Here is a 453,175-nt window from a genome sequence, read left to right as displayed (position 1 = left end):
TCCTTACCTTCTGGTGCCACCAGGGATCCTTGGTGTTCCATGGTTCATGGTTGCCTCACTCCTGTCCTGACCTCTGTTGTCACATGGCCTTCTCTCCCTGTGTGTCCCGGCATTCCTTGTGTAAGGACATAGCATTATGGAGTTAAGGACCCACCCTACTCCAGTATGACCTTATCATAACTGATTATGTCTACCCCATTTCCAAATAAGGTCACCTTTTAAGGTTGGGGGTTAGGACTTCAACAAATTTTGGAGGTGGGGTACATGAACGAACCCATAACACTTACATTTACAGTATTAATTAGAACGTGATTTTTCTTCACTTATTCCTTTCTAATCTGAGCACCCCTTTTCATTTTCTTGCCTAACTGACTGATTTAGAACCTCCAGGCATTTTTTAACTATGAGTTTCCCTCTATGTACTGCACTGGCTGCATCCCATACATTTTGGAATGTTGCACTAAATTTTCTTTAGAAACTGTTGTGTGTTGAGGCTTGACTTTTTTTTTTTAAGAATTTATTTATTTGACAGACAGAGATCACACGTAGGCAGAGAGACAGGCAGAGAGAGGGGTGGGGGGAAGCAGGCTCCCCATCTAGCAGAGAGCCCGATGCGGGGCTCGATCCCAGGACTCTGGGATCATGTCCCGAGCCAAAGGCAGAGGCTTAACGCACTGAGCAGGCGACCCGAGGCTTGACTTGAACTTGCTATGTCAGTATTAGTAACTGAAATTTTGAAGATAAATATGTGTAACATGTTTCTTTCCTCCCTCCCTTCCTTCCTTCTCTCTCTCTCTCTCTCTCTTTCTTTCTTTCTTTCTTCCCCTCACCTTGAAAGAGTAAGGATCATTTACTGGAGAAGTAGCTATGGATTGAGAATTATAGTGCTTAAAGAAAGAGCATAAAGACGTTGTGTATTAATGTCCTGTTTTCCAATTGTTGTTCACACCTGGGTTATGTCTTTCCCATTAGTGCTAACGGGGCCAAAGCTCCATCCCGCTGCACACATCCTGTCAGTCCACAAATTACAGACGTTGTGCCTGGGAGGAAGAAGCCGCAACAGACTGTAGAATCTTAAAACTAAATATGAAATTTGCATTTTTCATTTCAGTGCACCACTGCTTTAAGTTATCTCTGTAAGCCAGCAACTTTTTGTCTAGTTAACCACCTTCATTTCGCAGAACCGTTTTTAAGACCCGTGGGTGGAATTAACTCCAAGATGTAGTGTTTCTAATTTTCAGCTTCCCAGGGATCGGAAGAGCCAAAGGCCCCAAAGGGAAGCATCTTCTATTGTTTCCCTTTGAAAAAGATGCTTTCTGGGGTGCCTGCATGGCTCAGAGGGTTAAACCTCTGCCTTCAGCTCAGGTCATGATCTCAGGGTCCTGGGATCGAGTCCCGCATTGGGTTCTCTGCTCAGCAGGGAACCTGCTTCCCTCTCTCTGCCTGCCTCTCTGCCTACTTGTGATCTCTGTCTGTCAAATAAATCAATAAAATCTTTAAAAAAAGAAAAAGATGCTTTCCTTCCCCTTCTGCCAGCCCGCTCCCCCACAGCACCCAGCATCTCTGGGGTGCGGAGGCTCTTCCAGTTCACACGCATCCCCCGTGAGCCCCATGCGGGCCCCCTTTCTCCAGCAAAGTCCTCCCAATCTCTAATCAGATCTCGGGAACCGGCATTCTCTTCCTGCCCTCTTTCCGCAGGGAAAGATGCTTCTGCCACTCCCTGAGCTCACGGCCAGGAAATTGACACAGAGGATTCCTCTGACTGCATCTCCTGGCCCAGCGACACCCCTCCCTGCATTCTCATCCGGCAGTGCCCAGCCCCTGGATTTCCCGCGGGCGGGCAGTGTGTATGGACCAGGATCGTGGCTCCCCGCACCTCGCAGACTGGGAAGGGGAGCTGGCCCTTTCGGAGTGTTCTCCTCCTGCTAGTCCTGTCCAGGCACAGGCTGGAGGTAGAGCGTGGCACGGGGCGGGAATCTATTCATGGTAGAGTTCAAGCAGCCTTAGTCCAAATAACAAGTCGGACTGTCAGCTCTTCCCACCACCTTGTCCAGACCTCCATCTTCCTGCCCTGGGCAGAGCCCCTCCCAGCCTGCTGCTTGAGCAGATGCTCCGGGGCTGCTCCTCTTCACCTGCCTGGGCCAGAGCCCATTAGCTGCTGGGAGCTGAGGCTCCCCTTGCTGAGAACAGGCTGGGCTCCGAGCTGCCAGCCAGCGCATCATCGATCGATCGTGGATCGTGGATTGCGCAGGGATGCTTTTGACCTTTCAAGGTTGGTGGAGACTCAGCAGTTAAGCAGTTCTGTTATTAAATGTTTCCATCCAGGGTATGGTTTCTCATCTTGTAATTCAGAGGAGAAAAGGGACAGTTAGCAAGGTCGTTTTTTTTAGGGACTGTAACACTGTAACAGTTTAAAAAGTTTTAAAGAAACAAAGATGGTTACAACTCTCATACGCTTTTCTAAATTTTTGTGTCGCTATTTTAACATTTGTTTTTTTTTTTTTTTAAAGATTTTATTTTTTTATTTGACAGAGAGAGATTACAAGTAGGCAGAGAGGCAGGCAGAGAGAGAGAGGAGGAAGCAGGCTCCCTGTGGAGCAGAGAGCCTGATGCGGGACTCGATCCCAGGACCCTGAGATCATGACCTGAGCCGAAGGCAGTGGCTTAACCCACTGAGCCACCCAGGCGTCCCTGTGTCGCTATTTTAAATTTTTGTGTCACTATAATGGTATTTTCTGCACTTAATATTACCTATTTTTTTTAAATGGAAGCATAGTTGGCATATTTTTTAAAATTTTATTTATTTATTTGACAGAGAGAGATACAGCAAGAGAGGAAAAATAAAGGGGATTGGGGGGTAGGAGAGGGAGAAGCAGGTTTCCGGCCGAGAAGGGAGCCTGATGTGGCGCTCGATTCCAGGACACTGGGATCTTGACCTGAGCTGAAGGCAGGTGCTTAACGACTGAGCCACCCGGGTGCCCCTAGTTGGCATATTTTTTTTTTATTGAAGTGTGGTTGAAGTAGAGTGTTACATTAGTTTCAGGTATAAACAGTGATTGGACATCTCTGTACGCTTCACAGGCTCACATGAGAGTAGAATCTATCTGTCACCCTGCGACACTGTCACAGGATCATTGGCTATATTCCTTATGCTCTGTCTTCCATCCTTGTAACTTCCTCCCGCCATGACTGGAAGTCTGCCCCTCCCTCCCCCCTTCACCCATTTTGCCCATCCCCCACCTTTACCCTTCTGGCAACCACCAGTTTGTTCTTTCTAATGGGTCTGTTTCTGCCCTCCCCCTGCCCCTGTCCCCTGCCATTTGTTGAGTTGTTTCGTATTTTAGAGCGCACACAGAAGGGAAATCATGTGGCATTTGTCTTTCTCTGATTTATTTTACTTAGCATAATACCCTTTAGATCCATCTATGTTGGCAAGCTCTTGTTCTTTTTTTAACGGCTGAGTAATATTCCGCTGTATGTGTATACCACATCTTCTTTGTTCAGCTAATGTCTTGGCTAATGTAAGTAATGCTGCAAATCGGGTGCATATATCTGTTCAAGTTAGTGATTTTCTTTTCTTTTGGCATTATTGGATCATATGGTATTTCTATTTTTAACTTTTTTAAACTTAAAAAAAAAAGATTTTGTTTATTTAACAGAGAAAGAGACAGCGAAAGAGTGAACACAAACAGTGGGAGTGGGAGAGGGAGAAGCAGGCTTTCTGCTGAGCTGGAAGACCAACACGGGGCTCGATCTCAGGACCCTGGGATCACAACCTGAGCCAAAGGCAGACACTTAATGATTGAGCCACCTACGCACCCCTCTACTTTAGGAAATTTTTGAGGAACCTCCACACTGTTTTCCACAGTGGCTGCACCACTTTATAGTCCCAACAACAGGGCATGAGGATTCCTTTTAAAGACCAGATTACTTTTTTTTTTTTAGGGTTGAGCTGTGTAAATCCTTTATATATTTTGGATATTAAGCCCTTATTGGACATATCATGGCAAATGTCTTCTCCCATTCAGTATGTTGCATTTTTGTCTTGTTGATGGTTTCCTTTGCTGTGCAAAAGTATTTTATTTTGGTGTAGTCCCAGTAGTTTATTTTTGCTTTTGTTTCCCTTGCCTGAGGAGACGTCTCTAGAAAATGTTGCTAAGACCAGTTTCAGAGAGGTAAGTGCCCAGGCTTTCTTCATAGTACATTTTATTTAATAAGTATTGCCCGAGGGGCGCCTGAGTGGCTCAGTAGGTTAAGCCTCTGTCTTTGGCTCAGGTCATGATCTCAGGGTCCTGGGATCGAGCCCCGCATTGGGTCTCTGCTCAGCAAGGAAACTGTTTCCTCCTCTCTCTCTGCCTACTTGTGATCTCTCTCTCTGTCAAATAAATAAAGTAAAAGTCTTTAAAAATATGAATATTGCCCCAAGTTTATTTTTTAAGATTTTATTTATTTATTTTGAGAGAGAGAGAGAGTGAGCATAAGCGGGGTGTGGGGGGCAGAGAGAGAGAGGCAGGATCCCCACTGGGCAGGAAGCCCAATGTGGGACTCCATCCCAGGACCCTGTGTCCATGACCTGGGCAGAAAGCAGACACTTAACTGACTGAGCCACCTAGGTGCCCCTTGCCCTAAGTTTCTATACAACCTTTATGGTGTTTTTTTAAAAATTAATTAATTTATTTGACACACAGAGATCACAAGTAGGCAGAGAGGCAGGCGGGAGGGTGGGGTGGGGAAGCAGGCTCCCCGCTGAGCAGAGAGCCCGATGCGGGGCTCGATCCCAGGACCCTGAGATCATGACCTGAGCCGAAGGCAGAGGCTTAACCCACTGAGCCACCCAGGTGCACCCCCCCCCTTTTTAAAAGATGTTATATATTTATTTATTTGATAGGCAAGAGCAAGCATGCACTCGTGAGAGTGGGGAAGGGGGAGGAGCAGAGGAGAGGGAAAGAATCCCAAGCAGACTCTGAGCTGCGCATAGAACCCCATATGCCTTGATCGAACAACTCTGGGAGCATAACCTGAACCAAAACCAAGAGTCAAAGGTTTGGCTGAACCACCCAGGCGCCCCTCTTTATGGTAGCTTTAAAGGCTGCCTAATCCGTTGAGTTCATGTGCACCACAGGTGACATAGCACTGCCTTACTCGCTGCATATTTGGATTTTTGCAGAAGTCATCCGTTGAAGAAGGTGCCAGAGAACGCAGTAGTCACTGGGGGAGGGGGTAGTCAGGGGAGCCCTAGTGAAGGTTCTGGTATCTGCTGCCATGTGAAGCCATCGGGTACCACAGGATGGGGTTGTAATAGGACAGAACCAAAACGCTCACCTATTTTGTCAGAGACTAACCCTGGTTCTATCTACGTCAACTCATGCTTCATCAAAGAAGGAAAGAAAGAAGGAAGGAAGAAAGAAAGCAAGCCAAAACCAAAAAACTCATGTAAGAGAATAATGTTGAGGCCTGTGTCATTTTTGGTACTGCAGGAACCCACACTGTCCTATCAGGCTCCAAAAGCCAGAGCACATGGTGAACTTCTGTTTGGCTCCAGGACTAGCACGGCTACAGCTGGGGGTTGTGAAGCGGGTAAGGTGGAGGCTCCTCCCCCGCCCCCCACATCTTCTATCCCATCGCTCTGTCCCCTTGGCCCTGCACAAGCATCTGGAATCGTCCTATGGCTGGTCAAGGGAGAGCTAATCAGCCTTAGGAATAGAAACAGGAATCACCTGGGACACCTGGGTGATCTCTGGGACAGAGATCCCAAGTAGGCAGAGAGGCAGGCAGAGAGAGAGAGGAGGAAGCAGGCTCCCCGCTGAGCAGAGAGCCCGATGCAGGGCTCACTACTAGGATCTGGGATCATGACCTGAGCTGAAGGCAGAGGCTTTAACCCACTGAGCCACCCAGGCGCCCCCTGAAACATGTTCTTATTCTGGTCATTCCTCCCCTCCGCCGGCCCATCCACCTCTGGAAGAATCCCTCTCCAGTCAGAGAGCAGGACAAGCACCGGGAGCTGCTGCGAATGCCGTGCTTGGCAGCTGCTGAGGCTCCTTCCAGCATCCATTTCTCAGCTTTTCTAGAAAAACCGCATAGGAGTCTCACCCTCCGTCATGTGGGTCCTTCACAGATCACCTCTGAAGGGACGCCTCCCTAGTCCGCGCTCTGATCTGGGATGCTGTGTTGGGTCTGGGCCCGGAAGCCCGGGCGGTGGCGCTCCCCGGTGGCCTCCTGCGCCCCTCAGCCGTCACCTCCTCATCAGTTACAAGCCGATGAGCATGAGGCCAAGTAGGTACACTTAGTGTTGGAGTCAGTCATTCTAACCAAATAAACGTGACATATTTAATGGGGGCTTCTAATGACCCTGCTCTGGTGTGTGTCATCATGGATAATAGTAAGCAACAAACTCGAGTCCCTGTCAGACACGGCTGGTGACCCAGACATGGACTGGTCAGCCAGACCTGACCTCCTCTTCGCGAGCCCATCAAGCAGGAACCCTCATTTGTCCTCCGCGCCTGCAATGGGCCTGCTTCACCACTAGAAGGCAAAGCTGCAGTGTTTCTGCCTCGTTTCTGGGAGCTGGAAGCGCTGGGAGAAGGTGCTAGAGAACAGAGGGTTCCTAGGCTCCTGGAGTCCCAAAGCGGGGTGGAGGGCAGGGAAGGAAGCCACTAAGGTGGGAAGAGAAGGAAGGCGACATGTACTGACAGTTTCGGGTGCCCTGGGTTCTGGGTTAGCCACTTCTGCACACCGAACTTGCTGGATCCTTTCAGCCGCCCGATTGGCAGAGGAGGAAACAGAATCAGGGGGACAGAACACCCTGCCCAGGACAACGGAGCTAACTCCAGGGGAGCATGGATGGAAGCAGAGGCTGTCGATGCCCAAGCCCGGCTTTAAGGCACGAATCAGAGCAGCGAGGGAAGGCTGGGTGCCTCCTCCCAGCGGGGCTTCGTTTATAGGAACGACCAGCTCTGTTCTTACCACCTGGGCTCCAGCCACAGCGGGTCTGGGAGCTTCACGCTTCTGCCTCCAGAAACGGTCTTCGGAGGTCTGGCAGGCTCCTTTCCTTCCCCAAATTGAAATGCTCCAATGTCCTTCTAGGGTCAGGCCTTGAATCCTAAAAGACGAACCAGGTACCCTAGTCTAGGGCTGTAGGCAGGGTGTGAGCCCCAGCCCAGGCCAGGCCGGTTGGCTTGTTCCAAGCTCCCACAGGTCCAACATCACCCCTTGTGGTCCAAGTTGTATTGGTCTGTTTTTATTTGGTCATGTACATTGTTTTGAAGAACACATCGTGGACAGTTCCAATCCTGGGTACATGCACAGCATTGAAAACAGAGACTGAACAAGTACCAACAAACAGCAGCGTTGTTCACAGTAGCCCAATGCTGGAATGGATCCACACGTCCTCTCACCGACGAATGCATAAACAAAATGCCTATCCATCCAATGCAATATATTTTTTTTCAATGCAATATATTTTTTTAAAGGTTTATTTACTTGAGAGAGAGACAGAGCACGAGCACAGAGGGAGAGGGAGAAGCAGACTTCTGTTGGTCTGGGAGCCCAATGCTGGACTTGATCCCAGGACCATGGGATCATGATCTGAGCCAAAAGCAGATGCCTAACTGACTGAGCCACCCAGGCGCTCTCATAAATATAATATTATTCAGGCTTAACAGCACATGCTACGACATGGATGAAACTTGAAGACATTATGCTAATTCGACCAGTCACAAAAAGACAAATATTGTATGGTTTCCCCAAGAGGAGATAGAGAAAATAAAATGCTTAGAGACAGAAAGTAAGAACAGTGGTTACCAGGGACTGAGGTGGAGGGAAAACTGGAAAACTGGTGTCTAATGGATACAGAGTTTCAGCTGGGGATGATGGGAAGGTTCTGGAAATGGATCGTGATGATGATTGCACAATGTCAATTGTTTAATGCCACAGAACTACACTTTTTTTTTTTTTAAGATTTTATTTATTTATTTGACAGAGATTATAAGCAGGCAGAGAGGCAGGCAGAGAGAGGGTGAGGAAGCAGGCTCCCTGTTGAGCAGAGAACAGAGGTCCTGCTGTGGGCCCCATCCCAGGACCCTGAGATCATGACCTGAGCCGAAGGCAGAGGCTTAACCCACTGAGCCACCCAGGTGTCCAGAACTACACTCTTTACAAAGGCTAAAATGGCGAATTTGCTGTTATGTATAGTATGCCATAATTTCAAAAATTGTGTTAAACACCTCCCTGAAAATCTCAGTCTAAAGTTGTCGGTGACCTGTCCCTGAAAGGAGCCTTATCTCCAGAGTGCATGTGGTGGGCTTTCCTGTTCTCTTGCTCCCACAGAAATACCTGATTAGTCACCAGAGTGAAGAGCAGAGATAATGGCTTTTTTTTTTTTTAAAGGATTTTACTTATTTGAGAGAGAGGGGGAGGGTCAGAGGGAGAAGCAGACTCCCAGCCGAGCAGATAGCCTGATGAGGACCTGATCCTTGGATTCCAGGATCACTACCTGAGTGGAAGGCAGTCGCCTGAGCCACCCAGGCATCCAATAATGGGGTTTAAAAACACTTTACTATAAAGGCAACCTATAAGAAATAAGAAAAACCTTCACCATGATCTCAGCTCTTTTATACAACTATTTTCATATTTGCATGTTTCTTTCTAGCTGTGTCCATATGCAGTCTATTTTTATAGAGTTGCTGTAATATGAGATAGATATATGCATATATATAGCTTTTTCCACTAATTGTGAAATCACGAACACTTTCCTGTGATTTTACACCTTTTATAATAACTCTTATAATGGTCATAGGATATTGCCTACACAATAATTTATTTATGCTTTTTATTAGATATTTAGAGTATTTCTGGCTTTTTTTTTTTTTTTACATTGGAGTTGATGCATATAGCTTTTATAATATGTTTAATTATTTCCTTGGGACAAATTCCCAAGAATGGGATGACAAAGTCAAAGGACAAACATTTTCATGACTCTCGATTCTTATTCCCCTATTGGATTCCAAAATCCAATTGTACTGACCTACAGATCACAGCATTTCAATGATACCACAGTCCATGCTATTGCTAAGGCCTACTCAGATTCAACAATATTTGAATGCATTTCTTTTTAAAGATTTTTTTATTAAGTAGAGAGATTGTGTGTCCATGAGCTGGGGGAGGGGCAGAGGGAGACGGAGAGGATCCCAAGGAAACTCCCAACTGAGCATGGAGTCGGACGTGGGGCCTGGATCCCAGGACCCTGAGATCCCGTCCTGAGCCGAAATCAAGAGTCGGATGCTCAAGTGACTGAGCCACCCAGGAGGCCCTCGATTTTTGCATTAAAATATCTTCCTAGAACCTTAGGCTTTCAGAGCTGGAGGACACCTCTCATTTTACGAACAAAGCATGAACCCCAGAGAAATTATGTACAGCGTTCATCGTTGCATGGCTGGAAAACAATAGCGCGTGTACAGGAATCCTTGATTCCCTGGTCCTTGAGCCCTCCGCACGCCTAGCTGGTGCAGTCTAGGTGTTTTGTTCTTTTAAAAAGATTTTATTTATTTATTATTTGGCAGAGAGAGAGAGAACACAAGCAGGGGGAGTGGGAGAGGGAGAAGCAGGCTTCGCACTGAGCAAGGTGACCCGATGTGGGGCTCGATCCCAGGACCCTCGTATCATGATCTGAGCCGAAGGCAAATGTTTAACTACTGAGCCATGCAGGGGCCCCAGTTTGGGGGTTTGTTTCTTTCCTGTTAATGCACAGCAGAGAAGTGACAGTGCATGTTTGTCCCCTGACCGTACCACCCAGAGCATCTCTTGCACCGCGTATGCTGGGGCAGTAGAAGCGGGAAAGCTCCAGACCTTTAAGACCCCACAGCTAAGCCAAGACCTCTGAGCGATAATGAAAGACTGACTGGTGCTGCTTCTAAAAGGGGGCTCCCTTAGGACACCTGGGTGGCTCAGTGGGTTAAAGCCTCTGCCTTTGGCTCAGGTCATGGTCTCAGTGTCCTGGGATTGAGCCCTGCATCAGGCTCTCTCCTCAACGGGGGGTCTGCTTCCCCCCTCTCTGCCTGCCTCTCTGCCTTCTTGTAATCTCTGTCAAATAAAAAAAGGGGGGCTCCCTTCCTCCTTCTGGGGGTGGTTCTGGGCGACTGGCGTATTAATCATGAAGTAGCCTGTCCTTCCCTTCCCCTTTGCCTCCACTTAGACTCCTACCTTGCGGGGCCAGGAATAACCTTTCTCTGGCTTTGTCTGTGCTCACCCTCTCTGATCTTTCAGTACTAGGTCCTCCAAGAAAGCTTTTTAAAAAATCTTCCTATGTATCAGTTATCTATTGGTGCCTGAAACTTTTTACTCAAACTAACGATTATTAGTTTTTTTTTTTTTAAAGATTTTATTTATTCATTTGACAGAGAGCATAAGATAGGAACAGCAGGCAGAGGGAGAGGGAGAATCAGGCTCCCTGCTGAGCAGGGAACCTGATGCAGGACTTGATCCCGGAACCCTGAGATCATGAGCTAAGCTGAAGGCAGACGCTTAACCCAGTGAGCCACCCAGGAGACCCGCAAACTAACAATTATTTGTAATTTCCCATCATTCTGTGGGTTGAGTGTTTTCAATGCTGGTTTCACCTGAAAACACTCATTCAACAGGGGTAGGAGGGCTGACCATCAAGATCTCTGGTACTTGTTGGCTCACAGCTGGGGCATCGCAGTTCCCCTTCCTATGGCCTCTCCTCCACCGGCGGGCCCAATGGGCACGGGCGATATTCTAATGGGCATGTGCTTGTCAAGCCTCTGGTCTGACGTTGTCCCGTTGGCCAGAGCAGATCACAAGGCCACACTCAGAGTCTATGGGAGAGGGAGACATGCACAGTGGGTATACTGGGAGGCATAACTCAGGGGACCCTTCCTCGAACACATGGCTCCCATCGTTCCCAAGTGCGAAATCCCCTCTCTGCTCCCAGTGCCCTCACACCTCATCTGATCACGCCCCAGGCTCACGGCGCAGGGCCTGCTGATGAGATCGGGTCCCGGTGCGTGTAGACTCTGCAGGTGCCGTGCCTCTGCAGCTCTTGGTCCGAGGACTGTGAGCTTGAATGATAAACCACCTCCTCTTCTCCAGACACCCAGCAAGCGATGGTGAGAGGGGGCAGGATGACCTTGTAAGTACTCACCTCCAAGCGGCTGCAGCAGGAGACACACAGTCATGGGGCAGTTCTGAAAAGAGCAGGAGCTGGGCAGTCAAGGCTCTCTGCTTTGGAGGTAAGCGTGCTCCTGCCCCGGGGGGGGCTGTGAGCTGCTGGGACTGACCCCTCCGTCCATTGTTCTCGGTGCTTCTTTGTTTGTGGTCAGGGCTTGGGCTCTGCCTTCTGAGATACTCCTCCTGGTCAGGAAGAGCTGTGCCTGCAGCTGAGGAGCCCTTATCCTGCTTTCTGCAGTAGAACCCCCCGTCCAACGACCCCCCCAGAAAAGAGTCTGCTTGGTTAGACAAAAGCCATTCCTGCAATTAATTTGGAGATGGTTCTCTCTTCACTTTGGGCACCATGTTGGAGAGCTATGGGGCTTCGAGCTTATGATTCTTGGATCTGGGGAGGGCTACTGGGCACCACCTCGTACCTTTCTGAGGTTTTTTTTTTTTTTAAAGATTTTATTTATTTATTTGACAGACAGAGATCACAAGTAGGCAGAGGGGCAGGCAGAGAGAGAGGAGGAAGCAGGCTCCCCGCCAAGCAGAGAGCACGACATGGGACTTGATCCCAGGACCCTGAGATCATGACCTGAGCCGAAGGCCGAGGCCCAACCCACCAAGCCACCCAGGTGCCTCTTTTTGAGGTCTTAACAAAGAGTCACAGCCTCACACTTGATTTGGTCTCTACCTTGAAGCCATGTCTTTCTTGGAAACTTGTGGGTTAGAGAGACTGGAAATACACAACACTTTATTTCATTTATTATTATTATTACTATTATTTAAGAGAGAGAGAGAGAGCATGCAAGAGTGAGCTGGGGGAGGGGCAGAAGGAGAAGTAAGAGAGGAATGGCAGGCAGACTCCTTGCTGGGTCAGGAGCCCTTGAGGCCGATCTCATTACCACGACCCTGAGATCCTGACCTGGGCTGAAGCAGGGATCAGATGCTCAACTGGGGGAGCCACCCAGGCACCTGAAACACGTTATTTTGGAAGCCAGTACCCCCCCTCCTCTCTTCCAAATTCCTATGGGACACTGAACAATTCCTCCTTCCAGTCCCTTAGAGCAAAAGCCTCTAAAAAAAAAAAAAAAAGACAATTTACACTTTTGACATTCTGCCAGAAAATTCCTTGAGCCAGATTCATAAGCTTATTAGGGAAGTTTTCTACCTTCTAATTTGCTGCTGCGAACAGCTTTGTGGGACGACTGTCACCACTCCCTGTTTCACTGCTAGAGGACACAGGTGGCTGCCTTTTCCTTCAGTAAATTTCCCCCGAGACCTCCAGCCTCCAGGCTCCCTGCCCCCTCCCAGCCTCCCTTTGCCACACAATCCAAGGCCAATACTGCATGTCTGTGCTTTTGTTATGGTGCTACCTTAGTTCTGTACGCTATCCATTAGTGCATAACAAAGCACTCCAAACTTGGAGTCTTAAAACAGTATTACCGTTTCTCTCGTGTTTGTGCACCAGCTGGGAAACTCCTCGGTCGGTTTTACTAGCGCGCATTCTTTTTTTTTTTTTTTTTTTTAAGATTTTTTATTTATTTATTTGACAGAGAGAAATCACAAGTAGACGGAGAGGCAGGTAGAGAGAGAGGAAGGGAAGCAGGCTCCCTGCTGAGCAGAGAGCCCGATGCAGGACTCGATCCCAGGACCCTGAGATCATGACCTGAGCCGAAGGCAGCGGCTTAACCCACTGAGCCACCCAGGCGCCCACTAGGGCGCATTCTTAAGGCTGCACAATAACTGCAAGGTCAACAGGACCGGAGTGTCCAAGACGGCCTTGCCCCGCGTCTGGCAGTGGGTGCCGACCAACAGTGAGACTGTCTCTGTTTTCCTGCACTTGGGCTCTTCTCTAGGCCGGACTGGCTTCCTTACCTGGCAACGAGAGCAAGTCCTATCGTGCAAGCCTCTGCTTGTGTATGTGTGTCGTTTGTCCCATTGGACAAGTCACGAGGCCAAGTCAGAGTTGACGGGGGAAGGCAACACCCAAGGGCATGGGTATCATGAGGCATGACTCCCTGGGGACCATGACTGTTCCAGTCAGCCACACCATGCCTCTAGACTCAATGAGTCTTCTCCTTTGGGCTCCCCGAGTGCAATGGACCTCTGTTCAAATGTACTCAACGTAGACTCTCTTTATTTTTTTTCTTAACTTTATTTATTTATTTGACACATAGAGAAATCACAAGTAGGCAGAGGGGCAGGCAGAGAGAGAGGGGGAAGCTGAGCAGAGAGCCCAATACGGGACTCGATCCCAGGACACTGAGATCATGACCTGAGCCAAAGGCAGAGGCTTAACCCACTGAGCCACCCAGGCGCCCAACATAGTCTGTCTTTAAAATGGTCATTTCTGTATAATTCACTGGCCATCTGTAAGCTGCTACTGTTTCTTTCTTTCTTTTCTTTTTTCTTTTTTCTTTTTTTGACTAGGAACATAACTTTTTTCTTTGGGGGGATGGATGGGCAGATGTCTAATCTCAGAGCTTCTGGCTTCTTGCTGCCAGTGGCCTCGGTGATGTTCAGCACACTGAAGAGCACAGTCTCGCTCAAGGGCTGGCACACACCCGCGGTGACAATGTTGGATGGATGTCCCTGAAACGGGGAAGGGGGGCACAGGTGCATGGATATGTTCTTGTGGCATTTCTCGAAGTAGCTGTACTTTAGGTTGTGGTGGAGGTAGTCTCAGGGGGTGAAAATGGGCCTTTGTGTCTTCATCTTGGTCACCCCCCCAGACGGGATCTGTCTTCAGATGGAGACACGATCAGTAAAGGGCCATTACTTGTCAGTACAGGTGTCCTCTGTGGCCTCCATCGGCATCTCAATGCCCAGACTGATGTTTCTTTAGTATCGCAGGACCTTCTCTTTGCCAGTTTCTCCAAACAGGCCCCTCTTCTTATGTTGGAAGCTGGTCAGCTGTTTCTGGTACACATGCTCAGCCTGAATGTCCGCCATCTTCCTGTGCACCTGAGGAAAGTCTGTAAGCTTCTTTAAGCAGAAATTTCTAGGTCTGTCTTTTAGACCTTCTATTCTATTGATAGCCTAGTACACAGTAATTGTTCATTAAGAGTCTCATGCTCTACTGACTGAGCTAGCCAGGCACACAGTAATTGTTCATTAAATATGAACTGATAGTAAGAAAGTTCTAGAAACACAGCACAAGGCATGGTAGTTTGTGTGGCGTTGGCATGGAGCTCCTCCTTGATGTTTCTCACCAAACACCCAAGTACTACACAGGTTCTCAATCTCCTCAGGTCCATGACTTTTCCAGAGTTCTGAGGAGCCACGAAAGGATGCTGACTGGCGGGAATGCGGTTTAAGCTATGTTAGTCTACGAACAGAATACAGTCTCCTCCATCATAATTACACTTAACACCTGCATCCCAGCCAGGTGCAGACCCTTTGAGGCCCAACCCAAGTCCAAGGCCTCCCTCTCATCTCTTATGGCCACAGTTCTCATCACATGTTCTGACCATGAGTCCTGGGTTTTGAGGAACTTGAAATCTAGTTGAGGAAGCAGAATGGGCACATATGAGAAAGCCCGAACTACTTACTAATCAACATGTCAACCAAGGCAAAAATCAGAACACGGCCATTGGGCCTGGCGGTGTAGGGGAGAATGCAGGGAGAAGTGGTCAGAATGCAGGGAGACTGGATCTAATACACTGGCTCTTTGGAGAAGGTGGAGTTCGAGTTTGATCTAGAAACAGGGTATGGATGGATATTGGTGGGGACAATAGAGGATGATCTAGTATTAGTGTCCGGGTGTCTGGAAAAGTCTGGAGTCAAATGAATGGGGTAGGAAATGAGCCCTCGATGTGTGGTAGAGAGTAATCAGATCCGGAGGCGGAAACAAAAAAGTTTGGGGAGATAAGTAGAGGACAGATGTGCATTTAAAAGCCTCAACAAATCAAACTGGACCCAGTGGGTCATCTCGGTACCTGAGATGGCCTCTGTGGGTGAAGTTTGTTTCTGGAGTTTTCCCTCACCCGACAGTGAAGTGGTTTTGGATTTGGGGCAGTTAAAGAAGGGAGTAGTAGAGGAGGTGGAAAGCTGCCCCGCCCCAAGGGGGAGCCCAGAGCTCTGGGGGCGCGGCTGGGATGATGCCGCTGGCCTGGAGGGAGGGACTTGGCCTTCCCGGGGTTCTACTCGGTTTGCTACAGCTGTCCCTGCTCCTCAGTTCCAACAGGTGACTCTTTTCCTTTCTGCGTTTGGGCTCTGCCGCTCCTGCGTCTCTGCAACAGATGGAAACATCCCAGTGAGAGAAAAAGGAGGAACTTTTCTAGGCACACCATGGTTCTAGCGCATACTGGAAGCACCCTTCATAGGGCAAGAGATGAAGCCGCAGAGGCCCCTGTGGAGGCCCAGAGAAGCGCTCAGCAGGGGTGACCCAGGCCTTGGAAGAATCCACGGTGGGGAACAAGGCGCCGAGGGCTGCCACAGGCTGAGCTCTGAAGTGCTGAGACGAGGAACATGAATGTGCTGAGGCGTGGAGCAGGAGAGGCTAACCGCAAGTCCAGGAAGCAGCGAATGCTGAGACTCGAGAAAAGGCAGAACAGCTCAGCACGGGTAACAAGGAAGCACTTTCTTGTGCCGGGGCCTGCTGGGCTCGTGCGTCCATCTTTCTGGTTCTAGAGAGGGGCCCAGAAGTGGGGCTCAGAAGGACACTGGGCATGCGTAGTTCTCTTCTCTTTCTTCGCTACACAGTAATAGGGACCCGAAAAACTTTTATTCCAATGTCCAAGGCTGTCTGGGGACCTTCTGGCATATAAAGCCCCCGTCACCCACGAGGGAGCGGCCGGCAGTGTGGGGGAAGGGCGCTCGGGCCCGTGTGGGCACTAGCGCGCCGGCACAGTTGTCTTCCTCCTTCCACTGAGCTGGTCCGCAAGTGCCCCTTTGCCCTCTTCCTACGATCAGAACCTCTTCAAATAATTAACTTGGACAAATGGAGAAGCTCAGTGGTTCTCCCTTTCAGCTACACATTCTTATCGTTTGCAGGCACTTGAGAAAAATCCAGTTCATTTAGGGTGGGCCTGAGACAGAGGCATTTCTTTTTTAATTAATTAATTGATTGATTGATTTTAATTCAATTAATGATCATATAATGTATTATTTGTTTCAGGGGTACAGGTCTGTGACTCACCAGTCTTATATAATACCCAGTGCCCATTACAACACATAGATGGAGGGATTTTTAAAAAAATATACCAGGTGATTGGTAGGCAGCCAGATTGAGAACAGCTGGATTTACAAATCTGAGCCACTTTAGAAAGTTTAGTCAATACAGAAATTGTTGATCTTTTGAGGTGTCTGAAAACACCACATAAAATATTAGCCTTTGATAAATCCTCGAAACCTAGGATTTACCTTCTGTTGATGCTGTGGCCTCTGGGTTGCCTTCTTGGGGGAATTCTTTTTTTTCTTTTTTTTAAAATAAATTTTATTTACTTATGAGCGAGAGGGAGGAGGAAAAGCACAGGGAGAGGGGCAAGCAGAATCTGTGCTGTGTGTGGAGCCTGATGTGGGGCTTGATCTCAGGCCCCAGAGACCATGACCTAAGCCGAACCGAGAGTCGGATAGATGCTTAACCCTCTGAGCCACCCACGTGCCCCTCCTGGGGGAATTATTGAGGATCTTTAGTGTATCATTTAGGCTCCGGCCTCCCAAGCTTTCTACAGCATGGCGGAATGGGAGCTCTTCCTGTGACCACTGGCACATGGGAAATACCCCAGTGGGTGGCTCAGTACAATCCCCCGCATGACGCCCAAGGACAGTTCTGTTGAAAAGCAAACCTGCTGTCTGTAATGTACATCTCACAAGGTTTCATTTGTCAGGTTTTCCGTGCAATCCATCCCAGACTCTCAGACCTCATGAGACCTTACGGAGCGCGAGATTACCACGGTCTCAGTACTGTCTCTCTTCCTGGTGGTCTTGTCCCTTCCAGCCTCCCGGTGGGTCTCCTGGGCCATCTTCACTGCACGTGTGGTCAAGACTGAGAACCAATGATTCAGCCTCTGTGGGAGGGAGGACAGATTTCCACATTGCTACCCATCATGCAAAGTAGCAGTTCCTATTAATCTCTTCCAAATTTGCCTCTCTCAGCTACCATCAGCCACCCCTGACTGCTGGCCCAGAAGATTCGGCGACTGCATCTTTCCGACTCTGTATGCCTTTGGCATATCACCTTTAAGCTCTGGTCTTCCTCTGCAGGCCAGTGTTCGGTTTTTGCTTGTCGTCATGTGAAGAGCACTCTTTCCGCCTGCCGTTTTAATTACTCTCTGTTGAACTCTTTCCAGTCCCGCGGTACCCTCCGTAAGTGCCAGAGAACAGAATGACACACATTATGGTGACAGTTTCCTATCATTTGATACAAGGATGGGATTGTGATATTTTGTTTCCAGTATTCTTATCTACACGTTATCAGGGATTTTTGTCAGGGGGTAAAGGGCAGGGCAGGGCAGTGGATTTGTAACTTCAAGAAATGGTTTTCAGGTTCATTAAATTCTTTTCCTTGAGATGTTGTTACCTCCTTGTTGCCCACACGGACTCTCAGCTGGCAGGTGTCTGCCCTACCACGCAGCTCGCTAACATCCTTCTGCAGCTTTATTTCCCCCACCGTGAGCTCACTACCTGGCCAAACTTGGTGTCACAGATGACCTTGGGGATTCCGCTGCGTACCTCTTCCTCGGATCATTTATTACCGTGGAAACTAAGACTTGGATGTTCAGACTGCAGCATGCAAACGGGACAGGCTCTAAAGATAGATTTTGAAAAATATTTTTTCCTGTTTTCAAAAAAGTGCACATTTGGGGCACCTGGGTGGCTCAGTGGGTTAAGCCTCTGCCTTCGGCTCAGGTCATGATCTCAGGGTCCTGGGATTGAGCCCCACATTGGGCTCTCTGCTCAGCAGGGAGCCTGCTCTCTCCCCACCCCGCCCCCACCATTTGTCTGCCTTTCTGCCTACTTGTGATCTCTGTCAAATAAATACAAAACAAAGTAAAAAGATAAATAAAATAAAATTCTCCCTTCTTCAAAAAAGTGCATATTCGTTTAAGACCATTGGAAAATATAAACAAATACAAAGAAAATTAAAAGCACTCCTAATCCTACCCCCCAGAGATAATCTCTGCTACTATTTGATGAGAGCATCAAATAGTAGTTTTTTCTTCAGGAAACACAACACACATGCACACACACACACCCCTATAATACTCTTTCCCTCTATCTCTTTTAACACAAACACCAAGAAGCCGAACAATATGAATAATTGATAATAATTGTCATTTACCTAATGGCTCTCCCAGCTTGCCTCCCTTGAGGTAACTATTTTCTCCAAGTCTGGGTTTATTATTCCTTTGCTTTATAAAAGTAATTTTAGGGGTACCTGGGTGGCTCAGTGGGTTAAAGCCTCTGCCTTCGGCTCAGGTCATGATCCCAGGGTCCTGGGATCGAGCCCCACATTGGGCTCTCTGCTCAGTTGGGAGCCTGCTTCCTCCTCTCTCTGCCTGCCTCTCTGCCTACTTGTGATCTCTGTCTGTCAAATAAATAAATAAAATCTTTAAAAAAAAAGTGATTTTATAAATTGTTTGGGTTTACTTGAGTTTAAGCTTTATAAAAATGGTATCATGCTCTCATCATATGTCTCTTGCTTTTTTCATTCAAAAAAACACATGGGTTCACTTTATCCACGCTGGGTTGTGTCGCTGGAGTTGTTCCCTTGTGACTGCTATCCAGTACTTCCGTTGTCGAGTTGCACATAATTTATGTGTTTGTTCATTTCTTGCTAGTCACTTGAATTGTTCTCAGTATTTTGTCACTCTGGTGCATGTGTCAAGAGTGTCTTTGGGGTGAAATCTTTGGCTATAAAGAATGTTTCCATCTGATCAGCCTCCTGTCCGATATTTGGAATTGTCAGACTTTTTTTTTTTTTTTTTTAAGATTTTATTTATTTATTTGACAGAGATAGAGCACAAGCCGAGGAAGCAGCAGGCAGAGGGGGAGGGAGAAGCAGGCTCCCCGCTGAGCTGGGAAACAGTCGTGGGGCTTGATCCCAGGATCCTAGGATCATGACCTGAGCCTGAGTTGAAGGCAGATACCCAACAGATTGAGCCACCCAGGTGTCCCTGGAATTGTCAGACTTTAAAACTTTTGCCTTTCTAGTAGATTTATAACATAGTAGTAATAATTTGCATTTTCCTGAATACTAATGAACTTGAGGATCTTTCTGTGCATTGACTTGCCATATGTGTTTACCCTCCTATAAAATGTCTGCTTATATTTTTGAACCTTTTCCACTAGGGGTGGTTTGTCTCACAAATATTATTCAGCAAAATCAGAATTGTACTACACATACCATTTTATACTTTCCCAGGACATGAAACATTCTTTTACACTATCATTTTCATGGTGGTGACATCTTCCATCTATCTAATGGATATCTTGTAATTCAATTGATGTCTTATGCCTGTTGTTGTTGTTTTTTTTTTTTCAATTTCAGTTTTAGAAGTAATTCTGGTAAGATATCCAAATGCATAAATTTAATTACACATTGCTGAGTGTTTTTGTCAAAGAGACAGCAAGAATTTGTATTTCTGGGTCAAAGGATATCAACATTAAAAAAAAATGATAGGGGTGCCTGGATGGCTCAGTGGGTTAAAGCCTCTGCCTTCGGCTCAGGTCATGATCCCAGGGTCCTGAGATCGAGCCCCACATTGGGCTCTCTGCTCAGCAGGGAGCCTGCTTCCCCATCTCTCTCTGTCTGTCTCTGCCTACTTGTGATCTCTCTCTCTTTCTGTCAAATAAATAAACATTTAAAAAAAGATAGATATATTTCCAAATCACTTTTCAGAAAGGTCCTATAATTTATATTTCTTCAAAAAACTCTTTAACACTGGATATTAAATATCAAAGATTTTGCTATTTTAACTTATAAATCTTAGCAATAAAGATAATATTTTAAATGTTTATTGGCCACTGTGTTTTGTCTTTTCCTGATATTCTTTTTTTCCAGCTTGTAATCTGTATTCAACTGGAGGTGGATCTAAGTACTCTATACGAAATTTCTTGGTTTACTTCTTTCTTCCTCTTCATGTGGTTATGTCATGCACCTGAAGCACAATTGGGTGTATTTGTTTCTATTTGCATCTAGTTACAGGTTTTTAATTTTTTCTTATGTTTGTTGATTTAGTTTTATTTAATTTTATTCTTATGATGAGTTTTAAAAGTTTTATTTATTTAAGTAATCTCTATACTCCACAGGGGGCTCAAACTCACAACCCTGAGATCAAGAGTTGCATGCGCCTCCAGTTGAGCCAACCAGGTGGCCCTTAATTTTACTTTTGAATGTATGTGACATTAGCATGTTTCCTGAAGCCAAAACTATCCCAAAAGATATCCCCCAAATTGTCTCTCCCCCTTGTATCCTTTCTGCCTATTCCGTCACCCAATCCCTTACAGGCAACCAATTTTTTTTTTTTTAAGATTTTATTTATTTATTTGACAGAGAGAGACACAGAGAGAGAGAACACAAGCAGGGGGAGCAGGAGAGGGAGAAGCAGGCTTCCCACCTAGCAGGGAGCCCGATGTGGGCCTCGATCCCAGAACCCTGGGATCATGACCTGAGCCCAGGGCAGCTGCTTAACGACTGACCACCCAGGCACCCAGCAACCAATTTTATTGTTTTCTGGTTTATTGTTCTTGTGACGATCTTTTACTAAAAGAATCAATTCCATTTTATTTTCTAATTTATTTATTTGTTATTTTTTAAAAAGATTTTATTTATTTATTTGATAGACAGAGATCACACGTAGGCAGAGTGGCAGACAGAGAGAGAGGGGGAAGCAGACTCCCCGCCAAGCAGAGAGCCCGATGCATGGCTCGATCCCAGGACCCTGGGATCATGACCTGAGCCGAAGGCAGAGACTTTAACCCACTGAGCCACCCAGGCACCCCTATTTTCTAATTTATTATCTTTACTACACAAAAGGTAACATACTATACATTTGCTTTTGCACTTTGCTTTTAAAATTTAATAATATGGGGTGCCTGGGTGGCTTAGTCGGTTAGTCGTCTGCCTTCGGTTCAGGTCATGATCTCAGGTTCCTGGGATCAGAGTTCTGCTTAGTGGGGAGCCTGCTTTCCCCTGTGTCTGCTGCTCTTCCTGCTTGTGCTCTCTTTCTCTCTTCAACAAATAAATAAATAAAAATCTTAAAAAATAATAATAAAATAAAAATTTAAAAAGACCTTAATAGGGCACCTGGGTGGCTCAGTGGGTTAAAGCCGCTGCCTTCTGCTCAAGTCGTGATCTCAGGGTCCTGGGATCGAGCCCCGCATCGGGCTCTCTGCTCCGCGGGGAGCCTGCTTCCTCCTCTCTCTCTGCCTGCCTCTCTGTCTACTTGTGATCTCTCTCTCTCTGTCAAATAAATAAATAAAATATTTTTTAAAAAGACCTTAATAATATACCCTGGAAATTACTATGAATCAGTTCATAAAGATATTCCTCATTCCTTTTTATTGCTTCCTAGGAGTCCATTGTAAGTTTACTCAACCAGTCCTCTCTGTTCAGGCATTTAGGTAGCTTCCGATATTCTGTATTTATGAGCAATGGTACAGTGAAGAAGCATACCTATGCAGGTGAACATATTATTTCTGGAGATATCTTTAGAGTTAATTCCTACAAGTTGGAGTACTAGGTTGAAAGTTGAATGCACAGAGGCATCTGCGTGGTGCAGTCAGTTAAGCATCTGACTCTTGGTTTTGGCTCAGGTTGTGATCTCAGGGTCATGAGACTGAGCCCCTCGTCTGGCCCCACACTCAGCATGGAGACTGCTTAAGACTCTCTCCCTCTCCTCGGCCCCTCCCTCCTTCTCCCATCATTCTCTCTCTCTCTCTCTCATAAATAAACATAAAAAAAAAAAGAAAGGGAAATGCACAGACTAATGCATGTTAGATATTGGCAAACTCCCCTCCAAAAGGGTTGTACTATTTCCCATTCCCTCTAGTAATGCTTGATCTCCATAAGCTCACCAAGAGAGTGAGGCTGTGTGTGGCTGGATGGTCGTCCCAACACCGTAATAAAAAGTCCTTCTTTGTCTCAGTCATTTGACTGCTTCTCATATGCCAGAATTCACATGTAGTTGGACTGACTTCTGCACCTTCCACTCGGTTTCACTGGTCTGCCTATTCATGTGCCAGAATGACACCGTTTTCAGCCAAGAGGCTCCGTAGTAGAGTTGGTCTTCTCTCATATGTCCTTTCAGTGTTCTACCAGCTGCTCCCAAGTGCTTGTTCTTCCACAAGAACTTTGGGATCAATTTGTCTAGCTTCAGAAAACAAGAAAAAAACTTTTCTCCATTTTGGGAGAATCTTATTGAATTTATAAGTTAATATAAGGAAAACTGTCATCTTAACGATGTTGAACTCTTAACAAAAACCAGAGGATGTCTCTTCCAAGTATACTTTTGTGTCTTTGAGGATTGTCTTATCAGATTTACTGAGACATAATTCAGATACATTTCTTTTTTTTAAATGATTATTATTTTTAGATTTATTTATTTATTTGACAAACAGAGATCACAAGTAGGCAAAGAGGCAGGCAGAGAGAGAGAGAGGAGGAAGCAGGCTCCCCACTGAGCAGAGACCCTGAGGCCAGGCTCGATCGCAGAACCCTGGGATCATGACCTGAGCTGAAGGCAGAGGCTTTAACCCACTGACCCACCCAGGTACCCCTCACATACCTTTCAATTCATCCATTTAAAGTGTAACATTCAGGGGCACCTGGGTGGCTCAGTGGGTTAGGGCTTCTGCCTTCGGTTCAGATCATGGTCCCAGGGTCCTGGGATTGGGCCCCGAGTGGGGCTCTCTGCAGGGAGCCTGCTTCCCTCCATGTTATAACATATGCTCAATTCTGTTTTTGTTTGTTTGTTTTTTAAGAGAAAGAGAGCATGCATGTGTGGGTGGGGTGGTGTGGGTGGGAGAGGGAGTAGGAGAAGAAGAGGGAGAGAGAGAGAGAATCCTAAGCAGGCTCCATGCCCAGCACAGAGCCCAAGCTAGGTTCAATCTCACAAGCCTGAGATCACAACTTGAACAGAAATCAAGAGTTGGATGCTTAACTGACTGAGCCACCCAGGCACCCTGGCTCTGTTCTTTTTTAAAAGATTTTGTTTATTTATTTGACAGACAGAGATCCCAAGTAGGCAGAGAGGCAGGCAGAGAGAGAGAGGAGGAGGAAGCAGACTCCCCCTGAGCAGAGAGCCTGAGCCGGGCTCAATCCTAGGACGCTGAGATCGTGACCTGAGTTGAAGGCAGCGGCTTAACCTACTGAGCCACCCAGGCAACCCGGCTCTGTTCCTTTTTATTACTAAATACTATTCCATTATATGGATGGATGTACCACATTTTGTTTATCCATTCATCAGGTGATGGAGTTTGGGGTCATTTTCACTTTTTAACTGTTATGACTAAGACTGTGAAGATTTGTGTATAGGTTGTAGTGTGGGTGTCTATTTGCAAGTCTCTTGGGGTATACACCTAGAAATAGAATCGCGAGGCCCTGTAATGTTATATTTAACAATCCGAGGACTGCCAAGCTGTTTTCTGAAACAGTCACACCTTTTTACATTCCCACCAGCTATGTTTCAAGGTTCTAATTTCTTCACATTCTCACCAACACGTGCTATTGTCTGTGATTTTGATGGGAGCCATCCCAGTGGGGGTGAAGTGGTACCTCATGCTTTTGACTTACGTCCCACCGAGAGCTAATTATGTTGAACATCTTTACACGTGTTTATCGATCAGATGTACATATCTTCTTGGAAAAAATGCAAAGAAACATCTTTGCATCTTATTATAGTGTCCTTTGATGCACAAAGGTATTTAATTTTGATAAAGTCGAATTTATCTACTTTTTCTTTTGTCATTCGTGCTTGTGGTGTGCATCTAAGGAGGCTTTGCCAAGGTAACAAAGATTTATACCTACGTTTTCTTCTAAGAGTTTTATAGTTTTAGCCTTTATATTAGGTTGTTGAAGTCCTAATCAGTACTGAATGTAACTATATTGTCTTAAAAGAGGTACTTAAATTAAAATGAGGTCATCAGGGGGTGCCTGAGCAGCTCAGTCAGAGGAGTACTCAACTCTTGATCTTGGGATTGTGAGTTTGAGTCCCACATTGGGTGTAGAGATTACTAATAAATAAGTAAGTAAAGAAAAATAAAAAATAAAATGAGGTTATTAGTGTGGGCCTTACTTCACTATGACTGGTATCTTTAGGACAGTTACTCACAGTATACAGTGAAGACACAGGGAGGAGAAGGCTATCTACAAGTCAAGGAGACAGGCCTCAGAAGAAACCAATCCTTCTGGCACTTTCTTTCTTTTTCTCCCCCCACCTCAAAGATTTATTTATTTATTTATTTGACACAGAGAGACACAGTGAGAAGAAACACAAGCAGGGGGAGTGGGAGAGGGAGAAGCAGTCTTCCCTTCCCGAGCAGGGAGCTGGATGCGGGGCTCAAGCCCAGGACCTTGGGGTCATGACCTGATCTGAAGGCAGATGCTTAGTAACTGAGTCACCCAGACACTCCATTCTTCTGGCACTTTCATAGTGGACTTTCAGCCTCCATAACTCTGAGGAAATAAATTTCTATTCTTCAGGTCAATCTATGGTACTTTGTTATGGTAGTTCTAGCAGACTAATAGAACACCCTATTTGGTCACAGTATGTTATTTTCTTAAATCATAGGGGCCTTGTGTTTTTTGGGAGAAATAACTTTCTCTGTTTCTTTTCTCTGGTATAAGAGTGACAAACTGCAACCCACGGGTCAATTCAAGTTTTTTTTTTTTTTTAAGATTTTATTTGTTTATTTTAGGGAGAGAGAGAGAGAGAGAATGAACCAGAGAGAGTGGGACAGAAGCAGACTCCCTGCTGAGCAGGGACCAATGTGGGGCTTGACTTCATGACCCTGAGATCACAACTTGAGCCAAAACCAAGTCAGATGCTTCACCAACTGAGCCACCCCAGCGACCCTGGCTGCCTATCTTTGTAAATCCAACTTATTTGGAACATAGCGACACTCACTTCTTTGTGTGTATCTATGGAGGCTTTTGTGCTTCAACGGCAGCGTTGAATATTAGACTTGTAAACCCCACACACTTGCTATCTGATGCTTTAGAGAAAATGTGCTGACCCCTGCTTCAGCAAATACTTAGGATGGGCTTATGCGCATACTATTCTTTGAGTTCTTGCATTTTAAAAAGAGGTTTTTTTTTTTTTTCCCCCTCTCTCTATAGAGTTCAGTGCTTGAAAACCAGCATGGATGGGGGTGGATACAAAATCCCGTAGCTTGCATTTTCTTTGCTTGAGTTTTTAGAAAATGCTGCATCACTATTGCCTTGCTTTGCTCTTGAGAAGTCTGACGTCAGATATTTCAGTTACCAGATTCGGTAACAAACCATCCACCGTGAAAAGTAATGGCTTGGGGCGCCTGGGTGGCTCAGTGGGTTAAAGCCTCTGCCTTCGGCTCAGGTCATGATCCCAGGGTCCTGGGATCGCATCGGGCTCTCTGCTCAGTGGGGAGCCTGCTCCCCCCCCACCCCCCGTCTGCCTCTCTGACTACTTGTGATCTATCTCTGTCAAATAAATAAATAAATAAATAAATTTTACCAAAAAAAAAGTAATGGCTTAAGGAGAGAACTATTTTGATTGTAATTTCACAATCTTTGGGGTCAGGAATTTAGGGGCGTCTGGGTGGATTATTCTTCTGTTCCACATCGCTTCCACTGGGGTCACTCAGTGGTACCCCGCTGACGGCTGAACCAATATAGGACATTTGTGATGACCTCACTCACATTGGCTAGGGCCGTCTAGCCTCTCTCCCTCTCTATGCCATCTCAGAGCCTCTCCATGGGAGTCAGATTTTTTTTTTTAAAAGGTTTATTTATTTTAGAGAGAGACAGACTGCATGAGTAAGAGGGGCAGGGGGAGGGGGAGAGAGAATCACAAGCTGACTCCACGCTGAGCACAGAACTGGATGTGGAGCTCCATCCCAGGACCCCGAGATCATGACCTGAGCCGAAACCAAGAGTCGGATGCTTAACCGACTGTGTCACCCAGGTGCCCAAGGGAGTTAGATATTTCATACTGTGGCTCAGGACCTCAAGAGCACGTGTTCTCGAAGATGCAGGTGGATTCTTCAGACTCCTTATGACCTAGGCCTGGAAGTCCCATATACATCACACATTCTTTGGTCAAGCAATTTACTTGGGTCAACATGGATCAAATGAAGGGACAAAGAATTTGCAGAATTTGCAGAATTTAATGTACTGCAGCCTCATGTCCTTACCCTTTTAAGTAATTTGAGCTTTTTGCACGGAGGCTTTGGAAACTCTTATTTTTATCTAATAGTTTGAAGAGGCTGGCTCTTAGAATTGACTGTTTTGTGATGATTTCCCCAGGTACACAGGGGTTCTTTCATTATGTTGGTTCACTTTTTCTTATTTCCAGAAAGTTTCTTTATATGTGGAACTTCAGCTACACCAATGTTGGACATTCTTTGCTTGTACTCAAATGACACTCCAAACCCAGAGAGAAATAAGCACAAAGCTGTCGAGGCAAGGGAAAGTAGGAACATTCCAGAAGTTTGGATGGGATGTGTGTGGGAAGTGACAAAAGAGGGAGTGGGGAGACAGACAGGGGCTAGATAAATGGAAGGTGTTGCCTGCCAGGCTGAGTAGCAACCTATACAGGCAGCACATTCTGGAAAGTTTTTTCCTGACATGCAGTATGGAATATGGAATGGAAGGAATGAGACCACAGGAGAGGGATAAGATCAAAGGCTATTGCATCAATCTAGGTGAGGGACAGATTCTAGAGTTCTTTATGAAAAGGATCAGCCGCGTCGTTGAGTGTGGTAGGGATGGGAAGGAAGGAACCAAGGATGACTTCCCCAGTTCTGAACTGGGCAACTGAGTAGACAGTGATCCTAAAGAGTTTTACACTCGTCGAGCTCGGGGTGACTGTAGGACATCCAGGTGGAGAAATCCAGCAGGCTTTTGTGTCTGTGGAGCTCAGAGGAGTGGTCTGAGCCAGATAATGAACTTGGGAGTTGCTGGCCTATGTGGCAGGCGGAGGCACATGGAATGGCTTCAGGAGATTGTGTGGGGTGAAATGAAAGCTGAGAACAGAACCCAGGAGACTCAGGAGGGGTGAGAGGGATGAAGAAATAAGTCATGTCATAAGGCCAAGGGAGTTTCAAAAAGACTGGGGTGCTTTGTGTCGTCAGATGCCACCAAAAGCTCCGTGATACAGACTCAAAAACAGCCTGTGGCATTTCTGATCAAGCAAGCCCTTAATGACTGAGTGGCACGGTGATGTGGTGGGGACAGAAGTCACACAACCGTGGGCTGACAAGGGAGAAGCTGCTGAGTTGGCAGCAATGAGTGCAAACTGCTCTCAGGATGTTTGTGAAGGAAACTACAGAAAGGGAGCAAGCAGTACCTAGAAGACAATGCAGAGGGACAGAGGGGTTTCTTTTTCTTGAGGACAGGAAAAGCTTGAACACAGCAGATGGTGAAGGAAAAGGTAAGAGTGGTTGATAATTCTGGGAGTGAGAGCTGGGGCACGATCGAAATATGTTTGAAAGGAGTTTTCTGAGGATGTGGGAGGTGATGAGGTACAGAACGGCGAAGGAGAGATGCTAATAGAAACGTACTTAGAGTAGTTAATTCCAAGAGAGTTTTATTATAGTCCAGCTCACATACTGAAATTACTTTGGTTTCAATCAATAGGGCAAATACAGCAAACAGTATTGACATATTTATTTTACATCATTTACACATCTTTTCTCCAAAGGGTAAGATCAATGTTTACCCTTTCAAAGCCTCCCACATAGTTCCTGCTAAGTGGTAAATGAATAAACAAGATGTCTCTTGCTTGTATTCTGAGTATCTTAACATATTCAGAACACAGCCAAGACTCTGCACACTTGTGAAAAAGTCTTCTAAGCAAGTAAAAGAGTCCCCAAATTCACGTGTGGAAGGTGATGTCCCTTTTTTGAGGAACCTGCTCACCCTCACTTAACAAAGTTGGTTAGCAGAATTTCCTTCACCCTAGGAGTTTAAAAATAGGCAAATGAGAGGAGGAGGAAGAGGATGTTCTCAAGGCAGCAGGCAGGCAGACAGCAGCAGGAGGTGGCACGGTCTGCCTTACCATAAGGTGCCAAAAAGCAGTGAAAACCAGACGCAAAGCATACTGGCTTGGGGGCTCTTGGCTTAGGGACTTCCATCAGGCACTCACATTGCAACTGTCCTTAAAGGACTGCTGATCTGAGCCTTAAGTAGTGGTAAGAAAAATGATCCTTGGAACCATCAAAAAGCAAAACAACAACAAAAACAAACAAACAAACAAACAAAACCCATAGCTGTCTTTAATTTCGAATCATCTCCTACGTTTCACAGTTTGGAAAGAATTCTATCAGAAATGGGTAATATTAAAACACAAGAGCTGAGGCTGAGATGGTGAACCTGTTGGTGAACCCAAGCTGTTTACCTAGCCTTGGATACACTCCTTTTATTCTCCTAGGACGTCTTTCTTTTTCTTCCTTCCGGGTGGAAGACCTATGCCACCTCTTCCAAGAACCCCACCACATGGTCCAGGCGGAAGTAATCTCTTCCTCCTCTGCCCTCCCATAGCATCTCCATGTGGCTTGGTTTTGCATGGGTCACCAGACCGGGTTGTTTACACGGCTGCTTTTGCACTAAATTATGCGCACCTCGAGACCAGGGGCCGTGACCGTGACGGTGTATCTACAAAGCACCTGGTACAGCGCTAGGCGCGGAGTCGGTGCTCAGTAAACCCTCGCTGAGTTGAATTAATTTGGAAAAATCACTCAGGGTAAGAGCTCTTGCTCGAGGCGCGGATGAATGATTCATGGGGTGGTTCTTTGCATTCTTTACCTTACAGTCACGGCGCGCCGAGTACCCAGCTACCCGGCACATACCTGTGGAATCGAAACGCACCTCCGCCGCCCACCTCCAGCGTGCGGGGCAAGCCCGATGGGGGCAGGTTTCCCCCGCGCGTCCGCACGCCGGCTGGCGAGCTGGGGCGGGTCCGCTCGTCTGCAGGGGGCGGGGTTCGAAGGGAACTCGACCGGCTCGCTTGCCCGCCCCCTCCTCCGCGAGGCGGAAGCCCCGCCCCCGGACGCGCGCTCCCGCAGGCGGCGCGTGCCCGCCCCCCGCCCTGCGCCCTCGCGCCCTCGCGCCCTCGCGCCGGGGGCGGGCTTGTTGCGCGTGCCGGGCGGGGAAACGGCGCGAGCCGAGCGCCTGAGAACGTTCGCCGCGGGGGCGGCTCCGGGGCCTGAGCGGGCGCCGCCGCCACCTCAGCCGCCGGGGCCGGGCCGGAGGAGGCGGAGGAGGCTGCGGCCGTCCGAGACCTTCTCGACGTCCCCAGCTCCGGCCGGGAAGTGAGTGGGGTGGGGGTTCGCGGCGGCGGCCGTGGACTGCGGGAGAGGAGCGGGGTGCTGTAGCCTCGCGCCGGCGAGGAGCGGGAAGGAGCCCGCGCAGCGCCGGGACCTCCGGAGCCTGCGGGGGTGCAGGGCCGGGAGCCGCGGGGACGGGGCTCGGGGAGCCGGGGCCGCTGCACCGCGCGCACGGCGAGGGGAGACGGTGCCGCGCGCCCGGCCCTGGAGGGGCGAGCCGAGGGGTTGGAGCGGAGCCCTGGGCCGGCGCTGCCGGGCTCTGAGCGCCGGGCCGGGGAAGGGGGTCTCCGGGATCCCGAGCGCACCTTGGCCGTAGGGCGCGGGGCCGGGGTGCGGGCGCCGGGCTGATGCTGCTGGAGCCCGGCTTGCTGGGGGGAGGCTGTGCGTTAGGTGCTGTAAGGGGCGCAGGAGGCAGGTCCTGGCAGAGGGCAGGTGAGGCAGTTAGGCCCTGGCAGAGGGAAGGGAATGTATTTCACATCACCCCCAAACACTACCGAGGCGCCTAACAGTGAACCTGTGCACCGAGGTCACCTTTGAAAGGAAGGTGTCCTGAGAGGAGGCAGGATGGAGCTAAAAAAATGCTTGCTGTTAAATTCCTGTGCCAGGCCTTGGGATTAGGAAGACCTTCTAGCATTTCTAGCAGACGTTTATTGATTAGCTGCCTTGGGTTAGGGAACCGTGGTCAGCACTGGGGACACAAAATAGTGTAAAACAACGGTAATTTGCTGTGTAGGTGCTGACAATTTGGTAGTGAAGGTTTGCGTGTGGAATACAAAGTGGCATTGAATTTCACCTCATACTTCATTCACTTGAGGTCTTTTTTTTTTGGTCCTTTCCCAGTGTTGGGAGATTGGAGCCAAAAATTGCTTGGTTTGGGGATAGAGCAGAAGAGTCAGAGGAGCTTGTGGGAGAAATTTGGGAGAGTTTTGAAGGCAGTTCTGCCTAACATTTAGAAGGGAAGAAGAAATTTGGAAAGAGAAAAGAAGTTCCCTTCTTTCCTTCCTAGAATTAAGCTCCGTGGCTATCACTGCTAAATCTCCAATGACAAGAACAGTGCCTGGCCCGCAGCACTGAGGCAAAAAATAGTTATTGGATGAATGAATGAACCAAGCAAGGTTTTGCTGTATTTTACACGAAACAGTATTAATTACTTTGGTGTTAGGGATGGCTGATGGACTTCCTCTGTTCCTGAAATATGCTTTCTTTTCTTCTTCTTCTCCCTTTTTTTAAAAAAGATTTTATTTATTTGACAGATAGAGAGGCAACACAAGCAGGTGGAGTCGGGGAGGGAGAAGCAGGCTTCCCACTGAGCAGGGAGCAGGTGGGGGGGCGGCGCGCTCTGGGATCATGACCTAAGCTGAAGGCGGATGCTTAATGACTGAGCCACCCAGGTGCCCCCTTTTATTACTATTTTAAAAGATTTTATTTATTAATCTGACAGCATAAGCAGGGGGAGCAGCAGGCAAAGGGAGAGGGAGATACAGGCTTCCCGCTGAGCAGGGAACCCAATGTGGGGCTCCCTCTCAGGACCCTGGGATCATGACCTGAGATGCAGGCAGATGCTTAACGACTGAGCCACCCAGGTGCCCCTTTCTTCTTCTTCATCATGTAAGGTAACCCAGGTTTCTAGGTCTGGGGATTTAAAGCAGTGGCTAAGGTGGTGACCACCCTGCCACTCTTTATTGCATATTGGCCAGTGGGAGCTTACTCCTTGGAACATTGCTTCAAATCATTCAGTTCTGCCCCTTCTCTTTTCTGTCACTTGAGGAAGAAGAGTACTTTAGTCTAGGCAACATTATTTTTCCTCCTTTATCCTGGTTCTTGGATCTTCCATCTGCAGTAAGAGAATGTATCTCTGCTCTCCTGTAAGGGTTGCAGTTCTACCTGTTGTCTGCCGTGGCTGGATTTCTGGGCTCTCCAATTCCCAGCTGCTGTTTCAGTGCCTGGGCTTGCAGTGCCTGTTGGATTACTTTGTCTGCCAAATTAAAACTTGACCTTTTATGAGTTCTATGAGGATTTTTATCATACATAAGTGGAATTACCTTTGGAGAGGGTTATGTAGTTAAAGGTGTGCTGGCAAGGTTTTTGAGTGTCCACTATGCACGAGAGACAGATTTTCTATTTAGAAAATTAGACTTAGAACCAACATGGCGCCCAAGTGGCTCAGTCGGTTGAATGTCTGCATTTGACTCCAGGGTCCTGGAATTAAGTCCCACATCTCCCTCTGCCCTGCCTCTGCCTCTTTCTCTCTGCCTTTCATGAATAAACAGATCAAATTAAAAAAACAAAACAAGGGGCGCCTGGGTGGCTCAGTGGGTTAAAGCCTCTGCCTTCGGCTCAGGTCATGATCCCAGGGTCCTGGGATCGAGCCCTCCATCGGGCTCTCTGCTCAGCGGGGAGCCTTCTTCCCTCTCTCTCTGCCTGTCTCTCTGCCTACTTGTGGTCTCTGTCAATTAAATAAAATCTTAAAAAAAAAAATAAAAAAAATTAAAAAAACAAAACAAAACAGTAGAATGCCAAGTTACCTTTTATTTTATGACTTTATTTAAAAAAATTATGACTTTAATAGAAATCTTTTAAGGGCCCTCATGTCCACATATAAAAAATAAGGGTAATATTAATATAGATTAATCTTGTGCTGTAAGCCTTGAAGAACTAAGTTAATTTCTCTTTAGTTTCAGAGTATAGCCAGCAGGAGTCCATCAGTTCTTGTTTGGGGGTACCCTAGTCCTGTAATTTTAGGTGCCTTATTCCAGGTTCTCCCAGTGATACTGTAATTTATCTGTATATTTATGTTTCTTTTATTATTTATTTATTTATTTAAAAGACTTTATTTATTTGACAGACAGAGATCATGAGTAGGCAGAGAGGCAGGCAGAGTGGGGGAAGCAGGTTCCCCACCGAACTGAGCCCAGAGCCCGATGTGGTGCTCGATCCCAGAACCCTGAGATCATGACCTGAGCGGAAGGCAGAGGCTTAACCCACTGAGCCACCCTGGTGTCCCTTTTTAAAATCTACTTTATGAATGTGCAGTTGACATACAATAACATGCCCAGATGTCTGTGTACAGTTGGATGAGTTTTTGAAAAGTATATATGCTTTGTAACCACTCTCCTAATCAGGATATAGAAATTTACATCATCCCAGAAAATTCCCTCATGCTGGTTTATAGTCCACCCCTCTCACTTTATTTACTTCTAGTAACACAAGCATCAGGGCTGTGGTGTCTAGTTGGGCAGGATGTGTATCGCCCACCTGTAGGGAGTGCCCTTCCTAGCAGCATCCCTGCAGACGTACCTCCTGGAGTTGTCTCCGGCACAGTTCGTGGGGCTGTGTACTGCAGCGCTGTGGATGGCTCATGAGCACACACTTAAAAAAATAAAGTTGGAATAAATGTCCCCTTGGCCCACTCCCTTTTCTACAGAAATTGTGGTTTTCAGGCCTTTGCATTTTCATCTATTTATAGGTAGTACAGAAAAAAAGCAGAATTTCCCTCTACCCCTGAGTTATTGACATGATACTGTACATTGTTCCGCAACATTTCCCCCCTAACAAAATGTCTGAGATCTTTCCATGTTGGAACATAGGTATGTACCCAATTTTTCTTGACTACAACATGATCTCTTATGTGGTATGTGTATTGTACTATAGTTTATTTAATCGTCTCCTCATTAAAGGCCATTTAAGCTCTTTGCCATTTCAGACATTTCCGCAGTCAATGAAAGAAGTAGAATTGCCAAGGGGGTGCACATTTTATATTTTAATTCAGGAGATTTAAGCATGAACTTGTGGATCTGGTTAATTTTTTTTTTTTTTTTTTAAACTGCTAGGTAATGTTCAGTTGTGGAGACTTAAATTACCTTTTTCATTCTTCATGCACTGAGGAACAGACAGTTGTGTTACTTTGGATGCTGATTCTTGTGTTGCAGATGCGTCCTGCTAGTCTGAGGCTTTCCTTTCCCCATGGTTGGTAGAGTCTTTGTATGGAAGTTTAAGATTTTAATGTTATATTTATGAAAAAAATTCCCTTAAATTCAAAAACAGTTTCTATTGTGTCTTTTTTTTTTTTTTTTTTTTGAGATTTATTTATTTGGGAGCGAGAGAGAGCAAGTGTGAGTTGGGGTAGAGGGAGAGGGAGATGGACGAGGAAGGACAAACAGACTCCCTGCTGAGCGGGGAGCCTGATTCAGGGCTCAATCCAAGGACCCAGGATCATGACCTGAGCCAAAGTCAGGCACTTAACCAGCTGAGACATCCAGACGCCCCTGTGTGTGTTTGGTTTAAGTAAATTTTCTCTACTCCAGGTATGAATTCTATATTTCTATATTTTCTTCCAAAATTAAAAAAGTGGTGCTTGGCTGCCTCAGTCAGAAGAGCATGCAGCGCTTGATCTGGGTTTGTGAGTTCGAGCACCACATTGGGTATAGATTTCAATTGTAATTTTGTAATGTAAATTAAAAAAGAATTTAAATTAAAGTTTTGCTTTCCATGTGGAATTTCTGTGTGGTATAATGAAGGAGCCCTCCCCCCCCCCCGCCCCTGCATTTGGATAACCAGTTTTTCAGCACCTGGTCTCATTTTTTAAATTGTAAAATATACATGACATACAGTTTACCATTTTAGCCACTTGTAAATGTACATTTGCGGCATTATGTACCTTCACATTGTTGTGGAACCATCAACACTTTCCATCTCCAGAACTTTTTAATCTTCCCCACCTGAAACTCTGTACCCATTAAACACCGCCTCCTTAGTCTCACCTCCCTTCAGCCCCTGGCAACCGCCATTCTGCTTTCTGTTTCTATAATGTGACTACTCCGGGTACCTCATTCCAAGTGGAATCATACAATATTTGTCCTTTTGTCTGGCTTTTTTCAGTTAGCATGTCTTTGGAGTTCATTTATATTGTAGCATCTGTTAGGATGTCCTTCTTTTGCTAAATACTCTTTCATTGCATGTATGTACACATTTGTTCATTCATTCATCTATACTGATAGATGGGACGTGGGTTGTTTCGATCTTTTGTCTGTTGTGAATAATGCTCTTATGAACACGGGTGTTCAAATATCTGCTCAGGTCCCTGCTTTCCATTCTTTTGTGTATATACCCAAATATCCATGGTTTTTTAAAAAAAATCATATACGTGGGGTGCCTGGGTGGCTCAGTGGGTTAAAGCCTCTGCCTTCAGCTCAGGTCATGATCCCAGGGTCCTGGGATCAAGCCCCGCATCGGGCTCTCTGCTCAGCAGGGAGCCTGCTTCCTCCTCTCTCTGCCTGCCTCTCTGCCTACTTGTAATCTCTGTCTGTCAAATAAATAAATAAAATCTTTAAAAAAAAATCATATACTTGACTGAATATGACCAAAATGGGTAGATAGTAGAGAGTATATACCCCTTCTTCTCCATGTGCAGTTTCTCCTGTTATTAACATCTTGTTTTAGTGTAGCACTTTTGTTATAACTGATGAATCAATGTTGATATGTTATTACTAATTTAAGCTCATAGGATATATTAGGCTTCTCTTTGTGTCCTTTGTGTTTTGTGGATTTTGACAAATGCAAAATGTCCCGCATCGTTAATGTCAGCACGTGACATTTCATGTAATGTCCTCGCACTGTCAGAATCATTTCATTGCCCTAAAAATCCCGTGTTCTTTCTCTTCATTCCTTCCTCCCTCCCCCTGAGCTCCGATAACTACTGATTATTTTACTGTGTCGATAGTTTTGCCTTTTCCAGAATGACATACAGTTGGAAATCATGCAGTATTATAGTCTTCCAGACTGTTCTCTTTCACTTAGCGATATGCATTCAAGGTTCCTCTGTGTCTTTTCTTGGCTTGATAGCTCATTTCTTTCTTCTTAAAATATAAATTCTAGTTAACATACAGTTCAGTATTGGCTTCAGGAGTAGAGTTCAGTGGTTCATCACTTACAAAAGGCACCCAGTGGTCATCATGACAAGTGCCCACCTTAATACCCATCACCCCTCTTTCCCATCCCCCACACCTCCTTCGTCAACCCTCAGTTTGTTCTCTGTAGTGAAGAGTATCTCAAGATTTGTTTCTCTCTCTATCCCCCTCCCCATATGTTCATCCATTTTGTTTCTTAAATTACATAAGTGAAATCATATGGTACTCGTCTTTCTCTGACTTATTTTGCATAGCGTAATACACTCTGGCTCCATCCGTGTCATTGCAGATGGCAAGGTTTCATTCTTTTTGATGGCTGAGTGCTATTCCCGTGTATATACCATATCTTCTTTATCCACGCATCAGTGGATGGAAATTTGTACTCTTTCCGTAGTTTGGCTGTTACTATAATGCTGCTATAAACACCAGGGTAACATTTCTTTTTATTGTTAAATAGTATTCTGGTACCAGTTTCTTTATCCATTTACCTATTGAAGGACATTTTGGTTACTTCCAGTTTTGGGCAATTATGAGTAAAATGTCTAAATATTCAGGTTCAGGTTTTTGTTTGGACACAGGTTTTCAACTCTTTTCAGTAAATACATAGGAACATTTTTGCTGGATTGTACAGTAAGTGTATGTTTAGCTTTATAAGAAACTGCCTCGCTGCCTTCTGAAGTGGCTGTACAGTTTTGCATTCCCAATAATTAAAGAAATTTATATCCTGGCACCCTAAATGTACTTAAAAAATAAATCTTTGTCAGACTGTTCTCTAAAATTAAACTTCATCTGGAATGAATTCATATTTGAATTGTTGCTTTTGTTGGCTATCTTTCTTAGCATTATATTTCTTTATGTCTTTTGAAGTTTTGTTTACAGATTCATTCGAGTGTGAGTGCTTTTGATTTTGTTTTCCTCATGTCTGTGCTCACCCTTCTCTGGTAATACTTCAGGTGTTCCCATCGACTTTTTGGACCATAGTCAAGAAATCAGATACAATAGTGGTGGGTTGGGGGTTTCCTACTCTTGGAGATCATTGGGGCTATTTCAGATCGATTCACAGACTGTGTGAATGTCTTGGTTCAGTTCCTGGTCATGAGGCTGTGTTTTTCTCTTCCCACTTTTCTAGGCCTAGAGCATTATATAAACCGTAGCTCTAGGCAGAGACTGGCAGCAATATTTTGTAGCTTCCTTTCAGCTCAGCCCATCCTTGGCTTAAAGGGGTGAGTCTAGCTCAGATGTCTCCTGTTTCTCCACCTCTGTTATTTTGTGTCACTGTCGCCCTGCAGAAGGTATGCATCTGCTTCTGCTCCCAGCATCCAGCAAGCCTGTAGCTTCAGCCCTGCTCACATATTTGTGTATATGTTTTGTTTCTGATCCAAATGGAGTTTTATCTTGTTTTTGAGCCTGCTTAAGCCATTAAAAAACATAGGTATATATGTATATTTATTTTTAATGTTTAATTTTAAAGTCATCTCTATACCCAATGTGGGGCTCAAACTTACAACCCTGAGATCAAGAGTCATGTGTTCTACCGAATGAGCCTGGCAGGTGCCCCAAGTCACTTAAAAATATATTTAAAAAATATTTTATCTATTGGTGTATATTTGGAGTGCAGAGGATGCATCAAAGCGTTTACTTACTGGGCTACTTTGATTAGAAGACTTAATGGACCAGGCTTCTTTCTAATCTTTATACCGCTTACTTTGTTGTCTGTATTATTGCAATGCCTGGACCCTCCAGCACAAAAGTTGAATAGCAGTGATGATAATAGGCATTTTTACCTTTTTCCTGAATGAGAATGCTTTCAGTGTTTCACTATTAGATATGATACTTACTGAAAGTTATTGGTAGATTTCTTTTGTCAATTTATGGAAGTTTTCATCTGTTCTTAGTTTGTATTTTTTTTTTTTAAGTTTTATTTATTTAGGTAATCTCTATACCCCACGTGAGGCTTGAATTCCCAACCTCGAGATCAAGAGTTGTATGCTTCTCCAACTGAGCCAGCTAGGTGTCCTGGTTTGCGTGTGTGTGTGTGTTTAAAAGTATATTTATTTATTTGAGAGAGAGAGAAAGAGAGAGAGAGAGAGAACATGAGCAGGGACAGAGGAAGAGGGAGAAGCAGACTCCCTACTGGGCAGGAAGCCCCAGGCTCAGTCCCAGGACCCTGAGATATGACCTGAGCTGAAGGCAGACGGACGCTTAACTGACTGAACTACCCAGGTGCCCCTGGTTTGTGTTTTTATTGGTTGTTGATTTTTTTTTTTTTGCATTTGTTGGAATTATCAGTTTTCTCCTTAATATAAGAGGACAGACAACTTTCTGAGTTGTAGATAACCGAGAGAAACATATGTTGTATATGATTTATTTGATAATGCATTTTTAACAAAATAAATCTTTAGAAAAACTAATTTTGATCTTGAATTTTTGTATATTAACAACGTTATAAATAAGCTCATACAGGACTGAAATGCTGTAATCATCAGGTCTGGGCTAAATATTCTTGTAACTAAGCTTCACTATAATGAAATAGTCCTCAGTTAAAACAATTTTTTTGGTAACTTCTGGGACTCTACAGGATTTGTTCCGCTCCTAGCCATTCCAACTTCTTCCTCACTTCTTTTTGTAGACTCTTTACTCCTTCCTTTTAACTTTTCTCTCTGCTCTGTCTCCTCTTGCCAGAGAGAGACTTTCTTCTGCAAGTAATAATATTATTTATTGTGAGGCTATAGTGTATCAGGTGCTTTTCTTTAATCTTTACAAGTTTGGAAGCTAGCTATAGTATCTCTAGTATAAGGGTGAGGAAACTGAGCTCAGAGAAGTTAAAACTTCTTTAGGGCCACATAGCTGATCATTGACCTGGGTGGTATTGGAACCCAGGGCAGACTTCCAAGTCCTTTCCATGTGCTGTCTTTAAAAAAGACTGTTGGGTGCCTGGGTGGCTCAGTGGGTTAAAGCCTCTGCTTTTGGCTCTGGTCGTGGTCCCAGGGTCCTGGGATTGAGCCCCGCATTGGGCTCTCTGCTCGGTGGAGAGCCTGCTTCCTCCTCTCTCTCTCTCTGCCTACTTGTGATCTCTGTCAAATAAATAAATAAAATCTTTAAAAAATAATAATAATAATAAAAAAAAGACTGTTGGTCCAGTTCAATTTGAGTTTTGTGTTTTGGCTTAGCCACATGATTCCTGAGCAGGACGACAGGACTGCTTTGTGTCTCCAATATGTTTCCTTAAGAGACTTTTTCTTTAGTTAGATACTTGATTGCTTTGTCCCAGTCTGATGTTTTACATCTTGAGAGATTTCGTATAATGACTAAATCTTTCTTAAAGAAACATAGAATGAGTAGTGTCCTGGGTACGCATGTGGGCTCTGGAATAAACTATCTTGGTTGGACCTTGAATTTATTTTTATTTTGTGAACATTATGAAACACTGACCTTCAAAAAGTTATGGAGGATAAAGTAGCGCATACCTGTGTCCACACTGCTCAAGAAACCGGGCTCCTTCTGAGGTTGAACCCTCATGGAACTCCTTCCCAGTTGTATTCTCTTCCCCTTTCAAGGCAACTACTGTTGTGGATTTGATGCTTTTCATTCCTGTGCATATCTTCATGCTTTTACTACATATGGAAATAGCGCTAAATGTATATTATTTTGCATTTAAAATTTATAATAACAGTATTAATTATTTTTGTAACTTATCTTTTCTCACCCCTCTCAATATTGTGAGACTCATCTAGGTGGATAAAAGTAGCTGTGCCACTCTCATCTTGGCAGAGTAGAATTTTATTTTTTGGCTATGTCACAATTTACTTTTATAGTTTCCTATAGATTGGCAATTCGTTTCTTCTGGATTTTTTTTTGTTTTTGCTATTACAAATAATGCTGCAGTGAATATTCCTGCCACATTTCCTGGTGCACACATGCATGTCTTTTAGAGCATATACCTAGGAGGAAAACACTGGCTCATGTGCCATGCACATCTTCAACTTCAGTGGGTATCACTCAGTTCCGCTCTGAGTGGTTTTACCAGTTAACATTCACACCAGGGGTGTGTGGCTCCTGTTGCTTCCCTGCTCTGTCAACCAACCCTTAGTGTTATTAGGCTTTCTAATGTTTGCTGCAGATCTGCTGGATGAACAATATAATCTTACTTTGGTTTTTAATATAGTTTTTACTGATTCCTAGTGAGGTGAACATTGCTTGATGTTTTTTAGTGGCCCTTTAGATTTCCTCTTCTGTGATTTGTTTGTTTTCGTCATTCATCTTTTTTTTTCTGCTGCACTGTCTTGTTCATATTGGTTTTAAATTTTTACTACATTTTATACTAATATAGAAAGGTGGTATAATGGGCCAAGAGTTAGGGGTTCTGGGTTTCTGTATCCATTTCTTTTTCTTTTTTTTTTTTAAAGATTTTATTTATTTATTTGACAGACAGAGATCACAAGTAGGCAGAGAGGCAGGCAGAGAGAGAGGAGGAAGCAGGCTCCCTGCTGAGCAGAGAGCCCGATGCGGGACTCGATCCCAGGACCCTGAGATCATGACCTGAGCCGAAGGCAGCAGCTTAACCCACTGAGCCACCCAGGCGCCCCTCTTTTCTTTTTTTTAAAAAAGATTTTATTTATTTACTTGACACAAGAGAGAGAGAACAAGTAGGCAGAGAGAGAGGGAGAAGCAGGCTCTCCACTGAGTAGGGAGCCTGATGCAGGACCAGAGAGAGAGGGAGAAGCAGGCTCTCCACCAAGTAGGGAGCCTGATGCAGGACATGATCCCAGGACCCTGGACCCAGGACCCTGGGATCATGACCTGAGCTGCAGGCAGCCATTTAACCAACTGAGCCATCCAGGTGCCCCTCTGTTTCCATTTCTTTATTGTGAAGTATAATTTTCACTTGGGACAAGACATTTATTTGGATGCTCAAAATCTGGGGTCTGGGTTAGGTCATTTCTAAGCCCTCCCATTCTGATTCTCCATTGTTTTGCTTTGTTTTTTGTAGCTCATAAGCGTCACTACAAATATGTTAACTGAAATTAAAGATACGAGAACACGAAGAAGGAATTGTTAACATCTTGGATTTTTTTTTTTTTTTTTTTAAGATTTTATTTATTTGTCAGAGAGAGAGCGCGAGCGAAAGTGAGCACAGGCAGACAGAGTGGAAGGCAGAGTCAGAGGGAGAAGCAGGCTCCCTGCGGAGCAAGGAGCCCGATGTGGGACTCGATCCCAGGACGCTGGGATCATGACCTGAGCCGAAGGCAGCTGCTTAACCAACTGAGCCACCCAGGCGTCCCAACATCTTGGATTTTGATGTGAAGTCTGCACAAGCTATTTGTTAATTATTTTAAGATTTTATTTTTAAGTACTCTGCACACCCATTGTGGGGCTTGAGCTCACAACCCTTGAGATCAAGAGTCGCATGTTTGACCAACTGAGCCAGGGAGCTAACATTGCACACTGCTATCTAATTAGTTTTCTTTTCTTTTCATTAGTTCCAAATTAGTTTTCATTTGAAAAGAGCATTCTTAATATCTTTCTTTCAAAAAAAGTGTTCAGGGGGATGCCTGGGTGGCTCAGCCGGTTAAGCGTCTACCTTTAGCTCAGGTCATGATCCCGGGGTCCTGGGATGGACCCCCATGTTGGGCTCCCTGCTCATGGGGGAGCTTGCTTCTCCCTCTGCCTGCCGCTCCTCCTGCTTTGTGCTCTCTCTGATAAATAAATAAAATCTTAAAAAGAAAAAAAAGGTCTCTAGGGATAAGCTTAACTATAGACATAACTAGCAAGGATATGTTTTCTGAAATATGACTGAAAACTAGAACTTTGAATGTCCTTTCAAGAGTGTACCTTTTATTCATGTGCTTTTAGTATTTCCTCATTAGGTAAGTAGTTTAGTAGCTGTGCCTAGAGCTAAAATTTCCTCTTATTAACTAAGCAACCCATAGAACATTTTAGGAGAAACTGGGAGGTGTGTTAAGCACAGTATTGGCACTTGTTTCTTCTTTTAGTGACTTACTTTCTATTACATTCTTTCTGATTCTTTGGACACGTTGCATTTCTACCTATATACCTCCTTTCACTTTTGTTAGAAACTTTCCTCTATTCCAAATTAAAATATTGCAAATGATTGATAACAAAGTATTTACTCTTCTTCCAAGTCTGTGCCTTTATACCACTATTTTTTTCTTAAAGTCTATTTTATTTTTTTAGTAACTTCTACATCCAACATGGGGCTCAAACTCATGACCCCAAAATCAAGAGTTGCATCTTCTTCCAACTGATCCAACCAGGTGCCCTAATATTTCTGTACCTTTAAATAAAGGTACAGAATTAATATTAAATAATATTTCTGTACCTTTAAATAAATCAGAAGAATTGTAAATTAGGAAGGGATCTTGCCTATAGAATTCTAGTCTATGTATCTTCCAAGAGGGTAGTTATATAACAAGATCAATAATGATAATAATAATAGGTGCTAATATTTATTAGACTCTTATTTTGTGCTAGGCATTAATAATGGTTACCACGGCCCTGTGAGGTTATTATATTAGCTATGCAGAGCTCTTTGTAGTAGCGGAGTACAGTTTTGAATTTATTTTATTGAAACCTAGAGACCTTTTTCACATTTGTAAAAAAAGAAAATCTTAGGGTTTCACAAACATTGACTTTCCTTGTTTTTTTTTTTTTTTTTTTTTTTTTTTAAAATCTAAAGGAGAAGAGAAAAGAAGAAGTGTTAGAGGAAGGATAGTGAAGAATTTTCCTGAAATAAGCAAGGACGTTACTTCTCTTTCAGGGAAGTTTGACTGTTTATACTAAGTAAGTACTAATTAGTGACAATCTCTCTTATCTCTGATTTCTTATATAAATACACATCCAGAGAAAAACTGACAGGAGTTTTGCTGGGAGACAGTGAATTTGCTCAAGAAGTTTTGTTACCTGGATGCTTTGAAGTAACTGAGAGCTGGAAGGGTTAAGACATTAACAAAAACATGCAAGGGAAATGAAGGATATTTACTGACACTTGGGTGTGTTACAGAGACATTCTGGAAACATTTCTAGAGGCTGCTTTCTTCCTGATAGTCTTTTCCTTTCGTCTCTTCTGCTTGCAGATTTAGTCCATCTCTGGAGCATATTGCTTCCTAGATAGGATGATGAACGTTCCTAGATAGGGTCCAGCATATTGCTTCCTAGATAGGATGAACATTCCTAGATAGGGTCCAGACGTTTTGTTGCACTGGTCTCCAAACTCCCTTTAACTGGAAATCTAGCACTGGGGTTTGTGGACCTGGATTTTCCTCACTCCTGGACCGGTCATATTTGCCCTGGAGGGGGCGATGTGGCACAAAATAAAGAGAGTAGGCTTTAGTGTCAAATGGGTTGGTTGCCTAATTCCACAAATTACTAACTTTGTAACCTTAGGCCAAGTTAACTCACTATGTAGGCTTTAAATTTCTCCATCTAATTCTGCCATCCATGTTACTCATTTGTTCCTCAAACCTAGCAGAGTCCCATTTTCTCATTCTAGGTTTTTAAAATTTTTTTCAACTAAAAAAATTTTTTTTTTAAACAGCAGAGGTTTCTAGAGTGGGAGGCATGTGCAAAATGATCCTCTAGGTAGGGTCTAACAAAATATGGGCAGTGAACTTTTACTAATATCTCATCCACAGGTTGACACTGTACTCCATCTGTATGTTTGGAGATAGAGATCGGGTTTTGTAAGCTAAGTAACCTGAAGTGGGGGAGGGGTACTGTGGACACCACAGCCTGGAGGGGTCAGACCTGTGAGCTTCCTCTATTTGTTAATATATTCGGACATATCAAAGTTCATCGCTGACCGGGTTAGCGGTATTTCAGATTATATTATATGATTTCAATTTGATGAACCTTGCTAAAAAGACAAAGGACTTAAAGGATTCCTGCAAAGAAATTGCAGGTTGAAGTTTCAGATTCAGCTGAAGATTGAATAATGCAAGGACATACGAACAACAGGAAAAATGCAGAGCTGATACATTTATTTATAATATAGGCTTGTCAGTCTAATGCAAAGTATAAAACAATAATGATCTAGGTGGATTGAAGAGGAATCCATAAAAATTATTAAATATTATTTGATATATGGGTTTATATGCACTGTGAGTACATTGTATCTTAAGATATTACCTAATGATAGTATGAGGCTATTGTTCTCACTTGGTATTTTAAAACTAAGCATTTGGTATATGAAGACAAACTTACTGGAAATTTGCAGTGATGATTATAGTCATAAGCCAATGAATCTAGAATATTAAAGATTATTAAGTTAGGGATACATTTTTTGGAAGATTCTTTGGAGATTTCTTACTTTAGGAGTGAAGGACAAAAAGCCATAAACCTTTGCTTTCCCTGTTTCGGTGAAAGTAGCTGAAATACCACGTAGATGAATCAATAACTTCAGTTTGGTGACTAAAATGCATTCTTTGTTGGGATACTTACAGAAGACATTGCTAAAGATCAAAATAATAAATTTTATATCAGATTTGGAGTTTGCAAGAGTTTGTGTACATTTGGATAAAAGTAGAGCTTGTGGTATTTGATATACTCCATTTCAATAATAAAAAAACATACAGAGTCCTGTCTCCCCCACCCCCCACCCACTAAAGAAAAGATTTATCAGAGAATATACTCCAAGTAAATGACTTCACATTTCATTGTGAGCTAGGACCTAAAAGGTATAAAGAATAATACATGGTGCCCAGAACCTGGTCTACTAAATAAAACATAGCCACACAGAGCTGGTGTCCCTCTGCAGTCTGTCATTCTGCTTCCATCTCTAGAGGTGTTCACTCTTCTGAATTTGGTGATGCATGCTTCTTGTGCACTTGGAAAGAATTTGTGCTTTACCAGTATCGGGTGGGACATCTGCTAAGTATCAGTTAGCTGTAGCTGGCTGCTGGCGGTGTTCAGTCCTTCATATTCATCTTGACTTTCTGCTTGTACTGGTCATAGAGGAGAATCGAAGTCTCAAAATGGAAGTGTGGGTTTGTCCATTTCTCCTTTCAGTTCTATGCATTTTTGCTAAGTGTATTGTGAGGCACTGGGGTTAGGTATGTAGACATTTAGGATTGTTATGTTTTCTCAGGGAATTCTATATGTTATAGGCCCAACAATATGATGTTATAGATACTGTTTTATGCAATTGCTTTTTTTAAAAAAAAGATTTTATTTCTTTATTTGACACAGAGAGAGAGCACAAGCGAGGAACGGGGTGAGAGGGAGAAGCAGAGTCCCCACTGAGCAAGGAGCCCAACATGGGGCTTGATCCTAGGACCCCGAGATCATGACCTGAGCCAAAAGCAAATGCTTAACCTACTGAGCCATCCAGGTGCCCCTATGCAATTGCTCTTTATTTTATTTTTTATTTTTTATTTTTTTTAAGATTTTATTTATTATTTATTTGACAGAGAGAGATCACAAGTAGCCAGAGAGGCAGGCAGAGAGAGAGGGAAGCAGGCTCCCTGCTGAGCAGAGAGCCCAATGTGGGACTCGATCCCAGGACCCTGAGATCATGACCTGAGCTGAAGGCAGCGGCTTAACCCACTGAGCCACCCAGGTGCCCCTGCTCTTTATTTTAAAGATTTTATTATTTTTTAGAAGATTTACTTATTGGGGCACCTGGGTGGCTCAGTGGGTTAAAAAGCCTCTGCCCTCAGCTCAGGTCATGATCCCAGGGTTCTGGGATCAAGCCCCGCATTGGGCTCTCTGCTCAGCAGGAAGCCTGCTCCCCCGCCGCCCCCGCCTGCCTCTCTGCCTACTTGTGATCTCTCTCTGTCAAATAAATAAATCTTAAAAAAAAAATTTACTTATTTGAGAGAGAGTGCCATGTGAGTGCAAGCCAGGCATGGGGGTGTGAGCCAGGAGGGTCAGAGGGGGATGGTGAGGGATAAGCAGACTCCATGCTGAGGGCTGAGCCACAGGTGGGTAGGGCCCTCTATCGCACAACCCTGAGATCATGACCTGAGCTAAAATCAAGAGCTGGATGCTTATCGACAGAGCCAGATGCTTCTAAAGATTTTATTTTTAAGTAATCTCTATGCCCATTGTAGGGCTTGAACTCACAACCCTGAGATGAAGAGTTGCATGCTTCACTGACTGAGCCAGCCAGCCAGGCGCCCCTGTGCAATTGCTTTTTGAATCAGTTAAGAGAACAAAAGAAAATAAATATGTAATTGTTCTGTTTTTTAAAAAAAATTTTTAAAGAACAGTTTTAGATTTACTGATGAATTAAACCGTAATTGGGAGTACCTGTATGTACCTCATACCCGTTCCTTCTCTTATGAATGTCTTACATTATTGTGGTTCATTTGTTACAACTAAGGAACCAGTGATGACGTGTTCTTATTAACTGAAATTGTATTTTATTCAGATTTCTGTAGTGTTTCCTCATGACATTTTTCTGTTCCAGGATTCCACATTATAATTAGGTACGACGTCTCCTTAGACTTCTTTCAGCTTTGTCAGTTTCTTAGGCTTTTCTCATCAAGTGTTTGATAAAACTTGATAGATATGAGGAGTGCTGGTTAAATATTTTGTTTGTTTTTCCCTCAATTGAGATTTGTCTGTTTTTCTCATGATTAGACTGGGTTTATGGGTTTTGGGGTGGAAGACCCCAGAAGTAAAATGCCATGTTCATTGCATCATGTCAGGGGTACATCCTGTCTCCGTAATGAGTCACTGTTGACCTCGAGCACCTGGCTGAGGTCGTGTTTGTCAGATTTCTCCACTGTCAGGGTATTTGTCCCTCTCCCTTTTTCTCTTTGGAAGGAAGTCACTTTGTGCAGCTCATACTTAAGGAGTCGGGGGTTATGCTCCACTTTCTCTAGGGCAGAGGATCTACATAAAAAATCTGGAATCCTACTGTCCAGGGTATTTGTTGATTCTTCATTTGTTAATTTATTTACTCATTTATATCAGTATCAGCTTAAAGATATTTAATACTATTTAATGTTGTTGCTGAAATTATTATTATTTTTAAAAGATTTTATTTATTTATTTGACAGATCAGACAGTAGTAGACAGTATTTATTAGACAGAGATCACAAGTAGGCAGAGAAGCAGGCAGAGAGAGGAGGAAGCAGGCTCCCCGTTGAGCAGAGAGCCCGATGCGAGGCTCAATCCCAGGACCCTGGGATCATGACCTGAGCCGAAGGCAGAGGCTTTAACCCACCGAGCCACCCAGGCGCCCCTGCTGAAGTTATTCTAATTTTGTCTATTGAGAGCTGTCAGGTGGCTTCTGTGTTCCTTTTTTTTTTTTTTTTAAAGATTTTATTTATTTATTTGACAGAGATCACAAGTAGGCAGAGAGGCGGGCAGAGAGAGAGAGGAGGAAGCAGGCTCTCTGCTGAGCAGAGAGCCCAATGCGGGACTCGATCCCAGGACCCTGAGATCATGACCTGAGCCGAAGGCAGCGGCTTAACCCACTGAGCCACCCAGGTGCCCCTCTGTGTTCCTTTAATACACTCCTGTCATATGGTTTTTTTCCCTCCCCAGAACTTATTTCCTTTTTTTAAAAGATTTTATTTATTTATTTGACAGATATAGGGAGAGCATAAGTAGGCAGAATGGCAGGCAGAGGGAGAGGGAGAAGCAGGCTCCCCGCTGAGCAGGGAGCCCAATGCAGGACTCTGTCCCAGGACCCTGAGATCATGAGCTGAGCTGAGGTAGACGCTCAACCGACTGAGCCATTCAGATGCACCAGAACTTACTGATTTTCAAGAAGCTCCAGGGTTCATGTTGTATATTTCCTGCCTCAGCCATTTATCCAAGGAGCCCTGGTTCCTTTTGTTGGAGAATGGTGTTATACCCCCAAATTAGGGCACTAGGTGTGCTCATTGCTATTGGGATATTGTTGCTTCTAGGCCCATTAGAGCAAGGATGTATATATGTGTATACTAACCCACATATATGTACACATATCTACAAATGCTTCCATGTGTAACTATCTGTATCTCTGTTAAGGTAACATGAACTTGTACTGATGTTTCTGGTTGTAATCCATTATTGCCATGTGGAATTTCTCGCTTCTCATCTTGCTTATCTGTAACCTCACCACTCCACCATCTGCCATCCATTAGCTTAAGTGTTCAGCTGCAGTACACCTGCGTACTAGTATCAGCATTGTCAGCTTAGAACCTGTGGGAAACTGAAGTACAGTACTAACGTGTATTTTGCTTTGCCTTTGGCCTTGCAGACTCCATTTATTTCCAGAATTACTTAGGTGACTCCTTTTCCCCTTACCTTCCTCAGGGAGGTTGTGTCAGACATTCATAATACAGTTTGGTTATTTGTCACATTCTGCATTTCATTCTGAGATCCCCTGACAGTGTAAGATTTTTTTTTTTTTTAAGAATTTACATATGTTGAGGTTCACTCTGTGAAATTTCTTTCGGTTTGGACAAATGTATGGTGTCATGGATCCACCATTCCAGTATCATACGGATGTTTCACCACCCTTAAAATTCCCCCATGTTTCACCTATACATTCCTCTTGCTCTCTCCCCAGATCTCTGGTAGCCGCTGATCATTTTTACCATTTGTATAGTTTTGTTTTTCTAGAAGGTCATAAAATTGGACATGGTGTGTAGTCATTTCAGACTTAACAATATGTGTTTAAGCTTCCTCTGGGTCTTCACATGGCTTGGTAGCTCACATATTATTGCTGAACCATTGGGGAAGTACCCTGGTTTGTTTATCTGTTCACCATTACAGGGCATCTTGGTTGCTTTCATTATTTGGCAATTGTGACTAAAGCTGGGTGTAATCATTTGGGTGCAGGTTTTGTGTGAATATAAATTTTCAAATCAGCTAGCACCTCATGGTGCTATTGCTGGTTCACTGGTCCTAAGACTGTGATAAGCTTTGTAGAGACTGTCCACCTGTCGTCCTCCGTGGCCGTTTCTGCATTATTGTTCGAAATAGATGGAAGTTCCTGTTGCTCTATATTCCTGTCAGCATTTGGTATTGTCATTTAAAAAAAAATCTTTAGCCATTGAAACAGGCATATAGTAGTAACTCATCATGTTCTAATTTATAATTTCCTAATGATAATGATATTGAATATTCTTTCATGTACTTATTTTTCACTTATATGTCATCTTTGGTGAGGTATCCAGATCTTTCGATCATTTTTTAATTGGGCTCTTTTCTTTCTTTCTTTCTTTTTTTTTTTAAAGATTTTATTTATTTATTTGACAGAGATCACAAGTAGGCAGAGAAGCAAGCAGAGAGGCAGGCAGAGAGAGAAAGAAGGGAAGCAGGCTCGCCGCTGCCCGATGCGGGGCTTGATCCAAGGGCCCTGGGATCATGACCCAAGCCGAAGGCAGAGGCTTTAACCTACTGAGCCACTCAGGTGCCCCTCAGCTCTTTTTTTTTTTTTTTTTAATTTTTATTTATTTATTTGACAGAGAGAAATCACAAGTAGACAGAGAGGCAGGCAGAGAGAGAGAGGGAAGCAGGCTCCCTGCTGAACAGAGAGCCCGATGCGGGACTCGATCCCAGGACCCTGAGATCATGACCTGAGCTGAAGGCAGCGGCTTAACCCATTGAGCCACTCAGGCGTCCCAACTCTTTTTTGATTGAAAAAGCTTTCCTTACATTCTCATAGCTAAGGTGCTTTTTTTTTTTTTTTTTTTTTTTTACATTTTGTAGACTAAGGCTGTGTTCCTTTTTTTTAAATTACTAGTTTTGCTTCAAAGATATTTATTGTTGCATTGTTCAAAGTAGTAGATAATTGTAAATAATTGCCAACAATCAAGGCTTGGATAAGAAAACTCCATTCTGCCACTCAAAATTGTGTTTTTGAAGAGTGCTCAATGGCATGGAAAGATGCTCAAGTGTATTGTTAATCCCCCCCAGCTTTATCGAGGTGTAATTGATAAAATTGTATGTATATAAAGTGTACAGTGTGATGATTTGACATATGTATATCTTATTAGATGATTACCACAATTGAGTTAATTAACACAACTATCACTTCACAGTTACCTCTTTGGTGGTTTAAGGTCTCTCTTATCAAATTTCAAGTATACAGTATCGTACATTATTATCAACTATGCTTACCGTGCTGTCCATTCGATCCCCAGAACTCATTCATCCAATAACTGAAAGGTTATATCCTTTGATCACTGTCTTCTCATTTCCCCCACCCCCAGCCCCTGGAAACCACTATTCTACTCTGCTTCTGTAGTGAACTTGACTCTTTTTTGTATTACTAGATTCCACATATAAATGAGTTCATGGTATTTGTTTTTCTTTCTCTGACTTAGTTCACTTTGTGCCGTGATGATTTTTAACTGGGTGGAATGAAGCTCCTGAGTAGGGTGATAGGACCCCTGAAGCTGGGATGTGTTGGCATAAATACATGTAAGGAGACTTCCCCATCCGTCCACAGGATGAACTACTGGAAGATGTGGCTGCAGCGTCTGAGATCACAGTGTCACAGAATTGTTATTTGTGGGGGTGCCTGGGTGGCTCAGCTCAGATCAGGATCCCAGGGTCCTGGGATCGAGTCTCGAGTTGGGCTCTCTGCTCAACAGGGAGCCTCCTTCTCCCTCTGCCTGCTGCTTCCCCTGCTTGTGTTCTCTCTCTCTCTGTCAAATAAATAAAATCTAAAAAAAAAAAAAGGAATTGTATTTGTGCATTCACGAGGACAAAGATTTTGGCAGGCGAAATGGGAAAAAAGGGTGGATACGAGTGATCACGAGGAAGGAAATGGCAGGGTTTGAAATCAGAGTTCGAATGCGAAAGGAATGGTGTGAGGTGTTGGTTACCTCTTGAGTGTGCCAGGAGTGCGAGTGGAAGGAAGTAAAGAGATGTACTTGCGTTCATGTCAGTGTTGATTTTCAAGGTTATATCAGAAGGACAAGGACATACAATCCGGTATGGCAGTAGTAGTAGGTATTTGTTGAGTGTGGAACTGTTAAAATCATAACTACAAAGCTTTAGTGGTTAGTATCCATAGAGCACCAGATGGATTCACCTACTGGGAAGGTCTAGCGAAGTCATGTATAGTAATCGTAGTTTATACACAACCTAAAAATTTGGATTTTATGTCATCTGCATTGTAGACTTGGTTGAAGTGAAAAGACTTAATGTTTTAGTTTAAGTTTCCCCAGAAGCTGACTCAGACAAGGATTTGAGTGCAAGTATTTTGTTTTGAAGATTATCCCAGGAAATACCAGTAGGGGACCATGAAGTGAGATAGGGAAGGGAAGTTTAGCAAATAAAGGATTTGTTTCAAGCGAATTACGAGTTCCGGCTGTGAGTAACTGGAGCTTATTCCTGCTGGGGAATTCCAGGAGCCGTTAGAAAGCATGTCCTCAGAGTTCAGCTTCTTGAGGGGGAAGGGAGGCAGAGTATGTCCTGGTCACTGGTGTATCCTCACCACAGAGGGTAGTGAATCTGCAGTATTTCAGGCTTGGCATGCAGGGAACAAAATGGGCTTCAGAAGTCAGAGAAAGCCATCAGTTTTTGTTTTGTTTCTTTTTTTTTTTTTTAAGATTTTATTTATTTATTTGACAGACAGAGATCACAAGTAGGCAGAGAGGCAGGCAGAGAGAGAGGGGGAAGCAGGCTCCTTGCTGAGCAGAGAGCCTGATGCAGGGCTCTATCCTAGGACCCTGGGATCATGACCTGAGTTGAAGGCAGAGGCTTTAACCCGCTGAGCCACCCAGGCGCCCCTATTTTGTTTTTAAAACAGATGCTGTCGGTCCAGTAGAGGTAGAATTGGCAGAGATTAGGAGATATGGGCAGGGGGGCCCTCTTCTGGCTCTTTTCTTTATCCTCTGCCATGCAGTTCCAGCATCTTCAATTCATTTTCTATAAGGTCATCAATCCTCCTCACCCGAGGCTTAAATGAGCCAATCTAGCTGCACATTAGCCCTGGCTCTTGGTGTCCTTTCTGGAACATTAAATCCTGTGGCATGTGGAAGGACCCCTATATCAACAGTTCTCACCAATCTTATATTTGGTCCTCAAGCTCATTCCCAGGTACGTTCTCCCAGGTCCCACCAGTGCATTTCATCAGGTCCAATAGCTGTTTTGGTGAATCACCCCATCCCAAGTAAGAACAGTACCTCCCTATTTCCATGATGCCAGGACTTGACCCTGGTTAGTAGCCTGGAATCAGTGACAGAGGTAGGGACAGATCTGGAGAAGGGTCAGCATCTTCTGAGGCATGCATCTCGGATGAGGCCTTTTTTATGGTCTTTAGGTAGAGAAGATTGCCATCTTGTATCCCGGGCAAGGGAACCACTTTTTCTGGCCCAGAGGGTTCAGGAGAATCTTGACGAAACTGAATTCAGTCTTTTAAATAACTTACCTACTTTCGAAATCAGAATTTGGGCCTGATTTTTAGCACAATCTGCCTTCTAGTCATAGGGACTCAGAGTTCCTTAAAATGCTGCTATGAGGGGCTCCTCGGTGGCTCAGTGGGTTAAAGCCTCTGCCTTTGGCTCAGGTCATGGTCCCAGGGTCCTGGAATCGAGCCCCGCATCGGGCTCTCTGCTCCACAGGGAGCCTGCTTCCTCCCCTCTCTCTGCCTGCCTCTCTGCCTACTTGTGACTTCTGTCAGTCAAATAAATAAATAAAATCTTAAAAAAAAAATGCTGCTATGAGGTCTTCCGGTTGTCATACCATGCTTTGAGTTGCTACTTAGATGATTAGGCTTTGACATTTTCTTTCTTCTGTGTATCAGTGCTACTTAACAAAAACCCAACCAATTTAATTGTCTAAAATTCTTGATGCCGCTATATCTCTCAGATGCTAAAGCTATCACATAGCCCAGTCATCTCTACCTGTATCCCATTTGGGATCCACCACATCAAGAGTAATATTGTAGCAGCAGCCCAACCAGGGGTTCTCCCCAAGCTGCTTACTACCAGCCCTGGGGATCTTGTCATTTGGTTGGTGAGTGATCACTTATAGAATCCATCTGGAAGACCTGTTATATCAGGATCAAATCTTATTTTGGGCTACCCTAGAAGCAAATGCAGATGTAAAGACAAGTGCAAGTTCTGTTTTGTTTTGTGGGTTTTTATTTATTTATTTTTTGGGTGATCCTAGGAGAAACCAGTAGAGTGGAGAAGTGAGACGGAGTAGAGAAAGGAGCTAGTAAAGACTTTGTCATCAGGCGGTGTGGGTAAGCCAGTGGAAAACATTGCCTTTTGTTCAGTAAAGGAGCTGCAGCATATATATATATTAACTTCCATCAGTGGGAGAGTTCCTCTAGGGATATTAACCTTCTGGTGCTTCTGGACTGCCCCCAAAGGTCAAGGCTGTCTTCACTGGCTAGAAAAAGCCCTCAAGCAAAGAAATGCAGATGCTGGCACCTGGAACCTGATCAGTGTTGGTGGAATAAAGGCAGGATATCAACTTTTATACTTTTTAAAAAAACATATTTTATTTTTTTTATTTGTCAGAGAGGGAGAGTGAGTGAGAGAGCACAAGCAGGGGGAGTGAAAGGCAGAGGTAGAAGCAAGACTCCCTGCTAAGCAGGGATCCCTGGATCCCCAGATCATGACCTGAGCCAAAGGCAGGCACTTAACCGACTAAGCCACCCAGGCATCCCTGTCTTCTATACTCTTAAGTCAACCAATAATGTCAATGTTGTGGCTACTGTTGAATAACAAGCTTTTCTTCCACTTTAGTTTGGTTTTGAGAGTTTTTTAAAGCATATATACTTCAACTATAATCCTGTATTTAACATGTGATTTGCAAATATTTTTCATCTAGTATGTAATTTGTGTTTTCATTTCTTACCGGTTTCTTTTATAGAAGAAATTCTTTAATTTTGGTGGTGTTCAATTTGTCTTTTTTTTTTTTTTAATGGCTTGTGCTTTTACTGTGATGTACCAGACCATGAAGAGTTTCTCCTATGTTTTCTTCTAAAAGTTTTATATTTTTTAAAAAAGATTTTATTTATTTATTTGACAGACAGAGATCAGAAGTAGGCAGAGAGGCAGGGAAGCAGGCTCCCTGCTGATCTTAGGACTCTGGGGTAATGACCTGAGCCAAAGGCAGAGGCTTTAATCCACTGAGCCACCCAGGCACCCCTAAAAGTTTTATACTTTTTTATACTTTACATTTATACTTGTCTTCCATTTCAAATTATTTTTTGTATATGGTATGAAGTATAGGTCAAGGTTAATCTTTTTGTCATATAGATAACTGTTTTTTTCAACACCAAGTCTGTCCTTTCTTCACTTAATTTTTTTTGCACTTAAAAAAAAATAAGCCCTCTTCCAGTACTGTGCTATCTTGATTACTGTGGCTTTATAATAATTCTTGGGGCACCTGGGTGGCTCAGTGTGTTAAAGCCTCTCCCTTTGGCTCAGGTCATGATCCCAGGGTCCTGCGATCGAACCCCACATCAGGCTCTCTGCTTAGTTGGGAGCCTGTTCCTTCTTTCTGTCTATACCTGCCTCTCTTCCTACTTGTGATCTCTCTCTGGCAAATAAATAAATTAAACTTAAAAAAAAGATTCATTATAATAATTCTTTTTTTTTAATTTTTTATTTTTTTAAAGATTTTATTTATTTATTTGACAGACAGAGATCACAAGTAGGCAGAGAGGCAGGCAGAGAGAGAGAGAGAGAGAGAGAGGGAAGCAGGCTTCCTGCGGAGCAGAGAGCCCGATGCAGGGCTCGATCCCAAGACCCTGAGATCATGACCCGAGCCGAAGGCAGCAGCCCAAACCACTGAGCCACCCAGGCGCCCCTCATTATAATAATTCTTAAAGTTTACTATAATCCTGCATCTTCACTTTCCCTTTACCAAATTGTCTTGTCTATTCCTTTTGCCTATTTATAGAATTAAGAATTGTCTATCTTTATAAATATTTCTTCTGGAATTTTGATTAGACTGCCTGATGAGATGGTATGTCATTTTTTTTGTTTAGGTCTTTTAAAAATTTCATCACTGTTTTATGATTCCAGTATACTCATCCTATACATGTTTTGTTAGTATATACCTAAGCATCTTATTTTTTTAAATTTTTATTTTATTTTATTTTATTTATTTTAAAGATTTTATTTATTTATTTGACAGAGAGAAATCACAAGTAGTCGGAGAGACAGGCAGAGAGAGAGAGAGAGAGAGGAGGAAGCAGGCTCCCCGCTGAGCAGAGAGGCCGATGCGGGACTCGATCCCAGGACCCTGAGATCATGACCTGAGCCGAAGGCAGCGGCTTAACCCACTGAGCCACCCAGGCACCCCCTCAGCATCTTATTTTTGTTAGAGATATTGCAAATGCTGTTTTCAAAGTATTCAATTTCTAGGGATGCCTGCGTGGCTCAGTCGGTTGGGCAGCTGCCTTCAGCTCAGGTCATGATCCCAGCATCCTGGGATCAAGTCCTGCATCAGGCTCCTTGCTCAGCAGGGAGCCTGCTTCTCCCTCTGTCTCTGCCTGCCACTCTGTCTGCCTGTGCCTCAGCTCTCTCTCTCTCTCTCTGACAAATAAATAAATTAAAAAAAATATTTAATTTCTAGTTGTACAGTGCTAGTAAACAGAGCTGTGGCTGACTTTTGTGTTTTGACCTCCTGTCCTGCAATGGTGTCAGACTCACTTTTTAGTTCTAGGAGCTTTTTTTGGCTCCTAGAATTTGGAATTTCTACATCATCTAGATCATTATCTAGATCATCATGATGTCTGCAAAATAAGGATAATTTTATTTCTTTCTTTCCATTCTGTTTGCCTTTTATCTTTTGTCTTATTTCACTGGCTGAGACATCCCATATAATGTTTAATAGAAGTAGTAAGAATGGACATCCTTGTCTTGGTCCCAGTCTCAGGGGAAAAGCATATAGTTTTCTACCACTAAATATGATCTTAGCTGTCACTTTTCTGTAGGTGCCCTTTATCAGGTGTAGAAAGGTTTTATTTCTAGTTTTCAGAGAGTTTATCTTTAGGAATGGACATTGTATTTTGTCTAATGCTCTTTTGGCATCTCACCTAAACATTTTTTATTAGATTGTTAATATGTTGGATTATATTGATTAATTTTCAAATGTTGAATTGGCCTTCCTTTCCTGGGATAAACTCCCACTGCTTCCAAGGTTTTTATAAATGGCTTGATTGGTTGAGGATTTTGCTTGTTGTTGAGGGTTTTGTGTCTATGTTCATGAGAGGCATTTGTTTTTGTACTGTCTTTGTCTATTTTGGGTATCAGGATATTACTGGCTTTTTAAAATGATTCGAAAGATGTTCTTTTGTATTTTCTGGTAGCAATTGTATGAAATTGGTGTTATTTTTTTCTAACATCTTTTGTGGTTCTTCATTTGTAACATTTTGTAATTGTTTTCCCTTTCTAAAGAAAATTTTAAAAAAATATTTTATTTATTTGACAGACAGACAGCAAGAGAGGGAACACAAGCAGGGGGAGTGGGAGAGGGAGAAGCAGGCTTCCCATTAAGCAGGGAGCCAGCTGCAGGGCTCATCCCAGGAACCCAGGATCATGACCTGAGCCAAAGGCAGCTGCTTAATAAGTGAGCCACCCAGGCGCTCCCTGAAGAACTTTCTTTAGCTATTTTAGAGCATGTCTGTTGACTACAAATTCTCTCAGTTTTCTTTAGTTTCTGAAAGGGTAATATTCTCTCAATGTAAAAGCATTGCTCTGCCGTCTTCTGACTTCCATAGTTTCTGATGAGAAATCTGCAGTAATCATGTCGTCACTCATCTTAACAGGGGCTGTAGGCTCTGTGTAGGTTCTGTGGGTTGACTACCTGTTTGTTTTCAAAATAAACTTTCAACAAAGCCATACTCATTTGTCTACATATTGTCTGTGGCTGCTTTCAAACTGCAGTGGCGATGGTGAGTAGTGGTGACAGACCACATGGCCCGCAAACCTGAAATATTTACTGTTTGGATCTTTAAGAAAAAAAATTCGCTGGTCCCTATCCTATATGTAAAATGTTCTTTTACTCTGACTTCTTTTAAGATTTTTTCTTTGTCTTTCAGCAGTTTATGATATGACCATTATAGTTAGTTTCTTTGGCTATAGCTCGTTTGCTCAGTTTCTTGAATTCGTAGGTATGTCATTCACTGGACTTGGAAAGTTTTCAGCTAGTATGTCTTCATGTATTGTGTAGCACCACGTCGCCACACTCCTTTTTCTCTCCTTCTGGGATTCTGAGTACATGATGAATGTTGGATCTTTTGTTTTTGTCCACTCAGTCCCTGAAGCTTTATTCCTTTAAGAAACAAACAAACAAAACCTCTCTCTTGCTCCACCCCCCCTTCAGATGGGATAATTTCTGTTTGATATATCTTAAAGTTTACTGACTCTTTCCTCTGTCATTTCTGTCCTGCTGTTGAGTCCATCCAGTCCTCCCCCAATGAGTGTATATTTCAGTTTTAAGATTTCCATTTGGTTCCTTTCATATCTTTTCTTTCTCTGCTAACACTTAAGATTTTAACTCTTATTTCAAGAATGTTTGTGATTGCTAATTTAGGCATTTTTCTAACTGCTACTTTTTTTTTTAAAAGATTTTAAAAATTTATTTAATAGACAGAGATCACAAGTAGGTGGAGAGGCAGGCGGGGGTGTTGGGGGGTGGGGGAAGCAGGCTCCCTGTTGAGCAGAAAGCCTGATGACAGGGCTCGATCCCAGGAACCTGGGATCATGACCTTAGTGGAAAGCAGAGGCTTAACCCACTGAGCCACCCAGATGCCCCTAACTGCTACTTTAAATTCTCTATCAGGTTCCTCCAACATCTGTCTTCTTATCGGTAGCTTCTGTTGATTGTCATTTCCCTTGTGAGTTAAGATTTTCTTGGTTGGTTGTTTGCCAAAGAATTTTGTATTGTTTCTGGACATACTGAACATGATAAAACTTTGGGTCTTCCTTAAATTTATAGAGTGTTGATATTTTTTGTCTTAGCATTGTAATTTTGTAGGCATTTCAATGATCCAGAATATAGTTATATTATTTTTTTTGAGATTATTTGGAAATAAAGACAAAATTTAGAAAATTGTCATGAAGAAATTAGAGATCTCCAGGAGTTCTTAGGCTCTACTTTGAAAAAAACTGGTGTAGGGGCGCCTGGGTGGCTCAGTGGGTTAAGCTGCTGCCTTTGGCTCAGGTCATGATCTCGGGGTCCTGGGATTGAGTCCCGAATCTGGCTCTCTGCCTTCAGCAGGGAGTCTGCTTCCCCCTCTCTCTCTCTGCTTGCCTCTCTGCCTACTTGTGGTCTCTGTCTGTCAAATAAATAAAGAAAATCTTTAAAAAAAAAGAGAAAAAGGTGGTGTAGAGAAATAGCGAAAAGTAGAAAAATGCTATGATGAGCTGTGTTATAGATATTATGATATTACCTTTGAATCTATGGTTAGCATTTAAAATTTGTATTACCTAGTGAGAGACCAAGATTGGGGAGGAGGCAGTAAACTTTTAAATATCTTCCTTCCTTTGTAATTACAGGCTACTGGTATCAACCTTTGTTTTTCTCTTTAGGACCTACCTTTCATTACATTTTGCTGCTTCTAGTTGCTTTGTCTTTTGGCTTTCTTCCTGTTTAAAATTTTTTTCTCTTGGAGGTAAATTGTTAAGTTACCATCATGTATGTTAAAGCCTACTTGGTAATACATCAATGATTTAGGAAAAGATTGGTCTTAATTATCAAAATATTAGTTGTAGAATGGTAATTTTTAAATTTTCTTTAGGATGTATTTAAAACTAAACCTTTACCAGGCACCTTGTTTTAATGGATGTGTAATTTGTGTAGTCATCATTTAATTTGTGATTCTAATATATTTGAGACTGTGCTGTAAATCACTCCATGATTTATAAGTTTAATCTCCTTAGGGAAATTGTTTGGCTTATGCTCTGTCTAGATACTTTTTATTCACAGAATAAGGCAAAATTCAGCTGAAATGATTTTGCATCAGTAGGGTCTGTGCAATGGGCTTTTTTGTTCTCCAGCTTTTTAAGTGTGGAGATTTGGCAGCATGCATGTGAAAGCAAGGATTATGTAAGAAGTTTAGTGAAAGGGTGGGAATTAACTCTACCACTTCTAAGTTGTACCCTCAAGCAAGTTAGTGTTCTTTTCCAGGCTGTTTCCTAATCTATAAAATGGGGATAATAATAATGATGCCAGTATCTGGGGTTGTTGGAAGGATTAAATGAGGTAACACACGGGCAGAGTTTTAACAGAGAGACTGATGTAGCCTATGTGTGTCAACCTGAACTATTACTGTGTGATAAAAAATTTATCTCAAGGAGGGCCTGGGTGGCTCAGTGGGTTAAGCCTCTGCCTTCGGCTCAGGTCATGATCCCAGGGTCCTGGGATCGAGCTCCACATCAGGCTCTCTGCTCAGCAGAGATCTCTGTGATCTCTGTCAAATAAATAAATAAAATCTTTAAAAAAGAAAAGAAAAGAAAAAAATTATCTCTAGGAGTTCTTTGAGTTTGGGGATGAACACTTTCTTTCTTTTTTTTTTTAAAGATTTTATTTGTTTATTTGACCAACAGAGATCACAAGTAGGCAGAGAGGCAGACGAGGGGGGTGGGGGGGGTGGGGAGCAGGCTCCCTGCTGAGCAGAGCACCCAATGCGGGCTTGATCCAGGACCCTGGGACCATGACCTGAGCCAAAGGCAGAGGCTTAACCCACTGAGCCACCCAGGCACCCCGGGTATGAATACTTTCTTTGTTCAATATTGTTTACTATGAAAATAGAAGATTTTATTTATGTCTTTTGTGTATATGCTAATAACTGTTATGTTCTCTAGTTTAGCCTTTCATTATAATTATTTTCTAAATTATATTTAGTACCATGTTTATCTGTGTAAAACAGTAGGGTTATGGGAAGCTGTGTCCCAACTAATCCAGGACTTAGCAGAGAAAATAATCAAAGTTAGAAATAAGACATAGCCCCATATTTTCAGCACAGGAAGCAAGTGTATGAGCTCATTTAATTATTGACTTTGTCATATTTTAGAAGCTATCAAGTAAATAAAGGGACAGTGTCTTGTCTTTTTCTATATCGGGCTTCTGCTTTATTTTTACTGATTGTCTCTTAAATGCATATACAACTTGGTTCCCTGTACCTCTTCATAACAGAATGATAAGCCCTTGGATGAATTATCAAATTGCAGTGGTTTATTGTATCTTTTTTTGTTTATAGGATGATTGAGGAAAGTGGAAATAAGCGGAAGACCATGGCCGAGAAGAGGCAGCTGTTCATAGAAATGCGTGAGTCCTGAGAGCTTCTGGGTTCCTTGTTTGTATGTGTGGGGATGCCTTTTCTTTTTTTTCCTGATGAAGTCATAACTTTAAGCATTAGCATGTTCCATTTTTTAAAAAAAGATTTGTTTATTTTAGAGACAGAAAGAGAGAGTGCAAGTGGGCCTACGGGCAGAGAGAGAATCTCAAGCAGACGGATCACGCATTTGCCGTCTTTGGGCCTTTGCTTATGCAATGGGGCCCACCTTCATCTGCCTTGTTCCTGCTTACCATTCAAGGCTCAGCATAGGGGTCTTATTTTCATTAATTTTTTAACACATTTATTGAAGATCTGTTATATTCTAGGCACTGTACTAGGTGCTAGGGTTAAGGGGAGAACAGAACACAGTCCCTGACTTCTTGCATATTGCTTACATTTTGGTGAGGGGAAACATACAAAATAAGGAAAACCTGTTGATAAACAAATCCTGATAGTAAGAAGTGCCTGGGGTGCTTTCAGTAAATAAACGTGACCATGAGAGAGAGCACAACCAGGGTAGAGTACTACTGTGGCATTGGAAATGGGTATTCTGTAAAAAATTGGGTTTGCTGCTTCGTGAATGCATCATTCTGACACATAGAGCTCAGACAAATTGCCTTTCTCTGTAACAAACTCAAGGGTATGGACAGTTTTGGAGATGTTTGGGGAGTATGGCTTCTTGTCTCCCCTCTTTCTTCATAGGAAGAATTGCATTGGTGACAGTGGTGTCTGCTGCTCAAAGCTCTCCTCTCTCCTTTCCAACATCACCCCAGATCTCCAGCATTATTACCTTCTATGGATGTAAAAGTCATCTTTTGCCAGCCTTATCATACGATTCTACCATCTAAGTTTTGGGTTGATTTTAGGGCAATTTTGAATTCACTGATCTTTCTGTTTTATTAGTCTCAGTGGGTAATCAATAGATTTTTACTTGTTGTAGGTATATCCATAACTTTTTTAAAGACTTCACTTTAAAAAAAAAAAAGATTTATTCTTCTCGTACCCACTTAAGCCCCCATGTTGCATCACCACTTCCTCATATCAGGGAGATCATATGATAGTTGTCTTTCTCCGCTTGACTTATTTCGCTAAGCATGATACGCTCTAGTTCCATCCATGTTGTCGCAAATGGCAAGATTTCATTTCTTTTGATGGCTGCATAGTATTCCATTGTGTATATATACCACATCTTCTTGATCCATTCATCTGTTGATGGACATCTAGGTTCTTTCCATAGTTTGGCTATTGTGGACATTGCTGCTATAAACATTAGGGTGCACATGCCCCTTTGGATCACTACATTTGTATCTTTGGGGTGAACAACTAGTAGTGCAATTGCTGGGACATAGGGTAGCTCTATTTTCAACTTTTTGAGGAACGTCCATGCTGTTTTCCAGAGTGGCTGCACCAGATTTCATTCCCACCAACACTGTAGGAGGGCTCCCCTTTCTTGGCATCCTCACCAGCATCTGTCATTTCCTGACTTGTTAATTTTAGCCATTCTGACTGGTGTGAGGTGGTATCTTATTGTGGTTTTGATTTGTATTTCCCTGATGCTAAGTGATGTGGAGCTCTTTTTCATGTGTCTGTTGCCATGTGGATGTCACCTTTGCAGAAATGTCTGCCCATTTCTTTTTTTTTTTTTTTAAAGATTTTATTTATTTATTTGACAGAGAGAGATCACAAGTAGGCAGAGAGGCAGGCAGAGAGAGAGAGAGGAGGAAGCAGACTCCCTGCTGAGCAGAGAACCCGATGCAGGACTCCATCCCAGGACCCTGAGATCATGACCTGAGCCGAAGGCAGCGGCTCAACCCATTGAGCCACCCAGGTGCCCCTCCTCTGTCCATTTCTTGATTGATTATTTGTTCTTTGCGTGTTGAGTTTGATAAGTTCTTTATAGATTTTGGATACTAGCCCTTTATCTGATATGTCATTTGCAAATATCTTCTCCCATTCTGTCAGTTGTCTTTTGGTTTTGTTGACTATTTTGTTGCAAAACCTTTTGATCTTGATGAAGTCCCAATAGTTCATTTTTGCCCTTGCTTCCCTTGCCTTTGACGATATTTCTAGGAAGAAGTTGCTGTGGCTGAGGTCGAATAGGTTGCTAACTGTGTTCTCCTCAGGGATTTTGATGGCTTCCTTTCTCACATTGAGGTCCTTCATCTATTTTGAGTCTATTTTTGTGTGTGGTGTAAGAAAATGGTCCAGTTTAATTCTTCTGCATGTGGCTGTCCAATTTTCCCAATACCATTTGTTGAAGAGACTGTCTTTTTTCCATTGGACATTCTTTCCTGCTTTGTCAAAGATTAGTTGACTATAGAGTTGAGGGTCTATTTCTGGGCTCTCTATTCTGTTCCATTGATCTATGTGTCTGTTTTTGTGCCAGTACCATACTGTCTTGGTGATGACAGCTTTGTAATAGAGCTTGAAGTCTGGAAATGTGATGCCACCAACTTTGGCTTTCTTTTTCAACATTCCTCTGGTCTTTTCTGGTTCCATATAAATTTTAGGATTCTTTGTTCCATTTCTTTGAAAAAATTTGATGGTATTTTGATAGGGATTGCTATAATGTGTAGATTGCTTTAGGTAGCATAGACATTTTTACAATATTTGTTCCTGTAATCCATGAGCATGGAACATTTTTCCATTTCTTTGTGTCTTCCTCAATTTCTTTCATGAGTAATTTATAGATTTTGGAGTACAGATTCTTTGCCTCTTTGGTTAGGTTTATTCCTAGGTAGCTTACAGTTTTGGGTGCAATATGCTGTGGGTTTTTCATAGATAGCTTTGATGATATTAAGGTATATACCCTCTATCCCTACACTTTGAGGGGTTTTGATCAGGAAAGGATGCTGTACTTTGTCAAGTGCTTTTTCAGCATCTACTGAGAGTACCCTATGGCTCTTATTCTTTCTTTATTAATGTATTTTATCACATTGATTGATTTGTGGATGTTGAACCAACCTTGCAGCCCAGGAATAAATCCCACTTGGTCGTAGTGAAAACTGAACCAGGAAGAAATAGAAAACCTGAGCAGACCCATAACCAGTAAGGAGATTGAAGCAGTCATCAAAAATCTCCCAAAAAACAAGAGTCCAGGGCCAGACGGCTTCCCAGGGAATTATACCAAACATTCAAAGAAGAATTAATACCTATTCTCCTGAAACTGTTCCAAAAAAATAGAAATGGATGGAAAACTTCCAAACTCAGTTTTTGAGGCCAGCATTACCCTGATCCCAAAACCAGACAAAGACTAATATTCTTGATGAACACAGATGCGAAAATTCTCACCAGAATATTAGCCAGTAGGATCCAACAGTACATTAAAAGGATTATTCACTACGACCAAGTGGCTTGATGCTAGGCCTCCCAGCTCAGAGATTCTGATTTTATTTTTCCTTTTCCAAAATTTTGTCAGTTTTATTGGTCTTTTCAAGGAACTTTGGCTATGTTGGTCCTCTGTGTGTATCTTTGTTTCTGCCTCATTATTTTGTGCTATTGTGTTTACTACTTTCTTCTTTTTACTTACGGGAATTCTGATGTTCTGTTTCCAACTTCTTATGTTAGGTAACTTGGGCCATTTATTTTCTGACTTTTTTCCTCTTATGTAAGCACTTAGGAACTTCTTTCCTGTGATTTTCTATTTTTGCATTTCATGTGTTCTGATAGATGCCATTTTCGTGATCACTTCTCTGTGTTTTCTAACTTCTGTTAGGAATTATTTAGAAATACGCTTTTAAATTTACAAATGAATGACTTTTTTTTTTAAAGATTTATTTATTTATTTATTTATTTATTTGACAGAGAGAGATCACAAGTAGGCAGAGAGGCAGGCAGAGAGAGAGAGAGGAGGAAGCAGGCTCCCTGCCGAGCAGAGAGCCTGATGCGGGACTCGATCATAGGACCCTGAGATCATGACCTGAGCCGAAGGCAGCGGCTTTACCCACTGAGCCACCCAGGCACCCCACAAATGAATGACTTTTAATTAAAAAATATTTAGCTTAATTAGTATGTGGGTCAGAGAATGAAGGATGTTCTAGAATCTTTGAATTTAATATTTTTTGTTATATGTTTTTGTAAATATTCCATGTGTGCTTGAAAATAATGTGTATGATTTTTTCATTATTTAGATTTAACTTGTTATATGTTTTATTCAGACCGTTTTTATTCTTAATGATTTGAACCAGTTAATTACTAAAAGTCATTTAGTCATCTCTGCTTTGATCATGGACTTTAATTTTTTATCCTTTAGTTCTGTCAGTGATTTGACCTTTTGTTCTTAGATGCACATGTATTAAAATATTACGTCTACCTAGGATATTGAATATATTGAATATTATGAAGATATACTCTTTTTAAAAAATATTTTTTATTTCTTTTATAGGTATACTCTTTTTCTAGTGATGCTTTTTACTGTGAAGTTTATTTTGTTGTTATTAATATAGCTGTACTGGGGGCACCTGGGTGGGTCAGTCGTTAAGCATCTGCTTTCGGCTCAGGTCATGATCCCAGGGTTCTGGGATCAAGTCCCACATCAGGGTCCTTGCTCAGCAGGAAGCCTGCTTCTCCCTCTCTCACTCCCCGTGCTTGTATTTCTTCTCTCGGGCAGAGGGAGAGGGAGAGAAAGAATCCTAAGCAGAGTCCGAGCTGGGCATGGAGCCCAACATGGGACTTGATCCCATGACCCTGAGATCAGGACCTGAGCTGAAGTCAAGAGTCAGATGCTTAACTTACTGAGCCACCCAGGCTCCCCTGATCTTTATGTTTTATGTATCTCTCCTATAAGCAGTGTAAGCTAGATTATTTAACAACAACAACTATTGTCTTTGATTTTTCACTGAAGAATTTATCCTGTTTGTTTTTATGAGTATTGAGGGATTTCACATTTTCTTCCATCTTGTTTTGTGCTTCAACTGTGTCCTTTCTCTGTTGTTTTTTCTTCCTTTCTTATCTTCCTTAGATAAAATGAGTTTCCTTCCTTCCAGTCCATTTTTACCTCTTTTTGGTTGTGAGTTGTATATTCTTTTTCTGTTCTTTTCGTGGCTATCTGAGAAAGTCTAACATCAATTAAAATGAAATCCAGAGCTTATCAACATTTACAACTTATTCAAAGCAATACAGGAATATGAGACTTTTTTAGAGCACCTCTCTTATGAAATACATGCCATTTTAAAAAAAAGATTTTATTTATTTGACAGAGAAAGACACAGTGAGATAGGGAACACAAGCAGGGGGAGTGAGAGAGGGAGAAGCAGGCTTCCTGCTGAGCAAGGAGCTGATGTGGGGTTCAATCTCAGGACCCCAGAATCATGACCTGAACCAAAGGCAGATGCTTAATGTCTGAGCCACCTAGGTGCCCCAATACATGCTATTTTTAGTATTCTCTTTTTTAACATCATAAATTAGACTTAAGAATTCTTTCGTATGATCAGTTTTTCTTTTGTCTAACCTATTCGATTATCACTTTCTTTATTTGCTTTAAAAATTTAAATCTAAGTTGAGGTGGAGCCAGTCATGTGTTCCTGTTTCCCTTTGTGGGATTTTTTTCCCCTTTTCTTTCTAGTTCACCCACTGAAAGAGTCACCATTCTGTGGTCTGTACCTTCTTCTCTGTTGGGACTTCTGGCTTCATCTCTGGTCCCCAGGATTTCTAATCAGACAGCCAAGGAAAAAAAACAAGGAAGTCATTTATGTTTATTTTTGTTACTTATTCAGACTCCTATTTTCTTGAAACATTTTGGTTCTTAAAAGTTGTTGTAAAGGAGCACCTGGGTGGCTCAGTCGTTAAGCATCTGCCTTAGGCTTGGTTCATGATCCTGGGGTCCTGGGATCGAACCCCACGTCAGGCTTCCTGCTCAGTGGGAAGCCTGCTTCTCCCTCTCCCACTCCCCCTGCTTGTGTTCCCTCTCTCGCGTGTGCTCTCTCTCTCTCTCTCTGTCAAATAAATAAATAAAATCTTAAAAAAAAAAAAAGTGGTTGTTAAGGTTTTAGACAATTCAGAAAAGTTACTCTCTTTACATTTACTAGGTTTGTTACCTCTTCTCTTTCTCCTTCTCTTCTCTTCATCTCCTTGATTCCATGGGGGGATCAAGTTAAATGGCTTTTTAACAAAATATACTTACTGCCTTACACCTTCTGTAGGTGCGCCAAGCTCCTCCACTGAATCCTGTGCTCCCTAGCCTGCAGTCTGGAATCCTGTGCTATGTCTGAAGAAGGCATCAACATGTTTGTACAGGGAAAGGAGTTGGTTTCACCACTACCTTTATCATCTCCTTGTATTAGCTTTTCAAAATTGTATAGTTTGTGTAATATTTTGACTTTGCTTAGTATGTTTTTTGGGGAAAGCAGATAAGTCTTTTTTTTTTTTTTTAAGGATTTTTATTTATTTATTTGACAGGCAGAGATTTATTTATTTGACAGGCAAGTAGGCAGAGAGGCAGGCAGAGAGAGAGAGAGAGGAGGAAGCAGGCTTCCTGCTGAGCAGAGAGCCTGATGCGGGGCTCAATCCCCGGACCCTGAGATCATGTCCTGAGCCGAAGCAGAGGCTTTAACCCACGGAGCCACCCAGGTGCCCCAGAGATCAGTCTTTTATATCAGCAACACAACTTTCTAATGTTCAGTTATCTATTCATTCAATAAATATTTCAGGTGCTAGTTTTATTATGTCCTAGTTTGGGGCATATAATAGTGCACAACACAACAATGAAATGGTCTCTACCTTCATGAAACTTATTTTCCTGAAAATGGAAATAAGGAATGATAGGGCAGTAAGAGCCATGACTGGGGAAGCCCGGGGGGTCCAGGAAGGGAACTGAAAGGAAGCGATGTGCAGGCTGAGTCAGTTCAGGGTTGTGATGGAGAAAGGGCTGGAGCCGTGAGTAGCACTTACAAGACTCAGATGAGAGAGCTCGGCATGTTTGGGTAATTATATGTAGCTTGTACTGATTGCAGGTAGGTGTGAGGTAAAATTTGAGAGTTGCACGGGCCAGACCTTGAAGCTGAGTTGGGTAGTTACGTGTTTCCCAAACCTAGCTTGATTATAGGACTTTCTGGAATGAAGGTTCCAGATTCCTCTCCAGGAGACTCTGATAAAAGCTTCTGATACAGCAGATACAATAAAACCCTTGCATTTGACTCTTTGCTTTCCTCGGGATTTGGTTATACCATAGAAGTTTTTATCCTATTCTCATAAATGAGGAGAACCATGATATAGAAATAAGGGTCAATCCTTTCTTATCCTTTCCCTGTACCTCTTGGGTACTCAGTATTTTTAGATTGTCTCCTGTCTGTCCAGGAGCTTCACTGGGCTCTCCCCCTGTCACTAGAGTTCTGCCTGTGTGTTTAGTTAGGACCCTCTGTACCATTTCTTGATAAGCTTGAAATATAGTGTCTGACACTAGTATTAAAGTGACATTTCAGTGTATTTCTTACAATGAAATGTTCTCAAAATGAATGATAATGGAGTGGGGAGTCATCTTTTCTAGTTCATAAAACCCAAAAGGATAACATAATCAGTTTCTTCACTGGGGGCTTTCTGTTCTATTTTTTATGTGCCAAACTAACATATTTTTTGATCAGGAAATCGACATGACACTTACATAAGGGAAGTTTTTTAAAAAAGTGAGGCTATTCTTAGAGCAGTATAGGAGGATTTTCCTTATAGAAACCAGGAAAGATGACTGCTTCAGAAGAAGGTAAATGTATGAGAAAAATGACAAAGGGAAACAGAGTGATACTTGAATCTTGACTAGCACCTGGAACTTCAGAGTGGAGATTTCCCGCAAACTAGGCTGGAGCTTGTGGGGTTTCCCATTTTCCTCAGCTAGTTCGCTTTAGACTTGTGTGGTATTTGCCCTATTTCATTTTGCAGTACCCAAGTCTGACTTAGCTGTACTGGAGGAAGAATCTGAATAGTGAGTTCTGTGCCACGTGCACAGACGTTTTCCTGTCCTTACCGCTCCACTAGCGAACATGGCCCAATAAATGTCGTGTGGTCTCATCCATCAGATTAGTGCTCTGTTTGGTTAGTCGGGGATGGGACTTTCCCAGCTGCTCATCACCGATTTCCTAGTATTTCCCAAAGAAGAGGTACAGAAGGAAAGATTCACTGTGGTGTTGTGTTCTCCCTCAGGGTTTTTGTCTGGCTGGTAGACGGGATAATGTAGGCAGACCTGCTGGCCTGGAGTGGTGACGTAGAAAGTGTGCCTAACGCTTCCTGATCCCGTTAAGTCTTCTCAGAAGAAGGCCTAGTTGATGTGTGACGTGGGACCCGTGCCCCACAGCCCCTGTGGAATGGTCACTTCCTAGCGCTGAGAAACGCGGGGGTCAATCCCACTGAACATCTGCTGTTTGTACTTTTTTCAGGTGCTCAGAATTTTGATGTCATACGACTATCAACTTATAGAACAGCTTGCAAGTTACGATTTGTACAAAAACGATGCAACCGTAAGTCATTTCAGCTAATTTCTATGATAGCTGGATAGTGCACTCGGTAATATAAAATAAAAGGTTTTAGTATCTTTTAGTCATATTGTAATGTTGGTTGAATACAATAATCAGCTTCTGCAAGAAAAAACAATATTTTGATAGAGGCGTAGTAAGTTATTTTTCTTGATTAAAATAAATACAGCACGAATCAGCCTTTTCTATAATCACTATGAGAATTACTACTTACAAAATAAATAAAATATATGTGTGTGTAAAATCTTTTTTCTCTTAATTTCCATGAAGATAAACTAACTTATGACAAAATAATTATACTTTTCTCGTGTGTGTGTGTATTGATGAAGAACTATTTTGTGTAATGGAAAGAACATTAGCTTTAGAATTGGAAAAACCTGAGTTTTAGTCCTGGTTTTTGGCATTTACTACAAACATGTCTCTGTATATCTAAATACTTTCATCCTACTTTAACTGTTATTCAAAAACCTTAGCATAAAATTCTCTCTGGAGGGTTTATCATGCTGTCCTAGACTGAGGTCTCTGGTTTCCTAAAGCATTGTTTTTCAAATTATGGGTTGTGACTGATTAATGGTTCATGAAATCATTTTGAAGAGCTGTAGCCAGATTTTAAAACATGTAATAGAGAAAAGCAGAGAAAGAAAAAAAAAAAGCAGAACACAAATTATGTGGTAAGTCTAAAAGTACTTTGTGAAAAAGTATTTTTTTTCTATATCTAGAAGAATGTGTGTGCGTGTGTGTGTCTGTGTGTGCGTGTGTGTTGATTTAAATATATTTCTGTGGGTTGCGGTAAAAAAGTTTGAAAACCACTGTCAGAACAACTACAATTTTAATAATTCTTCCTGTAATTATTTTTGGGAAATAGTAGTCTATGTGTGGAGTGTTGAGAGCCTGAAACCAGTCTACTGGCATTAGTAATGTGCAGTAAAAGATGCATTATTCTGGAAGTTTTATTTTGTTACATATGATTCTTTAATCAGATGGAAATTTTTTGTGTGCGGGTGTACAGTTTAAGCAGGAGCAAAATTTCAGTATTGTCCACATGCATGTTCTCTCGTCTCTACACTGTTTATTGAAAAAAAAAATTCTTTTTCTTCACTGCCCCAAAATCTTTCTCATACAAATTAGGAAAAATATAAAAGAATGTTCATAGCAGTTTCTGTATATGAGAGGACCTGCTTTTGGACTCTTGTCTTCCACTGGTCTGTTTGTCTATCCTACCAATAGCCACTGTTATAGCTTTATAATAAGTCTTTTTTTTTTTTTTAAAGGTTTATTCATTTATGGGGCGCCTGGGTGGTTCAGTCGTGAAGCAGCTGCCTTCAGCTCAGGTCATGATCCCAGAGTCCTGGGATCAAGCCCCACATTGGGCCCCCTGCTCAGCAGGAAGCCTGCTTCTCCCTCTCCTCCCCATTTGTGCTCTCTCTCGCTATCTCTGTCACTATCTGTGTCTCTCTCTCTCAAATAAATAAATAAAAATAAAATCTTAAAAAAAAGATGTATTCATTTATTTGAGAGAGAGTGAGATTGTGGGGGTCTTGGAGCAGAGAGAGAGGGAGAGAGAGAATCTTAAGCAGACTTTGTGCTAAGCAGGGAACACAACTCAGGGCTCAATTCCTTTTTTTTTTTTTTTTTAAAGATTTTATTGATTTATTTGACAGGGGGACACAGCAAGAGAGGGAACAGAAGCAGGGGGAATGGGAGAGGGATCCCAAAAGCCGGGGATCATGACCCAAGCCAAAGGCAAACACTTAAGGACTGAGCCACCCAGGTGCCCCTCAGGGCTCAATTCCAACCCTGAGATCATGGCTTGAGCCAGTATCAAGAGTCAGATGCTTAACCGACTGAGCCACCCAGGCACCCTGCTTTATAAGTCTTCATATCAGATAGAGCAAGTCTTCCTACTTTGTTCTGTTTTTCTTTTTTAAATTGGCCTTTTACATTTATTTTTATATACATTTTAAAATCTGAATCTCAATTTCTACTAAAAACAAAATGAAACAACTGCTGGGATTTTTTTCCATCTTTCTTTTTTTAAGTACAATTTACATATAGTAAAATTTATCCTTTTGGGGCACCTGGGTGGCTCAGTGGGTTAAGCCTCTGCCTTCGGCTCAGGTCGTGATCTCAGGGTCCTGGGATCGAGTCCTGCATCGGGCTCTCTGCTCAGCAGGGAGCCTGCTTCCTCCTCTCTCTCTCTCTGCCTGCGTCTCTGCCTACTTGTGATCTCTCTCTGTCAAATAAATCAATAAAAAATCTTAAAAAAAAAAAATTTATCCTTTTAATGGAGAGCCCTGTGGCATTTTATTGGGACTGCACTGAATCTATAGGTTAAGTGGGGGAGAACCAACGTATTTCCAATTTGAGATTACCTTCTATGAACATGGTATATCTCTCTATTTAGGTCTTTAATTTCTGCCAATTATATTTATAGATTTTTTTTTTTTTTTTTGGTAGAGATGTTGCACTTCCTCCATTGGATTTATTACTAAATCTTTGATGATTTATGCTACTATTACAAATAGTATTTTAGAATTTCACTTTCTGTTAGTAATGGAAATGCAGTGACTTTTATATCTTGACTTGCATCTAAAATCATTCTAGACTCAAATATCAATTTTAGTTTATAAATATCAATTTATCTGGAGAATCTGATTTTCTATGTGGAGAATTTTGTCATTTCTGAATAATGACAGTTAAGTTTCTTCATTTCTGAACTCACATGGTTAATATTGGTTAGGACCCAGAGTACAATAGAAATGATGATAGTGGGCATTGTTTTTTTTTTTTTTTTTAACCTTAAAAAAAAAAAAGATGTATTTATTTATTTTAGAGGGAGAGAGCATGATTGTGTGAGCATGCAGAGGGGCAGAGGGAGGGGCAGGGAGAGAATCTGAAGCAGACTCCTGAGCTGCTGAGCACAGAGCCTGACATGGTGCTCGATCTCACGGCCCTGAGATCAAGACCTGAACTGAAATCAAGAATCAGCTGCTTAACTGACTGAGCCACCCAGGTGCCCCATTTCTTTCTTTCTTTTCTTTTTTAAGTTGAAGTATACACAGTGTTATATTTGTTTCACATATACAGCATAGTGATTCTACCACAGGTGCAGCTACCATCTGTCCCTGTACAGTGTAGTACAGTACCATTGACTGTGTTCCCTGTGCTTTCTTTTGTATTCCCATGACTTATTTATTCCCTAATGAGAAGCCTATATCTCTCATTCCCCTTCTTCCATTTTGTCCATCTCCCTCTCTCCCTCCCTCTGGCAACCATCAGTTTGCTCTCAGTATTTATGCACCTGTTTCTGATTTTTATTTGTTCTTTCGTTTTATATGTAAGTGAACATACAAGTGGAATCATATGATGTTTGTCTTTCTCTGACTTACTCCACTTAGCGTAATACCCTCTACATCCATCCATGTTGTTGCAAATGGTAAAATCTCATTATTTTTTATGGCTGAATACTATTCCATCCTATATATGTACCACATCCTCTTTACTCATTTGTCTATTGATGGACACTTAGATTCTACGTATTTTGGCTAATGTAAATGAACAATGCAGTAAGTAGACAGGTGCATACATCTTTTTGAGTTAATATCTTCATTTTCTTTAGGCAAATACCCACCACTAGTGGAATTACTGGTTCGCATGGTAGTTTCACTTTTAATTTTTTAAGGAATCTCCATACTGTTTTCCATAGTTATTGTACCAATTTACCTTTGATAGTGGGTATTTCTTATCTCGTTCACAGTATCAGGAAAGACTTTCAACATTCTACTATTAAGTCAAATGTTTGCCACAGTTTTCTATAAATACCCTTAATCAGATTAAGGACATTGCCTAGTACTGTGTGTTTCTTCATTTCTGAATGTAAGGTTTATTTGAAAAGTGGTCTTTTTGATGATTTGTAATTTAATCTCATTTTAATCAGAGAGCACGGTTGATATGACTAGAATCCTTTGACATTTGCCAAAATTAGCTTTATGACTCAGAGTAAGTTCAATTTTCGCACACACTGTTTGTGTTCTTGAAAGTAGAGCGTATTCTCTAATCACCGGGGGCAGGATTTCATGCAGTGCCTATTATACCTTCTTCGCCGATTGTAATGTTGAATGGTCTGCATCTGCACTCTGTACCTTTGCTCTGTCGCTTACTAAGAGAAATGTGTTAATAGCTCCCACTAAGCTTGTGAATTTATCTCTGTGATGTTCTGTTATGTTTGACAATATAGCTTTTGTAAGGGAGGCAAGACCTTACCTCTACCCTCTTAGAGTTTCTGGTTATGCCTGAGAGTGAAATTGTTACAAGACAGATTAGCAGAAGAGCACACAGATTTTACATGTGCCTGGGAGCCCCCATAGCAAAGTGAAGACCCGAAGGAGGGATGAGGCCTAAGTGCTAATATACTAGGGAAGAGGGAGCAGCAATTGTGGGAAAGTAACTAAAATATATGGGGAGTCTCAAGGAAGATAGGGTTATTTTAATAAAATCTGTACAGATTTCTCTTGGTCTCGATTCACTGTCTCTGGGAATAAGAATGTTCCTTTCCCCTTGGAATAGGGAAGGCATCTTTCACTTGGGAGTTTATTTCCTGCTTTCAGGAAGAAAAAAGAAGTTCGGCATGAACTTCTTGACACATGCTGTTTTTCAGGTGTCAGAATAGCTCAAAATAATCCTTAGGCCAAAGTGGCATATTTTTGGATCTTATTCTGCCACCCTTCACTGCTCTGTCAGATGAAAATAAACAAAAAGGTCTTAACACCTTTCTGATGAATTAGAACTTTTAAATTGTTGATAGTTCATTTTCTTTGTTTTAGTCCACCTGGTTGATATCTGGAACATGATTGAAGCCTTCCGAGACAATGGCCTTAATACACTGGACCATACCACTGAGATCAGTGTGTCCCGCCTCGAAACCGTCATCTCCTCTGTCTACTACCAGCTGAACAAGCGCCTTCCTTCCACTCACCAGATCAGCGTGGAGCAGTCCATCAGCCTCCTCCTCAACTTTATGATTGCTGCATATGACAGGCCAGTGCTTGGCATGCTTCCTGCATTTTAACAATGTTTGTCCCTTAGTCCTGCTTCTTCCAGATTGCCTTGCTGAGGGTTGTCAACTTAGAATCACAGTGACAAGGAAAATTATTCCATATAAGTTCCTTCTAAGGACTGGTTAAATGCCAGAGTGACTCACTGTCCTAGGGCATGTCACATAGTAAGCTTTATAAAATTATGGAGAATCACAACACTGAGACATGTTGTTTGGTCAAATTATAGGTCCCTTAGTGTAGCTGTTCTCTAGCCAGAGAAGTATAGCTAAGCTGTGAATTTGATTATGAGGCTTTCTGTTGGAACTTAAAACTGACCTTTCTTTTCTCTGTAATAGTAAATGCCCCTTGACTCTAGTCTTATTTTCTTCTTGTTATGTTTAGGATACTATTTTAATTTTTTTCAGTGCAGAACATTGTGTTTACACCTTACAACCCCAGATGAAAACTATTTGAATGTACTCCAAATTAAAACAGAAATGATTTGCTGTATTTGTATTCATGGAGAATGAAGTTGGTGTTATAAGAAACAAAAAGAAATCATAAGTGATGGAGCTACAAAATAATGTTTATATTCCAGGAAGCAAGAGTTTAGATTTTTGATTTCTGCTATATTGTTGATCATCCAGTTTGGATGGGTGAATTCTTTCTGCTTCATTTTTTCTCTCTATAGACTATTTTGATTTTATACATTTGTAAAATGTTATTCATTACACTTTATAATATTGAAGACTCTGTGAATTAATTGTAAAAGTCTGCAGGTGTCAAAGCCAAATGACAGTGTAGGCACTCACAAAATTCACATTTTTATTTTTATTATTTATTTATTTATTTAAAGATTTTATTTATTTATCTGACAGAGACACAGCGAGAGAGGGAACACAAGTAAGGGGAATATGAGAGGGAGAAGCAGGCTTCCCACTGAGAAGGGAGCCTGATGCAGGGTTTGATCCCAGCACCCTGAGATCATGACCTGAACCAAAGGTAGATGCTTAAGCAACTGAGCCAACCAGGCACCCCAGGAAATTTGAAATTCTAAAAAAGTCCACATGAGACATAAGTTCCAGAACTTGAATGTCAGTTTTTTAGTAATTTTTTTTTTTAAAGATTTTATTTATTTATTTGACAGAGAGAGATCACAGTAGGAGAGAGGAAGGGAAGAGATCACAGAGAGAGAGGAAGGGAAGCAGGCCCCCTGCTGAGCAGAGCCCGATGTGGGACTCGATCCCAGGACCCTGAGATCATGACCTGAGCCGAAGGCAGCGGCTTAACCCACTGAGCCACCCAGGCGCCCCAAGTTTTTTAGTAATTTAGACTAGTGAATCCCTAAGGTTAATTTTATACTGTTCAAGGAATGAGTCTTTTGATCCAAAGACCTTAGTAAAAATGGTTATTCTGTGGTGAATAAGCAGCACCTTATCACGACGCTAATTCACTGAGTAAATCACTTCAGGGTTGTACAACACAGATCAATCCAATAAACAATTTTTTTTACTAAATCAGAGATAAAAGTCATCTTACTGTTAAAAAAATCTTACTGTTTAAAAAAAAGTCATCTTACTATTTAAAAGAGATTATAAACTTTGATTCCATGCTCATGTCAAGTAAGTTAAATACTATGGCTAAGGAAGGAAGGAGAAGGAAGAGCAAAGAGGAGTCGAAGGTGCAGAGGAGTCCTGGGACGTGGTCACAGACACCTGGACACATCCAGATAGAGACAAAGGAAAAGAATAAGCAAACAGTAAGTTCTATGAAGACAAGTCAGTAGAGCAGCACACCATAGAAAACTAGGGGGAAAACAAAACAAACAAAACAAAACTGAAAAAAGATGAGTGAGCTAAGAAGAGGAAGGACAGTAGTATGTCAGTGGTGAATTTGGTAATTCTCATGTCATATTGTATTGAAAACTTTGGCCACGGGCATCAGAATCAATCCTCACATCATTGCTAACCTTGAACTCATATATATGGTAATATCTTATTTGTTCTTCAGTAATTTGAAATTGGCTTTCATGTACTGGTAAAATGAAAGGATCTGGTTATTGGAATTTTATTTTTGAAAATTATAGCATTTTGTTTTGAAACATTTCAAATATTAGTCTATTCATTGGCCTCTATTAGGCTCGAGAGTCCCTTTGATATGTAGAGTATCTAGTTATTAATTTTAATTAGTCTTCTTGGGATTTTGTATTTCATAATTCTTGAGTTAAAGTTTGAATGCAGCAATTATTTAATTATTCTTAAGTCCCCTAACCTCTAAATTCACAGTCAAATTTTTAGCTAGGTTGTTTCCTGGTTATTGTGGATTATAAGACTATAAAACTATAGTGAGAAACAAATAGGATCTAGACTTTCTCCCTCAAGTATGTATTTCATTAGGAATTAACTTATTTTAATGCCAAGGATTTAAAATATTTTACATTTGACAACTAAAAACACAGAGAACAATACTATAAGCCTCTCTGTGGAGGACTTCAGTAAAAGCTACGAAGAATAGTCAAAACATCGGGTAGCCTCATTTCCTTCCTGCTGGGCTCCCAAAATGACAGGATCGGTAGTCATGTGGTCTGGTCCGAAGGTGTGACAGGCGATGCTATAATCAACTGTTTCTTCTTCTTCTTCTTCTTTTTTTAAATATTTTATTTATTTGACAGACGGAGAACACAAGTGGGCAGGGAGGCAGGCAGAAAGAGAGGAGGAAGCAGACTTCCTGCAGAGCAGAGACCCCAATGTGGGGCTCCGTCCCAGGAGCCTGGGAACATGACCTGAGCTGAAGGCAGAGGCTTTAACCCACTGAGCCACCCAGGTGCCCCTGTTTCTTCTTTTTTTAAGAAGAAGGGTATTGGGGGCGCCTGGGTGGCTCAGTGGGTTAAAGCCTCTGCCTTTGGCTCAGGTCATGATCTCAGGGTCCTGGGATCGAGAGGGCATCAGGCTCTCTGCTCAGCGGGGAGCCTGCTTCCTCCTCTCTTTCTGCCTGCCTCCCTGCCAACTTGTGATCTCTGTCAAATAAATAAATAAAATCTTAAAAAAAAGAAAAAAAGAAGGATATTGAAATTCCCAGAATGAGGAACAGGAAATCTCCTTACCCTTCTCCCCTGGAGCCAATTTCATTGTTCAGGGCTCGTGATTCACAGACTCCCCGTTCCACCCCCGACGTCTGCGTGGGGTCGGTGTCTCTCTTGCCGATGGTAGGGAACCTGCTCTCGTGGGCGGCTGCTGCGGCCACAGGAAGAGGGGCTCCCCTCGCCGAGGGGCCCGGAGGCGGGCCAGTGCTCAGTCTTGCCGGCGTCAGAGCTCTGGCTTCCGTGGTTTTGGCCCCCTCTTCTATCTGCTTAATGCTTTTGCTACTTGGGAAACGTCCGCTTCCCCTTTCCGGAGAGAGCCGGCTTCTCTCAACACCAGACGGAGGCGTCCGAGTCTCCTTCCAGAAATGCGCGTTTGGACCATGCGTGTGTCGGCATTACGCTTTTGAGCTCAAACGGATCAGGGTTTGTGTCTCTGGAGCAGAGGGTGATTGAATTCTCCCCCTCATGGCTCGTTGCCTCCCGGTGGGGGTGGTCGGACTGGCTGTGAGGGAGACGGTCGGGTGTCCCCCTGGGAACTCTTTGCAGTGCGTCACCAACCTGTGGCTCCCTTTCCTGTCAAATGGGCCCCGCTCTCTGTCCAGCTCCCAAGATCTGAAACCTGTAAGACTCAGTTAGACCCTGCCTTCTTCCTCCTCCTTCCTCCTCACGTCCATGCCAGTTACCAAGGTCTGTCACTTCTATGTCTTGAATCTCGATTCCTGGTGCATCTCTCCGGCCCCACAACTACTGCCCAGCCCAACCTCTTCCTCCTGAGCTGCTGGCGGGGCCTCTAACCCATCTTTCGGCTTATGCTTTCTTCCCCCGTCTGTCCTTAGAAATAATAAACATCGTGAGCTGCACTATCTAACCTGGGAACTTGAACATGAGCAGTAACTTACTCTGTCTCTCTTGTTCCATCCCACTGACCGACACGTAACCAAGGTGAACCGACTTCAGATTTTGTGTTAGCATGTTCTTGCTTCTTTTTTTTTTTTTTTTTTAAAGATTTTATTTATTTATTTGACAGAGAGAAATCACAAGTAGGCAGAGAGGCAGGCAGAGAGAGAGAGAGGAGGAAGCAGGCTCCCTGCTGAGCAGAGAGCCCGATGCGGGACTCGATCCCAGGACCCTGAGATCATGACCTGAGCCGAAGGCAGCGGCTCAACCACTGAGCCACCCAGGCGCCCAGCATGTTCTTGCTTCTTAAAGAACAGTTTTTTCCACATAGACATTAGCACAGTATTGTTTAATCGTAATTATTTTTGCTAATTGTAAAAAGAAAGTCATGCTGTCTGTATTATGACCTGACTTTCTTTATGCGATAATAGCTTTTCCAGATTTGTTCATGATGCCTGCAGCTCTAGTTCAGTTATTTTCACATTTGCATAACACTCTGTTGTGTTACTCTACATTCTGTGTTCTCTGGGTTCTCGTTCTGAGAAACAACACTGTCTGGCATGTTCTCATGTGTGTGTCCTGGTACATGCGTACAGGTGTTTGAAATTGCTCTCTTGGTCCTAACCAAGGAATGGAGTTGCTCATTGGTGGGGGAGGTGCATGAGATTCAGCTTTAGAGGACAGGGTCAAATTATTTGAACAAACTGTACCCATGCCTGAGAGATCCTCTTGATCCACATTGTTTCTGCCTTACAGTTGTCAGACTTTTCGGTTTTTGCTAAGTGACATCTCACTATTGTTTGATTTGCATTTTCTTGCTTCTCCAGCATGTCTTTGTGTGTACCTTGGTCAAATATATTACTTCTGTGAAGTGCCTGTGTGGTCTTTTGTTCACTTTGGTGTGTTGTTTCTTCTTCCTGTCGTGGTTATAGGGGTTCCTTAGAGCCTCCGGGTAGCAGCCCTTTCTTGCTTATCTGTGCTGTACATATCTTCTCTTTGTAGCTCGACTTTTTACTTTTCTTAGGATATCTCTTTCATAAAATGTTTACTTTTTTAAGTTATTTTTTGATTTTTATTTTTTTGGGGGAAGGTGGGGTCAGGCAGGGCTAGAGACAGAGAATCGTAAGTAGCCTGCACACTCAGTGTAGAGCCCAATGTGGGGCTTGATCTCATGACCGTGAGATTATGACCTGACATGAATTCAAGAGTCAGGCACTTAACTGACTGTGACACCCAGGTATCTCTCTTAAAATGTTTTCTCATGAGAAACTTCAAATATATACAAACATAGAAAGACTATTATAATAAAAACTCAAGGCATCTATCACTCAGCTTCGGTAATTACAGTACATCATTGATCTTATTTCATCTGTGTCCCCAGGCTCTTCCCCTCCCCCCACCCCCTTTCCTTGGCTTCTTTTGAAACAAACTCAAGTGTCATTATTTCATGTGCAAATATTCTAATGCACACATTCTGTGCACATAGTGTGCACATATTCTGTTTTATAATACTATTCCCCCCCACCCCAGGTTTTTGCTCTAAGAAATAATAGTGCTTGGTATGTAGTAAAATTAGACTTTAAATGGAACAAACCTATAAAAAATCTTACATCTAATGAAACTAGGTTTGGATAAAATCTTCAAAATATATCATTGTTGAATATGTCAGTGGAAGGCACAAGGTTATTGTTTATCATCTAAAATAACACTTAGTATAAAATGCTGTTGCTACTTGGAACAATCTAAAGACTTCTTTGGTGTAAAGAGTTTTATGTGTATAATTTAGGATGGGTCAATATGGAAAAATTTGCTGTGTAGTTTGGAAATACAGCTAAGAACTATTTTTGAATCTTGCTTTAGCAACTTAATTTGGGTATATTTAAAATTTCCATAAGTTTCTCTTAATACTAGATGCTAAAAACAAAACTGTATACAAAAAGCAAAACTAAACAATTTCATTTTTTTTTTTAAGATTTTATTTATTTGACAGACAGAGATCACAAGTAGGCAGAGAGGCAGGCAGAGAGAGGAGGAAGCAGGCTCCCTGCTGAGCAGAGACCCCCCCCCCCCCCAATGCGGGGCTTGATCCCAGGACCCTGGGACCACGACCCGAGCTGAAAGCAGAGGCTTCAACGCACTGAACCACCCAGGCGCCCCAACAATTTCATTTTAAATAAGTAATTGTACTCCTTAAATTCTGAATATACCCAGCTAGCATATTGTGGAATGGACGTTGCTAAAGAAAAAATATTAGGTAACAGTCTTCCTCATTAGTGATTTTTAAACAAAACTATAATATCCTGGGAGGCACAAATACTTCCTGTATTTATGTACAGTGTTTGCTCTTATCTCTGCTCGTGGTCAAGTACAGTAGGAGAGAGTCGGGCTGAGAGGGAAGAGATGGACGCCCACAGCAGCAGCACATCTCGCTCTTACGAGGATGGAAGTGCAGCATTTTTAGGAAATTTCCAGGGGCTGATGGGGAATGAGGTGTACGGGTTTGGATGTTTTAAAAAGGTGAAGTCCTGGGGCCCCTGGGTAGCTCAGTGGGTTAAAGCCTCTACCTTCGGCTCAGGTCATGATCCCGGGGTCCTGAGATCGAGCCCCGCATTGGGCTCTCTGCTCGGCGGGGAGCCTGCTTCCTCCTCTCTCTCTGCCTGTCTCTCTGCCTGCTTGTGATTTCTGTCTGTCAAATAAATAAATAAAATCTTAAAAAAATAAATAAAGGTGAAGTCCTAAGGGGAAAACTAGTGTAAAATGGAGAGAAACAGCCACCGGGGTGGAGGAGGAGGAGGGCAGGAGGAGGGCAGGCCCCTGCCTACTCGCATCCCCTACGCTGCTGTGTGGCTGTCCTGTGGTGTCTTGTGATGTCACCACTGTAGTCCCAGGACTGGGTGGCAGGATTATTCAGGGACCAAAACTGAGTGAACTTGAAATTCACTTATTACTCTTCCCATCACTGATTCTTTATTTTGTAGTTTTTCTTTCAAGAGAAGTCATGCATTCATGCTAATTTTCAAAGAATCTTCTTGATTTCAGGATTGCAGACCTGCAAGAGGGCTTCACCATTAGTTACTATTTCAGAGAAAAAAATTCTTTTTGCTTATTATTTTGGCCTTATCTTACCGTTTCCTTTTAACACTTTATTTTTTTTTTTTTAAGAAAAGGCAAGAAAGGGCACACTTTTTCTGAGTGTGACTTTTTCCTTGCCTTTGTTTCTCTCTGAAAGTGAGGAGAGAGGTAGTAACAGAGACTTCTCTAGTCCATTCAGTACCTCCAAAATAATCTGATTAAGACACTATTTTCATCATGTAACTTCCCACCTCAAGAACCTTGCAAAGCTCCCTGTGGTTTTTGAATGAGATTCCTACTCCTCACTTCTAATGGCATCAGTCCTTAATTCCCTGCTCATACCAAGCTGTAAATAAGCTACTTGAGGCACTTTTCCCAATTTTTCCAACATGACATACACACACAGCCAACCCCCATCCCGCTCCAGTTTTTACCTACTGTGTAGCCTTAAAATCACCAACCCCATTTTCATTCCTTAGATGACATACAGCATTCATCTGTATCATTATTTTGACCTTAAATTATAAAATGCTCTGAACTGCTTCATAAGTATAGAAATAAGATCGAAAGCCCTTAGAGCGGAGATTCTACCTTATGTTTCTTTGATTCCTCAATAAACACAACGCTAAATTCTTAATAAGTATTTGTAAGGTCGAAATGAAAATTAGCAGGCACTCTGATTGTGATAAAATTGAATAATATTCTAAGTTGATTTTACTTGATTAAGCTGTTTGACATTTGCCAAATAGATGCTTGATTTGCAGTTGATTATTGCATAATCCATTCACTGTGAAGCGTTGTAAATTAAGATTAATTGGAAAAATATGAGTTTCTGAGCATCAAAGAGAAATGCTCTTATTACTTTTAACTACATGTGATAATTGGACTGGTAACAGTGTTTCTAAAGTAGAAGTCCCTTTTTGTGCGGGGAAGTACTAATTTATGGTTGGCAGCATCCACAGTTGTTTGTTAAAGATGTAGAAACAACTTGTTTTCTTAAGTAAAAAATGCTTCCCTAGTCTTGTTTTCAAAAGCATTAATTTAAATAGCAAGTTCTTATTCGATTGTGCAAAGCTGTAAACACCGTCCAGATCAGGTTAACTCAAATATTTAAAAAAATAGGCAGAATTTGAGACTTCAGGAAACTGAAATGAGCAAAGTCCCGTCCAGAGGGCACAGGTGAGGACTGTAGAGGTTCTGAAGGTACTTGCATGTTAAAACACAGCAGTGTTTATTCAGGGTGACTCACTGTCTGCTTAGCTTGGCACAGAGCTAATCATGGTGTTTTCTCAGTATTGGATAAGAAGAACTCTTCTTAGAAGTCATGTGCATGGTTTATTGTCAGACTGTAAAATGATAGGTCTATAGAAGTGAATCATGCAGGGAGGTCTGAGAAAGAGAAGCATGATGTTTCTTTTTGAGGGAGGGTGCTCCCTGGAGAGACCGCTTGGGTGGGGTTAAAATAACAAGTTTCCTCTCTCCCATCATCCTCCACAAATACTACCTGTTTGTCCTTTCATTTTAGTATCTTTATGTAAGGGTTAATATTCACTGTTGTGTTACTTATTAAATATTGACCTACTAATCAACTCTGCAGCTATCATAGGCCAGATTTTAAGTTGAGCCACATTTTTTTTTTTTTGGTGATAAAACCTGGTTAAATATCTTTTCTGCATTCTGTTTGCAGAGAACTGATTCTGGGATGAACTTGGACTTTACATTGAAAGGACTGAAAACACAGATGTTGGTGAGGTTATACATGCCACGGCCAGGGGCAGTTAACTCTTCAGTTGTAAATGTAACTTGACTAGTATATACAGATTAAATTCAGATGTCTGGTGGGAAGGATTGAGAATGAGTTTTTCCAAGAAGAATCAATTAGATAAAGGATGTAATCACAGGGTATTAGGCTGCTAAGTGGCTGTAGTCCTTCTCTACCGCCTCTAATTGCAGAGCAAGAATGCAGGAGTGCTAATGCAACAGTAGGAAAACACAGTAAAAGGGACACTTTCCCTTTGCTTTGTCTGGGGGCAGCTATGGGAAGTTTTATTCAGGCTTAAAGTCGAGAGAGAAGCCTCAGTGCCAAGAAAAGCATTCAGAGCAAAGGGAAAAATGCTGACGTGTGGCCTACAAAGCAAACAGTTGAGAGGAAGGAGCGAAAACTTTTTCTATTTGAAGAGAAAAATATAAATAATGTGATTTCAGGAAGAATTCTGAGAAGACCCCTCACTAATTTTATTAGGTGATTAGATTTTATATAAGTATCTTTAATAAGTACTTAGAATTTCTTTAACTATACCATTTATTAATTTGCTTATATCAGTATTTTCTTTTGAAAGGTGAATAAACTGGGCACCAGGGTGGCTCAGTGGGTTAAAGCCTCTGCCTTTAGCTCAGGTCCTGATCCCAAGGTCCTGGGATCGAGCCCCACATCAGGCTCCCTGCTCAGCGAGGAGCCTGCTTCCTCCTCTCTCTCTGCCTATCTCTCTGCCTGCTTGTGATCTGTCAAATAAATAAAATCTTAAAAAAAAAAAAAAAAAGAAAAAAAAAAGAAAGGTGAATAAATCTTTTGATGGTTGAAACTCTGAACCTAAAGTTGTAAATGATGGCAAGCATTTGTAAGTGGGGAAGGTGAGTTTATCATTCACACCTGAACCCACTGCCTCATTTTGGGGGTGCACAGTTATGTACTTCTAGACAGATTCTTTTTTTTTTTTTTTCTTTTTAAAAGATTTTATTTCTTTACAGAGACAGATCACAAGCCTAGACAGATTCTTGAGCACAAGAGCTCAATAAACATCATTCCCAGATCTTTCTGTCTTTGGGTCTTCATGATCCTTAATCTTAATGCCTCTCCTTTCTCCTTACTTAAAACACCCTAATATGCCTGTATATTCTCTTTATCCTGTTGAGTTACCCACTGACATGTGCATGTATAGCCCCTCACCCTCCATAAAATATACACCGCTAAGCACACGTATGTTTGCACACCCCAAAAATACATGCAGGCAGAGAGAAGATTCATAGCGCAATGGGTGGGAGGTCACGTGTGGAGATTGCTGTGTGGCTCTTGTGAATGGAAAAATGGCTGGAAAGTAGATCTGAGAGATGATGAATTGAGGAACCACACATTACTGATAAGAATTAGTTGAGGGGTGATGTACTCTTCCATTAATACACCTGTGGACTGCTTGATCTGAGACCAGCCATAAAGACCATTTCTTAAGATTTTATTTATTTATGACAGAGAGAGAGTGAGGGAACGCAAGTATGGGGGAGTTGGAGGGGGAGAAACAGCTTCCCAGCTGAGCAGGGAGCCCAATATGGGGCTTGATTCCCATCGATCAAGCATCGTGGGCTTCAAGCATCAAGGCATCGTGACCTTAGCCAAGGGCAGACACTTAACTACTGAGCCATCCAGAAGGCCCGAGAGTATTAATAATACTAATGAGTGGAAAAGGATACCAGTGCTGATTCAGATCAATTGAGAAGGATAACAATATCCAAATGAATATTTGCATTTGAGCTGAGTTAAAGAATATTTGAGGAAGGGATGAGAAGTGTTGTAAATATTAATGTTTCTAAAGCATTTTGAAGATTAGGAAAAAAGTGTTATTATAATAATTTTCAGAAGTAAAGGTGTCATAGTACCCAGTACGCCCTAGCATGTGGCATGTATCAATGGGGACTGTGGGTTAACTCTTCAGTAAGAGTTGAGTTTGCCCTGACTCTTGCCAGAATGCTGGGCTCCGCCACACTCTCCTGTTTGCAGGAATGGCATCAGGTGCTTCTTCGCAGCAGGAATAGGTACCATTTTTGTCTTTGAAGGAAAAGCAGGAGATTTGGACTTAGAAGGGGTTATACAATCACAACATGATTTATTCTTTCATCTCTTATTATGTCCTTCGATTTATACCTGCAAAATAAAAGCTAAAGTCTTAGTACTGCCTTCAAAGTTGTGTGTTGGTAGTTCTCAGCTCTGGGTGCAAAGCAAAATAACATGAGAAACTTTCTAAAAATACCAAGCCCAGGGTGGGATCTAGGCATCTGGATTTTTGTGTCCGCATTTCTGAGGGGTACCTACTTGTTTTCTTTTGTCGTAATGGATTATTGTGTTTTTGGTATCAAAATAATGCGGGTCTCATAAAAGATTTGGAAACTGTTTCTACTCTCTCTCTCTTTTTTTAATCTCTCAAAGAGTTAGCATAGAAGTGCAATTATTTCTTCTTTAAGTGTTTAGAATTCACTAGCATAGCTTTCTGCACGAGGAGCTTTCTGTTTTGGAAAGCTTAAAAATACCGAGTTAGTTTCTGTGATGGATATGGGCCTATAGAGGTTACCTGTTTGTTCTTGCATGAGCTGTAATGGTGGGTGTTTTTCAAGGAGTGTTTTGTGTCTGTCCAGTTCATTTAAGTTGTAAATTTATGGACTCTGTAACATTTCCTCATTTCTGTCATGTTTGTTGAATGCATGGTTGATAACCTTTCTTTCTCCTGATATTGGTAATTTGTGTCTTTTTCTTAGTCAGTCTGACTAGAGATTTATCAGTATTATTCATTTATTCAAAGAACCAACTTTTGGTTTCATTAATTTTTCTGTTGTTTTTCTGTTTTTAATTTCACTGATTTCTGCTCTTAAGCATATTTTATTTTTTCTTCTGCTTGTTTGGGTTTAATTTGCTATTCTTTTTCTAATGTTCTTAAGATTATTGATTTGAGAACCATCTTTTCTAGCATAAACCTATTTAATACTTAAAAAGTGAGAAGTGCCAACACTGCCCTGCTTTCCTTTGGCTGCCTTCTTTCCATCTTGGACACAACCAGTGTTATTTTTTTCAACATCCTTTTCACAGAATGCTAGATAGCGTTAAGAGCAATCATTTTGTTCCATGCTTTGCCTTTTTTTTTTTTAACTTAGTAATCTATCTTGCATTTAAATCTTTATCTTTCACTATTATTTTTCATTCTTTTTATGACAGCATAAATAGCCAATCTTCTTTCAATGGGCATTTGAGGATAGGGCCTGGATCTTGGTATTTTTAATATTTTTTGTTCTTTTTATGCATTTTATTTTTTATTTTTTTAATTAAATTTTTAAATTTTTTAATAAACATATAATGTATTTTTATCCCCAGGGGTACAGGTCTGTGAATTGCAGGTTTACACACTTCACAGCACTCACCGTAGCACATACCCTCCCCAATGTCCATAACCCCACCACCCTCTCCCGACACCCCCCGCCCCCCCCCCCGCCCCCAGCAACCCTCAGTTTGTTTTGTGACATTAAGAGTCACTTATGGTTTGTCTCCCTCCTGATCCCATCTTGTTTCATTTAATCTTTTTTCTACCCCTCAAACCCCCCATGTTGCATCTCCACTTCCTCATGTCAGGGAGATCATATGATAGTTGTCTTTCTCCGATTGACTTATTTCGCTAAGCATAGTACCCTCTAGTTCCATCCACATCGTCGCAAAAGGCAAGAGTTCATTTCTTTTGATGGCTGTTTTTATGCATTTTATTATGAAAAATTTTATGCATGCCATTTATGTATCTTAAATGTCTTTTAACCTGTGGGGTTCCCTTCATTTTCCACCTTAAACCATTAGCTGTGTCCAGTAAATGGTAACCTTCACTTTCCAGGATTCATTTTTTAAACAGCTTTTTTTTTTTTTTAAGATTTTATTTATTTATTTGACAGAGAGAGATCACAAGTAGGCAGAGAGATAGGCAGAGAGAGAGAGAGAGGCGGGGAAGCTGGCTTCCCGCTGAGCAGAGAGCCTGATGCAGGGCTTGATCCCAGGACTCTGGGATCATTACCTGAGCCGAAGGCAGAGGCTTTAACCCACTGAGCCACCCAGTCTCCCCCTTTTTTTAAACAGTTTCTATTGGGAATTAGGAAATGTCTACAGAAGGAGGCCTAAAATGAAGCATAGTATGGCATGTCACCTTGGAGCTCATGCCGCATGTACGCACTCCGGTGGGGGGTGGGGGCAGGGTACTGTCAGACCTGGGAGCCCCTGGTGTGTTCCTTTCTTTCACCCCTTTCCTTTCTCCCAGAGGTCATTGGTAGCCTGAATTTTATGGAAACCTCTTCTAAGACTGTTTTTTACTTTCTTCTGCATATTCTCACATCATGAAATCAGTGTCTACAAAAAAATATTTGGGCAAGTTTATCTTAAAAAATGTCCTTCGCTCTGCATCAAGATTTCATCTACTGTTGGTGTACTTTGTCTTCATCTTGCTCTGCTGGTCATCAGGCTTGCCTCCTCACACTCTGGGCTTCAGGAATGTTCTCTCTGTTGCTTCATCTTTCTGGGCCGCGTTACTTCAGGATAGAAACCGCATCCATCAGGGTTCTTAGCTGTAGGCAATAGAAGCCACCTCTGGCTAATCTGTTAAAAGGATCTATGTGACCCGCAGTCTCCTTGAGAAGGTTGGGAAAGTGGGCTTGATGACCACACTGCCAAGCAAAATATATGTCACGATTGTGTCACAAAACGGGTCTCACGGAGACACGTCTGCTGCCTCTCCAGGGCACAGACACTGTTGCCTGTGCTCCGAATGCCATGGCCACTGGGCTGCGGCGCTGCCGGGAGAATCCATCTCTGCTGCCTCAGGAAGCTGGATGGAAGCCCTCCTGGTGTGGCCAGGTGGTACAGCCTCTAAAAGCTAATCATTTTCTGTGTGGTCTCAAGGGGGTGCATCTTGTTGGTGGAGCTTGTGGCATGTGCTCATGTCTTAGTGTTGAAGAAAATGGGAAGGCAGACAGGCAAGGTTTTCTTTTCTTCCTTTTTCACACTGTGGTGGTGGGATGTGTATCGGTCTCAGAAGATAGGGCATGCCTAAATACAGACTTGGCATTTAGATGGTTGGTGACCAAAGAGAAATGTCCACCATTAAAGTTCTGTATCAGTCTTAGAAATCCATTTCCTTTTCTAGTTGGTGTTCTTTGTAGCTACTCATGTTGCTTATACAGCACCATGGGTATTTGACTTGGGTGTAGTCCTTCTGTTGACAGGTGCCCTATAAGATGTGCAGCAGTATCTGTATTTCTAAAGAACTGTATATTTTTAAAACCCCATCCTGGGGTGCCTGGCTGGCTCAGTCAATAGAGCATGCAACTCTTGATCTCTGGGTTGTGAGTCTGAGCCCCGTGTTGTGTGAGGAGAGATCACTTACAATAAGATCTTTAAAAGGTAAAATAAAAACCCCATCCTAATTTTTGCTCATTGTAGGGATTCCTGTTTTATCTTATGAATAACCTTAGTGAGGTATAATAGGTGAAAATCAGACTGTAACAAACATTAGTATTTCCTGGAGATCTTTGCACTATGACCCTTCAGGATCATGAACCGTTCGCCTTCCAGGTGTGCTCTTACTGTATAAAAGTTTTGGAAAATGGAAGAAACTCTATTGGGAACATTGGTAAAGATAGATAGGATGACACTTGCTTTTCAAAACTAAGACGGTACAATTCTCATTATTGTGAAGCTATGTTACTGTGAAATTTTGTTTGCACATGCTTCATGAAGGGAACACAAAAGCCCGTTGTTCGTTTGCATGTGATGACTTTAAAACCTGGCTAGTGAAGTTTTCACCTGCTGTGAAACCAGGGCGTGCTGAACAGACAGAGGATGTTTATTACAGTGGACGTGTTAGGTCAGGGGGCCTTGCTGACTTTGCCTTGGTTCTGCAGGTGATGTGCAGTCTTGTTCTGGATAATTCATATATGTTCCACATTTCATCTTTCCAGCCACTGAAAAAGAATTAATCTAACCGTCCTTTCTCCTCCATTTTCTCACAGTGGTGGCCTGGGAGGATCCGAGTCAGATATATCAAGCTTCTTAGGATAAACACATGGTGTCACATAAACCTGTCACAGTAAAAACAAAGATGAATGTAATATAAAATCTTTATAGCCATGTGCACCCTGTGGCTTTAGTACATAACAATAAACTGTTGTTATCATGGTGGGAGGACACATTTCTGAATTATTCAAACAAGGTGATGCCTCAGTTTTGAACACTTAAAACAACTCAGCTGTGGATTTCATGGGCGAAATTTACTTCTGGTTCATCCATCTGGCCTTTGTGTACAGAGCCAGGAGAAATTTCTTTGTAGAATGTTTGTAAAGCTCCTTTCCAAATAATTCAGGTAGTTTTAACACTATTTACCTAACATACATGAGAGCTTATTTCTACAAAGGAAAAAAACCCCAAGGTCTCTAAAAATCCAAGGTAATATTGTAGCATATTAGGGCAAGAGTCTGCTTACTAATTGCTTGATATTTAGTGATACCTTTGATTGCTTTTGTGGTTCCAGATAGCAATTGTCTCTAATATAATTTATTTTGCAGTGAGGGCCGAGGCAAGTTGACCGTATTTTCAGTTAAAGCTATGTTAGCAACCATGTGTGGTGGAAAAATGCTGGACAAATTGAGATGTAAGTACTTTCCTATTATTTGAAAAATTGTATCTTCAAATCAGGATCTTTGAACAGTTTTAAGTTAATGTTTTCAGAATTTTGGATGATGCCATATTGAACTTTTCTGTTTGTGCTACATCGTTTGCTTTGTAGCAGCTGGCTCAGAGGATGTACATTATGCCACCTACTGTTGAGATGGAAAAATTGGTTGAAGTAATTTGTTAAGTTTAGTTTTTTTCTTGGGTGGGGGGATAAAGCAATGAAACTGAAGAGATTCAGAACAGTAATGTTGACCTTAAAAAAGTCTTTTCTTTTTCTGTCTTTTTTGTTTTTTCCTTTTAATTAACATATAATGTATTATTTGCTTCAGGGTTAGAGGTCTGTGAATCACCAGGCCTACACATTTCACAGCACTCACCGTAGCACATACCCTCCCCAATGTCCATAACCCCACCCCCCTATCTCTCCCTCCCACCCCCCAGCAACCCTCAGTTTGTTTCGTGAGATTAAGAGTCTCTTATCTCTTATCTCTCTCCCTTGTTTCACTTTAAAAAGTCTTTTTTTTTTTTTTTTAAGATTTTGTTTATTTATTTGACACAGAGAGAGAGAGAGGAAGAGAAATCACAAGTAGGCAGAGAGGCGGGGGTGTGGGGGTGTGTGGGGGGGAAGCAGGCTCCCTGCTGAGCAGAGAGCCTGATTCAGGGCTCCATCCTGGGACCCTGAGACCATGACCATGACCTGAGAGAAGGCAGAGGCTTAACCCAGTGAGCCACCCAGGCGCCCCTAAACAGGCGCCCCTAAAAAGTCTTTTAAAAATGCTTTCCATATGATCAAAATTTTGCTTGCAGGTGATTATGTTGAGTGCTTTTTGTTAGAAAATAAATACGGTTATTTTTATCAGGTTTGGTCAAGATTAGCCCTTTTTAAAATAAATTTATTCTTCATCAGGTGGTATTTACTATGATTAAACCTTTCCTTAGTAGCTTAGAGTTAAGCTCAGTTATTTAGAAATTTAGAGCCTGTTTTTTTGCTTCTTTTTTTGTTGTTGTTCAGTTACTTTTCCTAAATTTTTTCTTACTGTTGGCCATCTTGTCATTTTACTGTTCCTTAGATACTGTAAGATTAAATGAAATCAAAGGACATGAAATTCAGAGTTATTTAATTTTTTGTGTATGGTTTTCATTTATTCATTCATTATAGTTACTATCTAAGATACGCCAAACATTGTGCTAAGTGCTTTACATGTATTTTCTCAGTGAATGCTTAAATTTCTTTGAGCAGCAGGTGGTATATTCTCCATTTTATAGATGAGTTAACTGAGGGGGCGAAGCTGGGATTTCAGCTCAGACTGTCTAGCTTCCTGGCCCTGTTCTAAGCTACTTTGTTGTGCTCCATAGACTAATCCTGTAATGGGAGGCACACTTGTGATACAGTACAGTGATCAAAGTGCCATGCTGTAAGGAAGAAATTCTGGCAGGTTTCAGGGAGGTGAGATTGAAGCTGTGGTTTTTAATGAAGTGTTGAGTTACCCTATGAATTGCTTTGTTGAAGAAACTGGGTCATCTGTCCTATATAGCATTGCTCATGGACTGGCTTTTCATGATCACATCTCCATGATGCTCTTCTGTGTCCCACATTTTTTGTTTTAATTGGAAGATCTAGAGGCTTGGTCAGATTTAAGCGCAGGCTTTTGGGCCAGATGACTTGATAGGTACACTTATTTTCTGTGCTTTTTCTTATATGTTACCATGACATTGAAAGTTGGAAAGCTGGATGGCTCACCGGATATAGATATAAATATTCTAAAGGATTAAGGTCTTAGATAATGTGTTTGGTCAGCTGTTATCTGGTTTATCTTCATTTCAATTCAGCTGCAGTGTAAAACAAGTTTTTAGTAATAAAACTTACAGTTTTATTAAATACTCTTCTGAGTATTTTTTCACATCCTAGTATTTTTCAAAATCCTAGGCTGAAATTTCGTAGTATTTTCTTAATTCTAGCACAGTGTTTTCTTAATTCTAGGAAGATAATATGATATGGATGAAATTGTATTTCATTCAAACACAAAGAAAAAGAAAGTTGGAATTTTATCTGTTTTTAATGATAGTGACACCAGGTAAAGAATATACGTTGCTATCTTTATTAGTACTGGAGAAAGTGGTTGAAAAATGGAAAATTGGTGATATACTCGCATGGTGGGTAACTCTGGAGTCTGTAAGTTTCTATGGTTAAATCTGCCACATTTACATCATTGAGCTGGGACCTGGCACAGAATAAGTGCCAGAATTTTGCCAAGTATCATTTGTTGTTTGAGTCCTAAAATTACTGCAGTTCTCTGTTGGACTGTTAGTGAAAAAGGGCAAATTTTAGTATTGTGTGAAATGTGGAAGGGATCCAGGTGATGGCAGGGTTTTTGTTGTTGTTGTTGTAGTGTGGCTTTTGAAGCTCTTGGAGAAATACAAGTGACCAGTATTCAGGTGACACAGAGGGCACATGCGCAGGCCGGCGTGACAGGTCTGTGTGCTAAGAAGGCCAGATCACTCATTGCACATCAGATGCGGATGGATGAGGCACCACCCATGCTAGCTCACTATTTACTGTGTTCATATCATGCAGAGAGATTTAAAATATGGTTTCCTTATCGTCTTCACATTCAAAATTATAGTTCTTGACCATCTGTAGCTCTGTTTCATTATTTTTGTTGTATTAATTATCTTGGCTCAAGAATGAGATGTTTGGGGCGCCTGGGTGGCTCAGTGGGTTAAGCCGCTGCCTTCGGCTCAGGTCATGATCTCAGGGTCCTGGGATCAAGTCCCGCATCAGGCTCTCTGCTCAGCAGGGAGCCTGCTTCCCTCTCTCTCTCTCTGCCTGCCTCTCCATCTACTTGTGGTTTCTCTCTGTCAAATAAATAAATAAAATCTTAAAAAAAAAAAATGTTTAACATAAGGAAAATTTTCAGGTATTGAGGCCTGTCTCCACTTCTTAATTTTAATCATCTAGAGTGGAAACACATTTACATGTGGTCTATCCTGATTCATACAGAGCTCACTGGTTATAATTTACATATTTTCATAGCTTGGGGATGTCATCTTCTGCTGCATTTGGGGCTAATTGTGAGGCTCTGAGTTATTTGTCCCTTCTGATGTTTTCAGATGACTACTTTCTCCGTTCTTGACCTTTTTGTTGGTGGTGGCAACAGTGGTGATGGTGTGTGTTCCCTTTATCACTGATAAATGTGACGGGATTATCAGAGTATTAGTCTCTAGAAATCTCTCCTTGCTTCTGTTTTACATTTAATATGGAGAAAACATAAGCAAATTTCTGAGCATTCTATTTAAGGTTTGAGTGTAGGTGACTGGAGCTTTTGTTGTGGGATTGATTGGCAGTTTGGGTGCTGTAGGAATCCTTTTCTCTCTTGCTTTCCGGGTCCCAGCTGTGTCCTGCTTAGTTGCGATGGCTGAAGAATAGCACAGACAGAAGTGAGCTAGAGCACTGTACTGCACTGTGACATTTCTTTACCCCCACCTTCTCTCAGCTTGTTCCATTGACTTACTTCTTTTCTCCATCTTCCCGCCCCTGAACGCACTTTCTGCTGTTATCTCTGCTAACGTTCCTTTTAAATGAGCTTTTCATGTTTATGTAATACAACTTCATGTTTCTACTTTTCTTCCTTTTATTTTGATCTTTTTGCACTTTACCCTTTTTTTTTTTTAAGATTTTATTTATTCATTTGAAAAGAGAGACACAGCGATAGAGGGAACACAAGCAGGGGTAGGGGGAGAGGGAGAAGCAGGCTTCCCGCCAACCCGGGAGCCTGATGCGGGCCTTGATCCCAGAACTCTGGGATCATGACCTGAGCTGAAGGGAGACATTTAATGACTGAGCCACCCAGGCGCCCCTGTGCTTTACATTTTATTTTAGATTTTTTTTCCCTGTAATTTTCCCCCCTACCCCTTTTTATTTGGTATATTTTTGTTTGCTTGTTTTGGGGTTAAGATAGCATTTAGAACAACTTACCCAATATTTGTACTTTAAACTTGAAATATTTCTTGATTAGATTTTTCAGGTCTCTCTTAAGAGAGTTTCTGTCCCCAGCGAGCGCTCATTTATAGAAATAATTCACTGTTATAGCCATTAGGGACTATATCCTAGATTCACAGTTAACTAGGGTCAGATACTAAATACCAGTGATTTATAGGAAGAGCACAGACTTTAATTATAAGCAAGATCAAAACTCAGTAATGTCAGAAACCCTAAAAATAACTCAGAGGACAAAATGTATAGGCTGTAAAGCCCATTATTTATGATTTGTCATTTAATTGTCATTTAATTGATGTGATTTATTCACTTTGTCCAATTCTGCTGTTTTCTAAGAAACTTAGTCTCTTATTCAGACGTCATCTGTCTTGCATTAAAAGATAGGAGCAGATGATTCATGTAGTTGATTTTTAAATTCTTTAAAAACCTGGTGCTACCATTTGAAGGATGGTCTAACAGTGTATATCAGGAAGGCTGTAAAAATACCCATATCCACTGACTCAGTCTATTTCTTGAGTTTATCCAGAGGAATTAATCAGAGTGCACTCTAAATTTTATGTATATTTGTTATGGCATTTTTTAATCATAGGTGAAAACTTGAGACTGTGCAAAACTCAGAGCTCAGTTCTAGCAGGATCCCCACATGACTGCCGACTGCCTATATTGTTCTCAAAAATAGGTTTCACATCAAAATGCATAAATGTAATATAGTTTTAGACAAAAATTTGTTATGCACCTAGAAAAAGAAAGAAATAGTATACCAAAATGATAACAGGTATTTTTTCTGGGTTGTAGCATAAGGATGTCTTTGTGGTTTTGATAGACCACACTTTGAGTAGCTGGAGAAAAGATGATCTGAGCTGCTGCTTGTGCTCAGAACTGGCAGTTCTCACCGGATTCCCATCACTTGCTCCCTTGCTGTTGCACTAACAGACTGTAGAGAGGCCATCCTTTGCAGCTATAATTAAACGGATCCACCCATTCAAAATTTAGCCTCCTTTGCAATAGTCTCTCCACTGCCTGTCACTGCAGAATTCCCCCAGCTGGTTTCTGCTAACCATCCCTTCTCGTCATTAGACAGAAATGATGGGTGAATCTCAGTGAGTGAGGTTCACATTTGCATTTCTCCTATAACCAAAATGTTCTAGAACCAGAAGCAAGTAAGAAATAAGTCCTAAATCAGTATTTTATCAATAAGAAGAGAAAGAAAAACAAAACCAAGGGAGGACTTGAGACTTGTCTAAAGTAGTTACTGGCCGAGTCAGCTCCGCAGAGAGGCCCAAGGCGTGCTGACTCCTATCCTTCAGCCTTGCTCTGACTTCATGAAGGATGTAGGAATATTCATGAGTTTGGGAATAAAATATTCACTTGGATTTGGTTACATATAGGTATTTATAAGCATGCAGATGTATATACATGTTTTTGTGGGTTAGATTACTTAGTTGGTAGAAAGATGATAGGTGGGGAGAGTCAGTTACCAAAGAAAGCTAACATATAAAAGAAAACGGTATTCCGTTTATAGACTTCGCTTTATTGTAAACAACCCTATCATCTTACAAAAGTAAGTGATCCGTGATGGGGGGAGAAGAAAGTGTTGATAGATGCAGTGAGTAAAACCAGGGTCATTATCACCAGAAGAAGAAAAAAAAATGGAAACATATGTGATGATGGTAGAATGGTAGCATTATTTTGCCATTACACAAAGGAAGGAATATTTTTTTAAAGTGTGTATACATAAGTCTGAGGGACTTGATTGTGGGTTTTTCACAAGGGAGAAAGCCTACATTTTTTTTCTGGAAACAACTAATGGGGAATTAGCATACCTTCTTTCAGAGGTGTATAAATAGAAAGAGAATTACTGGGGAAATTAATCAGAGTTCTGGGGGGAAATTTATTCCCTTGATGCCAGAAGGGTTGAGGGCTTTAATCAGAGAATTAGTTAAATTTTTTTATTAAATTTTATTGTCTTTTATTTATTTCTTTAGTGAGATCTTTTTATTTGTGTGTAGTAAATCACACCAGCTTTCATTGTTATACTTCATTTAAGATAAAAAAATATTAGCAGGAATTTTATACTGTTTTTCTTACAGATAAAAGAAGCCTAATCTTTTTAAAAAAATACTGTTGTAAACCAGTAACTCTGGAAATAATAAGTCACTATGCCTTCAATTTGTGTTCTAGACGTATTTCTCTTATTAAATCAAACAAAGAAACACGTTTCTGCTTGTTCTCTTGTAAATGTAATGTGGCCCTATTAAGTTATAGTTTCTTTTTTAAGGAATTTTTAAAAAACTGGATACTCTGAATATATTATTTAGCATGGTAACCAAGTGTAACAGAAAGTAATACTTTTTTGAGGGGAATGTTAGTCATTTTATCGTCCAGTCACTCCCTTTTATTCCTCTGAATGAGTCAGGTGTTGATTTGTTGGTGTGGATGTACACACAGATGTTTTTGTGGTTGTGAAACCGTAGATACATGTATTTATGTACTGGGTAGCATTAGTTTCCTGTCTTGAATATTTCTACCATTTAGTTAGTGAGCACAATGTAATCACATGCTAATTTATCAGTTATGAATACATTGGGTGACAACAAAAAACTAACAGTGGCCGAAACACACTGGGATTTATTTTTCTCCCATAAAAATAAGCCCAGAGCCTGGTGAGTCAGAGTTGGTCCCATGACTCAAGGATGTCATCATACACTCAGGTTCCATCCTCTTGTTTTGCTCACCATGTGGCTTTCCTTTTTACGACTAAGTGATCGCTGGATGGGCCTCACATTCCCTTTCCAGGCAGACAGAAGAGAGAAATGCTTCCGTCAGGAAAGCAGAAGCATTCCCAGAAATCCACTTTGGGGTTACATTGTATAAAAGAGACTGGGAAGTCATTTTTTTCAGTGGAGCACATTGCCGTTCTCGGCACAGGGTTCAGCTGGGGAGCCAGCAGGGGAAAAGAGACAATGAGTCGTAGGCACCTAGCCACATCTCCTACGGACTCTTTTTTTCATTCAGGTTATTTTCCTCCTTGTAAGAATAGCACCCAGTTATTCAAAAATGAAATCACCATGTGCTCCCCTCCTTAAGGGCATCAATTCTTCACATACTTGGCAATATCTTCAAAGCTCTGTATCTTGAGCTGTGGCCCTGCAGGCTGGTTCTACCTGGACATCTGCTGGTTGGTTCAAATACACTTATGTACAAAGCTGAATATCTTTATCTTCTTCTTCTTCTTGGTTGGTTCAAATACACTTACGTACAAAGCTAAATATCTTTATCTTCTTCTTCTTCTTCTTCTTTTTTTTTTCCCCCCAGTCAGGGTTGTCAGTATTTTCCCATACTAGAAACTTAGAATAATCCTAACTTCTTAAATTCCTCTTATGCCCTAACCCAACCTGCCATCAGTTTCCTGCATTGAAATATCTTGGAGGTGACACCCCCTCCCCACACTGTCACCGCTGAAGTTCACACACTCGCTACCTCATTTGTGCATTATTCACAGGGTTTACTAGCTGATTTCTCCAATCCTGTTCTTCCTCTTTTATCCATTTTGCTCGTCATTAAGAGTCCAATTTTATTAAAACTTAGTTTTCTGAAATATTTCTCCCCTATGTAAGAGTTTCTAAACCAAATTCAGAGTGCTTTCCTCTTTAAGTTTTCTTTCATAGCAGATATTTTTCTTAGTCTGTCCTTTTTTTTTTTTTTTTTAAGATTTTATTTATTTATTTGACAGAGAGAGACAGTGAGAAAGCAAACACAAGCAGGGGAAGAGGGAGAGGGAGAAGCAGGCTTCCTACCAAGCAGGGAATCTGATGCAGGGCTCAATCCTCGGACGCTGGGATCATGACCTGAGCTGAAGGCAGATGCTTAATGACTGAGCCACCTAGACACCCCTCTTACTCTGTCTTTATTTCCTTTTATTTCTCAATCTAAATTAACTTTCTTGTTGAAGAATGCACTTAGTGCACTGTTTCCTGCTTACCTCCCCTAACAAATCTAAGTGTCCATAGACGGTTTCCTCCTCTTTTCTGGTTGTGTCCTCCAGCGCCCACCTCCAACCTGTTTTGATCTCAAGATTCCAAGTTTTACCTTTCAAGGCCTAGCTTCTGAATTCCTTTCTTTTTGAACTTTCTTGGCAATTCCTGCCTCTGTGTTTTTGTAGTTGTTCTAAACTATGTTTTGAAAAAGCTGTGCGGTATGATGGGATTTCTTTGGAGTTAGAGAAGTATAGCTTTTAGATCTTGACTTAGGTACTTACCAACTTTTTTGCCTTAAGCAAATTGACCTTTCTAAGGTAGTTTCTTTATCTATAAAATTTAAGTAATCGCATGTACACACATACATCATTTACCATTTTATGAGGTAATGTTTAGTAATGTATAGTTACACTTAGTGTTAGGGATTGTTGCTTGAAAACAAAACCCCAGGATAGTAGTGTCTTAAACAAAGAAAGAAAGTCGAAGTTTATTTTTCTCCAATATAAAAGAAGTCTCCAGGGGTGCCTGGTTGGCTCAGTGGGTTAAAGCCACTGCCTTTGGCTCAGGTCATGATCCCAGGGTCCTGGGATCTAGCTGCACATCGCGCTTTCTGCTTAGCAAGGAGCCTGCTTCCCTTCCTCTCTCACTGCCTGCCTCTCTGCCTACTTGTGATCTCTGTCAAATAAATAAATAAATAAATAAATAAATAAATAAATCTTTAAAAAAAAAGACGTCTCCAGGTTAGGTAATCCAGAACTGATATGGTAGTTCATCTGGGACCCAGACTTTCTCTACTTTTGTTTTCTATCCTTCTAGAGCATGATTTCTATATCAAAATTGCACTTGCCACATGTTCCAAGGTGGCTGCTGGAGCTCCAGCCATCATAACTACATTTCAGATAGTGAAAAGAGGGAGAGCATGACAGGGCAAAAAGGGCGTGCTTTCCAGCTTAGTCAGCTTTCCTTAACCAGCCTTCTTGGAGTTCCTTCACAGCTCATCTATGGTAGTCTCAATGGCTAGTACTTAGTCACATGACCACTACTTGCTAAAAGGAGGCTGTAAATTTTAATCTCTTAATTATTGGCTACATTGTTGCACAAAATAAAATAAATGTTACTAAGAAACAAGAAAATAATTAATACTGGGTAGGTATAGGCAGCCTTAGCCATGGTTACTTGTGGTAACTTTGTGGTTCTTGACAAATACTGAGGCTTAACAAGTATCTTGATGCCTCTGTTCTTTCTGTTCCACTTAGTGTCAGTTTAGCACTTTATTCCTCTTTGCTTCGTATGTATCTTATTTTTTTCAGTTACACTGAAAGTTTCTTGGGGGCATAAAGACTGTATATCATAATTCTTTGTTGTGTTTCACAACACCTAACAGAGTGCTTGGCACTTGGAGCACATAGGCGAAACTTAATATGTATTTGCTAATTAATTGACTTTATTTTTCACTAGGACCACATAGTTCTTTTAGCCTCTCATTGACTCTCCCCACTCACAATGACTATTTTGTATTTTTTCTTCAACTACAGAGTTGAAGAAATGTATCCTACCTAGGGAGGATACATTACAGGCTTTCATTCCTTTGATAATTTCCTGTTTTTTTTTTAAAGATTCTATTTATTTATTTGACAGAGAGAGACCGTGAGAGAGGGAAACACAAGCGAGGTGGGGGGTAGAAGAGAGAGAGGCAGGCTTCCCACTGAACAGGGAGCCTCATGTGGGGCTCAATCCCAGGACCCCGGGATCATGACCTGAGCTGACAGTAGACATTTAATGACCGAGCCACTGAGGCATCTCAGTTTCCTGTTTTCTAATGCCCCAAAAGTTATTCTGTGGAGTTGATATTCTAATATTTTATCTTTCTTTGGTTAATATATTTAAACTGTATTTGTTTTACACCTAGTGCTTGAAGATAAACACCTCAGATTAAACCTGAGGAAAAATGTATATTTGTATGTAACATATATCAATTACATATATATTTCTAGTATTCTTATTCATCATGAATATATAGAATAAGACTCTTCAAAATGCCACTGTTGGCAAGTCCTCAGGAAATATTTTTCTGTGCATATTTAATTCACTCATGTATAAGAAAGCTCAGTGGTTTGAAAAAAAGCTTGGGTCATATTTCTTTGTCACAGTGATTTTGAGCTGCTAGTGATTTTTCTTTTTCTCCCAACCAATGGATGAGACGAGAGGAAGAATTAACTGGAGAGAAGAGACTCTCTCCAAGAAGATAAAGAAATAGTATTACTGGAAATTTCTTTCCCATCTGCTTGAGTGAGACTTTATGGTAAAAATAAGATCTTATAGTATCAAAGTATCTTGGAATAGAAGAGTTTATAGGAGTTCTTTTTATTCTACTTTGGAACTCACTGAATGGAATATTTTAAACATGCTTTATGCTTCCTTCAAATTTATTCTGTCACAGGTATTCATTACATTATTAGCATATGAATATATAAATAGAATACAATTTCATTCCCCATAACCAATATGCTAATATATTCATACACCCAAACATGCATATGTCTTATATAAACACATATATAAATGCTAAGAGATAAAAGCATGCTGCTACAAATTCTTCTCAGAACAAAGTTAGTTATAAATAAAACAAAAAGTTAAATATCATCCAGTTATGTACACTCAAAAAGAGTAGGTAGGTAGATCTACATGAATGGTTATCTGGCTTGATGTTTAGGTATATATTAAGTGGGTGGGAGAGGGGGCCTGGTCAGTAAAGTAACTGCACAGTATTAATAAGAAGGAGAATACATATTAACTAAAAATTGTAATAGCTTTATGATAATTTTTTATGATAATTTTTAATGATACTTTTTGACTGGTATACAAATGACATAGAGTCATTTATTTATAAAAAGTTGGTATTTCTTTCTAGTTTGACTTTATTTGGTTTTGTTCTCATAGATGTTTTCTCCCAGATGTCAGATTCCAATGGCTTAATGATATTTAGCAAGTTTGACCAGTTTCTGAAGGAAGTTCTGAAGCTCCCAACAGCTGTCTTTGAAGGGCCATCTTTTGGTTACACAGAGCACTCAGTCCGCACCTGTTTTCCACAGCAGGTAAGGACAGTTTTGTAAAATCTAGGACTAGAAGAGCACTCATTCTTCCCTCCACCTTGTATCAGATTTCACCAGATTTGTCCTAGTCTAGAGACATAAAGTCTTGAGCAGGGGAGAAAAAAGACCTTTAAGTGGGAGGGGCATGAAAAAGAGGGCCTATGAAAAATTCTTCTGCGAATTCTGGTTTGGGGGAGAAGGGAGTCTTTCCTGAAAAATGATAACCTATGAAATATTTTTAATTATTAAAATTTTAAAGAAAAGTGTTTAAGATGAAGTGTTTATATTATTGCTACTGGACATACATTACTCTCCTGAATGAGTTCTTTAAGCTGTGAAATACAGGAATTTTGGCATAAAACTCTATACAATACTGGACCGTTTTTTCCTGAGCACTGAAGACAAGGAATGCTACACAGCTCCCAGCTGCCAGCTCAGAATCCCTCAAGGGCACACTGTCGTTTTTATATGAAGGAAAGATAGATTGGGTTTCCTCTTTATTTGTGTGTCCTTGTGCAGTCCTGCCCTTGAGGTTGTATGTGTGAATTCCTGAGATCTTAACTGTGCCTCAAATGACTCCGAGCAGAGTGGATGTTGACTCTGGCTTCATCTATTCCAGTAGACATGCGATAAAAGGAACTTCATGCTAAACTTAGACATTATGAAAAGTGGGGAATTAAGAAAAAGTCTGTTAAAACTAATAAGTAAAAGATTAATGGAAGTAGGATATTAACACAGTCTGAAAGTATCTCCCTATAAGATGTTCATTAATTATAAAAGAGAAATATAGTAACCTTAGAAAGTTACTATGTTGTAATAGAGAAGCTTGTCAGATCCACATTAACCTAGTGATCAAAGTCCCTGTCACCAGTAAAGGAAACAGACTGATATCCCTGCCCCCCGATTGGATGCACTGAGAAGTACCCAGTGTCACTGCTGTGGGCCAGAAAAGCACAAGCCAAGTCTCATCTTCCTTTTCTTGTTTTTCCCAATTTTTTATGTTTAATTTTATTTTTTACAGTTTTATTGAGATGTAATTGATATATAACATTGTAAAAGTTTAAGGTGTGCGATGTAATGATTTGATATTTGTATGTATTACAAAACAGTTATCCACAACAAATTTAATTAACATCTGTCCTGAGTCTCAATTTGAGGAAACATCTGACAAACCCAAATGAAGGGATTTCTACAAAATAACTGACCTGCACACTTAAAAAATGTCAATGTCATGAAAGACCAAAAAAAAAAAAAGGAACCATTCTATGTCCCAGGAGTCTAAGGAGAGAAAATGTCAATGCAGTTTATGATCCAGAATTTTCATTTTGTCATAAAGGACATTATTGGGACATTTGAAAAAAATCTGAATAAATTTTTAGTATTTTGTCATTAAATGTTAATTTACTGATTTTGATATTTATATTAAATTATGTAAGAGAATGTCCTTGTTTTTAAAAAATGTGATCTGAGGTATTTAAGGGCAAAGGGACAACCCTTCTGCGGTGTTAACATTTGAGGAATCTGGGTAAGCGGGAATTTTTTGGATAATCTTCCCATCTTTCTGCAGGTCTAAATTTATTTAAAAATAAGAAGTTAACATATAAAAAGAACAAATCTAAAGGTTTGAGAACTGAAAGCACATTGTAAACTAGATCCTCCTGACTGTGATACTTTGATTCACAAGAGCCAAAACCAAACACACACATACTTTTTTTTACATTTGAAGTTAAGGATTCTTAACTGAAAGTCTGAATTCAGACTTTCAAACAGTATTTTATAGCTTGTTTAGAGATTACTCATTAGCTGTAGCACCAAAAGTGGTACTCATAATACTAGTGAGTTATTTTTACCACGTTCTGAGGAGATATTCTTTCCAAATTTGTATGCACTTGGGCTGATTGTTTTTGTGGAAATTTGTCACCATACATTATTTTTCCCTTTTTGTAAATGACAGTATCAACTTTTAGCATATTAAAAATAGCTGTGTGCCTCAATTTATTCTAATATAGTTAGCACTCCCCTTCCCCCACACTGATATGCATTAAAAATTTTTTAAAAAATTATTATATTTATTAACATATAATGTGTTATTTGACCCAGGGGTACAGGTCTGCTTATCATCAGGCTGACATACTTCACAGCACTCACCATAGCCCAAACCCTCCCCAGTGTCCATGACCCAACCACCTTATCCCTGCCCCCTCATCTCCCAGCAACCCACAGTTTGTTTTGTGAGATTAAGAGTCTCTTATGCATTTTTAAATAATGGGAGGCTGTCCATTCATTGAGGTATGAAAATGCCTGGAAGCAAGGTGAGTGAGGGTGGGTATGATAAAGAAACAGCAACCGGTTTTCATTTAGCATCATCTCACTGCTGCTGCGTTTGTAGTGCCCTGATGTCAAATGGTTGCCCCGCAATACTCTGGGGTAATCTTGTACATGAGGTACGTGTGGCTTTTCGCACAAGATGCTTCCTGAAGGTTAGGCTAAACTTGATCAAGTTCCGGAATGCTACTACTGAATGTCGGAATAGGGAAGGCAATTTATACAAAGATGTGTCCATGAGGAAGGAGCTGTGACTAGTGGGTGACAGTCATGTGGGGTGCCAACCCAAAGTCACCTTAGCTCTATTTGCAATGTGGGAGCTATGAGGAGACTTCAGTATTGGAGCAGAAGTTTGAAATGTCGAAGAATACAAGAATTTCCAACTGTTAATCCTAAGAATGCTTTCTAGAATACTCCAGATTTCCTTATGCCTTTATTGTGAAGCCTTTGAACTCAAGAGCTGACTCTTGCCTCTTTTTTTTTTTTTTAAGATTTTATTTACTTATTTGACAGATAGAGATCACAAGTAGGCAGAGAGGTAGACGAGAGAGAGGGGGAAGCAGGCTCCCCACTGAGCAGAGAGCCTGATGTGGGGCTTGATCCCAGGACCCTGAGATCGTAACCTGAGTTGAAGGCAGATGCTTAACCCACTGAGCCACCCAGGCACCCTTGACTCTTGCTTCTTATTTGCTTCAGATTCTTAGGAAAAAACTCAGTCTTTGTGTTTTTTTCAAGATTTCATTTATTCATTTGAGAGAGAGAGGGCATGAGTTGGGTGGTGGGGCAGAGGGAGAGGCAGTGGGAGAGGGAGAGGGAGACTTCCCGCTGAGCAGGGAGCCTGATGTGGGGCTCAATCCCAGGACCCTGAGATCATGACCTGAGCTCAAGGCAGACGCTTACCCTACTGAGCCACCCAGGTGCCCCCCATTCTGTGTTTTGTTATGTGCCAAATTTGGAAAAGTCAGAGAAGCTTATTTTAGTCTAGAGGGAACTTAAGTCTTCCTTGGTTTGGAGAGATGACCAAAAAAAAAAAAAAAAGCCTTAGAAGAAAAAGTACTTACTGCTAGAATGACCAAAAAAAAAAAAAAAAAAAAAAAGGGAGAGACTTTGAACAAAGTTCCATGCAGCAAGAGTTAAATCCAATGATTTTTGGGTTTCTTTTTGAAATGGTCTTTTCCCATATGGTTTGTTTTACTATGTATGTACTTTTTAAATGCAGAGGAACTCTCACACCCTCCAACGGAGAGAGAACAGTGTCAGTGGGAGGTGGAAATTGCACTGTTGGTTCACAGGCAGTTCCCTAGCATTTTGACGTTCTGGGCTGAGCAAAGAAGTGATCAAAATTAAAGAGAATGTAGGACTCTTTTAAGAAAGAAGTGGCGCTCTTGCAGGCGTACCTTTCTTTAGTGAAAGAAGTGGCTGGTTTGGAGGGTTCATGAGCTGCTTCCTTTTCTGCAGTGTTATGGGGTGAAACTGTGGGTTCAGAGCTAGAGAGGTCAAGACATCCTCTCCTGTCTCACACACCTGTGCTGCAAAAATTGACTGTCAGGGAGCTATCTCCTAGATCCAGTATTTAGTTTAGTTTTTTTTTTTTTTTTAAAGATTTTATTTATTTGACACAGAAAGAGGAAGCGCAAGCAGAGGGAGGAACAAGGAGGTGGAGAAGCAGGCTCCCTGCTGAGCAAGGAGCCCCATGTGGGGCTTGATGTGGGGCTTGTGATACAACTAATCTGTCTTGAAAGTTGTATGCCCTTATCATGAGGAAGGAAAAAAGTATTTCAGGATTTAAGACTGAAAGGTATCATCTGATAGTGACTTTTGTTAATGCCCGTGAAGATTTAATTGTGCTGGTAGTAGTGTTAGTCCTCTGCTCACAAGGGTGCTTGTGTTTAGGTTTGTGCCAACCCTGTTTTTCTCATGTACCTTATTATTTTTAAATCCACGGTTTTGCAGTATGTGCAGTTTTTCAGTAATGTATGCATTGCATTAAAGGAGAAATACTCGAATTTTTTTTAATGATATGAAGAAAATTACATATTTGTTTATTTTAATATAGCCTTAATTCTTTTTTAGAAAACAGTTTTGCAAACTAACCTATAATAAGAGATGTTGGATTACATACTTTTAAAAACACAACAAAGTTAAAAGCATTTATAAGTTAATTCAGCAGAACACATCAACTAGAACTCTCATACAAACCACTTTAGAAGAGGCTCTGGTGTTGGTTTCCTACAGTCCTCAACAGATACCTACTCATGATCTGGCAATTCTACTCTTAAGTTTTTCCCACATGAAAAACAAAACTTATGTGACAAAAAGATTTACAAGGATGCTTTTATCAGCCTCAGAAGCATCTGAGGTGTCCATAATAAACCACTGAAGTAAAGTTAATTCAAGAAATAATGTGTTCAGGGGCGCTGGGTGGCTCAGTTGTTAGGCGTCTGCCTTCAGCTCAGGTCATAATCCCAGTGTCCTGGGATCGAACCCCGCATCAGGGTTCCTGCTGGGCAGGGAGCCTGCTTCTCGCCTTCCCACTCCCCCTGCTTGTGTTCTGTCTCTCACTGTGTCTCTCTCCCTGTCAAATAAATAAATAAAATGTTAAAAAAGAAAAAGAAATAATATGTCTGGGATTTGCTTCAAATTAATCCAGGCTGAAGGAAAGGTGAAAGTATGAATTAAAATTAGTCATAAGGGGTACCTGAGTGGCTCAGTGGGTTAAGTGTCTGCCTTTGGCTCAGGTCATGATCCCAGGATCCTGGGATCGAGTCTCACATCAGGCTTCTTGCTTAGCGGTGAGCTGCTTCCCTTTCCCTCTGCCTGCCACTCCCCCTTATTCTCTTTGACAAATAAATAAAATCTTAAAAAAAAATCAGTCATATGTTGAGAATTGTTGAAGCTGGGTGATAAGCATATTATACTATTCTTTCTACTTTAGTAAATTTAAAAGATTTAATAGAAAAATTAATTCTAGTTGTAAATTTGTGATCGTGATCATTGTCTGAATAAAGCACAGTATTAACATAGTACCTCAAGTCTAATATTTTGGTGAGTAGACCAAATATATTGATTCTTTAGTGGTTATTTATTTATTGTTAAATATTTTATTTATTTATTTGAGATAGAGAGCTCGTGAGGTTGGGGGAGAAGCAGTGGGGGAGGGAGAGGGAGAGAATCTCAAGCAGACTCTGCTGTGAGAGTGGGGCCCGATGGAGGGCTTGATCCCATGACCCTGAGATCATGACGTGACCCGAAACTGAGTGGGTGCCTAACGGACTGAGCTCTTGATTCTTCTGTGGTTATAAACTAAAACTGACTTTAGAGACTTAAAGTTATTAAAAACAAGCAGCAAATAGCAATATTTAAAATTTCTCCCCAGTTTTTCTAAACTTCAGAGTTTAGGGATAAATTTTGTTTCTCCTTAAAAAGATGATGGCTATAAAAAAAAAAGATGATTGCTATTTGTTGTATTATGTATTTTGTAGGTTTGTATTGACTTTAGTTTGAAGTGTTCAGTCTGTCTTGAGAGGATTTTATTTATTTATTTATTTATTTTTAAAGATTTTATTTATTTATTTGACAGACAGAGATCACAAGTAGGCAGAGAGGCAGGCACAGAGAGAGAGAGAGAGAGAGAGAGAGAGGAGGAAGCAGGCTCCCTGCAGAGCAGAGAGCCCAATGTGGGGCTCGATCCCAGGACCCTGGGATCATGACCTGAGCTGAAGGCAGAGGCTTCAACCCACTGAGCCACCCAGGCGCCCCAAAGATTTTTTTTAAAATTTATTTATCAGAGGGGGGGTAGAGAGCGAGCACAGGCAGACAGAATGGCAGGCAGAGGCAGAGGGAGAAGCAGGCTCCCTGCTGAACAAGGAGCCCGATGTGGGACTCGATCCCAGGATGCTGGGATCATGACCTGAGCTGAAGGCAGCTGCTTAACCAACCGAGCCACCCAGGCGTCCCAAGGATTTTATTTATTTTTAAATTTTTTTTTAAATGTATGATTTTTTTAAAAAGGTGAGTTGGGACAGAGGGAGAGGGAGAGAGAGATCTTAAGCAAGCTCCATACCCAGCATGGAATCCGCCGTAGGGCTTGATCTCACTGACCCTGAGATCATGACCTAAGTAAAATCAAGAGTCAGAGGCTTAACTGACTGAGCCACCCAGGCACCCCTCACCCTGTGGAGGATTTTATTTTATTCTTTTATTTATTCTTTTAAAAAAGATTTTATTTATTTATTTGACAGATTACAAGTAGGCAGAGAGGCAGGCAGAGAAAGAGGGGGAAGCAGGCTCCCTGCTGAGCAGAGAGCCTGATGCAGGGCTTGATCCCAGGATCCTGAGATCATGACTTGAGCCGAAGGCAGAGGCTCAACCCACTGAGCCATCCAGGTGCCTCCCTGCAGAGCATTTTAAATTTGATGTCTGTCTTTATGGAAGACTGAATAAGTACAGTAGGGGAAAGAGGGAGATGATGAAGTAGAGACAATTTTTCACTCAGTGTTGCAGGGCTCTCCTTGATTCAGAGGGAGGTGGGAAAGGGTAGTGACGCGATTACATTCTTGCCGGTGGATTTTTCAGAATAGCAACAGTATTTCTCATGCCTGGAGATGTCTGACTCTTTGACTAGCATTATCATCTTCCGCCCTCCGCCAAAATGACTTTAATTCCCACTCTATCTTTGAAGTGGGACACTTTCTGGATGTTCTGACCTTGTTTTCCTGGACATTGAATAGTTTAGGAAGAACTGCCTGACACATGTATATGTGTATTTCATAGGAATTCTAATTAGGCAGATTTTACTGTCTCCGTCAGCAGGCCCTCATTACCATGATGATCTAGTTGGGTTATTACCACGTTGCATTGATTTGAAGAGCTTCTTTCACACCTTATCATCCCTGATATAGAGATACTTCATGTGGCCAAGGGGATCTTACAGTTGCAGTTGACCGGCAGTGGTTATGCTGGGTTGTCTTTTCTTGCACGTGTGTGAACTTGACCTTCTCTTTCTTCAACAGAGGCCCTTGTATTTTATGCTTGTATTTGATGCTCTGAATCTTTCAATGGAGGATTAATTGTTCCTCTTCTGCATTCCCATGGCATGTCATATCTAGCTCACTTATGCCCTGAGGCGATGCTCCTTGATCTTCGGCTTTATATCCCCGTGACTAACAATGTCTGGAAAATGATCGATGCTTACTAGAAATTTGTTGGTTTAAATGATTTAAATTAAATGTTGGCATGAGAAAGTGTCTTTGACTTGAATTCTGATTCAAAGCTTAAACCTCATGGATGTACCTGCAACCTTGTTGTTTTCATTGACATTTTTATTCCATGATTTTCTCAAATGAAACAGTCCTTGCAATGAGGAAAATCAAGTATTTCAGGAGTTCTGGAGTTCCCCCATGTTTTAGCTACATTATATAACAATATTTCTAATAAATAATAGGATAGCAACATTATATTGTTGTGTCTCTACAGAGTTCTTTAATTTTGGAAGTAAATTTGTGATATGGACAAACTCCGTGTCTAATAGTAATCAAAAGGTTAACCCATAGCACTGGTCCTATAACCAGTTAATGTATGTTTGTCCTGGTTGGATGAGATATTTATTTATTTATTTATTTGAGAAGCGAGACAATGAAAGAGAGCATTAGAGAGGAGAAGCACCTCCCTGTGCAGCTGGGAGCCCGATGTGGGACTTGATCCTAGTACTCCAGGATCATGACCTAAGCCGAAGGCAGTTTCTCAACCAAACTGAGCCAACCAGGTGCCCCGGGACAGGGTATATCTAACTCTGCACAGAAGCTTGTATAAAAATATTTTTCATTGGGAAGATTTAAAAAATGTTTTCAAGTTTATTAGCTATGTGTCATACGTGGTTTAATTGATTATCAAGTAAGTTAAGGCAATGGGTAATACTTAACCTGTCGTCCATAAGGAAATGAGAGTTGATTTTTTTTTAAGATTTTATTTATTTATTTGACATAGAAAGCGAGAGATCACAAGTCAGCAGAGAGGCAGGCAGAGAGAGGGAGAAGCAGGCTCCCTGCTGAGCCGAGAGAGCCCAATCCTAGGACCTTGGACCCTGAGATGATCCCAGCCCTGAGCCACCCAGGCACCCTGAAATGAGAGGTTTTAATGGAAATAACGAGTTGTACCTATGATGATCCAATGCCAAACTAATTGTTTTCTCATGTTACTTTAGTGATACTGGATTTCTCATTTTTAAGAGATGGTCCCTGTCTCCCTTTAAAACAGGGAAAATGTAGTCATGGGTGGAGGGGGGGAGGTGAGAATGGCTCTGGGGTAGGTAGTAAGTGTCAGTATTGGGGCTTAGAATAACAAAGGGCTGGGAAATAGGTGACAAAAAGAAATGCTTACTTCCAAGAGAAGAGATGAGTACACATAAGGATAAAAACAGCCTCAGTGTTTTATAGAGGAAGGCAGAGATAAATCACAGTGTGTCTGCCCAGTGGACCAGGCTGCTGTTAAAATGATTAGAAATGAAGACCTTTGTAGCAAAACAATATTTAATGAAAAGCTAAGTGAAGAAACATATATTTTTGCCTGCCTTATGTATGTAATTACATAGAAGCATATATACATTTGGATAGAAATATAGCAAGACGAGAATTGTGGGAATGTGCATTTTTTTGCAATTTTATTACAAATATTGTGCTGCAAAAATAAGGAGAAATTCCTAGAATGTGTTCAACTCAAGAAGAAAAACCAAAATGAAACAAAAAAGGAGGAAAAGAGAGTCAACCTTTCTTCCGCGCAGTTATTTACCGAATCATGGACTTTTTGAGCTGGGAATTCTATTTCAGCTATTCTCAAACTTTTTGGTCTCAGAGCCTCTTTGCAATAAAAATTATTGAGGACCCTAGAGAGCTTTTGCTTATGTGGGTTATACCTATTGGTATTTCCATACTAGAAATTAAATTTGAGAAATTAAAGATATATATTGTCATTTAAAAATAATGATAGGATGCTTGGGGGCTCAGTTGGTTGGGCATCCAACTCTTGACCTCAGCTCAGGTCTCGATCTTAGGGTTGTGAGTTTAAGCCCTGTGTTGGACTCCACGCTGTGTGGAGCCTACGTGGAAAAAAAAAAATGATAAACTCATTACATGTTAAATAATATATTTTTATGGAAAGTCACTATATATTCCAAAACAAAAATATTTAGCAAGTGTGCCATGGTTTTACATTTTTGCAAATTGCTTTAATATTTGGCTCCATTGAAGACAGCTGGGTTCTCCTACCTGCCTCTCCATTGATTCCATTGTGATATGTTGTTTTGGTTAAAGTATAGAAAGAAATCTGGCCTTACAAAGGGAGGAATGCTTTAGTAGTTTTTTCGGATGATTGTGGAAATGCCATCTTGCTTCTGACGCACCCCACTGTATGAGAGATTAAGAATGAAAAGGACAAATAATGTCTGAGAATTTTTATGAAAACTGTTCTCGCCTCATGGACTCCTTGAAAATGTTTTAGGGACCCACAGGGCAGCTTTTGACCACCCCTTGAGAACCACTGCTCTACCCTTTCAGAGGTAAGAAAACTGAAACCAGAATGTCAAATGATTTCCCCCAAATTACATGGTTTATGGAAGACAGAGTTGTGGGACACAGTTCTTCTTGTTTCATTCCTCATGCTTTTGGAGGACTTCAAATTACAAAATGACCTTGGGACAACTTCTGTAAACTGACCCTGAGTGTTTTTATCAAGGGTTTCTGACATATCAGATGTAATTGTTCCTTTTGATCTTGAAGATTAAAAAAGAAAGTATAATTTAGGCGAATCAAAGCTTTTTAAGAAGAAAAGTTGCATGAGGATTGCAGGTAGACTTGTAGAAATGCAATTTTTAGTATTAGATATAAAATATATAGAAATATTAATTTAAACATACATTTAGTTTTGGTTCCTATCTCTTGCAAGCTAAAAGACTTCGTAGCATCTTCTTTCTCAGTAATTCTATGTAGACACTTTTTGTTAGTTTTGCTTTGTTGCAGTTGTCTGCATCGCCATAATTAGAGGCATTTTCCATATCTGTCCCTCCATTTAAATGTTCGGTGACTTTCTGGTTTTATTTTAAATGTTGCTCACCTGTTCCTCTGAGGTTCCACTGAGGTCTCAGAAACATCAGTGACTTGGATGCCAGAGATGGAAAATACTCCGGAAAACTTTATTTAGCCTTCTTGAGTAGGTATTTTTCAAACCTCACTGCCAGAGCATGGCTTTCTGTAAAGGGCCTTCGGATGGTAACTTCCTACTGTTATGACCCTCAGTCAGCCCTCGTGCTTGCCCCTTCCCTCCCCCGTTCAGCGTTGGGCTCCAATCTCTGTCCTCGATCAGAGGCTTTCCTTCATATTTCTTCATCTCTTTCAAGGTTTTATTGCAAAAGCCTCTTTCTTGCTCTGCTGTCTACTTTATCTTCCCTTTTCTGTTCCCTATTTACCAATTTCTTTTTTTTTTTAAAGATTTTCATTAATAAGAATGATCTCCTTAAATACAGTGGAGTCAAAAGTCATATAGTTGCCAGAAAGATACACAAAAGTCAGTCTGTAGTCCGTCTGTATGATGGGAACCATCGTTGGAGAAGTAGCAGCATGGCAGATGCTGGGGGCAGCCACTCTCCTGACTTATCACCAAAGTGCCTTCCCTCTTTGCTCTGTTCATGGTGAATAGATTCGTGGTAAAAATCACTTATCTTGTCATATGCTGGTGAAATCTTTCAGTCAGCTCTAACCAATTTTATCTTTTCTCCCCCCCCCCCCATATAAAGTAGTTTAAAGTTTTATGGGGAAGCACCTCATTTTGTATATCCTATTATCACCTCAAGAGAAGTGGTGGAACCGAGAACACACTTTTTGGGAGAGACTAAGATGAAATTCTGGGTGCCTTTTGGTGTCCACTTGCCCCTAGTCCTCAGTCCCTACCCCCTGCCTTGGAATGGTGGGACCAGGACTTGGAAAAGTCCTACGCACTTATTGGTCCTGCATTTCCTACTCTCCCATGTCTTCCCTTTTGTCTCTGCCCTTCTTTTGGAATCAAGTTTGAAGTGGGGGCCGAGGTGGCCGAGGTGCAATGACAGAACTCTCACATGTAGTTGTAAAGTGCTCCCTTTCCCTCCTTTTTCCTTTCCTTTCGGAGCTGCAAAGGTGTTTTGTGGGTTAGAGGAAATAAAAAGAGAATTCATCAGTTTGACAATTCTTGAGAATCTCTTCTATCTACATCACATGACTATTTTTTCTAGACTGTTTTCGGATTTTTAATGTCCCTTGGGATGTAATTATGTCGGTGTTTCACAAACAGTGGAAGCTTTGTAGGTATTTGTTTAAAAGAGAAATAAAGACAGAACACAAAAATGTAGTCTAGCTGGGGAGCTGGTATAATGGGGTAGTGCTGGACGTTGGGTGTTCAGACTCTATTTTCATCCTTGTAATTGTCTTTGTGACTGGATCAAATTATTTCACTACTCTGCACTTTAGTTTTCTTTCTGCAAATGAGAAAGTTGTTAAGTGATGTTTAACAGTGTTTGCTCCCCACGTTAGTATTTTTTCAGTGATTACTTATCAAGGGCCTGTCGTGTGCCTGACACTGTTACGAAATGCTGGAAACACAGTAAACAACAAATGGAGTAGTTCCTGCTCTTGCTGATGTTTTATAATGGGGTGTGGGATGTCTGTCTCCCCATCGGTAACAGAAATAGTAATTTGAAGGACAGCTGAGTTCCAGTCCTTGCTTTGTGTCTGATTTAGGTAGGACCTTCCAGGTTATTTATTGCCCCCCTCCAAGATTTATTTATTTATTTGAGAGAGAAAGAGAAACAGAATACAAGCAGGAAAGGGGCAGAGGGAGAGGCGGAGAGAGAATCCCAAGCAGACTCCCCGCTGAGTGCGGAGCTTAATGTGAAACTCAGTTCCACAGCCCCGAGATCATGACCTGAACTGAAATGAGGAGTCAGACGTTCAACCAGCTGAGCCACTCAGGTGCACCAGGACCTTCAGAAGTCATTTAAAATGCTCTTTTCCTTTATTTTCTCATCTGTGATGGGGACAGTGATACCTAAACTATTTACCTTAAACAGTGGTTTTCAGACTCAAAATAATGGGGGCGCCTAGGTGGCTCAGTGGGTTAAGCCTCTGCCTTCGGCTCAGGTCATGATCTCAGGATCCTGGGATCGAGCCCCGCCTGGGGCTCTCTGCTCAGCGGGGAGCCTGCTTCCCCCCTCTCTCTCTGCCTGCCTCTCTGCCTACTTGTGATCTCTCTCTGTGTCAAATAAATAAATAAATAAATAAATAAAAGACTCAAAATAATGTATGCAGAAGTGCATTTGAATACAATAGTAATGTATAGTGTGTTTCAGTTTTATCGTAATGAAAAATACTACTGTATTTTCCTGTAGAATTTCACATGGAATCTTTTTTTTTTTTTTTAAGATTTTATTGATCCATCAGAGAGGGGGGGGGGGAGAGCGAGCACAGGCAGACAGAATGGCAGGCAGAGGCAGAGGGAGAAGCAGGCTCCCTGCTGAGCAAGGAGCCCGATGTGGGACTCGATCCCAGGACGCTGGGATCATGACCTGAGCCGAAGGCAGCTGCTTAACCAACTGAGCCACCCAGGCGTCCCTCACCTGGAATTCTTTACAACTTGGTTGAGTGAATTCTAGATTAACTTAATTTTGGAATTCAGAGATACTTGAAGAATATAAGGTATGTTTGTTTTTCTTCTCTTCACAGAAGAAGATAATGCTAAATATGTTTTTAGACACAATGATGGCCGATCCTCCTCCCCAGTGCCTTGTCTGGCTACCTCTCATGCACAGGCTCGCCCATGTTGAGAATGGTAAGCAGAACTTGGATCATTCAGTCTCTTGTGCTATGGGAAATACAGGAACTGATGGTATTTGTAATGTCCTTAGCTATTACCACTGAAAATTAAAATTGATATTTGCTGTCACTGTGTCCTTTGGATTTGTGATTTTTGCTTTTAAAAGAGGGATTTTTAAAAAACTATATTTATTTATTTGAGACAGAGAGTATGAGCGAGAGAGAGCAAGAGAGCTCAAGCAGTGGGGGAAGGGGAGAGGGTGAAGGAGAAACAGATTCTCCGCTGAGCAGGGAGCCTGATGTGGGACTCAATCCCAGGACCCTGATATCATGACCTGAGCCAAAAGGCAGAGGATTAACCTGCTGATCCACCCAGGTGCCCTTCAAAGGAGGAATATTTATTTCTCAAGGAAAAGTAGGGGAAGGGGGTTTATTACTTAGGATACCAAGAAATAGTAATATTAGGTCATAAAACTTTGTGGTTCAAATTCTGGGTTTTTCCCCACTAAGCATCACTTGAACCCATCTGATTTAGACCTGACTTCCCTTTTTACCTTTAATTTATACTGTTATAAAAAAATTAGATGTATGCAGTATCAAGCACTAACACTAATGATTTTGGAACAGTTTAAAGGAAAATAACTGTGATAGAATTTGGTACTTCACACATCTTCAGTTTCTGCCTTTACTATTTTATCTTGAATTACTCTTGGTACCTTTTTGAGGAATTTGACTTAAATGTTTGTCTTGGTTAGAATTGAAATGGTACTTTTACCTCCAGTAACTTAATTTTTTCTTCTGTTGTTATCAGTTTATCTCCTTGTTTAGGTTGTGTGAGTTTGTTAAAGGAAGGGCTATAGTTTCTTTCTTTCCTTTTTTTTCTTTTAAGATTTTATTTATTTATTTGACAGAGATCACAAGTATGGGGAGAGGCAGGCAGAGAGAGAGGAGGAAGCAGGCTCCCTGCTGAGCAGAGAGCCCAATGTGGGGCTCGATCCCAGGACCCTGGGATCATGACCTGAGCCAAAGGCAAAGGCTTTAACCCACTGAGCCACCCAGGCACCCCAGGGTGGCTGTTTCTTATTCTGCCAAAAAGAACCAGTAAATCTGAGAAGCATGAAAAGGTAGAGCTCCCTTTTTCCCTTTGTAAGGATGAAATGCAGATCCATACTCTGTCTTCTCCCTCTCTCATCTGTACCTTTTGTTTTTAAACCTCTCAGCCTTTTGCGCCACTGTGGCTTTAGTTCACAGGAACCTTAGATTCAGGATTACTTTCTTAAAGGTGTAGAATCTCTTGACTAAAACAGCTAAAAAAAATTTTTTTTAAAGATTTTATTTATTTATTTGACAGAGAGAGAGAGAGACAGTGAGAAAGGGAACACAAGCAGGGGGAGTGGGAGAGAGAGAAGCAGGCTTCCCTCTGAGCAGGGAGCGTGATGTGGGGCTCGATCCCAGGGCCCTGGGGTTATGACGGGGCTGAAGGCAGACACCTAACAACTAAGCCACCCAGGTGCCCCTAGATTGTATAGTTTTAATTTGGAGCACAGATTTCTTTTTAAAGATTTTATTTATTTATTAGAGAGAGAGTGAGTGAAAGAGAGAGCCCATGAGCAGGGGCAGCGAGAGAGGGAGAGGCAGGCTCCCTGCTGAGTAGAGACGACCCCCTGCCCAGGGCTTGATCCCAAGGCCCCAAGATCATAGCCTGAGCAGAAGGCAGATGCTTAACCGACTGAGCCACCTAGGCGCCCCTGGAAAATAAATTTTAGACTGAGAAGGCTTCTTTTTCTTCTTTCCATATGTATTTATCCTCTACGATCCTTATCATACATTTATCATTCTAGTAAACACAAGTTTCATTTTAAAAAAAGAAATCGGTTATTTTCTCAGGTGGATTGGAATGTAACATTCTAACTTGAAAACCTGTTCTCATCTATCATCTTCCCCTTTTATTCTAGTAAATGGCTGGTTCTTTAACTGGGAGACAATTTAGGGGTTTTCGGTTCTAATATTGTTTTCACCTTTGCTTGTTTCTCTGAGGTTTGGTTTTCTCCCGTCTGGACCTTCTTTATCCAAATGAAAATGGCTTCTTTCTGTCTCCTGTCCCCCTCTCCGCCTTCTGCAGTCTTCCACCCCGTGGAGTGCTCCTATTGCCGCTGCGAGAGCATGATGGGCTTCCGGTACCGATGCCAGCAGTGCCACAACTACCAGCTCTGCCAGAACTGCTTCTGGCGTGGCCATGCCAGCGGCCCTCACAGCAACCAACACCAGATGAAGGAGCACTCGTCTTGGGTAATTGCTCTGTGTCTGTCTGTGTCCTCCGACCTTGCCCAGCCTCTGTGGTGACAGTGCCCGCTGCCTCCGGCTGGAGGCCTCGCCAAGGGAGGCTGCAGGGTAGCCCAGCCTTCTGCTCACGATTCTGAACGCAGATACGTTGTGCTGCGTCACCTGGCTTTGTTTGTTTGTTTGTTTGTTTTCACCACTTGATTTTAAAAGGAGAATTTTTAAAGTCCCAGGAGATGGAGATACCATTACAATTTGAAATGGAAAAGTAAGTGAGAAGGGTCTTCTTATTTTAAAATTGTGCAAGCGGTATCCCCTCCAAGCTTACTCTCTGAGCTTTTCTTAAGATTTTAAGTTCTTTTTCTCAAGCATATTTCCTACACGTCTCTAGGTTTTAAATGTTGCAGAGAAGACTGTGTGAACTGAAGGAGTTAAATTTTTATCTCTCTGAAGTGGGGGAAATGTTGTATCTTACAGTTGCCACATTGGTGTCTGTCCTTCCTTCCTTCCTAGATTTTATTTATTTGATGGAGAGAGACCCAGGGAGAGAGAGAACACAAGCAGGGGAGCGGGAGAGGGAGAAGCAGGCTTCCAGTCGAGCAGGGAGACCGACGCAGGGCTGAGTCCCAGGACCCTGGGATCATGATCTGAGCCGAAGGCAGGTGCTTAACCCACTGAGCACCCAGGCGCCCTGGTGTCCTTACTTTCAAAAGCAGTCCTGTAAATAACAATATTTGGGTGGAGGATGTGTGATTTTCCTCTGGTGTTTAGAAATCACCTGACAAGCTTAGCATCAATCATTTTTTTTCTCCTTTCTCAATTTATTTTCAGAATTTTTAAAAAGTCATTCATTTATTTCCAAAAACTCATTTTAAAAACTTTTCCCTCTAGTTTTTATTAATTGGTTGGTTTGTTGGTTGGTTTGCTAAAGGATAGAACAATATATAGGGTCACAGGTATAATTTAGGATTTAGGTTCTTACCTTGGGTCATCCTACTGGACTTTAAGTGTTAGCTTCAGTTATCAGGGTTGTTTTTTTTTTTCTTTCTTTTTTCTTCTAGTTAGCCTTCTTAAAACTTAATCAAGAAAAAAGCCAAGTAAGCTCATATTAAGGATTGGTTTAAAAAACACACACACACACACAACAAATTTCAACCCATGTGTACGCTTTACTTCTTACATCTCTGACACGTTAGAGAAATTTTTTTTTTAATCAGGTTCTCAGTGACACTTAACCATAAAATTTCGTTAAACTGAACATCCTCTCCTGGGTTTTGTTGTGTTGGAAATTCCAGTATTTTTTTGGTTGAGGAGTGATTACTTAAAATTTTTAAACAAGCAATGGAAAAAAATTACAATGTAGTAGGTTCTTCTTCCACTGAATAAAGATAATCTCTAATAGAGATTTCACTGAATAGAAATAATTCAAGTTGTTATTTTTCCCTTTCTTAAAGTACAGGTGTCCCACTTAATTGATTTATTAGTGTTTTTCTCACTGTTTTTTTGTTTAGAGTCTAATTCTCATCACTGAGATAGCTCTTTGCTCTGTTACCATTATAATGATTGGATTCATTGGCATGTTTCTTCTGACAGTTCTCATGCTAGATGTTAGGGGAATAGAGTGGAGAACTTCTTTTTCATCATAGATAGAACTTGCTCATTTATTTAATTTGTAGCCCTTTTAGAAAAGGGGATTTTACTTTTTTTAAAAAAGATAAGTGGCTGAATATTGCCTTATCATTTAAAAACCAGCATTTCATATGCTCTTGAATTTTGACATTGAGTTAAAAAAACATACATCAATGAAAGTACAGAAATCACAAGTGAATTAATTCTTCTACTTCTGCTTGATCCTCACAACACTCTTGTAAAGTAAGCCATGTCCCCATTTGTTGTTATTTTTATTTCAACTTTGTTGTTTTTAAAATTTCATTCATTTTTGTTATAGTGACTGAAGATTTCAAGAAAAATCAAGTACGATAGGAATGAAGCTGGTATCGGTTCTGAATTTTAAAGAGTATATGCATTACGTATGACTGTTGCATATTGGTTAGGTTTTTTTAGCAGTGTGTGTGTGTGTGTGTGTGTGTGTGAGTGCAACTTGTTTCCAAGGTTAGAACTATATGTGTAGTGCCCTTGTTCTTTGAGGAAGATGTGAGTGAATTTTGGGATTGATGTGGGTAAAGAAGTTTCCACTAACAAAATAGGTGTGATCACTTTAATAGTAATTTCTTTGAAGATTGTCCATTGTGTTTATAATTTATATATATATATATATATATATATATATATATATATAAAATTTATAATTTATCTCATAAGAGATAAATTTAATGTGCAATTAACAAGTTTGTATAAGAATTTATAGATTTGATAGGTGTCCTATTGGTGCTTGGGATTTTACTTTAATTTTTTCCAAAACTTTCTGTTTAATGTTTTACCTTAGGAACTATGCAGTACAATTCATTTATCCTTTTAGTCATCAAGGCATTCATTTGACTTTATCTTAGAAAAAAAATGCTATATAGTATCATATGTGATTCATTCTATGCATTCATTATTCATTCAAAAGATATTGAGCTCCTACTGTGTGTGTCAGGCGCTGTTACAGGCATTTAGGATACATCTATGAGCAAACCAGACAGATTCCTGCCCTTGTGGGGCTTAAATTTTAAGGGGTATAAAAGGCCATTACGGCTCACGGGCATTGCTGTTTTCCTGTTTTTGCTGGGCATACATCTAGACCACATTTCTCAGCCTCCTTGTATGTGAGAAGGACCATATAAATAGCATTTATTAGTGGAATGTGATCAGAGTGATATGTGTCTTCCCAGAATAAGACTGTTGATAGCTGAGTGCCTCTTCTGTTCTCTCTGCCAGCTTAGTGGAGAGAATTTCATTAGGACCCAGAGGAGGGTAAAACCACAAATGAAAGGAAATCAGGTCCTTGAATGATGGGTGGAGAAGAGTGTGCTGCCAACCTGCTTGACTTTGGTGGGAGCAAGAGAGAAGCTTTGTGTTAAGCTACTGAGGGTTTAGTTTTTGTTATAGTAGTTGGTACTGGAAGTAGAGTTCTGTTAAAGCAAAACCTTGAAATCTGTGTCATTGGCTTAGCAGCCAAAAGCCCTGATGAGGACACTAATATTGGAGTTGGGAAGGACAGAAACCCATGCAGGGGTGACCAAATGGGTATATTTGTCATCCATGGTAACTTAGAAGGCGCCCTTCATGCCACCTGAGCTCCAGGTCAAAGGTTGGAAAGGATTGGAGTGTGTGTGTTGACTGTTTTTGGTTAAATATGACAAGGAAGAGATGAGCTTAGGAAAGAATTAGCAAGTTTTCAAGCAAAAAATGAAAGGGACTAGAGAAAGTTCTGACAGTTGGAGCAGTGACAGGAAAAACAGATTGCTTATAGACCCCAGAGAGAGCAGTAGGTAAGAGTTGAGAAAGGCTTTGAGCAATAAAGGCCTAGAGAACTTTCTCAGTCAAAGAAAGGGGAGTTAGTCCCAGGGCGAAGATCAGATTAGGGCACGAGTTCTTGTTCTTGGCAGTTCATCAGAATCCCCTTGCTCTCACCTACATAGCTTCCGATTTAATGGGTCAAAGGTACATGAAACCTAGATAAGGCAGTTTTTAAAAGTTCCCCCAAGTGATTCTTTTATGCAGCCAAAGTTGGGAACTGCTGACCTGTTGTTTCATATGGCCTCCAGGTGGCCTCTGTTAGTTCAAAGCAAGAGGAATGGAGGCAAAGACATAAATCAGGCTTGAGAATTAGGTCTATGAAAGGACTTCGTGTGTGGTTACTGGCACATGGAACTGACTGCAAACAAATAGATCAAAGGCCTACTAAGTTTTTGAGGGAATTGTATGTTGGCAAAGGAACCATGAGCCTGAGCTTAACAAGTCCTTGACTATTGGAGCTGTTAAACAACTTTTTAAGGACCCAGAGCTTGCTCTGAGAAGAGGTGGGTTGTGAAGGTGATACAGCCCCTGCCGAGGGCATGCCAGAGCCCACTTTGCCGAGGAGTACATTGGATAAGGAAGAACCTCCTGCTCATGTCCCTTTATCGTGTAGGGGAATGGGGATGCTGGGTGCAGATAATCTGTTCCTAGTTTATATCGTAAGGAGCTACACATGATCTTGTTAAAGAGGACTGTGATGTACCTAGAGGCCCTGGACTTGTCTTTAGATGCACTGACTGAACAGGACCTCAGGTTTTCTCTTGGGAGAGGCCTGAGTGTGTTTTATGTGTAGGAAGAGGAAGGAAAAATGTATTTTGTGATTAGAATTACCTACCAATATCCGTGTGTTCCTTCTCTTCCTAGACCTGCATGTAGGTGATACAGCCCATCCTCCTTGCCCCCAGGTGGAGCCCTATGACTAGGTCTCACCAAATACAGAACCGTATTGGCAAGTGACCTGTGTTACTTCTAGGTCAAGGCTGTTTTAAACAGGTGTGTCCTCTCATCCTCTCTTTACCCTTCTCACTCCCAATAGACACTGGTCACATGGAAGGATCTCCAAAGAAACTGGTAGAAGCAGAAGTCCTTCGATGAAAGGGGGCTGGTAGATGGATCAGAGCCCCTCGGCCGATTTACACTGGACTCACATGAGCAAGAAATCAGAAAGCAGAATCCAGAGTGTGGGGTCATGGGGTCATGGAGGCTGTGTTGGGAAAGTAAGATTTGAGCAGCGTTTTCAGTGTCTCCTAGCAGACATCTGGGGAGGAGGAGGCATTTTCAGCATGAGGCCTGAGAACAGGAGTGTGCTTCTGAGTTCAGGGAACAGCAAAGAAGCCTGTGTGCGCAGCGTGGAGTGAACAGGAGGAGGACTGCTGGAGAGGAGGTCGGATCGCTCGGAAGGGCCATGCTGCCCATTGTAAGGATGTTGGCCTTTACTCTAGCGAAATGCGGAGTCTTTACTGGGTCTTGAAGAAGAGATGGTGTGGCTTGATTTATCTTTTGAAATGATGGGTCTGGATCACATGTAAAGAGTGGAGTGGCAGGAAACGAGGGAAGCAGAGACACCACTTCAGGAGAGAGGATTGCAGTCACCAAAACCAGATGCGGTCGCTGGTGGCAGTTGAGGTGGTGACAGGGGTGGAACAAGGATGTCCCTTGCCAGTCGGCCTCACGGGTTGGATGTGGCTTGTGAGGGGACAGGAGCTAAGATTCTGTCCTAAACAACTAGAAAGACGGAATGGTCATCAGCTGAGGAGAGGCAGCTGTGGGTAGAACATGCGTCCATATGAGGACACAGAGTTCACTTTGGACATTCAGTTCAGAATTTAAGGTGCTTACTGGATATCCGTATGGAGATGTTGAACAGGCCACGGCACATGGGCCGACATCAGGAAGGAAGTCTGAGCTAGAAATGTCAGCTTGAGGGTCCTTGGCAAGTGGTGGCTATTTAAAGCCATGACACTGGATGGTCCCACCAGGTGAGCAGAGATGGAGGAGAGAAGCAAGAGGACTGACGTCCGGCAGCGCTGAGAGATCTGGGAGAGGAGGAGGGACCTGCAAGCTGCAACACCGGGGAAGAGCCTCTTCTGGAGGCGTGTGGAGAGTGTTTGGAGGAGGAGGGAGTGGCCATCTGTGCCCAGGGCTGTGACAGTCCCATGAGAAGACTCAGCAGTGGCCCCTCACCTAACTGTGTGGGGTCGTCCTGCAAGAGCGGTGGGGACACAACCTGTCCCAAGTGATCTATTTCTAATACTTTTTCCTAATAGTTCTTAGCAGGATTTTAGGAGACCTGATGGATCCCAGCTTTGCTTTCTCCTACTCATAGTTGCAACTGCCCAGGAGCTGGGCAGACAGCAGTCTGTTCAAGTAGGTGGTTTTAACTGTGAGGAAGTAATCGGTTTGCCAGTGGCCCCTGCATGGAAGACAGCCCAGGCCAAGGCGGGCCTTTCCAGCAGGGAGCAGGACAGGAAGCTCCAGGCTCCAGGGCACAGAGGGAATGTGTGCTTTCTGCGGTGCTTGCAGACACCAGCAAACAAGGTGGGGAGAGGCTGGGCTGGCCTGTTCATGCCTTCCCTCGGACCAGCCAGCCTGGGCAGAAGAATGGGGGGCAGAGAAGCAGAGAAGGCCCCAATGGGGTCCTCCAGAGAGGTCCTCCACATGGAGACAAGGATGTGGGCTACGTAATCAGTACTGATTTGTACATTCTAGTTTGCAAGGGTATATTCCTCATCTTCTCTGGGGTTCCCGGGTCATATTCTAAGTAACCTTGCCACCAGGAGCCCTGCAGTGTACAGTGGTTCAGTTATTGTTGCTGCAGAATAAGCCTCCCCAAAACTAGTGACAGAAAACAACCATTTTCATAGGCCCACGGGTGTGGTGTTAGGAGCTTGGACAGGGCAGAGGACTGGGTAGTCCCTGCTCCGTGACTTCTGCGGCCTTTGCTGGATTTCTGAAATACAAGGTAGGGTGGGTGGCTTGAATGACTGGAGGCTTCTTCGCTCGTGTGTCCGGTGTCTGCCCAGGGATGGTTAGAAGCCTGGGCTCAGCCAGATGGTAGACTGGGCCACCCATGTGGCCTGGGGCCTGAATGCGGCCTGTGCATCCCACAGAGTGCCGACTGTGTTTTCAGAGAGAGTGTCCCTGGAGGAAGCATCTGGAAAACCGTGTTCGGAGAGTGTTAGGGGAAAGCTGTGAGGCCTTTCCTGCCTGAGCTGTGGAAGTCATGCAGTCACATTCTACCAGACTGTTGGTTACAGCACTGAGGCACTAGGGCCGGTCCAGCTGCGGAAGGGGGAGGTCGCTGGGGGTGGCGGAGGCTGTCAAGTCCCATCATGAAGGAGCAGGCGTGGTGTGGTGCTGAGTAGGATGGTGCAGTTACGTTTGGGAATAATTCCTGGCATATAGTTAATGCTCAGTAAGTGTTTGTTAAAGAGATGAATGAAAGACCATAGAAATGAGGATATCCAGCCGTGTATCCCGTCCGCCACATGGAGGCGAAAGCCTTACGATTTGAACGAGGCTTTCTGCTTAAACGGTTAGTTCACCCAGAGAACCTGTCATGTTTTTTCACTAAGTCATACTTTTTAAAAGAGCATTTTGTTAAAACAAATATGCATAATATTTACTGGGATTTTTTTCTCATATTTGTTCTCATATTCAGATTTGAAGGAAGATTCTTTTAAAGTATTTCAAATATGGTGTTGTTGTTTTTAATCACTGTCAATGATCTGAACCCTGACCTTCGTTTTCCTTAGGGCGTACATGCTTTTCCGACTTGTTTTATGCATCTTTCCCTTCCTCCTTCCCTCCCTAGCCGCCTCCTCCTCTCTCTTTCTCTCCCTCATATCTGTTCAATGTAATTTTTAAACTTTTTTTCAATTACTGGGAAAAATACACAACATAAAATTTGCATTTTACCTCTTTTTAGGTGTCCTGTTCACTGGCATTAAGCACATTCATACTGTTGTGCAGCCGTTGGCACCGTCCACCTGGAACTCTTCCATTTTCTCAGACAGAAACTCTTTACCCTATTCTGGCTATGTGAGGAGGGCTAGAAAGAAGCCATTCCCTGCCCGCCCCTCGGCCTTACGTGCAGATCTCCGCTTCCCCTGGTCTTCACTTCACCAAGAAAAATTTAATCTCCGCTTGGCAGGAAAGCTGTGTGTCTGTTTATACAAAATACACTTGTAACACGGCTGTTATTTATTAGTTGAGTGGCTCTGTAGATGCAGTTATGTAATAGGGAATATATGGAAATTTCACCTTTCTTCCCAGCAGAGGGCAGGCTTCACTTCTAAACAAAGTCACTTGTTCTTCGGAATCTGTAAACGAGGCAGTAATTGGATTTGTTCAGCAATCTCTGTTAATACTATTGCTTCTTTTTAAAAAATAAGTATTAACAGGCAACACACATATGTCCAGTATGCTTATTTGGGCATTAGTGATATTAAATAATTTACCTTAAGGACTCAAGGGAAATTTTGTTGTCATAGACCTGGACTGGTTAAGATTGTTGTTGACCTGTCCTTGTCAGAAGCAGTATTTAATTCTCACGTGACTAGCACACCTCTCCTCACATCTCTATAATTTTGAGAGACTACGTATTCAATGAGAAATAAGTATGCTTCTTGGATGTGCTTCGGCCCAGGTCCAGATAGTCATGTCATAATTTAACTACTTTGTATATAGTGTAAAACTAGGCAGGAGGATTTAAAAAATTTTTTAACTTTTAAAATTCAAGTGTAATTAACATACAGCGTTGTGATGGTTTCAGGTGTGTGACAGAGTGATCCAACAGCTGTACTCCTTACTCAGTGCTCATCATTACGTGTGCTCTCAGTCTCCTTCCCCTCCTTTACCCCTCCCCCACCCGCTCCCCTCAGGTAACCACCAGTGCTCTATAGTTAAGAGTCTGGTTTTTGATTTGTCTCTTTTTTTCCCCTTTGTTCATTTGTTTTGTTTCTTAAATTCCATATATGAATAAAATCATACAGTATTTGTTTTTTTCTGATCGACTCATTTTACTTAGCATAATACTCTCTGGGTCCTTCAACATTGTTGCAAATGGCAAGCTTCATTCTTTTTTATGGTTGAGTAACATTCCGTCATATGTATACCACACCTTCCCTATCCATTCATCTGTTGATGGACTCTTGGGATGCTTCCAAAATTTGACTATTGCAAATAATCTTACATAAACATAGAATTAGTGTCTTTTTGAATTAGTGTTTTTGTTTTCTTTGGGTAGATACCCAGTAGTGGAATTACTGGATCATTAGTAATTCTATTTTTAATGTGCTGCGGATCCTCCGTACCATTTTCCACAGTGGCTGCACCAGCTCCTCTCTCACCAACAGTGCCTGAGGGTTCCTTTTTAGGAGGACTGGTTTTTTAAAGGCATAAGGCAGTATCTCCATTTGTGGCAAGTTACAGCACAAGGTAAGACAAATACATCAAGGCATTCCACGCAAAATCGGCAAACTGGACTTGTAGCCCATTGGCCCACACTCCTCAGAGAAGCTGCTGAGACTGTGTCCGCTATGGTTCACACCTGTTTTCATTAGTCGTGGTCTCACCCTCTTACGTGGCACCACCATTACCATCTTGATCTTTTGGTGACTCATTGTGCACCCCCCACCCCCGGCCCTGTCCTTCCAGTCCTCCACATCTCAAGTGCTTTTACAACTGCTGCTCCTTGGTCAGCAAGCTGTCCTCATTTTGACTGCTTCTCTAAGCATTTCTTGTACTGTCCCCTCCCCCGCCTTCATTGAAATTTGGCTGTCCTTTAGGATCTCCCCTTCTCCTGCACCCTTTCACATGGTAGCTATTCATTCTCCCACATTTCTGTGTTTTTAGGGACCGGGGAATGAAATTTTCGTGAAGGTGGCTATATATTTACCATATACAACAGAATTACTTGAGAGTAAAAGGGGCCCTTTTCTTTCTGCAGGGAGGGACAGCAGGCATAAACTGGGATTTCCTGGGTAAATTGTTTATGGGCACTGTTTTAGTGTTCTGTTACTGCATAATAAATTATCACAAGGTTAGCAGCTTAAAACAACAGACATTTGTTATTTCCGTTTCCATGTGTCAGAAGTCCAGGCAGTGGCATGACTGGATTCTCTGCTCTAGGTCTTGCTGGGCTGAACTCAGGGTATCAGCGAGGTTGTAGTTATCATGTGGGTTGGGGGGGGGTCCTCTTGCCAGTTCACTGGTTGGCCGAATTCATTTTATCGTAGGTATGGTATCGAGGTCCCGTTTTCCGGCTCACTTTCAGCCAGGCAGGGCTCTCAGCTCCCAGAGGCCACCTGCAGTTCCTTGCCATGTGGCCCCCAGAGGCAGTTTACAAAATCGACATTTGCTTTCTTCCAGGCCAGTTGAAGCACGTCTCCCTGACTTCCTCTTCTGTAACTCACCAGGAAAAAATGCTGCTTTTAAAGGGCTCACCTGATGAGACCAAGCCCATCAGGGTAGTCTCCCTTTTGCCATGTAACATAATCAAAGGCGTGATAGTGTTCATCATCTTCCCAGGTCCCAGTTACATTCGAAGGGGAAAGGATTCTCTGAGGATAAAGGTTGCTGCGAGTCAACTTGGAATTCTGCAGGTGTCGTTCATCCTGGTCATTTTCTTCCCTTTCTGCCTTGCCGCTTCTAGACCACCTTGAATCTCTAGGGTCAAACAGCTGCATCAGTGATAAGCAAGATACAGCCTTAAGGCTGGTACCATTTTAGCTCTAACACCACCCCACCCCCCGTCTTCTTTTCTGATTGCAGTTATCTTTTGGGTCATTTCCCTTCACTCCGGGATGACTGGTACCAGAACTGTGGTCATGTGACTTCAGTATCTATAGAGTCAAACTCTGCAAGACACTGACCATCGAGTTTCTTGACTTCTTGACTCTGACAGTCTTCTCCCGCCTGAGCCTCAGCCATCCACTCCCTCACCGCACCCTGGACCCTCTCACCACCTCTAACCGCTCTACTTCAAAGCCACTAATGTAAACACCCCACGCCGCGTTGCTCCCCCTTGTCATTCCCGCTGACTTGTTCAACTACTCTCGCTCTAAGACCATCCCGGTCTTCCAACCGCCGCTCCACGGACTTGGACTTGTCGGCGTTCTCAGTCGGCTCTCCTTTCTTTTCTCCTTACCGTTGTAGAAATGGAGCTGCTTTCTTGCACTATAGGCTCCATCGTCCTGTGGCTTTTTTTTTTAATCCATATCTCAGTCAACTAAATTCATGGATGAATTAATCTGTCTGCTTTCTCTTAACTCTTTCTGGAGAAAGCCATACAAAAGGGCAGACTAGTGTTCCCATAAATTCATGATCGCCAACTTCATATTGACTCTTAGCATTGCAATCCTGTTCTCTGATCACCTTGCTTTTCTGTTCTCCGCAATGGTCAATTAAAGTTGTATAGGAATAAAATCCCCATTTAAAAAAAACCATCTACACCCACTCTTGCCTCTCTTTCAAAGGATGCCTCCTTTCTTACTACACAAAGAAAACAAAAGTCATTGGGCAGGAATTCCCTTAACTTTTTGCTGCTGAGTTCACTCACTCATTTATATTTATTCAACAAATTTTTTTTTTTTAAGATTTTATTTATTTGACAGAAATCACAAGTAGGCAGAGAGGCAGGCAGAGAGAGAGAGAGAGAGGAGGAAGCAGGCTCCCTGCTGAGCAGAGAGCCCAGTGCAGGGTTCAATCCCAGGATCTTGGGATCATGACCTGAGCCAAGGCAGAACCTTAACTCACCGAGCCACCCAGGTGCCCCTATGCAACAAATTCTTATCAGGTACCTGCTGCATAGCAGATGTATGGTGAAAACTATGAAACATCACTGAAAGTAATTAAAACCTAAGTAAATAGAAAAACCTACACACATTCATAGATTGAAAGACTTAGTATTGTTATAAGGACAATACTCCTTAAATTTATCTACAGATTCAACGTGATTTTCATGAGAATCTCAGCTGTTTTTTTGCTAACCCTATAAGCTGATCCTAAAATTCCTATGGATATGCAAGGGACTCAAAATAGCCAAAACAATCTTGAAAAAGAAAAACACAGATGGAGAACTCACACTTCCTGTCTTTAAAACTTGTATCAGTAATAAAATAGTAATCAAGACATTGTAGTACTTGCATGAGGTTAAATGTATAGATAGATTAATGGGACAGAATTGAGAGTTCAAAAATAAGCCCTTACATTTGTTGTTGATAGATTTTTCAACAAGGGTGACAGGACTATTCAGGAGCAGAAGAATATTTTTTTCAAAATACGGTGCTGGTGGCTCCTGGGTAGCATTGTTAAGCATCTGCCTTCAACTCAGGTCATGGGATCAAGCCCACATAGGGCTTTCTGCTCAGTGGAAATCCTGCTTTTCCCTCTCCCACTCCCCCTGCTTGTGTTCCCTCTCTTGCTGTCTCTCTCTCTCTCTCTGTCAATTGAATAAATAAAACCTTAAAAAAAAAATATGTGGTACTGGAACAATTGGATATCTATATGCAAAAGAATGAAACCAGATTCCTACCTAATACAATATAAAAAAATTAACTCAAAACCTAAATGTAAGAGCTAAAACTACTCTTAGAACAAAACATAGGCATAGATTTTTGTGACCTTGGGGTACACTGCATCTTCCTAGATAATGATACTAAAAGCACAAGCAACAGAAGAATAATAGGCATTGACCTTCATTGAAATTAAAAAGTTGATGCTTCAAAGAACACCATCAAGACAGTAAAAAGGCAATTCACTGAAAAGGAGGAAATACTTGGAAATCATATATCTGATAAGGGACTTGCATCCAGAATTATGAGGAATTCTTAAAACTCAACAGAAACCACCAAATAACCCAATTTAAACATGAGCAAAGGGAAAGTAGAGTGTTGGTTACCAGGAGCTGGGGGTGGGGGAAAGAAAGAGAGTTGTGCGATCAGTACAGAGTTTCAGATTTGCAAGATGAACAGGTTTGGGAGATCTGTTTCACAACAGGGTGAGTATACTTAACACGACCGAAGTAATGGTTGAGATGGCCAGTTTTCCATCGTGGGGTTTTACAATGAAAAAAAAAAGTAAGTTAGCTTTAGGGGGAAAGTGGGTAAAGGATCTGAATAGACATTTCTTCAAAGAAGATACACAAATGACCGATAAGCACATTGACGAGAAGCTCAGTGTCGTCAGTCATTAGGGAAATGTCTACTCAAAGCCATGTGAGATGCCACTTCATACACACCACAATGGTTAAAATAAGAAAAGATTGACAGTAACTGGTGGTGATGAGAATGTGAAGAAAGAGGAACCCCGGTCATACTGGTGGTAGGAATGTGAAATTTATCCATTGTGGAAAAACAGTTTAGTAGTTCTTCAAAATGTTAAACATAGTTACGATGTGTCCGGCACTCCAGGGTGAGAATTGAGAATTCTCCTTTGGGAATTGAAAATACACGTGCACACAAAAACTCGTATATGATTGTTCATAGCAGCATTATTCAAAATAGCTGAAAAGTGGAAAAACCCAAATATCGGTCAACTGAAGAATGGATGAGCACAATGTATGTCAATATAATGGACTATTATTAGACAAGAAAAGGAAGTGAAGGACTGCTCCATGCTAAAACATGGACGAACCTTGAAACTGTGCCAAGTGAAAGAAGTTAGACACAAAATGTCACATACTGTATGACTCCATTTATGTGAAATGTCCAGAATAGGCAAATGCAAAGAGACAGAAAGCAGATTGGTGGTTGCCAAGGGTTGAGGAGAGGGAGGTGGGGGGTGTGACTGCCAACGAGTATTGGATTTCTTTTCGGGGTGAAGAAAATGTTCTGAAATGAGATATTAGTTATGGTTGTACAACTCTTTCAGTATACTAAAAACCACTGAATTGTAATGTTAAAAGAGTAATTTTATGGTATGTAAATTATATCTCAATAAAGCTGTTGATTTGGTTTTTTTTTTTAACTTGGTCAGGAAAAGCTTTTTTGAAGAAGTGACATTTAAACTGAGATTGGAATGACTAACTTGAGGTTGGTGGTTATAAATTCAGAGTCTGATCAGTCAGCAGAGTTGGGTATTGACTTCCCCAGTGTGTAGAGGGTAGAGGGGCAGAGTGAATCAAGTCGGGATTTAGACAGTATGACCAAGGGAGAGAGCATGCAAGGAAATGATTATAGTAATGGGCCATGGAGTGTAGGAGATTAAAGGAGAAATGAGGCCTTGAGGGAGACGAGGGACCAGGGGAAAGTGGTAGGCTCCGTGAAGAAAAGGACTGGCTGGCATTGAAGTTGTGTTGGAAGCGGGTCCTTGGAGGAGTGAGCTACACGGGCAGCAGTTTGTAGGAGAGTAGGGTGCTTGCGATTGAGATTTTCGGTGATGCACAGTCATTGTCAGAAAATGTTCCAGGATGTGACTGTGAGGCTGGTGGCTGATGTCGAGGAGGGGAAAGGTTGTCAAAGGTGATTTCAAGGGAGAGCAGTGTATGAGTTTCCTATAGCTGCCAGAACAAATTATTACAGACTCGGTGACTTAAAGCAGAAGCTCTGAATACCATAGATTTGAAGTCAAGATGCCCACACTCCCTGTGGAGACTCTAGGGAATACTTTGTATTCAAGGTCTCCAGAGAAACAGAACCTGGACATGTATTACGTATATTTATACGTATATATTATATAAGGGGATTTATTATAAGGAATTGGTTCACGCAGTTATGGAGGCTGACAAGTCTCAAGGTGTGCAGGTTGACTCAGCAAGCTGGAGACCCAGGAGAGCTGGTGGTGGCATGCCAGGGTCAGTCTGACAGCTTGGGAACTTGGAGAACCATTGATGTCTGCGTTCTGGCTGACGGCCTCCAGGCCCAAGAAGAGCACATATTTCCATTCAACTCTGAAGACAGGAAAAAGCTAGCATCCTAGTTCAAAGGCAATCAGGCCAGAGGAATTCTCTCTTATTTGGGCCAGCTTCAGCCTTTTGCTCTACTCAGGTCTTCAACTAATTGGATGAAGCCCTCTCTCATTAGGGAGGAGATTCTGCTTTACTTGGTCTACCAACTTATATGTCAATCTTATCCAAGAACACCCTCACAGGATCACTCAAAATAATGTCTGACCAAATATCCGGGCATCTCATAGCCCAGCAAGTTGACATGAAATTAACCATTGCACCATTCTTTGCCTGCTCTCACTTCTGGTGGTTGTTGGCATTTCTTGACCTGTGGCTGCATCACTGGTCACATGCCCCCTTCCTCTTCTTTCTCTTTTCTTTTATTGTCTATTTTATGAGGATACAGGTCATTGCATTTGGGGCCACCCAGATAATTCACGATAAACTCTTTGTCTCAAGATCCTCAACTTAATTGTGTTTTGCCATTAATGGTTCTGTTCACCTTTTTTTGCCATCTCGGGCGATGTTCTCAGGTTCCAGAGATTAGGATGTGGACGTATCTTTGGGGCCCGCCATTCAACCCACTATAACTAGTATATGGGAAAGGTCAGCTCTGTGGATGTTGGAATCAGCAGGAATTGTGGCCATTGTCATGTTGGACTCCACTACAGACAGATACTTAGCATTTTGGTCTGATGATGTGACATTCAAAACTGGGTTGTTTTTTTTTAAAAAAATTTTTATGAACATATAATGTATTGTTAGCCCCAGAGATACAGGTCTGTGAATCGTCAGGCTTACACACCAAAACTGGGGTTTTAAGGAAAAGGAAGAATGATGTGAGAGCAGCAGTGAGATTCTAGGAGAAGATCAGCAGTTTGAGGGTCTGAGAGAGAAAGCAGCTGCCTCTTGAATGGCCACAGGGACAGCTGAGCCATCGGGGAAAGCAGATGTCCTCCCAGGCGAGAAGGTGGAGTAACGCTAGGAAAAGAGAATTCTCTGCCAGAGAGGGGAGGTGGGCTGCGGGCTGTGAAGGCACGTAGAATGAAGTCAAGGATTAGTGTGATATGGGGCCGTGGGAGGGTATTCCCGGGTCTTATGGGAGTGAGCGTCAGAGTGGGAGTCTTGGATTTCTGACAGACAAGCATGGTGTGACAACCTTATGACAAAGTTCGTGCTGGAATCAGTTACAGGTGGCGTCCAGTGCAGACCGAGGCGCTGCCCCTACTGAGAGTCAGGAGAGGGCTTGCCAGGCACTCGCAGAGCCCTGGTGCCCGTCTTACCTCCTGACCCCGTGGTATGAAGCCTGGGGAGAAGTGCCCTATAGTTCTCCTGGCCTCATTGACCAAGGTGCGCCCTCTGAAACTGCGGCCTCTGTGGTGCCATCTGAGAGGGAGAAGGGAGGGGCTGGAGAGAAGAAACAGGCTGGAGATATCCTGATAGCAGTTTTCAGCATTTTCAGTAGGTTGATCGGGAGTTTTAAATACTGCTTTTTTCAGCATCTGAACATTGCCCCCGCTCTACTATGGTATTTGGATGCACTATTTATTCTTAAATCCATTTACAGCTGCAAAAGTGCTGAGTTTGAAAGCAGAACATTTGAAACGGACCCAGCTGTTTAAAAAGATGGATGCTTATCAACGAAAGTATTGGTGTAGAGTTTATGAACAATAAGGCTTTTTTTTTTTTTTTCCAGCCAGCTTGATTATTCTTAGAGCGAAGAGATCACAGGGAGGTTTTCCATTGCAGAGAAATGTATGACTTAACCCAAACATTGCTTCAAATTAGCGGTTTCCTCCCACGGTCCTGACTTCCCACCCTCTCAACCCCCACTCCCCCGCAGCCTTTTCTCCTGCTTTAGATCTTTTCCAATTCTTACAGGTGGCAGCCAGAGCTGAACTGCAGAATGTGCCCCCTGCTTCCCTGTGTGGATCCGTATGACCCTGTAGTGTGGATTAACTCACATACATCAGGGATTGTTGCCTGCATAAACTGGTGTTTTCTGAAGCTAGTGGTGCAGACTTAGGGTAGAACCGTTTCTCTACAGAAGTTTAGTATATGTGGGGGTATGTTCGTTACCTTTGCTCTCCATGTAGCGACTGCAGCAGGTTCAATGATGAGATGTTCATGTGTTAGTGATGAAACCTTTTGATGAGCTCTGATAAACCAGATGTTCCGTGGCATCTCTCCTGAGCCATGTTTTCTTCTCTTCAGATGCCATCCCTCTGTTTTCACACAATTCCAGATTTTTATTTTTATTTTATTTTTATTTATTTATTTTTAAATTTTATTTTATTTATTTGACAGAGAGATCACAAGCAGGTAGAGAGGCAGGCAGAGAGAGAGAAGAAAGCAGGCTCCCTGCTGAGCGGAGAGCCCGATGTGGGGCTCGATCCCAGGACCCTGAGATCATGACCTGAGCCAAAGGCAGAGGCTTTAACCCACTGAGCCACCCAGGCGCCCCAATTCCAGATTTTTAAATGATCCCCCTAGACATGGATCGATCTCTGCAATTCTTAATTCCAGCCCAGTCCTCTTATGCAGGTTAAAATTCATCTATTGAATGATCTAATGGACATTTCCATCTGGAAGTCTCACTGGCTTTTTGGTCAATACATAATTCTAATAATTTTTCAGTCAATTTTCTTGGACTTCTAAGTTGGCACCTGTATCACCTATAGGAAGCAGTAACTTAGTAAATTCCTAATAGTTATAGTTTTTTTTTTTTTAACCTCTTTATGTTGGTAGGAACTTCTAGAGTAGTGTTTCCTAAATTTATCTGAAAAGAACCAATTGGGGAGCTTATTAAATATACAAAATGCAAGGCCTCTACCCCTGGGAATTTTATCTTTGTAGGTCTGGGTTGAGGCGGAAGAACCTGTTTTGTTTTGTTTTATTTTTTAAAACAAGTAGTCCAGGAAAATTTAATTTTTTTTTCTTTTTAAATCTTTAGGCAAGTTTGGGAAACCCTGTTTTGGAGCAGTACTGAGTAATAGTGGGGGTATTCTCAGGTTCCTGACTTCGGGGTCTTTGTATCATGGATGCTGTTCGTGGACTCCTGGCTCTCCTCCCGCACTGACCTGTGGCTGTATTTGTGACGACCTCTGCAGATAACGGTTATCCAGGAGTAGTCACACAGTTGGTGATCTAAGCCAGGCAAAGATCCCTCTGCCCTGGTCATTCTTCCAAACACATTTCTTGTGCCTGTTCCATTCCAGGCCCCGGAAAGCAGGGCTGTGCACAGAGGTACATGCAGGTCTTGGTTTTCCCACCCCCAGCCTCTTTTTCTTGGGACTCTGTCTGTCAGTCTGCTTCTGCAGGACTCCGTGCTCTGCTCCTTTTGGTTTTAGCTGACTAGGCCCTTTGTTTGCCAAAACCTGAAGTATTGGTCACACTTCCTTGTTCTGTCCTGCCATGTAGCCTGTCACTGCCTTTGAGCCAGAGCTCTGTCTCCTCTGTGTGTACTTGTAAACCAGGTGATTTATTACATCCTGAAGTTCCCTTTTAGGGGGTCATGTTGTGAAAGCCTTTACAGTTAGGTCTTTGGCCTGGGACTTTTATTTATATGCTTGGCTCACAGGCAGCCCTCTACAGTACTGAACTGTTTGAAGTGCGTGTTCTACCGTGTTTCTTACCTTTCTGTCTTTGAGTCTATTGTTCAGGCTGCCTTTTTCCTCCTTTCCTCCCCACTTTGCCACCTTCTGCAGAACCTTTGCGATTCAGCTTAGCTGCTGCCTCTCTCCCTGGGCCCCCAGGCTGATGGATACGTCTGCCCGTCTGCCCGTGCTCTGCTGTGGCACCTGAGCGCCCTCTCCACTTTCCCTGCAGCTGCGTCTGCTCGTTTGTCTGTCTGTTCCATTACATCCCACGGTCTCAGTGTGTTATTAGCCCTTACACCTCCGTGCTTATTAAAAAGCTTTCTTTCTTTTTTTTTTTTTTTTTTTTTTTTTTTAAAGATTTTATTTATTTATTTGACAGAGAAATCACAAGTAGACAGAGAGGCAGGCGGAGAGAGAGAGAGGGAAGCAGGCTCCCTGCTGAGCAGAGAGCCCGATGCGGGACTCGATCCCAGCACCCTGAGATCATGACCTGAGTCGAAGGCAGCGGCTTAACCCACTGAGCCACCCAGGCGCCCTCTTTTTTTTTTTTTTTTAAAGATTTTATTTATTTATTTCACAGACAGAGATCACAAGCAGGCAGAGAGGCAGGCAGAGAGAGAGGGGGAAGCTGGCTCCCTGCTGAGCAGAGAGCCTGATGCAGGGCTTGATCCTAGGACCCTGAGATCATGACCTGAGCCGAAGGCAGAGGCTTAACCCACTGAGCCACCCAGGCGCCCCTAAAGAGCTTTCTAAAAGTTGGCATTTCCTATTTGTTCCAGTTTTTAAACCACTTTTGATCATGGACATGTTCATTTTAGGCCCACCCGACACTTAAGAGGGTGATAAGATCCAGTTCTAGAAGGAATGTGGAGAAGAATATTCTAGAAGACTCTTGGCAGGAGTGTGAATGGATACATTTGAAAAATAAAAATTTAAATGAATATAACCCTTGACCCAACAATACCCCATCTAGGAATTCTTCCATAGAAACATTTGTACCAAGTGTATTAGGATTTCTGTATGAGGCTATCATATCAGCGTTATTTGTCATAGCCTACCTCTCCCTGCCCCCCCACCAAAAAAGGAAATGGCTAAAATATCCAATAGTAGCAAAACAGTTAAGTTTGTTATGGTGTGTACATAACTTTACCTATAAAATTCTGTATATGTAGCAGTCAAAATAGGTGAAATCGATTTTTGTATACAGACACAGAAAGAAGTCTTTAATACATCCCATTCTTTCTCCTCAGAGAGAACCTCTATTTTGATTTTGGTGTTTAGCATTTCCATTCATATTTGTGTATTTTTGGTTATACGCACTAGTGTAACTATTGAATATATAGCGTTGTTTCTTAAATTTTTAAACTTATCAAAAGAGCATCCTAGTGCATATATATTTTTTCCTGCAGCTTCCTTTTTACTTGCATTGTTTTTTAAATTCTCTCCATGTGTTGATATGGTTATTCTTAATGCCATTTAGAATTCAATTCTGTTAATATACCACATTTGATTTACCCTCCTATTGATTGACATTTAGCTTGTTTCTGATTTTCTACGTTTCCAAACAAATTTTTAGTGGATTTTCTGGTACAGGTCATTGTGTGCAGGGTGGAACTTTTCTAGGGTCTGTTTTTAGGAGTGGAACCAAGGGCCCGTGGGTTCAAGGCCAATGCATCTTCAGGTTTACTGGGTATTTCAAAATGGCTTTCCCGGCTGACTTGACCCCGTATACTCCCACCAGCCCTGTATGAGCTTTGTGTTTATCTGCCTCTTCATTTATAAAGAATATATTACTTCTGCGGTACTTCAGGTCATGATCTCAGGGCCCTGGGATGGAGCCCTACATCGGGCTCTCTGCTCAGCAGGAAGCCTGCTTCCCCCTCTCTCTCCACCTGCCTCTCTGCCTACTTGTGATCTCTGTCAAATAAATAAATAAAATCTAAAAAAAAAAAAAAAAGAAGAGCGGTATCTGGATTGAGCAGCAGATCGCTCTAGCTCCTCTTTCAGGTGAAAAAGAAGACAGATTTGCAGGAATTCAACATCAACAGACTGACGTTCCTGGGGATGCCATGATTGCCAGGGCAGTATTTATGGCTCCCCACATACCGACCCCGGGGGTGACAGGAGCACTCCTGAAGCACAAACAACTGCTCTATTAAATGCAGGAAATTAAAACGGAAAAAGTTGTCTCCACAATAGCTAAACTGTGCGAAGAGCCAAGATGTCTGCTGACAGACAAGACGAATGGATAGAGAAGATGTGGTCTGTGTATACAAGGGACTATCACTCAGTCATTGGAAGGGATGAACACTTACCATTTACGTCAACATGGATGAAACTGGAGGGGATTATGCTGGGTGAAATAAGTCCGTAGGAGAAAGACAATTATCCTACGGTTTCACTCATAAGTGGAATATAAGAAATAGCGCAGAGGATCACAGGGGAAGGAAGGGAACACTGAACCGGAAGTCATCAGAGATGGAGAAAAGCCACGAGGGACTCTTAACTACAGGAAACAAACTGAGGGTGGCTAGAGGGGAGGTGGGTGGAGGACGGGGTGATTGGGTGATAGGCATTAAGGAGGGCACGTGATGAGATGAGCACTGGGTGTTACGTACAACTGATGAATCACTGAACTCTACACCTGATGCTAATGATGCACTGTATTTTGGCTAATTGAATTTAAACTAAAAAAAAAATAAGCAAAAAAAAAAAAAAAAAGGAAAGAAAGAAAGAAAAAGAAAAAAACCTGAAAAACTTGTGAATGTATACAGACAGAAACACAGTTCAAGGCCAGACTTTGCTCCTGAGTTGTCCTAACAAGCTGGCCTGAGTGGAAAGTATTCAGTTTTATGTGGGAGTTGACACCCTTCACAGTATACACAACAGTGAAAATCCTGCCCTGAGTCGCGGACTGCCCTACAAAACATCAGTCTGACACCATGGGTAGACCTTTCTTCCTCTGTAGCTTTAACTGGCAGCTCATAGTCCTACGTTCTTCAAACAATATATTAAGAGTTTTGCTGCTCCATAAGAGAATTAGAAATAATAACATTCTTTTTTTTTTTTTTTAAGATTTTATTTATTTGACAGACAGAGATCACAAGTAGGCAGAGAGAGGAGGAAGCAGGCTTCCTGCTGAGCAGAGAGCCTGATGTGGGGCTTGATCCCAGGACCCTGGGATCATGACCTGAGCCGAAGGCAGAGGCTTAACCCACTGAGCTACCCAGGTGCCCCGATACTGCTCTTCTTTACACAGCTCTTACCATATCTCTCGTTGGACCGGTTGGAACAGCAGTGGTTCCCGTTTTTTGTGGGTTAGGAGGTTGTTGTAACTATAAGCACATTTCGGAAGCCATATGTGAACTAATTACATTTTATCCTCCTAACCACACTTTTATAACTGTTAGAGAGCTAATACTCTTAAATCTTGGAAGAGTAACAAAAATTACCAGGATTACATTTCTCTCATACATTAATCAATCAAAATTATACTTTAAGAAATTAAGTTAAACTGGAACTTGGTAATTCCAATTTTTTACTTTCTGAAGGAGTTATTCTGAAGTCCAAAAATAATATAGCACGAGAGGTATTATGAAATTTTCAAAATAAATTTTTATTAACTTTAATTTAATAAAAGAAGTGGATATTTTATTTCAAGGTGGTGAACTGAGGACCTGCCATAGCTTTTTTCTTGTGCCAAATAGTTAGAAATGATACATTAGAATTTTTAAAATAATCTGCAAGTATACTAGAGGGGGAAGGAAGGAAAACCCATGCTAGGCTCCAGACTGTGAAGAATCCCCATGAAAAGTACATAGGATCTGTTTGCAAAAGAAAACCTTGGTCCAAAACAAGGTTAAGAAAGTACTGTGGCTCAGGATAAGAATAGCATCTGGAAGAACAGCGGCTACTTTCACTGGGGAGTAGTTGTGATAGGGAGCTGTGAAGGGCTCAGAACAAGTCCAAGAGTGACTGGTACCATTGCATGGTGATGGAGGTGTCTCGGGCAGATGTAGTATCTGTAGGAACTGGGGTTGGAGAGACAGGGCTGAGTTCCAGGTGCTTGATGAAGTCCAGGAGAACAAGAAGCTCCCGGGCTCAGAAGATAGATACAGATCTTTCCCATGAGATGGTCCCTCCTGTCCCTCCTTCACTCTCACTGAAAACCCTCCTCCCCTCTGAGCAGGCAGTGCACACGAATAGACCATGTGAACAGAGCCTTGATGACAAAGATGAGCACTTTTTTCTTTCTTTCTTTCTTCTTTTTTTTAAGTAGACTCCACACCCAGTGTGGGGCTTGAACTTAAAACCCTGAGATCAAGAGTTGCATGCTATACTCACTAAGTCAGCCAAGCACCCCAAAGATGAGCACTTTACTAAACATCACCGAAACCAAGAGGGAAGAGGAGGAGAGAAGAGAAGGCTTCATCTCAGACATAGAATTAATAGAACAAATAGAATTAATAGAATAAATAGATTTTATAATATGTATAGTTGAAAGCTTGGAGAGAGATGGTCAGTTATTTTATCTACTGAGAATAAGTATTGATCTGGGAAATTAAAATTTTGATTGTCAAGGTGAGACTCAGTAGACTAACTGACAGTTTTTCCAACTGAAGTGCAAATTTATGAGCTGGAAACTAGACCGTAGAAGTGTTCCTAAGCCCATCATGAGAGGACAAAATAATAGAAAAGAAAACTAAGACATGGAGGGTAAATGGAGGATTGCCATCTAGTAAGGGTTCCAGAAGGAAGCTGAAGAGAATTCAGGGAGATGATAGTTAAAGAAATAAAGGATCCAGTTTTGAGATGGTTGACCAAACACATGCTACCTCTTTCTCCTTCTGCACCAGATCCATAGAAATGATAAAACTTTAAGTTAGATGAATAAATTCCCTTTCAAGATGGAAAAGAAAAGGAATTTTCCAGACCAAACATCTTTAAGCAAAGGAAATATGTATTAAATGAGAAGTTGCAGAAAGGAGCCGCTCACACTGTCTTACACTGTGAGGTCATCACTATTGCCGTGACCTGGAAGCTGCTCTGCCCTCTTTGTCAGAACAGATTCAACATGCGGTCCCCTGGCTAGAAGGCTGCTGCTGGCTAAGATGGCAACTGAACAGTCCTGTGGGAGATGTCTCCATGGCCAAGAGCCATGAAAACCCAGAGGAAGCCTAGCACAGCAAAATATAATTAGGAGAACTAACTACACTTTAGCAAGCAGAGCAATGAGAAAAGAAACTTTTTAAAAATAAGTCAGTTTAATTTCCTTAGAGGAGCAGGGCTAGACTTTCATGCTCACTCCAAGAAGCAGAAGTTAGGAAATGGTCAGCAATAATGAAAATGAAGAATGTGGTGGTTGAACAGTCTCATTGGGTAGGCTATAGCAAACTGGATATAGCTGAAGAACAAATCAGTGAACGAAAACAGGATGAGAAATTCTCTCAAAGCTCAGGATCAAGAGACGTAAGAGTTTGAAACAAAGGTTGAGGCATTTAGGACCGTATGGAAGTTACAGTATTTATCCAACAGGAGTTGCAAGGGAAGAAAATGAGCTGAGACACGTGAGCCCTTAGGTGGAAAGAGCTGCTAACTGTCGAGAAGAATACATTTTGGAAAAGAAACAATACAAAAACACATACCTGTATTGCAGTGATAACAATGAAGAGAAATTCATATGAGACACCAGACAGAAAAGATTGAGAATCCAAATGATATTAGACTTCATCGCTGGTGTTAATAAAACAGTGGCACAATGTTTTCAAGATGCTGAGAGAAAATAAGTTGGAACCAAAAATTCTCTCCCCCTGCAAACTGTCTTTCAGTAATGAGGGCACCATAAAAACATTTTCACACTTGAAGGATTTTGACAGCCTTTTGCTGAGAGAACTAATTCAAAGATACACTGCAGTAGGAAAAAAAAAATGTATCAAGAAGGTAAGAATAGGATGCAAGAGAGAAGAGGAAGCAGAGAAAGCAGGAAAACAATGTTAAACCTAAATAAATATTGGTTAGAAAATAGAAGATGGCTTTTAGTAAGTTGTAACTTGAATCAGCCAAGAGAGCGACATGGAATTATCAGACTGGATCCTGGATTTAGGCCAGTGGTTGGGGTTTGATGCCCCCATAGCGTGGGAAGTCTAATGTGGGTCCATTAAAGGTGAATAGAACTGATATTTTTGTAAAGGCTGGGACTTTAGAATGGCAGCCTCCTTGGAAAAGAGGGACTGGAACTCTACTCCACTGGCCTATAAAAGGTAACATGGGACTCCCATACAAAAAGAAATCCCTGCTAAAAGTGAACTCGTTACCAAAAATTGTAAGCTCTGTTATGAAATGAGCAGCAAGAGAATCAACAAGTAGGAGTTTTAGTGTGCCAAGAACTGTAGAAAATTCTACATTTAATAAGTTAAAGGGGCGACTGGGTGGTTCAGTTGGTAAAGTGTTGGTCTCTTGATTTCTGCTCAGGTCATGCTCTCATGGTTGTGAGGTAGAGCCCGGTGTTGGACTCCACGCTCAGCACGGAGTCTGCTTGTCCCTCTCCCTCTGCCCCCCCCAACCCACTCACACACACTCTCTCTCTCAAATAAATAAATCTTTAAAACGTTAAAGAAGTAGATTAAGAAATAGTGACATTTTAGAAAGGAATAAGCCAATATGAAAAAGGGCCAAATTGAACTTCCAGAAATAAAAAAGTACTAAGGTTAAAGAGGGTTAAATAGCAAATTAGAGACAGCTACAGCAAAAATTAGGGAATGGAAAACATCTGAAGAAACTGACCAGGATATAGAATGTTGAACACAGATATAGGGAAATGGAAAATGTGAAGGACAATTAAAGAACAAATCCGAAAGATCAGCCAAGAATTCTGTACTTAGCTAGTCTATTCAAGAGCAAAGAAGGAAAAAGATGTGTTTTTGGAAAAAGTCTTAGTGGTTTTACCACCAATAAACTGTAGCTGAAGGAATAATAAAATACATACTTTGGGGAAGAAATGAATTAAAGCAACAAGGAAGAAATGGGATACAAGAAGGAATGGCGCACAGTGGGATTGGTAAATGTAAATAAACATTGTGTATAAAATAATAATAATTGACTAATTTGGGTGGGTTCAAAGTAACATATAGCAAGAGAACTACTATGACATGAATGTAGTTGAGGCATGAGTACAGGTGAAAGATTTTGAGTTAGAGGATGAGAATACAGATGCTAGTTGAGATTGTAGTAGGTATTCATTTTAAAATAGTGGAGGTTCCTGGCTTGTCTGAGGATTTAATAGGCTTATGTTTCTGTTTGGATCTCCTCAGTGGTGGCTTGGAGCTCAGGGTGATGGACTCAAGAGTAATTTGAAGTGAACATGACAGGAATGGCCTCCAAGGCACCAGTCCTGAGCTTTTTCCATTAGTCTGTTGTGCTCCCAAGTGTCAGGGCCTGTCAGCATGTGCCCTGAGCCGAAGCCTGTGTTGTGCCAGCCGTTAGCTTGAAGCTGATTGAAAATACCGTCATCTGAGCTCAACAAAACATTTTTTCAGAGTATCTTAGTGCCTGGTCCACGGTTGTCTGAGGAAAGCAAGTTTTAGCCCTACAGGATCCCAAGTGCAGCTGTAAGAGCATGAGCCACGTCTTGCTCCCTACCTTGGAGTCTGCCCCTCATTTGAAAGCTCGGGGTCCCCATCCCTGACTTAGTGGGGTCTCCCCTCCGTGATCCCCACTGTGGTACTTGGTGTCCTTAGTCTGTTGCTGACTCCTTGCGAGAACATCTCACTATCCTGGGTTGTCTCTCCTCATCCCTGTGTGTTCTTTCTCTGAGTAATTTCACCTCCACAGGTTGTACTGTGAAAAGAATAAGACACACCTAGTTTATAAGAGCTTTAGTTTCTGCATCTATCAAATTGAGACTTTTTTTTTAATTTGATTTTATTTTTTTAGTGTTCTAAGATTCATTATTTATGCACCATACCCAGTGCTCCATGCAATACGTGTTCTCTGTAATAACCCACCACCAGGCTCTCCCAACCCCCCACCCCTCCCCAAAACCCTCAGTTTGTTTCTCAGAGTCCACAGTCTCTCAGAGTTTGTCTCCCCCTTCGATTTCCCCCAACTCCCTTCTCCTCTCCTTCTCCCCATGTCCTCAGTGTTAGATTCCTTAATGCTCCACAAGTAAGCGAAACCCTATGATAATTGACTCTCTCTTTTTGACTTATTTCACTCATCATAATCTCCTCCAGTCCTGTCCATGTTGATACAAAAGTTGGGTATTCATCCTTTCTGATGGAGGCGTAATACTCCATTGTATGTATGGACCATATCTTCTTTATCTATTCGTCTGTTGAAGGGCATCTTGGTTCTTTCTGCAGTTTGGTGACTGTGGCCATTGCTGCTATGAACATTGGGGAACAGATGGCCCTTCTTTTCACTACATCAGTATCTTTGGGTTAAATACCCAGTAGTGCAATTGCAGGGTCATAGGGTAGCTCTATTTTTAATTTCTTAAGGAATCTCCACACTGTTTTCAAATTGAGACTCTTTTTTTTTTTTAATTAAACTTGCTTATTTTTTTAAATAAACATATAATATATTTTTATCCCCAGGGGTACAGGTCTGTGAATCGCTAGGTTTACACATTTCACAGCACTCATCATAGCACATACCCTCCCCAATGTCCATATCCCCACCACCCTCTCCCGTCCCCCATGTCCCCAGCAACCCTCAGTCTGTTTTTTGAGTTGAGTCTTTTATGGTTTATCTCCCTCCCAATCCCATCTTCTTTCATTTTTTCTTTTCCTACCCCCCAAACCCCCACATTGCATCTCCACTTCTTCATATCAGGGAGATCATATGATAGTTGTCTTTCTCTGATTGACTTATTTCACTAAGCGTAATACCCTCTAGTTCCATCCACGTCATCGCAAATGGCAAGATTTCATTTCTTTTGATGGCTGCATTGTATTCCATTGTGTATATATACCACCTCTTCTTTATCCATTCATCTGTTGATGGACATCTAGGTTCTTTCCATAGTTTGGCTATTGTGGACATTGCTGCTATAAACATTCAGGTGCAGGTGTCCCTTCAGATCCCTACATTTGTATCTTGAGGGTAAACACCCAGTAGTGCGATTGCTGGGTCATAGGGTATCTCTATTTTCAACTTTTTGAGGACCGTCCATGCTGTTTTCCAGAGTGGCTGCACCAGCTTACATTTCTACCAACAGTGTAGGAGGGTTCCCCTTTCTCTGCATCCTCTCCAACATCTGTTGTTTCCTGACTTGTTAATTTTAGCCATTCTGACTGGTGTGAGGTGGTACCTCATTGTGGTTTTGATTTGTATTTCCCTGATGCCGAGTGATGTGGAGCACTTTTTCATGTGTCTGTTGGCCATCTGGATGTCTTCTTTGCAGAAATGTCTGTTCATGTCCTCTGCCCATTTCTTGATTGGATTATTTGTTCTTTGGGTGTTGAGTTTGCTAAGCTCTTTATAGATTTTGGATACTAGCCCTTTATCTGATATGTCATTTGCAGATATCTTCTCCCATTCTTTCCATTGTCTTTTGGTTTTGTTAACTGTTTCCTTTGCTGTGCAAAAGCTTTTGATCTTGATGAAATCCCAATAGTTCATTATTGCCCTTGCTTCTGTTGTCTTTGGCGATGTTCCTAGGAAGAAGTTGCTGCGGTTCAGGTCAAAGAGGTTGCTGCCCGTGTTCTCCTCAAGGATTTTGATGGATTCCTTTCTCACATTGAGGTCCTTCATCCATTTTGAGTCTATTTTCGTGTGTGGTGTAAGGAAATAGTCCAATATCATTTTTCTGCATGTGGCTGTCCAATTTTCCCAGCACTATTTGTTGAAGAGGCTGTCTTTTTTCCATTGGACATTCCTTCCTGCTTTGTTGAAGATTAGTTGACCATAGAGTTGAGGGTCTATTTCTGGGCTCTCTGTTCTGTTCCATTGATCTATGTGTCTGTTTTTGTGCAAGTACCATGCTGTCTTGATGATGACCGCTTTGTAAAAGAGCTTGAAGTCCGGAATTGTGATGCCACCAATTTTGGCTTTCTTTTTCAATATTCCTTTGCCTATTTGAGGTCTTTTCTGGTTCCATATAAATTTTAGGATTGTTTGTTCTATTTCTTTCAAAAAAATGGATGGGATTTTGATAGGGGTTGCATTAATTGTGTAGATTGCTTTAGGTAGAATAGACATTTTCACAATATTTGTTCTTCCAATCCATGAGCATGGAACATTTTTCCATTTCTTTGTGTCTTCCTCAGTTTCTTTCATGAGTACTTTATAGTTTTCTGAGTATAGATTCTTTGCCTCTTTGGTTAGGTTTATTCCTAGGTATCTTATAGTTTTGGGTGCAGTTGTAAATGGGATTGACTCCTTAATTTCTCTTTCTTCTGTCATGTTGTTAGTGTAAAGAAATGCAACTGATTTCTGTGCATTGACTTTATATCCTGACACTTTACTGAATTCCTGTACAAATTCTAGCAGTTTTGGAGTGGAGCCTTTTGGGTTTTCCACATATGGTATCATATCATCTGCAAAGAGTGATAGTTTGACTTCTTTGCCGTCAAATTGAGACTCTTAACATCTAATTGATGAGACTATAGGGAGGGCTAAATGAGCCTTTTTGTGCAAAAGCCCCTGTCAGGTATGTGACACTACATTCTTAATAACCATAGCTCCCAGTTCAGGACAAAAAATGGCAGAAAGCAACCATTACAAGAGTAGACTCAAAGAGTATCTTGACAAAAAGGGAAACAAAATGAAATGAGTAAAAGAAAATGAAACTTAAACAAGTAAGGAAAGATAAAGATATAGGGAAAGTAAGAGAATAAATAATAAAACAATGATATAATAAGCTACAAAAATAAATAAAAGTATACTAGTAATAGTAAATTAACTAAATTTTCCAGATAAAAAGCAGCAGTTGTCAAATGGATATTTTAAAAGATTGGACTTTATGCTGTTTATAAGAGATAGTGGGAAAAAAAAGATACAAAAAGGTTGAACGTCAAGGATAAAAGGACATACAGGCAAAGTACCAACGACAGAAATTTATTGAAAGTCTATTAATCTCAGAAAATAGATTTCAGGGCAAAAATCTTTACCAGAGAAGCTAAAATGGTACATTTTACACTTGGTATATTTGGTCACAATAAAACTTTTTTTTTTTACCAGATATAGTTTGCCAGAGATAAAAAGATGAAGTTAACAATTCCACAGAAATAATACACATTTACTAATGTAGCTATAAAATATATAAATAATATTAATAGGGCACAATAAGAAGTGGAAAAATACATTATTAAAATGGTAATCTTAACACACATCTCTCAGCAATTGTTAGAATCATTAGACAAAAAAACAAACTATGGAAAATTTGAAAGTACCCAATAGTTAATGATTACACATTCTTTTCAAACACACACACAAAGATTGATCACATTAAGGAAGCCTCAAAAGAGAATTAATATTATATAGACTATAGTCTGTGACTGTAATGCATTTGGCTTAGGAATCAATTCACAGAAAGATGACAAGAAGAAAACCGGTAGATTGGTTATTGAACATTTAGTTGATAATGAACAAATTCCTAGGACAACCTTACTTACCAAAGCTGGTTCAAGATATAATAAAAAACCCAAATAGTATAATCATTAAAGAATTTGAATGAGTAGCGTAAAAGCTTTACAGAGTAATCAATCAGGCCCAAATGACTTGAAATGAGTCTCTCTCTCTCTCTTTTTTTTTTTTTTTAAAGATTTTATTTATTTTTCAGAGAGAGCACATACAAGCAGGTACACACAAGTGTCAGGCAGAGGTAGAGAGAGAAGCAGGTTCCCTGCTGAGCAAGGAGCCTGACTCGGGACTCGATCCTAGGACCCTGGGATCCTGACCTGAGCTAAAGGCAGCAGCTTAACCCACTGAGCCACCCAGGCGTCCCTTGATATGAGTTTCAACAAGCATTCAAAGAAAAGATGAATTCCAGTATTGTGTAAAACTTCCCAGATTCCAGAAAAAATAATGAGCATTCCAGTTTCATTGTTGAGGCTAGCATAACCATACAAAAACCTTATGAGGACAGCAAGAAAGGAAAATTACAAGCTGTCTTCATGAACAGGAATGAAAACCTAAAGAAAGTAATATGAAACTGAATCTAGCAGTATATATGAAAGATAATACATCAGGACCACACTGGTTTTATTCCAGCAATTAAAGATAAGTTATTATAACTTAAACAAATTCATAGATTGATTAATTAAGTCCATATAATCATTTCAAAAGATTTACATAAAAGATTTAATAAAACCCAATATCCATCAATAACTTAAGTGCGCACACAAATAGGCCAAAAAAGCTCTTTTAAACAAAAAATCTTAGCAACGTAATATATTTATAAAAGCTGATAGTATCTATTATATTTACTGTTGAAATTATTTAAGATTATTAATTAAACAAAGAAGCTTGGCTGTCACCACTTCCATTTAGCATTTCATTGGTAGTCCTAAGCAGCATAATAAATACAGAAAAGATGTTTGAATTGAAAGGAAACAAAATTGTCATTATTTGAAGATGACTGTCAGTGTAGGAAGTCTGAAAGAATCTTCTGATAAATCGGTAGAGTTAAAAATTTCTCTGCATCAAAGGGCACAAACCGAACATAGTGAAGAGGCAGATGATGGAATGGGAGAAAATATTTGCATATCGTATACCTGATTAGGGGTTCATATCCAGAATATAGAAAGAATTATAACTCAACAACAAAAAAACAAGTAACTCAATTGAAAAATGGGTTAGGGACTTGAATGAGCATTTCTCCAAAGGTGACATAAAAATGGCTGACAAACATATGAAAAGATAAGTGAATCACTAATTAGGGAAATGCAAATCAAAGCTACAAGGGGATATTCTTCACAACTATTAAGATTGTTACTATTTAAAAAAAGAAAAAGTGTTGGTGAGTATGTAAAGAAATTGGAACCCATCTTTGGTGGGCTGTAAAATTGTGCAGCCACTATGGGAAACAGCATGGAGGTTTCTTAAAAAATTAAAGATAGAATTACCAACAATTCTACTTCTGGTTATATACCAAAAGAATTGAAAATACAGCCTTGAGACATTTATACACTCATGTTCATAATAACATTATTTACAGTAGCTGAAATGTGAAGCAACTCAAGAGTCTATTGATGGATGAATGGATAAACAAAATGATTCCATATGGTATACAATGGAATATTATTCAGCCTTAACGAAGAAAAGAAATTCTGAAACATGCTCCAACATGGAGGAACCTTGAGGACATTATTCTAAGTAATAGAAGCCAGCCACAGAAAGGCAAATACTGTATGATTCTACTTATATGAGGTTATCTAACCTTCAGCTGAGGTCATGATCCCCGGGTCCTGGGATCAAGCCCCACACTGGGGTCCCTGTTCAGCGGGGAGCCTGCTTCTCGCTCTCCCTCTACTGCTCCCCCTGCTTGTGCGTTCTCACTCTTTCAATCAAATAAATAAATAAATAAATAAAATCTTTAAAAAGAAAATAACAAGTGGAAATTCAAAGGGTCAAAAATAATGAAGACACTCCTAAAGAAAATTTTAAGGTACTACTTGAGAAGATATGAGGAAGCTACAGTTAAATCCACATTGCACTGTATGGAGATAGAAATGGAATACTGAGTAGAAAACAAATGAACTATTTATTAAATAGTGGCAATTGGTTATCTCTATGTTATCTCTAAAGAATAAAATTGGATTCTTTCCTCATACTTACCAAAAAAGTCCGTTCTAAGTAGAATCAAATTAAGTATAAAGGAGAAAAACTATAAAACTTTAGAAGACAATGTGGGACAATACCTTTATGATCTCAGGGAAGGAATATTTCTTAAGATATAAAAAGCACAAAATATAAAGGAAAAGATTAATAAGTCGGGACTACAGTTATGGTAAAGATATCTGGTTATCAAAAACAAGCCTTAAAGTAGGAGTTATATGTGAGACATAACTTCTGTAGTGTTAAAATACAAAAAATATAAAGAACTCTTATGGGGTGCCTGGATGGCTCAGTCGGTTAAGTGTCTGCCTTCGGCTCAGATCATGATCTCCGGGTCCCGTGATCCAGCCACCCTATGGTGCTCCCTGCTCAGTGGGAAATCTGCTTCTTCCTTACCCTCTGCCCAGCCCCCCAGCTTATGCTCTCTCATTCTCTCAAATGAATAAATAAAATCTTTAAGAAAAATAAAAGAACTCTTACAAATCAATAAGAGACAGGCAACCTGGTGAAACATTACACCAAAGACAGGACTAGACAGGAAAAGGCATGTCAGAGAAGAAACCCAAATGGCTCGTAAACATTCAAAAAGATGCTCAGTCTTTCTGGAGATCAGGGCATTGCAAATTAAAACCACATTGCCATTTATCACCCACTAGATTGGCAAATGTTAAAATATCTGACAATACTAAGGGTTAGCCAGAATGTGGAGATTTAGGAAGTCTCTCACACAGCTGACGGAGTGGAAATTAGTGTAACCACTTTGTAAAAACAAGTTGGCAGTGCCTAGTAAAATTGAATGTGCATAACTCACGATCAGGTAATTCCACTCTGATGAAACTCTTACACATGTCCACCAGGAGACGTGGACGAGAATGTTTATAGCCACATGGTGAGTGAGAGCAAAAAGAGGGAAACAACCCAAATGTTCATCAGCCATGCAGTGGATATATAAATTATGATGTAATTAAGCAGTGAAATACAATCCGTTGATGAAAAAATGGAGGACTTACAGTTACATGAACCAATACGGATGATCCGTAACGTAATTTTAAGTGAAAGCAGCAAGTTGCAGAAAAATGTACCTAAGCCTATGTAGATTTTAAACATATGTTAAATAAATCATGTATTATTTGTACATAATTGCTGAAATGGTAAAATTAAAGACATGATTAATACAAAATCCAGGATCTAGGTTACCAGGAGAGGAGCAGGTGCGGTGGGGGAGGCGGCTGTTAGCATAAGATTCCCCCAGCAAGCTTGAGTGACTGCCATGTTTCTCTTTTTCAGGCAGAATCGTGGGTAGGTGGATATTTGTTTTATAACTTTTTAAACTGTACATACACATTTTATACATTCTGATACAGTTTTTAAATATTATAACCTGTAGTATTTTTAAGAGGTAGTGGGACATGTTTTGAAATTAGGTATTGTGGATTATTGAAGATGCACAAATTTTGAAAATCATCACCTAAGAGTCTGTTGGGAGGAGTTTTCCTTTTTCAGGTTAAGACTTCTTCATGTATTTATTAGTTTGTGAGTTCAAGTGACGGGAAAGGTACAGAGACGTTAAGTGGTGTCTCTGGCAGAGTGGCTTAAACGAGGTCTGTGGAAGGCACCTGTCCCTGCACCTGGGCCGCTTTTCTTCCTTCCTCACTTCTGTAAATATTTAGTGACCGACTGCCAAGCCCTGGGCATTGTCCTAGGGGCCCAGGAGCCAGAGAGGCCATGTGCCTAGCTTGGAGCTTCTAGCCGTTTTCGGGTTCATGCTTACAGGTTTTGTTAATCTTAGCCTCCTAACCTAACGAGATAGCAAAATTCACTTCAGGTCTGTATCATAATTTACTCTTTCTTATCGTTTTAAGGAAGTCATTTATTTACATATTTAGACAGCCTAGTTGAATGCATTGTCTGTAACATTTTCAGATTAATATATCCTTTTTGGTCTGGCCCTAGCCCAGTTAATATTCTAATTCCTGTATATATTTATTCTCAGTTTTTTCCCTTTCTGTGCATCTCAAAGCTCTTGATATGTTCTAAAATTCTTTGGAATTGACTTTGATGTACTAATTTTACCTTTCTGTGTATATTTTTGAGACTCAAAGTTGGATCTGATCTTAAACCTTGACTTTAAAGCAGTATTTTCAAAAGCATTACAAGCATTCTACTAGAGATTATAAGGTGATACGAAGGGAAACATTATTTATTTTAATAATCATGGTATTAATTTAATTTATAACTTTATTATAAAATATACATATGAAACCTGAGGTTTCATGGTTGTTCTTGCTCAGGATGCAGCTAAAGTCAAGTCTCTGTGATAATCCATCTCACATAGACTGCGTGAACTAACGGCCCAGCTGTTCTCAGACACAGCAAAATATGAAATTAATATCCGGATTACAGATGTAGTGTTTAGTTATAACGGTGAATCAAGGTATTCTCTGATGTCCTCTGTCTCCTACTTGTGTTGTAACTCAAAAAATAAGCATATGTGGTTTGGTGAGGAAGAAGCAATCTAGAAAATTCATCTAGGCCAATTGTTCAAATAACATGTTTTGTTATAGGACAGGGTCTGGACTATAAAGACGAATGAGACCTAGACTCTGCCTTTCAGGACCACCAGTTTCACAGAGATAGTCACATAAAAAGTGCACCATAGTGTGGAAAGCGCAACTGTGGAAACGTCCATGGTAAATGGGTAGCTGGGAAATGTGGTCTCTGACTTAACGGAGCCAGGAGGAAAGCCTGCCCAGGGCAAGGCTTCAAAGTAGTCTTGAGAATGGAGCAGGAAACTTACAGAAAAACAGACCGGCAGAGGGCAACATCAGAAAGGCCTATGCCAAGGTAGAGACCTATAGGAACATGGCCTTTGGGCCAAATGACAGCTCATCTCATCATTGATGCTGGTGTGAGGAGAGGTGGGAGCCAGATATGAAGGCTTTTGTAAGGACTGTGAGGGTGCGCATTTAGATCTTATTCTGTAAGGGATTATCAGCCTTTGAGAGGTGTTAGGCAGAAAAGTGACACACGGTCTGGGGCAGTGTAGAAAACAGAAGGATCAAGTCACATTTCAGCCCGTCATCCGGTGAAAGGAGGATATGGAAACCACTTAGAGGGAATGTTTAGAGTTTCTGCCTTATATGACTTTTAGGAAATTAGGCTTCATTTAGATTTTGCCCAGAATTTAATATGTTGAAGGGGTTAGTGGTAGGTGATTTGGAGCCAATATATGAAGTTTCTGAAGAAATTTATATTATTCAGTCTGTATTATTAAAAAGGTATTAATTTTCCCTACATAGTCTTTTTTTTCTTTTTCTTTTAAGATATATTTTGGGAAGAGTGATCCAGAGAGAGCAGGGGGGAGGACAGGGAGAAGAGTGTCTTAAGTAGACTCCATGCTGAGCACAGAGCTTGACATGGGGCTCAATCCGACGACCCTGAGGCCATGACCTGAGCCGAAATCAAGAGCCAGATGCTTAACTGACTGGGCCACCCAGGCACCCTGTCTTTCTCTACCTAGTCTTCCCCCCCCCCTTAAAGATTTTATTTATTCGTTAGAGAGAGCACAAGCACAGGGAGAGGCAGAGGCAGAGGCAGAGGGAGAAGCAGGCTCCCCACTGAGCAAGGAGCCTGACGTGGGGCTCAATCCCAGGACCTGGAGATCAGGACCTGAGTTGAAGGCAGTGGCTTAACCATCTGAGCCACCCAGGCACCCTTCTCTACATAGTCTTTTTTTTTTTTTTTTTTTTTTAGATTTTATTTATTTGTCAGAGAGAGAGGAGCTAGAGTGAGCACAGGCAGGCAGAGAGGCAGGCAGAAATAGGCTCCCTGCCGAGCAAGGAGCCCGATGTGGGACTTGATCCCAGGACGCTGGGATCATGACCTGAGCCAAAGGCAGCTGCTTAACCAACTGAGCCACCCAGGCGTCCCGCCCTTCTCTACATAGTCTTAAAGGCAAAGACAGTTTGCTTATTTTGTGTATTTAACACATGCGAGCAGCATATAAAAGTTCAGTGGAGATGCAGTACGGATATGACACAGAACGGCAAACAAGTTCGGTTTTTCAGTTAGAGCAGGACATATGGCAGTGCTGCAGAGTGAGTAGAATGAAATATTTACACCTTTTTGCAGTTAATACCCTTCCAAGGAAATCTCAACAATCATGATATTTAAAGGGCATTGGGTGGGCGATCATATCAGTGTATGATGAGCATCCTTTATATATGGGTTTCCAATGTGAGTATTCTGAATAACTTAATTGTGGCATATTGATTACTTTTGGGTGTATTTACTGATAAATCTGATCTCACTAGTCTTTGGATTTGCTGTATATTGTTCTACCTTACAGAGAAATGTATTAGTATGCCAGCTTATTCTCGTACCTTCGTGAATTTATAGTCAACGGGTCTGATGCTGACCGCCTGTGAATGTGAGGGCACTCATCTGTGTCTGTATACATAGCCAGACCCTTAGCACCAAATGTTCTGCCTCACATTTATTTTGGGAATATTCTCTTAATAGGCACGTTTTGGGATGTGACTTAGTCAGCTAATTTGCTAACATTCAAAAGCCATGAGCTCTCAGCATTATCTTAGCCTTTTAGAATTTTAGTCCAGCAAAAATTTCTGACTCTGATTGGGAAATTAACTATAACATCTTACCAAAAATGATCCAAAAGCATCAGAAGAGAGAGTTCATGCAAAGGGTACAGAGAGATGTTCACAAGGGAAGTTAACATTAACTTAAGAGTGCGTAGTAGAAAGGAGGGAGTAAGCATAGAAATGAAGGACCACAAGTGACCTTGGAACAACTGTAGGTTCCTTTCTCTAGGCCCAAATAATGTTGATTATAATGCATCTTAGCTTCTATTTCAAAAGATATTTTCTGCAGTTCTTGTCACCAAGTTCTTTCGAAATTCTTTTTCATTCTTTTGAAGATTTAATTTCTTATTTCCTTATTTTCTACTTTGACACAGAAATCCCCTGCAAAGAAGCTGAGCCATGCAATTAGTAAATCTTTGGGGTGCGTGCCCACCAGAGAACCCCCGCATCCTGTTTTTCCTGAGCAACCAGAGAAACCACTTGACCTTGCAAATATAGTGTAAGTATACACCTAGGTATGGACATGGGTTGTACTGAAATGGAGACCTTGCTGAATCCTTTTGGATAAAAGCAACTTTACGTAACATGAACATTTAACCTTCTGGTTTTTACTTTACGTTTGGGGGAACTCAGGACCTCAAGATTTCATGTCTTCAAGTCACCATAAATATTTACTTGGAAGCTTAGCTGCTGAGCCCAGAGCCTAAGTAATTAATAATCTCAAACAGAAACATTAATTAATATATTGAGGAGTAATTATTGAACTGCTTTTAGCAAGATTGCCTTTTTTTGTTTGTGTGTTCTCCCATAATCATTGGTAGAGATCATTTCTTCTCTGTGGCAGTAATGCCCATAGTTATTTTTAAATTAGTTTGGGCAACATGGAATTGAAAATCAACTTCATTTGCTTCTTTGTATTGAGAGAAAATTAGGAAACATAAGATTGTACTCTATAAATAAAACTAGTGTTTTATTTTTACTTTCTTTGAATATTCATGCTAAATGAAAGAAATTCAGACAGGAACCAAAAAGAGAAGTAGAGAAAGAGGAAGAGCAAGGAGAAGGAGAAATAAGGAAGTGTTAAGATTCAGCCTCTAAACTAAGATTCTTTACTCTGAATTAAATGGTGATGTTACTTGGCCTCCTGGATAAAGTCAAGAGCGGTATTGTTTTGTTTTGTTTTGTTTTTAGAGAGGGGGCAAGGGCAGAGGATAGAAAGAGAATCTTAAGCAGGCTCCACACCCAGCAAGGAGCCTGACACAGGGCTCGAGCTCACAACCTTGAAATCATGACCTGAACTTAAAGCAAGAGTCAGATGCTTAACCAACTTAGCCACCCAGGTGCCCCAAAGTCAGTGGTTGTTTTTTTTTTTTAAAGATTTTATTTATTTATTTGACAGACAGATCACAAGTTGGCAGAGAGGCAGGCAGAGAGAGAGCAGGGAGGAAGCAGGCTCCCCGCTGAGCAGAGAGCACAATGTGGGTCTCGATCCCAGAACTCTGGGATCATGACCTGAGCCGAAGGCAGAGGCTTTAACCCACTGAGACACCCAGGCGCCCCATCAGTAGGTTTTTGATCATTATTAGTCTTTATTGGGCATTGACAGGTTTTTCTGTTGGAGTAGACATCTGTTTTCTTTTACCTCCCTCTAAAACACTTAGGGTTCTTGATCTTTTATTTTCTTTCTCATTCAATAATTTGAAAGACTTTTATTAAAATAGTATATACATATAAATTAGAAATTTAATAATACAGAAAACCATATAATAAAATACAGCACATCCTCCCACATTTCCTTGTGCTTTTTCTAGGTTTTTGATCAGTGAGATCTCTTTGCATTTGCATAGTAACTTGTTTCAGAGCCATTTATTGGATGATGTGTCATTCTCCCACTGACCTAACGTGCCACGGCTGTCATAAATGAAGCGTCCTATGTGCGTGGTCTGGTTCTGGGCTCTCCTGTTCCTGTGGCCCAACGGCCTGTCCTTGTGGCAACATCATACTATCTTAGTGACTACAAGGGGTTAAATAATATTTTTAGGAGGGTCTTGTCTATACTTTGCCCTTTGCTCTTCCATATAAATTTTAGAATCGGCTTATTGAGTCCCTCACAAAATTCTGTTTGGATTTTGATCAGAGATTCATTGGATCTAGAGATCGAATTGGGGACAATTGACGTCTTCTGTGTCCTGAATGTGCTCTCTCTTTCCATTTATTTAAATGTCATTTTGTGCTTTTCAGTAAAGCTTTACAATTTTCACCGGAAAGGTATATACGTTAGATTAATTCTTCCATACTTTTTTTTTAATGCTTCCATAATTTTAAAGATTCTTCTGTACATTTGTTGATGTTGCACATGTGCCTTTTTTTCCCTACAGTTTTTTTTGAGATATAATTTATATGCGATAAAATGCACCCACTTAAGTGTACAATTCAATGAGTTTTGGCAAAAGTATGCAGTCATGCAAATGGTGTTTTCATGGAATTATGTTTCTCAGCAGTGTATTGCTGGTATATGGAAATGCAAATTGTTTCTGTATCTTAATCCACTATCTGGTTATCTTACCTGATGTACTCATTAATTCTAGTAATTTGTACTCCGATTTTTTTGGATTTCCTATAAATAATTATATCACCTGCAAATAATGATCATTTTGTTTTTTTCCCTCCTACTCCTTGTAGTTTTAAATATTAATCATGCTTTTTTTTTTCCCCTTTTGGTCTTCTTGCACTGGCTGAACCTCCAGTGCAATATTGAACAGAAGTAGTTTGGTAGGCAATCTTCTGTTGTTGCTAATCCCAAGAGACAACTCTCAGCATTCATTTAGTGTGTTATTTGATGTAGGTTTTGTAAAAACTGTTTATTAGGTAAAAAGAGCTTCCACTGTATGCCTCATTTCTAAGAGTGCTTTTTTTGGGTCATGAATGGATGTGGAATTTTATCAAAGACTTTTCTGCCTTGAAATGATCATGGGAGTTTCTTTATTCTATTAATATAGTGAATTATATGAAATTTTTTTAAACAGCCATATATTCCTGGAATAAACACAAGTTGACTCTCCTTTTAATACACTGCTAGGTTTCATTTGCTAATGTTTTGCCTAGATTTTGCCCGTTTAAAAGTTAAATTGTCCTGTAATTTCCTTTGCTTTATTTTCTTTTTAGGGCAAAGTTTGCCCAGTTTGTTATCTTAAAAAGTTGAAGAGCATTCTTTTTTTATGTTTTTTGAAACATCTTATTTAAAATTGGAATTATTTGCTCCTTCAGTTTTTGGTGAAATTCACCAATGACATTATGTCTGCCAAAAGGCTCCTTTGTGGGAAAATTCTGAACTGTGAATTCTATTTTTAAAACAATTATAAGACTTAATTCTTATTTCTTTTTGAGTCACTTTAGAACATTTTTTATTTATAGGAATGTGTCAGTTTCATTTGAATTTTCAAAGTTATTGGCACAAAGTTCATAACATGTGTCTGTGGTGTGTGTACTAATGTCCCTTTTAAATTCCTCTTTCATATATTTATGGTTTTTCTCCCTCTTTGGTTTTTCCTTAAACACATCTTGCCTTAGGTTTGTCCTTTCTATTGGACTTCTAGAGGACTAACTTTTGGTTTTGATGATTCTCTTACTGTATGCATTGTATTTTTGAATATTATTTGTTTCCAACCTTATCTTTATTATTCCTTTTGTTATCGTTTCTTTGGATTTATCTTGCTACTCTCTTTCTAACTTCTTTTTTTTTCTTTTTTTAAGATTTTATTTATTCGACAGAGAGCAAGAAAGCACAGGCACAGGGGGGATGGCAGAGGCAGAGGGAAAGGGAGAAGCAGACTCCCCACTGAGTAGGGAGCCCAAGGCGGGACTCAATCCCTAGGATCATGACCCAAGCTAAAGGCAATTGTTCAACCAGCTGAGCCACCCAGGCATCCCTCTTTCTAACTTCTTCAAAGATATGGTTAACTTACTCATTTCAGGTACCCCCTCCCCACAATATAAGCATTTTAAGATTATGAATTTCTCTCTGTTCTCTCTGAGTATGCCCAATTTTTCTTATGTAATTGTGTATCGTTCTAAATATTTTCAAAGTTATGATAAGAATTCTTCTTTAAAAATACTATACTTTGGGGGCACCTGGGTGGCTCAGTGGGTTTAGCATCTGCCTTCGGCTCAGGTCATGATCTCAGGGTCCTGGGATTAAGCCCCGAGTCGGGCTCTCTGCTCATCGGGGAGCCTGCTTCCTGCTCTCTCTCTCTGCCTACTTGTGATCTCTCTCTCTCTCAAATAAATAAATAAATAAAATCTTTAAAAAAATACTATACTTTATTTTTTCTTTTCTTTTTGTTTTAAAATTTCTTTTGTTTTTTTTTTAAAGCAATCTCTGCACCCAGCATGGAGCTCACACTCCCATCCCTAAGGTCAAGAGTTGCACACTCTATGAGCTAAGCCAGCCAGGCACCAAAGCAGCATACTTTCTTAATTTCCAAACATATGAGGATTGTCTAGTTGCCTTTTTTGTTATTAATTTTTAGTTTAATTTTATTTTGGTCTAATAAGTGGTCCGGACTATTCAATTCTTTCAAATTTGTTTTGACATGCTTATTATGTGTAATATATGATCCAGTTTTTATTACGTTCCTAGTAAGCCTGAAAAATAATGTTAATTCTGTGCTTGTTTGATTTAGAGTTCCTGGTGAGTGAATGTATGTCCGTTAGGTCAAGTTCGTTAATCCTGTTGCTCATATCTTCAAAACTATACATATTTCACTAAGAAATTGAAAATTTATTCTTATCTAGTGACTATCTTTGTTCCTAATAATTCTGTTTGTTCTCAAATCTATTTTATTTGCTAAACATCTTTAGTGTCTTTTGCTTGTATGAGCCTAGCGTAACTTTCCCCATCCTTATACTTGTAACTTTTCTGTGTCCTTAAGGGTTCAGGATGCTTCTTGTAAAATTGTAAGTGGATTTTAAAAATCTAGTTGGACAACCTGTCTTAACTGGTGAGTTTGGTCCATTTAAATGTATTACTATAATATTGTTATTATTATAATTAGTCACTATAAGTAAAATGGCTTTCATTATTGCTGCTATAAAAGTATTACTACTGTGATAATTGGACTTTTTTCTACTATCTTATCTTATGCTATTTATATTTTTTAAAATTCCCCTTTATTTGCCTGCCCCACCCTGGTCACCCTTTCCTCAGGGATAATCATTCTAATATGTTCATTGTACATCTTTTTACCAGGACATATTCTTGAAAACGAGGTAGCATTTTGTACGTTCTTTTAAAAAATTTATGTTAAGCGGCACTCGGCAGATTTTACTTACCCATTCTTCCTACCCAGCTGCCTCCACAGTAAACGCTGCAGTAAACCCCTCCGATGGACTGGGCAAGAGTTTCTTTAAACCGGGGGGTCCTAAATTAATGTATATCCTGACCAGAGGAAGAGTGTTGGGGAATCCGTTACTTTAGTGTAGACCTTCCTCTAACCTCTCCCATCTGAATTCAGGCCCCATTCGGCGGCCTCTCCCTGCTGTGCCTGAATTCAGACACTTTTGGATCAGTTTCACTAGCAAGTCACCTTCACCAGGCCTAGAAAAGAGGAGTCTTGGGCTGCGTGGTTTTGGGGAGGGGACCGAAAGAGACAGGAGGTGTTCTGCTTCTTACGTGGACTTTCAACCAGCCCTCTTATTGGTAATGCAGCCCCTCTCCGCTCTTTCGGAGGCACCAAGCATCTCTAACGACTGAGCGCTCCTGATCTTGTCTCAGGAGGACTCCATGTCCCTTGTCTCAGGAGGATTGAACCCTCCCTGTCTCTAGTTTCTGTTGGAAGTTTAGTATGAATTCAGGCTAGGACTGAGAGTTTTGAGTATTGGAACCTTGAATTTTTGTTATAGATTCTTACCATTTTATATTTGCCTCAAGTCTTTTTTTTTTTTTTTTAATACTTTATAGGTCAAGTTGTGGTTTCCTGTGTCTTTCCTAATCCTGTTACCTTTTCTCACCCCACAGAGTAGCCGCTAACATTATTTTGGTATTTATTACTCTATACATGTTCTTATACTGTTACCAGATGTTCATGTACCCATAAAATAACATATTTTTTTAAAACTTTGTATAAATGGTTATGCTCTACATATACTTTTGTTAAGTTTATTACTTTATTAAATAGTGTGTTTTTGAGATTTACCCAGAATCTCAGATGGCATTCCAGTGAATGACTATACAATAAGTAGTCCATTCTCCTATCTATCGACAGACATTGGACTTGTTTCTAGTTTTTCACTACCATCTAGAATGCAGCTGCAAGCATTCTTATACAGAGAATTCCTCTAAGGTATGAGTGTAACTGCTGGGTCCAAAGATAGGAATATCACATAATCAAGATAGATTAGGTGATAATGCAGTAGAAAATTAACCCCCACGCCTCCTGGTTCAACACATGGATGTTTATTTGTCACTCATGCAAAGTCCCTCACGGATGGGAAGGACTCTGGAACAGCTGAACTAGGGACAGTGGCTCAGTGGTTTAGGCTGCTTCAGTTTTTGGCTCCTCATCTTAATGTGAGGCCTCATTGATTCCTGCAGCAGGGGAAGGGAGCCTATGGGGAGCTCACACCCATCTTCCTGTATTCAGAAGTGACACGTGTCATTGCCCTTACAACTCTACCTAGCTTCACTGGTATGTCATCTTCCACATACCTAGGAGAGAGAGGAGAACTAGATATCGGTCAGCTCTAGTAATATATATGCAAGTGTCTTCATCTTTACTCTGTGTTACCAGACTAGGCATTACCTAGAACTCAGATTTTATATTTCAAGTATTTATTAATCTAAATTATTCCCAAGGCAAGAATATAGTCAGCAGGCCAGTCAGAAAACACAATATAGTGGCGCCTGGGTGGCTCAGTGAGTTAAGTCTCTGCCTTCGGCTCAGGTTATGATCCCAGGGTCCTGGGATCAAGTCCCGCATCAGGCTCTCTGATCAGTGGGGAGCCTGCTCCCCCCCCCCCCCCGCCTGCCTGCCTGCCTGTCTGCCTACTTGTGATCTCTGTCTGTCAAGTAAATGAATAAAATCTTAAAAAAAAATGTTTATTAAAAAAAGAAAACACAATAAAGCTTCCTTTTTAGATTTTGATGAAACTTTGAGCAATTAATCCTATTTGGGTTGACTAGACAACTTTTAAAGTCCCTTTCAACTTTGAATTTCTCTGTTTTGTAGATTTTTCTTCTATATTCACATGTCACTGGGTCCCAGATTTCGCTATTGTCAGGGTCACTCGGCATTAAAAACCATAGATTACCAAGTCACTTTCATTCTGGGTTAGGTCAGCTAATGATTATTCTGGGGGTGGCCTGCAAATCTATCTTGAAAAGTTTCTTAGTGGATCTGATCAAATTATGCAACCACTTCATTAGAATATAAATGGTTTTAGCTGTATGAACAAGCTAGTAATTCGGTATTAAGCATCCAACATACATATAGAATACAACTAAAATGTATGAACAGCAATTCTTAACTCTTGCTGAGATTTTTTTTTTTTTTTAAGATTTTATATATATATTTTTGACACAGATAGAGCACAAGCAGGGGGAGCAGCAAGCAGAGGGAGAGGCAGGCTCCCTGCCCAGCAGGGGGCCCAATGCAAGGCTCAATCCCAGGACCCAGGATCATGACCTGAGCCAAAGGCAGCCGCTTATCCAACTGAGCCACCCAGGTGCCCCTGAGATTCTTAATTGTCCATTCATTTAGCAGATATTTACTGAGAACCTTACAGGTACTGTGCAGGGTGCAGATGGTACTCACACAGTGTTTTGCTTCAGTCCATGTACGTTTGAGCGAGTGAGGTAGGCAGTTTCATAAATGGCTGCGTCTGCGGGCTTCCACAAAGAGTTCGAGGTAGAGCTCTAAAGAGGAGAGATCTGGGAGGAGCGGGCTGCTGTGCATTTCCAGTCATGATCAGGAAAAGAAAGTCTCTGTTTTGTACTGAGAGATGAAGGTGGGCCCAACATTTGAATGCTTAAAAAGTCAGCAAACTATTTCATTTGAGTAGGATCATGATTATTTTAATCATTGTTTTATTATATGAATATTAATTATTTTACAGCATTCTTTTTTAGACAAAGAATGGATAGTTATCTTGCACTTCAGGAGTCTTTACACATCGTAGGTATTACTTTCAAACACCTAAGTTGTTTATATTTGTTTTACTAAATACTAGTGATCTCGGTTCAGATGAACCCCATCTACTGAAGGGGTTAGGACGGGGGATAAAAATCCAAGGGACTAGATGACCAACCTGATTGAGCCTTCCCCTAGGCATTGCTCACAATATTTAAAAGATGGGACCTGCTAGAAAATCTGACCTTTCCCCGCTGGATCTTTCTCAGAGTAGGGAATAAGGTATCTTACTAAAGTTTTTAAAGATCAAATTTGTTAATTTTTTTTCTTTTTTCTGGCTTCCATTTCATGTTTAACATTAATGTTTTCATCTCAAAATTATAAGGATACACCTGTCTATAAAAAATTTCTTATTTCTGGATTTTTTCTTCTTTTTTTGTTGTTGTCAGCTATGAGATAGGAATTTAAGGGTATTTCTTTCCCAAAATGGATAGCCATTTATCCCAACTCCATTATTTTCCTGCTGATTTGTTGCAGTTTTTTAATTTTGCTTTCCTTTTAACAATTAATACTCACCTTGACAGTCTGAGAAATAACATAAAGCACATATGTGTCTGTATCTGTAAAAGAATTCTATACAAGGCGTCTTTACGTTATAGTCTGTCTTCATCTTACTGGCAGGCTAAGAAAGGCTTTTATGAAGAATAACATTTATAGTAAAGCCTAAAAGATGAATAGAGATTAGGTGTGTTCAGCATCAGTGGAGGAATATTCCCAGCAGAGGGGAGCAGTAGGCCAGAGAGCAAGGGGAAGGCAGCAGAGGGGGCAGAGGCAACCTGAGATTTTGGACATGATACTGAATTGAAGGGTTTTTGATAGTAGAGAGAGAGGTTGAATTTTGCATTTTAACAAATCACTGCCTGCTGTGTAGAAGTCGGGAGTGGGGACAGAGGTGAAAAAGAAGAAGCCAGCTAGACGAGTTTTGTTTTTTTTTTTTTTCAGAGGCCAAGTGAGAGATGGTGGAGCTTTGGACTCTCATGGTGGTAATGAGAAAAGTTTGTGAACACATAAGGAATTTTAGGTTTTACCATTATTGACTCCCAGCAATAAAATAAAAGCTCCAATGGAAATGTGGGACAGGAATTGAAATTAAGTATGAGATAAAGTATATTTTAATGTTCATTGCTTACATTTTATGTTGACATAGAGATTTTTCCAGATAATCATAAATTCAAGTGTTGGTATTTATTGAGCACCTATGCTGTTCCAAGCCCTTTGCTTACCTCTTTTGTGTACATTATTTCATTTAACCCAATGGCAACCTTCGCAATATGAATACTGTTCACCTCTAATGGGTCAGGAAACGGCATTAGTGAGTTTCAGTGACCTGATTATGCAACTCAGAATGATGGCGTTGGGACTGGACTCCACCCCCCAGACTCTTTCCACTGTACCTCACTTTCCCATCAGGTAGACCTGGGAAGAAATTTTCACTGTGGGTCTACACAGTAACTGAACGATTGAGCTCTGTGGTTTGTTTTGGAATCAAGAGAGGACATTGAAGAGTCTTATGTTGGTTGATTGAAAAATAGAAGGGAGGCAGTGTGGTATGATAGAAGAGAAACCAGGTTAAAAATAGAGACATCTGTTGGCTTTACTGGTGATAATAGAATTTAATTATCTCAGGATATTGTTTAAGGTTAATGTATTTGAAAGTACTTTTTTAAAAAGATTTTATTTATTTATTTATTTGAGAGAGAGAGCATGCACATAGGGAGGGGCAGAGACAGAGGGAAAGGGAGAGAATCTCAAGCAGACTCCACGCTGAGTGGGGAGCCTGAAACAGGGCTCAATCTCATGATCCCGAGATCATAACCTGAGCTGACACCTAGAGTCGGATGCTTAGTCAGACTGAGGCCTCAGGTACTCCTGAAAGTATCTCTGAGAGGTTAGGATGCTATCATACTGGATTCTAAACTTTTAAACTCTTTTCCTTAGACTTAAGTAAATTATATCGCAAAAATGTAACCACAAGGGCTGGGACTCTGTCTTATTCTTTACTGAGCTCCCTGTGCCCAGAATAGTTCCTGGTGCTTGGTAGGCATTCAGAATGCTTTGAATGAATGATTGAATGAATGAATGGCACTAGCCTGGTTTATATAAACAGAACTTCTACCTCATCCCCTCCTCCGCCCTTTTATGTTTGTTCCTTCAGAAAATGGTCACGTATAGGTCAGGTACCTACATTAAGTCTCCACTAGATGTCAGGCATATTTCCTTAATTGGTTCATTGTGTTTTGTTTTGTTTTTTCTTATCTGGTGAGTTGAGAATATTAAGTAAACAAGATTTTTCAAATAAGCCTCAAACAAAACCAACTCACTTATCATCAACACTAGCAACTTCCCTTATGAGTCTCTGAGAGAAATTAGTCGTTTCTTTCAGTCCAAACATCTTTATAAAACTTTCTGGCTCTTGATGTCTATAGACTTTTTTGCTAGCCTAATTCAAGCAATTTGTTGTTGCTTAAGATCTAATTATCTAACCACACAGTCTTTATACCTAATTTCTTTAATTAGTGGTTAATCACTATTATATTTCAGTTTATGGTTATTTATTTCTGAGAGATGGCAGAACTTCCCAGTGTTGGCTTAGTGTATTTATTCCTCTTGATTTCGTCAAGGAGAGAATGACCAGCATCCCACTGGACACCTGGGATTGATGTGCTCTCCTAAACAGAGGTTGGCAAACTACAGCCTGCGGGTGAAGTCCTGCCTGTTGCCTGTCTTTTGTGGCCCAGGAGCTGATAATGACATTTTTAAATGGTCAAAGAGAAAAAAAAAAAAATTCATGAAATAGAAAGAATAATAACAATATTTTGTGAAAATTATATGAAACTCCAATTTCAGTGTTCATAAATAAAGTTTTGTTTGGACAAGCCACACTTAACTCCTTTATATATTGTCTTTGCTTTCAGGCTACAGTGGCAAAGTTGAATCTTTGTAATTAAGGTTGAATGACCCTCAAAACCTAAAATATTGTACAGCATAGGAAATCTAGTCAGTGGTACTATAATAGCGATGTCTGGTGACAGATGGGAGCTACACCTGTGCTAAGCACATCAGAATGCATAGACTTGTTGAATCACTGTATTGTATACCTGACGCTAATTAACATTGTGTATCAACTATACTTCAATTAAAACAACAACAACAACAAACCTAGGATATTTACTGTCTGGCTCTTTAGAGAAAAAGTTTTGCTGACCCCAACTCTTAAGGAAGGGTTGATAAAAACTGCAAATTTAGGGGTCTTTGTGCTTTTTGATATTTTTTTTCTGAATTCTCATCATCATCTTTGATGGTTCAGGCTGTTTTTTCAACCGAAGGGTGAAGGTTAATTGGTAACTTCTTCTGTTGAAGCAGTTGGATAAAGTTTGTTACCTAGAAACCAGACTGCCTTATTGTTTCTTGCTGCTTATGCATATATAAATATGTAGCCAGTTTGAACAGCTGAGCCAACCAGTTTTTTTCCATACTTTGTCTCAAAACAGAATTAACCTAGATAATAAAAAAATCATTATTTAAATGATAGTTATAATTAAACACTTTAATATGGCTGTTATTTGTTCTATTTTAACTGCTCTTCTATTTAATGCTTATTAGACCGTCTATGCATTATTTTGATTTGATCAAAACAAAACTGTCCTTTTTAAAATTTCAACTTCAGAGATTTTTTTTTAACTTTAGACAACTATGCTTGAAACATCTCATCCTTATAGTATTTGTGAACCTTTTTGTAAAATATGAAAATTCTGTTTATTTTTATTCTTATTCATGATGACTTTAAGTAAATCAGTACAAATTTGTGAGACCAGGAATAATGTAAGACCATGTGTAAAAACCTGTGAAATTTTTAAGACTGTATGAAAAAACAACTACTCGATGAAAAAATAACTCCTTATTTATTTTGTTTAGATACCAAAGTGCATTTTTGTGATGCTTCTTCTTTTTTTTTTTTTTTAGATTTTATTTATTTATTTGTTGGAGAGAGCACGCGCGCGAGCACAGACAGAGTGGTAGGCAGAGGCAGAGGGAGAAGCAGGCTCCCTGCCGAGCAAGGAGCCCGATGTGGGACTCCATCCCAGGACACTGGGATCATGACCCGAGCTGAAGGCAGCCGCTTAACCAACTGAGCCACCCAGGCGTCCCTTGTGATGCTGCTTCTTTTAAAATGATGGATAAATCTGGATTTGGAGATTCCTTTTGTGACAAGAATGCTTCTGGCTAATTGTCCTGTGCCAAACCGAATGCATTGTTAGCAGCTTTTTGTATAAGCCAAATTTGGGTGTTTTCAAAGAGAGTTATTAACTGGCTTGAACTGTATTCCCGAACAAATTGTAGGGTGTTACAGAATTTATAATGTTGATATGTTGGTCTGGATTGAAATCACTGTCTCCCACAACTATTTACTGACTATTGTGACTGAGGCTCTGTGCATGTTGCTGAGTGTAGAGTCTCATTTGAGAAGACTGACAAGATGATACTTTTCTCTTAGATTGCTAAATGAATCTGATGTTTTAGTCACTTGAAAGGAGTGTCAGATTCATTTTGGGTGTCTTGGTCTTTGGAGATTGAACCTATTTAGAAGGTTATAATTTTAGCTACTTCCAACAGGTAAGTGTTATACTTTGACTCTTAGATCATAGCTTATCTGATACTAATTCTGTCTTGCACTTTGCTGTAGTGATTTTGAAAAACCTAGGCAATGGTGACGTAACCTGCCCACCACTGGGCCAACAGATACCTTTTATTTCAGGTCTATCTAATTTAATCTTTGGAGGGGAAAAAAAAGCTGCTTTTTATTCTCCTGTTCAGATAGCCTGGAATATGAATGTTCTTATGGCTCTTCAGGGTCACGACTCATCTGATACTAATTCTGTCTTAACATTTTGCTGGGATGATTTTGGAAAACCTGGCACCTGAGGAATACAAGAGATTCTCTTAAGGCGTTGAGCTTCTCTTCATCCTGACTTGCGTGATGTCTCTTTGGCTCCATTTCAGGCTGAAGGTCCCAGTTAATTACTCTCTTCTGGGGTTAGGGCACTTGCTAAGCCTGGAAGTATATCTCTCCAAAAAAGAAAGAAGGTCCGCAGAGAGCGCTGATACTAAGGGTCATGTGTCGTGTAAGGTGGTCCTAGAAGTAGGATGAAGTTTTTGCCTGAACTTCAGTGTGGGGGGGGGGGTACACACGCTCTTGAACCACACATGTGTATATATGTACGTGTGTGTGTGTGTGTGTGTGTGTGTGTGAGGGTCAGGTGAACAGCACATGTGGTAACTGATTATGCTGCACTAAGGAGAAACAGTGTTATTTAATACAATAAAACACAGCGTTTAATCCTAGGAGGGTAATTATTTACAAGTGGCTGTGACTTTGGTCTACTGAGTTTCACCTCCCCCCCTTGAGATTTTCTCACTCTGTTTACCATTATCGTAAAGTACTGTGCTTCTAAACTCTACATTTAACATGGTCTAAACACCATCCCCTGGTTTTTTCTCTTCTTTTCATTGTGGTAAATACACATAACATGAAATTTACCATCTTAACCACTTTTCAGGTGAACAGTTGAGTAGTATTAAGTATATTTATATTGTTGTGAAACAGATCTCCAGAAGCTTTTCAACCTGCAAATCTGAGACAACCTATCTATTAAACATCAACTTTCCTTTTACTACCAACCCGTGATAACCACCGTTCTACTTCTATATTCTATGAATTTGAGTACTTTAGATACCTCATCTAAGTGGAATCATTTTTTTTTTATTTTTTTTTTTGTGACTGTCTTATTCTATGCAACGTAATGTCGTCAGGGTTCATCTGCATCATGGCCTGTTTTAGCACTTAGTTCGTTGTATGTATATGTCACATTTTGCTTGTTCATTCCTTCGTCAGTGGATGTTTGGTTGCTTTCACCTTTTGGGCTAATCCGAATAATGTTGCTCTGAGGATGGGTGTACCCATAACTCTTTGAGACCCCGCATTCAATTCATTGAGCTATATGCCTAGAGGTAGGATTGCTGGATGTTAATGGTAGTTCTACTTTCAGTTTTTGAGGAATCATTGTGTTTTCCATCATGGCTGTGCCATTTTACATTCCTATGAACAATGTGCAAGGGCTCCAGTTTCTCTGTACCCCCACCAACACTTGTTATTTTCTTTTTTCTTACTGCTGTTTTATTTAAAGTAGTTGGCCTAATGGATATGAGGTAGTATCTCATTGTGGGTTTGCTTTGGCTTTTCTTTTTTTAATAGTTTCATTGAGATACAATTTACCTACCATAAAATTCACCCACTGTGACAGTTAAATAACTCGTAATGAATTTACATGATTTTGTAACCATCACCATCATACAGTTTTAGAACATTTCTACCATCCAAAAAAGTTTCCTGCTGCCTATTTTTGATCAATTCCAGCTCCCACTGGTAGCCCCAAGGCAACCACTGATATACTTCTTATTTCTATGACTTTGCCTTTTCTAGCAATTTCTTATAAATAGAATAATATAAAATGTAGTCTTTTGTTTCTGGCTCTTTTGTTTGGCATAATATTTTTAAGGTTTATCCATATTGCATCAAGTATCAGTAACCTTTTAAATCAAAAACCTTTGATTTTTTTTTTTTAAAGATTTTATTTATTTATTTGACAGAGAGAAATCACAAGTAGATGGAGAGGCAGGCAGAGAGAGAGAGAGAGGGAAGCAGGCTCCCTGCCGAGCAGAGAGCCCGATGCGGGACTCGATCCCAGGACCCTGAGATCATGACCTGAGCCGAAGGCAGCAGCTTAACCCACTGAGCCACCCAGGCGCCCAAAAACCTTTGATTTTTGATTGTTGAAAATACCTATTTATATGAATATACCACACTTTATTTATCCCTCAGCAGTTGTTGGACGTTGGTTCATTTTCAGTTTTTGCCTGTTGTGGATAAAGCTGCTCTGAACATTAATGTTTTTGTGTGGATATTTTTTAAAAAACAAGTTTGTTGTTGTTTTAAAGATTTTATTTATGTATTTGAGAGACCGCACAAGATTAAAAATAAAATCTTAAATAAAAAAATCTTTGCCTGACTCAGGGTCACAAAAATTTTCTCCTGTGTGTTCCTCAAAAATTTTATAGTTTTAACCCTTAGATTTAGTCTATAATCCATTTTTATGTTACTTTTGAAGTAATTATGGTTGCTTAAAAAAAAAAAAAATCCCTGAAAAGTAATCATTCTTACTATTGGGGAAATCTGCTTTTCTTTGAGCTTTATTTTGTCCCAAGCCAAGCCTAGGGTATACCTATTATGGAATTTAATGCAGACATTAAGTCTCAGAATTGTATTTCATCGAATGGAATTTTTTTTTTTAGGTTTATTCATTTATTTATTTATTTATTTTTAAGTAATCTCTGTACTCAGTGTGGGGCTCAAAATCACGACCCTGAGATCAAGACTCACATTCTCTTCTGACTGAGCCAGCCAGAGTCTCCTTGAGTGGAATTTCTTTTCTTTCTTTTTTTTTATTTTTTAAGATTTTATTTATTTGACAGAGAGAGATCACAAGTAGGCAGAGAGGCAGGCCCAGAGAGAGGGGAAGCAAACTCCCCGCTGAGCAGAGAGTCTGATGTGAGGCTCCATCCCAGGACCTTGAGATCATGACCTGAGCTGAAGACAGAAGCTTTAATCCACTGAGCCACCCACGTGCCCCTTGAGTGGAATTTCTTAATAGAATGTGTATACTGTGATCTGGTTGCAATTTAGAATAATCTCAATATTTCTCAGCATCTTTATAGGTCTTTATATTACCCACTTTTGATTAGTACCACAGTTTAGCATCTACTAAATTAGCCCTTTTAATTTTTCTTAAACCTCAAATCTATCTACATATTTCTAACAAATTAATCTTGAAATTACTTCCCTGTTTAAAAGTCTGCAAAACTCCATTGCCTATGGAATTAAGGAGGCACTCCTCAGGATGGAATTCAAGACCCTGTGTAATCAGGCCCCACCCCACTCTTTGAATCTTATCTTTTTCTGCTAAATTTATGTACTATAAAGCCTGTGCTGCTGCAGCCAAACCTACCTCCTTCTTACCCTTGAAAACTTTGTATCTCTTCCTGCCCCTCGGAGCTGACTCATGAACTTCCCAAGCCAACTACTCCCTTTCCTGAGTGCCCTTTTTTGCCTTTTTCAGGCTTTTCCTCTTTTGTTTATCCATGAGCCAAACAGGCTCCCCGCTGAGCAGAGAGCCCAATTGGGAGAGGGGGGGCGGGGCGGCTCCATCCCAGGACCCTGGGATCATGACCTGAGCTGAAGGCAGAGGCTTAACCCACTGAGCCACCCAAGTGCCCCACTTTTCACTTTTTTAATGGAATTCTTTTTGGAACTTAAGTGACTTCTTTTTTCTCTTCAGTCATTTCTTTCCAGCTATCACCACCTCATGTTTAATTTTGTGTCAAGCCCAGCTGTGATTTTCCACCCATGTCCTGTGTCCAGTTTATGACAGGAAAAACCGTCTTGTTAAGAGCTTCTCCACAGTTTCTTGAGATGAATATTTAACATCTTCATTTTAAGAAATTGATTAAATTACCATCGATACCATCTGTGTGAACTTTGAGAGCTTAAAAATCTAGAAGTGGTCTAATATAGTGGCATAAAAATCTTGCTGACAGATTGGACGCAGAGTATGAGAGAAAGAGAAGTCAGTTTGGCCTGAATAACTGAAATAATAGAAATGGAGATACCTACAGGTAAAACACATTTGGGTAGAATTAGACCTCCATTTTGGACATGCCCCACGCTGGGCTCCGTGTTGGACATGGAGCCTACTTAAAAAGAAAAACAAAAACAAAACCCCAAAGAGTTTGGACAAAGCTGATTCATGAAAGTGACATAAAGTTAAATTTCTAAATTATTGTGATCTTAAATGTTAAGTAGCAGTGGAAGGAAGGAGAGAAATAGGATTAAGTAGAAGTATAAGTAGTAACAAACTTTGGATTTGTTTGTTTGTTTTAAAAAATAGGGGAAGTGGGGTGCCTGGATGGCTCAGCCATGGTCCCAGGGTCCTGGGATCTGGTCCTGCATTGGGCTCCTTCCTCAGCGGGGTGCTAGCTTCCCCCTCTCCCTCTGTTGCTGCTCTCTCTCTCTCTCTCTCTGTCAAATAAACAAAATACTTTAAAAAAACAAAACAAAACAAGGAAAGTGACCCTAAGTATAAGATGATCTTTCCTAAGAAAAGGTCTCCAAAAACTAATTTGAACATATCAACCTTTAAATGAATCAAATCAAGTGTCTTGGCGTGGATATGGTGGAGTAAGTTACAAATCAAAGATCACTGACGGATCTAAAAATTTAACATCTTCAAAATGAAAGATGCCCTAGACTCCTTCTAACACGCATTCCTGCCTGCGGAGCATTCTTTAACTTCTTGTGATTGTGTCCATTTGTCATTTTCCCCAACCTTTGTTATGGGGGCAGAGGAGAGATCAGGGCAGTGAAGACCTTGAGAGAAGAATCTGTAAGAGTATGCTTGTCAGTCTCCTCCAGGCAGTGCGACAGACAGAGCAGGGCACCAGGTGCGGTGCTCTTGGCAGTCAGGGATAGCAGATAGATAGTAACTCAAAAGCCTTCATGATCTGTTGCTCAGTCCTTGTAGTGGTTATGCTTAGAAACTTTCAAAGCCAAATAATTTTGTGTATGGATTAGGGATTTCTGTATCTAGAGAGAAAAATGGATAATTGAGCAATATCTGTGAACCTTTGAACACACTCCTATAAGCTGAAATTGGGAAGTATGTGTCCTGCAACTTGGAAGATTGTTTTGGCTATTTTACTTATCTCATACTTCCATATGAACTTAGGATCAATGCTTTTTATTTAAAAAGGCAGCTATGATTTTGGTAGGGATTGAAATGAATCTGTAGATCCATTTGGGGACTATTGCCATCTTCACGCTATTGTGTCTTCCAGTCCATGAACATGAAATATTTTCCTATTTTTTTTTTTTAGCTCTTCTTTAATTTCCTTCAGTGGTATTTGATAGTTTTCACTATACAAGTCTTCCATTTCTTTCTTTCTTTTTTTTTTTTAAGATTTTATTTATTTATTTGACAGACAGAGATCACAAGTAGGCAGAGAGGCAGGCAGAGAGGGCGGGGGAAGCAGGCTTCCTGCTCAGCAGGGAGCCTGATGCGGGGCTTGATCCCAGGACCCCGAGATCATGACCTGAGGGGAAGGCAGAGGTTTAACCCACTGAGCCATCCAGGTGCCCCAAGTCTTCCATTTCTTTGGTTAAATTATTTCTGAGTGTTTTATTCTTTTTGGCGCTGTTGTATATGTAATTGTTTTCTTAATTTCACTTTTATATTGTCCATTGCTAGTAGATAGAAATACAAGTGATTTTTTTGTATTGGCCTTTTGCCATATGACTTTATGGGACTTACTAGCTCTAATAGTTTTGGTGGGGGGATTTGCTTGTTTGTTGGATTTTTTTTAAGGCTGACCCCTGTTTTTTGGTGGATTTTTTTTTTTAAGATTTTATTTATTTATTTGACAGAGAGAGGTCGCAAGTAGGCAGAGAGGTAGGCAGAGAGAGAGGGGGAAGCCTGCTCCCTGCTGAGCCTAAAGTCCGATGTGGGGCTCGATCCCAGGAACCTAGGATCCTGACCTGAACTGAAGGCAGAGGCTTAACCCACTGAGCCACCCAGGCACCCTTTGGTGGGTTCTTCAGGGTTTTCTGTATGTGAGATTATGTCATCTACAAAGAGAGGTAGTTTTACTTCTTCCTTTTACAATTTGGATATATTTTCTTTTTCTTGCCTATTGTTGTGGTATACCTTCACCGTGGAATGATAATTTGGCTGAATTTAGAATCTAGCCAAAAGATGCTTTCCCTTCATTCTTCGCAGATATCATTCCTCTATTATTTTGTAGCCTGTATTACCTTGTAATCTGGTAACAATCTGATTCTCCTTCCTTTCTGTTGACTCATGTTTTACTGGTACTTTTAGGGTTTTCTTTGTAAGATTAGCAATATGAAGTTTTACTATAATCCATCTGGCTATGAGCTTTTTTTTTTTTTTTTTAGTTTATTTCTATTATTTAATTTGTTTTAATTCTCAAAGATTCTTATTCTCTAAAGGCTCATATCTTTCATCAGTTCTAGAAAATCCTTCATTCTCTTTGGTCTCTCTGGAACTCTGAGATACAGACTTTAAAACTGGAATTAGCTGTCACATTTGTTAACTTAAAAAAAAAAAAAGTACCATCAGTCTTTTTCTGGATTCAGCCTTGTAGTCAGCCTGTCTTTGGAGTTGTTGTTGTTTTTGTTTTTAATCTCAATAATTGTGATTTTCATTTTTAAAATCTCCTACTTGTTATTTTTCAGGCTATAATGGGTGCTATTCTATCTCTTAGGTGGCTGAGGATATTAAATGTACTAACTTTAAAGACTTTTATAGATGCTCTGTTTTCTCTGATTTTGCGGGGGCAAGGGGTGGTGGTGTGGGTTAAGGTCTTCTAGCTTCCTCAGAAGCAGGCCGCCATCCTTGTGTGGGGGTCACAGCAGCTCAGCACAGCCCCTGTTCACCACAATGCCCCCTTGTATTATTCTCTTCCTTGGGGGAGTCTTCATTTTTCTTTTTTTAGGCTTAAAGAGAGTTTCTTTCTTTCTTTCTTTCTTTTTTTTTTTTTGCTTTGTTTCTAGCTATGTGTGCATCAATTTATTTTTCTATCTTTAAATCGTTTTTCTTTGGTGCGGGAGGGTAAGCTCTCAGCATGTGCTCAGTCTGCCACCTTGAACCAGAGGTCTCCCCACTATTTCTTGAGCTGATTTGTAATTCACCGTCATAGCACGGTCTTCAGAGGTCTCTGTGTGGCCTCTCCAGCAGACTGTGATACACATTTAATGAATGATGTGTGGCTCTTTATTCCCCTTGCAAACTCCCTAATGTATTAGGACATTTCAAATTACTTTTAGATTCTTTTGGCCCAGAAATTAAATACCAGAACTGCTTAGCAGGTATCACTGGCCTGACGCATTTAGTTGTTTCGTCTGTACAGGAAATGCTGCCGTTTTCATGTGCTCCAGTGTGCCCCTGAGCCCACTGGTTGATCTTCGTGACACCTCCTGCTCAAGCATCCCAAATGGCCTGTTGGCTATCTTTTGAATTCCTTGTCTAGACATATTTCTCAATTTAAAATTCCCCTGAGCCCTTCCTCTGTTTGCACTTTTAGGGTTAGTTAACACATTGTTTCAGGTAGGTTAGAACTTAAGTCGAATCACAAGATTTCATTCTTGAACCGGTGTTTGTTGAGCATCCCCTACGTGCCAGTCATGGTGTGAGGCTGTTAGGTATGCGGTGTGAGCCCAGGGGTGCAGCACACTGTGGGTCCTGCTCTCAGAAACATGATCTTTTGAGACCGATCGCAAAGCCGCTGCCGATTCCATGTAACTGCAGATTGGTTAAGTCCTATAAAGGAAGAGAACGAGATACTTTGTGTGAGTATAGCGGAGACTTCTAATTTAAATTTAGTAATAAGGAAAGGGATTTTCAAGCTTGCTGAAAAGGAGCTGTGGACTATTTTGTTTATGACATTTTACATAGAGTGGAAGTACAGCTGCTTTACTGACGTGAGGCAGGAGAGTAGCCCTCCTCCTGCTCTCCTCCGTGGTCACGAGGCCCCTCACGGAGTCCTCTGACGCTCCAGGAGCACATGTGAAGCCACTGTTCTCGAACCGGCCCCTTCATTTCACAGACCAGCTAGCTGAGGCGCAGAGGGCTTCATCACCCAGCATCGTGTAGCTCGCTCTGGCCGCTGAGTACCAGAATCAGGGCAAGAACCCAGCTCTCCCCAATGCGTGCTCATTTCACTCTCCGCTGCTCTGGTTCCCCTTTGATGTGTTTTATTGTAAAGTTAAGGTATTTCAGTCTCTGCTATGCCGCAGTTCTTTTCCCCCTTAAATTAGTTGTGCCCGTTGTTGTTCGCGTCCCGCTTCACCTTCTGTGCTCTGCTCCCCTTTGTGACTCCTCCGAGTCTGTAGCCTTGGAAGCTGTCCCGCTGCTATTTTGTTTTTATTTCATTTCTGACATGTCATAGAAATCAGCTCTTTCATTTTCTGCCAAGAATTCAAGCACACACATCCGTTTTCTTCTTTAGGCTTTTAAAATTGAAATCAAAGTGTTTATACGAACCCGCTAGCATTCTGATTTGTTGGGTTGTTTTCTCCTGCCTTTTCATTTATCTCGGCAAATGGTAGACTTCTCTGCCAGGCACTTCAGTTGTTAGTCTGGGTTTTGTTCTGACTTCCTCCTGTTTTTAGTGTAACACTTATGTATCTTGTACCATTTTTGTTTTGTTTTTGTTTTACTGTGGCAAAAAAGTTCAGGCCCTGGGCAACATTTTTGCTTGGACACTTAGGAAGCGTAAAGAAATGGTGAAAATTAAGCCGGCCTTGGACCTGAGGCTGTCATGTCTGGGCAGTGAGTGCAGAAAGGAAGGTGTTGGTCCTGATTTGGGAGACCAGTAGGAAATCAATGACTTGAGCAGAATGGCACAGGAGAGCTGTACTTAAGAACGTGATTGCAGCCGTGCAAGTTCAGATGCGTAACCATCAAAAGTTGTCTGGACCCCAGCGGACTAAGAGAAAGCCACCCCGATGTTACAAATGTTCCGCCAGCCAAGGACTGCCGCGTGGTGTTGCGGATGGTGATGCAGACCAGGCGCAGAGAGATGGAGGCTGTGGAGAAGAGGAAGGAGATCGGGGGGCATGGTGTGACTCGGAGCAGCTGGGATGTTCTTATCCTGTGGGTGCCCCCTGGAGGTGTCCCTGAAAGCCCAGCTGGGGCTTACACTGTACCCCTCCTGTCTCAGGTGCCCTCTGACGAGCTGCCCTTAGGAAGCAGGGAGCTCCTGACGTCCGAGGGGGAGGTAGACACCATTGTCTGTTTTTTTCACCCTGTGTTCCCATTTATTCCTGCAACAAACCAAAAAACCAAGGCTTACCAGTTTTCCCTTCCTCCTGACCCCTGCCTACTAGAACTGCTTGGCAGCCACGGTCCGGCAGGCTGCTTTCCTCTCAGGCAGCAGGCAGTTAGGGGAGAACGTAGGGGGTGCTCCGTAACAGCCCCGTCAGAACGGAATTGCTGGCTGCATGAATTGGGTCAGTGATTTGCAGCAGAACTTGGATTTTCTTGCAAGACGTGTGGTTCATGTTTATGCGTCCAAGGAGAGGACCCTGCTCCCTACCTTTGCCTTTTTGTCCTTGGCTGCACTTGGCTGCTTGACGGGCTTGCTGCAGGAGCGCGGATGTGTGTTCACCTTCTGATGCATGGTTCTCCCGTACCTGCTCTCCCCAAAATGCTCCGTGGGATAAACTACCTTGTGGAGAAGATCCTTCGCCATGTGATTGTTCTGTTTCCTTAGAGACAGCAGCAGTGTAATGCACTAGATGCCATGACCATAGAGAAAGAAGAGGCATTTGCTACAGAACGTAAAGGTTTGATAGCTTTTCCTTGCCTTAATGTTTTTGCTGCTCGGGCTGCTGGGCTGATGATGATCATGTTTATTTTTGGCAGGATGCAAGAGCCTCTGGAACTTCCCAGGCATTTACTATAAAAAGGGGAAGCCCACTGTATCTTGTCCTGTCTGGTTCATGGTAAAAATACCTGAGAGTCAGCTGTCTTCTCTAAGAATGTATCAGTTTCCATTTTTGAACACAGATTTCATAATAACCATATGAGCAAGTCAGGAAATGACATTGTTGTGTTGACCTTTCTGTGAACAGAAACTTGTCGAAGTATTTAAGTTGCTATCTTTTCTCATCTTTCTAGAAACACAGGAGTTGACATCTACATAAAGTATTGACTAGTTCCTCTCTAAATTTAATGAATAAAGAGAACAAAGAAGGAGAGATTCGGCATGGAAAGGTTTTTAAGATAAAATATTACATTTCTGTTGATTTAGTTATCTGTCTTACAGATAACTTCCCTGCTTTTTCAGTAGAATAATGTTAAGCTGAGCAACAGTACTAAATAATTTGCTAATCCAGTCATTCATTTTGCAGTTCTGCCCTTTTCCAGAGTTAGAGCGAGGTATCTGGATTCCTCAGGGTGTCTCTAGCTGCTGTCTGGTGGTGAAAGTTCAGTATAAGAATGTTTGTGGTAAACCTTTCCTTCCTGAGAAATATTTCATTATAAGTATTATACCACAAATGGCTATGATGAAACGGCTAGAAATCGAAATTGAAGCATGTGTGTCTGTTGGAAGGTCTTTTTTACATTGATGAATTAGTTGCATTGTGTTTAGATTAGTAGTTGGTTTGGAAATTTAAATCTCTCTGTTGGTTCAATAATAGTAAAAGACCAATATCATAAATGTACTAATCTAGAAGTCAGAGAATCTTCATTATAAGTGTGTAACATTATATTTGGACTACATTTTCTGTACCATATGGTTTTTTTTTTTTTTTTCTCACCTTACAGTTTTCCAAAAGGCAGTTTTGTTTGTTTGTTTAACTTTGCTTTGGCAGATAACCATAGAACACGGTGGAGTAGCAGGAGATGGTTTTGGTCTGGTATGTAGAAATAAAGAGCAAAACGTCACATTCCTCAAGGAGCATAAAAATGTCCTGCACTTGTCATAACTGTTGTCAAGAAGCAGGGAGCTTTTTGAGCGAGTAATAGAATTGTAGAGATAGAGGGGATCTTAGACTCTGCCTTCCTTCGTATTTCACCAGAGCTGTAGTTAGTGTCCCGTGTGACAGGTCATTGCTCCTCCCACAGATTCTCTTCCTCATAATGGAATAATTAGATAAACTGTCTTTCTTACTAGATCATATATTGTTTCAATGTGGGGGTCCATGACTAGTTTTGTAGACTGCTAAATTTTGGAGGTTAGTGACAATGAAGAGAGAAACACATGCTACCTTCATCCTACAGTAGCGTTCATCTCGGCTGGTGACCCCAACAGAGATCCCAAAGTGCGTGGACGCTTCCACTTAACACTTTGCTTTTTAAGAAAGTTAATCTTTAAGTAAGGGAATATTTTTCATTGATTTGCTCTGCAACCTTTCTTTTCTAGAAACAATAACCTCTTTAGAGACTTGGTCCTCTCTCAGCCCTGTGTGGGCTGTTCTGGGAGTACTACCAACCCAAGTATTGGGCATTCATGTACCAGAGGGGGTTTTCCGGGAATTTCCACTTGGAATGAGGGGAGAGGTTTTGTTCTCCAGTGGTGAGGCTACAGTATAATTAGGCAGAAACTGTTTCTTGTTAAGTGTAAAAAGCCACGAGATCTGTATAGACTCAGACCCAAAATGAGATCTCAGCAAGGATAAGAGTCAACGTCCTAATGACATCCCAGTGTCCTGGAAGCCAGCTCACCCCTACCCTTCTAGAAGTTTCCTTATGAATTTAGTGATCACTTAGTGAAGACACTCAGTAAATTTCTCTTTTTTTCCCTAAACTACTATAAGTCAGATCAAAAGCCAGTAGTCCTGTTCTTCTGTGAGAGCTGTAATCTGAAATTTTCATTTGGATAATATAGGGATGCCTGCTGTAGGATGGTGAGTCTGTGGATTTGAATTATTCAGTGGTTTTAGAACCAGAAAAAAGTGGCTTCTGAGACTGGTTCTGCCACTTACTAATCTGTAACTTGGAGCATGTTAATTCTCTTCTTTGACCTTTATTTCTTTATTAGTGAAATAGGAATACCATGAGGAGTAGTAACAGAATTCAAATAATGTATCTGAGGACCTAGCTCAAGGCTAATGCAACGCTCCTACTCAACGAACGTTAGTTCACTGCCCCTTCCCTCCCCAACCGTCTCCAGTGTTCTAAAAGTAAAGAAATAAAGGCAGAATATACAGCAGATCTTCTAACTTCCACAAGATTCTTCTAGCTCTTTGGTTGTACTGGTCTTTAGTTAATTGTTGGAAGTAATTCAGTTGTCTTTCTTCGTTAATAAATGATCTTACACATTTTTGGTTTTAAGTGATAATTGTTGAGTCACATTTGACCTAAGAATTGTAATAGGTTAAGCTGAAGCTTAAGTGATGATGGATGATATGAGGACCGATTGGTTTATAAACTTCTTGTCGCAGACACAACCTTCACTTTGTTTTTCGCTTTTTCTCAAAACCAGGACGGTACTGGGCATGAATACGGCACGGCTCTTACTTCCTTTGCATATTAATAAGGTCCTTCTTTCTTTAAATGAAGTTTGTAGTAATCAGAAGGGTTTGGTGGAGATACTGAAATTTCAGGACCATTTCTCTGATAAGAGAATTTAGAAAGAATGTAACCTTGCCAAAGATGGGTATCTAGGGGAAGACTTGAAAGCAGTGGCGAAGAACAGCTTGCTGGAAGCATACGGAAAGTCCGAGTAGTTTGGTAGATGAAAGAATGATGTGGTCGACACAGTGAATTTTGAATTTGTGTTAAAGTATGGTGAAATCTACCTTGTGATCTTAAAGACGAGAATAATGTTATCAGAGTAGGGAAGATCATTTCAGAAGGAACACAAGTATCTAGAATTGAAGGCACATAGCTGGCTACAAAACTATTTAACTGAACGATTGAGTACCTCATGTGTAAAGTGCTGTCTGGGTAGTGATCAAGTAGATGAGAGCATAAGGCATAATAAAATCTTCCCTTTTACACTGACAGTCATAACCCAAAAGTCAGGTAAAAAGTTCCAAAGGGGGGTGATCGGCAGATCACTGTCAAAGTTAAAGGGGATTGTAGGACTGCAGCCTTAACCTCTGTAATCGGAAGAATATTCTGGGAGGAAGAGCAAGATAATGAGCAAATACTTTCAGAAGTCTAGGGTAGGGTTAAATAGCCACCTATCTGAACGCCTTCCCACAGAAGGACTTCGGTCAGAGAACCTGCATAAGGGTGACAGCCCCCACAGCTGCCCAGGAGCTCACTGGTTCTCTCAGGCTGTGGCTGGCTTTGTTCATGCACCCCTTTATTCACGCACAATATTTTAAGTAGCAATTTTGCTTAAATAATGACATTGTATTTTCACATCCCTGGTTAGAGAGCTCTGCCCAAAAAGTGTTTACCTCTAGAGCTGAGTCATCTTAGAAAACCAAAATAAGTAATTACACTCAATGCTGGTCCTGAGCCGCCGCCTTCTTCTTCTTCTTCTTCTTCTTCTTCTTCTCCTTCTTCCTTCTTCCTTCTTCCTTCTTCCTTCTTCCTCCTCCTTCTCCTTCTCCTTCTCCTTCTTCCTCCTCCTTCTCCTTCTCCTTCTTCCTCCTCCTTCTCCTTCTCCTTCTTCCTCCTCTTTCTCCTTCTCCTTCTTCCTCCTCCTCCTCCTTCTCCTTCTTCCTCCTCCTCCTTCTTCCTCCTTCTTCCTCCTCCTTCTTCCTCCTTCTTCTTCTTCTTCTATCAGCAGCCTGGCTGATAGACTAGATAGTTTGCTCATTAAATATATGTAGTTTGTTAGGCTGAGATGAGGAATCCACAAGACCTTTGAAATTAAGATTAGATTTTAAATTCATCTTAATAAATTAGAGATCTGTTTTTGGAGGAAACAGTTTATACTAACTTATCTCGTTTTCCTTGAGGCAGCCTAGAGGTGGCGAAGGAGGAGCTCTGCAGCGGGATGGTCTGAGTTCAGATAGGCATTCGTAACACAGAGCTCTGATGACGTGCTGGGGGGAGAACACGTCACCCCAGAACTATACTCCAGGGGTATGTAGTTTCATCTTCCTATAGAAACTTTTTAATTGACCTATAGAAATAGATTATTTCCTATAGAAATAATTTTTAGGAACTGTGATCTAACACCATGCCTTTGTTTTTAATTCAAAGACTAAACAGTCTCAAGTGAGCTCTTCTAATGGCGCAGCAATTGAAGGTAGTCCAGGCGCTGCCGTAGTGATTACCAGCAGAGACACAAGAGCCATACTGTACTTCCTTGGCTCAGATCCTACTTCTGCCCCAATTTGGCTGTGACCTCAGGGCGATTCCTTCTCTCTGTGCCTTGGTGTCTCCCTCTGTAAAATAAAGTTAATAATAGTATCTGTTGGGGCACCTGGGTGGCTCAGTGGGTCTTTGCCTTCAGCTCAGGTCATGATCCCAGGGTCCTGGGATCCAGCCCCGCATCGGGCTCTCTGCTCAGCGGGAAGCCTGCTTCCTCCTCTCTCTCTGCCTGCCTCTCTGCTTACTTGTGATCTCTGTCTGTCAAATAAATAAATAAAATCTTAAAAAAAAAATAATAGTATCTGTCTCGTTGGGGATTGTGAGGTTTAAATAAGTGTCTCCTTGGGAAATGTTTGAGCCGAGTGTGATGTGTAGTGAGCGCTCAACCAGTACTCGTGCTCCTATTACTAACGACAATCTGTTCTGGGATCCCTTGACGAAGTCACATAGGCCACTGGCTGTGGCTGCAGGCAATGCAGAAACAGTTACCAGATGCAACCGCTGGTTATGCCATCGCTCCATGCTCCGAGAATCGTCTCACCAAAGCTGAAGTTAACAGGACAGGGACTTCTTGGCCACGCTTCAGTCCTCTGTACTCCGCCCACAGCAGGGCTAACTCACAAGCAGCAAATACTGCCTGGGAGCCTGAGCCGTGTCTCCCACTCGGCCCCATAGTCAATGGAATACAGTGATTCCAACACACACACACGCACACGCACATTTTTTATAGTCTGGTAGAGGAGATAATGTAGCCTGATCTAACACGTTTTCTGGACTTTCTTTGGTGGGGGGAGTGTGGTGGTAAGGATGTTGGGGGGCTGTGCAGTTTTGTATCTACTTAAATCATTTAAAGGTCTTCGTCTACTAACAGACTCTCAATTCATTAAGCATTTTCCTTTCGTTTGCTTTCTTAATAATAACAAAAATTGTACACTACTTTAGAGAATTTGATTCAGTGGTGTTAAAAGTTTCTATTTTACCTTTTTGTCTTTTTTCTCCCTATGGAGGGAAGCAGAGGGAGAGAATCTCAAGCAGGCTCCAGGCTTAGCACAGAGCCTGATGAGGGGCTCAATCCCCAAACCCCAAGATCTTCACCTGAGCCCAAATCAAGAGTTGGATGCTTAACTGACTGAGCCACCCAGGCACACCTTTTCTTTTTGTCTTTTTTTCCCTACTTTATATATATATTTTTTTACATTAAGCATCTTCTCTGAAAATCAGGAATAATTTAACTGGAGAATTTGTGGTAATATAGGAAAGTATAAATAGATAGGAGAAAGTTACCCATAATCAAGCTTCTCTTAACATTTTGACATATTTCCTTCAGATACTTTGTTTTACACTTATTATTTTATTATAATATTATATTATTGTTATATTTTAATATTATTATATTATTTAGCTGAGACCATGGTATGTGTATGTATAATTTTATTTTATTTTACAGAGTTACTGTGAGGATAAAATAAATAATATATTTAAAGCTTTAAACACCATGTCTGATAGGTATGCATCAAACATTCAATAATTGTTACCTATTATTGTAGCTACGTTGCCCTTCTTTTTTACCTCTTACGTGCTAAGCATTTAGAAAGGCTTAATAAGCATTATATTTTAATGACAGTGTAATATCCTATAATTATGAATATACTAGGGCTTACTTTTCCTTCCCCTCATATTTGAACATTTAAGTTTCTTCCAGAATTATTTTATTGTAAATAATATTTCCATAAATATTTTAAAATACAAACCTACCTTTGTATTTCTGATTAATTCCTTGGAATAGATTCTAGAAAGGGAATTGCTGAGTCAAGCTGAACATTTTTAAAGATCTCTGGTGGATGTGTTTGTTGCCAGATTGCCCTCTGGAAATTTTGCTTAACTTCATACTTTCACTCTTACTTAGTAAATTTATGAGCTGTGTCAGAAAATCCCCTCCAGCACTAAGGATTACCTTTTTAAAAAACATCATTATTATTTTTAGAAGGGAAAATGGTCTATAATTTTAATAATTTTTTCATAATTAAAGTATTTTTATGTTATTTATATTTCTTTTTTTAAAGGTCTATTTTCACTTTGCCCTTATATTAAATTGAAACCTAAATAATTTTGTTATAAATTTGTGTGACTCCTTATAAATTAAGGCTATTAATTCTTGATCTGTCACATTTACTGAAATAATGTCCTAAATTTATATTTTTCTTTCTTTTCTGATTTTTTAAATTCAAATTAAATATCCTTTTCCTTCCTAATTTTTCCATTACTTTTGGCCTTAGCAAATCCTTTCTATCCATAGACCCATGTGTTTTTTTCTAATTTATATAATTTAACATTTACATTTAGCTCAACATCCTAGAAATACGTTTTTCTTTATGCAGTAAGGTGATCTCAATATTTTCCCATAGCATGTTACAGTTTTTCTTACTTCTATTAAATACTTATTGCGTTATATTGTAATTATTTTTCTGTAAGTTATTTTTATTATAAATAATTTTTCTTCCTTAAAGGATTTAAGTTTTGTTTTTTTTTTTTTTAAGATTTTATCTATTTATTTGACAGACAGAGATCACAAGTAAGCAGAGAGGCAGGCAGAGAGAGAGGAGGAAGCAGGCTCCTGTTGAGCAGAGAGCCTGATGCGGGGCTCGATCCCAGGACCCTGAGATCATGACCTGAGTCGAAGGCAGAGGCTTTAACCCACTGAGCCACCCAGGCCCCCAGGACTTAAGTTTTTATCTCTTTCATTTTTATCTCTAGCAGCTAGCACCATACCACCCACTTTGTAGAGAACAAATAGTTGATAAATGAAAAAAGAAATATACAGTTATATATAATTTGTCCTTATGATTTTAAATGCATGATGAAGTATTCATCATCTGTTCCTAGCTTTTAAAACCCTAAGAGAGATTCTGTAGCAGTTTTAATTTTAAATTAGTCTACATTCCAATGCATCCACTAGAATAAACTGGAGTGGTCTGGTCATAAGAGAAGTAATGTGAAATGCCTTGTACCAGTAAGTGAAATTTTTACTTTACGATAAGAGGTGTATCTGACCAATAACTGGAAGCTCTTTACCTGTTATCTAAGCCATCCTCTTACTGGATATTTCCCCAAACCTGCTCTATCTGAAAACAGTAAATAAAAATACACCTTTATAGTGATCAGAACTTAAATGAATAGCTACAATTTAAATGATGATTCTCAATTATTTTCAGACTTGTTATGGCACCTGGGTTCCTATTCTCCTGTTTCCAACTGCTTTCTAGGTATCACGTACCTGTACTTATCCACGCAACTTCAAATTCAGAAATTTCAAAAGTGAAATCCTCCCCGCTCATTCTGTCTACCCAACACCAAATCTTATTTCCTCCTCTTGTGTTCCCTGGTTTGGATATTGATATCATGAACCACCAGTAGTCATTCTTGGCCCACTAACCCCACGTACTGACTCAGTTCTTGTACCTTATCTTTTTTATTTTTATTTTTTTATCATCTCAGCAGTATTTTTCCTTTTCTCTCTTTCCCACTGTCAACCCTTATAATCCCTGACCTGGACAATTGTCATAACCTCTTAATTGGTCTCCCAACTTCCATACCATCCTCCTTCCCAATCCATTCTACGTAAGTGATTTTTTAATGGAATAAGTGTTAGAAAAAGTCCTCTTTCCCCTCAAGACTGAGGTTCACTAAACTGAGGGGTAGACCTCAGTACCTTTTACAGTACCTTAGTAGCTTTTACAGAAAGCTTCAAAGATTTTTCCTATGCACACCTTTGATTAAAATGAGTGATTTACAAGTTTCTCAGGTTATATTTTCAAGGCCCAGTTATAAGTACATTATCCTTTGACTTGAAAGTGTTCCATGCTATCCCCACTGCCTCTAGTATAAAGTCCAAACTTCTTAGCTTGTGGTAGAACAGGCTTCATTCACATCCTGGCCCTAATCTACTTTCCAGAGACATTTTTCAGCTACTCCCTTTCAAGTGCTTTTGGGTCTAGACAACTAAGTTAGCCCCAAATATGTCACGTACTTTTGGGTTTGAATCCCTTTTCCCAAATCACTTTGTCCATCTAGGATGCCCTTGATTTTTTTCTGTAGCTAGGAATGTCTCTCCTCAGTGTTAGCTCACCCTGACTACACTTGCCCCTCCTTCTTCCAGGCAGGAGTCACTGCTTTTCATTGGACTCCTCAACACTTTGTACTTGTGTTGCTGCTCTCACTACTTTGCATTTATTTAATTCGATAATTCGTTTATATATCTGTCTTCATCAGTATATGATTATGTTATTGAGGTAAAGATAGTCTTACTTATCTTTTATGAGTAGACACCCAGTAAGAATGCTTCTTTCCTTTTGATTAAGATTTTGAAAATTCTCTCCAAGTCGTCTTTTTATACCCACCTCTTCTGCCTGGCAGATTACTTCTATCTGTAGCATTCATTTGCTTCTATCTTCTTATCAAAAAATCGGCATGTCTTATGAACAAAGAAGGAGCCTCCTGAATTTGTACAAAGTGATGGTTGGTGGTCAGTTGAGTATCACAGAACTCACTAGTGTCTAAAGATACCTTGCTGAGATCTTCACCAAAGGAAGATGTAGAACATCTTGTTGCCTCTTCAAGGTATTCAACAGGTTTTGAATGTTACAGACAGCCACCAAAACTGATCTGATAACTTGGATCAATTCTGCTTTGTAAGTAACTGGTACCATTAATGTCTACTTCACACCTGAAAGCATTCTTTCGCTGTCTTATAGGAGCTATGAAACATTTTTTAAGCCAGAAGTCATTTATGGTATATTACATCTTCTAAGACCACATCTGAATTGTTGGCTTTCACAGCGAATTGTGAGTCTAGTGGTAGGTCCTGCAGTAAAGACACCATTTATGTTTTCAAATACCTCTTCCATCTTGGACTACAAACACATAGTACCAATTTCTCTAGCAAAATGTGCTAGAAGTTCACAGAGGCTTGGAAGTTTGGGGGGAGTTATGATTAGCTTCCAACTTACAATGTAATCATTACTGTCTGGTTCTGAATATTGGAGAAGAGGCTCTGGTATGTGTACTCTAAGATAATAATTGTGCCTGATATCTCACAAGAGCAAGAGATGATTATTAATGACTTTTGTGGCATCAGACCAAACAAAATACTACAAATCATAAAATTTTATCACATGGATCCCACGTAAGAAATTTTTAAAAAGTTTTTTTTCTTTTGTCATTTATCCTCTGAGAATATCAGACAGGAAATTGAATGTAGTAGTATCTTCAATATTGAAAAATACTAGGTAATTACATTAGTTCTGAAAGCAACATGAGCATGTCTTTATCTTATTTGGGACATGAATTATGAATAATAATATATTAAGGAGGCAAAACCTGTTCTATTTTCAGGAGCAGAATGTTTCTGGTGCCCTCAAGCATAAAAAGCGGTTGTGTTGGATTTGTTTCTCTCATAGGAATTGTCTCCTTGTTCCATTTGGACAATTGATTTCAAAGGACTAGAGACAAAATATAAATTTAGGATGAAAATTAAGTTAACCTCTGTGTTTATTTTTATTAGTCAGCCTAAAATGATTGATTGATTGGTTATAACTCAGCACAGCCACCAGCGTAAATAGGCTTGAAAGTTTGGGGGCAATATTGGACACCTGCCTGGAAGATAGGTAGGGAGATGAATAATGTGGAATTACATTGTCACCTAGAAAGGCGTATTTCAATTCTGAATGTCTTTGTGACTTGTCACGTAAAGGGAGGAAAATGTAACAATAAACATAGTGTTGTGGCTTCAAAATCAAGAGCCCTAAACTAACTAACTAACTAAATAAAATAAAAAATAAAAATCAAGAGCCCTAAATCTGTTCACTGCAAATTATATACCATCTTTGATCCTCTCCATTAAATGGAAAATCATTTAAAATATTTCAGCGATATTTAAATATTTTAAATATTTCCTTACCCAGAAATGAAATTGAGTTAAAAGAAAGGGAGGAGTGTATATAGAAAGATACAGAGTTAGGTATGTAGGTAGGTATGCAGTTAGGGTGACTGATTGATCTATCCCTTTTAACCTTTCCTTTAGATTCCTTGGCTTTACCTGAAAATTTTCCCTTGAGTCTCTGTTTGAATGTACTATAAAACCTGCAAAATAGCAAAGGCTCTGGTCCCTTAATATTCACCAAGACTTGCTAAGTATAACCTCTACAAAAACACTTTGCATAATTAACTCAGCACTTAAATATAAAGAGAAACCAGGAGCTAGTTCCCAAACACCTAAATATGAGAGAAGAACTTTTCTGCTTCACTTTTTGGCTTTGATGGTCAAATTTCTCTGAAAAGTACTTCTTTCAATTTAGGGGAGGAAGTGAGAGATTTCCCAGGAGTAATATTTAGCAATAGTCATGTGGCTCCACATGTGAGACAGAAACCCTTTGTAGCTGAAGGTGGTAGGGAGGGAGACCAGCTGAAGTAGCTGAAGGGCAAAATCATAGATTCCCTTTTGGTAAGTTTGGATTTGTTCCTTTAAGACTCTCCAAGAGGGAGCCATAGACCTGGCCTCCAGAAAACCAGTGTTAAAGACAAGTTATTAAAAATACTTACTTTCAAATTTGAATTTGGATTAGGTTATAAAAGAAAGCATTCTAACTAAAGGATCAGTATAAAATATGGGTCGATTATTAAGATTCTAGTAAAGGGCCAATAATAGTCTCTTTTGGTAACCAGTATGGAAACTAAGTCTGAGGGAAGAGAGTGAACTCGAACCAAATCAGGAAGAACAAGTATGTTGCTGTTGTGACCTGTGTAATATACCACAAACATCAAAAGGTCTCCTAACTCTGGAAACACCTAAAATACAGAGAAATTAAGTAGCAACTCAGACTTGTATACTGAACTACGAAACAAAAGCCAGAGGAGTCATCTCCCTGTCCCCGTGTGTGGGTCATTGGTCACTCCTGGTACAGCACAGCTCTGTGGTCCGCGGGCTTTGAGCTCGAGAACCCTTCTTGTGGAGTTTGCTTGGGCTGCACCTATCGATTCCCACCCGGCTCCCACTGTGCTTATCAGGTGGAATGATACTTGGTTCCTTTGCTCTTATCACTCTTTCATTTGTTTCCCCTGGTCATGTTGGTAATTATTAATATAATGTAAATGTCTTTGCTTTCAGTCCCCCTCGCCCGCTGGCTAATATGAATGACGCCCTGGTGAGCCACGCCTCCGCGTCCTCCGGAGCGCCCACCCCCACCAAGAGGTACGTTGAGTTCACGCCTCAGCCACTGCTCAGAGTTGGCCTGGCCTGGGGAGCCGAGCCTTCCATGGGATAGAAAGGACTGGCTTTCTTTCTCCTTCTTTAACTGTCTTTTAATATTATTTTCTAATTTTTTTTCTTCCTTTTCTCCCGACTAACTCATAAATATAGCAACCAAAGGAGTCTGCTTTGAGGGGTGCCTGGGGCGTAAGCTCTCACTTGTGACAAGCAGTGAATATAGTGTCAAAGCAGATTAGGTACTTTGGAGATTTTTTTTTTATTAACATTAAACAATATTTTGATGATTATGAATTACAACAATTTTGCATTTGTGTTCTTTAAATGTCAGAGATGGTTTCTGCTTCCTGATTAGACTGTGTTAATTGAATTAATCCCTGATATTCACCTAAATCATTCTGTATATGATTCATGAACATTTATGTTGAAAGTGGAGTCTCTCTCTTAGTTATACAAGGAGTTTCCCTTTAGGGTCCTACAAGGAACTGGAACTGTGTACTCCTTTCTCTTTATTTAATTTACTCTTCTCCAGAATTCTCTTAGGCAGGACTTAAAAGAACTCTATAAAATGGCTTACTTTCTGTTTGATTTAAGCTGTTCCATAATCAGAGCATTGCAGAAACTCCCTCAAGGGCACAGCCATTAAAGAATTCTTTCTAACAGTCATCACCCAGAGAGAGGAAGAAAAAAAAACAACAAAGACATTCCAACTGACTCCCCAAGTTCTTCCTGAAGAAAACTACTTTGTGCCATATGTACTGATTGCTTTGGATTAATATTCAGCTATAGAAATGTCATCTGCTTAATGATACTTTGACTTAATATATAATACATAATACTTAAGATCAACTCTATTTGTTCCCATTGGCTAAAACTCCTAGAGCACTATTTCCCAAACTTGACTGATGAGAAGACTCGGAAAAATAATCTAGGTCAGTTGTTAAAAATATAGTCTTCTGGGACCGCATCAAACCCAGTGGATTCTGAGATCCTGAGAAGCTACACCTTCAACAATAAGCACGTTTGGGACGGAGCCTTGGAGGAAGCTGAGGAGTGCGCTGTAAGGCTGCCCTGGAGTAGAGCGGTTAATAAATTTGATAAATCAGAGTGACCTGATAATGCAGTATTACCACTGGGAGACTCAAGACTGACCAGGTGGGAGTGCTTGCCCACCACCTTCCTGAGACATCGCCAGCAGGGAACAGCCACACCGCTTCCTCTGGGCAGAGCTGAGGGGTACTGGTGACTAGAGCGTAGATGTGAACCAGGCTCTCAGCATTCGAATCCCCACCCTCCCCTGACCTTGAACAAGATCCATACCTTCATCTTTCAAATTTATAGAATGGGAACAATAATAGTGTCTACCTTGTGGGGGTTATGTGAGAGTTTAAGATAGTTTTCATTATTTAAGAAGTAAACTAATGAGAGAACAAGTGGGTAAGAAATGGTAACTTACAAATAATACTCTTTCAAGGAAGAACAGAGCTTCTGCAAGGATACAGAACAAGTAAACCTCTCCCATCTACCTAGATATTGCCACCACCCTCGCTGGCCTTAGTCCTTAGGTTTTTTATTATTTATTTATTTGTTTATTTTATTTTTATTTTTTAAAGATTTTATTTATTTATTTGACACACACAGAGAGAGATCACAAGTAGGCAGAGAGGCAGGCAGAGAGAGAGGGGGAAGCAGGCTTCCCGCTGAGCAGCAAGCCTGATGCAGGCCTCGATCCCAGGACCCTGAGATCATGACCTGAGCTGAAGGCAGAGGCTTAACCCACTGAGCCACCCAGGCATCCCATCCTTAGTTTTTTTTATGTTAAAACATCTTAGCATTCAAATCCAGACCCAGAATCTAAACTAGTTTAATCCTAGCTCCAGGGGTGTTTCCATTTCAAAACCAGGAAGCCAAGGTGGATTACTGGACCAAGTCAGCTTGGTGGTAGACTGGTCTTAGCAATGATAGCTATTAGGGTTTCACTTCATCTGAGTTCTTCTCTTCATTTACTTGTTTTGTCACTCTGAGTCACTTGAGTCCCTGAGGGCCCCAAGTGCCTGGTGACCAAGTCACCAGGCATTCAGTGACTGCAGCTAAACGTAGCTGCCAGAGGCTGGTTGGCGGGGGGGCTCTTTCTGAACAATGTTTTGCTGCTTGAGAAGACAGAGATGGGGAACTCTCATCATCATAATCTCACTGCTGCCTCTGTGGAAGGACCAGTCTTGCTCTGGGTGCCGCTGCGGTAAGCCCCAGGCAGAGGATCCCTCGCAAGTGCAGTTGTCACTCACGAAGTATCTGCCTCTGCTGAAGTAGTTTCAGGTGGTGTACTGTGGCCTGGACTAAGATTTATTCTAAAGTCAGCATTTTAGCTAGTACAGCTTTCCAGCCGAGCTAGGTCTGGTAGAGCTGGTCAACCCTTGTGATGGCTGTCACACCGCATGGGTTTAGCTGCGGGACAAAGGCGGCCCGAGCCCTTAGAGGCCCGCACGGAAGATGGGGCGCCTTCATTTATCAAGGAGAGTAGTTGCTGGAGTAGAGGCCACATGGGAACAAGGTCCACCCCCCCCAACAATGTGGTCCTTAGAATTTTAGGAGATTTCATTTATATTTGGGATGAGATTATGATGTACTGTGTGGACTTCATTGCGTAAGTCATAGATTGGGCTTTTTGTGGCCCAAGTTACCAAACCAGTGTAAATTTCTAGCTAGTATTTATTCTGTGTACTTCCTTAAGGACTCATCGGTTTTTTCTTTCCTCCTCTGAATGTCATCAGACCTGTGTCTCCAGAGTCTGATGAAACCTAGGAACCCAGCACATCAGCCAAGTCACAGACCCTCCTCTGCTGGGCCAGAGAATCCTCAAGGGGATTGAAGCTACTCTCCAGAAATAAGAGGTGTTTTTTAGAACTCAGCGTAAGACATCAATCACCGAATTAGGCAAGAACATGCACAGTAGTAAAAATGCAGAAAAATTTTAAGAGCTACAGATTTTCAATAGGCAGCGGGTGTAAAAGTAACAGCCACAAAGGGTCAAAAATAATGTGTTAGTCCAAATAGAAGGTCATCACAAATGTGGGAGTTACTTTTTATCTTTTTCTTTCTTTACTTTTTAAAGACTTACTTATTTTAGAAAGAGAGTGGGTGCATGCGCATGTGTGGGATAAAGGACAGGGGCCAGGGAGAGAGAGAGAATCCTCAAGACCACTCCCTGCTGAGTGCGGAGCCCAGCATGGGGCTCCATCCCAGGAGTCCGAGATCATACCTGAGCCAAGAATCACTTAGCCAACTCAGGAGCCACCAGAGTTACTTACTAAAGAAACTTAATCCATTGCAAAGATGCTGGCTGTCATGTGAGATACTAGGAATTCTGTTCCTGAAAGGTTCCATTTTGCAGTTTGCTCTGTGTAATATTCATTTCGTATGCCTATATTGACGTTGCTATAATTGAATGGAAATTCCATTTTTGCTTCAGTCTAAATAATTTCTGGACACTTCCTTGCTTTTAAAAGAACCAAAACAATACACTTAAAAACAAACAATGCAAAACTTTGAAAACCGTAAAGCAGAGGCTTAAAATCCCCCCTTCTACCTGATTTCCTCCGAGGCTTGCTTCGGTCCCTCCTCTTCCGCAGGTTTCAGAATGTGAACGGTGATATTATTCTCTGGACTGTTGTAGTGTTTTTAATCATAATGTATTTTCAGACCAATATGGTAAATGATGCAAATTTTTTTAATATCTCCCGAAGCCTTAGCTTTATGAATTTTTATGAATATTTAAATTTTCACAATTCTGTGGGCATTTCAAAGAACTATGGCAGTAACAAAAACTTGAAATATGAAACTGCTGCTTTGTGCATTTGGTTGGTATATTTGTTATCAACTCTTTTTAACTTCTGGTATTAAAATTTAACATCAAAAAGCACAAACCCAATTAGGCAAGATGAAAAAGTCTAAGTTTTAATGATCTGCTCTGTAACATCGTGTACCTAATGAATACTCTACACTTAAAAATTTGTTAAGTGGGTAGATTTCATGTTACATGTTCTTAGTTTAAAAAAAAAAATACAAGGAAAAAAAGGGACAAACCAACAAAGACAAAGGCAAAAGGAGGAAGCAAAGGACACAAGTGCCCATGGGTCATAAAAGGAACTGAAAACCTGCCGGGTTGCCCGCCTATAGCTTCTCTATCCCTTGGTTAACCCCAGAATGCCATCTCCTTTTCCTGCTGCTGTGACTCCGTCTCCCAATACTGCCGATGGCCTCAGGTGCGCAGCCATGGAGTCCGCACTCAAGAGGTTGTATTTTCCTACCTCCGATTAGAAAACTCCAAGGAAGGATCCTACTGTCTTGGACTGTATTACTGTTCCTCCGTGTGTCTGTGATGGGCCACGCCTGATAGCCCTATATCATCAAAACAGAGGGAGGAGCATTTCCCCAAAAGAAGGTTATATTGTCAAGAACAGAAGAGAGTGGCCATGGGAAAGAGAGATAACAAAGTTGTTGGGGAAAAAAAAAAAGTTGTTGGCAGACCACTGACTTCCCAGCACACCAATGTGTGCAGAAGTGGGTACATACACACGCCTATGCACACCTTCTCATACCGTTTCCACTAACAGGGTTTTCCTTCACATAAGGCAGTATTCTACATATTCTTTGTATTCTTTGTTGGTTTGTCCCTTTTTTTCCTGCGAATGCGTGCACAACTCTCCCAGGAGTCTGTCGCCTCCTTTGACAGCCCCGGGCCCTGGATACCTAGGCCGTGTCCACTCATCCAGGTCAGGTCTCTGTATGTCTTTTTGTGACAAGTTAACCCATCCTACCCTGAAGCAAGTAATATGTTGTACAAGGTAGCGATCAGAAAGGAGGATAATTGTAATTCAGATAGGACAGGGAAGGGACAGAAAGCATGGCATATTAAGCCACATTTGCCTATGTTTCCTTTTGAAACACTGCCAAAATTGCAGCCAAGAGATTATCTTGAGTATAAACCCACCAGAAGAAAGAAAATCGGAAGAGGAGACAATAGCAATGAGAATTTGGAAGCAGCAGAGCAGATAGGTGAGTGGACACTGAATTTTGGGACTGGAGAAGACCAAGGCCTCCGCTGACTCTGAGAGGAGGCAGTGGTTTGCAGCAGTGAGGGGAGTCCAGAAGAAAGCCCCTCCCAGGAATGAGAAGGCGGGAAGGAGGAGCAGAACAGAGGCTGGCAGTCTGTCCAGAAGCACTTAGAGCCACAGATTGTCTACGTACTGGGTAACAGCCCCTACCCCAACTCTGCCAAACATCCGAGGTTTGTGTTGGGGTTTCCCGGAACAATACAACCCCCATAACACCCCAGTTGTCTTAATTATCTCACCCCAGTTGGGCTGAGGCAACTGCTTTCAGATATCCTATCTCCCTCCCTTATAGTGTCATTCTGAAGAATTAAGGAAATCACTGCTCCATCCTGTTTTTCCTCTCAAGGTGCCTGGAACTCTGGCCATAAGGGGCACAAGACCTACGTCCCAGCGCCCTAAAGAGTACAGGTTAACTCGTTGCTTTCCTCAGCAGATTGATGGATCCCCCCTTGGGTTGGAGAGTTGCTCCCATCCACACCTCAGCTTGACTCAGCGAGTTCTCCTCAGTGTTTCTCTCCACTTTGAGTATCCGTTTCTATTTTAGTCAGAACCCTTGGCTATAAGTGACAGAAGCTTGGATTGAATTAGCTTAGGGAAAACAAGAAGGTTTTTTTGTTTGTTTTAATTTATTTTAGAGTGTGTGTGCATCCAAGTGGGGGGAGGGCCAGAGGGAAAGAGACAGAAGCACACTCTGTGCCAAGCTCGGAACCCAACCAGGTGCTCAGTCTCAGGACCCTGAGATCATGACCTGAGCTGAAACCAAGAGTTGGATGCTTAACCCACTGAGCCACCCAGGTACCCCTGAAGGTTTTTGTCTTTGTAGCCAAACTATGGGAAGGGCAGAGTGTTATTGTGGCTGTTCCTCAGGGATGACGAGAGCCAGGGGAGCTCTGACTCACTTAGGTGTCTCCCTGTCTCTCTCTGCTACCCTCATGCTCCTTGTTCCTCCCTGTTGTATGTCGGCTGCTGCTTCCCGAGTATAGCTGCCCTTTGCACGGCAGGGAGTATATGTGACACCTGTGTGTTCATATTTCATAACCTCAGTACCCTACAGTGATTGACCCTCTCTTTGTACCAACTTGAGAAACCCCAGTGGAAGTTCTTTTTGGTCCATCATGGGTCATGTTACTCACCGCGGGTTTTCTGTTTGCTGGCCCCACCTAAGATAACATGGTTGAATGGGTAAGGGTCAGTCTCCAAAGAAGGGAGGGTCTGCTATCTGTGGAGAAGGTAGGATGCTGAAGAGACACATAGCTATAGCCTTCTTTATTGCATGGTTTCTGGAAAATATTGTATGTGTAAGTAGATTACATCACCCCTCCATTAGCATAGATTTGTTTCAGGAGGCCCTTTTCTCCCCTACCACCTCATTTTTATTTCTCTCAAGGGTTAAATAATGTTTTCTATTCTGTTCAGTTTATAAAGATGTGTTGGGACATAACACTGTCTTTGGGGGATAACCTTAGAGTTTATCTCTAAGCTCTAAGGCAAACCTTAGAGCTGCTAATTCTGAGTAGTCACCAGTTGCTAGGAATCTTAAGAAAAGTCAAGATTTTGGGGCGCCTGGGTGGCTCAGTGGGTTAAGCCGCTGCCTTCGGCTCAGGTCATGATCTCAGGGTCCTGGGATCGAGTCCCGCATCGGGCTCTCTGCTCAGCAGGGAGCCTGCTTCCTTCTCTCTCTCTCTGCCTGCCTCTCAGTGTACTTGTAATTTCTCTCTGTCAAATAAATAAATAAAATCTTTAAAAAAAAAAAAAAAGTCAAGATTTTATCAGTCAGAAGTTTTTAACTTTAACACATACTTCAGAAGGAGAAGCGTTTTGGGGCAGGGGCAGAGGGAGAGCAAGAACCCCAAGCAGGCTCCATGCATGACAGAGGGCTCGATCTCACCACCCTGAGATCATGACCTGAGCCAACATCAGGACTCAGACCCATAACTGCCTGAGCCATGCAGGCGCCCTGGAAACACATTTTTTAAAAGCCAGAAGAGACCATAGTATAAATATTATTTCTGAGCTGAAGACACGTAGATGAGTTGTACTCTAATAGTATTAAAATGGCTTTCTGAGTGGGTGCCAAGGTAAAGGTTTTATCTCGTTATCTACAGAATACTGCAGAATGACAAAAGCCACAGCATGCTGTTTTAGACTGAAAATATTGGCACAACTAAAAAAGGAGGCAAACTGAAATTGGTCAAGCCCGAAACTCTCCCTTTGTGAGCTCAGGCTACTGATGCTCTCCCCACTGTGAGATGAGAAGAGTTTGGCTGAGGGACTCCTGGGTGCCTCATTTAGTTTCTTGTGTGACTCTTGATCTTAGCTCTGGTCTTAATCTCAGGGCTGTGGGTCCCATCCCCAGTGTGGAGCCTACTTAAAAAAATTTTTTTAAGAATTTTTAAAAAATAAGTTAAAAAAAGTGTTTGGTTGGAAAGCAAGAATTAATGAGGATTTAAGCATGAGCATGAAACAACTAGTTTGCATGAATTCTTCATGAAGATCTCTCCAAGACAACACAAGAGTTACTTTTTTCTCCAATCTATTTTTGAAAGACAGAGAAGCAGAGTAATTGAAAATTAACACATAATCTTATGGGGCTGTAGGGTCCTCAGTATTGGCAGATTTCCAAAGTCCATCTGATGGCCCAGGCAGACAGCCAGGTTTCAACTGCTTCTGGGTTGGGATTAAATTCCATTTCCATTCAAGCATTTAAGATAAACCCTTCAGCAATTCTAACTCAGGTTAGTGCAAAGAAAAAGCTTGAGTATTTCAAGTCCATACTGTAAACCTTAAATTGAAAAATTGAAGCTTACAGGGGCATGTGGGTGGCTCAGTGGGGTAAGCCTCTGCCTTCGGCTCAGGTCTTGGTTCCGGGGTCCTGGGATTGAGCCCCACATTGGGCTCTCTGCTTAGCGGGGAGCCTGCTTCCTTCTCTCTCTCTCTCTTGCTCTCTCTCTGGGATCTCTGTCAAGTAAATAAATTTTAAAAATCTTTAAAAAAAACTTGAAGCTTACAGAAGCATAGTAATTAATAGTTTCCTCCTCTCATTGGACTCAGGCTAGAGGTGCTCAACATGAGCAAGAATTGCATTCATTGTAGACTGTCAGCCAAACAGAGGGGAAGAAGCAACAGGTCTGGGAGGAAAACTATGAGTTCAGTGTTGCCATGTTCCGAGTGAGACACCTGAGGGACTCTGAGAGTGAAGGCAGGCTCGAGGGTTTGGGATGGGGCCTAAGGAAGGGGATAGATGATTCTCCTCCAGATTTCTTTCTGGCTTAAGTTAAGGTACTTTGTGGTTGAAACACAGGAGGAAGATTTGGGCAAGATGAACCAGATTATGCTGAGTTAGAAGTGCCTAAGGGACACAGAGGAACCAGACCTTAGCATGAGTTCCTGGAATCCAGACTCTTCCAACTACCTCAGATTCACACTAGCAAAGAACAGATAGGTACTCAGATCCAACAAATGACCAATAAGAACCTACACACACACACACACACACACACACACACACACACACACTCAATTTTACCCACTTTTTACATCTGCCTTGGACTGTTAAGTCGATTACCTTTTGACCATATGTCCTGTTAAGAAGCTGACACAGGGGTGGCTCAGTTGGTTAAGCGTCTGCCTTTGGGTCAGGTCATGATCCCAGAGTCCTGGGATTGGGCCACCTGCTCATGGGGGAGCCTGCTTTTCCCTGTGCACCCCCACTTGGGGATGCTCTCTCTTTCATAAATAAATAAACAAACAAATAAATAAAATCTTAAAAAAAAAAAAAAAAGTGACTCAGTGCACCACCCTGTTTTGTAGTAACATGCCAAGGGCTTGCGTTTTTAACCAGAAATCCCTATAGCAATGCTGAAACTCCTGTGGTGGTTCAGTTTAACCATGGTTTTTCATTCCTTGTAACATCAAACTATCAAAATATTTCCACTTACCGTAGTAAAGCAGATATTTAAAACAAATCCATGCTGTGGTTAAAAAAAAGAAATTTTTTTTTTCATGGATCTTATTAGGAAATCTCTAGTCTACTCCCCACCTCACCCTCAAAACATTCTTTCCTTTGTCACCAGAGGGTTTTTTCTGAATGCAGATCTAGTGATGTTACTCTCCTGCTCAAAACTTTCCAGTGGTTCTTTTGTTCCACAGCACTGTCCAATAGCAGGGAAACCAGCATGGTAGCCACCAGCCATGTGAGGCTGCTGAGCACTTGAAATGTGACAGAGGTACGCCTGGGTGCCTCAGTTGTTAAGCATCTGTCCTCTGCTCAGGTCATGGTCCTGGCGTCCTGGGATCAAGTCCCACATTGGGCTCCTTACTCAGCAGGGAGCCTGCTTCTCCCTCTGCCTCTGCCTCCCTCTCTGTCTCTCATGAATAAATAAATAAAATCTTAAAAAGAAAAAAAGAAAAAGAAATGTGACAGAGGAAGTGAATTTCTAATTTTATTTAATTTGAATTAATTTGAATTTAAACAGGTACATGCGGCTGGTGGTAGCACAGTTCTACAGGATTAGTCAGCTGTGCCTGTGTCCTGCTGACGGTGGTGTCCTTGTCCCCTGGCACAGTGCCCCACACCTCGTAGGTGCTCTGGAGACTGACGCAAATGCCCAGTTTCCACCGGAGTGCTACTAGAACTATGATATGTTCAGCCATGAAAATCACTTTTGTGGGTTAAATTGGCATTTGTCAGCTTGACATTTGTGGCTTATGAAGCTATTCCAGGCGACCATGGCCAGCCTCCCCAGACCTGCCTTATTTCACTCTTTTTACTCAGCTTCTATCCACAGAACTACTCAAATCATTTACAGTTTCCCAAGCAGGTTTCTGCATCAGCTGCTTCCACCTTTCCTGCCTTCCTACCCCCTTCCCCTTTATTGCCCTCACTTTGTCATCTAATTCTTCCTTCTCCTCCAGGAAGCCTTCACTGATACCCTAAACTAGATAAAGTGTTCTTCCTCTGTAATCCGTAGCATCTTTTCATTCCAGCATACTGTAATTACCTGTTTGTTGGATGCCTTTCTAGATAGACTATGAGCTCATTGAAGGTGAAGACTCACCAGACTTTATCCAGAAATTCCTTCTTTCCTCCAAATCTTGATGCTTCATCAGTACTTCCTCTGTTAGGAAAAGAATTTTCTTCTTCAATTACTGCGAGCACATGGCATCTTATAGCATTGCCTGGTTAGTCCATTCAGAGCAGAGAAATCAAGGACATGAGTTATCCTGACGTATCTGGTTCTACTCCAGTACTTCGCTTCCTCTAGCCGCCCCTGCCCCTGGTCATCTGTCCCTTTCCCACAGTGAGAAACCTGGCTCCTGTCGCCCACCAGCCTGTGCCTCTTTGTTTAGCCCTGGTAGCATGGATAGCGGTTTCAAAATTGTTGATTTATTTCTTCAATAGGTTATTGAGATAGAATTCACTCACCATATAATCCATCCACTTAAAGTGTATCAATCAGTGGTTTTCAGTGTATTCACAGAGCTGTGCGGCCATCACCACATTTTTATCACTCCCCAGATTGATTTACTAAGATCACGCCCTGCAGCATGGAGAATTGACTCTAGTGGGCAAGAATGGAAGGGGAGAGCCAGCAAGGGCTGTCAGGTGGTCCCAGTGGCACTTGGTGAGACCTTCCAGATGAGAAAGGTTGGGGGGGGGGGGGGACTAAGGGGGCTGTGAAAGGGGCTTGAGGGTCTGGTTTCAGAGAAGAGCCAGCAGGACCAGGTAACAGCTTGGATGTGGGGCCTCAGGAAACGAGAGAAAGCCAGAAGCCGTCCACTTTGAGCTTGCTGGTTGGGTGAGGGATGATGCTCTTCATTTAAACTGGCCTTTTGGGGAGGCGCCTGGGTGGCTCTATGGGTTAAAGCCTCTGCCTTCAGCTCAGGTTATGATCCCGGGGTCTTGGGATCAAGCCCTGCATCGGGCTCTCTGCTCAGTGGGGAGCCTGCTTCCTCCTCTCTCTCTGCCTGCCTCTCTGCCTATTTGTGATCTCTGTCTCTCAAATAAATGAATAAAATCTTCAAAAATAAATAAATAAATAAACTGGCCTTTGGGGGTGCAGCAGATGAGGAAATGGGTGGAGAGAGTCAGGGGTTCCAGTGTGAACATGTCAGGTTTGGGATGCCTCTTAGGCAGCCCCTCGGAGATGCTGCGTAGGCCTCAAGTACACAATCCTGGGGCTCCAGAGTGGGGTCACGGCTGGAGATGCAAAGTTGTGGGGATTACAGTAATACCGTTTTGGTAAGATTATCCTGAGAATAAGCAAAAGAGCATATGTGACATTCTCTGATAAGGTCACAGGTACTTTCTTGATAATGACAGCTACATTATCTTCCTTAATCCTTCCTATACTCTCTAAACTAAGCAATACATGAAGTAGATTTCATATTATTGTTATAATTCTACAGATGAGGGGACTGAAGCAGAGAGATTAATGTCCAGGCTCACACAGCAAGCAGGTGTATGTGGATTAAACCCAAGACTGCCTCATCCAAAGCCCGGGCTCTGGTTTCTGTGCTCTCCTGCCTCCTGCTTAGTAGTGAGTCCTGCTCCCGGCGTGGCAGATGCCTCTGCTTCTGACCTTGTTCCCGCCACAGCTTACCCTAGATCCCCTCTCTCCTCACTCATATCCCTTTCCCACAGCGGGGCCCCTTCACTTCTGCCAAAGGCACCCTGTATTGCTGCCCATAGAGCTGCTGCTGAAGCCATGAGATTTGAAAGCCCCTGCCCTCTAGCAGAGCGGGTCTCACCCTAGAGTGTGCCTCAGGAGCACCTGGAAGCTTGTTTTCAAATGTGTGGAGTGGGGAGGGTGTCGGGGGTGGGGGATGCCGCTCTAGCTCCCACCTCCCCCCCTCCCGCCGCCAGAGATGTGCTCATATATTCTCACTCCTCTTTTAACTCTGGTTTATTCTCCTCACCTTTGCTTTTACTGATCTCTGATCTAATTGGATAAGATTCTACTATTATATTTTCTTTTTTTTTCTTATAATTTTCTATATTTTTTACCTGTGTGGGATTCTAAACTATTCCAAACTACTGACTTTGCTTTAGAAAAACAGATTTCTAAAACAAAACCTGTAGGTAAATTGGAGATTATATAGAGATTTATATTTTATCAAAAGGGAAGTATTTAAATTCAAAAAAAGTAAATCTGGGAAAAACAGGTACACCTTTGAATGTGAGTATATATATCACACATATAGCTAACATAATACCCACACCCCAACACAAAATTGTCAGAAAATCCATGGACCCTTAAGTTCCTGATTTACTATAAACAGCTACCGATACTGCTTTTCATTTTAGTTTAGATCCCTAGTTATCTGGCAAATGACACTAGTTCTGAATAGCAGTTTTCATAGAAAATTAAAAATGGAGTTTAATGGACTGTTGGTTCTATTAATGTTTCTGGTTTCATTCTTATCATTCCCTTCAGAAGACATCCTGGTCAGATTCCCACTTCCTTTCACTTCCAGAACGTGTTCTGTCAAGACCAGTGCCATGCTCGGTGTTCAATCCAGTGATGAACTCCGGACTCGCCCAAGCTGATCTGTCAGTGGCTGTTGACACAGAAAGTTGCTCCCTCTACGTGAAACACTTTCTGAACTTGCCTCCAGGAGTCCTTCTTGTCCTCTGTGGCCCCCTCAGCTAGTTTTTCCAAACCTCCTTGAACTCTAAACGCTAGTAGGCCAGAGGGACCATCTCACTTTTCTGTTTGTCCTCCCCGTGGGTGACCCGACCTAGACTCGGGGCTTTCACTACTGTCTCCATACCAGTGACTTCCAAACTTTTTTTTCCCAGCCCAGACCTTTTCGCTAGCTCTGACCTCACTGGTCTTCCTCCTAGTCAGTCCCTCCACCGGGATAAAAATCTCATAATTAGCATGTTCCAAACTGAGCTCCAAGTCTCCCCCAACCAGACCTGCCTCTCTCTGTCTTCCCCATCTCAGTTAGTGGCAATCTCGTGAGAACCCCTGATGCTTCTCCCATCTAAGGTGTCAGATCATTAGATCAGCTTTCTCCAAAAACACCGTCAAAGTCTGCCCAGGATCTTGCCATCTCTCGCCACCTCAGCAGCAGCTACTGTCCACTCTCTCCTCTCATCTGGAGTGTTGCAGGAGGCTTCGAATTAGCTGCTTCTTCCCTCCTCTCTGACACTTCATGTTCCGTAGTGCAGATGATCTTATTAAAGGAGAAGTTAGAGCATGCCCTGCATCTGCTCAGAACCCACCAGCACCTTCTCGTAGCAGAGTAAAAGTTGAATCCCTTATGCCAGCCTTCTATAACACTGCTACTTTTCAGTCTGTCTTCTGAAGAAGCAGTTTTGTTTTGTTCTGATTTCTAGTTTGAAATAGACCAATACTTTACAGAAGTATAAACATGAGTTACTACAGGGGCGCCTGAGTGGCTCAGCAGCCAACTCTTGATTTCGGCTCAGGTCACGATCTCAGGGTCATGAGACCTAAGCCCTCCATTCCCCACCATCCCGCATCAGCTCCACACTCCGCACCAACTCTCCCTGTCCCTCTCCCTCCACCCCCTCTTCTGCACAACCCCTGCTTGTGCACACTCTCTAAAAGCAATCAATTGATAAAATCTTCTTTAAAAAACTGAGTTACTACAGAGAGCACGTCCTCTGGTCGTGGTGAAGTAGCTGATGTCAGATCAGTTCTCCCGCTATAAACTTCTAGAAAACTATTCTAACTAAGCAACTGTTTTTGGAAATTAGACATTAAGTAGGGCAGGACCGTTCTCTGAGGGAAAGGAAATAAATGAGGAGAGCCCGGTGATTGCCCAGGCTTTCTACTGGGAGGCATTTACTAAAGTCTAGTGCTAGAGACAAGCAGGGTAAGCCCTATTTGCTGAGAATAAGGAGAGATTGGAGGGGGTTTGGGAATGCTGGAATTTGCTAAGAGGAACACCAGCGGGAAGGAAGAAGAGCTCCATAAACCTGCACACAGGTCCCGTGACTAAGCTCCATTTGCATAGAACGCGATTTCACAAGACCGCCAAAGAACAACTATCTGGGAAAGAACAGGCCCCAGAGATTTGAAAGTGGACCAACTACGCAAGCTCAGCCTGTTGTTTGAGTTCCAACCAGCCAGAGCGGTGACATCATCAAGCACTGGGAGCATTCCGTAAAAACCCCCAGACAGGCCACAGTTTAGGAGCAGGGTGAAAATAGCCCTAGATAAAAGTTATCCTAGATCTGTACTAATGAAACTTTAACACAGCCCTCAAAAGGACAAATCCGTCCACAAGTAAATTAGCTACCAGATCCTTTAGAAGAAAACGACATTCAACAACATGATCCTCAAAATTTCCATCATGACACAGAAAGCAGCAGGAAATTATGTTCTGCAGCCAGAATAAAATTAGTCGGGGCACCTGGGTGGCTCAGTGGTTTAAGCCTCTGCCTTCAGCTCAGGTCATGATCTCGGGGTCCTGGGATGAGGCCCACAGCAGGGCCTCTGTTCTCTGCTCAGCAGGGAGCCTGCTTCCTCCTTCTCTCTCTGCCTACTCTCTGCCTACTTGTGATCTCTCTGTGTGTCAAATAAATAAATAAAATATTTTTTAAAAATTAGTCAATATAAACAGATTCAGAAATAACAGTCATGATGCAGTGAATAGAGATGAACTTCAAAACAGCCATAAGAGGGGGCACCTAGGTGGCTCAGTGGGTTAAGTGTCTGCCTTTGGCATGATCTCCAGGTCCTGGGATTGAGCCCTGTGTCGGGCTCCCTGCTCAGCAGGGAGTCTGCCCCCCTCACCTGTCCTCCCTGCTCATTCTCTCTCTCTCTCTCTCTCTCTCTCAAATAAATAAATAAAAATCTTAAACGAAAACCCAAGCACAATAAATACCAAAAATGTAAAGGAAAATATTAGCATAATGAGGAAAAAAATTGAAATAAAAAAGAACCATCTATAAACATAATTGGAAGTTTCTGCATATATATTCTACTTCAGTGACAAAAGTCTTAAATTAAAAAATAGAACTTCTAGAGTTGAAGGAGATAATACCCGAAATGAAAAAGCCTATGAATGGATTTAACAGTATATCAGAAATTACAGAAGAAAAAGTCCACTGAACTTAAAGACATAGCAGTACAAACTATCCAAATTACAATGCTGAGAAATGAACAGAACCTCCAAGACTTCGGGGACAGTGGCAGCCAGCCTAACAGGATTAGGAGGAGAGGAGAGGAGGAAGGAAAAGAGGGAGGAGAGAAAAATTATTTCAGGAAATATTTTTTTTCCAAATTTCCAGGTAAATTTTTACAAATTTGATAAAAACTATAAACCCATAAGTACAAGAAATTCAAAAAACTATAATCACGATAAACAGAGAAAACCATACCAAGGTACATCACGGTCAAATTGCTGAAAACCGGTGATGAAGAAAAAGTATTAAAAGCATCTAGAGGAAAAAAGATGTTATATACAGTGGAAGAAAGATAAGATTTTTGAAGTGATTTCTCATTAAAAACAGGGGTGCCTGGGTGGCTCAGTGGGCTAAGTGTCTGCCTTCACTCGGGTCATGATCTCAGGGTCCTAGGATGGAGCCCTGCATCGGCCTCCATGCTCAGTGGGGAGTCTGCTTCTTCCTCTGCGTGCCATTCCTCCTGCTTGTCCTTGCGTGCTCTCTCTCTCAAATAAGTAATAAAACCTTAAAAAACAATGCAAGCTAGCAGGAAATTGAGTGGTGTTTGAAAGTAGTGAGAGAACCTGTTTTTATTCCTTCTAAAATATATAGATTTTCTAGCTTTTTTTTTTTTAAAGATTTTATTTATTTATTTGTCAGAGAGAGAGAGAGAGCAAGAGCGAGCACAGGCAGAGTGGCAGGCAAAGTCAGAGGGAGAAGCAGGCTCCCTGCGGAGCAAGGAGCCCGATGTGGGACTCCATCCCAGGATGCTGGGATCGTGACCTGAGCTGAAGGCAGCTGAAGGCAGCTGCCCAACCAAGGCATCCCGATTTTCTAGCTTTATCGACTGAAAAATTCTAGAAACAGTCATCATCCAGGAACAAGGAACACCCTAGTACGCTGTGATCTCTAAACACTCTTTCCTGGCAAAAGGAACCTGCAGTCCTTGAAGGAATAGTTGATTCCAAGAGTGGGGCAGGATCAAGGAAGCTGATGATATCTAATGGCTATATTAGATTAACACAGGAGTCTACTTACAGGAGCTCCCACTGGCCAAAGATAGGACAATTTGAGCAGCAAAAAGATGATTGTAGCAATCAGATACATGAAAATCTATGAGTTCTTAATGATACTAAAAAAGAAAACTCTTTGGTACCCATTGGAGGTTGCTAGGGCACTAATTCATTGTTCTTAAATTTGTTTAAATAGTAAAAAATGCCAACCATTTGTTTTACCTTTTCTGAATTATTAATATTTCAAGATAAGCAAAGAGAGAAAACTAATAAATGCAGAAAAGATGATAAAATTGGAAACCGGGTCTTCGTAAATGCCCCCCCACCCAAGAAATAATGAATCTAGGCAAAATCATCAGTAAATGCTATATCCATTAGGTGAAAAGTTGATGGGGGACTTTATAATGGAGAGATGTAACCAATAACGTCTGAATCCAGTGAGCAATATTTTTATTCCATTGTGTGTCCCCTATTTGATGTATAAGTGCACCATATTACCTAAAACAGATTCTAGCCCCTTCTCAAAAAATGAAACGGAAGCAAAAGCTTTTATCAGATCTCTAGCTGTAGCCACAGGGTGTAGAGAAACAACTTAAATGGCACCAAGGAAACAGTTAAATCCAGAATGTTGGGTATGCTACTAGATAACCTGCTTTCTTCACAAATAAATGACATGACAGAAACAAGGAAAAGGAAGGACTGTTATAGATTGAAAAACAGAAACATATCAACCAAATGCAATGTGTGTGGACCTTGTTGGAATCTTGATTCTAAATGTAGATGGATGTTTTTTAAGATTTGAGGAAGTTTTCAGAGGGATTGAGTTAAATGTTCTTGTTAATTTTTTTTTAGGTGTGATGATGACACTGTGGTTGTGTAATTTAAGTATTCCCAAGTGAAATAATAAGTTGTCTGAGATTTGCTTCAGCCATCTCTTTCTAGACAAAAAGTTGAGTGAAGGAAGAATATATTCAATAAGTTGACAAAATGTTAGTTTTTGTTGAACTTTGGTGATGGGTACATGAAAAGTAGTCATTAATTTATTCTCCATTTTGTGCATGTGTTAACATTTCTGGAATAAAACATTTTTAGAAACTCTCGGGCTTAAAGACCTTCTGAATGTCTATAAAAGCCTCAGAATGTGTACAGTGTTGTCTTACAATGAGGAATAATTCTGACAAGTTTGGTGTAAGTATCAGCTTTATGGGAGAAAATAGAATGATGCTAAAGGCAATGTCTTTATAGAAATAAAAGGGTTTAACTGATATCATGAAATAATCCTGAAAATTCTTTACTTGTAGACAAAAGCTATTAAAGCATCAGGGGGCATTTGGTGATGTTAAATAGACACACTTTACCTGTTTTCCTGCCTTTGGGCATTCCCTAAAAGGTACATCCATCCCAGAGCCCAGAACCTAGATAAGATTGGTGGGCAAGGCTTCCTGGTGACCCCTCCTTGGTTTCTCCTGTTCAGAGGCTGAAGAGTCAGTCAGCGAAGGCTGTTTCCTAAGACTCCACTTTTGTTCAAAGGATTGGTGAAATGTATTTTCTATGGTCTAACACCATATTCCATTATGCATTGTGGTTTTTTTATTGTTTTCCTTATCATGATTTATTATTTTTTTTTCCTATTTTTCTTTGAAGTTTGCCCATTTTAATCCATGTTCATTTCTCGCTCTGTGTGTGTGTGTGTGTGTTGTGCTTGCTGTCTTTGCCTCCGTTGTTCCTAGGTTACAGTATAGCCAGGACATACCCAGTCACTCGGCCGATGAGCACGCGCTGATAGCCTCCTATGTGGCCCGTCTGCAGCACTGTGCACGGTCAGTGGTAGAGCAGCGGCAGCAGGCGGGCAGCCACGGGCTGGTCAGAGGGAGGGAGAGCCTTGTTACCTGGCCTTGCCAGCTGGAAAAAGCTCTTCATGGGGGGTTTTTCTTGAGACGCTACCAGCTACGTTTGGCAGAGTTGAAATAATTGCTAAAGCATTAACTTCTGAAAGAGAAGGAGCCTTGCCAAGCCCAGGCACTGTTTTGAAGTGGAGTTCACGTCCCTGAGCTTAAACTGAAAGGCCATGTAAATCTCCAGCAGCTATGCCCGTCCCCAAGATGCGCATTCACAGAGCTGTTTGAGGCAACCTCTCATTGCTCATTCTTGACTAAATATCGAAACCTTTCTGTTGACATTCAGAGCGTAGGGTTGATCAACCCGCAGATATCTCACTGTGTCTAAACTTTGATACCATCGCCCTGTAACATCTCTGCATTTTACAACTTCATCTCTTCCCCCAAATCTATCACTGTTGATTACTTAAACCAGTGGTTTGCAACAGTGGTACTGGGTCATTGCCACCTGAGGGAGACTTTTCCCAAATGATATGTGCCTCTACATGTGATCATTAGACGCGTTATAATAACTCCATATTCCCCTTTCTCGGAAAACTACTGGTAGTGCCTCACTGTTAATGTGGGAATATGCCTGACTCTTCAGTGGGTCAGGATAGAAAAATGTTGGATAACCACGAACTATACCAAAGTTAACCCTTTAAAAGAATTAATACCAAACAAAATGCTATTATATTCAGGTAGACCCAAGGCTACCTATCCACTCTGGTAGGTAGCCTTACCTACCACCGGTCTGCAGGGAGAACAGCAGGGAAAATTAAAGTAATCTCTACATAGTCTCTACATGGCAGCAGATAGACTCTTATTCTTAGAGAGGAATCCTAATTTATTAACCAAGCACATGAGGGAGTCTGGAGCCTTACATTTGATCTTAGTTTTGTCCAGAACATGCCTTGGCTTCGTGAGAAGGTGAGCTGACCTTGTTTTTATTTCCTGTGATGACAAGAATAAATAATCATGTGAAAAAATACATATTTGGAAAGGATTATTTTCTATATTATATTTCATACCATTTCCCATAGTTTAGCCAGTGTGACTAAATAGTATTGGTATTTGGGGGCATTTATTTAACTCTAAAGTCTACTTTCCTACTTCCCAAGTACATTTAACAGGCTTTTCCTCCGGGAAGGAAGGAGAGGTCTAATAACTGCATCATGTCACCCAAGAGAGTCTCTCCAGCCAACAGATGATTTCTGTGCAGTATGTCCCACCTCCATGGGTCTCTAGGAATAGAGTTGTCTCATCCCTGGCAGGACAGCTCACTTCTCATCAGTAAGGGCAGTTGTCCAGGTGATTAAAAGTTTCCATGGTGAAAATAGAAGCAGAAGGTTGGCAGAGATTGCAACCTGATATTTCAGCTCCCATAAATTTGTGGGAGGTTTAGCTAAGGTCCTTAAGTGTCCTGGCTTAGAGTTTAGGCTTCCTGAGCAGGAACTGGTGGCCGAGAGCCCGGGCAGAACGTGAGGACTGGGTGAGTACTACATCTCTTCTTGATCTGTAGTCTAAGGAACTGAGCTTCATGCTTCCTCAAAAAAGGCAGAAATTTCCTGGCTAATTCTGAAAATGAAAGTCAGCTCAAGCGGAAAAATAAGGAACCTTTCTAATTTTCCTCTTAATTTTCATTGACCTTAAAACCTCTCATCACATAAAGTTCTAGTTTCTGGCTGGAAAGCATAGCCAATTAAAGCAACCATGTTGTCCACACTTGGGTATAAATGACAAGTAGAATTACCCTTCCTAGGGAGATGGAACATGGTGGAAGAAGGGGAGATTTTTGCACAGAGGAAAAAAATGAAGTTTTTATCATATCCCTTGCCCAAACAAAGGTCAGCCACTCTAAGACTCATTTCTTAGGTTGCCAGTCCCTCTTTAATTTTATCCACTTGTATAAATAAATGTTCATTTTTGTTGTTGTTTTTCTTTTTTTTATTTTTTTTTAAAGATAAAGGTAGTTCTCTTATTTCCAACAAATAACTTTAAGGCACGAATATTACAGTTCAGCCTTGACCTTGGGGCCTTGACCCTAGTGTGTTAAAGCTGACGGATGGTAGCATGTTCTTATTACAAGATCATCTTGTGAGAGGATGATGATAGACTCACGTTTGCATACCTCAAATTATAAAGTATTCAGAAGTGGCACAGGCAAAAGAAACACATTTAAAAAAAATCCATCCTAGAGGAAAGACCAAGTTAGTCTTAAAGAAGTAGCCACAACGATAGAAACAGAGAAAGGTGAAAAAAAAAAAATCTAGGAAAAATCTAGTTGATTCCATACATGAAAAGGTCAGACACAGCTCTATCAGTTTAACGTCTTCCTTCCCGGATTCCCTCTCCCCAGTAATTATTACAAGATTTGATGAGAATTGGACTCATGTCTTTAAATTTTTTCGTATTATTTATCATGTTGCTAAATTCCATGGGGAGGTTTTTGGAAGGCCAAGAAGCAAGGGCCACGGTAGAAGCAGGCCACGACACCCATCTGTGATCAGTCATCATCACCTCTGTTACCTTAAAACACCTGCCACACTTCAACAAATAATTCTGTAGCCACAGTCCCTATTGATCGGGGAGTGCCCTGCTATGGGTGAATGAGAGTTGGTATAACATGCTAAACCAAAGGAGTCAGTGATTTCATGATCCAGTCGAAACGTCCTTGTACTATGTATACACAGAGCTGGCCCGCTACTCAAGAACGATTCATCCGCTGGCCGGCTACTCAAGAACACTTCAGCCAGACGCAGCAGCATCTGAGAGCCCACCTACGTAGGTCTTAAAGACCTTGAAGTTAGGGTGCTGGTACTCTTAGGGAAGAGTAATAGACTGGATTAATTCACTCAAAGATGGGGCTATAATTGTGGAACAAACATGGTAAAAGACAGGAAAGAAGCATGAAAGCGAATGCCTGATACCATGAATTCGTCTCCAACTTTACCGTAGGTTGGGCCTGCCCTTGCTTGAGCTCATCGGTTTTGTTTGCCCAGTGTTAAGCATACTTTCCTTCAGCCCTCCATTTTTTTGTGATGCTTTAGTTTTCTCCTGGGCCTTTTAAATTCAAGACCTATGTCTTGAAAAGTTACGCATTTTCCCAAAACATTTGATTAGAAATCCTCCCTCCGCCCAGACTTTGCAGATGCTCTGTCTTTTCCCAGACCTTGCATTGAAAAAGAAGTGCCTCCTTCTGATGGTGTAGGAGCAGGGGGGGTGCTGCTGAAGAGAAAGGGCACGTGTGGTCTCATCATTTCTCTAAACCACCTTTCTCAGAAGACCATTAGTATCTATGACCCAGGCCTCTGTTTCTTTTGGTACCATACTTTTTTACAAACTTTCTCCCATCAGTTCTTTCTAAGAGAAAAGCAAGGGTAGGGAATGTTTAATAGACACCTGTTGAATTTTTTTCTCTTTGGCAGTGTCCTGGATAGTCCCAGCCGACTGGATGAGGAACACCGACTTATAGCTCGCTACGCTGCCCGGCTGGCTGCAGAAGCAGGAAACATGGTGAGTAAATGGAACGTCCTAGTAGAGTAGCAGAAATTAGCATTATTTTAATATATAAATGGTAGGGTGATGGTATACATGAAACTATAGGTATGTCAGAAACAGAAGGAGAGGAGTGGGTTTAGGGAAGGGAATATCGAGGCCTTTATTTTATCTACAGTATACTCTTTAAAAAATAAATCAAGAAAGTCTTTAAAAAACAATTAAATTAATTACCTCCTAGAAATCCTGATCAAGACAAAAGGAAAGAAAACACAAATTATTAATATCACAAATGAAGGGCGCCTGGGTCGCTCAGTCGTTAAGCATCTGCCTTTGGCTCAGGTCATGATCTCAGGGTCCTGGGATCGAGCCCCCATCAGGCTCCCTGCTCAGCAGAAAGCCTGCTTCTCTTCCACTCCCCCTGCTTGTGTTCCCTCTCTCACTGTCTCTTTCTCTGTCAAATAAACAAATAAAATCTTCTCCAAAAAAAATCACAAATGAAAGAAAGGGCATTGCTACAGGCACTACAATATTATAAGGATCATAAGGGAATATCATGAGCAACCTTTTGCAAATAAATTTGGCAACCTAGATGAAATAGGCAAATTCCTTGAAAGATACAAATTAGGCGTGCCTGGCTTGGCTCAGTCAGTAGAGCGTGTAACTCTTGATCTTGAAGTTGTGGGTTCAAGCCCCATGTGGGGTGTAGAAATTACTTAAAAATAAAATTTTTTTAAAAAAAAGAAAAAAGACAAATTAACCAAACTGACATAAGAATAAATAGAAAATCTAAATAGTCCTAAATCTGTTAAGGATATTAAATTTGTAATTAAATTCCACAGAGAAAACTGTAAGCTCAGAGGAGAGTACTACCATATACTTAAGGAAGAAATAATAACAACCTGACATAAATTCTTAATAAAGGAAGAAGGAACACTTTCCAAGTCATTTATCAGGCTACTGTAGCCTGATAGAGAAACAAAAAAGGCCATTACAAGAAAACAAAATCAATAACCAAATTCTCTCATAAGCATGGATGAAAACACCTTTAACAAAATATTATTACCAAATTGAAGCCAGCAGTATGTAAAAAGGAGAGTACTCCACAATCAAGTGAGGTTTATCTTAAGAGTGCAGATTCATTTAATATATAAATCAACCAATGTATTTCACCATATTAGCAGTTTAAAAAAGAAAATTAGGGGTGCCTGGGTGGCTCGATGGGTTAAAGCCTCTGCCTTCAGCTCAGATCATGATCCCACAGTCCTGGGATTGAGCCCTATATCAGGCTCCCTGCTGAGAGCAGGGGAGCAGAGAGCCTGCTTCCCCCTCTTTCTCTGCCTGCCTCTCTGCCTACTTGTGATCTCTGTCTGTCATATAAATAAATAAAATCTTAAAAAAAAAAAGAACATGATAAGATCATTTCAACAGCTGCAGAAAAAGTATTCGACAATACAGTGCCCATTTTTTATAACATTTTTCAATATACTAGGAGTTGAAGAAGCTTCTTCAATCTGATAAAGAACCTACAAAAACCCTGTAACTAATATTATACTGAAAGTTTAAATTTTAGAGTATTTCTCCTACCTAATATTGAGAACAACCAACGGTGTCCACTTTTCACTACCCCAATTCAAAATTGTACCAAATCTTAGCCAGTATAACATAACAAGAAGAAAAGGGCATAAATGTTGGAAAGGAAGAAGTAAAGCTGTTGTTATTTGTAGACGACATGATTATGTAAAGATAGTCCTAAGGAATCTGCAAAAAATACTCCTAGAACAGATACATGACTTTATAGCAGTGTTGCAGGATAGAAAGTCAATGTACAAAAATTGATTATATTTCCATCTACTAGCAGTGAGTAATTAGAAAACTAAACTTAGGAAAAAAAACACCATTTACTATAAGATTAAAAAACACCCAGTACTTATGGATAAATTGAATGAAAGATGTTAAGACTAAAAATTGTAAAATATTGTTGAGAGGAATTAAAGAAAACCTAAGTAAGTGGAGAGGTATGCCATGGAATATTCAGATTCAGTATAATTAGGAGGGCACATTTTTCCAAATTAGTCTATAGATTCAGTACCAGTCAAAATCCCAATAGACTTTGAAGAAATTGGCCAACTGATTTTAAAATACATTTGGAGGGGCACCTATGGCTCAGTGGGTTAAAGCCTCTGCCTTTGGCTCAAGCCATGATCCCAGGGTCCTGGGATCAGCCCCCACATCAGGCTCTCTGCTCAGTGGGGAGCCTGCTTTTCCCTGTCTCTCTGCCTGCCTCTCTGCCTACTTGTGATCTGTCAAATAAATGGGTAAAACCTTAAAAAAAAAAAAAAAATATATATATATATATATATATATATATATATATATATATATATATATATATATTTGGAAACCAGAGGACTTAGAAAAACCAAGAGTCTTTAAAAAGAACAAAGTTGAAGGACTTAACCCTACTTGACATCAAGACTTACAGAAAGCCACAGTAATCAAGAAAGTGTGATAGACAAATAGGTCATCTGTATAGTAAACTCATATGTATAAGGTCAAAGGACTTCTTTTTGACAAGACACAAAAGAAATTGAATTGGGAAGAGAAAATCTTTTTAACAAGTGCTTCTGGAACAACTGTATATTTATATGAAATAACCTCAACCCCTTCCTCAGTTTGAAATGTATCATAAATCTAAACATAAAAGCTAAAACCGTAAAGCTACTAAAAGAAGGCTTAGAAAAATATCTTCATATCCTTGGAGCAGGCAAGGAATTCTTAGAGAATTCACGAGTCATTAAAAACTGGTAAGTTGGATCTTACTGAAAATAAATTATTTCCTCATTAAAAGATACTCTTTAAAAAATAGACAAAGCACAGCTGGAAAGAAAATATCTGCAACACAAGCCTGACAAAGGACAAACTATGTAAAGAATTCCTGCACCTCAGACTCCTGCCCAGTTTTTAAATGGTCTAAAGGCTTGGGCAGAACTTCCCAGAAGAAGATATACAAATGGGCAATCAGCCCATAAAAAGGTGCTTGATGTCATTAATCATCAGGAAAATGTCAATTAAAACCATAATGACCCACTAGAATGACTAAAATGAAAAAGATTGACACCACCGATTGTTGGAGACGACGTGGAGCAAATGGAATTTTCATACATCACACACCAAAAATGTGTACAACACGATCCCATGTGTATGAAGTTCTAGAATAGGTAAAAATGATTTATAGTGGTGGAAATCACATCAGGGACTGTTTTCTGAGAAAGGGGATCGTGAAGAGAGGTGAGGAGACTTTCTGAATTGATGGAAACGTTCTACATTTTTATAGAGGTGTGTGTGACGTGAGTTGTATGTGTTTGTGGGATTGGATGGCATACTTAAGATATGAGCATCACATCTCAATGAAAAGAAAAGGGAACCAGGAATGGGGATATGCAAGAGTTTGATTGCACTGAGAAATGGCTACCCAGGGATTTGTCATGGGTTTACTGAAATTTTGAAACAACTTACAATAAAATGTTCTCTTTTTTTCTTCCATTTCAGCCCTTTGCTCTCTTTGAAGAGCTAGTGCGTATTAATATCCATTTCCCCTCCCTCCACCCACACATTCATTGTATTGATTTGGCAAATATTTATTTTGTTTCTGTGATGTGCCGGATTGGATACTGTGATGAGCAAGTGATTCCTGCCCTCATGGAACTCATAGTCTAGTGAGAGAGACAAACGCTCTAATACACTACCTAATACACAGTTTAATACACTATTAAACATAACTACAGGAGCGCCTGGGTGGCTCAGTCGGTTAAGCATCTGACTCTTGGTTTCAGCTCAGGTCGTGATCTCAGGGTCCTGGGATCGAGCCCACATCAGGATCCCCACTCAGCAGGAGAGTCTCTTTCTCTCTCTCCCCCTGCCCTCCTCCCACTCGTGCTCTCTCTCTCTCAAATACATAAGTAAAATATTTTTTAAAAAAACATAATTACAAACAATTAGGTACAATGGAGGAAGAATAGAAGGGGATATGAAAATGGATAGCAGGTCCCTGACTTACACTGTATGGCCTCTGTGAGAAAGTGTTTACTTGTGTTGAGATCTAAAAATAAGTAGAAGAGAATTCAGTTTCCTGGGAACTAAAAAGGACTGAAACCCAAAGCAGCCCCTGGGCCACTGATGCTGCTGCCCCTGCCCTGTGCTTGGGTTTATTATAATTGTCTTGAGGTGCCTTGGGCAAAACCTTGTACGTATGCAAAGTGGAGAGTTGGAAGTGAGGCTTTCACGTTAAGCTAGATCCCTGGAAACATGACCCGGTGAAAGTATGATACAGAGGGCCATCTGTCAGCACAAAGACAAGACAAGAAAGCTTTAGGTTCTCCTCCCTTTGGAGGGGAAGACGTCTCCCATGGAATTCGCAACCTCAGTCCTGTCTGTACTTTCGTTGGTGCATTTACATTACTTCATAGATTGAGAAACCCAAAGTAAAAATTTAATATAAAATTAATCCTACGGCATTGAGGTGAAGCAAAATAGAAATCCTCTCCTGAGGTTAAGATTCTTAATTGAGGCCAAGCAGTATTCCCACAGAAAGAGTTCAACTAAACCTGAACTCCTGAGCATCTCTGTAAAATTAGACCCTCAGTGACTAGATACTAGAATCCTTGGCTATAGAACAACTATGTTTAAAATTTCTTAGACCTGAAAGAAGGAATTAAAAACACGATAAAAGAAAAGACTGTCTAAAAAGACTGGAGATAAACCAAAGAGAACATAAATATTTTGAAAACAAAAGTTGTTGAAATTTAAAACTCAGTGGATAGGTTAAATGTTAGGTCAGATGTAGCTGCACAGAGTTAGTCTGCTGGAAAATACATGTAAGAAAGTTCCCCAAATAGGGGTGGCTGGGTGTCTCAGCCAGTTAAGCATCAGACTCTTGGTTTCAGCTCAGGTCATGATCCCAGGGTCCTGTAATTGAACCCCATGTTGGGCTCCCTGTTCAGTGGGGAGCCTGCTTCTCCCTCTCCCTCTATTGCTCCCCCTGCTTGTGGTTGATCTCTCTTACTTCTCTCTGTCAAATAAATAAAAATAAAATAAAAATAAAAATAGAAAAGTTTCCCAAATGCAACATAAAAAGGTGGAAGATTTGAAACAAGTTTTTTAGGCATGGAAGATAGAGAACCAACAGTCATCCCATTGGAATCCATCTGCCCCCCCCACCACCACCACCAAAGGAAAGTAAATTTATTTTCTACTAGGTGAGACAATATTTGAGGAATTAATGGCTGAAGAATTTCCAGAATTGATTCATGACATGAATCCTCAGATGGAAACCACAGTGAGTCCCAAACTGGATAAATGAAAGTTCACACCCACGTGTGTGCTAGTGAAACTGCGGAATACAAGACAAGATACTCAAAAAGCAACCAGAGAGGATAGATACCTGCAAAGAATTGATAATTAGATTTCTCAACACCAAGAACAATATAACAATTTTTCATAAACAACAAACAACAACAAAAAACACTTTAATTTAAAAATAAATGACGCATCCAATTATATCCAGTCCTGTTAATGTTTATGTTGAAACTTTAAGAATTTTCTTTATGAAAAAAGTCGAATATTGCTCATTTGTTTTCCTGGAGTGCCTAAATTCCTTTAAAAATGAAGTAATGGGGCATCTGAGTGGCTCAATCATTAAGCATCTACCTTTGGCTCAGGTCATGATCCCAGGGTCCTGGGGTTGAAGCTCGCATCAGGCGCCCTGCTCTGCAGGAAGCCTGTTTCTCCCTCCCACTGCTTGTCTCTCTCCCTCTCTCCCTGTAAATAAATAAATAATCTTTTTAAAAAATACAAATAAAAACAAAGTAACAACCTGTCCAAGGAAAAGGAGAAAGACTTTTTCTGGCCAGGATGGAGGAAGGTCCCAGGTGAGATTCATGCTAAAAGAATAATACTGATGGCTAACTTTTATTGACTTTTTACTCGGCACCAGTCATTATTCTAAGTGCATGTATGAGCTCATTTATTCATCAAAACAATCTCATGAGAAAACGAATCTTCAAAAAGGTAAGGAAGCTACTCCAGGTGACAGGTTGTAAGTGATGCAGTTGGGACTGGGGTTCTGTTCTGTGGACTGTGGAGACTCAGCTACGGAAGGCTGTAGTTCAGGAAGAGCATTAAATCTGGAAGAAAAGAGGAAGACAAAAGGAGGAAGGATCTGAGGCTGAAACAGCAGGGTATGTGAGCATGAAGCAGGTCAGGAACACCCAGTGTGTGCTGGGGGGCTGTTTCCACTTCTGTAAAGGCCCTGAGCTCCGAGGTTTCAGCGTCTACAAGACGACTTGTGTGGCCAGAGCCCAGAGTGAATCCTTGGAGTGAAATCAGGCACCGGATGTGTCGGGACCATCTTCCGCAAACGCAGTATATTACTTTGAGAAATGTGTACTAATTTATCTTTACTTCTTCGTAGAGAAATAGAGTAATGCAAGCTTCCAGTGGAGAGCCTTGCTTTGTTTCTCCCCGCCCCCACCCGCCCCCGCCAAAGTAATTTATTCCTTTGGGTTTGTTTCAACTTCACAATCTTTTCCTTAAGAGTCCACTGTTAGGTCACACATCTGATTCCCAACATTACAACTCTAAAGGTTAGTGGGAAAGAACAGAATGGATCTGGGTGGTGGGGAGGAGGGTTGGGAGTCAGGGAAAAAGAAAAGTTCCATTTAATTAGTTACACCTTACCTGTGTCCTCAGTCACAAATGTTCAAGTCATTATAGAAATGAGAATTTACAGAATTAAGTTTGTTGAGATAGACAGCATTGTGGTTGAATTTTTAAAATGAAGGCTATTTAATGCCATTATATATTCTTACTAACTATACATTGTGCTTTTAAAATATTGTAAATAAAAGCTCCAAAGCCACTTGACCCTGAAAAGGAGGTCACAGTTTTCCGCTCTGCAAACAAGATAAATCTGTTTACACCTGATAGTTTCCGATGCCAGTTCTCTAATTCCTGTGAAAATGATCATTGTTAGAATGATCTTAAGATGAAATACTGATATGGTCTCTTTCATCTTCAGTTTGTTTTCCAAAGTGTAGTTATCTTGTAAAATATTGGGCCTCTCAGTAAGGGTTCTTCTCGACTAGATTTCTGTTAAACAGGAGACTGCTAATCCGCTAATCTCTTGCTGATACAAGTGCTTTGCATAAAGTGGGTGTAGTGCTCGAAAGAATTTATTTATAGCCCGCCACATAGGCTTTGTATTGATTTTTTTTTTCTCAAAAACCTTCTTTCACACACACAAAAAAAACCATTAAATTACTTTAGCAGCCAGCATTGCACCCCACGGAGCTCCTCAGTAGTGGAGCTGGCTGGCCTGTCCCCTCAGGTGACAGTGTGGCCACTGAAACCTCTTCAGCCTGACCGTTGAACAAAGAAATTCAAGGTTGCTTAGATGAGCCAGGAAAGCTCATTTGTTTTCCTGGAGTACCTAAATTCCTTTTAAAAACAAAGCAAAATTACAGTGTGTGGTGAATCACAGTAATAACAGCAGATTCTTAAAATTTTGTCACCAACATCAGCAACGTTGGGTATAATCTGAGGAGAGTTTTTGTTTTTCGTTTTTAAGGTGGTTTTTTTTTCTTTATGAAAAATGTGAAATTCACTATGAAAAACTTGGAAGAAATGGGAAAGGAAGGGGAAACAGGGTGTTGTCATCCTACCTCACTTCTTGTTTCCAAGAAGCTTTTTTTTCAGGTGGCTCAGCCCAGCCTTTCTAGCTTCACCGGCTCCAGGCATGCGCCATTCCAGAAATATCCAGAACTATCCTTATGGCTTTTTACGAGTAAAGACCAGCAGTATCCATGTGGTGTTTTGCAGACATTTAATGACTCAAAGCCCCTGTAAAATAGTAATTGTCAAACGTGGCTACATACTATAATCCTGTCTGAAGCATTTAAAAACTAGTGATCCTTGGCTTTGCTTCCAACCTACTAAATCAGAATCTCTGTGTTTAGAGTCCACGGATTTTTATTTAAGGAGGAAAAGCAAAACTTTAGTCTTCCGATTTAGAGCTAGTTGGGCACCCACTACCCTAAAAAACATTGGGTTTTTGAGGGATTAGTAATCTATAGCCCTCCAGTTGGTCTAGGCGAGATGGGAGAAAGCCTAGTGGGTATCAGGCACATCCCTGGAACTCAGCCTGCCAAGTTCATATAGATGAGAAGCCTCGAGTCCATTTTTTAGATTTCAGAAATCTGTACCACAAGATTCCAGTTTGCTGCCTGCATTGGCTTTCCTTCGTTTTGTAACATCTGCCCAGTTTTGCCCAAAGGGGTCCTGTTTCTTACCCTGTATTTTTCAGATATAGCTCCATCTCCTTAAAGATGTTGGAGCTCTGTGATTTTACCTAAACCTGAGAGAATGCTTCTGTAACAGAGGAGCTGATCCTCTTCACATCTCTTTCTGTAAATATTCCCATTTTACAGCTAAGAAAAGTATAGGGAAATAAAATAACTCTAGGTTTGCATGGTGAGTAGATAGCAAAATCTAGGATTCCTCACTAGCCTATCTACTTCCATTTTTCTCTCACTACAGTAAATTCTCTATATAGGAGCCAAAGCAGAGTTTGTTCACTTTTTATAAACTTTTTATTATAGAACAGTTTTAGATTTACAGAGAAATTACAGAGCTACTACAGAGTTTCCAAATAACCCATGCTCAGCTTCTCTTGTTAACATCTTATATCAGCATGGCACGCATGTTGCAATTAATGCAGCAGTGTTGATGCCTTATTATTAAGCAAAGCCCATACTTTGCTCTGATTTTGTTAGTTTTTATCTAATGTCCCTTTTCCATTGCAGGACTCCATCCAGGATAGCACATTACATCTAGTTGTCCTACCCGTTAGGCTCCTCTGGACTGTGGCAGTTTCTCTAACTCCCCGTGTTTTTGATGACCTTGACAGCTTTGAGGAGTACCAGTCAAATACATTGTAGAATGTCCCTTAAATGGAATTAGTCTGTTGTTTTTCTCATGATTAGATTTGAGTTATAGCTTTTGAGGAGGAAGAGGTAAGCACCATTTTTCTTCCATTGTATCATTTATCACTGTTGATGTTGACCTTGATCACCTGGCCAAGGGAGTATTTGTCAGGTTTTGCCAACATAAAGTTACTCTTCCCCCACTTTCCACACTGTCCTCTTTGGAAAGAAGAGGACAGCCTTCTTTCTTTTCGCTATGGACAGCCTATACTAAAGGACTGAAAGTTAAGCTCCATCTCCTTGAAGGTAGAGTATGTACCTACAGTATTTGGACTTGATTCCATATTTCCTTATTCAAAATCCTACAGTGACTTCATACCACTTTGAGAATGAAATAGAAACTCCTCTCCAATGCTATAAGTCCCTTGGTGATCGGGGCCCAGGGTCCTCTCCTAGAGTCAGTTACCATTTTCAGCAAAGCCGCTCTGTTCATCATGGAGCAGCTGTAGGCCTTGGCCTCTGCCCAGCACACCTGTCTTTCAGGCCAGTACCTGGTTTGCTTCCCCACCCAACTGAATCTCTGAGAACCTTTTTGTTAATCACCTCATTCAAAAAGAGTATTCTGTCTCAGTTTACTCTGTTTCATTAGCCTATATTTCATCATTGGATTTATCACTACTAATGATCTGTACTTACACCTTTGGTTCCTTATCTTCCTCTTCCAGCACCAAGTAAGTTACGTGAGGGTGAGCTGTATCTTACTCACTCATGCATCCTACTTCCTAGAACAATATCTAGCATGCCATAGGTGCTCAGGAAATACTTGCTGAATAAAGGAATGAACTAGTTGATCATAGGTGCTCAGGAAATACTTGCTGAATAAAGGAATGAACTAGTTGATTTTTGAAAGAAATTATCCTTAGGCCTCTTGTAGTTGAAGTGTTCTGTGTCTTTATGAACTAGTAATTGCCTTTCTGACTTTTTCTCTTCAGTATCTCAGAGGCATTTTAGAAAGAGAGCCCTGGCCTTTTTTTTTTTTTAACAAGCACTTTGGAGTTTAAGATAGTAAATAAATAAAATCCTGAGTTTCTCTTTTTATTTAAGGTACTCTGTGTTTAAAATTTGACTGGGTGAAATAAGCCATCGTCAACCCCTACCTCTGGGGGATCTCCCTGTTGTCAGACCAGTGGAACTGGTGCCTCGGGATAGAAATCTTCCGGTCACACTTCTTAGTACTTGAGTAACAATACTTCTTGGTGCCAAAGAATCTTGCCTGGTTAGGAATTGCTGCTGACAGTAACTCTTGATTCCTGTATTAACCTCCTCTTTGAAAGAAGCCTCAGCCTTGCAGTAACTCAAAAGTGAAAAATATCTTTAGAAATTTCCAATGAAGGGGCACCTGGGTGGCTCAGTCAGTTAAGCGGCTGCCTTCAGCTCAGGTCATGATCCCGGGGCCCTGGGATGGAGCCCCACATGGGGCTCCCTGTTTGGCGGGGAGTCTACCTCTCCCTGTCCCTCTGCCTGCTGCTCCCCCTGCTTGTGCTCACTCTCTTTCTCTCTCAAATAAGTAAGTTAAATCTTTAAGTAAGTAAGTTAAATCTTTTTAAAAAAAGAAATTTCCAATGAAATACTCTGAGGTTTTTGTTTGTTTGCCATCACAAAGCCAATTCATGCTAGAGCCCATTTCCTCGTCCGCAATTTTCCCTGATCCCACACTAATAAGGAGCCATTTGTTTTCACTCCAGTTTTCAGGGATTGGAAATCTGTTATTCACAGCAGATTCAGTCCCAGGCAAGCCATTTTTCTGAGGCTCAGCTCTGGCTCTCATAAAACTCTGGAAAGAATATAAAAAATTGCTCAATTGGCTGTTGGTCAACTCTAAAGGAAGAAGCATCACCTTTCTTTTTTCTTTTAAGAAAAAAAAAATAGGTTAAAAAAAAAAAAAGAAAGGCTTCCCACCCACATTTGCTATGCTGTTTTACCCCTGTTTATTTAGGAAATGCCACATGAAAAGAATTACTTATTGCACCTTTAAGCTCTAGACAGGAAACAAGGTTTCTGCTTCGATGGTAGGTCATGTTTTGGCTAGAACCACATAGGTGCAGAGTGTGAAGCATAGCCATTGCAGAGCCTTCGTTTTGAGCTTCCATTCTGGCTAATGGAAAAAAAAAGGGAACTATTGCCTATGCATCCTTTCTCCTAGTTTGTGTTGATTGGCTTCCATATTCTTAAAGGAGGTAACAAGGGTCTGGAATGTCCGTGGATACGCAAATCAAAACCACAGATGATTTTGCCAGAGAACATATGCAAATGCCCAGTAAGCACATGAAAGCATGCTTCACAGATTAGTCATAGGGAAAATGCAAGTTGAATTCACAATGAGATACCCCTTCACACCCACCAGGATGACTATGATCAAAAAGATGTACAATCATAGTGTTGACAAGAAAATAGAAAAAATGGAACCTTCATACATCACTGGTGAGCATGGAAAATGGTGCAGCCACTTAGGAAAGTAATTTGGCAGTTCCTCAAAAGGCAGTTACTATATGATCCAGCAATTCTACTCCTAGACATACCCAAGAGAAATGAGAACCTATCTGTATACAAAAACATGTCCACAAATACTCATAACAACATTATTCAAAATAGCCAAGAAATGGGAAGAACCCAAATGCCCATCAACTTTGTATGCATAAACAAAATGTGGTAGGTCCATGTAACAATATTGTTCAACCACAAAAATCCCGAAGTATTGATATAGGCAATAAAACAGATGGACTCTGAAAACGTTTTGCTGAAAGAAGCCAGACACAAAAGATCACATATTGTATGAATCTGTTTATATGAAATATCCAGAAGAGGCAAATCCACAGACATATAAAATGGGTTAGCAGTTGTCAGGGTGTGGATGTAGGGGGAAAGGGGGATGACTGCTAATGGGTACAGATTTCTTTTGGAGGTGATGAAAATGTTCTGTGGTTAGATAGTGGCAATGATCTCACAATCTTGTAAATATACTAAAAACCACTGAATTGGACACTTTAATGGATTTTATGGTATGCAAATTATATCTCAGTTAAAAAAACAACAACATGGCACCTGAGTGGCACAGTTGGTTAGGTGTCCAACTCTTGATTTCAGCTCAGGTCATGATCTCAGAATCCAGGGGATTGAGCCCCGTGTTGGACTTAGCACTCACAGCACAGAGTCTGCTTGGGATTCTCTCTCTCCCTCTCCCTCTGCCCCTCCCCCTGCTTGTGTGCACGCACATGCTCTCTCTCTCTCTCTCTCTCTCTCAATAAATATATTTTTTTAAAAACCTCACAAATCGGGGTGCCTGGGTGGCTCAGTGTGTTAAAGCCTCTGCCTTTGGCTCAGGTCATGATTCCAGAGTCCTGGGATCGAGCCCCACATCGGGCTTTCTGCTTAGCAGGGAGCCTGCTTCCTCCCCTCTCTCTGGCTGCTTCTCTGTGATCTCTGTCTGTCAAATAAATAAATTAAATTAAAAAGAAAAACAAAACACCCCACAAATTATTTCACATGCACTAGAATCTGGTGAAAACAAAAGACAGTGACAGGTGTTGATGGTGTGGAGAAATCAGAAGTGTCCCTCATTGTTGGTGGGATTCTAAAATGATACAGCTCCTTTGGAAAATAGTTGGATAGTTCCTCAAAATATTAAGTATAGAGTTAGCATATAACTCAGGAATTCCACTCCTAGATATTTACCCAAAAGGGAAAAAAAAAAAAAAACCATATATCAACACAAAGACTTGTAAATGAAAATTTACAGCAACTTCATTTGTAACAGTCAAAAACTAGAAACAGTGGAATACTCTTCAGCAATAAAAGGGAAGGAGCTCCTGATTCATGGAGCAACAGTGACAAACCTCAGAAACATGTCTCATGAAAGCCAGAAACCAAAGACTACATGTTGTTGGAGTCCGTATATACGAAGCTTCTAGAAAAGGCAAAACTATAGACAGAAAGTTATCAGTGATTGCCTGTGGTTGGGGATGAGAGTGGCAATTGACGACAAACCAGCAGGAGGGAATTTTTTGTGGTGATGGAAAATGTTCTAAAACTGGACTGTGGTGATTGGTTGCACAACGGTTTAAGTTTACTAAGACTCTGTGAATGGTATACTTAAAATGGGTGGATTTTAGGGTATGTAAATTATACCTCAAAAATCTGTTTTAAAAAGTCAATAGTCTAGGACTCAGGATATAGTTGACCTCCCCCCACACACACACACAAACAACAACAACAACAGAAAAAAACAAACCCTTTCTTTTCACCGTAGACCCGTCCTCCCACTGACTTGAGCTTTAACTTCGATGCCAACAAACAACAAAGACAGCTTATTGCAGAACTGGAAAACAAAAACAGGTAAGAATGCAGAGGTCGAGCCAGCTTCTGAAGTCCAAGATCATCACGTGAGTATCTGATTCTCATTTTCCTTGTGGATTAGCTGGCTTTTGACTATAAAGGAAGATCCTGCCTCAGTGAATATAGGCCAGTCGCACTCATGGGAATGCCCCTACTCTAATTTGTAGTTTTCTGCATGCCATACATTCTGATAGCCCCACAGCCTTGCTCGCAGGCCCTCAGGTGGGTTCTTTACCCCAGTGCCTTCTCCCACCACCAGTTCCCCTCCCGTGATTCCCTTTTCCATTCCAACCCCCTTTTACTCTGTCTAGTCATCTTATCCGGGCCCACTGTGTTGTGTGTGACTGTCTGGTCTCTCACCACAAAGCCATTTAAAGACACAGAGGAGGGTGCCTGGGTGGCTCAGTTGGGTAAACGTCTGCCTTCCGCTCAGGTCATGACCCCAGGGTCCTGGGATCAAGCCCTGCATCAGGCTCCTTGCTCTGCGGGGAGACTGCTTCTCCCTCAGCCTCCTGCTCCCCCTGCCTGTTTTTTTCTCTCTCTCCCTCTCAAATAGATAAATGCAATAAAATAAATAAATGGGGGAAGGCAGACAGGCAGGCAGGCATGGAGACCAGACAGCATACCAGTATGCCCTGAGAGGCAGAAACCAGGAGGAGATTGGATGTAACATAACAGGCATAGGAAATAGAAATGGCAGCTGTTGTCACTCAGTGGCTCAAGAGAAAGAAGAGAAACAAAGACGGGTGGGGGTGGGGGGTATGGAGGTTGGGGAGTACAAGGTGGGGTAGGACAGTACGAGGGGGGGTAGTTAGCATAGGACCAACATTAGGAGGTTGCGGGGAGTTCTTTTATCTTTTCCCTAGAAACGAACAGACCATTCTAGTGATTGTTTTCTTTTTGTGGAGATTTTTCAAGTTCTTGAGAAGAGTATTTATATGACTCTACCACAAAGGATTGTTTCATTGAGGAAATACAAAATACAGCAGTGTTCAGAAGGTGGCTGTTTCACATCTGGGTCATTTGGAAACAGAACAAGATTGGTAGAGGCCACTGTACTAGCGTTAGAAGTCCTGACAGGAAAGCGAGCTATTTCTTTCATCTGTCCTCTCTAGGGAGATCCTGCAAGAGATCCAGCGTCTCCGTCTGGAGCATGAGCAGGCTTCCCAGCCCACCCCCGAGAAGGCGCAGCAGAACCCCACATTGCTGGCCGAGCTGCGGCTGCTGAGGTAAGAAGGGATACTGCACCACTGTCTGCAGAAGACAGAAGAGGGTCTTGGCAGGACTAGTGCTCTTCTGTCCTACGAGTATATTCTTCTGGTGCCTCATAGAGCAGAACTATGTTGAGTGAGAAGGGTGCTTGCTACCTCAGACACAAAACCACATGGGAATCCCTTGCACCAGGGCTGTGGGATCTTCCCACTTCAACATAAATAGAAACTGTTTCAGTGCTGGGGGACTAAAGGTCACAGGGTCTGACTAGGGGTAGAGAGCAGCTTCAGCCCCCACTCAGTTGCTATTTTGGAGGGAATGGAAAAATCTTCTAGAAGAGCGTTAACATGAAAATGAGCCAATCAAAGCTATCAGGGTCTTATTTCCTATTAGTCTTAGAAAGATGTGTGTATACTCTCTGATAAGTGAGACATCTTAGACACTAAGTTAGTGACCTGCTCTTCACCAGACCTCTAAATTTCCAAAGAGTGGGTTCTTTCTGTGGAGGTTATAACATTTTACAATCCACAGTTGATGTTTAATGTGCTATCACCTGGGATTCTGCACAGCTATCCTTTTTTATAAGTTAACATATAATGTATTATTAGTAGCAGAGGCAGAGTTCAGTGACTCATCATTCTTATATAATATCGAGTGCGCATTACATCACGTGTCCTCCTTAATGTCCACCACCCAGTGACCCCATCCCCCCATCCCCCTCCTCTCCAGCAACCCTCAGTTTGTTTCCTATGATTAAGAATCTCTTATGGTTTGTCTCCCTCTCTGGTTTCATCTTGTTGTATTTTTCCCTCTCTTCCCCTATGATCCTCTGTTTTGTTTCTTAAAGCCCGCCTATAAGTGAGATCATTTGATAAATAATTGTCTTTCTTTGATTGACTTATTCTGCTTATAGCTGTCCTTTTTTAATTCTTTATTTGGCTTAAGTCATTTAGCTTCCCAACCATGATTTCTTTTCCTAAAGAATAGAGAATATTGTTTTTCTATAACTGTCTTTCTGTCTAGATTTATATCATCAATAAATAAGTCATAAAGAATTAAAACTGCAGGTGAAAATCATTAGAGGCACAGAGATTCCCATTCTTCTGAAAATTCATTTTAGTTTCTATGTTTAATTGGGCTTGAGGATTTGGTTGCTGTGCAGTCCTCTGTTGCATGCCTGGGATGTTAGCAGGTTGGTGCTACACTCACTAGGAAGTCTGTGAGACGGTATGCTGCTGACTCAAGCCCAGCATAACTCTAAACTCCCAGCATAAGATAGAACTTTCCATTTCCCCACCACAGCTCAGGCACAAGTAAGTATTTTATGTCTAGCAAAGCAAAAATGGTTATACTCCAGTCTTAACTGTTGCTGGAAGTGGGATTGATAAAAGTCCTTTACTAACCCAGAGGGATCTAAAAATATCAGAGATTTAGTAGGCAAAGGGCTAAATCTAGGGGGGGGTCTTGGCATGTAGGCAGGAAGAAGCAAGAATTTAACGTAATCCAAGAAGGGTCTAACTCTTGAGAAATCAGGAAGTATTTAATCTCAAAAGCAGCTTCCATTATCACGGAAGAAAGAGGAACTATTTCCGAAGTGTGCAGGATCAGTTGGTTATGCCTACAGACAAAACATGCTGGCTCTTCGCTTCACCCTATAGAGAAGATACCACCAGATGGATTAAATGTGAAGACAAAACTTTAAAACTTTGGAAGAAAATGTAGGGAATGTCCTTTTTTTTTTTTTTTTTTTAAAGATTTTACTTATTTCTTAGAGCATGACTGGAATGCGGGGGCAAAAGTAGAGGGAAAGGAAAAGCAGACTCCCCACTGAGCAGGGAGCCCAATATGGGGCTTGATCCCCAAACTCTGGGATCATGACCTGAGCAGAAAGCAGGCGCTTAACTAACCATAAAAGTTGTTGGTAAATTCATCTGTATTTATATTAAGAACTTTTGTTTGTCAAGACATAGAAAGGGCAAGGTTCACTCCTAGGTATCTAACATCCTTCTGGTTTTGACCAATATATACGAATCCAGCAGCTGTCAATACCCAACTAGTACTATACCTACCTAGAATGAAAGTAGATGGAGAATTTTGTTCTTAGAATTAGTGCTTATGAATCCTGACCACCAGGGTTGTCTTTCCTCTTGGATTATTATTTTTAATGGTACACTCATTACAATAGCATATATGACAAAGCATATGAAGCATAATGATAAAATGAACACGCATGAACCCGCATCCTACTCATATATTGTTAAACATGTGTAAGTGCCCCCATTTCCTGGCTTCCACCTTCCCCACAGAGCTCACCTCTATCCAGAATCTGGTTTATCATTCCTTTGCTTTTTAAACAGTATTATCAAATATATGTGTATTCTCACATAGTAAAGTGTTTAGTTTTACATTTTTTTTTTGAGCTTTAGAGAAATGTTATTATATGTAGATAGTGGAACCTTTCCCCCTCAGTATTACAGTTCAGGACCCTTCCATGTTGTTGCTTATAGCTGGAGTTCATTCATTTTCACCACATATTATAATTACTTGGTTCCGCAAAGCACAGGGAAAGAGTCCTGCATCCAGTCTTAAAAGTAAAGGGAAGAAAGACTTTCTAGGAAATTGAATGAGTCAGTTTCTTTTTATTGCATTTATAACTGCACTAGAAATTTAGGGAATATGAAGACTAGAAAACGATTCCATCCTAAAAATTTATAATATAGTTTTGGAGGGGCGCCTGCGTGGCTCAGTGGGTTAGGGCCTCTGCCTTCAGCTTGGGCCATGATCAGGTCCTGTGATCGAGCCCCACATAGGGCTCTCTGCTCAGCGGGGAGCCTGCTTCCTCCTCTCTCTCTGCCTGCCTCTCTACCTACTTATGATCTCTGTCAAATAAATAAATAAAATCTTTTTAAAAAATTTCATATTATAGTTTTGGGGAGAAATGTGAAATACTTTTCTAGTCAGTTAACTAATACTATATAGAGTTAGTAAGTAGTATGGAAACTATATTGTAAGAAATTTAGGTAGGTGGGGACTCCTGAGTGGCTCAATCAGTTAAGCATCTGCTTTCGGCTCAGGTCATGATCTCAGAGTCGGGGGATCGAGCCCTACATTGGGCTCCCTGCTCAGCAGGGAGTCTGCTTCTCCCTCTCCTCTTGCCCTGCTCATTATCTCCCTCTCTCTCTCAAATAAAAAAGTAAAATCTTAAGAAAGAATATAAGTAGGGAAATGCACATACACACGCTGGAAGCAGTTAGACCCATGGACGTGGTGGAAGTTGAGCTAGACCATGAAAGGTAAGGATAATGAGGACGGAATCTGGGAGAAAACATTTCAGGTTAGAAGTGGATTTGGGGGGAAAACCGGGGTGGCTCAGTGGGTTAAAGCCTCTGCCTTCAGCTCAGGTCATGATCCCAGGGTCCTGGGATCAAGCCCCGCATCGGGCTCTCTGCTCAGCAGGGAGCCTGCTTCCTCCTCTCTCTCTGCCTGCCTCTCCACCTACTTGTGATCTCTGTCTGTCAAATAAAATATTAAAAAAAAAAAAAAAGAAGAAGTGGATTTGGGGTTCAGCATGATTCCCCCGAATAACTATGATACATTTCAGACAAGGGAAGGAGTCTTGGAGCTAAGAATTTGTTTCAAGCATCCCTTGCATTAATCTTTAAAGTGCCAGTGATAGAGATAAAATTAGTTGAATAATTAAGGCCAGATTCTAAAGAGCCTTATGTGATGGGTGATTGGAAGCCCTCAGAGGATTTCAAACTGTGATTGGGTTAACTTTGCTAGATGTTAACTGGGTACATCCTGGAGGCGTGATAGTCTCTTATTCATTCGGTGCACCCCAAGACTCATTCCCCCGACCTCAAGGATTTTGCATCATGATAGGAATGACAGCAACGCAAGGTAAAAGAAACTAAGTGCCACAGAGAAGCTCCAGTTGCTGTGGTGATTAATTAAGCAGGATCTGATACGTGCTGAAGTCATCAGGAGCAGCTTCCTGGGAAAAGCGACATGTGGGTTGGACACTAAGGAGTGAATAACATCTGGAAGAAGGGAGGAATGGCTGAGTCTGAAGTGATAGGATCGGTTTAGGTAAAAGGGAACCATTAACTAGACATCCAGACATGGAAGGGAGTAGAGGTGAGGCACTAGGGATAGGGACGTAGGTAGGGTCTGGAGCAGCGCTCTCTGACACAGATGTAATGTGAGCCACATAGGTAATTAAAACTTTGCTAACAACCACAATGAGAAACTGAAAGGAAATAGGTGCCCTTAATTTTAACACTACCTTTTACTTAACCTGATTTACCCCAAATATTAGCATTTCAACATTAAAATATGTTAAATATTAATATTTAACTCTCAATTTATTATTGTCTCAATACTATCTCAATATTATCTCAATAATATATATTATATATTATTAATAGATTATTGATATAAATTATATTTTATTATTAATATTAATATGTTAAATGTTAAAAATATATTAAAATAATCAACATTAAAAATATTAATGAGATATTTTACTTTTTTTTTTCTTCACACTAAGGTTTTGAGATCCAGTGCATCTAATTTAGAATAGCCCCATCTCAAGTGTTCAGTAATCACGTGTGGCTAGTGGCTACTAGAGTGGACAGCGGAGGCATAGATTGTGCAAGGCAAGAGTTAGAGATGCTAGAAATTCTACTACTGAGATTATTTCATAGGATGATGAAATGAACAGTTTTTCTTTGAGCAGCCCTATAGAGTCATGGAACACTTTCATATCTTTTTTGATCCTCAAAATACTGCCATTGTTTATAATTAGTCCCTTTTAAGTGACGAGAAAATTGAGGCTCTTATAGGGCATGTGGCTTGTCGAAGGTTGCAGTATTTAGTAAATGGTGGCCCTCAAGTCTCCTGATTTCTATTCCATTTCTCCATAATGATGGAATCAGGATTAATCAAGATAGGAGACCACTGTGCATGTGAGGTAAGGTGTGCCTGGATAAAGTGAGAGACGTAGGAAGAGAAAAACACATAAATTTCTAGGAACGAATCATCTGTATTGGGTGATGAAGAATAGGGTAGAAGCAGAAAAGTATTAAAGAGGACCAAAGTTTTTAGCCATGACAACTGGAAGAAATCAGGAAAGAGAACCATTTATGGACCACAGTCTTAAGTTTGTTTTGGGAACATATTGAGCTAGAATCGACATGAAATCTGTCCTCAGGAACAAGTGAATTCTCTTAGACACAATTACCCTGATGTCAGTCACACTCTTGAGGCTGGCGTCTGGTGCCGAGCAGTTTTCATACACTTTCTCACTATCAATTTAAATTTGGACTATTTCTAAATGTGGTATTTGACTTCCTGAGGAATTTTTTAAAATAGCCTTATTAATAATATTAATAATACTTTTTCTCTGTATTGCTATATCAATATTGGTGTGTTTTCCGAAGCATTTTTACATACTATTCTCACACCAGTAAAGGAAAGAAAGCAAAACAAATATTATCACCACTTTCTAACATGACGTAGCAGAGGTTAAATGACTTGCTCAGCGTCTCAGACCCTGGTCAGTAGCAGAATCAGGTCAAAAGCCATTTCACCTTGGCTTGGACCTTTCTTTGCAAGTCCCGTTATCTTCAGAGTTCCCTTTCTGATGGGCTTTTCCCCTCGGACAGGCAGAGGAAGGACGAGCTGGAGCAGAGAATGTCCGCACTGCAGGAGAGCAGGCGCGAGCTGATGGTTCAGCTGGAAGGGCTGATGAAGCTGCTGAAGGTGAGCGAGCCTGTGCCCCGCCTCCCGGTGCCCCGCCTCCCGGTGCCCCGCCTCCCGGCCTCCCCACCCTCCGCTCAGCCTCTCTTCCCCTTCACCACGGACTCCGCCGCTGCCTCCCCTGTGATTGTCAGGACCGGGTTCAGTTAAAGCTGAAATACCGCAGCCGGTAAAGTTAGCCGTGACTCCACAAAGTCGTCGAAACTAGTGTGAAGCCTGATGGTAAAAAATGAGCAACGGGAACTAGAGTCCTGTCCTTGAGCAGTTGCTTTTATGAACAAATATAAAGGTTTGTAAACAGGATATTAACTATATATACATGAATCTTTTTCAGCGGTTTCAAGTTTCTCTTAAGACAGGTTTTCAGATATTCCACCTAAATGCGTAACCATTATGAAGTGTCCTATTTTAGTAAGTATTACAGCAGCAAACCAAGCTAATCAGACTCATCCTAACGAATAAATTTATTAGGAGGAACAAAATAGCATATCAGCTCTAGGTTTTTATACTGGGACTTAAGTAACTCTGGGATGATTCAGATCTCACTGTTTTTGTTGAAGCATGTATTACAGCCCCTGCACCCCACGAGAGAGAGAGAGGCAGGCACGCTTGACATTTAAATGTCCTCACCTAGACAGTTTTACTGGTATTTGACAGAAATATTTACCCAGATACGGAGCAGCCATACCAGAGCACATTTGTTCCTGCTGCTAATTCCTTAGGTCTCTGTGCCTGTGCTATAAACCACTGCATTTTGTGGTGTGACACAGCGTTGGCAAGCCAGAGTGGAAATCACACAGTGTGGAGTACCTCAAAAGCCAGGCCAAGGGGAGTGGATTTAATCCTGTGGTAGGGGAGTCATTGAAGGTTTGGGAAATAATGTTTTGGGAAAATGTGTAGAGCAGATCAGAGAAGGGAGAAGCTACAGGAGACATGGAGACAAATATAACCATCCAGTCGGAAGTGAGTGACAGGGTCCAGAATAGGAGTGGTGGCTCCAGAGAATATCAGCTTGGAGACTTTTCTTCAACTTCTCTATTCTAGACGAGTCCCTTCATGATGAAGTTAGTGGCATTAGCAGCTTGGGTAAATGTAGTGTCTGTGTTTTAAACTGACTCGTGACTTGCTCAACACAATCTCTGCTTTAAGTCTCGAGCTGAGGGTTTTTTTTTGTTTTGTTCTGTTTTGTTTTTTTTGTTTTTTCTTTTCTTTCCCTAGCTTCGGTCCCGGGGAATTTGGGTTTTGCATGGACATGTTTCTACATTAACCCTTTTAACAGAATTTCTCCTAAGAAATATTTCATGTCTAGGTGGGTCTTGTTTAAAGAAAACTTTACATGTAAAACCTGGCCCACATCCCTCCAATAGCTGTCAGGTATCCAGCTACTCCAGTCTTGTCTCCCGCTCAAGGCAGCAGAGATGTATTTAAATGCATTTGGCTCTTGTAACCTCTGGAATCGTGTGGGGCTTTGAAAGCCCTGTCATGTGGGATAGTCCCCTGTCAGGAGATAAAGGGATCCACCCACCCCTTGCCTGGGTCAAACTCCTCTTAGTAAAATGCTCTAGACATTACCCAAACATAGATGGGAAGGTACCCTACGGTAATTTTTGTGAAAGGCAAAAGATTTATGCAAACTGAAAGGAGGTCAGAATATATTTCCCCAAAGTACAGTGGTGTGCTTTCTCATCAGCTGGGTGGTCCTCATGGTTCTTAGAGTTCCTGGTTCAGAGCCCCATGTATATCACTTGACCTTGTAGTTAACTTCTGATGCCTGTGTTCAGGGGCTAAGCAGAATGAGCTGATGCCTGGAACTCTGATCACAACCCCTGAGTTTCTTTGTATTTCTATCTATTGTCTTACAGTAAAATAAGCAGGATCCTCGTGCCCCATTTTGCAGAATCCCCTGCCAGCTTCTTAAATGCCTTAAAATTTACTCACCTGATAGGCTGAGGCCATTCAGAGTGGGAGGAAGAATTTGTAACACAGACCAGGAATGTTGTCTTTTTATCCATTGATTAGAACTTGAAAATCTCATACCTCTAGAGTCCAGCTTCCTAAAAGGATGATAGCACAATCCTAATTTGTGTATTATATGCACCCCTATAAGGTCACCTGTAGGAATCATTGACTTCCATTAAAATTTCAAAGATGTTTTCCTACTATTAAAAAGGAATATTCACCAACCCATAGTAAAAGTACACTTTAGAATCCTAATTTTAATTTCAAAGGATTGTCCTGCCTTCATTGATGTTCAGTGTGTTAGCATTTAATTCTCTCAACCACATGGTGGGGTACTCATAAATGAAGATACACCACACAGTGATTTCCATTTCACAGCAAGTTCTTTCTACTGGTCAGGGAAATATAATGTACATTGTCTGGTTATCTGAAAAGTGATAATTTAAGGAAGCATACATAGGAAGTGTCATCATTGTTTATTAATTCATCAACACTAATCTTAAATCATTTTGGGGAGTAAGGCAGGGTAAAAAGTAATCATACATGTATTTAATAAGAAAATATTGGTTCCTAAATATCATGTCTAGGTATTTGGTGATGAGTAAGATTTAGTCCCAGTCACCAAGGAGTATCAGGGACCTTCTTAATAGTTTCTCTTTTTTGTTTTCTTAATGACATAATATAGACTGACACCCAGGTATGGTCAGAACATATATCTTTTCCTTCCACTTTCCCCCTGACTAATGTATTTAGGTGACTTCTGTCTCAAACTTATTTCATCTGGAAGTAGTTGCATATTGGTGTTTCACTTTATAAATCATGTTCCCAATATTCTTCTGCTTCATTTTCCATTTTTCCAATACGTCTTTTAAAACATAGTCACCAGGTGAATTCTATAGTTTTGGATTTCAACCTCATTTGCGAGCAAGGTTTAGAATATAAATTTTCATACAGATAATTGCAGTGGTTATGGCCACCTAACCAGACATCCCCCACGTGGCAGAATCTTACATGTTTTTAGGTGACATAAGCTCTTCTAGATTGGCAATTTTTAGTTACGGTGTTATGACTTCCTTTAAATCAGCTGTGCCAGTTGCCATCAGTCAGTGTTTACTGACTGGTAGCAAGAAAGTTCCAGGACCTTGTATCTGACCTGTTACTGTGTTGACAGAGCCTTCAAGGTTTTATCGGAATAACTTCCAGTGAGTTGGGATACTGTAACACCATCCTAAGCAACCCTTTATCAAAGCCTGCACCCTTCTAATCCCAGGGTACAGCAGAGGCCTCTGACTCCGGGAAAGGCTGCCCTGTGCGCCCCTCCCATCCTAACCTGGCACATGGCTTCTGCAGCTTTTCATGGTGTCATGTCTTTGGACAAGCTGTCCATAGCAGAGTCACCAGATGTGCAAACATGAAGCATTGCTTTCTGAAATTTCCTTATTCTCTTGAGCCAAAGCAGTGTTACCTCCAATACTAAACCGGGAAAAAAAAAAAAAAAAAAAAAAAAAAAAACAGTGAAAATAAGGAGGTGTCTTAGAAACAGTTCTGAGAACCTTCATCCTGGTCTTCTGACCACAGCTGCAATTTCAGCCCGTCAGCATTGCCTCATGCCTCCCCCGCATTTCAGTGTCCGTGTCAACACTGAGTGCCAGGAATCAAAACACATTTTATTGTTTAATAACTCTTCCTATGGCTGTCTGCCTTGCCTAGTGAATGGAAGAAAAGTGTTCTGCCTCACAGGGAAGCCTGGCCAGGAAGGGAGATCGCCTCCCAACTGCAGAATTCCAGTCCCTTCAAACCAGAGCCAAGCATACCAGATACAGTAGCTAAAAGGTGCTGACTTTGTAAGGCTAACTCAGCTCACGCTCAGGGCCCCTCTTTGCTTGGGATCCTGTGAGTATAAGTACGGTCAGGCAGCTAGCAGCTGGCTCTGATTACCAAGAACATCGTCTTGTGCTGACTTGGAGTCTCCTTAAGAGAGTTCTTGGTGCCCGTTTAATTCCTAGTCCCTGTCTCTCCCTTGCAGAAACAAAATTGTTTTTTTCCAAATTTTTTGCCTTCTCTTTCCTTTTTGTAATGGTTGGGACCCTCTGAAGTCATTCTCACCATGGCCCCCAGATCTGCAGACTCTGTGGAAGCAGAAGCTCTCATCCTTCCCTAAGACTTCCCACACACATGTTCAGTGAAGACAGCCCACACGGATGGCTCCAATTTAAATAGAACCATAGCAACAGCTTTTAGACTTGCGCACCTGGGGCAAAGAGCAGAAGCTCCCTGACCACAGTTACCCATGATGAACACAGGAAGAAGCAGCAAAAAGACCCGTTAAAAGACAGAGTAGCTGAAGAGCCGAGGACTGAGGAAAGAGAAACTTGGAAGTGTTTATCTCATCTTTGTTGGGCTTCTTTCTAGTGGTGTATGTGGATAGCTCAGAGTTGACGAGTACCCACTCTGCCCACCGTCACTGGAAAGCTCTGAAAGAGAGGCCACACCTTAGCTTCATGTTTCCAGTGCTTTATGCCTCTAAGAAGTACTAAAGGAACCTGTGTTGAGTTAGTGTTTTCACTGACCTCAGTTTTTACTGAGGTCAAGAGTTCTTTTTTCAGAAGCCTCTTGGAGCCCTGAAGCAGTTCCCAGTTTATTGGAGGAATGGGGAAGCATGTGCGTCCTTGGGGGAAAAAAAAACCCTACAAAGAAGCCCAAAAGCGGGGCACCTGGGTGGCTCAGTGGGTTAAGCCGCTGCCTTCGGCTCAGGTCATGATCTTAGGGTCCTGGGATCGAGTCCCGCATCGGGCTCTCTGCTCAGCAGGGAGCCTGCGTCCTCCTCTCTCTCTGCCTGCCTCTCTGCCTACTTGTGATCTCTCTCTGTCAAATAAATAAATAAAATCTTTAAAAAAAAAAAAAAAAAAAAAAAAAAGAAGCCCAAAAGCAAATGGAGAGAAGGGGACTAAATAAGAGAATCTGTGGTCAAGTGAAATTGCTAGTTTGGGGGAAGTTTTTAGACCCATGGCTTCCAATCTGACAGGCGTCAGAATCAGCTGACAGGCTCTGAAATGTGTTGCCGTGCCCCACCCACCCCAAGAGTTTGGATTCAGGGGGTATTGGCTGGCACCCCAAATTTGCATCTCTGACAAGTCTCCAGGTGCGGCTGCTGCTTTGAGCACTGACGGTCTAGAGAAATATAGCTAACACATTTGAATATGGGGGACGGTGACATGGACTGATTATTGGAGTTTGGAGGCCTCACTGAGTTACTTCTTTCAGTTTACCCTAAACAGCTGGGTGACCTCAGGCAAGTCAGGCTCCCTAGGCCTTTTTGGTCTGTAAATGAGGAAGTTGGATTAGATGGTTTCCTAGCGCTAGAAGCTAGCACTGAATGAACTGGGTAGGGTAGAGTGCTGTTCACTCTGTCCGGCTGATGGTTCCCTGGTGGCGATCAGGGCCTTTGGCCTCTAAACCCAGGGACCTGGCCTGCTGGTTTCTTCTGTTGTTTCTTCCAAATGTTTGTGGTGATGGGCATTAATCTCTGTCCTTTTTCCCTCTTCCTTTTCTTCATCTTCAACATCTCTAGGAGGAAGAGCAAAAGCAGGCAGTAAGTGAACTTGGGAATACTCACTCCTTTTGCATGGTCTTCTTTCCCTCACATAACTGTTACGTACCTTTTCCTCTGCTCCCTGCTCAAGTTCATCTCTGCAGAATTAGTTATGTGTAAAACCCACAGCAGCTCTCTCTGTGGTGGTGTAGAATGGTCTGAAAGTCCACATCATGTTTACCGAGTAGAGCATGTTCCTACTTCAAATGAGAGCTTGTTGAATTTTTTTTTTTTAAATACATATCTGTTGTGTTTAGTTCAATACGCATGATTAGCCAGGCTACGACTGCATTTTCCTGCTTTTGCATTCTCTGCTGCTTCATGTCTAGAGTGACTTTTATTGCTCGAAACAACTTTCGGGGCTGTGGGGGTGACCTCAGGTCTAGATGCTTTGTCGTGAATGATTGTGCATGGCAATGTGTAGTTTTTGTGATGACTCCAAACATCCTGTAGTCTTGAACAGGCTTCTGGATGCTGCAGCTCCAGTAGCCTTTATAACAAAGTTACCAGTGAAAACTAAGTGACTGGTTATGACCTAAGTGATTTCCTGTTCAGAGTTGGCTCCAGGAGGAGATCTGGTTTTTGAGCTGCATGGTTATTGCATGGTGTTTAGGAAAGTTTTATGTTTGTTTCCATTTTTCCAGATAGACTTTAACCCACAAGAAAATCAATAGTCTATCCACAATAGTATACTGTATATGTATGTCAATGTCTATCCACAATAGTATACTGTATATGTATGTAACATTAGAAGGTTTTCAAAGCATACTTTTTTTTTTTTAAATAAGGTAAAGCTGATTATTAATTCACCTCAGGGCTTTAATTTTAAGAGAGAGAAGTAGGAAATGTTGAATTCAAAAAATTTACTCATTTCCTTTTCAAAAAACAAACTGATCCTTGTTTTAGATTAAGAATTGGAATATATAACATTGTATTTTTTATTTTTGGTTAGGACAATGAAATAATAAAGGGAAGAAGAAAGGAAGGAAGAGATCAAATGAAGGGAGGCAAGAAAGGAGCAAGGGAGGGAGAGGCACTGTCAGAAAGAGGAAGCAAAGACAGATTATGAGATTAAGCTGGGCAGATAACCCAGAAATCTCAGTGGCTTTACTGTAACAAAAGTTTGGTCTTTTTTTTTTGTTTTCCTCATTCACACATAGTTCATTGCTCTGATCTTATGACACTTCCTCAGTAGGTACATTCACAGGGGCAAAGCAGGAGAAGAAGAGGGTGGAAAGTCAAGTCCAGTCCTTAAATGCTTCTTCCAGGAAGTGACACACATCATTTCCACTCTATTTCATTGGCCAAAGCAAGTCACATGACCACACTTGACTTCGGAGGACACGGAAGTATAATCCTCCAGTTGGCTTGGAAGCTGCAGAAAAGCAGATGCTGGTAATGCCTACCACGAGTAGGAGGACGGATGAGCTTGTGTTGAGGGAAGGAAGGAACGTCTCCCCTTCCTTCTCCCTGCTCCCCGTCTCCCTGACAGCCTCACATCCCTGCTGCCGGTCCAGGGCGCCGCCTCACCTGTTGCTGCTGCCAGCCAGTGTTCTTCCTCTTCTCTTCCCTCTCCTACACCCCAAAGATGCACGTCACAGCTAAAATCGCTTGCTGGGAACTTACTACGCCAGCAGTCTTTCCAGACCAGCATCTCCTCATCCCTCTCTGAATGTGCCAGCTCAGACCAAAGTACCTTGCACCTTACCTGCAAACTCTCAGAAGAGGGCAGACATTAAGAGTGTCTGTTTTAATGGTAGCAGTAGAGCTTCCAGGAGACATTTCCTTTTTTAAGAATATTATGGATTGCCGTGTAATCCAAGAACCAGATATGGCCTCTTCTGGTATTTTGTTTCTCAGGTCAATTTAAAGCTGACCTTGGGGCACCTGGCTGGCTCAGTTGGTAGAGCATGTGACTCTTGATCTTAGGGTCATGGGTTCAATCCCCATGTTGGATGTAGAGATGACTTAAAAAAAATAAAAATATATCTAAAGAGCTGACCTTGAGCAGACAAGGGATTAAATAACATGCTCACTTCAGTGACCTGTGCTTCTGTCTGAGATTGTCATCCTCTTGAATTTGGAAAAATAAGAAGCTAGACCTAGACCGCTCAAGCTTGCCTCTAATACAGTTGTGTATATGTCTTGGGCTTTCTCCATGGTCGTGGTCCTGAGTTCATGACCTTGTCCTCATACTCTCGTAGGACCACCCGTGGCATGGATTGGTACAAAACTGTTTTTTTCCTCATCTTTCTCCACAATGGTGTAGGTAAGACATTCTGTTCTGTGGATATAGGTTTAAATATCCTCTGTTTACGTCACAGGGCCCACCCAAGGCTCAGCTCTGAGACTTAAATTTGAAATGAATCACTTTATATAATTCAACAACATTTTTAACACCTAGACATATAAAGCTTTAGAACTAGCGCCTCTGTTTTAGTCTCTCTCATTACTGAGTGAGGCAGAAAAAGGTCTTTAGCACAGAGCTAAGTTTTAACTTCCTTCCTTCCTGGGTTCTGGCTAGTAGAGCTTAATTTCTTCCCTATCAAAATGTATTACCCTATATGGGTAATAAAATAATCGTGAGAGACTTGTACAATGAAGAACTTACCGGACGGGCTTCCCCAGACTGGCTCCATAAGTCCATTATAGAGAACTTTTCATGCACTTTCTTGCTTCTTTCCTCATTAGGCATTATTTTGGCATTGGGGGGATCTGAGAGGAATGGGTAATGACGGTGACTTAGCCGCCCTCGTGCTGTGGGCCTGCCTCTAGCCCCAGCCACCTCTCCGGTGCCGTGAGTGGCACCCATACCTCAGCTGATCATTCTTGTCTTTCATCCCCTCCCTCCTCCCTTCCCTTCTCTTTCCTCAGTTCCGAGGGTTGTAAGTAAGGGCGGAACTGCCTGGCTCTTTCAGATAAGACTTCACCCAGTGACTCTTCAACCCACTATATACCCTCCAGTTTAACAGGCTCAGGAATTAGATTGTATCAGTCAAGTCAGGGTTAATCAGGCCCAGGATAATCATCAGACTGTAATTAAAGGACTTTGTCTGCCTTTTCTGACTGCTGCATCCCCAGTCGCTAGCCTAGTGCCCGCCACACAGCAGATACGCAATAAATAGTTGCTGACTGAAAACCAGTATTAACCAGCCTTAGAAGATTTTGAGTTAAAAGGCAGTGTGAATTCATAAGCTCATTAACTATAAGGAACATAACTGCCTCGAGTACCTATAGCAGCCACTTTGCTCAAGGTACTGCTGTATAATACGTTGTCCTCAATCAGGAGACTAAATTATGACTCAGAAAGGTCCTAAAAAGGAATTTCAGGGTTGCCAAAAGAATAGGCACACCAGGCTAATGTCTTAGCATTATTTTTTTTTTTAAGATTTTATTTATTTATTTGACAGAGAGACATCACAGGTAGGTAGAGAGGCTGGTAGAGAGAGAGAGAGAGGGAAGCAGGCTCCCTGCTGAGCAGAGAGCCCGATGTGGGACTCGATCCCAGGACCCTAAGATCATGACCTGAGCCGAAGGCAGCGGCTTAACCCACTGAGCCACCCAGGCGCCCCATGTCTTAGCATTATTATTAACTCTATTATTATTTCTATCTAAAGAACAGATACTGATTATGTAAAATTAAATCATCCTCTTTTTTAAATGCAGACAATCTATAAATTGTGGGTCATCTATAGTTATTTGTATCACTGGAAAATATTCTGAGCTTTGCTTAGTAAAAACCCAGGGCCCGCGGGCCGGCTGTAGGACTCAGCAGTATGATACAAAGGAGTTCGCTAAGGTAGCAGCAGACGGACGAATAAGGCCGGGAACGGTGTTTACTCCTGTTGGTGCACTTGAGCTATGGGCTCCCCCAGTCCTAGTCTGGAGAGATTTCAGACGTGTAAACTCATTCTAGTTACATCTCAGTGTTCCATTTTTCCCAGAGACTCTGTATACTATAAAATTTTACAGCTGGATTGCTAACACCAAATAAAATGAGCTGTCCAAGACAAGGGGTAGAGTTTATTCATGAAAGATGTTTCCTTGAACATTTCTCTGAATTCTTCTATCAGAAGTCACTATCTTTTATATACAGATCAATATCAGGCTTAGAGACTCTAAGTAACATATAAGGATAGTAACATATAAGGATAAGGGGCTCCCGGGGGGTGGGTGGCCCTTATCCGCATTAGTAGTACGGTAATGGTCCAGAGGATTATAAATGGGACTCTGAAAATTCTGTAATTAGAGGAATCTTGGGGATTCTACTCTTAGAGCATTGCCACACTTGGAACCTCTCTTTTTACTTCAGTAAGTTGGGATGTCAAGTGGGATCTTGCCCCATGCCCTTTCTGATTTCCAGGATCAGACGAATAACCCACTACAACTGCACTAAAGAAAGCACGGTGTGGGCTGCCTCTTAGAAGCCGGCATCTCTGATCTGGCTGCCCCAGATAAGCCTCAGAGGAAAGCCACTCAATATTTAGTGAGCCATGGTTGCTCTGTGAGGACTCTAACAAACCTCATGAATATTAACTTTGTAAGTTTAAGAGAAAGTACTTTTTTAAAAACTCTACCCAAAAACAAATGAAAACTTCCTTTGTCCCTTAAAGAGATTATTGGTGAACCCCCTGATGTGCTCATGGACCATTGCCCCTCTTGTTTCACTTAAGCTTTGGACACAAACTCATTCAGAAGTGATTCAGATTCACATGCCTTTAAATCTTCTGGACTCTTGGACCCCTCCGTACTCTGAAGTAGAAGCTGAGTCTACTTCTACCCCAAGGCACAGAATTGCCATCCATTTATTTATTCAGCAGCGTCTTACTATGTATGTTCAAGGCAGTGAACTTGGCCTTTTGGAGGATCATGAGAGAAATCCTACAGAAATACCACCCTCAGAGAGCACGACATTATTTCACTGTTGGCATGATACCTTAAATACAGAAACATAAGCCAGGTCAGTGATACCCTGAACCACAGGCACCACTGCTGTCCCCCTCAGTGCAAACTCCACAGATGTCTTTTGGTAAACAAAGATCAGTGTAGTGTCCTACATGACTTTGCCACAGACCTTTAGCCTGGGTCCCAGTCCTAGTCTGCCTAGACTATCTGATGTGCTAACTGCACATAGATGGCCTTGTAAGAGTCCCCGGAGTGGGCTCATTCATCAGTCTTGGCTCCTCTACTCACTCTGGGAATCTGGTAGTTTGTTATTTTATTTTTATTCCATTTTTTTCCCCAAAAAGAGTAAATATCATTACAATATTAAAAGTAAGTATTTGTGGGGCGCCTGGGTGGCTCAGTGGGTTAAAGCCTCTGCCTTCGGCTCAGGTCGTAGTCTCAGGGTCCTGGGATCAAGCCCCTCATCAGGCTCTCTGCTCTTCAGGGAGCCTGCTTCCTCCTCTCTCAGCCTGCCTCTCTGCCTACTTGTGATCTCTGTCTGTCAAATAAATAAATAAAATCTTTAAAAAAAAAAAAAAGTAAGTATTTGTATTTCACTCCCCCAAAACTCCTTGAACACATACCAGGAGTTTAGTCTGAGGATATAGGTGGAAATAACTTTTGAGTCTTTACAGCATCCCCATGTTTTCCATCCCCTCATCAATGACAGACTGAGAGATTTCCTGCTTTTTTTATTTCCCTTCTGTACTATATTTCTGTCTTTTTCTCTCATGGCCAGAATGCATACACCATGTGAAAACTATCCTCCAAGGTCTCCAGGGAAATTTTCTACACATCAAGCTGGAGAAATTGTCCCCACACTGGAAGACCATTGAATCCCTGGGACATTCTGTCTCTCCCAGAATCTGAGTCTCCGGAAAGCATTGACAGAAAAGACAAAGTAGAAGATGACTTTTCTAGGTTCTGAGCCTTGAGGACCTGGGAAAATGATGGGCACAGTGACTGAGGGGGTGAAAAGGGGAGATGATCTAGGGCAGGAAGGGGACTTGGACCCCATACTGAGTTCCAAAGATCAGGCAGGCAGGCGGGCCTTTTTGTCTGATCTGCTGTATATTTGGGACGTGCAACTGGAATTTCAGTGGAAATACACGACTGGCGTTGTAGATTTGGAGGTCTTCATTATAAAATTAGGACTGAAACCATAAACATGAGCCTTGGGGGGGAAAACTGTAGTAGAGAGAAGGAAGAAAGAAGAGGTGGGAAGGGTAGGATTGTGGGTTCTTGTGAAAGCTCAGGAAGTTTCAAGAGGGAGAAGGTTGATAAGACAATAATATAAGGAAGCCTTTGGATTTGACAATCAGTACGTTATCGGCAGTTCTGAAAAAAAATGTTCAGTGTAGACAGCTCTGAGTGATAGGCTTTGTTTTGTCCAACCCCAGCCCCCTTTGGTTTCAACCAATGAAGGAGAAGGAACCAGATCTTTAATCTGCCGTATTGAATTGTATGTGAGTGGGTGGCTCTTCTGAGTCATAGACCTTCTTGACAAAACCTCACTTCTTTTCTATCTGAGCATGTGCATTGCCTTTACAAGCCTGTTTCCTCATCTGTAAACTTCAACTTCACAACCCTTTGGTCCTTTCATCCCTGATACATGTCGGTATAGTGCGGAAAGGCTGTAAACCAAGAAGGGTCTAAGAAAACCAACAGGATTCATTAAACTGGTGTCTCCTTTTGTGACTTTGAAACCCTCCAGCCTCCCTGAGTTGTCTGGCTTTCTTTCGGTAACCAGCTCCTCCCTCGGCGTTGCCTCATGCCAGGCTTCTACCTCCCCCTCTTCCAGGCAAAAGAAAGGATCCTAAGAAAACATCAGCTACTCCCAGGAAGGCCTCTCCTTTGGCTTATCTCTAGGATTCTCAGCCTTCCGCAAGAGGAGGGGAATCCCCAGCGCTCTCTTGCTGTTAGACCTCACCCCAGCATCCTCTCTCGGTTCGGGATTGGATCGATGGCCCTTCACTTTGAGAGACTCTGTAGGCATTTCATCAAATCCCAATGCTGTACCTGTCTCTGGGGTCTTACTGGCCAATCTCAAGCTGGTTTTGCTGGTCCATAATGCCAAGGTAGGGAGCTTTCTGGCCTAGAGTCCTTAAGTGAGATGAACATCTGCTTAGTTCCAGCCAAAAGAAGTGTGATATAAAGGGTGCAGGAGACTTCTGCGCTCTCCTCCATTTGCTGCCAACCACTGGCAAGTGGAATCACTGGCATTTGGCCCTGTAGGCTAGATGACTGGAAGCTTTAGAAGAAAGGTGGTGGGGTGGGGAGAAGGAGGAGGCATAAGGGAGGGAGCTAGAAGGAGGAAGCGCGAGAGAAAGGAAAATAAGAAAGGAAAGTAGAAGCACGTTTTATAAAATCAGAGGCAGTGCAGAGAGACAGTTAACTGCTGCTAACATGGTACCTTTAACAAGGATCTATGGGGCGCCTGGGTGGCTCAGTGCATTAAAGCCTCTGCCTTCGGCTCAGATCATGATCCCAGGGTCCTGGGATTGAGCCTGGCATCCCGCTCTTTGCTCAGCAGGGAGACTGCTTCTCTCTCTCTCTCTCTCTCTCGCTTGCCTCTCTGCCTACTTACTTGTGATCTCTGTCTGTCAAAAATAAATAAAATCTTTAAAAAATAATAATAATAACAAGGCTCTATGCCAGCTCCCTACTGCTCTGTGAACCGGCAAACTTTTACCCTCTCAGTACTGTTAGCTCTCTGTCTGTCTATCTTTTTTTTATAAATCCTTCAGTACTTTTATTATTATGTGTTCTTACTAATTTAGATACACATAACACTCACTATATATTCATTGCTTTCGCATTTCAAATTTCAACTCCTGTATTTAACCAGCTCGGACCTCCAGAAACCAAGAGAGAACCTGGGAGACTATGAGGCCTGTAGCTGGCCCAGTCCGGGACACCTTCCAAATGTGCAGAACATGTGAGAGTTTACTCTTGGGCCCCTTGAAGGTCCCAAGCTAACCTGAGGCTGTGGGTGACCTACGCTTCCTTCTAAGCAGCCCGCCACTGGGGAAAAGGAGACAGTTTCACCCTCAGCCAGGTTCTCGTCCTCAGCACCATGGAATTGTGGGCCAGATAACTGCTGGGGGCCAGAGGGGGTGGGGGGCGGTGGCGGGGGAGGGACTGACCTATATATTGCAGGGTGTTTAGCAACACCCTTGACTTCCACCTACTACTAAATTCCAGTGGTAGCTCCTGTCGCCCCACCAAGCAGGGCCTTGCAGATGAAATTACTGCCAGTTAAGAAGCACTGCCCTGAGCCCAGAGAGCCTCACTCTGTGACACCAGCCTGAGCCCTGAGGCATTCTCAGAATCCCTGAGTCTGAGGCTTAGATACTGACCGGATGGTGGAGGATTTCCAGGCATGTTCCCAGAAAATCACTCCTCTGTCCATATTTCCTGCCAGTGCTCTGTGTCCACGCACCTTCTCCAGGCTTCTGCTCCTCTGCACGCTTGCTTTTTTACTCCAAAAGCCTGCTTGTGTCTCTCTTTCCAGTTCCTACCGCCTTCCTTCATTCTCGTCTCCATCATCTGGCCTCTGATCTGTTGGGAGAGCTTCCACATGGGGCTCCTTGTGTCCTGTCTCTGGCTGCCCAGCCCCTCCTTCACGTTGTGCCAGAACCAGGTTCCTAGACACACACGGCACTGGCCATGCTGTGGTCTCCTCAGGAACCTTCCTTATTAGCTCCCTAGCTCCCTGTGCCACTGCCCCCAGCAGGGCTCAACAAGCGGTTTTTGGTTTGTTTTTTTTAAGATTTTTCTTTATTTATTCAACAGATCACAAGTAGGCAGAGGCAGGCAGAGAGATGGGGGGAAGCAGGCTCCCCACTGTGCAGAGAGCCCGACATGGGGCTCGATCCCAGGACCCTGAGATCATGACCTGAGCCGAAGGCAGAGGCTTAACCCACTGAGTAAACCGAATCAGAGATATTATGTAGGTACTTATATAACCACTTAAAATGTAACTGTTTCAAAATGTGAAAACCATTCTTAGCTCGTGGACTGTAAAAAAGAGGTGGCGGTGAGCCGGATTTGGCCATGGGCCGCGGTTTGCCCATCTCCGGCCTAGTAAATAAACTAGGCAACCATTTTTTAAGGCCCTGGATCATGGTGGCCCACACTCCTCTTTCCTACCATATGTCTTTGTGCTCCCCACATGCTAGCCACCCCCTCTTTCCCCCCGCCGCCTGCAGCCTCTTCGCCCAGCCCATCCCCCTGTATTCATGCCCCTTCCTCACCTGGATTGCCCTTCCTGAGACTTTTCTGCCGATTGAAATTATACCCCTCAAGATACTCTCAGATGCCACCTCTTCTGTGAAACCTTACCCTGTTGCAGAAGGTCAGAGTTACACTCTTTCGCTTCTGTGCTTGTCCTTTGGGCCTCCACTGAGGCATGGATCCCACCTTCCTTTGTATGCTAACTGTGTACACGCCTCAACTGGGGGGGGGCGGGGGGGGAGGCCGGGGACTGTGAGCCTGCTGGGAGCGGAGACTTCGCCCCTTTGTAACCCCCCAGCACCTTCCAAAGTAGCACAATGGCAGGTAGGGTTCTACTGAGCCTGTGTGTGAAGCATTTCATGTGTATCCACACCAGCCTGTAAAGATATTGTCCATGTTGCTTACGGAGAATATGAGGTATAGAAAGGTTTAGTAAGTTACCCGAGATCACACTGCTAGTGAATGGCAAAGCTGGCATCCAAACCAGGTCTACCTATAACTGCAGCTCCCGGGCTCTTACCACTGTGCTAGATAGGGCAGGGACCCAGCAAAGGATGGTGGTGTGAGTAGGGTGCCAGACCTCCCCAGGCAAGTTTTGCATTCCTGAAAGTAACATTTACATTTGACTCACTGAATTTTAAAATATCTCAGATAGATTCTGGGTACCTGCCTGATCCCTGATTTAGCTGTCTGAATAAGGACCATTCTCTCCTGGCAGTCTGTTCTCTTTTTGTTTATAATCATGCGATCTGAGTGTTTGATATTCATTTTATAGGGATTTTCCCCTCATTGGGGTCCCTGATCATTTCACCAAGAACTGACTTGAAAAGCCTGCGGTGAGAGCTAATGGAATACCATTTTCAAGTAGAGCCGGACAGACGGGAAGAAACAAACAGAAAGAGGGTAATCTGGTCTTAGAATTTATGAGCGTCCCTATCTGAAAGTTTAAATTTCAACTTCTTTTGATCTTGAGGTTTATGGTGAGTTTTAGTGGGTTGTTCTTCGTCTCTGCAGCTTAGTACGCGTTCTTCCTTCTACTAAGAAAGATAGCGAGACACTTGCCCCTCACCCCCTCACCCCCGCCCCAAGCCTCAAGGAAAGCGTTATCTTCTGCATAATTTAGTTTGACTTGACTAGGGACAGAATCATGAAGATCAAGAAATAACCTTCTTTTGCCCATTGTCAATCCAGAAGCTTCCAGCAGTGCTCCAGTCGCTCCTCCCTGTTTGCAGCAGCTGACCCCACGGCCACCAGAGCTAGGGTCAGGCTCTCTGTAAGCCTGAGCCTCCCGGAGTGATGTGGGACAGAGGGACTTCGTGGCTGACATTTTGGTGGCGCCATCCTGTCCTTCCATACACACCTGTGTATGTTCGTGGCATAATGGTGGGAAGAAAAGAGATCATAAAACTAGACAGCTCTTCTCTGTGGTGTTGAGCAGCAGAATTTACCTTTACAACCTGTCGGCTTGCAGGCAGCCTTTGCTAAGACGAGGTCTCCCGGCGTGTTCCAGAGCTGTTTCTGTCTCACCCCGAAGGGAGGCACGGCCGCTTCTTTGCTCGCTGCGGGGCGGATGTCTTTCTCGGCTCCTGCACCTCCCCCTGTCCTGTCTGCTCACTTCCATCCCTGGTGCCCATGAGGCGGTTATTTCCAGGCCTGCGGCAGGACGGGCTGCGCAGCCCGCTCTCTCCTCACTTCCACGCTGGAAGAGGCGGCCGGATTTTCCAGCGGAGCCGCCACCAACACCGGTTCCAAATAGCGTGTGGGCTCTGGTTACCTTTTCTTGAAGGAAAAAAAACCCATGCAAAGTTCATTCTTCATACATCCCATTTCTCTCCGCCATCAGGGCTGCCTTCCCTAAATTTCAGACTTACGTCTCCTTTCCCTCAGGATTGTTTTTGGTTTTGTTTTTGTTTTTTGGTGTGTTTTGCTGTTTTTTTCTGAGAGGGCCTCCAAAAATCGGCAGCAAAGAGGCCAGTTTGTTTAATTTAAATACACTGCAGCAAAATGAAGGTAATTGTCCACAAAGGCCATCTGCTACCTGGCAGGTATCCATGAGTCAGAGAGAGAGAGAGAGAGAGGGAGACGGAGACTAAAGTGTCTCCTTCTGTTACCATGAGAGTTTCAGGTTGGGCTGTGTGTGTGTGTGTGTGTGTGTGCGCACGCACACGCAGAGGATACAGTTGTCAACACTCCAGAGAGAGGGCAACAACTCCAAATCAGGCTTTTTGCCACAAGCCACTCGGGGCTTGATTACCCGGCTATAATGTGTACGAGGGAGATAGGAAAAAATTCATACCTCTTTTTTTTTCTTTAAGATTTTATTTATTTATTTGACAGATAGAGAGAGATCACAAGTAGACAGAGAGAGGGGGGGTCAGCAGGCTCCCCACCAAGCAGAGAGCCTGATGCGGGACTTGATCCCAGGACTCTAAGATCATGACCTGAGCCGAAGGCAGATGCTTAATTCACTGAGCCACCCAGGCGCCCCAAATTCATACCTCTTCCATGAAGAAGAAGGGAAGGAGACAGTATTTATGGAGCCCCTACTGTGTGCCCAGCACCGTGCTGGGGATATCCAAGCACAGCTGAGCCTGGTGCACATCGTTCTCCTGCTGAAGGCAGTGGCTTTCTCCCTCTGCAGCCGGCTCTCTCTGCCACAGCCTGTGAGCTCCTGTCTGCTCACGGTGTCCTCACGTCACCTCCTTGGCATTCTCTGTACCTGCTTTGGCTCCAGTATGAGATTTGTGTCATAGACAAGAGACTAAGTCATAATCACTGTACTCTCCCTTCTCACATTTCTCACCTTTATTGGAAATTAATTATCCTGTTGAAGATTGTGGTTAGCTTTAGTTCTGAGGGGTCTCCCACTAATCCATGTTCCTTCTGGCCTCAGCAACAGTATGCTCTGCCTTGGATTCTCCGTGCAGTTTGAGGCAATTAGAAGACCCAGGTACCAGTCTTAGCCTTTCTGCTCATTTATTTGGAACCCCGTGACCTCTCTAGGCCTCAGTCTCTTCAAATATAAAATGAGTGAGTGTTGGACCAAAAAAAGAGGCTTTTTGGGGGGGTCATGAACGTTCTGAAATTATAAGCATAATTTCTGAGTCCCTTTCTTTGGATGTGATACCTCAGGTTTTCTCAGGTTCTCAGAGACTTTGCCAGTTTAGAAGTGACAAGCCAGCAGACCAGAGAGCATGTCAGATTGTAATATTTCTCCAGGTCTATATTTCCAGCAGAATTGTTTCCAACTACAAGGGATCTCAGTATTCAGAGAACCTGAGTTACAGGGCATTTATTGTGTTGAGTTATTGGTGACTGATCCAAGCTGCATTCTAGTCTTTGTTATAGGTTATGTTACAACAAGATCCCACGGTCCTTGGGGCACCTGGGTGGCTCAGTGGGTTAAAGCCTCTGCCTTCGGCTCAGGTCATGATCCCAAGGTCCTGGAGTTGAGCCCCACATCGGGCTCCCTTCTTAGCAGGGAACCTGCTTCCCTTCCTCTCTCTCTGCCTGCCTCTCTCCCTACTTGTGCTCTCTGACAAATAAATAAATTAAAAAAAAAAAAAGATCCCACGGTCCTTGAGTCAAGAAGCCTTCAAACACCAAGTAGCATTTTGCAGACCTTCCCTAGATTCCGCAGGCTAATTGCCCCTCTCCTGGCAGCTCCAACAGGTGGCACAAGATTGTTTCATACCTGCATTGGACAGCTTATCCCCATCCCCTGGAACCCCATGACTAGTTCCTCTGCCTTTACTGATTCCTGCATGATTCTCAGGTTCCCATAACCTCAAGGTTCCAATCGTGATGCTGCACCCAGCCTCCTCCTGTGCCATTGATTTTAGGTTGGGTTTTCGGGTGAGTGGAGTGCTTGGCATTCTTCATGGCGGGGTCCTGTCTGCCTAAATGTAAAACCCAATCTGTGCTTTTGAGACAAGGTGAAATTTCAGTGTACTGCTCCAGCTTGATTTGGGGTGTATCTGTCTGGCCTGGACCCTAACCTGGGTCATCGGTGGCTGTGTCAGCATGCCCAGAGGGCTACTCAACCCCTGTGTGCTCTCTGCCCTTCAGCCTGTGGCCGTGTCACTAGGACAGCCCTATTGAAACTCTGTTTTGAGCGGGTCTCGTCCTCCTCACAGTCACCGGCTCCCTGCACCCCCTCGCAGGCTTCGTTCACGTGAGCCTAGGGCAGCATCTCTGGTACTGACTCCACACGTGAGAAGAGTAGGTTAGCTAGAGAACATGCCATCTGTGACCCTGAGACGCCAGCGTGATCGTGACCAAAGCAAAGGCATGATGACTTGACATTTCTGAGATGAGGTAACTTGGCAAAAGTTAGAGAATCACAGAATTTTAAATCTGAAAAATACTTCAGAGATCATCTACTTGATGCCACTCGGTTTATAAATGAGAAGAATGTGCCCCAGAAAAAAATGAAATGCATGTGCTGTACAGGGCAAAGGAAACCCCAGGTCTCCCGACGTCTAGGCCATGCCCTGCTTGCTGAACCACTCCACCTCCTTATGTGTCTGCCCCAAAGCAGTGGAGAGAGCTAGGCTTCCATCTCTGAGCCCGCAGCTTTCCCTCCTCTTCCGGGTCATTGAATTTGCCGTGAGTGAGGAATCGTCTCCAGGGCTAGTGATTATTGGCAAAGCTGTGATTATTGTCCAACAGCAGGACAAGCTCTTTTGCTCGGGGACTTAGGCACATTCTCCGATCAGGTAAAATGTTTTTTGATTATATATCCTTGCCTCTGTTCTCACCCATAGTCCTCCTTCCTGGGTGTCTGGCCTTTCACAAGGGCCTCTGGGCTTGGTCTCCCATATTCCGAAACCTTCCTTCCCATTCTTTCTCGATCAAATGTCCTTCAGGTGGGACTGCCCCATGTATGAAGAAGAAAATCAGCCTGGGGGGCACCTGGGTGGCTCAGTAGGTTAAGCATCTGCCTTCAGCTCAGATGGGGCTCGATCCCAGGATCTCAGGGTCCTGGGATCGAGCCCCACATCGGGCTCTCTGCTCAGCGGGAAGCTTGCTTCCTCCTCTCTCTCTGCCTGCCTCTCTGCCTACTTGTGATCTGTCTGTCAAATAAATAAATAAAATCTTTAAAAAAAAAAAAGAAAGAAAGAAAGAAAGAAAAAATCAGCCTGGGCATATGAGTCACCTGTTGTTGTACAACAACTTACCCCAAAACCTAGTGACTTTGTAGAACAAATATTTATTACCTCACAACTTCTCTGGGTCTAGAGTCTAGGTGAGGATAAGCTAAGGGTCAGGGTCTCTTAAAGGCTACAGGCATCTCAAGGCTCAACAACTCACAGGGTTGTTGGCAGGATTCTCCGAGGGCTGCTGGACTGAGGGCCTCCGTGCCAGCTGGTGGCTGGAGGCTGCCTCCGTTCCCTGTCACGTGGGCCTCTCCCCAGGGCAGCTCACAAGGTGGCAGCTGACTTCGTTAGACGAACAAGCAGGAGGGAGGAGGAGAGTATGTGGGCAAGAGAGAAGTCACGTCTTCTAAAAGCTAATCACAGAAGGGACATCCCATTCACCTGACCCTGGAGCAGCAGTCACTGCGCCAAGCCAGTATGCAAGGAGCGGGGACTCCCCAGGAGTGTGACAAGGGGGGCAAGGTCATCGGAGGCCGTCTCAGAGGTCTGCCCGCCACATTTACTCATCTAGTTAAGTATCTCATGCAAAGCTTCATCGATGACGGATAGATTTAGTGCTCCCTGGAGACTGTTGCCTGCTCTGGCTATGTTCCCACTTTCCATTACTGAAGAAAAGGGGTCAGAAATGTGATCCATCTCATTGTCATTTAACAAACGTTTATTAGGCATTTACATGTGCTAAGCACAATGGTAAGGAAGATAAAATTTGAGAGGCGAGGTTAATGCTGTTCAGAGTTCTGGGGAACATCGCAGGAAGACCTAATCTGACCCCAGAGGACAGGACAATGAAGCAAACGCCTGGGAGGCGCAGCAGGAGCTGCTCCATGCCGTGTGCAGAGCTTCTGGCAGAGAGGCCTTCAGGGAAGGGAGAGTGCAAGCCCTTCTGTAGATTGAAGCAACTGTCGCCCGTCCTTTCACTTTCTATCTAAACCAGCCAGCGACAGTCACGGACAACCCTGTGTCATCGTATACTTCCTTCAAGAAAAACCCTAGTCTCCAGGCCTTCCTGAAGCCGTGGCCTTGGGTCTGACTGAAGTGTGTGCACATCAATTGGCCGTGAATTGTGCCTGCCTCAGGCCAGCTGTGACTTACTGGCTCACCAGGATGCCGCACTGGGGTTGCTCTGGGGGAGCCAGAATTCACAGAGGGCTCTGGACAGCTCCAGCCCAGCATTGTTGTAAACCAATGTGGCCCTGAAGCCGAGGGCTGGTGCTTGACATCTGTAGAGGGAAATTGTGCCTTCCCAGCAGTCTGCACCTTTCTCTTTCTCCTGCTCTGGAATCTGCTGGAATCAGCTCCCTTAGAAGGCACGTCCTGGGCACCGATCCCAGGAAGAGGGCCTGATTATTTTGAAGCCGATGGTGGGCAGTAGTCTCATTTCCTGATCCTAGAGCTTCAGCCACATGTGGCTGTCCACCCCGGGCACCCCTTCGGCCTCATCGTCCGTCACCATTTTCCTATCAAAATATTGCAGAGGTTCAGTTTCATGTTCTTTAAAAGCAACCTAGTCATTCATCTTGGGTCTTAGGACTCTAACATTCATGCTTCAGGGAGCGGTGCCTGGCCCAGATCTCACTGAGTGAGTTTTATTGAATAGTTGTCACATGCTTGATGTTGGGTTGGCCCTCTGCGGGGACGATAGACGACTGTCACACAGTGAAATGAGTATGAATTTCACAGACTGCACACTCAGGTAAGCCCAAAAGAAATCTTTAATAGGACTTCATTTCCCTCTTGAGTGCTCCCTGTCTGAGCTGGACACAGTCTGGGCATTTCCAGACCAACTTGAAGCCACTCATCCCAGATTCTTATCCCTCTTCCTGCTCCTGAGATGGGTGCTATGCCTTGGGGGACTAGTGCTGGTGCCGTGGCATCAGGGGAGGAGTATCTGTGGCTCCAATTTGATCTGTGCTGAAACAGTCATGTCCTTTGCTTGCGGCCAGGCCTGGTTCTCACAGGCAGCACTCCTCACCCTGCAACTGAGGCAGCTGAGTTCATAGGCTCCCCGAGAAGCCAAGGCACACACATGATCTCAGTGAGGCTCTCACTCCTCCGTGACTGAGAGACAGCTTTAGGCTTGTTGCCTTTGCAGCTGGAAAACCATCAGCTGCTGGGGTCCATGGGGTCCTTCCTTGACGCTGTCCAAGCAACCCAGGCAATGAACTTGATTGATTCTGTGCCTCTTAGCTCTTGGAGGCCCAAGAAAGACCCTGGCTTTGCCAGTGTCCATCACGTCTAGATCTCCCAAACTGCTGGCTCATAGGACTTTCCTACATAGCCAGGCCACTGCATGGACGTTCTTGCTTTTCTGCAGATTCTCTCTCCCAGCTTCATTATCTTGTTTGGATTGGGGCTGGAACTGCCAGATCTGGCTGTTCAAAAACACTTTGCAAACCAGAGTGCATGTTATACTTTATTATTTGCTCCTTCTTCACCCAAAATGGCCAGAAAAGCAAGGCATGGTGGCAGTTACAGGGTAAAAGGTGGAGGTGTATTTTGGTTCCCCGAAATACAATGATTAATATGTGATAATGTTCTCTAAACAAAACCGGATTCCTGAGATGTTGGAAAGAAAGATATATACCCTGAAAAAATAATGAATAATACATGTTCCATAAGCACAGACAAAAAGTATTTCACAAGATAGAACATATTTAATTATCAGTGGGAAATTGTTATAAAAGTTAAACAATAGCAAGAATAGCACAAAGAGGGGCGCCTGGGTGGCTCACGGGGTTAAAGCCTCTGCCTTTGGCTCAGGTCACGATCCCAGGGTCCTGAGATCAAGCCTTGAGTCAGGCTCTCTGCTCAGCGAGGAGCCTACTTCCTCCTCCCCCCCCTCCTCTCTCTCTGCCTGTCAAATAAATAAATAAATAAATAAATAAATAAATAAATCTTAAAAAAAAAAAGAATAGCACAAAGAGACGTCACAGTCCTCCATTTTATGGTTCAACCACATTACGTCCATCAACTCACCAGTCAGTCAACTTTTGGATTTATCCACTTTGGGCCTATTAGACTGTAGCTCATGAGCATTGTGTACAGGTTTGGGTGGGCATATGTTTTTATTTTTCTTGGGCCCATTCCCAGGAGTGAGGTTGCTGGGTTATATGGCAGGTTTGCGTTACCATTTTAAGAAGCTGCCAAACTGTTCTCCAGAGTAGCTGTGGCATTTTACAGTCCCATCAGCAATGTATAAGTTTCGGTTTTCCCACATCTGTTAGTCTTTTTGGTTGTCGCTATTTCAGTAGATAAGTGATATCTCACCATCATTTCAATTTTCATTTCCCTATTGGCTCCTCTTTTGAGCCTTTGTCATGTGATTATTGGCCCATTTTTACGTCATCTTCAGTGAACCATCTAATCAAATCTTTGCCTGTTTCACAGTTGGGTTATCTTCTTCTTATTCAGCTCTAAGAGTTCTTTATATGTTCTGGATACAAGTTTGTTTTTTGTTTGTTTATTCTCTTTTTTCCATTTCTGCTTTCTTGACCTATGAACTTGTAAGATATTTAAAGGGATATTGGGGTGACTTGATACACACACACGTGGTGAAAGGATTCTATCTACGTAATTAATATATCCATCCCCTCACATATTTATCTTTTTATGTATGTGAGAACATTGAAGTTTTACCCTCCTAGCCGATTTCAGCTAGACAGTAGTGTTACCAACTATAGTTGACATGCTTTACATTACATCCTCCGACCTTACTTCTCTTACAGCTGAAAGTCTGTACCCTTTTTCCAACCTTTTCCTATTTCCCCCAACCCTTGGCCCCAACTACTTTTCTACTCTCTGTTTCTATGAGTCTCTTTTTACCTTCCATAAGTGAGACCCTGCAATATTTGTCTTTCTCTGTCTGGCTTATTTTACTTAGTGCAGTGCCCTCAAGGTCCATCCATATTGTCGCAAACAACAGGACATTCTTTCTCATGGTTGGATAATATTCCATTGTACCTATATGCCACCTCTTGTTTGGCCATTTATCTGGGATAGACCCTTAGACTGTTTCCACATCTTAGCTACTGTGAATAGAGCTGCAGTGAACGTGGGAATGCAGATATTTCTTCTAGATCCTGTTTTCATTTTCTTTTAATCTTTTTTTTTTTAAAGATTTTATTTATTTATTTGACAGGCAGAGATCACAAGTAGGCAGAGAGGCAGGCAGAGAGAGAGAGAAGGAAGCAGGCTCCCTGCTGAGCAGAGAGCCCGATGTGGGACTCGATCCCAGGACCCTGAGATCATGACCTGAGCCGAAGGCAGCGGCTTAACCCACTGAGCCACCCAGGCGCCCTCTTTTAATCTTTTGAAGAACTTCTATACTGTTTTCTGTAGTGACTGCCCCAGGTTACCTTCCCACCAGTAGTACACAGGGTTCCCTTTTCTGCATATCTTCACCAGTGTGTATCTCTTATCATTTTGATAACATCCTCACAGGTGTAAAGTGATATCTCATTGTGGTTTTGATTTATGTTTCCCTGATAATTCATGACTTTTGAGCACCTTTTCATACACATGTTGGCCATTTGTATAACTTTGGGGAAATGCCTGGTTCCTCTGTCCATTATTTTTTAAGATTTTATTTCTTTATTTGACAGAGGTTGAGCACAAGCAGGGTGAGTGGGAGAGAGAGAAGCAGGCTCCTCACTGAACAGGGAACCCAGGACCCTGGGATCATGATCTGAGCTAAAGGCAGATGCTTAACCTACTGAGCCACCCAAGAGCCCCTTCTCCATCCATCTTTTAAATTAGATTGGGTTTTTTTGTTGTCGGTTTTTGCTGTTGGGTTGTATGAATTCATTATATATTTTGGATGTTAACTGCTTATTATAGGTGCTATTTTGTCCCATTTGGCAGGTTGCTTTTCATTTCGTTGATGGTTTCCTCGCTATACAGAAACTTTTCCCTTCTGATGTAGTCCCACTTGTTTATTTTTTGTTTCGTTTCCTTTGCTTTTTGGTATCAAATTAAAAAAAATCATTACAAACACCCACAATTTTATCAGATATAATTTATAAATGTGTTTTTCCAGTCTATGACTTATCTTTTTATTTTTCTTAGTGGTATCTTTTTAATAACAGTTTTACTGAGATATAGTTCACATACTATATACAATTGACCATTTTGAAGCCTAAAATACAGTTGTTTTTACTATATTCACAGAATTGTGCAACAATCACCACAGTCAACTTTAGAACATTTCATCGCCCTCTGAAAGAATCCCATACCCATTAGTACTCACTCCTCATTTCTCCCAGGCCCCTATCCCCAGGCAACCACTACTCTACTTTCTGTCTCTATGGATTTTCCTATTGTAGACATTTCATATAAATATAATCAAACAATATTCGGTCTTTTGTAACTGGCTTATTTCATTTAGTATAATCTCTTCAGGTTTTGTCCATTTTGTAGCGTGCATTGTACTTCATTCCTTTATGTACCAAATCCTATTTGGCTGACCCTTGGACAGTGGTGGGGATGTGAGGGGTACTGACCTCCTGCACAGTCAGAAATCTGTCTCTAACTCTTGACTCCCCCTAAACTTAATTACTAATAGCCTACTCTTGACCAAAAGCCTTACCCATAAAATAGTCCATTAATACATATTTTGTGTCATATGTATTATATATATTCTTACAATAAAGTGAGCCATAGAAGAAAAAATGTTGAAGAAAATCATAAAGAAAATACATATACAGGGCTGGGCTGTATTTCTTTATAAAATCCACATTTAAGTGGACTGTGCAGTTCAAATCCATGTTGTTCAAGGGTCAACTGTTTCGAGCATTTTTATTTAAATCATTCATCCGTTGATGGGCCCTTGGATTGTTTCCACTTGTCAACTGTTACAGGTAATGCTGCTATGAACACTTGTGTACAAATTTTTGTGTAGACCTATGTTTTCGGGTATGTACACGTAGAAGTGGAATTGCTGGGTTGAATAGCACTCCATGTTTAATTTTGCTGAGGAACTGCCGGACTGCTTTCTAAAGCAACAGGAATGCACCATTTTCTGTTCCTACCAGCAGCATGCAAGCATGCAAGGATGTTCCACATCCTTGTCTACACTTGTTATTATCTGTCTTTTTATTGTAGCCATCCGAGTGGGTGTGAAGTGATGTTTCATTGTGGTTTTGATTTGCATCTCTCTGATGGTTCATGTAGTCAAGCATTTTTTTTCATGTGCTTATTGGACATTTGTATGTCTTCTTTGGAGAAACATCTTTTCAGGCCCTTTGTCCATTTTTATTAGGTTACTTATCCTTTTATTATTGAGTGTTAAGAGTTCTTCCCATATTCTAGCTACAAGCCCCTCATCTGATAGATGATTTGCAAAAATGTGCTCCCATTCTTTGAGTTTTTTTACCTTCCTAAGGTGTCCTTTGAAAAAATTTTCAATTTTGATGAAATCCAGTTTATTATTTTCTTTTGTAGCTTGTACTTTATGTGTCATATCTAAAAAGCTGTCACCTAATCTTTTCTTCTACGAGCTTTTATGGGTTAGTTCCTATATTTGGTATGACCCTTTTGAGTTAGTTTTGGTATATAATGTGAGGTAAGTGTCAAAGTTCCTGTCATTTGTATCATGGGAAGATCTCAGAAAGTATATTAAGTGATGAAAACAAATTACAAAATGATATGCACGGTATGATACCATTCATGAAAATTTAAAAGCATGAATATCATATATTATTTGTAGTTATATATGTACACACAGGTTAAAAAAAAAAACTCACCCCAAAATATTTGATAATCATTGCCTCCAGTGAGAGGAGGGACTGGGATTGGACAGGACTGGTGGTCAAAAGGGTCTTCACACTTATCTGCAATATTTTTAGGTTGACCTTGACAAAATATGAGCAATTATCAATGGGGGTGCTTTATTAGACTTTTTAATCTTCCTATATATTTTAAATTTCTCAAAATATACATACATGTACTCCTGCAAATCAAAGTTAAGAGTCATGGAGAACAAATCATTTCTGGTGAGTGCAGCGCCCACACTGGCTGAAGCATTGAGGTAAGGCTTTGTGCAGATAAGCTGTCAGCACACTTGGGGCAGATACTGTTGTGTGGGGAGTTTCTGAGCTAGAGCCCCAAAAGATAAAGCTCTTTGTTTAATTCATTTGCACACTTTGGCTTATGTTTTCCCAGTTTCATTTCCACAGAAAACCCACTGTACACCACACCCAGTTTCCCTTGCTCTGAACGGCAGCAGGGCCCAAATCTCAGGGTGCTCCCTTTAACTAGAATCTTCCAGTGTTATCCCATGACTCCAAGCTTTCTCCAAAACTGTAAGAGCCTTCACAAGGAAAGTTCAGTTTCCACTAAATATGTGTCCCTTCTCCCTTAGTCCTCATGGAATGCTCTGAAAGGCTTCACTGTGCGTTTGATAAGTGCAGTGACCCGGCCCCTGGGATGCAGTCTGGGGGCTACAGGGGTGCAGAGTGCACGTCATTACCTGTGGAGGAGATGGAGTTATTCCCACATCTCCATGAGCTGTGTTGCTTGACACAAAGCTCTTACTCTTTTCATTGTGTTTTTCTTCTATAAAATGGGTACCAAAATGTACGCCCTTTCTATTCACAAGTTGTTGTGAGGGTCAAATGAGATAATGTACATAAGTGTGTTTGCAAAAAAAAAAAAAAGAAAAGGAAGATGTTTGTGTATCATTTCTCAACTGCATGGCCCAACCCCGCTCAGATCTTGGACCTGCTACTGTGCTCAGTGTACCTGCAAGTTACCCCTCCCACCCCCGTGCTAGCCTCTACTTTCCCTCCCACTTTTAGTCCAGTCTGATGGTATTCTGTCTCCTTCTCCCTCCCCACCTTCCTTTCTTTTTTTCCTTTTCTTCCTCTCCGCAGTCCTGGAGGCAGCCTGACTCCGTCCTTTCAAAAGTGATCCTGCAGGGCACTGCCCCCACTGAACCGCCGCTGTGTCACTGGGCTTAGACTGATTAAGAAAAAGGCCTTTCCCCTTCCTCACAGAGGGAAGCTGCCCGAGATAACATGTTGCATCTCTCTGATTCTCCCAGGCTCAGGCCACAGGGTCACCGCACACGTCGCCCACGCACGGAGGCGGCCGCCCGATGCCCATGCCCGTGCGCTCCACGTCCGCCGGCTCCACCCCCACGCACTGCCCGCAGGACCCACTGAGCGGAGTCGGGGGAGACCTGCAGGAGGCCTTTGCCCAAGGTGAGCTTTGGGGGCAGGATACAGTGGAGAGCTAGAGGGGTCTGGCAGCACCAACAAGATCCCCACCGAGATTGTTCCAGGCTCTTTTCTTTTGCGTGGGTAGCTTGCAGTGATCAGACTTTCACAGACGGTGTAGAGTCAGGTGCTGGTCCCTCGTCATCAGACGGGCTGCTGTCCCGGCGGCGGGTGCTGCAGGCTCTGTGTTTGTGAAGACCAGGCCTCCGTGGCTTCCGTGCCCCCCCCACCCCGGGTTTTGGGGACGTGACTTGTCCTTTGGGTTTTGCCGCCTGCTCTGGAGGAATCGGATGGAACAGTTCCCGAAGTCGTGCTTTGCCTGGAAATCTGGAGAGCGAGTAAAAGGAGATAGAGTGGGACTGCCCACAGGACCGTGCGGCCACCCGTGTGACCAGTCCGGCGGCCGCCGTGTCACAGAGGCGGGGAGGCCGCGGCGGCTGAGCGAGCGTCCTCTGGGCAGAGACGGAACTGGCTCGTGGAGCCCTGCAGAGTCCAGTCCTGCCTCGGGCCCCCCCAGCCCACCCTCCCAGCGCTGTCGGTTCTGGAAGCCAAGTCTCCGGACTGCGGCCGGGAAGCGCGCAGCCCACAGGGTCCAGCTGTTCAGGGAGAGAAGAGGGAGGAGGACGAGGCCTCGGGGGCCTCACGCGGCCCCGCCGTCTGCTCTGACTGCCCTCAGGTACGAGGAGAAACCTCCGCAATGACCTGCTGGTGGCCGCGGACTCCATCACCAACACCATGTCGTCCCTGGTGAAGGAGCTCCACTCAGGTGAAGCCCAGAGCTCCCGCCCGGCCTCCCGCGCCCCCTCGCGTCCCCGCGCCCTCCTCACTTGCACCCGCGTGCTCGAACGTTCGCCGGCAGCCGCTCCGCTTGCGCTCACCGCTCGGTCTTTCCGCCTTCCAGGGGCGCCCGGACGCCTCCCTCGGACCGCGCTTGCCCCGCTCGCGGTCGCGCACACGCTCAGGGTCTGTTTCTCTGCAGGCTCCGCCCTGTAGCACGAGCGCGGCCCAGCCCCCCCACGCCACCCCCCCACACGACCCTCGACCCGCGACCCCCACCCCGCGCGCCGGCCACAGCCGCTCTTTCCCCAGTGCTGCTCGCAGCCTCACGCGGAAGCTTCCCTGGATGACCGGACCGAATCGGCCACAAAAGCTTCTGGACGTTCTCCAGCTGCCTTTCTGCTCTCTCCCATTTGACTTGATCTTGAAACCCTCTTCTCTCCTTTGTCGGTGACTAGGCTCTGGTCTCACTGAAGCTGTCACTTGCGTCTGTCGCTCTTCGCCCTCTGTTCGGTGGTCCGTGCGGCTCCTTCCTCGCCCCTCCCGCGCTTAGCTCTTCCAGTGACTGTCCGGAGACCCTCACCGTATTTTTCCCTTTATGTAAAACCCAGGAAAGAGAGAAATCATAAAAGGCAGTTCTCCTATCGTCATATTGTCAAGAATCCCCATGACTCCCTTAGCTTTGTAACTGCCAGATGTTTACTAATTTGTTTACAGTGGTCAGATTCCCATGTTCCCTATTAGACAGACAGGTTCCCTCCCTGAGTATACCCATGGCCCTCTGTTGTTTCTTTTCAGCTAATATAGTGCCTTTAAATACCTTGGAGTCGCTTAACAAGGCTATTAAATAAAAATGTAAAGCAGGTTTTCCATGGGCTGTTCAAACACAGCCACTGAAATCATCAGTCCCCGCTCTGAGGGCGGGGAAGCCTCGGGTATGTCCTCAGACCTTTGAAGGAGGAAGCATATACCTATGGCTGGCCCGTGGTTCCCCCTCACACCTGCTGATTTCCACTTAGAAGAGAGTAAGTGCATGGCCTGGGTTGGTTTTTCCAAGGCAGTTAAGATAAGATGCTGGTTCTCCCTTGCAGGGAGTGTGAAGGGGATGCTGTCTCTGTTCTGGTACCATTTCTCAATCCTTTTTTTTTTTTTTTAATTTATTTATTTGGCAGAGAGGGACAGCAAGAGAAGGAACACAAGCAGGGGGAGAGGGAGAAGCAGACTTCCTGCCGAGCAGGAAGCCTGGTACAGGGCTCCATCCCAGGAGTCTGGGATCATGACCTGAGCGGAAGGTAGATGCTCAATGACTAAGCCACCCAGGCGCCCCTTCCATTTCTCAGTCCTTGTCAGAAGCACCGCCCTCCCCACAAACACACAAGTAGAAGAGGTGACTGCCTTCGAGATGACTTCACAGGTGATTAGAAAGTCCCTTCCATAATATAGTTTCCCACAGGTGCCAGAAATCCAACTTTTAGAAGGAATTTCACGCTGTGGAAGTTAATCACACTGTGCCTCCCGAACACTTACTAGATTTGGCCAAGATCAGTAGCTCATGAACCCATCACACTAGGAGGAGAGATAACTGGACACCATCAAACACACAGCACCCACAAAAATGTAAAAGGTTATAGGCAGTCTCTCGTGGCAGGAAAGGATGGTTTTAACACAGTTCTGTGATGTCTTCAGAAAGTACCTTAGAGATCACGTTGTCAAGTCCTCTTTGGAAAGACAGTGAGTGATTATCAGAAAACCAATTGCCTGAAGTTGTGCATCTTGAAGGGGCAAAGGCCAGTCCTAGAACTCAGGTGCAGAGGACACACAGCTGTGCTCTCGCTGCCACAGTGCCCTCTGCCCACACAGGACCGGAGGTCAGGTTCGCAGCCCCACGAGGGCCCCTTTCACTGACGCTCTGCTCTCTCAAGCCCTGAAGTCCACAGGTAGGTGTGGACTCAGTCTGCACGTGACACTGTACCCGCACAAACTGCAGAGCTAGATGCCCCTCACGTGTGAGGCTGCCAGTTTCTGGGTGACTGGAAGGGGCCCGCCCAGCGCCCACGCATGTTTACTCTCACTGTTGGGGGTTGTGTTAGGATGAGGTGAGATACTCAGATTGTCTTTAAATATTTTCCGTACCATGTGCACATACTATTTATAACCAAAGCTTCTCCTCCTTATCTTTTTAAAACTATTTTCATAAGTAATAGAATCTTAGGGTTGGAAAAGATCCTAGAAGGCATTTAATCAGCTAGCTGCCCAATATAAAAGTCCTCGGAATATTTCCAGCGAGCTCACTCATGACCCGTTCTCATCACCGTGAAGTTCTTCCTTATCAGGGAGCCAAACTTTGCCTTTCTGTAAGCAGTTTGTCCTCATCCCATCGTCTGAAGCTATGCAGAGTAAGTTTAGGCCCTCCCGTTCCTGTTAATTTAGGCTTTCCAGTATTTGATGACAGGAAGCATGGCTGTCCCCAAGCCATCTCCTCTTAAAGGTGACTGTTTGCTGTTCCTTCAGCCATTCTTAATGTGACGTGCTTTTCACTTCATCATTTTCTTGCCCACGTTAGGATGTGACCAAGAGCATCAAGGCCCCAATTCAAAATGAGTTCCCAGAGCTGAGCATACTTCTTGCTATGACGGGGGACCAGCTCCCTGTGGAGCACAGTGACCTGTGACCTCCCTCAGCAAGGGCCCTGGGAAAGCAACCTGAGAGGGCATTAGCTCTTTCCATACAGCCACTTTGCTGTTCAGTCACTCTAAGTTTGTTGTCAGCTAAAACTTCTGGTTTTTGGTTGTCTTCTCTTAACAGAAGCTGGTGTTAAACTACTTACTCCTGACTAATGTACTCTGACAGTTGCTTTCTTGAACCGGGATGCAACATGTTAGGTGTATCCCTAGTAGGTGTGGTCACCTTCGGGAAAGCAGGCATGGAGAAAAGGCAGAGACCCCCACCCCAGTCACCAGGGAAGCCAGCCACAGAGCCCGCAGCAGGACGGGTGACCTCTCAGCCTGCACTGCCCCGGGGGCTCGGAGCTCGTGGGTAAAGAGCACCAGCATGTGCGCCGCGCACGGGGCAGGCCAGGTGCATGTCTGCACCCTTGGAGGCCTGTGACCCCGAGCCTTGAGCTAGGGCTTCATCCCAAGCCTGCTAAGTCATTCCCTTCACCCTCCTATGCTTGTGCTGTGCTGAAGGGTCACTGGCTGCCTTGTACTTGTTTTCACAGCAGAGGAAGGTGCAGAGGAAGAAAAAGAGAAGCAGCAGAATGGGAAGGACAGAGGTAAAGGCAGCTCGCAGGACCCCTAGCTGGAGTGGGCCGCAGAGCTACATCGTTCCTGAGGGACGCTCCCCCCTTTTGTTTCTGCTTTTCTTCCTGCTGCCCGTTTCCCCAAAGCTTCCAGGCCCCCACAGGGCCTTTGGCCTGCTTTTCCCAACTGACCATCAAGGAGGTGGTGGCTGGCGTCAGGCGATCCACAAAAGCCTCCTGACTTCCTAACACTGTGATGGAGGGTTCAGACATAGGAAGTAGATACCAGGAAAGCACACGACATGACCCTTTGCCTCCAGGAGTTTATAATATAGTTAGGGAGGCAAGACAGAGATATGCAAAATAAATAGGAGATAAAATGGAGTGGCAAGAAAAGTTAATCATCAAACTCTGAGTGTGTGATTACAAACAGGAGAAGGGTTTCTGAAAAGGAAGAGATTATTGTGGGCAGAATAGCTAAATGGTTTTGTGACCTCAACGGAAGAATTAAAAGCAATAAAGAAAGGTATCAGTAGAGAAGAGTAATGCCTTCCTAGTTTTATTGTGCATAAAACGTGCTTAATAACTTGTTATGTACAAAGAGCTGTGCTAAATGATGTCCGCGTATTATCTAATTAATACTTAACAACCCTCGGAGATACATAATGATGTCCCGATTTTACAAGTGAGAAAATAGGCTCTTTGAACTGGGTCTTTCTGACGCCACACTACATACTCTTCATCTTCATGTGTCTGTGATATGCTGAACACAGAACGTTTGAGAGCTAGCTGTTGTATCTGTCCGGTATTAATGTCTGTTTCTGGACTCCTCCAAAATGTAAGCTCCACACGGTGGAGATTTTGGTGTCTCTTGTTCAGGATGTATCCCCAGTGCCCAGAACGGTGCCTGGCACAAAGCAGGGTATCATCAGATGAACAAATACAGGGAAGGAAGCAAGGTGATGTGCTGGAGTGCTTTGTTCGGGAGAGCGTGGGAGCCGCCCAGAGGAGGCTGGGCTGGGGAAGGTGCGCCCACTCCCCCCGCCCCGGCTGGATGCTCTGCTCTGAGCTCACTCCTTCGGTCTGAATTCATCATCCACGAGGAAAGATTTGAGACAGGTCTCCGGGTGTTACAGGAACCTGCAGGGGAGTAGGGGGCAGAGCCAGGATTCTGGCCGGGCAGCTGATGCCAACACTCACGCTTTCTTCTGAGCGGCAGTAGACTAGGCAGGTGAGGAAAGTCGTAAGGAAGGGTGAGAAGAAGTTGAGTGGGAGCTGCAAGCCAAGCAGCTGTGACGGGAAAGGAGAACACGTGGGGATGAGGGTCTGTAGCACCGCTGCCCACGGGGGCTGTCGTGGGTAAGAGCGCCGAGCCCCATCAGGACTCTGAGCCTGGAGGAGGAGCCTGGGAGGGGAGGAGAGACCTAGTCCAGGCGCCGTGGTTGTCTAGTGAGTCAGAGCGAGGCCTGCGAGGCCGTGGACAGACAGTAACTGCGAGGGACTGAGGAGAATGACCATTTGGCATGGCCACCAAAACGTCAGAAGTCGAGGTGCTCCTCTCCATGCTGGAGATATGTAGCAGGGCTACAGGGCGTGGTAGAGAGGACCGACTTTCGGGGCTGCGAGTGGACCAGGAAGAAGGCAGGAGGGTTGTTGTGCGAGAGGCAAAGAGGGGAGGAGATGCACGGGGCTGTTTACACTCCATCAGCTTGTGCTCCGGTCACGCACGCGCATACACGCACGACCCAGCCAGATCCTGGCGTTCATGTGGAATGTTCTCGGCTGAAGACGTAACAGCTGCTGCGCTGGCCTCTCTTCGTTTCACCCTTCTTTCCCCGTAGCTTTTCCCATAGCTTCCTCTCAGCCTCCCTACATTCTTTGCAGCACATGGAGGACGGGCATGGCTTCCCTCACCTGACGCCTCCCGGTCTCACCTGACGCCTCCTCTGTCTGCACCCGTGTTCCCTGCCAGCATTCTTTCCCTCCCGCTCTCCGTGTCTCTCCGTCTCTCTCTTCCAGTGCATAAATGAGCATTTCTGTCTGTCCCTGTGAGACCTGTGAGAGCCCCTGAGTTTCTGTTTCTGTGGCTTTAGGTGCTGTCCGGAGGGAGTGTTAAGAGTCGGGGTGAGACATGGGTAGGGTTTTAAACAAATGTTTGACTCTTGGCATTGTACAGGTCCCAGGATATGTTTTTGTAGCTGTACCATAGTGGGTATGTGGGTAGGGGTAAACCCAAGTGTTTTTATGAATGGACCTTCTGATCGTCAGCAGTGGTCTGGGCATTTGCTCTTACTGTAGACCAATATGGCGGCAACTGGTGTCCAAGGCATCGGAGAACAGTAACTACCAGCCATAGAGAGAGCGGTGGTTTGCTGCTTCGGGGTTGAAATCATGCTGCCCTCACATCAACACAACCTGCTCAGCACCCTGTCAGGCAGACATAGTCTGCTCAGTGCAAAAACCATAAGAACCAAATGGGCACTTTCGAAGAATTCGTGACCGAGCTGGACTTCCTGACCACATTTACCCTTGCCTCAGCCCCCTCTCTGCCCTCCCCTGGATCTCCGTCTGGCTGCATCCTGGGGAAAGTTTCTGCTCCCCTGGGGTGCCCCTCTGACTTTGCCGCCCCTCACTGCACACCTGGAGTGCCGAGTACTTGTATCCAAGACTACATAGATGAAACAGACTAACATATTACGGCAGAGCCCAAAATTCATCTCAGCCCCTCCAGAGCCTCATCTTATGCTCCTCTGCCCTTCAGAATTGCCTCTCCAGAACCTGCCACCCACGGTGTTGGGAGCTGTAAATCCAGCTTGCATGCTCTGAGAGTGCTGGTGCCTATCTGGTAGTCTGACGGCAGTGGCCCTGTGTGACTCCTCAGGCGTTTGAGGGTGCGGGCAGTGTTCAGGATTTCAGGGTGAGCGGGAGTGGTTTAGTATTCCCAAGCAGATATACCTGCAGGCAGGAGATACTGCCCATATCAAAATTTAATTCCTTCCCACCTTCGTCACTTTCAGAACCAAGGGATGGGCTATGCCCCCCGATATAACCGCTCCCCAGACTTAGGGTGGCTTCATGTCCATGTTAGTACTATTGTTCTCCTTCTCCCAAGAGACGGCCCCCACGCCTGTTTTATATTCGCAGCAGCTGCTGGCTGTGGGTAGCGTGACTCTCCCTGCACTTTGCCATACCTGCTTGGGAAAAGTCAGCATCCGGGGCAGGGAGAGGAGAGGCGAGTCCAAAAGCCCTTGGATCTGTGCAGTCCCCTGGGAGAAGACACCGGCTGGTGAGGGGACCCCAGGTGTGACTTCTCTGTGTTGTTTGTGTCCGTGCTGTACAGGTTAGCAGAGTTGCTGAGCCAGAGAGGAAGCGCAGGTGAGTACCATGTTCTCTTCTCTCCTCACGGTCCCTCTCCCTTTGCAACTTATGCCTTCGGCCCCCTCCTTGCCCTGGTCACACCGTCCAAGCCAGAGCCACCCTAAAGGGTGAAGATTCAAGTTAAGTTTTCCCTTTAAAGAGCCCAGCTGCCACCTTTCCCCTTGGCTGCAGCCCCGCCATCAGACCCTCTTGGCCTCCTTCCCAGGCTCTAACCCATTTTGCGCTCCACTGGGCCTGGCCTGGGCCTCAGGCATGACTTGGTGGTGCCCGGGGCTAGATGTAGCTGGCGGACCAAGACCTGCTGGCTGAAACAGGCCGTGGAACCTCTGCCACCTTGCTCCTGATGGCCCACGGCCACTGTCATTTCTCTCCACGGGTCCAAACCACTGCCAGCACCCTGGGGGTCCGACACTCAGAGCTGTGAGCTGCCACGTACCTGACCGCAGACTGCATTTCCATCCTGCAGGATCCCCCTCCCTCCATAACGACCCCCCCAGGCCCTCCCTGCAGTGCTGGCCAACCTGCACCCTCCATCCTAAAACGATTAATGCAAGCACAGACTCCCCAGAGGGCAGTGCTCTTTGCTTTAGGGAGTAATCTTTCACATCTTTCCATCTAAGGACCTTAACTCTTCTTTCCCCCCAGTTCTGAGATATTGTGGCTTTGGGGCCTGCTCACTAGAAAGAAGGGATGAAAATAATTGGACAACCAAATCTGTTCAGGGGAAGAGTTCTTTCGAGGATGTCCTCGGTTTGGCCGTGAGATGTCTTTTTGTTGATCTTGCCTTCCCTCCCGTCTTACACTTCTGTGTGAGTCAGGCCACCTTCCCCATTACAGATATTGGAGGCCAAAGAGCCAGGGCTGCAGCCCCGCAATTCCGAAAAAGGAACTTTCCCCGGGCCCTTCCGAGGAGTCCCACCCTGGAGTCCCTCCCAGCCTTTTCCTGATCGCTGCCCCGCACCCCCCAACCCGCCGTGGACACCAGGCCCTAGAGGGGTTCTATTCTGCTCCCGCGGTGGGGCCTGCTGCCTCTGAGCCCACACTGACTCAGGGATTGTGCGAGCTAGGAGGGGAAGCACACAAGCTGCAGAAATTCTCCCGCTGCCCTGGAAAGCCCAGGGCCTCCGGGGCTTGGGCAGGGCTCTACCTAATCTCACTGCACAGTCAGGCAAGGCCCTTCCCAACAGCAGGCCTGGGCTGCCCCAGCCAAGGAGAGAGTCAGGAGCTGACTTGCCCCTCAGGAGCCTGCCAGAGCCCCTCTCCCTGGGGCACAGAGGAACTGGGGATAAGTAAAAGGCACATCCAAGCCATCTGGCCCACCCTCTCCACACAGATGAGGAAATGCAGGCCCTCGGCCTGGGAGCTTGGGGCCAAGAAGTAGACGCAGAGCAGCATCCCCTGATGCTGTCCCTCTGACCCTGTCAGGAGTTACGAGAAACTCGCTGGTAGTAGAATCAGATGAAAAGCGTCAAAACCCAGGAGGCAGTTTCCCAGACCCTTCGGTTCTGCTCTCCTCCCACCGGAGGCTAAGGCCGTCTTCCCTTCCACCCAGTGTTCACAGGCACCTCTCCAAGCTCGGTGCCTTCCTCAGTCACGATCCTTCTTCCCCAGAAAGCACCACCTTTCAAACCTTGTCCTTTGAACCCAATTCTTGTTTCCTGGAAACATTTCCTGACCCCTTGACCTCGGCAACGACTGCAAAAACTCCAGGTACCCCAGAAAAGAGAATACCTCTTTCCCTAATCAGGGGCATGAGTGTTATCAGTTCTTTGAAATCTCCGGAGCTGAAAGGTAAGCATCCCAACAGCCCCACCGCAGGACATTGTCTTGTCCCCAGCAGATGTTCGCATTGGCTCTCAGGCCCTCCGTGGTGCCCATGAGTAACAGCGCGTCTGTCCTGCACAGGGGGCATGCGGCAAGCTGGCGTTGACGCGAGGAAGGCGAGGCCCTCCCCCAGAGGCACATTCCTGTCCATCCTCGGGCTGCACACCTGGACCAGGCTTGCAGGCTGCCAGACCTCACCGCCTGGCAGGGAGAAGGGAGCCCGGAGCCCGTGGGAAGTGGGAGGGGCCGCCCGCTGCCCGTGGGCCTCCCCCGTGCACAGCCCTGCATGAACCGGCATCTTCATCACTCCGCTCGGGCCCGGGCTCATCTCTGCAGCAGGAACTTTCCGGGAGGTCGAAAAGAGAAAAGAAACAGCACGAATCTCCTGTGTGTGTGACCTGGTGGCGTTCTTGCCGGCACGTGGGGTGTGCCCCGGGGTGGGGGGCCCAAGTTTCCTTCCTACCTTTGACCTTTAAAAACCGACAGATTTTCTCCCCTGTATCGTGCAAAGACAGCTTCAGGCCTTGCTCAGTTTTACAGACATTCACACCCTGGCCACAGCGCTAAAAATAGCCTCCTTCCTTTCTCTCGCACTGGTGAGGCTTCCGCCCGCTCCGCTGCTCTGCAGCCTCGGCGGGCGGCGGGAAGGGGGAGCAGAGAGCCCCGAGCAGACAGAGAGCCCCGGACGCTTCCTCCCCCGGCAGCGGCAGCCGGTCGGTTCTCCGCCGCACAGCCCGCGGCCGGCCGGCCGGGGCGCGCTGACCCGTGACCGCCAGAGGGAGCGCTGAACCCCCGGGCGCCGTGCTCGCGCCGCCTCTCCCCTGCGCAGGCTTCCATTCTGCTCCGGCGCACATGATAATCAATCCCAATTCCCGGTGATTTTCATTTATTTTTTTTTTTTTCTGCTCCCTGGGCTCCAGGATGTTATTTTTAGTAGGAGAACTGCTATAAATATTTATAAAGGGCAGTGACTGGAATGAAGTGAGAGGCCCCACAGCTGGCTCTCTCGTCGCCCCCCACCCCTCGGCAACACACACGCGTCGGCAGACCCCTGCCCGCTGCGCGGAGGCCGGTGCAGAGCCGCTGGGCTCAGGCCGAGCCACCCACGGAGAGGGTCACATGGAAACCTCGTGAGCCGGCAGTCCGGGGAACCCAGGGGTGGGGGTAACTGCGTCCTTCTCTCTCCCAGGCCCTGCCGCTTCCCTTTCTCCCACCCCTGAGAGAAGGCTTGTGTGAGGGAGGGCTGTGCCCGGCGCCTCCATGTCGTGAATGCTGGGTGTGAGGGGCAGGTGCAGCGAGGATCACTCCAGCTGTGTGAGAGCGAAAAGGAAGTGGGAGGCGGAGGAGAAGCCCCCGTGCCTGTGCAGGGCTCGCCTCCCACAGCAGCTCCTGGGCACAACTTAGGCCCAACTGTGACCAGCAGGGAGCAGAGGCCCTCAAGAGCCAGCAGGGGCTCTGCTAAAATAAAAGCACCCGTGAAAAGGCTCTCCCACACACTGAGGAAACGGAGACCCAGCCTTGCCCGGAGGGCCAGAGGGGACCAGAATGAAAGTGACCATATGGAAAGTTCTGGGGGACACTGAACCAACCAACGGTGAGGTTAGGTATGGGAGGGCTGCAACAAGTCTCAGGGATGAGTGACCCTGGGGGGGTGACCGTATGCTCCGTCACAGTCCTGACTTCCCACACCTTGTACCCTGCTCCCAAGGACACGACAGAATCCCACCTCCCAGTTCCTCACGTGGACTGCTTACTTCTTCCAGAGCAGAAAAGGCCAAAGAACAGTCAGATTGAAAGCACCAGTGGCTCCGCAACAGTCAAGTGCTCAGGCCAGCTAAGGTACACATGGTGTGTGGCTGTGTCCTCCGGGCCCGGGGAGACTGCCTGACTCCACTTCTCAGCGGGTCCTTGCACCAAGGAGGTCTTCCACCACCGGAGAGGCACCCAGCCTGGGGTGCTGGGTTTTGTGTAAATTCCGGCCGACAGCTGCGCTCTTCTTCTACAGCTAGAACATCCACCGTTATCTAAGGCCCCACGATGCCTCCTGACTTCTTGGCTGCGGTGGAATGCGGGTCCCTATCAGAAGTTTGAAGCGGGTCCCTTTGCTCAGCTCTCACCTAGAACACAGGTGTCACCTTGTTGGGGGGGGGGGTGGCGTCCCTCTTAATTGCTATGTGACCATTTAGGGTTCGAATTTAACCTGAGTAGAGGATCTTTTCAAAGAAGTGACAGATACTGTCAAGACCATCGACCCCCTGGGCTGGTGTTTTGTGGCTGTGAAGACCCCTAGAGAGGTCCCGAATGCCACCTGCATCTCGAAGTGGGGGCTCCACCAAGCTCAGGTCCAGAAATCCCAGCCGGGCCCAGCTTCCGTGTACTTTCACAGCCCCCTCATCGGCTGCTCGTGTTTTATCCCCTGGCAGACTCCCCCTCTTGCATAGCTTACTCCCTGCTCCCGTAGTCGTGGCAGCTTCAGAAAGGTACAGTTGCTATGGCAATGCCTGGAGCCATCTGAATTCCTGCGGCACCTTCTGGAAGCAAAGGGCTTGTGAAGAACCACTCATGGATTCCAAATCTAGCTTCCCCTGGCCTCTCCCAAGCCAGGGGCCAGAGGATGATTATGTACTGGAAGTGTGGGAGGTAGGTAGCCCATCTTCCTTGGGAAGATACCCCCATAGCTGCAAGCCACGTGTCCCTGAACAGGTTTTCCATGTGTGGATCAGAGAACTAAGTGAGGTTTTCTCCCTGGGACTTTTAGGTAAGACACGATACCAGTGGTCCTAAAACTCAGGATCCGAATCCCCTGGAAGTCTCATTAATCTATAGAGAGCTAGGTCCCAGTTTCTGATCCAGTAGCAGTTCTCACAAGCTCCTGGGGGGTCTGAAGACTGCACCGTGAGGACCACTGAGCACACTTTGGAGTAGGAGACACAGCCAGTCAGGTGGAGACAGGCCGGAAGGAATGGTCATTCTAAAGGAAGAAAAAGAACGGGCCTTAGCAATCATTTTTCTTGGTTAGGTGCCCTGGGAAACACATGCCGCAACAGGGGTCCTACACTTTTTTAGGGGGGGTGGTCTTCAACAATCAACAAAGACCTACCCTCTAGGCGCGTAAGAGCGGGCCGCATTGCAAGACAGGCGGTGAACGTACTGGGCCGAGATCCCAGAGGCCCAGACTGGGTGGGTTTTGCACGGTTTAGTCTTAGCAGTGGGGAAGGTTATGTACTAAAGTGCTTTCCCCCAGAATGCAAATACTGTACTCCAAACCCCGTGTTTGGGCCCCAGCTGGGCTGCTGCGTCTCAGCCTACCCAAAGCTGAGAGTATGATTCTAAGAGGAAATGATGACTGGAGCGCCCCAGACAAGGGTTGCAGGCCGCCTCAGCCAGGAAGAGCAGATCCCACGGGTTCTGACGCCTTCTCTACACACTTAGCCCTGCCTGGAACACCAGGCCTGTGGGCGGTGGGCTTGGGGTCTCTCCTGCCCAGGGGTGCTTACGAGCAGGTGGGATGTGCTGGTGCCATCAGCCCTGTGCCGCCTCCGAGGGGGCACAGCCAAGGTAGGGGGCCGTGGTGCAAAAGACATGGGCCTCAAGTCAGTTTCCAAGTTCCAAAAAGCAATACTAGTTTTCCAGTTGTGTGAAAGTTTGGAGGGGTGGTGAGTGCTTTCATTTTGAAAATACATAATTCCTAGGGGACACCATGAGGCGAACTGGACTTGCTGGGGGTGGGAGGGTGCTTTGAAAGGCAGGCACCGGATGGCCATGTCGGTATTTCTGAAGTGAGGGGAGCCTAGCGCTGCTGAAGGTAGACATTAAGAAGGGACAAGTAGGGACACCTGGCTGGCTCACTCGGTGGAGCTTGTGACTCGATCTTGGGATCATGAGCTCAAGTCCTATGTTGGACATAGAGTTTACTTTAAAAAAAAAAAAATGGGGGGAGGACAAGTAGCTTGGAGTGGGACCGTCATTCTATTGAGAAGATACTTAGGAGCTCTGTGTGCTGAGCACCCGGCCCCCTCCTCGGGTCTCCAGGGCCCTAGAGGTTAAGGTTGGTCTGAGTTCATAACTAGGGAGCGGGACGGGCTTGGAGGGCCTGCGCTGCCCTCTGAAGCCACTCAGACTGGGGACCGTGGACACAAATGGGACAGGGGAAGGGAAATGGTCACGGCTCAGAGTGGTTCTGGCCGCGTGGAAGTGCTGGTCTTCAGGCCCGGGAATGCACCGATGGGAGCGGAGATGAGGGAGGGTCTGCTGTGAGCTGAAAGGTCCACCGCCCCCGGGGCCCGGGCACACTGCCAGCTAGTAACAGTTCGTTGTGATTCAGTGAGAGCCCGAATGCCCTGCGGCCCGGCAGAGTCCTCACCCAGAGAAACCTGTTAGGGTGTTGGCTTCCCGCCATTGCTGCACCTCCCGGCGCAGTCTGAAAGCCTGTGGCCTGTGGGGCGATGGCTGGGCACACACACACCCCTGATTGTGGTGAGGGGCGCAGGGAGTCCTCAGCGCACGTTCCCACAGGGGGGCCCTCTGGCCCGCAGCTTTAGGTGCTGTGGCCTCCCCCCTCGGCGGAGTGAATCCTCAGGCTCAGCACAAGACCTGGGACGGGGTTGGGGGGGCACTTCTGCACCAGCAGGCTTCAAGATCACCTGTCCCCAGGGGGCTCCTGGGGCATGCCGGCTGTACCGTGGCCTGGTCCTAAGACCTCTGTCACTCAGTCTTGGCCTCCCTCCCCCCTACAGCGGGCGCCCTTGCACACCATCCCCTAACAGGAAGAACGCATTCTGGGTCTGGGATCCAAAGTTTCTGGAAGTCCTCCCCACCCACAGCTGCTCCTCCTGGTCAAGGCCACCATCAGAAAGCAGGCCCTGTGGCTCCCCTTCCACAAAGCCCAACAGCCACCCGCGGCAATGGGGGGCATCTTGTTCACCTGCGCACGGATGGCCTGGGTGAAGCCTTCCGAGGGCCCTCAGCCTGTGAGGTGTCGCCTCTGGGAGGCTCCGAGGAAGGGCCCGGCCCTTTGGAAGAAGGCATATGTGCCTGGGGCTGCCGAGGAAAGGGCATGCAGAGAGGAAGTGGGGAGTGTGCCCGGCGGGGCTGGGGAGCAGCTCTGGGACAGGGCAGGAGTGGAGGTGCAGTGTCGGCCGGGGAGTCTGCCCGAGCGCCCTTCCTGCCGGATGAGCTACCGGCCAGCCGGGCCAGCGCTCAGAACCAGACTCAGGAGTGCGAGGAACGAGGCCTCCCCACTTGGGGACCTCAGTGGGTTCCCCTCTTGCCTTGATGGCCGGTCAGCATCTGTCCTACTTTCATCATTGCCTAGGCAACCATCGGAGTTCACCCTTTGTCACCCACCTCCCCTGGGCGCCCACACAGAGCGGGGGACAAAGGACAGGAAAACAGAGCAGCAGGTTGGAATGAGGGACCGGAGAAGGACCAGGGAGGGGAGTGAAGAGGAAGGAGAGGGTGGGAAGGGGGCAGAGGTCCGGTGAGGGAAGGAGCTTTTCTCTCTGGGGTGCAGCAGGCGGGACAGCAGGTGGAGACAGGTGGGGGGGGGGCAGGTGACCACTCCTGAGCCCCAGGCTTCGGGGATCTCATTCCTGTCCTGTCGGTGCCACAGCTTGCCCCCACATTTTACCCTAATGAGTCCCCAGTGGAAAGTGGTGTTTCATACGCCTTCCTTCGGGATTGGGATTCCCACCCCCTAGCGCGGCCCTTGGCCCAGAAGTCTGAGGCCTTATCTCGCCTGCCCTCCCTCCTCTCCGCTTCCCACCCTGCCCCCAGCAGTTTATAGAGTTGCAGCCTCAAAAGGGGTGATGGAATTTCCCTGGGGGTTGTCTCGTTCAAGGAGTCTCTTATCTTCCTGCCTTCGGCCATTACTGGAGAATGGAGGGGAGTTAGATCGGGGTCATTGGGAGGCCTCTGGAGCCAGACTTTGGAAACCATGGGGTTTAAAGCTGGGTGGAGTTGGGGAGGCCCTGTTTAACATTTCTGTTTACTGAGGCCCCTACCCTGACCTGCCACAGCCCCCCTCACTTAGCTGCTAACTGGTCTTTGCCTGCCCCCATTTTATGACAGAGATTGGGTCTTTGCTCACCTGCATTTTCTTTCAAGGGGGGAACAGCTCCCTGGACAAGGTCACTCTCTAGGTGTATTGTGCACACAGAACTACCTTCAGAAAGTCTCAGCACACCCAGGCACACCCAAGACAGGAACTCACTTCGAGCAGGGACCTGGAGCAACTCTGAAACCACAACCCTGAGGCCCCAGGTCTACAGAGGACTGTCAGGGCGCTGGGAAGAGATACAGAGTGGAACTCTGCCTCGAGAAACCAGCCAGCAGAGCTGCTTGAAGACATCTAGGAGGGAGTTAATGAAGGAAAATACTAGAACAGAAAAAATAGCAAGATAATTACACACATAATCAATTGTAGCTGTTCTGTAAGATGCATGAAACGTGGGGCTCACTGATGTCACCGGCTGATGAGAACCAGGTGGGCTTGGGGAGCGAGAGCTTTGCTCTAAAGCTAAGGGAGCGAAAGTACGTTAAATGCCTGCGGGGCACCAGGTGCGTCCACACATGTGGACCTGACTTAGTGTTGTGCACTCGACAGAGCTGTGACGGAACCATCATCAGTTCAGAGAGCAAGGCTCAGAGAGGTCTGGTAACCTGCCCGAGATCACACAATCCTATCTGTCTGCTCGACTGGGATGCAGCTGCCCTGCCCACCGTGTCAGCCTGCTGAAATGGCAGAATTTTGGCATCATTTCAAGGAAGAGGAAGAGTATTCCAACTTGGGGGGAGGAGGAGCAGGGACATGGCTCGGGGAAGAAAGTCAAGTATTGAACCAGTGGACTTAACAGAGCCTGCTTTGCCTACTGGGAAAATCACACGGGAGAGAGAGTCCCCCAGATTCGCCGATATATACGCACGTTTAATCTTCACCAAGAAAGCGTCTCTCATTCCTCGTTTCACCCCTGCTCTGGGCGGACCTTCTCCCACGCGCCGCAGTCAGCGCGAACCCAGCCGGTACACGCCTGACACCTGAGTCACAGATGTGGTGCGCACGTGTGTCGGCCCCGTCCTCAGCACAGGGACTTAGTCCCCACTCCTCTCCCTGGGAGCTCCGAGCACCGTCGTCCCTGGGCCACAGATGAGGCCACCGGCACGAGGAAAGCATGCGGCCCAGGGACACAGGGGCGACGAAGGGCAGGACTTGAACCCGGGCAAGCTGTTCCCAGGACATCTCCCAGCCACCGTGCTCTGTCTCTCTGGCTGAGAGTGACTGAGCCAGACGTCTGTGCCCGGCACTGGGCCGTCCTTTCCACGTATTCTCTCACGTTGGGAAGGAGGTAAAGACTCAGTCTCGGGTCAAGCCGCCTGGTCTTCCCCTCGGATTCACTCTGCCTCGCAGACTCGGCACACACGGGGCCCATGCTAACGTCGGGGGCTCCTTGGCCTCCCCCTGACTTCGTAGGGCAGGACTGGAAGGTTCTCCATCCACTTGGCACATCACGCCCTCACACGGAAGAGACTTGCGGGATCCATCCCCAGCCCCTGGGGATGAGAGGAGGAGGAAAAGGGGGCCAAATCCCTGATAGACCCGGTGGGGCGGTGCGGGGAGAGGAATCAACAGGAATTTAATCATTAGCCCCATGGAAGGATGTGCCAGCCTTTCAGGCTTCCTTCTGTCGATACGCATCACGGCAACTGGCCCTGCCGGTCAGGATCGCCTTGGACCTTAATGGCGGGGTGCTGGAGGCCATCCGTGAGAACAGACTCACAGGCCTCGCTTTGCAGCCTGCAGCCTGGTCTCAGGCTAAGTGAGCTTTCACCCCACCTCTGCCTAAGCCACATTACAAAGCATGCTCATTAACTGACCAGGACGCTTCTAATCCACCCCCCCTCTCTCAGCCATGGAGGGAGGGGCCCTTCCTCACCCCTCCACACCCCCGCTCCCCAGGGAGGTCTGTCTGGAGCTGTGTCGTCCAGTGACCTGAACTAACCTGGCAAGTGCAGGGGATCCCTCTCCCCTCTGCTGCTTTTTATTTTTTTTTTAATTTTAATTAATCTAATTCTTATTTTAAGTAAGCTCTATGCCCAGCCTGGGACTGGAACTCACGACCATGAGATCAAGGTCACGTGCTCCACCGGCTGAGCCAGCCCCTTTCTGCTTCTTTTAAGTTACTGGCAAAATCAGAGGGGTCAATGGGTACATAGTGCATTAGAAACAGTTCTTAATTTCCCATCCCCGCGTAGTTGAGTGCGTACAATGTTATCTCTTCCCCCAAGGTGGGAGGGCATATACGTATAAAGGCAATCATAGGACAAGGTGATGCTTGTTAATCACCACACACTGGGGTGCTGGAAATTTCCCCGGAGACTCAGGGAAGGGACGAGTTCCACCATAGGTAAATCAAATGATGGGAGAAGATGAAAAAAAGCAGAAACCCTCGTGTCTCTTACTACATGAACTCATTCCTTCACTTGCTCACGCAGCCCGTCCAAGGCTGCTTTTAGAGTTCCAGTGAGTTCTTCTACTGTTTCCTCTGCTTGTTAGGTCTTAAATATGCCTGGTCAGCTCCTTCAGCGTCTTCAGTTTTGAAAAACACATACTAAAAGCTATTTTTGAAGCAAAACCTTCCTCTTGGGATAAAACTTGCCTTCACTGGCTCTTGCCTTTGAAGCCACGCGTCCCCTGCCCCGAGCCAGCGCACCTCCTCTGAGGTCTCCTTCAGGCTGGAGGCCTGTGGGCTGGCGGTGGGCCTCAGCTGTTTCCAATTAAAGCCCTCGGGCTGAAGCCGAGTGGATGGGTTTAGCGAATTGACTTTCCGAAGGGTCAGTCTTATTCTGCGCCAGCATGTCCAAAGAAAATCAGCTCAACCCAAAACACATACAAAGCAAATAAATACATCTGTTTGCAGAGTTACCTTAGAAGTACAAGGGCAAAGCGAGTTGCCGAGGGCCTCTGGAGTTTCTGGGGTCGGGGGGATCTGTTTGAGCTTCCCCAACATAGCAGGTGAAGACATGACACCCCAAACCAGGGTCCTGGCCCCAGCGTGGTTAAGACGGGGCTCAGGTCTGGAGTGACCCATGCCTCCTCCCCTCCTTGGGCCCAGGACGGGGGCAGAGGACGGGAAGGCAAGCACCGTCCCCTCTTCATCCTCGCCCCCCGCAGACGCCAGGCCGGGCCCAGGGCCTCACGAGGACGTGGGCATCAAAGGAAAGGGTGAGGCTCACTCCTCAGCCTGGCACTGGGCTGACTCCTCGCTCACCCTGACCCTGCTCCAGCCCCAGTCTCGTTGGTCCGCTTGGGCCTCTGGGGAAGGAGCACCTTGAGGTGCTCCCCACACCTCAGGGGATGGGCCCTCATCCTTTGGGCCAAAGACCTAGATGCTCTGCTTGCTGTTTGGGGTCTCAGTTGGACGGTGTAAACAGAGAATGTCTTCAAGTCACTTCCTTTGGGCCAAGAGGTGTTTTTAAAACAATCTATTAGCTTGCAAATGGTGAAACATCAGAAGATTTCACAGAAAAATCCAGGTTTACTGCTTCTCTGGAAAAGTGAGACTATCTGGCTCCTCCGGTCCCACAAGCGTGCCCCCCTCCCCCCACCAACGATGCTTCAAAGACCCTTCCTTCTTACCGGCCACACCCCCTGTCCTGGGCAGCTGCTCCCGAGGCTGCTCCAGGGGCTGCCAGGGGCCTGGAGCTGACAGGCTCTTTCCTGCTGTGTGGGGGTGTCCTTGTGTCCTCTGGAGCCCCAGCCACAGAGCACCCACCCTTCCAGTCCCACCTCCTCACCATTCCCAAGCTGCAGGTCAGTGAGCTTGCCTCTGGCCCCAAGGAGAAGAACGCACCCTTTTAATAAGAGCCAAGACAACTGCATTTCTGGAGAGCTCAGACTTGTGGGAAAGCATCTACACCCACTGTTATGCCAGCACCCCCCTTACCAGGAAGACCCAGAGCGCTGGGCCAGAAAAGCCAGAGAGGGGCCTTGCCACTGAGTCACAGACAGTCCCCCTTTGCCCCAGTCAGCTGCTGCCGCTGTGCCTTCAGCCACCATCATTCTGGGGGAACTCCACTGGCAAAAGCCCCACACTCCCAATCTATATGTGGACCACACTCATCAGCCGCCGATGTAACATTTGCATAGGTAAATGCCAAACTGCCAGACACGACTTTGGGCCACCCCATGGCGATGGTGGCCCACTCGTGACTGTCCAGAACTACCCTGGGCTATTAGCAGGAAGGTGGGAGGTAGTTTTAGAGAAACACGCAACTGAGGAAGAGTATGAAGAGAGACTCTTCAATGTCGTCACAGTCAGGAAGTCAGTAACTACCCAGCCCAGAAGCTCACCTCCCCGCAAACGTTTATACTTTGTGTCTACGTTCATTCAACACATAGGACCTTGAACCTTGGGGCTTTTTAACATGGCTTCCTCTTGCTTTCCTGAATGAACTGAAAGCTCCCCAAGGGCAGGAATGGTGACCTCTTTCTTCAAGTCTTTTCAGGAAATACTACGTTCTCCAGCGTTCCTAGTGACTAAAATGAGTGCTGATGGACAAATACCTAAAGTGAAAATGATTTAATAAATATAGATGGATATAATGTAGCTAAATTTCTGCCCATCAATCAAGACCCATGAAATGCTTACATAGTATTTGAAGAAACTTTACAAATAGTATTGTTATCTTGTTGCTTTAAAAAAGAAGATTTATTCATTTGACAGAGAGAGAGAGAGAGAGGGAGCACAGGCATAGGAAGTAGCAGAGGGAGAGGGAGAAGCAGGCTCTCTGGTAAGCAGGGAGCCTGATGTGGGGCTCGATCTCACAACCCTGACATCATGACTTAAGTGGAAATCAAGAGTCAGATGCTTAACCAACTGAGCCACCCAGATGCCCCTTTTCTTGCTCTTTATTTAAAAAAACAAAAAAAATTCAGGTGCCTGTGTGGCTCAGTCAGTTAGGCGTCTGACTTCGGCTCAGGTCATGACCCCGCGGTCCTGGGATCGAGTCCCATGTGGGGCTCCCTGCTCACTGGGGAGTCTGCTTCTCCCTCTGCCCTTCCTCTCATTTGTTCTCTCAATCTCTCTTTCTCTCTCAAATAAATAAATCTTTTTAAAAAAATCCATCTCCCATCACCTGTCTTCCTGAACAACCTCGTCCAGCCCACTGCGACTCCCGGCCCAAAGCTAGAGGGGTGAAGCTAGGTGTGTTCTCCTAAAGCAGCCAGGGGACCTCCCGAGGACCCCACAGGAGCCGGCGCCTGGCTGGAGTTGCTTCCTAGGGAGGCAGCAGGCCGTCCAATTTGCCAGGCCCACAGGAAATAACGTTTTTTTCTGTGGCAGGGACCACCATGGATGTTCCCTTGGGAACGAACACCCAGAAGGGGTATAGACCTCCCCAGACTCACCAGTCAACTAGAAGCATTGGAGAAGGAGCAGGAAGTGAGTCCCTAGGGCAGACTGAGCAAGCAGATGGCCGATGTATGGGGACCCAGAGAGGACATTGACCTGGAAATGAAACCCAAGTTAGAACCAAATTGTTGCGTAGACTCTTCCTAACTAACATGGGTAAAAGACTGCTTTTCAGCACAGTTAATGACTGTGTAGTTGAAGATGATGCGAGAAGCGTCCATCTGTAGAAAAAACTTGGAGAGGCTAACGGGGCTGGTAAGGACCGCATCGAGCGGCAGAGGGGATCTCGTGTCCTCTCACTGCCTGGGACAGGCAGGCTGCCTGTGGTCCCCAGCCGACCCCTGGTCACCCAGCTCTCAATCCCAGCAGCTCTCAGTCCCAGCAGCCCATGTGCCTCCCCTTCCACTCGGCTCGCGCCCCCACCCCTGCTTCCCCGAACCCCCGCCCCTGCCCCACCAGCTCATCCTCCCATGGAAATGACCGGCCCAGCTCTTGAAGTTCTTCAAATGCGTGAGTCCTGCCCTCTGCTCCGACTCGGTCCCAAGTCATCCAGGCCTGTTGGGGCACCTCATGCTGCCCTGGGCTTCTTCCCCTATGACCTCCCCATGCCTGGCCTTACTTTACCCTTTTGAATCTCCTCTCTTCTCTCTCTTGGGGAGCCTACCCCCTGCATGACCCCCTCACTAAAGTTCCTCCTTCTGGCCGGTCTTTCCTCACAAATGCCTTCACTGGTAAGGGCCCTGTCCTCTTCTCTGTGCTGGTTCCCTCCTCTCTCAGAGGCCCCAATGAGGTCCTCTTCCTGGGGAAGCCTTCCCTGGGAAGGCCTTGTTTTCTAGGGCAGCTGTAGGGAAGAGAGGAACAAACATGTGCTTGCAGGGGTGGGGCAGACAGGCCTGCATCTGAATCCTCTTGTGGTTCGTTTCTAGAGTGTGACCTCAGACAGGCCATGCCTTATTCTCTGCATCTATAAAATGAGGTTCATTTCAACCTACATGGTTGTTATAAAAAATATGTTAAAAGTCTGGGATAGGGATAGGGGTGTCTGTCGTTAAGCCTCTGCCTTCGGCTCAGGTCATGATCCCAGGGTCCTGGGATTGAGCCCCGCATCGGGCTCTCTGCTTGACAGGAAGCCTGCTTCTCCTTCTCCCACTCCCCCTGCTTGTGTTCCCTCTCTTGCTGTCTCTCTCTGTCAAATGAATAAATACAATCTTTTAAAAATTTTTTTAAAAAGTCTGGGATAGCGCTCAGCACATAGCAACTGATCAATAGCCTTTCCTTTTCTTCCTTCCTCCAACACTAAGTGCTCTGCTCGCTTGACATGGCAGGCCCAGCCCTTCCAGAGCCTTAGCCTTGGGGAGGCGCCAGATGGCTCACAGTCACCCCAGTGGTGTCTCCCAGAGCCAGCAAGAGCCGCAAGGGCTTGGGGCCCCAGTTCATCTCCCCTGAACAGACCCAGGAGGGGACTTCAGGTCAGAGGGTGGGGTTCGGAGGGCTGAGCTGAATGAACCTCTGTTCCTTGTGCTGCCTCCCATCACAGGAAGAACCACTTCCGGCATGGAGGCTGCTCCGGGAATGCCAGGTAAGGACCAGGACGGGTTGGGGAGGACCGGCTCACAGACACCTGCCCCCCACCACAACGTACCTATATACCCCTCTCTGCTGAGCAGTGGCCCCCTTGGTGGGTGAGGCTGACGGTTCAAGCCTCTGGAACACCAACCTTCTCTCAGGGCAAAGAGACCTCTTAGAACAATTTATCCTCTGATGGTGATCCCTGCCCTGCATGCTCTGCATTACACGGAAGGAGGTTTCTCTACAGACCAGAAAGAATCTGCTTCGTTCGTCCATTTAACAAAATATTCATAGAGTGCCTGCTAGGGACCAGACATATTCCAGACCCCGGGGATACAGCAGAGAACATCCAGATGCCTGCCCTCCGGAAGCCAGATGGTTGTGAGATGCCAGGAGGTGGGGGCCCCGGGGGCAAGCGTGCTGAACTTTTAGAGAGGACACGGCAGGGAGGGCAGCGTGTGAACTCGCCAGTGTTCTCAGTCTCTGCCCCTAGGTGCAGGAGGAATTGGCCACTTTTTAGGGGAGCTAAGAGAAAAGATAATTACACTCGGCAGACCATTGGTCTGCTAGGTAAGCAGGGGAGGACAAAGTCTTTTTCCCCGGCAGCTTATGACCCTCTGGGTCGTGTCCCACCATTGCCGGCCACCCAGACCAGACTCTCCCAGCAGCTAACCCAGCCTCAGACTAGAGCCTTCCTGCCTCCTTTCCACCTCCTTCTTCCCTCCGAAGTCCACGCTCTGTCTCACAGCCGGGGCTGTTTGTGTGGGGGCTTGCTCTGCCAGTCCTTCATTGGTTACCTTCTCCAGGGACAAAGTTTATAGTCCCCCTATCATATCCGTTCCCAGAATACAGTTTTCTACCCGGAGCAAGAAAAGAGTATTCTAGAAGTTACACACTTTCTGGGCTTTCCTCCACACCAACCAGACAGAAAGCCAAGCAGCCCACCTTGGCTACCTGAGGATCTCTCCCAAACCACCTCACATCTCCTTCTACTCCTGCCTGGCTTCCTCATCTTCACAAGGGAGCCCAGGTCTTCTAGAACGAGATCAGTTACCCTGCTTCGGTATCCTGCTCTTCGGGGGAGGGGCTCTGTTGCTTGCCCTCAGTCCTACACTTCCTCAAATCTCCAAGCTTCTCTCTCAAAGCACTAGCCACTTCTCATGTATTGCCCCCGAAGGAGTGTTTTGTTTCGTGTTTTGCCATGGATGTGATTGCTAAGTCGTGTCTGTGAGCTCCTTGAGGGCAGGTGCCAGGTCTGTTTCCCTCATGTTGACTCCACAAAACCCTGCCCAACGCCCGGCAGATCGTAGAAGCCTAACCGGTGTCAAACGCGCAAATAAAATACACCTAAGATAGGAGTGTATTGGTAATACTAAGGAAGCATGAAAAAGGAAGGTCTGAGCGGTAGACCCTGAGTCTTCGCTCCCTTGTAAATAAACCATGTATTTGTTATAAATAGGTCTGACCAAGGATTTTCCCTGATGTGCAAATTTATGAGGTGTCTCATATGAGTATGAAAAATGGAAACTCAGTTTTAGCTGTAAAGAAAAAAAATCACACACACACACTCTGTGTGTGTGTGTGTGTGTGTATGTGTCTCTCTCTCTTCCTTCCTTTCGCCCCTCCCTAAAACCTGCTCTGGATACGAAAAGAAAGCGAGACCGAGCCCAACCAATCAGAAGTCAGCTTTTCTAAGGCCCCGCCCACCGCATGGGTGACAGACAGCTTGCGCCGCACCAGCCCAGCGCCACCTGGAGGTCGACGAGTGCAAGTGCGGCGCCTGCCGAGAGGGTTCTTGGCCCAGACCCCGCCGGGTCTCTGTGGCCCATAGAGACGCTGGCCTCTGGTCCCCAGGGCCACTCCACCACACCCACCCCAAGTCATACCACATAAGGGGCCGCTGAGGAGTCTCCATCAGGCAGAAGCCTCTGAGGAGCTGTCACCACTGGTGTTTATCTCGTTTACTCAAGTGGCTTTTCACAACTTTCCCCTACTTGCTGGTAAATTATCCCTGCTTGACCAGAAGAATGGATTTGAAGAGGAAAAGTGAGTGAGAGAAGTGACACAACAGTGGTTCTAAATGCTTCACTTGCATCTGTTTGGGACCCAACCTCCATTAACCAGATGGATGTGGAGGGGAGGGGGTCCCTGGTCCACAGTCAGTGGGACAGGGGTTTGGGGACCCCTGCCCCACCGTCATTCCCTGCGCCCCCCCCCCTCCACCTAGTGGTCTGGAGAGCCCAGGCTGCTTGGCACTGCACCCGGCCCCGCAAGCTCCTCTTCTCTGAACCGGCCTGACTGGGTGACTGTCAGCCCTGTTCTCCCTCACCTGGTCAGAGCTAAAATAATCACCATTCATTTCATACTCCTTATTGCTGATTGGTTTTTATTATTTATTTATTTATTTATTTATTTATTTGCAAAGTTTATTTACATAAGTAATCTCTACACCCAACATGGGCTCAAACTCACGACCCCAAGATAAAAAGTTGCGTGCTCCTCCAACCAAGCCAACCAGGCGCGCCCTTATTTCTAATTTGAAAGAAGGTCTGAGGAGTCTAACTGCAGGACACGGAAGACTTGTTTGGCTCAAGTGGGTTTTACCCTTGTGTCATTCAGTGGCCCTCAGGATAACTCCTTGGTGCTTCCTGCCCTCCGCTGCAGGAAGAATTTGTTCTAGAAGGAGGACAGTCCAACATTTGGGAAGTCCAGATGCTCTCAGGTCCCCTCAGTGTGGGGAAGGCCCAGGAGGGTGAAAGTGTGGGGAAGAGGAATTTTTATTTTCTTGAGCACCTGCTATGTGTCATGTTAGATTTCTGACCAGAACAGTAAAGTCCTCACAAAAGCCCCCAAAATTTGTTTTTAAAAACGTATTTTATACAAGCAAGAATATCCCTTCAGGCTCTTCTTCTACCACCCAGCCCTGCTTTTCTTGCCTGTGGCCAAAAAAAAGTGGGACAGAACAGACAGGCTATGGTATGCCACCAAAATCACCTGAGAAGGGAGATGAGATCCTGGTCTGATTAGTAGCAGAGGAATTGTGAGAAATGGAAAATAAGGATCTGGGCCCTTGCCAGGTGGGCAAGGAAGAAGCTCGAGGATTCTGAAGAACCTGGCTCTGGAAACTCCAAGATGATGTGTCCAGTCAAGGAGGAGTGGACAGGGCAGTTCCATGAGCCCTGCTCACAGCGAGCTGCTGGGAAGGGAGGGTCGGCTGAGTCAGGGCTCCATGGGGGTTGGCTGGAGAGACCCTTCATCCAAGACCACCATAGTGGTGAGGGAAGACTTGCTTCCTGGGGACCCAAGTTTGCCCTTGCAGAGCCAACAGCCAACCCAGCACCTAAGACAGGATGGCCTTTCCCGTCAATCCCTAGGCTGGTCCCTAGGCATCACAGTAAATAAAGGAGCCTGTGCTAGGGGTAAATAGAAGCAGGTACTGCTGGGACCCCGGGAAGTACCAAAGCTTAGCTTTTCCCTCTCTGGTATAGCCTAACTCCCGGCCTCTGTATCTCCTCCTGGTTCCAACTTCCTCCTGGCTTCTTTGTCGCCAGGAACATGCTAACCCCATTTTTGGTCAGCATAATGGGTTCCCATAGTCCAGCTTCTCCTTTCCCCTCTCCCAAGCCTCTTTCCCCCTCTCGACTTCTCTCCTGCCTGCTCATGGCCTCCGATAGCCCCAGGGCCACAGGTCACATTCAGCACCTGGGAATTCATTAATTGTGGACTAAAAGGAGTGGCTGGTCTCCAAGTAAAGAAATTTCAAGATGTCTAGGGGTAGGCAGGTTTTCTGAATGCTCCTTGGATGCTGGGAACCTAGATCCCAGGTTTGGGGAGGGGGTGTGAGGTACTGAGGGGGCAGGGCTAGGGTGAGGAGAGGCAAGAACCCCACACATGGCATAGCCACAGGCGAGCCGGCAAGCTGGGTCCACAGCCTTGGCCACCCTCCTGAGCTCTGAGCAGCCCGGGTCCCTCTGGGAAACTCCATGTGGCCACCGAGAGCACCTAGGAGGCCCGCCCTGGTCCCGCCGGCCACTGACTTACTTGTCAAGAGACCTCTCCAGGCCTCGTGGCCTCAGCCTTCACACTGGCGTTAACAGTCTCTGGCCCGAGTGCCTTCAGGTTTGTGATTAGGGTCTAAGGAGGGCTCAGTTGGAAAGCCATGGTAAACATTAGGTCTTATTGAGGGAATTTTCCATGTTTCTCTCTCGCCTTCTGAGACGAGGGACAGGAAGACGTGGAAAGGCAATTCATAAAGCTACTGTCAGTATGCCTGAAGCTAGTATCACCCTGCATGATCATCAGGCGGCGATGCAGGTACGTTAGACTCGCTTTAACAATAAACAACAAACAAGTGTCGTCAACTGACCATTGTGGCACTCTTGCTATGTGTCAGGCTCTGCACTGGGGCACTCAGCATTAGCTCATTAAATTCTCCCAACAAGCCCAGGTGTGGGGTAGCCCCCCACCCCCAACGTTACTACCAAGTTCACAGCGTCTGGGGAGTGGCCAGGCCAGCGATCACATCCATGTCTGGAAGTGAAGGCCCCGCCCTTCACAGCAACAGGGTCCTGGGACTAGAGCTCTGGTGAGCCAGAACCCCCTGGCCCGGGGAACCGCCTTCCTGGGAGTCTGACCTGAGTTCTGTGCTCTCTGAAGCTCCCTGGGTGAGTCCCATGGGAAATCTGGACTTCTCTGGGCCACCACCCCCTCCTTTGTTTACGAGGGAGTTTCCTCTCCACGTGTCCTGCCCGGTGTTCTGGGGGGGTCATTTTTAGCATCCCCGCCCTGGTCCTCTGTTTGGTTGGAAAAGGAACAGACGTGCAGATGAGGGGCAGGCCTGGGGGTCTGGGGGAGGATCCCGAGTCCTAAAGGGGACTCCTGTGGTCGTGGAGCATCCCGGGTGCAGGCTGGACTCAGGGAATGATTGGAGCTGTTGCCAAGCCCACGTTTCCGAGAACTCATGCCTTCCCTGGTCCAAGCGCAAGTAAGAGGCCGACTTAGGGTTAACCCAGATCTCTTAACCCCTAGACCAGGCTTCTCTTGGCTCCCTGGGCTCCGGCCCCAGCCTGGAGCAGAGGAAGAAGGACAAGGGAGGGGGTGTCTGCAGGGTGAGGTCCTTCCTGAAAGGCCAAGAGAGAAGCCACATCCTTGCCCTTGCCCGCTTCCAGAGGCTGCCCACAGCTCGTGGCCCCTTCCTCCTCCTTCAAAGCCAGCAGCAGTGGGTCATGTCCTTCCCACACCTTGACCCTGTGAGGCTGACTATTGGGTCTCCTCCACTCCTTCGAAGGCCCCCTGTGATTACCGACCCCCCTCGCCCTAGGGACCATCCAGGTGATCTCCGCAACTCCAGCTGGGCTGATGAGCCACTTTAACACCCCTTGCCAGGGGGCCTAACATGTTCACAGGTTCCAGGGACGTCTTTGGGGGTCATTATTCTGGCTGCCATATGGCCCTTCTCCCAAAGGCAGCTTCCCCCAAATCACATTTCCTGCACCTCCGGCCCATGGACTGTGATTTGCATCCGGGGCTCTCTCCCACGCACCTCTCGGGAAAGACCGGGTCCAGCCCCAGCCTTGTCCCTGGAGGGTTTCCCCTCCGTTCCATTTCTGGCTTCATGTGTTCCCCTGCAAGCGTCGCCAGGGGGTGCCAGCTCCTGGTGGGAAGGCCCTGGTTCCCCCCTTCTCAGCACCTCCCTGTCTTTCTGTGTGTGTCCCTTCCCAAGGGGACCCCTGGGCCCTGGGCTGAAGGAGGGATGGAGGGACAGGAAGATGGGCCCAGGTTGCTGGCCAGGCTCAGCAGGGGAAGGGGACGCCTCTGCAGATGGGACAGGTGCTCGCTGCTGGGGTGTCAGCTGGCAGGCTGCCATCCTGGGGGGTGCCAAGGACTACGGAGTCCGTTCCTGTCCTCCCAGCTCCGTGCCTCATCGGACAAATGGCACTGGTTTCAGCTGGGGAAATGGAGATGGGGGCCAGGTCTCGCCTGCTTGTGTGGCCCTGCTCTGCCTGGGGGTGGAGGGGGTGGAGGAAGCAGACTGGGCAGGCAGCTGCGCTGGGGTCTTCTGGGAACTGGAGTGGAGGCCGTGGGTTTGTCCATGTCCCCTGGCAGGCTGGGGGCAGCTGGGAACTGGGCACCACTGCTGGCTTCCCTCCCTTCTGTTCCCTGCAGACCTTGCAGTCTCCTGACACGGTCCTCGCAGGGGGCCACCTGGGGCCGTCTTGGGGCGAATGCAGCCCCCTTGTCTTTGCTTCCTGTAGCAGGCAGCCGAAATGGGTTCCTGGGATTCAGACCCTTGTATTTTCCCTTCCCCTTGAGTGTGGGCTGGTCCTGGTGACTTGCCATCTGCAAAGGGAGCAGGACAAAAGCTTCTAAGATGCTGATACAAAAGTCTGTGACTTCTCTGCTGCCTGAACACAGTCTTCCTCTCTCAGGCTTGTCACTCTGATGAAGGCAGCCGCCATCTTGTGAGCCGCCCTGTGGAGAGGCCACACCGCAGGGAACCGAGGGCTGCACAAAATCTGTGAGATAATGAATATTGCTGTGTAAGCACCGAGGTTAGTGTTAATTTGTTACGCAGTGATAGGTAACAGATACAGCCCTTTGTCCTTGACCCCGCTGCCCCACCAGCCTTTGTCCTTGGCCTTTGTTTACTCATCTGGTTCTCCCCTTGCCTTCCTGAGGCTCCTTCTCTCTCCTCTGTCATCTTCTCTTCCGCCGCAGGCTGAGGTCTACTCCGGTACCTCTGGTCTCCACGCACCGCAGGGAGCGCCTGTCTACCACGGCTTCAGTGACATGTGAGGACCGTGTCTACGGCGCTGTTCCTCCAGTCACACCCCCCGCTTTCCGCCAGCTCATCTGCACTCAGCTCCATGTCTCCTCCGGCCCCCAAATATATATCTTATCTGGATGTTACTATAACAACCCAAACCAGTGACTACGTCCCTTCCCGTCGTCTCGGTTTCCAGTCAGCCATAGATGCTCCTTTGGAAGGAGCCAGACGGTTTGCTATACCCCCTGCCAGAGCTTGAGCATAGATCTCCTCGCCTCTGAGCTGCCTCCCTCCCAACACGATCCCCAAGACATCAGACCATCAATCCCTCTCGAGCCTCTACATGCTCTCCCACTGAACTTGCTGGATGTGTCCCAGCCACATCCGCAAGTGACTGTAGCGGCTGGACCCGGGTCTGCGTGCTGGTTCTGCCATATTCTGCGCGTGTGCAGGTGGGTTCATCTCCCTGGCCTCGGGTTTCTAACCCGAAGCTAGAAACTGGAAAGGCCCCAGATGTCCTTCAACAGGTACATGGTTAAACTGTGGCACATCTGTACTATGAAATTCCACCAGCAATTTAAAAAAAAAGAAAAAAGGTACTATTGACACATGCAGCAAACTAGATATATCTCCAGCGACTTATGTTGGGTTAAAAAAAAAAAATCCCAAAAGTCTGACTCCATCCCTATAACATCACTGAAATGAGAAAACTGTAGAAATGGAGAATGGGTTCATATTGCCCAGGACTGGGGAGAGGTACAGGGGAGGCGGGCGTGACTGTAAAAGGGAACGGAATTGTTCTGTACCTTGACTGCATCAATGTCAATATCCTGATCATGATAGGCATTTAAGTGTTGAGACAATTTATCACGGGGTGGGGGCTTGCGGCTGGTAAAGGGTACAGACGATTTCTCCGTCGTTCTTACAACTGCACGTGAATCTAAACTTATCTCCAGAAAGGAGCGCCTGGCTGGCTCAGTCGGTAGAGTTGGTAGATACTGTTGTTGGCATCAGGGTAACTCTTGATCTCAGAGTTGCGAGTTCAAGCCCCATGTTGGGCATAGAGCTTACTTTAAAAACAAATGATCTCCAAAAAAGTTTAATTCAGAAGATACCTTTTTTACTGAGTTGCATAGACCTGAAAGCCTGGAAGGTACATTACTAATAAAAAAAAATATGAATGAAAAAAAAAATCACTGCTTTTTACTCCTGAAAATGTTTGTCTCTGATAGAAAACCACAGGCTTCCAGTCTTTTATGTTGACACTGAATTACATGCCTACAGAGAGCCAGGTGGGCTGTGGGCTTGCTCAGCTGTGCCCCCGAGCCCATGAGACCCAATTCAGCAGGTGGCAGCTCCTTTCCTTTTCTCTTGGGAGGAGCAAGGAAAGGAAGTGGGGGACGGACTTGGGTGAGGGTAGGCTGCCGCAGAGTCAGGAAATTTCCGTAAGGCAGGGTCACTGAGACTGAGGGCGCGGGCCAGCAGTAGATGGACAGAGTTTGAGGGGGAGTGACGGTGGACATCACAGTCTTGCCCTGCCTGTGCCTTCCTGAATATTTCCCTCTCAGCCCTGAGGCCCTCACCTACCGAGTCCCAACCAGCTTTCAGCTCTGGCTCAGGTCTATTTCCTCAGACACCCACATCCCAGCCTCAATCCCTTCTCGTTTGAGGTCCACAATTTACGTTTTATTTTTATTTTTATTTTTAGAGAGAGAGAGGGAGAGGGAGAATCCGAGAATCCTCAAGCCCAGCCCCTCTGAGCATGCAGCCCGATGTGGGGCTCAATCCCATGACCCTGAGATCATGACCTGAGCTGAAAGCAAGAATTGGACGCTTAACTGACTGAGCCACCCAGGCACAACTGAGCTCCACAATTTAGCTCACGATTCACTGGCTAACATTGGTCCGAATTGTGTAAGGTTTAAGCCTCAGACAGAAAGCATTGCACTGGGCTCCTTGACACAATGCTCAGCATAGAAGACACAGAACCAAAATAATTGTTGGCTCATATCACAGTCAAAGGCAGGACCCCCTTGATTTATGGAGAGGTCATAAAAATCAAGAAGAAAGAGATTCACAGCCCGATAGAAAAAGGGTCAAAAATAAGTGGATAATTTTCAGTTGATAAATTCAAATGGCCCTTAAACCTATGAAAAGATGGTCAACCTCCTCAAAATGAAAGAAACGCAAAGCAAAATGTGTGGTGAGCGATCACAGCTCACCTATCAGATGGGCAAACGTCCAAGAGTTTAACAACACTCTCAACCGGCAACATACTTTTCCGCATAGACTCCTGGTGGGAAGGCAGAACTACCCCTGGGGGCAATTTTTAAAAACTTTTTATTTAAAAGCAATCTTAAACTTACAGAGAAGATGCAAATACAGTAAAAGAACTTCATTTTCTCTAAACTTTTTTAAAAAGATTGTATGTATGTATGTATAAAAGTATGTATGTATGTATGTATGTATAAAAGTATGTATGTATGTATGTATGTATGTATGTATGTATGTATTTAGAGAGCATGAGTGGGGGAAGGAGTAGAGAGGCAGAAAAAATCCCAAGCAGACTTAGGCAGGGCTCAAGCTCATGTTCTTGAGATCATGACCCTGAGATCATGACTTAAGTCAAAATCAAGAGTCAGACACTTAACCGACTGAAACCCCCAGATGCCCCTTCTCTAAACTTTTTATGACTGTGTCAACACAATGCCCAGTCACTTCCAGGAAACTTTGGTATTGTATATACTTCCAGTAAGGACGTTCTCTTTCACAATTACAGCATAAACATCGAAATCAGGAAAGTAACATTACTTTACAACCATGCACCCTCAGACTCCATTCAGCTTTCTCCTATTGTCCTAGTAACATCCTTTAGAATGAAAAGATTTGATCCAGAATCGCATACTTAACTGTCATGTGTTAAGTTTCCTTTGATCAGGAACAGTCCCTCAATCTGTCATTGACTTTCATGACCTTGATAGTCTTCAAAAGTACAGTTCAGTTGTTTTGTAGAATATCCCTTGTTAGGGCGCCTGAGTGGCTCAGTTGATTAAACGTCTGCCTTCAGCTCAGGTCATGATCCCAGTGTCCTGGGATGGAGCCCTGCATTGAGCCCCGCATCGGGCTCCTCGCTCAGTGAGCAGGAGCACCCTCTGCCTGTTGCACTGCCTACTTGTGATTTCTCTCTCTGTGTCAAATAAATAAATAAAATCTTAAAAAAAAAAAAAAGAATATCCCTTATTTTGGGTTTGCTATGGGCTGGTGTTTGTGTCCTCTCAAAATTCATATGTTGAAACCTGATGCCCAAGGTCATGGTATGAGGAGGTAGGGCTTTGGAAGGCTCTGCCCTCATGATTAAGATTAATGCCCATATAAAGGAGATCCCGGGGCTCTAGCTTGTCCCTGCCACCAAGGGAGGACACAGAGAAAAGATGGCTGTCCATGAACTGGGAAGTCCTCATGGAACATCGAATCCACTGGTGTGGTGTCACAGACTCCAGAACTGTGAGAAGTGAATGTTGGTGGTTTATAAGCCACCAACCTCTGGCACCTTGTAAGAGCAGCCCAATGGATTAAGAGAGGGTTTGTCTGATGTCTCCTCAAGAGTGGATTCAGATGATGCATCTTGGGCTGCGATATCATAGAAACAGTGCCGTGCCGTTGCCACAGCATCCCGCCTGCTGGTACGCCGTTTCATTGTGGCTCATTACGGATGGTGTTAACTTCAATCACCTGATGGAAGGTATGTGTTTCAGGTTTTCCCATTGTAGAGTCACTCTTCTTCCCTTTGCAATTAGTCAGTATTTTGTTGGGAGGTATTTTGAGACTACGTTCCTCATTAAACTTGCAATTTATTCATTTATTTATAGCAGTGTGGACTCATAGATTCCTATTTTATTCAGCGGGTTGTAATCTTTTGGAATCATCTTGATTCTGATGCTCAAATTTCCCCGTAGTTTGCCAGTGGGAGTCCCTCCCTGGCACCCCATCGCTCTTCGAACACTTCCTTACTTTCCTGTGTGACATGTTCTGGGCTCATCTTGCTCCTTGCTTGACCCCACTCTGGCATTCGCCATTCCTCCAAAAAGGCTCAGCTCCTCTTAGTGGAGAATGGTATTTAGAAACTAAGATCTGGGCATGAGGTGTGCTCACTGCTGTGGAGGTTTCATCGCTCGTAGGCGCGCTCCGTGGATAGAATAAGGGAATCCATCTGTAGAGACACAGATATGTATATACACACACACATATTTTATATTTACATTTTTATATCTGTCAAAGCGCAGTGTGAGGCTCATGCTGGAGTGAGAGGTAGAGGCCGAGGGGTCTCCTGGGGGAAAGGGGAGGTTCATGACCATTGCTGTGGGAGTGGCTCACCCAGCCCTTTGGGCCTCAGGCAGGGGGTGGGGGCGGGGGCAGTGTGTTGGTCCTTGGAGTTCCCAGAGAATGCGCTGACGGGCTTTACGGAAGTGAAATCAAATCCCCAGACCGAGGGATGGCTCAAGCTTCCCGAGGAAGCCTTGGGAAGACATGACCGTGCCACTAGGAAGCTGACCGTCCCCAAAGGAGACCTCTTTCCCGTCGGGCCTCAGTGCAGCCGTGGAAGACTGTGAACCAGTTCCTGGGCCCACCATGGAGAAGTGAGCTCTGGCAGCCCAGCCAGCAGGGTGTGGTGGCAGCCACGGGCTGCCAGCCCCTGGAAGGTCTTCCCCTTCTCCTCACGTGCGAAGAAGATGATACCCTGTTTTCTCTCTGCCATCACAGAGTTGGTGTTTGGGGTGGTTGCATTTATAATTAGCCACCGTGAAAGAGAAGAAGCCACATCCACCTCATTGAGAGAAATGCACATTACTCAGAGATCCTGATTTTAGAGCTGGTCATGACTTGGATCATCTTCCTTTGGGAAGGAGATCAAATGCATTTTTAGTTGTAGATGGCGTGGGTTCTTCATTTTAGTAAGAACATCTTGAAATATCTTTTTTATTGAGGTGAAATTCCCATAACATTAATCATGCAAAAACGTACCATTCCGTGGCGGGTAGCACATGTGCAATGGGGGGCAACCACCATCTCCATCAGGTACGCCGAGCGTTTCGAAAGCGCATCCACGAGGAAAGAAGGTGTGTGTGGATGCTGGGCAGCTGTGTGTCTGCCCAGCAGCCCTTGCTCTGGGGGACAACTCTTCTCTTATTCCATGGGGTTCCGGCTGGATCTGTCTTGGGCCAGAGTTACCTCTCACATTCACTTATGGGGATGGACGTGTGACTCATGCTGTCCTACTGGGTGTAGAACCCGGGTCATAGTGGGCCAGAACAACTGAAGTGACCCTTGGAACTTTTCTGCTGGGCACGGCCCCTTGAGTGAGGGTGACCATGAAAAACAAAACAGAATAGTTATGGGGTTCAGACCCTGAGGCTCGATGCAGGGGTGGGGTTGTTGCTAAAGGATGTGGAGCTTCATGTCCTAGAAGCTTTAGGGCACTTCCTGAGGGGAAAGAAAACAATGTTCTTCCACTGGGACTCTAAGCTGGGAGAAGGTGCGCCTGAGACTGCCATCCACCATCTTGGAATCTGTTTCAAGGAGGAGAGAAAGGCCATCACAATGGGGAGCAGACAAGAGTCATGGAGACCATGAACTCGGGAGCTAGCATTTGAGTCCTTGGATCTACCTAATCCTGAATCTCCAACCCAGGGCTTCCCAATTATCTAAACTCTAAACTGCTGAATCCCTTTGTTTAAAATCTAGTTTAGGCTGGGATTCTGTCCCATGTGACTGAGAGTCTTGACGAATATAACAAGCCACATGGAAGGTAGGTGGAAGTATCACCATTTGGTAGAGATGAAGAACTTACGTGGAGAGTGGTCCGTGATGCAGCTCTCCTGGTGGGTGTGACGAGCCATGGATATTAAGATGACCCAAGTGGTGAGTCACTGTGGGGCTGACATCACCAGCGGGATGGTAGGTGAGCCAGGTCTGGACATCAGGGAGGGCTGCAGCAGAGACAGGCAGGTGGAATGGTTTCAGAAGCCGACTGACGGAGAGGACATAAGGTCTAGCAGAGTGCGGGGGCCAAGGGTAGAGTCTCATCTGAGTCAGAAGTGTGGGAACCCAGCCTTCCGCTGAGTCCCCGGTGGACAATGTTAGAGGAACATGCTGTCGGGGAAGGAGTTGAAGGGGCTTCTGTGGCAATCACGGGTGCTAAATATGTCTGGTTGTCCCTGCTTTGAGTTCCTCGGTTCTGTTTACTTCCTGGATCCTACAGCAGAATGGAGCTGCACGGCTGGTTCCGGCCAATGAGGGACGAAAGGCTGTGTCAGTGTGATACCCTCCAGGGCTCTCCTTGTCAGGCCGGCTCTTCTGTCAGCCAGGGTCCCAGAATATTCCACGAGCTCCACCCGTCTGCAGACTTGCCACAGATACGTAGCAGGAGCCGAAGAAACTTTATGGTTTTTTATAGTGGATTCAATAGATTTAATTTATAGCTGTGCCATGCTCTTTTTTTTTTTTTTTGGTGGTAAAATAGGTGTAACATAAAATTGCCATCTTAACCATTTTTAAGTGTAGAGTTCCAAGGCAGTAAGTACGCTCATATATTGTGCAACCCTCACCAACATCCACCTCCAGAGCTCTTTTTGTCTTTCCCAACTGTACCCAATGTAAGCTCTGTACCCACTAAACACGAACTTCCCACTCCTCACACCCACCCCCCGCCCCCCAGTCCCTGGCAGCTACTCTTCTCCTTTGTCTATGAATTCGACTACGCTATGTACCTTGCGTAGGTGGAATCACACAATATTCGTCCTCTTGCGGCTGACTTACTTCGCTTAGCAGAATGTCTTCAAGGTGGATCCGTGTTACAGCAGCTTTCAGAACTTCCTTCCCTTTTAAGGCTGAATAATATTCCACTGTATGTGTACGCCACATTTCGTTTTTCTGTTCATCTACTCACGGACATCTGGGTTGTCTCCTCCTTTGGGCTATTGCGAAAAATACTGCTGTGAACACTGGCGTACAAAAAGCAGAGATCGTGAGAGTCTCTGATTTCTGTTCCTTCGGATCTATACAGGGAAGTGGAATTACGGGGTCGTATGGTAATTCTATGTGTAATTTTTGTGAGGAACCACCATACTATTTTCCACAGAACTTCCATGATTTTAAGTCACGAAAACTTGGGATTGTTTGCTATTGCGGCACAACCTAGCATAGCCTGACTGACACTGCCCCTTGCTCTGGAGCATCTAGGAGCACCCAGGATTCTGGTTAGACCACGGAAGGAAGGGGGTACAGGAGCACAGAGGCTAAATCAATCGGAGCCTCATCAGAGCTGGGTTCTGGAACCAACCCTGAAGCCACATGGTTGCCTCTCACTGGACTCAACCCCCCTCTAACATAGTCACCTTGGGCCTCTTGACCTCAGCAGCACAGATACCCAAGGTCACACACATTATGACCTCCAATGACTTCCTCATAAATAGTTCTACTCAGTAGAAACTTCCATTTGCCCTTTTTGATCCTGAGCATTTCAGCTTGTAATGTCTTAAAAGTGCGATGTGGTGATTTCGGGGTCAGATGAAGCACGCTTTGGAATCCTGGTTCTGCGATTTCCCCAACTGGGTGGCTTTGACTAAGCCTCAGTTTCTTCATTTGTAGAGGGAGGATAATATAAACTACCACGTAAGTTTGGCAAGGACTAAGGGAAATGTGCCAAGTCCGGTGCCTGGCGCACAGGAGGCACCCAGGAAACAGGCGCTGCTATTTGGGAGCAATATTATATAAGCCCTTGAGGAAGGGAGAGGTACCGCGCCATCTTTCTAAACGCCATCTTCCCCTTGGCCATGTTTTAGAGTATCTGAGGATGCCCAGCTTGATATGGAGAGCAAAGCAGCAGGGAGCCTGCCGTGCATGCATTCATTCAACAGATGCTTACTGAGAACCTACTGGACACCAAGTGCCAAGCTACAGTTGTGGCTCTTGTCCTCATGGGAGAAACAGCACGAGTCTCTGAGCAGGGCCTGTTATCAACAGCATGGGGTGACCACTTGAGCGAGGGTGACACTGAAAAAGGCAAGGACAATTGTGTCGAGAGCGGCCTCTGACCTTGAGGCTAGGGAGTGGGGGAGACTGGAGGATCTGGGAGCATTAGTGAGCTTCTGGCAGGAAACCCTCTTGGATGAAAGTTGGGCACCGTGTCACAGTTAGGTAACTGTTCCTGTGCCCTCAAAGCTGGTGGGGGAAGAATGGAAAAGTAGGACTGGTGTCAGCTGTGAGGGCCTCAGTGCGGGTCTTTGGGAGCCCCCCCCCCCCCCGGCCCACAAGCGGGTTGGTGGGTGCCAGGGGAAGGGAACCCTCAGTGTCCTGGGTCAGAGAGCTCAGGGCACTGCCATGTAGCTCAAGGGGGTGGATTGGGGGTTTACAGTAGGAGAGGCTGGTGGAGGCACAGGCAGAAGTGGAGAGCTGGGCTGGGGGGGGGCGGTCAGGGGGTCCAGTACTAAGCCCTAGAGGTAGCAGTCAGGAAAGTGATGAGCAGAGGGTGGCTGTGCTGACAGGAGTAGACAAAGATGCCCCAAGTCAGAAACCTGGAGCCCGGAGAACTCTCTGGGAAATGAGAACAACCCCCGCGGGAGAGGGGTGAGTAAGCGCGAGGGTGGAGTGTAGGTGTGCACAGGATCTCCGAGCTGGAAGGGATCTTCAATGTCATTTAGTTCAACCTCCCACCCCATGAAGTCTTTCAGTCTTCCACTGTCCAATTGAGGGCACTCAACTCTACTTGGACACTTCAAGGTACGGGGAGCTCACCCCCTCTGAGGGGATTCATCCTGTAGAGGTGCCCGAGCCTCCAGGACCGCCTGGACGGACCTGGCGCCTCGACCTTGGCCCTGTTGAGTGGGCTGGCCTCCGCTCGGCCGCACCTGGCGGGGGTGGCCGGTCGGGTGGGGATTGCGGTGCGGATGGGCCGGCGCTGCTGTCCCCAGCCCCAGTGCTGAGGCAGGCAGAGTGCAGTGGGCTCTGGTGGAGGTCGGGAGAACTGCAGGGTGAAGGCCGCCGGGGGCTCCGCGGGCTGCTGGGGGGGAGGCACTTGACACCGGCCGGGGGAGAGGAGGGGCCGCTGTCCCTACGGCCAGTGCTGGATGCGGGGACCCAGAGAAGAGGCAGCGCCAGGTAGCGGGGCGCCCCGCGGGGGCGTGGGACTGGGGGGTGGGAGGGCTGCAGCAAGGCCCCCGGCGGAGTGGACCGGAACGCGACCGCGGCGGGGTGCCCAGGCCCAGCGCAGGGTCGTGGCCATGCGGGGTCCGGCCCTCCGTCTCGCAGCATGCGGAGACCCCCCGGCGGGGCCGTAGGGGCCGGGAAGTCGGGCCGAGGGCGCTAGGACCGGCCGCGCGCCCAGGCCGCTACCGCCGCGGCGCCCCGGGGCCCCCCAGTCGGCGCTGCCTCCCGGGCCGGCTCCGCAGCGCCGGGGCCGGGGCCAGCGCGGCCGCGGGGGGCGAGCAGCGGGCGGAGGCCTGGGCCCGCGGGCGGCCGGAGGGAGGGAAGGAGGAAGGCGGAGAGAAGGGGTGGGAGGGGGGGACCCGGCAGAGGAGGCGGAGAGAGGGAGCGCGACAGCGAGCGGAGGGAGGGAGCGAGCGAGGCAGGCAGGCGGGCCGGGAGGGAGGGAGGGCGCGCGGGCGGCGGCGGCGGCGGCGAGAGCAGAGGACGAGCCGGGACGCGGCGCCGCGGCACCAGGGCGCGCAGCCGGGCCGGCCCGACCCCACCGGCCACACGGTAATGAGCGCCGCTGCTGGCGGCCCGGGAGGCCGGCCCGGAGGCGGGCAGGGAGGAGGGGAGGCCGGGCGGGGGGCACGGCGGCGGGCAGTGCCCAGCTCGGGGCACGCTCCTGGACCCCTGCAACTCGGCGCCGGGCGCTCGCGGGGCCAGGGCTGCGGGCGGGGACGGCGGGCCGGGCTGGCCAGGGCGGCGCGGGGGATTTGAGGGTTTGTTTATGTCCCCGCGGGCTCGGCAGGCGCCCCCTCCCGTCCCGCCCGCTCCCGGCGCAGAGCCCCCTCCCCGCCCCCGCCCGGCTCCGGGCTCAAGTTCAAGTCTATACAATGCCGCGGGGGGCCCCCTCCACCGCCGGCCTCGGTCGCGGTGCCCGGCTCGGGCGCTGCCGCAGGGGCCCCGGCCTGGCCGCCCCCGCCTTCCCGGGCCCTGCCCCCGCCCCGGGGCCCCGCCTGGGGCCTGCGGCCGGGGCGCTGGAGGGCGCGGACCCCGACCCGGAATGATCGGCTCCCGCCGCGGCCCGAAGGGAGCGGGGGAGGGGGCGGGGGCCGGGCCCTGCGCAGGCTCCGCGGCGGCGGCAGAAAATGGCAGCCTGGCACGACCCGGCCCCCCGCCCCTCCCCCCGGCTCCCGGCCCTCCTCGGCCCGGCGGGGCGGGGGACCCGGGAGGCCCCCGGGGGCGGGCCGAGGGGTGATTCGGGGGCCGGGCCGGGGAGCGCTGCGCAGCGATCCTCCTCCGGCCACCTGTGGCTGGGGGTGCGGGGTGCCAGCGGATCTGGGAGGGGCGGCGGGGTGGGGAGAGTGCCACTTGGGGGGCACACCTCCCCGCGGAAGGCCGGGCGGCGCGAGGGGGGGGACGTCGTGCCTGGCTCCTCCCTGCCCCCGCCGCGGGCCGTGGGAGCCGGGGCGGCGGCGGCGGCGGCGGCGGCGGCGGCGGTGGCGGTGGCGGTGGCGGTGGCGCCGCAGTGTGGGGGCGGGGCGGGGGCGGGTGAAGATCCCGGGCCGGGGCCGCGGGGGCCGGAAAACGCGGGGATGGGAGCTGCGGGCCAGGGCCAGGGCCGGGAGCGGCGCGGGTGGGAGCGCCTGGGGTCGCCCCCTGCAGCAGCACCCCAGTCGTACACACTCACACGCACGCGGACACACTCACGCACACGCACCCCCGCTGGGCCGGTGCAGACGTGTCCTTGAAAGCTTCGCATCTGCACAGTGAAGGACGAGGCCTCGCAGAGGCTGCAGATCGGGGTCTTCGGCCCCGCGGCCCCGCGCCCCAGGAGACCCCGAGCTTCGGAGCCGCAGGCGGCCGCGGTCCGTGTCCCGCCCTCACCCCAGCTCCCCTCCCCCAGGCCGCCCTGCCCTCCCTCCCCCTCGGCGCGGACCGAGCTGGCGTGGGTCCAGGGCCCGCCCCCGGCCTCCCCCAGCCCCCCATCGCTGGGGCCCGCGGCCCTCCGGCTGCCAAACTGCATTTCGCTTTCCTGGAACCTCCCTTCTTGGGGCACCCACTCCCTTCCACCCCACTCTGTTATTTCCCACTTTTCTCTCCATCCCCAACGTCCTTCCACCTCTCTCTACCTCAAAGCCAGTTGAGTAGGTCTTGCCCTGGTTGGGGAGTGGGGGCTAGCCGACTCTCGGGGGCTTTCTTCCCCTGCTCCTGAGGGGAGCACCCCCGTGGCTGCACCTTGACCCAAGATGGCGTCCAGCACCCAGCTGGGCAGCTCCGACCTCAGGGCGGGGGAGGCAGGGCGGCGGGGAGATAGTGGGGGCGCTCCCAGAACCACTCCACGCGCCCCCTCTCAAACCAGCAGGGACAGGAGCCTGGGCGAGACGCGCCCTCTGCCCTGTGACCCAGCTTGCCCCTCGCTGCCATGCCCAGAGACTGCCATCAGCATCCCTGGGGGACGGTTCGGTCTTCATGTTTCACCCTGCGCTGCCAGCGGCTGAACCAGCCTCCAGCCTCCTGGGCCGGCCGGCTGCGAGGGGATCCTGGGATCAGGTGCTGCTCTGCTGTGCCTCCTCCCTTCCAGGCAGATGTGACAGCTGCAGCCAGGGAAGCTTTTCTTCTTAGGCGTTGCTGGAGTGTTAGGACTGGCCTGTGGGATCTGGGGAGCCCAGCTGTTAGGCGGAGGGACCCTCTTCAGGCTGTCCTCCGTGCTGGCAGGGGCTATCATCTTCTGGTGGATTCCTGAGCTGCCTGGCTTTGGGAGGCTGGGGTTGTCAGGAGTTCCTGCTGGGTTTCTGGGGCAAGGTGGCCCCCCTCTGCCTCCAGGTCCCACAGAGGAGAGCCTGGTTGGGCTGTTTGACAGGCAACTCCGCGGAAGAGTGAGTCTGCACCTGTGTACGTACCTGTGCTGCACCAACTCAGGCTTCGGGGCTGGCATCTACCTGCCCGCTGCCCTTCCCGGCCCCACTTCTTTGGGCCCTGGCTCCCTCTCTGCCCTCCAGCTGCTTGGAACTTGTCTATAGCTACTCCTCAAATGCATAACCCCAAGCCCAGGCTGACCCGGCTCTCCTTGTCCACCCCCCCCCCCCACTCCACCCCCTGTTGCAGGGGGAGGCTGCCATGGGAGGTTGTCCTTAGAAAGGTGAATTTCTTGTTGAATTGAGGACTGCCTGTGCACCGTGCAAGGGCTGCCCTCCAGCCCTGGAGAGGACGACCCGGACTGTCATCTGTCAGGGTGTCTGCGGACAGGATTCCTCTGTGGGGTGGGGGTTGGACTGGAGCTTGGAGGTCCATTCCAACTTTGAAATTCTATGGCTCTGATTCTAGTGGTGGAATTTCAGACCCAGGAATGGGGGCGGGGTGGTCTGTTTTCACCACACAGCCGTAATCCGGAAAGGCTTCCAAGGAGAGGAGGTCTGGGAGTGCAAGGCCTCCTGGGGGATGGGCCTTGGAAAGGAAAAGGTGGCATGAGGGGTGGGGACACTGCAGGGAAGAGGTTTGTCACAGGTGACCGCACAGAGTAAAAATTCAGCTTCCCCGGTAAACCTTCATAGGCTTTGTGTCCTTCTGTAGGCTTCCATGTAAATCCATGTGTGTCCATAATTTCTGAGGTTCCCCCCCCCCCCCCCCCCCGAGTCCAATTCACAATATGCTCTCGAGTCCCTTGTGGCTATTTTCCTATCACAGTCACAAATCACTGCCAATGGTCCTCTGGAAATGGCTGCAAGAAATGCAGGACAAACTAAAAAATACTTGCCCAGGGTGACTTGGCCCCTGGGGAACTTAACTGTCCCCTGCTCCTGCTCTCTCCCATAAGCCTGTGGTCTCCTCAGGACAAGGACTTGGCTGCTTCTGGGTCACCCATCCGACATTTAGTGGGACCTCCTTGAATGCCGAACGGCGGGGCAGCTTGCTACACTTCTGTGGTTTTTGGTCCCTGCCCTCTCCCTGGCGGTGGCCAGGCAAGGCTCCTTTTGTTGGGAAGCATATAGGGAACTCAGAGGAGTCTTAGCTGCTCCCTAATGGGTAAGTTAAGAATAGACCATCGCTGGGCCTGAAATGTTACCATTAGTATCGGAGCCTTAGAATTTAGGCTTAAAAGAGAACTGTGAGCGCTGAGGACACGTGGAGCTGAGTTGGGGGCTATTTGGGTGTGGGGCCAGGTGGGGGTTGGGAGTACTATCCAGACCCTGAGGCCAGAAGAGCCCATCCTGCCTTTCCCCAGTCCTTCCTGCTGCTTGTGCAGGACCTGGAGTCCCTGACCGCGTGTGGGGTGTGGGGTGTGAGGTGCGGGGTGTGAGGTGCGGCCTTGGGGATTGTTTCCACTTCCACTCGTTGTGTAACAGGGGGTAGAGGCAGTCAGGAGCCCTCACCCGCCCTTTGAGGCTGGGCATCTCCGTGGGCCTGCGTTTTCCTGCCTTTGAAGGCTTTCATGGTAAATTAAGGTGCCAGATTCCTTCCCCCCCAAATTTTGAGGGCTTGTTTTCAGTCAGGTCTCTCTTTGACTATTTTTCCCTTAAAAAAAAAAAAACAAAAAAACCCAAAACCAAATCTGAGTCTCAGACCCATGAAGTGTCGGAAATGTGTGTGTGTGCGTGCATGTGTGTGTGTGTGTGTGTGTTTTCAAGGCTGCCTCCACTTGGCTGAGTGTTGTGGGCAAGACAGGGTGTGGTGTACGTGTGTGTGGAGACTTCTCTGTACACGGTGTGCGGCGCCGTGGGGAGAGAGGTGACTTGCTTAGACATGAGCCCGTTTCGAGGCAGTCGAAGTGAGGGCCCTGGAGTCAGCCACTTCCCTGCCGCGAGATCAGGGACAGCTAACTTCATTGCTCTGTGCCTCAGTTTCCTCACCTGTACCGTGGAAATAAGACGCCGCTGTGCTTAAGGTTGTCGTGAGGATTCGCGGGGACAGTGTGCATTGGTCCCACAGCGGAGTGTCCGTGCTCAGTGTCTGGGCAGCGTGGGTGGACCGGTGCTGCGGGAAGTGCGTTCAGAAGTCTGGTCCGTCTTCCTGCCTCTTCTGCACCATCTTGGACAGCAGAGGAAAGTGCTGATCCTGCCTGACAGAGCTCCAGAGGGGGAGGGCTCCTCAGTGCCACCTGGCAGTTGGTTCTGGGAGTGTAACGGGTGGCCCTGCGGTGACACTGCGAACAGGTTGTCTGTGTACTCACCTTAAATCCCTCACTTCACAGTTCCAGCTCTTTCTTTGGTCCCATGTGTGCTTTCCGAGCATTTCCTGTGGGCAAGGCCCTGTGCTGGGATTTGAGGGGACACGGAGTGAGTTTAGGATGAACCCCGCTGATGAATGACCCTAGACCGAAGTCACAGGAGAGGGAGAAATGAAGTGCTCAAAGGACAGTGCGGTCATAAGGAACTGAGGGGATCAGGGAAGGCTTCTTGGAAGAGGTGGTACCGAAGGTGGGCCTTAAAGCAGTGAAGTGGGGCTTTCAGGCTGAGGGGAGGAGACCAGGCTGTGGGGGATGGGGTGGCTGGAATGTGGAGGAGATGCTAGGTGGTGGAGGGGGGCGCTGGGGGTGCTGGGGGCCAGGCTGAGGCCCCACATCGATTTGGGGAGACTGGTCCCTGTGCTCCGTAGCTCCTGCTTGTCCTGTGGACAATTGTATTGAACCCTGCTTGTGGCTTCTCGGGGTGGAGAGAAGCCAGGGGGATGAAAGTGAGGGCAGGGGAGGGCGCCCTCCCCCCCAGCTCATCTGGTGTAGGTGCTTCATGGTCCCTTTATATTCTATAGACTCTCCAGTGCTTAAGAGCTCAGCGTGGAGGGAAATAGAGCATATTTAAATCATACAACCCTGGGGCGCGGTGGGGGGGTGTGTGGGGTGGAGGGGGCTGTGGCAGGGGCTGTGGCGGTTAAGGGGAATACCAGCCAGTGACAGCAACTGTGGCCGAATGGGGAGGAGAAGGGTCGTCGGCTTGGCCTCCCATTGCTTCCCCTCACCCAGGCTGAGGTGCCCCGACGTCCAGAACATTCTTCCAAGGGGCTGCGAGCAGGAGGGAAATGGAGGCTGCCGGAGCTGGCTCTGCCCTTCCCTCCGGTCTCCCTCTGCCACACGCAGCTGAACTGAGCCCCTGGTTTGGAGAGGATGTGCCCCAGGCAGGGCTGCAGGTGCCTGGCAGCCCCCAGCAAGGACAGCTCTAGTCAGGGCCCTCCAGGCCACATCTCCCTTGCTGATCACATCCAGGCCGGGCCTGTCTGGAGGACAGCGGCGGGGGAGGAGGTGCAGACGTCTGGGGCTTTCCTAACTGAATCCCGGCAGGGAGTGGAATTTTTTTTTTTAGCCATAGCTCAGCGTGGTCCGCTCCTGTCCTGCTGAGGTTCCCTCTGACCCCTAAGACTTCCCAGCCTTATTTACTTCTATACCCAGGTTCCTATTTTCTCTTTCCTGCGGTCATGGCCCTGCTCACTGTCATCCCTATTGATCTCCGTTTCTGTTTCAAATGTCAAGGTCATTTTTATTCTGAGCCGGTTGTTAGCCGCCCTGTCTGGGTACACCGAGGGGACAGAGGACCATCTCTCCCAGCTGGTAAGAGGAGGGTCAGAACTTGGGTGTTCTGACTCCTGCTCTAATTAGATGGATCTGGGGGCTGGTGCGGATGTTCTGGACCGAACAGATTACCTAGATCCCTGTGTTCCAGTGGTCCTTACTCGAACAGGTTAAAAGATGCGGAGAAGAGACGTTACGGGACGGTGAGGTCAGATCTGTGGTTTACGGAGCCCTGGATTGGACCGGGCCATGTCATGGTGAATGTCAGGGAAAGCTTGGACTGCGAGGCTGGGAGGCTGGTGCTCTGGAAGTGTCCCCCCCCCCCGCCCCCAGAGGTTCCCCAGAGGACCCTGAGAGAGGCAGGTGAGGGCCTCGGCCCGGTAGGTGGGATCCTCGAACACTCCAGCAAACAGAACCTGTTGGGAAGGGGCTTCTTGAGGGAATGGTCCTGTGTGATTAATTTTAGAGATTCTGAAAGGATAAATACATTTGTGGATAGAGGGAAATCTATTGAGATTTCCCCAAGCCTGTGAAGTGTGGTAGTAAGCGTGTCTATTCTGATGTGTTAAATGTCCATGGTGTGGTGTTGGGTAGCCCACAAAAGCAGTGTGCAGAGCATAATCTTGTTTTTGTAAAGTCCTTTAAAATAAATACAAATATACACGGACAGAAAAAGTCGCTCTGGGAGGATACACAGCCGACCTGTCAAGAAAGCCTTGGCCTTTTTACTTGATATACTTTATACATTTTTGTAATCTTTGAAAACATGTCAATGCACATGTGTTCCTTTCTTAATGACAACAACAAAAATAAATAAAACCACACTTTTTAAAGCTTCTGGATAAGAATGGGAAAAAGATTTGAGTCATGCTAGGACTGGAAGTTCGACTCTTTTTTATAATGGATAAGAAAGGAGCTTGGAGACTGACAGTAAAGGGTAGGGCCACTAGGTCCCTGTCCTTCCCGGGAGGCCTGTGGGGAGGAATAGTATGGATGCTCTGAGCAAAGGCTGGGGCTAAGGAGGCGAGTGGAAAATAGGCAGCTGGCTGAGTACCCGTCCATGCCAGAGCCAGTACGCCAAGTTAGCTTTGTCGAACGGCAACTTGAACTCTCAGTTCACCCAGGATGGGAAACAGATCATTGAGGGTCTTCACAGAAGGCTTCGATCTGCCTGTTCTTGTGGTCCAAATGGTTCCCTGGGAGGTATAACCAGGGCCGGGTCCCAGGGTGGAGCTCAGGTGACCCAGCCCCCACACAGAAGGAACAGCGTGGGGAGCCGCACGCAGGGAGGACAGAGTGGGACTTCAGGAGGCCCCCAGAAGGGATGGAAAGGGTTCTGGGGAGCTCCTCTGGCATGTGGGCTCAAGCTGCGCCCAGCTCTGTGATTGGGAGGCCCACGAGTGGGTGGCAGTGACCCAGGGGACAGGGTGGAGAGGTGAGAAAAGGCAGCTACAAATCCCTCTGCCTGTTGCTTGGCAACAGCCTCCACCTTCCCCATGAACAGCCCCTCCCCCAGCGCCAACCCCCACCCATGGGTGCCCTCTTGGGAGTCTGTTTTCCCCTCTGAGGCTGCCCCTTTAACATGACACGAGAAAGAGTATGTGTCCTTGTCTGTCTCTGCCCCACCCTGGATTAAGGCAGGAGCATAAATATGGTACCGTGCAAGCAAGCACAGAGCAGGTCCCTCCGCACCGCAGCGGCCCCCCCCCCGCCCTGCCCCCTCCCCCGGGGCCCCTATAGCCCCCAGCCAGCAGGGGACAGAGGTGCCAGCAGGGGACAGAGGTGCTGGGCCAAGAGGAGATTGGCAGGCAGGGCAGCTGGCAGACCTTGATGCACTTCTCAGCACTCCTGGCCCACAGTTAGCGTGGGCCCGACGTGTCCCTGTGTCCTCATGCCGCAGGCCCAGCATCCGGGTGTAGGGAGGGCCTCGGCCTCTCCCCGGGTTGCCCGATTCAAACCCAACATTGTTTGAAGCACCTGCTGCTGACCCCAGCACACAGTAGGTGGCCAGGAGGTAGGGGTTCCTTTTCTTTAAGTGGCGTCACCAGAGAGCTGCATAAGGGCTTCTGTGGGGACCGGGCAAGACGACCCCCCGCGAAGGCCCCGTTGCTCCGTCAGCCCCTACAAATATTGTCTGTCATCCTCTCTGTGGGGGCCTCAGGGCCTCGGGAAAGTCAGGATTCAGATGGTTGGTCTGTGAGCCCTCAGGCCCAGATCACCTGATAGCCAGGCCTTTCCTCTGGGCGCACAGACTTCAGTCTTGTTAGAGTCCATGCCCACTGGGGACCGCGCTGGTCCCCTAAGTCCTAGGCCTCCTCTTTCTCGTAGGCCTCTGGTCTCTTTGGGCCCAGAGCAGACGGTGACGTCTCTGCTGGTTCTGGGCCTACTGGCAGGGCCGGCTCTGCTCCTAGCCTGGAGGCCCGGGAGGGTCTAGACCACAGGGACCCAGCAGCTGGCACAGAGCGATGGGTCCTAATGGCTTTATGACCAGCAACAATGTGGTGCCTATTGCCATCGTCTCTCAGCCTGGCTCCCCACCCATCTGGTGGTGGCCTGAGGGCCCGCCTGGTACCAGAGGCTCAGCCGGGAAACCCAGTGGGGCCGGGCAGTTGCTGCTTTGGTTTTTTTCCTGTCAACACCCTCAACACAGCCCAGACTCCAGGAGAGCTGGGTTCAGCGGAGCGAGCGGCCAGGGCCCCACCTTGGCAGGCTTGGCATCTCTCGGGTTTCTGTTCAGAGGTCCCCTGCTTCAAAGCCTCAAATAATGTTCATCTGTTCATTTCTCCCAGCCCTACTGTGTGCCAGGCGCTGGCCACAAAGACAAAAGAGACGGAGCCAGTCTTCAGGCCCACAGTGCGATGCAGCTGACCAGGGCGAGTACTAGAATACAGGCTGCTGGAGAGAGCTCGAGGCACCGCGGGCGCTCAAAGAAGGGAAGTCACATTCAGAGAAGAAAGAAAAATCAGGAAGAGCTTTTTTTTTTTTTTTTTTTTAAATTGAAATTTAGTTGGCCTATTCTATGAAATGAGCTTCAGGTGTACAACACAGTGATTCGACAGTGACCTAATGACAGAGGCCGTGCTCGAGCAGGGGGTCAAAGGGCATTTTCTGACCTGATGGGATGTCGGGGCTGGAGCTGGACCCTGGAAGGGTGGGATGTCGCCTATGGAGATGTTGGGGTTGGAGTAACTGGCCGGCAGTATTTCCATCTGAGAGAGCACCTAGGGGCCTCTGGGCAGAGACTGGACAAAAGGATGGGGGGAGGGAGCCTAGGCAGAGGGGGAGCAGCAGCGGGGCGTGGAGGCGGGGTCCATCGTGAGGCATTTCGGGAGCAGAGCTGGCAGGAGCGGCTGGGCGATGTCCCTGGCCAGCTGTGCGGGTGGAGGTGGCAGACGCTGAGAGGCACAGGTGGGGGTAGTCTGGGAGGGCCCTGGGGGTGCTTCACGTGGGGGAAGGGACTGCAGTTGGGGGGCCCAGTGTGAGCCCCAGTGCAGCATGACGGATTAAAAGGGCCGGCACATTTTCTTCCGTAAATGTAGCCACCCCTGCAGACTTTTGAGGAGGGAAGTAGCGGGGTGGGTGGAGAAATTCCTGATGTTTGGGGCTCTGAACAGGGCCTCGCACTTCTCAGGAGCCCCTCAGAAGATGAGCCTCGGGGCGTCTGGGTAGCTCTGCGGTTAAGGTTAGGTGTCTGCCTGCCTGAGGCTTAGGTCCTGGTCCTAGGGTCTTGGGATTCAGCCCCAGCTGGCCTCGGGGCTCCCTGCTCAGCGGGGAGTCTGCATCGGCCTCTGTGCCTCCCCCTGCTCTTGGTCTCTCAAGCAAATAAATAAAAAATCTTAAAAAAAAAAAAGGAAGATGAGCCTCAAGGTCTAGTCTCTGTCGCTGGGCTCCCTGGCTGCAGGACCCGGGGTGAGCCCTGTCGCCCTGAAAACAGTATGTCAATTGCAAAGCTGGCGTCCACCCTCCCTTCAGAGGTAGGCCTGCCAGGATACTTGGGGATAGGCTGGGGACAGCAGTTTTGGGAAGCAAATAAAAGAAACAAACAAAAACTTTCTCTAAAATAGAGGTGGGCCTTCTGTATGTCACGGAAAGGGCCATTTCTGAAGAACTTCTAGAAAAGTGATAAGAGCTGGGTTAGCACCACTGAGGGAAGAGGCAGAGTGTGGCAGCGTGCCAGAGCCACCAGGCCCAGTCCTGGACAGACAGGGGTCTCACCTTGGCCCTGCCACCTCCTGGCCGCACCCTTGGGTGGATCACGCACGCCTCCCTCCTTCGCCTCGGTTTTACCATCTGCAAAGTGGAGGCAACCTAGCAGGCTTGGGTTTGCTTGTTTGAAACACTGCTTCTTGCACTAAACCTGGGTATTTGATGGCACTCGTCACACTTTCTATGTCACCCATCTTTTAGAAGAATCCTTATGCGGTGGACCTCACAGGTGTTTGGGAATTAACAGCGGCGCACGGTCCCTTCTGGTGCTGAGGAGGCACACACGTGCGTGCCCCTTCTTTCTCTGTCTCGTCTTTTGAGCTGCTTCTTGCTCTTTGCCTCTGGGAGGACTGTCCCACCTGTCTCCTCAGTCAGTTGGGAGGACTTCCCTGTCCTGGGGGACACGCTCCATGGACTCTCAAGCCTGGGTCCGCCCGGGGTATTTGAGAAGCATCTAGTGGGCGACATGGAAATCAGGGGAGTCGGTTCCTTTTCTCTGTGATAAAGAGGGGACAGAACTGTCCACAGCTCTGTGGAGAGCAGAGGGTGGGGAGGGAGAGGCTCCACACTGTGCCGGGCCGGGGAGGAGCAGGACTGGGACCTAGCCCAGGAGCTGCCTGGGAGTGCTGGGGAGAAGGGGGGCTGAGCTCTGGTGGGGTCTGAGAGATGAGCTTGGGGTGACCCTGTCTGGACAGTGAGGCCAGCTTCCTCGTTAGCGGGCACACATGGTGACCATTGGCTATCTCCTGCCCCTGCCCCCACCCCCGCCGACATGCAGCCCTGCCCAGGGGGAGACCTTTGGAGCATCGCTGCCTTCTGGAAGAGGCTCTGCTGGGAAGATGGCTTCCTGGCCCGGGCTCCGGGGGCTGTGATATCGGCAGGAAGGCCTGGGCCAGAGTCAGGCTGTCTCTCGCTGGGCAAGGGGCTGGGGCGGGGACCGCTGTCACCTGAGGGTGGAACCCGGTGCTTCTTGTACAGACCTGTGTGTGTCTCCCGTCAGAAGGGCAGCCCTCTGGAAGCCGGGCCTATATGGACTGAGGGTGTGGTGGTGTAATCAAATGAAACGTACAGCATAATTAATCTGGCATGCCCTTAACGGTATGCATAATTGTGCTGCATGGTAATTAGGTGTAAATGGTAAGCAGTTCACATAAATGTTTTTGTAATTGGTATTAATTTTGCAGAGGCAAACTAAGTTTATGCGGTTTTTTCCTCTTCTTGCTCTGTTAGTTTTCTAGCACAGGCAATTCCTCGCTCTTGGAGGAATTCTATTGCAAATGTTTGTTTATCAGGCAATGTTTTGTGTTTTCTCTCGGAACAATGTTATGAATGGTTATGAGGTTCCCAAGCTGGTTTCCAAATGCCTCTTTGGCCCAGAGCGTAGGTGAAGTGGATGACACGTGGGCAGGGGGTGCCTGGAGTGGGAGAGTGTGTGCGTGTGTGTGCGCGCGTGCCTACATGTCTGTCTACATGTGTGTCTCCACATGTCTGTGTGTGTCTGTATCTGGCTGTGTGTATGCACGCACGTGTATCTGTATGTGCATGTGCCTCTGTGTGTATCTGTGTGTACATGTGTGTGTGGCCACTGTGACAGATTCCGGGCTCTGGTGAAGAGGTAACCCGTTCTTGTGGCTGGGTACCTCGGATTGGGGAACTAGTGGCAGACTCGGGCTCGAGCCCCGAGAGGGGACTCCAGTCAGGCCACAGTGAGCAAGAGCCACTCGTGGGTGTGGTCTTAAGCCAGAGTCTAGGTTTCCTAAGGACACGTCACTGGCCTTTTGCCCTGATTAATCATATAATACTTTTTTTAAAGACTTAACATTTCTTTAGTGCCCACTGTGTGCCAGGCACTGTGCTCAATGGCTCACTCGGATTCTCTCATACCTTAAAATGGGTTAATAAAGTAGGGGCTCCTAGTTACTCCATTGTGCAGATTGGGAAACCAAAGCCCACGTCTCTGAGGGGCAGAGCTTGGGGTTCAAGGTGGAGTCTGGCTGAGTCTAGGGCCAGAGTGGGGGAACGAATGGCACCGGGGCTGCTGGGCCAGCGGCTAGTGATTTTGAGAGGTGCTGCCCAGAATCTGGGGCTCTTCTTCCTCCTCTCGACCCCCTCCACAAGAGGTTTGGTTTCAGGTGGAGCAGCAGGGAGGAGAAAACAGATCAGTGACCAGTGGGTGGTTCATGTAGTGGTGGGTCAAGAGGGACTGTGCTCCAACAGGACCTGAGGACCCTTTGGGGGGACATCTTCGTTTTGGCCTGGGAGGGGGTCAGGTGGCTGATCACTTGGGGTCACTTGATCTGGGAGGAGTGGAAGAAGCATGAGCATAGGTGGGGAGAGAGAGCTGTCCTGGCTTGGGAAAGGTGGTGCAGGAGCCCAGAGCCCCCGAAGAAGGCCTTTCCATTGGCACAGTGCCTCGGGGGACTCTGCTAAGCAACCCTAGAATAGGGCTTGTGGGGGGTCACTCTGGGCATGCAGCACTGGGAGTGACCTCACACAGTCCTCTCTGCCTCAAGGGGCACCTGGAGCGGGAGACAGCTGCTGGCCGTTTGGGGGGCCTGCAAGGTGCAAGATGTGAACTCTGACCCCATCTGTTTGGGAAAGCGGACACGTGCATATACACACGGGAAGCAAAATGACCACAAACAGAAACTGATTCAAGACCCCTGGATGGGTGGTCGAGGAGAAGTAATGGGAGTGGGGGTGCTGAGGGATGTGGGGAGAAGGGGCCCCGTCAGAAGAGAGAATGGTGTGAGTGTAGTCACAAGTGTGGGGACGGAAGATAGAAGCTGGGGGAGGGACAGTGGCCGGTCCTGGAACGAGGGGATCAGCTAGGAAGGGGGGTTCATGCTGCAGTGAGATTGTTGTAGGACTGGGCCAGAGTTTAAATTTTACTGTGCGTGAAAATCCCTGGCATCGTGGTTTTTTAAAAAAAAATTTCTTTTTTAGGATTTTATTTATTTATCTGTCAGAGAGATAGAGAGCACAAGCAGGGGGGAGTGGCAGGCAGAGGGAGAAGCAGGGAGCCATATACGGGACTCGATCCCAGGACCCTGGGAGCATGACCCGAGCCCAAGGCAAGTGCTTAACCAACTGAGCCACCCAGGTGCCCCTCATGGATTTTTAAAAAAATACCAGCTTTATTGAGCTGTAATTCATATACCATACAATTCACCCATTTAAAAGGTACAATCTGATGGTTTTCAGTACCTGCACGCAGTTGTGCCACCGTCCCCACAATCAATTCTAGAACATTTTCATCGGGTATCCTAGGCTTTGACTGAGAAAGCCATGTGTGGAGAATCTACTGAGCGGCTGGGGTGGGGGGTAGAGGTACGAGAGGCTGGGAGCCTTGTTGTAGAATAACCACCAAGGGCAAGGCCCATGGTGCAGAGGCCCCATGTCCCTCCCCCGGGGGGAGACGGCGGATGGAGGCCTGAGGACCAGGTGCTGCGTGGAGTGTGGGGACCGCGGCGGGGGACGGGGAATCTCAGTTCTCTTCGGTGGTGGGGGCTCGGCAGCGGAGGGGACGGTGGTGGCACTTCCACAGCGGGAGAGAAGCCAGAGGAAACAGGAGGCATCTGGTTCTCGCAGCGTTGGATTTCAGGTGACTGCGGGTCAGCCAGGTGGAGAGGTTCACGAAGTAGACTTGGAAGCCTGAGTTTCTCAGCAGAGGGGAAGTTAGAGGGCAGCGGAAGGTCCAGCGGGACCCCTGAGGGTGTCCACTGCGCACTTGCCGAGACAGAGCAGAGAGGCCCGGGGGTGGGAGAGTCAAGGGCACGGAGCCAGGGGGAGGCGTGGGTGGGAGAGAGAGCCAGAGAATCCCCCGCTCTGTGAACCTCCAGAAGCAGGGGTGTCTCGGGGCTCAGCAGTAGCACTCGAGAGATGATGGACGTACTGGAAGCAGGGCAGTGGTTGGCTGGCACGGAGGTGGAATTGAACTCCAGGACCGAGAGGATGGAAAATTGGCCCCTTGAGGCTGTGGGTGACCGTATCAGTCCGGGCCCATTCAGAAGACAGAAACCACATAGTGATTTGAACAGGAAAAGTTCACTATCAAGACTTATTAACTACAACAGGGGATGAGAGTAACGAGAGATCGGGCTAGTAAGCAGTAACACAAACAGCAGAGAATCTAGAAGCAGCACTTTGAGACCAGCCCCTAAAGGGAAGAGGCCCCGCCCAGGGCTGAGACCCTTGCTGGAAACCTGACCCCTAGAACTCACTGGAAGCTCATCCTTTGCGTCCCAAGGAAGGCTGTGTATGAGGAAATATCTTGCTGGAGGCACAGTCGCCACTAAACCCCCCTTCAAGGGGATTGTTGGGTGATGCTGCTGGCTGCAGGCTCCCCACAGGAGCCTGGTGCTGGATGGGGCAGGACTGGGCATGGGGGGGACGTAGGGGAGCCACAGGGACAGCAGGATCTGGCTGCTGGAGGAGTTGTGTATGGTGCTGGAGCCCTCCGGGAGAGCCCACTGGGTCTAGGAAAGGAGACTCCCTTTTCTTCAGTGTCCCTCCATCCCCCTCTGCTGGCAGAGCGCGACGCCAGACCTGCTGGCCCAGGAGAAATATTTCAAGGGCCTAGCTCCATTTTCACTGAGCAGGAAATGAAGGATGAATAAATCGATTAGGGGCACCGTCTACTCCTTGGGCTGTACAGTTCCATTTGCACCTTTCACGCACATTTGGGCCCCCTTGCAACTACCAAATAAGCTGTATTTCTACCTAGCAAGATGCAGCCGTTTTTCTCACTGAGGTTCTCACCCTTTTCCCCAGATGAAGAGTCCTAGCAATCATTGTATCAACGGCTGTCTACATGAATAACTTCTCGAATTCAATCACAGTCCCACTGACTATTCTCCTCTTACCTAAGGACTAAATTATAGGGGCGTCTGGTTGGCTCAGTCGGTGGAGTGTGCAACTTTTTTTTTTTTTTTTTAAGATTTATTTATTTATTTGAAAGAGAGAGAGAATGAGCACGGGCAGGAGGGGCAGAAGGAGAGGGAGAAAGAGAGAAAATCCCACAGAGCCCAGAGCACAGATCCCAATGCGGGGCCTGACCCCTAACCCTGAGATCACAACCTGATCCCAAACCAAGAGTGGGACACTTAACCGTGTGTACAACCGAGGCTCCTCTGCACATGCGACTCTTGATCTCAGGGTTGTGAGTTTGAGCCCTTAAAAAAAAAAAAAGACTAAATTATAAAGTTAATTTCCAACAACTGGTGTATGAAATAATGGGAAGAAGGAGGAAAAACAAGAAAACAGTTACCATGTGCAAATAAACATGTGTATGTATCAAGTAAGTAGAAAATAGTCAGAGCGACTACAGTTCTCATTTCTGTATTTGTTCACAAGGCCACATCTGCGGTCCGGCTCCTTTCTCCCACTGCCCACCCTACATTTCCTCTCCTCAGCAGGCCAGGCTTCTCTGACCTGGTGGAGTGACCTAAACTTAGATGCTCGGAGGATCTGAATCCCCGGTTGGCCTGTCGTCTTTGTTGTTGTCACTGTTCCTGAAGTTTTCCCTTAACCTTAACTTTGGGGCATGGAAGTTCTAAGAGATAATTGAGAGAATCCTCTGGATTTCAGACTTGGTCTTCCTTGCCTCTGTTGTGAACCAGCAACCCACTTTCTCTTTGGTAACCAGGATCAATCACCCAAACCAGTGGGGTAACTCCTTTTTTTTTTTTTTTTTTTTTTTTCCGTCTGTTGGTTCAGTGGAATAGGGATCCAAAAAAGCCAGGCTGTTGACTTAGCATCCAGTGGAGCCATGGTGGTGGGGGTCATGATGGTCAGCATTCCTAGAGGGTTTCAGAGATATGGGGTGGGGGGGGGCTACATGTGGGGGTCAACGGGGAAGTAAGTGAAAAGTCTTGGGAGCTGCCCGGTGTGGACCATGGGCCACCTCCTGGGGAGGGGGGGGACAGAATCTGAGCCACTCTCACGGCTGCCCCAAACAGCAGCCCTGCCAGGGTTCACGTGGCTGATTCTCACACGGACTCTCAGCCTGGGCCCCCGGGGTCCCCGGCTCCAGGGGCACGGAACGCCCCTCTGGCTGTCCCAGCATGTGTGGCTCCCGACAGGGCCTCTCCTGACTTGCCATGCTCAGAACTGTATGCTCCTTTCTAGAAGTCTGTACTGGCTCTTTTTAATGCCCAAGGACAACTTCAGATCCTTACCAGCATCTATTTTGGGTATAAATCTTTTTTTTTTTTTTTCCTCCTTGCTTTTGGGGCTGTGTCATGGTAACCATTAGATGAGCAGAAGAGTCCGATTCAACTCCTCTCTGCTCGTGTGGCCACTACGGTGGCAGCAGCTTGGGGTGATCATGAGAGCTCACGCTGGGGGTACCCTGGCCTCGAGGATGGTGTGACAACCACAAGTCATTGTGCTCTGACTCCAGAGCCAGACAGATGGGCTTTGAAGTGGCAACAGGATGGCAGGACTGCTGGCCTGTTGCCAATGGCTTTTGGTATTCTATGTGCAGCTGGTGGTTTGGACGGGAGAGATGTTTCTGGAAGACAGAGTAATGGTATGATGATGTGCATCTCACTCGTGTTGAGAGAGAATGAGCAGTCCAAAGGAGAGATACTCATCCCCCCCCCAGCCCCCCCCACACATCCAGCCCAGTCTTGTGACCAAGAGAGGCTGTCATAGTGGGGAACAGACTTGGCAGATAGACATCTCTGTCTAGGAAGCCTTGATCCCTCCCCTGAGCCTTCTACTGGCCCTCAGCTCACCAGCCCCAGAGCTTATCACCACCCTGGATGGTATGGGGCACAAGATTACTCTCCTGCCTTCTGTCATCTACAGGAGTCATTTGTTCCTCCTCCCAAGCTCAAGTGGGAAATTCAGCTATGACGCTGTCATCTGTGGGCTGGTGTCCCTGCAGGGGCATAAAAGGTGGATCTGGGGTGTATGCTTAGCGCTCATCCATGACTGAGTGCTGCCATATTTGTGAGGCCTCTGGAGTTCCATGAACCTGGTTTCATAGCCCTACTCTGGAACTTTCTCCCTGTGCTGCCTCGGAGAGGCAAGAAACCTCTCTCAGCCTCAGGTTCTCCTTCTATTAAAGGTGGGACTACCAAGGGAACCTGCTTTATAAACTTCATAGGATTGTTGTGAGGCTGAAATGGGACAGGGCATGTCTCTAAGCAAGGGCCTGGCACGTGGCTGGTACTCAGCAAATAGTTGAATGAATGACGGACTCCTTGGGCAGGGCACCAGATACTATGATTAGAAGATTGCACTGCTTACCGCCACCCCTACCCCTGTCCCCACTGCACACAGGCAGGAAAGGGAGGCTAACCAGAAACTTTGCTTTCCGACCAGTCTATGCCCAAAGCAACAGTCACAGGTTAATTGTAAGAGGACATAATGGAATGGAACACTCTGGACTTCAGGGTAGAACAAACCTGGATTTGAATCTGGCTTCCTTTAATCGTGACCTTGGGCAGCTTTGTTAACCTCTCTATACTTCCCTTTTCTCATCTGGGAAACCCGGGAAAAGTAGTCCCGCTTCAAAAGGTCGGAGTGAGGCGTAAGGATCAACGAGATGTTGACATCGTAAAGCTCTGTTCTCAGGAGTTGGCACATCGTGGGAGCTTCCTAAGTACAAGCTCCTGTTTGGGCGATGCAGGCTCACAGGCACTCGGGGGATTTCAAGAAAGGAGAGAAAACTGTGGGCTGGATTAGTCAGGGACTAACAGTTGTTCGAATGTATTGCGTATTTTCTTCGTGCCAGGCACTCTTATAAGCACGTGCGATGCATTTCATTTAGATTCTCACAACAGCTCCGGGAAGTGGCTCCTGTCACTCCCCCCCTTTTACAGCTGAGTAAACTGAGGCTGTGGGCCACCGCCTTGCCCCAGGCCGCACAGCTGATGGAGGAAACAGGTCAGGATTTGAACCCACGCAGGAAGAAGCCCTTCGGGAGGCTGACATTGGCATATGAGTCAGGACTGTCACCCGCGGGGGGCAGACTCACTCACACCCCAGGGACGGAAAGGCCCCCACGACCTGGAGGTTCAGAGATGCCCTGCCTTCGGGTACAGCGAGATGCTGCGGGGACCCAGGCAGTGACCACAGTTTGCCATCCCTCTGTCTTCAGCCCTTTGTTCTCGGGCAAGCCCTCCCCCGCGGGCAGCAGCTCCTGACTCACATCCTACCCCTGAGCCTTTCCATTGCACCACCCGGTCCCGGGAGGCGTCTGATTGGCCCTGCCCGGTCACGTGCTCACGCTCTGAGGGAGGGGGTGGGGTGGGGTGGGGTGGGGTAAGGGGATGAGGTGTGGAGTGAGAGCCAAGACACCCCACTGTGGCCGGTGGGGAGGGGAAAGGCCCCCAGACAGCTGGAAACAAGCAAAGTCCACGAGGGGGAAAGCGGACTTCAGATGCGGGGAGGGAAGGGGGGTCTGCTACAGAGATGGTGATGTGGTTGGTTCTCAGCAGGGCAGATGGAGGGCTTGCCCTGGCGTCGAAGGGGCTCTTAGGGAGAGGACGTTAGGAATGTTCCTGATGGAGCAAGGATTTAGGCTTGGGGCAATGCTGGCTTTGCTTCTGGAAGAGACTGCTTCTGTGCAGGCCCTAGTTGAGGTGACACAGTGGGGTGACAGTGTCAGGGCTGGTTGGGGCATGCTTGGAGGGGAGATTTGGAATGATCTGCGCCTGGAGAGGGGAGGCGGGAATGGTGGGTGGTGGGTGGGGGTAGGGGACAACGTGGTGAGGGTGGGGGTGGGGGCGGGCGGTGACGTGGCAGGTGACGTGGCCGCCATGGCTGAACGGTGGGTCTCTGGCTGAGGTGGACTGTTGAGTGAGCCAGCGTCGTGGTTAGGGACGTAGGCAGCCGTGACAGGCACAGATGCCTTTTGGGAGGCAGCACCCCGTGCCTGGGCCGCACCTGCTGGAAGTGATGTTACTGGAAGATAGTCAACGTTTGGTGAGGGGAGGGGGGTGGGAGGGCAGGGAGGGAGGTACCACTTCTGTAGCCGGTGATGGAACTCTGTGTGGGTGTGAGGAGGTCTCTGGTCATGGTTATGCTGTGGGATGTGATGGTTTCATAGAGCGACAGAGGTGGAAGGGCTGAGCTGCGCCCAGAGAGGAGGATGGAAGCCGAACCCAACAGAAGGTTGCAGTGGGGGAGGGGTAAGACCGCCTTCCCATCCCCCCTTCTGTCTTCCTAAAATTTCTCTTCTGTTTCCTCACAGTAGTACACGCATATCATTGAAGAAGGTGGTCCCAGAGTCTCTTCACCAGAGAGAGGCTCCCATCCTCTTCCTCTTCTCAGAGGCCACCGCTTTGAGCTGTTTCTTCTAGCAACTTTACAGCTCAGGTTTCTGAGGAATGTGCCTATTTTTGACCCTTCCATTTTAGATATTTCCCATTGATTTCTTATTTAGCAAATAAGATCCTAGCTCTCCTACCTAGCCGCCCTTTCCACTCCCAAATCGTTCTTGTGGTGGGCCCACTCTTAACGGTACGTAACAGTGTTTTTTCAAAACACTGGTTGTACCCGTGTATACGTGTGTTGGAGGTCGTATAGTGCCCCGCCCCCTCCAAGACTGTCACATCCTCATCCCCTGAACCTGTAAATATGTTACCCTTATGTGGCTAGAGGGACTTTGCAGTTAAAGATCTTGAGGTGGGGAGATCATCCTGCATTCTCTGGGTGGGCCTGGTGTCATCAAGAGGGGCCTTAGAAATGAACGATAGACGCAGGAGAGGCTGAGGAGGTAACGGGAGCAGAGACAGAGTCAGGTGGTGAGGGAAGGCCTGGCCGTCGCTGGCTCCGAGGATGGAAGGGACCAGGAGCCCCGGCATGTGAGCAGCCTTTAGGAGCTGTAAGAGTCAAGGGAGTGGATTCGCCCCTAGAGCCTCCAGGAAGAATGCAGCCCTACTAGCACCTTGATGTGTAGCCCGGTGACATGAACCGTTTTGACCTTCTGACTCCCAGACCTGTGACAGAGCAAATTTATATTGTTTTAAGCCCTTAATTTTGTGGTAATTTGTCATAGCAGTGGCAGGAAGTTTCCATGTGTATATATGTATACATACACACACAGACCCACACACATTGGACACACACGTATTTGTTAAATCAACGAATGCAGCTGTGTTCCCAGCCAGGCCTTAGAGTATCCTGCAAGAGTTTCCTTTCTTTTTTTTCCCCGGAAGTTAATAACGACCTTGTTTCTCCATCTGCCTTATTTTCTCTGCACCTTCTGCCGATTGCTGCCTCACCTTCTCAGCGCTGTCGGCGGGCTCTCTGCAAGGGCAGTCACGTCCGTAGGACATGTTTTGGCTCTAGTTCTCCAGTGTCCGCTGTCTGGGCAGGCGACATGTCCTAGCGGCCATTCTGGGACTTCCTTTTGCGGTCCTCCTTGTCTTTCCCTTTGCCTTCTTTCTGGTTGGAGTTTCTGTTTTCTGGATCTCGTGTCTTCCTCTCGTTTGGTTTACTCCCCCTCCTGGAGCACATGGTCCAGGACAGGTACCTGTCAGTATCCGAATCCGTTCCGTTCCCGAGTTTGGATGGCAGACTGCGAACAGTGAGGAGCACCTGTGGTTTTGTCGGATTAAAAAGACCCTTTGGTGGTCTCGGGCATGGCGGCCACAGTACTTCTTAAGTCGCAGTGCTTAGATCTGAACAGTGGCTCTCGATGGCTTCATCTGACCTCTTTTCACCTTAATCCTGGAGAATCCCTTCCTTTGTCTCGGGTGTCTTAGAGGACATCTGCTCGCAGTTCCAGAGAAAGGAGTATCTGAAAATAACTTCATGCTACTATTGCACCTAAATGATTAGGCTGCGTAAAGAATTCTAATGGGAGAATTATTTTAAGAATTCTGAAGGTATTGGTCCTTTGTCTTCTTCTTCTTCTTCTTCTTCTTCTTTTTTGTTAAAGATTTTTATTTATTTATTTGATAGAGATCACAGGTAGGCAGAGAGGCAGGCAGAGAGAGAGAGGAGGAAGCAGGCTCCCTGCTGAGCTCCAATGTAGGGCTCAATTCCAGGACCCCGATATCATGACCTGAGCCAAAGGCAGAGGCTTTAGCCCACTGAGCCACCCAGGCAACCGGGTCCTTTGTCTTCTTGCTTTCCACATTAACGTTGAGCAGTCTGAAGCCATTCTGATTCCTGAACCTCAGTATGTCACCCTTTCCTCCCTCTGTGCAGGTCCGTTGGATCTGCTCTTCGCACCAGTGTTCTGAAATTTCACAGTGGTGTGCCTTGTTGTGGGTCTGCTTTCCTCCCTTGTGCGGACATGCAGTGGGCCTTCTCAACCGGGCCACTTGTGTCTTTCACTTCTGGAAAATTCTCTTGCACTCTTTCATCAATAACGTTCTCCTCTTTTGTTTGTTGTTGTTGTTTATGCGACTCCTGCTTTTTACATATGGAAACTTCTGGACCAGTTCTCTCTCTTTTCCATTCTCTCCAATTTTCATTCTTTTTCTGGTGCCCTTTGTGTTGAGTTTTGCGTCTTTACTAGCATGGTTGGTATTTCTAAGCTCTTTTTTGTTGTTTTAAACAGTACCCTGTCCTTGCTTTGTGCATGTAGTATCTTCTCTGTGCACGAAGCGTGTCTTTCCCAAGTTTTGTTCTGGTTTGATTTATTTGTTCTTGTCTCTATTTTCCAAGTCAGAGGCCTCCCTCAGAAGTCTGCTGGTCCCTGGTTGTTCTGTACAGGATTAAGAAGAGGGGACTGGGAGCTCTGGTGCATGATGGTGGGCTTGTTTCCTGGCAGACCACAGTGGTTGGCCCACACAAGCCATTTGGACACCATTTGGGCTCTGGGTGCAGCACCTGTATCTGTAGGCTTTTCCTCTCGGACTGGCAAGATTCTCCAGAGGGGAAGAAGGTGAGGGTCTGGCTACCAGGGTTCGAGGGGCCCAGTGGGGGAAGAGCTTTGGGGCACTCAACACCAGTATTTAAAATAACCTTCATCTCCTTGATTTTGATATATTACTCTGTGGCTCTCCACTGCTCCCGTCAGCTCTGTGCAAAGACCCTGGGTTCTGTGCTCCCTGGAGGGTCAACCGTCAGACTTCTGGGGGCGGGGGGTCTAGGGCTTTTCCTTCTTTCATTCAGTCTGCTTTATTTTCACACATGGGTCCTCTCCACCCCTGGCCTGGGAGATAGCCCGGTGCTGTTGCCTCCATCTTTTAAGGATTCTTGTTACAAATGAGGTTTGTTTTGATTTGATTTTAATTTGAAAGCAGTTCTGTCTGAAATCTGGCCATCACAAGTGTGCTTTCCAGACCCCAGAATTTCGTTGGTGGTGTCTCCTCTTTGTTTAGCCCACTCATGTGACTGTACGTCTCTTAAAAAGCTTTCTACCGAGTTGGATTTAGAAGGTAGTGAAGCTGGGTGTGCATATTCAAAATCCCAGTCCTTTTTCCACTACAGTTTTGCAATTGGAGTAGTAATAATGGTGACAGTGTCAGGTGTGATCCCAAGACTTTTTTATGATGGGATTCCTTAAACGTTGGTGAAAGTTATTGTCCCAAACATTATTTATGGCCCCCGTGGCCATTAGAAGTATAAAGGAGGAAATAAAAGCTACCTGTCATGGTGGTAGGGTTCTTGGCATGGGTTTTTCTTTGGTGGTGGTTCTTGTGGTACAGCCCTTGGTGTGGGTGAGAAGGGTGCCTCAGTGCCAGGAACAGCAGAGCCATGCTTGGCAAAGGACCATCACGGTGGACGCAGGCTGCTGTGCTGGGACCATGGGCTTCGGGGCAGGTCTCTCCTAGCAGTAGGGCTGCTTGAGAGAAGGAAGCTTCCGAGGCCAGTTGGGAAGCGCTGTGTCAAGTCCTGGATCATGGCCACCACGGTGGGCCCCCTGGCATTGTGCAGCGCATGGCCCGCCTGGCCATATGCTGGATGGTTTTCAGTGATGCGGGGTGACTCTGAGAAACACTTTCTGAGGAACCTACAGACTGACCCGGGTCAGCTGAGTTTGCTTTGAGGTGAGCACACACCACTCAACTATCAGGGGGATATGTGGAGGGAGGGGAGAGGGAAAGAGCATTTCCCTTCCTTTCCGGGGTGTCTGCCCTCAGGGTCAATGCCTTGTGATGTTCTGCTTTTCCCTCCTACTTCCTCCCTCTTCTCATTGGCAATCAGAGGTTCTCTGAAAGTTTTTTTTTTTCTTTTTTCTTCCCCTCACAGAAGCTCCCTGGATATTTCTAGGCCACAGGGCAGTGCTGAGACAAACATCTGGCAGAAGGTTATCTGCCTCTACTTTGTGCCTTCTTGGTCTTCATGGACCCCATGTTGGGGCCCTAGGACTCCTGAGGGTGTCCCAGCCTTGTCTGCTTCTCCCCTTTGCCCTCCGCACCTCCATCAGCTTGGCAGGGCAGGGCTAGAGGACGCCTTGTAGATTATGTCATCCAACTTGCCCATTTCATGGATGAGGAAGCTGAGGGCCGGAAGCCCGAGGCAGGACCAGAACCCACATCTGCTGACGCCAGGTTCAATATTCTCTCCAACCAGACTCTGCCTCTCTTAGCTTCCACATCCTTTTGAAGGTTTTGGTGTGGGGGCTGAGGGGATCATTGGACTTGTTTGTGCTAACAAACGGTGTGTGGGTTTGAAGGGGAGTCGCCAGCCCATAATGGAGGGAAGCCTCATGGAGTTCTGGGTCGGACCAGTTCTCCCATGGACTGTTGAGAGCTGTTTCTGGGTGCTGGTGTAAGTTGGGGGACGAAGCTTCCCAGAGATCGGCCTCAGAGCTTTAGCGAGAGAGATCTGGATTCAAGCCTGTGCTTGACCTCTGGAGTAGAGATGGATCCTCATCTTTTTGAGCCTGAGGTTCCACTGTAAACTGTAAACTGTAAAAGGGAGAGAAAGAGTACTAGCGGCTGCCCAAAGGAGGGCAGGCGGGTTTAGCACCGCCTCTGATGCAGAAAGCAACACTCTCTTTGGAGAGACATGCACGCGTGTATCCGTCTATCCGGGCAGCGGGCGTGCATGGAACCCAGTGCCGTGCTGGGCTGAGAAGCACACCTTGCACCTGGAGCTTCCTTAGGGCTCACCTGTGGGGCTTGGGGTGAGGTTTTAACTTAAAGCTCCTCCTGTCCAGGCCCTAAGGAGGCTCGTCCCAGCTCCAGCCTCCCCCTCCACACAGGAGGCAGAGCCCACCTCCCAGGGAAGTGCCTCCCTGGGGAAGGGGCTGCACCCCTGGGAGACCCAAGCCTGTGCTTTCTCCAGTGCCTGGTTTTCCAGGGAGCCTTGGTTGGAGGGGGATGGGAGAAGAAGCCCAAGAGGGAGGGGAAGCCAGGGAAGCAGAACGGGAACTGGAAGGGGAAGGGTGTGGGTGGGCCCAGATCCAGCTGCCTCCCACTTTCCTTCTCCTGCCAATCCCCTCCCTGCAGGCGGGTGCACTGGAGGCAGGGGCTTGGCCCGAGTTTCCTCCTGGGGGGTGGGGAGCTGGAGAACTCAGTGTCTGTGAGCAGGGCAGGGGGGGGGCTTTAAATCCACAACACCCCCACCCCTAGCTGAGGCCTGCGGCAGGGGCTTTGTTATTTTACTGGCTTGAGGCCCACACCTGAAGCAGGGAAGATGAAAAGCCCCTAAAATTAAGCTGTGTGGGTGTGGAGGGCCCCCTCGAGCCCCCCAGTTTCCCGAGGCAAATGGGGCCGATTCGTGGGGTGCGGAGGAGAGTAGCGTGGCCTGGGCTGTGGCCTCTCCCCACCAAGACGGCCTCTCAGCAACACTGCAGACCTCGGCCTTCAGCCTGGCCGCAGCCCGAGTTCAACCTCAGCTTTCTCTGGGCCCAGACGCTGGTCCTGAAGTGGGGTGACATTCATTTCACTACATCCTGTGACTGCTGCTCACTTCCTCCACGTGGTGGGAGCCGTGTGGGGGTGGGGGCGTGAGGGGAGGACAGATTAGAAGGAAAATGTAGCAGGGCTGGGGACCTCTGGGATTTCCCAGGGGGTGGCTGGGTGGGAGGGAGGGTGCGGGAAGCTTTCAAAGGAGAGAACAGACGTGAATGAAGAGAAGGGAGGAGGCAGGAGGCCGCTGGAAGGCCCAGAAGTGGCGCCCACTGTACCACAGCAACGCGGAGGCCCGGGGAGACTGCTGGTGCCTTGGAGGCAGGAGGAGGCCCTGAGGGAAGCCAGGCAGGACCCTGCCAGCTGAGTCGGCCTCAGTTTCCCCCGCTCTCTGGCGGGCTAGGCTGGCCCGAGCTGCCGGTGAGCTTGGGAAGAGGAGTGAGTTCGGAGGAACAGGCCTCACGGGGTCGCGTGGGGCTGACTGGGGGTGGGTGGGTGTCAGGTGGGGCCCGGGGTTGGGGTTGGGGGTGCCCTGCCCTGCTAACCCCTCTTGTCTCCCCCACAGGTGGAGCTACTGGAAGCCCACACCCCACAGCCGGAGGCAGAGTTTCACTGGGATCTATGATCTAATTCTTGCTGACAAAGACCACGATAATTCCTTCCCCAAAGCCCAGCAGCCCCCCAGCCCCGCGCAGCCCCAGCCTGCCTCCCACCGCCCAGCTGCCCGCCATGCCCTCCAGCGGCCCTGGGGACACCAGCAGCTCCGCTCCGGAGCGGGAGGAGGACCGCAAGGTGAGGGACCCTCTGGCCACAGCCGTGGGAGGGGAGGGGAGAGGGTGCAGGAGGGAGGGGCCCTCCCCAGGTAATGACAGCCCTGGCGACAGCCCTGGCGTGCTGAGCGCTGGACCGTGCAGCTCAGTCTCCGCACTGGGCCATGGGGAGGGCTGTGTCCCCGTTTGGGCCATGGGTTGTAGACGTTCGGTCCTGGGGATACATCGGGAATTTGAAGCAGTCGCTCTGGGATCCAGGCTTTCTAACTCCTCTGGTGTCTGAGCAGAGGTTCAAGCCCCGGGTCTGTATGCAGTGTGGGGTCACAGCCTGGCAAAGTGTCCCCAAACCCAGCTTCCTTTCTGGATTCGCATCTACCAGCTCTGTATCCTCAGGGGGTCCTTGACCTGTCTTAGCTGCCTCTGCTTCTGCGAGGCCAAAGGCAAGTTTGGGGAGGCTCCGTAGCTAGGAGGCCACGTGAGGGCTCCCCCTCTCAGAGCGCCAGGCACACGGTGACACCAGTCATCCTGGAGATGGTGATTTCCTGCCCCTCACCCCCACCCTGGGCTCTGAGTGTCACTTCTGACCATGGAGCCAATGACGTCCTTGTTCTCCGAGCCCCCTGCGGGGTGAGCTTATCACCCTCTGTTGAACTCCAGGACCGGCCTGAATCAAAGGAGATCCCAGCAGCCCCGTAGGGATCCCTGCTTGGCCGCGACAGGCTGCCTGGGACCTCACCAAGCTGCGTCCATCTATAGGCAAAGCTGCCCTGAACCCCAACAGGTAGACTCTGTTTTCACTCTCTGTCAGTGAGATGGTAAACCCCACCACCTTTCTGGGGAAGCTGTGCCAGCCATAGGCCTTCCTGGGGTGTCCTGTCTGCTGTGCCCTGGTCCCCACAGTTCCCTCTGCCTGTTCCCCTTTCCCTGAGCAGGAGGGAGGGTGAATGCTAGGTGGGGGGGGATAGTTTATTCTTCTGGAACCAGAGTGGACACCTGGCACCAGATATGGGCCCCCTGGACACTGCAAGGAGCATCGCATCTGCTTGCCCACCATCAGGGACAGCTCTGAGACCCGCCCCCTGCTTATGCTCCCTGATGCGCCCCCACGCGTGCTCAGCTCCTTCCTGGGCTCCCACAGCCTTACAGCTTGTTTCTGTTTTCTGAATGGTTTCCAGCCAGTTGGCTCTCAGGAACAACCCTTGAAATAAGTGGGGCAAGGACAGATGGCCCTCGTTTACAGATGAGGAAGCTGAGCCCAGCTACCCAGTGGTGGGTCCAGATGAGAGCCTGCTGGATCAGAACCTTTCCCACTGGATCAGTCCTTGTGTGGAGACATGCAGGTGTGGGCATGAAGCCCTGGCACTTGCCTTCACAGCCTGGAGTCATGCGGGATGCCCTAGTTGGGGGTGTATACCCAGCAGGTCGGGGAGAAAGTGCTTGCCGTGGTCCACTGAGCCAGGCTCCTAGGGGCTGTGGGTCCCCTTCTTTCTGAACCCACAGAAAAAGAACAGGCAGTCCAATTTATCCTCTGGGCCTTTCGAGCTACTCCTGTCTCAGGCAGCAGTCGACCCACAGAGAGTCGGGGCCACCTGCGGCCAGCCACCTGTGGCTCTGCATAATTCCCTTCCCCTGGTCAGGTCTGTTTTGCTCCTCTGTTGGATTAGGTGACCCTGAGCTCCCTACCCGGTCTGATGCCTGGACTCGTGCTGACAGAGCTCTGTGTCCGTACACTTGCAGTTGGTGATCAGCTGCCCCCCCCCCCCCCCGCAGGTGGGCAAGGTGGGGACAGTCAGGCCAAGCTTCTCTCATTACCCGTGCTGCCCTAGATACCAGAGCCCCTGGCTCCCTCGCATGGAGAGCGGCAGAGCAGGCTCTCTGTTCTGACAGTTCAAGATCGAGAAAGAGCCCTGGACAGAGTCAGAAGCCCCAGGTCCCAGGCTTGAGTCTGCCACTTCCTGGAGATGTGACTTCAGGCCATCTGGGCTCGCGTTTGCTCAGCTGTAAAGTGGGGATAGTAACTCTAGCTGTGCCTGTTTTACAGGGTGGTTGGGGAAGTCAGATGAGGTCATGGGCATGGAAATGCCCTGCAAACAGCAAAGTCTGGTCCAATTATGAGGGATTACGATTGCTATTATTATCTACCCATAGTAACTGTTCTGGCTCATGCGGCAACAAACACATACCCGGCCCCAGATCCTGGTGCTGATAGAGCAGGGCCCCTCCCCAGCTGCCCATGCCCACCCGGTGCACACTGGCTCACCTGGCCCACCCCCCCAGCCCCTCTGGGCTGGCTTCCACAGCTCGTGGGAGCTGCCCTGGGAGCCGCCCTGGGAGCCTCGGCAGAGGGCGGGTAGAGACATTGCCAGTCTCCCGCGGCAGCCGGAGAAAGCCAGGCCTGGGGCTGCGGTGCCATGTCACCACGGAGGGGGAAGATGGTCTTGGGCTACCGCCCAAGGAGCCTGGCTGAGTCTCCCGGAGCACCTGGCACTAAGGAACTGTTTGGTGAGCCAGAGGGAAGGGGTGTGGCCACCCGCTGGCCCTGGGCCCCACGTGCCCTTCCAGCCTCCTTCCCGGCCACGCCTTCACGCACCTTCCACTGTGGTACTTCCTGGAACCGCCAGCCCTTTGTTTATGCTTCTTCCTCTGCCTGGTGGGCCCTCTCCCTGATTCTCACCGCTCCTCTCTGGTCAAAGCCCTTGCTGCTTTCAGTCTGCCTTGAATTACGGTTTGGAGGGGACCCGTGGTTCTTTTGAGAACACTGGTGGCACCTGGAAAGGTTAAGACATGCCAATCAGAGCTTGTGGGGCTGGAGCCCAGCAGTCCTTGTTTTAGCCAGGCCTCTCTCTAGGGCATCTGAGAAGTACCGGTGTGGACAACACCCAGCCCCACTGCTGCCCCCCGCGGGCGGGGCCTGACTAGCCTGGAGCTGGTGCTCAGGGAGTCCCTTGTGGCTAGGGTTGGAAGGAAAATGAGAGCGGTAAGACCCTCCACAGGGGAACAGCCCGGGGCCTCGATCAGGCAGGCTGGGTGCAGAGCCAGCGGCGAGAGCCAGCGGTGAGAGCCAAGGAGCTCGCTTATGGCTGGGAGTGCACAGAGGCGTCTGCCCAGCATCCATTCGTCCGGCAGCCTCCCCTACCCTGCTGTCCATATGTTGGGTGGGGAGGGAACGAGTGGGGAACGCTGGGACAATGCAGGTTTTAGGGGGGCTGAGCGCTGGGGTTCTCACCAGGCTGGGTCATCTGGGGAAATGTGGCCACAGTGGAGGGAGAGGGAGGTGGCCTTAGGGGAGATGGGTGGGAGGTGACAGCAGGGAGGCCAGGAGCCTGGGTGGAGTATCGGGCCCTGCACAGGGGGGAGGGGAGGGGGAACAGGGAGCAGGAAAGGAGACCGAGAGCATTCCCACCTTGGGGCTAGAAGGGCCTCCTCAGATCCCCACATGTGAATTAGCGCCTGGCCAAGAGTCCAAGCCCCAGGCTGGGCCCCTGATCATGCGGCTCCCCGCTTTCTTTCCTCCGGCCTCAGAAACACAACAGCCAAGATGCGCCGAGTGCTGACTCCCTGCCAGCTGCTACTTTAAGCTCTGCGCTCGCGTGATCTTAGTTCGCTCTTATTTCACTTGTAGGGTTGCTCCATAAGGTAGGCTGTATTTTTCATCACTCTATCTTCTGAATGACTACATGGATGCCTAGACACGTGGGGTCACTTCACTAAGGTCATATATCCAGTGAATGCTCTTCCGGGGCCGTGGCACTAAGGCAGACTCCCCCCAGCCTTCCCGCCCGCATAAAGCCCTGATGCCCACAGCCCTGCCCACGGTGCTTCTGCTGCAGGTTCAAGGGCGTTGGTCCAGACTGGAAGTCGGGATGATCAGAGAATGCTTTACTCAGTGTGGCCATGCTCTTGTCCTGGGGTTGAGGTTTGGGGGCACTTCATCTCCAGTAAGAATTCACATACAAGGCCAGCGCGTGCGCGCACACACACAACACACACAGCGGACACACACTCTTCCGTGAAGACAGTGCCGTGGCCACACAGCTGCTTGCCCTTCTTCCCTCCCCGCCTGCGTGCCTCCCTCCCTCCTGCATGGTTTCTCTTTTCTCCTCTTCCTCTCTTTCCTTCCAAGTACCTTCCCCAGTACCAACACAGAGTAGGGCTCCGCAGGTCTGTTGCATGAGCCGAATAAACATTCCTGGAGGGTCTAGTAAAGGAGAGGAGGTAGGAAGCTATAGGTCATGCCTATCATTTGGAGCAGGGAGGCCTCTCCTGGATAGCTGGGGAGTAGAAGCGACAGGAGGGGTGCGGATTGATGCTGGGGGAGCACAGCCAGTGTGCTGTGTGCATGCCCAAGTGTGAATGTGTGTGTGGCCAGTGCCGTGGCTGGGCTTCTCCCTCCTCACCCAAGGCCACCCCAGAGGCCTGGCAGGTGCCGACTTCCCTTGGGCACGCACCACTTCCTGCGGGCAGTACACAGGCTTGGGGGCACCCTGGGTGGGCTTCTCCCAGCTCCGCTCTCCGTTGTTCTTGCTGGTCCATAGGTCTGTTGCCTGCTCGGGCACGCTCTGCCTTCATTACACTCAGATGCCCACACACCGTCGCTGAGGGCCGGCTCTTTGCTTTGTAATAGTCACTGTAGGGGTTGTTGAAATAGCAGCCCTCTTAGTACATTCAAGCAGTTACAGAAGAGGCCGCGTTCCCCTTCCCTGTTCAGGAGCCCAGCTAGGAAGAAGGGCGCATCCATTTGTAGCTCAGTGGGGTTGATAAGATGCTTGGGCACGTGCAGCAGGTGTATGAAGCACACGGGGCCCGCCCCTGCACTGACAGGGACCTGTGTGTTCGTGCTGGGATGCTCTAAAGTTCTCTGAGTTAGACAGGACAGGCGTACCTCAGGGAGATTGCCGGCTTGGCTCAGATCACCATTCTAAGGCGAGGATCCCAATGAAGCCAGTCAGACGAATTTTTTTTCGACGTCCCAACGCATATACGTTACGTTGGTACTCTTCTGGAGTCTATCAGGTGTGCAATGACACGTCTAAACAAATTTACATACCTTCATTTAAAAGTAGCGCTAAAACATGCCAACCCTCTGAGCTTCCAGCAAGTTGTAATCGCTGGTCATCGCGACAAATATAATAATAATAATGAGGAAAAATTTGGAATATTGCAAGAATTACCAGAATGTGACACAGAGACTATGAAGTGAGCAAAGGGCTATTGGAAAAATGGCACCGATAGACCTGCTGGACACGGGGTCGCCGGAGACCTTCAGTTCATCAAACGTGTGCGCTCCGTGCGGTGCGGGGAAAGGAGGTAGCCTGTGCGTGTCCGGCTCAGGTAACCCGCTGTTGATACAGTTGTGAGCGGCATCACTGGGACTCTGGAGACAGGCCTGTGTTTGAATCTGGACTCTGCTGTGTGACTCGCTCATGTGGCCTCTGAGCAGGGAAATGAGAGTTTGACATGGTGTGTGTTTAACACAGGGGCCTGGCATGTATTCTGTTCGTCTTGGGACTCACTTTGGGTAACTAGCTAGCTTGCTACTACCTACCTAGCAATCTCTTTATCTACCACCTGCCTGCACATTCGTGCTGTAGATCCACGGGGCGAGAGTGTGGAAAATACAGGTGGGGTGTGAAAGGTGTGGCCTGAAGGTCCACGGAGAACCTGGTGTGTGGAAGGAAGGTTATTTCTGGGTCCCTGAGAACAGGCAGGCCCGAGGACCCTCTTCCCTTCACACATTGAATAGATGCAACACTGAAGCCAGAGACAGGGAGCCCTAACTCTTGTTGGGAGAGGCTGTGGCTGCCTTCAGAGGCTCTGGTGTGGGTCCCTCAGGCCTTCAGGGGTCAGGCTGGGGATGGAGCCCCTCCCTGCCAAGAAGCGTGTCCCCCAGGGCCTGGGCGGGAATAGCCGCGCTCAGCTCTACAGAGCAGGAAAGGGCAGGCTGCCGTGGGTATCCCAGATGAGGGGGAAGTGGAGGTGATGCCCTTCCTCTCTGGCACCTCGGCCTGGCCCTGCCCTGCTGCGGAGAGCCACAGGGCAATTAGGGATATTACTTATAATCGTCCCACGCAATGTTTGCACAGTATGGAAGGTCATAGAAAGGAGTTTGCTTGGCTTGGCAATTAACTCACTTAATCCTCACGGCTGCCCTGGAGGCATCTCCTCCCATTATCCCCATTTCAGAGGTGAGGAATTGAGGCACAGGGAGGTTAAGAAAGTTCGCAAAGGTCACGTGGCTATGAACGGTTTTGTCTGGATTCCTTCCCTCTGTAAACCAAGAAAAAAATCATGCCCTATGTAGTGTTGTAGTGCTTCCAGAAAGGGAGTCCCTGGTGGGATGGGTGGGCTGCAGAGGGCTGGGGTAGGCTCGGGTCCACGGAGGGGGACACTCTACTCAAGTACTTCTTTATGTGTTCTCTCTCTCTCTCTCAACTGAGTGTTCTATTTGCTTATCTTTGTATCCAGTACACAGTAGGTGCTGGATAAATGTTTCTGAGCATGCTCATTGGCCTGGCCACAGAGGTTGACGTGGCTGGGCTGGGCTGCTGTGCCTCGGGCCTGTGGCTCATGGAGTCTCCATTCTGGAAGGCCGTGAAGCCCCAGCATGGCACGCAGGTTGTGGGAGAGGCCTGCAGCCCTGGCACAGGTACCTGGGAAATCCCACAAGCACCACCGTTTTCAGCCATTCGGCACACGTGGAGCACATGCTGTGTGCAGGTACCCGGGAGCTGAGGGGGCGTGGAGAGCCAAACAGGACATGGCCGGGCCTTCCAGGAGTATGGCCTTATGGGAGGGATGGAGGCTTTCATCCAGATATACAGTGTGAAGCCGACTAAGCGGTCGATGAATATGTGTTGAATATTGTTGAATAATTGAAACAGAGGGCTGATAGCTTTGGGAGGTGACTGAGATCGTTAACACAGGGGGCTTTGGAGGGTATGCGGAAGTATGAGGGTGTGCAGCCATCCCAGGGGCCACCGTGTGGTCACTCTCACCGCAGCCCCATCCCCCCGCCCCGCCAGCCCTGGCACGCGGCACTCATGAGCGTGTGTGTGTGTGTGTGTGCATGTGTGTGCATGCGTGTGTGCAGTGTGGTGTGTGGTGTCCTGCGGCCATCACTCTGCAGACCTGGGCCTCAGGCAGCCCAGACTGGGACCAGGCCTGGCGGAGAGGCCAATTGGTTTCACTGAATTCCGCGATCACAGACGGACCCCTGGAGGCCAGCCAGCCAGCTGGCCAAGGCTGTACGTGCTTCTTGTCCCAAAGGGTCTGGGCAAGTGGCTGGCTAGATCCGGCGAGTTCATCCCCTCCACTCAAACACCAACTTGAGACATCTGCTCAGCGGATGCTGGGTCGGTAGCATCCGGTGTGTGTTCTGAAGGGAGCACGTACATCTGGCGGGCTGGCTCCGGGTGGGACATAGATCTCTTCGGGGGGGGGGGGGTGTCCTGTGTCCTGGCCGGAGCCTCAGAGACAGGATGCAGATGCCAGTGTGTGCCTCTGCCTTGGATTGCCTGTGTGCTTGTGGCTTCCCGGTGACGCACACAGTGACACACGTCGGGAGCACAGAGGGTAGTAGGCTAGAGTGGTGTGTTACAGCAGAAAGACCCTCGAGCTGGGAATCAAAGATTTAAATGTTGGTTCTAAAGCCTTTTCTCCTGGCTCTCTGATCTCTGCAAGTTAGACAACCCCTCTGAGCTTCAGAGTTCCCGCCGGTGTGATGGAAGAAAATAATACGTGCTCCGCTTGCTGTAAAGCAGAAGAATAAAATGAAACAATGTATGTGAAAATGCTTTGTTAATTACCATGTACTGTACAACTGCGAGAGATTATTATCGTCCCAGCCCAGCTCATCAGAATGAGAAGTTGTATGTGGCTTAAAATAATCCATCCAGTGAGCGGTGTTAAAATCTAGGTCAAATCATAGCCTCAGAAGTTTAGAGAGGCTGATGGTAACTACCTAATCTGACAGGCCACCAAATGTGAAGGTGCTTTGAAAGCTGCAAAGAGTTACATAAATGTAAAGCGACATGATTGTGTTTAAGCCTAGAAAGTACATTTTAGTCATCCTGTTTCCTGATTTGAAATCATAAAGATCAGAGCAACCCTGAAACCTCAGGCACAGTTATATTTGTGCTGCTCTGTGGATTTGCATGTGTACCTCTGTGTGTGTGTGTGTGGACTCCCTTATTGAGCACCTACTATGTGACATTCACTCATGAAGGGATTTTGAGTGCCTGCCTCACGCTAGGTGCCTTGGTCTAGGCACTGGGGATGCTGAGGTTAAGACACACACGGTCCCTCCCCGCAAGGGACTCATGGCCTGTCTAGGATGCTAGCTGGCAGTTACAGTGCTGGGGAGTGGGTGCTGTGGGGGAGAGAGGATCTGTGGCCTCAGTCAGAGGATCAGAGGAGGGAGCCTGGGGGAAGGAAATCTGGAAAATGAGGTTGGAAGAATAAGGGTTTGCTGGTCAACCTGAGGGGGAGGTAGCTGGGGCAGAAGAAATGGTCTATGCCAAGGTGCCGGGGAGGGAAGCAGCCTGCTCTTCCCCCTGGTGCAGTCTGTTGGCGATGTGTGGGAGGAAGGCAGGGGGAGAGGAGACTGAGGCCGCCCGCCAGATCCTGGGGGCCTTCCTTCACACGGGCTAAGGAGCTTGGCTTGATCCTGGAGGCCCCTGGAAGCCCCCTCAGCAAGGGCTTAAGCTCTGCAGAGTGACATAATCAGCTTTGCATTTTGGAAAGATCAGAGAGCCCGTGTTCCTGAGTATCTCACTGCAGTCGACCAGCCAGATGCTAGGGTTTGTCTGTAACAGTGAGTGATGGCTGCAAATGCGGGGCCTTGGGATATGCATGGGGATGGGGAGGGCGGGCAGGGGGAAGAGGGAGCAATGCAGTTCTGGGAGCAGTGCCGGTCAGGACGTGTGGCGCAGAAGTTAGCAGTTCTTGACGGACTGTATCATGGGTCAGCCTTGGATATATGACTCCCTCATTGAATTGTCACAGCCTTGCTGTCAAGACGTTACCATCCCTGCTTTGTAGGTGAGGAAAGCAAGACTCGGGGTGAAGCTACTAGTGAGTCAAGAGCAGGGCAGAATGTACCCTCACCTCCCCCCCACCCCGCCCTCTCCAAATCCCACCCGACCAGAGATCTCTGCCCCTCTCCTACCACCTGCCACCATAGGGATTGTCTAATTCAGTCCCCTTAGTGGACGGATGAGGAAACCAACCCAGGCTCATGTCTGTTCCGCTCAATTTGTTACTGTTTTCCAGCTGCTCCAGGTCACTGTGGATCGGATTGTTCCCTTTCAGGGTATTAGTGACGCCGCCGCTGAGTTCAGTGCTGCTTGCAGATTTGATAAGCATATTTCACATTCCTTTGCTCAGCCCATCAGCAAAGATATTGAGTGAGCCCGGCCCCATGATAGATGTGAGAATGGACCACTTGATAGGCCTCCTTGAGGGCCATGGCCCTGAGCCATCTGCTCACCCCCCTCTGTGTTGTCTCCCCAACTTTGTGAACTCGGGCAGGCCTGGAGCAGGAGGCCCCACCACCCTTCTCTGTGCTCTCATGACATCAATACCTTGAGAAAGAGTGTCTGTTGGCCCCAAATAACATGTTTTTCACAGAGCCATACTTTAGGGCCTGATGGAAGGGACATGGGCCAGGAGTTGCACAGACCTAGGTTCGAGCCCCCACGCAGGCTCTGGGGGGAGATTTCGTTTCTCTGGGCACAAACCAGGGGAGCCTGAGGCCTGAATGCCGGATGGGGCATAGCGCACCTTGCCCTGGGCTCAACACGCGGCGGCCTGCCCTGGTGATGTCCACACTCGCAACACGTCAGGGCCTGGTTCGGGGGCACAGCATGCACGGCATCCGGCATTGGAGCATTCCTTCCTCCTGGGGTGTGTTGAGTGGCGAGCACCTCCTGTGCATGCGCATAGCCCGCGCAGACTCCCCGCTGTCTCGAGGTGGCGCAGGAGCCCCCTGCCAGTAACCCCGGGGGCCCTCCTTCTCCCCGTACTGATGGAAGCCAGGGCTCGGGGGGTCCCACAATGTCAAGTGTCTTTATTAGGTCGTTGCAGTGGGGTAACCGAGGTTCCTTTGTGCTGAGCAGGGGCTCCGAATGGCCTTTGCATCTCTGGTCCGTTGGGAATCAAACTCAAATGAATCCTTCTGTCAGAAATGCAGTCCTTTAAAGAAATAGTTCATAGCCCAGAATTTCTGGGCAGTAGGAGTCTTTCCATATCCTGTGGCCACCCAGACTGACCCTGATCCACATTGGTGCCCCCCTCTTGCCTGTTGCCTTGTGCATTGCAGTTTGAGGGGCTCCGCCCTGAAGAGTGGCCAGTGGCTTGGCAAGGTCTGGCCTTGTGCTTTCCAGGCAAACACAGGGGCTGAGTGGGCCTCCTGCCACCCCGGAGTATATGGGGGGTCATGTGGGGGGCATGTGGATTACTCACTACGTGCAGGGCCGGGCGCTGGGCTCTGGGAACTCAGCAGTGCACAAAACATACAGGGGGGCAGAACGTTTGTTCATTCCTACTAAAAACTTGAGAAGCCGGCAGAATGGGCACCTTCATGCTCCCCTTTTATGGATGAGGAGAGTGAGGCCCAGAGAAGGGGATAGATTAACTAGCTGATGGACAAGCCGGGCCCCCCCAACCCTTGTTGGTCTTCTCTAAGTCCTGGGCCATTGCGTGACCTCACATGACCTGACATCGACTCCGTTTTGTAAATGCTGAGTGAGCTAGTCAGAATGATCGAGACAGTGCCCACTTAGCTGCGGTGGAGTCAGACCAAAAGCACCATCTCGGCCTGAAATTTACCATCATGGTGTGTAGATCCATCTGGAAACTGTCACCAGGATTAGGGTGCCTTCTCTCTGCGATCCAGATGATCACCTCTTCTGCAGGGGTGACTGCGGGGTTCTCATGGACGGCCCAGAACCAGAGGTCTGGCCTACCGTGGGGTACGTGCCCTGCCCCTCCACAGGCAGTTTGTCCCCACTGTGGCCTTCCTGCTCTCCCAGCTTCTCTGCCATGTTTTCCTGAAAAGAGCCTGTCAGGGGTCTCTGGTCCTGGTGCGGACTCTCTCTCCACCCGGGACCCTCCCCTCCCGCCCACAGACAGGCAAACCACAAGCTATTTTGAAATCACAGAAAATGAAAGTTAAGTAGGATGTTGAGGGACATCTTGATTAAATCCACTGGGAACTTGGGCACCCTGCCTTTCTCTCCCGTGGCACCGGTGCTGCTCCGGGGAGGCACCCTTCCCAGGGAGGACTCTGAAGCCATCTTTGGCTCCTGACGTCCTACAGGGGCTTGAAGAGCAGCCCATGGTCCCTCCGCTGGGTCAGGGTCCCTTTCTCCTTCCCCGGCATTGTTTCTGTTTGTGATTAGTCATGCTGGAGCCGGCTGAGTCAGAAGCGACCCGTGGGTGGTTTGTGGCCGGGCCGGTGGAGCGGTGAGGCAGGAGGACTTTCTAGGTTTATGCCTCTGTGCTCCATGAGACAACGCAGCAGGGCCCGGCCCTGCCAGGTGCTGCGTGAGATGGGTCCCCAAACCAGACTTGGGGTCTAGAACTCCATGAACGCAGGGAGGGCGTTCAGACGAACCAAGATGCTGCCCCCGAGATGCTCCTGTGGGGTGACAGGCATACGGGCAAACACTTTTTTTTTTTTTTAAAGATTTTATTTATTTATTTGACACAGAGAGATCACAAGTAGGCAGAGAGGCAGGCAGAGAGAGAGAGAGGAGGAAGCAGGCTCCCTGCTGAGCAGAGAGCCTGATGCGGGACTTGATCCCAGGACCCTGAGATCATGACCTGAGCCGAAAGCAGCGGCTTAACCCACTGAGCCACCCAGGCGCCCCAGGCAAGCACTTTTGAGCAGGTGTATTCACAGGGGCCTCGAAAGTTCTCTATCGCTGGCCATGGTCCTCATTCCAAGTGTTGCTCCTATTTCCAATTGCTATATTTAATATTTCTTTTGAGGGGATCTTATTTTCGAGAAAGGCGATCAATTAAATATATGACTCATTTAATTTTTGTACCCATGTAAAATGTGTGTCACGGAAATAAACTCCTATCCAGAAACACACTTTTTTGTCAGAGCACGTGTTGTGATTCTGTGGTTAAGAAAACGTCTCCACCTGGAGGGAGAGCGGCAGAGCACTGGGGCAGCGGCTTCAACCCCGAAGTCCCCTGAGGTTTTATTTCCGTGGGACCCGAAGGGTTGGCTCCGGCGTTGCCAGGCCAGAGACGGATGAAGGCCAGCCCTGCCAGGGGGAACAGCCTGGCGTGGCCCTGGAAGTATGGCCATTGTGGGGATCGGGGGACAGGGGAGGGGGCCTCTTGGGTCCAGCCCCGGCTTCACAGGCTGTGTCTGTACCCACAGGAGGGAGAGGAGCAGGAGGAGGCTCGTGGCAAGGAGGAGCGGCAGGAGCCCAGCACGACCGCACGGAAGGTGGGGCGACCTGGGCGGAAGCGCAAGCACCCCCCGGTGAGTGTCACGGCATCCCCCAGGGACACACACACGCACGCACACGTGCGAAGTCACGCATGCTCTAAACAGCAGGCAGGTGTGTCCTGCGGGCACCTGGGACCATTGGGGCTGGGCCATGGGGTGCAGTCCTCCAGCTGCCCAGCTCACTGACCTTCCCTGTCCTTGGACCCCTATCACCACCCTCACAACTTTCCTGCTCTCTGCCTTGAACCCGAAGCCTCTAGAGAGCAGAGAACTTGCGCTGTGAGTTGTGGCAGAGCTGGGACTTCCTTCTGGAATGGGCAGTAAGAGAGCCTGCCTGTGAGCCCAGGCCAGCCTGCTCAGGCCCCTTTCTCCCCATCCACACATCCATCCTGGGCCTCAGTCCCACCTGAGAACCTGGAGGAAGGGAGCCCAGGCCTGGGAGTCTGATCAAAGTGAGGAGAGATGCAGGCTGATGGGTCCCTTCAGAATAAAGCAGGAGAACCAGACACTGTTCAAGTGTGGGCTTTGGGGCCAGCTCCAAGCCCAGGCTTCTGGGGGCCAGAACCTTGGAGTCTGGTGGGAGCCCCACGGTTGTCCAAGAGGAACAGTGCTCCGGGTGGGGGGGGGTATGGCCCATGGGCTCTAGGTGCCTGCCTGCCGATGCCTCAGCCTCAGAGGCAGAGCCGGAGTCTCTGGCCAGCGCAGAAGACAGCTGGTTCCTTTCTGTCAGCCCCTTCCAGCTGAGAATGGGAAAGTTGAGCAAGTAGGTGAGGGGGAGCTGGGAGCTCAGATTTGTAACTCAGCCCGTCAAGGAAATGTTCTCCTTTGGGGTGGAGAGTAAGGGACAGCAGAGGGAGGGAGGGCTGCAGCCCCTGGAGGTGAGAGGCCCCCGGAGCCAGAGGTCAGGCACCTGCACTTACCAAAGTGCACCGCTGCTAATTCTGCTTGAGGACTGGGAGGGGCGGGGGAGGGGGGGCAGAAGTTAAGTCATTTAATTGGTAAGTAATTTTAAACATTTTAATATTAAAGCAAACATGGATATTTTATGGCCTGTAATGAAAAATTCACATGAAGTTGAAAGATAAAACGGGGGACTTCAAAGGAATTTCCAGCTTGCAGCAGACTCCAGGCTGTACTCCCCGATTCCCAGGGTGCCCCTCTCCTCTCCTTCTTGTGGGAGAAGGTGGAGGACCCCAGTGCGGGCTGGAGTGGGAGGGGGAGCCAGGCTGAGTCCGAGCCCACTGGTAATTCCCCATCTGCCTGTGTGACCATGATCTCCGGGAGAGAACTCCACCCCCCCCACCCCCACCCCCCGCCCCGGCCCTCCTCCAGGTGCACTGGGGACAAGAGTCACCACCTGTAGCAGATAAAGACCTGGAAACCTTTTGGCTCATCCCTGAGTCCCTAGGACCAGTGGGAGGACCCATCAGTGGGAGGTGGAGTGAGCCCCTGGGGACAGAAAGTGCGAAGAAGTCCCGGGGCAGGTGTGTGGAAATGTCTGGAGAGGGACCAGTGAAAGGGAGGAGAGGCAGGGCAGAGTGGGGGCAAAGGTCAGTGGGTCCTATGCCCTCCCCACCCCTGGCCCCTGGACAGGGGCTTAGTGTAGAAGGAAAAGCACTGTCTTCAAGACTTAATAGACCTATGTTTAAATCTTAGCTCCACCACTCCCCAGCTTGTGATCTTGAAGAAGTCACTGTCTGAACCTTGGCTCCCCCCCCCCCCCCCCCCCCCCCCCGCTGAAAAACAGAGATGATAAGGACGCATTCCTCCTAGATGCCTGGGGGAATTAACTGTGTGCAAGCCCCAGAGAGAGCCAGTGCTTAGCAAAGGCCGGTCCTGCCTTTGCCCGGCCAAACCTTTCCTCTCTAGGAGGCCGCAGCAACCTCAGTCTGATAGAAGACACAGCATGGGATTTACCGCTTCCCAACTGTGTGGCCCTGAGCAAGTTACTGAGCTTCTCTGAACTTTGGCTTCTTCACTGGGAAAATACGGCTACCAGTAATACCCGTCCTGTCCACCTGCAGGCGTGCTTTGCAAACAGCCAAGTAGGTCCAACTGTGTAGAGCAGACAGTGTAATAAACCTGTTCCCCTGCAGGGGGGCCTAGGAGCCTGCAGGGGGCCAGGGTCTATCAGACTTTTCAGGTGGGAGCCCAGCCTGAGCCTGGCAGCAGCCCTGGTGGGAGGCACTGTATATCTTGTTTGGGTTAGAGACTGGGTGCGGTCCGGCCCATGCCCCTGCTGCCTCCTGGACTCTCAAGAGAGGCCCCCGGATGGGAGAGAGAGCATGGGGAAGGCAGCTGTTGTGAAAGGGACCCCTTGTACCCTGGGGCAACAGAGAAAGACTGACCCCAGAGAAAAGAGTTTGCAGGCCTTCCCAGGCAGCACACCCCCAGGTCCCCAACGTTGGTGCTGCTGCTGCAGCTTGGCTCCTGGTCCCCTGGCTTCTAGGCCGTCTGGCTTGCTTGTGGAGCAGGTGCTCGTCCTGGCCTCCTCCCCTCCCCAGCAGAGGAGCAGAGCCGGAGGGCTTCTTGGGGACCTGGTGCAGCTGTGGCCCTGGGAACAGATTGACCAGGGAGCTTTAAAGCAGCTGAGTGTGTGTCACCCAGCTAAGCCTGGCGCAGATCCCGGCAGGTGGCACGGAGAGGGAAATGCTGGGAAGCCGGCTGAGAGCTGGCTGCGGGCTGGGGTCGTGGTCTGTGTGTGTCCTATGCTGGGCAGGGAGGAAGGAGGCACAGCCACTGGTGTCCTCACCATCCCCTGGCCCCCAGGCTAAGAAAGCATTGCCCCTCTCCTTGTTTTGTCCCCAGGGGCCATCTGCCCCTGGGTATGTCCCACTCATTCCTGCTCTGGCCTCAGCCTCCTGGCTGCACCCCCGCCCGGACCAGACCCCCGCTGCCCCCCAACTCCACTTTATAACCTCTCAGTGCCAGGCACATGACACCCAGTGAGCACCCACCAGGCTGAGAAGGCCACAATGATAAATAAGACTGACTTTTCACCCTGGTGTGCTAGAGAGAAGAGGGTCACGTTCACTTACGCTAAATAGTGCTCACGGTACATTTCTGTTCAAGAATCCCTAGGGAGGGACCCCATTTCTTTCTTTTCTTTTTCTTTCTTTCTTTTTTTTTTTTTTAAAGATTTTACTTATTGGGGCACCTGGGTGCCTCAGTTGGTTAAGGGACTGCCTTCGGCTCAGGTCATGATCCTGGAGTCCCAGGACTGAGTCCCGCATCGGGCTCCCAGCTCAGCAGGGAGTTTCCTTCTTTCTCTGACTCTCTCCACTTTCTTGTACTCTCTCTCATTCTCTCTCTCAAATAAATCAATATAATCTTTAAAAAAAAAAAAGATTTTACTTATTTATTTGAGAGAGAGCATGAGCGGGGAGAGGGAGAGGTAGAGGGAGAAGGAGAAGTAGAGTCCTTGCCAAGCAGGGAGCCCCACATGGGGGCTCAGTCCCAGGACCCCGAGATCATGACCTGAGCTGAAGGCAGATGCCTAACTGACCAAGCCACCCAGGTGCCTCCAGGGACCCCATTTCTTATGAGACAAGGTCTAGAATATTCCAAATGACCCCTTCCCACATGATCTCTCCTGCCCCTTCTCCGGGTCTCAGTATCCACAGCTTTTATCATAGAAACCCTCACTTCTCGCTGCCCCCGGAACACACCAGGCACGTTTCTTCCGCTACCTCGCGTACTGGTCCAGCCTGCCCTTCTCTCTCCCTGCCCCACCGTCCCAGACCATCCGAGCCCGTCTTGCAAGCCCACCTCAGCCACTGGGACCCTCTCTCCTGAGCTGCTTATAAAATTAATCAAAACAAACACTAAGGAATAAAAGAGGAGATACTAAGCCCCCTGATCATGTGCTTGGACAGCTCTGGTCTTTGACCTGCTACAGGTCTTGATACAATGGGAGAATAAGTCATTTGAAACTTTTACGTCAGTTTGATACTGTCACCACATCCATGTGCGTGATTTTGTATTTTACCAAAGGATCCTTTCTTGAGGGAGTGAGAACTAAGAAAACTACAGCTGAAACCTGGCCTTTCACACCAGATAGTTAGGAAGCACACGGAGAGAGCTTGTCCCTTCCACTAGATTTGAGGCTGACTGCCACCCCACCCTGCACTGTCGGCCCACTCACTGAGGCCAGAGACCACAAATAAAGCCTCAGAATCTGGTAGCACTTTATGGCCTACAGAGCCGGCTTTCAGCAAGAATAACCTCCCCGTGGGGAAGTAGGCGGGGCCTCTCATCACCACGCCCACATTCAGATGAAGAGACAGAGGTTCAGAGAGGCCAACTGGGATTTGGACTCCACGCGGTCCACCCTGCAGAGCCCGCAGGGCTCGTTCCTCCTCACCACTCCAGTCACGTGCTCTGGAAGCCTGAGTGTCCAGAATCCCCTTTAAGTTATCATGCGAATGCAGGGCTGTTGGAAAGAAGTGTAGACCCAGTCCAAAGAGCATACAGGGGAAACAGAACTCCTATATATAATAGGATTATAGGTGATTGACCTAAGTACCAGGGAGCCTATGGGCCAGCGGGGAAGGCTGAGGTGGGCTGAGGAGTGAGAGTTGGGCCCGTTCAAAGCAGGCAGCGGTCCGCGGCGGTGGCCTCCGAGCCAGGATGCTTGAGCGGAGCCAGCGACAGGAAACAGGAAGCCGGTGCAGGGCTGGGCGGGGCTTAGGAAGGGAGCCGGCACCTGGGCTCAGGGCCTGTGGGCTGGCCGGTGCCCTTGATGGGGAGATGGGACAGCAGTGTGCTCGGCTGGTTTCTGATGGCCGGAGAGTGTGAGCCTGTGTGTGGGTGTGAGCCTCAGGGTGAGAGGAAGAGGCATCTTCCTGTTCACCAGCTCCCGAGGACGTAACAAGTGAGGGCGGCGGAAGCTGGGTCCTGCCTGGTCACAAGCCCAGGCAGCCCTGCCACCACCTTTGTCTTTCATGCTGGTTCCAACGGGGGCGTCAGGAGGGACAGTCTCTGCCCTTGGCCACCAGACCCTGGCGGGGTGACCAGCCCTTTGGGGTGCTGTACCCTGTTTGCTAGCTATATGTATTTATTCATTGAAGATTTATACTCACCAACTTCCTCCAGGGTTATTTTTGCTCAGTGGGAGCATTCTGAGGTCACCTCTTGCTAAGAATAACCCGGAGGGGGAGGGGGAGGGGGGGGTGCTGGGAGCAGGGGCTGAGCTCAGACAGGCCAGCCCAAAGCCAGCATTACTCACTCCACGTTGGAGGCTAAGTCTCTGTCACAATGCCCAAATGAGTTCAAGAGGGCAAAGCTGCCCCTCTTCGGAGCAGAAGACTTGGGGTATAAACCGGGAAGTTAGGGAGCCATTCAGTTGCAGCTTAAGCCAGCTGGGGACAGTTTAACTCAGCTGTGGGGAGTTGACTTTATGGGTTCATTGGCCAGCCTAATAGGAACTTTCAGTTTGTCTCCCAAGTTAAGACAGAGCCCAGATCCCATCTCCGTGTCCAGGTCAGAATGATTCCTTCAACAATCCCTGGAACCTCAATTCATGGACTTGGTGCCCCCCGGTTTTTAAGCACAAAATTTCCAGAAAGAGTTATCTCCCAACCCTAGCCGCCAGCCCCCCCCCACCTGTGAGCCCGTGTGGACACTGCTGGCGCCCCTCCGCTCACGTGTTCGAAGGTGTGAGGAAAGCAGGTCTGTCACTTGTCTTACGAGGTTCCCGACCTCTCTTGTAACTGAGCCCTGCAGACTGATCTGCCCATTCCTGTACCTGATCGGTCAAAGCAGCACTCACCCGTGGCATCCAGTACCGAGAGGCTGGCCGCTGGGCTGGTCTTCAAGTGCCAAAGACATGTTGCGGGGTGTGGGGTGAGGGGGTCATGCTTCCAAGTCTAGGGCAAAGTGGGAGACTTTCCCATCTGGGACCTTCCTGAACGAAGGTGTGGAGGGACAGATGTGCACGGGGGGTGGGGGGGGACTGCGTGCTGACAGGTGTGGCTGAGCGCCTGAGGGTTTCACGTGTGAACACATTAGACCTTGGATGGAGAGGTCTCGGCGGGCGGCCTGAGCGGTTTACACTTTATCGTCTCTGAAATGTGTTTATCTGGAAGGTTTCTGAGGGGGTGGGAGCATGAAGTGAAGGGAGTCATGTTTAGGGAAGCTGGGCCTGGCATCTGTGAGTGCGGTGGGTCGAGCACGAGAGGATGCGGGGAGATAGGAGAGTGGAATGGTGCCAGAAATCACCCCCAGAGCCTGCTGGGGGGAGGCGGTGGGGGACAGAATTGGCAGGGCCCGGGCTGCTGGCGGCCATAGAGTGGGGAGAGCAAGGGGAGGAAGGAGATGTTTCAGGCCCCAGGGATGGCGTCAGTGTTACTGTCAGAGACAGAGACTTCTGGAAGAGAGCAGATTTGGCAGCAGCCCTTTTGGGAGGCCCCTCTAGCTGGTCTTAGTAGGGGAGCAGCTCCCAGCATCTCCATTTTGTTTTTCCAGAAACCCTGTTGCTTTTCATCCCTCCCTGGTCCCTTCCTTGGAGTCACATTATAGGGCCACCTCCAGGGAAAGTCACGCACTTCCCCGGGTCTGGCCTCCCTGGGCTTCCTAGTTGCCCGTGGCCTTCTCTAGAGCCTGAGCCGCACCTGCACCATTCCCATGCGGCGGGGACTCGCCGGCAGGTGCATCTGGACAGAGCTGTTGACGCTGCTTTTCTTTCATCATCCTCGCCTGGAGAATTGGGTGCCTTTCGGTCCTGCCACCTTGAGAAAGATATAATCGAACTGGAAAAGCTGCAGAGCCCAGCAGCTAGCTTGATCAAGGGGAAGGTGGTGCTGCCAAGTGAGGACAGACGAAAGAGATTATGGCTCTCTGGTCCGGAGAGATGGAGGCTGGAGGGGATAGGATTAAAGCTCTGAAATCACATTGTGGGGTGGGGCAGAGGGAGTGTGCCCCAGTGGGGTGCTGCAGGGTGGGGAGATACCCATTTGAAGCTTCAGAGAGGTACGTGAAGCATAGAAAAGAAAGCCCTATTTCCCATGGTAGGTTTCCTTCTTACCAAACCCCAGGCATGGATGGTAGAGGTTGAAAATAGGAATCATTTCAAAAGGGATTTACTTAAATGTATGCATCTCCTATACAGAATGGCTTTTCAGAGAGAGCCTCCAGCTCCTCCTGAAACCCTTTGAGGCTGACTTCAAAGAGCACAGCCAGGCCCTCTTCCAGGTGGACAGGTGTCTCAGCTGGAGGCGGAACCCGGAGTGGCTCGGCCACCAGCAGGCATGTTGGTTCTTGTGTCCACCTGCCATGGCCAGCAGGGGCATGGACTGCCTGACCTCTGAGGCTCTCCTGGGCCCCGAAGTTCTCTCCTGGAATCAGTGTCTGTCTGTCTGTCTCTGGCACATGCTTACATGGTAGAGAGATCTCTAGGAGGAGGGAGGGAAGAGAGCTCCCCGCCCTGGTGGCAAGGAAAATGGTGAGAGCCCTAGGGCAGGCCCAAGCTCTCCATAGTTGGCCCTCTTTGGCTTCTGGTTCTGCTGTCCCTTCATCCCCCTGGTGGCCCTTTTAGCTGCTCCACCAGGGAAAAGGAAATCGGAGGTCCTAGTTCCAAAGTCTTGGAGCCTGACTCCATTCACCCCAGGCAGGCTGAGCAGCAACGCTTTGAGGACCTCTCTTGGGAGCTGGCACAGGGTGGCCCTCTCCAGTTCTGTCTGCCTCAAGGCCACTTCCGGCCAATCAGATGCCGGGCTGCCGGCAGAAGGGGCTGCAGGAAGGCCTGGAGCAGAGGGGAGGGGGGAGCGTGGGCCTGGCACCAGCGCCTGTGGGACAGGCTGCCCTGCTGTTTCCTGAAGCTAGAGTCAACCTGGGAAAACCCATTGCTTGGTCGGGGGCTGGTGGGCCTGCAGTTGTGAGGAAAGGGGGGCCGTCAGTGTGTTTTTGCGGGCACGTCTCTGCCACATCCCTGCACATCTGCTGGGCTGTGTCTCCGGGAGGTGGCGCACCCCTGTGTGTCTGTGTGTGTGACTGTGTGTCTTTAACCAAGAGGCCAAGGCTGGCCGGATGCCAGGGTTCCCGGCTGGCACGGAGCTAGTGCTGCCAAGGGCCTTAAAGGCACAATGGCGGTAACATGGGGTGGGAGGGGCTGCCCCACATCTGCCGGCCTCTGGGCCTCCCTCCCCAGCACTGAGCTGCAATGCGGTGGAAAAGGCCCCTTCCAGCCACAGCCCCTGGCCTCCCACACCGCGGGGGGAGAGCGAGGCAGGTGCCCAAGCCAGCCCAGGGCCCTGGCTCAGACCTCCAGGGGCTTCCAGTAGGAGAGGCCGGGCCCTGGGCCTGCCCCGTCCACACCTGGGCCCAGGTGTGCCTGCACACAGCTGGTCCCTGTGCCCGGGCTGCCACCAGCATATGGGCTCCTTTCACCACAGATGTCTGGGCCTTGTCTCCTTTGTATTATTTCCCTCATCTCTTATTTGCCAGGTTTTAATTTTTTATGTGTAAATATTATTATTATAATAAAGGGCCTCTGAGAAATCACTTCCTTATTTGGAGCTTCAGCACTCTGCCCCACTTGGGGAGCCCAGGCCTCACCTGGAGAGGGAGTGGTGGGAGTTCTGGGGTCTGAGCCTGATTTCCAGCAAAGGGCGAGGAGGGTAGGGGCTGGGGTCTGGACAGGTTCAGCACCGAGGATTGCTTCTCGCTTTGCCTTTGGCTTGTCCCTGCAATGGCTGCTGTCAGGGAAGCAGCCGGCGGCCTTTCCCTGGCCCTGCTCAGGCACATCAAAGCCTCGTGTTCCTCCTTGGAACCCTTGGGATTTGAGGTTGGGTTTTTCCAGAGACTCAACCCAAAGGAGGAGCCAGCTTTCAAATGCCTCTCTTGTACCTGGGTCATTCTGGAAGCTTTACCACTTAGAGGGCATGGCACTTGAGGCAAGCCTTGGAGCCTTTTCCCTCTGAAAAGTGCGGGTAACACTACGAATCCGGACAGTCGTGAAAATTACACTGATTAATGTATACGCGAATTTATGTGGGTGCTGTGCTGGGGGTGGAGTGGTTGGAAGGGAGACAAACAGAAACCCAAGTCAGGCAAAGCTCGCAAGTCCAGGAGGGAGACCGGCGGGGAGTAAGGGGGCTCAGTGGAGGAGCGCTGTAGTGAGACAGGGTGTGAACAGCTCTGTAAGCAAACATCACCCGCAGTGGGCTGGGGGTTGGGGGTTTCGTGACCACTGGAGTGGACTTTACCCCCACTTCTTCTGTGCCAGACTGGGGGCGGGGCCTAGCACAAATGCCTCCCTCCCCAGGGGTGTTAGCCTGTGTGTGTGTGTGTGTGTGTGTGTGTGAGAGAGAGAGAGAGAAAGAGAGAGCGCGCGAGCGTGAGAGCGAGCACGCACGTGTGTGGAGACAGGCAGACTTTCAGACATCCTGAGAAGACAGAAAGCAGAAGGGTGGTGACCGGGGGCTGGGGGCCAGAGGAATGGGGAGTTAACATGAAGAGGGGACAGAGTTTCAGTCTGACGTGACAAGAAAGTTCTGAAGGTGGATGGTGGGGATAGTTGTATGATAGGGATACTTAATGCCACTCAATTGTACACTTGGAAATGATTAAAATGGCAAATAACATGTATATTTTACTGCAATATTTCTTTTTAAGTTTTTTTTTTTTTTTTTTTTTTTAAGGTTCTTAGAGGGGCGCCTGGGTGGCTCAGTGGGTTAAAGCCTCTGCCTTCAGCTCAAGTCGTGATCCCAGGGTCCTGGGATCGAGCCCCGCATCGGGCTCTCTGCTCAGCGGAGAGCCTGCTTCCTCCTCTCTCTCTCTGCCTGCCTCTCTGCCTACTTGTGATCTCTCTCTGTCAAATAGATAAATAAATAAAATCTTTAAAAAAAAAAAGGTTCTTAGAGAAAGGCAGCCTCTGGTCAGTGCGCCAACCTTCAGCCCCAGGTTTTTCCATAACAGCACAATTGACATCTTGGGCCGAATCATTCTCGGTTGTGGTCGCAGCCCTGTTCTAGGGTGGAGTTCAGCAGCCCCGACCCCTGTCCCCTGGAAGCCAGCAGTGTCCCCACCCCCTAGGGGATGACTGCTGCCTTCACCAGCTTGGAAGGAGCCACTCACTCAGGAGCCAAGGTGGGGGGTGGCAGGCAACAGAGAAGCAAGAGGTGGTCCTCCCAGGATGGAGGGGTCTTGTCTGGACAGAAGGTAAAGGCCAGCGAATCCTGAGGGACCCAGGAGGTGGTGGGCAGGGTCTGAAGATCCAGAATGGGGCAAACCAGCCATGGGTAGGCGCACAGAGGGCAATAGGATCAGGCTTTACCCAAATCTGTTGCTCCCCTCCAGCTCCACTCCCAGGGGAGAGAGGGGCGCTCACGGCCGCCATTCCTGTTCGGCCACCCCTGCTGCCCCGTCCCTCCAGCCTCACAGGTGAGAAGCAGAAAAGGTTGAAACTGTCACCTTCAGCTGCTGCTGGTGGCTTCTAGAAGGACCAGGGACTTCTGCGGCTTCCCCTATTCCCATGGGGGGAAAAATGAATATTTCAGGGTGTGCTCCGTCTCCTTTCAAGGCAACTGAGAAATAAAAGCTAACAAAAACAGAATTTTAAACAGTTGCTTCTGACATACAACTAAGTTAAAGCTCCCTCTGCGTCCATGAGCAAGGTGTTGCGGGTCTTAAGCGAGGCTTGGCACTCAGGACTCAGCAGTGGATGCTGGGTGCCTCCCGGGCACCCTCTTCCTGCTGAGGACAGGCCAAGGATGACGGGGGCCAGGAGGGGGCTGGGAGGAAGGCGAGGAGGTAGGGCAGACGGGTGCAGACCAGCTCTCCTCGTGGCTTCCTTGCATGGATTAGGCTGTTCTCAGCAAGGATGCCCCTTTCAGGGTGCACCCAGACCCCCCTGAGAGATGTGGACAGTCGCTTCAGTCCGTTTGCCTGTGGACCTCCTTCCTTCATCTCGATGGTTTTCTTATAGGTAGATTCAACCTGCTCAGTTGCCTGGGCCCCAGAGAGGGAACCAGTGAGGGTCCGGGCCTGGCTAGCGGCAGGGTGGACGGGGTGTGTGTGTCTTCTTTTCTTCTTTCCTTCCTTCCTTCCTTTTTTTTTTTTTTTTTTTTAAGATTTCATTTGTAAGTAGTCTCTATACCCACTGTGGGGCTCAAACTTACAACCCGGAGATCAAGAGTCACATGTTCCACCGACTGAGCCAGCCAGCCACCCCAGGGTGGGAAGGTTCTTGAGGGATAAGTTGGATCAAGGGTTGGCCTGGGCGGGACTCAGCAGCTTCCCCAATCCCAGAACTTTGGCTAACACAAGGTCATCTGCTCAGTTGGGAGGAAAGGAAGGGTGGGCAGGAGGGGAGGGGGCAGGAGCTGTGCAGAGCGCTGTGCAGGAGCTGTGCAGAGCGCCTCCCTTGTCCCTCTGGAAGGGGGAGTGGGCTCGGGCTACTGCAGACCGGGGTCCTACAGGGCAGGCCTGGGAGGGATGCTTGATCAGAGCAGGTGAAGGGCAGAGCAGGCCCTCCTGGCTCTCTCTGCTATGGAGCTGGCAATCAACAGGAAGTGAGTCCCAGGGTGAGAAGAGGCCATGTGGTCCCCAGGCAGGAAGTTAGTGACAGCAGAGTTGTCTCAAGCAGCTTGGTGGGGCTGGGAGCCTGCTCCCGTTGGAGGTGTCTGTGGGGCAGCAAGTGGCCAGAAGGAAAAAGGACACAGCCATGGTAAGAGCTTGACTCTGACCTGAATTGCCCAGCCCACATTGGCCCAGCAGACCCCCAGCCCACGTCCCTGGTAGAGGCATGTTCAGAACTCTGTGGTGCCCAGCACGGCTGGACACTGCGGGGGTAGGGGGGGGCTGTGGGGGCCTGGGCATCTCCCACACTGCTTGAGCTGTCTCAGGGTGAGAGGATTTCTACCAGGGAGGGTTTTTCTAGGTCAGGGAACCCTGTTGGTTTGAGCTGGGAGGTGGGAAAGGCCCTCTCAGTCCTGGACAGATTGTGTCCAAACACTCAGGGATGGAAGCTAAGGAGAAAGACAGGGCCTACTGCTCCCTTGCATTCCTGCTTCTGACCTTCTGACTCTGCTGGCTTCAGCCCTCTGTGCCCAAGGCTAGGCTGGCAGAGGACTTCTGGCTGAGGACTGCATACCTTTGCAGATTTCCCTGGGAGCTTCCCCTGGGAGAAGCAGGCCTGCTCTAAGCTACCCCACCTAGGCAGGAAAATAGCTTGGCTGGTCCCTCTGCTCGCCCACAGGCTGCTCTGTGTGCCTGGAGCCTTGTCCAGGGAGGACTCGGGTTTTTATTTTGTTTTTATTAATTTATTTTGTCCCCAAGGCCCTTGTCCCTATTGGCCACACTGGGGGTTCCTCAATGGGCAGCTCAGGGGCACCTCAGCAGGGCTCAGAGTTGAAGATACAGACCTTAGAGCAGACGTAGCCTTCGAGATTGTCCGCCGCGAGGGGAGGGAGCCCAGTGCTCTCTCAGGCTGTCAGGGTGCGCTTTGAGGGGTACAGCTCTTTGGAGGGAATTTGACAGGCCCTCCAGCAGCTAACCCACCTCTGGGACCCCAATCTATTGACATACGCAGGCGCACGGAACTGTAAGTGCACGGGGCTCATTGCTGTGAAAAGCAAATGGCCCAGAGGCCCACTATTAGGGAACCGTCTGCATAAATTCTGGGGCATCCATTCACTAGAATGTGGAGCAGCTGTGAAGTAGGAGAGACAGATCCATATGCACGAGTATGGAGAGATGCCCACTGTGCTTGTTAAGTGGAAAAGCAAGTTATAGAACACGGAGTAGTAAGACACCCTATTAGGAAAAAAAAATCCTGGATCTGGCTGTGCGTGTGAATCCATGTGTGTAAACATGTAACTCACAAACGATTGTAGACACGTAGAAACAAAGTCTGCAAAGGATCCTCACCAAACTGTTAACAAGGGTTTACCTGTGGTTTTGGAGGTGGGGGATTGGAAAAGGAGCTTTAACCTTTCACCACGACTCATTTTTGTATCATTTGAGTTTTCATATATGTCTTTTATAAACAAGGAAAGAAAAAAAGACTTTGATGGAAAAAACCTCAGGGGTTGAGCCTAGGCATCTCCCCTTATAGGTGGGGCAGCCAAGGGGCCCTCCTGGGTAGCGCCCTGGTGAGGTGGTAGGCTAGGCTCGCATTTGCCCTTCCCATAGGTGTTCGTGAATGGAGCCAGACGAGGTTGCTCAGGGCTGGCCTGTACCTATGGATGAGAGCTCAGGGGACACTTGCCTCTTCCACACCATGAGGGCACTTCCATTCCTTCTGAGATGCCCTAGCCTACTTCCCCCAAGGACAGAGTGCCCACCAGCCTCTCCTGCTCCCCAGGCCATCCTTACAAAGTGTGTGACCTTGAGCAAGTCACGGAATTCTCCGAGAGCCTCCTAAGGAAGGTTGAGTGGCTCAAAAAGGGTCATGGTGAGAAGGAGCCTTGCCCACCACGCAGGGGCATTTACAAAGGACAGTTAGATGATTACGCTTGATGTGATTCTTATTACCTGGAACTGTAGCAGTTTCCATTCTTAGACTCTTGGGGATGAAAGGATACATTTCCTATTAGAAGGGGAGCACGAGACACATGCCGGGGTGGGGGGCTTACTGTGGACGCTGCAAACTGCTTGTGGAGGCTCTAGGCTCTCCAGGGTTCGGGGTGCCAGAGAGCACATGGGGTCCAGAGCTGAAGGGAAGCACTGTGCTGGGCTTTGGGGCCCAACAGAATGCTTGTTTGGGAGGCCTCCTTTGACCCTTCCGCTCCAAGATGCAGCTAGTCCCTGTTTGGGTCTGGGCCTTGACAGGCCAAAAGGAAAGCTGGGGGGAATCTGGCAAAAGTCAGATCAGCCCAAGGTGACCAGAATTGATCGGTGGCACTAGACTCCTTCTGAAGAGGGGTCGTGATTGGAAGTAGGGAGAGTGTGAGGAATGTTTTTTTTTTTTTTTTTTAAATCCTTGATTGATTTATTTTTTGTGAGGCTTGAACTCCTAACCCCAAGATCAAGAGTTGCATGCTCTACCCACTGAGCCAGGCAGGCCCTCCAGAATGTTTGTTTTCACTTACACATAGATGTATTTTTTTTTCACTTATGTATAGAGGGACGTTTGTTTTTAATAGGGGCCTCAGAGTTGGCTTGGAGGCCCTCTGTCACCTCAGGGAGTGGGGGGGGGGGCGGTGGTGTGGGTCACAGTGTGGGCAGTGAAACCAGGCTGGCGAACCTGCCTGCGTTCTTCTTCTGCTTCTTCTGCTCGAGTCCACAAATCCATTGACCTCAGTGAGTCGGGCCCAGGGATCCCTTGAAACTGAGAGCAGAATTGTGTGTGTATTTGCTTGTGTGGATGCTTATGTGGACAAGGTTTTCTGGACAATGGGTGGCATAACCTTCACCAGAATTTCAGGGGGGCTAGTGATCCAAAAGAGGAAGACCAGTGATCTAATCCTCCTCTCCTGTTTCTTCATCTTTCCAGGTGGAAAGCAGTGACACACCAAAGGACCCCGCAGTGACCTCCAAGTCCCCGTCCATGGCCCAGGACTCAGGCCCCTCAGAGCTGTTACCCAACGGGGACTTGGAGAAGCGGAGTGAGCCCCAGCCAGAGGAGGGGAGCCCTGCTGGAGGGCAGAAGGGCGGGGCCCCAGCAGAAGGAGAGGGTGCGGCTGAGACCCCGCCTGAAGCCTCCCGAGCCGTGGAGAATGGCTGCTGCACCCCCAAGGATGGCCGAGGAGCCCCCGCAGAAGAGAGTGAGTCCTGGGGACAAGGGGCCACCTCTTCTGGGATCCCCAGGATTCCCCCAAGGGTTAGAGACTGGGGCCAGTAGGCCCCAGCAGGCCTGGGAGCTGGAGGTCTACTTGCCAAGGCTGTACCCCGGGGGCTGCTGGCTGGATGCAGCCTGCACACATGTTTTATTTGGCCCATGTAGTGTTTTAAACATTTTCAAAAATTAGTTGCCAGTATTTAAAAATCAAGAAATTTCACATAAAAATCTGGAGTTTTGGCTTCTCATGGAAAAAAAAAAAAAAAAAGCTAGATCTGGCAACAGTGGGTTTGTAGAATGCCAACAGTTGCAGGACTGGGGTGACGGCTGTCCCCTATACCCCTTCGTAGGCTGGTTGTGAGCCTCAGTTTCCCTCAGCCCTTACCTGGCCTGCTGCTTCTTCTACAAGACCCGCAGCTCTCGGGGACTACGTGCCAAGCCCCTGGCCTGGGTGCTTCAGGCAGTGGATGCCCTCTGCCAGGAAGAGCCCACTTAGCCTGCCCCAGCACAGAGGTCTCGAACCTGCCACAGTTCAGCTGACTCAGCTCAAGTGTGGTTGTGACTGAGTGGGATGGGGGCAGCGCAGAGGGGGGTGACCGGTGCGCCAGGCCCCTTCCTCCCCAGACTTTTTGGCCTTGCCCTGGAGTCCTGGAAAATTGCCTGCTTTTCTCTTTCAGGTTAAGCCAGTGATTTCAGGGCCAACCGAGCTGTAAACATGTTAGTAATGAGGACAACTAGCATTTGTACCGGGCTTCACAGTTTACAGAGTGTTTCCTCATATATTACCACATTTGATCCTCCCGGGGCCCTGCCAGGTTGTTTTGCATATGTGCATTTTAATTCAAAAAGTCTTCCTTCCAAGTGCGGTTGATGGAATGAGTAAATCGATTAATTGGCATAACTTACTTTGCATGGATCCAAACCCAATATTCATGCAGGATTGAAAGCATTTCCAGAAAAGAGATTTCCAAATTAAAAAAAAAATATATATATATACCTATATTTCATTCATTTATTATTCAACTAATATTTAATGATGTTCTTGTTATGTGCAAAGCACTTCCTGAGGTACTCTGTATTCGTTCTTTTGGTCCTCCAAACAATCTTCTTCAAGAGGTATTATTATTCCCATTTTAAGGCAGAAAAAAACCTGCCACTTAGCAGATGAAGTGACTCGCTCAGGGCAACCCCCAGAGCCTGTAAGTGGTAGATCCAGGATGCATTCGGTCTTGGCTCTAAAGGTGGTGTGCTCTTCTGCTGTCCCCTTTTATCCTGCAGGGGGGCTCAGGGCTGGCTGGCCGGTAACTGCCCAGCGCTCCTGGCCTCACCTGAGTGCCTTGTGGGTGTGGGTCCTGACACTGGGTGAGAGTGATCAAGGGGCTGGAGTGGAGGGAAACCCAGGAGAAAAGGGAAAAGAGACCCTCTTCCTCCCGCTAAGAATACCAGGTATTCCAGTGTGGAAACTGGGAGCCCATCAGTAAACCCAGCCCCCCGCACCCCCCTCCAACACACAGTGTGCTGATTCCTGGGACCCCACCACAACTGGCTGGGGTAAGCTGCAGGCCTTCTGGCCTGGTGGGATGGAGCTAGAGTTCTCAGGACACTCTTTTTTTTTTTTTTTTTTTTGACAGAGAGAGATTACAAGTAGGCAGAAAGGCAGGCAGAGAAAGAGAGGAGGAAGCAGGCTCCCTGCTGAGCAGAGAGCCCAATGCAGGACTCAATCCCAGGACCCTGAGATCATGACCTGAGCCAAGGCAGCGGCTTAACCCACTGAGCCACCCAGGCGCCCCCTCAGGCCACTCTTAACCCTTGAGTGTTTGCTTTCACTTTGGGGTCTCTCTGTCTTCGGTTCTGTTTGTTCTCCAGAGTTCCTTCTTTAGTCAGTCAATAGGTGTTTGTGAAACCTCCAATTGGTGTGCGTGTCAGGATCTGGGCCAGGAGCTAGGGAAACCATCAGGAACAAAAACCTGGTTCTTGCCTTCAAGGACCTCACAGTCCGCTAGAGAGACAGATGTTAATGAGAAATTCGCGCTGAGAGGCATGTGATTCTACAGGGAGATAGGTTCTCTAAGAGAAAATAAACACAGTTCTATGAGGAACTGTGACCAGGGAAACCCCAGCCAGCCCAACCTGTTCCACGGAAGCGGAAGGATGACTGGGGGTTCACCAGGTGAGGGGTGGTGTAGGAGGGAGTGAAAACTGGTACAGAGGCTCCCGGGTAGGAGGGAGCAGGGTACCGGGTCTTTGAGGACATCCTCCTGGGGCATGGTGGGGGTGTGTGCGTGCACGTGCACACGTGTGTGTGTGTGTGTGTGCGCACGCAACATGATCTGCTTTATGTTTTGAAAAAAAAAAATCACTTTGCACCCTGGTTCCCAGAGTGAAACAAAGAGGCTGGGAAGGGGGTCAGGGGGCTGCTGCAGGTGTGGAGGGGAGGAGGGCGGCTGTAATGAGGTGGCAGCAGAGGTGGAGAGAAGAGGGCAAGCACCAGGAACCCAAGGGGAAAGGGGGAGAGGTGGTGTCGAGGTGAACTCCTGGGTTTGGGATTTTCGTACATTAAGGGGACCTTCCTCAGAATGCTCCAAGCCTCCCTGACCTCCCAGTAGCCTTGGAGCATCCTGTGTTGTGTGCTTGTGGGCCTCAGAGCTGGGGGGACCCCTGAAGGCCACTGTGCATGGGCTGCATGCTGAGACTGGTGAGGTGCTGCCCCGGGACATGGCAGTGGTCTGCTGGAGGCTCGGCGGCCCAGCCCACAGCCAGCCCCGCAGAACGCATACACAGCTGCTTAGTTCCAAGGAGGGAGGAGACTAAGGGCCTCGGGAGGTAGTGATTTGGCCATGGTCTCCCTTCTGTTCCCCTCATTCCAGGTCTCCTCTCAGGAGACCCCATCCCTCTCCCCTAAACCCCTCCCATTAGTTTCTATACAGAAAAACCAGAGGACTTTAAGGCAGCCTTCCTGGGCACACAGGTGCCCCAGATCCTGATAGTACAGCCAGGAGAAAGAAGGAGGAACAGGGGAGATGACAAGTAATCAGGACAAGAGCCACCTGGATAGGCAGGTGGTGGCCTTGGGACTGCTCCTGCACTCCTAGCATTAATGCCGCCATGATTGTAATAGAAACGATGGTCATATGGCTTCCTTTGACTGGATATTGACTATGTGTTGAGTGTCCTATATCCCAGCTACTCAAAGTGGCCCGGGGACCAACTGTGTTACCTGGTATCACCTTCAATTTAGAAACGCAGAATCTCAGGCCCTACCCTAGACCTGTGGCGTCCAAAGCTACATTTGAAAGAGATTCTCATGATTTTGATGGATAGTGAACTTTAAGAAGCCCTGCTCTTTAGTTAGCCATTCTTTTGCTTAATTTTTGTGATCATATAAGGAAAACTCTTATTGTCCCCATTTTTCAGATGGGGAGACTGAGTGTTCAGAAAGGTTAAGGTACTTACCCAAGATAATATAGCTAGTGAAGGATCGGATTAGGGTCAGCACAAAGCCCTTTTCTGCTCAGATTGGGCTAGTGACTGGCCCCTGAGCCAAGCCTGGCCTTAGCCTTGTCATGGAGATTTGGGTTCCTTTTAAAGGAAATTTGGATTTGGAGTGGTCCCAGCCGAGTATAGGCTTAGACTGATAGGTAAGTGTGGTAGTGTTGGAGGCACCCTGGGCTCTCCTGCCCCCTGGACCTGAGATACTCGAGGGTCATGTCTGAGGCTGCCAGGGCCACCCTGGGAGGCACACAGCCACCTGGCCCGCCTGTGACCCTGGGTCTGGGCCAGGAGCAGATGGACTGCAGAGGGAGTGTTGAGAGAGCAGCTGACCCTCCTTGACTCAGGACAAGTGCTGCATTCTGAGGCAGGCCCGTTTGTTGTTTTGCTGAGCCAGGCTGGAAAGTGTGTGTGTGTGTGTGTGTGTGTGTGTGTGTGATATCTCTCAGTGGGCATGTGCAGAATCTGTCCGGGAGAAAATTCCGGAAAGAAGCCAGTTGGAAACTGCACAAGGAAAAGTACTTCTGTTTGGGGGAACATGGGGGCCAGGGAATAGGGAAGGGGAGAACACGAAGGTGGCGGAGGATAAAGTGAACGGGCTGGGCATTTAGGAGCCCTGAGATCTGATTTCTGCTTTGTCAGTCACTCCACAACCGCCCCCCCTGGCCCCGCCCAGCCTCAGTTTCCCCACTGGCAAAATCTAGGGGCTGGGCAGGTGCTCCCATCATCTCTATAGCTCCCTTCAACCCTGATTTTCTTTCATCCGAATGAATAGATGATTCCCCATAATGAGATGCCATGGAGGGAAATGTTTGAGAGGTCAGAGGGACCCCGCTGCGGCCAGGCCCGAGGGCGGGCGCCCCCTCCTGGCAGCCCAAAGCCTCGTTGGGAGAAGGTCCAGGTGTGAGAGAAAAGGGGGGGGGGGGCGCTAGGGATGCGAGGGGGAGCTTGCTCCAGGGAGCGCTCAAAAATATCGGGGGAGCTGGCTGTGCTGAGCAGAAGCACGGAGGAAGAGACAGCAAGACCGGGTGAGACGTATCTTCAAAGGCCTGTCGTGTAAAGTGTTAGCGAGCACCCCTGTTCCTGGCGTGCGCCCATGACAGACACTGGCGCTTCGCCCCCCACCCCCCTCGGGCAGCCGGCTGGGCACCGTCCCTGTCCCTGTTGTGTGGCCCACGCGTGTGCCCGCGCTGGCTGCTTGGACCCCTGCCTCCCCTCCCCTGGGCTCCGGGGGCGCTGTAACCCCTGGGCTGCCCCTCCCCCGGGGGCACACACTCAGAACCCCAGGGCTTCTCTAGTGAGAGAGAGGGAAAGAAACTTCCTCTCCGGGGCCGGAGGAGGCCTTCAATGCTGTGTCTGGTTTCCGCTTCAGAGCCAGGAGATGAAGTAGGGGCTGTTTTTTCCGTTTTGGGCTCCCCCACCCCAACTACCATGAGCCAGCCTCATTGACCTTCCTGCTTTGAGCCCAAGCTCAGTATTCTTGGCTTCAGAGATAGAAGTTTAGGGGCCCAGGTGGGAGGAGGGCTCACTGTCCCCCCACCCCCACCCCAGGAAGCTCTGGAAGGCATAATCACCCCAGTCCCACAGCCAGGGGTGGCTAGACTGCAAGGTGTGTGCTGGGCCTGGGAAGGGCATCGGGGGAGGACAGGGATATTCTGGAGGAGTGTGGCTGCCCTCCCGAGTGGGGTCCGGACAGGGACGGCGAGAGGATGGGACTCTCCTATAGACAGAACTTCTGGGGCTTCTGCCCTCCTAGGGAGCCTTTCCTTCTAGGAACTGGAATCCGGGCCTAGCTGGAGAGCTGCAGGGAAGAGGCGGAGGGAAGTGCCTTAGGGAAAGGGATCCAAACTGATATTTATCGAGCACCTACTACATGCTGCGTCCTGTTCCAGGCACTCAAGGTTCCCAGTAACCTATGATTTTAAACAGTCGGCTCTCTTGATTCAGTGAGAAAACAGGCTGAATGGAAGAGGTTACAGAGGTCACACAGAAACACCTGGAATTCAAGTCTTTTAGAAGAAAGGTTAGGGATGGGGAGTGGGGGTGCAGAGGCAGGTACAGATAACAGAACCACAGTGTTGAGACCTGCAGAAGGACCCTAGAGATAGATCATCTCCAGCCTCATTATCTTCCAGATAAGGAAACAGCCTCAGAAACAAAGTTGCTTCACCAGAGTCTTGCTCCAGTGGCCCTGTACCCCGCTGCCTCCGAGGACATCTTTGCTTCACTCCCTAGAAGCATACAGCTCCCTTCCAGGGCAGGGGGAGACTGTGGCACCTGGCCCCTCCTCTGGGAAGGGAGCTGTTCCTAGACAGCCCCATCTGTGTGCCTGAGACAGAGTCAATGGGCCAGAAGCCGTGGCCCTGGCTTTTCTATTATTCCTTCGGATTTGGGCCTCCAGAGCTGCCCCAGTCCTTTCTCTGCTCTAGGCCGTGCTCTGAGTCCTTGGGGCCAACATGGTGCCTAGCACGCAGTGGGCCATCAGGTTGGACACATGAACAGTTGAATGGTTAAAGGACCCTTGTCCCCATGGCAGGGACCCCAGGCACAAGGTGGGGCCTCTGAGCCACTCCTGTAACTCTGCCGACAGTCCCTTTGTTCTTCCCTCTCCACAGGCAAAGAACAGAAGGAGACCAACATCGAATCCATGAAAATGGAGGCAAGTGTTTTCCTCAACCCCCAGGGGCTCTGTGGATCCTGATTCTAGAAGAAAGCCACCTCCCTGACCAACCGTGGCGAATGTGTGTGAGGGGATCCTGAGGTGGTCTGTCCCCTTCTTTACATGTCCCCGTGTAAGGAGGAAAGGAGATGGGTGTGGAGGCTAGAAGCCCCCCAACAAGGCAGCCAGCTGGTCCCCTCTGAGACCAGACGCCTCCCTACATGGTTCATGTCCATGTGCCCCCCCCCACCCCCCGGCCCGTGGCTCACTTCTCCAGCCCAAACAGGGCCTTGCCCAGCACTCTCAGGGTTGACATCTCTGGCCAGGAGTCAAAGCTCCTGTGTTCTGTTCGAGGTGAGTGCCGCCTCAGTTTCCCCTCAGGAGGAGCGAACCTTGCAGTGGGACTGTCAGTGCCCATCTTAATGCCAGTCTGTCTCTCTGTCGTCTCTCTGTCCTAGGGCTCCCGGGGCCGGCTGCGGGGTGGCTTGGGCTGGGAGTCCAGCCTCCGCCAGCGGCCCATGCCGCGGCTCACCTTCCAGGCGGGGGACCCCTACTACATCAGCAAGCGCAAGCGGGACGAGTGGCTGGCACGCTGGAAAAGGGAGGTGAGGTGCCTTCTGGCCTGGGCCCCAGCCTGCCCCACAGAATTGGAAAACCAGAAGTTAGCTTCAGCTGCCCTCTGGAGCTGTTGTCAGGCCCCAGCCAAGCCTCAGTTTCCCCTTCGGGTTAACCTCTTGCACTTACAGGAAACCGCTTAACTCCTAGGCAGTGACTGGTTTCTTTTTTTGTTCAACAAATGTTTATTGATCACTTCCCATGTCTCAGGTAGTGTACTAAGCTCTGTGCGTATACAATTCCTGGCCTCATGGAGTGGATGTTCTGATGGAGGAGACAGAACAAGTAAAGACAGAAAAGTAAAGGAGGGGCTGAAATAGAGGATAGCAGAAGCCTGCTTTAGGGGAGGCTTCTTGGAGGAGGTGGCCTTTTTAAGTTAAGACCTAAAGGAGCAGGAGAGCTGGCTCTGATCTGGTTGCTCCTTGGCCCTTCAGTCTGCACTACCTCCATGCCTCTTGCTGCTAAATCCCTCTACTGGCTAGCTTCTACCACCCCCCACCCTCAACCCTGAACCCCCGCTGCCCGCGACTCCCATGGAGGGTATCTGGTGAGGAGTGGGGGTGGGGGTAGAATGTTCTAGGCAGAGGAAACACCACAAGCAAGACCCTGACTTGTTTGGCAAAACAAGAGACCAGTATGCCCCGCGTGAAACGAGCAAGGGAGAAAGTGGGGTCAGACATGGGGTCCAGCCATGTGGGGCTCTGCAGGTCTTGGCCAGAAGCTGGTATAATTCTGAGTACATGCAAGGTTTCTGTGCAGAGGAACGATCTGATGTTGATTAGAGGGGCGGCAGTGGAGACAGGGCAGATTCAGGAGGTCTTTTGGAGATAGAATCAGTAAGTCAGTAAGGCTTGCTGATGGGTGGGAGGGGCGAAGGAGGGGAAGAAACGGCAGGTCTCACCTGAATACCTAGGGATGGTTGTGCCGTGTCCTCAGATGGGGCAGGCAGCTGGAGGAGCGGGTTTGGGACTGCTGGGAACTGGCAGTTCAGCCTGAGAGGCCGAGGTGCCTGTAGCCGGCGGGGTAGGCAAGTCCGCACTTCAGGTGCAAAGACTGGAGGACGTCAAGAGCAGAAGCTGCTGTTTAAGTCCAGAGAAACGGATGAGCTCACCTGGCGATAGGGAGAGAGAAGAGCCCAAATCCCAAGTTTCCTCTCTGGAAACCGCACCATTTATGGGCTGCGTAGAGAGGACAACAGGGCTGAGAGGCACCTCCATTGCCTCTGACAACCCGGAGGTAGCTGGTGACTTTTCTAAGAGAAGCTTCCGTGGGGGTGGAAGCCATCCCATGGCAGACTGCAGCAGGGACAGGAGGTGAGGCCGTGGACACTGAAAGACCAAGGAGCCAGCAGCCTATCAAGCCTGATGTGCGGGGCCGCTCTCCTGTCTGATCCGCAGATGGACCTCTGGAAGCAGGAAGGCAGCAGAAGTGGCGTGAGTTGCCACCATCTGGGGCGTTCGCCCCAGGCCTTCAAAGGAAGGCATTGGCCGATTTACACTGTGTGAGCGCTCGCTCTAGAAGAAGTTCAGAACGAGGTAGGGGTTGGTCTGCGTGATGGTCTCCGGTTCCTTCGGGCTCCAGGAAGGCAGAAAATTTCCCTCCTAGAAGCACCTGGAGAAGGGACCGCCTGTCAAGTTTCCCTGAGAAGAGAGGCACTTGACCCTGAGCTCAAAGTGTGGTCTTTAGGATGAAATTCAGGAACTGGGGCTGTTCTTGCCATCTGGTGGGTTGCCTACTAACTAGCCCCCTGGCAGCCAGTGGGGGCAGGGCGGAGGGATGCGTTTTCCTGCTCTCCCAGAGTCCTGGGGCCAGAAGGCTAGGCCTAATGACGTTTAGACCTGGAACACTCATGCACTCTGTGGTTCTCAGACTAGGCTTCCCTGAAGAAGCAGTATGGAAGCCTGCCCTCAGCCACCAGAGAAAAGGGGATCTTCTCTCAATTCACAGGAAAAATTAGGATAGTCGGGGCATTTTCTCGATTTTATCATTTCCACTAGAATTTAAAAAGACTTGATCATGGGCCTCTTGTAGCATACGCAGAAGCAGAGAGAGTGGTGGGCTGAGGAAACCCCCACGTACCTATCCCGCAGCTTCAACAAGCATCAAAAGCTTTTCTAGTAAACTCTCAATGTTTGCCATCCACTTCCCCACCCCCAGCCAAGAAAGGTCATTGATGAGCATTAACAGAAAAACTTGGAAAGTTGATTCAACTGCAAATGTTTTAGGTATATGTGACTTGAGATGTAGAGGTCTTCCCCTGCCCCCAAAATATATTTTCTGGGGCACCTGGCTGGTTCAGTCTGTTGAGCACAAGACTCTCGATCTCTGAGTCTTGATTTCAAGCCCCACGTTGGGTGTAGAGCTTACTTAAAAAAATATATATATATACTTTTTGCCAATCTTTTCCTTCCTTATTTATATTCTGTGACTAAAGAGTCCATCGAGGATTTGTGACTGTCAGCACAGGAGTCAGAGCTGCTGGTCACCTCAATCTCAGAGTAGGGGGCAGGGGCTGCACTTAGGTGCTGGCCAGGGGCTCGGGCCCCCTTCAGGCTTCCTGCTGCCTGCTGAGGCCTGGCCCCAGTACCATACCCGCCCACCTTGGGCTGTGCCTGGCGTCTAGCGGACAGCTAGTTGCAGGTAACACGAATGCTGGGGAAACACAGCTAGCTTCAAGACTGCCACGTTCCCTTCAGACTGAAGAGTAGTAACTGTCCCCACAGAGTGGCCTACCAGAGGTAAAGAAACCCTTCCACCCCTGGCCACCTCACCTCATTCCCTGGCATTCGACCCTTTCTTCTGATACTGCCTCCCTTGGCCTTCCTGACCTTGGCCCTGAAGTTCTTCCCCATTTCCTCCAACTGCATCTGCTCAGCCTCCTCCTCTGTCCCGTGGCGATGGCATCCCCAGATCTCTGCCTGCCCCTCTGCCCCCCGCTGCTCTTGATCCCCCTCCTTAACCACTTAAGGGCTCTCATAGATCCTATCATCTACCTGCCTGCCTCCCAAAAAGACACGTCCCCTCCCCAAAGCATGGTTCCAGATGTTTCCTAGGCAGTGTCACTTGAAGGGCTAGCCAGCCCTTCCTAACCTCAGAATGCAACACCTGCTCTTTAAAACTTCCTGCAGGGCCCGGTTATTGGGCAGTCAGAACTCTCCGTGTCTGTGCACTGTGTAAGATACTGGGGGTACTGGAAGCCTAGAGCATGCCTAGTCACCCCAAGATAGGATGAGGGTTCAGGGTACCTCGGGAAGGGCATCACCCGTGGATCATCCGTGCATCAGCAAGAGGTGGCTTCTGGCTTTTAAGGGGTGAACTGGAATTTAGGAAAGAGAGAAGAAGGGCATTGCGGAGGGAGGTGTATGACCTGTGCAAAGGGTCTGGGGCACAAGGCAGCATGGCCTTTTCAGGATCAGGAAAGGAAGTTCGTGGTGGGGCACGGAATGTGGGGCCTGAGGACTGTGTTGTCCCGTCTTGGGGTTTCCACCAGACCCCAGTCTACACCTGCCCCTTCCTTGGTGCACATGCCCCACCTGGGGGGCCTGCTTCCCTTAAAATATTCCACCAGCTGCATTCCCTTTTGCCATGACACCCTTGTCAATCCAGTTACTAAGTGAGGTTCACTTTTGACTTTTCCATCTGAGATCACCTACCTCCCCAGGCTTTCCTCCTCCAGAAAAAAAAATGTTTAAGGCGGCTTAGAATATCACGAAAGGAATGAAATGTAAAGTAACTGGGTGAGGAAAAGGAGACGTTTGCCCCTTCCCTGGGACCGAGGTGGGAATTCCGGCCGGAGGGGGGAAGCTCTTGTCTTCCTCTGTGCCTTCATGGACTCCGTTCACTTCCTTCCTAAGCCTTTTTTTTTTTATCATGAAAAAACTGTATTTAGATTTAGCCAGCTGGACTCAGTTTAGATGATCCCAATTTTGTTGGCAACATCCAAAGCATCATAGTCAGGGGCCGGCCGAACGTACGCCTTCTTCTCTCCATCAGGCCTGGTTCAGGTGTTGACCTTGGCCACATCCATGTCATCGAGCTTCTTCACGGCCTGTTTGATCTGGTGCTTGTCGGCCTTGACATCCACAATGAACACAAGCGTGTTGTTGTCTTCTGTTTTCTTCATGGCTGACTCTGTAGTCAGGGGGAACTTGAGGATGGCATAGTGGTCCAGCTTGTTTCTCCTGGGGGCGCTCTTTCGAGGGTATTTGGGTTGCCTTCGGAGACGCAGGGGCTTGGGTCGTCGGAACGTAGGTGATGTGCGGATCTTCTTTTTTTTTTTTGTGACTGTGGACGCCTTTCAGCACCGCTTTCTTGGCTTACAAAGCCTTTGCTTTGGCTTCGGCTTCAGGAGGGGCAGGGGCTTCCTTCTTAGCTTTCGGCGCCATCTTCGTAAAAAGCCTTCCTAAGCCTTTTAAGGACTAAGCTGTGCTTGAATCATGACGAGGCCTTGCTGGACAACCTACAGTTGCTGGACAACCTACAGTAGCTCCCCACTGTCTCCCTCATGGTGTCAGGAATCCTCAGGCCTTTTTTCCAGGCATCGGTGCTCCTGTGACTTCCCCCCACCGCACCTCACTACCATTCTTCATGAGAAAGGTCCTCTGAGAGGGACCAGTCCCCCCTGTATATTGGCCTCTTCTTTCCTCCCTATCTCTGCTCCCCCTGGGGTTTCCTTTATCTGTTCTTCGGGAGTCCGCAAGGCTCCCCGGCTCATCCTGACCCCCTTCTCTGCACCCCATAGCCCTTGCTATTAGTATTTTTGGCTGTAGCACTCTGGGAAATTTCATAGGGTGTTTTTCACTATTTCTTTTCCCTGTTAGTCGAGTCATTCCCCCATCACGCCCAATCTGATGTCGGGCAGGGGTCATGGGTTCAGCAAATGGCTGTGGCTTGGCCATGCAGTTGACAGGTTGGTGAATGTGGAACACCTCCTCAGAGAGCTCAGCCCTGCGATTTCTGCCTTGAGGCCCCAAGCCTTTGGTTTCCATAGGGTTTTCCCAGAGGCGCCGACAGGTGTACCTGGAGAACAGCTTGGGGCCCGGGGACCCGTGCAATTAGGTTCTCATGGCTGAGGTGATGCCCTGATTCTTGTCCACCCTGTGTTCCTGCGGTTTCTGCTGGGCCTCTGCTGTGCTCCGCCCGGGAGAACTGGGCCCAGGTCGCCACAGGCAGAGAGGGTCCAGGCCCTGGTAGCGGGGAGGGCGGGCGTGAGGTAATTCCTCCTCCCAGGGGAGGTCAAGGCTGATAATTAACAGAACAGAAGGACCCAGGGGGAGTACTCTGGGCTTAGCAAGGGCTTCTCCTATGTATTACTTCATCGGTTCTCACCATGGTGAGGTGGAGGGGTGAGGAGGGCTAGTCAGGCAGTTGGGACATCATCCAGCCAGAGGGGCCATGGACCCCCAGTTCGTACCACTGCTTATGGCTTCAGGGCTCATGTGAAGCTGGGGGATGCTAGGGCTGTCAGTAGTGTCTTCCCCCAAGCCCGATTTTAAAGTTCTGTCAGGGCAAGGGTACCGTGTCCTGCTGATCTAGGACCTGGTCCTTTTTCTGGCTCCCATCCCAAAGGAGGAGGGATTCATGCCTCTTTACACTTGCCGGATGCTTCGTACATACTCGGTAGCAATGATGGCAAATAATCTGTGGTTCTAGTCTCTCGTCCCCTTCCGTGCCCCTCCTATAGCGGGCAGCGCCCCCATCCCCTGCCTCCAGGTTGCCCTACAGGCAGCAAAACTTTTACTTTCCTGAAGGGAAGGGTGCCTTTGGAGGCAAGTTCAAATACCACTTGGAGACTTACCTAGGGTGGGACCTCAGTGTCTCTTGCAATCTCACTGAGCTGAGGTCCCTCGGCAGTAGCTGGCCTTGGCTCTGCAGCGTGTGTCCTGGGCGTGGCTCCTGCCCACGTGAGCAGCCCGTGCCTGTGCCTGTGCCTGCTTTCTGCCTCTCCCCACCCTGAGCTTGGTAGACGCAGGCTCTCTGCGCACTGCTGTCCCCAGGGCTGGCATTCCGGAGGGACTGGGTAAAAGTGTGCTGAATGAATCAATAATTCGAGTCTCAGAATCATGTGGGCTAATAAAGGAATTCTTAATATCCAAAGCTCCTAGAGCAGGGCTCGCCTAAAACAGGAACCTGATGATTTTTGAAATGATTTCATTTATTAATTAATTATTATTATTTGCTCGAAATGATTTTAAATGACACACGTATTACACAAATGCGTTCTTCTTGTAAAAAAAGACTCACCCCTCCCCCATGGGTTTAAGTCCCCCAGCAGAAGCACTTCGTTGTTAATTTGGTGATAGGACGTGATTTTTTCTGTCCATCTCTGTGTGTATAAATATATAATTTTGTTTCACAGTTGTTTTTGTTTCTTTTCCTTTTTTACATAAATGGAACCACATCGTAGCTTCATTTTACAGCTTGGTTTTTCACTTACAATAAGCACCAACTATCTAGCCATGTAATTATGGTTCTATCCCACTGTACAGATTACCACGGTTCTACTTACTTGTTCTCTGAAGTGGGGTGGGGGGCTGTGCGCGGTGTTCATGTTGGTTGAGTGTTTTATCGCGTGAGCACCTGCAGTGGTGAGCATCCCTGGTCCTGCCTCTTTGTGTATCTGTGTTTCTCTAAGACAGACACCCAGAAAGAGAAATGCTAGGTCGAAGGGACTGTGTGCTTTGCATTTTGTCAGGTCTGCCAAATTGCCCTCCAGGAAGGGCAAGGACCAATTTATGCTCCCATAAACAGGGCATGAGAAGACTTCCGCCTTTGCCAGCGTCAATATTGGGCTAATCTAAGGGGTGGAGAAAATGATGTCTTGCTATGATTTAATTGGCGTTTCCCAGATAGTAAGTGAGGTTGGACATCTTTTCATATGGTTACGGGCCATTTGTGCTGTTGTTACTAGGAGCCCAGCAAATGTTGCTTCTGCTTGCTTTATAACCCCACCGTGCTTCCTGTCTGTCCTGGGGAGAACAGCCTGTGAATGTCCAGAGGCTCGTCTCCTGCTGTGCTATATTCCATTTAATAAGCAAACGCTAAGCACCTACTACGTAGGGGGCCATTGTGCTGGGGGCTTTGGGAATAAGGAGATGAATTAGGTGTGATCCCCTGGGCTTTAGTACAGGAGACTTGAGAAATGGTGGCACCAGCAACGTAAACCATTAAGGACTAAAACCAGATTATGAGCAAAGTATGCGGCAAGTAGTTTTAGGTTGTTCTGGTCAGCAGGCATTCCTTACTTATCCGCCGTATGTAAATTTATGACAACGTGAACTTTCTTACAGGATGGCCTCAAAAATAATATCTCCCTTCCAGGAAGTGAGGCCATTTGGGGCAGGCATGACAAGACTACTTTACCAAAAGGCTGAACAGGTTTTTAAAGGTATGTCTGTGACAGCCTGTAATCAGAATGATTTTCAGGGCTGGCCTTTAGGATGGGCTGTGAAAATTGTCATCCTAGAGGCTCCCATGGTCTCCTAAGTAGGTGGGCCGTTTGCACCCTGGAGCGTTCACTTCATCTGGAGGGTACAAAGAGCTCTTAGAACAATCCCCACTTCTTAGGGATGAGAAAGCAAGTGGTAGCCATGGGCGGCAGGGTCTAGCAGCTGACCGCACCAACCCTGGAACCCAGCGAAAGGAGTCGGACTTGACTGAGCTCCTATTTCTTGCCAGGCACTGTGCCAAGAGCGTTCACTTTCACCCCAGAGCTAAGATGTGATCAACTGAACTCGTATGTATATCAGGACCCACCAAACAGAGTCTGCTTCAGGGTCCCAGCCCGGGGCGGGAATGTAAACCTCAGTCCATTTGCGATTATGGGAAACACTTGTCCGCAAACCTCACGGACACCGATCATAGTCGTCTGGCTCAGCTTTTGCGCCAGCTCACCTGAGCCTAAAAAAGCAGGACCTGCTAGCCTTATAAGGAAACTCCTGACTTCGTAGCCAATCGAGCCCTGCTTCCGCCTTGCCTCTCCCAATATTCTGGCAAGCTCTCTCCCATCCAGAATCCCTAGGGGAGAGTGCTCCGTTACGTTTTGGGTTCTGTGCTCCCCGATCCGTGGACTGTTTTCCCGTGAGTAAAGGACATCAAAGTCATTAGTAAACTGTTTTATTTTTGTCATTGGACAGATACATTGTCTGCAATTACTATAAGAACTATTTTTATCCCGGTTTTACTGATAGGAAACCAAGATTTCCCCTAGATAAGGAGGTAAGAACCACATGGATATGCTTGTAGAACGTTCCCAGGGCAAGACTGATCTCATGCTGCTCTGTTTTGCACCCAAACGACTCACCTAGAACAGAATCTTCCTGGTTTGCAGTCGTAGCTTTTCTTCCAACTAAAGTATGGGGTTAAAAGAGGGGCAGAGCTAGGTGGCCCAGCAGCCCCCAGCTGCATCCACTCCCCATCTCCTGGGCCACCCACTCTCTTTCCAGGTTTGGGTCCTTTTCAGTCCCTGGGACTGGTCCGCCCCGCTCAGCAACTTTGGTCCTGAGCCCTTCCTTCCCTTGAATTGCAGTTTTCTCACGGCTGTCTGTTTGACATTGTGCGATTGGATTAAAACAATGTTGGAATGCAATTCAGGAGGCCTGGTTTCTGGACTCAGCCTCGGCCCCTGATCGATTTGAGAAGGTCTTTCCTCCTCTCTGTCTGCACGTCCGCTTCCTTATTTGTAACCTGACGGAAATAGACGTAGCTGACCCCAAAGATTTTAAAATTTTGTAATTTGGGGGTGGAGGGCGGGAGTCCTGCTCTGTGGTGCCTTTGTCTCCTATACTACCCTGTACGTGAATTCCAAATCAAGTATTCGAGTGCGTTCTCAGACCTTACATACGTACCTCTGTAGGAAGCACACACATAAAGTATCCTGATAAGGATTTGTATAAAGACTTCTGTGACATGGACGTGTTTGGCGCTATAGTCTAGCTTTCCTTTCCGCTTCCCTGCTATCCCTCTTTCCTCCTCTGGTGTTACATGCCCAGATCAGAAAGGTTGACTGTGGTACTACCTTCAGACACCAGGTCTGGGCTGGGGAGGGGCGAAAAGGGCCGTGTTGCAAAGCGTGCTCTCCACCTACCCCCCCAGCCCCACCCCCACCGGTGTGTCAACCACACTCCTGTCCTCCTGGGGCATTTCCTTAGCTCGGGAATTCACCTTCCAGCTTCCGGCTTTGGTGGCATCTGCTTAGATCTGCCCCTTATTATTGGTTTCCTTTTCATGAGCACATATTCATTCATTATTTCAAGGACTTGTTGAAACTTAGCTGAGGAAGTACTGTGTGCTCAGGCTTTAAGATAACACCACGTGTGTTTGGGTATCTAGCCCATTCCCACATTTTCTAGACACTAAGGAAACAAATGTGGAGGAAAGCCAGAATCCCACCCCGGGATCCCCCTTCCCCTCCAGAGGGGTGGGCAGGTGTGGGAATGTCTGCCTGTAGCCCAGTAGGGCCATTTTGGAAATAGGACCATATGGGCCATGGGAGCGACTAACTAGCCCTGCCTGAGGACCTTGGCGCAGGCTTGCCGAAGAGAGGAGACAGCATGCAGGCCTTCCACAGGAGCCGGGAGTCTCCCTGGCAGGAATGGTGGCAGCACGGCATTGGGTGGGCTCCTGCGGCAGGTGCCGAGAAATCCTCTGGGAGTTTGGAGTCCAGAGCACTTCAAGATGGTTTGCATCATTAGTTCAACCTCGGGAAACATTCTCGTAGCACTTTTTTTTTTTTTTTAAAGATTTTATGTATTTATTTGACAGAGAGAGACACAGAGAGGGAGAAGCAGGCTTCCCGCTGAGCAGGGAGCCTGATACGGGGCTCGATCCCAGAACCCTGGGATCATGACCTGAGTCGAAGGCAGAGGCTTAGCCCACTGAGCCCCCAGGCGCCCATCTAGCACTTTCTATGAGGCAAAGGAGAATATATAATGGCGATGTTCTCTCTGCTTTGCTTTAAAGAGCAGACCCATGTCCAGGAGACCCCCAGGGACGTTCAAGCCTGGGGAGGCCAGCCTGCCTATATGACTCTAGCCAGTACGTTAGACGAAGGAGCTAATGGGCTTGAATTCAGTTGTTACTGAACACACAACAGCGCTGAGCTGATGCTGGAGGACTTGCTCCCTGGCCCGTCCCAGAGCTGCATGGGGCTGCTGGAGGAGGCTGGACTTTTCACCATGAACCTCAGTGTCAGGCAGGAGCTCTTGGCCGCGGGGGGCGCCGGGGAGGGTTGGTGGTGGGGGCGGGATTTCCCAGGAAGCTTCCTGGTGCAGGCATCCTTTGTGAATTCTAGTAGGGATCCATAAGGTCTTTCAGGGAAAGAACCACTGAGGGCAAAGAGGAGGCATGAAGCTTCTGGGTTGGGTAGGGAACAGCAAGAGGCTCTGGTACGTCGTGTGTGAGAGTCAGGAAGTGTAAGAAGAGATAAGACGACAGAGGAAGATGGTCAGATCGGCAAAGGCCTTCCTGTCACAGTGAGAGACCGAGGCTTCACTGTGCAGGAGAGAGCAGGGGTGTGAGAGAAGCGAGTATGGATTTTAGGAAGGTGACCCTGGCGGCATGGCAAGGGAGGCCAGAGCCAAAAAGCTGAGAAGGAGGAGGACTTAGGACAACATTCCATGGCTTTGACCGAGGGTCCAGGTCACAGGAGGCAGACAGGATAGAACTGTCTGCAGTTGGAGGGTGGGGAGAAACCTGCTTTGTTTGGGGACTGGGGGTGGTGGTCCTCATCTGAGCTAGAGAATGCTAGAGGGAGAGCAGCTTTGGGACCGGACGGTGGTGTGGGCTTTTCATTTCCTTAAGGATGTATTTTGATCAGCAGGAGGTTTTCATTTTAATAAGGTCCAGTTTATCCCATTTTTTTTTTCTTTCATTTTTTTAGTGCGTGTAGCTCAGAATTCTCTGCCTACCCCAAGGTTGGGAAAAGGTTCTCCTAGGAGGGGCTGGACCTTTGAGTTAGACGTTGTTAGACAAACTGCTTTTGAGAAGTCAGCAGGGTGGCCGTGAATGGGGAGAGGTGTACCAGGCAGCTCAAAAGGTGGGTTCGGAATCAGGGTCCCTGTTGTGGAAGGTGAGTGCACGCTGCAGGGGAAGGGAAAGGCCCGGAGTGCAGGCTTGGAGAGCAGCCCGCACTGACCCGGATAGTGTGGAGCAGGGACGCACAGCTCCTGGGAGTCCCTGGCAGCCGGGACTTTGAGGACTTCCCCAGAAGGAGCTCTGAAACCCATTAGAGGACCATTCAAGACCCCTGTGTCGCTAATCTGCAGAGCCCTTTCTAATCTGCGTGAAGTGTCTGGTCATCCTGGCCTCCACCGCTCAGTTTATACTTTTCCCAAGGCCACCATGTCTTGTGTGTGTGTGTGTGTATGTGTGTTTGGGTGTGTGTGTATAATTTTCCATTTTCGGACTTGCCGTTTTTTAATTACAACTCTTTGCAGTGCCTTATGACTCTTCCCCTATTCCTCTTTAGTCAGTAAATGGTGGGCAGTATAAATGTTTTAATTTTCCATTCCCAACCTAGATGGGTTGAACAAAAATAGGGATGAAACAGCTCAGTCTCCTGCATATTTGCTTCTAGATGCTGTTTAAAGGGCAACTTTGCGGGGTAAACAGATACCAAAAATTGAGTTGGACTTGCTTTATACACAACAAAAGTGCGATCAGAAGTCAGCATCTTGAAGGGTGTGTTGGTGTAGTAACACTGCATCAGAATCACCTGGGCAGGGCATTCAAAAGGCCCATTCCCAGGCCTCTTTTGGAACGTCCTAGAGGCAGAAGCCTCTTGGGGGGTTCCCGGGAAAGCTGATTTTCTAGCCGGCTCCCCAGATAATTCTGAGACTTACGGAAGTTTGAGAACCACCAAGCTTTGGATGATTCCAAGGAAACCAAACTTGGGACGCAAGTGATTCCCAAAAGATGTCTTTATTGTATCACCTACATTGCGGGGTGCGGGGGGTGGTGCTCTGTGCACATTGGGGTCACCGGGGATTTTTGTTTTTGCTTTAACCACCATGGTCTGGGCCCCTCCTCTGGATTTGTTCATTACATTTGGAATTTAGTGATGGACCCTGCCCCCCCCCCCGAGTTTCTGAAGCTCTCCAGGTGATTCTAACGTACAGCCCAGGGTGGGACTCTCCGATCGGGAATCCTGAGCTGGGAAAGATGTGCGGCGTCTAAAGCGGGCAGCGCTAGGGAACTGTTTCCAAACTTGGGTGGGGGAGAGAAGACCGGAAAGGACTTGGTACAGGAATTCAAATTTTCCCTTTGGGATGGAGATTGTAGGCGTTCCTGCTGTTTTCAGCAGTTTACCACTTGGCTCGTCCGCCGGGCTCCTCCTGGGGCTTCTCTTAGGACTCTGAAACTTGAGAGGGTCTGCATGCCTGAATCTGAATGGTGGTCCCCGAGGCCCCTCCCTTTGACCCCCAGGCCTAGAGCAGGGGTGGGGGAGGGGAGGGAAGGGGACAGCAGCCCAGGCAGTTTGGGTTTACCAGGTTCCTTTTGACCCATACCCCAAGGTGTGAAATCTACGTTTCTCGCAAGGCTCGGGTTTCTAAAGCAAAGTGACCACATGGACAAGTCCTCAAGCCAACTTGACATAGGGTTCTTTCCACCTGTCAAATGCTGCCCCCCCCCAACTTCCTTCTGTCCTTCCTGTAACATTCAGCAGATATCCGTGGTCCCATCAGACTGATTAGGAAACCAGGATCCAGAGAAGGTAGGCATTTGCTGAACGAAGCTCCTGGCACCCACTGTGATCCCCTGCTCAGTCTGAGCCCTCCCATCCGGCTCCTGGTGGGGACTCGGTGAGGTACGGGCCAGCCACATGGCCACCTGTACCCCTGCTCCCTGCCCAGACCCCGCCCCCCACTCCCTGGTGGAGCCCTGCACACCCCGCCGCTCTGGGCTGGGGGCTGAATGCGATCTGGAGGGGAGAGCTGGCTCTGCAGGGAAGCCTTCCCCTTACTGAGCGACGCTGGAGCTGGCGGGAAGGAGAAGGCGGGTGGGTCAGTGAGGGACGAGGTAGCCGCTGCTGCAGCTCCAGGAGCCTCGGCGGCTGGGGCTCCCAGGCCCCTGGCATCAGGGAAAGTGCCGCAGTGACTGGAGAGAATGACAGGGCTGGGACGAGTGAAGGCCGCCTAGGGTGATGGCAAGGAGAGATGAGGCCAGGCGTCAGCCAGGAAGGGCCTCCCGACCCTTTCTGTGGCTCTCTGGATCCCTGGAATGCGTGCGAGGGGGACTGAGTGTGTGGATCCTACAGCGGGCGCCCCGGGGCGCCTCCTCCCTCGCACCCCTGCCCTCCCTGTGCTGGGGAGCCGAGGCGGCCGCAGACACCCCTGAAGATCTGGCTGCTCCTGTCTGAGAAACCGGGAGGCTGTGCCCACTCCTCGCTCCCCCGCCGCTGCGCTCCCGTGCCCGCCCCCGCCGATCTGGGTCTCCTCCGATTTCCTTCAGCACACGGAGACCGCCTCCCCACCACATAATTTACCACCTAATTGCATGCTGTCTTGGAGGAGGGCTGTGGTTCCATGCGCGGTGGGTCTCGGGCACACAGTCGGGCTGTGAGTAACACAAGGGTGGAGGCCCGTCTCCCCCACCTCCGCAGTGTCCTCCCTGGGCCCAGCGGTGGTGGGTGCTCGGGACGGCTGTGCTCCTGGATCCCGGGGTCGGGCTGGGGTTCAGGTGGGCTCAGATGTCGGCTCCAGAGTACAGCACGGCCCCTCCTGTGGGTTCTTCGACTCGCGAGGGGGATGGGGTGCCCCTGGCCCCCAGCGTTTGCCTGAATGCTGCACCTTTCCTGGGCCCAAGTTTGGGGAGGATGGCACAGAGCCCAACAGGCCAGCACAGTGCGGGTTGCCATGGTGACCCTTTTTCGTTTCCTTCCGAAGGACGATCGTAGGACGGATCGTTTCTTTCAGCCCGTTCATCCTTCATCCGCCTGGGCTGCCACCATTCTCTGCACTCTGGGAACCACGCTGCCCAGCCCCATTACCTCTGCTTTGTGCCACAGGGAACCACTTGTCGGGAGGCTCGGTTCTAAATCACAGTCCAGTATCAGCCGGTGGCGTGTTCTGGCTTGAAGGGGAGCAGTGGGGACAGGCCCTGTGCTCCTGGATCCCGGGGCGAGCTCACCTCGGCCTCTCCTTCTACCTGCCCTTCCTCTCTCCAGACCGCTTCCTCCTCAGTTAGTGGCTCAGACCCTCTGGGTGGGCTCAGTTCCTGAGGGCTTCGGTTTCCTGGTTTGTAACAAGGACAGCCGGGGCCTTTAGTGGTTTCCACACCTGGCAAGAATCAGAATTACCGAGGGAGGTTTCTCAGTGGATTCCTGGGCCCTGCCCCAAGCCTGCTGATCTCCGCAGGAGGGCCCAAGAATCTGTATTTTTTAAAAAAAACCTCCTTGGGTGATCCTAATACAGTTAAACCCAACTAACTTGGGGATTCTCCTGGCAAGATGATCTGTGGGGCCCTTTCGTGAAGGAAAGGAAGCCCTGCCCTGTGCTGAGGACTGACCAGTCTTTCTGGGTTCTCAGAGCTTCTGAAGAGCCCCTTGCAGGCTACTCGTCAGGAAGCGGGTGTTTCCTGGTCAGGCTGGCTAAGCCAAGACCAGGCCCCCACCTTTCCCCCACAGGAGAAGGCTGGAGAGAGAGAATGACAGGAAGGGGGGGGATGTTGCCATAACAACCAGCTCCAGGCGGAGGCCTCCCTTCTAGGGGCTGGTACTTCACCCCAGTAATGGTGGTTTCCATGGAGATGGGTTACTGAGGGACAAGGGGAACATTTGCCCCACTTAGAGCATTAGTGAGGAGCTGCCAGAAGGCAGAACATCTCTAGGTGGGAGCCTTGGACCCCTGTCAACTTGAAGCCGCCCCCACCCCCCCAACTATGGCCTCTGCTCTCCAGGTGCAGGTCTGACACTCTCCTGCTTAGTTGCTCTCCCTGCGATTGGTCTCCCTAGCAACAAGTCCTGCTAACTCCTTGCTGTTGGCTCCGTGGCTATTTTTAGCTTCACTGCCAGCAGCCCAGTCCTGGTCATTTGCTTGCAACCTCCATATGGATTGCAGGGGAACAGGCAAACAAAGATTCCCCGGGCTCTTTGGAGGGGGGCCTAGGCATGGACCTCTTAGTACCTCTTAGAATTTTGCTCTGCAAAGTATCTGTCCCCAACTGGGAACTTGGGCAGTGGATTCTGGAGGAGGCTCCCAAGACAATGTTGAATCCAGTTCAGCAAACACTGTTTAAATACCCCTACAAGGTGCAAGGAGGTCTAGTCCTCACTGCTTCCATCTGAAGCCGAGCGAGGTCCAGGCCCTGCCCTCTAGGAATTTTAATCTTGTGGAGGAGAAAGATGAGTACACAATTGCCTTAGTGGGCAAATATTGGCAGGTGCTGAGAGAGGCTTACGAGGTGCTCTGGGAGTAAGGTGGAAGAGGGACAGGGTAATTGGGGGGAGGGGGGAGGTAAGGGGAGGGTCCAGAGCAGCACTGTTCCGGCAGAACTTTCTGCAACGATAAAAATGTTTTAAAATCTGTGCTGTCCAGAACAGTCGCCCCAGCCACGTGTGGCCCTTGGGACACCCGGAAGGTGGGCCAGTGCAACTGAACTTTTAGTTTTATTTAATTTTAATTAATTGAAATAGCACATGCAGTGAGTCGTGACCCCGTTGGACAGTTTGGGTCTAAAGAAACTCCTGGTGGAGGTAACTGGTGAACTGGGTGGGGGAAGCTTAGATGGGATTTGGGCTGGTGGGAGTTGAAGGGGAGGAGTGAGGAACAGCATGAGCAAAGGCACAGAGGCTGGGGAAGGGCATATTTGGGGAATAGCAAGTGGGTGGGCCCAGTGTGGGCCGCGTGATGTAAGCGCTATACAGATTGTGGGAGCCTTGAATGCCGCGTAGAGTGTTGTCTGTAATCAGTAGGTAGTCAGCATCTCCTGCTCCCGTGGGAGGCTTTTGGGCTTGTAGGTGGGAGATCAGATCAGAATAGACATCCATTTTGACCTCATGGCGTGTTGTCTTGGATATAGCCTCCCTGGCCTTGGGATGGCTGGGAATGCACGTATGGCCAAAAAAGTATGCCGGGCATCCTCGATGTGTGGCTTTGCAGATGGCTTCATAGGGATCATGGCTTCTCTGGTTTTGAGTAGAGGGACTCAGGCAGTTAAATATCCTGTTTCGTAGAGGCCACATCACCTCCCCGCTCCTTCCAGCACTGGATGTCATGTCAAAGCAGAACACCCAGCACAGCTGACACGGCAATCCCACCTTGACATGTGGGAACTCCTGCTGGGGCTGGAGGGGGGGGTGTAGTGGGGGGGTGGGATGGGGGGGTGGTCGGCTCTCAGTTCCGTGAGCTGGAAAGTCAGATTAACCGCACTCACTGTGACCATGTTCTTCAGAAACACAGGAATGTGACAGATACCATAATGTTAAATTTACCGATTTCTAACGGGACGGGTCCTCCTTGCCACACAGATCCTGCCGCTTGTCCTTTGGCCTTCGGGCAACTCAGTGGTATCAGAGTCACAGGAAAACGTTATTAAGATTAGAAGTTTGCTTGATGAATCCAGGGTCAGGGTGAAGAGTCAGGTGTCCTGAAATAAAGTAATTCATCAGGCCTGCTCTCTCCCTGTCAGGCAGGAAGGGTGCCCTCTCTTTAAGGTCACCCTCTCTTCGGGGCGTCCTGGATATTTCCTCTCCAACACTTCTTTTAGGCTCTTGACATCCACCAGATCTTCTTTTCATTGAGGAGTTCCCCCTTTTCAGCCTACTTTTACCACGTTCCCAAGACCTTGCCTTGTTTTGCATGACTCTTCTACTTCTGGCTGACCATCTTTATCACAATCAAAAGACCTGTCTCAGGGCGCCTGGCTGGCCCGGTTGGAATTGATCTCGGGGTCGTTGAGTTCAAACCCCACGTTGGGTGTAGAGATTACCTAAATAAATAAGCAAACTTAGAAAAAAGATCTATCTCAGGAGCCAGCTCTAGAGGATTACTTTGGAAGGCAGAAGACATATGTGACCTGAGGATCCTTGAAGCCTGCCCTGGTTTTTTCCCTGACCTTTTGCTAAGGTCCCCTCTTGTTCTAACTCTGAGGTCTCTTCTGTTCGAGGGTCTTTCTCTGCCCACTGAGCATGAAGAAGACACGAATCTCTGAGTGACTCAGCATCATATGGAAGAGGGGGAAACCCTTCCTCTCTGCATGACTACAGGAGAGGGATGGTAGCCGAGGTTGGCGAGGGGGCAACCTTGAGTTTGGGCTTTCTTTTGCTTAAGCTGGGAGCTGTGTAGGAGGAATAAGATTTGAGTTAATTTTAAAAGATAAGAGTAAGGAAGTTTGGCAGGTGGAGGGAAAGGCTACTTTATAAGCGGGCCAAGAGAAAGTGAAAATGATGGCACTGGTCCATTCGGACACCTTGAGTCCTGGCTGCGTGCATAGACATCGCTGCTTGCTATCTGAAGAAGTCCCAATACCAAAGAGTTGTAGAGTCGAAGATATTATAGCCACATGGTAATGGAGAAGGAACTGTCATAGAGGAGATAGAGCGTGTTTAAAAAGAGCCAGCCAAACCAGATCAGAAACTTCATTTGAGAGAAGGCCTGTGGGGGGGCGGGATATTGGAGTGGCCTTGTTTACTGGCCCTGGATGCTGAGCAGACATCAGTGAGAGAAGCAGCAAAGCAAGTCCTATTGCATTCCTTAAAGGACAAGAGCAGGCAGGAGGTATAGATTCATGGTTTCTCATCTCTGCTTGGGGCCCTCCTGAAAAATTGTGCCAGAAACCTTGATGGGGTTGAAAGATGGGCTGGAGCAGAAGAGCCTGTGTTTTGTGGAATGGCTCCTTCTCCTAGCTGTATGGTTGCTGGGCCTCCGTCCAGCTTGGGAGAGGGAAGTTTGAACTTCCCAGGTATTATTTGGAGAAAGCCCTCTCTCTGGTTTGGCATCCTCCTCCCTCTTCAGGGCTTGCTTGCTCTGATGGCCCTTGGAAGAATGCTGAGCCCCAGGAGGGAAGGTGGGCTGTCCTTCCCAGCACATCTCTTGACCTCATTCTGTGGGCATGGCTTCCAGCTGGTATGTTCCCAGCTGACTATGGCTGGAAGCCAGGCACCTGGGGCATTATCTCTTTAAGAGATGCTGGTATCCCAGGGCCTGGGAGGGCAGATGTTATCACTTCTGTTTTGCAAATGAGAAAAACGGACCTCTTGGGGTTAAGTGACTTGTCAAGGTCATGGTGGTGGAACCAGAACCCAAGTCCAGATCTTCCGACAGGTGCTGCTGGCTAAAAGGCCCTCTGCTGCCCAGAGCGATTACGTTCAGTTCCTCTGCTCTTCTGATTCATCATGCAAACTGAAACCAGGTTGATCTTTCCAAAATACCCGTTCATCTGGTCTTCTCAGAAAGTCTGCTCTTTTTCTTCGCTGCTCTAGGATGCATCCATTGACCTCCTTCTCAGCAGCCTTTAGCCTGAGTCCTACTGGGAGGTGGCAGGTGGAGGTGGGCAGATTTTACTCCCATTCCAGCCTTAGATCTCTTTATTTCCTTCCTTTCTTACCTCATTCCAAATCGGATTCATCTCTGCTGCGCACTGCCCTCCTTAGCCTCATTTATCATTCCTATTAGCCATTTTTCTGGTGGCTTTCAAGCCAGCCAGGTCGGTGGGGCTTGGTATTTGTGGTATAGTTATCTTCACAGATGTTTTTCAGTGGCCTTTTCCTATCTCCCCAAGTGTAGTTGAATCTGTCAACTCCTTGAAGGCGGGGCCAAGACGGTCGGCTTCTGTGTGGGGTGTGGGTGGAGACTCCGTGTGTGTGTGTGTGTGCGCGCGCGCGCGCGCGCGCGCCTCCCTCGGGGGGAGGGACCTCTGCTCCGGAGGAGGGAACTCGAATTGGTTGAGGCTGCACCTGGGGGCTGCACCTGGAGGCTCCGGGAGAGGAAAGTCTTTCCTTTGAGCCGCAGATGGTTGTGCTCAGGGATGGGAAATTGCCGAACTTTTCGGGTGTGCCCTCCCCACCATCACCTTGCACACAGGAACATGGGACATTCAGCGCAGATGCTGAGCGCCTAGGGGACCCAGAGGTTTGGCCAGGAAGAGGTTTTCAAAGCCTGAACTCAAGCCACGCTTTTAAGGGACCCCTTTCTATCCACCTGTAGTATGAAGAGGACAGCCCTCTCCCCAGCAGTTCTCGTTCTGGAGCGCTCCCAATTTCTGCAGGCGCCTTCTGTCCGCCTCTGTGTGCTTTGAGTTTTCCCTCCAGCTTCCTGGGCCTCTACGCTCATCTGTAAGCTTTTTCTTGTTTTCTTTTCTTTTCCTTTTTTTTTTTTTTTTTTTGGTTGTGCTTCCGAGAGACTGACTTTTAACAACTTTCTCCTGGCTCTCCCAGGCCGTCCACAACCTCCTCTCTTCTTTTGCCGGCGCTCCTGGCTCTCTCCGCGCTCCCGGCTTACCTCCGCCGCCGCAGAGCAGCCCCCTCCCTCCCGGTCCCCTTCCCTGCCTCTGCGGGCTCCCCGCCTCGCCCCACGGCGCCCCTCCGAGCTCTCGCAGAGTTGGGGAAGAGGGGGCGGGAGGGCCAGCCCGGAGGAGGAGGAGGGGGCGGCGCCGCCTCCAGCCCGGCCTGGGCGGGGTCCTGGGAACGGGCGGAGGCCCAGCCGCGCCCCCAGGCCCTAGCGGCGGCCCGCGCCCCTCGGACGGGAGGAGAGGGGCTGGCCCACTGCCAGCGTCTGAGAGCCGGCCCCCTCCCCCGGCCCGCTTGCAGCCAACCAGGCACTCCAGCGGGGCCCACGTGACCTGGAGTTCTAGACAAAGAAAATGTTCAAGCCCTCCCCCCCACCTCCCCCCTCCCCCTCTCTCTGGCCCCCTCCGCCCCCAGCCCCATCGCCCCCATCCCCTCCCCCCAGACGGGCAGCTACTTACAGAGCTTCAGGGCCGGGGCTCACACCTGAGCCGGACCACAGAGGGGCTGCACCTGGCCTTATGGGTAGGTTCCTGGACGGAGCCCTGGGGAGACTGGGGGCGGGGAGGCGGCAGGGGCCGGTGGGAGGATCTCTGGGCCGCTGCAGCCCTCTGGATTTGAGAAGAGTCAAAGTATGCTTCCCTGGCCCGCAGGAGCTGGCTGCTCTGCCTGGCCTGAGTTCTGGAGATGCTGAGTTAGTGCTGTCCCACCCACTCCCTCCGCAGGAGCCCCAAGCCCCACTCTTCCCAGTGCTCAGGTGGGACGTGACGGTGCAGAGCCCAGAGCAGCAGCCCCAGCGTGGGAGCCTGGGGCAGTAGTCATTGAAGGCTGAGGGGCAGGCCCTGGCCCCGCGGAGTTGGGAGCCCAGGAGTTGGGCTGCAGGCAGCGCCTCTCCCCAGCTGGCTGGCTGATGGGCTGTTGGCATTTCCTTGCCGACCTGTGCGGCTGGCTGGGGCACCAGTGCAGTCTTCGGGCCATGCCCACCTTGCAGTCTCTTGGGAGGGACCATTTCTTCTGTGCGTGTCCCTGGGAGCCAGCGGGCAGGCCTACAGAGAGAAGTGGTGCCGGCTGGGAGGGAGCAGTGGGACCCTGACAGGGGCCGGGGCCCATGAGCGGGTACCACGAGGGGCAGCCCGACGGTGGCCCCGGACAGCCTGGGATCCCCTGCGCCAGTGGGGAGTCCGCATGGGCGCCCAGACCTCTGACCTTTGGAACGGGAAGCAGAGGGAGGTGGAGGCGGGACAGCTGCCCAGGAAGACAGGACTGGTCGGGGAGGCCTTGCCTCTGCTAGTGTGGGGTTACCCTTGGCTTTCCCGGCTGGACAAACTCCAGACGAAGTGGCTTCCTTGAGCCGCGGTAGTTGGGGGTGGTAGGGTGTCTCCCTCGTCCTGCCCCACCTCTGGGCCGCTCTGGAGTAGGACCTTGGGAACTGGGGGTAGGAGCCTTTAGCCCAAATGCCAAAGCCCTGAGTTAACCCTTCTCTCTCCCATTGTTTGCCTGGGGAGGAGGGTTGGAGTGAGCGTGGAAAAAAGGCATTCCCACACTGCCCTCGGCAGACTATTCTAATGAGGCCCCTCCCCCACCCAGCCACCGTCTCTGCCACTTCTTCCCCTTTCCTCCTGCCTCCTGCTGCTAACCCACCCCCCCTTCCTCCTTCCCCCACCCCTGCTGGCCTCGTCCCGATGGAGGCCCCCTTCCTCCTCCTCCTCCGCCTGCCAAAACCCTGCTGGGTGCGTGTTCTCCTGCACCCAGTGGGTTGGGGGCGCTGAACAGCCGTCAGCAGCAGCATCTGACAAGCTGGGGGAAGTTGAGGGGGAAGAATAATGTTCAGGAACTTGCTGTGGAGGGGTTGAAAAGAGAGACAAAGAGGCTGTGGGGGAGTGAGGAGGGTGGCATCAGGCACGACTCCCTTCTAGACCCGGGGAGCCTGGCGCCCACCCGCTGCTGCTTGCGGTGCAGGTGACCTCACCTTTCCTCGGAAGGCCCCTCCCTCCCTCTGCCACCTGCACCTTGTTCTGGCCCCACGGGCCTCATCACCCCTGAAGGTCTTGGGGTCACCCATTGCAGCACCCTGGTCTAGATCAGTCACCCATGCCTGAATTTCAAGGAGGTGTGGTATTTCTCTGTGAGCAGACCTGGGGCTCCCGTAGGGCTGCCACAGCTGATTCTAGAAGAGGATGGGCTTGAGTGCACACCTAGGTGCATCTTCTTATGGGGGAGGGGGTGGTAGATAAATGATGGTAGGGAGGGAAGGGCAAAGTCCCAGCAGGTGAGAGAGGGGGCTTGCTTGGGAGGGGAGACAGTTGCTCTGCATTCTCCCCCGCTCTACCCCCACCCCTGCTGGCTTCCGGCTCATTTTCCCAGCTGTTTGTGGGCTGGGGGCAAAGGATTCATGATCCCAGCTTAGAATGTGTTGAGTCAGGGAGAGAACTAGGATTTCCATCCTCAGTGTTGAAGGGCTCCACCAGAAGCAGGTTTGGTTGGTGGCCTGGAGGCTTGAGATGGAAACAAAAATGAATCTGCCACACAGTAGACCTTGGAGCTTTAACACAAAGGTTCTTAACCTGGCGCCCTCGGATCTGGGAGTCTGTGGGCGACTTTGGAGACCCCTTGGCGTTTTTGATACTTAACATATATCAGATTCTTAAACCAGTCAGAAAAGTGGAGTGGAAATCCTTCAGATGAAATGCTTTTTTAGGTCAGAGCACCTTGGAAGAGCGAGGATTGCTCTAGAATGTGCTGTTCCGTGAGTTGCCAAGCAAAGACAGGAACGCACATGCTTCCGTTTCTAGCTCAGAGTTCTTACACTCCGACTTATTTTCTGATGTTCTTGTTCAGTCTTGAGGGTGGGCTTGTATTCCCAGCTCTAAACTCTCTGGGGAAGCTTCTTATTGAAAGGCATGTTGGAGATGGAAAGTTTTTCACTGAATGTGGTGGGAACAGGTGGAGAGCCTTAAAGTTTGAGTTCCCAGGTCCCTCAGATTCAGTCACTGGGGTGAAGTTAGGTTGAATGGTTCTCAGAGCTAAGGGTCAAGGATTTCATTCTCTTCTGTAGGGTGATGGGAATCCTGGAGCAGGTTTGGGGAAGGAAGAGCATGAGACAGTGAATGAATGGAGGCTGTCCAAAGGCGAGCATGATTGGGTTTGGGTTATTAATTTATCAGTAGGGTGGCAGGGAGGACATGTGGCCCGTAGTGTGTTCTCAGCAAACCGTTGTTGAAAGAAAAAATGTATTGATGGATCAAAAAGGCGTGTGTAGAAAGAATGAGCGAATCTGATAACATACATTTGATATAATCTTAAGATTTTAGAATGGCGTGGGAGCAGGCAGGCTCTGACGGGGCTTGAGCAGAGGGGGACCCAGAGCAGTGATTTCATCACGTAGACATCACGACCAGACTGGATGTGTGGACTGGAAGCCAAGACCAGGAATAGAAGGGGTTGATTGCCCAGGAAAATTGTAAAAAGGACGAGAGGATCCAGTTCGTGATTGGGAAGTAAGGTAGAGGACGGAGCCAAGATCTGTGGCCAAGCTAAGCCTCACGAGTACTCTTTGGATAGACTCAGTCTTGCCGTGTCAGAGGGTGGGCAGCTGACAGAAGCTGCCCTACGGAGGAAGCGTTCATTCGTTCGTTGAGCGGCACAAGAGAAGGTTGGAAACCAGCCAAATGATTGGAGTTCACCGACCAACTTCAGATTTTCCCATTTTCCGTGGCAAGCCAGTTGATGAGCAAAGAACTCAGTCCTTCACCTCCTGTCATTGTCTCCAGACCACAGAGAGATGGAGGAGAGCCCCCCCCCCCCTCCCCCCGCTGCCCCAGGGTCAAGTGACCTGGAGAGGTCAAGGTAACTTTTGTTCCTTATTTCTCCAGGCTGAGAAGAAAGCCAAGGTGATCGCAGTAATGAATGCTGTGGAAGAAAACCAGAGCTCGGGCGAGTCTCAGAAGGTCGAGGAGGCCAGCCCTCCCGCCGTGCAGCAACCCACCGACCCCGCCTCCCCCACAGTGGCCACCACACCTGAGCCCGTGGGGGCGGATGCGGGGGACAAGAACGCCACCAAAGCCGCGGATGATGAGCCGGAGTACGAGGTGAGCGGCTCACTGCTTCGCCCGCCTCGTCCAGCTCTTTCCTGGGTCCTTCCACTGCCAGCTCTGCCCGTCCTGCTGTCCTCTCTCCACCTGACCCCAGCCTCTTCGGCTCCCCAGTCTCGCTCTGTCTCAGTCGGTTCCGATGGAGCTCCCTCCTGGCTGTCCCGACCCTCAGATGCCCAGGGCTGGGGTTGCCACGGGGGGATCAGGGTGGCAGGGCCTCGTGACCGCCACGTAATGACTTCTGCTCCTTGGGGCTCCAGGACGGCCGGGGCTTTGGCATTGGGGAGCTGGTGTGGGGGAAACTTCGGGGCTTCTCCTGGTGGCCAGGCCGCATTGTGTCTTGGTGGATGACGGGCCGGAGCCGAGCAGCTGAAGGCACGCGCTGGGTCATGTGGTTTGGAGACGGCAAGTTCTCAGTGGTAAGTCGTGGGGTTTGGTGGTAGCCTCGGGGAGGGACGGGTCTGGGTCCCAGGGCCTGTGGTTTGGGGTTGGGGGACCTGGTCTGGAACTGGGGTGGAAGGACTGGGGCTCTGCTCACCACCCCCCGCCCCCCGCCAGTCTCCACGTGGGATCAGAAGAAACCCTAGAGAGAAGTGGGCCACCCTGGGGGGTTCAGAGAGCTGGGGTGCCTGCCAAGCTCTTGCATTCCAGGACGCTTTCTCCAGAACTCCTTTCCTGCTTGCGTTCTGGTCCTCTCCCACGTTTGGGTCAGACTCCTTTGAGCATCATGGAATTCTGTATCAATCCACCTGGTCCTTGAGGGCAGAGGCTGTCTCGATGCCCCAGTCCCTGCCCATTGCCAGGCACATGGTGGGGGCTTGACAGGTGTGGCAGGAGGAGAAAGCGAGGGCATTGGTGGTTCCTCCAGGTGTGTGTCGAGAAGCTGATGCCGCTAAGCTCCTTCTGCAGTGCTTTCCACCAGGCCACCTACAACAAGCAGCCCATGTACCGCAAAGCCATCTACGAAGTCCTACAGGTGAGCGCCCTCTGGGTGGAGGGGGCTTGGGCAGCAGGGACTCCTAGCTGGTCTTGGAAGGTGGAGTGTAGCTGTTAGGCAGAGGGTCCACCCACCAGGCCCCAGGACTCCCTTTGTCCCCCATGTCTCCCCCCACCCATGGCTCACCCCTTTCTGCACGCCCCTTCTCCCAGCTCTTGCCTCAGGCGGCCCTGGCTGCCCCCTAGCCTGTCCTCACAGCCTCCCTGCTGCGTGTTGCCTCCAGGTGGCCAGCAGCCGTGCGGGGAAGCTGTTCCCGGCCTGCCACGACAGCGACGAGAGCGACACCGCCAAGGCCGTTGAGGTGCAGAACAAACAGATGATCGAATGGGCTCTCGGAGGCTTCCAGCCCTCTGGCCCCAAGGGCCTGGAGCCACCCGAAGGTAAATACAGGTGCCCGGGCCAGCCTTCTGGGACCCCTGCCAGCCGGGCAGCTCCATGCCAGGGCTGGGAAGGCCCTGCTTGGAGGGCGCTGCCAGCTCTGTGGTTGAAAGGCTGAGGGGAGTGGCTACGGGTCTCCCTTTCCGCGGGGTCAGGGGTCAGGATAGGAGCGGGGCTGCCCTGGGACTCAGGATAAGCTCCTCCCCTTGGCTGGCTGGCACTGGAGAGCTGGGAGTTAAAACAAGTTGGGGGCCAGGCTGCACCCCTCTGTCGGCAGAATACAGGAGGGGAGGGAGCCAGTAACCGTGATCTCGTCACCTGCTCTCCCCATCCAGAAGAGAAGAACCCCTACAAAGAAGTTTACACAGACATGTGGGTCGAACCCGAGGCAGCTGCCTATGCCCCACCCCCACCCGCCAAAAAGCCCCGAAAGAGCACAACGGAGAAGCCGAAGGTCAAGGAGATAATTGACGAACGCACAAGAGGTAGTTGGCCTGGCCTTGCAGAGCGTGGCTGGCGAGGCTGGCGTTCAGAGGCGCGGGTGTGGCCCTCCCGGCCCCCTCTGATGCTGGGCTCTCCTCCCCTCCGCAGAGCGGCTGGTGTACGAGGTGCGGCAGAAGTGCCGGAACATCGAGGGTGAGTCCCGATGGCCACTGACTCCCTGGGAGGTCCATGGTCTGTTGCCCCCAGGACGGGCAGGAGGCTCCTAGCGCGGGGCCTGGTGCAGAGTAGCCTAGGCACTTAGGAAAGTTCAAGCGTCATGGGACATCTGTACCCAGTGAAGGCCTCTGTGCGGCCTGTCCCACCACCCCCACCATGCTTCACCCACACGGCTGTCTTCCTGGTGCTACCGTCTTACTTTCCTTTCAATGACACGTGCTGGTCATCAGGGTTTGAGAACTCCGGTGGGTCAGAGAAGGGTGGCCTCTCTTGGATTTGTTTGAGCTTGTGACCTTTGGCCTTTTAGTCTTCCTCACCTGCTCTCACCCAGTGGTCCTTAGCGCATCTGAGGGCTGGCAGAGATGGGGGCAGGAGTGTAAGACTGAAGGACTGCCCAGGGACTGTGTGCAGAGGCAGCCAGGGTCCGAGCTTTCTTCTCATAGGCAGGTTCCTGTTCTCCATTATGCATTTCCCGGGTGGGCGGCATTGCTGCTCTGAGAGCTGGGTGGGCATCGCGGTTGGGGCCACGATGGTCCCCCTGTATCATGGGACACCCTCCTAGACGCCTGGCTGGCTCCTTGGGCTGCTGCTTCAGCACGCCCTTTTCTTGCAGCCTTTTTGGAGCGGAGCTTGGGCCCCAAGGTGGGAAGGGGCCCTTTGAAGACAGTCACCCTGTTTTCTCTCCTCCCCTTGGCTTTCCAGACATTTGCATCTCTTGTGGGAGCCTCAATGTCACCCTGGAACACCCTCTCTTTGTCGGAGGAATGTGCCAAAACTGTAAGGTAGGCCCGGCAGTCTGCGCCTTCGCCCCCTTTGAGGGGCTCACAGTCGCCTAGAGTAGCTGCTGTGATGACCCTGCGGTCCTCTCTGGACGCAGAGTCCTGATAAAATGGGCCCTTGGGCATTGAAGTGTTTGACTTGCTCTTATTTGTCCTTCCCAGAAAGATTCTGTCCCTCTCGAAAGCCCATTCTGTCACAGTGTCCCAGTCCCTCATGTGGGGCGGGGGTGGGGGGAGGATGGACTGACGGATGGGGGAATGGGCTGCCGCATCCTTGGGGTCCCAAGAGGAAAGCCCGGGGCTGCAGCGAGGGACAAGGGGGGTGCAGCTGCCTCCCTGACCTCGTTTGGGGGCTTCCCGATTCCGCGCACGCTCTGGGTCAGGACACCTGTCGGCCCCGCCCCGCACATGCGGCGCAGTAGGCTGCAGGCTCCCTTGTGCAAGGCCGGCTGTGGTTCCCAGGCGAGGGCCCGGAGGCTGGGCGCAAAGCCTGCCTCCTTGGGGCTGGCCCGGCCATCTGCTGCCTGGTGGTCTCTGACCCCCCCGCCCCGCCCCGCCCCCCAGAACTGCTTCCTGGAGTGCGCGTACCAGTACGACGACGATGGCTACCAGTCCTACTGCACCATCTGCTGCGGGGGACGTGAGGTGCTTATGTGTGGGAACAACAACTGCTGCAGGTGAGGCCCCCCGACTCCCCGAAGCCCCTCCTCTCCCGAGCCCTGGGTCCCTCAGGGTCCGAGAGGGGCCCCCTCCCCGCTGCTACACTGGGCTTTCTTCCAGGTGCTTCTGCGTGGAATGTGTGGACCTCCTGGTGGGGCCGGGCGCCGCACAGGCCGCCATCAAGGAGGACCCCTGGAACTGCTACATGTGCGGGCACAAGGGCACCTACGGGCTGCTGCGGCGGCGGGACGACTGGCCCTCGCGGCTCCAGATGTTCTTTGCCAACAACCACGACCAGGAATTCGTGAGTGCTGGGCCCGGGCTGCCTCTTCTTGCCCCGTACCTGTCGGAGCCCGAGGGTAGGCGCAGCCAACCAGGAGGGCATGGGGGCCGGCTGGGGGGAGGGGCCTGAGCTGCCTGCGGGGGGGGGGGGGGTGCGGGTTCGCGGAGCAGGAGGGTCTGAAGCCGGAGCCTTCCTGGTGGGCTGGGAGGGCCAGCCGCGGGCATTCACCTGGCCCATTGTGCTCGCCACCTAGGACCCTCCGAAGGTGTACCCACCTGTCCCAGCCGAGAAGAGGAAGCCCATCCGGGTGCTGTCTCTATTTGACGGAATTGCTACAGGTGAGCACGAGGCCCCAGGAGATGCTGCCGTCCCCGTCCCGGGTGGGGGAGCTCCGCGTGTGTTTCACGCTGGCCAAACCAAATGATAGTTAACGGGACAGCCGTTGAAATAGTACTCCGCTGAGGAAACTTTCGTGTTGAGTGAGAAGTAAAATCCATGGTCAGCCACCGTGTCTGGCGGGGGGGCACGTGTCTTTGTGGGTGGCGGGGGAGGGCCGTCCCATGTAGGACAGGGTGATCGTTAGAGATTACTGAAGACTTTGACAAAGCCTCAAAGGACAGACTCGGCGACCAGAACGAAAACATAGGCTACAGTGACTGTAAGTCATGGTAGGAAAACAAAATAAAACCAAAAAACGATCAGTGAGAGTCTGAAGAATAGTTAAATCGCCCGTAATCCTATCATGAGCGTTTTGGTGTGTATCCTTTTCTGTTTTTTTTGCATGCATCTATGTATGTGTGTTTCTAGAATCCTACATAGATAGAAAAATAAAACGAGAGGATAGTAAAACTCAGTGTGTGGTAACTCGCTTTTTCATTTGCTGTCGTGACTTTCATGTTGACGCGGAATGGTGTCCTTTATTTGTAAATGTCGCATAGGGTTCCGCTGAGTGGAAGGTACCATGATTTACGTAACTAACCCTCTGTCGGGTTGTTGACTGTTTTCTCTGTTACGATCAGCGCTGTGACAAGCATCCTCAGACACACGTCATTATACACGTAAACTGTTCTCTTGTAGGGAGAGCTGGGGCACTGGGTAGGAAGGTGGTTTCACGTGGTTCTTGACCTTGCCCGAGAGCCCTCCCGGAGAGCGCTCCTGACTCAGACCCAGCCTCCTGCCATGTGCCCAGGCCGACGGCTCCTCGGAGGGGAATAACCTTCCTCGGACGGGGTGTCTTCACGGGACCAGAGGGGGACAGGCTGTCAGGGGGCCCCGGGTGGGGTGGCACCCCAGGCCAGTTGTTTATGTTCTGTGCTCAGCTCAGTGTTGATATTCTATAAACCCAGAGAAGTGAATTTACAGCCTTGGTTTCCCAGGCCAGAACCTCGAGGCCCTCTTAAACCACGCCACACCCTGAGAGGCTATAAAAACTCCTCAGTGGGGAGGTCGGTGGGAGGAGTGGAAGTGGTGGTGCTGAGCCCGGTTTCTTTTTTGTTTTTTTTTAAGATTTTGTTTATTTATTTGACAGAGATCACAAGTAGGCAGAGAAGCAGGCGGGGATGGGGGGAAGGCTCCCTGCCAAGCAGAGAGCCAGATGCGGGACTCGATCCCAGGACCTTGGGATCATGACCTGAGCCGAAGGCAGAGGCTTTAACCCACTGAGCCACCCAGACGCCCCTGAGCCCGGTTTCTCCAGAGGCTCTCAGGGTTCTCGTTTCCTTGCCCGCAATCCAGCAAACATTTGTGAGGGGGTTGTGGTAAGGAAGTGAGTGTAGTTTGCTCAGGAGGAAACGTGGATGAGCTTTTCTGTTCTGAAGAGCATTTGCAACCTAAGACAAGGGCCAAATTAGTGTACAGTGTTCTGAGGAGTGGGAGAGAAATGCAAAGTGCTGGGGCCTTACAGAGGAGAGGGGTTGCTTGCAGAGGGCTGCAGGGGGCAGTGGGGGGTGCTGTTGGGGAAATCTTTATGGAGCCGGTGGTGGCATATATGTTGAGTCTTGGAGAATGGGGGGAATTGCAGCTGGAGGCCATGGGCGGGGGTAGGGTGAGGAAGGAGTGGTCTATGCAGGATGTAGGAGCAGCAAAGAAAAGGCCACCCCAAAAGTCACCTGCTGTTCTCTCTGGTTCTGGAAACCACCTACTGTCTGGTCTTGATGGCCTTCTAAGAAGATCAAAGTAGGCATCCAATAGGCTCCCGAAGGATCCTGCAGCTCACTGGGCAAGGTCGGGCTCAGGCCTGTTGCTGACCCACGTGTCCTCCTGGCCAGAGAGCCCCCTCCCCGCCCCCCAGCCAGACCAGGGTGCTGGGAAGGAGCCCCTGTGACCATGCCTTTCGCTGGCTGGTGCAGGGCTTCTGGTGCTGAAGGACTTGGGAATTCAGGTGGACCGCTACATCGCCTCCGAGGTGTGCGAGGACTCCATCACAGTGGGCATGGTGCGCCACCAGGGGAAGATCATGTACGTCGGGGACGTCCGCAGCGTCACACAGAAGCATGTATGTCCGTGTCGTGGGGCCCATCCCACCCTCTCTGTGTCCCTCGCACTTGGCTCCTGGGCGCAGCCACAGCCCCCTTGCCTTTTGCTTGTTGACTCTCTACCTTTGTCCTTTTCCCCAGTCTCTCCTCCTCTGCCATCGTCCTCCTCGTGTGGAGAGGAAAGGGGCAGATTCTGAGAGGAACTGGGAGCTGGCCTCTGGAGGCTCCAGCTGCCCCCTGGCTAGCTTCACAGCCTTTGTAGCAGAGCCCTTTGGTTCCCATTTTTCTGATCCATTTGGCAACAAGTTTACCAGCCTCCAGGGGCATTTGGAGGGCGTTCAGATGGCCCAGATGGCCTGGCCAGAGTGCACGGAGCAGAGCGCCTTCCCAGCCAGCTGCCCGGCCAGGACCGTCTTCCCTTTAAGTGGCTGCCTTTCCTGTAGGGGGCACATGGTTTCCCTGCTGGCTTCAGAGATGATCCAATTGGATCCTTTCACTTTGTTTAAGAAACTGAGCTCAGAACAGCTCTGTGATTTGACCTGGTGCTGTGTGTGTGTGTGTGTGTGGTATGTACCTATGAATGGATACAGTGAACATACCAAGCCACTGGGTCGTCTCTCTCTGGTGCCAAAGTTTTTTTTTTGCCAAGTCCACAGATGATTTCCTTCTTCCTTTCTGCCTCCGTCCCCCGGACATCAGGCCATCCCCTTGCCTTTATCCTCCCAGATCCAGGAGTGGGGCCCGTTTGATCTGGTGATTGGGGGCAGCCCTTGCAATGACCTCTCCATCGTCAACCCTGCCCGGAAAGGACTCTACGGTAGGTGCTGCGCTCACCCCTCCGCCCTCTGAGCTGGTGCTTCCGCACGTAGGTTTCCTCCTTGGACACTTCTGCCCTGGGACAGCTACTCCCGACGGCCCTGCCCTCCCCCGCCCTCCCCATGCCCGAGCCACACCACTGCCCCGTGCAGACAGCCCCCGCTGACGGCTTTCTCTTCCGACCTCTCAGAGGGCACTGGCCGGCTCTTCTTTGAGTTCTACCGCCTCCTGCATGATGCGCGGCCCAAGGAGGGAGATGACCGCCCCTTCTTCTGGCTCTTTGAGAATGTGGTGGCCATGGGCGTTAGTGACAAGAGGGACATCTCGCGATTTCTCGAGGTATAGCCAGCAACCTTGGTTTGACCAGCTCACTAATGGCTTCTACCTTGGACTGCTGCTTTATCCCTGTCTCATCTGCATTGTGGAGCTGGGGACGTGACTTCTGCTTTGCCAGGGGCCTGTTCGGGAAGCCCGCGGGCCTCTCCGTTAGACAGGGAGGAAACACTGGTAGAGGCTGCCTCTGGAAAGAGCCTGTGGTCTGACTCTTAAGAGGTAGTGTGTAGGTGCAGGCCTCAGGTCTTCAAGGACTCGACTGTTCCCAATAGGGTGGGGTGCCAGTCTCCTACTAGAGTTTAGGGTTCTGAGTCGTGTTCCCCTGGGGGAAGCTTTGAGATGGCCACATCAGTTTTCCCCGACCAGAATGGCTTATTCTTTGCTCTCTGACACTGTGACAGATGCTCTGTGGCACCTGGAAAGTAAAAACATGGCTTACCTGTTTTTATTCCCCCATAATGTGGGTCCTGTGTCCGTGCGGACCTGGGTCGGAGCACAGAGAGAGAGTCTTGTGGTCAGGCGTTCTCAGGGTGGGTGGGCTGAGAGCTCGAGCCCATTCTCCAGGGTCTTGGGGGTCAGTAACACCTCGAGCTGGTGTTCTAAGTGCGAGCAAGTGTCTGTTTGGCTCATAATCTGGACATACAGTGAACACATCCACATGCACTGGAACTTTCTGGAGCAGAGCCTCTGGGTGAGCTCGAGCTACGTTGTCCGATTAGGGTAGCCCTCAGCCAAATGCGGTATTTAAATTAACATTCAGACTCCTCAGTCTCCCAGGCCTCATTTCGAGTACTCATTAGCCCCCTGCATCTACTCCATGGAGCAGTGCAGACAGAACACCTGTCTGTCACCCCAGAATGTGCGGTTAGGCTGCAGTGGTCTAGAATGTTCTAACGAGAGCATGTGTAATGTGGCTGGGTCCCATTCTGGCTTTTCCTGGAGGCTTCAGGCTGTCCTACTGCGAGGCTTCCTAAGAAAGGAAGCAAGCGCTTTTGAGGCTGTAAGGCTCTGAACAAGCAAGATGTCCTGGCACCGTCTGCCCTTCCTCTCTCTCTCATCTCTCATCTTTCTCCTGTTCCGTAGTCCAACCCTGTGATGATTGATGCCAAAGAAGTGTCCGCTGCACACAGGGCCCGCTACTTCTGGGGGAACCTTCCTGGTATGAACAGGTTGGTGAGCGTGCCCGGGCCTGGGGTGGCAGCGGGTTGGCATCTACGGGCCGCTCAGCCCGAGGGGGAGGAGGTCACTGAGTGGGCCTCGGGGGCCCTCTCCCCTGCTCGCCGGCTTGCTGCTCTACCATGTTCTTCTGTTTCCTTCCCTTTGCGGGAGAAGGGGAGTCGGGGTATAGAAAATATTTGCCTGAGAAACCAATGGCTAGCAGTTGAACTAGGAGACTCCCCACATTGCTGAGTCACATCGCTGGTTCTTGTGCCACTGGTGACTGATCTAGAGTCGTCTTGTCCTTAGCCTCCAGAGGTGAAACTCTGGAGGGTGGAGTCGGGATGGGGAAGAGTGGTGCCCACGGCTGGGCCACACCTGCTCTGTGCAGCTTCGACAGTTCTGCTCTGCTTAGTAGCCACGCACTTTGTGGCTTCAGGTCCTTTGTTCGGAGGATGGTCTTCATTTAGGTTCCGTGGGTAGAGATATTAATGTCCAGGAAGGAGGATAACTTCATTTCTTCAGTGTAGTATTTGGATTATAAAAAGGTCTATGAGGAGAAAGGAATAGTGGTTGAGACAGCAGTTCAGGAGCCGAGTGAGAGCTGCCCAGTCTGGATATCTGTTATGTAGGGAAATGTTTTCCAGAAGGTTCTAAGAGGGGATTATCAACCTTGTACCTGTAAATTCTTCCCCTCATGTACTCTGGCTTCAGTCTTCACTCTCTCTGGGCCATTAGCATAAAATTGTAGGAACATCTTGAGTCTCATACCTGCTTTACAAAGCTGCCGTCTGTTGTGAAGGCTTATTGATGGGAAGGAGGCCTGTCCACGGGATGGCTGACCTGCAGACCGTTGTGTGTGCGCATGAACAGGGCGGAGGCTGGGGGCGTGCATTTTGGCCACGGGTCCCTGTGGGTCGCCACGTTGAGATGGTAGACTGCTGTGTGAAGTGTCAGAAAAGGTCAGCGCCAAAGATGACATTCCATGATCTGCTTCACCCTCTGAGAAGTGACACCTTCAGTGTCACACAATTGTAGTCTTCTGGGGACTGTGCAGAGGTTAAAGCCTTGTAAACCGTACAGTTAAGGTGCTTGCTTTGATGAGTTTCACCGTGTACACACCCATGCAGCCATCACTGTGGTCAAGATACAGAACAGTTGGTCACCCCCAAAGCTTGCTTTGTGATGGATACTTTTTTTTTTTTTTAAAGATTTTATTTATTTATTTGACAGAGAGAAATCACAAGTAGATGGAGAGGCAGGCAGAGAGAGAGAGAGGGAAGCAGGCTCCATGCTGAGCAGAGAGCCCGATGCGGGACTCGATCCCAGGACCCTGAGATCATGACCCGAGCCGAAGGCAGCGGCTTAACCCACTGAGCCACCCAGGCGCCCGGATACTTTTTTTTTTAAAGATTTTGTTTGTTAGCACATGGGTCCGGGGAAGGCAGAGAGAGAGGGACTAGCACACGCCCCACTCAGTGCCGACTCCCAAAGTGGGCCTCCATCCCAGGACCCTGAGATCGTCACCCTAGCCACGGTCAGCCCTTAACCAGCTGAGCCACCCAGGCGCCTCTGGGACAGATAATTCTAGAACTCAGTATATTTTATGACCGGCGAGAAGTCGTTGGGTTTTCCTTCTTCTGGGCTGGTGTTACCTGCTTATTTGTAGATTGAGACGCCGTGGAATTGACGTTTTGGGGCTAACGCTTGGACGGTCTGTGGAGGGCTGCAGTGTGTGTGCGTGTGTGTTCTGGGGAGTTTGAAGGGGGTTATGATGGGTGCGGCTGACAGCGGTACTCCCTTACCTCTCCGTGAGTCCTGCCGGCCGGGCCCACACTGCCAGCCACAACCCCCCCCCCCCGCCCCCGATCTCTATCGTCACCTTCTCTTTCTGCCTCCTAGGCCATTGGCATCCACTGTGAACGATAAGCTGGAGCTGCAGGAGTGTCTGGAGCACGGCAGAATAGCCAAGGTCAGCCCCGGCGCCAGAGCCCTCTCTCGGCTGGGGGGTAGGGAGAAGGCCCGAGAGGGCAGGCCGAGCCCAAGCACTCTCCAGGCCTGTGTCCGCAGCGGGTGCGGAGAACACAGTTGAGGTGGCCCCGGGGTCGTGCACCCACTGGGCCAGAGGGGAGGGCCCAGGGGAGAGCCTGGAGGGCAAGGAGAGCCAAATCAGAAATCCTTCCCGGTCCTCAGTCTGTCCTGGTTGAGCTTCTCCTGCTGGTCCCATGAGGAGCAGAGGCTTAAGAAGTCTTTGCCGAAGTCCCTGGATCTGCTAGGTCTTGTCAGTGTTTTGGCCACGCCCTCTTGCACGAACCTTCGGGACGGCGCATTCTGCGATGTGGAAGCTACATTTCTTTCCGGAGAAATCTCCCGGAGCGTGTGTACCAGGCGTCGGGATCTGGGGCTGCAGGCGCCCCCAAGGGGTCTGTCGGGAGCCCCTCAGTAATTCGGCAGCCTTTTGCCTGCAAGTCACTACACGATGTGCGAGAACCTGTTCTTAGAAGACTTAGGAAGTTCAGCGGCTCGAGCTGCTTCTTCTCAAGTCTTTGGCCTGTGAGACCGGACTAAGGGTGGCCGGGTGACCTCCGAGTGGGAAGAAGAGCAGGGCAGTGGGGTCTGCAGAGGCTCACACCGGACCCTGAACCCCAGACACCTGTGTGGACCAGGCCTGGTCCGGGTTTGAGTCGCCGGTCCCGGCTTGTGCCTGGCGCACGTGGTGGACGCGTGGCCAGCAAGTGGGGGCTCATTCCTCTTTTCCTCTGCTCGTCTTCCAGTTCAGCAAAGTGAGGACCATTACTACGAGGTCGAACTCCATAAAGCAGGGCAAAGACCAGCATTTCCCCGTCTTCATGAATGAGAAAGAAGACATCTTATGGTGCACTGAAATGGAAAGGTAGTACCCGAGGCTGTGTGCTGGCGTCCTGGGGCGCGTGGCGCGTGGCGGTTGCGGCCTCCGAGGGAGGGCTCGCTGCCCCTTCCATCCGGCCTCGTAGCTTCCGCGGATACCACGTGAGCAGTGGGTCTCCCCGAGCATTTCCCGGCAGGTTCCTGTGCATTGTAAGGCCGGGCCCAGGGTCAGAGGGGTCTAGGAGTGGATTTGGGGGGCCATGGCTCCCCGGGGGATCCCGCCAAGCTCCCAGGAAACAGTGCAGCTCCAGGAGCTTCCCCCACTCGTGCTGCCCATTTTGGGGACTTCACAAACTGGGACCGCACAGCCTCACGCCCTGACTGGGTGCAAACCAGACCCACGGGCTAGACGGCCTGGCCTGCCAGTCGCCCCATGGAACGGCAGGTTAGCCACAGTGACCCTTGACACAGGCGATCAGAGCCGCCAGAGGCCTGGAGCTCCTCTAGTCAGACAGGAGTTTGGCTCCTTCGTTGAGCTCTTGCTCCCATGGGAGAGGTCCTAGGGATTCGTGTTTATTATGGACAGACTTCGGGGGCCTGCTGCACCCCCTTTCCAGCAGGACATATCCTGGAGGCATCTCTCACCAAGGCCAACGTTGTTTCTTTTCTTCTTATTTTTAAATATCTTTTTTTTTTTTTTTTTTTTAAGATTTTACTTATTTGAGAGAGAGACCACAAGTCGGCAGAGAGGCAGGCAGAGAGAGAGAGAGGGTGAAGCAGGCTCCCCGCTGAGCAGAGAGCCTGATGGGGGACTCGATCCCAGGACCCTGAGATCATGACCTGAGTTGAAGGCAGAGGCTTAACCCACTGAGCCCCCCAGGCGCCCCCTGACTTCGTTTCTGTCACGTGGCCACTCCCGGGCAGCGGTTGGCTTCTCTCCCTTCAGATCCACGGCACGTGGCAGGGTGCCCGAGTCATGGCTGGTGACCAGGACAGGAGACACAGCCGGAGGGCGCCCACCCGTGCTCACCCCCGCCCACCCCCGCCCTTTCTGCCTTCTCTCCCCAGGGTGTTTGGCTTCCCTGTCCACTATACCGACGTCTCCAACATGAGCCGCTTGGCGAGGCAGAGACTGCTGGGCCGGTCGTGGAGTGTGCCGGTCATTCGCCACCTCTTCGCTCCGCTGAAGGAATATTTTGCTTGTGTGTAAGGGACATGAGGGCAAACTGAGGTAGTGATACAAAGTTAAACAAACAAAACAAAACAAAAAAAAAAACCACAAAACACAACAAAACACCAACAACATGAGGATCGAGAGGAGTATCAGCACCCAGAAGAGAAAAAGGAATTTAAAACAAAAACCACAGAGGCGAAAGTACTGGAGGGCTTTGCCTTGCACAAAGGGTTGGACATCATCTCCTAATTTTTCAATGTTAACCTTCAGTCCTATTTAAAAAAACAAAACCAAGCTCCCTCCCTCCCGCCCCCACCCCTTTTTTTTTGGGTCAAACCTTTTGTTTTCTACTCTTTTCAGAGGGGTTTTCTGTTTGTTTGGGTTTTTGTTTCTTGCTGTGACTGGAACAAGAGGGGTTTTGCAGCAAAAAAAAAAAAAAAAGAAAAAAGAAAAAAAAAATCAGTAACAAGAAATAGTAACAATACCGGGAGAGGAAGGATCGGAGAAAAGGAAAAAAGGAAATTCTATAGAAATCTATATATTGGATTTTTTTTTTAAACTATATATCTTTTTTTTTTTTTTCGTTGTTGTCTCTAGCCTGATCAGATAGGAGCACAAGCAGGGGACAGAAAACAGTGACACTCAGCGGCAGAATTCCCTCCCAGCCACTGAGCTGTCTTGCCAGCACCATTCCTGGTCCTGCAGAACAGAGCCCAACTAGCAGCAGGGAGACAGAACACACAAGACTCTTTTACACAGTATTTCAGGTGCCTACCATACAGGAAACCTTGAAGAAAATCAGTTTCTAGAAGCCACTGTTACCTCTTGTTTACAGTTTATATATATATGATAGATAGGAGATATATATATAAAAGGTACTGTTAACTACTGTGCAACTCGAATTCATAATGGTGCTTTAAAACAGCGAGACGAGTAAAAACATCAGCTTCCACGTTGCCTTATGCGCAAAGGGTTTTAACCGAGGCTGGAGAGGGGAGGCAGCTTGAAGGTGAGCGGTTGCCGCCGTGGGCTTTCCCCCGGTACTGAGCAGGGCGGAGGGGGAGAAGCCGGGGCCACGTTCTCCCGCTCCTCCCTGCCCACGGTGGGGGCGAGAGGAGCCGGCTCGGCCCGTGGAGAGCTGACAGTGGGATTCATCCAGGCTCATGCAATAACCTTGAGACGGTTTTGTTTTTTGTTTTTTGTTTTTTTTTTCAAAAAGGAGACCCCCTCGGTGAGATGGCAGGATAAGGGGTCTTCATTCCCAATCTCTCACATTAGCCGATTTGAGGGCTCCTTGTGGTGGGATCAGAAATAATCCAGAGTGTGGGCAAGCGACCGTTAAAACCCCACCTGGAGCAAATAAAAAAACATACAAAACGTACTGGTGCTTTCCTGTCTAAGTCGCCTTTTGTGTGTTCTTTTATGAGGCCCTCACCGTCCACCCTCTGTGCACAAGGCGGCCTCCGGCCCCTGGAATGTGATGTTTTTGGTCATCTCCAAAGGCTGCAGTTTTCTACTGGGAGGCTGATGACACCTTTGGTTCTAATTCTTCTTATGGTTCTGGTTATAATTATGTTCGTTTTTCAGATTTTTCTTTAAGAAAACAAAAACCCAACCCCCTCCTTTGCGGTTTCAAACCAAGGTGCGGGGAGCAGGGTGCTTCTAGGTTAGCGGTGGCCCTGGTGCCCTGGCTCCCCACCCCTCGGGCCAGGTGGGCCACCGGGCGCAGCGACAGCTGGGCGGCCAGGGGAGTCCCCCAGGGCCAGCCCTCCGGGCGCGTCCCTCTTCTCTTCTACTTCCCCTCTGAGTCACGCGTGTCAGGGCTGGAGGGAGGACCAGGCCGTCTCTCTCCTCGTGTGTATGATTGGAGTGGTGTGTATTTCTTTTCTAGTACTTGGTCTGATGATCGCTGTGCTCTTACCCGGAGCCGGCAGCCCCTGGAGCTCCCCAGTGCTCGGACACTTGGTCCCACGTCCTGCCGCGGCAGGCCGCCCGGCGTTGGCGGTAGGCTGGGCCAGCACTGGGGGCTCCAGGGTGAGGGCCCAAGGGGCAGATGCTTGCCTGGATAGATGGGGTGTAGATATGTGGCATATAGAGATATATATTTTATAATGGGAGGGGGGATAGCACCTCCTGGGACTGGCAGGGCTGGGAGGTGTGCTGTGAAGCACATGGTCCCAAGTTCGCATCCCTAGAAAAGATAGGGCCTACTGTGATAGGCGCTATATAAATACATAGATAGGGTCACGTATAAGAAATGTTATGTAGTGGGGAGCGGGCCGAGGGGGCTCAGTGCTGAGCCTCGGGTCCCACCGCAGACGGAAGCCCCACACTAATCAATCAATCCCACACACGTACACGGCAACCGATCTCCGCCGATGCGGACTGGGCGCACTCACACATGCACACCGCCGGGGGCTCCCAGCGCCCTCCTCCCCGGGATTCAGGACTTGGTGGCGCCGGCCCTGCAGCTCTTTACCTCTGTCGCCCTGATTGCAGGTAGACTCTCAGTCCCAGAAGGTGCTAGGTGCTGAAGGCAGGAAAAGGAGGAGGTTTCATTCCCGCAGGTGCCCTCCTCTCGCAGGTAGCGTTCTCTCTCTTTTGCCCCTGGTGATGTCAGATTCTTCTGTTAGCAACCTGTGATACTGACCTGCAACTCTAGGCACCAGTCAAGTCAGCCCTCAACTCCCCCTACCTATTCTCCCCCAACCAAAATAAAATCCACATCCAGGTCTGTCTCGGCCAGGGGGCTTCCATTGGGGAAAAAAAAAAAAAAATGGGACAGTGAAACTCATCTTTTGAATAAAGTAAATTAGTAATTGGTGACCAAACGAAACCAAGGCTTTGAATCCCTTGCTCATTGCTCAGGAGGAAGCCCGCAGCTGGTGGCCACAGTCTCCTGGGCCTCTTAGAGGTGCCTGGTCCTGGGCTTCAAGCTACGTGTTTCCTGGTCAGATCTTTTTTTTTTTTTTTTTTTAAGATCATGCCCAGTTTGCTTGCTGCCAACTCTGTGATGTGGGGGCAGGTGGCGTGGGGCTGGAGCAGCTGAGGGGGGGGGACACCTCTGCCTCTCCCTCATTGGAATCCCTGTACCTAACCTGTGGTGCTTGCCCTTGTCCCCTCCTTCTCCAGCCGGGCTCCATCCTCCCGGCCTGGGTCCACCAGCACCACTCCAGGAGGGCTGCGGGGAGGAGGGGCTGCCCCCGGCAGTCCAAGGTGCTCCCTCCCCCACTGGCCAACGCTATGGTCTTCGCAGCCCCCAGTGTCAGGAACAGCTCTTCACAGGCCTGCCTCTGCGAACAGACTTTCCAGCTCTCCTGGCCCTCCTAGACCTGCCCACTGCTTACGCGAAGGCGTTTGCCTTTCCCGATGGCCCCAAGTTTCACGCAGGGGGTTGGTGTGGTGGCCGCGGAGGTGGCAGGCCTGAGGGTTGAGTGTGGGCTGCCCAGCTTGCTGGGGGGAGGCCTGGTTGTTGTGGCTGATACTTAAAAGAATACTTGTTTCTCCTGGTGCAGCAACCTGACTAGGCCCCAGGATGGACCAGATCAGAGTTCACAATCACCAGCTTTTCTTCCAGCCCACCCCATGGGCTTGGTTCCCCCAGTAGAACTGGGGAGGGTGCAGGGGACCTTGAGAATGTGCCAGCTTGGCCATGCCCGATGCTCGCAACAGTCCGCTGCCAGCCCTGGGCGGGGTTGCTTCTGGGGACGCGGATCTGGTCGCCTCCTAAAGGAAGGCTGTGCTTTGGCTGAGGCAGGGTCGTGTGAGGCGCTAAGGAGGGGATTGTTGCACTTGCTGTGGGTGAAGCTGATGGTCGAGGCGTGGAGCAGGAGAAACCAAGAAGGCCCAGGGAAAATTTTGTAGTATGTCCCCAGTGGGATTTTTCTTTCTGATGAAATTTGCCCCTGGAAACCAGGGTTTCTAGGGACCGAGGGTGATGCCTCCCCGTTTGTTGCCAATGCCAAGTAGAAGGTGGTGCCAAAGAGATCGGTGGTTTTTGTCTAGGAGGGTGGGGAGGGTTGCCGGGGGCTTGTGCCAGGGTCCCAGAGCCGTTGGTCGCCCACCTGAGGAGGAAGTGAGTCTCCTCCAGGCGGCTGCTGAGCCCTGTGGTCTGGGTCTCATGCCGCCTGCTGCTAAGCCCCTTCCCCTTGGGATTGGCCGGAGAACAGTAGGCTCGGGGTGTCGCAGGGAGAGGGTTCTTGGAGTTGGCAGATGATGCCATGAGTGTATTACTATCTGTTTTTCTCTCTAGACCCCAGAACCTTCCCGCTTTTGAACATTCTTCTAGAAAGCAAACTTCCCCCAAGAGCATCCAGGACCTCTTAGCTTTTGAGACAGGCCTGGGAGTGGTTGGCTGGTGGAGATGCCCATGGGAGTCTTGGTGAGTCGCTAGGGTGTGGATTGGACCCGGCAGACCGGGCAGCAGGGAAGGCTGCTGGACCTTGAACGGGGCTCGTGAGGGTCGGCTCCCCATCCTTCCTGCTTTCGCTGGCGCTTCTGGGAAAGCCCAGATGGGGATACCCACAGGAAGGTCTGTGGCAGGAGCGAGGGAAGGAGCATCTCGGAACACGTCTGGGGAACGTGTTCTCCAGGAAAACCGCAACCCAGAGTCTTCCTGGGTTTGATGAGCTAGGTGTACATAAAGTTGATCTTGGAGGAGGTTTTGAACTCCTGTAGCCATTCTGCTTGGCCAGAGGCTTGCTGTGGCTTTCGGACCAGTCATTTTTAGAAGACTTGCAGGAGCCCCCTCAAGCTGTGGATTTGGGCCTTGGGGCCTCCCCTGGCACGGTGATCTGGAGAGGGCTGGCTGTTGCCTTTGGTCGAGGGAACAGCAGACCCAAGATTCTGGTGAGAACAGTTTCTCTCCGGGCCCCATTCTGATCCAGGGAGGTGAGGGATCTGAATTTGTCTTCGGGCATTGTCTAGTTGTTTGCTCCCAGTGCTTGTGATCAGAGGTGACATCGGAGTTGTCCTCCGCCGGAGAGTTGAAGGCTTTCCTCCAGCACAGGTTGGGGGCGCGTTGCGGAGGCCTGGCCCGGAGCTAGCATGGCCTCCTGGCCAGACCGTGCTGAGGCAGGGACTAACTGTTTGCAAAATCTGGGAGGAAAGAGAGGGTGATAGTGGCAAGGATAGACTCCATGGTTCTAGCAGAAGCTCTCGAATCTTTACATTTTGGTAAAGGAAAGCCTGGGTATCTTTGGGAAGCGAGGGCAGCCCCCCTGTCTCCGTGTGTGTCTCAGAGACCTGGCTGAGGTGGGCCTTTGCTTGGTGACCTCTCGCCCATCACAGACCCTGGGCAGTGGAGCTTCTGGGGCAGGAGAAATAGGCAGGTCTAAAGCAGTGCAGACAAGGACCGGAGGTCCCTTTGCTGGTTGTGACTGGCTGAATTGCCCGGAGGCCCGCGGACTCCTGGAACTCTGGTAACTGGAAAACCTCCCCGACGAGGGCTCCTCCACCCGAGGGCCGAGGGCCGAGGGAGGGCGGGTGGCTCCCCTCTCTGACCCCAGCCCCCAGCCCCGCTGCCTCCAGCCCCTTCCTGTGCCTGAGGAGATGAGCAGGGATCTAAAGCCTCACACCAGTCCTATTTCACTTCCCAGAACTGATTCGGTCGCACAGCTCTAGAATTCACCAACCAACCAAAATGCCGAAATTTCTTAGAATACGCAGAGGGAGGAGATGACTCAACAAGGTGCTAAAACATTTTATTAAAAATATATATTGTTAAATTAAGTCTGCTGTCTGGACAATGACTGTTTGTTTTGTTTTCTTGTAGTGGAGTTTAAAAGAGACTATTATTTTACTCTGATATATTATTATTAAAAAGGCATTTTAACTTTGTACTTGAAAACTAAATGAGCGATTTCATGTGTTTTAGCTGAGGCATTGAAGTAGCGGGTGCTTACTTATTTGTGGGAAATCATGTATTCATACTGAAGAATAAATTCTGTAGCTGATTTGGTAATACCTTTTACTGTTACAGACGATTTCGCTTTGACCCCCGCGGCAGAGCACTTTTACTCCACATTCCACGCAGCTAAATGCAGGACTTACCCCCTCCCCACCCACCGTCCCCCTCCCCCACCCCAGCCTTTCTCCTCAGTTCCTCTTTTTTTTTTTTTTATTCCCTTTGGATTCCTTTCTTTTTTTCTTTCTTTCTTTTTTTTTTTTTTTTTTCCATTTATTTGTTTTCCTGGTTCCAGCATTCTTTCACCACTGTAATGTTTATTTTGTTTTTGTTTTTGTTTTTTAGGGTTGCTTCTCTATTTATTGACAATAATAATGTACATTTCACAGTCTGGTTCTGGGACATCCAAGGAGGGGCGTGGGAGAGGGGGGCCCCCCCAGTGGGTCCCCAGCTCCGTCCCCCGGTGTTCTGTTGTATCTCTGTGTAAGTGATGCTCGTGACATAGCTGTTTATGAAATAATTAAAGAGGTCAATGCGTACAGCAGATGTAGAAAGTCTGTCCGTTCCGCCTTCATCACATTTTTTTTTTGTGCCCAGAAGAATATAATAAAGCTCCTTTCTAATGTACTTGTGCTGGAGAACACTTGAATAAATGGACTGTTTTTGTGCAAAAAGAAAAACGGAAAAAGCACCGTCATAATGTCCTTTTGTCTTGCGTCTCCTTCCCCCTGACATGACTGTTCACAGCCTTCCCGGAGGGGTCAAGTGCCCGAGCTGGGAGGAACTGGCGTTGGAGCCCGACAGTGTAGTTTCTCGCTTGAAAACGTCACCTGCGTGAGCGTTAAATAGGGGCTGCAGACCGTGGGTGAAAAGAAAAGGACAGTTTGGTCAACCCGAAGCTCAGATGGAAGTTACGTAGTGAGACGAGGTCACTGAAAAAGCAAGTTCTGTCCTGGGTTAAGGGGTAGGTGTTTTCAGGCTGGAGCTGTGAGAAGGGGGAGCCTCTCGTGCCAGGGCCTGGCTCAGGCGGATGGAGGGGTTTTGGTCATGGGCACCGTTCTCCTCCCTAGGAGGTTTCTTGGAGGTAGACAATCTGGACGGTGCAGGGGACCCCAAAACAGATGGAGGCATTTGGCCTAAAAAAAGGAGAGTTTGGCAAACACTGACAGGGCAAGGCCGAGGGGCTGAGATTGTTCTGGGTAGTTCCGTAAGTCAGGCAGAAGTGCAGCCAGTCTGCAGGAAGTCAGGCCATTTCAGCTCAGCTGAAGGTAGATCCTTCTGTGCCCCTGGCCAGCAGTGCACGGGGCCCCTGGGAGGGGCAGTGAAGAGGTACTGGGCAGCCATTTGGGGTTACCCCTGGGCTTCCTTGAAACCCCGAGTCTGGGCTCCTCTTGCTGCCCAGCCCCTCCTCACAACTGTCTTGCAAGTGGACGGTGCCTTGTGGCGTGAAGAGCCCATTCGTACGCAATGTGCCCTTCATCCTCACGATTGTCTGTCTGAAAGTCACTAGTTCCCAGTCTTCACCATCTTAAAACCAGAATCTGAACACACATTGGAATGGGGTCTTCCTGCCACGTGTCCACTCTAAGACCCCGGCGTTCCCATCCCTTAAGTACCAAGCCAGTCCCGGCCGATGGCTCCTTGTCTTAAGGGAGGTTCATTCAAGGTTTCTTTCCTACCTTAGACTGTGGGAGAGTTTTAGGACTGCACAACTTTGTTGGCTGCTTTGAAAGAAATTCTAAAGGGGAAATTTGGGAAAAAGGAAAAAGAATAAGCTTTTCTCATGGGCACTTTTCTTCACAAAATTGTAAATGTACATTGAACTTTTATCCTACTTTTTTCCTCTGTTTTTCATTGTTGATGTAGAATGCTTTTTTTTTTTTCTTTCCTCAAATGGCTGCATGGTATTTTCTTACTGGATATCTGTTTCTATATATATGCATTTTATTTTAGCTATAAATAGAGCTGCAATAAATATCTTTATGTGCTGGGTTTTTTTCTCCTTTATATTTTGTATTTTCTTCTCCTTAAGCCAGATTCCCAGAAGTGGGATGTACTGGGACAAAGAGATGAAGGTTTGGATTAGCTCCTGACACAGTTGCCTGGTTTCCTCCAAGTGGGCAGCAGACCTGTAGAACAGATTAGCTCTGAGGCTCTCAGTTCAGGAAAAAACAAACAAACACACAAAAAACAAAACAAACCAAAAAACCATGGTCCTTAGTTGGACCAACTCAGAAAAGTGTTAATCCCAGTGGGGGATTGAAGGCTCAAAGCATCCCGCCCCCAACCCCCCAGAAACTAGAAATCTGTAGCGAGAAGCGGGAGGTGGAAACATCATCGGCCACTCAATTTTGAAAATGAGCTCATCAGGTGTGCCTACCTGCAGGAAGCCTGTGAAGAATGGAATTCACACTGAATCTTGGAGACTCTGGTTCCAAGGCTGAGGAGAAAAGGGGGGTGTCTTTACTATGGAGTGCCCCAGAGTCATCGGAGCTGGAGATGGCAGGCAGGCACTGTGGGGCCATTTCATCAGTAAAACCCATCTCGTGAAGTTCCTGCATGTAAACAAGGCACCATACGATGGTGGAGGAGTAGGGAGAGAGAGGGAAGGGGCAGAGCTGGGCAGGAGTGAAGTGACAGGGCCCCTAGCCCAGTGGGTCTGCCCAGGTGGGTCTGCCCGGGGCGGGGTGGAGACAGCGCCCACCGCCAGGCCCAGGCTTGCTGGTTCAGGAGAAACTTCCCTGGGCTCAGCAAAACTGACGTGGCGAATGTGGGGTGTACAGAGGAGGGAGGGAGACAAGAGGCTGTCTGGGGGCTGGCTGGTTGGGGAGGCAAAGGCATAGAGCGAGGCCAGAGGTGGCAGGCACGGGCAGTGGGAGTCCTTCCTGGGGGCTGTGGGTGGCAGGTGGGGGGCTTCCCTGAAGGAGAGTATATTTTGAAGATGGGGGCATAAGGAGGTCACATCCGAGGGGGACTGGGCTTCCCTGCGACGGGCTCCCGACATCACCCTCAAAGCTCCCTTTCTCTTTGGTTCCAATTCACTTTAAAAGAACAAGGCCCGTTAACCTCGGTGGCATATTCTGTTTCTCTCTGCTGGAATCCTGGGGGCGTGCAGCTGCGTTGGGATGAAAGGGCCTGGAGGTTTGGGGGTTGTGAAGGCCCAGGTGCCCTGAACTGTATCAGAAGGGAAAGACAACAGCATTTAGATGCTGGGATCTGAGTCCTGAGTGACCTAGGGTGAGTTAGCTACACGTCTTGAGCTCAGACTTCTGCCTGGAAACCTGGAGGCCCCCGCCTTTGACCAGCCCTTGCCTGGCCCTGACTGGGCTCATGGAACAGTGCCATGAGTGGTGTAGATCGCCCGGGTTCTGCCCGGCCCAGTGCAAGGACTCCTGGGATCTCCCCGTCGTTCCTTGCCCCAACCGGTCCCCGCTGCCTGCTCGGGGATCTCCCTCCACGAGGCCTGCCCTCATCTGTCCTCCTGCTTGGCCATGGCTCGCCTCTGTCTGGCCCCATTAATCTCTCTGTTTGTCCCTGAGCATTTCCTTAATGGCACCATCGATCTTAAACACTCAGGCACACTGTCCCCTGACCTTCCTCCAGATGCCCTATTTCTCTGTTCCACTTTACAGCCAAACTTGAAAGCACTCCTGGGATTTGAGGACTTGGCTCTTGTACACCTGTTCTCCTCCGTCTGCCCCACGTCACCTCTCGGGAGCTGGGGCTCGAGGTGGGGGGAGCACCTTCCTCCCCGCAATGTCTTCTTCCCATGGCTCCTGACTTCGTGCCCCGTATCTTCCTAACCCCCCTGGCTTCCTTGGCTTTTTCCTGTTCTGTATCTGTTGGAGGGCTTGGGGCTCCTACATCTGTTTTCACGCTGGCGTCCCCCGAGGCCCGGGTTCCTGTCCAGCTGCCTGCTTGGCCTTTCCACTGGGGTGTGAAACGGGCACTTCGAACATGACCTGTCAAAAACAGAACTCTTGGGGTGCCTCTGATTCTCGGTTTCGGCTCAGGTCCCCATCTCAGGGGCATGAGATTGAGCCCCGTGTCGGGCTCTGGGCTGGGCATGGAGCCTACTTCAGATTCTCTCCCCCTCTGTCCCTCCCCTGCACGCGCTCTCTCTCTTTCCCTCTCCAAAACCAACCCCCCCCCCCAAAAGCATCAGAACACTTGTTCTCCCCCTGGCTCGTTCCCATACTTCTCCATCTTGGTAACTGGCACTTAGTTGGGTCAGCACCCGGAGGCTTGTCCTCGGGTCCCCTTCCTGCCACCTCCCGCTTGCCGCCTGCCAGCTTGCTCTGACACACCCCTCTCTAAAAATACCCTCATTGGGGCCATTTTCCACTAAATTTTGCAGCTTATCCCCAAGTCCTCATCATCTGTCCCTGGCTGGTGTCTGTCCCCATCACACCACAGCAGATCTCTCGGCTCTGTTTCTGTCCCTTCCAGCCCATCCAACACACAGAATAATCATTAAAAATGAAACCCTTTAAAAACCCATCGGCCTGGGTGGCTCAGGTGGGTAAGCATCTGCCTTCCGCTCAGGTCGTGATCCCAGGGTCCTGGGGTCGAGTTCTGCATGGGGCTCCCTGCTCAGTGGGGAGCCTGCTTCTCCCTCGGCCTGCTGCTCCTGCTGCTTGTTCTCTCTCCCCCAACCCCCACCGTCAAATAAAGTCTTAAAAAGAACAAAACCCATCAGTTGCATACCCCTCCAGCCAGGGTAAACGGTTCTTGCCCTGGACTGCAAAACCCCACCTCCCCAGACGCTCCAGCCACCGGCCCCCCCTCCCTGGAACGCGCTGAGCTCTTTCCCGTCACAGAGCCTTTGCACGTGCTGTACCGTCCACCGGGACAGAAATCTTGCTTGCCTCCCTCCTCAGCCTGTTTGCCCTCCCTCAGGTCTCAGCTTCCTGCCTGACCACTGCCTGTCACATGCTTCTGTGCCCGCCCCTTTCTCGCCCTCTGGACTTCATGCTCAGGATGTGGCTTACCTGTGTCTTGTCTCTTGTCCTCACTTAAATGAAATCTGGGCAGGAGCGGGGACTTTTCTTGGTTTCTGTGCTATTCCCCGGGGCCCGGACCAGGTCTGTACATAACAGTTTTGATCACTCTTCTGACTCACGTGTGTGGAGTGCTCAGTACGTGCCAGAAATCATTCTTTATTTATCACTTAATCTTCCCAGCCCTCTGTGCTAACTGCTATCCTCCCATTTCACAGATGGGGTATAGACTCCACTCACAGTCACAGGCAATGCCCAAATTTCAAACCCTCTCCACAAACCACGGTCTCAGAGTCCTGGCCCTACTCTACCTCTCACACATCTTGGGCTGGTCCCTCAGAGTCCCTGTGGCAGTTCCCTGCTCCCTTCTCAAGGGTCCGGGTGTGCAGCCCCTTGCCCTTCCCTGCTTAGTCTCGGCTCCTTCTCCAACCACCGGCCCAGTGGGCTACCTGTGCAGAGAGCTGGAAGCCGGGGCATAGGGGAGCCTCGGTAGATTTATTTTATAGCTCTTCTGAGCACAGACATTTCTACTGGCCCTACTTTCCCTGGGCTCAGAGTACGATCTCCCCTCCCCTAATTTTCTGTTTCAGCCTTTTACTTCCTTTGCAGTTCTTGCCGTAATGAGTAATCATTTTGTTTACTCACTGATTGTATCACCCTCACTAAAATGGGAATCCAGGAGAGCGGGAATGGAATCTGTCTGGTCCTTTACTGTAGCCCACGTAGTGGGTAAGCAGTAGAAATAATCGCACCATCGTCCCTGTTATGGAGGGAAAGTCCTGGAATTTGAGAAGGTGTTAAAACAGGGCCCCGAGGATCTGGAAGGTTACATGCTATGCGTGTGGCAGGTATGCAGGGAGATCTGAGGACACATCCCATTTCTCACAATACTGTCTTTTAGTCAAGACAAAATGTGTTTTTCCATTCATTCGAGTCTCTTTTCTATCCCTCAGGAAAGTTCCCAGATTTTCTTCGGATACGTATTATGTATTTCTTGATAAATGACCTTCTATGTAGTTTGGTCTTTGTGTCACTCTTATGAATGCGTTCCTTCCTTCCAATGTACTTTCTAACTGGTCATATCAGTTACAGGGGATCTTTCTAAAAGGCCAGTCTTGCTCAAAACCCTTCGGTGACTTCCTGTTGCCCCGGGATAGACTCCACACTTGCTCCCTGGCTTACAAAATCCTGGGGGGGTCTGGCGGGGCATCCCCATTCCCCTCCTTCTCTCTTGCTTTTTGGGGTTCAGCTGCTGCACCTGCCCTCCCTCTGCCTGGTCCCTACCCCATTACCTCCTCCCCAAATCACCTTCAGTTCTGAGCTTAATGGAGACCCCCTCAGGGGGAAGGGGACCCCTCAGATGAAGTCAGATTAAGCTGGGACACTCTATTATGCTTTCCTGTATGACAGTGGGATCAGGAAAACTCTTCTCTGGGAGGCAGGCACCTGCCCGCCTTTTCTGCTGCTGATTCCCCGGCCCTAGCATCGTGCCGGCAGGCACCAACTGTTGAGTAAAGGCGCGTATCTAGACAGCAGTTGTGTGTCCCCCACTTCAGGTCTGGAGCACCCAGACATTCAGGACTGAGGACCCCCACAAGAAGGAAGACACTGTAAGCTTCTCATCTGCCTCCCATGGCTTTGAAGTAGAAGACAATGGCCGGGGACTGTCACTCCACGGGCTGTCATCCAGCCCTCAGCAGTGATCTGTATGAAGGCGGCGTGGCATTGCAGGGGATGACAGAGGCGAGGATCTCAGGATAAAAGCACATGGAGTGATTTCGGCCGGGAGGGAAACGCTCTGTAAATACTCGGTCGAATGAATGAATTGGGTATAAAGCAGGCACGGTTGGAAGCTCCAGTAGCATCAAGGGTGTCAAAGTGATGTGATTACTTTTTATCCCCTTACCTTCTGTCTTCTCGGTTGTCTACAATGGACTCAGGCAACTTGTATGATGAAAAAAAAAAATCCCTAAAATTGTGGTCAAAGCTTTTCCGCGACGGCACTGCACTCAGTGGCCACCAGAGGGCAGGGCTGCCCTACTGTCGGGGACCGCAACCTGCCGACCGAGATTTTTCTAAAGACTTGAATGTGGAGGTTTCATTTACTGGCCTAGGGGCCTTCCTGGTGACCGAAATCAATCCCATGTCCCCCTTAGCTAGATCTCAGCTCTCCAGATTGGAGACAAAAGTCTTCTTTTTTTTCCCTTCTTGTGTGAAGAGCACAACTTGTCCCCGGGGCCCCCACTCCATCTCTGAACCGACCATTGATTGAGAGCTGAGAGTCTTTTCTGAGAATGGGACTTGTCCCTACCTTCATGGAGCTTGTCCCAGGCTTCAGATTCACACAGAAAAACTCAGGGCTGGAGAGATTCTAAACCTTGCAAAAAAAAGTCAAGACCTTGCTTCAGGGGGTGCCTGGGTGGCTCAGTTGTTAAGCCTCTGCCTTCGGCTCAGGTCATGATCCCAGTGGGCTGGGATGGAGCCCATGGGGCTCCCTGCTCAGCGGGAAGCCTGCTTCCCCCTCTCCCCTCCCCCTGCTTGTGTTCCCTCTCTCGCTGTGTCTCTTTCTGTCAAATAAATACAATCTTAAAAAAATAAAAAAGACCTTACTTTAAGAACCTGTGTTATTGTGTGTGTGTGTGTGTGTGTGTGTGTGTATTTTTGTGTGTGTCCATTCACACACACGCCCAGTGTCTTCTGCTCAGGGACTGCTCCAGGTACAGGGGAAGCCGCAGACCCTGTGCTCAGGAGACTTGCAAGTTCGGTGGTGGGTGGTACCCAAGGTGAAGGTGGTGAAAAGTGCTTGGAAGGAAAACGAGCAAGATAAGGGGATTGACAGCGAGAGGCTAGGGGAGCGGGGAAATCTCCGATGAGGTTCATTTTGAGCAGAGACCTTCATAAAAGGAGGGAGCTAGGCTAGTGCCATCTGGGAGAAGGCAGAGCAAGGGCCCGGAGGCAGGAGTGTGTTCAGGTGGCAATGTGTTTGCTCAGTTGGGAGTGTGTGTGTGAGCTGCGGGTCCGGGAGGCGTGTGAGGTCCCACAGATCCGGGGGGCTCTCGTAGATTCTGCCTTTCGCTCCGGCTGTGTTGCTGCGATGAAAATAGTCTGTCAAGGCACAAGGTGGCAGCACAGAGACCGGCCGTCCAGGCGAAACGATGGTGGTGGTGGCTTTGCACCTGGGCCACTCAGTAAATACTTGCCGAATGGAGCTGAGCTGTTCCCCAGGGAGCTGGCTTGATCCCCTAAAGAGAATAGAAAAATCACCATAGGAACAAAGCCTCCGAAGGAAAAACTACCGTGGTTTTGGTGGTTGGGGTTAAAGGAAGATCTATTTCTGTTCTCCAACAGGAACCTCGGAGTTCTAAAGGGGAAAGGATCCTGGTCAGAAATCCCCAGCCACGTCTCAAATTTGACAGAGGAATTCTCTGAAGCCCCAGGCGACATGACTGATCCTGGTCACACAGTGGCTTGGTGTCTCTCTTTCTGCTTTGTTCCTTTTCTCAGGCTCTCAGATGGGCCCGTCTCTGTTCCCAGGACACAAATCACCCCCCCCCCCCCCGCCAAGGTTCCTAAGGTCTGCCAGCCAGTGACTCTGGTGCTTGCCACTCGGCCAGGTCATGGCCAAAAGCCCAACCTTGCCTCCTTCTCCCAGGACCCCGAGCTGGCTCTGGTCCTCTCGCCACTTAGCAGGCAATCTGGTTCTCTCACTCCCCATCCACAGCAGGAACAGATTCTGTCCTTTACCGACGTTTTCACGCAATGTGGAGAAGAGGGGGAGTTTGCAGCATCTCTCAGAATTACAAGTGCCCATGTCTTTGACCTGCAAGTTCTGCCTTTAGGATGTATTCCAGGGAAACAGCTGGAGACTCCTATCTCGGGATCACTGTTCAGCATACCGAATCCTGAAATCACCTTGTGCGAAATGCAGCCTGTGACTCCATGCTCTCCTGATCTGCCCCAGCTCTGGCCTCCCCTTCTGGGTCTTTCCTGTGGGCCCCTCTTCTGCTACCCAAGCTCTAAATGGGACTCTTTCTCCAGGCAAGTCTCCCACCACTTCCCCGCTCTGCGTGCTATTTTGGTATGACTCTCAGTTCCTTTGGTTTTCAGTGTCATCTCTATGCGGACTCTCCCTCTGTTAGGTCTTCCTTCTTCCTTCAATCCTGAACTCTTGACTGCCCCAGTCCCGTTCAGCCAGCTGCCATTTGTTTGTTTGTTTGTTTGTTTTTTTAAATATAATTCACACACCATAAAGTTCACCATTTTAAAGTGCATGTTTCAGTGTTTTTTTTTTTTAAAGATTTTGTTGATATATTTGAACAGAGAGAGAGAGATCACAAGTAGGCAGAGAGGAAGGGAAGCAGGCTCCCTGCTGAGCAGAGAGCCCCATGTGGGGGCTCCATCCCAGGATCTTGAGCTCATGACCTGAGCTGAAGGCAGAGGCTTTAACCCACTGAGCCACCCAGGTGCCCCTGGAACATTTTTTTTAAAGATTTTTATTCATGTATTTATTTGCGAGCATGCAGCGAGGCAGGGGGAGGGGCAGCGGGAGAGGGAGACACAGACACCTTGCTGAACAGGGACCCCCCCACCCCTGATGCAGGACTTGATCTCAGGACCCTGAGATCATGACCTAAGCCGAAGGAAGGTGCTTAACTGACTGAGCCAACCTGGTGTCCCAATTCCAGAACATTTTTATCACCCCCAAAAGAAACCAGTCACACTCATTCCCAAATCTCCCCGACCCCTAGGCAGCACGTGTTTCCTTTCTGTCTCTGTGGGTTTGTCTATTCTGTCAACGGAATCAGACAGTACAAACCCTTCTGTGTCTGACTTCTTTCACTTAACACTCTGTTTCCGAGGTTTACGCATGTTGTCGCCTGTCTCGGGACTTCATTCCTTTCTGTGTCCCAGCACAATGTCATGTTATGCCACGACATTATGTTTATCCGTTCGACAGTGGACAGACATTTGGGTTCTTTCCATTTGGGGGCTATTATGAATCAGGTTGCTATGGATATTTGTGTACAAGTTTTCGTGTGAACATGTGTTCAGTTCCCCTGGATGTACACCCAGGAATGGAAATTACGTTTCACTTTTGGAGGAACTGCCAAACTGTTTCCCAAAGAGGCTTCACCAGCATTCCCACCAGTGGTGTAGGCGTTCCCGCCTCCGGCCTCTACGGATTCCCCCCGGAGGGGCCTCATGGGGCTCTCACAGGCAATGAGTCCATATGTGAACCCTCTCTCCTTTGTCTTGATCCCTGACCCATAGCTGACTGTTCAAGCCAGCCACTTGGGGACCACTCTTCAAACTGGCTACATTCTTAACCTCTTCAATCAACTCATCAACAAGTCTACTCAGGGCTGCCCCCCAAATAGATCCCCAACCTTTCCATATGCCCATCTCCACTGCCAACATCCTATCCACTCACTTGAATGGTCTCCGTGGTCTCTGGTTGGGATCCCTACCTCCAGGCTTGCTCCCACCAATCTACTCTCTAGCAGAGTTAGTTAAAAGGAATTTTAAAAATTAAATCAAAATTATACACACACACACACACACACACACACACACATATATATATATATATATATATATATATATATTTTTTTTTTTTTTTTTCCTAGAAAAATCAGCTATTAACCAGAAGGGACTACGGCCTACAAGCCATCCCTGATCTGACTGCCTGTTACCTCATAGACCTTATCTCCTACCTTTCTGCCTTGGCTCACTCAATCTAGGCTCACAGGTTTCCTTACTGTTCCTAAAACCCACCAGGACCACTCCAACCACAGGGCCTTTGCCCTTGCTCTAGCCCCTGCTGGTACACTCTTCTCCCAGATGTCCATGTGGCTCTCTCCTTTGCACTCGTTCACACATCACTCAGTGACGCCGTCTCTTGCCCAGCGATCTGACGTTGTAACTCCTCCCCAGCTCATCCTTCTCTTCGCTTTTCCCCCCATAGCCCTTACCATTCTGTAACATAGTACAGATTGTATTTCTTGTCTTCCCTTCTGGAATATAAACTCCATTTTTTGGCTGCTTTGTTGACTTCTGTATCCCTTGTGCCTACAACAGAGCCTTGCCCCAGAGTAGCTCAGCAAGTGTGTGTTCAGTGAGTAAAGGAATGAATGAAGCACAGCCCGTCCCACCACTCGCCTCTTTTCCCAACCCCCAGTCTTCTGCCTCAGAAGTGACCACTTTTCGCTCTTTGTTCTGGCTGCTCACTCTGGTTCTCTGCCTAACGAGCTACTGCTGCTGGTTCTGATTTACCCACCGAAACCATCTCTTGACCTCCTTGGACACTGCTCCCACCTCCTTTCCATCGTCCCCAAGCTTGCATTCTACATTGTGTTATATCATCAGAACTACGTAAACAGTGTTCTCTGCAAAGACAAAATTGCACTCTATTTCCTTCCTTACCTGGTTTTTTGCTCCTCCTAGTGCTCATGGGTTGTATTGTTTCCTGCAATGTTTATTGCAATTATCACAAGCCTGGTAATTCACACATGTGGCACCATATTAGGGATTCTTAGGACTTTTTCTTCCTCTGTGGTCTGTGTCACAATTTGCAATTATACATCTCTTTGAATGTTTTCTCTCTTAAATGTCTGTCACTGGAGCATAAGCTTCTAGAAGCTTCTCTGTCTACCAGGGCATTCCCAACACGTGGCATCTCATTCCATTCCTGGCACATAATAGATACTCAATACATTTTAGTGACTAAATGAATGGTTGAAACTGTCCACGAATGTGGCCATTAGTAGCTGGTTGGTTTGACAAATTGTGGAGTTGTCCCTGTTCTGAAATAGTGTTCATTTAGAAACAATAAGCTTGAGAGGCTGAACACTCTTCCTTATCATCATTGTTTTGATTCTTTTTTTTTAAAGTGCATTTATTTTTTTCAATAATCTCTACACCCCTCTGGGGGCTCGAACTCATGACCCTGAGATCCAGAGTCGCATGTTTTTCTGACTGAGCCAGCCAGGTGCCCCTGACTCTGTGGGTCAGGAACTCACTTCCTCATTACTGTTTTTACAGCTTAACATTGTGGGGCACCTGGCTGGCTCCGTTGGAAAAGCGTGAGACTCTTGATCTGGGCCGGGAGCATGAGTTTGAGCCCCATGTTGGGTGTAGAGATTACTTAAATAAATGTTAAAAAACCACAACAACTTAACATTGTGTTTTTTTCCTATGAGACTGAAACATGGTTATGACGTCAGAAAATATAAAAAAAGAAGAAATAAACCCCATCATCTAACTCATCTGGCAATAAGCACTTTTAACGTCTCCAGCATGTCCTTTCCAAGCTATTTGCCTTTTTGTTTTCATGGAAATTCTTCCAAGCTTCAACAGCCTTTACCGCAAATCCCCGCTGCTGGCTTGCAACAACTCAACGACCACGTTCTCTTAACAGCGCCCTGTGGCTGTTCCTCCCTGCCAGAAGTACCAGACCTCAGGGGTGCTGGGGTCGCTCAGCTGGTTAAATGTCAGGGTCCAGATCTCAGAGCCCAGATCTCAGAGCCCTGATCTCAGGGTCATGAGTTCAAGACCCACTGGGCATAGAGCCTACTCTAAAAATTAATTAATTAATTAATTATAATTAATAAAGGCAGGATCAGACCTCAACGTCACTCTTTGAAGTGTTTTATCACATAGTTTCTGTCTGCTTGCTCCTCAGTGTCATCCTCCTTGAGTGGAGACATACTGTGCGCCACATGCTGTCTTATGTGGCGTTGGTGTTGCACACACCGCTCTGTCCCCGTGGGGCTGGCTGTCACTTGAGCATATGAAAGCACCGTGGTGTATGAAACCAGTCGTCAGCTGATGGATATTCGCGCTGTTTCCCTCTTCTCCTCTTAAAGATAAAAAAAAAAACCCTCCCAATACAGCTTCGGGCACCTCTTCCTCCACTTTCTCAGGATAAAAATCCTAGAAATAGGACGGACACGGTAAAGGACAGTTGACAAGATGGAGACATCCAGATCTGCTGTCCGGCAAAGTTGTTTCAGTTTTCATCCCCAGAGCCGTGAGCAAGGGCCCGTTTTCGTTTCTGATACCCCTCTCGTGGGTGCCCCCCAGCGCTTCGGTCTCTCTGGGCACACCCGCCACCTGGCCTGTCAGGGAACAGACTCTGTTTCCAAACCCTTTCCTGGTCTCAACAGAGAGCTGATCCCTGACAAACCTCCCCCTTTACCTTTCGGACTCTCCCTCCGCCCCTCCGCCCTCCCTGCTCTGCGACTGTCCCCAGCAGCTCAGCATTTCACTCTCCTGTAACCTTGGTATCATTTGGCATCTTCTCTTCAAGGTCATGTATGAATGTCTTTCAAAAGACCAGTTGCACAGAGCCCTGAGATACCGAGGCTTCCATCTTGCCAGGCTCCCGTTCGTGACGACTTTCCCTCTCATGTGACACATGTTCATTGAGGGGCTTTTGGTGGAGAAGCTACATGTCGAAGTCTGAAAGTACAATGACATGGGACACTCAGGTGCGTGCCCACATCTCCTTCAAAGCCTCATCCTCCTTAGTTTCAGATCCGGGGGTTTTCCATACGGTAGCAGGATATGGGAGAGGGAGCCTTGTACTGATTTGTCAGTGATTGTAAAGAATATTAAAAAAAAAAAAATATATATATATATAAAAGTGTTCGATTTTTTTTAATCAAACACTTTTTTATTTATATATATATATATTTTTAAATATTCTTTTTAAAAGATTTTATTTATTTATTTGATAGAGAGTCACAAATAGGCAGAGAGGCAGGCAGAGAGAGAGGAGGAAGCAGGCTCCCTGCTGAGTAGAGAGCCCGATGCGGGGTTCGATCCCAGGACCCTGGGACCATGATCTGAGCTTGAAGACAGAGGTTTAACCCACTAAGTCACACAGGCCGCCTAAATTGATAAGTTTTTTAAAAGTCATGTCTACACCCAACGTGGGGCTCAAACTCATGACCCCGAGATCAAGAGTCAGAGGCCATGTCTGTCTGTCTTTTGTCTTACAAAAGGACTATGTATTTATTTTAGGAAGTTTGAGTAATAGAGACCAGCAAGAGGAGAAAAAACATCCCACTATTCCCCAGATAAGCATCATTACCATATGGTAGACTTCCTCCCGAGTTTGATGATTTCTTATATACACTCTCTGAAGAGAGCAAAAATAGGATCACACGTAGATATTGACCTACAACCTGCTATTTGTCACGTAATGAGAGCGTGACCATCTTCTCACGTCATCGCACATTTTACTGCAACAGAGAGGTGCGTAATTCCATCAGTCTGAGGGAGAGACTTCTGGAAGCTCATGTTGGCAGCAGCCCTGCTTGCCTCCGGGGGGGGGTCGAGAAGAGAACCCCTCTTGGCTCTGCCCGCCCCGACTCCTCTGGGCCCCATGGGCTGGCCCATCTCAGGATTACTGGACAGTGTGCCTCCTTGTCCCTCTGCTGTCCTACACGCTGACCACCACATCCCGACATCCCGGGCCCTAGGGTTTGAGTCTGTCATTCCCGATGGCCAAGCAAGCCCCTGAGTGGGCAGCGGGGAGGCTGGTTGTGGAGCAGAGACCCCAGGCCCCCGAGAGCCTCTGAGAGGCACCCCCTCCCCGCCACCTCCCTCCCCCCTTTCTCCATTCTCCCGTGCCCTTCACATCCCATCAGCAGGGGCTGGTCATCATTAGCGTCTAAAACATACGCCAGCAGAGTCATGGGGTCCCGGGCCCTTTGTCTTCCAGCCACTTCACCGGTGAGTGCCCTGAGTGCTGCGGGCTGAAGGCCGTGGGCACAAAGGCCGACGGCTCCCCTGCCCGCTCTGGCTGCCCAATGTTCTGGAAGCCTCCGCCCTCCCCACGGTCCTCTCCCAGCAGCCCCGTCTGGGAAGGCTGCCTCTTCAGCCCCGTAGCCCGCCAACCGCCCCCCGCCTCCCAGCATCTCAGGCTTTTCAAAAGCGGAGGGAAGAGGCGGAGATGTGACTCCCCCCTTTTATTCCGGCCTCCCTCCCCTGCCCGCCTGCATTTAGGCCTACGGAAGGGAGGCAGCGAGTGTCCACGAGGAGGTCACGGCTTTGTTAGGGAAAGTCAGAGCCTGGCGGACCATCTTTCTCCCCGCTGGCTTCGGCTGAAAGGGTGGGGGCCCTTAACAATATTTGTTTCCTGTCAGTGACGGTCTCGGGGCTTGTGATCTCAAGGCAAGGCCACCAGCAGCCCTGGGGACGTCACCGCAGATCAGAGGTGGGGGTGGACCGTCTGCGCCGCTCGGGGTGGGGGCCGGGTGTGTGGGCGAAGCTGCCTTACGCAGTGGGGGCTCTTACAGAATCCAGAGACCTTCCAGGGCACACATGGCCGCCCTTCCCTTCTCTGACAAGTTGGGGTGTGATTTACCTACAGTGAATGGTCCACGTGCTAAGTACACCTTTTGTGGGCATCTGACGGATGCACACCCCATCAGGACATAGAATATTTTCCTGACTCCAGAAAGTTCCCTCCCCTCTCTTCCCAGCAGACCCTCCTGGCCATCGCCAGGGGCCACACTCAGGGGTAGAGTTCTGCCTGTTGGAAAACTTGATAGAAACAGAACCTTCTGGATTCTTCCACCGCATGACATGTTTTTTAGTTTGATCTATGTTGTTGTATGCACCAGTAGTCTGTTCCTTTTCCAAGTAGTATGCCCTATAGGGAAACACCACACTTTTTAATAAGTTTTTTCCTCCACAATCATCCCCTCCGCACTTTTTCTTGTTTCGTGTTTTTTTCTTCCTTCCTTCCTCCCTCACCCCCTCCCTTCCTTCCTTTTTTTAGTAGGCTCTGCGCCCAGCTTGGAGCCCAATGCAGAGCTTGAACTCATGACCCTGAGATCAAGACCTGAGCTGAGATCAAGTCACATGCTTAGCCCCCTGAGCCCCCCAGTTGCCCCCACCTAGGTTATTTGTACAGAACTGAACCAATCTAAATGCATTTTTTCTTTATAGATGATGCAAATCCATGTACATGTATGAATATGTTTTTCGGGTCCTGGCTTGTCGTCCTGTGTTATACTCCACATGTCACATCTGTACCCACCACAGCTTACACATACCAAGTGGGGTTTCCCCGGGGAAGACTGTTTTCTTTCTCATTCTGTGGTGTTTGGAAGGTATATTATACTGCTCCAGGGGTGACCACTAATGAATACGTTTATTACATAAAACCTTTAGTTATCTCCTGACTTAGAGATTTAGATATTGTGTCTTGGTTTCCCAGTAGAAGCCGTATTGACGTTAGTCATGAACTACTTCTCTCCCTCTCTTGCCCACTGGTCTGCTGCCTGGGATTTTATCTCTGTAAATGGAAATAAACAGCTGTTACTTGATTTTTCAGTTTCAAGATATTGTTTTATTTGCACCTAACAGTCTGAGACCTTATTCTAGTTTATGTTTCTTGCCTTCCTGCATCTCCCATTTGGGGTTTGTTGAGTTATTTCTACATGGTCAGAGCATAGAACCTGTTCTTTCTTTCTTTATTTATTTTTAAAGATTTTATTTTTTAAATTTATTTGACAGAGAGAGATCACAAGTAGGCAGAGAGGCAGGCAGAGAGAGAGAGAGAGGAGGAAGCAGGTTCCCTGCTGAGCAGAGAGCACAATGCGGGACTCGATCCCAGGACCCTGAGATCATGACCTGAGCCGAAGGCAGCGGCTTAACCCACTGAGCCACCCAGTCACCCCAACATAGGACCTGTTCTTAAAACTTTGCCTCCCTTTGCCAATCTTTTGGGATTTGTGCTTGGGTTATTTACATTTACATTTAATATTAACCCTTCCCGACTTGTGCTGAAGCTTCAGAACCCTCTCGTGTTGGATCCCTGCAGCTCTTCATTCATGATCTGGGGTCTTTACACCTGAAGAAGAGTTTAGGGCAAGACTAGATCCTTGGTAGCGGCACCTGGGTAGCTGAGTTGTTAGGTGTCTGCCTTCGGCTTGGGTCATGGTCCCAGGGTCCTGGGATCGAGCCCCGCATCGAGCTCCCTGCTCCGCGGGAAGTCTGTTTCTCCCTCTCTCACTCCCCCTGCTTGTGCTCTCTCACTGTGTCTCTCTCTGTCAAATAAATAAATAAAATCTTAAAAAAAAAAAAAAGGACTAGATCCTTGGCTCATATTTTTCCATGAGAATGTCACTTTGGTTAAATATTGACATTAACTGTTATTAATCGATAATTAATTGATTAATTGATAATAAATCTAGGATCCCCTCCTCTTTTCTTATGTCTACAGATTCAGCACAAGCCTTTCTCTTTGCCCAATGTCTCTGTCTCTCAAAAAATTACCCCCTTTTAACTAAAGTATTATCGAGATATAATTCACATGCTATACAAGTCATTCATTTAAAGTGCTCAGTAAAATGGCTCTTATTATCTTCACAGAACTATGCCACCATCACCACAGTTTTATTTATTTTATTTTACTTTTTTCCAAAGATTTTATTTATTTATTTGAGAGAAAAGAGAGCACGAGCAGGGGGAGAGGAAGAGGGAGAGGGAGACTCCCCACTGAACCAGGAGCCGCACGTAGGGCTGGATTCCAGGACCCTGAGATCATGACCTGAGCCGAAGGCAAACGCTCAAAGGACTGAGCCACCCAGGCGCCCCACGGATGCATTTTAAAAAATGTGACTTTGGAGTCAGAAGACGGGCCTTCTTGGGTGACTTAGAAACTGGCCCTGGGTGCCTGGGTGGCTCAGTGGGTTAGGCCCTGCCTTCAGCTCAGGTTATGATCCCGGGGACCTGGGATAGAGCCCTGAATGGGGCTCCCTGCTCAGCCGGGAGCCTGCCCATCCCCCCCTGCCCCCGCCCCCCCACCTCTCTGCCTACTTGTGATCTCTCTCTCTCTGCCAAATACATAAATAAAATCTTAAAAAAAGAAAGAAAGAAACTGGCCCTGGAGGCAGCTCCCCCAGAGGGCTCTGCCAAGAGCTCCACTCCAAGAGCCCCACTGTCGGCTTCTGGAACAATTGCACAGGGGATGCTCTGAAGGTCATCACTTCCAGTGGGCAAAAACCAAATCAAACTCCCAGAAATCCTTGCGCCACTCTCATTACCACCACCCCTGCCACCCCCGCACTGTGCATGGCCAACCGGGCCTCAGAGCCTTGGCGGATCAGGTCAGGGTGCACCGGCTCTGCCCAAGTCTGGCGTCACTCTCCAGGGGCAACGGGACTTGAGGGGATGGCGTGGGCTCTCCGGGCCTCCATTCCTTTGAGCAGGGCATGAAATACAAGATGAGCCCCATCGGGTGGGGCTCCGAGATAGGGACGGAGCTGAGTGCCCGTAAAAAGGCCACTTCAGGCCCCCTCCACAACAGCCACTGTTGCATCTGGAGGAAGGACAATCCAGAGCTTCTGAATGCCTCTCCTGTGATGCACTAATGGATGTACATTATCGTGTCCTTCCTGGCCACCAAGTCACTCTCCTGACTTCAACTCCTGGCTAGAGAACTCTGCTTTCTTTTGGAAAAGCATCTGTCTTGCCTGAGGCCTCACAAAAGCATTTTCCCCACAAAAGGGCTATTATGACCATCTCTGCATTAGAATGGCCGCTGCTGGCATCTGGGCTCTGCCTGGAACTTGCAGGCAGCAGGAACATCAGGTAGGAGAGCTTAGTGTGTCCTTAATGTCTGTGGCATCTCCAACAAGACCCCTGCCTCCAGGAAGTTCACTCTGATTGCACAGGAACAAGCCCCCACTTTGAAGAAAGGGATTAAGACAAGGGAGTGAAGGAAAAAACATACACATGTGTCCATATACCTATGGACGGAGGGGGGGACCTTTATTTAATTTAATTAATTAATTTATTTATTTAAGAGTTTATTTATTTATTTGACAAAGAGAGATCACAAATAGTCAGAGAGGCAGGCAGAGAGAGAGAGGGAAGCAGGCCCCCTGCTGAGCAAAGAGCCTGATGTGGGACTCGATTCCAGGACCCTGAGATCATAACCAGAGCCAAAGGCAGAGGTTTAACCCCCTGAGCCACCCAGACACCCCTTAATTTTATTTATTTTTTAAAAGTAGTTTCCTCACTGGGTGGAGCTTGAACTCAACATGGAGCTTGACTTCATGACCCTGAGATCAAGACCTGAGCTGAGATCAAGAGTCTGATGCTTAACCGACTGAATGACCAGGTGCCCCAGAGTGGGTGACATTTTTAATGTGGGACTGTCAATATGAATTCACAGGCCTGTGTCCCCACTTCCCATCACATGGAAATCGGCCCTGTGTAGAGACACAGGGGGCTCTTTACTTGGGGCGGACCCCTAGAGGACACCTGGACTCCTCAGGCAGTGGCCGGCAGGGTTCTGCCAGGTAGAAGAGAAGGAAATTCGTCAAGCCACCCCCTGGCTTCCTCTGGGATTTGGGGAGAAAACAGAGATCTGACTAGTCCATGGAGGGGCCTGGAGCAGAAATTTCCAGAAAAACAGGAAAAGCAGGAGAGAGGCCTATAAGGAGGAGGGACAGAGCTTTTTTCCTTGGCCCAGCAGACTCTGCTGTCCCCATTCTAGAAAACTAGCTATTTGGGGGGCACCTGGGTGGCTCAGGTCATGGTCCCAGGGTCCTGGAATGGAGTCCCCCCATTAGGCTCCCTGCTCGGCAGGAAGCCTGCTTCTCCCTCTACCTCTCCACCTGCCTGTGTTCCCTCTCTTGCTCTCTCTCTCTGTCAAATAAATAAATGAGATATTAAAAAAAAAAAAAAGCTATTTTTACCACCAAGTTTGACGTTAGATATGAGCTTAAAACCACAGAACCTCAGGCTGGTTGGGATGAAGGGTCCATCTACCCCACAAGCCCTCCCTGCCTCTACCCCACAAGCCCGTTTTGCCACTGTTCAGAGGAAACAGACCCTGAGCGGTGATTCGGGCCCAGGTTTCAAGACCCTCCAGCAGCACAGCTGGGCCAGAACCCTGCCCTAGCTTCTTCCTCCACTCTTGACTCTGCCTTTGGACCCTGAGGTGGCTGCAAACTGATTCCTGGGAAGGGGCTGGATGGATTCCGGCTCCTGGGCCCCCTCTGGCCGTTCCCCACTCAGCCCCACCTCCTCCCTCCCCCCAACCCCCATCCAGACGGAGGCCCAGGCTGCTGTACTAATGCACGCATTAGAGGATAAAAGCAGTCTCAAGGGGCTCTTCAGGGGGCCCCTTCGGCTGTAATAAAGCAAATTAAAACCCCATTCAAGGGTCAATTGAAATCGCTTTCATTCCAATTCTCTGCACAAATTGATTCCTCTTTGCCCTTGGGGTCAAACTGAAGGCGGAGGAAGAGGGCCAGCTGCAAGGGGCTGTGGCTGGGCGTGTGTGGGGGCAGAGCGTAAGGGGGCCAGGGGATCTTCCCCTCTCCCTGGGCCATCGGGGCACCGGGGACCTTCTTCTTTACTCTACTCTAGGCTTCAGGGTCCCTTTTGGAGGCTGGCTCTCTGTCTACCCCCAAGCCCCATCAAGCTCCCCTTGGAAGCATGCTTAATTAGTGTTCCCATTGGCAAGAATCTACTGATTCTCTACTGTTTCTCACACCGGCTCAGGAGTCTTGCAAGAATCCTCTTACACACTGTGAGATGGGACTTTAAATGCCCTCAGGGAAGCTCAGAGAAGTAACTCGCCCAAGGTCGCAGAGCTCCTGGTTTCCTCCTCCAAATGTATGAGCCTTTCAGTCCCCCCTCCCCCCACCCCATCTCTGAACACCGTCCCATGGACTAACTATCCAGCTCAGCTGCTTAAACCAGAATGTGGAACCTTCTTTAAGCCCTCCCTTTGATAAATAAATACATATATACATACCCTTCCTTTGCTTCACTCCCACATCTGCTCCAAGTCCCATTGATTCTGACTCTAAAAAGAAGCTGTTGGTTGTTTGCCCTCAGATTGATTTTACAGACAACAGCCAGAGCTATTTCTTAAAGGAATTCTAGTGGATTCCATTACTCCCTTACTCAGAACTCAGCCTTGGCTTCCCCCTGTTTTTGGCAGAAAATCTGAGTCACCATCTGATGACTGTCACAGCCCTCAAGACCTGTCCCCTCACACTCCTCCATTCCCAGGGTTGCTCCCCTCCGCTTTCTCCCATTCCAGCAGCTCCTGGAACTTTCTTATTTTCTCTACCCCAGGACCTTTGCACTGTCTGTTGCCTTTGCTAAGAAGTTTTCCCCTCCACTCTCCCACTCAGTTTCCTTCATTGTATTTACCACAGTTTGTAATTCTTTATTAATGTGAAAATTAGTAACAGGATGCCTCACCAAAATGGAGTCGCCAGGGAAAGCTGCCACACCCTGCCCCTTGTGGTCAGTTACCTAGACTTGACCTTGCACATGGACACTCCTGTACTACTTCAGCTGGAAGAAGAGAAGCTTTCCTCACCGCCCAGGGCCAAGCTCCACCAGTGAAAATTCAGCACATTTCAAACTTCCAGCTGACTTCAGTGTACTTTCAGTTCTTAAGAGCCTTCCCAACTCACCCCTTTTCTCCTTTAAAAGCGCACCTCTCCTTCGTTCCCCAGACTTGCCTGGGTTCTGCTGCAGCTTTTGTGTCCTGGACTGCAGTTCTTTTTTTTATTCCCGAATAAACCCATCTTTTGCTGGCAACACCACTGGCAGTGTTCTGTTTCTAAGGTTAACCTTGACTAGCTCATTTTCAATTTCCCTAGAGCTGAATTCCCCACGGGGGTGGCTCTGTCCCGGCACATGTACGGATCCATAGCCGTGTGTTGAGTGCGTGAGTTGTAGAAGCAAATCTGGGCCCTCCAAGCCAGCACTTTCCCCATCACACCTGGCAGCCTACTCTGCACCACATGAGCACCCACTGGGTGCCTGGTTTGGGGTAGAGAGCAAATTGGACAGTAGCTGCTTCAGAGTCAGCATAACTCAGCTCTTCCCCACCCCCAACCCCCTCCCTTTCTTGTTCTCCCAGTCTGCTCCCCCAGACCCCACTAAATCCTGCCCAAATTCTCTCCCCACAAACCTTGCATCCAGGCAAAGCCTAGGGCCTGAACCTGGCCCTTTAATGACCCTTCCCCCTCCTCTCTCCCTACCTTGCCCTCCCTTCCCTCCTCCATGCCCTGTGTCCAAAGCCCCCATCACTCCTCCACCCTGCTGTGTCCTTCTCAAGGAGCCTCCTTTCTGCTCGTCTCTGCAGCACAGGGCTGGGTCTGTCCGGGGTCCAGCAGTGTCCTGCTCCTTGGTCTCTTCTCCCAGAGAAAAGTCCCCCTGGCCCGGCCCCAGTGCCTGGAGTCCTTGTGCGTCTTTCCCACCTTGGGCTCCCCGTCACCCACCCTCATCCCTGTCCTCCCTGCTCTTTCCTCTCCCCTGGAAGCCACCTCTGCACCTGTCTTTGTAACGCACTCACACCCTGGTGACATTGCTTTTCCAATTAAGCCATCGAAGGTGAAAAGCTGGGATGACGAAGGCAGCCTGGCCTTGTGCCTGTAGCCCAGCCCCGTGTGGGTGCCTCATCTTGCCCCCGGGGACCTCACACTCAGAGTCTCTAAAGGAACCTTCCCTTCCCTGTCCAAAGACCCTGGGTCTGCTCTTTCCTTCTTGCTTTTTTCCCTCCCTCCCTCCCACTCTTTCTTCCACTCCAGGCTGGGCTCTCCTGGGCCAGCGCTTCTAGAATAATAAGGGTAATGGCTAGCCGTGTGCAGGCTCTGCTCTAAGATCTTTACGGGTATTATCTTCTTTCATCCACATGACACATGACAGCAACATGGGTTGGTGCAACCATTTCCCTCATTTCGCGGATGTGACAACCAAATACAGAGAAGCTGGGAATTTGCTCAGAGTCAGACAGCTCAGCAGTAGCTGAGTGGAGCTCAGACCAGGGAGTCTGGCTTCAGAGCTGTGCCCTTAACTATCTGATCAACACTTGTCATCTCCAGACTCCTTGCCCTCTGATCACCCCCCCCCCTCACTGCTACAGAAATCTGGTTCTATTGCTCTCTGACTCAATCCCTAAATGGTTCTCTACTTCCTCCCCTCTAGTATTCTTCTCTCCTTCCAACACATGCACCCAGCCTTCCAGAAAACATAATCGGCTTTCTCTTGCCCTGAGCTATTTGCATATGCTGTTCCCTATGCCTGGATGGCCTTTCCTTTCTCAATCCTGGTGGCCTATTACATCAAGACTCAGCCCAACTCAGCATTTGCTTCTCTGGGAAGCCCTTACTGACCACCCACGGCCTCTACTTGGCAGAGCAAACTGCCCCCAGATGCATGCTTTCAAGGCCTGAGACTTCTAGAAAGTCCAGCTCCCCTAAAGCTGCCACATGCAAGAGATCATGTGGCAAAGCTAGAGAGAGACAGAAAGGGATGTCAGAGGAGCCCCAACTCCTCTTGCCCCCAGCTGTCTGAGATCTTTCCAGCCCAGGAACCAGTCTTGTGAATGAGAGGTTTTGATAATTACAGATGCCAAGCTTTAAGCCGCCCCAGCCAATGCCAAGTGGGGCATGGACTTGCTGGCCTGACCCAACCCCATCATTCTGCAGATCTGTGAGCAACATAAGTATCATTTTAAACCACTAAGTTTTGGGAATGGTTTGAGTATAAATTAGAGAACCAGAACAACCACTACAGGCACTTCAGTGTCTTTTAAGCTTTATCTCAGTTCCTATCTCTATCTCTACATATATCTTCATCTTATACCTCTTCCCCTTAACACATAGTGGCCGTTTTTTATGTCTAGAAATAAGTTTCTATATTACATAAAAGTGTACATGCAATAGAGAAATCAATGAAACCGAAATTGATTCTTTAAAAACACTAAAAAAAATCGATGAATTCGTAAGAAAAGAATCAAGAGGAAAAGAGAGATGACATATCAACATTAGAGATGAAAGGGGACCATAATTACAGATTCCATAGATGCTAAGAAGATTATAAGAAGATGTAATAAATAATTTTAAGCCAATAAATTAAAAAATTTAGATGAAATGGATATGTTAGAAATAGGCATCTTACTAAAACTGACACAAGAAGAAATAGATTATTAGAATTGTGCTAGTCAAGAGATTGAATCTGTAATTCAAAGCCAATCAACAAACAAACAAACATGCTATCACTGATAAATTATCCCAAACATTTAGGGAAGAGATAAACACCATTGTAAACAAATTGTACCAAATTATTAATATGGAGGAGATGGGGGGATAAAGATTTCCAGCTTGTTTTATGAGGACAGCCTAATTTTGACACCAAAATCTGACAAGAATTGTATAACAAAGAAAAACTACAGGCCAATCTCATAAATATGGATACAACATCTTAAGTAAAATATTAACAAATTAAACCCAGTGCTAAATAAAGATAACAAGTCATAATAAATTAGGCTCAATCTAGGAATATATTGTGTAACACTAAAAATCAACACTGTAATTCACCACATTATCCCAACAAAGGGGAAAAGTTATATTATCTCAGGCAATCAAAGGCAGCTGTTATAGGCTTTCAAAAGGAGCTAATGCTAGAGAAGCAAGCGCAATGGTCAGTCCTACCTGGTGGCATCTGCAACCTCCTAATCTATTTATTCTGGGGATAGAAGTTTTAGAAATATGTTTGACGCCTCGGGTGTTGACAGTGCTACTTGTGCCCTCTTGTTTCCAATGATGATCTGATTTTTTTTTCTAATTGGATCTGGTCAGCAACCCAATTTTGGTCATAATTCCAGCCAACTTTTGTTCCTGCCTATTTTTGGATCCTAGTTCCCCAACCTACTCAGTGATCCTAAATACAATTCATTGGTCTTTCAGTTCTGCTGTGTGTAATTAAGAACTCAGCTAACTAAAGAAGGACAGAAGCTGGGTCAATCTGAACTTTTTTTTCACCTGGCCTTTCTGCTACCATCAACTGCCCCTTAAAGTTAGAAGAATAATACAAAGAAAAATAAGATAAAATCACAATCTGATTTAGAGTGCTCACAAGCCTGGGGGGGGGGGCAAGTGTAGGTGGAGGAGGAAGATGGAAAACAGCATGGAATTTGTTCCAGCAAAAAAGGCTACATGTATGGATGGGATGGGAAAGGGATTCTTTGCAGAATAGAGAAAGCCATGTTTCATGTCCCAGGTAGCACAAGTAGCCAAGGAGGGCTTGAGAGAACAAGTAGTGATGGATAAGCTAAATCTTTTTTTTTTTTTTTTTTAAAGTCAGCAATCTTTTTTTTTTTAAGATTTTATTTATTTATCTATCAGAGAGAGAGAGGGAGAGAGAGCGAGCACAGGCAGACAGAATGGCAGGCAGAGGCAGAGGGAGAAGCAGGCTCCCAGCCCAGCAAGGAGCCCGATGTGGGACTCGATCCCAGGATGCCGGGATCATGACCTGAGCCGAAGGCAGCTGCTCAACCAACTGAGCCACCCAGGCGTCCCTGGATAAGCTAAATCTTAATGCAGGAGTTCAACTTTCCTGCGTGGCTGGAGAGAGGAAGAATGTTCCAGTTGTGGGAGTAGCATGGACAAAGACATGGAAGCTTGAGAAAGTAGTGTTTATGGGAATAGGAATGTTGTGGATGGTTGCAGTACCAGGATGCAAGACAGACAGGTGGGAGATGACCCTGGAAAGAGGGCAAGGCCAGATGACAAAGTACCTTGTTTACTATTTAGCTTAGATTTTTCCTGTATCCCAAAAGGAAAGGATTGTGGAATATAAAGCCAATGTCACCAACCAGGAATTCTCATGGGAGTGTTGGAGTCTGAAAGAACCTCTGACTGGGGATAAAGAAAGTTCCTGCAACTGGCATATTAAAACAAGCACCTTGAAAAATAAAATAAAATAAGCACCTTGATCTGAAGTTCAGTTTCATTCCAGCCCTCCCTCTCACCACCCCGTGACTCCTCAATTTGTTTCTCTTTTACTCCAGGTTAAGGTAGAGGCCACAGGAAAAGTACTTCAGCTGCTCTTCCCAGAGCACCCCCTTCCTCTCCCCCACTAATAATAAAAGGTTAACAACACCTTTCTCTCGGGATTTGGGGCACAGGAAGGAGCCTGCTCTGGACTAGACCCCAGGAGGGACAATGCAGCTTGCAGTTCACACCTCCGAGAAGGCAACTTTCCCGGGCCTCTACCCAATGAGTGAACTCACCCCTCCCCCACAACCACACCTTGCTGCCCCGCACTCCTAAACTGGAGCAGAGGGATTGCGATTCCCCATAACATCTTCATCACAGTTTCCAAACGTTGGGGAAATCTGAGGCATTGCAGACGCACTCCCCTTTGTGGGACATTTACCTTCAAGTGTGAACGAGGCAAATGACAGTCCAAGCGCGCACACAAGTAACTTCACCCTCTCCTCAACTACCTCAGCCGTTGCTCCAGGCCTACTCCACACCGGGGTGATAAGCCGCCTGCTTGTCTTAACTGGAGACCCAATACCATCCTTAATTAAGTTATTTCCTGATGGCTGCCAGGTGCGCCCTTCAGCAGGACGGTGTTAATTCCAGCCTCCGGGGACAGAGACCCGACCCCTGCCCCAGCACGTATGCCCTTGCGCTAGCCCCTACCGGGAAACCCCCCTCCTGAGCCCTACGGCCCCCCTTCTCATGGTCGGGGGAGTTGCTTGTTACGCTGCCAGGAAGTTCACGTCCGTTGCCCACCAGGGCGAGCCCGGCGGGTATATAAGGACCGAGGAGAGCGACCCGGACAAGGCGGAGGCGGAGGAGGAGAAAGGAAGGAAGAAAAGTCACCTAACCGGGCCGCCGAGCATCCTCGCCCGGCGCAGCAGAAGTCGCCCAGAACGCAGCCTCTCTGCAACAGGTAAGGGTATAGCAGCACGGAACCTCGCTCTTAGCCGGCATCCCTGTCCCTGGGCCCCGGGATGCTTTTGCCCGGCTCCCAATCGCTGACTTGAGGCGCCTTTGGCTCGCTGTGGTCCTGACTTCCCAAAACTTTCCCTACTGAGGGCGGCGTGGTAAGCCGCCCGCAGAGGTGCAGAGGGGGGCAGCCTCCGGATGGTGGGAAAACGGCTGCGGCGCTGAAAGCAGTGCCTTCCAAGAGCGGGCGAGAGCGTCTTCCCCGGGGAGTTGGGCTGTTAGGACTCCCGAGATTTCTACAGCCTTCTTGGGGAGATCTCGGTAAAGCCCCGCCTTTTGGCTCCTCTTCCTCTCGATTTTCTTGGGTAGGTGTCACTTCTTAAAAGCTACCATGTACTGTAGAGCAAATTAATGTCGGAAATGAGAACGGGAGAGTAAAAGCTAGAAGTTACCATAAACTCCCTGCATTCCAGATTTCTTTAGATCCAGACCTCTGAATCCTTGTTTCTCTGCGCACGATAGTGCACCCGTTGTGGCTGAGCTCCGTCCAGACGCGGGTCTCCTCTGAAAGACCCAGCTAGGGTTAAAACGAGGTGGCCGGTGTGGGAACTGTCCAAGGTTCTGAACCACCATCTGTGTGTGCCCTCAATGGGACAACAGAGTGGACCTTTAATCCTGAAGACCCTAGATTGCAGGGCAGAAGCAGCCCTTTGAGCTGATAGAGGCTTAGGTAAGGTAGGTTTCCAGTGAAGGAGGGAGAGTCTGCAGGACATTTGGATTCTCCTAGTTTTCCGCACATAAATGGGGAGGTGGTGGTTCTCACAGAATGGCTGGAAAAAGCCAAGGAAAGTACGAGTATGCATTTATTTTGTTAATTGTGAGCATATGCACAGGTTACACGTTATTTAATGACAATATTCTTTTGACACTTTCGTTTTAGGACTTGATATGTGTGTATCATGATGAAAGGAGAAAACGCTGCACCTCTGTTCCTCTAATCTTTATAGAAGGGCATGACCAGTGTCCAGTTTCAGACCGAAAAACACAATGTTTTGCTTAGCTCAAAGAGAATTCACCTACATATATGCAGTTCTAATAAGTATAGTTCTGTTATAAAGTTAATGTCAAGATTAGTAAATTACAAATTTCTATTTATTTTCCCAAGATTTTCAATTATTGATCATATATAACACAATCCCTACTTACCAAAAGCACAACATCTGACATCTCCCATTTCTCTATTTCTTGAAAAAAGGGACACAATATAATATTTGCTCATTAAAAAAAATAGAAAATAAACATAAGCAAAAAGAAATCAAGTTGCTTTCCAGAAACTAATGTTTTAGCAATAGAATGGAATGCTGAGAGGGTGGGCAGTGTGACTGTTACCATGTTGTATGACACAGACAGTCAGTTGGGGAGAGAGAGAAGAAATGCTCTCTGGGGCTTCTCAGTCCTAAAATCATGAGGTAGGTTGTAAGAAAATGGAAATCATCCCAGAATGGCCAGCCTTGAGGAGAATTGAAATATAGTTGAGGGGACTGCCAGATCTGTATGATGTTGCTTCTTTCTTTATTAAGATGTTATTTTACACTTGCCCACGGTGATATGTAATGTCCATTTTTCTGCCTCTCTTGTAAGTCTGACCCAAGTGTGCTGTTTGGCCTCAGAGCTTTAATCTAAATTGCTTTACCCACCAAATCTGGGCTCCATTCTTGAACTGGAGCAGCCTGCCCCTGGTCAAGACTGGACACCAAGGTTGATTGATGCTCTCCTGTTTGCCCCTTCAACCTGAGGCACTCATGGGCCAGCTGACTGGCTGCCAGCGCCATCTAATGGCTGCTCTGAAGTCACTCAGGTTGTGCCTGGCAGTCATTCAAGAAGGGAGCCCTGACCTGGCTCAGCTTTGGGGGGGAAGGAGTGGAGGCGGGGCAAAGAAAAGGAAATGCTTTCTGAACTAGACAATGAAAGCCAGAGAGAACTTTCATTTCCAAAACCTTATCCAGAAAAAAGATTTGGCTACCCTCCACAAATAGGAGATTTCTTTTAGGCAAACATTTTAAAATGCAAAAGTTCACTAGGACAGATAAGAAAATCAGCCATCCACACCTTAACGTGAATTGCTTTCCTCAACTTAATTAGGTGTCCTTCTACAGCTGGTTGAACTCTTTTGAAACCCAAAATGATTGTGGGTTGGTGTTGAGCTAATGACCAAACTCAGGGTCAACTCTGGAAGTTGAATTGGTTGAGGGGTGAAAGGAGACAAGGTAGTGGGAGAAGTAGAGGGCTGGGGAAAGTGTTGGGCACCGGAGGCAAAGGGCAGCACCAGTGCTCCCTTCTTTACTGTATCTTGACCTCTTGACTTCAGCATCTGCTGAGAGGTAATTGCTGACTTCCCCCAAAGTATCTTTGGTGGGTTTTCACATTGGGGGGTGGGTAGTTCTCTTCTGTTTTGTGTGTTCACCTCTTTCTTTTCTACACTTAGAGTATCTTCAAGTCCAGCTAGTTCAGACTACATTTGAGAGACTCGGAGAACAAGAGGAGGTCCAATATGTAATTTATACAGAAGATGAGCCAGTTTTGAAAGAATGGGGGTCTGCTTTAAAAATAAATATCTTCAGGGGCGCCTGGGTGGCTCTGTGGGTTGGGACCTTTGCCTTCGGCTCGGGTCGTGGTCCCAGGGTCCTGGGATGGAGCCCGCATCGGGCTCTCTGCTCCACAGGGAGCCTGCTTCCTCCTCTCTCTCTGCCTGCCTCTCTGCCTGCTTGTGATCTCTGTCTGTCAAATAAATAGATAAATAAATAATCTTTAAATAAATAAACAAATATCTTCAAACCTGCAGGAATCTGAGAAATAGTGATCATCTGAGTGATTTGTGTACAGGACATCATATTATGTTGCTTGAGATTTTGGCCAAATTGGCCAAAGGTTTTATTTGCCTTTACGCAAACCTACTATTCATAGGAAACAAGAGTTTCTGAAGAATGATAGGATCCTAGTGGATGAGGAGGAGGAAACTTGTCTTGAGCAGGAATTTTAGAGTCCCTTGTCTTTCCCAAGTAACATCCTGGATCTGGAGTGTTAGAACTATGGCTTCATGAAGGTGGTGAAATAAGAAAGTTTAGGGAAACAGGAGAACTTAGCCTTGCTTGTTCTGAACATCCAAATTATTACCTCTCTGGAACTCATTTTCCTCATCTCTCAAATAATGCCTGGAACAAATGATCCCTAAAATAGCCTCCAGTCCTAACCTTCTTTGGGGTCTGATTTTTAACAGGAGACAAAGGGGAAATTGCACATAGGTTGCCCAGGTCCTTCTCCCCTCCTCTCCACCATAACTCACACCAAACTTCTCCTTGAACTGCTCCTGTCCTCAAAAAGCCTTGAGCTCCACAAGTGAATGTGTTGTTAATATTGGCTCGCAGTCCTTCCTGGTCAGTGGCCAACATTGTTCTGCTCCTTGCAGGGGTCCCACCAATCTTGTTTGCCTCTGCAGAGCCTCAGCCTGCCTGGAAGATGCCGAGATCGTGCTGCAGCCACCCAGGGGCCCTGCTGTTGGCCTTGCTGCTTCAGGCCTCTGTGAAAGTGAGTGGCTGGTGCCTGGAAAGCAGCCAGTGTCAGGACCTCACCACGGAAAGTAACCTGCTGGTATGTGGGCTGTGGCCGCCATCTTGGTCTGGGCATTGGATGGGACTGTGGTTGGGACTGGGACAGCACATAAGAAAGGGGACTGGGGAAGGGGAAGTTCATTCCCAGAGATATGGGTAACTCAGGGCAGGGTAGGAACAGATCTCTAGGGTAAAGTCAGAATTGAGCCAAGGAGGGGAGGAAGCAGCTTCAGGGAGATGGGGGTCGGTCCACAGTTTCTACTTAATTATCTTCCTTCCTTATCTTCCTGTATGAAGACCACTCGATTTTAGCTATTTAGCGATATTGCTGTTAAAATAATAACAATGATAGTAACAGTAATAATAACTGTTTCCACTATTGATTCTACATTTTCAATCTTTTAGACTTACTATTCCTTATAACCTTGTATCACTTGACATTTTCATTCCCTTTCTACCACCAATTATAAAGTCAGTGAGGTGGTACTGCAAATCTTCTCTAGCAGGAGAAGGAAAAACCCGATGCCATTTTCCTCTAACTGCCAAATGTCTTATTCTTTTTCTGGAGGACTGACCTGCAGCCTTTCCAGAAGCATGTAAAAGCCATTTGTGCCAATGGAATTGTGTGTGTGTGTGTGTGTGTGTGTGTGTGTGAGAGAGAGAGAGAGAGTGTGTGTGTGTGTGTGTGTCTATTAAGAGGCATAAATGAGAAATTATACCAAGTTAAGGACTAAAAGACACACTGCCAGTATCAGTGGATGAGTTTCATCCGGCTGCCAGCACCTGCCTGGTGAGGGTAGAATGAACGTCACTACATTCTGTGTGCTTTGTCCATGAAGAAGTTAGTTATGGTGAATGAAGAGAGAGAGTTCAGAAACACAGAGGTTTCACATACAGTACAAAACAGAAAGAGCCCAGGGAATTCCGTCAGTTCTAGGTCAGAGAGAAACCCAAGAGACTGTTGATTGGAGATACCCACTGCACAGCCTCTCCTACTGAGAGCCCACCAGGGAAGGAGCAGTGGCCATGGTCAGAGTTCTAGCCCCAGCTCTGCCACTGAAGAGTCATAGATACTTGCCAAGGTCTTTTTACCTCTCTGATCCTCCTGCTTGGTTATGTGTCCAGGGGAGAGGAGTGTGAGATAGCTTTTACTTTCCACTGTTCAGCAGCATCATAATTCTAAATCCCTGGAGTATGAAATTCCCAACTCAGCAGAGTGGGTGGGATCCTTCTGTTTCCTCCTTTGCAGTCCCAAGTAACTGAAAAATCAAGGCTGCAGGCTATAGGTCATTCTCTCAGACAAATGTGTACCATAGTGGAGTTGTCTGCTCACAGAGAGCAGAGACATATCCTCCCTGACCCAAGCAATGGAAATAATCCTGGTTGTTTACTTCTCCCTCCAGTTAGAATGAGGTGACAGGGAAGGGAACTACTTCCTCCCAAAGCTCACTGATTGGGGAAAGTACTGGATCAGCTCAAAAGATTTTAAAGAACCAAAGAAAGTGCCAGATGGCATGGGAAGAATTTTGAGGCATGGGACAGGGAGATGGCTGGGGTAGGGAATCAGTCAGGTGTGCAGATCATGGGGAAAGGTTGAGACATTATTGGAAATACAGGCTCTAAAGGCCAGACTTCTATTTCTCTCATCTGAATAGATTCTCCTCCAAATTTCAGGGGTGCCTGGGTGGCTCAGTCAGTTAAGCAGCTGCCTTTAGCCCAGGTCATAAATCCAGGGTCCTGGGTGGAGCCCCACATGGGGTTCCTTGCTCGTCAGGGAGCCTGTTTCACCCTCTCCTCCCGACTCATGCTCTCTTGCTATCTCTGTCTCTCTCTCTCAAATAAATAAAATCTTTAAAAAAAAATCTCCCCCAAATTTCAGCCCAATGCCCCTCTCGGACTCACACAGAAGCATATCTATTTATTTAATTTATTCAGTATTCATTAAGTGCCAAAGATGACCACCATTGACCATTTTTTGATCAGTGTGTATACACTAAGGTAAGACACTGACCCTGCTCACTAAAGCTCTGGGAGAAGTAAACCCACGAATGGGATGGGGGTATTTGTTGTAGCTGCCAGGCAGAAGAACCAAAGAGTACAGGGACCAGAAGAGGCGATAGGTCTCAGGCGTCCGCGGGCGCCAACAGGACCGGGGGTCAGACATCCTTGTCCTCGCCAGGGAGGCGGCAGCTGCCGAGGCCCCAGGTCCTGCCGGCACGTGCTGAGAGCCGCGGGCGCGCAGGGCGCAGGCGCAGCGCGGGCTTCTAGGCTGCGGGCCATGGGCCAAGGCTGCCCTAACCAGGCCCCCCCCGCCCCCCCCCCCGCTCGCCCCTGCAGGCGTGCATCCGGGCCTGCAAGCCTGACCTCCTGGCCCAGACGCCTGTGCTCCCCCGCAGCGGCAACGAGCAGCCGCTGACTGAGATCCCCCGGAAGTACGTCATGGGCCACTTCCGCTGGGACCGGTTTGGCCCCCGCAATGGCAGCGCGGGCCAGAAACGCGAAGAAGAGGAGGTCGCCGTGGGCGAAGGCCGTGCCCTGCTGCCCGCGGGCGGCCGGGAGCTCCTCGGCGATGGCAGCGAGCACGGCCCCCGCGAGGGCAAGCGCTCCTATTCCATGGAGCACTTCCGCTGGGGCAAGCCTGTGGGCAAGAAGCGGCGCCCGGTGAAGGTGTACCCCAACGGCGCCGAGGACGAGTCGGCCGAGGCCTTCCCGCTCGAGTTCAAGAGAGAGCTGGCCGGGGAGCGGCCTGAGCCGGCGCTCGGCCCCGAGGGCGCGGCCGAGGGCTTGGCGGCCCTGGCCGACCTGGAGTACGGCCTGGTGGCGGAGGCCGAGGTGGCGGAGAAGAAGGACGACGGGCCCTACAAGATGGAGCACTTCCGCTGGGGCAGCCCGCCCAAGGACAAGCGCTACGGCGGCTTCATGACCTCCGAGAAGAGCCAGACCCCCTTGGTGACGCTGTTCAAAAACGCCATCATCAAGAACGCCCACAAGAAGGGCCAGTGAGGGCGCCGCGGGGCCAGAGGCTTCTCTCCGCCCAGGAAGTCGACCTCTCCTCGCCTGCCTTCCCACCGCCTCCCGGCCTGGGTGTGCTCCTCGCTCAGGCCGTGACGGCCCCATAGTCAGCCTCTTCAAGCTGTCTGTAGTTAGGAAATAAAACCTTTCCAGTCTCACATCTGACTCCGGCTCTGAATGTCCACGGGGCGAATAAAATAAAAATACATACCCATCAAAAAAAGAACAGCATATACTGATCGGAGGGACAGTGGTTTCCATGTGACCACGTGGAAGTGTATTTTCTAGGACACAGTGGGAATGAAGAGAAGATGTACCCCCACCCCATGGGTGTTAGGGGAATCGTGTAGGAGCTCCCCACTATGAAAGAACAAAAATTAAGCTGAGTTAATCTGAAGATCTAACTGGCTTTATTGTTTCATGAGTCTAGTAGCATCCCGTCTAGCAAGTAGAAGGAAGCTCAGAGTGATTGTACAAGATGGAAGGTTTTTATAGGAAGGAGGGTTGGGCGAGAAGATGATTAGGAAAAGAACTGTTCAGGGCAAGGTCTTTCCCTCGGAGGGAAAAGCGGGGGGGGGGGGGGTGTCTCATGCTGACTACCTAATCTTTGGGGTGGGGGTGTGTGATGTGTGTGTGCATGGCGGGTGTGCACGGTTGCACGTTGAGAGGGGTGGGCAGCAAATTGAAAGGACCCGTGTGACAGATTACCTGATTGGTGCTTACCAGGAAATTCCTGATCAAGGAACTAGATTTACATTTCTGGGGGAGGGTGCAATTAGGTAAGGTATTAAGCCCCAGTTTGGTGACTTGGCTGATGCCATTCTGGGGGCCTGCGGTTTTCTTTTTAACACGTCTAAGAACCAGCCCAACATTGGTTGAAGCTCACTGTTGTGGGCTGTGACGTGGGAAGCTGTGGTAACACCTCCCTGAATCCAGCTATCTGTGTGACCTTGGGCAAGTGTCTCTACTTTTCCAAGATTTGGTTCTCTCATCCATCCACCCACCCCTTCCTAGTGTGAGGATTAATGAGAAAAGAGATGTGATCTTTTTATCACTGAGAGGCTACGTGTGACAGCTGAGGGTGGCTGACAGTTCGGACTTGGCTGCTCTCTCAGGCTACTCACAAATGTCCCCAAACACTTGTTCTAACCTACATAGACACACCCCGCCCCCTGCCATGGAGACACACCTGTACAAATACAGCACAACATACACAGATGCTTCTTTTAGACCCTTAGGCTCCAGCCTTCATGGCTCTGTCTTCTTGCCCTAGCTATGCCCAGACCCCTTCCCATGTTGCCTAGCCACAGCTTTTCTCTTTATTATACTCAGTGCTCGGCCTCAACTATACCAACAGCTTCCTAACCAACCCATGTCCTTGTCTCCAGTCTGTTTCCTTCCCAACCCACCATATACAAGTTCTTCAGATTCATGTATACAAAATCTTGCTTTCCTTACATTCCCTGGTTCAAGAGCCAAAAGTCACCCCACCCCAATTTGCTCTCAATGTCAGATTTCATGGGCCATGGGGCAAAGGCATGGGGTTGTGTCTTTTTCCTTCTTTCTTTCTTCTTTTTCTTTTTAAGTAGACTCCAAGCCCAGCACCCCTGTTTTTCTTTCAGATGTCCCATAGTGTTTGTATAATGCTGGGTCATGGATTTACAGCCACACACACTGACAATTCACAAGAAACACAAATACTCACATGCACACAGAGATTCACACATATATGCCAATTAGACGTAGCAGTGGATGGCACAGATCAAATCCCACTGGGAAACATTTGTGTATGGCACGTGCACAGAGATCCCCATATTTTGATGCTCTAGGAGTTCCTAATTAAAGAAAACTGGAACATACTCTGAGCAATCCTCTGTAAAGGGAGTTGGAAGGCCCTATTCTTTAAGCCTAAAATCTCCCCTATGGTGGGTTATATAATGGGGCTAGCGTCTAGTCGCTGTGAAGAAGAAATGGCCTAGGCTCTCCCATCAGAATGCTCCCATGCTGGGAATCCCAAGCCTGGTGTTTACATCTGGGCAGCATCTTTTCCCCTACTCTCCTTCCTTTTTAGGTGCATAAAGTAATGGTAGGTGGAGGCGGCTAAATGGCAGTAGTTAATGTTGGTATTTTCAGATCCTGTTTGCATCCCCCCAAAACCATTTACTTTAAAGAAACCAAATACACAACCATGTGGTGACAACATTAACATTTATTTGAAAAGGGCATCATGAAGACTCATTGGGAAATCATGACTAATAGTCCTAGAGAATAATCTCGCTAAAGAGTCCTTCTTCGTACAATCCCCCCTTACCCCCACCCTCTTTCCCCTTCCTTGAAATAAAACTAATTTGACTCAATGAGTTTAAAATACAGAAAACTGCCACAGGCACTAATTCTGTGCTCCCACATAAATACGTCAGCTGTTACGTACATATATTGTCAACTATCAACTATGTTGCACACACGTGTGTGCGCGTGGGCACACACACTCTCAGCCAGGTCAGGAGGGTCTAAGTGGACACAGACATGTCGTGATGTACGTGTAATGCCGTAGTATTGTGGATTTCCAGCTCTGCACTCCACAGGCCAGAACCGACAGTCACGGAGGAAGAGCTCAGAAGGGGAAGGGGATAGCTTGAGGCCCCAAGGTACCCTGAAGGAGAAAGACCAGGTCAACCTGGCCATGCTAAAGGAGAGCCCAGAAAACTGCCCTCTGTCCCCAATGGGCCACTGAACCCCATCCACAGTCCGTGTCTCCTCCCCACCCCCTCAGCTGGCCAGGCCCACCATGACCATCCTGCTGCAATCTTCAGACGTAGGGTCACTTTAACCGGAAGATTTCTTGGGGATGGAGCAGCAGCACAGGACCTTAAACCTCCTTAGACACCATAAGATACCATGTTTCAGCAGGATCTGCCTGCCAGGGTCTGTGGGTTAGGGAAAGCAGGCCTGATCTGCTCTCGTGAGCTGTCCTGTCTACCTTTATTTTTTATTTTTAAAGATCTTATTTGACAGAGAGAGAGAGAGACATGGAGAGAGGGAATACAAGCAGGGGGAGTGGGAGAGGGAGCAGCAGGGCTTCCAATGAGTGGGGAGCCCAATGCGGGGCTCGATCCCAGAACCCTGGGGTCATGACCTGAGCCAAAAGCAGATGCTTAACGACTGAGACACCCAGGCGCCCCTTTCCTATCTTCCTTTAAACTTAATACTCGGCTTTACATGCAGGCCTTCTCCTTCCCCAGAGACCCCCACAGGCCAGTTGCCATTTTATGGTCACAGAAAAGGATTGGAAGAAACAGCCTCACTTCCCGGTGACCCTCTGTGTGACCAGGTCAGAAGGCCGGAGGACCGTGTAACAGCAACAGGAAACTATCATGCCGCAGGGAAGAGAAGCCCTAAGGTCTGGCTTTGAGCTGTTTCACGGCACCCCAAGCTGCTGTGATTCTTAGGTCAACTGAAACATGTTCTCTGGGACCCAGGCCACCCAGGGCAAAGGGCAGCGTGTGTGTGTGGTCCTGGTACTTCTCCTTCCAGCACTGTGGGTGGTCCCTGCCCACTTTTCACTGCCCATCCGTCTGTGGGAGAGGCTGGACAGAAGACAGCATCCGAGGGAGCACCTTTCTAATTCTTCTCACTTCCTTGGGCTCCTCCTTTGGTGAGGAGGCATTTAGGAGTCAAAGAACCACTTATCTCTGCTTTTCAGAGAGGGGAAAGTGGGAGCGGGCACAGGGCACCAGGGACCCCACTGAAAGGAAAACAAGGAGCCTCCAGGATCCTACGGGGACTGTCTGCTGAGCTGCTTCTTACCCACTTACATGATTCAGCCAAATTAACAGGACCTTTAAAGTCTCAAATACATTCATGCCTTAAGTGATGTGAAGAGTGGTGACCAGCCCTGCACCGTGGCCTCAAAGCAAGAGTCCTCTGTGGCTCCCAGGAGCCGCTGCTTTGGATGGGCTTGTTGGCTCAAGCCAGACAGAGAGAGGCAGGATGCAGTTGTCAGTCACGTGACACAGGGCAGCCAGACACCAGAGGGCTCGGAAGGCAGTAAGCAGTGACTTTAAGCCCGGGGCCTGGGTGCCCATCACAGTCTGCTTTGCCCCTCTCCCTGGGCTCACGGGAGGGGAGTATGGGTGTGAAGGACACTCCGCAATTTACGGAGTAATCGAGATAAGTCACATTATGGTTTCTGACTCTGAGGCCTATCTGGCTAGGATCCAGGTCCTACTTCCTGTTAGCCGGCAATCCAGTATTCTACCGAATGTAAGTTTCTAAATTGAAACTGAGAAGACGTCCCTCAAGAAATGGCTAGTTCCCCTAAAAGAAGCGCATCTTTGCTAAGCCCTGGTGAGGTAAGGAAAGAGCTGCTGTGGACCGAGACAGGGGTGAGTGTAGGAAGAAGAATGGTAACTGTGCACCTGCTTCTTCACTCCATTCCCAGGGCGGAAGAGGGAGGGGCATCCGGTGGGCCTACAGATCTCTGGTTCTGGTGCTGGGTCTAGAAAGAGGTTCCAGCACCACATCATCCCAGTCCCAGGGCCAGGACCCCGAGGGTATGTCCCAGGGTGCATCTGCCATGAATTAACCCCCAAAGTCAAGTGGACACAAGAAAGAAATAGGGTTTCTCATCAAAGCCAAGCAGGGGATACAGATGGAAAGATCTGGTAAGGAAAGACCCATTTGTGGCTCAAGATTGAGAGTTTCTTTAAAGTTTCTTCCAAAGGTCATTTGCCTTCATATTTTATTTTAAAATTTGTTTCTTAATAAAGAGACAGAAAGGTAAAGAGGAAGTCAAAGTTCATGCTTTATAAATTTGGGCTGAGCACTAGTTAAGAGCCAGAGCCAAAAGCCACAGGTGGGAGAGGGGTGGGGAGCAGCAGCAGAGATCCTTGGGTCTCGTAATCATGCAGGCCATCCAGAAGCCACAGGCCCTTAGCACAGAGGCACCGACCTGAGTGGAAACTACAGGATAAGTGTCAGATAGCCCCCCTATTCAAAATAGTTATTGCACACGTAATGGGAAAATGCACATGTTAAGGTTTTCCCAGTTCTGGGAAAATACACCGACTTACCCTTATACCCAGGATTTCACTGTGTATCTGTGCAGGGCTGTGGGCACCAGTGTGACCAGAGGGTGTCCCACGAAGTCCCTTCCCCTTAGCAGAAACATCCTGCTTCTGGCCCTTCACCACACAGCCTAAAATTGTACCCTAAAAAGGGATTCCTTTGGGTCAAGAAATCTCATGCTCCCTCTTTTTAAAAAGCAAATTCTCCAAGGAGGAATCATTTGACCATTCACACCTTCCTGCGAGTTCCATCAGCTCAGAAAAGTGATGGGAAGTTTTCCTGGGAGACAAGAGAGGGGCTATTTGGGACCATTGGGTGCTGCCATGCGAGGAGACCCAGGAGGCTCCGGAGGGACAAAGACTCCTGGAGGGGGGATGGGTGAGGGGGACGGAGAGAACATGGCGAAAGGCCTTCTAGCTCTGCCTCTGCACATAGATAGGCAGGGCGCTCAGCAAAGATGGAAAGCCAGAACCCAAAGGGGTCCCCATTGCTTCTCCCCAAGCCTCAAGTTTTCCAGTTGGCGCTGATATCCTGACTTTGTCCAAAAAGCGAAGAGATCATTCTAATATTGGATGCCAGATCCTTCTTTCCTTGAAGGAAACATCCAAAAGGTTGACTCTGACATCCCTGAGATGCGAAATGCTATCTTCATAAGCCTCTCCCCTGCCCCCTCCCAAGTCAGGCTGGGAGCCTCTGCCACAGGAAGTGAAGTGGGCAGGCCCGGGGGCCCTCACAATTCCTCTTCCTTTTGAGATGCATAGAATCAGATTTTCTTGAAACATTACCTCATTCTGCCCTCCCTCAACTCAGGGGCAATAGAAACATGCTAGGATCCTCAGGAAGAAAGGCATCAGAGAGAAAACTCAACTTAGAGAAACATCCAGAAGGAAGAGAACTGTGGGGGGACCCAGCAAGCTCCCTCTCAATGAGGGAGGTGAGAGGATTTAACAGGGGACGTGGCCTTGCCCATTTCTGCCTGCCGCTCCTCTACAGGGGGCAGGCCTCGCCCGGGGAGAGCCAGTCCCTTCTATGGCCCAAGCTGCCCATCCTGGGTTTTTATCCTTTCTTGCCGTGCATGGTGTCTTGACTGCAGTTCCTGTTGGAAGGGCTTGACGTGAATTAATAATAGAAAGAATCACAAGAACACAACCAGCAGGGCAAGCAGGAGCGTGGAAAGGAGGAGAGGCTGGAGGCCTCCAGGCAGAGGGAGAATGCTCTGGAAGACAGCAGCTGCCTCCCAACCTTGCACAGCACTGCTTTCCCAGAGCAGCTGGCAGCTCGTCCTGCATCGTCCTGACTGTCGTCCATGTCTCTGTCTAGTTCCCTCCCGGGGGATCGGCAGCTGTGCCCCCCAGACCCACCCCCATGAAAGCCCTTCCCGACCTACAGCAAGCAGGGGATTCTCAGGACCCCTGTCTCCCTCCGGAGAGTACGCCCCAGCCCTCCCATGGTTCTCAGCTCTTGGCGGACACAAAGGCGGAGACAAAGGGCAGGTGAGATGCTTATTGGCTCCAGAGGCTGATCTCCTTCAGGGAAGATGAGGAGGAAGTGGGAGGGCTGAGAGGGGGCCCAAGGCTCCCCCTTGCTTAGCTGGGGAGGTGCCGCCAACCAAGCTGCTTTTTCTCTGACATCTCAGTTCCATTTCCAGGTCACAGGGGTGGGTTGTGAGGCTAGCCCCTCCCTCAGACCCCACTCCGCCGAGGAGCTCTGCCTTCTGGATTCAGTATACACACAGATCGGGAAACTTCATCTCGTAGACTGGGATGGAGTGGTTCTGAGGCTGGCCATAGGCTGCGGTGATGGTGCCTGATGGGCTTGGCGGGGGCCTGGGCAGAAGCACATGGGGGAGAAAAGCGTGAGAAGGGGGCTCTCGGGTCCCACCCCATGCAACCAAAAGGAGTAGTTGATTTGGGTTTTTCTTTGAACAGGGACCAGAGACTGTCCCCCCATGGGTTCCTAGGTTGCAAGTTCTAGAATCTTCTAGATTTCACTTGAAGTGTAGCTTCACTGCAGGCTCTACAGTAACTCTGTTGCTTTAGAAAATTCGAGTCTGGGACCTTAGGACCCCTGGCTCATTTCTGGGCTCACTGAGCTATCTTTTTCTCCCTCTAGTCTTGCTTTCCTTATCTGGGAAAGCTGGTGGCTGCGTGAAGCCCTGGAGGCCAGGATGCCTGGAGACAGGTGAGAGAGGAGGATGGGGGGCGGGGTCCCTGCCCAGGGCTGCCACTTACCGGATGGTGATTTCAAAGATCTGATTGAGTTTGCTCTGCAGCAGTGATGCCTAGACATGAACAGAGGGAAGTCAGCCGGGGGCTTCCCCGCTTTCATGAGCCCCGCTGTCCAGAGAACCCGTGGAGATGGGGGTCGGTTGCAGTCTTAGGAGGGGAACGGGTGTGAGCTTATTTCTGGCACTTATCTCTGGATCCTGGCTATGGGTTCAGATCAGGTAGGGCCACCCAGGAAGGCCGGCTGGGGACAGCACAGAGGCACAGGGCCTCAGTAGACAGCTCGTAAAGGGCCTTTATTTCCTCCAAGTGGGTCGTAGGGCCCTGCTGGGCATATATAGTCAGGAGGTTCACAGCTGGTTTGAGATGTCCCTCAACTTCCAAGGAGCAGCTGTGCTAAACTGGTGGGTTAGGGAGGAGGCTCTCTCTGGTCCTTTCTGGTTCTAACAAAGCCCATGTACACAGAGAGTGAGACTGTGTCTGATTCAGGAACGGGCCCCTCAGCTCTGAGCTCATGAAATGAGCGGGGTGCACCTCTAGAGATGGAACAGGGGAGGATAACATAGGCCCAGAAAAATCTATAGGTATTTACTCATCTTATTATATTGTTATTATACATTATGATATATAGAAATATAGGTAATACCTCTTACATAACAGAAAAGAAAATAACACATATTTCTACTGAGAGGAAAAAAAATCACAATAAAATAGAAGTTATTTGCAATTTGGGATGTTTATAATTATGTTGCATTGTTCCTCAGATGGCCATTGTGACTGACAAATCCTAATCAATTTCAAGAAATGCATAGACACGAGTCCTTCTTCTTTACGTATTTGCCACCTTCTCTTTCAAATCTCTTTTCCAGGGCCAGGCTGTTCTGTACCCGCTACTGGGCAGCCCCTGGCTGGAAGTGGGACTCTGTTGCAAACAATGGCCATCTCTCCTTTGGGGGGGCTCATTCCCCATTCACCCGTAATGAGATGAGCATGAGGTCACAGCCCTTGCAGAGGTGTCGTGACAATGACATGAGCTACTAAATAGAAGACGTTCTGGCATGTGCCTAAGTGTGAGCTGCAGACTTGCTGTTGTAAGTGTTACAGTCTGTCCAGCTGATGCAGGAGCTCCCGAGGTCAGGACTTCCTCTTCAGAGAGAAATTACGAGATCTAAAGGAGTATATGGCTAATAGCCCAGCCTCTGGGTTTTTGGGGAAGCGATGCAGCGCCGGGGCATTGGTGGGATCTAAACCCTAATTTCTGGGTGACAAAAGTGCCAAGACCTCCTAGAAACTCAGCCCTACTTGGGTCCCCAAGGAATCGGCCCTGTGACGGCTCACTCACCCTGGCCCCGCAGTGTGCCGCGATCTCCTCGAAAGGTGCCTTCTGGAACTTCTCCACCACCTGTCGCCGCCGTTCACGTTCCTGCTCCTCGACTGCTCCGCTGTCCACTGTGGCACAGAGAGCTGGGTCAGCCCCAAGGTCCTGCCCCGCGCACCCGGGGCAGGGGCTGGAGAAGACGGCCAAGACCCCTCCAGGGGGAGCGCCGTCTGCGACTGTGTTTGGGGCCCTACCCTCCGCTGATGAGCAGCGCACAGAGGGTGGGGTGCCATTACTTGGGCCCACGATGGCTAGATCTTGGGGTGATTGGACCCGAGGCTCTGCCCCTTTCCTCGTGAAAGAACCTGAGAACCCGGGAAGGGGACCCTTTAGCTGGGCTTTTAAAGCTGTTAAAGATTTAATTTTATTATTTATTTATTATTATTTAAAAAATATATTTTTGTTTATTTACTTGACAGACAGAGATCATCAGTAGGCAGGGCGGGGGGAGCAGGCTCCCCACTGAGCAGAGAGTCTGATATGGGGCTTGGATCCCAGGACCCTGGGATCATGACCCGAGCTGAAGATAGAGACTTTAACTCACTGAGCCACCCAGGTGCCCCTGTTAAAGATTTCAAAGCTGCATCACCACTAAGACTCTCAAAGAAGTTTCTGGAACGGGAAGTACTCTGGCACTGATTGGAAAGGGACACCAACAGTGGTAAAGTCAGATGGATCCCAAGAGCCAGGACAAGAGCTCGGCCCCTAGGGCCCAGCAGTCCGAGGCTGTCCAATTTAAGGCTTCTACACATTCCTTTTAGTTTCCAAAATGAGTCAGCAAAAATAAAGAAGGGGGTGGTGGTTCGATATGTCCACGCTCGAAGAAGGCTGAGCAGACTGAGCCTTCAGAAGGAATACTACCAGGGACAACCCAAATGAAAACGGTCTGGCATCTGAAAATAGAATTTATCATCAGTTATCAGAAAAATTCTCTTATTCGGAATACTTCACTGCGCACTTACCCAGACAAGGAAGGTACTATTGCATTTTACAATCTGTTGCCAGTAACTATGAATCTGATTTGTTCTTCCTATCTTTCACTGGTCAACTTCTTTTGTATTATAATCCACTAAAAAAATGGTCTAAGTATTTACACAAAATTGCTTTTTGCCTAACTGGCTGTAACCCTCAGTTGATTGCTTTTAAGGGCATCTCGCTGTTGTTGAAGAAGAGTTGCCAGACCGAGGAGAAGCGGGCCGGCACTGCTGATCCTGATCAGGGAAGGGGAGCTTTTCACGGCAGCTGTGGTAGCGGTCATGAGTTTCAGGGATGCCGCCCGCCTCCCTTCACCTCTGTGCCGAATCCCGCAGCGGGCTGCGCACACCCCTGCCTCCCCCAGGACCCGGCCCCGGCCTCCCCGCCAACTCACCGATGGCCTTCTTTAGGGTCTCATAGGTGATCTCCTCGGCAGGCACTCGCTGGAGAAGGGACAGAAGTGATCAGAAAGGTGGAGTGCGGGTGGAGGAGGTGGCTCTGGCTTCCTCAGTTAGTGGGCAGCCCCTCTGGCTCCTCAGAAGAATGTCCCCAGGGGTGGAAGCTGCCCCAGGACACCCACATTCTCACCAGGGTCTCTGAAGCTCCCCTAGCAGGCGGGCACAGAGCCGTCCCCTGAAGGGTGGCCGCGGGCTGGCAGCATCAGGGTGGGGTGGGGGAGGTCTAGTCCTCATCAGTGTGCCAAGAATCACCTGGAAGAGCCAGCTGCCTCTCTGCCCCCCAACCCTTGCCCCAGCTTGCCCCATCAAGCCCTATGGGAAGAAAACCCCGTGAAATTCAAAAAAATCTTCAGAGAATGTAACGGAAGATATTGGCAGCAAGAGGAAGCAGCTGGCGAATACCTCAAATGGAAATTTTAAGAACTGCACAACATTTTTGAAGACTCAGGATATCAAATGACCCACTGAGGTGATCTGAGTATTGAGTAAAGGTCAGACACGCTGAGGTCAGACACGCTGAGGTCAGCTCAGGGACCTGGGTCACAGGTTCTCAGCCCTCGCAGGCCCTAGGAAAGGAGGAGGAAAGTAACAAACCCAAAGAAGGCCTGCCCCATGGCCGCACAGCCTCGGCTGAAAGCCGTGAAGACTTTGAACTAAGTCCTAGGTAGTCCCCAGGAGACTCTCGGCTCCCTGAGGCCGGATGCATGATTCACTCCTATCCCATCACTTAAACACAGTATTAAGTGAAAGAAGCAGACACAGGAGGAAATTATTTCACGGATACAAAGTTCAAGAAAGGACTGAAGTCAGGCTAGTGGCTCCCTTTGGGAGGGGAGTCTCTTGGGCAATGACAACGTCCTCTCCCCTGATCTGGGTGTGACTGCACGGACACATTTCTTTGGTGAAAATTCACTGAGCTGTCCTTTTCTGATTTGACTACCATTCAGCAAATGCTAGTGTGAGGAGGAAAGGCCAGAGATTAGGTATGGGTGACAGTCGTTCACAGAATATTAAGTGAGCCCTGAGTGCGGGCAGGACTCTCGGCTGGTCCCGCGGTAGAGAGGGCACAGCCTGTTAGCGTGGGAAGGACAGGCAGAGGGCGCTGTGCTGAGCCCTCAGTCACAGGGAGCCCGTGCAGGCTCCTGGTAGGGTAAGGCGGGCTGAGAGTGGAAAGAAGCGTGGCGTGGCTGCAGGGCACGGGCTGGAGGCCCCCACACTCTTCCTGTAGCTATCAGGCTCCCCCTGAGCTAGGGGGACTCCCTGGGAAGAAAAGGAACCCATTCTGGTGACCCAGGGGACACTAGAGAGTAGGAGGCTCTGTTTCTCCTTCTCCTTCTGCTTCATTTTACTCATCAGTTCCTGAGGGTCTCTTAACTCCTGGGAAGGAGAATCACAACTTTGGGGGGAACAGCAGCCAACTCCCGCTGCAGTCCTGACACGGTTCCCTGTCCTGCAGAGCCGGAAGGCCTCAGAGGACGCCAGCTTCAACTCCATTCCAGTCTGCCAATTAGCCCAAGTTGGGGCTTCCTTCCTCGTAGGGGAAGGTTCCAGACAAGTGCCCCAGTGACAGAAGAGCAGGGAAGGTGGCTAAGGGCACAGTTAGAGGGAGGCTCGGTCCCGACCCCAACGACTTCTCCTTACTCCGGAGCGTCTGGGGAAAGGCTCAGGGTAGAGGCTGTCCTCCACGGCTGCCCCAGCACCAACAGGTAGAAACTGTCCCAGCCCCCCTCCTGCTCCTGGGCATCCTCCTCACTTCCTGCTGAGGCTTCCCCACCCGTCAATTTCTCTAATGGCGGGAGACCCAGTTAAACCCAAGTGCGCTGCGTCTCATGGCCTCATCTCGCTCATGACCCCCTCCGCTCCTGCTCGGCCTCACCCTTATTTCTTTTTCATTTGTAGGAGTAAGTTGAGTCTTTCCACTGTGATTCCTTCTTGCTTACTCACGGGCTCATCTGCTTTATTTTCGGAGGTAGAAGAAGTAATGACAGCGGAGATATCCCCGGTTCATTTGGACATAAATTAGATATTCAGAGCCCCCAAGAGAAGATGGAAGAGAGATCTTTAAGCCGCAACTGCGTCTTTAAAAAAGCACCTCTATTGAGCTTTCTGGAAGAAACACCGTGAAAGCTCTTCTCACCCTCATCTCTCCTGTCAGGCCTTCCAGTTCCCAACATGGTGCACACCGACCTCCGTTGGGAACGGGAAATGATCACGAAGAGCAAGCTTTTCAAGAGGGATTTGTATGACGTTGTCATGGGAGCGCTGTGTGTATGTGTGTGTGTGTGTGTGTGTGTGTGTGTGGAGTGCATATAATTTTTCCAGATGGAAATATCTATGACATACATAACTAGAGACGGTAAGAAAATGGGGTATTTGAGAATTTGCCTTTCCATGCAACTTTTTTTTTTTTTTTTTTTAGATTTTATTTATTTATTTGACAGACAGAGATCACAAGTAGGCAGAGAGGCAGGCAGAGAGAGAGGAGGAAGCAGGTTCCCTGCTGAGCAGAGAGCCCCATGCGGGGCTCGATCCCAGGACCCTGGGATCACGACCTGAGCTTAAAGCAGAGGCTTTAACCCACTGAGCCACTCAGGTGCCCTCCATGCAACTTTAAATGTGTTGTGCAGTTAGGGGAGCCTGGAGCCTGGAATGCCTGACAGGCGAGCAGCCAGAGCTGGTCCCCTCCCCTGGGGATGCGGGAGGGCATAGCGAGAACAGGCCACTCACCTCCTCCTTCTCTGGGCTGTTCCTGGATTCCACCTCCACCTGCAGGGAAATGGTTTCTCCAATGCTCTTCCTCTTGGATAAGCGATCCTCATCTGGGAAAGGGAAGCCCAGAAGTTAGAGTTGCCAGTGCTCAGACCAAGCCAGGCTCACAGCTCTGGCACCATCTCACCCCCATCCCCCACCTTTGCCTGACCCACAGTCTTTCCGGAAGTCTCAGGAGGCACGGAAGCGACAGTTGGTTTTCTGAAGGCTGCCGGCCTCCCCTGCCACCCTTAGGGTGCTGAGTTTTGCTGTTTATGGCTGAGATTTTGAAATCCTCGATGAGCACAAAGCAGCCACTCACGACCAGAAAACACACAGCAAGGTGCATGGGAAGCTGTCACTTGTGGAACATTTCCTGAAGTGCCCGTGGCGTTATTATTCTGTGTGTGTCTCCCACCAGCCCCCTAAGGCAGGGGTCATTAATCCCTATTTGCTAGTCAAGGAAAATGAAGCTTTTCATTTGCCAGATGCCTGGAAACCCGCCGAAGGATTTTCAGGAAGTAAAGGGCAGGGAACGTGCACGGCCCATGTGTGCTCTTTGGGGCTCCGTGGGGCCTTTCCCGTCCACAGGCGGGACAGGCCCCTGTCTCATGGGCCACTTTCCCCCAAGGATCCGGCCCTGAGGAGAAGAGGTCGGGGAATCGAGAGGTTCTCACTGCAAATTTTCCCTGTTTGTCCGCTCCCACGTGACACACCAGGGACCGGGGGAGGCCCTGAGGGGCACCCAAGGCCCTCAGGCTCAGGCCCTGTTCTGCTGAGGAACAGCCAGAGGCAGTCTCGGAAGTGCTCGTGCAAAGGGCCTACCTGTCAGCTGAGGGACGTAGGGCAGGCAGAGCCTGTCAGAGTTGTAGCCGCTGCCCCCCAGGACCTCGCTGATCTTGCTCTGGCGGAAGAGGAACTCAATGACTACCCCGTCTAGATTTTGGGACAACCTGGAAGACACAGAAGGAAAAGAGGCAACTAGTGGGATCTCCTAATGACTTTATTATAAAAGAAACATTCGTCCTACAAAATGACAGAGAAGCAGAAGGGAAAGAAAATCAGCCATAGTCCCACTTTCCAGAGACGACATCTTTGCATTTTGTGCACAATCCTTCCGGGGGCTCAGATCTATGCGCATGTACCCGTACACGTGTACACACACACACACACATCACTTCACCCCCTGAATTCCTGTTCTGTCATCGTTTTTATCTACCGATTGCCCCATGCATGGTTCGCATGAACTTTTCTCCCAAACCGCTGTGGTGGAAAGGCCATCGTTTATAAAGCTACCCCCTCTGGTTAAACATTTAGCTTTTTCACAGTGTTTTCCTTGAGTTCCTCTGAGGCTGGCATGACACAGACTGCAGTCCTCGGACGCCACCTGGATGGATCCTGTGTCTTGCAAGAACGACTTCTCCAGGAGGCACAGCCCATGGGCTTGGCCAAAGCCCCGTAAGCTTACCCTGTAAGCCCCGTAAGCACAACACACTGACACGGCTCAAGGGTGGATTACGGCCCCTCGATGAAGGTCACACTGGACCCAGGATGTCTGGGCCACAGGCAGGGTCCACTTTGGGCCCTTGAGACCATGGAGGCCTCAGCCCTGGCTTCACACTGGCCACCTTCTCACTCACCACGTCCCAGGTGTTCCCCTCACCTGGGCTTCTCCACAAACACGGCCTCAGGGAGCATGTAGGGAGCCTCCTTCTTCCGGGTCTCTATCACCTGCAGTTGGGAGGAACCACATGAGAGCTGGGGTTCACAGAGGGGAGGAGCTCTGGGCAGGCAAAGGCTAGCTGTCACCCCTCTCCTGGTGCTTCCTTCCTCCCACAGACTCCTTGCCCGAGCACCCTGCAGCTGGGCTTCGAAGGGACAAACTCAGATCAACAGTGACCCTCACAGCAGCCTGAGAAGCCCAGGCGGACGGCTCAAGCCATCACCAGTGACGGGTACACATCAAGTGTCCTTTAAAGGCAGGGCACTTAGCCCTGGGGAGAGAGATGGCGGGTGCTTGCTCCTATGCCCTATTCCTATTTTCTTTGTAAACATGGAAGAGGGGGCAGTGGTCACACCCTCCCCCCAACCCAGGTGCAGAGCAGAAACATCCTGATGGACAGTCACAGACGAAGTTCCAGTGAAAGTTGGTAAGATGGTGAGAGGTGGGAGGGTAGTTGCCGTGCAAGTAGGGACAGGAGAGAGCCAGTCATGTCTGGGCCATGTCTGGGCACGGCCTTCTCTGTGCCCTCTATTGGCCCATGCTGGGAGGGGGGCAAGGTGACACAGTGCCCCTCCCCCATGGCCCCCAGCATACCTGAGCCAGCTGGGACTTGAGGTTTCTTATTTTAGTTCGTTTTGCTTGTATATATATATATATATATATATATTTTTAAGATTTTTATTTATTTATCTGACAGATCACAAGTAAGCAGAGAGGTAGGCAGAGAGCAGAGAGCCCGACACAGGGCTCGATCCCAGGACCCTGGGATCATGACCTGAGATGAAGGCAGAAGCTTTAACCCACTGAGCCACCCAAGTGCCCCTTTACTTGTGTATTTTAAAGTTAATCCTAGACATTCTATCATTCCACCTATAAATATTTCAGTATGTTTTTAAAATGTCTTTTGGGGACATTTGATTATAGACTGGGTATTAGATAACACTGAGGCATTACAGATGACTTAGTTAGGCATGTTAATAGCATGGTGATTAGGTAGGACAGGGTCCCTATTTTTTACACACAACACTGACACACTGACATTTTACCACAGGGGTAAAATGACATGCAAGCTGAGATCTGCTGTAAAATAAGAAAAAGTGAAAAAGAGATAAAGTAAATGTGGGAAAACCCTCCTGTCTCATCCACATGATAGAAACACAGATGATCCCTGTTCTCACACTGCTTTGGTGATGTTTGAAAACTTCCATAATAAAAAAAAAATTTTTTTTTAAGTAGCATTCGTCCCAGACCACACGAGAGTGGTGTGTAGCTGGGCCTCTGGGAGCGGGGGCTGCATGGGTGGGGGCAGAGAGTAGAGGCAGGCGGTTTGCAGGTGAGGAAGGGGTCCAGGTTCCTGCCTGTGGCAGACCCCACCATGCTATGTGGTGTCATACAGGAGGAAATGCTGCCTCTGGTAACTTCCCCTGGTCCCTAGTAGTTCCGTCAACACTTCCTCAATGCCTACATGTGGCACGGGGCTCCCGCAATGGAGGATGAGTGGTTCTGGGGAAACCCCAAGCCGAGGGCCTCCTGAGCTCTCAGGGTCGCGAGGATACCAACCTCATGGATGTGTTGGCAGAAGGCAGGGACGGTGGTGAGCTGGCTGATGAGGTTCAGGTAGGCCGCGCCCAGCGCGTAGAGGGCACAGCGGTTGTACACGGGCAAGTTCTCTTCATTGACCTGGGCCACGTCCTGGGGCAACACAGAAGCGCCTTAGAGTTTTTCAACAGACAAATTAACACTGGCGCCCCAACCTCCGCCCAACCTCTCCCAGCCTTTAGTAAGGGATGGCCCATCTCTTTAGACCAAGCCTTTTTCAGCATTTGTCCCATAACTTCCCGGGAGACAGAAGTCATCCTTGGTAAAGTGGAAGGGAATCAGCCCAAGAACAACACATGGTCTGGTTGCTTGTATGTACTTGAGTGGAGGGGTGATGACCTCATTCACCACTTTGCAGTTCCAGCTTTGGTGACCTTGACCGTCCAAACCCTCATCATTAATCCTACCTCTAGGATGCTGTGTCCTTGAATATCGGCCTTGAAAGACTCTTGGGGGCTGGACTGGTTTGCTAAACTGGGTCCCCATATTAAGCTGAGAGATTTGCAACAGGTACTCGGGATTGGGACACAGAGGAATCTCAAGTTCTAGCGTGAAGACAATCATAGCAGCTGGGCTGGCTTTGCAGGATTTAGCCCTGGTGGCCCAAGATTATCCCCCACTGAATTCCCAGGTTTGCCCTCATTCCTGCTCCTAGGTAGGATCTAAAGCTGCCGAGCTTCAGGACCTTGGACACTGCCCAGTATTTTGAGGTCTAAAGGACCCACCTCAATTTCCAGCATCCTTGAGCGTACACCTCCATCCAGAAGGACTCTGGAAGGCTGCAGCCCTATCTAGTGAACACCGGCTCTCTAAGAGTCGCAAGGGAGGCTTGCTGAATCTCCAGGACCCCACGCAGGGACAAGAACTGGGAATATGTATTTTTCATAAGTGCTTGGGGTAATTCTGAGACACAGCCAGGCTTGGTCACGAGACGACCCCAGATGAAGTTTGTGTTGGGATCACTCAAGGTTTATAAGAACTTGGTACCCCCTTGAAGTCTCATTCAGACCTTGTGAGACTTGAAATATCAGGGACCAAAGGGTGTTTTTGAAAGAGCCTGTTCCCTGGGTCTCCTCTGGCCTGAGGATGGGCGCCAGCCATGGAGGAGGCATTCTTGGGTGGTTCCCCAAACAGAACCATGGCTTGTGGTCCCTGGAGGAATGGGGACCCAAGGGTGCCATATTCCTGGGCTTTGAGACAGCCGTGCTCTCATGAACGCTCGCCCAGCCAGTGCCCCGCGCTGATCCCACCTGCCACATGCTGCCCACGCCAGGTCCCCCCTGAACAGCCCCACCTGAACAGCCAGCACCAGGCGGATGAGGTCGACCACCACCTCCTCGTTGGCCAGCTCAATGCTGATGAGCGCCAGCAAGCCGTAGAGCGCCTCATAGTGCTTCTGTATGTTCGACTCCTCCTTGCAGCTCAGGTAGATATGTCTGTAGAGCTGCTGGGAGTGCTGGGCATGGGAAAAGGGCGGGGGCAAGGCCGCAGTGGGTGGGTGGAGGTGGGAGGGGCAGGGAGAATGGGAGGAGACCAGTCTGCAGGTGGTGCAAGGCTGCGTGCACCCCACCTCCACCCTTAGGGAAAGGGTGCCTTCTCTCTCTCTCAAGTACTTGGCCCCCCGAGGGTTCAGCTGGTCATCCCGACTAAGTGTGCTCAAAGAGGGAGCAAGGCCTGGAGATGGGGTCAGTGCTGTCTTGGGGCCTGGGAGGCGGGGGCCCATAAAGCCTGGCCCACCTCGAGTTTGCTGGGGCTTAAGTAACAGGGGCTAACCTTCTTCATGAAGACGGTGTCCTGTCGGGAGCACTTGTCCACTTTCAGCTTCAGGACAGAGATGTCACTAAGGGTACTGGGAAGGGACACAAGGGGCCACCTTAGCCCTGTGCAAGGCCAGTCAGAGCTCAGGCAGCGTCACTGGGCTTTACCCCAATGTTGTCAGTTGGGGCCTAGCCTCCTACCCCCCTGCATTGGTTCTTAGCTCAGTCTCCACTTTCCTCAAGTTCTCAGCCCCTCTGTCCTGCCTACTTTTTCTGGTCCCTTTTTCTAAAACACCAATTCAGGGGCACTTGGGTGGCTCAGTTGGTTAAGCAACTGCCTTCGGCTCGGGTCACGATCCCAGAGTCCCAGGATCGAGTCCTACATCAGGCTCCCAGCAACATAGGGAGTCTGCTTCTCCCTCTGACCTTCTCCTCTCTCATGCTCTCTCTCACTCTCTCTCTTTAATAAAGAAAATCTTTAAATACCAATTCCGATCATTCTCTTCCTCCCTTCCCCTCCTCTCCAGTCTTTCCTGATAAACCTGCACCCCCTTCCTTCCTCCCCACCCACTAACTCCCTTTAGTAGCTGCTCCTCCTCTTGCCTGTCTCTACTCCATCCCCTGGCTCCCTGGGAGAAGTATCCTTCCCTCACTCCCGCTCCCATAGGACCCCAGGGTCCATGTCCGTGGTCAGCTCCTGCTGGTTCCCAACGAATAAGGGAACTGTCCTCTCACCTGGGTGTGAGACCTACGGGAAGTCTTCTCCCCCACCATGCACCTACCGGAGGGGAGACCCCAAGTTCACCTGATGGTAGAGAACTTGTGGCGGTTGCCATGACGATCGATGAAACTGATGAGAATCTCTAGAACAAAGAGGCGGATCTCTGCGTCCTCCATGAGGGCGGTGGACAGAAGGCGGTCCAGGAAGTTGCTGGGCAGGGCTGACATCATGTTGTTGCACTGGAAGCCTGTGGACACCTGTGAGCAAGCCCAGCAAGGCCAAGCTTAGTTGGGGACGCTGGCACCCTCAGTACAGTGAGGAGATGGACAGCAGCCGGCGGATCTGGGGATCTAATGAACCTGACCTCTCCTGACAGCTCCCAGTCCAGCTCCCTTGTCCTCCATCCTAGGCCCTGGATGCCTGAGGCAACTTTTTTGAACATGCCAACAACTACCTAGACCTATTTTAGGTTGTTGAAAGCAAGCAAGGGGTAAGCACTAGAGGGGACCAGGGGCCAGAGAGCCTCTGAACCTAATGGTCCAGCTGTCAGGGCACAGCTGATGAACACTCCCCACGAACACGACACTATGTAAGGGCACGGATGGTCACACAGACACGGAGAGACAGTGGGAGAGCTTACAGCGGGGCTGAGGACCCACAACTCTCCCCCCACAACAACCATTTCAAGACAACTCTTTAAGGTGGGCATCCTGGGGGTCTTCAGATTAAAGCCAGTGGCTGTTGGTAGACACATCACGTGTAATGTTGCTAAAGTGTACAAAAGCAGTAAAACAACCCCAAAGTTTACAGCAGCAGCATCCACCACAGCCCAACTGTGGAAGGAGCCCATATGTCCTCTGACAGATGAATGGATAAAGAAGATGTGATGTGGGGTGCCTGGGTGGCTCAGTGGGTTAAAGCCTCTGCCTTTGGCTCAGGTCATGATCCCAGGGTCCTGGGATTGAGCCCCGCATTGGGCTCTCTGCTCAGCGGGGAGCCCGCTTCCTCCTTTCTCTCTCTGCCTGCCTCTCTGCCTACTGGTGATCTCTGTTTGTGAAATAAATAAATAAAATCTAAAAAAAAAATTTAAAAGAAGATGTGTACATACACAATACAATATTATGCAGCCATCAAAAATGAAATCTCGCCATTTGCAACAACGTGGATGGAACTAGAGGGTATTATGCTAAGCGAAATGAGTCAACTGGAGAAAGACAATTATCATATGATCTCACTCCTACGCTGAATTTAAGTAACAAAACAGAGGATCAAGGGAGGGAAAAATAAAACAAGACGAGATGAGAGAGGGAAACAAGCCATAAGAGACTCTTAATCTTAGGAAACAAACAGGGTTGCTGTTTGTTAATATGTATTATATGTATATTATATTATATAATATATGTATATTATATTATTTGTTAATATATTATGTTAATTAATTGAATTTAAATGAAAACAAAAAAAATTTTTAAAAACCCACAAAAAACAAAAGCAGCAAAACAATATTGACGGTTAAATCCAAATGGCAAAACAATGCCTTTGATGAGGGGGGTGTGAGTGCCCCCCAAACTGTCACCTTGATAAGGAGCTGGGTACAGTGAGGGCAAGCTCAGCAGAAATGGTAGGAGCACACAGACCAAGGAGGTCACCAGATGTGGGCAGTGCCAGCATGAAAAGCCTTTATAAAAATACAGTGGCATGAACGGCGTGGGCTCAGGAGCGGGTGGGGGGGTGCAGATCAGCAGGGCTGGAACAGAGATTGGGGCTGAGGGTTGAGATGAGGAGTTAGGGAGGGGAAGGTGCCTGGGGATCTCCTACCTCAGTCTGAGAGGTGTGAAATCTGGAGGCATGTCAATTGTACATGGACACCTACTATTTAAAAAGGAGCAACGTATAGGGAGCATCATTTCTAGAAGATTCTCCTTGTGGTTGTATGTCTGATTGATGAGGAAAGATGGAGACAAGGACAACCATGAGGAGAATCTAGCTGTGAGATTCCCAGAGCTTAGGCAGAGCTGTGTGTAAGAATCCCTGGGGAGCCCGTTACAAACAGATTCCAGGACCCCACTCAGACCCATGGCTCCAAATCTCCACCAGGTCCATATATGTTCTAACAAGTTGGTCATGAGATGGCTTTTGAAGATCTGGACTCCAGTGATGGTTGCAAAGATGTAAAGAGGAATGAAAAATCCCGATGAAGGGAAAGACAGACTGAGGTGGGCACAAGTGCTGAGGGGGAAACAGGTGGAAGGGACCTAGGGAGGTACTTGGAAGGGGAACAAAGGGCAGGAACCAAAGTTAGCATCCCAATTCAGAGATAATGTTTGACAAGGCTATTAGTAGCTGATAAGGAACCTTTGTGAAAATTAGGAGCAGTGCCCTGCCTGCTCCGGATGATCCAGCTCTGTGGATGCCCAGACTGCTAATGAGTGTAACACAGGCTAGATTTCAGCCCCCTAGTCACCCTTCAAGCCGGACCTATTTGTGCAGTGTGCAACCTGCGCAACTGTATGTGGTAGCCTTCTCTTGGTCCCTTGGGAGGAGTTGCCTCCTGTAGAGTCAGAGCAGGACTGGGGACAGGAGAGGCTCACCTGAAGGAGGGATTTCAGCAGCATAATCTGGGTCAGCCGGTTCCTGTTCTCTCTGTAGACCAGAGACACAAATACTCACCAGAATGGTGATGTGGGGGAGAGACCCCACATTTGCCTGCCCAGGTTCCCCTTGTGATTAGATTCTCCATTAAGCTTGTTTCCCAGGACAGTTGACTTCCAGAGCCAGGAAGTAGACCAGAGAATTAACGGCTTGCCCCAAAGGTGGGAGGTAGTTATTGGTGGGGCAGCCTGAGGAATTGTTGTGGGCTCCAAGGGCCCCACTAAAGATTGCTGAGGGATTTGAGAGTAGAAGAAAAGTGAGGGCAGGACCAGGAAAATTAAAGCGAAGTAAGGGAGAAAAGACGGGAAGGGAAGCTGGGGTGGAATTTTGGCCAATAGGGGAGAAAGGGCAGCAAGGCTGGGCTTACCCTGTCTTCCCTGTCTCCATGGGATGATGCAGGGAAGGCAGTGGGACCTTGCTCATGATGAAGAGGATCACCTCGGAGCGCTGATACGTGGGCAACGTGCTGGCAAAGGAGCCTGCAGGAAGGAGACGCGGTTGGCTCAGGTGGGGCTGCCGGCTGCCAGGTCTCCGCTCCGCCGCTCAACTGGACAAACTACCGCCCAGAGTGCTGGCTGCGTCCCTAGGGAGACAACTAAGACGCGGAGGGAGAAACCTTCGCTTGTCATTCCGCAGGCCGTGGTCAGCGTCTCTGGGAAGGAGAGGGGAGCGTCCCAGGGCGGCTCTGAAGTGACCCGCTCTGCAAGCTCGGAGGTGACCGTCCGGTTCTCCCCGTCCGCATGCACGTGCGCATCCACGGCCTTCTCCCTTTCCTCCCTCCCGCCTCTCCTCTTCCTCGCTTCTCCCCACTAATCGCTCCCGCGTGGCGGCATCCGACGGGCGTGATGGGGTCGGGGGCGGGAAGAGTTCGCGGCTCTCCGCCTCCATCCGAAGTCCCGCCTGAGCAACCCGCGGACGTCGTTCTGCGCTCTGCCTCACACCCGACCCCGGCCAGTCCGAGAGCTGTGCGTACCGCCGACGGACTCCATCTCCTCCGACGACCGCGGGTAACGCAACCTCAGCCGATGACTTTCCTGCAGCGTCCGAGCGCGTCCCAACCCGGACGGACACTGCGGCGCCTGGCCCCGCCCCACCACCGGCCCCGCCCACCACCGGCCCCGCCCCGGGTCCCACCTATGGTCTTGATGACAGCCTCTTGGAACATGCGCTCTTCGTGCTCTTTGATGATCTTGGTGCCCAGGCTGATGGCCCCGTCGTAGCTCCCGGTGAGGGCGTAGTCGATGCTGAGCCGCAGCTGCCTCAGCAGAGTGTTGAACATCTCCAGCACCGTGGGCCCTGAGCGTAGCGGGGGCGGGGCGCAGGGAGGGTGAGACCCGAAATCCAGGGCTGGCACCCCCGCTCGTTCTCCCTGGTCTTGCAATCCAGCCGGGGCCTTCCTCTGCCCCCTCCCCGCGCTCCCTTGCCCTTTTCTGGAGGGGGAGGCAGCCTCCCGCCGAGGGCAGGGCTTTGTCCTTGGAGGCTTCCGGGGCCCCCACGCTGTCCCCCGGGGCCCCCTTACCGACGGAGCCGGTGGCCGCGATGACGGCAGCTTCCGACAGGACCTCCACGATGCCCGCCCGCACCGTGGCCGCGCTGCGGCTGTTGGCGTCCAGGTGGCTCAGGAGCTGCTGGATAACCAGGTGGGAGTGCTGCGGCTGGGGGGAGGAAGACGTGCTGGCCCCAAACCGCAACCCCCACGCGGCCTCTGCGCCAGGGCAGCTCTCGACTGGGACGCAACGGCCGGCGTGGACGAAGGTGAGGTCCTGAGGCCAGTGGGCACTGGAGGTGGTGTCCATGTCTCCTCAGTCCCTTCCCCCTGGTCCCACAGGAGCAGAAGCCCCATCCCAGGGACGACCTTGATTTCGAGTTGCCCTGGGCCCTTCCACTTCAAACGCGTCAAAAGTCAATTTTTTGGTCTTTCTTTTCATTGTTCCTGGGTCCCAGGTCACACTGGTAAGGACCACCACAGGCCACCGGCTTTAGTCCCGTGCTGCACAAAGTGTAGCCTGATTACACTGGGACAGTAGAAACCTCGAGAATAAGGGCTTAGTAAGCAACGTCATCAGGCTGTGGGGTGAGTGGGGTCTAGGGGCTTGTATTTTACATGAGCTTTTCATTTGCTTTTTTAAAG

At 47.0% G+C, this 453,175-nt stretch overlaps 4 protein-coding genes and 1 long non-coding RNA gene across 24 annotated transcripts in view; 3 read left to right on the top strand and 2 right to left on the bottom strand.

The window, feature by feature from the left end:
- The first annotated feature begins 29,366 nt into the window (after nt 1-29,366).
- Nucleotides 29,367-265,654, top strand: DTNB (dystrobrevin beta). 12 transcript variants are annotated; one of them, XM_082745098.1, is made up of 22 exons: nt 29,384-29,622; nt 42,241-42,344; nt 59,680-59,747; nt 68,121-68,201; nt 73,040-73,253; nt 88,659-88,744; nt 99,682-99,836; nt 112,901-113,006; nt 115,113-115,279; nt 151,974-152,098; nt 185,859-185,942; nt 203,956-204,045; nt 207,531-207,618; nt 220,888-220,973; nt 222,089-222,202; nt 227,852-227,948; nt 233,476-233,496; nt 255,874-256,033; nt 256,725-256,814; nt 260,046-260,099; nt 263,407-263,441; nt 265,350-265,654. In XM_082745098.1, the coding sequence occupies exons 3-21, from the start codon at nt 59,681-59,683 to the stop codon at nt 263,409-263,411; spliced, it is 1,890 nt and encodes a 629-aa protein (XP_082601224.1). In that variant the 5' UTR covers nt 29,384-29,622; nt 42,241-42,344; nt 59,680; the 3' UTR covers nt 263,412-263,441; nt 265,350-265,654. The 12 variants fall into 12 exon arrangements, with proteins under 12 accessions (XP_082601232.1, XP_082601227.1, XP_082601224.1 ...); XM_082745108.1 differs by lacking the exon at nt 203,956-204,045; XM_082745103.1 differs by lacking the exon at nt 233,476-233,496.
- Nucleotides 260,600-265,641, bottom strand: LOC309871825. Its single transcript, XR_014315505.1, has 2 exons — nt 265,176-265,641; nt 260,600-263,544 (listed from the first exon to the last, which is right to left on the bottom strand). It is a non-coding gene; the product is annotated as an uncharacterized lncRNA (long non-coding RNA).
- Nucleotides 265,655-293,977: 28,323 nt separating the features above from the next.
- Nucleotides 293,978-397,075, top strand: DNMT3A (DNA methyltransferase 3 alpha). 7 transcript variants are annotated; one of them, XM_082745054.1, is made up of 23 exons: nt 293,978-294,167; nt 320,239-320,465; nt 332,838-332,942; nt 347,344-347,614; nt 353,733-353,776; nt 354,235-354,381; nt 377,705-377,920; nt 378,184-378,342; nt 378,792-378,899; nt 379,144-379,300; nt 379,634-379,783; nt 379,890-379,934; nt 380,661-380,740; nt 381,302-381,414; nt 381,518-381,701; nt 381,934-382,018; nt 384,029-384,174; nt 384,881-384,971; nt 385,161-385,309; nt 386,387-386,472; nt 388,364-388,433; nt 389,236-389,354; nt 390,377-397,075. In XM_082745054.1, the coding sequence occupies exons 2-23, from the start codon at nt 320,403-320,405 to the stop codon at nt 390,516-390,518; spliced, it is 2,730 nt and encodes a 909-aa protein (XP_082601180.1). In that variant the 5' UTR covers nt 293,978-294,167; nt 320,239-320,402; the 3' UTR covers nt 390,519-397,075. The 7 variants fall into 7 exon arrangements, with proteins under 7 accessions (XP_082601180.1, XP_082601185.1, XP_082601179.1 ...); XM_082745053.1 differs by lacking the exon at nt 293,978-294,167 and adding an exon at nt 294,645-294,767; XM_082745055.1 differs by lacking the exon at nt 293,978-294,167 and adding an exon at nt 319,261-320,093.
- Nucleotides 397,076-423,029: 25,954 nt separating this feature from the next.
- Nucleotides 423,030-429,899, top strand: POMC (proopiomelanocortin). Its single transcript, XM_082743034.1, has 3 exons — nt 423,030-423,125; nt 426,618-426,769; nt 429,067-429,899. The coding sequence occupies exons 2-3, from the start codon at nt 426,638-426,640 to the stop codon at nt 429,730-429,732; spliced, it is 798 nt and encodes a 265-aa protein (XP_082599160.1). The 5' UTR covers nt 423,030-423,125; nt 426,618-426,637; the 3' UTR covers nt 429,733-429,899.
- Nucleotides 429,900-431,932: 2,033 nt separating this feature from the next.
- The window catches only part of EFR3B (EFR3 homolog B), an 88,810-nt gene continuing 67,567 nt past the window's right edge, over nt 431,933-453,175 (bottom strand). Inside the window, exons 9-23 of one of the 3 annotated variants that reach the window (XM_082745068.1) lie at nt 452,564-452,699; nt 452,179-452,340; nt 451,412-451,523; nt 450,984-451,035; nt 448,477-448,649; nt 447,688-447,763; nt 447,209-447,370; nt 445,876-446,007; nt 444,256-444,323; nt 443,418-443,545; nt 442,572-442,663; nt 439,781-439,829; nt 438,376-438,482; nt 437,040-437,089; nt 431,933-436,634 (exon numbers count right to left, since the gene is read on the bottom strand). In XM_082745068.1, coding sequence (XP_082601194.1) covers nt 436,529-436,634; nt 437,040-437,089; nt 438,376-438,482; nt 439,781-439,829; nt 442,572-442,663; nt 443,418-443,545; nt 444,256-444,323; nt 445,876-446,007; nt 447,209-447,370; nt 447,688-447,763; nt 448,477-448,649; nt 450,984-451,035; nt 451,412-451,523; nt 452,179-452,340; nt 452,564-452,699 — 1,605 coding nt within the window. In that variant the 3' untranslated portion in view covers nt 431,933-436,528. The remainder of the gene's footprint in view (nt 436,635-437,039; nt 437,090-438,375; nt 438,483-439,780; nt 439,830-442,571; nt 442,664-443,417; nt 443,546-444,255; nt 444,324-445,875; nt 446,008-447,208; nt 447,371-447,687; nt 447,764-448,476; nt 448,650-450,983; nt 451,036-451,411; nt 451,524-452,178; nt 452,341-452,563; nt 452,700-453,175) is intronic. The other 2 variants (XM_082745069.1, XM_082745070.1) reach the window with 2 other exon arrangements.

This window comes from Mustela nivalis, assembly GCF_964662115.1.
Source record: "Mustela nivalis genome assembly, chromosome: 8".
Taxonomy (NCBI): Eukaryota; Metazoa; Chordata; class Mammalia; order Carnivora; family Mustelidae; genus Mustela; species Mustela nivalis.
The sequence above is the reverse complement of the archived record's forward strand: the minus strand, read 5'-3'. Positions and strand labels throughout refer to the sequence as shown.

Excerpts from the sequence above, each read along its gene's own strand:
- DTNB (XM_082745098.1), top strand. The coding sequence starts at position 59,681 with ATGATTGAGGAAAGTGGAAATAAGCGGAAGACCATGGCCGAGAAGAGG. Across the intron at positions 73,254-88,658 it reads ATGATTGCTGCATATGACAG|TGAGGGCCGAGGCAAGTTGA; the intron begins GCCAGTGCTTGG and ends TTTATTTTGCAG. Across the intron at positions 256,815-260,045 it reads GGTGAAGGAGCTCCACTCAG|CAGAGGAAGGTGCAGAGGAA; the intron begins GTGAAGCCCAGA and ends TTGTTTTCACAG.
- DNMT3A (XM_082745054.1), top strand. The coding sequence starts at position 320,403 with ATGCCCTCCAGCGGCCCTGGGGACACCAGCAGCTCCGCTCCGGAGCGG. Across the intron at positions 378,900-379,143 it reads CCATCTACGAAGTCCTACAG|GTGGCCAGCAGCCGTGCGGG; the intron begins GTGAGCGCCCTC and ends TGTTGCCTCCAG. Across the intron at positions 388,434-389,235 it reads AGCACGGCAGAATAGCCAAG|TTCAGCAAAGTGAGGACCAT; the intron begins GTCAGCCCCGGC and ends CTCGTCTTCCAG.
- POMC (XM_082743034.1), top strand. The coding sequence starts at position 426,638 with ATGCCGAGATCGTGCTGCAGCCACCCAGGGGCCCTGCTGTTGGCCTTG. Across the intron at positions 426,770-429,066 it reads CCACGGAAAGTAACCTGCTG|GCGTGCATCCGGGCCTGCAA; the intron begins GTATGTGGGCTG and ends TCGCCCCTGCAG.